Genomic DNA, 503456 nt, shown 5'->3' on the forward strand with positions numbered 1-503456 from the left:
AGCAGCCAAAGGCACATACAGGCCCCAAGGACACATGCTAAAAGGCATGAAGACAGAATATAAGTGACTACACTCAGGGTCCTTCATCAGAAGCCTGGACTAGCCTGAAGGGACGAGTGCTGGGCTAATGGTGAGCAGTCAGCTTCAAGAGGAGAGCTGGAGATGGCAAGAGTTTGGACTTGATTTGATCCAAGGGGCAGCCTTAGGCTTTTGATTAAAGCCAGGTATTTTAATGGTTAAATTGGAAACAATGTGCAGTATGGATAAGGATGTGGGCAGGGAGGGTAGTTTCTGAAAGAAGGCTGTCTCAAGAGTCCAGGCATTAGATTAATAAGGCTGTGTCAAAGGAAGAATCCACGAGAATTAACACATTAGAGAATTTCAAGATAACAAATCCAATGTCAAACCTCAGAATACAAAAAAAAAAAGGGAATGGCTCTGTCCAAACTGGAAATACTAGAATGAAAATTTAGTTTGAATGCCAGTTTAATCAGTGCCCATTTGAACATCTGATGCCTGAGTCTTATTGGCACATACACAAATCACTACTCCCTTACTCCTTCCACCTTTTCCCTGCAGGTTTCCCTTTGCAAATAGCAGTCGCTGTCACGGGGCCTCTCAGTAAACACGAAGTAACCCTGGTGCAGTCATGAGAAGAAGCTCTGACCCATGTGGCCAGCTGCTCGATGTGCAACAGGTACAATGAAACTCAAACAGATGAGGCTCAATTTGCTCCACCTCTCTCTGCTAATGAGATTTTCATGAGAACTTAAATTTTGGGAGAGTGGGGGTGGTGTGTGAATGTCAATGAATTGGTAGGTGTTTTAACCTGATAAAATGAAGATACGTAAGAAGAAAGAGGCTAGCAGGCAGATGGGGAGGGGGGAAGGCATGAGCTGTACCCATGGTTATTTGTCAAAAATATTTCTTCTAGGCTAAACAATTTTTAGCTTCAATTTTGTTAAAAGCACAAAGTAGTCCATTATGGGCAATAATCCATTTAAAAAAAAAAAAACAATGCAGTGAAAGTTCTAGGATTGAATCTGACTCAAAATCAAGATCAGTAGCTGGGACCGAACTGTGCAGGGTCGGGGGACACACACATACACTGAGAATGTTAAGTACTAAGAATCAAGATATAATGGGTTAAATCCTTTCAGAAATGCTTATTGGCATCTGCTGTGTGCTAATCCCTGTTCTAGATGCAGGGTATAGAGTGGTAAACAAGAGAGACCTATCCTCCACCTCCCTACATGGCTTGCCTAAGGGTGAGCTGAAAATGAAAGCAACATAACCTCATAATCCAGTCAAAAGGACCCAAATGTTCTTATGTCTGTGAGATAAGCAGGATGTAGTCACACAAAAATATTAATGAAATGCAAAAGATATAAAGGAGACTGTAACCTCAATTACATCTTAGCAGCATGAGGTAATAGTGCTTTCAGAAGTGGATGTTTCCTTTTTAAAAGGAATTCAAGGATCTTTGTGATGATGGAAGAGTTCTGTATCCTGATTGTGATGGTGAATACACAAATCCACACATGATAAAATTGCATAGAACTATTCACACACACCCAAATAAGTGCATGTAAAACTGGTGAAATCTGCAAAAGATCTGTGGATTGCACCAATGTCGACTTCCTGGCTTGATATTGTACTCTAGCTAGGCAAGATGTGTCCACTGGCAGAAACTGAATTAAGGGTGTATATAGTACCTCTCTGAACCATTCTGGCAGCCCCCTGTGAATCTATGGCTATTTCAAAATAAAAAGTTTTTTTAAGGAATTTGAGAGTAAGGAATGTTATAATTGAGACTATGATCCACCCAGGACAGAAGGTGTCTCATTTTGGGACCACTGTCAACATTCTAGACACAGCCCCGGAAGGAGACAGGGTAACCCATCCAGCTTCCTCAGTGTCCTAGAAACAAGTCTCCTCCTACACAGCCCCTTTAACTATCCCAAGGATCCCACAACAGAGGCACACGTAAAAACCTATGGCAAACTCTGGACTCCAACTCAGGAAATTCCTCCAGAATGCCTCCCCAGGGCCAGCTTGAAGCCCCCTCATCACACATGCTTCTTGATTCTCTTGGCTTCCCGCCTTGGTTCCCTCATGGCTTGTTACCCTGCGTGGGACTGGCAATGGTGCCCCAGACTCTTGGTGCTGACCTGAGACTTCACGGGGCAAGACTTGGTCCTCACTCCTCAGCTCCAAGTTCTGATGTGCCTCTGAAAAATCAGGCTGAGGCCATGTGACCTGGAGCCCAGAAAAAGTAATGATGTCCCCTGTTTCCTTACCCCTCCAATCCAATGAATATCTGTTACTGTCTTTGTTCAGGTTGTATTCTTACCTAGCAACAATTAATCAATGATTTGGACTTTCCAGTAGATTCATTCATTGGGAGAGAGTGATCAGAGAAAATAACCAATATTTATTATCATAGTTATTATACCTGTCATTGTAAAGAAATCCATTTCCCCTCTGGTTTCAGCATGATTTAAGGCAGTCCCTCAGTACCGTAGAGTAGTTATGACTCTAGAGTCAGGCTGCCTAGGTTTAAATCCTGGCTTTGTCCACACTTGCTCTGAAACCTTAGATACCGCCACTTACTTGTTATGGGACCTCTGGCAAAAACCTCATTTCTCTGAGGCACTTTGTTTCCTCATCTGTAAAGTGCGATAATTAACAGAGCCTACCTCACAGGGCTGTTGAGAACATTAAATTGAGTAATACATCTTAAGTACTTCAAGTAGTGCCTACCTGCAGTAAGGGTTATATAGTAGTTATTAAGACTGCCTGGAAATTAATAAAATGTTGAAGACTGTAAAACTAAGAGACAGTCCTGTACCTATAAGGACTGAGTTAACCTTAAGCCCTGCCTCACTAGCAGACCCAAAGAGAGAAATAAGCCAGCTTCTGAGACTTCTCTTGCCCCCAAGTCCCTATAGAATTGGTATTTATTCTGCTTGGTGATTTTTTAAAAAGGGCCACAAACCAACGCTAAGTTTTGCCCTTCAACATTAAAATCATCTGGCAAGTGATTCCAGTCAGAGAAACAGCCTGCCAGGAGTCCACACAGACCTGTTGCTGCACTGACTCACCCATGGAATAAGAGTTGCAAAAACAGTCCATGTAGAGGTCTCTGAAAATACCTCAGGTAGTAGTGTTTTTGAAACAAGTACTGCCTGGGAAAGAACCACAATCAATGAATACTTCGCATGGGACTAAGAGAAGTGAAACTGTTCTAGGCTCTATGATAACAGATCAACCAATTATTCAAGCAAAGTTGACCAAAGAAACTAAGAAACTAATCATTTCATTCAATTAACTCTCCAGTTTAGTGAAAGATTAAGTTAACTTTGTGTTCAATTCCATCAAAAGTATTAAACATGTTTTGCTATAATCACAAGCTTTTTGTTTGTTTGTTTTGAAACAGAGTCTCACTCTCGCCCAGACTGGAGTGCAGTGGCACCATCTCAGCTCACTGCAAGCTCCCCCTCCCGGGTTCACACCATTCTCCTGCATCAGCCTCCTGAGTAGCTGGGACTACAGGTGCCCGCCACCACGCCTGGCTAATTTTTTGTATTTTTAGTAGAGACAGGGTTTCACCATGTTAGCCAGAATGGTCTCAATCTCCTGACCTCATGATCCGCCCGCCTCAGCCTCCCAAAGTGCTGGGATTACAGGCGTGAGCCACCAAGCCCAGCAATCACAAGCTTTACCTGTAGCTCACCTGACAAAAAATTTAAATGACAGTTCACCCAGGGAAACATACAAGAGTTAGAAACTGGCTATGCATTTCACGAAATTGCCAAAACCAAAAATTAACTTTGTATGGAAAGAGCTTAGAAAGTCAAGCTATAGTACCTGTCAATATCATTAAAATCTGGTTGCCCTAAAATGTGATTCTGGCTAAGTCGAAAAAAAAAAAAAGAAAAAGAAAAAGACATACCTTAAAAACTGATCACAACACAATTAATAAATACCAAAGTAATGGTTGTATTTGAACAGGTGATGGGGAAATTAGGCAGGGAAAACTGCATGGGCTGATTCTGACTGATTCCATTAAGCCAACTGGTGAAGTAATACTGCTGTTTCTCTGGAGAGACACAGACATCTCTGAAGACTCCTTTTATTTTCCCTACCATGAGTCCCTGGGCCCCTGGAGGAGTTCCAAACGCAAAAATTCTACATCCATACTTTGCATAGATTTCAGAAGTCGGCAAAATAAAACCAGACATTTTTTTTAAATGACGCAATCTCAAGGATCAATAGAACCACTAATAGAAGACCAAGACCTAATAGAATCATCCTAACTGTCCATTCTTGGAAATGTTCTTAGAATGTGGGGAGGGGGGTTGGAGAATGGAGCTGGAACACGAAAGTACCAAATAACAGCCAATATTTGTTGGGTGCTTACAATGAGGCAGGCATGCTTCTAAGCGCTCCTGTGCATTAATTTATCTAATTCTCAGGAGAGCAGTGTTATCAGTTCCATGTCACAGATGAGAGAAACTGAGATGCAAAAAGATTAAGCAACCTCCCCAAGATCCATAGTGAATAAGTGGCAGAGTTGGGATATTTTATCCAGGCAGTATGGCATCAGGGTTTATTTAGTTCAGTACTACACTATGAGGCCAAACTGAAGACCCTCCCTTAAACAATGCCAAACATGGGGCCAAATGAATCCATTGAGTCCCCATCAGCTTAGATGAACTTCCAGCAACAGTGGAGGTACATCTAAGAGCGTGGGGCCAGTGTTTGCAAAGAGGCAGGCACTGGGACCGTGGAGCAAACCCAATGACATCTCTTTTTTTAATTTATTTTATTGTCTTAAAATGAATTAAGTGTACGTTATTGTTGACTATAGGTACAACGTTGTCCAGCAGATCTTAGAACTCATTTGTCTTGTTAACTAAATTTTACGCCCAATGATTAGTAACTCCTTATTTCCCTCTTCCCCCAGTCCCTAGTAATTACCATACTACTCTTCGATTCTTTGAATTTGACTATTTTAGATACCTCATACAAGTGGAATCTTCTCTGACTGGCTCATTATTGCACTTAGCATTATGTCCTCAAGGTTCATCTATATTGTCATGTAGTGCAGAATTTCCTTCTTTATTAAGGCTGAGTAGTATCCCACTGTATGTATATACATTTTCTTCATTCATCTCTCAATGGACATTTTTTGCTGCAATAAACACTGGAGTGCTACTATCTCTTCAAATTCTCATTTCAACTATTTTGGATAAATACCCAGAAGTGGGATTGCTGGATCATATGGTAGTTCTAATTTTCAGTTTTTGAGGAACTTCCACACTTTCTCTTAGCAGCTGCGCCATTTTGCATTCCCACCTACAGTGTACAAGATTTCCAATTTGTCCAAATCCTCACCAACAGATGATGATGTCTTTTGTTTTGTTTTTTGATAACAGCTACTCTGACAGGTATGAGATAATATTTCATTGTGGTTTTGGTTTGCATTTCCCGATGATTAGTAACATTCAGCATTTTTAATATACTTGGCCATTTGTGTGTCTCCTTTAGAGATTAGACTGTTATCCTATATCATACACAAAAATCAACTCAAAATGCATCAGAAACTTAAATTTATGACCTGAAATTATAAAAATTCCTAGAAGAAAACATAGGGAAGAAGTTTCACGACGTCGGTCTTGACAATGATTTCATGCACAGGCCATGGAAACAAAAATAAATCAATTACATCAAACTAAAAAGCTTCTGAACAGCAAAGGAGATAAGTAACAGAGTGAAAAGGCAACCTATGGAATGAGAAAGAATACTTGCAAACAATACATCTGATACAGGGCTAATCTCTAGAATACATAAGAAACCTCTACAACTGAATATTTAAAAAAAAAAAAAAAGTAACCTGATTAAAAACTGGGCTAAGAACTTGAATAGACATTTCTCCAGTGACATCTTTATAAGATTGGGAAGAGGGAAAAAAGGAAGAAATTAGTGCTGTAACAAAATATTGACCCGGTATCAGTTTTTTTCTTATGAGCCTTGGCACAACTTTTTTTTTTTTTTTTTTTTTTTTTTTAGACGGAGTCTCGCTCTGCCACCCAGGCTGGAGTGCAGTGGCCGGATCTCAGCTCACTGCAAGCTCCGCCTCCCGGGTTCACGCCATTCTCCTGCCTCAGCCTCCCAAGTAGCTGGGACTACAGGCGCCCGCCACCTCGCCCGGCTAGTTTTTTGTATTTTTTAGTAGAGACGGGGTTTCACCGTGTTAGCCAGGATGGTCTCGATCTTCTGACCTCGTGATCCGCCCGTCTCGGCCTCCCAAAGTGCTGGGATTACAGGCTTGAGCCACCGCCCCCGGCGGCACAACTTCTATAGGCTGGCCACATCCATGAGGGTTCCATGCCTGGGAGGCATGGAAAACACCCTAAAACAGTGTCCTGGTAGCCATTTAAGAAAGGGTGGACTTACAAAATAGCAATAATGAAGTGCAACTCCCCATTGCTGCAGCCTTGCCAGGCCCTATAAACCATTTGAGAGCTCCTAGCACCTGTGGCACTCAGGCCCCAAAGCAAATGAGGAGAGAAGGGAGCGGCTACCTTTCCTGTTTCAGAGAGATCTAGAAGGAGGTGAAGGATGGTAATGCCTGTTAGCACAGAAAAGAAAACTCTCCTCACAAGGAAAAGATATAGCCACCTGAAAAGTAAAAGTAATTATCATTATTAGTGAGAAATGAAATAATTAGTCTAGGAGCAGAGACCTGGCTTTTAAGTATGTGTCTCATGAAACAGTCAAATAAGGGCAAAGAGGACAAAAAGAACTAGAACAGAGATAAGTGGAGTTATTTAGAAACTGAAAAAATATATACATTTTTAAATCATCAGCTACAGTTGAGAATGGCCAAAATCTGAGAGTGAGTTTACAGAGGAAATTGACTGGAAACCCAGAGAGATGTCCTCGGTCTACTCAGAGTTCTTGTTGGACCCTTCTAAGGAAGATAGAGGTGTTTGCTGTCCTTTATCCCAGGAAGCTGTCCTGAGTAGGGCAAGGCGGCATCACCCAAGCCATATGGAGCTTTCAAAGGAAAGAAGGAGAGGACGGTGAAGGTAGACCAGCTGTTTCTCACTGGGTTAGAAAAACTTCCAGAAAACCACACAGAGCCTTCTACATGATGGGACATGCTGAACATGCCAAAGAGAAAGGTCCCATTGGGATGGGATTGGAGGGTATTTTCCCCCTTTACTTGTAATGATTCAAATACTGATGGATGCCATACAAAATTGAGGAAGCAGTAGGGGGAAGGGGGATCCTAATGGAGCTCATGTATGCAACATATGGAACAAGTTATTGAAGAAAGTGCTTCTAACAAAGTTTATAAAAGTTAAGAAGAGGCAGTTATGCTTCTTTTAGAGACAGCGAAGATTGAGGGTGTGGTGAAAAAATAGGACAACAGGATTAAGATAAACCAAAACAGAGGAGAAATATTGGGCCAGATGAACTTTCACCTTCCCTAAAATGATTTATGTACTTATGGAGAGCTAGACTGGACTTGATTTCAGGGGGTGAGGGTTGCTGGTGAACCTGCATGTATCCAGTATTTCTGCAGAAATTCTGGACAAATCTACACTTCTACAGGCAGAGCCAACATTGAACACGCGTGGTGATAAGGTTCTCTATTTAAATGGGACAACCACTTAATTGAGCACCTCATTCTGAGTAACAAAGAGATAAGGAAATAAAAAAGGGAAGAGCATCTGAATGTACAGAAATCTAAGTAAAGAAGTGGCTAACTTTTTGTAATGCTCTAGTTTTTTTTATCTTTGTTCTAGAAAATAATCATTTCTCTCTGTTTCATTCATGACTTACTGGTGTCAGAACTCAAGAGAGACTCAAATGTGACAAAAGGCCCTGTGAGGACCCAACATGATCTAACCAGTCTATTTCACAGTGGCTTAGGCCAGAGAGGACTGGGCAGAACAAAGATTGTTAGCATAGTGGTGAGCTAAATGTCAGTGTGTCTGACTAACTGTCACAGGGGAAAGCAGGAGCCAGAATCACCAGGAGATGAAGTGTAAGACTTGGAAACTTTACTGCATTGCAGGTAGTGGATGGGGAGGTTGAGGGAATGCAGACTAGCCAAGTCCAAGGCCCAAACAGCCAGCTGAGGGTTGAGCCTGGAAGCTTTGCTAAGGGTTGAGATCCATGGAAGGGTCATGAAATCAAGGTAGCCAATATTTCTCCAGAATTTTAAAAATAGAGTAAGATAGGACAGGATAGGATAAGATATACAATAGATTATACTAGAAGAGTGAATTACACTCTACTAAGGATAAGTATTGTTTAGTGAAACTTTCAATTCAGAGGGGCTGTATGTGGGTGTGTGTAGTGTTTGTGTGTACTGGGTCATTATATAATGACTCAAAAAAGTTTCAAACCACTGACAAGAGAGGCTCAAATAAAAATAGGGGAGGAGGAAAGAAAGTGTTATAAAAAAGGAAAAACCCTGAGATCACTACACCTCTGGATTTAGAAGTGTCTATAACTTTCCTTGTTGTATTGCTTTCCTTATTGAGTCAGGTTTTCTATTGCTTGCTGCTGACTAAATCACAAGGCAGCAAGGCTGAAGTGAAGATTAAATTAGATAATCTGGAGTTGGACATGGTAGCTCCCGCCTATAATCCCAGCATTTTGGGAAGCTGAGGCGGGTGGATCACTTGAGGCCAGGAATTAGAGACCAGACTGGGGAAGATGGTGAAATACTGCCTCCACAAAAAATTTAAAAATTAGCCAGTCAAGCCATATGCAGAAAACTGAAACTGGACCCCTTCCTTACATGTTTTACAAAAATTAACTCAAGATAGATTAAAGACTTAAACGTAACACCTAAAACCATAAAAACCCTAGAAGAAAACCTAGGCAATACTATTCAGGACAGAAGCATGGGCAAAGACTTCATGACCAAAACACCAAAAGCAATGGCAACAAAAGTCAAAATTGACAAATGGGATTCAATTAAACTAAAGAGCTTCCACACAGCAAAAGAAAATATCATCAGAGTGAACAGGCAACCTACAGAATGGGAGAAACTTTTTGCAATCTATCCATCTGACAAAGGGCTAATGTCCAGAATCTACAAAGAACTTAAACAAATTTACAACAAAAAAACAAACAACCCCATCAAAAAGTGGACAAAGGATATGAACAGACACTTCTCAAAAGAAGATATTTATGCAGCCAACAAGCATATGAAAAAAAGCTCATCATCACTGGTCATTAGAGAAAAGGAAATCAAAACCACAATGAGATACCATCTCACACCAGTTAGAATGGTGATCATTAAAAAGTCAGGAAACAACAGATCCTGCAGAGGATGTGGAGAAATAGGAACAATTTTACACTGTTGGTGGGAGTAAATCAGTTCAACCATTTGTGGAAGACAGTGTGGCGATTCCTCAAGGATCTAGAAACAGAAATACCATTTGACCCAGCAATCCCATTACTGGGTATATACCCAAAGGATTATAAATCATTCTACTATAAAGACACAGGCACACATATGTTTATGGAGGCACTATTCACAATAGCAAAGACTGGAACCAACCCATAATGCCCATCAATGATAGACTGGATAAAGAAAATGTGGCACATATACACCATGGAATACTATGCAGCCATAAAAAAGGATGAGTTCATGTCCTTCGTAGGGACATGGATGAAGCTGGAAGCCATCATTCTCAGCAAAGTAACACAGGAACAGAAAACCAAACACCATATGTTCTCACTCATAAGTGGGAGTTGAACAATGAAAAAACATGGACACAGGGAGGGGAACATCACACACTGGGGCCAGTTGTGGGTGGAGGGCTAGGGGAGGGAGAGCATTAGGAGAAATATCTAATGTAGATGACGGGTTGATGGGTGCAGCAAACCACCATGGCACATGTGTACTTATGTAACAAACCTGCACATTCTGCACAGGTATCTCAGAACTTAAAGTATAATAAATAAAAAGAAAAGAAAAGAAAACATTAGCCAGACATGGTGGTGTGCACCTGTAATCCCAGCTACTCAGGAGGCTGAGGGGGGAGGATCCCTTGAGCCCATGAGATCGAGGCTGCAGTGAACTATATTGTGCCACTGAACTCCAGCCTGGGCAAGAGAGATATTTTTTTTTTTTCTCAAAATAAATAAATAAATAAATTAGATTATCTAAAAGTATTTTGTAAACTAGAGACAACTTATACAAATGACAGCTTTTTTTCAAAATCATAAAATTTCAACTAACCTAGGTAGAAGGGATTTTTTAGGAAAAATCCTTAACTGTTTTAAGCCTCACCTTCTGTTTGTTTGGGACATACTTGCCATCTCTCTTGGCTCCTGAGCAGGGATTGCATTCTGTACAACACCTAGTGCATTATCAACACTTAATAAATGCAGAATAATGTGATAACTAACAAATTGCCACCAGATGTTCTTAAGGCTTTGCAACCTTCAGGTGAAACTGATTGCACAAAATAATAGTTTAATTATTACATCATCCCGGTTAGTAATGATGAGTGTCTGTCTGTCTTAAGGCTGAAACCTCAAGTTAGGCTGCTGCTATAGTGTTTAAGACTAAATGCTCAAATATGGTCCCCAAAGGCAGATCTTGGGAACAGCCAATAATCAGCTTCTCTATACATCACCATATTGAATTATTTTACTCAAAAACAAAGCTCAACATTCCAAATCAATATGTCAAAAAAGAAGTTTCTGGCTGAAGTGAAGTTTCAAGAAGATGACAAGTACTCTCAGCAGAGGCAGACAAGCAATCAAACGCATTATCTGTAAGTGGTTAATGAGATGGTAGGATGGCAAGGCTGTTTAGAAGAGCTCAAAGGAATTGCCTCCTCCAAAGGGCACCGGGAAAGGAACTGGATTCTTCCATCCTCAAAAAATGTTTCTGTTCTCCAGTGGGGTCTCAACCCTGGCGTAGATTGGAATCACCTGGAGAGGTTTTTGGTATTTGGGGCTTTCTTGTAGTATCATGTCCCTGAACCCCACTCCAACCAGTTAAATCGGAATTTCTTGGAGAGGAACTTAAACTGTAGATACTGGACCGACAGCATGAACACCACCTAGGAACTTTTAAGAAATATAGAATCTCAAGCCCCACTCAATCAGGATTTGAATTTTCACAAATCCCAGGTGACTCTTGTGCCCATTAAAGTTGGAGAAATGCAAGAATCTTATTTTTTCTTACATAACAGTTCCAGGGTAGCAGTTCAGGGTAACAGGGAAGCCCTGCTCACATGGTCTTTCAGGTACCAAAGTTCCTTCCTTTGTGCTGCTCATCATCCTCCAGGACATCTGCCTGGTCAAAGCTGGATTACTGTGGGGTTCCAACCAGTAGCAGTGGAGGAGAGCATGGAGAAGATCCTTTTATTGCCCTGAGGCCCACACCCAGAAATGGCACACGGCGTACCTGCTCTGAATGTCATCACAGGAACACATCTAATGCAAAGTAGGCTGTGAAATGAAGTCTCATTACAGGCCTAGAAAGAAAGAGAGAACTATTTTGGTAAACAAAGAACAGTTTCCATGCCAGACACACAGTGCCTAATAAATGATAGCTATTATTATTAACCAGGATGTATGCTTCACCAGCTTAGAGTACAAACAGTGTTTCATTTATTTTTCTAGCAACTTGCTGAGGCCTAAGGACCTTACCAACAGAAAATCTGGTTTTCCTTTCTTGGGGCCTTTCCCAATACTCCATCTCCAGATGATCCAACATTCTGGGGCCTTTCTCACTTCTAAAGGATCAATTACACTTCCAAATGCCAGGTGGGAGAAATAACTAGAAAGTTCTATAAATCCACCAGCACCATCGCTTTGGTAGTTACCTCATAGGCACACTAAATACTGGTCCCGCTACCCCAGCAGCCAATCATCCTTGTTTTGGAAATGTCCTTGTTGCTCACAGGTCACAGTTATGCCTTCACTTGTATTTTTAGGTCATTGCACTTGCTCAGTTTTCATTCCTCAGTGAAACTGTGCCCAGCTGGCTGGGTGTGGAGGTTCATCCCTCAGCCAACTACTAGAAGGAACTATCCTTCCCCATGAGATGCTGACCAAGTACCAATACTGAATCCAGATCACCAAACCAGACATGCCCATGGTGAATTCCAATCTAGCCTCCTTAGTGTTCTTTCCAACAAACTTCAGTCCAGTTCATCTCGATACATCAGTGTCTAATGACATTAACCCTCAAAAGAGAAGAGCCAAGGACTTTATCCCTTTCCTTCCAGGGACTCCTTGCCCTCTAGGCAAAATTGTCCAATTCCTTACTCAGGACTAGTTTTATACACCAAGGGCTATGGTAAGGGGGACACCTTTGTCAGACCACAAACAAAAATCCCCTAATAACATTTCCCCAGGAGGAAGAGGTATCTATGGGCCTGACATTTTTACAACTACGGGATGCACTCATGTGATTTTTTTTCCTGTTATAATGAAAATCTTCTTCAAGTCTGCTGTTCAATATTGAAGAGGCAGTTACCATATTTTTACATTTCATCTCACTAGTTCTCAATAATATCTAAGGTATCTTTAAGCCAAGTATCACTACCTCTGCTTACCATTATAGAAATGAAGAGTTTAAGAGACTTCCTAGTCTCCATGACCACAAAGCCAGAATTCAAAACCTAGTCTTTCTAAAAACAATTAAATATATGTATCATTTATTATACATTTTTTATTCACCAGCTACTTTTAAAAAACGTTTTAAAACAACTTATGTGCAGAAAAATACACAGATCCCAAGTATACAACTTGCTGAATTTTCACAAACTGAGGTCCTTAATATTCAGCAGCAGACTTAGAGTAGATTTTCATTGTAACAGGAAAAAAAATCACGGGAGTGCATCCTATAGTTGTAAAAATGTAAGGCCAGTAGATAACTCTTACCCCTGAGGGAAAGTTATTAGGGGATTTTTGTTTGTGTTCTGACAAAGGTGGCCCCATTACCATAGCTCTTGGTGTACAGAACTAGTCCTGAGTAAGGAGTTAGTCCATGTAATCAGTACACACAACAAGAAACACACATTTCCAACAACTCCTAGAAACCCATCTTATGGTACTTTGTATTCATTCTCCCAACTAGGGTAGTCATTATCCTATTGTCTAGTTTTGCCTGGTTTTAAGCTTTAGATAAATAAAATCATACAGTATTTACTCTTTCGTGTCTGGCTTCTTTTATTTTACATTATATTTGCGAGTTTCCTACCTGTTGTTGCATGTACATGTAGTTTGGTCACTTTCATAGCAGTATAATATTCTATTATATAAATGTACGACAATTATCCATTCTATTGTTGGTGGGCATTTCGGTAGCTTCCACTTTGGGGATATCACAAATACTTCTACAATGAACATTCCAGTACTTGTCTTTTGGGAAACATATGTATTCATATCTATTGGGTGTATACCTAGGTGTGGTAAAGTTGGTCATACAGTATGTATAGTGTTCCAACGGTAGATACCAACCATTTAAGTGCTTTACATGTATCAACTCATTTAATCCTCATAATAGTCCTAATGATGCATGTATTATTATTAGCCCCCATTTTTACATATGAGGAAATAAATAAATAAATATATTAAATAGTACAACTAGTCAGTAAATAAGTTGACTTTTAAACTCAGGAAGTCTAGGTCCAAAGTCTGACCCATAACCACCATTCTGTTTTTGTGGTTTTTTGTTTTGTTTTGTTTTGTTTTTCTGTGATGGAGTCTTGCTCTGTCACCCAGGCTGGAGTGCAGTGGCGTGCAGTCTCTGCTCACTGCAAGCTCCACCTCCCAGGTTCATGCCATTCTCCTGCCTCAGCCTCCCAAGTAGCTGGGACTACAGGTGCCTGCCACCACGCCCAGCTAATTTTTTATATTTTTAGTAGAGACAGGGTTTCACCGTGTTAGCCAGGATGGTCTCGATCTCCTGACCTCATGATCCACCTGCCTTGGCCTCCCAAAGTGCTGAGATTACAGGCATGAGTCACTGCGCCCGGCCATCCTGTATTCTTAAACCAGGATTCACTCTATAACTATATCATTCTGTTGTTTGCTAATTCATTTCCCTTGCCATTTATATACAAGAGTTAGAGTACATGCACACATACACATGCACACACACACACATACGCATACACAAATGAGAGTTCTAAGGAATGATAATTGTTAACACCATTGATATCATTTAAAGAAAACCAGCCACAAGCTGGTCACTTACATGAGAAGTCTGCGTGTATGTGAAAGGTTCAGATCCACCAAGGGAGTGGTATTTTTACTTATTTTACTTCTAGTAAAATCTGAAATATATGAGAAGAGGATTCCAGGAAGATGGCAGAGTAGAAGCACCAGAAATCTTTCTCCCCACCTAGACAACAATTGCCCTGGCAGAAACTGTCTGATGTAACTATTTTGGAACTCTAGCATCTGTTGAAAGCTGGAAACTTCCAGGGTAAGGCCTGAATGGTAAAGTGGGGTTGATTTTGCTCAATTTCACCTCTTCACACAGCAGCAGCTACCCATCCTCTACCCTTAGCTCTATGGCAGGCAGCTCTGCAAGTGTTCCTGCGGTAACCTGCACATAGCTTGCTGGGGCCAGGATGAGCAAGGTCCTCTGACCCTGTCCTCCAAATACTGGGGATCTGTGCTCTGAATGGTGATTACTGCCTCTGGTCACAAAGGTGCAAAGAGGTAGGTGACCATTGTTGTTGCATCTCCCCACGATTATTGCAAGCCCCACCTCCACTGACATAGGTGATTACCAGCAGATTTAAAGAGCAGACACTCACTTTGTTTTTCCTCTGTTTATTTTTCTTTTTCCCATTTTGGGGGCCAGGCACTGAAGACTAGGACATTCAAAAGCAAACATATATATATATATATATATATATATATATATATATACACACACACACACACACACACACACACACACAGAGAAAATTAGAAAGTGACTGTGCACGCACAGGGGGAAAGTGAAGGCTCAGAAAAGACCTAAGAAGACTAAGTTTGCAACTCAGGATGATCCTTGGCACAGAGGCAGCCTACAACAATCAACAAAACAAAAAATAGCAAACAAAAACAATTTTTAAAAAACAGCAAACTCTAGGGAAGGAAGAGAATCTGAGTTCTAGAGTTACCACATTATTAAATTCAAATGCCTAGCTTTCCACAAAAGAAAAATCACAAGGCATACAAAGAAATAGGAAAGAATGACATATTCAATAGAAAACAATAACAGAAACTCTTCCTGGAAAAGACCTTTTAGAAGAACTACTAAACAAATATTTTAAAATAACTCTTAAAGATGATCGAAGAACTAAATGAAGCTATGGGAAAGTCGAGAAAATGATGTGTGAACAAAATGGAAACATCAATAAAGAGATACAAAACCTGAAAATAAAATAAAAAAAACTTCTGGAGCTTAAAAGTACAAATACCGAAATAATAAATACCACTAGAGGGATTCAAAGGCAGGCAGATTTGAGCAGGCAGAAGAAAGAATCAGTGAACTTGAAAACAGAACAATGGAAATTATTCGTCTGAGAGACAGAAAGAAAAAAAGATTGAAGAAAAATGAACAGAGCCAAAGGGACATGCAGGATACCATCAAGTGTACCAACATATGCATTGTGAATGTTTCAGAGGGAGAAGAGAGAGAGAAGGGGGAAGAGAGAATACTGAAGAGAAAATGTTTGAAAATTTCCCAAATTTGATAAGAGACATGAAAGAAACATCCAAGAAGCTCAATAAACTCCAAGTAAGATGAACTCAAAGAGTCCCACATTGAGACACATATAATCAAACTTTGAAAAGACAAAGGATCTAGAAAGCAGCAAGAGAGAAGTGACATATCATGTACAAGAAATCCTCAAAAAATATTATCAGCAGATTTCTCATCAGAAAATTAGGAAGTCAGAAGGCCATGGGCGAATATATTCAAAGTACTAAAAGAAGAACACTGTCAGCCAAAAATCCTTTATCCAGCAAAATGGTCCTTTGTAAGTGAGGGGAAAGTTAAGACATTCCCAGATCAACAAAACCTGAGAGAATTTGTTACCACTAGACCTGTCCTGTGAAATGCTCAAGGGAGTCCTGCAAGGTAAATAAAAGGACACTAGACAATAACTTAAAGATATCTGCTGACAAAGATTTCAGTAAAGGTAAATACATGGTAAACTATAAAAGTTAGAATTATTTTAACTTTGGTTTTAACTCTATAGTTTGTTTTCTACATAATTTAAGAAACCAATGCACTTAATAGAGTTATTAGTTTATTTAGGGGCACACAATGCATAAAGATATAATCTAGTGACATCAACAGCCAAAAGGCATGGACATGGAACTGAAAAGGATCAGCGGTTTTGTGTGTTATTGACATTAAACCGGCCAGACACAGCGGCTCACACGTGTAATCCTAGCACTTTGGGAGGCTGAGGCAGGTGAATTGCTGGAGCTCAGAAGTTTGAGACAAGCCTGGGCAACATGGCAAAACCCTATCTCTACTAAAAATACAAAAATTAGCCAGGCACAGTGGCATATGCCTATCGTTCCAGCTACTCAGCTACTCAGAAGGCTGAGGCAGGAGGATCATTTGAGCCCAGGATGCAGAGGTTGCAGTGAGCCGAGATTGCACCATGGCACTCCAGCCTGGGTAACAGAGCCAGACCCTGTCTTTAAAAAACAGTAAAGAAAAGAAATAAAATTGCTATAAGTTCAAATTAGAGTGTTATAACTTTAGGATGGTAAATGTAATCCCCACAGTAAGTACAAAGAAAATCACTATAGAATACACACACACACACACATAAATGAGAAAGTAATTTAAACATTTCACTATAAAAAAAATCTACTAAACACAAAAGAAGACAGTAATACAGGAAATGGGGGACAAAAAAGAAATAAGGCATATAGAAAACAAATGATAAAGTAACAAAAGTAAGTCCTTCTTTATCAGTAATTGCTTTAAATGTAAATGAATTAAACGATCTACCCATCGTCGTAGAATTCCACTAAAAATTTTTGAAATAGGGCCCGTATTTACTCTATAGACTCACCACACCCTACTCTATGCTTCCAACACACCTCCACCCAATAAATCTCTACAAAATATCTCTACAGGCCCACTGTACAGCTGCCCCAGCATTAACCTTTTAAGTTAAAGACCAAGAGAAGCAACCCCTCTCTACAGTGAAATGCCCCAACTAAATACATCTACATGACCGACCATCATCACATCCATACTCCCACCCAAAAGAAAAAAAAATAGCAGAATGGGTAAAAACACATGATCTCATTATATGCTGTTCACAGAAACTGATTTTAGATCCAAGGACACAAATAAGTTAGAAGTGAAAGGATGTAAAAAGATATTCTGTACAAACAGTAACCAAAAGAGAGCAGGGATGGATATACTAATATATGAAACAGACCTTAAATCAAAAAACTTTACAAGAGACAAAGAATGATATTATATGTTAATAAAAGTTAAAAACTGTAAGAACAGATAACAATATAAACATTTACACACCTAATAAAAGACCATCAAAATATATGAAGCAAAAACCAACAGAACTGAAGGGAGAAACAGATAGCACTACAAGAATAGTTGGGCACTTCAATACCCCACTTTAATTATGGATCAAACAACTAGACAAAATATAAGTAAGGAAATATAAGACTTAAAAAACACAATAAACCAACTAATAGATTTCATAGACATCTACAGAACACTCTACCCATTGACAGCATCCACATTCTTCTCAAGTACATTTAGGACATTTTCTAGGATTGGCCATATGTTAGGCTACAAATTAAGTCTCAGTAGATTTTAAAAGATAGATATTATTCAAAGTATCTTCTTCAACCATAATGAAATAAAGTTAGAAATCAATAGAGAAGTTACTGAAAATTTCACAGATTTTTGGAAATCAAACAACACACTGTTAACCAACCAATGGATCAAAAAAAGAAATCATAAGGGAAATTAGAAAATACTTAGAGACTAATGAAAATGAAAACAACATACCAAAACATGTAACACAGTGAAAGAAGTGCTAGGGGAGACATTTATGGTTGTAAACACCTGCAGTAAAAAACAAGAAAGATCTCAAATTTACAACCTAAGTTTACAACTTAATGAACTAGAAAGAGAAGAGAAAACTAAACCCAAAAGTTGCAAAAGTAAGGAAATAATAAAGATTGGATCAAAAATAAGTGAAATGGAGAAGAGAAAATCAAGAGAAAATCAATAAAATGTGAAGTTAGCTTTTTAAAAAGATAGACAAAATTGACAAACTTTTAGCTAGACAGAACAAGAAAGAAAAGAAAAGATTCAAATTACTAAAATCAGAAATAAAAGTGGGGACATTACTACTGATTCTACAGAAATAAAAATGATTATAAGAGAGCACTATGAACAATTATATGCCAACAAACTGAATAGCTTAGACGAAATGGAAAAATTCCTAGAAATACAAAACCTATCAAGACAAGCCCATGAAGATATGGAAAATCCAAATAGACCTATAACTAGTAAGGAGATTGAATCAGTAATCAAAAATCTCCTGACAAAGAAAAGCCCTGCACTTGAGGGCTTCACTTGTGAGTTCTACCAAACATTTAAAGGCAAACTAATACCAATTCTGCTGAAACTTTTCCAAAATATTGAAGAGGAGGAAACATTTCCTAACTTATGCTAGAAAGACCAAGGGACTTAAATAGCTTTGGATTCTAAGAGTTTTCATCTAACTGTACTTAGAGCACAGATATTGATCTGGATTTCAGTCACAGGCCAGTGTGCAAATTCAGCACATGACTCCTTCCTTGAAATATGGACTTTTAAACTTTTCCTGGCTGACTGAACTTGTTGGCCTTTTCCTTTACACTCACGTCTCTTCTCTGTGTATGTAGGATGGTTACTGGAAAATGTTAAGAGTATACAGACAGATGTTACACAAAACAATGGCAATAAATGTAGAATAATGAAACTGGCAAGAAGATTACAAACTTATATGCGATAACAGACCTTGAACTGGAAAGATCCCCCAGACAAAAATTTAAGAATTAAGTTGTCTGGTTGAGAAAATTTGTCTCCCAAGTCCTCACAAGTCATTAGAAAATCAAATAAAGCTTATTCCTATCCTAGTCTCAGTTTTGTTTTGTTTTAATGAGGAGAAGGAGAGATGATAACAATAAGATAGATAATAAAGCATGAAAAATATAGTACAGCATGGTAAAATGAACATGAATTTTACAGTTTGATCCAGATTATATGATCTTGGACTAATAACTTTACCTCTCTGTCCCTATTTCTTTTTTTTTTTTTTTTTTTTTTTTTTTTTTTTTTTTTAGATAGGGTCTTGCTCTGTCACTCAGGCTGGAGTATAGTGGTGCAATCTTGGCTCACTGCAGCCTCAACCTCCTGGATTCAAGAGATCCTCCCACCTCAGCCTTCTTAGTAGCTGGGACCACAGGTGCATGCCACCACACCCAGCAATTTTTGTATTTTTTTAGTAGAGACAGAGTTTCATCATGTTGCTCGGACTGGTCTCCAACTCCTGAGCTCAAGTGATCAGCCAGCCTCAGCCACCCAAAGTGCTGGGATTACAGGCATGAGCCACTACGCCTTTCTGTGTCCCTATTTCTTGATCTACAGTGATTAAGTAAAATAAGTTCTATAAAGAGCTCAGAATAAGGTAGGCATGCAAAAAAATATGTTATACACATGATGATACTATAGCCAACACATCGTTGCCAAGAGACATGCAGAAACCTCAATACCAGGATGACAAGGAGATGGAAGCCATTCCAGTATGGCTCAAGCTAAAATAACTGACCTGAGCTTGGGCTTATTTGTGGAGAAGGAGTCCATCAGACTAAATCACAGTATTTAAAGGCAAGCTTACTCTGATCCAGGCTGGCACTTATACCCAAGGGTGTAGAAATGGAGGCCTAGAAAGGTGTGACTGTGGAGACAGTCATAGTCAAGTGGTTAACAATTTGATTCCAGACAGACTCGCTCATGTTAAAACATACCCTTGGCCAGGCCAAAAGAGATAAGGGGCTGATCCCCCAAAAAGAGGGATCAGCACAAGCCAGGAGTTTGTCAGGGCCCTTGTGCTAGGCTGAAAAATGGCCCCAAAATGATATCAAATCACATCAAATCCCTGGAACCTATAAATGTGACCTTATTTGGAAAAAGTCTTTGCAGATGTGATTAAGTTAAGGATCTGAAAAAGAGGGACTTATCCTGAATAATCTAGGTAGGCCCTAAATGCAATCACCTGTATCCTTATAGAATAAACACAGAGGAGAGGGCAATGTGAAGACAAAGGCAGAGATTATAGTGATGTGGCTACAAGTCATGGAATGCCAAGGAATCCCAATAGCCACCAGAAGCTGGAAGGAGCATGGAGCAGATTCTCCCTTAGAGCCTTCAGAGGGAGTGTGGTACTGCCCATACCTTGATCTCAGACTTCTGGCCTCCAGAACTCAGAGAATAAACTTCTACTGTTTTAAGTGGTGATTTGTCACGGCAGCCCTAGAAGACTGCTACAGCCCTGGACAAGGCTTTGGGGTTTGGACAAAATTTCAGCCCAAAAATAGAAATGGAATTCAATATAGAAGTAGAGTAGAAGCCCATCCACAGGGGTTCACAGAGAAGACAGCAGTGTGGCATTTTGCTCAATGCATACCAGACATAGGCCATCCAGACCAATTCCAGATCTAACCATGATGGGGAGGAGCAAGTCTTGGGTTGGCTAGGAACTGGGTTCACCTTGCAGATGGGATATTTCAGCAGCCACAGCCAGGCTGGGCAAACAGGAACTGGCAAAGCAGGGGGTGATGTTTTGGCAATAGATGATAAATGTCTTCTAGAACTTGACCACATATAATTAGAGATAATGTCAGTTTCAAAAGAAAAAACACAAAGGGTCAGAAAATACGCTACTCTTGCTCTGGAAGGAATCTGTCCAAGGACCCGGAAACACTAGTTCCTTTCTTTCATAGACATGCTAGCCTTAGCTCTGGAGTACGGAGTGTGCCATCTGCTCTGGCCCTCTCTGTAGCCCCCATAGCCTCTCTGGAACTAAGACCTTCCTGTGTGCTCAGGGAGACTCCTTCTTCAGCCAAGAGCTTCCGTGACTTGAACAGACCATTCTGCACCTATATTAGTAAGAAAGGAGAACTGGGAAAAGGAAGAATTTACTATCCCTACAGGGTTCAGACTCATGTCTGAGACTCAGCCTCATTGTTAGAATACAACAAGGATATCCTACTTCCCCCACAACAACAACAACAAAAAAATGGTATCATAATAGGCTGTCAATTTAGATGTTCTCAAAAACTACACTTCTCCCTCCCTATAGGAGAAATAAATGTGCATCAGTTATAGTCTCTGTCCTTCAGAAGTTTGTGTCCTCATACATAATATGAGGTCTAAACACAGTCACTAATCTACAGAGATGTGAGTACAGTAGAGTGGCACAAGCCATCAGAGTTGAAGAAGTTGAGAACAGAGCATGAGAGATATTTGTATTAATATGTCAATGGCAGGAATGAAAGGATTCCAAAATATGGCAATCTGATATTAAATTCATAGCATCAATTTTATGGCCACTAGACATAACCTGGGCAACATGGCAAAACCCCATCTCTATAAAAAATAAAAACATTAGCCGAGTATGGTGGTGTGTGCCTGTAGTCCACACTACTGAGGGCTGAAGTGGGAGGATGGCTTGAGCCCAGGAGGTGGAAGTTGCAGTGAGTCATGATCACGCCACTGTTACCCAGCCTGGACAATGGAGTGAGACCGTGTCTCAAAAAAAGAAAGAGAAAGAAAGGCAGGAAAGGAAAAGAAAGCAGAAGGGAAGGAAGAGAGAAAGGAAGAGAGAGAGAGAGGGAGGGGAGGGAGGGAGAGAGGAAGGAGTGTTATCCAGAATGACCATCGTGATGTTGAAATAAAAGAATGCGATCTGCACCAAGATGGCCGAGATCCGTGCCAAGATGGCCGAATAGGAACAGCTCCAGCCTCCAGCTCCTAGCATGAGAGACACAGAAGACGGGTGATTTCTGCATTTCCAACTGAAGTACCTGATTCACCTCACTGGGGCAAGTCGGACAGTGGGTGCAGGACAGTGGGTGCAGCCCAACGAGCGAGAGCCAAAGCAGGGCAAGGCATTGCCTCATCCAGGAAGCACAAGGGGGAAGGGAATTCCCTTTCCTAGCCAAGGGAAACCATGACACACAACACGTGGAAAATCAGGTCAATCCCACCCTAATACTGTGCTTTACCAAGGGTCTTAGCAAATGGCACACCAGGAGATTATATCCTACGCCTGGCTCAGGGGGGGTCTCACACCCACAGAGCCTCCATCATTGCTAGCACAGCAGTCTGAGATCTAACTGCAGGGTGCCAGCAAGGCTGGGGAGGGGTGCCCGCCATTGCTGAGGCTTAGGTAGGTAAACAAAGCGGCCAGGAAGCTCAAACTGGGTGGAGCCCACCACAGCTCAAGGAGGCCGGCCTGCCTCTGTAGACTCCACCTCTGGGGACAGGGCATAGCCAAACAAAAGGCAGCAGAAACCTCTGCAGAGGTAAATCTCCCTGTCTGACAGCTTTGAAGAGAGTAGTGGTTTTCCCAGCACAGAGTTTGAGATCTGAGAACGGACAGACTGTCTGCTCAAGTGGGTCCCTGACCCCTGAGTAGCCTAACTGGGAGACATCCCCAACTTGGGGAAGACTGACACCTCACACCTCACATGGCCGGATACACCTCTGAGACAAAGCTTCCAGAGGAACGATCAGACAGCAACACTTGCTGTTCAGCAATATTCACTCTTCCGCAGCCTCCACTGCTGATACCCAGGCAAACAGAGTCTGGAGTGGACCTCGAGCAAACTCCAACAGACCTGCAGCTGAGGGTCCTGACTGTTAGAAGGAAAAATAACAAACAGAAAGGACATCCACACCAAAACCCCATCTGTACGTCACCATCATCAGAGACCAAAGGTAGATAAAACCACAAAGATGGAGAAAAAGCAGTACAGAAAAGCTAGAAATTCCAAAAATCAGAGCGCCTCTCCCCTGCAAAGGAACGCAGCTCCTTGCCAGCAACAGAACAAAGCTGGACGGAGAATGACTTTGATGAGTTGAGAGAAGAAGACTTCAGACAATCAAACTTCTCTGAGCTAAAGGAGGAATTACGAACCCAGCACAAAGAAACTAAAAACCTTGGAAAAATATTTGACGAACGACTAGCTAGAATAACCAATGCAGAGAGGTCCTTACGACCTGATAGAGATGAAAACCATGACACAAGAACTACGTGACAAATGCACAAGCTTCAGTAACCGACTCGATCAACTGGAAGAAAGGGTATCAGTGATTGAAGATCAAATGAATGAAATGAAGCGAGAAGAGAAGTTTAGAGAAAAAAGAGTAAAAAGAAATGAGCAAAGCCTCCAAGAAATATGGGACTATGTGAAAAGACCAAATCTATGTCTGATTGGTGTACTGAAAGTGACGAGGAGAATGGTACCAAGTTGGAAAACACTCTGCAGGATATCATCCAGGAGAATTTCCCCAACGTAGCAAGGCAGGCCAACATTCAAATTCAGGAAATACAGAGAACGCCACAAAGATACTCCTCAAGAAGAGCAACTCCAAGACACATAATTGTCAGATTCACCAAAGTTGAAATGAAGGAAAAAATGAAAGGCAGCCAGGGAGAAAGGTCGGGTTACTCACAAACGGAACCCCACAAGACTAACAGCGGATCTCTTGGGAGAAAACTCTACAAGCCAGAAGAGAGTGGGGGCCAATATTCAACATTCTCAAAGAAAATAATTTTCAACCCAGAATTTCATATCCAGCCAAACTAAGTTTCATAAGTGAAGGAGAAATAAAATCCTTTACAAGCAAATGACAAGCAAATTCTGAGAGATTCTGTCACCACCAGGCTTGCCCTACAAGAGCTCCTAAAGGAAGCACTAAACATGGAAAGGAACAACCGCTACCAGACACTGCAAAAACACGCCAAAATGTAAAGACCATCAATGCTACGAAGAAACTGCATCAACTAATGAGCAAAATAACCAGTTAACATCATAATAACAGGATCAAGTTCACACATAACAGTATTAACCTTAAAAGTAAATGGGCTAAATGCTCCAATTAAAAGGCACAGACTGGCAAACTGGAAAAAGAGTCAAGACCCATCAATTTGCTGTATCCAGGAGACCCATCTCACGTGCAGAGACACACATAGGCTCAAAATAAAGGGATGGAGGAAGATCTACCAAGCAAATGGAAAATGAAAAAAGGCAGGGGTTGCCATCCTAGTCTCTAATAAAACAGACTTTAAACCAACAAAGATCAAAAGAGATAAAGAAGGCCATTACATAATGGTAAAGGGATCAATTCAACAAGAAGAGCTAACTATCCTAAATACATATGCACCCAATACAGGAGCACCCAGATTCATAAAACAAGTCCTTAGAGACTTACAAAGAGACTTAGACTCCCACAGAAGAATAATGGGAGACTTTAACACCCCACTGTCAACATTAGACAGATCAACGAGACAGAAAGTCAACAAGGATATCCAGGAATTGTACTCAACTCTGCACCAAGTGGACCTAACAGACATCTACAGAACTCTCCACCCCAAATCAACAGAATATACATTCTTCTCAGCACCACATAGCACTTATTCCAAAATTGACCACATAGCTGGAAGTAAAGCACTCCTCAGCAAATGTAAAAGAACAGAAATTATAACAAACTCTCTCTCAGACCACCGTGCAATCAAACTAGAACTCAGGATTAAGAAACTCACTGAAAACCACTCAACTACATGGAAACTGAACAACCGGCTCCTGAATGACTACTGGGTACATAACGAAATGAAGGCAGAAATAAAGATGTTGTTTGAAACCAATGAGAACAAAGATACAACATACCAGAACCTCCGGGACACATTTAAAGCAGTGTGTAGAGGGAAATTTATAGCACTAAATGCCCACAAGAGAAAGCAGGAAAGATCTAAAATTGACACCCTAACATCACAATTAAAAGAACTAGAGAAGCAAGAGCAAACAAATTCAAAAGCTAGCAGAAGGCAAGAAATAACTAAGATCGGAGCAGAACTGAAGGAAACAGAGACACAAAAAACCCTTCAAAAAATCAATGAATCCAGGAGCTGGGTTTTTTGAAAAGATCAACAAAATTGATAGACCGCTAGCAAGACTAATAAAGAAGAAAAGAGAGAAGAATCAAATAGACGCAATAAAAAATAATAAAGGGGATATCACCACCGACCCCACAGAAATACAAACTACCATGAGAGAATACTATAAACACCTCTATGCAAAAAAACTAGAAAATCTAGAAGAAATGGATAAATTCCTGGACACATACACTCTCCCAAGACTAAACCAGGAAGAAGTTGAATCCCTGCATAGACCAATAACAGGCTCTGAAATTGAGGTAATAATTAATAGCCTACCAACCAAAAAAAGTCCAGGATCAGATGGATTCACAGTCGAATTCTACCAGAGATACAAGGAGGAGCTGGTACCATTCCTTCTGAAACTATTCCAATCAATAGAAAAAGAGGGAATCCTCCCCAACTCATTTTATGAGGCCAACATCATCCTGATATCAAAGCCTGGTAGAGACACAACAAAAAAAAAGGAGAATTTTAGGCCAATATCCCTGATGAACATCGATGCAAAAATCCTCAATAAAATACTGGCAAACTGAATCCAGCAGCACATTAAAAAGCTTATCCACCATGATCAAGTGGGCTTCATCCCTGGGATGCAAGGCTGGTTCAACATATGCAAATCAATAAACATAATCCAGAATATAAATAGAACCAAAGACAAAAACCACATGATTATCTCAATAGATGCAGAAAAGGCCTTTGACAAACTTCAACAGCCCTTCATGATAAAAACTCTCAATAAATTCGGTATTGATGGAACATATCTCAAAATAATAAAGAGTTATTTATGACAAACCCACAGCAAATATCATACTGAATGGGCAAAAAACTGGAAGCATTCCCCTTGAAAACTGGCACAAGACAGGGATGCCCTCTCTCACCACTCCTATTCAACATAGTGTTGGAAGTTCTGGCCAGGGCAATCAGGCAAGAGAAAGACATAAAGGGTATTCAATTAGGAAAAGAGGAAGTCAAATGGTCCCTGTTTGCAGATGACATGATTGTATATTTAGAAAACCCCATTGTCTCAGCCCAAAATCTCCTTAAGCTGATAAGCAACTTCAGCAAAGTCTCAGGATACAAAATCAATGTGCAAAAGTCACTAACATTCTTATACACCAATAACAGACAAACAGAGAGTCAAATCATGAGTGAACTCCCATTCACAATTGCTACAAAGAGAAAAAATACCTAGGAATCCAACTTACAAGGGACGGAAGGACCTCTTCAAGGAGAACTACAAACCACTGCTGAATGAAATGAAAGAGGACACAAACGAATGGAAGAACATTCCATGCTCATGGATAGGAATAATCAATATCGTGAAAATGGCCATACTGCTCAAGGTAATTTACAGATTCAATGCCATCCTTATGAAACTACCAATGACTTTCTTCACAGAATTGGAAAAAACTACTTTAAAGTTCATATGTAACCGAAAAAGAGCCCGCATTGCCAAGACAGTCCTAAGCCAAAAGAACAAAGCCAGAGGCATCACACTACCTGACTTCAAACTATACTACAAGGCTACAGTAACCAAAACAGCATGGTACTGGTACCAAAACAGAGATATAGACCAATGGAACAGAACAGAGCCCTCAGAAATAATACCACACATCTACAACCATCTGATCTTTGACAAACCTGAGAAAAACAAGAAATGGGGAAAGGATTCCCTATTTAATAAATGGTGCTGGGAAAACTGGCTAGGCGTAAGTAGAAAGCTGAAACTGGACCTCTTCCTTGCACCTTATACAAAAATTAATTCAAGATGGATTAGAGACTTAAATGTTAGACCTAAAACTATAAAAACCCTAGAAGAAAACCGAGGCAATACCATTCAGGACATAGGCATGGGCAAGGACTTCATGTCTAAAACACCAAAAGCAATGGCAACAAAAGCCAAAATTGACAAATGGGGTCTAAGTAAACTAAAGAGCTGCTGCACAGCAAAAGAAACTACCATCAGAGTGAACAGGCAACCTACAGAATGGGAGAAAATTTGTGCAATCTACTCATCTGACAAAGGGCTAATATCCAGAACCTACAAAGAACTCAAACAAATTTACCAGAAAAAAAGAACCCTATCAAAAAGTGGGTAAAGGATATGAACAGACACTTCTCAAAAGAAGACATTTATGCAGCCGACACATGAAAAAATGCTCATCATCACTAGCATCAGAGAAATGCAAATCAAAACCACAATGAGATACCATCTCACACCAGTTAGAATGGTGATCATTAAAAAGTCAGGGAACAACAGGTGCTGGAGAGAATGTGGAGAAATAGAAACACTTTTACACTGTTGGTGGTACTGCAAACTAGTTCAACCATTGTGGAAGACAGTGTGGCAATTCCTCAAGGATCTAGAACTAGAAATTTGACCCAGCCATCCCATTACTGGGGATATACCCAAAGGATTATAAATCATGCTGCTATAAAGACACATGCACACATATGTTTATTGCGGCACTATTCACAATAGCAAAGACTTGGAACCAACCCAAATGTCCATCAATGACAGACTGGATTAAGAAAATGTGGCACATATACACCATGGAATACTATGCAGCCATAAAAAAGGATGAGTTCGTGTCCTTTGCAGGGACATGGATGCAGTTGGAAACCATCATTCTCAGCAAACTATCACAAAACAGAAAATCAAACACTGCATGTTCTCACTCACAGGTGGGAATTGAACAATGAGAACACTTGGACACAGGAAGGGGAATGTCACACACTGGGACCTGTTGTGGGGTGGGGGGAGGCGGGAGGAATAGCATTAGGAGACATACCTAATGTAAATGAGGAGTTAATGGGTGCAGCACACCAACATGGCACATGTATACATATGTAACAAACCTGCATGTTGTGTACATGTACCTTAGAACTTAAAGTATAATAAAAAGAAAAAAAAATGCAATGAATGGTTATAAGAAAATCTCTGAATAATCAAAGAATTTCTAAATTATTGTACCTCTCTGGCCTTGATTTTGATTGCTTCATCTATAAAATGAAAGAGGTGGTTTTTTTTGCTTTTTGTTTTTTTGTTTTTTGAGACACACTATGTTGCCCAGGCTAGAGTGGAGTACGGTGGCGTGATCTCGGCTCACTGCAACCTCAGCTGAAAGAGTTTCATACATTATCACTAAAGTCCTTTCCAGTCCCCAAATATTCCGTGGACAGTTCATGGCAAGGTTGATACCAACAGGTACCTTTTGTAAGGCCATAAAGACTGGTTGACTTGTGAATCCGTAACTGAGGAAATAGAGCAAACTGGCCTGCATAAAATCTTGGGTTGCTTCCCAAGAGTCCATATGGACAATCAGGGGAAATGGAAGACTGATGGACACCAAACCTAAGCCCAGGCCTGTTGGACATGTCCCATCACCTCCATCAATTTGGTTTCACTTTGCCTTCATTTTAATGCCTGACTGAAATTCCTATTCCCCTCCCCTTTTTCCCCAATTTTTTTTTGAATCAGGCTTAACTTTCTAAAGCTTAAAAATTATAAAGCAAAAAACAGTATGAAAAAGGGGGGAGGGAAGGAGCTGTACTCACATAACTGTAGAATTGAAAGGAACATTGTGATGTTAAAGCCTCAAAAAGAGGCTGAACTACTGACTCCTCAGAGGGTCGACTGGTTTGAGCCACATACATTAGCACTTGCCTCCTCAGACTGATCTGTTTGTTGGTTGCTATGTGGATGGTGATAAAATATCCATTTGGATGGAGTCAAAAATTATATTACACTCTTACAGCACATCTGCAAATCCTGGCCTTTTGAACAAATGACCGCAGTATACCAGGCCTCTGTGCTGTCAGAAGCTGATTCCCAAATACCAACTTTGAACCTCGCCCTACCATATGGACTCATGGGGTCAATGAAAAATGGTGTCTGAGGGGCCCCAAAACATGAGAAGTTCTGGCAAAAAGTGACAGGTTTTATCCAGGCTGCTGAAGAGAAATGTACTGAGACTAGAAAAGCTAAGGAGGTGCACGCCTTCAGAACGTGTCTGTAGATCAAAATACACCCTAACAGATTCTTGAGAGAGCCCCTGGCGGCTGTGTTAACCTTGGCATTGTTATCATTAAGAGGCTATGCTCATTTCTGGCACCTAACACTGGACATATTGACAGCAATGGGGTTGATGGAAGAGGAAAGAATCTGTTTTGCAGTTAAAAAAAAAAAAAAAACTTCTCAGGTTTCTAAAGCCATTTGAAATCACGCCAGAGAAATACTTGATTTCAGCATTCTTCAGCTCTCTGCGATGATGCCGCAAGTGCTGTCCCCCACATGTGATGATGTATTTCAGAGCCAGAGTTTTCTCAAGATGTTCCAAGCCTGCAGGCTCCTGATCCTTTTTCAAATTACCAAGATAATAGTATCCCAGTGAGAGTTGTGATTAGTCTAAACTCTCCACAGCTGTGAGAGATGAATGTACAAATTCCAATAAAGATTCTGCATGTTCTGGGCTGAATTTACCTACATGACATAGAGGCCTAATTCAGGGACCACTTAAAAGAACTGGAGCTGCTTCGGTGCGACTCCATTCTTCCATGACATCAGCTGCTAGGAGGCTTGCAACTGGCCCAGGAGGATGCCTTCCCTCATGCCAATGTCACCGCCCAGCAGTGGGTATTTGTCTAAAAGACCTGTAGTATGCAGGGGAGAGATGCAGGGAAGGGAAAATTAAACTTAAGTACCTGGGAATTGGAAGAAGCCTTGCAATTCATTATGTGAGTAGCCAGGGAGATTACAGGACACCTTGTAACTGAAGCAGTTGGCCTGGGACTGTGTGGGACAGCAGAACCAGCTGCCTCGCCACTTCTAACTTATTTACAATGGTACTAGCAAGAAACCAGGCTCAGAAAGTTCTTCAGATACTTGGGAAAGACAACAGTGCTTTGATTTCCTAATTTGGACACCTTTTACCTAAAATACTTCCTTGAATACTAAATGAATGTAATAATACATGGCATGCCCCTTTACCATGTTTTTTGTTTTGTTTTTAAGACAGAGTCTCATTCTCTTGCCCAGGCTAAAGTTCAGTGGCACTATCTCAGCTCACTGCAGCCTCCACCTCCTGAGCTCAAGCCATCCTCCCACCTCAGTCTACCACGTACCTGGGACCACAGGTGCAGCGCCGCCATGCCTGGCCAATTTTTGTAATTTTTTTGTTAGAGACAGGGTTTTGCCATGTCACCTGGGCTAGTCTCAAACTCCTGGGCTCAAGTGATCCGCTGGGCTCAAGTGATTCGCCCACCTTGGCCTCCCAAAGTGCTGCGATTACAGGCATGAGCCACCGCACCCAGTCCCCTTTACCATGTTAATAATTGTATCACCTGGAGGCACTTGCCTATTCTTTATGAAATACCTGACACTCAGCATGCTTTCCATGACTAGGAAAGACAGGGGACAACGATTCACGACATTGTCTACACACATTAACAATTACAGAGAAAGAAAGAAGATTGTTCAGAAAACAGAAATTTATACCAAACGAATTTATAGCAGGGTTTTTTAAAAAAAAAGATCTAATAGAATTTTCATGAATGTAGAATCTTCTAAAGCCACACTACCTTCATCTTATACATCCACATCCATTGTTTAGAGCCCACTGAATTTTATAACTGTGTAACTTTCTTACTCACATCTGGAGATTTTACTAGTGCACTGTAATTTTATACTTTATCACACAGCCACACACATATGTTACTCTTATGTGGCATGTGGCATTTCTCCTTGTAGACTCTGAACTCGACGTTTTACTCTCAGGGGCAAACCAGAAAGAGAACATGACTCAAGTCAGGAGACCCACCAGAGTTGAATGAGCCATAAATGAAATTCTCAAAATACCAAACTCTAGGTGATCCATACATCCATTTTATTAAAATGGGAGTGGGCAGGACTGGAAAACCAAATTATCATATGTTCTCACTTGTAAGTAGGAGTTAATTTGTGGGTACGCAAAGGCATATAGAGTGGCATAATGGACACTGGAGACTCAGAAGAGAGGAGGACGGGTTGGGGGTAAAGGATAAGAACACTACCTATTGGAGGCTGGGCATGATGGCTCACGCCTGTAATCCCAGCACTTTGGGAGGCCGAGGTGGGCGGGTCACCTGAGGTCAGGAGTTCGAGACCAGCCTGAACAACATGGAGAAACCCCATCTCTACTAAAAATACAAAATTAGCCCAGCATGGTGGCACATGCCTGTAATCCTAGCTACTTGGCAGGCTGAGGCAGGAGTATCACTTGAACCCAGGAAGCAGAGGCTGTGGTGAGCAGAAATCACACCATTGCACACTCCAGCCTGGCCAACAAGAGCGAACTCCATCTCAAAAAAAAAAAAAAAAAACAGAACACTATCTATTGGGTACAATGTACACTACTCGGGTGACAGGTGCACTAAAATTTCAGACTTCATCGCTATACAATTCATCCATGTAACCAAAAACTGCTTGTACCCCAAAAGCTACTGAAAGTAAATAAAATCAATAAAATGAAATTGTAAAATGTAAACGGAATAAATCATCCAATCAAAAGACCAGAAAAATGGGAGTAGAAGTGAGGGAAGGAGGGAACACACTGATTTTTGTCTAATAGTCACAAAAACAAAACATAAATCCAGAAACATTTTCTCTTTTATTTTTTCACCATCTCTCATTGCAAATCTTCTATACGCTAATAGATACTTTCAACATTGCTACAGATCCCCTCAGATTTCATCTCCTCAAGAGCAAAAGCAAATCATTAATGTAAGCCTGTTAAACTGGATGGCAACTATGCATGACTTCCCCTGGAACCATGTTGCAAGAACCGCTTTTTCAAGCAGCTTTTCCTTGTCTTTCTGCTGGAGGCCGATTCTAGGTAAAATAGCCCAGCAAGGCAACTTGGAAAAAAACTTTAGAAAATTAATGAGTGGGAAATCATAGAATAAGTCAGGATTCTAGACAAATAACTAGTGTCCAAGTCCCCTCCTTGCCCCAACATTGTCTCCCCACCCTCTGGAGTTCTCTTCTCTGACTACAAGGGTAACCAACACTATGTCTGGGGGCCTCTAGGATACTACTTAAGCATCCTGGCAGTGTCTGATCTGAGTGGTCAGTGCTCAATGTTGTTAAGCATTTTGCATAAAAATGCTGATTTCCTGTGTGTGTAAATATATATATATATGTTTATATGCATATATGTGTGGGGGGGGAGGTATATGCCAGGATTCTAATAGCTAAAACAAAGATTCAGAGACAATAACTAGAGCAGCCGTGCAGAAAAGGGGAGTGTTGCCTTGCTGGGAATATTCAAAGTTGGTCTGATGGTAACATGCAGTGTGCTACTAAATGACAACCATCTCCTAGGGATAAAAAGCCCTGCTTTGGCACATGTGCAATTTCCCTCATGTAAATAACACCCACCATGGCTCATTTCAAGCTTCCCAAGTGACATCACTGAATGGAAAGTTAAAGAGAGAAAGTCTTTCAGATGTAAATAATCTCAATTATATTTATAAATAATAGTAAAATGTAGTGGAATCACTAGAATGTGAATTTTGAGTATCGCATTTGTTTTTAATATAATGTAATTGCAAGTTTGCATAATTTAATATTTGATAATAGTTGCATTTAACAACTAGCTCCCAAAATCCTTGAAAATGTATCGGTGGGTAGGAGTGAGCAGGTCCCATTCGCTCCAGCACACCAGTACATGTTGCTCTTCAGGGACGTTAAAAGATACTTTGAACAAATCATCTGGATCAAACTATCTCCAGAGTTCCCAAGGATGCCAAACTCTTTGCTATCCCACTTTAGAAATACCCAAAACACAGGTTAAACTGTGGACGGTATTAAGAATGCCATTAACAACACCTTACTCTTGTATCACGCTTTACACTTTTCAAAGTAGTACCTTTATGGCACGGTGGGACTGTCTGACCCTGCGGAGTGAATTTAAATCGCTGGGTAAATAGCTTCTTAATGTATAATGGGTGAAAAGAAAGTCCTGGGAGGAATTTATCAAAGAGAAAGGCGAAGGAGTGGAACTGACAGTTCCAGCAAGGAAGCCGGGAGACTGGTTGGCCCCCACCCGGTTCCTGGTTCTCTCCTGGAAATGGCTCCAACATTGCACAAGCAGGTGGGTGTACAATAGTTTTGAGCACACATCTCTCCCTCTCTCAGATTTAATTAGAATTTCCCTTTTTTCCAACAAAGAGTTGGACCGGATACCTTCTAAGAGTTTTACAAACAGTAAAATGATAAGCGCCATAACATTCAAATATGCTCCTAACAGCTCAGTAATGGTTTCCTCCAAATCAAAACGTGCCTGTTAGTGCAGCAGACGCTTGTGCAGACTCTACATGCATTCTCACCACAAAAACTTATACCGCCAGTAGTCGTGGCCGAGTGGTTAAGGCGATGGACTAGAAATCCATTGGGGTCTCCCCGCGCAGGTTCGAATCCTGCCGACTACGGGAATAGCAGTTTTTTTTCTTGCCATCAAACACTTTTTGTGTTTTACAGCGTTCTGCTCGAACTTCCAAAGATTTCAGGAATTTTCTAACGGTTGAAACACAACAGGGCCCCAAACGGGACAAGAGAGAATGAAAGGGCGAGAAAGTGTGGTTGTGGTTACAACGTGGGCCCGGGAGGGGGAGACGGGACAAACCACGCCAGACGAGCTGAAAGGAAGAAACGCAAAGCATCGCGAGTCACACAGACACAGGGCAGAGACAGCTCCGAACTCCGTCCCCGCATGCGCCAGCCCCTCACGAACCCACCGCATTCTCTGCCGCCAGCCCTCGTGGGCGCCGGGTTGCCACGGGAAGCGGTGCGCATGCGCAGGGACGCCTAATGGAACGTGAGCCAGCCGGGTCCCCGCGTTACCCCTGGAAACCACCGGAGCCTGGCGATTCGAGGGGAAAACGCCAGGCGATTCAAGATGGCGGAGGACCTGGACGAGCTCTTGGATGAAGTCGAGTCCAAGTTTTGCACACCTGACCTTCTAAGACGGGGCGTGGTCGACCAGCCCAAAGGCTGCGACGGCGGCACACACAGTAGCGACCGGAACCAAGCCGAGGCTAAAGAGAATCTCAGGTTAACGGGGCGGGAGGGGTGGACTGTTCTGGTAAAGCCCTGCTCCAGGCCCTAAAGCTGCCCCTCCGCCGCCCAACCCAAAAGAAACGTGTCCGCGAACTCCAGCCCCTCCTTACATCACAGTTCAGCCCCTCAGCGCCCTATCCTCAGCGGCAGCGCACCCCTCGACCCTCTATGCGGATTCTGGCATTTCTTCACTCAGCGCAGACTCCGCCCCTCGGCCGGCCGCAGAGAGCTGGTCCCGCCCTCCCGCAGAGCCCGCGGTGCCTGTCTTCTTCACCCTATTTCTGCCTGCCAGAGCCTAGGAGGTTCTAGTCGGGGACCGGGATGCCCCTCAGGCGCCCCGTTCTTAACGCCGAGAAGGCTGTGCTGACCTCGGCCAGATTTTGCCTCTGTGTGGCCAAGCGGTTCTCATCTCCCTGTGAGAGGCCTGTTAGACAACCTCATCCCATAGACTCAGACCCCGCTCCCCAGGCCAATCCTAATTCTGTCTTTAGCTCAGTTTTGTTTTGTTTTTTGAGATGGAGTCTCGCTCTGTCCTGTTGCCCAGGCTGGAGTGCAGTGGCACGATCGTAGCTCACTGCAGCCTCCAACTCCCCGGTTCAAACGATCCTCCCACCTCGGCCTACCCTAGCTGGGATTGCAGGCACGAGCTACCACGCCCGGCTAATTTGTATTTTTCGTAGAGACAGAGTCTCGCTGTGTTGGCCAGGCTGGTCTTGAACTCCTGAGCTCAAGCTGTACTCCCGCCTCTGCCTCCCCTAAATGCTAGGATTACAGTTGTGAGCCATCGCACCTCATTTTGTTTGTTTTTAACTCAGGGAGTTAAGATGAGATTAGATTCATGACAAAAGGGTTAATTATTGTGAACATTAAATCGTCTACCTTCCTTCTCTCCATGGCCCCCTAGTTAAGGGTCCCAGGCATACATATGGAAATTTAGGGACATTTCTTAAGTATTTTGGTTTTTGATCTAAAAAAACTACCTTCCAAATTTACCAGTCGTTTTTCCTCCATATAATTATTAACAGGACTTCCTTCACTTCCCCATTTACCCCACAATCCCTGAAAAAAACAATGTTTGCATCAGAGTATTGTCCTTCAGCAACTCTTGCTAGAATCTTTTGGAAATTGCCTCTTGCCTAGAATATTTTGGAAACGCTTGTGAAATTACATGGAGGCAACCTTGGATCAATCTAAGAACGTCATCTCCGTTAATTTTTTGGCTGCATCTTTGATTTGGTTTTGTTTTTTTGGTGTGTGTATGTGTGATTTCCCAAAGTATTATCCAGCTCTGTTACTATCCAGTTCACCTGGCTTATCTCCAGTGACATTTATTTATAAAAATTCACTCTGCGAAGATAAAAGCATCGAAAAAATTCTAAAGGAGCACATAAACAAAATTTCTAAAAGTTAGTCGAGTTCTGAGCAACATTTTAAAACAAAAATTAGAGACAACTATAATTACTATGAATGGGCTAACACTCATTTGGCTGGATGTTGTAAATATCACTCTCATTAACTTTTATTATCTTGTATATTGGAATTCTTTATGTGCCTATTAGTACATCTACCATCCATATCCCACAACAGTTGTTGCTTTAGTACTTTTCATTTGTCCTGCTAGGGGATAGAGCCAATCTATCAAGGAGCTTTTCAGAGCTGTTCATCTTAGGAGAACTAGCATCCGGTGGGGCAGGATGTACTGAAGCAAGCTGCTCAAAATGGAAGGGACTATTTATGTGGATCTTCTCCAACCATGGGTTGTGTCATGCTTGCTCTACTAAAATTCATCCACAATGTTTCTAGTACCTCAGCCCACCTTAATACATTAGATTTTTTAGTACTAAATAACATAAAAGCCGTAGTGAACCAGTACTGTTGTCATTTATATTAAAACTTTTCATCTGGCAGTGTAGTTGTAAATTGTACAAAAAACAGCAACAAAGGGCCTAAACCTTATACCAAATATAGTCCCAACCCGGTTTATAATGTTATATATTAAAATTTTTCCTTGAGCCAAAATTGATACTTAAAAGCTAGGAAGCAATTTATGTTTGAATTTATTAACAGGAGATTACCTACTAATTGTATAGCAGTGTAACCTGTATCTCTCGTAAGAGTTAAAATACTGATATTACCTCCTAAAATGATAGCTTTGCAAATAATACTATAAATGACCATGCTACATCTGGATACCAGGAACAACTGCTAATGTAAGGGGTCAAAACATGCAATTTGTTGAAGTGTTCAAAATGATAAAAAGAAATATGTGATTAGTAAAAAAAAGAAAAGACTGATGTGGGTTGAGAAGAACTGCAATAGGAATAAAGTGGTTCGGGATGATACAGATGGGAATATTTAAAGATAATATAGCTTTCTAGATGATAGCTATAACAGCCAACATTTATTGAGCTCTTTCTGTATGCTGAGTGCTTTATATATGTTATTTCATTTAATCTTCACAACCCCATGAGGTGAATACTGTTACCCCATTTCACTGACCAAATCAATGCTTAGTTACTTGCCTACAGTCATATTGCTAAATCACAAGGACATAGTACATCTAGATTTAAGCTTTGTATATATACCTCTCACATTTAATTATAGGTTTAAGTGTTTATATTTTATTTTGAATATACCTTTTATTTTCAGCAGAAACTATATCTTTAAAAGATTAGAATGTCAGAAACAGAGTCAGAGAGGGAACCAGTAAAAGCTTATTAACATTTGATTGAAATTATTATCACATCAGAAGACCAAAAAATGTCTTATACAGTCCTTTAAAATTATGAGTTCTCAATGAAATGTTGACTTTATTATTACTATAGCAAAGCATAGGCAAGTGTAGGCATTGTGAAATTGCATGATCTAAGAACAGACCAGAATCTTATGTAAGCTGGTAATTTGGATCTGTAACAGTACTGATTAGGTTGGTGGAGTTTGGATGCATCTGATTCTTGAAATTGTGAAATTGCATGAGGGAGGATACCCCAGTGAGTATGTCCTGAAAGCCAAAGGAGAGAATTTTAAGAGGCCATCTTAGCAACCTCTTATCAAAAAAGAAATATAAGGAATTGGTACCCAACACTGTCAGATGCTTCTGAAAGATTAAAGAGGACTGGAACTGAGAACCACCATTATATTGTAGTGATTTGGGCAGTGGAAACCTTTGAGAGAAGAGTTTCACTGTAGTTGAGGGATTAGAGGCCAGAAGTAGAATATTATACCTGAAAGAAATTTTAGTCATCTATGTATCATTTTTATAGATAAAATATTTGAGTTTCAGAGAGATTAAATAATTTAAACTAGGTCAGTAGCTCTAGACTGGTGATGATTTTGCCACCCAAGGGGCATTTGGCAATGTCTGGAGACTTTTTTTTATTGTCACACCTGGGGAATGGTGTGCTATTATTTAATAGCATCTAGTGGGTAGATGCTGTAAAACGTCCTGCAATATACAACAGTCTCCTGCCCCCACATACACACCCCAGAGAATTATCTGACCCAAAATGTCTGTCGTTCCAAGGTTGAGAAACCCCTGTCTAGGATTAACACTCAGCTGATTCTAAATCTAGTCTACTTGTAAGAAGGTAGAAATCATGGATATAGACTCTTCTTCAGTAGTGAGTAAGAAAGGGTGGCAGCTTTAAGAGAGGGGTTTTTCGAAGTGTCTCTTTGAAGAAGAAAGCCTTGAGCATACTTCTAAGTCAAAGGAAGAAACCAGTATACGGTGAAAGACATTAAGGGTAAAAGTTACAGTACAACTGAAGAGGCTAAGCCTGGAGACAGATAGAATCAACCATGAGGTAGTAGGCAGCAGTCTCTTGCTTTTCTTATTTCAGGTTAAATTTTTTTACTCCAAGATGTAACGAAGACGACCTATGTTAAAAATTGTCAGAATAAATACATTTCTGAAATTAGAGAGTTTGACTAAAAAACTTGTCTTCTAAAACAAATAATTTAATGAAGTTATAAAGTTGGTGTACAGCATCTACTTCATATAAACGCTAAAGAAAGTTAATGTTGTATAGTATGAAGTGCAGGGACTGCCCTAGATTCAATTCCAAGCCTTTTCTCCCACTATTTATATGACCTTGAACAGATATCTGAATCTCTCAGTGCCTTTTCTTCATCTATAAAATGGGGTTAAATAAAGATACACTCATGTAAAGACTAAGGACAATGCCTGGGTTATAGTAAGTATTCAGTAAATACTATTTAGCTATTAGCTATTTAGCATCAGCTATTAAATAGAAGTTCTGTGCAGTAGTGGTTTGTATTAATAATCCAGTGATGACTTTGCCTGCAGAAGGTAGAGGTAGTTGAGTAGTTGAGATATTCTAACAAATAGCACCTTTTTTTGGGGGTGGAGGGAGGGTGGTCATTTGATTACATGACCTTTGGCTCCTCTCATAAAGAGATATGGTTGACTTACAATGCAACCTTTGGGGAAAAGTCAGGAAGACTCTTAAAATTATCTTTGTTTATAATATCAGGTTCTGCTTATCATTGTACATATTTTGCATTAAATACATGCTTTATGTAATTTAGATAAGTACATACCCAGCTTCCTCTCGAATATAATGTATATAGTTTTAAATGTCTCAAGTATGTAATATCAAGTATGTAATAGTATAGAACATATGTGAATTTGTACCTGATAAAATATATCTTTGTCTCAACGAACTTAGACTATATCCACAGTGAAAAAAATTAAAATCACTTTTATCTTTCTACCATCAACTCTAATAATGGACTTTAAGCAAAACTCTTCCGATACTAACTTTATCTGCTCATAAACCTCAGGCAGGTTTTCTCTGCATATATTTTCTTTTCAGATCAACAGAAACATTTGAAAAAGAAGATGATCTTGACAGTCTTATTAATGAAATATTTGAAGAGCCCAACTTGGACAAAAAGCCCTCTGTAAGTCAAGTGTTATAAATATGTAGTAATTCTGTCATTATTTCAAGACATGTTTAGAATAGTCTTAAAGAAGACGCAAGTAGCTACCCATTATCTTTTGAATTCCGAGAAATACAATTACTTAAAGAAATTATTACACTTAAAGAGCTGTAGAAGCAGTAAAATATTAGAAACTCTCAGTATGTGTTTCCCTGTGCATTTCTCAGTAAGAATAACATATTAGAAAAGCTGTTAGCATAGAAGTCAACTCACACATCAAGCTGGTCACTTGTATTTATTTGTAGTTTCTAAGAACACTTTTCTAAAAGGCCAAAAACAAACAGCTTTCATTATAGGAATGTGCTTAGCACCTCACATGCAATGCCGTTGCTCTTATCCCATGAAGCAATGACTAAATTGTTAATATTTCAATTTTTTAAATGTTTATGTGTCTATTTTAGCTGCATAAAAAGTTCACAAAATAATATAACAGCAACCTATACACTGAACATACCATGACAGCCACCCATATTAAACATATATTAATGTTTTGCCATATTTGCTTCACTGGACCTTTTTTTAAAAAAAGAAGTGCAAATTAAAGATATAGTTTAAGACCTCTCTAAATCCTACTCTATTGCCTTCCTTCCCAAAGATAACCATTTATCCTTTCCATCCATACATTTATACTTTTATTACATATGTATATAACCATAAACAATTGTAACTGTGTACAGCAGTCCATTATATAACTGCCACAGTTTATCCACTTCCCTGATGATGGACATTTACATTGTGCTCAGTTGTTTGCTATTACAAATAATGCTTCATCAGATATTTTTTTTTAATTGGAGAAAAGGCATACAAATTTTAACATGTACACAGGGAAAACCAGTGATTACTCCTTCATTAGATATCTTTACATGGCTTCTTTTACCCATATACAGAAGTTTCTCTAGGATGTATAAAGCTAGAAGAGGAATTCCTAGGTCATAAGGTGTGCTTATCTTCAACTCTACCCATTGCCAAATTGTTTTCCAAAGTGACTTTATCACTTAACGTTTTTCATACTGGGCAGTATATCAGAATTTATGTATTTTAATTTTTATCAGTATGGTGTGTGTCAAGCATATCTGTCAGATTTAAAAGAAAGATACAAAAATAGAAGTCTGATTTACAAAGATCACAAAAAAAATTAAGAAATAACTATAGTACCAGGGTTTTGTTTTTTAAAGGATAGGGAAGATAAAAGCAAAACAGTGGCCTGAAAACATCTAGGTAATGGTTGTGGTAAGGATATGGATAGAGACCACTTATATTTTTGTCACCCAGACTAAAAATCAAATGACTAGTATAGATTTTAAGATCTGAATTTTTCAAAATTAAACTTTTCAATTCACCTGAAGTAAATTAATACACTGATGCCAAGTTGAATAATATGTAAACACAATAGCAATATTAAATATAGTCATTCCTTGGTATACTCAAGGGATTGGTTCCAGGAACCCCCCACATATACCAAAATCCATACATACTCAAGTTCCACAGTCAGCCTTACAGAACCCACCTATATGAAAAGTTAGCCCTCTGTATATGGGGTTTTGCATGCCACAGATACTGTATTTTTGATCCTTGTTTGGTTGGGAAAATTCCACATATAAGTGGACTTGTGCAGTTGAAACCCATGTTGTTCAAGGGTCACCTGTACCCTGCAAACAGAATACTTCCTAAGTACCAAGTAAGTGTGTAAGCACTGAATAGTAATGTCAATTTGTAGTACTAATTAATGGTAGAAAAAAATTACATCATTTTGTTGCTCTTCATTAATCGTCTGAACAATTCATTATTTATTAAGTACTATAGGGTGCATATCTGTTTATGAGGCGCTATCTTTTCAGTTAAGGTGTTTCAGAAGAAGATAAGTACTTCTCTGGCTTGGCTTTAAGATATACTAATTTGAAATAAAAGTAGCTCTTACAGTCATGAAGAAATAAATTTTTAAGCATGATCTTTTCCTTTCTTAGTTATGTATTATGTCTAGTTTTCCAGCCTTCAAAGGAGACAGCAGGTCTAAGTAAAACATTCATTGGGAAAAAAAACATTTAAGAAAAGAAACATTGATAAACAGATGGTCTATGCCAGTGTTGTCATTAGAGGCTATATTATGCCCTAAAAATACTGCTGCCCCACCGCACCCCCAGCTCTCCCATTCTGTCGCATTTCTGAACTGTTCCCAGACCCACACAAGAAAGCCCAGGAACCAACAACGAACCTCAGAGTGTGCCAGCTTAGAGTCATAAGCATGAGTCTGGATGGCTCATGAAACATGCTCCCCAAACAGAAAGATTCGTGCATATTGTTATTTTTCAGACATGTACCAAAATTTTTTCCATTTCTGCTTAACATCAAATAAGAGTTGAGCGACATAGTAAAACAATATTTTCGCCTCTATTAAATTTCCTCATCCACTATGTAAAATGAAGGCACGACTCTGCATAGTTTAAATTGCCTTTTCTCCATCTCACTTCCACTCCTTGGCGGTGGTCCTAGTGTGTGGTTGGTTTATGTTGTTTGGTACCATATACCAGTTAACACTTAATAAATGCTTGCTAATGATGATGATATTATGTAACCATATAGGAACTACTGTATGGTTGTGACTAGGTAGCTCTACATTTTTATTGTAGAACATTTATTGGTTGATACCATTCCATTTGATCAAAATTAATATTCCTGAAGTTACACAGGAGCTTGGTTAGTTTAATTTTAGTTCATATGACGCACATTCACAGCCTTTAAAAATGAGTCTGAGGTTTTTTTCCTCCTCAATTTTTCTAGAATGAAGTTTTAAATAGCAGGTCCTTCATATTAAATCATTGAACTGTAATATTAACTGAAGAGTTATAAAGTGACTCTAAATCTTAGCATGCTAATAATGGCAATATATCAATTTCCTAGCCTAAAAGTTAGTAGAGTAATTTGCACATTCCTTAGGGAGTTCTGCTTCCCTTTTGCCTTTAAAAGGTTTTGATCATTGTTTTTATTTCAGAAACTTAAAAATGATGCCATCAAAATGTGTATTTAAGTCATTTAGAAAATATTCTTGTTATAAGGAATATTAGTTTTCATGTTACAGTTTTCTAAGTTACTCGTGGCCTTTTATTGTTTTGCTTTTTTAACAGAAATTAAAATCTAAATCTTCAGGTAACACATCTGTCAGAGCTTCCATTCAAGGCCTTGGTAAAAGGTAAGTTGAGATTGCTTTGGTGACTTATACACACTATTGAGCAAACACTATGAGCATAGTCTAGTAGATTTTACCATTTAAACAGCAGTGACATTGAACAACAAAGCATTGGTTGGCCTTCAGGAGAAAGACCAATAGCAATATCTTCAGTGTTCTTATGGTCTATGACCCCCTTCATGTAAAGGAAATTAAATGGGGGATTATTGCTATTGTAAATAATTTTCTGCCATTTAAAAAAAGTGTGAACAGTTTCTCAAAATTAATGTTCTGTTATATTCTTCCGTATTTACTTTGTCCCTTACATTATTTGGCAAACACGTTTTTCTTTTACTCATTTTAACTCCTTGAGTGTTCCTGAATGTACAGGTTATATCCAATAAAGCAGTGATCCTACAATAAATAGCTCTTCTTTGAAATGGTTGGCTTGCTAGGGAAAATAGACAATTTGATTACAAGAACATAAAGTCAATAAAACCAAAAATTTTTTAACATGGCCAATTAACTTCTATTTTTTGCTATAACTTCATATTTTTGCATCTGTTGAACACATCTAGTTGCAGTCCGGTGTACCTTGGTGGAAGCTCTATTCCATGTGGGATTGGAACAAATATTTCATGGAGGTAGGTTGTCAGAAATGTATTATACTTTCTTACTAGGTTTTTTCCAAATGGATGCCCCGTTGTTAAAATGTAGTTCTTAACATCTTCACATCAATCTGTTTTATAAGGAGAGGTATTTTTATTAGCTAATCTAAGAATTCTTTGTTTTTTATTCTTGGGAGATAGCTATTGAAAGCTGTGATATTAGGTACGTGTTATTCATTTTATGCTCTTTTCTAAGCCCCACTTGAAATGCCTGGATCACTCCAGTCCCAGCTTTGTTTCCACAGGACACAGGAGAGTGAACTTCTTTCCAGGCAGTGGAAGCAAAGTGGCCATGCAGATACATGATGCCTTACCCACACGGCCTTGGCCAGTTAGCATGCAAAGCTACAGGTCTGCATTACCCAAAACATTCTCAAGCATAGTTGCTTGATTTCACATGTTGACATATTTCAAAATGTAATATGCAGAAACCTACATTCTTTGTCTCTTCCCTGCCCTTCCTACCTCTGTTTTCTCACTCAGTACCTCTTTCTGGGCAGTCTTATAGTCATGATGCCACCTACCCCAACCCCATGTTAGCCCCATAGTCCTAGCACATTCCATTGGCACTTTCATAATATGGGCAAACAGTTTGGCTTTAAGCAAACGCTACTCTCCTGCTGCTTTTGGTTCTATTTTTGGCAGAGGCCTACTTACCTAGCTTACTTTATTAAAATATTTTTATCTAGTTATTTCTAAAACACTTACTTTCTGTTAATTTTTTAAGAAAGAACGGCCTAAGTTATATGATTGCATGTTGACCACATTTCTGGAGGGATAACTGTTACATAGTCAAGCGTCACCAGCAAGGATACATTCTGAGAAATATGTCATTAGGTGACTTCCTCATGTACAAACATCATAGAGTGTACTTACACAAACCTAGATGGTATAGCCTACTACACACCTAGGCTAGGTGGTGTTCTAGCCTACTACACACTACTAGGCTACAAACCTGTGTAGCATGTAACTACACTGAATACTGTAGGCAGTGGTAATGCAATGGTACATATTTGTGTATCTAAATATTAAAAAGGTTCAGCAAAAATACATTCTAAAAGATTTTTCAAATGGTACAGCTGTATAGGGCACTTAGCATGAACCGAGCTTACAGGACTGGAAGTTGCTCTGGGTGAGTGAGTGAGTGAGTGGTGAGTGACTGTGAAAGCCTAGGACATTATGCTAGTGTAGACTTTATAAACACTGTAACTTAGGCTACACTAAGTTTACTTTAAAAAGTCTTTAATAATACTAACCTAAGCTTACTGAAACTTTTATAAACTTTTAACTTTTGATTCTTTTTTAATAGTAATTTAAAACACAAACACTGTACAGCTATACTAAAATATTTTCTTTCTTTGTATCCTTATTCATAAGCTTTTTTCAATTGTTTCATTGTTTTTTACTTTTTAAACTTTTTGTTAAAAATGAAGATACAACACACACATTAGCCTAGGCCTGTGCAGGGTCTGGATCATCCATGTCACTGTCCTGCACCTCCACATCTTGCCCCGCTAGAAGGTCTTCGTTGAGGGGTCTACAACATGCATGGGGCTGTCATCTCATAAAAACAGTGCCTTCTTCTGAAATACCTCCTGAAGGACCTGCCTGAGGCTGTTTTACAGTTAACTTTTTTTAATAAGTAGAAAGAGTACATTCTCAAATAATGATACAAAGTATAATATAGTAAAATCATGAACTAGTAACATAGTTTATTATCATTATCAAGTGTTATGTACTATACATAATTGTATGCACTACTTTTATACAACTGGCAGCTCAGTAGGTTTGTTTACATCAGTATCACCGCAAACACATGAGTAAGCATTGTGCTATATAGGACAGCTATGATGTAACTAGGAATAGGAATTTTTCAGCTCTGTTATAATTCTGTAGGACCACTGTTGTATATATGGTCCATCATTGACCAAAACATCACTGTGGCAAATTAACTGTATTGAATAATAGAAGTGGGAGTTTAAAAAACATTGTTGGAGGGTTGTGGTGGTGCCAGCCTACATCCAAGGACAATGCCCAGAAGGTAGGGCTATAGGACAAAGTTTAAATTAGGAGTCTGGAGAAGCCTTATATGGGAACACCAGGCAGCCAAAGGCTAATATAAATCCACTGGAATGTTACCTGCTGTTAGAGCTATAAAGAATAATTAATAGTAATTGAATCATCATGTATCGAGGACTCTCTGTACAAAAAAATTAGAGCTACAAACTGCCTGTAGAGGTGAATTTAGTGTTGTTGCTATCAATCCTCAATTACCTGTCTCAACTCAGTTGGGACTTGTCTCCATCATTTTCAGAGCCATGCCTCCTCTATTCCAGGGATCTATCAAGTCACCCATGAACCACAGCAGCAGTTTCCCAGTTAGCATCCACTTCCATCTTTTCTAGTATCACCCACATATAGCATTCAAGATAATATCCCTAAAATATTATTTTGAGTGCCTCTCCTCTATTCAGAAGGGAAGTGAGAGTTGCCATTTGTCTCACACTAACTCTAAACTTACTATTTGCTTTACCAAATTGTTATCCTTGTTGTTCCTCTTCTCTCTTCAGTTCCTTCAGCTCCAATTAAAGCCTGGGTCAGATATTCCACTTCCACTGGGACGCTTGTCATTCTGTACTTTCCACTTGCGTTTTTCTGCGTCTGAGTATATTTACATTTATTCCCTGTCTGAAACAACACTCCCTTCTAATGCATGTCTCCTGCTGCCTTATCTGTTTAATTCACATACTGCAGATTGATTTTTCCATTTGAATTTTTTCCATTTTTTAAATCCATTGAATGCCCATGTCATAAACTCTGTGTTAGGTTATCAATGAAAGGCAAAACATTGGCCAGTGAGGAACAAAGCAGCACATGATTACTCCTGTGGCATGAAACGGAAGGGCTCTGATGACAGAATGCCTGAGTTCAAAGCCTCACTCTGCCACTTACAAGCTCTGAAGCCTTAAGAAGGGATGTTATCTTCTAAAACCTATTTCCTCACTCTTAAAAACTAAACATATTTCATGGAGATACTCTGAGGATTAAATGAAATAATACATGAAAACTATGCTTATGGTGGAAAAGACAGCTAGGTACTGCAGGCACACTGGGTTCTAATTAAGGTGTCTTTCTCATCCGTTAGTCCTGCTTTCTTGTTATATCTCAGGGACTAGAATATTTATTCTACTACTAGTTTTCCATTTAATCTCAGGAAATACATATACTTATAGGTGCCTTCTGTTTTCATGAATGATCTTTTAAAAAATACATTCTGGTTTACTTCTAAAAAGTAAACATTTCATTAAGATTTTCTTATGTATGAAATATTTTGTGTGTACTTTGATTTAGTTCTAGCACAGACAAAATCTATGCTAGATGGAATTTCAGTAAACCAAAGAACAGCCTGTTTTCATAGCTCAAGGCTCCTATCACATACTGTTAGTCCAAGTGGGATGCCAAAATCAATTATACCCCATTTCTGCCTCCTGCACAGCTGTAAGAAGAGATACCAGTTGCATATATATGTGCAGGTAAATATTTGTATTCGCAGACTTTTTATTAGTTGCCCCTTTCATGACACACAATTTGCACCCATAGAAAGATAAACACATGTTCGTCTGCATATGCAACATTTTATGTGTGAAGTACTTTATACTGTCCAGAGCACTTTTTATATATGCATATTGACTTACCTACTCTACAGGAGAAAAACCCAAGATGCCGATCAAGAATTTTTACCTCCATTTTATAAATGAAGAGATGGAGGTACTTGTGTTAAATTCGTCAAACATATATTAATCACCTGGTAGGTCCTAAGGATTAAATGAACAAATTATGGTGAACAAATAAATGGACACTTCCTGTCCTCCATAAGCTTTCCGTCTAGATAAGGAGATAGGCTTTAAATAGATACCCCACAAATAAGTATTTAATTTCCATTTGATATGTGACATAAAGGGAAAGTGTGGCATACTATAAGCATAAATAATGGGCACTCTAACTAATATGAAGGATCAAGGAATAATTCTCTGAGAAGATAAACCACAATATGAAAAATAAGTAGGAGTTAGGCAAAGAGAGGTGACTATTGGAGCCAGAGCACACACATGTTTAGAAGGTCCCTGAGAAGGGGAGGGGCTGGGGGTGTTCCTCTGGTGGGAGGAACAGAGAGCATCTGGCCGTGCTGGAGCATAATGGGTAGGGAAAGAATGGCCGCTGAGGGGACTGGAGAGAGAGTGGAGGGACATTTGACTTAGGGTCCTGTAATCCTTTAGAGGATTTTGGGAAAAGTATGTCCTGTGTACAATGGGCCAGATTTGTGTTTCTTAAAAAAGTCATGTCAGCTGCTGTGCAGAAAATGGCTTGGGAGTTGGAGGGGCAACACAGGAAAGAGAAGATGGGAGCTGTGACCTGTGTGGTAGCAGTGACTTAGGGAAAAGCTCAAATTTGAATTATTTAGAATATAGAATTGACAGAATTCAGTGATTGACTAAGGAAGGTAAGAGAGAAAGTTGTTAAGAATGACTCCCAAATAATGTGCCTTGCTCAAGGTCATATCAAGTATTACAAAGCAATGATTCAAGTTGGTTACTTGATACCTAATCCATTATGGTTTCTATTATACCACATAGCAGAAAGCCATGTAATGTATGGGAAGAATCTTAGCTGATGTTGCTGTTGGAACTGCTGTTATCTTCAAACTGTCCAAACATCAAGTTTCTCTAGTCCCATTGTGTAGATCTGATAGGATTTAACAGAGAACCACAGTGTCTGGGCAGAAGATTATATTGGGTTAGATTTGGGGCATTCTTGTCATAAACATATTTAAAATAGTGAATTCTACTTATTAGCTGGACAAAAGAACAAAGCTCTTGGTGACATGTGTGATTTCCTCTACATTTTAGAGGGAAAGACCTGACAGTTTGTCTTTCACTGGAGTCATGACTTTATATTAGATATGCTTTTATTTACATAGTTATGAAAGAGAAATACATTTCAGCCCTGAAAAGAAGTACTGATTTACATGGCCAGGGCATAAAGGAAATTGAATCTATCCTGCCTATTTGTGGTGTTTGTTTGATTTCTAGATACAGCTCTGGTTTGAGGTAATGCTGAATGACTTTAGATTTTAGAAAAAGATTTGTCTTTCATTTGTTGATGGAAAGGGGAGAGAAGAGTAGTAGGAAGCATGGTGGCAGTAATAAGTACTACAGATAAAATGAAGGCATTTTCAAACCAATCGAATTTTACTCTCAATTATTTTTTAAACTACTTGCAAGACTGGATTATTCCATAGACTGGTACTAATTATGATCTAATAGAGTAAATCGTAGCAGTGGAATGATTTCTTAGCTGCAAGTTAGTTTTATGTTTCTCAAAGGACAGTGTTTGTAGGAAAATGTGGTGGTGTGAATAGATTTGAATAAACTACTAAATTTTAAATTAAATTAAAAAGCTGTATTTAACATTATGGTTGAGATTTTACACATACAAAATGTCAGGAAATTCTAAATTATAGTTCCCACAACAGCAATAATTCAGCCAAATTGCACATGTGTATTAAGGCATTAAAGTTAACACTCTGTGCAATCATGTAATAAACTATGTATGCATAAGAAAGCAGGTCATAGTAACTTTGGGAACTATCATTTTGCATTTCCTGACTTGTACATTCAAAGTCTGAGTTCAAATGTGTACAAATGTAGTTGTTGAATTTCCAAATGTAGAAATGCAACTTCATAAATTGCTAACAGTTTGAAAGAAAATATGGACTTGCCTATGAAACTTGTATAGGTTTTAAATGTTTCATTATTATTATAGTTAATAGTATTTTTAGAAATACAAAGCATTTATTCTCAAAGAAACTTTCAGGCCAAAGGTATTTGCAGTTTTGAAATTAACGTATCTGAACTTTGAAGGGAAATAAATGAAAAAAATCTAATGATGAGTTTGTTTTATTTTTTCATTACAGAAGTATTATGTGCTTACTGGAAGAATAAAAACAAAATTGAAACATGTATAAAGAAAAAGATAATAATCTCCCTTCCTTTCCTTTATTCAACCACTCCTGATGCAACCAGTGTTACTGTGTAGTATGTAACTTTACATTTTGCTCCATGTTCTTATAAACTTCTAGCCACCTATATAGGAATTTATTGGGGGGGTCGTTTTTACAAAAATAGAATCATGCTATACATGTTAGTGTGCACCTTGGTTCAGATATCCCTCCAGGTTAGTATATAACCTAGTTATCATGAGCATTGTTTATTTCTTCTCTCACTACAATCAAAGCTCTATGAATACAGAATCTCACTAGCACATACCAGACTCTCAATAAATATTTTTTAAGTGAGTGAATGAATGCATTATGCCAAGTTGTGAGGCAGCAAACAAATACAATCTTTTCCCAGCGCTTAATCAGCTTATCTGAGAAACAGATTCATTTTAATGTCATGTGACATATTCTTTGGTAGAGATATTCCTGAAAATTTCAGTAGGAAGGGAAGCATTTAAAGAAGTTAGCTTATGTGAAGATCTCCCTCAGACCTAATTTGAAAACCATGGAATTAAAAGATCTACAAATCTATTTTCTTTTGTATCTATATAATATATGTGTATGTTCAGTGTACAAGATCGTAGTAAAATAGGTTTGTGCAAAAATTTAACCTTAAGGTTTAGACTGCAAATAATGCTTTAGTATAAAGATTTATAATCAGATTAATCTGTACTTTTCTGTTGTTTATTCAGTAGTCTGTAATATGTGGTATATCCCATAAATAAATCACCGTGTCTTCACATTTAAAGATACCAATAATCTTTAATATACAATTTTTTTTTTTCTGAACAGAGCATGTGACCATCTGCGTTGTATAGCCTGTGATTTCTTGGTAGTCAGCTATGATGACTATATGTGGGACAAATCATGTGATTATCTGTTTTTCAGGTATGTTACTAAAGAACTTCACTCTGAAAAAAGTACCAAGTACTTTATATTTCTTATTTTGATATATTCTGTCCGGGTGGATTCGGCCAGATCATGTGGGCTTCACCTCTTCAGTATAGTCATGTGCTACATTATGATGCTTCAGTCAGCAATGGACTGCATACATATATACATGGTGGTTCCATAAGATTATAATGGAGTTGAAAAATTCCTATCACCTAGTGACATCATTGCCATTGTAATATTGTACTGCAATGCATTGCACATGTTTGCAGTGATGCTGGTATAAACAGTAACATGCTGTAGAGGTTTGTAGCCTATACCATATAGCCTAGGTGTGTGGTAGGCTGTACCGTCTAGGTTTGTATAAGCTCAATCTGTGATATTCCCACAATGATGGAATTGCCTAACAAAGCATAAGCAATGCATGACTGTGTTTCTGTCATCCATCTCCTCCTCTCCATCTGCCTGCTGTCAGCCTAGATAAGGACATGTTACTTCTGGACAAGAATACAGAAGTAACCTCCTCACTGGTTTTTCTGCCTACAGTCTCTTCTTTCAGACCATCCTTCCCTTGTTCAGAATTAAATCATAGCTCAGAGTATACTGTCCTACTGCTCAACACCCTTCCACCTACAGAATAATGTCCAAATTCCTTAGCATGGCGTTCACGACCCTCCATAATCCAGCTCCCATCCATCCATCATGCAGCTTTGTCTTCCCACAATGTATATTTCACCTTTGAAAGATTTTATTTACATGAGAGTACTCAAGGCTCCCATTGCCTCTGACTTGGTACAACCTCTTTACCTCCTAGGATGCCTTCCCACCATTTTATCTACCTAAACCCTACCTGTCCTTCAGAGTAAAGTTCATCACATGTCTTCCATGATTCTTTCACCACTCTCTCAACTGGAAGAAAACTCTTCCCTTCCTGTGTATTCACGGTGCTTTGAACCTATTATATACTGTAATATAAAACTGAAGCTTTTAGGTTGGTGTATGACTACCTTTCTCCTTGTGGCTGAGATAATGTCTTGCTCATATTTATATAATTTGCACATTCTTATACACTTACAGAATACCTAATATATTTAAGGTGTTACAAGTTATAAAAATATATTTGAACTTTACATTGACATTTTCAATTAAAAATTTAAAGCTAAAAATTAATACAGTGTATTATTGCAGCACTTTTCAATAGCATAAAGAAAAGGGTAAGAGACTTTCCCCTACACCTCTTTTGGCAGCCATTCTTGGGTAAATCTATGAGTATACCCTAATTTAATAGTTGTTAAACTTTCTCACATCAAGAACCACTTTGAAAATCTTATGAAAACTTTGAATCCTCCTCATACATATACACACAATTCAAATATAAAAATACATGGAAAAATTATAACTTTAAAAATTTTACAGTTTCCAATCCAAATAAAGCCTAATGTATTCCCAAAATCTGAGGTCAGGAACCCATACTTTTAGGCTTAGCCCACTTTTTACCCTATAAGTGGAAAAGCTGGCTTTTAATTACAGGTTGACTTTTCCTTTTCTGACTTTTCTAAACCCTCTGCTATTTACTATCTACTAGTTAATCTAATAAGTGGCTAATAATCTCCATATGTCTCCAAGATGAAGCATGAATTTTTATAAAACTATCATAGGATAATAAAATGCATGTAACATCAAGACAGTGGTGAACACAGGCATAAAGTAAACTATGGATAACTTAGTTGGTACTTGAGGAACTTGCAGCATCTCAGAGTCATCAAGAATACCAGTTGGTTTACCCTAGATCTGTGGCAGCCTGGTTTTAAAATACATGTATTTTTAGAAAAAACAGTGACAGCTAGAGGATTTATTATACTATTAAAAATAAACAAGTAGTCATTATTTAAATCAGTAGAAAATACTGTCTCAGTTTTCAAGACACTTAGGAATATCTCTGGGAGATAAGAGAATGGAACAGCTAAAGAATAAGGCTGTCTCCACCATCAAGATATAAATCATTGATATGATATTTATTTTGTACAGTATATTGGTGTTTACCAGTAGACATTATTCAGCACCTGGTCTATGACACTCTTAGATACTGGGCTCATAAGATGAGAGGAACCCAGGGGAAGGGAGACATGGGCGGGGACAAGCATGTGAGCAGCAAGTTAATAGAGACAATAAGGCCAAGAGCACTGATGGGAGGTGAGCCTTGGATAGGAAAAGGAAGACCTCTATGACTGAGAGGAAGCCAGCAAGGTACTGATGTGTTCAGGGAGAGCTTGCCAGGAAATTGAAGGCTTTCATACCTAGCGACCTGGTTTTGAGAATGAAGATGTGATCTGCTGAAAATAAGAGAGTGGAGGAGGATGTGGAATAATCACTGAGGAAACCAGAAGTGGACAATGACCAAAGACAATTTACATATTACACAGTGGAATGCTGTTCAGTTGTTTTATTGTCCTATTTTACAGATGAGAGAAGTAAATGTATCCTAACTTTGAGAAATTTTAGAGCTTTTTTTTTTTTTTTGAGATGGAGTCTCGCTCTGTTGCCCAGGCTGGAGTACAGTGGCGCAAACTCAGCTCACAGCTCGCTGCAAGCTCCACCTCCCGGGTTCACGCCATTCTCCTGCCTCAGCCTCCCGAGTAGCTGGGACTACAGGTGCCCGCCACTATGCCTGGCTAATTTTTTGTATTTTTAGTAGAGACGAGGTTTCACTGTGTTAGCCAGGATGGTCTCGATCTCCTGACCTTGTGATCCGCCCGCCTCAGCCTCCCAAAGTGCTGGGATTACAGGTGCGAGCCACTGCATCCGGCCTTTTTTTTTTTTTGAGCCAGTCTCGCAAGCCGCGTTGCCCAGGCTAGAGTGCGTGCTGCAATTTCAGCTCACTGCAACCTCCACTTCCTGGATTCAAAGGATCCTCCGGCCTCAGCCTCTTGAGTAGCTAGGAATACAGGTGTGCGCTACCACATCCAGCTAATTTTGTAGAGATGAGGTCTCACCATGTTGCCCATGCTGGTCTCGAACTCCTGAGCTCAAGTGGTCCACCCACCTTGGCCCCCCAAAGTGCAGGGATTACAGGCATGACCCCCCACAGCCGGACAAGTTTTAGAACATTCTAAAAGAAGTGTAAGCTATACTTACCACCTTGCCACAACAGCTGAAGAAAATGCTTTTATTTTTCTATTAAATCATGTGTTTTCTTTAAGGAATGGAATGATTTTTCCCTAAGCTTTTAAGATATGTGCATTTTAAAAAGCATTTTAAATGTCATAATTAGATCCCTGCCTATTCATGATTTCTAATCCTAAAATCTCCAAGGATTCAGTCAAGTATCAAATGTTAAGTTTTCAAAATATTTTGCAGATCAAATAAAGGACATTTTTCCTCAACAACCTAGTTTTGGCAGGGTTTTTTTCTTTCTGTTAAAATTTAGATTATTCATGTCTTCCCTTAGCTAAGTCGTTTAGCTGGTCAGTCTGTTTCCTGAAGTCAGACAGTTGGCTTGGAAAATCTCTCAGGTTTTGTGAGGTTCTAACCTTCTAAATTGTGCCTGAATTTTGTACAGTGTAATATTGAATGTGGTGCCCATTGACCAGCAGAGGGCACTTTGTAGCCTGCCTTCTGTTGTAGTGATATCCGCAAGTAGTGGTTAGGTACTGTATCTCTTTTTCCAGTATTCATACTGTATTTCATCCTTTCACTTTGTATTTTTTCATAATTTTTTAAATTTTTTTCCATTTTTCTTTGCCATGGAATGTTTATATGAACTCGTTACATGGATTATCATGAAATCATAATTGATTTTTTTATTAATTAAACTTCTGTAGTCTTTTTTTATAGTAGTATAAAATCCAGTGGTTATCATTTTTACGATGGCCCTACTTGTTGATTTAATTATTTCAACATTATTAATATTTATTTCAGGATAGACTTTTTGTTGCTGATAGTATGAGTAAATAGATCATTGAAACTAATGAAAATTTTCTATAGTTAATTCATCAGAAACCTATGATCTTTATGCCTCTGATGTTCTCTCAACTTGCCATATTGTAGGCTTTTAAAATACAGCATAGGTGAGTATCTGAGGTAGGAGATGAACCACCATCCTTTCCATCCTATTTTCATATTATTTAATCTCTGATAGGATGTTCGTAATTCTTCAGCCCTTTAGGTTACTGTATTCCACAACAGTCAATAAACTGGCCTAGAGAATTGCCATAAAAAGTACAGATTATCAAAGAAATACCATCAGAAAGAGAACACCGAAGCATATCATCTAATGTTAGTGTGAGGGGATCTTGGTTGTTTAGTGTTCGGATACTGGGAAAATAAGAAAATAGGCTGGGCACCATGATTCACGCCTGCAATCTCAGCGCTTCGGGAGGCTGAGGTGGGTGGATCACTTGAGCCCAGGAGTTTGAGATCAACATGGACAACATACTGAGACCTCGTCTCTACAAAAAAAAAATTTTTAAGCCGGGCATAGTGGCACATGCCTGTGGTCCCAGCTACTTGGAAGACTGAGGTAGAAGCCTGGGAGGTCAAGGCTGCAGTGAGCCATGATCGTGTCACTGCACTCCAGCCTGAGTAACAGTGAGACTCCTAAAAAAAAAAAGAAAAGAAAAGAAAGCAATGACCTTTTTAAAAAAAAATTTTTTTTTTTTTAATCATTAAGTAGTGAACAAAGGCACTATGCTAAAACTTTCCTGTTTTACTGATAGGAACAACATGCCAGAATTCCACAAATTAAAAGCTAAGTTGGTAAAGAAGAAAGGAACACGGGCATATGCCTGCCAGTGTAGCTGGAGAACTATTGAAGAAGTGACTGACCTTCAAACAGATCATCAGCTTCGCTGGGTTTGTGGTAAACATTAAGAATGCAGACTGCACATTCGGACAGATGCATCCATGAGAGCGGTCTCCGTGAATCATCATCATATTTAGACAATAGTCCCTAACAATACCATTCCCTGTGGGAAAAGGCAGTGAATTTTATTGATACAACTACATACATTTTTGAAGACCAAATGGACTAAGGAAGATAATGTATTATAACACTCTGGAATTATTCCTGATATATGGATGTTTCACTTTCTACATTCTTTACTAATGTGACATCTACATTCTTTACTAATGTAGGCATCTACATTCTTTATTAATCTGTCTTCTGTTTAATAGAGGTTTGATTATGGAGTTCCATACAAATATCTAGTTTTTCATTAGCAGCTGCAATGTTGATTGCTAATACGTTTAGCAAAACATTCCCCCACTTGTAGCAGTTAAAGTGGATAAAGCCAGCCAGGGCAAAGAGGTCATTTAGGAGTGTCTACAACACTCCAGTCAGATCTCTTGTTACCAAAGATCATAATTTAGACATGGCAGAAACCAGGTAATCAGTGGCTAACGGAAGGGTACTCAGGAGTAGTTACAGGTATTTTGCAAAAACACTGCCTCATGGCTGATCTTACCTCATGAACTCAAAGCAATGTTATGCACAATATTAAATATATGTTACTAGTTTTAGCTTACTTTTCCCTCTTTTGTTCATTTAACTATTAAAAGTTATTTTCTCTTTTGAATAACCAATAATATATAAAAAGTTTGATGCATCCAAAATCATAAAAATCCTAATACATACAGGTTATTGTTGGATTTACCAAGTACTTTCTATCCTTTAATGCCTAAAACTCCATCAAGTGAAGTAAACAACAAGTAATATAATTTTTCAGGCAGCCTGTGGACTTTTCTGGTAGGATCAGGTTAACATATCGTTTATTAGGTGAGTAAGTGAAAAGACAAAGCATAACTGAACCAGCAGGTAACCTATTGGGCTTCTTCCTGACATCACTGAGATCTGAGGAGCCCTACAATAGCAGCACATTCAGGAAATCAGATCCCTCAAAATTTCTAGTTCCCAACCCCATTGAGAGATTTTGGGAGCTTTATAATCTGCCACAAACCCTCTGCTACATATGTACTATATAGTTTAAATGTGTGATACAGAGCACACTGAAAGGGAGTAATTGAAACAAAGTTATAATCTTCTTAGTCTTATGCTAAATTTATTCCAGCCATCCTACTGAAGGGAGGAAGATCTGATCATTAGAATCCTTTTCCTAGCCATGACATATTTACATACTTGTAAAATTTACTGTAGTAAGTCTAGCATTGCAACAGAATAGATCTTATAATGGCCAATCCTAATACTTTTGTATTAAGGATACCATGACAGACTAAGCATGGTGGCTAACGCCTGTAATCCCAGCACTTTGGGAGGCTGAGGAGGGCAGATCAGCTGAGGTCAGGAGTTCAAGACCAGCCTGGCTAACATGATAAAACACCATCTCTACTAAAAATACAAAAATTAGCTGGGCGTAGTGGTGCATGCCTGTAATCCCAACTACTCAGGAGGCTGAGGCAGGAAAATTTCTTGAACCTGGAAGGCGGACGTTGTGGTGAGCCAAGGTTGCACCACTGCGCTCCAGCCTGGACAACAGAGTGAGACTCTGTCTCAAAAAAAAAAAAAAAAAAAAGGATATTATGACAGATTTTATCTTTTAATAAAAATGTATTATATCCCAAAAGTTTTATCTACATGTAATTGAGTCAGAAACCTAGGGGGATGTTGATTGAAGTCAACTGCTGGAAAAAAATAGCAGAGCAACAAGATGCACACATTCAAAACTTCATAGAATTTGACACACTATTCATAATGGTGCAATCCTTTTTTATTCCAGTAAGCAAATTTACTAAATCACTAATTTGAAAAAAGAAATTTTTTTTGAGACAGAGTTTCACTCTGTTGCCAGTTTGGAGTGCAGTGGTGCGATCTCAGCTCACTGCAACCTCTGCCTCCCAGGTTCAAGTGATTCTCCTGCCTCAGCCTCCCGAGTAGCTGGGATTACAGGCGCACGCCACCAAGCCCAGCTAATTTTTGTATTTTTAATAGAGACAGGGTTTCACCATGTTGGCCAGGATGGTCTCCATCTCCTGACCTCGTGATCCACCCACCTCGGCCTCCCAAAGTAACCTATATTGCCTCTACGTTGAAGGGACAAAGTTGTCCTGTTTTTTTTTTCCTTTTATTATTTCATTATAACTATCCTAAAACGTACATACATTGCCTATGTTTGGCATTCCATAACATAATAATTATAATAATTGCCCAATGTCAGAAATGTATGTGTGAGTTCCCATTTTTATTGGCAATTTATAAGCTTTTTAATATTGTACTATTTAAAACTAAAATGTAGAAAGAATATTATGTTTATATACAATCAGATAAATTATTAACTGTTGTAATTTAAGCTGAAAATGAAACTATTTTAGTAGAAGAAAAGTATAGTTTCTAATCATCTATAATTTTAAAATGCAAAGCCTATAAAACTTTCAAGATGTTTTGCCTATTTGTTTTTTAATATTTATAATAATTTTCTGTCTTTAGCAAGTAACTATTGTTAAGCCAGGTAACTTCTGTATTTGAACTGTATTTTACTCTCAGACCCTCATCCTGCCTAGAAATGAGTAATAAATAATTACTCTGTATTATTTACTTCTTTTATTTTATAGTAAAATATTCATTTGGATGGGTATTAATTTGAAATCATTTTGATGATTTTTTTTTTTGAGACAGAGTCTCTCTGTTGCCCAGACTAGAGTGCAGTGGTGCAATCATAGCTCACTGCAGCCTTGAACTCCTGAGCTAAAGTGATCCTCCCACCTCAGCCTCCCAAAGTGCTGGGATTACAGGTGTGAACCACTATGCCCAGTCAAAAAAAATTGTTTTAGTGTCAACAGAAAAGTTTCCAAGCATCCAGTTAAACAGATAATTTGTTTACATTGGGGAGGAGAAGTATGCCATAACTCTGATGTATGTGTGTGTGTATACATGCATGCATAAAGAGAATGTGTGTGTACATGCATGTGTAAAATAACATTCACAGGAACAGGTCCAAGTTTAGGAAGAAGAGACCATGTTGACTTGGCAGTATATACCTAGAACCTGTTTGTTGATGTCAGTAAACTTAGTACTTTTTCTTGGGCCAGAGAATGTGTCATCAGACTCTGAGTCTGAATTGCTTTCTCTCTTTTTCTTACTGATATTTAAGAATATGAAAGAAAAAGGTCTTTGTATCCAAAAGCATTATGATGAAGCTTAGCCATAAACTTCAAATGCTGATATTTCTCAACTGTTGTTTTAACAAAATCTCTTATCAGCCAACCTACTGCTCCCAGTAATCAGCAATATCTCTTGTAGAAAATAGTTCCTGCAGCAAAGAAAAAATTTAAAATAGGCAATCTCTTTAGAGATTTTGCATCTTATTGTATTTCATTGGGTTTGTGACATCATTTTGTCCCCTATTTTAAGATTACACTAGAAAAACTAAAAAAGAAAAAAGATTTCATTAGTTATGTATATATACAAGTACATGATAATTAAATTTGACTTTCCCCAAATGCCTTGAGATAAGGGATGACAAAATGAAGTGTAACAAAATCAGAGTTCAGAGTCATGTCCCTTAGAAAGTTATGTGACTTTTTTTATGCTTCATTCACCTTATCTATATGAATTGTAATACCGCCTTTGTAAGTTTGTTGTAAGGATTAAATCATATAACACATGAAAAGTTACTAGCATAGTGTTTGGTTCAGAATAGCTGCTTAATAAATGTTCTCATTCTTTTGTTATTATTATTATACTTTAAGTTCTGGAATACATGTGTGGAACGTGCAGGTTTGTTACATAATTATATACGTGCCATGGTGGTTTGCTGCACCTATCAACCCATCATCTACATTAGGTATTTCTCCTAATGCTATCCCTCCCTTACCCCCCAACCCCCCAACCGGCCTCCGGTGTGTAATGTTCTCCTCCCCGTGTCCATGTGTTCTCATTGTTCAACTCCCACTTATGAGTGAGAACATGCAGTATTTGGTTTTCTGTTCCTGTGTTAGTTTGCTGAGAAGATAGTTTCCACCTTCATCCATGCCCCCGCGAAGGACATGAACCCATCCTTTTTTATGGATGCATAGTATTCCATGGTGTATATGTGCCACATTTTCTTTATCCAGTCTATCATTGATAGGCATTTGGGTTGATTCCAAGCCTTTGCTATTGTTAATAGTACTGCAGTAAACATACGTGTGCATGTGTCTTTATAGCAGAATGATTTGTAATCCTTTGGGTACATACCCAATAATGGGATTGCTGGGTCAAATGGTATTTCTGGTTCTAGATCCTTGAGGAATCACCATACTGTCTTCCACAATGGTTTGTTCTCATTCTTTTTCCTTCTAAAATGAATACTGTCTAAATTGAAGTAATAGGGCAGCATGATTCTTACAAGTCATTTGTAAAGATGTTTGTTTTATTTATTCCCTATGAGGAAAGCAGCAATGCTATCATTATTTTTATAACTAGTGACTGTACACATGGCGACCTTTATTTTATATAAGTTGAAGCTACAACTTTCCTATTAAAAAAAAAAAAAAAGATGCTCCCCCTAGCCTGCCTCTTTCTGTGTGGCTTAAACCTAAGTCAGTCATTATGAAGGCATTCAGGCCTTTCACGGTATCTTTTCGGTTTCATCTGCCTCTGCTTTCCTCCTCCTCCAACCAAACTGCCTACCTGCTGTTCCTCAGATACACTCCCTCATCTTATCCTTTCAAAATCCAACTCATTTTTCAAAGCCAGTGTCTTGTACAACAGCAGTTCTCAAAGTGAGTTCCACTCTTAGGGGTCTTTCAGGTGGTCTACGAGATCAAATCTATTGTCAGTCAGAAGATGTCAGTTTCCTTCTTCACTGTGTTGACGTTTGTGCAGATGGTGGAAATGGTAGATAGCGCTGCTGGCTCCTTACTTAGCACCAGTCAAAGCAGTGATGCTGTGCACCTCCCATCAAAAAAGCCAGTTTCACTTAAGAATGTCCTTGATAAAGGCGGTAAAAATTATTGCCTTAGCCTTCAAAAACATGTCTTTTTAATATTCTGAGTGACTAAATGGGAAGTACAACTAAAGCACTGAGCAATTGTCTGAGTTGTGAGCTGAATGAACTGCTTTTTTCGTGGAATGCATTTTTGCCTAAAACAACAGCTGACAGACAGAAACTATGAGCATTCAGAAAAGTAATAATGTGAGTCTCCTCCAAGAAAATAACTGACAGAATGTTAAGTAAAAATTAGAATTTCAAAATATTTATATCCACTGTGAGCATGTCCCCATTATTTAAATTCTTTCCAGATCAGACTAGTGGTGATATTAACAAGCAGTTTTTTATACTATATAATGAAATGTGACAATATCTGGAAGATCTGTATAATTCAGCAAACCAGTATTGCCAAAGGAACCAATACATGATATAACAAAAGTATACATTTAAAATGCAAGATAGACCAATAGATTTTAACATAACTGCATGCTGAAAGTTCATTTGATACGATTTCAGTTTCTACATTGCAGCTAACTTTTAAGAAACTACTCCTTGTAAAGTTTTGATGTAGTATGGATAAATAGGCACAGTTACCTGAAAAGACTATTAAAATATTATCCTCTTTTCCAGCTGTATGTCTGCATGAGGCTGAGTTTTCTTCTAAGGTCTCAGCCAAAACAACCTATCGCAAGAGAGTGAATGCAGCAGTAAATATGAGAATCCAGCTGTCTTCTGTTAAGCCGGAGATTAAACAGAGCAGCAGAAATAGAAAACAAATGTCATGTTTGTCACTGCATTTGTTTTGGAAAATGCAGTTATTTTCATAAAAATGTGATAATATATAATGGGTTTATTTTTAAGTATATATGGTCTTAATGTATATTTTTAATTTCTAATACAATAAAAATCAATAGATATAACCAAGCTTTTTGGGTTAAGAATGTAAAAGGGCCAAAAACATACACTAAGGAAAAGACAGTAAGTGATGCTGGGAAAACTGGATATCCCTCTGCAGAAGAATGAAACTAGACCCCATCTCTTGCCATATACAAAAATCAAACCAAAATGGATTAAAGATTTAAATGTAAGACCTCAAACTATGAAACTACTAAAAGAAAACATTGGGAAACTCTCCAGGACATTGGTCTGGGCAAGTATTTCTTGAGCAATACCCCACAACCATAGACAACCAAAGCAAACATAGACAAATGGGATCATATCAAGTTAAAAAGTTTCTGCACAGCAAAGGAGACAACCAACAAAATGAAGAGACAACCCACAGGATGGGAGAAAATATTTGCAAACTTTCCATCTTACAAAGGATTAATAACCAGAATATATAAGGAGCCCAAACAACTCCATAGGAAAAAACTAATAATCCAGTCAAAACTGGGCAAAAGATTTGAATGGACATTTCTTAAAAGAAGACATACAAATGACCAGTAGGCATATGAAAAAGTGCTCAACATCATTGATCATCAGAGAAATGCAAATCAAAACTACAGTGAAATACCATTTCATACCAGTTAAAAATGGCTTGTATCCAAAAGACAGGCAATAACAAATGCTGGCAAGGATCTGGAGAAAAGGGAACCCTTGTACACTGTTGGTAGGAATGTAAATTAGTACAACCACCATGGAGAACAGAAAACTAAAACTAAAAATTGAGCTACCATGTGATCCAGCAATCCCACTGCTGAGTATATACACAAAAGAAAGGAAGTCAATATATTGAAGAGGTATCTGCATTCCTATGTTTGTTGCAGCTCTGATTACAATAGAAGCAACCTAAGTGTTTGTCAACAGATGAATGGATAAAGAAAATGTGGTACATATACACACCAGAATACTATTCAGCCATAAAAATGAATGAGACCCAGTCATTTGCAACAACATGGATGAAGCTGGAGATGATTATGTTAAGTGAAATAAGTCAGACACAAATATCACATGTTCTCACTTATCTGTAGGATCTAAAAATCAAAACAAGGAACTCATGGACATAGAGAGTAGAAGGATGGTTACCAGAGGGTGGGAAGGGTAGTGGGGACCTGGCAGGGTAGGTAAGATGGTTAATGGGTACAAAAAAAATAGGAAGAATGAATAAGACCTACTATTTGATAGCACCACAGAGTGACTACAGTCAATACATAATGAATAATTAATTGTACATTTTTAAATAACTTAGAGTATAATTGGGTTGTTTGTAACCCAAAGAATAAATCCTCGAGGGGATGGATATCCCATTCTCTGTGATGTGCATATTTCACATTGCATACCTGTATCAAAATATCTCATGTGCCCCCGTAAATATATACACCTACTGTGTACCCACAAATATTTTTTTTTAATTTTTCAGTGTAAAAAAGTTATGAGACGAAAAAGGTTGAGAACTGTTGTACACAATCCTGATTACCCTTCCTAGCCCACCCTACCCCAGCCTAAAGATGTAATTTCTCCCTCTCCCATCTGCTTTCAGACTTTGTTTCTCATATAATACCTTGAACTGTAATTATTTGTGTGCTTATTGTATTCATCTTGGAGATTCGATTTCAAGCTCTTTAAAGTCTCTGAGTGGTACAGGGGAAACTGGGAGAGTTTTGTCACTAACTTCCTGGGATCACTCTAAGTAAGCCAGAGTGTCTTTGGCCTCATCTGTGAAATGAGGATTAGATTATTGTTTTCTTGTTTGTTTGTTTTTGTTTGTTTGTTTGTTTTGAGATGGAGTTTCACTCTTGTTGCCCAAGCCAGAGTGCAATGGCATGATCTAGGCTCACTGCAACCTCTACCTCCCAGGTTCAAGCAATTCTCCTGTCTCAGCCTCCTGAGTAGCTGGTATTACAGGTGCCCGCCACCACACCCAGCTTATTTTTGTATTTTTAATACAGACAGGGTTTCACCATGTTAGCCAGGCTGGTCTTGAACTCCTGACCTCAGATGATCTGCCTGCCTTGGCCCCCCAAAGTGCTGGGATTATAGGCATGAGCCACCACACCCAGCCTATTAAGTTTTCTTCTTACTTGCAGATGGTATGAGTACTGTTCCTCTAAAAGTACCTTGGTGCACCTAGTGTTGTGCTATCCACACATTGGGAGAGAAGATCCCAGATTCTGGGGTCAGAGAGACATGGGTTCCAAAAGATACCATCTGTCTTCTCTGAGGCTGCACTAGAGACATAGTTAGGATTGAGTTAAGAATTCAGTCTGTCCCATACAGTCCCATGAGATACAAATTGAACTAATTATAAGAAGTAGTTGAGAGAGAAAGATGACAAGCACTTTTTCCAAGTGTGGTACTATTGTTCACAGTTATTCTGTCTCCTCTCCCAGAAGGATTGTATACCCTCACCTGCTGAACTCAGGAGGAGAAGAATGACATCCCACTCTTTGAGATGAAAGGACCTCAGGAAGACAGTCCCAAGAAAGCCATGTTCAGTTAAGGCAGGGTGAGGGCATGAGGAGCTCACTTACCATGACGTGGGCATTCCAGAAGGCATGGTGAATGAAGTTGGCCAGGAGACAACAGTTGGGGGTGGTAGGGAAGGCAGGGGGTGGCAAGAGATGGGGAAGAACGAGCAGTATTAGGGTGAGAGCCTGGAAGGAACTCATATTTCAACCAAAAAAATAGGTATCAGAGCCCTGGGGGGATTGAGCGGCCTTGATCTAACTGCATCTGGTCTCTGCTAGGACAAGGCAGTTTCCATGTGTGATGTAAGCTCAGGCTCTGGCCCTGGGTGGTAATCCAGGCTGCAGGGTAGGGAGGGAGGTCGGGGAGAGGGATTGTCAGGTTGTTTGCACCCAGTTCAGCAGCCTACATCCTTTGCTCTCACCTTTGAGTAGAATTGATTTAAATAGAATCCAATTTGTTAGGAGACTGTGAAGTTCATTTCTGGCTAGAGAAGTACACAATACCCAAGAAAAAACGGTGTTGAAGTATTGTATCTTCGGAAGGCCGTTTCCAGGCGCTCTTGAGTACTTGGGAATGAGGCCTAAGTGCTAACTCTTACCAAGCCTTTGTTCATAAGAACAAGTTAGTATCGGGGATTAAGTGGATTGGGGTTCAGATGGATTTAAAAAGTGGGAAAGACTGAGGGTCCAGGCTTCAGTTTTGCTGGAGATTAATACCAGAGAAGAGACATGGAGGAAATTGAGGCACAAAAACTTGCCCAAAATCACACAGGTTGTAAATGGCAGAGTAGTGTTCAGACCTAGCTCAGTTGAGTAACACAGGGCTTTCACCCTGGTATTCCCCCATTGAGCCTTGACAGACCAATAGATGAATACACTGGACTGTAAGAATATACAATCCCAGTGTTACCAGAATAATACTTTCAGATACTTTGTATGATTTTATTTAGAGGAGCCAAGATACAGTGCCTGACTGTAGCTATGTCTCAGGTTGTCTTCCCAGTGCTCATGGACAGGCAGCAGCTTCCATGAACAGTATGAGAAGGCCAGGTTAGGCGCAGCAGGAAATAGTTCGGTGACCCGTGAGTCAAGTCTGCCATGGGCTCAGGGGTGTGGAATGAGAGACTGCCATGGGTTTGCTAACCCTGGCAGTCTCGGGATTGGGGGCTGGGTTCTTGTCTAGCTCAGTGCTTCACCCTGGCCTCAGATAGGGTCAGCTGGAGAGCTCTAAAAAGTGTCAGTAACCCAGGCCTTAGGCCCAGAAAATCTGATTCATTTTTCTGCAGCGAGACCCAAGCATTGGTACTTTTCAACAACTCTCCCACTTATTCTAGCGTAGTACAGCCAGGGTTACAATCCACTAACAGCAATAAGACCTTGGGCATATCATTTTCCTCTCTGGGCTTTAGTATCCTCACCTATTACAAAACAATTATCTAAAAGAGCTTACTGCCTGTATAAAAATATTAGGTTATACTAAGTGATTTTTAATGTCCCTCCCAGAATTAAAGTTCCATGAATCTCTTTTCATAATGTAATCATTCAGAAATAATTATTTCATTTAGGGTTGAGTGCGTATTGTGATCAGTGTTTCTCTTAGTCCCCTAGAAACAGTCAGTGCCAACTTCAAGGTTTGAGTTCCCTAATGACCAATTCACTTTACGTAGAAAAGAATAACAGCCTCCAAAGGTTGATAATACAAATTCTTCCCATTAGGAGAAGTATCTTAGAGCGTGTGGCCCTCTAGAAAGTGAGTCATTGGCACCATCTTCCATTGCAAAGAGCAGCACTTATTAGCAATGTTAGGTAGAAAGCAGGACTCTAGAAAGTGGATGGAAAACAATAGAGAAACTACGTAACGTAGAAGCCATTTTAAGTTCTTAGAGTCAAGTAAAATTGACATTCACAGGTATGTAGGGAAAATTGTAAAAGATCTGCTCTCAAAGAATATAATGCTTAATCCTTACATAATTTTTTGAGGGATGGGGGATTAGACAAGAGTTTGAAGGCACAGATAATGTGTGCACTCATGATGCTCAGCACCACGTCCTCAGCAAAGGAGCTCCAGGCCACTTCTTGCCTTTGCCCCTGTTAATAAGCAGAGTCTCAGCCAGGCCCGGTGGCTCAAGCCTATAATCCCAGCACTTTGGGAGGCCGAGACGGGCGGATCACGAGGTCAGGAGATCGAGATCATCCCGGCTAACCCGGTGAAACCCCGTCTCTACTAAAAAATACAAAGGAAAAAAAAAAAAAAAAAAAACTAGCCGGGCGAGGTGGCGGGCGCCTGTAGTCCCAGCTACTCGGGAGGCTGAGGCAGGAGAATGGTGTAAACCCAGGAGGCGGAGCTTGCAGTGAGCTGAGATCCGGTCTGGGCGACAGAGCAAGACTCTGTCTCAAAAAAAAAAAAAAAAAAAAAAGCAGAGTCTCACACTAAACAGGCTGCTGCATTGTGTGAGGTTATAAGCACAGGTCTAGGGTTAGACTGCCTGGATTTGAATACTGGCCTTATGGGGCATGTGATGTTCTACAGGGCACGTATCCTCCCTGAGCCTCTTCTCCCCAGCCTGTGCAACAGGGATAAGAATGCTCACCTAACAGAGAGTGATGCTGGGAGAAAGTGGATGGGATAATCCATGGAAAGTATTTAACAAGGCTCCTGGCACATAGTAATTACTTAATAAGTGTGAATTATTTGCTGAGATCTCTGTACAATGTAAAAATGCATACCTTAAACATGGCTCTCTGCCATGATTCTAGATAGGTTTTTTCCCTCAACATTCTTCTTTTTTTACCTTAAAATGTTTGTCCCACCAAGTTTCATCTTATAACAGGAGGCCCAAAGTGACACATTTTAGAGCCTTCAAAGCAGAGGACCATTTCACTTAAATGCCCACCTGCACTGTGCCAGGCGTGGCAGTAGACCCAGAAGTGCCAGACACCAGACAGGAGCGAAGGTTGGCAAAACATGGGTCATTTCCTAAGGAACTGTAATCATTGGTCTTTTACATCAGGTATCTTTGACTCTGGTCAGTACCACACATCAAGTACTACCAGGCACAGTCAGTGCGTTTAGGCTACTTCACAACCGAGTGAAATTCAACACTGGCCATCCCCCTGTTGCTCATCATTGATTATAATGTGACCAAAATGGAAACTGCTAACCTATGTGTCAATGCTTGTGCTGGAAACATACTGCTTCCAGATAGTGGGGGAAAAGCAATTCAGTTAAATGTCCCTTTTATGGGTCTATAATTCTTACTGCAACTTCAGGTCGGCTGCTGAGTCCTCAAGTCACATTCTGAACCCAACTCCGGCTGTTTCTGAGACCTGAGGGACCCAGCAAAGGAGGGAGGTCCTGAAGCAGCCTTTCCAGGGGTAGAGTTAGTGACTTACAGCGAAGAAGAAAGAGACAAATTTGTCTCCAGGGACTCAGGGTTGTAAAAGACCCACCATCCCAAGCACTCTAAACAGTGAAACAAGTAAGTTGAGAATCTAACCCATAGCAGGCGGACTGACACTGAGGACCGGATCTCCTTTCTTTGTTGGGCTTTGGTCTCTCAGGAAAAGCACCCAGAACGCTTCATCCAAATCTGCCTGCTATGAACAATATCCCATAGTGGTGGAGCTAAATGTTTTTCTCTGGCTGAAAATAGAAATCCTCCCTAGTGTAAACCCCCCGTCTTTGCTTTTAGGAGAAAAGGATAGGCACCAAATATTAGGATCTTTCCAGGGAAGTTTACCAGCCCTTTCAACACAGAAGCACTTGTCATCTTGAGCTTGTGAGCTTGAGCTTGAGCTTAAGCTTGTGGGCTTGAGCTTGCTTTCTGGGAAAGAAAAATTGGAACCTTCTAACTGATTCACTTAAAAAATCAATTCTGTGGCACTTAAAGGAATCTAAGTGAATCTAAAGTTAAAGACAAACAATGAAATGATTCCTCACCTACAATGAAAGGTTGAAAATCAAGGTAAGGACCTTGGTGAGCTGAGGGAGGAAATCACAAGGGCATGTAGTTAATGCTGATGGGTTCTTTGAGGCCAGGAAACCAAATCTTCATGACCTTTGAGCATGATTGTTCAGCACAAATATTTCCAGAGTACAGTAATTTGGTTTTGTTTTTAAGAGTTGTTGTTGCTTTTTTTTGATGAAAAACAAAATGAAAAATTATTTCATATTCTCACTTTTTTGTGCATTGAAATATAGTACATAAAAAGCAGAAATCCCTCCATTATCCCAAGAGAGAAACACTGCTCATTTAATGTCTGTCCTTCCAGATTTTGGGATGAATGGATGGATAGATGATAGAGATATTTACTGAAATATTTTTCTTAATAAAAATGGGTCCTGTCCTACATATTATCCTGCCATTTGCTTTTGTTTTACTAAACAGCATATCATGGCCGTCTGCCCTGGCCAATATACACATATTTCTTAGAATGGCTTTGTGGTATTCATGGTGTGGGTGTTCCATGAGTTCTCTAACCATTCTTCTGTTTATGGAGATGTTGGTTTCAGTATTCTCCTGTTATGAAAAATGCTTCAGGGAATATCTTTGTACATATATTGGTACACATGCTTGCTAGTATTTCCTTAGAAACAGATTATTAAAAGTGGTACTGCTAGGCAGAGATTATGCATTTATAACAAGCTTCAAGGTGATGCCTGTTTGCTGTTCTATGGACCATATTTTGAGCAGCAAGGCCATGGATGTAGTCTGCCCTGTAACAAATTCAACTAATCAGATCAGCAAGCTGTAGAGGCCACATGTGGGCATTCTGGTGGATAGTGCCAGTGGAGCCCACTCTTGCCAACTTCAGTGAAGCCATCTTGGACCCTCCAGACCTGCCAGTCTGCCATGTAAACACCAGCAAGTGACTTCAGCTGATGTGGAGCAGAAGCATTGCCGGGCCAGGCCTGTCTGGTTTCAAGGTTCATAGAATTGTGAGATATAGAATAAAATGGTAGTTCTGTTAAAGCCCTACCCCAAAAACACTGGGATTGCTTGGTCATAGAATTTACATGTTTTTAATTCAGATGATATCGCCAAATTACCTTTTCACAAAATTGTGTCAATTTCTATTAGTACAACTAGGGATAAGAGCGACTAATTTTTTCCTAAAGGCATGGAAAGAGTCAGTGTTTGTTGAGCATTATTGACTGTTTAAAATATATTTTATCATGAAATATTTCAAACATACAGGAAACCACAGGGAATAGGATAAAATAATAGTTCAAACATTTTTGTTGTTTCTTGAGCCAAATTTAACGGTAATTCTGGCTGACACAGTGGTTCATGCCCATAATCCCAGCACTTTGAGAGGCCGAGACAGGAAGATGGCTTGAGGCCAGGAGTTGAAGATCCTAGGTAACATACCGAGACCCATTTCTACAAAAAATGTTTTAAAATTAGTCTGGCATAGTCCTAGCTATGCAGGAGGCCAAGGCAGGCAGATCGCTTGAACCCAGAAATTCAAGATTACAGTGAGCTACGATCAGGCTACTGTGTCTAACCTAGGTGGCAGAGCAAGACCCTGTCTCAAAAAAAAAAAAGTAATTATTCTTCAAAGAATTGTCCACATCACATTTCAGCTAAATAGTTAAACTGAGATTTCAATCCAAATGTGTTTGACTGCAAAGCCCAAACTCATTTTGTTTACCAACTTCCCTTCTTATATAACTCATATTGTAGATATACAGTATTTAACAGATGTCTTAAGATTTTGGGTCATGTTGCCTAAGTAGCTTCTGAAGATCACAAAACTAAAAAGAAAAAGAACAACATCTGGCCTAGCCTCTGGCTGTCTCTCCATCTCTCCCTCCCATAGCTAAAGTATCTCAGCCCACTCCCTTTGCCTTGCCACCCCCTAGGGCTGTAGACAAGTTTGTGAACTATCACCTTGCAATCAGTGAAGCCTTTTGCCAAGGGCTTCTTGGAAGAAGGGGCGGGACATGGGCAGGGAGGGAGAAAGTGGATTTATCAATGAGATTCCTGTTGGCAGGGATTGAGAATGGGAGAAGGTCAGGGAAAATTAGGGAAATGAAAAATATTTAAGAAATACAAAGTAAGAGGAGTCAATCGAGGTCATATTTCTAAAAGAAATAGGTGTGTGAATTATGACACTCTGGGCAAAGAGAGTTCAGGCCATCTAATGCCAGCCACCAGGTGATAGGTACACAGAGCTCCCAGCACACAGGACCCTGGCATGGGGAGGCACCTGACATCCAAAGGCACTTTCTTCATCCAGGGTAGCTGAAGGGCAGGGGCAGGTGGTAGAGGTAGAAAGACGCATGCCAAAGCCCTGTGCTCAAGGTTCGAGAACACAGCTGAGTCCCCTCCAGTGCCATTTCAGTTCCCCATTGGTTACCTGGACAGCCATGAGCCACACTCAAAGGAGGAGGAGTGGGAGGGGGGTGGCGAGGCTCGGGCATAGTGGGCTACAGGTCCTGAACCCTGCCCTGCGGGGAGGCAACTGAGGCCTGGCGAGAATTTGAGTTCAGCGACAGGGGGCCAGCACTGCTGGGGGACCCGGCGCACCCTCCGCAGCTGCTGGCCCAGGTGCTAAGCCCCCCACTGCCCACGGCCGGCAGCGCCAGCCAGCCGCTCCGAGTGCGGGACCGCCAAACCCACGCCCACCTGGAACTCGTGCTGGCCCGCAAGTGGCACGCACGGCCCCGGTTCCTGACCGCACCTCTGCCTCCCCACTTCCCGGTAAGCAGAGGGAGCCGGCTCCAGCCTCGGCCAGCCCAGAGAGGGGCTCCCACAGTGCAGCGGCGGGCTGAAGGGCTCCTCAAGCGCTGCCAGAGTGGACACCAAGGCTGAGGAGGCGCCGAGAGTTAGGGCTGCTAGCATGTTGTCACCTCTCAAGGCCTTGGTGAACTCCTGCCTTTCCACTACTCAGCAGCCCCTGTGCCTATGGCCCATGCCCACCCTCCAGCCCCAGAAACCAGCCTGCCTGTTCCACCATCACCCGCACCAGGTCTGTGTCCTTCCAGCCATCCTCAAATGCTGCCATGCTCCCTTTGCTGCCCCCTGATCACTACCTGACAACCACAGAAGCTGCCACCACTTTGTTCCTAAGGTAAGGGAGGGCCTTCCTTGCCTGTGACAATCTGAGGGGAGTGAGTGCAACAGCCTTTCTAGGGTCATGGCCACCATCACAGATTTTTCAGCTCTGCTGAAGTCCCTTGGGCAGTGAGGGAGCATGCTGTGTCACAAGGGCATCAGAGGACCTGTGAGGGAGCCCCAGAGGGTGCAGGTGAGCAGGGCAGGAAGTACGTTGGGCAGCTGCATGCTCAGCTAATTCATTACCTGCTCCTCTGCTTAACCTCTGTGAGCCATATTTAAACACAGGAAGGAACTGTGAATGCCCCCAGTAAATGCTTTGACACTGAAGCTCTCTTCAGTGTTTAAGCTTATCGTGTTATGAAGGTACAGGTTGTGTTCCCTGGTAATAACTCGTATCTTTTCTGAACAGGAGTGGGGCTTTAGGACACGGAGAGTCGGCAAGAAGACAGCAACTTGAAATGAAAACGGCACAGGTGGAAGGGACAGTAGATTAGGTAATTCATCAAACCCCTTCATTTTACAGATGAGTCCACAGGCTCAGAGCCCTCGAGGGACATGCCTGAAGACACAGAGCATTGGTATAAGGAACTTTTTAAAGGAAAAAAAAAAGAGTCTTGGAAGTTATCAAGTCCAGCCAGGGGTAGCTAGGCCCTTGAGAAAGTATCTTTGATGTCCTACCCCTCTGTTTAACCTGCCTAATTCTTCTCTCTCAGCGATTTGCCCAGTCCAGACCTCTCCAGATGGTCCCCTGGATTCTGCATCCCTCTTTCACCTCCTTTTTCCTCAACCAAGACAAACCACTCCTGTCCAGTCTATCAGGGCCTCCCTTCTGAAACCAGCTACTCCAGTTGAAAAACAAGCCAGTAAATAAATGTCCTCCCCTACAGCTGGGAAGAGCTGCTAATGGCTTCTAGTGGTTCTGCACTCTCAAGGGTGTTCTTTTTTTAATTTAATTTTTGAAAAGCCAAAACATGTATACGGCTCAAAATTCAAACACTGTAACAATTCTCATTCCTGTGCCTGCCTCATTCCATCGGGGCAGTTCCCATCCCAACTCTCAGTAACTGTTTTTTATTAGTTTCTTGTGTATCATTTCAGAGTTTCTTTATACTCATATAAGCAAATACAGACATATTTACAAAGAATTCTCAAGTGTTCTCAGAACCATAAGCCAAAGCAATCTTGCTAACAATAGAACTTAAGGCACTTTGTAAATTTTATTGAGCAACAAGGCTTTCCCAGGGCCCCTTTTGTCACACCATATAAGTGGCTACTTTCTTGTAGTTGGAGTTCCTTGCTCTGAAGAAAATTGGTTCCAACAGGGCTTTGTAATAAGATCATCACCCAGAGAGAACCACAATCTGCGTCTCATTTCCAGGTATGAAAGGGTGAAGGGGTGGTGTTGGAGAAGCCAGGACCCCTCTCTTTATTATTCATTCGTTTGTTGAACATTCCTAGGCACCAGGCATTGAGCCAGGTCCTGGGGACACAAAGACAGCCCCTGTGCTCATAGCAGAAGGAAGACAACATAGGCCGAGGAGATTGTCCACTTGTGACTCACCAGATCCAACCCAGGCAGGTCTGTGTTTAAAAAGAGAATTGAGTCCTGTAGCTGAAATGTGCAAGGATAGATTTGACTTTAGGGACAGCTTGAGTTAGAGCTTAAATGATGTCACTAGGAGTCATCTCTTGGCTCTGCACCCTCTGGGCTAGTTCAATTCTCAGGCTACTCATGGTGGCCTAGGCAACTTCAGGCTTAGGTCACCACTGTGGACCATGGAAGTAAGTCAGGATCTCAAGAACTCAAACCAAAATCCAGAGACCACGTGTCCTTAGCCCTGATTGGCTTATTTAGATCACCTGCCTATTTCTGAACCAATCCCTGAAACCAAGGGGCATGGATTGTCCTGATTGGCCTAGCCTTGGTCACATGGCCCACTCTTGGCTCCTAGGAGTCGGGTCAACTTTACCCAAAGCACCCAGGATGATGGTGGAGGAGGAGTGGTACCTCAAAATAAACCCAGGGTACCATAGCCACACACCAAATAAAGAAGCTGCCAGGCCACAAAAATAGGTGTTGTCCCCCACACCCATGTAATTACAAGTGAAGTGCATGTTTCATATGGGAACTGCAAGGTGCTGGGAGGCCTGACCTGGGATGAGGCATTGGGAGTGTTCCCTGAGGAAGGGGCAGCTATCACCAAGTGAAGGTTGTTGGTTTATTCTAGGGTAAGGTGACTCCAGCTGTCACGGGAAGGCCCAGAGGCAGGAGGAAATGGAGTCCTTCCAAGGAACTTAGAGCTTCACTGTGACTGGAGCTCAGAGAGCAGGGATTGGGGAGTGATGGAGTAATAGAGAGGAGAGGAAGTGACACAGGCGAGGTGGGAAGCCCGGATGCCCAGCACCTTTCATCCCCACCACCTTTAACCCCAGCCAGGTTCAACTGCCAAGCTCCATACATAACAGGTTCCCCGTGGGCTGCGTGTTCAGGCCTGTCTTCAGGCACTGTAGCTGGGAGCCAAGTGAAGATCAAATCTGACCAGGCCATGTCTCTGCTTAAAACATGAACAAAGTTCTAGGTTCTCAGCATGGCCGTCAAGGCCCTGCCCACACTACAGCCTTCTTTCTCCCTGCCTTGTCTTCTCCCTGCTCCGCAGGCCCAACGCCCCAAGGCCTCCTAGTGCTGCTCATCACTAAAGCCACAATTACTAAGGACATCCTCAGGGGAAGAAAGAGGGCTCAGGAGAGCTGGACTGTAGCCACAGGGTGCATGTTTCTTCTTAACAGAGCAGGTGGAAGAAGGCTGGCCAGGGGACGTGGGCCAGGCATGGACACCAGCTGTGGGCCTATTCTTAGGACTGGGTCTCAGGCACAGCATCAGGCCTCCTGGCTCATCTCAGTGTATTCACAGAGGCCCCCTTGCCACTGGATGCCCATCATGGAAGCTGAGATCAGGGCAAGGGCTTTCACAGGGCAGAGATCATGGGCCAGAGAAGCCTGTGCTCTCTCTCTAGGCTCAGAAATCTGCCAAATGCTGATCCAGACTCAAGCCTGGGACTCCTGGGGAAATTTTTATTGACTTCTTTGGAAGGATCCATGAGAAATGCAACTCCAGCAGAGTCACATATATAAGAAGGTGAAAAAACCAAGACGAGAGGCTCAGAATTACATTTAATACCTAGTATCTCACCTTAGGTTCTGGGCAGAACTTTCTCCCACTTCCTCTCTATGGTTTCTGATCTCTTTCTGACTTATTTTTAAGCTACCCAGTTTACATATGTGGGTTTTTTTGTCTTGTTTCATTTTTTGAGATGGGGTCTCGGTCTGTCGCCCAGCCTGGAGTGCAGTGGCGCGATCTTGGCTTACTGCAACCTCTACCTCCCAGGGTCAAGCAATTCTCCTGCCTCAGCCTCCCAAGTAGCTGGGATTACAGGCACTCACCACCACGCCCAGCTAATTTTTGTATTTTTTTAGTAGAGACGGGATTTCACCATGTTGGCCAGGCTAGTCACGAACCCCTGACCTCAAGTGATCCTCCCACCTCGGCCTCCCAAAGCTGGGATTATAGGCATGAGACAGCACACCTGGCCTACATATGTGTTTTTAATTAATTAAAGTTGCTTCCATTACTTTCTTGAAGCAGATACATAAGTAAATAAATAAATAAATAAGATGATGAAAGTGGTGTTTTTTAATTCCACAGAGGTACCATAGGTGTAAAATAATGTGTTATGGATCAACTCCAGGTCCTCAAATGTTTTAAAGCATTTCCTTTATATGTAGTCCATCAAAGTGGATCACAGCCATCACCAGTGAACCTTCAGCTTCCTCTGTTTAATCAGTTTCTCATGAATGCACAATATACAATTTCCTCCTAACAGCCCAACAAGTGTAACTACAGCTGCAAGTGCACATCTGTGTTTAGCTAACAAACCAGCCAGGCTCACGCCAATCATCTCTTTTGTACAAGAAGACCAAAAAAGTAGATAAAGCCTCACAGAGGTCCCAATGTCCTCCTGAATGTGTTTTATGAGCAGTAATTACCATCTGCATTCCTTCATTCGTCAGCTAGAAAATTATGTTCCTCCAGATCTTCTCTTAGAATCTGACCTTAGAGATCAACCACTCCAACCCCTGGTAGCAGAATCTCTGACTGCAGCTCAGGACTCTTTCTTGGTACACAGCTCCTCCTTCATTTCTGCACAATTCAGTAAATCTCAATTTTGTATTTCTTGACATTAGAATTATGTGAAGCCAGCACAGTGCTTCTTACCTGCCAAAGCCAATGGCTAACAGAAAACTGTGGGAAGGCATCCCAATTGAAGGTAAGGCCTGTGTGGGATCTAGACCCCAGCAGTGCAGGCAGCCACTCGACCGGGACATCAGCCTTACTCCTCAGCATCCATCTGCATGTTTTCCTCTTTTCTCCAGAGTATCTCTGACCACCTAATGGAGATGGCCACAAGCTCTGTAAAGCAAGACTTAATCTGTCTAAACATCTGTGTGACCATTGTTTCTTGAAGGCTGAACTGAACCCTTTCTTCCCCACCTCCCACCTTCCACTGGAGCCAAGCAGGGATGGAGTGATACGGTAGGAGAAGGTGGGTCTGGGCCCTGCATCCAGCCGCCTGCCCAGAGCAAGTTCCCCTCACTGACAATCCCAGGTACTTGCTAAGCCCTTTTTCAAAGTCATGACTTCAAGTGATCCTCCCAAAGTGCTAGGATTACAGGCATGAGCCACCGCACCCAGCCCCCACTAAGCCCTATTTCAACAGGCCTGGCCCCCCTAAGCCCTTTTTCAACAGAGAAACTGAGTCACAGCAAATAGCCTAACAACCACCATCCACACATGGAGAGCATGTCTGCAATAGCTATCTTGCTAAGCTTCGGACCACTTAAGGTCTCCTTAAAAGCAAGCCCTGGGTGCCTCATCTCCCTCACACCAAGCAGTCTCCAAGGTGTTTTGCTAGATAAAAGGCCATCTCCTCCTGAGAGAGTCATGTCATCCCCTGCCCTCACCCCCAGCAGAAGCAGCAGCTCCTCCGATCATATGTGACTGTATATCAGCAGTTTCTCCTACACTTCAAGAGGAATCATGATGCAACAGTGAGCTGCAGGCATAGAGGTGAAGAAGGCTGGACAAAGCCAAACTCGTGAGAAGATCATTACCTGGGCCCTGACGGAGGGGAGAGGAGCCCTGGGGTGGAATGGGGTAGGGGGAGAAAAGTGTCTGGAGCCCTGTGCTCACCGTATGGTCCTGCAGAGCAGCCAGGGCATCACCCGGAAGCTCATCAATCATGCAGACCCTCAGGTCCCACCCAGGCCTCCTGGATCAAGTTGTGCATCCTCCAGATCGCTGGGTGACGTGGACATAAAGTTTGAGAAACACTGAGTCTGCAGGACTCCATGATTCATTAGATCAGGGGAGAGAGTCTCCAGGTCCTTTCTTTGAACCTTCCCACACAGCAACTGTGAATAATAAATGCCAGGCACAAAGCTCTTCACTGTGTTAAGTAAGAAAATGCATGTTTTCTTATTTAATTCTGGTAACACGCCTGGGGAGTGTGCCTTATTACTCCCATTTGACAGATGAAGGAAAGAGGCTTGAAGAGGTCAAATAACTTACACCAGGTCAAAAACTGAAGGAGCTGGGATTTCATCCTGAGGGCTGCTTGACCTCTACACCTACTGCTATGATGCAAGAATTATGGCTTTTTTGCCTTGGGTGCTGCAAGGCTTAAAATAAAGCTCTAAGCAAAACACACCCCTCTCTAAACCAGAGCTGGAACTCACTTTAGGAATCCGGGCTGAGGCTCCTTGGGGCCTCCCTGCAGGGATGGGAGGGATAGAAGGGGTCAGGCAGGGCTCCAAGCTCTCCTATAAAACAGAGCTGGGCACAAAGTCCCAGCAACAGAGGCCCTGTCCAGGCTTGTCCTTCAGCCGAAAGCTCACTCGGAACAAAACAGAGTCCTCTGGGCCTCGGTGTGACTCAGCAGCTTCTGGGGCAGGGGATCTTGCCACAGATCCCATTGCTGTGGCCGCTGCTCTGGAAACTGCCTGGCCTGCAGCTTCACCTAGCTGCAGCCCCCAGGCCAAGCCCCAGGAAGTTTATCTCCAAGACCTCTCTCCAGAAGTGCCATTTCCAGCTACTTTCTCTGAATCCAGTGCTAATGTCTCCTCTGTGAAGTCTGCTCAGCTGCCCCAAGCAAATCCAAAGCCTCTAGGCTCTGTGCTCCCATCAAATGAGGCATATTCATTTCTGCACACATTACTTGAGCGTATATTATTGCCCAGTAACCATGCAGGATGTGATTACATACTTTATCTTATTTAATCCTTGAGCTATGAGATGGGTACTACTATTCCCATTTCACAGCTATGAAAATTTAGGCTACTGGGTTTTGAAGCTAGAATTTAAACTTGGAGTCCCAGTTCCAAATCCAATACTTCTTAACCACACAAGTGCAACATTTTTCATAGATTTAGTATAGGACTTACATTATGCAAGTGTGTCTTCACCACCAAGCTGCACCGCTTTCTGGGGTCCCCATCATATCTTATTCATTTGTGTTTCCCAATGCAAAATACAGTGCTTACAATAGAATCTATGCTGAATAGACTAGGTTGAACTGAATTATTCAGCAAACAGTTACCAAAAGACTGTGTGCTGGACCATTTGCAAGGCACAACTACCATAAAGATGAAAAGATGACCCCCACCACCATCACACCCCCACTACCCCGCCAGAAAAAAACACCCATGCATAAGACATAAGGACATTGCTATTTATTGAGGTTCTTGTAACAATGGAAGATGCCCAGAGTGTGCTGGAAGCCTCAGGAAGGAGCACTGGAGTCTGCACGCAGGAAAGGGCAGGTGGGGGAAGCGGCCGCCACAGCAGATGCAGAGCCTGTGCAAGACACCACGACAGAGAACTCTGCCATGTGGGCGAGCAGGACAGGACATTTCCAGGGAAGAGCGGAGGCTACAACACAGAGGTGTGAGAGAGCCTGGTTTTCCTAGAACTTTAAGGGAATAATAAATAGCACTGTGGAGGGAGTGGGTTTCCTAATGAGTGCCCCATAAATTGAACTCCTTCCACCCAAAACTAGGGTCATTCCTACCCAAAGCAGAGCCTACCCCAATCCATGAACACTGGAAAACAGACCCGAATGCATTTTACTTCAAGACAAGAAAGGGTTGATGCCCAGGTGAGTGCGCTCTGTTTCTTTTCCCAGGTCACACAGAGCCCACCCCAGCCCCAGGAGAACAGAGAAGGGGTCTGTGAGAAGCTCTAAGTATCTCCTCTTTACAGTTCCCTCCAGTAATCTGAAATTCCCTCCAGTCTGCAGAAAGACAGATGCTGGGAATAAGTGTCCCCCACCCCAACCCAACCCCAGCAGGGTTCAGGAACGATTAGCTGTCCAGAATCACTGTCCATGAAGTGCTGCAGGGAGTGGCCAGAGGCTGGCGGGTAGCCTGGGCCATACCAACATGGCCTTATCTGCTGTATGTCATCTCCCAAAGGTGATGGGAGCTACTGAAGAACGTTGAGCAGGAGGTGACACTGGGAAGGTCACTCTGAGCCATGGGGGGTTAGGAGCAGAGAGGAGGGCACAATGAGGCAAAAGTGCCAGTAAGGAATCACCCCAAAACTCTGGCCAGGGCAGAAAGGATGGAAAAAAAAGAGGGAGTCAAGAGATGTTTAGGAGGTGATACATAGGGCCTTATGATTAACTACATGTGACAGACAAAAGGAAAGAAGGCTTCAAACTTGACCCAGGGTTCCAGCCTGGGCAGCTGGCTGGCTTGTGGTGTCATTCTGGAGGCTGAGAACAAGAGAGAGAGAAGTTTGCAGAAGAGAAGAGCTCACTTTGGGTTTGAGGTCTGGGATATCTAAGGCAACACGCCCAAGAGGTGTGGATATCAGGAAAGAAAGCCAGTCTGGAGAGAGAGATTGGGAGTCAGCTGACTATAAGAAGGCACATTTCCCAGGCAACAGGAGCCTGGAGTCAAAAATAGCATGACAATGAGTCACTCAGGACAGCCTTTCTCTGCTTCTGCCTCCTCCCACTCTTAGGGAACTCCAGCCCCTCTCAACATATTCCAGGGAATCCTGGCAAACCCTGGTATATATGGGGGGTGGGGGAGGGGGAACAGGAGGTTACATAAACTTACTTCTTGAACTAGACTTCTGTGCCACCTGCTATCCATGGTTCCCCCTTCCCTGCTCCTGCTCACTGTGGTGGTGTCCTGGACCACCCAAGACTCAGAGCCATGCCTAGGTCCAGATGCTCATTCCAGGAGCCACCACAATTGCCCTGTCTCACTGGGACCAATGTACCCACTGTCGAGGGCATTGCTGTCTGCATTGAAAAGGAACAAATGCACAAAAAGCATGTGAAGTATGACCACAATTAGAAGTAGCTTCTTTGAAAACCAGCAGAACCCAGCCCAACCCTAGTCCCTCACCAGCCAAGCCTTTTCTAGGTCCTGGTCTGCCTCTAGATCAGGACTAATTCGTTCAGCATCCACCCCCACCATCACCAATAACACCAACACCACCATCACCAGGAAGGTCCCCAGCATCTCTGCCCCAGTCCCCACTGATACCCTGGCCCCTATCCAAGCATGCCTCTCCTCCTACCTCAGGATTAACATCTTTCCACAATGACTGACATTGGGAACATCCATTTGCTACAAGGAAAAAAGACTCTAATCCCACACTGTGCAATCTGAAGGCACAGCCCAAGTAGACAATAACACCTACAGACTGGATTACTCTGTCTTAAATAGCATCATCTGTGGATCCACTATGAGCAAATTCTGTTGCTGCTACTGTTTTGTTTTGTTTTTGTTTTTTTGTTTTTTGTTTTTTGTTTTTTGTTTTTGAGACAGAGTCTTACTCTGTCGCCCAGGCTGGAGTGCAGTGGCACGATCTCGGCTCACTGCAAGCTCCGCCTCCCGGGGTCACGCCATTCTCCTGCCTCAGCCTCCGAGTAGCTGGGACTACAGGTGCCCGCCATCATGCCTGGCTAATTTTTTATATTTTTAGTAGAGACAGGGTTTCACCGTGTTAGCCAGGATGGTCTCGATCTCCCGACCTCATGGTCCACCCGCGTTGGCCTCCCAAAGTGCTGGGATTACAGGCATGAGCCACCACCCCGGCCGGTGCTACTCTTAAAAAGGTAGCAGATTCTAGTCTCTTCTTACTACCTCCATTGCTCCCAGCCCAGACCCAGCCACCATTTTCTCTTGCCTGGATTATTGTCATAGGTCTGTTTCTGCCCTTTGGCGTATTCTCAACAGTGAGCCTTTAAAAACATCAATCAGAACACATCACTCCTCTGCTCAGAACCCTCCCTAGTCTTCCTACCTTAGAGTAAAACCCAAGTTTTTACAAAACCCTAAATTATCAGCCCTAATACCCCCACCCTACACACACACACACACACACACACACACACCCCTCCACCACTATTGGTCTGACTTGTCTTGGGGGTTAGTCTAATTCACTCTGCTTCCTTCAGTTCTCAAGCAAAGAATTTTTGCTGTTCTCTCAGGACTATTATAAAAAATCTTTTTAAAAAAAATTAGTTGAAAGATCTACTTGGCTTTTATTAGCAATTCATGAATCGGGCAGCATCCCATCTACAGATTTAGAACAGGTACTCTGATGCACTGAGGTGGGGGGCGGGGCTTATAGGCAGAAGAGGGCTGAAGAAGCAGAAATGGAGCGCAAAGAGGGATGCTCGTTTCAAAGTGACTTTCCTGATAGTGTTAAAACAGTGGGGTTTTCCTTATCATGCCTGCTCAGGTAAGCTGGTGCCCTTCTGATTATTTTCCTATTTTTTAGAAAATGGGCCCATTTTAGAGTTAAGTTTAATTATATAGCAAGCTAGCACAAGTGGCTCCATTCTGGCTTGGTCTGGTCTGTTGGACCTAGTGCAAGAGCTCAGCCCAAAGCAATGGCCTCCTATAAGCTTCATTACACCTGCTGTCCCCCAACCTGGAATACTCTCCATGCACATGATCACACACCAACCCTTCAATTTCTGCTCAAATGTCACCATCTCAGTGAGTGCCCTATTGTAAATGTCAACATGCACACACAGACAGACACACACACACACACACACACACACATCCTATCCCTTCACCCTGCTTTTTCTCCTCGGCATTTCTTGCAATGTGATCTTACTTATCTTGTGTCTGTCTGCCTCCATGAAGACCAGAATTGTGCCTGTTTTGTTCCCTGCTGTACCCCCAGTTTCTAGAAGAGTGTTTATTAATGTGTGTTGAGTTAAATATGTTGATCGGTTGTCACTGAGGAGGCAAAACAACAGGCTGGTTCTTTCCTGGGACACTGCTAGTTCCCTTACAAATAGACCTGGGTGCGTCCGTTCACCAGGTCCCCAGACATGCCCAGACCTGCCTGAGGCCTGGCGAGCTCAGCTCCACTCAAACCAGAAAGCGCTGCTGGGGGTAAGCAGCAGCTGACATCCTGGGTGTGAAAGATTACCGCGGGGAGGAAGATGGGCCCTGCGAAGAGAAGAGCCATGGGCTGCGGGAACGCTGGGAGGACAGCATTCCCAAGACACCCAGATGAAAGGGGCTGGCCTGGGAGACAACAGAGAAAGAGCCGTGCCAGGAAAACTAGGGGAGCAGAGGGGTGGGGTATGGCTGATGGTGTCTCCTGCCCCAGGGAAGTCTGTAAGTAGAGCCCCGGAAAGCCCATCTAAGTAGAAGCCTTCGCCCAGTTTCCAGGAAATTGTGAGAGGAGAAGCCAGAGAGGAAAGAGTGGGAGCCCGAATGGTTGGAGAAGTGGATAAAGGGAGCAAAGACAACTTTCTCAACAAACTTTGCTGCAAAACAATCTATATAGGCCAAGAGAGCGGGATACGCAGAGGACTTTTGTAATTTGAAAGAGATCTTCGTATTCCTTTTCAGGGAGGAAGAAGCCGATGAAGAAGAGGTTGAAGGCACAGGCGATGGAAGGATACTCAAAGGAGTAATAATCCAGAGAAGGCAGGAGGATGAGAGGCTTACCACCTGTGGACGGCTCAGTCTTAGCTCAGCAGAGGGACCACCCTTCCTCGGAGAAGGGGACAGAGAGGAGAACACGAGCAGAGAAGTTCGCTGGTGACAGGGCAGGAAGTGGCGGCGGCCACACTGAGGACATCTCTTCCAAAAAACAGGAAGCAGTCATGGATGGGAGGCAGGGAGGCTTGCAGAAAGCACTAGGGTCTGAAAGGGCTGTGAAGGGAAATGGGAGAAGGAGCTGACAGAGTCCATGTGAGAGGCTTTGGGAGCAGCATCTCCCAAAATGAAGCAACAGCAACAAAACATGTAACTTCTGTTTGGGATGCAGCTGCTGACTGAGGCTGTGTGATCTGCGCAGCAGAGGAGGGGGCTCAGCCGGTGAGGGCAAGGGCTGGCTCAGCCAGAAGCAGGAGCAGGGAGTGTGTGCACAAGGACGGGAGACCATGAGGACGCCAGGCCGGCAGGCAGAGGGGCAGAAACAGCAGTGCATTGAGGATGGGCTCTTTTACTTGGTAAGTGGGGAGGAGGCCAGGAACTCAAGATCCCCATGAGATCCTAGAAGAGGTTTCGTGGGAGAGAGGGGCAAGCAGGAAGGAGAAGAGTTCAGTGAGCTGGATACTTCGGAGTTGGGATGACAAGCTCCCTGCTGTGGCCTTGAGGATAGGAGGCTGGATGGAGGGAGAGCTTGGATGGAGGTATCAAGAGATGGCTGATGCAGTGCTGAGGACTCCCAAGATGATGGCACAGTTTGAGGGAAACGAGCAGTGAAGTCCTCAGACCTTGTGAGGGGAGACCTAAGATATGTGGAGGCCAGTAATGAGGGCGATGTGGGAGAGACTGAGACTTCCCTCCCATATCCATCAGCCCCTTCTTCCTTAGCAAGAAGAGGTTAGATTTTTAGCCACAGCCATTGCCACCCAGACTCTTTAAGATCACATGGCTCATCCTAGCCGGTCGCTGGGAGTGGCTGTGTCCCTGCTCTAGGGTGCTCTGGAAGCCCTTCCTGCTCCCTTCTCTCTGTGGCCGACCTGGAGCTCTGACGTGGTGGCTGAGGTGTGAGCCACATCTTGGGCCATAAGACGAGGCTTCCACCTTAAGAATGGGAGAACCATGAGCGGGAAAAAGCGTGGGTCCCCGAAGACTTCATGAAGCCAAATTACCTGCTCGGGACGTTCTGCCTCAGAGACTTCTTTAACTTAAAAAACAAAATCTCGAGTGTTTGAGATACTGTTATTTTGGGTTTTCTGTCAGCAAATGAACTAATTCTAAACATGACAGATGGTCGAGGAGGATGGCACAGATCTCAGCAGAGAAGCGTTTTCTAGAGGAGGGTGAACACATATTTGCCTGTAAACAGCAGTAAGAAGCTTCAAGATGCCAACAGTGGGTTCCAGGCCTTAGGTAAACGGGGGGCAGGAGAATGAGCAGCCTCCACTCGCAAGGGAGTGGAGGACACCCATTGTGTCCTCAGCTCCAGTGAGAAGGAGGAGAGGGTCCTAGCCATGGGGAACTCCCGTCAACGGAACAAGCTTTCCAGAAGGCAAAGCCAAAAGCCTTGAGAGCCAGGGAGTGCTGTAGTAGGAAGAGTTGGGAGCTGTGGAGTCAGAATACTGTATGGCTGAGTATAAGAAGGGTCCGTATTGGAGATAAAGGTCAAAAATGAGGCCCAGGATCTCCGAGACCCAAAATTTCCCAAGAGAGTTTAGCCATTTCCTGCTGTGATTGTCAGACTGAAGCCGACTCCGGTTCCTTCCTGCAGCTGACTCCTGAGGGCAGGAGAGGGAGCTGGCCTGGGCTGGAAGGCAGGGAGAGAGGACGTCCCCTCCTGCAGTGGGGGCCAGCATGCCTGGGAGCAGGCAGGGGAGCAGCCCAGAGCTGAGAGCTCTTGAGGCTGGGATGGCCATATCCTTTCCAGGGATCATGATCTTAGTCTCAGGTTTCCCATTTTCTTTCCTCAAGTATTTTAGTCTTGTTTTTCTAATCGAATTTCCATGTTAACTTTAGAGGAGCCTACTGTATGTTTCTATTTTGATGGGCAAATCCTATTTAACATTGGAAATGTAGATTCTGGACAAGTGTGTGGGCCTTGAAGAGGGACTTTTTTTTGTTTTTGTTTTCTTTGAGACAGAGTCTCACTCTGTCACCCAGGCTGGAGTGCAGTGGCACAATCTCAGCTCACTGCAACCTCCACCTCCCAGGTTCAAGTGACTCTCCCACCTCAGCCTCTAGAGTAGCTGGGATTACAGGCACATGCCACCATGTACAGGTAATTTTGTACTTTTAGTAGAGATGGGGGTTTCAACATGTTGGCCAGGCTGGTCTCGAACTCCTGATCTCAGGTGATCCGCCCGCCTCAGCTTCCCAAAGTCCTGGGATTACAGGCATGAGCCACTACACCCCACCAAAGAGGGATATTTTATAGGAGGCAGCCTGCCAGGGGGACTGCAATGCAAAACTGGTCTGAGGAAGACCTGCCTAGTCAAGCACGGTGGTGGGAAAGGAATTAAAGACTAAAATAGAAAGGGGCAGCTCCGGGGATCAAAGGCTAACAGGAAGACAAGATTCCCCTTCACTAAGTGAAATGCAGGGGCCACATGTGAGAAGGGAGCCAGGTTCCTGATGAGATCCTAAGCCCGGAGGAGCTGGACAGGCCTGCAGTTACCTTAACCAGCTTCACAGTGCAGACCACAACCTGCTTATAGGATCCCAATGTTGGCGTGGGTGGATTAATAATCAGGAATTCTTGCTGTTGGCACACACTCTTGAGCTACGGCTGCCTTGATTCCCCCCACCCAGGGTGAGAATTGGGCTGTGGGCTTGGGGCAGAATGGGCGAGGTGGGGTGGAACTGGACTGGGACTGAGGTCAGGTTTCTAGCTGTGGGGAAGAAAAGGCCAGCAGAGGCCGAAGATCAGACAGGGCCAGATAGATTGTGCAGGAGCCTGCAGCCACAGCCATTGTCCTGAAACTCATTCGCCTTCTCTCTGTTAACCCCAGATGGAGGAATTTAGCCATGCTGCCAGGGACAGCTACCCAAGTCACAGGGATGGTACCAGGCAAGAAGTAAATAGCCTCTTTAATGTAAACATGGACTCTAGAGCCAGGGTTCTTATTAGAATCCCCTGTGTGCTATGAAAAAAAAACAAAACCCAAAGCTTGTGCTCTGGCTGCACCCCAAAGCAATAAAATCAGACTCTCCAGGGATGGGAACAAGGCAGCAGTGGCTTTTAAAGCTCTCCAGGTAGGCTGGGCGCGGTGGCTCATGCCTGTAATACCAGCACTTTGGGAGGCTGAGGCAAGCGGATCACAAAGTCAGGAGTTTGAGACCAGCCTGACCAACATGGTGACACCTCATCTCTACTAAAAATACAAAACTTACAAAAATTAGCCTGGTGTGGTGGTGCGCACCTGTAATCCCAGCCACTCAGGAGCCTGAGGCAGGAGAATCACTTGAACCCAGGAGGCAGAGGTTGCAGTGAGCCGAGATCCCGCCATTGCACTCCAGCCTGGGCGACAGGCTCATGTGAGCACTGAATGTGCTTAAGCAGGCCCTGGCTCAGAAGAGCTCTTCAGCAAGTGCAAGCTGCCGTTATTTGTGGTAGTAAGGATTCAGTTTGCAAATGCAAACCTGAATAGTGATGGCTCTCCTGTTTAGCTCTTTTGGGATTTGTCAAATCTCACCCTTTTCCGAAGTTGAGTGATTTGTGGGGTGGGGAGCAGTCAGGTTCTGTGGTGCTGATGGGAAACGCATGCTGATGTTTCTAAACAGGACAGGCTCGGAGAGAAAAGCAGGTCCCACACAGGCTGATAATTACATCTTAAAATGAGAAACTACCTTTCCAGGAAATCATCTACTTTTCAGCATTTAATTTTTTTTTTGTAAAAGTTTTGTTGAGATATAATTCACATACCATACAATTCATTCATTTAAAGTGTATAATTCAATGGTTTTTAGTATATTCACAGAATTACACATTTTGTTGTTTTGTTTTCATAAATCGTCTTCTGAGGGCTTGTTACATTTCTACTAGATTTGGTGTTCCTGGTGTAGTCCTAGAAAAACACTGTTTATCCAGCACTGATCTGCTCCAAACTTCAACATGCCCAGAATAGATGGTTCTTCAGGATGTGACCTGTGACCATTTGAGCAGGGCACTGCTCTGAGTGTTATTTTCAAGTCCCTGTTACAGAGATCACATCAGAAGACTAAGGCACCACCAGCAGCACCGGGCTGGGTAAGCAAAGCTGCCCCTTGGCAGCCAGCTCCACGGCGGAGACACAAAGAAGGTTTACAGAATCATCCTTAGAAAGACCTGGGAGGGCAGGGGCAAGAACAGCAGCCTCTCCCTAGCTGACATCTCACCAGGGTTGGCTAAGCAGTCCTCCCCTTGCCCCACGAGTGGCAGGACAGCTCCCAACACTTCTTTAGGCTTGAAGCACATGGGGAAGGGCGAGCCTCCCAGGATTCTCAGATGGAAGCAGCCTGCGAGGCTGAACCATCTAGAAGGCGAGAGCTCCACGTGGGGACTGCTGGCTTTCAGTCAGGGGCCTCCCTGACTGAAACTCCCTGACTCAGTTCAGAGTCCCAGATTTCAGGGACTCTGAACTGAGTCTCCTATTCTCCCCATCTGTCCATGGGACCCCTCCTCATCCTTTGTTTCTATTTAGTGTTAGAGATAAAGTTCCTCTGAGCACTGTGTTGGCCCTTAACTTCTACAGTTTTAGTCAGTTCCTTTTTCCTGCCATCATCGAGGTGGTTTTGAGAAGTGTGGGTCTGTGTGCACGCTTACATGAACACATACACAGACCGACGAAGACTGTGCTTTGCAATCTCCAAACACGACTAGCAGGCTCCACACCATGAGTGACACTTCCCTCCTGGATAGAGGTGGCATCATCACAAGGAATTGTGGGTAACAGGGGAGACGGCCTCGGCTGGTCAGGGTGGCACCAAAACCTCTCTCAACCACAGTGGGTTAAACTCACTTTAAACCAGCGCTTCCTTAATTGCTGAAAAGTTAAGAAGCACCTGATTAAAAATGCAAGTTCCAAGAACCCATCTCCAACACCCAAAGCAGAATTTTCCGGAGAGGCCAGGCCATGTCTTCAAGTGCCCCGGGTGATTCTTGCCATAGGAAAGCTTCCTCTTCTTCAAAAAATTCAGATACCCCCTACTAGAGATTCCTTTGGTTTCACAGGTGGGAGGGAAGGATGGGGAAGGCATAAGACTGGGGAGGGGCCACTAGACTGATGTTTTCCAAACACTCCCCAGGAGGGTCTGATGTGCAGGAGAGCTTCAGCTGGGCTTTGTAATGATGATTTCTGTGAAGTTTTCTTTCTTCAGAATAAGGTTTTCATCATCATACCTTTTTGAAAAAGTTCTGAGTTATCAAACGCTGTGCTATGCACCGATGAGGCATTTCATGCACATGCCGGCATTCAGTCTTCTCAACACTTTTTATTGGTTCTATTTGTGTCCCCATTATCCAGATGAGGAAATCGAGACAGCTTAAATCGTTTGCTTCAGGCCACTTGGCTGAGAAGCAGCAAACCTATTTCCACCGAATCCCAGGCCAGCCGCTGAGTGCCACACTGCTGTGCTCAGCCTGCCCGCGAGGGCCCATGGGGACAGGGATGTTCTGAGAGCTATGGGGCACTATTGGTCATATCCCAAGGCCAGTTCCCCAGGAGAAAATGGGGATCCTTCCAAAAGTGTGCACACCTGCTTTGTACTGGCATGGTGGGCTGTGTTGGAAGTACCTTTAGGCCAGTAATTCTTAGGTGATGATACATCAGCATCATCTGGGATCTTATTAAAAATGCAGATATCTAGGTCCTAGCCACAGAGATTCGAACTCAGTCTGTCTGGGAGGCAGTTCAGGAATCCGCTTTTGTATAAGTATAGCCAGTGATTCTGAGGCAAGCAATTGGAGGGGACTGTGCTGAAGAGAAGAAAGGAAAGAGAAAGCCCTGAGTGAGGAAACCTCCCCCGCCATCCAGATAAGCACCCCTCTTTGAGGGCGGCAGAGGCTGCATCCTGTGTGATATTTTGTCCTTTCTCCCATATCCGGAGAGTTTTGCTTCTCCTTTAAGACCCGCCTCCCATGTCACTCTTGCTCTGTGCCGTCCTTCTCCACGGCTCCGGAAAGAATTCACCTCAGGAATTTCATAGACCTTTAAATCCAGGCTGTCCCTGGACTTAAAGGCAAAATCCAGGCAAGTGCCTCCTACACCCAAGGAGGATACCAATAATCACCCTCAGTATCCCTTCTGGGGAACCCGGCGCCACCCCGATCCTGCCCACAGAGTCCTCCGGCAGCTGCTGCCACATGACTGGAGCTGCCACACTCCATGCTGTGATTTAGTGCTCACCACGTCCCTAACACTGGACTAGGCTCAGGCAGTTCAGAAAACGGTCTGGCAGGGCCACTATTCTCAAGGGGCCTGGAGTCGGCCTGTGTGGGTGTGGGGCGTGGGCACATCACCTCTGGAGCATGAACAGTGCCTGCCACTCCTTCTTTCTGGAGCCATGGAGAAGGACTGGTGCATTTTCTTTATCCAGTTGGCTCAAATGGTAGTTTTCTCTGCCTAAATCTCTGTGGGTGATTCACCCTAAGGTGAATAAGTTACAAGTCCTAGGCTGCTGTCTGCTGAGCTGCAGCTGGACGGCCCGAAAGCTGGAGAAAGCCCAGTTGCTGAGCTGAGGCTGGGTGGCCTGAGCAGATGTCCAGAGACTGGCAGGCACTGTTCATGCTCCAGAGGTGATGTGCCCACGCCCCACACCCACACAGGCCAAGACTCCAGGCCCCTCGAGAACAGTGGCCCTGCCAGACCCTTTTCTGAACTGCCTGAGCCTAGTCCAGTGTTAGGGACGTGGTGAGCACTAAATCACAGCATGGAGCGTGGCAGCTCCAGTCATGTGGCAGCAGCTGCCGGAGGGCTCTGTGGGCAGGATCAGGGGTGGCGCCGGGTACCCCAGAAGGGATACCGAGGGTGATTATTGGCATCCTCCTTGGATGTAGGAGGCACTTGCCTGCTACATGTTTGCCAGCTGTGTTCATTCCCTGGGGCTGCGGCAACAAATTACCACAAACTTGGTGGTTCCTAACCACAGAAATTTATTCTGTCACGGTTCTAGAAGCCAGAAGTCCAAAATTAGCATCACTGAGCCAAAATCAAGGTGTTAGGAGGGCCACACTCCCTCCAAAGCCTCTAGGGGAGAAGCTTCCTTGCCTTTTCCAGCTCCTGGGAACCCTAGACATTCCTGGATTGGTGGCTGCATCACCCCAATCTCTGTCCCCGTTTTCCCATGGCCATCTTCCCCATGTGTCACAGTTCCCTCTTCTTTCTCTTATAAAGACAGTAGATTCAGGCTGGGTGCGGTGGCTCATGTCTGTAATCCCAATACTTTGGGAGGCTGAGATGGGCACAGGAATTAGAGACCAGCCTGGGCAACATGGTGAAACCCCAACTCTACACAAAATACAAAAATTAGCCAGGCCTGGTGGTGCACACCTGTAGTCCCAGCTGCTCAGGAGGCTAAGGTGGGAGGATCTCTTGAGCTCAGGAGGTGGAGGCTGTGGTGAGCTGAGATGGTGCCACTGCACTCCAGCCTGGGCAACAGAGTGACCATGTCTCAAACAAACAAACAAACCAAAAAAAAGAGACACTAGATTTAGAACCACCCTAAATCCAAGATGATTTCATCTCGAGATTCTTAACTACATCTGCACAGACCCTTTTTCTTTTCCAGATAAGCTCATATTCACAGTTACTGGGACATATTTGGTGGTGGGGGGGACACAATTCAACCCACTGGGCCAGCCTTGCACTAAATAAACGTCAGTGGTTAAGTACTTCCTCCCCCCATCCCTTCCCCACGCAAACCTTTCAACACCTAATGCCAGCACACCTCTGCTTTTACCATGGATGGGCCTGCCTTGGTGTCAGTTTTGCCTCATCACAGGCCTCCTCTCCAGCCATGAGGACAGCAGGGGATGTGGAGGGCCAAGAGGGCCAGAAATCCTCCTGCTCCAAAAGGATGATACAATGAGCACCAAACCAGCTCACTCTGTTGAGTGTGCCCAAGTTTGCGCCAGAGTCGGAAGCCAGTGCATGCACGGAGGCCAAGGCCATGGTCAGGTGCCCTTGCCCCATGGACTCATGTAGTCCCCTGTGAGCAGCATGTGCCACCGGAAGCTAAGCCTCTCCTGCTCAAAGGTCACCCACATCACAAAAGGCAGTTGTGGTATACACCAGGCTGCAAAGGCCTGCCCTTCAATCCCCCTCCACCACCTTTTGTGCAATCCGGCCTGCTACCACTCATTTCACTTCTCTGAACCTCACTGTAAAATCAGCCTGGTAGTAATACCTATAGGCTTAAATCCTTTCTGCAGCCAAGCATCAATAAGTAAATGCATTCTTCCTCCAAGGTTCATGGAGCAGGGTAAATGAGTGAGTGTGAAAGCTCCAGGCCCACAGTAGGCATTGCATCAACTTCTCATATGGAATAAAAAGCATTTGACAACACCGCAGGTGTGTCATTCGGTATTCACTGGCTTTGGACACACTCCTTATCTTTAACCTGCACCTGCACACTGGTAACTCCAAAATCTTTATCTGCCTCCTGCGTATCTGACTGCCTGGCCCACCTCCATAGTCAAACGCCTTATCCCCCACCCCTCACCTGCTCCTTCCCCTATCAGCTGGTTCTAAAGGAGTAACACTGCCAGTCCAAACACCTCACTGTCCCATCACCTTCTCCTTCACCCCCAAATCAGTCACCAAGTGCTATTGATTCTTTTTCCTTAATATTCCTCCAACCTCTTTCCACCTCCTTATGTCCACCTTGTCTTCACATGTTTAAGGCCACATCATTTCTCACCTGACATATTGCAACAGCTTCCCTTCTTAGTCCCTTCCCTAACTTATGTTGACAAGACTGACATTTCTAAGATACGGATCTGATCATCTGCCAGGATGGTATAGAGCCTGTGGGCAAAAGCCCAAATTCGTCAGCAGGGCTGCTAGGCCCTTGTGACTAGCCCAGCCTACCCCTCCAGCTGAATCTCCCCTCCTCCCCCTAAACCACAGCCACACTGAGCCCCACCCGCCCTCATTTCTGCATGACTTTGCTAAGCTGTTGCCTTTGCCTAGAACATTGTTTTATCCATTCCTCATGATTAATGTTATTGACCCTTATTCAACCTCTAACACTCAGCTCCTTCAGAAGGCCTTCCTCGCCTTCTCTCTCCAGGCTCCTATAGTATCTCGTTCTGTGCTTCACACAACATTTACCAAATTATGTCAGAAATGCCTATTACTTATCTGCCTCACAAGCCACACATCCCTATCCCCTGCCCCAGAATGTGAGCTCTTGGAAGTTAGAGACTGTGTCTCTTCTCTCTATATTCCCACCAAGCATCTGGCCCAGTATCCGTCAATAGTCAGTGCCTTAATAAATGTTTGTTGAAGTCCTGAATGCCAAGGACAGAGCAACAGGATGTGGCAAGATATAGAGCCTGTGGTTGATTTTTATTTAAAAATACCATGTTATACCATGAACAAAATGTGAGCAACATCCTCAATAATGTTTTATTGGAACATACCAAAGTGTTCTTCTTGTGGCCATCTCTTCCAAGAGCTTAACATGAAACTCAACATAGTGAAGGTCTTCTGCTAGGAGACTGGGCTAATGTAGTCCTTCATAGAACTTTCTGGGATCAGCATCAATACATACAAGAATCATTGCTAAAAAAGTAGTCAAATAGCATACCCTTAGGAAGCCGAGATTTTGATAGGATCTAGATCACTATCAGCTCAAGGTTAAATTTCCTGAGTAGGGCTCAGAGAACACACATCCTGTGTGGTCGGTTAGAGAAGAATCAAGTGTTTTGGATAACAAGTGTACAGGTGGCATGGATACATTCTATTTGGAAGGCTGAGCAGCCTGTTAAAGAGATGAAGCCTGCCCTATCTCCACCTGTAGGTAGGTCACAACCTCCTTTACAGAAACCCTACACTTCAGTTATGCTGGATATTCACTTTCTCTAAATACATCTTGCACCTTTCCTTACCTCTGACATTTTCTGGAAGGCAGCTGAATGCCCTCTCATTCTAATTTTTACTTAGCAAGGCTCTATTTATATGCCAAGGTCCAACTCATTGTGATAGAGTAATGGAGATAATAATACCTATTATCTGTTTCTTCCACATTAAACTTTTGGCTGGGCACTTGGCCACCTGGCTATCGACTACATTTCCCCATCTCCTTTGTAACTAGATGTGCTAAATGACCAACTTCTGGCCAACAGGATATGTGAGCCATTTCTGGGTCCGGGCCTTAAAACACCTATTGTATATTCCTCCATCCTCTCCACCTAGCCCAGAAGCTGGAACACTAATGTGGCAATGACCAAGTTTTAGCCATACAGATGAGGCCAACACCTTGTGGAACACTGGAGCAAAGTAACAAGATAGAGCAGAACTGAGTCCCTGAATGACCTTGTGGAGCTGAGCTATCCCAGCAGCCTCAACTGCCACCTACATCTGCACGATCACAGGAGAGAGAAATACAATTATATCTTAAGATTGATCTTATATAAATCACTGTGTTTTGGGGGTCTCTGCACTTTAACTTAGTTAATTATACATAATTTCCTCTGGGAAGCTTCCCTAAGAGTTCTGTCTGAAGTCCCAATATGCCTGTTTGGTGCTAATGCTTTCACCACACTCCACGTGGCATCACAGTGACCTCCGTGCATGTTGGTATGTCCCTAGTGGACTATAAGATTCCTGAGGGCAAAGGCCACACCAGTTTCATTTTTCATATCCCCCAGAGTAGTTAGCACAGTGTCCTGTGCATGGAAGTCACATTTGTTGAAGAAATGAGAGAATAAACAGTACTTGCCACTCGAATACTCTTTTTAGTGGTGAAACAAAGATAGCAGCAGCAAAGTCAATACACACCATAGTTAAACAGAAACCAGAGAGAAAGCAGCTGGCAAATAAGAGGCCTGGTGCACTGAACTGGGGATGGTAGTTCTCCAAAAATAAATGTATTGTGGCAACAAAGCCTGAGGAGACTTAGGGAAAAATACAGATGGTTACTGCAGCCCTGGATCGGAGCCTTCCTTCCACTCAGTGGCCCTGTGTCCCTCAGAAGACCCAGATGGAGGTGGCCACGTGCTCTCAGCACCTGGGTTATCACTTCTGCAGACTGGACAACCACGCTGTGGGCACTTGTCCATAGAGCCAGATCTGGAAATAGAGTTTCTCGGAGGTACCCGGAGAGGGGCACCAACTGTATTCTCCCAGGCCATCCCAGAAAAGTGGAAGAAGAGAGTATTTCACAGACCATCAGTAAAACACTCAACCATAAGGGTGTGGGGCTTGGGGCCAGACTGTCGGGTTTGAACCCCAGCTCTGCCACTTACCAGCTGAGCAACCTGGGATGAGTGACTTCACCTCTCTAAACCTCCATGTCCTCATAGAAATGATAATACTGCCTAGTCGTGAGGTTGTTGCAGGATTGAGTTTATACATTAAGGCACCTTTTGTTCCCAAAATGGGTATTTTGAGTACAAAATACTCAAAATGGGTATTTTGGGTAACCCTTTGTACAATACAGCAAACAAAATACCAATTTTCCAGGTTTTAAAAAAAGAACCCAAGGCTCAAAAAGATTACATGATTTGCCAGAGGTCTCGGTCAGAGAACAGGTTCCAGGCTCTCCCTCTAAACCATGTGCTAATGGGGAGCTCTGCAGCCTTTACCTGGGTGCTCTCATCCTGGGTCCTGGCCTCAGAAGGGAGCAGGCCCAGGAGGCTGAGAGCTGAGGGTGCTGTAATGCCCCCTCCTGTTTCAGTGGTTTCTCAGGAGTCGAGGGTGAGGAGCCCGACCTCTGCGGGCACCACCTACCTGTCGCCCATCCCCAGCAGGCCCCAAGGAGCTGAAACCTCTGTCAGCCTGGGTCTGGACCAAGAGGATGGGATGGGGCACCAGGAAGATGCCTGGATGTTTGCTGATAAAAACGGATGAAAATATGTGAGGGGACCTGAAAGGCACGGATGACATTGTGAGCAAGTGTTAAAGGACGGGATGCATGAGGAAGTGTAAAGGAGAACACGGACAAAGTGTGCTTGGGCAGGGCCGGAGCACAGGTGCTTCCTGAGGTGTCCTGACCCTTCAGCTGAGGTAATAGGAATAAAGCCAGGCTCTCTGTGTGAGAGACAGCAAGAGAGAGAGAGAAGAAGAGACACAGATGTAAGCGGTAGACAGAGAGTCCTGATGTCAAGGAGACATACAGTGAGAAAGGAAGGATGGAGGGAGAAGAGAGAAAGAAGGGAAGGGGAAGAGAGGGGACAAGAAGAAAGAGAGAAACAGAGGAGGGAAGAGAGACAGAGAGCCACCCAGCACCCCCAAAGCTGTGGCTGCCTTCGCCATGTCTGACTTTCAAAGTGCCATCCCCTTTGCCCCCACAAACAAACAAAAAGAGAACAGCGGCTTCTCTTCCTGAGGAATGTGCTGGAATGTTCTGATCGATGGGTGCTGACTGGAATCCTCAGCCTTGGGTCCTGGCTAAGGACTTCACTCCCCACTTTCCTTCCTCTTCCTGACAAGACCCCCTCCCTCTTCCCTGAGCTCTGTTTCTTCCATGAGGTTGAAGAAAAATGCCGTCGTGGTCCCCTGTCTGCTTACTCGGTGTGTCAAGCAGGAGTTCTTGGCTCCAGTGTGCCATGGAGGGCCTTGGGGAGAGGTTACATACCATTCCCATCCCCAGGTGAGAGTCACATAAAAACCAAGATCCAGACCACACCGCATGCCCACCAGGGGTGCAGAGGCCTGGAAGCTCCTCTGTCCCTCAGGGACTCCACCATCTTCCAGGGCCCAGCAGACACAGCAGTGACTGCAATCATGGCTCCCCTCTAGCCTGAAAGAGTGCCATCCCTGGAAAGGGCTGGCAGCTCTCTGGCCAGCTATTTCCAGTCCCCACTCCACACCCTCGGCTGCAGGTCTCTGAGGCCCCTGGAGCTTGGCAGCTTCACACTTCACCCCATGAACTTCCTTCCGGGTCAGGCTGGACTCCAGGCCAGGTTCCTCCACTGCCCTTGTGTTGAGTACAGGAGAAACTTGAGCCAACACCTGACCTTGGGTTAGCTCCCTCCTCACATCTGCTTTGGAGATTCCAGTCTCCTCCTGCCCAGGCCTGCCTCTTAGCAGGGCCAGCAGGCTGAGCTGGAGAATTCCTGCACCCCAACAGCTGCATCCCCAGCTCAGTACCTGGACAACATGAATCCACCCCCTTCGTCAATAAGGTTCTTTCAGAGCTGCCAGCTCCCTCTGGAGAAGGCCTTTTCCACCCCTGTTCTTTGAGGCCCACAGCTAATTCTGAGTCTTATTATAACTGTATTCCCAACAGGTGTGACACACAGCACGTGCATAATAAAGATTCCTGGATGGATGACTCAATTTCTGACTCCTGGAATTCTATAGACCATTTTTTTAAAGTACTCTTTTTGTGTAACTGCAGTGCAGCTCAGCCTTTTCCTACCATTTCTGCCACAGGCACAGGAGCACTGAGGACCCTCCTTGACCTCCTGGATCAGAAAGGCAGAGGAAATGCTGTGCAGAAGTCAAGGTGTCAGTGGGCTGCCCTCCTTCCAGAGGCTCCAGGGGAGAATCTATTCCTCGCCTCTTCCAATTGCTGGTGGCTGCTGGCACACCTTGGCTTGTGGCCACATTACTCCAATCTCGGCCTCCATGGTCACATTGACTTCATTTCTTCTATGTGCATCAAATCTCTCTCTGCTCCCTCTTATAAAAATACATGTGATTGCATTTAGGGCCCATGGATCAGCAATGTCATAAAAGACCCCAGTTCTTTCCCTGTCTCCTCTCTGCCATCTTTGGTGTGTTGACTTGACCCTGAAACTAATTTTCCTTATGGTCACAAGATAGCTGCCACTGTGCCAAATATTACGTGCAGTCTCAATGAAGGCCAAAGATGAAATAGAATCATCTCATCCTCGCCTCTGCCTTAAGAATAAGGAAACTTTTCTCAGAAGCCCTCTAGAAGAATGCCCCTTTCGTGCTTCCTTGGCCCTAATGGGTCACATGTCTATTCCTCAGCCAGTCCCTGGCAAGGAGAATGGAACAACCACCTTTGGCTTCCATTATGAGGATTTGCACTGTGGAGTGGGAACATCCATGCACTTATGTCAAGGAGAACAGATACCTGTTGGGAAGGAGGAAAGAGGGACATGTGTTGGGCAGGCCACCCAGGGACCCTTCAACAGTCTCTGTGACAGCTTCTCTTCCTGCTTCCTCTGCTACTCTGATCATTGTTTCTTGGTGTTGTCTTTCTCTGAAGGTCTGAATTTTTATTTCCCTGAGTGTTTTATGCCCAGATGTTTTCTGGTCTTACTCCACACGCTCTCCCTGGCAGTCTCATTCACCCCTATCACTTTAATTTCCATGTATAATCAAGTGTTCCTGAATGACAGCAATGGGGATACATTCTGAGAGATGAGTTGTTAGGTGATTTCACTGCTGTGTGAACATCATAGAGTGAATTTACACAGACCTAGATGTTATAGTTTACTACACACTAGGCTGTGTGGTGTAGCCTAGTGTTCCTAGGCTACAAACCTGTACAACATGTTACTGAGCTGAATACTGTAGGCAACTTTAACACAGTGGTAAGTTTTTGTGTATCTAAATGGAGATAAACATAGAAATGGCCCAGCAAAAATATGGTAGCATCATCCTATAGGACCATATGCAGTCTGTCATTGAGCAAAATGTTGTTATGTGGCACATAACTGTATATGTCCCAAAGTCCAAATCTATATCTCCTGCTCTTACTTCTCTTTTGAGCTTTGGTGCCAAATATAAAACTATATGCTTCTGACATGAAGCCCCAAGAGATCCTCAAACTCCATGTGTCTAAAACATAACCGCCTTTCCCTTCCCAATTTTCTCAAAGTTGTTCTTTTTCTGTCTTGTGTCTGTGGTTTGTGTTAGTGGAATCACCTTCCACTCTTGACTACTCCTTCTACCACATCAAATTAGTCATCAAGCCCTGGGACTCACGCCTGAAATCTCGAACTCATCCATCCTCCCTATCCTCATACTGTGCATAGGTTGGAGCCTCATCACGTCTCTCCTGGTGCATCACAACAGCTTCTCACCGGCCACTCTACACAGCCACCAGAACAATATTTCCAAACCACAGGTCACATTAAGCCCCTCCTTACCCACATCCCCTGGCTTCTGAAAACACCCACTGGACCTTCCATGAGCAGGTCACGTTTTGGCCACACCTTTGCCTCACCCCTTGCCCCCCTCACTCTGCATTCCAACAACAGTGAGCTTCCATAAGACGTCGCCTCTCTGAGCCTTTGTGCATGCTGTTTCCACTGCCTGGTATGCCCTGCAAACTTCTATTCTTCCATTAAAACCTGGCTTAGTCAGCACCTCCTCCAGAAAACCTTCCCAGATTCCCCCCTTTTAAGTGAACCAGTGCCTCCTCTGTGCAACAGCTTTTTTCATTCATTCAATAAACATTTCCTGGGTACTTACCATGTGCCAGGCACTGGGTTACAACAAGGAACAAGACTGACACAGTTCCTGCCCTGCAGGAGGGAGAGGAAAAGGAATCACAGGTTTATAAGATTGTCGAACAAGAGCAATTGGCATAATGAAGGGAAGGGCCTCGGGGAAGACTTTCAGGGACACCTGAAGTACAACTAGGAGCTTATCAGAGGAAGGGGAGAAAGGGGTTCAGGCAGAGGGAACAGCAAGTGGCAAGGCCTTGAAGTGGGAAGGAACATGGTACATCTGGGAAATATCAAGATGACAAGTCTGAACCTTGTACACACCTAACTTGTTGGGCTCCTCGTAACGGGTTCACCTGCCCACCTGCCCTACCAGGAGGAAGCCCTAGAGGGTGGGCTTCACATCTGACTCACCTCTGCCTCTTACCAGCCGCAGGACAGTGCCCAGGGAGAGCTCAGGACATTTCTGATGAAGGAAGTGAAAATGGACCTAACAAAAGTATCGCTTGTTGTTACACTCAGGGTTGGGGTCCAGCCCCAGCTGAGGTCCGAAAGGTGTGGGTGGATGAGCAGATAGCTGAAAGAACATTCGGGGGGCTGGAGGCAGGTGAAATGTAATTTTATTCAGGAGCTCTCTCGTCAGCAGCTTACACTAGCTCTTTTACACTGTTCACCTTTATTTTGGCTGCCTGCTCCGGCTCAGCGGTTCCTCTCAGCAGCCAGCTCCCACACACACCTGCGTGGCCAGCTCTCCCTTGCCTTCAGGGTCAGCAGCTGAACTCCTTCTCTCTCTGGGTATGAGTAGGCTGAGCTGTGTCCTGGTTCCCCCTGTCCATCTGCAAAGTCGGACAGCTCTGGCTCTCTCTCTCTCTGGGTGCAAGTGCGCCTGTACGGAGTCAGCAGGCCAATTAAGCTTTTACAGACAATAGTGGCATAGGGCCAAGGCATGGCCTTCGCATGTTATGGCTACATGGCTGTGATAACAAGCAGAGCTATATGCCTGCACTCTAAACTCACTGAGTCATGCAGGCCTGGTTATCCACCTCAGCCTATTCTTAACCAAAGCACATCCATATACCTTACCCATGTAAACTGGGAGGCTCTCTGCCCAGGCAAGCTTATCCTCAGGGAAGGGGTTGGGATGGAACTCCCTTTCCCCAACTCATGTTCATGCCAGACTCCCCAGCAGGCATCCGGCCTAATGGGCAGCGGGAGTGACACTGCCACCACTGACCAGCTCCCTTCAGGTTTCCATCCCCTTGGTGAGTGTGGCAGATAGCCACCTCCTGATCCCCACTACCTGTAGCTGCCACCAATACCGAAAAGAGGGAGGGGCACTTTGCTACTGCATCCAGGATTCTGAAATGAGGAGTTGATCCCGGATTATCCAAGTGGCCCTAATAAGGCGGAGGCACACACAGGAGAGGAGAAGGCGATGTGGCCGTGGGGGCAGAGACTGTGACCACAGCCAAGAAACGCCGCAGCTGCCGCAGCCATCAGAGGCTGGCTCCCCTAGAGCCTCCAGAGGGAGCGCAGCCTGCCAGCACCTTGATTTCAGCCAGCAACACTGATTGTGGACTTCCGGCCTTCAGAACGGTAAGAGAAAAAATGCATACTGTTATAAGCCACCAGGTTTGCAGTATATGTTACAGGAGCCACAGGAAGCTAAGTCAGTGAGTGGCCTCATAGGATTCAACAAACATTTAGCAAGTGCCATACATGGCAGGCACTGTCATAGGTGCCAAGATGCAGCTGTGAACAGGACAGGGCAGGGCCTGCCCCGTGGAGCTGCAACCCGGTCAGATTACTTCCTGAAAGAGTGGTGCTTCCAATAATTACGGATGAGCATCACAGGTAAGCAGGAAGCAAAACTGGTAGCTCAAAAAAACCACACAGACCTCCATAAAATAGTGCCAATTCCTGTGCAAATTACATACAAATGCATTTGTTAAGACAGATGTCACCTTCAGAGAAAACACAAGACTATCTAGATCCCAGCTGCACGCCAGAAAGCCCAAAGGAAGAGTACAGGTCAGAGGGAGCGGGCAGAGTCCTAGACACACTGCCTTTCTTCCCCTTCAGGGGGTTCAGCCTCCTGCAGAGGAGTCAGGTACAGTCATCACCATTGCAGCTGCAGCCCCACAGAAATGGCCTAACCCCTCAGGGAGGGCCCCTAAAGGAAAGTGCCCTGAAAGAGCGGCTTTCCAATGTTTACACAGAGATTGCATAGAATTTACACCAAACTTCAGGGTGAGGTCATGACCCTGGGCGAAGGCTTGCTTCAGACGAGTCAACACATGTTGGACCTCAGAGACTCCAGCAAACAGCTTGCTTTCCCACAAGTAAGTTGGTCACATCAGGCGGGCAGTGACCTCATGTAATCGCCCAGTGTGGTGAACTCCACAACAACCATCCCCGTACAACCCGGGCATTACCAGATACCTGATGCTGCAAAATATCTGCTGATCTTCTTGGCCACAGGACTCGCTCTGTCTGAACAACCTGGGAGGAGGAGTCAGGGTGGGGCAGGGTGAGGGAAGTGGCCAGGACCCTCCTCATGCTGCTTCTGCTCCCTCATTCCATGACCCTGGTGAGCTCCAACCTCCAGGCCAGGCTTAACAACACCCCTTCTTTCCATCTCTTTTGAGGATTAAATGAGACAACAGATGAAAATACACTGAAAAGTGTTAGGTGCTAAACCCAGGCCGAGTGATGCTTTTAACCTGGAACTACTCAGTTGCCTCTGAAAGCAATGAACTCTATGCTGTCTTTGCAGGTACAAAAAGAAATCTTCCACTAAATTGTGTTTCAGTGGCTACAACTATGTGTTAGCTAATTCTTCCACCCTCTCACCTACCTCCAACTGCTCCAGGTGTGCAGCTCTGTGGCAGTTTCAAGAGTCGGGTACTATGTAGTAAAGAATTGACCTTATCCAGAGATGTCCGGCCATTGCCGGAGGTTCCTGGGAGGTACCTCTAAGCCCTGGGGATGTCCTGCCTGATAAGAGTATCTTTGTTTGCTTGGGGAGTCTTGAACCATATTGAAAAGCCTAACAGCGTGATTTATACTGGGGGTTTTCAGCCACAAAGCATCAGCTTGACCTGCAGAAGGGCTGGAGATGAACGGTCAGTCACATAGGGAGTCCACCATGTCTACCTGCCTGAGACCCAGTAAAAGCTCTGTACACAAAGGCTCGGGTGAGCTCCCTGGGGGGCAGTATTCCACGTGTACTGTCACATATCCTGGCCAGGAAAAGTTGGCGCTGCCCATGAGTCTACTGGGAGAGGACAGCCAGAAGCTTCCCTTTCGGGACTTTCTGCTCCATGCACTTCTTCCTTTGGCCCATTCCTTCCACTGAAATAAAAAAAAATAATTGTAACAGCTTTCAGTTGGGAAGTCCTCCTGCTGATCCTCCTGTGATCAGACCTGATCCCCTCCCACTCTCACCACCCCTCAACAGACAATTGGTGTCAGAAGTGAGGTGATCCTGGGGACAGCCTTGCACTCTGTAACTTCTTAACTCTTTTTGTACCACGGACGCCTTTGGCAGTCTGGTGAAGCTGTGAACTTTTCTGAAGATGATTATTAAATGCACAAAATAAGATATATAGTATCCAAAAAAAACCAGTTATGTTGAAATGTATCAAAATATGTGCTTCTTTATTAAGATATTAAATAATAAGTTATAGTAGAGATTTACTATCTACCATAATTTTGAAGTAGCAACGAACAGCCAATATTTCGAGATATCTGCAACAACTATAAAGAGATGCAGATTTAAACCAGGCATGGTGGCTCACGCCTGTAATACCAGCACTTTGGGAGGCCAAGGCAGGCAGATCACTTGAGGTCAGGAGTTTGAGACCAGCCTGGCCAACATGGCAGAACCCAGTCTCTACTAAAAACACAAAAATTAGTCAGGCATGGTCATGGGTACCTGTAATTTCAACTATTCGGGAGGGTGAGGCAGGAGAATCGCTTGAACCCAGGAGGCAGAAGTTACAGTGAGCAGAGATGGCACCACCGCACCACTCCAGCCTGGGTGACAGAGTGAGAGACTGTCTCAAAAAAAAAAAAAAAGATGTAGATGTATATTAGTGTCAGCATCACAGGTGATGTATTTTGTTTCCTATATTCATAATTGAAATTAATTCTAAATTTCAATTAGAGGTCAGTGGAAATAAAGGTCTAATGTTTTTTTCTCATCCACAGTCACAAACCCCATAAATTCTATCCCTAGACCACCAACGGGTCCAGGGCCACCAGATTAAGAAGCCTAATCTAGGACTTGGATGATTATCTCACCCTTCCTAGCAGCTTAAGTTGAGCTGTCGTTGTCAATGTTGTTTTTAATGATAATAATTGTAGCTAATCCTCATTGAGCATTTGCTCTATGCCCAGCATAATGAATGTGAAAGTGCCATACACATATGAACCATTATTTTTATGTCATATCACTTAACGAGCTTTCTGATTGAGTTAGGAAAACAAGAGCTATCAATTTCGGCATGCTTAATATGGGTGAGGCACATACCAAGCACTTACAATGCATGCTTTCATTAGGCCTCACAGCAACCTGATGAGGTGGAACTGTCATTCCTCCCATTTTATAGACAAGGAAAGTGAGGCTTTGAGAGTTTAAGCAGCTTACCCAAATGATAAGGCTAGTAATTGGTGGAGCAAGAAATTCAAATCAGGTGTCTGACTCAAGACAGAGCACAGTTCACAAAAGTTAGCAGAATGGCACTCGGCAAACCAGGATGGCCATGGCGGTGCCACTGGATGACCTGACCACAGTGGTCCTGTGTCCAGACAGAAAAGACTGACCACTGAATGGAAATAGAGATAACTCAGCACAAGGTCCTGAACTGCATGGATTAATAAGTCAATGATTACTGAGGCTGTGGGGAAGTTTCTGTGCTAATCATTAGTGTTCCGATTCCAGAACCATAGGGGTCACAAAGATTAACCTGCTCAGTGAAGATCTTCCTGGTTTCTCTAAGGGTGCCCTTGATTGGCACACAAAGGATCCTGTGGGTGCTTCACAGCCTAGCAGCATCCTCAGTATCAGGCCATGTGGTCTTTGCTCTCTCCAAAATCATCATTATCATCATCATCATCATCTCAGAAGGTTCTTACTTGGAATGGACTGCAGATTCTACAGAGCAGCGATTGGCATCCAAGCCCATTCAAGGACCAGGATGCCCTACAAAGGCAAAGGCAGATGGGGAGGGGAGGGCTGAGACAGAGGCAGGGAAAAACAAACCTTACAACAAGACAAAATACAATACAGGAATGGAAATGATGTGGCACCAATGCCACCACTCCCCCTAACCGCATGCAGTAGCAGAGATGCTACTCATAGTAACACTCGTAGGACACTATATAATTTCCCCTTAAATGAGCTCGATGCGGCCTCAGAATCCTTCTCAACACAGCTCTCTAGGTAGCTACAACCAATTGGTTGAACTTGACATACAGGTTGCAACCTATTTTTCATCGGATCCATGATACCAAAAGGAAAGAAGAAAAGTTATACTCTTGAAACAATGACATAAAACAAGAGTAGCTAACACTTATTGAGCATTTATTCATGCCAATTCCTGTTCGAAGCACTTTACATGTATTACTCACATTTTCTTCTCACTACAACAATCTTATGATGTGAATACTATTATCAGCCCCATTTTCCATAAGAGAAACCTGAGGCACGAATCAGTTGTTCCATATGACTTGTTCCATGTCACCTAGTGAGAAGGGAGTAAAGTTAGGTTTTGAATCCAGGTGGTCTGGGTCTAAAACTTGCATATTTAATTAGCCACTATGCTGTACTCATCCTGTCCATGTGCTGGGGGTGTTTTTAGCTATTGATCATTGCAAAAGACAAAGATGAAATGGCTTTATAGTTTTGCATCTTGATATAAGCAGAAGTGACATATAACATTCTAAAAGACTGTTCTCTAAAGTTTTCAGAGAGATGCTTTTGTCAGTCAATGCACTTTGCTCTGGTCCTGCTTCTCAATGTGGCCAATCTCTTCACTTTTTACTTCCCCAATGCAGCTCATCTGTACGCCCAGAGCTGGCCATACCAGAGCCCAGCACACAGCATCTACATTGAAGACTCCTGGCTGAGGCAGGGCCTCCCCGCTCTCCCTCCTCACCTTGTCAGGTCCTCCAGTGCCTGTGTATTTTCCTGACCCAACTGCTTGCCTATTTACAGATCCCTGGCACAGTCTAAAGTGGCCCAGCTAGACCTGGAAGCCCCCAGAATCCAGGTATTCTGTTAACATCAGGTGTAGAGGAGAACAGAGGCAGAGAAAGCCAGCTCCACCCCTGCCCATCGTGCTGATGGCAACAAGTCAAACCTCCAAGAAAACAAGTTCAGTGCCAGAATCCAAGCACTTAACTCGGCCACCATATTACATCTTTTATAGACAGAACTGAGGGGAGCTTTAGGAGAGGGATACAACCCGTCTCAGCAACAGAAAAAAACCCATACATGCCCTTGTAGGTAGCTGCTCTTGGCAGCAGAAACAGGTGTGTCCTTTGAGATGGCCCCAAGGTCACTTCCAATCCCCCTCAAGGCTCCAAGCTCAGTGACTGCTGGCCAAGGCAGCCAGCAGGTGGCCGTGGCAGAACGGGTGAGGTGCTGTCCACTTTGCCTCCGTTTCTGCTCAGACCAAGAGCACGGCCTCTTCTATGGGTGTAGGGGTAGAAATAAGAACTAGACCAGCAGCTCTGCATGATTAGTACTGGCGGTTCTAGTTATGACCCAGATTGGCATGGGGCCCACTAGGCTCCCACACCCAAATCCTGACAGGGAGTGAAGTAGAAGCAGAGTACGGGCGGGTTGGAGGATCTGGCTGGCTCAGTCCATCAAAACCAAGTCAGCATCAGCCGCCATTTGGAATTAACTCGACTTCCTCTCTTCCTACCACCCATGCAAGAGGCAAATTTTCAGAAACCCTACTTAAAGCTCTCCAAGCACTTTCAATACATTTTGTAGAGTGCTTTGCAGTATATAATATTTTTCCTTTTGTATGTAGTATTTTATTTATTCTTATATGAAGTCTGAGAGCATGAGGGCAGATCTCTATGAGGAAGACAGAGTGGAAAAGCCACCAGCACACAGCAAGAAAGATAGCAGAAAAAAAATCCTAACCCAGATCGGACCCACTGCACCAAGCCAACTCCCCACTGTGCTGATACCTCACAGGTGGTTCATTCATCCTGTAGAGTTCCTGGGTGTATAAGAAGCAGACGCAGAATTAGACATGGATCTCTAGGATCCCCTCACCCTTCCCTAATTGGCTGCCTGGCCCTTTGCCTCCCTCTTCCCTCACTCCCTCCACCTCCTCCCATCCTGGTAATTACCACTGGAGCAAATAAATTAGGCCATTAGACACTCACCAACATTTGGTCAGCTTGCACCTAGCACTGGCAAGGCAGGGAGCAGCTGAAATGAGAGGGTTAGGCAATCCCGTCTCTACTGGGATTATAAATGTATAATTCTCTGCACTTATCTCTAGCTTTTTTGTAGAGAAAGCATTTCACAAATAGGTCAGGCTTAGGGTGAGTCAGACAGACAGAAGCCATTCACATCTGCTGAGGTCAAGAAAACCAGGTGGAGAGAAACATTCTCAGCAGTTCCCTGTGGCCAACGTGATCATGGTCATGTGCAATTCTGGTGAACCCCTTGCTTTGGGAAGTTTTCCCAGAAGCTGTCCAGAGGGCTCCAGGCACAGAACTTTGAAAGCACCCCATATTTTTCTTTTTGATGGTAGAACTTGGGATTGGTTCACCAAGCTGCTCAGGTCCAGTCTCAAGAAATGCCCAGGCCCCCAGAGGTCACCAGGTTCATAGGGGTCCTTATTCTTGAGGTGCCCTCCACCCTCACTGTGGTGCCCAACCATTCTCCCTGGCACAGAAAAAAAGCAATACAGTAAAATGATGGCATAGTAAGATGTGGGTGTCACTCTTCCCAGAAATGATGCATCCACTTCAATAGAGGACACAGCAGGGATGGGTAAGAACTGGTAACTGGCTTATTGACCATTCTGGGCTCCTGGTTGTATAACTGGGTATTGCCTTTACCTTTCCTCTCTGCCTTTCAGACCTTCCCTCTCGGTTTTCTCTTCCCCAGCTGGGATGATATCTTGATAAGATTCTGAAACATTTTGGTCACTTTCAGATATTAACCAATGATGTTTATTTTTAGATATTAAAATTTCCAGGCCAATCTAAATGAAAACTTGAATCGCTTGGCCCATGCAAGTTTTATTCCCTCTCCTTCATCTTCCCCCGTTTTCTACCTCCATGCCTGACCCAGAGAGCAAAAACCTGCCATGGGGAGGGTCACAGTCTCTTCTTTGTCTCTCCCCACATTTCTACTCTTCCTCACGTGTTTACCACCCACTTCAGGCTCTCCAGGTTCAGGGCAGGGAGGAGAGATGGAAAACAAAGGATAAAAGTGTTCTTTAAATAAGTTGGTTGGTTTTCTTCTCTCTTCTGGCTTCGAGTTACCAGATTTTGCCAAAAAAAATAAAAAAAAAAAAAATTAAAGGATGTCAAGTTAAATTGGAATGTCAGATAAACAACAAATACTCTTTTAGTATAAGAATGTCCCATGCACTACTTGGGCGTCCTGCGTTTTCGCTAGCAGCGCTCCACAGCTGCTGGCTATCTCCAGAGCAGGGCAGGTGGATTCGTTTCTCATGGCTGCTGAATTGTCTCAAACTCAGATGCATAAAATAACACACATTTGTTTTCTTGTAGTTCTGGAGGTCAGAAGTCTGACACAGGTAAGCAGGGCTGCATTCCTTCCAGAGGCTCCAGGGGGTAATCCCTTGCCTTGCTTTTTTCAGCTACTAGAAGCCACCTGCATTCTTTGGCTTGTAATCCCTTCTCTATCTTTAAAGCCAGCAGCTTAGCATCTTCTCTCCTCTCTGACTTCTGCCTCCATCCTTGTATCTTATAGCAACCTGTGACTCTTATCACAACTCTTCTCTCTTATAGCAACTCTGTGACTGCACTGGGACCACCCAGATCATTCAGGATAATTTTCTCACCTCCAGATCTTTAACTTAAACACATCAGCAAAGTCCCTCTGGTCAGGTAAAACAGTATATTCAGAGGTTCTGGGATTAAAATTTGAATATCTTTGGGGGGCTGTTGTTCCGTAACTGTCTGGGCAGGCTCTTTCCCTATCCCTCAAGGAGAGGATTTTTGTGGATTTTTGGAGACCTGCTTGCTGGGGATCCCCAGCGTGCCCCATTCTCTGATCTAAGCAGCATGGGCCATACCCTCTCCAGCTGACTGCCTACAATTCCTCAGCTCCTGCTTGTAGGTACCCCCCACCGGGGCTCCTTCTGCTGGGGTCTCCTCTCCTTGGCAGACAGAAATCTTGAGTGGAGTGCTTTCAAGTCCCTGGGGCCTGGATACCACCCAAGGGATCATGTCACCTCGGACCCCAAAGAAACATTCCAGCCCTGGCCCCAACAAATCGTGGATGTGCATGCCACTCCCAAGCGTTTAATGCTCAGATTCGGGAGGGAGCCACAGCGGGGAGCTACAGCAGGGAGTCGACACTCTTTCTCATTAAAGAAGTCTGCTTTGAGCAATCTTTAGCCTTTGATTAAATCTAGACTGGAGGTGGATGAAGTGCCAAGACCAGGACTTGAAGGACCAGTTGGAATACTTCTTAGCAACTTCTGCCTGGATGGTCTAGCACCTGTCTTTAAAATGTGTGTGTTGCAGGAAAAGAGGGGCGTGGCAAGGGAGATTGCCTGTTGTTCTAAGCTTTGGGTTTCAGCCAGTACCCCCAGACAACTGGAAAACTCTAGCGTATCCTTCTGGACAAAAAAATTAAAGAAAAAAAAAAATCCAAAAGATAAATTTGCAGTAAAGTACAGGTGTTACCTATCCCAGAGGTACTTATGTCTCAAAAAAGGAGAGGGCAATGATTGACTCACATATATGGATTGCTAATGAAAAAACTCCCCACATCAACAATAAATCCTCACAGGAAATGGTGACTCTTTCCCTGCATGCCTATACCTGGCCCTGCCTACCTGAACCAGGCATCAGAATTCTGCAGAGGAGCTGGGCCATAAAACCCACGTGAGCTGACACAAAGAGCCCAACAACGGCAGGTGGAAGGCAGTATGAATGGTGCTGGGATGGCCCACAGGCTTGGTTTGCATGCCCACTCTTAGTCCATGCAGGCTGCTGCAACCAAATACCATAACACGCTGACTTAAAGACAGCAGAAAAATATTTCTCGCAGTTCTGGAGGCTGGGAGATCCAAGATCAAAGCACCGGTAGATTGGGTGTCTGGTGAGGGCCCATTTTCTGGTTCATAGATGGTGCTTCTTGCTGTGCCCCAACATGGTAGAAGGGACCAGGGGTCTCCCTGGGGCTCCTTGGATAAGGGCACTAATCCCATTCAGGAGGGCTCCACTCCCATGATCTAATCACCTCCCAAAGCCCCCACCTCCTAATGCCACCTTGGGAGTTAGGATTTCAGCATATGAATTTTGGGGGGAAACAAGTGTTCAGATCACAGCCCCCACCCTTCAGGTTGGTGGTGGCCGGCTATATTTGGAAGAGTACTAAGGCTGCCTCCTGATGCAGCAAGAAAGAGTGCCACAATCAGTGTACAGCATCTGCCACGGCATGGGGGACAGAGCAGTGGCTTGAGGCCCTCTGTGGCCACAGAGTCAGTCTTGGGTATGAATCCTGGCTCCCTCAGTTACAATTGCATGACACTGGGGGAGTTGCTTAACCTCTGAGCACCCATTTCTATAAACTGATAAAACCTGTCTATGATACAGGGTTCTAATGAAGTTTGAACAAAGTGATGTTTACAGAGCACCTGGGGCCTAGTTGCACCCAAGAAATGTCATTTCCCTTCTTTCCACATCTAGGATGCCCACACGTCAGCGTTTTGGGGCACCTTTTCTTGGTGGCTATATATTGGTGGTCACAGAAACAAGAAGGAGTACTTACCATTTAAACTGTACATCACACAGATGCTAACCCATCTGTAACTGAGGACAGAGGCATCATTACATTAATCACCAGCCCTTCCCAGGTGTGACAAAATTCCTCTGGCGTTGTTTTTTGGGTGTGCCTGCTAGTTGGAATTCTGCAGAGACAGGTTTTCAGCTTCTAAAAGTCAGGTGGTGGTTTTGCTGTGAGATAGTATCACCCTGTCCATACTACACACACACACACACACACACACACACACACACACACACTCATACATGCTTCCTGGAGGCCAGGGGGAGGGGAGCAGGAACTGGAGCCCACCCCTCATCCCCCAGGACATCTACACAAAGCATGGCTTCATGGAAATCTTTTCAGCTTACTTAAGAGAAGCCATTTCCACCTGACTCCAGACCAGCCTTTGCCTTCTCTTATTAATATTTGTTTCTAGACTAGGCGGTTCTGTTGCATCTTTTCATTGTATCTTCCAGCAACCCCATGAATTGGGCATTTTATTATACAGATTTGCAGACAGAAAACTGGGGCATAAAGAAGTGCTGATCTGAGGTCACACCGGAGCTGGATCCAGGTCTATACCCCTGGGCCTTTGTTCTCCCCTTGGGAGAGCCACTCAACTATCCACCTACATGTCACCCTGATACAAGTTTGTAAAAAGCTTGACGTACATCGGTAACTTCTCCCCTCCTAAAGGTGACTGAGAGCTTTGCAAGGTGTCTTTCCCTCCAGTTCAAGCACTTCAAAAAGGCAGAAGGAGAGTTCACTTGCACCCATCTGCTGACATCCCACTGTCATCCACTCGGGCAGGTGGGTCATCACTCACCCAGCCGGCGGGTAGGTCTCCCAGCCACAGAGTGAGACCTTCCTTTGCGTCAACAGGCCAGCATGATCCAGGAGGTAGCGGGTGGACAGTGCAGGTATCTGCAGTCCCTCTCCCTGTTCAGGAGACACAGCAGACACAGCACCCAGGGAATATCTGAAGGTGTGGGCCCGGGCTGCCATCTGCCCTCTCCCTTTATAATTCGGAAGGCCCCAAAAAGGCATCTCCACAAGAGGCAGACAGGAGGGGCTCATGCCTTCAGGGGAGCCAGAATAAAGTGCTGACTCATAGTCAGGTGTGAGGAGAGCTCGAGAGGGGTGCAGGTTGGGGATGCAGCTTTGCAAGCATGGAGGTGCTAATCCCCTGTGCACCACTTGGCCCTCCCAGAGACCCAGAGGAAGGTGACGGATTAAGCTCTACATTAAGCTCCTGAAATGGATCAAACGCTGTCCTGGAGTTTCCAGGCTAAAAGGAGGCCCTGAACCTGAATGGTCACCATAATACCAACAGCTCACAGTTGAACAGCCCTCGACCCTTGCCAGGGTGTTTCATAACACAAGCTCAAGCCCGAAAACTTGGTGAATCTATGTCCTTGGCCTTTGTGCATCTTCTGTACCAGCCCAGCAAGCATGTGTTGATTGAATGAGTTCATGGAAATTAATGAGACCCTCACAATGAACCAGAAGATGGTCAGGGTTACAAATTCATGTGTACACATGATAAGCAGGGAAGGAATGATATTTGTTGGAGGCAAGAGTACCAGTTTTAGCAAAGAAAATGATAAGATTTCCAGTAAATTTGAATTTCAGGAAAACAGCAAATAATTTTTTTGTCTTTTTTATGTTAATTTACTGTGCTCTTCTATCAAAACAAATAATTTTTTTAGTATAAGAATGTTCTGTGAATATTTGGGGTATATTTGTACTAAAAAGGCCCGTTGTTTATCTAAAATTCAGATGTAACTGGGTGTCCTGCATTTATCTGGTGACTCCACTTGGGGGGTCTACTGTGCATCAGATGCTGTCTGCACATCTCTCCTTCTGTCCTTATACAGCCCTAGGAGGGAGCGAAAGTTAGTTATGTTGACCCAACTGTGTGGATGAGCAAAAGAATACATTGAGAGGTAACCTGATTTGCTTAAGGTCCCACAGTTCAGGAAGGCTGGGTGGGCACTGGAACCTTGAGCCTCTGATCTCCCTGTTGAGGGCTGCTTCCCCAACCCTTCTTTTTGGTGGGAAGGGGGTTTATAAACCAAGAAGAGACTGTGGTTGGCGCTGAGCTGTGGGGGATCCCACATCACTATGGACAGGAGCGCAGGTACCTGAGCCAAGTCCGCCAGCATTCCCGCGGGCAGCACCACACAGCAGGTGGGGCACAGGTCCGAGACCCCTGCCACCACAGTTCACAATGAGTGCCTTTGTACCCAAGTGGTTTAGGGTCCTGTGTGGAATGCCTGGATGCTACACTAATAATAACAACCTCAATAATAATAACAACACAGTGACAACAATAACAATAGGTCATATGTGCCAGGCACATAACTCTTTGTATCCATTACCTGTTCAATCCCCACCACCACCAAAAAACATTAATCTTATTAGTATTGCTAATAGCTACCATTTGTTAAGTATGACCATGTGCCAGACCTACACTGATCTTTTGTGTTATTATCTCACTTAACAAAAACAACAATCTTATCAGGGAAGTACCATTATCCATGTCTCAGATGAAGATCAGAGAAGTTAAGAAATGTGCCCAAGATCACACAGCCATCACAAATCAAACCTAGGTCTGCCTCATTCAGAGGCCTATTGCCTTCTGCTTCTCCACCAAACCCTGGTGGGATTTCAAAGAGGCCCGTGGAGCTCTTACCAAGGTAGTTTGTCCCTATCGAGGGCAGGGAGATGGAATAAGGCAATGACAGTTCCAGCCTGTTCTTCCACGCCCCTTCACCCAGACCAAGGGATCTGTGTCAAAACACACCTCACTTCCCCGTGGGCAAATCCATCCTGGAGTAAAACTTCAAAATAAGCCTGTGGCCCATAATGCCACTAGTTTGTAAATTCTCACAGGGAGTGACCCTGCCTCTCCCATGATTGCTAGCACCTTCCTTACATAAGCCAGGCTAGTGAGGGCCTGTCATGGGTCTCATGGCCACCTTCCCATTGAGGTCAATTTCCAGCTCCATGCCCTATGGCCTGGTTGGATTAATGAGCAAAATGATATGACCAAGAACCCATAGGTTTCCTGAGAATTAGAAACCAATGTGTCAATCTTCCCAAATTAATTTATGGCTTCATTAATTTCATTTAAAATTCAAATGGGATATTTTTAGTGAAATCTCACAAATTTGGAAGAATAAACAAGAAATGTAGGGAGAAAATAGTATTGATTAGTGACTGGTGCTTCTTCCTTTTAGTATGTATTAAATTAAAACTGCAAGTATAAGCAAGTCATAGGCAGACACATTAACAGAGCAGAATTAAGAATCTAGAATTATATCTTATACAAAGAACTTGACATATGATAAAGGGTACACTTCAGATCAACAGTGAAGTGATGAATTATTTAACAAAAGGTTGCGAGGAAATGAAAACTTGGAAAAATACTAATTTAAAATACCATGTCACTTCACAATCAAAACCCTTCCAGGTAATTGTCAAAATGTAAAAAAATAAAAAAAGGGAAGAACTACATAAGCATAAAAGAAATCACAAAGAAAATGATGAATTAATTTAACCACCACCAACTTAAAATTCATACATGGCAAAACCATAACAGTAACTCAGAATTTGCGTGCTTGGCCAATTATCTCCTCAGGATGCAGTCAGATGACAGGACTCTCTAGGTCAATGAATACACCTATTTCCATGGTAACACATGCTGGCAAGCTGCCCTCCAGAAAGTCTGAGCCAATTACACCCCCAGCAACAGTTTCTTTGAACCCACTGCTCTTACACCGACCATACCTGATAACTGTGAATCTACCATCACCACCAACCCGGCAGCAAATCGTGGACTACATTGTTTTAATCTGTATTCCCTTAATTATGAGTGAGAATGAATATATTTTCATATACTTATTTCTCATTTGTTTTTTTCTTTTATGAACTGTCTCTTTATGTCTTTTGATCACTTTTTAATTAAATAACTTGTCTTTGTCAAATTAATTTGTAAATTTCTTTTGTATTATCGAGATATTAACCCAGTGTCACATGTATGGTTAACTTTTAAACTTTCTTTAGTTCATCATTTGTATTTCAACTTTGTTCATTCCCTTTTTTTTTTGAGATGGAGTCTCGCTCTGCCGCCCAGGCTGGAGCACAGTGGTGCAATCTCAGCTCACTGCAAGCTCTGCCTTCTGGGTTCACGCCATTCTCCTACCTCAGCCTCCCGAGTAGCTGGGACTACAGGTGCCCGCCACCACGCCCAGCTAATTTTTTTGTATTTTTAGTAGAGACGGGGTTTCACTGTGTTAGCCAGAATGGTCTCGATCTCCTGACCTCGTGATCTGCCCGCTTCGGCCTCCCAAAGTGCTGGGATTACAGGCGTGAGCCACCACGCCTGGCCTGTTCATTACTCTTAATATGCAAAAGGACTTTTAGAAAATCTTGCTTATGTGAATCCATAAAATACTATTTTATAGTTGCTCCCCATTTGGTATCATGACTTACGCACTTTAAGGCTAAAAATAGTCACCTATATTTTAGCATTTTATGGTTTCATTTTTCATATTTGAATTTTTTATTATTTTCCATTTATTTTGGCATAAAAAATGAGATAAGGATCCAGCTTTATGGTTTTCCTATTAATAAACAGTTGCTCTGGCTGGGAGTGGTGGCTCACACTTGTAATCCCAGCACTTTGGGAGGCCAAGGCAGAAGGATGGCTTGAGCTCAGGAGTTTGAGACCAGCCTGGGCAACATGGCAAAACCTCGTATTTACTAAAAAGACAAAAATTAGCGTGTGCCTGTTGTCCCAGCTACTTGGGAGGCAGAGGTGGGAGGATCACTTGAGCCCAAGAGGTCGAGGCTACAATGAGCCAAGCTTACACCACTGCACTCCAGCACAGAGAGAGACCCCGTTTCAAAAACAAAACCAAAAAAGACAGTTACTCCAAACATTTGAGATGCCCCCTCTATCAGATACTAAATTCTGATATATATATATATATATATTTATATGCAAACATACCCACACATATACATGCATGCTCACACACTCACTCACTCGGATCTTTCTGAACTAATTTGTTCCGTTGACCTGTCTTTTCCTGTATTAGTATCATACACACTTAGTTACTATAGCTTTGTTTTAATATGTGGTAGTCATTCACTACAATGGCAGGCTTAGAACAAAGAGTAATAATAATGACAATAATAATAACATTTACTGCGAGGAGTACCCCCATTTTACTTGTCTTTTCCATAATGGTCCTGGCTATTCTCATGCTGAGTTTCAGAATTCACTTGGAATCCCTTAGGGATTCCTCTTGAGACTACATAGGATTTAGAGATCTGTTGGAGACTGTGCCTCTTTCTGACACTGGGGCTTCCCATCCAGTAACAAGACTTGTCTGTCAGTTCATTCTAGTCTTATTTCTCTCAGAACGGGTGCATAAAGATTTGATTTGACTTTGTTTTGCTTTTGACTTTGGTTACATGTATTCTTAGGTGTTTTATTTTATTGCTGCTGATTAATGAACGGAATATATTTTTCATTTTACTTTTAAGTGGTTATTGCTGATATATAAGAAACTCTAAATTTTTACATGTGATTTTAAATATATATTAAATATATGATTTTAAATATTTGTTTTACATATTTTTCCAATATTTATTTTATATATTTATTTTGTACAGTCTATTGAACTATGTTATTTCTAATATTTCTTAGGATTCCCTTTGAAAGCAATCATATTATCTTCAAGTGAAGATAATTTGGCCTCTTTCTTGTCAATGTTTAGACATCTTGTTTAATTATCTGGCTCGTTGTGTTGACTAGGATTTTTAGAACAAGAAAATAATGATGACACTCGTCTTTTTAGACTTTAATGTGACTATGTTTAATTAAACATAATGCTGACTATTTGTTTGAGATTTTTTTAAATCACATGAATCTTCATATGACTTTTCAGTATCAGGATGATCATACAGGGTTTTTATATAAGGTTAGTTACATTAACAGATTTCCAAACAAGTTCTAATCTCTGCATTCCTGAAATGAATTTCACCTGGTCATGATACATTTCTTAAACCATATTACTGGATTCTATTGTCAATATTTTGTTTGATATTTTTCATCAAGGTCTATAAGCAAGATTGAGATATAGGACTTATGTGTGTGCTCTGTGTGCTACTGTTTCTGTCTTGTGCAATTAAAGTGTGTGCCATGTTTTTTTGTTCAGGAAAATGCTTACCCTGTAATGTAAATTTAGTATTTGACTTTATATGCAAAGCAAAAAAACAAATGGCATCATAATAGCAACACTGGTTATCTGAGTGGTGGCATTAAAAGTGTTTTTCCTTCAATTCTATAATAACTGAGTATTATGTTTATAACAAAATGTTTGAAATACGTACCATTAAAAGAGGCTTGATAGAAATATATTAGCAGTTATCACTAGGAAGGCGAAATGAGGCACGATCTGGACCTTCTTCATCCTCTTGTAGATCTCTTCAGCTATCAGCACTTCCACCTTCCTGCCCATCTCCCGCCCTGCTGAACCCAAAATGAAAGTACATGTTACATAAAATATAATTCCTTTTTTAAATGCTACAAACTCGAGTCTTCTTAAATTATAATAAGCCAGTACAAACAGATCCAAACTAGATACCATGAACAGGAAATTCTGTGGCTACAGAGTCCTAGCAAGATGGAAAAAGCTGTTAACTCTAAACATTGCATTTTGGAAACTAGAGTCAGGTATAAGCCATGCGTTTGCTCCTGTGAAAGCAGATTATTTGTCTAGGGATCTAAGCAAAACTAGGAGGTATCGCTTCTATAGAAAGTTAGCATTTTAAGTTGTGTGGAACAAGAAGGATTTTAAACAGCCTACAGCCACACTGATGCACCTGCAGCTTCATGCCACACACCTGCAGCCTCGCACGATGTAGCTGTGTCCTCACACAGTGCACCTGAGACCTTACACAATGCACCTGGGCCTTCACGCAGTGCACTAGTACATAGATACTGGCATCTTTTTTCCAAAGTTCCCTAAGCACTTTGACTAACTTCCTTGAGATGTTTAAAAAAATGTTGACATGAGTCATAAAAAGCAAAACTTTTTCTTTCTTTGGCATATTCCACTTTAACCAAATGATAAAGTTGTTCCTCAACCAAAGACAAGGGTAAGGCTTGGTTGGACTAGGAGTGCCCTCCGGCTCCTGAAAACATTTCATCAGCCCGCCAGAGGGCTGCACTGATGATTACAGGAGAAAAATTAATCGCTCACGCCGCAGAGGACTCTGTTTTTTCCCATCTCTATAGGACATCAGAGCTTATCAATTCATTGTTGTTGGGCCAATTACAAAAGGTGCAACACAACAATTTTTCTTCCCAAGGACTTCACAGTCTGGGGAAGAGACAGATTTTTAAAAGCAATTCCACTGAGATGATGACTCACAGAAAGACTTGTACAGGGAGGGCATGATGAGAGTGCAGAGGACGGGCCCCTCCCGAGCTTCTCCAGAGCCCCTCCCCAGAGGAGCTGGTGTTCATGCTGAAAACAGCACTTGGAGATGGCGAGGCCAGGAAGGCCCAATACAGAGCTCAGAACCCCAGCCCTTGGGGGAACTGCGCCCACTGTATTTCCTCAATTCTAAGATGCTGTGGATTATAAACCATATCGTGGACTTCTCAACCCTTTAGCCTTGTACCGGCACAACCCCAAGAATGCGCATCTCCTTCCTTTTGCACCCCAGGTATCTCGTTCACCTCTCCTGAGTCCTGTCCTTGTTTAACTTATGCATTTTTAAAGACTTTATGTTTTAAAGCATTTTAGGTTCACAGCAAAATTAAGAGGAAGATACAGAGATTTCCCATCTATTCCCTGTCCCCAAACACACATAGCCTTCCCATTATCAACACTCCCCGCCCAACCCCAGAGTGTTACAGTTGTTACAATTGATGAACCTACATTGACACATCATAATTACCTAGTTTACATTAGGGTTCACTCTTTTTGGTGTACCTTCTATGGGTTTGGGCAAATTTATAATGACATGTATCATCCACCATTATTGTATCATACAAAGTAGTTTTATGGCTCTAAAAATCCTCTGTACTCAACTGTCAATAGCATACGTTTATCAAAACACTAAGACATCACTTTCTTCTTTAGTATCATAATCAACATTTAAGTCTAAGCCTGCTTTGTATTCTGCGTCTGGAGATCTTTGGGAATAATACTGGATCATCAGTAGCTTTGCAAAACATCCTCAGTGGCATACTGCTTTCCATAACCAGGACTTGTGCCCTTGACCTCTAAAATACTTCCAAAATGTGAATTCAAGGCCTGTTCAAGAATCCCAAGTTTGCCTGCATTTTCTAGTTTCCCTTGAAGTTTCTTCTTTCCTTAGTGGTATTTCACATTATGGAAATTACATGACTTCTCCTGAAAGTCAACCAGAAGTTTTTGACAAACTGTCCATTACTCTAACTTTCTGAATTTTGGAAATTCCGGGATCTATTCTGAGAAATTTGGCCATCTCTACTGCCATCAATTCCACTGCCTGGTGTGTGCAAGCCATCTTCTGAAATTGCATTTCAATGCTACACCATTGTGTGACCTTTTTGAAGATATGAGGTAATAATTAAGATTCTAAATTTAAGTTAAAATATCATTCGGGCCAGGCGAGTTGGCTCACACCTGTAATCTCGGCAATTTGGGAGGCTGAGGCAGGTGGGTTGCTTGAGTTCAGGAGTTTGAGACCAGCCTGGGCAACATGGCGAAACCCCATCTCTAAAAAAAGACAAAAATTAGCCAGGCATGGCGGTGTGTACCTGTAGTCTGTAGTCCCAGCTACTTGGGAGGCAGAAGCAGGAGGATCACTTGAGTCTGGTAAGTCATGGCTGCAGTAAGGTGAGATCGTGCCACTGCACTCCAGCCCGGATGACAAAGTAAGATCCTGTCCAAAAAAAAAAAAAAAAAAATCAGTCATTCAAAATGCTATCTAAACAAATAACTCAGTGAAGTGCACATGGGATAAGCAGATAACCCAAGCCAGGCCAAGGTCACGGGTGTACAGAGGCCAAGCTTTATTAAAACACACTTATTCCCTGGTTCCTGCCTGGACAGGAAAAAGGACGCATCAAAATACTGCCAGTGTAGATCCCCAAGCCACAAACAAGCCATCAAGCTGCATCTCTGGCTCCCAGTTGCAGTGCCTTGCTGGGGTTAGATGTTCTTTGTCAGTGGCCTGAGCCAACTTCCCTTTGCAAAGCAGTCACACCATGAAGCTGGTGGTGCGAGACACCATGTGACTGGGGGCTTGTTTTATTTCCGAGCTGCCACTATCACGAGATCTGCCACTGTTGAATTGCTTCATCTCTTTCATCCCAATTTCGTGCTTTCATGTGAGTGCCACCGTCCTGTCTTCCCCATTGTCTGCCAGAGTGCTGAGGAAGAAATGCTCCCTCCAGCTTTGACAAGTCATATCAGAAGGCATAGTCCACGGTTCCCCGAAAGCTGAAGGTGGAGGCATTTATAGACACATCCACTTGGCAGAGGGCCTCTGTTGTGGGCGAGGAGGAAGTGGTAACCCCCGGACAGCTGGGCCCCCTCCATGTGACTCGGCTATCACCTGCCATCAGCCAGTTGGCGGGGATGAGATGCAAACCACCATCCTTTTGGAGAGAAGCCAGGATACAACTTCCCGGCTGCAGCTTTATTTTGATGTCACACTCCAGAGGCCCCCTGGCCACAATAATAGCCCATGTTATCCCAGCAGCTACACTTGGGTACCTCCCAGTGTCGCTGGCGTTTCCCTTTTGCTTGTTTGACCTCTTGGAAATGTTCTTAAATACACTCTTGAACCCCAAGCAAGTCATCGAGTCTCACTGTCTTTGTTTTTCTTTTATTCCATGGCAGGGATATCATTAGTGTTAAAATTCTGAGTTTCTATTTCCTTAGAATCTTTCCTGAGATTCTGCATTTCCTTAGAATCACCCAGTTTCAGTGGTGGAAGGATGTTCGATATCATCTGATTTCCTAAGGGAAAATTTCCACAGGAAAAAGGCTGAAAACTCTACATAAAAGTCTTAGAATTGGCAGTATAGGTTTTAATGAGGAAGCAGTGCCTTGTGTAGACAAAGCTTTCACCAGGAATAGCAAGGCCCCTGACTGTGGGGCCACGGGCTCTCTGCTCCTGTGTTAACTCACCCGAAAACTAGGAGGTGAGGAAGTCTAGCAGTCAGGAATGTGGGCTTCGGGGTCGGACCAATATGGGTTTAAGACATAGTTCAACCAGTTATAAACCGTGTAAACTTGCATGACTTACTTGACCTTCTTCATCTGTAAAGTGAGGACATAAGGATTTGCACAAGTTACTTAACCCCCTTAAGTCTTCAGTTCCCGCAGACGTAAACTGATTATACCTAACCTCTCTTTCTCTAGCTCTGTCTCTCTTGACTCTCATATAAACACACTTACGCATCTCCTATCTAAAAAATATAAGAAAGGCATCAGCAAATAAAGTCCTCTTTGACTTTTATCTCTCTCTAGCTACTGTCCCATCTCTCTGCATCCCTTCTGTCTAAACATCGGAGGAGAGGGTAGATACTTCCCATTCCCTTATCAGTTCCATCCAAAGACATTATTGCTTTTCACACTGAACTATTTCTAAAATTGGACTGTGTATCTTTTGCACTGGTAACAACTCCAAATTTCAGTGGCTGAAAACACAACAGCAGATTTCCTGCTCATGCAACATGCCCATCACAGTCCACCAGGATTCTGCTCTGTGTCATCCCCAGAAGATTACCAGTGACTGCGGCAGAGGAACGGAGCACCCTGGAGGGTCTCGCAACACCCACTGAATGCCCTGGCCCTGGCCCAGAGTGGCACACACCACCACTCCCAGCTCTTTGACCAGAACCAACCAGAATTCCCCTGACCCCACCCAACTGTTTAGTGCAACCCCACCGTGCAGTATTTGGCAAACCACACAAATGGTCTTCAGCTACATTATTATAACAGCAAATAGACTGTAGACCACCAGCTGTATTATAGCTTCAGTATGCTTTTGTGGGCTAGCTTGGAAACCTGACCACTATTCAAAACAGTGTTCCTATGAGAACACACGTGCCAAGATCCAAGCTGCTGACTTATAAAACAAGTTGGAACACAATCTGTTAGTAAGTTGAGGCTTCTTATACTTAAGAAATTATTTTTGAAACATGGCCCCAGAATTTGACAGGCTGGATTGAATTATTCAGCCATAGCTATGAGATCCAGAACCAGCCACATAATTCGTGGGGCCCAATGGTGGGGCTCCTTGTTCAAAAAGCAGGGGGAAAATGCAGTTAAAGGTACTAAAATATAAAGCTTTTTTCTTTCCCCAACAGTTTCTCTCTTGATTTATCATGGTGTTTTTTATTTGCTATTTAGACTGGGCATGGTGGCTAATGCCTGTAATCCCAACACTTTGGGAGGCCATGGCAGGAGGATCGCTTCAGCCCAGGAGTTCAAGACCAGCCTGGGAACATAGCAGGATCCTGTCTCAAATATTTTTTAAAAAATAATATGATCAGGCCGGGCACGGTGGCTCAAGCCTGTAATCCCAGCACTTTGGGAGGCCGAGACGGGTGGATCACGAGGTCAGGAGATCGAGACCATCCTGGCTAACCCGGTGAAACCCCGTCTCTACTAAAAAATACAAAAAACTAGCCGGGCGAGGTGGCGGGCGCCTGTAGTCCCAGCTACTCGGGAGGCTGAGGCAGGAGAATGGCGTAAACCCGGGAGGTGGAGCTTGCAGTGAGCTGAGATCCGGCCACTGCACTCCAGCCCGGGTGACAAAGCGAGAGACTCCGTCTCAAAAAAAAAAAAAAAAAAATGATCAAAAAAATGCTATTTATCGTTGTTCTCAGTAAAGAAAAAGTAAATTTTTAAATGATTAGAATGAACTGTTCTGTTCATTTTTATATTGTACTATGCCAGGTTTCAATGCAAGGATAACAGCATCTTATACACTTCCTATTTCAGAGTTGGTACATGCATACGTAGTTCATTCTCTTTTTTAAGAGATAAGGTCTCACTCTGTTGCTCAGACTGTAGTGCAGTGGCACAATTTTATCTCACTGCAGCCTCAGACTCCTGGGTTCAAATGATTCTCCTGCCTCAGCCTAAGCAGCTGGAACTACAGGCACCCACCACTGCACTGGGCCAATTTTTTTTTTTTTTTTTTTTTTTTTTTTGTAGAATTGGGGTCTTGCTTCATTGCCCAGGCTGGTCTCGAACTCCTGGCTTCAAGTGATCCTCCCACTTCAGCCTCCCAAAGTGCTGAGATTGTAGGTGTGAACCGCTGAACCCAGTCTGCAGTTCATTTTTGTTTTGTTTTTTTTTTAAGTCTCACTCTGTCACCCAGGCTGGAGTGCAGTGTTGAAATCTCAGCTCACTGCAAGTTCCGCCTCCCAGCTTCACGCCGTTCTCCTGCCTCAGCCTCCTGAGTAGCTGGGACTACAGGTGCCCGCCACCACACCCAGCTAATTTTTTTATATTTTTAGTAGAGAGGGGGTTTCACCACGTTGGCCACGATGGTCTCAATCTCCTGATGTCGTGATCTGCCCGCCTTGGCCTCTCAAAGTGCTGGGATTACAGGAGTGAGCCACCATGCCCAGCCTGTTCATTCTTAATAGAACAGTGGAAATGGTGCACCAAACTAACTCAACTAATTTCAGCTCACTTCCTAATACAAATCAGAGAACTAACATTCTACTTTCAGCTTACTGACAAGTAAGGAAGGGCTAAAGGAAAAGGTATTATTGGTTGCTGTATCTTTCCCTCTCCTTCTATGTCATCATTTTCAGTGTTAGTGGCTAACACAGAAAAGGAACAGGAGTAAGAGCAGATGATAGTGTTCCTTGATCATTTGTGTTTCTTGCTTTATTTCTATGTTCAAAGCAAATTCTGATTCAGACAAAAAGCATGGGCTCTTAGGCTGTGACAGCCCCTGCCGACTCAGGCATAGACACAACACCCTTAAAACAAAAAAAGTAGACAAATTAAATTTGGCAGTGTTTATTTGAGCAAAGAACAATTCATGAATTGAGCAGCAGTCTGAACCAGGAGGGGTTCAGAGAGCTCCACTCAGCAATGCAGGCAGTATCTACAGACACAGAAAGAAAGTGATGTACAGAAACAGTAGATCGATTGGTTACAGCTCTGCATCACGTTATATGGACATGGTCTGATCAGCTGGCAGCCTGTGAGTGGTTGAAGCTCAGCTGCTGTGATTGGCTAAGACTCAGTTATTTGTTATAAGAATATACTCCTTAAGTTAGGTTACAATTTGTTTACTTATTAAGTTACATTGCAGTTTGCTACGTATAGATGCAGCTGTAGGTCAAATTTAATTTAACACATTGTACCTGCTTTGAGCCTCACTAAACTCCCACAGATTGTGAGTTCACCAGATTTTTGTGTTCCTGGGGTGTCATGAATGTTGTATGCAAATGGAGTGGCAAAGAATAGAGTTGGACACTCAGATTACATGTGTCTCTCTCTCACCTGTGTGTTTGGTTATCCCATTAGATGTCACTGACAAAGCAGAAGTTCAAAGGAAAAATTATTAAGAATTTTTGGCAGTGACAGCAGAGCATTAAGCCAAGTATGGGACCCTTTTGAGTCCCTCTGCAACTGCACAGCATACCCCCATGAGGACAACTATATCTCCTAACCCTTAACCCTGCCATAAAATCAACTAGACCCGTATTTAGCAACCGGACCTCTGAGTAACACTGGACTAAGAGGTATGAAGTGGGTTAAGCTATAGGGCCTGCCATTATTCATTCATTCCACAAGTATTTATTGAGCATCTATGAGGTGCCAGGTAGTGATTTAGGCATTGAGATAAAATAATAAACAACACAGCCTGGGTGCAGTAGCTCATACCTGTAATGCCAGTACTTTGGGAGGCCAAGGCAGGTGGATCACTTGAGGGCAGGAGTTCAAGACCAGCCTAGCCAACATGGTGAAACCCCATCTGTACTAAAAATACTAAAATTGGCCAGGCATGATAGCACATGCCCGTAGTCCCAGCTACTTGGGAGGCTGAGGCAGGAGAATCGCTTGAAACTGGGAGGCAGAGGTTGTAGTGAGCCAAGATTGCACCACTGCACTCCAGCCTGGGTGACAGAGTGAAACACCATCTCAAAAAAAAGAAGAAGAAGAAGAAGAAGAAGAAGAAGAAGAAGAAGAAGAAGAAGAAGAAGAAGAAGAAGAAGAAGAAGAAGAAGAAGAAGAGGAGGAGGAGGAGGAGGAGGAGGAGGAGGAGGAGGGAGGAGGAGGAAGAGGAAGAGGAAGAGGAAGAAGGAAGAAGGAAGAAGGAAGAAGAAACACAAACAAATGCCCTCAGCCTAATGAAGCTTACTCTCTAGCAGGAGAGAGAGACAATAATAAAGAAAATGTTTAAATAAAATAAATAGTATGTTAGATGGTGATAAGTGGCAAGGAAGAAAAAAATAAACCAGAGAAGGGGTAGAAAGGATTGAATTGGGGGTACAGCTTTAGATGTTAATGTCTTTATGTTTTTACAGCCATTTACCAAAACAGATGGTCAATGAAAAGGGTCAAAATCTGTAACATATTTTAAGAGATTTATTCTGAGGCAACTATGAGTAACCAATGGCCTGTGACAGCATCCTCAGGAGGTCCTGAGAACATGTGCCCAAGGTAGTAGGGCCACAACTTGGTTTTATACATTTTAGGATGACTTAGGCATCAATACATGTAAGATATACATTGGTTTGGTCCAGAAAGGTGGGACAACTGGAAGGGGCTGGGGGGTGCGGGGGGCCTTCAAAGTCACAGGCAGATTCAAAGATTTTCTTATTGGCAATTGGTTGAAAGAGTTATCAACAGAAAGGAGAGTCTGGGTTACAATAAGGGGTTGTAGAGACCAGGGTTTTGTAACGCAGATGAAGCCTCCAGGTAGCAGGCTTCAGAGAGAATAGATCATAATTTTTTTTTTTTTTTTTTTTTTTTTTTTTGAGATGGAGCCTCACTCTGTCACTCACGCTGGAGTGCAATGGCATGATCTTGGCTCATTGCAACCTCCGCCTCCTGGGTTCAAGCGATTCTCCTGTCTCAGCCTCCTGAGTAGCTGGGATTACAGGTGTGTGCCACCACGCCTGGCTAACTTGTATTTTTCAGTAGAGGCAGGGTTTCACCATGTTGGCCAGGCTGCTCTTGAACTCCTGACCTCAGGTGATCTGCTCACCTCAGCATCCCAAAGTGCTGGGATTACAGGCATGAGCCACCATGCGTGGCCAGTTTCTCATGAGACTTAAAGAGTCTGTTCTATCAGTAATTCCAAAAGGGAATAGGGCATAATGAGGCATGTCCAGCTCCTCTTTCCCATCATGGCCTGAGCTAGTTTTTCAGGTTAGCTTTGGAATGCCCTTGCCAAGAGGAGGGGTCAATTCAGATGGTCGGGGGCTCTGAATTTGATTTTTGGTTTACAAGGTAAAAGTAGAAAAATTACCACAGGAGAAAGCTGATACGGAAAATGGAAGATGCTGGTAGTTAGAGAATTGGAAGCTTTCCAGCAGAGGGGGACCCTGTCTGCAATCACACTGGCCCCCTTTCACTGTGGGCCTGCACAGGCAGCCTCCTGCCCTTTCCAGCCAATCTGGTCCCATTTGTGTAATGTGAAACACGGTTCATTAAAAAAGAGAGTTTCACTGAATGTAATGGTTGAACAAATTATCAGTTCTTGTAGCCCCAGGAAAGTTCAGTAGCCCACATTTAAATAAGCTTTTCAACCTTTCACATTCATGGTTAAATGAGCCAGTTGATGATGAAGCAACATACGGTAAGCCAAAGGAGGTCTAGGTTTTGTGTGCGTGTTTTGTTTCCCAGTTCTGTAAATCAGATGTCCACTTTGCCTAAGTGAAAGACAGAGGGGTGAGGTGTCTTCTGTCTGTTGGGGCTGTTTGATTCTGCCCAGCTGAACACAGACCATCACCAGACCTACAAAAACATCAGGCAGGTAAGTCTGTCTTTTGAAACATCGCTGGAAACTACTCCAGTTATTCTCCAAGAGAATTGCTTCATAAGTTCTGTTTATTTTTTAAAATGAGGTTATAATGCATTTCTTGACAAAATACTTGACAATAGACATGAAGATGGAAAAGTCTAAAAAAATGAAGATTTCCTCTTCATCTTTTGTTTTTATGATGTTTTTCTCCCTCTTTTAGTAAATCAATAGGCAAAAGTTACCAGGAGGCTTTCAGAGACCTTGTTCTTGGCTCATTTTTACATCTCAGGTTCAAATTCCACTTCTATTAACTTTTAAAACATCTGGTTGTTTGGAGAGAAGAAATAATATTATCACTTCTATAACTAATAGCATGGTGACCTTGCAAAAAAGAAATCAACGTGGAATATGCTGACCATCCAGACACGGGTCTGAGAACTCTCTATACCCCGTCCCTCTCTTTAATTTGGGCAGAGCTGAATTTGAAAGTTAATGCTTAGCCACGTCTTCCTGCCTGATTCTACACGCTTGTGCCGGAGTGCTGGCCAGAGGAGTGGGCCCTGGGGCAGCTGGGTTGAGGAAACAATAACTGGAGGTTGGGATCGTTGCAGCCCCAGCATGGTTTATTCTGTGCTATCATGCAGAATGAAGAGGGCTGCTGGGGACACTAGTTACTCATTCACCACTCCCACTGGGACCTCGCTCGGGCTCAATGGACTCTGGTGTGATTATTTGTTGGCGGATTCTGCCCACGTCCCTTCAGCGTAAACACTGGCATCTCTGAAGCTGGCTTTGTCTCCCACCCCATTGTCGGGTTCCTGCTGCATTTCTGCATTTTGAGGCCCTTAAAGAACTTCATAAAGGAGAAGAGACAAGAAAAGGGACAGTCAGACAGGACACACTGGTTATACTATTCTAACCAGTCCATCCAATTCCAAGGAGCTCCTGCATCTTGAAGAGATAATGAAAGGTTAAGATGCGGCTGTGCCCCTTTGACCTGCTACCTTATTCTCAGAGTATTATGATTGAGAAAATAAAAAGCCATTTGTAGGTTCATCGATTGTAAAAATGGACCACTCTTGTGCAGGATATTGATAGTGGGGGAGGAGGGAGGTGGCAGGGACAGGGAGTGTATAGGAAATCTTTGTATTTTCTGCTCGATTTTGCTGGAAACCTAACATTGCTCTGAAAAACAAAGTCCATTAAAGACTAAAAGAAATAAAAAGATATGAGGAAATCTCCCTACTCAAAATAGTTTAGCCCAACCCCAAATGTTCCGTGGGGATGAAATAAAATGAGATGATAACTAACAATAAAAATATTCTTTATCTTCAGGCAGCAGCAATTGGCATGTAATTTAGAATGCAAGTATTATGTTAAAAACTGAACATCTGGCCGGGCGCTGTTGTTCACGCCTGTAATCCCAGCACTTTGGGAGGCCGAGGAGGGTGAATCATGAGGTCAGGAGATCGAGACCATCCTGGCTGACACGGTGAAACCCCGTCTCTACTAAAAATACAAAAAACTAGCCGGGCGAGGCGGCGGGCGCCTGTAGTCCCAGCTACTTGGGAGGCTGAGGCAGGAGAAGGGCATGAACCCGGGAGGTGGAGCTTGCAGTGAGCCGATATCGTGCCACTGCACTCCAGCCTGGGCAACAGAGCGAAATTCCGTCTCAAAAAAAAAAAAAAAAAAAAAACTTAACATCTTAGTAGTTGCCATTAATTAAACATTTGCTGTACTAGATCAGTCTGCTCTGATCGCTTTAATTATTTTATCGACTTCATAAAAACAACTATGAGAAAAGTGCTGTTATCATCCCTGCTTTACAAAAGAGAAGCAGGCTTCAATAAGTTAAGAAAATTGTGTCAGCCAGGAGCGGTGGCTCACACCTGAAATCCCAACACTTTGGAAGGCCAAGGCAGGGGGCATAGCTTGAGCCCAGGAATTCAAGACAAGCCTGGGCAAGCACAGTGAGACCCCATCTCTCCAAAAGATACAAAAATCAACCAGCTACTTGGGAGGCTTCAGTGGGAGGATCGCTTGAACCTAGGAGGAAGAGGCTGCAGTGAGCCATGACTGTGCCACTGCGCTCCAGTCTGGGCAACAGAGACTTTGTCTCAAAAAAAAAAAAAAAGTGTCAAAACAAAAAATAAAAAAAAAATTAAACAAAGTGTCAAATCACACTGCCAATAAATGACTGAGCTGGGAAATTAGCATAATTGAATAGAGGAAAAATTGAAGGAGGGGGAAGTCATTAAACATGTTTTATCTAAACACACCTCCAAGATAAACAAGTAAAACAATTTTTTTAATTAAAAAAAAAAGCCCTTACCCTTACCTGTAAAGAGTAAACAAGCTGTAGCCGACAAGCTTAGAGAAGGGAATAGACAAAAAAGTAAACAGAAGGACATAGAAAGTGAGTGTCATTTTCTAAACAATATACATTTAGAAGGAGTTAGCGGGTGTTTAAAATAATTCCACTAAAAAAAATAGAAGCTAAGTTTGGCAAAAGTAAGTAAGTGGTGGGAAGAAAGTACATAAAAGAAGAGAGAAGTCTGTTGACAGACTGGGACAATCTCATTTAGATGACTTTTGTATTGGAATTAATTGGTTTCAACAAAATAATAATCTATGGTGGCACTGACCATGCAAATATGCTTTTAAATTATTTAAATACAGTTATCCGATTACAATTTAAAACCTCTAAAGAGTTTTTCGTTTTCATGTAGCATAGATGCCACTGTCTGCCCTGCTCCCTCTGAGCTTAGTCCAGAGTAAGCTGGGATGGAGACTGACCCTACTATCGCCTCAGTTAGCCGTGGACCACGGGCCTCTGGAAGGGTGAGCGTCTCATTGCTCAGCGGCAAAAGAGATGTGTGTTTGGGGCACACCATGGCCCCTAAATGCAAACCAGTGACTTCCCCCGGTGCTTCCATGAAGAAACAGTCACCTGTCCAATGTGGGAGGAAATGCTAGCTGTCTTCCTGAGACACTATGCCAGTCTCTTCCTAAAATATTTTCAACGGGAGGCCTTCACTTTGCTACATTTCTGCCTTGTGTGCTATTCTAGAATGTAGCCCCCATGTATGGATGTCACGATGAGGGAGGGTGCCTTTCCCCTCCAGGGCCGATGGCACCCAAACACCAGAAACATCCAGGCCTGTGAGATGAGCCCATAGGAGAAGCTCCACCCAATGCCCAGTTCTTCTGCTGTCTATTCTCTTCCTTAAAATATTTATTTTAAAGGACAAATCTTCATTCCTGCATTCTTTATCAAAATTACAACAGTGTCTCGATTATCCTGATTCACAGATGCAAACCGAGTAACTGTGAGGTCAAGAAATGTGAGTTCTGGTCCTGCTCTGTCTCACTGCCTCTCCATGACTTCGGGCAAGGAGAATAGCATGGATCAGATGACCTAAGGCCCCTCCAGCTACAAACTTTATTATCATGTCTGCATAACACCTCACAGCAGGTAGAAGCTGGAATTACAGAGAACTCTTAGGTTTCAAATTCTGACTTTGAATATTTGACCCAGGACCAGTTCACTCACATGTACAAATACACACACACTGGCATGCAAGCACACAGACACACACGTATATAGATGGTCTGTACTCAATTTGTCATCATGCAGGTTAAGGAACTTAGACCACAGAGATATACAATAAGAAAAACAGTCTCTGTTACTGTATTGGGCTCTAGAATGTAAACAAGTGGCTTCTAGTAAGATGGAATAACAAGACTTTTAAAATGAAAGCAATGAACAAGCAAATGTTCATTCAACTGGAGAGTGACCACTAGTGAAAAATCTTGTAAAATAAAGACGTTTGCTCCAACTTGGAGACAATGGTCATGAAAACATCGTAAGACAAACTAATGATCAGGAGGTCAGCAAAAATAATCTACCTATTATCCATCATGGGACTGAACTTCCCAATCTATACAGACTCCTGTTTTGTTTTGTTTTTTTATTTTTCTTCTTTTTTTTTTTGAGATAGTTTCACTCTTGTTGCCCAGGCTAGAGTGCAATGGCATGATCTCGGCTCACTGCAACCTCCATCTCCTGGGTACAAGCGATTCTCCTGCCTCAGCCTCCCAAATAGTTGGGATTACAGGCATGTGCCACCCCGCCCGGCTAATTGTTAGTAGAGACAGGGTTTCTCTATGTTGGTCAGGCTGGTCTCAAACTCCCGACCTCAGGTGATCCACTCGCCTCAGCCTCCCAAACTGTTGGGATTACAGGCATGAGCCACTATGCCCGGCCAGACTCCTGTTATTATCACAGGAGAACAAAAGGAATAAAATAGTGATGAGTTAATATTAAATAGTTTTGTCAATTTCCATCATGGAGAAACCCAGATAAATTCAGAATGTTTAAACAACCCAAGGATCAACAACTGAGAATTTCGCATCTAATATTCACCGTGTGAATTCATTAATCTCCGTAGTTCTTCAGAGCACTAAATCTTACCTTAGGTCCCTACTTAGACTTTTATTTTAGTTACCTTTTACTTCTCTAGTCTATCCTCGTGATTCTGAATTACTGTTCCCTGGAATCTTTAATTAAAGAAGACATGGCATGAATAAATTTACAAATCAAGAATAATGATGTCTCATTTAAGGATTTTCAGGTGATGTGGTCACTGCAGCATCAATGATGTGCATATATTTGGTTTCTAAGTGATGCAGGATCTGAATCTAAATTGCAGGAGGTTTATGACAGTTGATAATCATTTATTAAAAGGAAGCATAACAAACAGCTACTATACCTACCTGTTCACATCAGATGCAAAAAAGCAAAATGTCCAAAAAGATCTGTTCCTTAGTACCTGTGTTACTGTTCAGATGCTCCCATGGTATAAGCCTGGGCAGACCTTAGTGTTCTGAAGTTTTCTCCCTCTTCTCAGCACCTTCTCTCTCTGTCTCTCTCTCTTATGTCTCTCTCTCTCTCTCTCTCACCTATCTCTCTACCCCATCCCCTTATTTCTCTCTCTCTGTCTCTCTCATTCTCTCCTATCTTTCTTTTCTTCTTTTTTTTTTTTTTTGTTTGTTTTTTGTTTTTTTGGTTTTTTTGAGATAGAGTCTCACTCTGTCGCCCAGGCTGGAGTGCAGTGGTGCGATCTCAGCTCACTGCAGCCTCCACCTCCTGGGTTCAAGCGATTTTCTGCCTTAGCCTCCCGAGTAGCTAGGACTACAGGCGAGCATCACTACAGCTGGCTAACTTTTTTATTTTTTAGTAGAGACGGGATTTTATCATGTTGGCCAGGCTGGTCTTGAATTTCTGACCTCAAGTGATCCGCCCATCTTGGCCTCCCAAAATGCTGGGACTATAGGCATGAGCCTCCACACCTGGCCTCTCTCCTACCTGTCTCTCCTCTCTTCCCCTGCCACTTTGTCTCTCTTTCTCTCTCTGTCATTGGGTATCACTTCTGACTCGTCTGTAGCCCTCATTACTTTATGTCCTCCTGACCAAACCTCCATCCGATGCCAGGAATGTCCATGCTCCTGGTCTCCTGTCTGGTCTGCACTCAGCCCACCCTTCTCACTGGCATCAGGGAACTCTTATTGTGTCACATCTCTGCATAAAGTCTAAAGTCTTGAGTAAGTGCTGCAAGGCCTCTCATAATCTGGCCCCACCTGACAGGCAGGCACTCTTCCACAAACACTGCACCCCAGCGGCACTGACCTACTTAGTTTCTGGACCCGGGTAGCGTGAAACTCCCTCTGTGCCTCTGACCATGCTCTTTGTTCTGTGGGAAAATCGTTCCTCCTCAGTCCAAGGAAGGCTGCCTCCTTCCAGAAGACCTGGAGTCCTCCTCTACCTCCTCCCATGCACTAGAAGACGTCTGGAACTCACTCGTTTAGAAAACTTGTAGCCAGCTAGTGTCTCCAAACACCAAATTCCCATTTTCTTTAGTCAATGGCCAAAATGCAAGCTTCTCAGGTTGTCTCTTTGGCTACACTCTAACCTCCAAAGAGCTCTGATCTTCCTCACCATTGACCATCCTCTCATTGCTCCCTCTCTGCATAACCTTTATCTGAGCCCTCTAGAACCGCATTCCATGGCAAAAATCTCTCATCCACAGTCATGTCACCAATGGATCCTTCTCTCCACCTTGCTCATCCTTGCACAGACATTGTGTCTCCTCTGTTCTCCTCCCAGGGGGATGCCACTTACTCTCCCTCACCCCACAGACTGTACCTAAGAGTTGAGAGGAGAATCATAATGTCAGTTCCAGGTGACAGGTCCTCTATTCATTCAGGCTGATGCTAAATCACCCTTTAAAGTCCACATTGCCAGTGTCAGATGCCAACCTCCAGTCGTTCCTCCTCCTTATTCCGAAGCCTTTGGCACCTTGTCCAGTCTTCCTTTTTACACCAGGTCCTTTATAGCTTCAAGATTTCAGTTATTTGATTTCAAAGGAGTGTCCTCTCAATGACACCTAAACCACCCTTTCTTTCACTACTCCCTGGACCTTGTCACCACCCACAATTTCTCTCTCTGAAGCCTTTAATTCAGCAGTCTACTCAGATCACAAGCTGCCACCTTTCATGCCAATGACTGCTACCACACCTGTATTTTATTTCAGCAAGAGTTTCAATATCTTGACTCCTGTACTGTCTCCTTTTCTATCAGCCCCTTCCTGTTTTTACTTCCTTCCCTATCAGACTCCACAGTGCATCTGTCTTATAAATCTCTTTAACTCCCCTGCCACGTACATTATCTTTACATTGCACTCACCTGGCAAAACCCCAAACCTGGATAACTCCAGCTTCCTCATCCCCAACTCCCACTTCTAAACTTTGGTTCAAAAGGAATCTGCACAAATGCCCCTCCATCTCATGGTTGGGCAGTTACAAGTTCATGGTCTCCAACTGCAAGGGTCCCCAGGGCAGTCCAGCCATCCCTCTGGGTATCCCCATCAGCTCTCCCTGCCAGTCTCCATGGGAGCCAGTTCAAATTCTTCCAATTCCTCAAATCTCTTGTCCCACCACTTCTTTCCAGAGTATGGAAGGAACCACACTCTGTTCCTTCCAAAGAATATCACACTCCCAACTTCACAAGAAATGAGAAGTCATGGGAAGGGAGCTGTTCCTGTCTACATCTATACCCTGGGGGGTCTCCTCCCTCCAGGCACAATGGAAGTGCTGTTTCTCCTCTAGTATTCCCACCTTTCCTGCCTCCTTGGGCTTAAAGATCCATCAGTTACCCCCTACCTCAGTCCCTCTGTCTCCACTGGCAGAGGGGCTCACTTCCAGAGATTTGCCCTCTGACTTTGAGGATGGCATTCCTTAAAGAGATTAGTCCACTTCTGTGCTCTATTTTCTGAAATTACCAACTGGTCACAGTCTTGGCCCCTTTGACCCAAAAGCCAACCATAAGCTTTTGGCTTCTCACTTCATAGGAAACATAGTAGATATAAGTAAACAGATTCAAATTGCTCCCAAAGAAAATTTAGTAGAAACATCTTCCCTTCTGAGAGGCAGTGGAAATCAATTTGAAGTTGGCCTAATGTTTAGTATTCTTAGACTTGCCTAGGAAAAAATTGCGAGTAACCAAAGTAAGAGAGCGGGAAAGAGGTGATAAGGAGTGGAAGAAACATTCTTCACCTTTGCTAACACAGTCCATCTGTCACTTGCAAAGCTCACTTTAACAAGGAAAACCCTGCTGACTCTTCTTTTTGAGGATATGTGAAAATCAAGAAATGGCCCTTGCAAGCAAGTGGCTTGGGCAGTTGAGCAAAGGCAGAGCATAGAACAGTGAAGTGGCACAGATGTCTTTTCAAAGGGAAATCCCTACCACTGTGGGCTTGTCCTTCTGGCACTTGGAACACAAGGCCGGTCGGGCCACCCCTCCTGTCACACCCGCAGGGCCCACCCGTTAAGCAGGAGCAGGTGGCCAGGCGTGCCTTGGCACTTGCACTCGGAGAATTGAGTATCAACAAGCAGCAGGGCTTCATTTCTGCTTCCAATGTCTGCTTTAAGAAGATAATGTAGGCCACAGACTCGAAGGCACTTCCTTTCTCCTAAGAGAGTATGCTCAAGTGGACCCTTTGATCAAACTCAATTCCACAAGAAATTATTAAGAACCTACCATATGTCAGGCGCTGTGAGCTGCTGGGGATAACAGGATGGACAAGGCAGCTCCCAGTCCTGAATGGGTCCCAAAGTAGCTTAAGGAGGGGGCACAGATAAAGCAGCACTAATACAACAGGAGCAGAGCTCGCCCAGGGTATGAATGCGGCTCTGCGGGGAGGGGGTGTGGAGGAGGCAAGGGGTGAAGAGGTGAGCGCCCGGAAGGCTCTCAGAAGTGGTCACACTGGAGTTGGGTGTCCTCCAAACTTCCAGTGCCAGGATGCAAACCCCAATCTTTCAAAGTTCATTGTTCTAAGAAGAACTGGCAAAGGCGTGGAAACAGCTACATCTTTAGATACATAACGTCCTAATTAGTGGTTGTCCTCCAACGCCAAACAAAGCAGCCGAGAAGCAGGCTTCAAAGCAGCTCTTCTGATGACAGACTAGGACACAGAATGACTTTAAATGAGAATGAGCCCTGGCTGAGCTACATTTTGGCTAGCTTCCCAATTATCACCATTGCTGGCATGTCTAATTTATTCACTCAGAGAAGTCTTTTTCCCTGTCATCCTAGAGCCAGCTAAATCCTTCTTCAGGTCCCTGAAGGAAAATATTAACAAATTCATTATTTAAAAGATGGGTGTAAACTTGACCCTGAAAACTATCATTCTGTTTTAATTCAGTAAGTGAGCAAGTTCTTGAATTCAAGTCAAATATTTCCTAGCAGGGCTGAGCTTTATCTAGGACTGGAGCCTGACTTTATTTTTAAGCATGAATTACTTTAAAAAATATTCATCCTTCAGAATGGAATTACAACATTATAGTTCATTCTAGTTTGGGACAGTAAACTTGATGTCTATCTTGAGCTTTAACTTTAATTCATTCCAGCTTTTTAAAATATTTTATTTTATTTTATTTTATTTTATTTATTTTGAGACAGGGTCTTGCTCAGTCAGCCAGGCTGACGTGTAGTGGTGTGATCTTGGCTCATTGCAACCTCCACCTCCCTGGCTCAAGCCATCCTCCTGCCTCAGCCCCCAAAGTAGCTGGGACTACAGGCGCACACCACCATGCCCAGTTAATTTTTGTATTTTTTGTGGAGACAGGGTTTTGCCATGTTGCCCAGGCTGGTCTCGAACTCCTGGGCTCAGCATTTTTGAGGCACCCAGTATGTACATAGTAGGCAGTCAAAACTGAGCTCTCTCTAGCACTTTCAATCCCCAGCACCCTTCATTTTCTATCATGGCACTAAGACTACCTGACATTGTATTATAAATTATAACATAAGCTTCCCGAGGGCAGACACTTCAAACTGTTTTGATGCCTGCTATAACCCCACCACCTAAAACAGTGCCTGGCAAGGAAGGAAGTACTTGTTCAAGGAAAGCACTTGCTCTTTCACGCAGGTGAGTGAATGAGCCAGGCATTGTGCTGGAATGTAGCTGACATAAGGTTGCAGAATCTAGTAGCATCTACTCATTCCATATAAAAGGAGTTGACAGGTCCCAGTCTAGAATGGGAAGGAAGACATTTGCCTAAAAGCTGGTGTGCAAGGCCAGCACATTGTTTCTAGTTAGATCGTGATTTAGGTTGATATGTTGAGAAAAATGGATTCTCAATTCCTGCCCTCCCATGGTCTCACATTTACTAGTCAAGTCCCATTTACTAGGTAGACAGACATGTAAATGGACACATTAGGATCAACATGGTGGATGCAAAACATACACAAATTAAGTGCTAGGCAAGCCCCAGGAAATCAACAACCAAATGGGGAAGACAGATGAGGCCCTTTGAGCTGGTGCTTACTGTAAAAGTAGGAATCTGCCGGTGTTACTCATTTGCTCAAAAATCTTTGGTAGTTCCTTCAAACATACACAGGGACTTTCTTGACTTTGAATACCCTCTTTAACTTACACACTGGTGCATGAACTCTGCAGCCAGACTTCCTGGGTTCACATCCTGGGCCTGCCCCTTATTAAATATGAGACCTACCTCTCTATGCCTGTAAGTGAAGGATAATAATATTATACCTACCACACAGGGTTCACATAAGAATCCAATTGACTTAATAAATGTACTTAGAACAGGGCCTGACATACAGAGTGAAATTAAGTGTTAGTCCAGGCACAGTGGCTCATGCCTGTAATCCCAGTACTTTGGGAGGCCGAGGTGGGTGGATCACTTGAGCTCAGGAATTCAAGACCAGCCTGGGCAACAATGTGAAACTCCATCTCTACAAAAAAATATAAAAATTGCCAGGCATGGTGGCACACGTCTGTAGTCCCATCTACTCAGGAGACTGAGGTGGGAGAATAGCTTAAACCTAGGAGGCAGAGGTTGCAGTAAGCCAAGATTGTGCTACTGCACTGCAGCCTGGGTGACAGAGCGAGACCCTGTCTTAAAAAAAGCAAAGACCAAAAAAATAAAAAATAAAAAATAAAATAAAAAACTACCAACTATGATCTAAAGGCAGTTCTACTTTCCACCATAGGCAGTGAGGGCAACTGGGACTCCAAATAAGGGCCTAACCAGAGAGAAGGCCAATTTTAACAGTGCGAGTAAATCTTGCCCCTAAAACACCAGCACAGCTTTTAATGTAAAGGTAAATCAAATTGAATGATTCTTAAATCCACAGCACGGCAACACAGAAGCAATGAAGGAGCAATGAATGGACTTTCGGCACTGTGCAAGAAACTTCATAAGGCTCAATAAGTAATAATAATAATAATAACAAATGTTTTGGTTTTTGAGACGGAGTCTTGCTCTGTTGTTCAGGCTGAAGCACAGTGGCACAAACTTGGCTCACTGCAACCTCCGCCTCCCAGGTTCAAGCGACTCTCCTGCTTCAGCCTCCCAAGTAGCTGGGATTATAAGTATGTGCCACCACACCTAGCTAATTTTTGTATTATTAGTAGAGACAGGGGTTTCACCATGTTGCCCAGGCTGGTATTGAACTCCTAACCTCAAGTGATCCGCCTGCCTCAGTCTCCCAAAGTGCTGGATTACAGGCACAAGCCACCACACCTGACCCACTATTTGTTTATAAAGTGTTTTAGGCAGATCTGACACGGCCTATCACCAACCCATAAATTGGAATGGTCCCCTGTTTTTCTTTCAATATTCTTACTGCCATATTCATTTAATTAAGAATACCCTAAATGTTTGTTATATATCAAAGCACATGAATACTTTAGAGAGAAAAAAATACATAATTTTTTTTTTGGTCCTAAGAAAACAAATGTTTATTCATTTATCCAAATGTTATAAAGCCATTTTTATGTGCAAGCTGCTGGCTTATAAGGTATTTTAATGCACCATACTTTTGTTAAAGGGCTGGCAGCAAGAAGAAATAGTTACAACTGGCCAGGCACAGTGGCTCACGCCTGTAGCCCCAGGACTTTGGGAGGCCAAGGAGGGCAGATTACCTGAACTCAGGAGTTCGAGACCAGCCAGGCCAACATGGTGAAACCCTGTCTCTATGAAAAATACAAAAAATAAAAATATAAAAAGAAATAGCTACAACTAAGCATAAATTACAAGGTAAGGCAGAACACATTGTCAGAGGGATTATTTCAGCTCTGAAGGAGGGAGGACAGCTTCAAGGAGGTAGTGTCTGAGGAGGGAGAAAATGGGGTAAATACACAAGGGTTGCATAAGCAGTGGCACTGCCATGAGAAGAACAGTGTGAGCAGGAAACAGAGGTGAGAACACTTCAGAGCATATTCAGGGGCAACAATAATTCCAGTTCACCTGAAACCTAGGTGTACAGTGAAGGAAAATACTGTGCAAAATCGGATTCAGGCATAACATCACAAAAACCAAAGTATGAGTTTAAAGATGCAATTCAGCCTTGGCAACATGGTGAAACCCTGTCTCTACAAATACGAAATAAAAAAGGCGGGGCATGGTGGCGCGTGCCTGTGGTCCCAGCTACCGGGGAGGCAGAGGTGGAGGATCGCCTGAGCCCAGGAGGTAGAGGCTACAGTGAGCCAAGATCATGCTACTGCATCCAGCCTGGGCAACAGAGTGAGACCCCGTCTCAAAAAAGAAAAAAAAAGCAACTTCAGACATTTTTCCTCATTCACTTTTGCAAACACATATTACCTCTAAACATTTCAAAAAAGTTTTCTATGTTAGGTATAAACAGTTAATTACATTTTAAAATAACATCTTTACAATGATTACTATAACCAAAATAAGTGTCTATAGCCAGAAAACAGAGACAATATATTCATTACAATAATCACAACTACTTTTATGGAGCTTTTTGTTGATAAAATACAAATTTTCCCTTATCCACCATAGGAAAAATCCACATTAAAAAATGCTTTTAACTTCCTTTTTCTACTTTACAAGTAACCCAAATATCACATTCCTAGCATCTCATGCTTTCTAAACTGAGGTAACTCAATGAAACCTCAGTTACTCTGCACGAAATTAAAACTTCACAAATAGAAGTGAATTTAATTCAGTTACAACACACACATATATATCATGAGCATAGATAATAGTTGTACACATTACATAGAAGAGAAGCTCCTGGTGAAAATAAGGAATTATATTAATCTACCATTTAGCCTAGACTCTACAACTTGCTCTGGTTAAAGTTAATTTGGCATCTTAGCCAAGTGAAAGCTGCTTTTAACATTTTGCCATTGATTCTTTCTGCTTTGAAGACCTTAAAAGCTAGTATTAGGTTAATGCAAAAGTAAATGCAATTTTTGCCATTAAAAGTAATGGAAATTGCTTTTGCACAAACCTAATACGAAAATATTCCAAATCACAGAAGTTATTTCTAAATCACTGGATGTAAAATATTAAATTATCACTGTAAACTTTATGATGTTACCATTGACACTTCCCTATTATGAAACATACACTTCAGATAATCAGTAAAAACTTTCTAAGTCATTTATGTTCACACATGAGGCATGCTTTTTCACACTTCTATTCACACAAAGGAACAAGAAAAACCTTGACCTTTATTAGCATAGGCCTCAGCGTCTATGCTCAGAGATTTAGATGTTAAGATATCCCCCAGATTCTTGGAGATATTTTCTTGTAATAAAATATTTTTAAAACTTAAGTTATCCCACAGAAATGCTTTTAAAAGATAGAAGTCTTTGAAATTTGGAGTCGTTACACCTCAAAAACAACCATATCCTTTATTATACCAAGTTAAAAGTAAACTGGTTTTCAAAAAAACAAATTTTTCAAATGTAATCTCTTTTAAACTAATTCTAAGTTTGCTGTTTTTTTCTATGCTTCAATGACACTGTATTCTCTGTAATTATTATCACTATGTTTTTGAGACAGGGTCTCAATCTGCTGCCCAGGCTGGAATGCAGTGGCACAATCTTGGCTCACTGCATCCTCAACCTCCTGGGCTTAAGCAATCCTCCTATCTCAGCCTCCCAACCAGCTGGGACTACAGGCATGCCACCACAACTGGCTAATTTCTGTATTTTTTGTAGGGACGGCGTTTCGCCATGTTTCCCAGACTGGTCTCGAACTCCTGGGCTTAAGCAGTCTGTCTGCCTCATCCTCCCAAAGTGCTGGGATTACAGGCATGAGCCACCACATCCAGCCTGTATAATTATTTTAATTTAACTAGCAATATTCCCTTTGTACTTTAACATATGGATAACAAAATTTTTATTTACAGATTTTATTTTTTTGAAATATGCCATGATTTCCCATGCTGGCCCAAACACAAATATAGAATTGTATACAATAGTGGCTACTTTTTTTCACATCACAAAAATTAATTTTCAAATAATTTCTGCAGAGTTATGTACTTGATTTTTGATTCATTTCACTAAAACTCTCTTAAAAATCCAATAAATTCCATTCATGAATTCTTCATCTACCTCAAGATCCTAAGTCTCCTCCTTCTAGCCTACTTTATGTCTAAAAAAATACAAAAATTAGCCAGGTGTGGTGGCAGACACCTGTCATCCCAGCTATTTGGCAGAGGCTGAGGCACGAGAATAGCTTGAACCTGGGAGGCGGAGGTTGCAGTGAGCCGAGATCGCACCACTGCACTCCAGCCTGGTAGACAGAATGAGACTCCACCTCCAAAAAAAAAAAAAAAAAAAAACCTCTCTCCTTTCCTTTACTTCTCTTCCCTTCCTCCTCCCAGGTGAGTTTGTTTTAAAAAGATCATCTCTCCCTCCCCCACCCCCAGGTGAGTTTGTTAGAAAAATATATTCTCCTGGCTGGGCGCGGTGGCCCACGCCCGTAATCCTAGCACTTTGGGAGGTCAAGGTGGGTGGATCACCTGAGTTCGGATGTTTGAGACCAGCCTGACCAACATGGAGAAACCCCATCTCTACCAAAAATACAAAATTAGCCTGGCATGGTGGTGCATGCCTGTAATCCCAGCTACCCAGAAGGTGGAGGTTGTAGTGAGCTGAGATTGCGCCACTGCACTCCAGCCTGGGCAACAAAAGTGAAACTCCGTCTCAAAAAAAAAAAAAATATATATATACACACACACACACACACACACACACACACACATACACACACATACTTTTCTCCTTCCTTCCAGGTGAGTTTGTTTTAAAAAGACATTTTTTCTCCTTTTTTCTCTTTCCTTCTCTCTTTCTAAGACTATTAGGTATATAATATTATGGCCATAACCCTTCCCTTCTCCTTCTGAACAACTCAGCCCTAAAGCCGTTAGGTGGGCCAGACAAAGGCAGGCACCTATGCGGAGACGCAGCATGGTGTGAGGGGTCAGAGCCAGAGCTGGCTGAAGAGAACAGCAATGGTGACAGGTATAAGGTGGGGGTGGCATTGGGATGGTGCAGCGAGTGTAGAGTCAGAGCCCAAAGAGAGTCAGGTGTCTGCATGGGGGAGCAGCCTGACATGCTGGTTCAAGCCTCAGCAGACGGAATGGGGAGGGCACCCTTCTACGTGGGCAGCTTGGTGCACAGTTCTAGATCCCACACAGAGGACTGTGAGGACATCCACACAGAGGAAAGGCTCAGGGCCTGGTGTCAAGGCTCATGCAGGGTGAGGAGGGCACTCAGATGTGTGGCTGACACAGTGAGAGTAATCAGAGATCAAGCAGGGTAAAATGTGCTCACATGTAGGTAGCCCAGAGTGGTGGGTCAGAGCCAGGCAGGGTGAGGAGAGCATCCCCACGCCACAGAGGAGGTCCAGTGTTGAGTGCTGGAGCCCAAGTGAGGTGTGGAGAGCATCCATCTGTGAGGGCTGCCTAGAATGCAGTACTAGAGAAAAAGATATCCATGGCAGTGTGGGCAAGCCAGCAGAAGGTGTTGGAGCTCAAATAGGATAAAGGGGGCATCTATGATAGAAGCAACCAGGTGTGAAGTGTCAGAGACTTAAGAGTGCAAAGAGGATGTCCATGTGGGAGAGAGGCAGCAGTAGTGATGAGAGATTGGTTACATACAGGGAGATTGATCAAATAATTTAAATATCTTAAAGCTGGTGAGACCCAGTTCCTCAATGTCAAGAAAGAAGCCCTACAGTATTGTTAGAATTGGAGGCATCTGTATGATGTCATGGATTTCAATAGATATAGAAGTTTAAATAGGAACGTGTAGGTATGTATATACTAACGTTCTCTAAATTTATCCCCTGAAAAGGCGTGGGAGTGGTACTTTTCCCAAGGCAATGAGCACACCTGGTGCTCAGATCTTGGCTTCTAAGTACCACTTAGCACTAAAAGAAACCAGGGATCCTTGAAGAAATGGCCAATTCCAGGGTTGGGGCAGGGAAAGTACAAGATGAGCCTGGAACATCTTGCTGTAGCAGAAAAGTAAAGAAGCGTTCAAATAATGAAGATTTGTCAATAGGCCACAGAAGCCAGTTGGCCACTGACCAAATTAGAGACAGTCTGAGCATCAAAATAATGACAATAACAAGTAACAAAATGTGGTCCCTGGACCAGCAGCACTAACAGTACCACTTGGAAACTTGTTCGAAATGCACATTCTCAGGTCTTACTCCATAACTACAGAATCAGGAACTCTAGAGATGGGACCTGGCAGTCTTTAACAAGCCCTCCAAAAGATTCTGATGCACACTCAAGTTTGAGAACCAGTGAATCAGGAAACTGAGTTCATATTGAAAACTAAATGACCTGAAAGTTTGAGGAGGAGCATAATATTTACATAATCTCAAAAGTACCACCTCAAAAATACTATAAAGAGAGTAACTCTACAATGAATTCTGGGATACACCACCTTAATCAAGTGATCAAAGTGAACATAAGCCATGAAACAAATTGAAATTGGGTACCATCTGATGTGATGATACAACCTCTGTGATATTTCTGCTACACAGATGCATAACCTGAATTTAATAATGAGAAGACATCAAATCCTAATCAAGGGTTATTCTACAAAATCACTGGTGCATGATCTTTAAAAAATATCAAGGTCATGAAAATAAGGGAAAGAACGAATTGCTGTTCTTATTCTAATGATAGTAGACATATTAAAAGTGTTCAATACGGCCAGGTACTGTGTGGTTTGTGCCTGTAGTCCAAGCTACTCAGGAGACTGAGGTAGGAGGATCGCTTGATGCCAGGATTCTGAAGCTGCAGTATGCTATGATCACACCTGTGAACAGCCATTGCACTCCAGCCTGGGTGTCAGAGCAAGACTTCATCTCAGAAAAAAAAAAAAAAAAAGTACTCAATACATATTTATTGAGTGAAATGGTTTATGTAGCTCTGGAATTTTGGTTTCGAGTCATTAGAATATTTCTGTAAGAAGGCAGGATCTACATCAAAAATCTAAACTTGGCCGGGCACGGTGGCTCACACCTGTAATCCCAGCACTTTGGGAGGCTGAGGCGGGCAGATCACAAGGTCAGGAGATTGAGACCATCCTGGCTAACACGGTGAAACCCCGTCTCTACTAAAAATATAAAAAACACTAGCTGGGCATGGTGGCGGGCGCCTGTAGTCCCAGCTGCTCAGGAGGCTGAGGCAGGAGAATGGCGTGAACCCGGGAGGCGGAGGTTTCAGTGAGCCGAGATCGCGCCACTGCACTCCAGGCTGGGCGACAGAGCGAGACTCCATCTCAAAAAAAAAAAAAAAAAAAATCTAAACTTACGATTTTACCCTATTACTTTTGTAATGGTTTAAGTCAAAATAGTATGAGTCATTCTTTTGAAATGTACTCATTTTGTGAGTCTTGTTCTGTTGCCCAGGCTGGAGTGCAGTGATATGAGCACAGCTCACAGCAGCCTCAACTTCCTGGGCTCAAGCTATCATCCCACCTCAGTCTCCATGTAGCTATGTAGCTGGGACCACAGGTGCATGCCACCATGACCAGTTAATTTTTTATTTTTTGTAGTGTTGGGGTCTTGCCATGTTAGGCTGGTCTTGAACTCCTGGGCTCAAGTGATCCTTCCACCTTGGCCTCCCAAGTGCTGGGATTACAGGTGTGAGCCACTGCACCTGGCCTATTTTTTAAAAAACTGACAAAAATTTATATATATCTAATATGGTACTGTGTAATATATAATTATACATATCATTATACATTATATATATATGGTACTGTGGATTTGTTTTGAAAGATGGATACACTGCAGAATGGCCAAATTGAGGGAATTAACATCACATACTCATCAGTTTCTGTGGTGAGAATACAAAATCTACTCTGATTTCCAAGGATACACTCTTAGCTATAGAAATCATATTGTACAATAGATTTCTTGAATTTATTTCTCCTAACTGAAATTTTGTGTCCTTTGGCCAGCATCTCCCACCCCCACACCCTCAACCAGCCCCTGGTAACCATCATTCTACTCCTGGTTCTATGAGCTCAACTTTTTTAGATTCCACATATAAGCAAGATCATGAAGTATTTGTCTTTCTGTGCCTGGCATATTTCACTTAACATAACGTCCATCAGTTCCATCCATGTTGTCACAAGTAACAGGATTTAATTTTTTATGGCTGAATAATATTCCACTGTGTACACAGACCACCTTTTCTTTATCCATTCATTTGCTGATAGACACTTAGGTTGCTTCCATATCTTGGCTACTGTGAATGCTGCTGCAATGAACATGGGAGTGCAGATTCTCTCTTCAATATATTCATTTCATTTTTTTTCAGATATTAATATATACTTAGCAGTGGGATTGCTAGATGCTACAGGTAGTTCTATTTTCACCTTCTGAGGAACCTCTACCGTTTTCCGTAATGGCTGTGCTACTTTACATTCCCACCAACAGTGTGCAAGGGTCTCCTTTTCTGCATCTCCTTGCCAACGCTTCTTTCAACTTTTTGATAACAGCCATTCAACAGGTGTCAGGTATTATTATCTCATTGTGGTTTTAATTTGCATTTCCCTGATGATTAGTGATCTTGGACATTTCTTCACATACCTGTCAGCCACGTGTCTGTTTCCTTCTGAGACATGTCAATTCAGGTCAAGTCATTCCTTCTAACAGTAATTAGACAGCAAAGCCAAATTATATTAAGGCACTTCCCCATAACATTAAGCCATATCTTCAGCATTTGGAAGAATGTTTGTTTTCTGAGCCTTCATGCAGTAAATCCAAAGGGGAGTTTTGTTCACTGCTCTAACCTACTGCCTAGAACAATGCCTGGCACACAGCAGGAACTCACAGCTGTTGAATTATTAGGCAAAATATGCATAATATGTTTATTATCTTAGCAAAGGGGGGAAATCCTCAAGTCACAATATACGGAGAACAGAAAGTAAGTTGTAAAATATTTTTTATTGTAAAAACAAAGTCAATAAAGGTTGACAATGTAAATGTTATCTCAGAACATTTCCCCTTGGTTCCTGAATTTGCTAGATTCCTATGTACCAGCAAGTCTCCATTAGCATTTCTCAGGTTTCATGATCCTTTTCAGATATGTTGGTTGATTATATGTATATATTGCTTACAAACAAAAATCCACCTGATATTAAAACAAACCAAAAAAAAAAAAACCATAAAAGCAAGCAAACGAACAGAAAACCTTAGTTTTGTTGTGCTTTTCTTTCACATTTCCTACAGGGAGATTTGTATATCTCAGATGCTTTCAAAATCTAATAGGTAAGTAAAATTAGTGCCCTAACTAAACAGTAAGATACCAAAGAATCCTCCATCACAAATTACTGAATCAAACTTCTCATGACATTTGCAGTATATTCAGATTTGAAGATTTTTTTTTATTTAGAATTTAAAACAAACTTTAGACTGCTGATTTTCCATATTTCAAAGACTGTAGCTGTTTGCAGCATATAAATGGAGAGAGTAGTGCAAAACACATCAAGTTTTATATATGATAAATATATACTTTCAACCTAATGGCTGCCTCAAAAGTAAAGAGTGAGCAATTACTTCTCAAATAAATCTAGATTGACTTTCAGTTCACAATTTAGAAATAGCAATTGCTACTCTATTTCCATAGATTGCAAACTGATTTCAGATACAGATTACACATACAATTGTTTTACAAAAATAGAAATATTGTTTGGGATTTTACAAAACTTTATAAAATATAACACTATATTTGCAAATTCAAGATAGTTTCACACTGAAATAGATAATACTTCCACGATATGAAGTCTAGCCAGACTTAAAGTGGTCTGCCTTGAGACCATCCTTACACATTATTTCTTCCAAATCTTCAAGCCTAGGTAAACCTGTGCTCTAACACAGGCTTTGTAAAAAAGAGATTGTTTATTTTCAAGGGTTTTATAAGATTTTCAATCCAGAAATAATGTTAAAGCAGATGAATTTATATCTAAAAATATGTCTTACTAAAGGTGGAAGCTAATGCAGTATAATTCTATGTAACTGATAAATTTCAAACCAAATTCCTAAGAATGACAACCTATTATTAATTTAAAATATATATTTGACAATTATAATTTGGGACCTATGTAAAACAAATATATAATCACAACTATTTTATGGAAAAATATTTATTCATATAGAGTGAAAATACCTCCAAACTTAGTTATTTGTAGCTGTCGGATGAGAAGTATTTCCTAATTACACCCATTCATAAACACTCACTTTATCACTTCAAAGAGCACCAGTGTATTTTTTCGAAAACCAGAAAGTAAGAAGGTAGGGGGCTTATTTCATGTAACAGTGCTATTATGATAAGGCACCACTAGGTATATGAAAAAGCCAAACAAAGTATTTCCAAATCATGTGTTTTTGTTACTGGTGTTTTAACCATTAGACACGATGGTTAGAAAAAAGCTACTAACATATTAATGAACCACATTATAACCCCTTTCCCACCATTCTGTGCTTTTAGTTTTACCTGTAACAGAAATGAAAACAACACAGTAGTACATGATCTGTTAAACAAACATCTTTTCCCAACCTTCCGAGAAAATAACCTAAAAATAAACAAGAATAAGAAATAAAAAATGTATCTGATATATTCGCAAAAGTCTATCCCTGTAGAAGAGTGCGAGGAGTGGGAGAAGGCAGAGGACCTACTTTCTATGGAATATATTGAGGCACATAGGTTACAAGTTTCTCAGGCAAATTCATGGCTAGAACAAAACAGAGAGCCCAGAATCTTACATTTCCCCCAAAGCTGATTTCTCAGATAGCCACACCTGATTAAATACTCCCAAATGTGTCCTTAGTCACTGCTGTCATCATCATCATCATCATCAGACATATCATTTAAAGGAGACTTCAATGACTGACTATAAGAGTCTGATCTAGCAGGTTGGCATGTGGCCATGTCCCCAGTAGAAAGCAGGTCATAGCAGAAGTCACAAATCCGCACAGGCTTAGAGGACTGGCTGGGAAGAAGAAATCTCTTTTCAGAGCAGGGCCCACAGACAACAAAACCACATTTGCGGCAATGGTGGCGACGATTAACAGGTGTGAACTTTGCTTTCTGACAACGCATACATACAGTTGCCTCAGAGTCAGGAACCCAGACAGCAGCATGTTCATTACTGGGTGTCTTCCCACTTTTGGAGAGTAAATCAGTAACACATTTATTTATGTGATTCATCCATTCTGATTTCTCCGTAGCAGTGGCAGCATAAACTGCAAAAGATTTAGTTGGTGTCTTGATTAGCCATCCATTCCTTAAGTCTCCCTCATCTTTGATGGAATCAATAGTGACATTTTCCAGGGGAATAATATGTTGTTTGTTATATTTTTTCTTCTGGATGACAATATTGCCATATACAAGAATATCATTAAATAAGAAAAACTGCCTTGCTTTGGGTTTTTTTCTGCACAACTTAGTCAATACTCCTTCTCCAATAAGAACTCGTCCAGGTATAGTTAAAGGTTGACCAGCTGCTCCGAAACAGTTTTCCACTATGCTTATACGTCTAGTATTTGCTTCACTGTTTGCCAAGCGATCCACCATCTTTCACTAATAGCCTTTAAAAAAAAAAAGAAAAAGAAATTAGCACATATAAATTATAAATTCCTATAATTATATATAAATTTAAGCTAACAAATCATTGCTTCTACACAAAGGCAAAATGTTCTAAAATTCTTTCCCTCTAAGATAATCACTAAGCACATCAAAAGGGCTAACATTTCTCAATTTTTAAAATCATCAAAAACACTTATTTGTCATCTCCATGTAGCACCACACTAGTTAAGCAGGTATTTGTAAAAGTATAAACTTCCTACAGACATAATTGAAAGATGATTGAATAATTAACATAACTTATCTCTGCAAAATAATGTTCAATGAAATGTAATCTCAATGGGATTCTGAACAATAGAGAACAAAATATTACATAAACTAAGAAAAATGACTACTATTTTCCCAGTAAGCTATTACCACTGAGCTACAGCCTTAATTATCTCACCCGGATTACTAGAACTGTTTCCCAATATGTCTCCTGGCCTTCAGTCTTGCCCCCAAATCATCTTTTGGCAGTGATCTCTAAAATGCTATTTTGACCCCATCACTGCTCAAAATGATCCCTTAGCCTATTAAATACAGGGTGTTCAAGGCCTTTCATTACTTGGTTCTTACTTGTCACTGCAGCCTCACCATAAGTCACTCTTCACCTCAAATGTCACATTCTAAGAACACTCTGCTACTTGTAGTCCATTTCACTGTTGTTCCTTTTACTACTTACTACTGCAGCTAACTCAAACTCATCCTTCAAGACTTAGTTTAGGTTATCGTACCTCTTCCAGGAAGCCTTCTTTAAACTCCCATGCTAGACTAAAACCCTTCCTGTGAGCTATCCATATTCCATGTATATTCTAGCTTCACTTTTACCAAAGGACTGAAATCTGTTCCTCCACAGACCACTGCAGAACCTAAAAAGCAGAGATCATCTGATAGCTATGTTTGAAACTGATATGGTCTGACACAGCAAAGGTACTAAAAAATGTTAATAACATTTTAACAATGTACAAAACACCATATTAATCTAAACATTTAATCTATAAGTCCAATATTAACTTCACTCAAGTCCCAGAGTTGTATCCTATTTCAAACCTACTAAACTAATACTACTATACTATAACCAAGTCATATTAAAGAACAACAAGCCTTGAGAAGAAGAAAATTTAAAGTTTAAAGACTAACAGCATAGTACAAGTTCCAGTATTCAGCTCAAAAACTGACACTCTAACCCTTCTTGGCCTCCATTATAAAGGACACTAGAATTCTGGTTATTCCTGAATTCTGTCTCCCCCCAAATCTTGGGTCTTTATAAAGCCCTTTTGTCCTCCACAAAGGTAGGATGTGGCAGGCCTAAAAGTTGTTCCCAAGAATTAATAGGATACCCATGGTTCCAAACTGGAAAGGTTTCTCTTTCTAATTAGGACTAATATGCCAGCCAATTAAAAGTCTACTATCCTATGCACAAGTATATCACAGAAAAGGAAATAAAAACAGCTAATAAACAGGAAAAGAGGCTCAATCTCTATCATAAAGAAATGATATTAAACATTAGTATATTTTTCACTTAGATTAATAGAAATTTTTAAACTTACTAAGATGCAGTACTCATAAAGGTATAGGGAAATAGGTACCCTTGTACACTACAGAGAATATGTGCATTCACCAATCTAAAGAAATTTCACTCACATGCATGAAGATATGTACAAGGATAATCAGTACAGCATTGTTTATAACAGGAAAACAATTGGAAAAGCTGCAAATATCCATCAAGAGGAATTGGTTGAAAAAGTTACAACATACCTTTAATCACATCTCTTGAGAATAAGATAGATCTAAAACTAGTGACAAGGAAAATGCTCAAGATCTTCAGGTGGGGAAAAGAGATGCATATCCTGATCTCATTGTTATTTCAAATAAATACCATATTTCATCATATCTAAGATGCTATAGATTTTAAGACATATTTATGTGCAACTCATAAAGAGAAAAATGTTGCCAATTAAACCACAGCATACCACTGATTATAAGACAGCCCAATTTCAAAGACATAAAATATACTAAAAAATGTTTCTCTTTAGACTCAATGGAATACATATTTCAAAAGCATAATCATAGACATCTGTATATGTAAGCACACACAGAACATAAAGTTAGAAAATATATACTATACTATCAACAATGGTAGTTTATCTCCAGATACTATGGATCATTTTTTCATATTTTACATTATATTCAGGCATTCAACAAGTATTTGTCAGGCACTTAGGATCTAGGTGCAGGAAAAGTAAAAATAAACAACACAGGTGATCATACTTGAGTATGTGACATTAGATAAAAATTTTTAAAAGTAATAAACAATACAGGAAAGGTCCCTGCTCTTCAGGGTTTACATTCTATTTGGGGAGGAGGAAAGAGAAAACAAAATCGAGAATCTAGTACTAATCAATGCTATGATTTTTTTAAAGCAATTTTTAAAAGAAACTGAGAGTCACTATTCAGACTAGATGGTCAGGAAAGGCCTTTCTACAGTGGTGTCATTTCAGCTGTACTAGATGGGCAGACATAAGAAGGGGTATGGATAGGGGAGAATATTCTAGACAAAAGGAGTAACTGCAAAGGCCCTAAAGCAGGAAAAGATATTGGCACTTTAAAAAAAAAACTCACAGATCTATTTATCTCCACCTGAATCAACTACTGAGTCTACCCATTTTGACATATTAATTAACTCATATACGACACAGATTTCCTATTATTGCTACTATGAAAATTAATACTATCATAAATTTGTAGAGTGCTTTCATATTATTTTCTGATTTGAACTGTTTGAAATGTCTATAAAGTCACTAGAGAGGTTTTTATTGTCCCCCAAAGAAGCATCTAATAATATTAGCTGAACTGTGAGCTGATGAAGACATTAAGGCACAAAGATATTTAATAATGTAAAAGCAAAACTTAACCTGGAATGAACTCTACTCATAGGGAGTCCAACCAATGTGCTGAGCACTTTGCACTTATTACTTATTTCCCTCTTGCAGCAACCTTGTGATACATGCACTATTAGCTCCATTTTATGGATGAGTAAACAGACAAAGAGGGGTTAAATAACTTGCCCAAGGCTGTCACAGCAGACCAGGCCTCAAATCTGATTTCTCTGTGATGTTACAGTATATTATGGTACACTAATTGTTCCTTCGAACTCCACTGACTCTACAAGAACTCTAAGGAAGCTATTAACTAACCTGTGGACCTTCACTGCAAACCCTAAAAATACTGAAGATAAGGGAATACTATCTTGAACAAATCACCTGAAAGGATGGATATGTCATGATTTACCCAGCTAGTCTCTTGATAATCTTTCGTTGTCCAAATCTTTCAATATATTAAGTCTAAATCTTTGTTCATAAATCTTTCTCCCTGTTTAAGAATGATGCAACTTAAGCGAGGTTTGGGGCATTATTATTTAGTATATGGCTGCAGCAAAGCAAATAGCTTTCAAAGTTTGACAATGACCAACATAAACACATTTTATATTGCAAGGTTACAAACACTCGTATAATTATTTCAACAATGATCGATGCATTATTTTATCTTCATTTATTTTAATGATTCTGGCAGCCCACTTGATTGATTGATAGGTTGTCACCTATATCGGAAAAAAAATGGGCATACACAAAACCTAAGGCCTTTGGCCTTAAGCAGCCTCTTCCATTATCCTCTTTCATTTTCTGTTTGTGTCAGACATAAAAAAAGATAGTAAGCACTGAACTAAAAAACCCAAGAATACACAAATGCTGCCCTGCACACACACACACACACACACACACACACACACACACACACACACGAGAGAGAAAGAGAGAATGGTGGTAGGGAAATAAGAAGCAGCAAGGAAAGAAAGGAGTGGGGAGAGGTTATCAAAAGGGAAATCAAAGTGCCACTTTTTTCTGGGTTACAGCTAGATACCCCAAATGTTCTTTGGTAAACTGGATTAGGGCACTACCATTTGGCTCAGGGCCTAAGCAAGGCCTCCCCCTTCCCCTAAAGCCCAAATCTAAATTTAATTCCAGCACACTCAGGTGCCCCAAGCAGAAAGAATGCTATACTTTTGTGAGAGGACTAGAATACAAGATTACAGGGCCTAGCCAAGGACTGAGTCCTTCCCATATCCTACTCGTTGAGGGGCACCAAAAGAGGAAGCAGAAGAGAACTATAAACATGGTTCAATTTGAGTAATGTCTACTTTTCTTGGGAAAGAATATCAGTGAATATAGGAAGAACTAAAAAGAAAGCTTTCCCATCCCTTCGCAGAAGTGGCTTCATAGAACAAATTCTAAGAAGTAAATAAAATTACTGGGTCAAAAGGCAGGAATAAAGAATCTTGCTACCTTTTACAAAATTTCCATTCTGGAAGTAACATCAATTTACCAAGCAGCACAAAGACAGTATCCGTTCCATCTTGTCCTACATATGGTACTTTTCTTTAAAAATTTCAGCAAGCATGACAGATTTTTAAAAGCATCTTGCTTTATTCATTTGACTCACTTTTATTTAGTGTTTATTCATCCAACAATTATTCACTGAGCACTCTCTAGATGCTGGGTATTACGCTTTTCTTCTTAGAGTTTAGAGGCCAGTGGAAGAGCAAGACAATAAATAAATAGGTAATTCCAAAAGATGAAGTACAATGAAGGAAATAAGCCGGTTGTCAAGATACAGGGGGAAACTCATTTAGATTGAGTAGTACAAAAAGGTCTCACTGAGGTAGTATGATAAACTGAGTCTTAAGGGATGAGGAGTCAGCCATGCAAAGGAAATACTATAAACAAAGGTCCTAAGACAGGAAGGAAAAGTACTTTTAATTGAATGTTTTATTCCGTAGCTACCTAACGAGGTCAATGATTTTCTAATGTGTTTATTAATCAATTGCATTTTAAAACTATATATTTAGAGGTTATTAATCTGAGTGTGTTACATATAAAAGCTATTAATCCTTTGTTTGTTTTCCTAATATATTAATCTATAGTTTTATGGTGTTTGACACGAAGTCAGTTGTATTTCTTAAGCAGTTAAACTTACAGATCTTTTCTTGGTGACTTTTCTTCCATCACTCCTAAGCTTCCCTTTCCAGATATCAGATGCACCTATTTATTATCTATGCTTTATGACACAAACTCTACATTTAATCATTTTATCCACCTAAAATGTATTCTGGCATAGGTAAAAATACTTTTTTGCTTTTCAAATATTTGCATTCTAAAAGAGCTAACTAATTGTTCCAGAAACACCAAGAACTGTGACCTCAGATATCCTTACTTGTAAATGGAAGTAATAGCAGATACATCAAGGAAAAGATTAATGACATAACGCATATAAAATGTTCAGCAAGTAGTCAACGAGTGGTAGCTTGCATTAATGCTATTAGTAATCTAACCTACTGATTGATGTCACTCTCATATTAAATTTTTACCTATTCTAAAATCTGCTTCTGGACTATCTGCTTTAATCCATTAACCTGTTTCATAATTCCTATGTCAGTACCATATATCTGGTAGCTCTATTCTAGACCATTACTCAACTTTCTTAAAAACATTTTAACTAATCTTGTTTATCTGTCCGGATAAAATCTACTTAGAATAGTGGTTCTCAACCTTAGCTTCACATTGGAATCACAAGGCAGATTTAACCTTTGGCATATCAGGAAAAAAAATGTTCAATTCAATTGACTATCTGGGTCCAAAATACCTTTTATTTTTAATATTTTAAGTAATTTTATGACTAATTTACAAAAATAATAAAGGAGTAGTTTTTTTAAAAAACTAAGAGAAAGCTTCATAAAAACTTAAACATAATTTTTAATTTCATCTTTCTCTGATTTTAAAGGTATATATATCCGAAATAAGAAACATCCTTTGAAAGAAACTTTGAATGCACGAACGTGTATTATTTCCATTTTTTGTCCTTAGAAATATTGTTAATTCTTGAGTTTGAAAAAAACTCATCTAGGAAATCATCATTTGAAGACTCACAGTCTAAGATTTCACTTATACAATTAAATTCACTATCATTATTAAGTGTTGTTTCTTTGCATTTATCTTCTGACTTGTCTAATAGTTTTGAAATGTCTTCCTTTGCCTTTTTTTTTTTTGCTATTAAAGACAGAAAATAAAAAATGAAAAAATATGAATTCTCAAATATGTTAAATGAAAGTTTAGAACAAAAACGCTAAAAAGGATGATCTCAAAACTGTTTTCGTATCTTTTTGAGAAATGATACAGTAGTGATGCTATATTTCACCATTGCGTCATCCTTCTTGGCAATTCTATCACTCTTCCATTTTCTTCTTTTTGGCATAATTGGAGGAAATTAATGAATAATGATTAAATAATTCGCAGGATAATGAAATAGCAAAATGCTTCAAGATATAGGAAAAGTAAAATCACTAAGATCCCATAATATATCTTAGATTTATGAATACTCAAAGAAACCATATGGTAACTGCACGCTAGAATGAGTTTTATTTTACTTTTTAAAATAAGTAAATTTTGTTTTTGTTCTTTGGAAGACTTTAAGAAATGAGTTATAGAATATGAATCAATATAATAATTAGAACTACTCAGAAAAGAAACTGAAAACCTAAAATTAAGATTAATGAATTCTGCTGATAAATATCAAGGGTTAAGAAACATCAATACCTAGATTCTTCCCCAGATAGTCTAATTTTATTGGTCCGGGGTATGCAGGGTAAGACCTGTGCACCAGAATATTTTTAAAGCTCCTCAGATAATTGTAACGTGTAGCTAAGCTTTAGAACCATTTTTTAATTACGATAAATAAATAAAAGAATAAAATCCCACTGAAATGTTGATGAAACTTATGTTATATCCATACATTAATTTAGAATTAACATCTTTACAGTTTGGAGCATTTAAGGGTGATAGTATCTCTTCCCAAGGCTTCAAATCTTTTATGGCATAGTAATTTTGTATGCTTCTTCTGTAAGATAGTTACACTTCTTAAATAGGCTCCCAGATTTTGTATACTTTTTGTTGCCACTTTGAATCTAAGCTCTTTTTCACAGCATGTTTTCTAATTAGTTAAAACTGTTAATAGGAAAACTATTGATACTTGTTTCTTTTCACATTCAGGGACTTCATAGAATTCTATTAATTTCAACAGTTTTCCACTTGACTTTTTTTTTTCTTTTTTTCTTTTTTTTTTTACATTGTCTTCTTTTCCAGCAGTGCCTGGCAGTGTTAATTCACAGTTAAAATGTAAAAATTAGAGCAGAAGCATATCTTTTATAAAGCCAGCTTTTATATACCAATTTTTAAAAATAATCAAAGGTTTCAAGTTATCTTCTTCACACTGCAGACAAGAACTGCATTTACATTGTCTAAACTCCATCCTAGTCTTTTGGTAACAACCTGCTTTTAAAGTAGCATGTTCTTCAGTGGGGTGTTTACCACCTGTTAAAAATGTAATTAGAAGAGCAAAAACTCTTTTTAAAAAAAAAAATGACACAGAATCCTACCTACAATTGAGAAGAAAGACCAACTGTCATAGACTACTATGTCCTAGTTCTCCCTACTGGAAAATCAATACTTCTTATCTCATCCTTACAGGTCAGTTTAAAATGAAAACAAATCTAATTTTATTTCTTACATATACCCATGATATCTGTTATCAGTGAGCTTCAGTATTCAACCGTGCATTATAGTGGAAAACCAATGAACTATGAACTAAAGGACCTGGATTCTAATCTTGGTTCAGACACTAAATAAGTGATTTCATACGAATTACTTACCTTTTTTTTTTTTAAAGGAAGAAAACATAATTTTTAAAGCTCTTTCAGTCCTTAAAATAGTGAGTCTTTGATCGTAAATGGGCCATATTTTCTAGTTTACTGTAGACTTACTTGTCTATAAGTTAATTTTTAATCAAATTTATGACTCTTTTAATCTCAATCAAGATTTTAAAATCCGTGTTACTGCTGGACTGAAACTTTACAGAAAATGTAAAAGGAAAGGAAGAAGCTAACAAGCAACTGGAGAACAGAGGTAAAAACAAACAGCAATAAACTATCAGAGGTACATCCTCCTGAGCAAATGTATAATATCAAAGCAAACTTTCTTAATACATCTAAGTCAAATGAACAAATATTCTGAGTACCTACCATCTGCAAGGGACAAGACAGTTCTTACTTTCAAAAGTTCTACAGTTTAGTAACCAGAATAATAATCAGGGAATTCTTGGTAAGAGTCTCAATAAATCAGTAAGATGATAAAGCAAAAAAAGAAATACTTGAAAATTTAGCAAATTGCATTTGGAATTTTAGTAAACTCTACTTATTCCATCAAAAAGAGAGGTCAAGATTTTTTCTGTCCCTTTCCACCAGGATTTCTGCCACCGTGGCCAACCAACTACACAATATGTGTTGTAGAAACTACTAGTGATAAAAGGAAGAGGTTCATTTCTTTGGTAAGACAAAACTTGCATATGTTAATTTCAAATTTATTAAAACTGGATTAAGAAAAATGGAAACTTCAAAATTCTGAATCACATTTAGACAGAGGTCATTTTTTTTTTCTTTACATCTCTCATAGGTACCAAATATGCCTATTACGGAAAAGTAGACTTATTCTACAATCTCAGCCAAGAAAGAAAAAAAGGAAGTAACGTTTACTGGGCACCTACACATGTGCATAATAGCACATCCACATTATACTCTTTCATTTAATAATCTCGATTTTGTTGTGATCATTACTTTAATTTTACAAAAAAACTGAGTCATGAAATAACTAGCTAAGCAATTATCAAATGGCCTCACAGTTTTGTTTTTTGTTTTTTTTCCTGTGTTTTTTGTTTTTTGCTTTTTCTTGAGACAGAGTTTCACTTCTATCACCCAGGCTGGATGGAGTGCAATGGCAAAATCTCGGCTCACTGCAACCTCTGCCTCCCGAGTTCAAGCAATTCTCCTGCCTCAGCCTCCCGAGTAGCTGGGATTACAGGCAGCCACCACCATACCCTAATGATTTTTGTATTTTTAGTAGAGACGAGGTTTCACCAAGTTGGCCAGGCTGGTCTTGAACTCCTGACCTCAGGTGATCCATCCGCCTCGCCTCCCACAGTGCTGGGATTACAGGCTGATTGGTGCGTAGTTTGAGTTTAATGCTCACCCTGATCATAAAATGGAGTAGACAGCTAAGCTGGATGTAGCTAGAATAAAAGGTCTAGGCTGAAATTAATTAGGGGGTTGGGAATAGGAAGGGGGGTTCACAGGAGAAGGGCAATAGAAAAGGCTAAGGTTGGGGCAGTAATACAGAGGATAATGGTAGATGTTGAGGGTTTTCAGGGTTCTTTAGTGAAGAGTTTTACTGCGTTGGCGAAGGGTTGTAATAGCCCACAGGGGCCTACAATGTTAGATCCTTTGCGTAGTTGCATGTAGCCTAGTATTTTTCGTTCAATAAGTGTGAGGAATGCTATGGCGGCTAGTACGGGTGCAATAAGAAGTAGAAGGTTTGTTACAGGCATGGTGTTAAGAAGAGGAGTTGAACCTCTGATTATAAAGTTTTAAGTTTTATGCAATTACCAGGCTCTGCCATCTTAACAAACCCTGTTCTTGGATTGGGTGTGTGATATTCTATTAGATTAAGATTATATCATCTATGGAGAGAGGGCGCTTTGTGAAGTGGGCCCTATTTCTCTTATCCTTTCGTACAGGGAGAAATATAGAATAGACAGAAACCGACCTGGATTGCTCCGGTCTGAACTCAGATCACACGGGACTTTAATCGTTGAACAAATGAACCTTTGATACCTGCTGCACCATTAGGATGTCCTGATCCAACATCGAGGTCGTAAACCCTATTGTCGATATGGACTCTAGAATAGGATTGCGCTATTATCCCTAGGGTAACTTGTTTCATTGGTCAAGTTATTGGGTCAGTTGTGCATATTGATTCACTTTGGCTGGTGTGGCCTTAGCATAGGTTGTTCGGAGGCTGGGTTATGCTCCGAGGTCACCCCAACCAAAATTTTTAATGCAGGTGCAGTAATTTAAAATCCGTAGATTTGTATAGTTTTGATTGCATTAGTAAATTAAAGCTCCATAGGGTCTTCTCGTCTTATTGTTTTATGTCCGCTTCTTCATGGGCAGGTCAATTTCACTGGTTAAAAGTAAGAGACAGTTGAACCCTTGTGGTGCCATTCATACAAGTCCCTATTTAAGGAACAAGTGATTATGCTATCTTTGCATGGTCATGGTACCGCAGCCGTTAAACAAGTGTCACTGGGCAGGCAGTGCCTCTAATACTGGTAATGCTAGAGGTGATGTTTTTGGTAAACAGGCGGGGTGTTAAGTTTGCCAAGTTCCTTTTACTTTTTTTAAACTTTCCTTAAGAGCATGCAGGTGTTGGGTTAACAGTATGAGTAGTATTGGGTTTGTTTTTTGTTTGTTAATATTAGGCTGTGCCACCGTGCCCAGCCTTTTTTTTTTTTTTAATGCATATTCTTTCCATTATACCTTCACCTTCAGAAATAAATACGGCAGTATTTTTTGCATATGCACCTATATTATGTATTTGGAATAGCCACTGACAAAATAAGAGGAAAAGAAATTACATATCTATGGTAATAACCATAAGATACACTCAAAATGATTCTTCAAATACTAAAAAGAAGTAAAAGGCAAAGCTATGACTAATTTAGGGTACTAGTAAAGGCAGTTTCATATAGGTAAGATTTGATAGCGAAATAGTATGTAAGAACAAGTAAGTCATAGTTGAAGATTTTAGAAAATGAGTTTGGAAAATCAGAACAGTCACACTGGAGGTTTAAAAACATCTTTAGAGAGGTAGGAGAGAGGGAACGAATATGGATTTCAAGTTCTAAACAAGCCCTTTAAATTTTTACTATTTAAATATTTTGGCTTCCCTGGGCCATGCTGGAAGAACTGTCTTGGGCCACACATAAAATACACTAACACTAATGATAGCTAATGAGCTAAAGAAAATAAGAAAAGAAAAAAACGAAAAAGAAAAAAAATCACACACACAAAAAATCTCAAAATGTTTTAAGAAAGTTTACGAATTTATATTGGGCACTTTCCAAGCTGTGCCCCGTGGGCTGCAGATTGGACAAGTTTGATTTAAATCATCCTACACAAGGCAAGATTTAATATTCTTTAACCATTGCTATAATCAAGTAAGTCTATTCAGAAACCAGATTCCTTGGGCAACAGAATCAAATCTAAAATCCTTAACCTGGTATTCAAGGCCCTTCACAGTCAAGTCCTAACTTGTTGCAATCTATCCTTCCAGTTTTACCTCTTTCTATACATTTTCTTTGTTATAGTCAAATCAGACTACTAACTATTAGCAGAATATGCTCAGGGCTTCCTTCCCTACCTCTAAGCTCGGCATGTCCTCCCTCCTTTGTTCTTCTCTATTTACTGAAATCTCACCAATTCTTTAAGACACTCAGTTCAATCGCCAAATATTGTGGCTGGGTATATCCTGTGGCCAGGTATATCCTCATACCATTTTATTTGTACCACTTTATAGCACTTATAGTCTATTTGTTTCATAAAAATATGTGTACTTGCTCATTCCCAACAGATGTGGAGGTTCCTTAAAAAAAGATTATTTCCTCCAACTTTGTACTTGCAACAGCACCTAAAAAATGCTTGTATAAATGGCATCAATGTGCACTGAACTGAATATGATCAGCAGTTAGAAGTGGCAGCAGCTCTCAATCTTGAGTTTGATGAAAATCAAAGACTTCATTTTTAACGTCTACATTAATTTTCACAGAAAACAGGAACCACACCCTACCCATCAACTGCTTCACTAGACCCACAGATTTTAAATTTACAAGCAAATGTTGTGGCCCATTTCAGTACAGTATATAATTAAAAATTCTAAGTATTGAGCAAGGCATATCCTGTTTTTTAAAAAATTTCAATCTCATGATAATATATATAAATGATTTCTTCTTTCTCCAAAAAGCACAGCTGTTTAGTTAGTAAATAAAAAATGATGATTACGTGCATATTTTCATCATCACAAAACTCAGATTCAAAAACTCACATCATTTCTAAAAGTATTTGTACAGGGGCAGCTGTACAGTGCTGACAGCTGTAAAGAAAGCATTGGATAATATCTAAAAAATAGCTTGGGCACAATTGCACAAGCCTGTAATCCAGCACTTTGGGAGGCCGTGGCAGGTAGATCACTTGAGCCCAGGAGTTCAAGACCAGCCCGGCCAACATGGTGAAACCCCATTTCTACCAAAATTACATAAATCAGCCAGGTATGGTAGTGTGCACTTGTGGTCCCAGCTACTCGGGAGGCTGAGGTGGGAGGATAGCTTGAGCCTGGGAGGCCAAGGCTACAGTGAATCATGACTACACCACTGCACTGCAGCCTGGACCACAGAGCGAGAACCTGTCTCAACAAAAAAAAATTAATTAAATAATATCTGAAAAATAAACCTGGTAAAGCTCAACTAAAACACTACTGAGGAATTAGTTATCCTGTCACATCCCTGGCCAATTTTCTTTAGTATCATTCAAAACAGTTACAACCTGTTCACTGCATTCAAGGTTTATATGTTTGGTGGAAAAAAGAACAAAGAAGACACTAGGAAATAAAATATATGCCACAAGGTTTAATACAAAACACAAGGAGGTAAGTATTATAATAAAAATATTAGCAAAGTAGTAAGGAAGCAAAAAAAGCAAAGAGTGAGGGCATGGCACAGAGAATACAGCATTTGAACACTGAAAACAGGTTGTGAAGAATGAGTGGAATTTAAGAAGGCAAAAAAAATGGCTAAATAAAGGCACAAAGCTTTGCAAGTAAAAACCCACATAAAAAGTCACACTGGGCGGGGCGCAGTGGCTCACGCCTGTAACCCCAGCACTTTAGGAGGCTGAGGCAGGTAGATCACTTGAGGTCAGGAGTTCGAGACCAGCCTGGCCAACAGTGAAACCCCATTTCTACCAAATAAAAAATAAAAAAATTAGTCCGGTGTGGTGGCATGCACCTGTAGTCCCAGCTACTTGAGAGGCTGAGGCAAGAGAATTGCTTGAAACCAGAAGGCAGAGGTTACAGTGAGCCAAGATCATACCACTGCACTCCAGCCTGAGCCACAGAGCAAGACTCCCTCTCAAAAAAAAAAAAAAAGAAGTCACACTGTACAGCTGCAGCAGAAGCTGTAGGGGAGTTATTTAGTGGGAAAAGAGGGGAAAAATAAGACAAAATCTTGTTAATATCTGAGACTTCCTTCTGAAACTTTTGGAAGGAGTGACCTGATCTGATCTGGATTTTTCTAAGATAACTGTAGAAACGATGAAAGATAAATTGAGAAGGAAGAGACTGAAAACAGGATCCGGTTGAAAAGTAACTGCAAAAATAAAGGGGAAAGTTGATGAAGAGTCTGAAGCTTACAATAGGAAAAGAAAGGATGGGTCAGATTCAGAACTGCAGACTGGATATAGAAGAGTAAAGCTAAAATTAATCTCCAGGGTTTTAGTCTAAGTGATTAATTCAGAAAAGCAAATGAAACCATTAACTTTTAATGAATTCCAAGTAGCCAAACATTTATTATCACTTGCTCTGTGCAAAGCAGTATTAAAGGACAGAAGATACTCAAAACTGAAAATCTTTGTGGAAGAGAAAGACAGCTATATTCTCATGTTCATATAGACAAGTATATATACTTCAGTTGTATTTCTATAGGAAAGATGATTATGGGAGTATCTGACAAGGAAAAAACCGAAACAAGGAAGGGGTTTGGTATCCCTATAGTGTGCTATAAACTGAGGTATACAATTAACTTAAATCTGTGCAAAGTCTAACACAGCAGAGGAAAAACAAGCCAAAAACTTTTTTTTTTAACTTAAAAAAAAAAAAAAACCAACAGTGATGAAGGTCCCAGGGCCAAGGATTTGAGGTGGGATGTAATTTTGACCAGGTAGAACATCTAGGAACATGTCTTGTAAGAACTAGAAATTCAAGCTGGGCCTTAAAGCAAAAGTAGTAGCTCAAACTATCTGGGGTTTGGGTATGGATAATGGTACACAAGTCTATTCGCCCAGAGAGGAAATAATGGAACCTAGGTCAGAAGAGGCAGGGTCAGGAGAAGGCATAGTGATAAGAAGTCTGGTAAAACAGGGATGAGAAAAACTGCAAAAGAAAGCAAACATCAGATAAAGAGTTTACACTTTATTACACAGGCCATGGGAAGACAAAGATTTTTAAATAGGAAGATATTAATCAGACACAAAAGCAGTACACAGGATGGACTGAAGAGAATATGGAGAAGAATGAAGACAAAGAAACCAGTCATATGAGGATTACAACAATCTCTAAATGAAAGGTAAGAAAAGCCTGAACCACAATAATTGGCAGATAACGGAGGCATAGCAGACAGGATTTAGGAAATAACTGAATACGTGGATGAAAAGGGACTGTAAGATGACTTCAAAGGCTTAAGGGTAAGCCACTGGGCAGATGCTAGCTTTGTTTCAGGAGAGAGAAGAAATCAGTCTGGGACATATTTGTCTTGAAGTCCTCCAGGGCATCCACAAGATGGCAGGATGGGCAGGGGGCTCCAGGACAGAGAGATTTGGTAGTCACCCACCTAGAGATGCTGGCTGATGCTGGAAGAAAAACAAGGGCGGAGGACTAAACTTTGGGGAACCCCTAGTTTAGAAAGCAGGAGGAAAATTAAGAGAAAAAAGAATGGGACACAAAGGAGCACAAAGCACCTTTTCAACCTGCTCTCACACGTTTCACAACTCTCAGAGACTAAATAACCTGCCAAAAGGTCACAATCAGCAGTGGGACACACGGAAAAAAAAAACAAAAACAAAAACAAAAAAAAACAAGGATTAATGGCAATGTATAACAATAAAATATTTGAAATTTTTACCCACAAAAATTTATCCTGGAGAAATAAACTGGAGGAAGGGGGTGGAGGGGGTGTGGCATATAAAACGTTTTCCCACTATTAACTCTTAATAGTGAAAAACAAAACCTAAATTTCTAGCTGAGGAATAGTTAAATATATCACAAAAAGCTATCATAAAAGAAAAATTTTACTACCTAAACTTTTAAAACTTCATCATTGGGGGAAGAATATTAAAGTAATATGGCAAAGGGTCAACATTTACTGATTGACTGATGGGACAGGGTCTTGCTTTGTCACCCAGGCTGGAGTGCAGTGGCACAATCTCAATTCACTGCAACCTCTACCTCCCAGTCTCAAGTGATCCTCCCACCTCAGCCTCCTGAGTAGTTGGGACTACAGGCGTGCCACCATGCCCAACTAATTTTTGTATATTTTATAGAGACGGGGTTTTGCCATGTTGCCCAGGCTGGTCTCAAACTCCTGGACTCGAGCAATCTGATCTGCCCACCTTGGCCTCCTGAAGTGCTGGGATTACAGGCGTGAGCCACCACACCCAGCCAACATTTTTAATATACAAAGGGCTCCTGTAAATACACAAGAAAAAAGGAAAATATCCCAACAGAAAAATAAGAAACAAATGTCAATTAAAAAAATGAAAATGACCAGAAAATTTTAAAAATGACTCTCAATCCCAATCAAAGAAATAAAAATTAAAATGATATTCATATATTACTCACCTCTCTAAGATGTGGTAAAAATGGGCCCTCATATCCTTGACAATACTGTATACACACTGGAACAACTTTTCTAAATGCCATTTTGGCAATATAAATGCTTTAGAAAGTTTATACAACAGTTCTATTTCCAATAATATATACAAAAATTTAAAGTGTACAAAGTTGTTCACATGAAGTTCACGGTAGCTTTGTCTATAATATGGAAAAGCTGGAAACAATCGAAATATTTAACAATAGGAGACTAATAAATTATAGCACATCCATTAATTTTTAGGCAGTTTTTTTGGAAACATAATATTCAATGTGAAAAATTGTTAAATAAAGCATTTTATTAAATAAAAGTTTCTAAACAGCACATATAGTATAAGCCGATTTGTTATTTAAAAGTGGTTGATATGCACCAAAAAGTTAGTAGTGGTTATCTCTAAGTACTAGACTAATAATATTTTGATGTGCCTAATTATCTTATAATGAACACATTCTCTCATAGACAAAAAAAGCCTTCTAGTTTGGGAAGAAAATACAAAGAAGAATGTGTAGAAAAATATAAGTATAAAAAGCAAAATATAGCTATATGTACATTTAATAAAAATATGAGCAAAGAACACAAAAATCTTTTTCCCCAACTATTGTTTAAATGAAACAAGTATAAAGAATTAAAAATAGTTCCACTTCTGAAAATGGGGGGGAAAAAAAAGATGAAGTTGGTGCAGAGAAGAAAATAGAAAATTCACATCATAAAATCTTAATCATTTTAGAAGGAAGCAAGGTTAAAGTCAAGTGTTTCAAGACTGGGGTTAGCAACCTGACTCGAGTGAAAAAGCAACAGAGAAAATAAGTCAACTTGGGGATAAGAAAAAGATTAGAAAGTGACTAGTATATAGCAGGTAGAAAACAAGTACATAACAATCACCAAAAGCGTGACTTTGGGAGAGAGTGTGGGGCAGGGACAAAAGTAGAAAACTGACCAGTTATACCCAGCAAAGGTCAAGGAGAGGAGGGACTATGTGGTCTAGTGAGTTCATAGTTAGAACATGAACTACAGAGTTCAAGGTTGAAAAGAAGGAAGACAACTAATGGCCTAGGAGGGAATAGAGGTGACAATAAGGACAAAAAGCTGCTTCACCAGTTATGACAGAAAAAGAGAAACAGACCTTTGCATCGCCATCTGGCCACAAGGTTTAAGACTTGAGGTAGAGTGGTTCTGAATGATGACAAGTAACATGGTCATAACATGCAGGCTGCTGTTGCAGAGTAGCGGTGAGGGTCACTGGAATTAGTGTAGTTCCAAATGTGGCCATTCTGGCCAGAAATGAATGTAACCCTTACTTAACCTCTATGCACTTCGCCTTCCTCAGTTCCAAGTATTTAATACATCCTTTCTAGCCTGACTGATAGGAATGTGGCTGGCAGCTAACCCCTCTGCATTTTATTCAACTACAAAACGAAGAGCATAAGAAAGGAGATGGGAAATGGAGTTAAATAAAAGGTTCTCCACCTGACTGAACACTAAAGTCAGGGGTGCTTTTAAAAAGAGGCAAAATTACCTATGTTCTGTCCCCAAACCCAGTAATTCTGATGTATTTGTCCTGGGGTGGGATCCAGGCAATATTATTTCTAAGTACCTCCTCAGCAGATTTTAATGTGCAGCCAAGGCTGAAAACTGAACTAGATATTCCTACAGGCTGCTTCCCTTTAAAAGTTTTTAAATTCTATGATTCTATATAATTCACTGTCATTCTGTTCATTTGTTAAAATAATACCTAAAATAATACCTTATCGTATTCCAGGCCCTTCCACAAACATCGAATCTTGGGTGATCCTCACGATAACACTGAGGCAAATATTTCTGTGCCCATTTCACAAATGAGTCCAGAGAAGCTTACAGAAGTGAAGCGGCTTTTTCAAGAGTCACAAGCTAGCAAGGAGCTGAGCCAGGACAAGGTTTATTTGTTCCAGTCCATCCTACATGCAACTTGCTTTCTTTCCAGTGCACTCACAGCAACCATCTGAATGCCTTTTATTCCCTTCCCAGGACCTCCCTAAATCGAGCACATTAGTTTGTGGTTTACAGTTTGACAGGGAAGAAAGTTATCTTGGGTGGGCGCAGGAAATAAACCCCGAATTCTACAGTCTAAATTACAGAATTACAAAACACCTTAACCTAGAGAGGTTTTCCAACTTAAAACAGCACTGTGAAAGTGTATCCATCAAGTATTTTTAATTCAGTTAAGTCAACCCATACATTGCTTTTAAATATAAGCAGGCAGCTCATGTACAAAGCTGGTTCATCAAAGATAAACAACAGAAAAAAAAATTTCATATACTTTCTATTAAGCAGAGCATTCTAAAACTTCTAAGACAATTCCGGCAAAACAATACTTGATAGAGCTATATGGGATTTGTTCCAAGAGCTTAAATGTACAAATATGACCTTTAAAATTTTCAAGCATTAACAATATTTCCATCAAGTTCAAATACATTCAATCACACTTAAAATTATGATTATAATCCTTTTGATGACCCATGGTTTCTCTCTCATACATCAGTAATTATACTTTAATCCATTATCTACTTAGAAATTTCATAAATATTCAAGTTCTGTACTCCCAGGTCAAAATTCACTCAGTTACTGAGGTAAATTATCAACAAAACATATATATATATATGTGCGTGTGTGTGTGTGTATATATATATAAAATAAACCAATTTGTGGATTTAATGGAGTTGATGGCATGTACTGGGAAAAAGGCTACAAAGAAGATTTAACTATGATGCTCATGGAATTTACAATTTCATAAGAAATTCATGAAGCATATTTACAAGGAACAAACATATGTGTACTCATCCATTCAAACCTTTCCTGAGCATCTGCTATGTTCTTGGCATACAGGGAATGAAGAGGCAAATCAGCCCCGATGTGTTGCCTGCTGTCACGGAGATGTCATGACAGATCTATGCGATATTTACAGTAATACCATGGGAGAAATTAATTGATTTCTGGGGAGAGAAAGGGAGTGGAATGAGAGAACAGAGCAGAAAAGGCTTCAAAGAGTATAGGCTTAAGTATTTTTAAGGAAAAATTTCATCACAAGGATCACCTGTAAATCAGCTCGCTGGGAAATAAGTATACTGAAGAACCAAATTCAAGTCAGAGCAGTGATAAGAGCAAACGAGATCGACAGATTGCTCCAGAAAACTGAGTTATGTATCCTACAAAGTTATGCTATAGGAAAAATGAAAAGGTTTCAGAGTCATAAGATCCCAGTTAAATACCAGCTTGGCTGCTACATTTGTGAAATTAGTTTATTTCATTTCTAAATAAAAAATAAATATTATAATGGCATTTACTTGACAATGAGGCAAAGCTAAAAGAATTCTTAAGAACAACAGAAACTGGCAATAGAGCCTGAGCAACATGGCAAAACCTTGTCTCCACAAAATTCAAACAAAAATTAGCCAGGTGTGGTGATGCGCGCCTGTATTCCTAACTACTCAGGAGGCCGAGGTGGATCACCTGAGCCCCGGAGGTCGAGGCTGCAGTGAGCCGAGATGACACCACTGCACTCCAGCCTGGGCGACAGAGAGACCCTGTCTAGGAAAAGGAAAAGGAAGGAAGAAAAAAGGAAAAAGAAATTGACAATCAAATATGAGCAGAAGCTGTATTTTTAGATCTAAAAAGTAAAATTCTCCAAGAACTTGGGGTTTTAGGGCTTACTGTATTTAAGAGGCTTTTCAGTTCATTTAACAGAATTTTAAAGCAAGATGTCTTCATTTAAAAATCATTTAGATTCAGTTACTGAAGCTGAATCTTTTCTTTTGATGCTTAGTCACTACACTACTTTTATTTAGAGGCCAATTACGTGTGCTTTCCAAATAAATAGCTTAATACCATTCACCCCCTGTGCGGTCGGGACCCAAAGAGATTATAATGAAGCCTTCGTTAATACTGAATTAACGTGAAGACCCCACGAGCTACCAGAGTATTAAAAAAAGGTAAATGCTCAAAACACGGTAGGCATTCACCCTTAAGAAACTAAAGGGAGGGGAAAAAAACTTCAAACTGTCAGGATCACTTCTCCTTATTCTTAAAAGAACACATGCCTTTAAGACTCTCAAAGTTAGTGTCTAAATTTTTCTTTAATGAGTCTCTTCAGCAACGTACTACACAACACGACAAAGAAGGCATTTATCAACAACGTGTTTTGTGAGTCTATGAATTACCAAGGAGGGCTTAGGTGTCTGTAACCTTCTTCCACCGCACACTCAAGTTATTGCTGGAATGTACGGAGAGCACACAAGGCTATTCAAGCAACACCAGCAGCGCGCTCTCGGCCTTCAAACACGTTTTTAAAAAGAAAAATAAATTCGGCAAAGGATCATAAAACTTTAAAAGGCTCCAAATAAACCATCGATTCTATCACAGCAAGTTCTGCGGGGCCATTTTTTTCTCCCAATTGACATACAAATATGTAGTTCAGGTCACAATGTCCCCAACATGCAGACCCTGCAAACTTTTCGGACAGAAATTTGTTGCGACCCTGAGACGCCCCCGGCCGTGTCCGGGACACCCGTCCCCAGGCGCCAAAACTTCTCGCCCGGCCTCGGGGCTTCTTCCCGCGTCCGCCGGCCCCCGCCCCGCAGACCCGTGGACCGGACCCTCCCCGGCGGCCCCCGTTTCCCCGCGGCGGCGGCGGTGTCCTGCGGGCGGGCGCGGGTTGCTCCCGGGCTGGCGGGACGGCGGCGGCGACTGGCCTGCGGGCCGGCCCCGGCGAGAGGGGAGCGGCTGGGAGCGCCCCGTTTCTCACAGACCCCAACATGGCGTCGGCCGCCACCGCCCGCGACGACGACACCTCCCAGCGCCGCGACGGCTCCGGGACCGCGGGAGGAAGCGCCCGGAAAGTTTCACGTCTCCTCTCCCGGCCAGCCAGGAGCCGGCGGACCACCCACTCGGGCTTCACCTACCCACGACGGCCGCGGGCGGCGGCGGCAGCGAAGGCGAAGGTCCGATTCTCCTGGTCGCGGACGCAGGGCGCGGACTCTGCCCGTTCCCCGCCCGGGCCTCCCAGGGTGTGTGCGGTCCGCAGCCCCGCTCAGCCGGCGCGATCCAGACGCGGTGGGCGGGCGGGACGCCAGCGCAGCCGCTCGCAGGTGACTCCCCCGCCCCTCCAGTCGAACCCGACAACGGCTGCCTGGGCTGGCCTCTCCCCTGCGCGCGCACGGGCGCGCCCCCGCCCACACTCCGGGCGCGAGCGCGCGGTCACGAGCACACCCACACCGCTCGCTCCCCGCCCTTTCTTGCCAGTTCCCTCGCCCCGCCCCTCGCGCCCCTCGCGACGCGCTCTAGGGGCGGGGCCTTTGGCGGAGGCCACACCCACCCAGGCCTGCCGCGGGCGGAGCTTGTGCATGTGTGATGTCTGGACGCGCTCCCGCGACGCGTTGAGGTGCACGTGGGGCGCCTTACCTGACTTTCCTGACTCCGACCAGCCCTTAGAAAGTATTGCTCAACTGTCTACCAAGTTCTTAGGGAGACTGGAAGAATAGAAGGAAGACACCTCCCCACCCACAGCAGGCCTCCCCAGGGAACTGAAGAACGAGAAAGGCAGGCTTTGGATTTAGATGCCCAAAGGCGTCGGTACTGGCATTTGCTGCTCCCATTTAGCACAGTAATCCTTCCCGTCACACTTTCCCTTTGCTTTACCTAAAATCCCTCCTCTTGAAACCTAGGGAACTGCGGCGACACACACATACCCCACGTGCTCCAGCCAGCCCTTTCTTTTAAATGCATACTTTAGAATTCTGGTCTTTCCAAAACTTTGACGACACAAACCCCATCAGCCTACTTCACATACCTAGAAACTGTAATTATAGCATAGTATATAAGGTTAAATGTGCCCTAATTAATCTGATAGCTAATTGCTCTGGTGGGTGCGTGGAGAGGTAAAGAAGTTGCTTAGGGTAGACCAGGGATGGGGGCGAGGTGGGGAGAACAGCATACTTATTTTAAACAAAGTGTGTGTGGTGTGTAGGAGAAAATTGAGTTTTGGTAAATTTTATATTTCTTATTCATCTATTATTTCAGTAAGTTGTTTTAACCTGCGTTTGATTGCTGTTGAATTAGAGTCACTACCAGCCAAGCTGCACGTGGATGAGCACCTAGGGAAGAGAGCAGACTTGGGTTCCGCCCTGCTGTTCCACCTGGGATCCTCCTCCTCCAGGCTTGCTGCCTCCCATCCTCCTCTATTTCAATAGAGTTTGTCTCTGAAACAAGTCTTTTTTTTCTTTAATTAATAATTAGAACAAAATTGGCAAAGATGAACTTTTTTTAAATGGGGAAAGTTGTATGATCACACACACACAATCTTTCGTGTGTTAGAGTTGTCTCTAGATGAGTACGGAAGTCGCCAGGGCCAGTCGCTTGTCTGTACCATCATTCTACCTCATTCACCTCTACATGCACAGAATATCTATCAGTGGGGAAAAGGCAGGACTAAATAATGCCTAGAGTCCTTTTAAATTTGGAAAGTAGGAATTGCTATGTCTGGTTGTCTAAGGTCAAGCCTAGAGCATTAGTTATCAAATATTTTTGGTCACTCACTCTCATTAGTAAAAATGTTTGCCCCCCTCACTTCTCATGTACTTATTTAGCTCAAATAAAGTGCATAGATAGAAGCCAGAATGACTGTAATCAAACATTGGCTTTGCCTCTAACAACCTTGGCACATCCAAGTATGACTTTGGTTTTTTTCACTTGTAAAATGGAGATAATAAAAGTATATATCACAGAGTCATTATGCAGATTAAATGAATTAATATATGTAAATCATATACCTGGCACACAGTGCTTTACAAGTGTGAAATAAAATTATTACATATATAATATACACACTTATATAGTGTTACATAAGTGTGAAATAAAAATTCTTACATATGGCCAGGTGCGGTAGCTCACGCCTGTAATCCCAGCATTTTGGGAGGCCGAGGGAGGCTCACGCCTGTAATCCCAGCATTTTGGGAGCAGATCACAAGGTCAGGAGATAGAGACCAACCTGGCAAACACGGTGAAACCCCATCTCTACTAAAAATACACAAAATTAGCCGGGCGTGGTGGTGGGCACCTGTAGTACCAGCTAATTGGGAGGCTGAGGCAGGAGAACAGCGTAAGTAAACCCGGGAGGCGGAGCTTGCAGTGATCCTAGATCACACCACTGCACTCCAGCCTGGGCGACAGAGCGAGACTCCATCTCAAAAAATAAAAAAAAAAATTTTTTTTTAATTGTTACATATGTAATATACCCAGCTACTCAGGAGGCTGAGGCTGGAGGATCACTTGAGGTCAGGAGTTTGAATCCAGCCTGGGCAGCATAGCAAGACCCAGTCACACATACACACAGAATTATATGTATAATATATGTAGGGTATATTTATATACACACATACACCTATTATAATGTACCTAGTATGTTAGGTACATTAAAAAACAACATACACACACAAAAAAATCAGAAATAATGATTTTAAATATATATTATATATATATGTATGTTTTCTTTCTGTACTGTTCATAGTCTGTGCCCTCTCTGGGCTGTATGCACCCCAATTTGGAGACTGTTGATGTAGATCTATGCTAACAAACACAGTAGCCACTAGCCATATGTCTTAATTAAATGTAAATTTATTTGTTAAAAATTTAGTTTCTCAGTCACACTGACCACATTTCAAGTGCTTAATAGCCACGTGACTATTGGACAATGCACATATGAAATATTTCCATCACTGCAGAAAGTTCTATTGGATAGCACTGACCAAGTTGGAACAAAGCAGGGAACTCAAAGTCACTGAAAGGGAGTAAGAGTCACTCCTACTCGACCCTGTAACTGTGGTACCCTGTTCAAGTCAAGTGTTAAGACAGCTCTTTGAGCCTCACATCTCAACTGTAAAATGAAGATAAAAATAGGAATTACTGGCCAGGCACGTGGCTCACGCCCAGCCCCACCCTCCCACCCACCCAGTTTTTTTTCTTTTCTTTTCTTTTCTTTTTTTTTTTTTTTTTTTGAGTCTCACTCTGTTGCCCAGACTGGAGTACAGTGGCGTGATCTTGGCTCACTGCAACCTCCACCTCCCAGGTTCAAGTGATTCTCCTGCCTCAGCCTCCCAAGCAGCTGGGATTACAGGCATGTGCCACCATGCCTGGATATGTTTTGTGTTTTCTTTTTAGTAGAGATGAGTTTTCACCATGTTGGCCAGGCTGGTCTCAAACTCCTGACCACAAGTGATCCACCTGCCTCGGCCTCCCAAAGTGTTGGGATTACAGGTGTAAGCCACCACACCCAGCCTGTAATCCCAGCACTTTGGGAGGTTGAGGCAGGAGGATTGCTTGAAGCCAGGAGTTCAAGACCAGCCTGGGCAACATAGTGAGACTGTGTCTCTACAAAACAATTTTTTAATTAGCTGGGTACTTGAAGTCGCATCTCCTCAGGAGGCTGACATGGAAAGATTCCTTGAGCCCAGAAGGTCAAGGCTGCAGTGCAGTGCAGTGAACAATGATCCAGCCACTGCACTCCAGCCTGAATGATGGAAGGACACCCTTTCTCTTAGAAAAAAAAAAGGAACTTCCTCATAAACTGCTGAATGGAGGAAATAAGATAATGTGTAAAGTGTATGACATACTGCTAAAACATAGAGGAACTTGAAAAGATTAGTAAAACTTGAGTTTATATTTCCCCAATTTCTTTTTTTAATTTTTTACAGTTGAGAATAAAAGATTGGGTCTTGCTTTGCTGCCCACGCTGGATTCAAACTTCTGGGCTCAAGGGATCCTCCCTCTCAGCCTCTTCAGCAGCTGGGATTACAGGCATGCACCGCCAAGACTGACTAACCTGACTTTTAATCCTGAAAGGCAAAAAAGATCACGTTATTGTTCTTGAATCTAATGTGTATTTTGTAAAAGTGAATAGTTTGATTAACTTTTAATTGAAAACAGAACATTCAAGAAGAGATAGGATGGCAAATACCTGGATTTTAATTACTCCTTGATTTCTTTGTCCCCTCCACCTTTAAAGGCTGGTCTTTTCCCAGTTTTGCCCATCTCAGTAAAACGGCACTGCCATCCACAAACCTGATGAGTCACCATCCTGTCATCAATCTCTTTATCTCCAAAATATTGTAGGATCTACCTTCAAAACACTTCATCTCATCTATTCTCCTCTCCTCCTGGCCCCTCCACACAGGAGCCACATAGGATTGTGTCACTCCCTGAAGAAACATTTCCATGGCTCCCCACCAAGGCTGCCATATAGAATTGTACAGTTGTAGTAGAACAACCCTATGGGAGAGTGTGTTCACATTGGAGGCACTGGAAATTTAATATTTATTATGAATATTTTCTGGCAGATTTTAGTGAAGTGATTCATTCTAACAAAATTATCTTACAACAATTTTCCAACAAGATGGACATCTAATTTGCCCAAACATGCCACATAGAATAAGAGAATTTCTCTTTCACTTAGTACAAAATGCCAGCTCATCACCAGGTCCTACAAGGCCCAGCACAATTCAGCCCCTGCCATCCCCTCCAACTTAAAATGATGCTACACTCCATCAACTGCCATTCACATTGACCTTCCGTCATTTCCTAAAATAAATCAAGCTCTTTTCTGCTGTGGGGTTCACTGCCCTGGACACCTCTCTACCTGGATAGACACAACCCCACAGTGTCTGCCCTTCACATAGCTGTGGCTCCTTGTCATGTTTCAGGACTCTGAGAGGCCTTTCCCGGACACTATGTCCGAGAGAGTGCCTCAGTTACTCTCAGTCACAGCCCTTTGCTTGTTTCCCTCCCAAAACTTATAGGTCTCCCTGGAGTCTGAAATCTGCATGAGGCCAGGGACCTCATTGTCCTCTCCCTTCTACCCATAGGTCCCAACAGGAGCGTGTGTCAGCTTGTCAGTGATCAACTTGGCATGATTGCCACCCCCTTCTACATTCTCCTCTGCACCTATAGGGAGACAGACTAGCACTCTATTTTCCACAGAACTTACCCTAAATGTTTCCAGGTTAAATTGTGCCAGTGGAGACACATATATAAGAATTGAAAGGCAGAAGAAAAGCAGAACCCGTCATTCTCCAGTTGCTATGTTCTGAATGTTTGTGTCCCTCTAAAATTCATGTGCTGAAATATAATCCCCAACGGATTGGTTTTAAGAGGTGGGCCTTTGGGATGTGGTTAGTTCGTAAAGATAGAGCTCTAGTGAATGGGATTAGTGCCCTTAAAGAAAAGGCCTGAGAAAGCCTGTGTGCCCTTCCACCATGTGAGAACACAGTGAGAAATGTGCCATCTGTAAGGAACAGGCCCTCAGCAGACACCAATTCTTCTGGGTCATTAATCTTGGATTTCCCAGTCTCCAGAACTGTGAGCAATACATTTCCATTGTTTATAAATTACCCAGTCTAAGACATTTTGTTGTAGCAGTCCAAATGGACTAAGATACTCATATACATTGAACATGCAGCTCAAATCCTAAGGGGCTATTTTCCTGAACTCCTGGAAAAATATTAGATACAAAAAAACACAAAAAGGTGGGCATGCTGGCTCATGCTTATAATCCTACCATTTTGGGAGGCCAAGGTGGGAAGACTGTTTGAGCTCAGGAGTTCAAGACCAGCCTAGGCAACATGGCAAAACCCAGTGTCCACAACAAATACAAAAATTAGCTGGGTGTGATGGCACACACCTGTGTTTCCAGCTACTCGGGAGGCTGAGGTGGGAGAATTACTTGAGCCCAGGAGGTCAGGGCTGCAGTGAGCCATGATCATGCCACTGTACTCCAGCCTGGGTGACAGTGTGAGACCCTGTCTCAAAAAAAAAAAAAAAAAAAAAAAGCAAAAAACTGAATATTCTACTTTTTAAAGGGTAGGGGGCTGTATTCTTAAAAAAAAAAAAAAAAAAAAAAAAAAAAGCAATACCTGCCCCTAGACTGGACCCTGTACTATAAGAGGAGGGTGCTATAAAGGATGATATCGGGTCAACTGACAAAATTAAACATGAATGGAAAATTAGATAAAAGTGTTGTGTCAAAGTTAAATTTACTGTTCTGGTTATATAAGAGAATATACCTATTCTTAGGATGTATGCACTAGTGTATTTAGGGGTAAATGATGTGTGTATAAATGTTATATATAACATAATTTAAATATTACATATAAAGGAGAAAACTCACATACATAAAGATAAAGCAAATGGAGTAAAATGTTAGTGGGTAAATCTGGGTAAAGGGTATATGAATGTTCCTTATACTATTTCTACTTTTGCAACCTGTCTGTAAGTTTGAAACTATTTCCCAGAAAAGTTAAAATATATATAAAGCACTAAATAAACTACTCTGAATAATGCAAGACAAACTAAGATAGTTGTCGTAAATATTCAGTCTCAAAATGGACCTAAACTGACTGCTATATGATTAAACAGCAATACGTTGTACACTTTTTTCTAATTCCCCAGAGAACAGAAAGCGAATTTACTGTTCTTACAGAAGACAAGATATTCCCTGGCTATGGGAAAATAACCCATCGTACTCACAGCATCTTTCGGAGCATTTCAATATGCGACATTTGTGACTTTGCTGCCCACTGTGACCTGCAAACCAGTTTGGCACAACCACATTTGCTGCAAATCCTGGACTGCAAGAAGTGGGATCAGATATTATATTCCTTCTAAAATTCATTATGTAAAGAGAATAATTCGACATATAACCTCATCCCCAAATTGCAGCATCACATACTTTTTGCTTTGAAGCAAGAAGACCCTGGGCTTGGAAATACAGTTCTGTGCCTTTTTTTTTTTTTTTTTTTTTTTTTTTGAGACAGAGTCTCGCTCTTTGCCTAGGCTGGAGTGCAGTGGCAGATATTGGCTCACTGCAACTTCCACCTTCCAGGTTCAAGTCTCCCAAGTAGCTGGGATTATAGGTGCTCTCCACAATGCCCAGCTAATTTATTTTTTGTATTTTTAGTAGAGACAGGGTTTCACCACGTTGGCCAGGCTGGTCTCAAACTCCTGACTTAAGTGATCTGCCTGCCTTGGCCTCCCAAAGTGCTGGGATTACAGGTGTGAGTCACAGTGCCCGGCCAGTTCTGTGCCATCTTATCAAAGACCCTTACAGTCAGCTCTTAGAAAACCATTTAGAAAAGTTTCCCAGTTAAATGACATAGAAATTTCCTTTAAATATATTGCGGAGCCAGGCATGGTGGCTTGTACCTGTGATCCCAGCTACTCAGAAGGCTGGGGTGAAGGATCTCTTGAGCCCGGGAGTTCAAGTTCAGCCTGAGCAACGTAAGAGATTCTGTCTCTAAAATATATACGTATTGCAAGACCCTGTCTCTAATATAGATATCTATATTAGATATCTATATTAGATATATATACTATTAGATATTTATAATTATTAGATATATATAATTATATATAATTAGATGTATAGATGTATATATCTAATTATTATTAGATATATACAATTTAGATACATAGATATAGATATCTAAAAATATATATATTACATATCTAATATAGATATATAAAATAGCAAAAAAAATCCTCTGTGCTCTACCTATTCACCTCTCCCTTCCCCCAACACCTCGCAACCACTGATCTTTTCACCGTCTTGCTATATATATAAAATATATATAGGGATATATGTATGCTATACATATATAATATATAGCACCCCTATATATAGCATATATAGCATATATGTACACCCCTATATATAGCATATATATACCCCATATATAAAGCATATATATAGCATATATATACCCCTATATATAAAGCATATATATCCATATATATATATCTATATCTATATATATATATATATATATCTCAAGACAGTGAAAAGATCAGTGGTTGCCAGGTGTTGGGGGAAGGGAGAGGTGAATAGGCAGAGCACAGAGGATTTTTTTTTTTTTTTTTTTTTTTTGAGACAGAGTTCTGCTCTTGTTGCCCAGGCTGGAGTGCAATGGCATAAGCTCGGCTCACCGCAACCTCCACCTCCTGGGTTCAAGCGATTCTCTGGCCTCAGCCTCCCAAGTAGCTGGGATTACAGGCATGCCCCACCACGCCCAGCCAATTTTGTGTTTTTAGTAGAAATGGGGTTTCTCCATGTTGGTCAGGCTGATCTCAAACTCTTGACCTCACGTGATCAGCCCACCTCGGCCTCCCAGAGTGTTGGGATTACAGGCGTGAGCCACCGTGCCCAGCCGCACAGAGGATTTTTAATAAAACAACTCCATATGATACTGTAATGGTAAACACATACCATCAGACATTTGTCCAAACCCACAGAATGTACACTACTAAGAGTGAACCCTAACATAAACTATGGACTTTAGGTAATATTGACTTTCAGTGTAGATTCATAGATTGTATGAATAACAACTGTATCATTCTGGTGCAGGATGTTGATAGTAGAGGAGGCTGTGTGTGTTAGGGGTCAGGGGATATAATGGGAATTCTGAACTTTCTGCTCAATATTACTGTGAACATAAAACTGCTCCAAAAATAAAATCCATTCAAAAAAAAATGCGCATGTCTCTTGGAGAGGTTGAAATTTAAACTGGGAGAGTTATTTGAGAAATTTTTTGGCAGGCAATTAAATTCATCTCTTGAAAGATTTATTGTAAATCATTTTCCTTAGGCAACTGCTCTTTTAACCATCTGTCAAGCTATCTCACCTTAGAATCAAAAAGTGATGTTGAGATACTTATCAATATTTTTAAAAATTAAATCTTCTTGGCAGAAATTTGATCTTGATCTTGGGAGTTTTAACATATAAATCTAGTATACATTGCATCCTGTGACTTTTCCCAACAATCAATATAAATTGAGCATTTGCCTTACTGCAAACTAAGTTTATATCTAACAGGGACATCATTTACTTGTCATATTGGAAACTAAGGAACTAGGTTTATAATCACCTCTGTTCTATCAGAAACACAAGGCTTAACACCCTACAATAAAATACATTCTAAGTAAATTAGTAAATTACATGTAAAATATGTAAACTTGAGTATAAAAAATCCATATAAAACACACTGCTGTATTACTGTTTTTTCTTTGACTAGCATGCTTCTTTTCCTTTTTTCTTCTTTGTATCTAGCCAATCTTCTGTAATAAGTATGTATTGTTCTATTTTTTAGAAAAACACAAGGCACAATCATGGGTACGTTTTGGATCCAATTCAAATACTCATACACAAAAATACACAATGGTTGCTTTATTAGTCCATTTTCACTTTGCTGATAAAGACATACCCAAGACTGGGAAGAAAAAGAGGTTTAATTGGACTTACAGTTCCACATAGCTGGGGAGGCCTCAGAATCATGGAGGGAGGCAAAAGGCACTTCTTACATGGCAGCAGCAAGAGAAAATGAGGAAAATGCAAAAGCATAAACCTCTGATAAAACCATCAGATCTCATTAGACTTATTCACTACCACAAAAAAAGTATGGAGGAACCACCCCCAGGATTCAAACTATCTCCCACCGGGTTTCTCCCACAATACATGGGAATTCTGGGAGTACAATTCAAGATGATATTTGGGTGGAGACAAAGCCAAACCATATCATTCTGCCCCTGGAACCTCTAAATCTCATGTCCTCACATTTCAAAACCAATCATGCCTTCCCAACAGTCCCTCAAAGTCTTAACTCATTTCAGCCTTAACTCAAAAGTCCTCAGTCCAAAGTCTCATCTGAGACAAGGCAAGTGCCTTCCACCTATGAGCCTGCAAAATCAAAAGCAAGCCAGTTACTTCCTAGATACAATGGGGGTACAACGTTGGGTAAATCTGTTCCAAATGGGAGAAATTGGCCAAAACAAAGGGATTACAAAGCCCATGCAAGTCTGAAACCCAGCAGGGCAGTTTAAAGCTTCAGAATGATCTCCTTTGACTCCAGGTCTCACATTCAGGTCATGCTGATGCAAAAGGTGGGTTCCCATAGTCTTTGGCAGCTCCACCCCTGTGGCTTTGCAGGGTAAGCTTCCCTCCTGGCTGCTTTCAGGTGCTGGCATTGAGTGTCTGTGGCTTTTCCAGGTGCATGGTACAAGCTGCCAGTGGATCTACCATCCTGGGGTCTGCAGAATGGTGGCCCTCTTCTCAGAGCTCCACTAGGCAGTGCCCCAGTGGGGACTCTGTGTCGGGGCTCCAATCCCACATTTCCCTTCTGCACTGCCCTAGCAGAGGTTCTCCTTGAGGGCCCCTCCCCTGCAGCAAACTTCTGCCTGGGCATCCAAGCATTTCCATAATCCTCTGAAATCTAGGTGGAGGTTCCCAAATCTCAATTCTTGACTTCTGTGCACCCACAGACTCAACACCACATGGAAGCTGCCACAGCTAGGGGCTTCCACCCTCTGAAGCCACAGCCCAAGCTCTACATTGGCCCCTTTCAGTCATGGCTGGAGTGGCTGAAACACAGGGCACCAAGTCCCTAGGCTGCACACAGCATGGGGACCCTGGGCCTGGCCCATGAAACCACATTTTCCTCCTTGGCCTCTGGGCCTGTGATGGGAGGGGCTGCTGTGAAGGTCTCTGACATGGCCTGGAGATATTTTCCCTATGGTCTTGGGGATCAACATTAGGCTCCTTGCTACTTATGCAAATTTCTGCAGCCAGCTTGAATTTTTCCTCAAAAACTGGGTTTTTCTTTTCTACTGCAGCATCAGGCTGCAAATTTTCTGAACTTTTATGCTCTGTTTCCTGTATAAAACTGAATGCCTTTTATAGTATCGAAGTCACCCCTTGTGTGCTTTGCTACTTAGAAATTTCTTCCACCAGACACGCTAAATCATCCCTCTCAAGTTCAAAGTTCCACAAATCTCTAGGGCAGGGGCAAAAATGCCACCAGTCTCTTTGCTAAAACATAAGAGTCACCTTTGCTCCAGTTCCCAGCAAGTTTGTCATCTCCATCTGAGGCCACCTCAGCCTGGACCTTACTGTTCGTATCATTATCAGCATTTTGGGCAAAGCCATTCAACAAGTTTCTAGGAAGTTCCAAACTTTCCCACATTTTCCTGTTGTCTTCTGAGCCCTCCAAACTGTTCCAACCCTCTGTCTGTTACCCACTTCCAAAGTCGCTTGCACATTTTCTGGTATCTTTTCAGCAATGCTCCACTCTACTGGTACCAATTTAGTGTATTAGTCCGTTTTCATACTGCTGATAAAGACACACCCGAGACTGGGAAGAAAAAGAGGTTTCATTGGACTCCCAGTTCCACATGGCTGGGGAGGCCTCAGAATCACAGTGGGAGGCAAAAGGCACTTCTTCTATGGCAACGGCAAGAGAAAATGAGAAGGAAGCAAAAGCGAAAACCCCTGATAAACCCATCAGATCTTATGAGACTTATTGACTATCAAGAGAATACCACAGGAAAGACCGGCCCCCGTGATTCAGTTACCTCCCCCTGGGTCCCTCCCACAACACATGGGAATCCTGGGAGATATAATTCAAGTTGAGATTTGGGTGGGAACACAGCCACACCATACCAGCTGCTTTCTTACATAGAAAATTTCTAAATTATTGGAACATTACCTCCCCTGCCATTAGAGGAAAAATATACAGCAAATGCTGTATTCCTCAACATTAAATCCTATAAATGGCAAAACCTTAACCTCAACAAGCAGTTATTTAACAAGCTTATGTCCTATGAAACTAGCTCAAAATAAGCATAAAATCTGCAAAGTTAGAACACTGTATTAGGTTTTTAAAAATTGGTGCAAGATTAAACAAAATTCAACAGAAACCTTAAATTCAAACGTTGCCAAGTGAATCTATTTAAAAAGCAAGCCGGGCTGGGTGCGGTGGCTCATGCCTGTAATCCCAGCACTTTGGGAGGCTGGGGTGGGCAAATCATGAGGTCAGGAGATCAAGACCGTCCTGGCCAACATGGTGAAACATGTGCGTGGTGGCACATGCCTGTAATCCCAGCTACTCAGGAGGCTGAGGCAGGAGAATCACTTGAACCCAGGAGGTGGAGGTTGCAGTAAGCCAAGATCGCGCCACTGCACTCCAGCCTGGTGACAGAGCTAGACTCCATCTCAAAAATAATAATAATAATTCAAAATGAATTATTATTCTGATTCTGTAAGTTTTTAGTTGGCTAACTCTGTGTAAGTGGCTTAATTGCTCTGCACCTCAATTTCTTTCTTTCTTTCTTTTTTTTTTTTCAGCCTCCCAAAGTGTTGGGATTACAGGCGTGAGCCACCATGCCCAGCCTGTACCTCAATATCTTTATTTGTAAAATTTATAAAATGAGGAAAACAATCCCTATCCCCTAGGATTATAAAGATTAGTGATAATATTAAGTAAAACACACAGCACGGCACCTAGCAAATAGATGCTCAATAAACAGAGGATGTGTTGGCAATAGTTGTAGCAAATGTTGCTGCTCTTGAAATTACTAAGAAAATATAAATTTTTACCACTCATGTGGAAAGGCAGGAAGTGGTATATTAATCCTTGACACGTCTGATTCACAGGTCCCTGGCCAATTCTTGCAAAGGTCTTTCCACCATCTTTGTGCCTCTTCAATGACTTTATATTCCTGAAATTGAGAACACAAAACGGCTGTTCACAAACAGGACAAATACCATGTGAACACACTGTCATTCAGTTGCAGTCACCCAGTCCCACTCCTCACCTGGTCTCCCTTTGACTGTATGAAGCTATCTCCTACACTCATCTCCAGCCCTGACTTCTACCCAGATTCGCCCACATGTTTCTCCACTCCTTAGCTCAAGTTCAGCCACCAGGCCTGGTGGGCACCAAGACAGACAGGCATGGCTGGATAGAGGGGAAGGTGGCTGGACCAAGAGTGCCCCAGAGAAGGGTCTGTGCTCCTTGCAGAGCAGTTTCCCCATTCTACCTCAATTGGGCCTCAGCACATACAATCGCCATTGCATTATGACTCATACATAAGGCAAGTCATCTTTTAGGAAAGGAAACCAAAATTTGGAAATGAAACTAAGGGCAAGGAAGCCAAAAAACAGGGAACAGAGGCAAGAGGCAGAGAGGCTCATAGCCAGAGACCACAGGACTTGGTGCAAAGATCTGTTTCTAAAACGAGGGCCAAAATTCCTAAGTGTTAGAAAGGAAATTTTGATCTGGAAAACACTAAATTAAATAGCTTTCTGATAGCGATGCAAAGTTATGAATGACCTCTTCCCACTATGCAACACTTTCTCCGTTTACTGAACTTTTCTCCTGTTGTTTCTCTCCCGTATCATCTCCAGCATATCTGCTTTCCTACAAGAAGAGTCCTGACACACATTCAGCTTTCCCAGAAACGGAGTACTGTAGATATAAAGAGAAATAAAAATATGTTCGTCATGGATTTGAAGACCAAAATTATCACGGAAATCTTCCACTGGGGGATAAGGTTGGAGTGGAAAGAAAATATAGAGTGAATTCATCTTGTTTATTTATATATCAATTCCTTCATTTATTTACAAATATCTATTGCCTGCTATTAACTAAGTATTGTTCCTAGAGTTGGGGATGGCCTGGTAGAAGAAACAGACAGAGTCCCTGTCTTCATGGAGCTCACATTCTAGCAAGGAGAAAAAACACAGACAGTGGTGAGTACAATAAAGGAAATAAAGATGATAGGCAGCATGATGTCACAGGAATCAAGAATCATTTGACATACTTAGTTTGAAACATCTATTAGTGATCTCACATAGCAATATCAAGTCTAGAGCAAGGAGAGAGATCAGGACTGAAAATACAAATTTGACCATTGTCTACAAAGAGATGGGGAATGAGAGTAGAGTTAAGGGTGCTTGCAAGAAAATTTTAAGAATAAAATCTTTCAAAATCAAAGATACAAAGATGAACGAATATAATCTGTCTGTTATGAACTGAATGTTTGTGTCACCCCCAAATTCATGTTAGAATCCTAACCCCCAAAGTGATAGAATTAGGAGTTTGAGCCTTTGAGAGTTAATGAGGTCATGAGAATGGAGTACTCATAAATGGGACTAGCGCCCTTAATAAAAGGACCCCAGAGAATTCTCTCAGCCTCTTTCCACGATGGGAGGATACAAGAGGCAGGTAGTGTACAACTCTCACCATAACCCAACTATGCTGGCACCCTGATTTGAGACTTCCAACTTCCAGAAGTGTAAAAGTATATATATTTCTGTTGTTGATAAGCCACCCAGTTCATGGTATTTTATTATAGGAGCCCAAACTAAGAAACTATTATAAGAAATGGTGCTTTATGCTCAAAGACGTTTATTGCAGTATTCTAATACCATTAATAAGTGGGAAACACTAAACGTCTGTTTGAGAGCAGTTTAATACTTTGTCACAATGAAATATTATTCAATAATTCAAAGTCTTTACTAAGACTTCTTGATAGAAAAGGGATACATTTATATTATAATGCTAAGTGATAAAAACTACAAACCTATCTATATAGCATGATAACAATATATTAAAAATATGTATAAAAAAGAACAGGACAGCTCCTTGAAAGGCTGAGTCAGAAGAATCACTTGAATCTGGGAGGCAGAGGTTGCAGTGAGCCGAGATTGTGCTACTGCACTCTGAACAGGCGACAGACAGAGACTCTATCTCAAAAAAAAAAAAAAAGAACAGGAGAAATTACATAAAAGGGTAACCATAGTCTTTTTCTTTCTTTTTTTTTTTTTTAGTCTTTTCTATATTGTCTACAATTCCCATTTTATTAATCAGCTTAGGCTAGGCTGATGGTGAGGCAACAAAAATTGCTGGACATCTCAATGGCTTAACACATAAAATTTATCTCTCACCCAAAGTCAGCTGTAAGTCAGGTGTAGTAGATAATAAAAGATAACCATTATTAATACTTTCCTGCTCTGTGGCATATGCTACTCACTGCACTAATGGTAAGAGTCTAATTCCCCTCCCTTTGAACCTGAACTGGCCTTAGTGACTTGCCTTGACCAACAGAACATGGCAGCAGTGATGTTCCAGGACATCCAGGGGTAGCTTGTAAGAAGCTTTTTGAATCCCATCTAGGTCTCTTGGAATACTCACTCTTGGGATGCATCTGGTAGGAACCCAGAACCCATGCAGTGAAACTCTAAAGCCACATAGGTGCTCCAATTGACAGCTTCCTTATACCCAGTCAATAGCCAGCATTAATTCCAGCCAGATGAGTGAGCCATTTTGGAGATCCAGCTCCGATGAGTTGTTAGGGGGACTGCAGCTCCAGTTAACACCTGACTGCAATCAGATGAAAGACCCAAGCAAGAACCGCCCAGCTTAGCCCAGTCAGCTGCCACAGAATCATAAGAGATAATAGTAAATTGTTGCTTGAAACTACTACATTTTGGGGGGGTTGAACACACAGAAATCAATAACCAGAACATCTGCTGGTTCTCCAAAGCAGCTGACATTCATGCAGTGACTCAGTGATCCAGGCTGCTTTGTTCTTACACCTCCACCATCTTAATATCCGGCCTCCACTATCACTCTGAAGGAGAAGAGAGAACTGAAAGTTTGCATGGGAATTTTTGCTGCCTTGGCCCGGAAGAGACATATGTCATTTTTGTCCACAGCCAAGTCATACGGCCTAACTGAAAGGCAAGCTAAGAAATGCAGTCTTCCTGCAGTCTTCCTGCACCCAGGAAGGAGAAAAATGATACACTGGTGAACAGTGGTAATGTCTGTCAAGGCTGTGCATTGCTTTCACTTTTTAATTGTGAAATATTCCAAACATAACAAAAGTGCAATGCCTAAAATAACAGGCATTCATCTACTCACTATCCAGACATCTAACTTGTACAACCACACACACAAAAAGCTTTATTTGTAAAAAGATTATTGGATATTAAATATCCCTGGAGAGCTTTCTGTGGATGTTGAGTGATAATTGCTGACTAAAGTCTTTCAAAGATTTCAAGTTCAGACTCTTTAAAATCCACTCTCACTCCTCAGCCCACCTTTCCAGGGACCTCACAGTTTTTCTACCAGTACACTCAATAGATAGTGTTGGTATTTTTTGCCTCCTTGCGTCCATTTACTCTTTCTAAAACAACATCCTAATTTTCCTTTGCATAACCATTCAACCCCACTCTTAGCAAGACAAGCATAATCTGGATGGGATTAATTCCCCCGTAACTCCAGTGATGAGCTGATCTATGCTCTGCAGGGTAACCCATGCTCCTGGATACAGCCACCAGTCCCATTAGCATAAAGCCCAGGAATTTATCTGACATCTGAGAGCAGAGAGTTTCTCTCTCTTGCTGACATGAGCAAGGAATCATATGATCCGAGGACTGTTGGCATCTGCTTTGGGACTGTGAAGGAAGACTGCCCTAGGATGCAGTTCATACAGTGGAAGCCAGAACAGAGACAGGAAAAGAAACAAGATCCTTAATCAAGCCTTTAGAGCCTGAACTACCTCCGGACTTTTTAGGTGACACCATGAATTCTTTTCATTGTTTAAGTCAGCGTAAGTTGGGTTTTCTGTTGATTTCAACCAAGGCTTCTAACTAATAAGTGCCAACGCAATAATCCAGTCACACAGTCACTTTCAGTTCTCTTAAATACATGTACTTTTTACTTCAAAATATGGTTAAACTCATCCTTCAATGTGGTTAGGCTGGGCACAGTGGCTCACACCTGTAATTCCAGCACTTTGGAAGGCAGAGGCAGGAGGATCACTTGAGTGCAGAAATTCAAGAACAGCCTGAGCAACACAGCAAGACCCCCTCTCTAAAAAAAGAAAACTTCGCTGGTTGTGTTGGCATGCACCTGTAGTCCCAGCTACTTGGGGAGATGAGGAGGGAGGATCGCTTGAGCCCAGGAGGCTGAGGCTATAGTGAGCCATCATAGCACCACTGAACTCCAGCCTGGATGACAGAGCAAGATCCTGTCTCAGACAAAACAAAACAAAAAAGTAGCGAGTATAGTCACTTGTAAAAAGCATGATCCAGGCCCCGATGATCATGGCTGAAGAATAAATCACCCTCTGCAGAATCTAGAAAAAAAAAAAAAAACAAACTTTAAAAACTGAGAATATTCCAGATTTCCAGCTGATGAGCATTCCTTAAGCGTTGACTTGTAGACATCTGTCACTTTTTTTGTTTGTTTTTTGTTTTTTTGAGATGGAGTTTCGCTCTTTCACCCAGGCTGGAGTTCAGTGGTGCCATCTCCGCTCACTGCAACCTCCGCCTGCCGGTTTCAAGCAATTCTTCCGCCTCAGCGTCCCAGGTAGCTGGGATTACAGGCACGTGCCACCACACCCGGCTAATTTGTGCGTTTTTAGTAGAGACGGGTTTTCACCATGTTGGCCAGGCTGGTCTCTAACTTCTGACCTCAGGGGATCCGCCCGCCTCAGCCTCCCAAAGTGCTGGGATTACAGGCGTGAGCCACCGCGCGACAGACATGTGTCATCATAGGGCATCTGCCTGAACAAGTGGGCAGCTCTCATACTCTGAGGTCCAACCTCCTTAGAACTATCTGCCAAGAAGTCATGTCTGGAGCAGCTGAAAAGAAATCTTGAAGCTGCGTAAAGACCCTCATCCGAGGTCTGACAGCTCATGTATGTGAAATATGTGGATAGAAAAGCCTCCGCTGAGTCAAAGTTATGCTTGTAACTTCCCGATGCGGTCATTTGAATGGAGAAGTGTGTGTTCCTCTGAGTATGTGCAACAGAACTCCAACCCATGTGGCCGAGTCAACTGGAGAAAGTTTCAAGGATTGAAAAAAAAGAAAAAGAAAAAGAAGGGAAATGGAGAAACAGTTTTCAATCAGAGAAGCAAGACTCTTCCTTCTCCTGTTATAACTCTCTCATCTTCTCACCACATTTGAACAGCTAGAGAAGTCTCCAAGAAATGATAATATAACATTTAAAAGTTGCCAAGGGAATGCCTTCCAGAAATAGCACAGTAAGTGGAACATGTGGTTTGCAGTCATCTCAGTCATACAAATCCATCTTTTCTTGGGTCACTATAATTTTTCCCTCTCTCCTTCCTGAAAAAGACCCTTCAGCCTTCTTGGTGCTGACAAATATTGAGGTGTTCAAGACAAACTTTGTAGACTCCAGTAGAAATAATAAATGAATTAGATTCATTAAACATAAAAAGAATTTTTGAAGAGTTGGCAATTTGCCAAGTTGAGTACATGATTTGCTTGGCCCTTCAAATGCAAGACTATCTCAATAGACACTTTTGTGTGTGTGTGTGTGTTTTGTTTTGTTTGTTTGTTTGTTTTTTGAAACAGTCTCGCTCTACCCCAGGCTGGAGTGTAGTGGCGTGATAGCTCACTGCAACCTCCACCTCTCAGATTCAAGTGATTCACCTGCCTAAGCCTCCCGAGTAACTGGGATTACAAGCACCTGCCACCACGCCTGGCTAATTTTGAGACACTTTCACGTATTCTTTTCTGCAGATCTCAGGAGAACATTTATATTAGCTTATTTTTCATTTCAGATCTAATTTGAAGCACTGGTATCAAAGTCCATTTTATAAATCTCAGCGATATGTTAAAGAAAACCATACCTGCCATTTTTGTTGATGTTGCTATTTTAATCTCACAGAAAGAAAAATGTAGGAAAAGGAAAGAACATAATTATCACCTGTATATACCGGGTGAATGAAAGAGATTATAGAACAGTGGTAGAAAATATATACAGAAAGTCAGCAAGATGACTCATAAGTACAGTCTCTGAAATAGCTCAGCTTTTGTATACAGTGTGACAGATCTGCCAACAACTAACTAATGTAATAGAATAATGAATCACTTGGGACTAAAGTTATTTAAAAGTTCCTGTGAAGTACACCTCCACAGGCAGTTCCAGAAAATGCCATTGACTTTCAGCAAACATGGCTTTTGGCATAAGGGGGGAATCACAAGAAAGTCACCTACTGGTAAACTCACAGCACCAGCTGCTTTTGCAGTCCTGTGGGCCTCCCTCACATTCGCCTCCACCTGCCTGTCAGGGAACCGCTGGAGTTCAGTGATTAAACTCCCGGGACCATGCCTCTGGCTAAGGGTAAGGTACCCACTCCCCATCCTTCTCCTTTCTTCTCTTGTGCAAGCTCAGGCCACTTAGGGCCCTTCTCTCTTTAAAGCCAACACCATTCATTTTTTGTTTGTTTTTGAAACGGAGTCTCTCTGTCCCCCAGGCTGGAGGGCAGTCTTGCCACCTCAGCTCACCACAATCTCTCTGCCTCCTGGGTTCATGTGATTCTTGCCACTGTCACTCATCATATCTCTGGCTTCACTTCTCTAGTCCAAGGGTGGAGGTACAGATTGCTTGTTCAATGCAGTCTTTGCTCTTCCCAAACAAAAGCACTTATTTCCTTTCCCGACTAAGCCTTCACTGCAGATGACCTCAGGAAGGCAAGCAGGGAAAGAAGAGTCAATGCAGGAAGGCTCAGGGCTTAAGAAATCCCACCAAGTTCTCACCTTCCAGGACCTGGATACAATTCCTGACCCCTGGGAGGTCCCGCAGAATTTGTGTAGTCCACACCTCACTGTATCATAAGCTCTGAGGTCTCCTCTCCCTGGGATGGGGATGGGGCAGAGTTGATCATTCCTCCATGAGGCCTCCCTCCCAGCAATTAAACCTGCAGCTCCAGTGGGGACTGAATGGTGAGTCAGCTACTATCCCCTCTGGCACCATTTGTCTGAAGTAAATAATTTAATTTCCAAAGGCCCCTAGACTGGATGACACATCTTTTTTAAGTATTCCCTATTCCATAGAGAAATTATTCTCTCCAGGCTTTTCCTCACACTCCCGACAAAAAATCAGACTAAACTCAGGCCGCCAGGTTTCCAGCCCTTCCTCTGTCACTTGCTTGCAACCTGCGTGACCTCCGGCACATCACTGAACTTCAGTCAGTCTCAGTTTCCTCACCTGTAGGACTGTGGTGGTCTCAAAGAGATCGTTACTCAGCACAGACCCTGGTATACAGTAAGAATTAACACCAGGAGTCTTGTCAATATCTGCTGGCCAGGATCCAGCACCTAAGGGGGCAATGCCTGGCCTGGCAGTGGGCCATCTGGACTTTGCTCCAGCGTGGCAGCTGGCATCCATTCAGATTGGTCAGCCCATGGGACATCCTGGTTGCTAAACATTTTTAATCTTAGTGCTGTTTGTTTTTAATCTTAATGTTTGTACTGTGTGTGCTAAAAGCAAAGTCATACAGAGAAATATATACTAATGGGTCATCAAAGCATTGGGGAGGAGAGAGAGGAATCGGCAGAAGCATGGAGGGATGGGAGGGAGGAGGACGGCAAGGTGTCTTTTGTCTGCAACATGGTAGGCAAACAGGATCTTAATGGCTTATGGTGTAACAGAGAAGTGCAGGGAAGACTGTTGTGTTAGTTTCCTGTGGCTGCCGGAACAGATTGTCACAAACTGAATGGCTTAAAGACAACAGAAATCAACTCTCTCATAGTTTTAGATGCCAGAAGGTTCAAGCTCTCTCTGAAGGCTCCAGGAGAGAATCCTTCCTTGCCTTTCTAGCTTCTGGTGACTCTAGGAGTTCACTGGCTTGTGTCAGTGGAGCTCCAGTCTCCCCTGTGTGTCTCTGCATCTTCAATGTCCTCTGCCTTTTTCTTATAAGGACACCTGTCACTAGATTAGCGCCCACCCTAAACCCATGATGATCTTATTTTGAGACCTTTCATGTCATTGTATCTGCAAAGAACGGCTTTTGAAGTAAGGTCGAATCACAGGTTCTGGGAGTTCAGACTTGAACATATATTTCTGGGGACCACTATTCAACCCATTACAATTATATACAAAAGCAGAGGCCTTTGCACACTTAATATTAAACTTAAGCACATCAGCAAAACCCCTTTGGCCATGTAAAATAGCACAATCAGGTTCCAAGGATTAGGAGGTGGACATCTTTGAGGGGCCATTATTCTGTCCGCCGTAGTTGGAAGCACGGATTTCTTTCTAAGAGCAGTAGGAATCAATGGGAGGTTTTAAGCAGGGGAGTGAAACCAGCAGAATCAGGATGCAAAAGCAGAAGAATCATACTGGAAGCAGGGACAAAAGGCTTATCCGTAGTTGGAGGATACAAAGTGAACATAGGAGCCCGCTAAATGGTATTTTAAAACTGACGTAATATATGGTCATGTGTATGATAATGGTAAATAATATGTTTTTATTGTTTCATAGTCTGGGCTTGGTCTTTCTCAATTAATCCTCTGAGGTTTTTATAAGGTCCTGAGTTCCAGGACCCCTTTGGTGGTTGTTAGAAGTGGACAGCTGGCCATGATGGATCCCAGATGACTATTTTGGTCAAGATTCTGGTGCCCACGATGAGCAGGCAGGTGTGCGAGTGCCTGAAGGCATGCTGCTTTGGCAGGCACATTTCCACAACACCTTACCAAGGCACTACCTACACGAGCAAGATGCTGGAACCATCTCAAGAACAAGCAAATGGCTAAACAGCAAGAGGAAAGAATGTCATCAAACTATAATCCAGGAATGTGCAGTACGTGGCTTCTTGGAAACACTTTATAAACACCAAGTAAAAAGAGTGCACAGAATCAGTCATACTGAGATGACGCGTGTATTTAAAGGATACATATGTCAGTAAGGATTTGAATAGAGTTTTATATTTTCTGTGATGTTTGTGAAGTGTATTCCAACCTGTCTGTGCTTCTGGCAACAGCTTCCTGTCTCTGATCTTGCATTGAGTTGCTCAGAATTGCCTGGAATGCCTTCCAATTACTCCTTTCGGCTTGCCTCTTTTTGCTCCTGCTGTCTTCACTGGTCTTCTAATCTCATCCCTCCCTGCTTCATCTTTCCCTACCTACCTCAATGCTACTTGTTAAAATAAAAGCCTTGAGTTTGCTGGCTACCCCTGGCTGCACTGGGTGTCTCGGCTTCCCTGTCATAAGTGTGGGTAAGAACCTCTGGCTTCCTGCCCAGGCCTTTAGGGTCAATCGAGCCAGGCCAGCCCACCAGGCTTCACCTCCAAGCAGGGGATCAGAGAGTTGGGATAATAATTCCTTTCTAGCAATGCATCGCTTGGAGAAGGTACAAGTGATTTACCAATCAGCATAGGAAAGACTGCATTCAGCCAGAACTTTTCCATAGCAACAGAAATCTTGGAGCTGACTCTGAATTGTGGGGACCGGAAAGGACATTATCCAATAACACCTTGATGGAGCAAAATAAAGGGGGGAGGCAAATTTTCCTTCAGGAGATTGGATAGCAACATGGTTCTAATGTAGAATTATCCATTATATCAATTTAACAGTTACAGAGGAGGCAGAAGAACATAAAAATTTAAAAGCACAGACTCTGGGCCCAGATTTTCCAGATTCAAATCCCAGCTTTGCTACTTACTGGCTGTTGTTTTTGAATCAGTGGCTTAACTTCTCTTTATCTTTATGGCTGCTACACCTCCACAATCAGGATAAGAATAGTATCTGCCTTATCGGGTTGTTTTGAAGATTATAGAAAGCACTTAGAATAGTGCCTGGAACATAGAAGCACTCAATGTGTGTTAGCTAACTTATTTTTACTGGAATGTGTCCAACACTCCACACCACTGATATTTGCTATGGGCTTTGCTAGCCCATCTGGCTTCTTAAGTAAGTAGCACCCATGAACCATACCTTACAGAGCAACGAAACTGTGCCTGCAGATAAAGAGCTCCACAAAGGCATCTTGACAGTTGCTGGGTAAGAAGCTGAAGCATGTTCTGCCTAGTGCAGTTTGTTGGTTAGGCGAGATGCTAATGAGATCACAGCTGTAGAATCAAATATATTCACTCTGTTCTATGACTCCAAACTAAAGTTTTTCCTCCTCCAACCATCTCTCAGGCAGATGCCACTGCTCGTAAGGACAGCCAGTCACCATCATTGGCTATTATTGGACTAAGAGCACCATTATTGGAGAAACTGCCACAGGTCCACAGATAACACATAATGAGTCATTAGAATATTCCCCCTAAATTAATAAGAATGGTTTTCACCACAATCCAGGGGATTCAATTAAGGTAATTCAAAGATGATAAAGAGGAGAAGGATACTTATAAGGACATACTGGTACGCAACTTTACAAATTTTTTGGAAGTATAGCAAAATAGTCCATAAAAGAGGCAGAAACAGACTCACCTGCATGATCTTGGATAAGTCACTTTCACTTTACCAATCTGAATTTCAGTTTCCTTATCAGGAAAGCAGGCAGGGGCTGGTCTAGGTGACCCAATGTAATCACAAGGGTCCTTATAAGAGAGAGGTAGGAAGTCCAGAGTCAGAGAAGGAAGATGCGACGATAGAAGAAGAGGCCAAAGTGATATGGGGTCATGAGAAGACATATGGGTTCATCATGAAGGCATCTATCTGTCTGTCTATCTATCTATCTATCTATCTATCTATCTATCTATCTATCTATCTATCGCTGCATCTCTATCTATGATTACATTTTCTGAAAAACCCAACCATTTATACATCTTATCATGGAATTGTAAGGCATTCTCTGAAGAGTACAATGATTTCCAGATGCTCTTCCAATGGATAAGCAGCCTGCATGGGAAGAAGTTAGATGAAGCTAAGAAAGAAGTTTGACTCAGGCCGTAAGACCACACAGACCTTAGAGGCGTCTCTGGATATTATTCTGTTGAGCACAAATCCATCAAATGTTTTAAATTTGTTAATCATTTATTTTGCTTTGTGAATTCTAAAAAGGTTATAAAAGGACATGCCTGTACATTATGTTGGACAGATAGACTTTGATTTTTATTGCCCAACTAATTAATATTAAAGTTTTTGGAAGGACATTTTTAACAAGCGAGCTGAGAAGCTTTGGGGGGATTTAGTCTGAGGCGTTTGTTATCCTGAAAGATCTTGGAGCTGGGAAAAAAACCTGCAAATGGGGTAAACTGTAAATTGTTTCTATATCTAATTCCACCCAAACATCACAAAATTTTTCACATATTGAGAAATATGAAAGAATAGTACAATGAATACCTGTATATTCTCCACTTCAGTACAATGATTAAAATGTTGCTACATCCACTCTATTTATCTATCTATTTTTATTGTGGTAAATTTTAACCATTTAACTAATCAATATTGGAATCCCTGCTTTCAGTTCTTTTGTGTGCATACTCAGAAGTGGAATTACTAGATAAAACTGTAATTCTACATTTAATTTTTTGAGGAACTGCCATACTGTTTTTCATAGTAGCTGTACCACTTTACATCCCACCAGCAAAGCACAAAGCTTCCAGTTTCCCCATATCCATGCCAACACTGGTTGTTAAATGTACAGTTTGGTGGTCTTAAATACAATCACACTGTGTGCAACCATCACCACTATTCATCTCCAGAACTTTTTCACCATCCCAAACAGAAACTTTCTACCCATTAAACAATAACTCCCAATTTGTCCCTTCCCCCAGGCCCTGGTAAGCACTGTTCTACTTTTTGTCTCTATGTATTTGACTATTCTTCATAGCTTATATAGGTGGAATCATACCATATTTGTCCTTTTGTATCTGGCTTATTTTACTTAGTACAATGTCTTCAAGGCTCATCCATAATATGGCATGTATCAGAATTCCATTCCTTTTTAAGGCTAGGAAATATCCCATAGTATGTACGTACCTCATTTTATTTAGCCAGTTATTCATCAATAGATATTTGGGTTGTTTCCAAAACATTCCAAATAGTGCTGCTATGAACATGGGTGTAAAATATTTGAGTCCCTGCTTTCAGTTCTTTTGTGTACAGACCCAGAAGTGGAATTACTAGATAAAACTGGAATTCTATATTTAATTTTTTGAGTAACTGCCATACTGCTTTCCATAGCAGTTGTACCATTTTACATCCCACCAGCAAAGTACAAGGATTCCAACTGCCCCATATCCACACCAACACTGGTTATGTTCTGGCTTTTTGTTGTTGTTTTTTTTTCTATAATAGCCATCCTAATGGGTGTGAAGTGCCAGCCGATATTTCCAAGATCATTTGGATGAGAGGACTTGCCAACACAGCCTAACCAAACTCATGCAGCCCAGACGGTTGAATAGCAGGAGCGCATCTTTCTCCATCTACTTCTGGTACTATCCAAGCTCCTAGGTCACAAATCCACATGACTCCAGGTCATTCAGTTATACCCTCCCAAGCTCCTCTAGCTCCTGAAAGGCAGACTCATTCTGTCCCTTACATATGTCCTTGATGACTTCCTTGGTACCTTTAAAAACTCAATAATCTGTACTTACGTTAACATTTTTAAAAAACTATTTTTAATAATAGCTTTATTCAGATACAATTATCGTAAGATAAAATCCACCTTTTCAGAGTAACACTTTTTTTTATTATACTTTAAGTTCTGGGATACATGTGCAGAATGTGCAGGCTTTTTACATAGGTATACACGTGCCATAGTGGTTTGCTGCACCCATCAACCCGTCATCTACATTAGGTATTTCTCCTAATGCTATCCCTTCCCTGTCCCCCTACTCCCTGACAGGCCCTGTTGTGTGATGTTCCCCTCCCTGTGTCCAGGTGTTCTCATTGTTCAACTCCCACTTATTAGTGAGAACATGCGATGTTTGGTTTTCTTTTCTTGTGTTAGTTTGCTGAGAATGATGGTTTCCAGCTTCATCCATGTCCCTGCAAAGGACATAAACTCATCCTTTTTTATGGCTGCATAGTATTCCATGATGTACATTGCCACATTTTCTTTATCCAGTCTATCATTGACGGGCATTTGGGTTGGTTCCAAGTCTTTGGTATTGTGAACAGTGCTTCAATAAACATATGTGTTCATGTGTCTTTATAGCACAATGATTTATAATCCTTTGGGTATATACCCAGTAATGGATTGCTGGGTCAAATGATATTTCCGGTTCTAGATCCTTGAGGAATCACCACACTGTCTTCCACAATGGTTGATCTAATTTATACTCCCACAACAGTGTAAAAGCGTTCCTATGTCTCCACATCCTCTTCAGCATCTGTTGCTTCCCAACTTTTTAATGATTGCCATCCTAACTGGGATGAGATGGTATCTCATTTTGGTTTTGATTTGCATTTCTCTAATGACCAGTGATGATGAACTTTTTTTCATATGTTTTTTGGCCACATAAGTGTCTTTTTTGAGAAGTGTCTCCTCATATCCTTTGCCCAGTTTTTGATGGGGTTGTTTTTTTCTTGTAAATTTGTTTAAGTTCCTTGTAGATTCTGGATATTAGCCTTTTTTCAGATGGATAGATTGCAAAAATTTTCTCCCATTCTGTAGGTTGCCTGTTCACTCTGATGATAGTTTCTTTTGCTGTGCAGAAGCTCTTAGGTTTAATTAGATCCCATTTGTCAATTTTGGCTTTTGTTGCCATTGCTTTTGGTGTTTTAGTCATGAAGTCTTTGCCCATGCCTATGTCCTGAATAGTATTGCCGAGGTTTTTCTTCAAGGGTTTTTATGGTTTTAGGTCTTATGTTTAAGTCTTTACTCCATCTTGAGTTAATTTTTGTATAAGGTGTAAGGAAGGGGTCCAGTTTCAGTTTTCTACATATGACTAGCCAGTTTTCCCAACACCGTTTATTAAATAGGAATCCTTTCCCCATTGCTTGTTTTTGTCAGGTTTGTCAAAGATCAGATGGCTGTAGATGTGCAGTGTTATTTCTGAGGCCCCTGTTCTGTTCCATACACTTTTTTTTTTTTTTAAGACACAGTCTAGCTCTGTTGCCCAGGCTGGAGTACAGTGGCACAATCTCGGCTCACTGGAAGCTCCGCCTCCCGGGTTCACGCCATTCTCCTGCCTCAGCCTCCCAAGTAGCTGGGACCACAGGTGCTGCCACCATGCCTGGCTAATTTTTTGTATTTTTAGAAGAGACGGGGTTTCACTGTGTTAGCCAGGATGGTCTTGATCTCCTGACCTTGTGATCCACCTACCTTGGCCTTCCAAAGTGCTGGGATTACAGGCATGAGCCACTGCACCCGGCCCATACACATATTTTTAAAGACAACTTTTTAGTTCCTATGATTAAGATGGTTGCCCTTAGGCCAGGCAAGGTGACTCGTGCCTGTAATCCCCGCACTTCAGGAGGTCAAGGCAGGAGGATCACTTGAGCATAGCAGTTTGAGACCAGCCTGGGCAACATGGCAAAACTCCATCTCTACAAAAAAATACAAAAATTGGCCAGGTGTGATGGCTCACACCTGTAATCCCAGCAATTTGGGAAGCCAAGGCAGGCAGATCACGTAATCAGGAGTTTGAGACCAGCCTGGCCAACATGGTGAAACCCCATCTCTACTAAAAATACAAAAAATTAGCCAAACATGGTGGCGCATGTCTGCAATCCCAGCTACTCGCAAGGCTGAGGCAGGAGAATTGCTTGAACCCAGGAGGCAGAGGTTGCAGTGAGCCAAGATCATGCCACTGCATTCCAGCCTGGGCAATAGAGTGAGACTCCGTCTCAAAAACAAAACAAAACAAGACACAAATTAGCTGGGTGTGGTGGCACGCACCTGTAATCCCAGCTACTTGGGTTGCTGAGATGGGAAGATCGCTGGAGTCCAGAAGGTTGAGGCTGCAGTGAGCCATGATTGCACCACTGCACTCCAGCCTGGGCAACAGAGTGAGACCCTGTCTCAAAAAAAAAAAAAAAAAAAGCCCCTAAATTCAGGGTCACTTTTTAGAAGAGGAGTATCTTGTGATAGAGCAACAGTGTGCTATATCTCAACTAGACATCTGCTTACAGGCATGGCCAGCTGTCTTGGTCAGGCTCTCTTGGTTGATGGAAACAAAGACTCATTTATTCCTTAGAAAAAGGCCATTTATGATAAAGATCTTTGTGAACAGAAGCTAGGAAGCCATCTGGAACTGAGGCTACTTTTTCTTTCTTTTGGGGTACGTGATCTCTCTCTCTCTCTCTCTCTCTCTCTCTCTCTCTGTCTCTGTGTGTGTATGTGTGTGTGTGTGCGCACGGGTGTTGGTGTGTGTTTCTCATAGCATCATTGCTTCTCTGTGTGCTTCTGTTACACTCAAAAGTTTGACTTGCTCTTACCCTCCATGGCCCCAATTTCTAATCTCCTCTCTTTCTGGGCATCCTTTTTGTTTCCTGATCCTGTCACTAACAACTTTATTCTCTCAGAGAGAAACTCTGGCTGCCACAGCTCATCTTTCCCAGCCAGGCCAGATGATCAGTGCTGACCAGCTGATATAGTGCTGCTCGAGGGCCAGCTGCCCAGCCCGGAACAATCTACCTTGCTGTGAGGGGGCTGCAATCACATAACAAAAGAAACGCAGAGGACAGGGTGAAGAGAGCCCAATGGCAACTGCACACACAATGGAGTGTGTTACAATGGGATGAGGAAGCCGAAGATTAGGAAGCATGACTCTTTTAGAATGGGCAGTTATAATGCTCTTTGCTCCAGAGGGGACACTGTATCTTCCAAGGCTGTTCACTACATTAACATCCTTAGACGAGGCTGAGAAAGACAGTCCAGAACAAAAGGGAAGTCAGTACCTTTGTGTTTAAGTGCAACTGTAAGATGCCTACTTGCATTTTATTCTTTTAAGTCATAGAAATAGGCCAGCTTTTGCCTGGGCCCTTCTAGGCTCTACTTGGTAAGTGTCCACCAGCCCTACCTAAAAGAGTACAGAAGGATGTCCACCTGGTTGAACCAAGCCATCCAGAATGGTAGGGAAGGCACCAACCATAGGGACGTAGCACAGGGAGTTACAAATGTAAATGCGTACAGGGGCCAGGCAGGTAGATGTATGAGCGAGGTGACTAGATATAAGAATTGGGAGTAGTGGGAATTGCACTAGACAGGAGAGGCCATGCTCTATTTGAAACTGGGAGCCAATACTTAGTTCAAGTTGATTATTTCCATGGAAGAACGAGGGTCCCAAGTTGTTTGACCTCTTTTTTCCCAAAAGAACTAGGAAACATGAATTTTTATGTGCTATGTCACCCAGCCTTTAAATGCTGGTAATGAATTAGAATTTAAAATACAGGTGCAATGGCTTACAGCTTAATCCCAGTACTTTGGGAGGTGGAGGCAGGAGGATTGCTTGAAGTCAGGAGTTTGAGACCAGCCTGGGCAACATAGTGAGACCTTGTCTTTATCACATTAAAAAATAAAAATAAGCTGGAAACCATCATTCTCAGCAAACTATCGCAAGAACAGAAAACCAAACACCACATGTTCTCACTCATAGGTGGGAACTGAACAATGAGATCACTTGGACTCGGGAAGGGGAACATCACACACCGGGGCCTATCACAGGGAGGGGGGAGGGGGAGGGATTGCATTGGGAGTTATACCTGATGTAAATGACGAGTTGATGGGTGCTGACGAGTTGATGGGTGCAGCACACCAACATGGCACAAGTATACATATGTAACAAACCTGCATGTTATGCACATGTACCCTAGAACTTAAAGTATAATAATAATAAAATAATAATAATAAAATAAATAAATAAAAATAAAATAATGTAAGTGGCCAGGAGAAAACCCAAAGAAGCTGTGGTTGGAACTGATGCAGCAGCCTTATAAAGGAAGAAGCAGGCTCTGATAGACACCTGATCTGCCCCCACAAGTGGGTAGTTAAAGCCCTGGTTGATCACAGTCTTAATGGGTAAGCTCATTCAATTAAGAGAACAAAAAGCTAGGGATTGTGGAGAGTACTCTGTTAGAATCACAATCCCGTCCTCTTGCCCTACTCCAACTTCTTCTCCAAGAAAGAAAGAATAGCTTATTTTATTGGGAGTTCAGACAAAAGAACCATGCATGCCTGGACTGGCTCACTCCTATCCTTCTCTTTGAGTTTTGCCTATCTCCAAAGAAAGTTGCTGGATGTCTATGCCGTATGTTTTACAGCAGCCAATCTACATGGCAAGAGGGGCAGGAGGTTGGGGAACAGGATCCTGTGGGCTGTTTAACACTACCAGAGACCATGACACAGGGTCAGCCCCTGAATGTTATTCAATATGAACTTTTCTCAGTAATAAAGCTGACATTTTATTTGCCATCCTACTGATTTTTGAGTCAGTTTCTCAATTGTTTCTAAATTTGGTTAAGAAAAAGGTGTGGCATTTATTTATCTGTTCCAACTCAAACAGGCATTATTATTATTTACACTTTACAGGGGAGAAAACAGTCATTGGTTGATCAAGCTGTATCTGGCCCTATACTCTCTGTTCCTAATAACCACCCATACAGTAGATTTCTGCCTGCCTATCAGTCATTTCTCTCTCTTCTGGTATCAACAGGTTGATATTCCTTGGAATTTCCTCTGTACATTTGATAGGGGTAAGGTTGACTCACTCCCAAGGGCTGACCAATCAGAGCCACTAAACCACCTGAACACTGTGATTGGCTCAGGAACAAACATGTGACACATGCTTGGCAAAACAGAGTCAAACTTAATCTGGCGTAATGCTGGGGGACAAAAGTACTCTCTTTGCATTGGGGTCACTGAAATGAAGGGTTAAAAGCCTGGAGTTGCCACCCACCATCTTGTCATCATAAGATACATGACTGTAGAGCCTATAGAGAAAAAAAGGAATGCAAAGGTGGTGTGCTGGTCTCAGCCTATTGCTTCTCAGCTCCATATTTACCCTTCATTGTTTGTTGAGCAAAAATCTAGCTGGGCCCTTAAGTATTTCTCTTTTACTATTTGTCATGTTATTAAACTTTTTCAGTAGAGGGCGCTGAAGAGACACTGCAGAAGACATACGGTTTGCTTCCTGGTTCCAGTGTGTTCACTGGGAGCATGGGCTGCTTCTCCAGTGTCCAGCTCTTGCAACACTGACAGCTCCTCTACCACCTGGCTCCTTCAGTACCAGCAGCTTACCAGGGCACCTCCCTCAGGTACCCTCAGTGAAATACTTTCTCATGAATTGCTTTTCTGAGCATCCTAGAAGATGAATTTCCAGCAAGTTCCAGGGAATAGATTTCTAGCAAGTTCCACTGACACTGCATGACAGCAACTTTGTTAGCAACTCTGTCAATCAATGAGACACAGCCATGTGCTCTTTGACAAGTTCTGGGTCTTAACCCAGGGGGTCAGAAGTGGGGGGCCAGGAGTGGCAGATTCTTCCTTAGGTGCTCTATCTCAGCCCTAAGAGAAGTAGTACTCCTTAAATCTGCTATTTGTGCATTCTTTCAAATTCTCTTTATCTCTTACTAGCCAATCCATTGTTGCCCCAGTCCCCTGTTAATAGTTAATAATTCTTTAGATTGGCTGGGTGTGGTGGCTCCTGCCTGTAATCTCAGCACTTTGGGAAGCCAAGGCAGGTGGATCACCTGAAGTCAGGAGTTCGAGACCAGCCCGGTCAACATGGTGAAACCCCAACTCTAGTACAAATACAAAATTAGCTGGTTTGGTGGCAGGCACCTGTAATCCCAACTACTTGGGAAGCTGAGGCAGGAGAATCATGTGAACCCTGGAGGCAGAGGTTGCAGTGAGCTAAGATCGTGCCATTGCATGCCAGCCTGGGCAACAAGAGTGAGACTCCATCTCAAAAAAAAAAAAAATACTTTTTAGGTTACGCTTTTCCTAATGTTCAAACAATCGCGTGGCTGCTCACTCTTGATGGAACTGTGAATGACACAGATGGCTGGTGACACCAGGCCCTGATGGCACTGGCTAAACCTGGATCTGGATCCAGCTGGATCAGAAGCTGCCTCTTCCTCTGGACTTTTTCAATTACAGAAGCCAATTTTTTTTTCTTTACTTGAGTCATTTTGAGTTGGGTTTTCTGCCTCTGTTAAATCGAAGAATCCTGATTACAGAAGCCACAAAAGGGGAACGAACAATTGAAATAACAAGAAATGTTTACCCAGGAAGAGTCATCTTCCGAGGGGACAATATGAAAACTATGCATGTGTCCATCACGTGAAAGCAGAATTTCAATGTTAGGGTGCACTTGAATTATATGACTGTAATATAATTTAAATATAATATAAATATGATGACCAAATTAGGGCCAAGGGGTGCAAGTTACAGAGACAGTTCATCATGACAGCATGAGGAAGAGCCTTCCAGTAATTCAGCATTCAATAATGGAATGAACTGCCCTGCCCAGCTGTGAGTGCCCTGTCTCTGGAAGTTGGGAGACAAGGAGTGCCCACCACCTTCAGGTACGTTGTGGAAGAGATGATTGCATTGGGTGGGAATTGCAACCAAGTAACCTATAAAGTCCCTTCCAAATCTAAGTTTCTACTATTATCCTTGCAGAAATTCCTTAGCCTAAATCCCATTCGATGGTCCCAGCTGAGAGAAAACCAGACAAGGGCAACATTGTGCATTATGTGAATCACTTGGGAACTTAGGGTGCTGCCAGATGTTATCATCAGATGTAAAGAAAATGGACTAAGTCACCAGATAGGGGTGTTTAAATAAAGCCTTCTTTGCCCTGTTAAGAACACAGTGTATTGCCGGAAAGAAATTACTATAAATAAAATCATTCTGAAAATAAGCACATTAAACACTTGGTTTTAATTTGACTCAAGCATATTTACCTAACTCAGATTGCTTAAACAAGTAGGTAAATGAAAAGTGCTCTGAGATTGGCTCAACCCAAGAAATGGAACATTAAGCTGGGAGGCAGCCAACACTGATTCTATTCCCGCTTTTTACAGTGACCTTGGGGTGAGGCGGGTCAGGAGGGAAGAGGGCAAAATAACTTGATTTTGCTGAGCTTTGGTTTGTCCAACTGCAAGAACAAACAAAGTAATAGGCACACCTACTTTACAGAGTATGTGAAAGTTAAACAGGAAATGTCTACAAAAATAGAAAACAATGTATTAGTCTATGGACACAATAGATATTTTGAGTCAGAATCTTCATGCAAAGGTTTCTGGGTATAAATCATACTGGAAGTTGCGTCATTTAGCCAATACTTTCCCACCCTTTCTGAATTAATATAACTTCTAAAGATGTCCAATCCAAAACTAAGTTCACTCTGGCATACAGGATAAATTGGTTTAACATAAACAAACATAGAAAGTGAAACTAAGACCTACAGTAAATCAGTATATTCAAAGGCATAATATATTCAGGAAGCAGAGGCAACTTTGCCTCTGACATGGAGTAGCCCTCTAGACCAAACATTTCAGATCATTTCCTTTTCATTATCAAAAATTTTTTCCTCTTCTTTAAGAAGAAAAAAATCCAGCCATACCTCCACCACAGTTTTTGTGGAGCAGAGCCTGCTTTCAAGTTATTCACGTTGTCTTCTATTTATGGTTGCTCTATTTATTTTTTTGCACGCAGACTGCATCCTGAGGAGGAAATCATTTTTAAAACCTAATTCTTACAGGTATCCTCATTTCAGGAACATTTGTGATTGCTCGTTTATTCCTTACACAGCAAGAACTAAGGCAGGAATTGATTAAGAGAGGAGAAAGGTAGAGAGAGCCCTGGATTGAGTCCCCACTTGGTTTAAATCAATTTCTAGATGAGATAGGCTAATCCATGTTCAACTCACTACAAGCCTCACTTATGATTTAAGGATCATTATCTGTAGCCCAGACCAATACTAAAGAGCCTAGACACGTCTGTGCATGTTCTCCCAAAGCCTGGAGCAATGAAAAGGCACCAGAGAAAACATTTAGAAGCTAAACTTCCACTAATGAAGGATTATTTTATAGGCACTTGCAGATGCTGTATTATAGGAAATGATTTAGTGATGAGACAACAGTAGTGGGGTAGTTAGGAATGAGGAGAGCTAAACTTCAAGATGGCTTTGTGCCCCCACCAAGCCCCGGTGAGATGAAGGCTGAGGCTCCAAACCAGGGGTGAGGAGAAAGAAAAAGTAGAACATCCAAGAAGCATCTGGTCTCCAGAAACTACTGCTAGGGGAGCTCTCCTCTCTGCTAGGGACAAGGTAAACACTAGGAATCCTTTGTTTATTCTTTTTCTTTCTTTCTTTTTTTCAATTTTTGAGATAGGCTCTTGCTATGTTGCCTAGGCTGATCTTAAACTCCTGGGCTCAAGGGACCCTCCTGCCTCAGCCTCTTTAGTAGCCGGGATTATACCATACCTGGCATAAGAACTCTTTACACTCAACCCCTTGCATGAACTATTAGCAGTTTTGGCCAGGCAACAGAAGTGGGTGCAGGCAGAGAATATGGAGGAAGGCACAGAGGAGAGTGGCCGATTTTTTTTCTTTTCTTTTCTTTTCTTTTCTTTTTTTCCAGCTGGAAGCCTGAGATAACTGGTGGTCTCTGGTGGTGGCCCAGAAGAAAGAATGTACTCTGAAAGAGAAACCAGCTTTTGTTTTATTTTGTTTTGTTTTGTTTTTTGAGATGGAGTCTTGCTCTGTCACCCAGGCTGGAGTACAGTAGGGCAATCACAGCTCACTGCAGCCTCGACATCCTGGGATCAAGCAATTTTCCCACCTCAGCCTCCAGATTAGCTGGGACTACAGCACCTGCCACCACACCCAGCTAATTTTTGTATTTTTAGTAGAGATAGGGTTTCACCATATTGACCAGGTTGGTCTCAAACTCCTGACCTCAGGTGATCTGCCCGCCTCGGCCTCCCAAAGTGCTGGGATTACAGGCATGAGCCACCGCACCCAGCCTAGCAGCCAGTGTTTTGTTTTTTGATTTTTGTTTTTGAGACAGAGTCTCACTCTGTCGCCCAGGCTGGAGTGCAGTGGTGCAAACTCAACTCGCTGCAACCTCCACCTCCCAGGGTAAAGCGATTCTCCTGCCTCAGCTTCCTGAGTAGCTGGGAGGGATTACAGGTGTGCGCCACCCCACCTCCCCCGGCTAAGTTTTGTATTTTTAGTAGAGACGGGGTTTCACCATGTTGGTCAGGCTGGTGTTAAGCTCCTGACCTTATGATCTGCCCGCCTCAGCCTCCCAAAGTGCTAGGATTACAGGCGTGAGCCACCAGCCCGGCCAGAAGCTAGTTTTTAAAGAAAACGGATCACTCCAGATTGGGGTATCCATTGCTTTAAACATCTTTCCATTAGGAACGCTCCAGATGTAGCAGTAGAGATTCATTTTGCTTACACTGTTAAGAAAATTCACTTTCGGAAAGCAGAAGGGACTCCAGATCAAAACATCACCACCAAGACATGAGCTGCTCTCAACAGAAACCAGTTGCAAATGAGGAGCTATAGAAAATAAGGAAACTCCTCTCACCTCTCTTACCGTTGCGTAGCAACCCCAGACAAAGGGGTCCAGAACCAACCACAAATCTCCCTCAAATGGCTGCATGCTACCCTCTGCTCCAGTAGGCCTAGAGATCCCTCACTAGCCACAGATGAGGAATTTGCAAGGTATCTGATAGTCATCAGATCCTAAGCTGGCCAGTGCCTTTGCATTTTAGAAGTTAGCTCATTTGGGAGCATACCAATTTCTAAATGCTTAATTTCAACTTAAAAGCCAACAATATAGACAGAAGATGGATTCTGTCACTGTATTTTATTTTATTTTATTTATTTTGAGATGGAATTTTGCTCTTGTTGCCCAGGCTGGAGCACAATGGCGTGATCTCGGCTCACTGCAACCTCTGCCTTCCCAGTTCAAGCGATACTCCTAACTCAGCCTCCGGAGTATCTGAGATGACAGGCATATGCCACCACGCCCGGCTAATTTTCTGTATTTTTAGTAGAGACAGGGTTTCACCACACTGGCCAGACTGGTCTCAAACTCCTGACCTCAGATGATTCACCCACCTCAGCCTCCCAAAGTCCTGGGATTACAGGCATAAGCCACCACACCCGGCCAACAGTATTTTAATATATACTATTCTACATCTATTGTTGAACATTTAGGTTGTTTCCAATTATCTGCTTTTACCAAATAGGCTGTTACCAATAAGGGGTGTACTTTTGCTACGTGAAGTTGAGATGTCTTGATTTATTCTTTTGTTATTCATTCTTAGTCTCATTTCATTTGTTGTCAAGGAATGAAGGCTATACCGTTCTCCATTTGGAAATTTGAGGCCAGGGGCATCATGTATTTTGGTAATTTCCCATGGACAGTTGACAAGATGGGACGTTCTCTCTAAGTTCATAATGTACATTTCCAGCCAGAGATAAAACTGTACAAATGACTCTGCTCATTGGCCCAGGGGCCCAGAGAGTGTGCTTCTCTCCTTAATTCCCTGTTAGGCCTCGTTAGGTGGGATGCCACCAGCATTGCTACTGATGAGCTGCTAGAAGTCCCTGCCTAGCCCCTGGAGGTCTCCTCTCTGAAATTGTACAACATCACTGCCTCCACTTTGGCAATTACAAGGAAAACGGTAAACACAGAACCAACCCCTTCCTGCTGTTTTTCTTGTGAGAAATTCACAAAATCAGACTTGCATGTTCTCGCCCCACAGAAACTCAGGTAATGAACCTGGTATGGCAGTTTTGAAAAAAGTCAGTGTGGACTAAGGGCTGAGAGAATATGATACAGGTGAAAACATGGCGATATGATCTGCTTTGAATCAGAGCCAATCCTTTTGCAAGATGTTCATAGTTTTTAATAAGACATACATACTGCAAATATTGTCAGAATGAATTCAGTCTCCTCTACTTACTACTTGTGTGGCTTTGAGGTGCAATTTTTACATCCATAAAATGAGAAGAATGATACTAACCTCATCAGGTCACAGGGAGTGCTCAATAATATTAATTCTGTCTTTTATCAGCTATTGTTTCTTGCTGTATTAACTAAGGACTCTTTTTCATCTCCCCATTCATTTTTGTCACTTAGATTGTTTATAAAACCCGAAGGTGGTTTCAGGTCTGGACCTGTGCAGTCCTGGCCAGTGACTTGCCCCAGGCACTGAGTGATGTTGCAGTGGGGCTGAGAAACAGAACTTCTCTGCCTGACCTCCCAAAAAGGCCAATAATTTTGTTGAAGTCCTGTCTCCAGTGCCTCTTGCCCAGCAGTCTCCTGGCTGTCGCTGTCTCTGCTCAGCCAGTGCTCTCTCACTCCAATTTTCCATACCCACTGCCCCCAGTCCCTAAACTTTCATGTCCTTCTAAATAACGGGAACCCTTGCATCTTGATTTGACTCCTTGTCAGCAAATAAACTATTTGTAAATTGGGCTAGGTATCAAAGGCCCCTTAACAGTGATTGCTAAAACCTGCTACACTTAAACAAATTATGTGTAAACTTAAAAACTGAAGGAGCTAGGCTTTAGAAGTTATTACGATAATAAATGGAATATTCATTTGAAACTTCAAAAAAAGCGCTAAATCAGCCGGGCATGTGGCTCACGCCTGTAATATCAGTACTCCGGGAGGCCAAGGCAGGCGGATTGCTTGAGGCCAGGAGTTCGAGACCAGCCTGGCCAACATTGCAAAATCCCATCTCTACTAAAAATACAAAAATTAGCCAAGCATGGTGACAGGTGCCTGTAATCTCAGCTACTTGGAAGGCTGAGGCACAAGAATCGCTTGAACCCAGGGGGCGGAGGTTGCAGTGAGCTGAGATCATGCCACTGCACTCCAGACTGGGAGACAGAGTGAGACTTGGTCTCCAAAAAGAAAAAAAAAAAGCTAAATGACCTTTTTTAGACCCAAGAAAACTCTTGTATTGGCTAATGGGGGTGGGTGAGCATGGAGTGCACAAAATTTAGGAGAGACTGAGGAGCAATCAGCCCCAGGAGATTTAACAGCCTCAGGCCAGAATGAGAAGGTCTTGGGGGACAGACCTTCCCAGGTGTGCTGGCTGCCCCTGCACTCCACCCTGAGGTTCAGGGTGAATTGCCTTTAGGTTGCACCTTGGTTGAGAGGAGGCCACTGGGCACAGAGAGTGGCCAAGGATTAATGACCTGGATTCCTTTCCCCATTCAGATAACTGTGTCCCACCCAACCCTCACATCCTTCCTTCTCCAGCAGTACTAAGGTAACTATCTTCTCAGCTAGCTTCACCCTCATCTCTGGGTTGGTCAAACCACCAGATTTTCTCCTCACTCACCCCCTGAGGCACATTGTGCAAATTAATCATAGATGCCTGTCTGTGAGAGGGAAGGAATCCTCTACAACCATGGGTCAAACTCAAACCTATGGAGTCCATGCCTTTTTCTTTTTTTAATCTTTCTCCTATCTAACTGCGTGATGGTTAGTATCTGTTCAGTGCCAACAAACAAACTTAGGTGAGGATCAATAGAAAAATGCGGGCCAGGCATGGTGGCCACCTCACTGTGGGAGGAGAGTTTGAGGCCAGTAGTTCAAGACCAGCCTGGGCAACACAGTGAGACCCCCCCCACCCCCAAACTCTGCAAAAAATTAAGAAATTAGCCGGGCGTGGTGGCGTGCACTTGTAGTCTTAGCTACTCAGGAAGCTGATGCAGGAGGATGTCTTGGGCCAAGGAGTTCAAAATTGCCATGAGCTGTGATTATGACACTGCACTTCAGTCTGGGTAACAGACAAAGACCCTATTTCTTAAAAAGAAGGAGAAGAAGAAGAAGAGGAAGAAGAAAAAGAGGAAGAAGAAGAAGAAGAAGAAAGAAGAAGAAAAAAGAAAAAGAAAGAGGCCGGACGCAGTGACCCACGCCTGTAATCCCAACACTTTGGGAGGCCGAGGTGGGCAGATCACCTACAGTCAGGAGTTCAAGACCAGCCTGGCCAACATGGCGAAAACCTGTCTCTACTGAAAATACAAAAATTAGCCAAGCGTGGTGGTGCATGCCTGTAATCCCAGCTACTAGGGAGGCTGAGGCAGGAGAATCACTTGAACCCAGGAAGCAGAGGTTGTAGTGAGCCAAGATCACGCCACTACACTCCAGTCTGGGCAACAGAGTGAGACTCTGTCTCAAAAAAAACAACAAAAAAAGGAAGTATTTATTTCAGGTCTAAAGAAGGCCTTGAGGAAGAGAAAGCAAAAAAAAAAAAAAAAAAAAAAAAAAAAGAAGGTAGCTAATTAAGTAAGGGAAGAACAACTGTGGACCCTTTGCAGGGAAGATGTGTGGCAACCATACCACCGGCTACCTAACATTAACTGAACACTTAATATGTGTTAATAATTGTTTTAAGGACATTGCCTATATTGTCTCATCTAAGCCTTCTAACTGTTGACCTAAGGAAAGAAACTGAGGCAAAATTAATATAGTTTGTTTGGGCCAGGGTTGAGGACTGTAGCCCAGGACACTTCCAATTTGCCTTGGGGAATGCTGCCTTTGGCCTTTGTTACTTTGTTACAAGCAGGTTTTAAAGACAAAAAGGGAACAGGGAGTGGTCTGATAAAAAATAGTTTGGAATCCTCATTAGTTTACAGAAGTAACACTGACCAGTGATTGGGTATACATTGTTGAACTATAGGGTAAGAGTTATGGTGTCCAGCGTATGCAATTTTATGTGTCTTGGCATCAGATAATCTAGAGCTCACATAAGCAAGTGGCTTCAAGAAGTAATTATTTGGCTCAAGGGGGAGTGAGATATGACTTCTGTCACACATTGTCATGTTTCAGTGCTTCTTTGGGCCTGATAATGAAAGGAGCCTGTATTCCTCAGATAAGAAGTTTCTTTCTGACAATCCCAAAGATAGATAGTATCATTCTGATTTTGCTGATGAGGAACCCAAGACATAGATAAAATAGATTCAAGGTCCTGAAACTAGTGGTGGGTCACAATGCAAATCCACCAAGGCAGACTCTAGAACCCAAGTTACATCTCCATCCCTCCCACCCACCCCTTACACTCCCAAGGGATTAGAAGAGCTACCCAGTGAGAAGCATATGGTGAGCACCATGATAATGAATTCCGCTGAAACTGACTCAGGGAACTCGACATATGTTTTCTGTAATTCAGATTCTTAGGGACAATTGTTCTCATGAAATTGCCGATCAGTAGAGAAACCGGATTTATTTTGGATACTGTTTCTGCAAATGCGAATGGATATAGGACTTTGTATTGCCCTTAAAAGGCTTCAGGAGGCTGGGCACGGTGGCTCACGCCTATAATCCCAGCACTTTGGGAGGCCGAGGCAGGCAGATCATGAGGTAAGGAGATCAAGACCATCCTGGCTAACACAGTGAAACCTCATCTCTACTAAAAATACAAAAAATTAGCCAAGTGTGGTGGCACACACCTGTAGTCCCAGCTACTCAGGAGGCTGAGGCAGGAGAATCACTTGAACCTGGGAGGTGGAGGTTGCAGTGAGCTGAGATGGTGCCACTGCCCTCCAGCCTGGGTGACAGAGCAAGACTCCATCTCAAAAAAAAAAAGGCTTCATGAGATATTAAATAGCTCTAGTGAAAAATGCTGACCAGTTTGGGGTTTGGCCTGAAGACAATTAGTGTGGAATCGAATTATGTCACAGGGGGCCAGGCGCGGTGGCTCATACCTGTAATTCCAGCACTTTGGGAGGCTGAGGCGGGTGGCTCACCTGAGGTCAGGAGTTCAAGGCCAGCCTGATCAACATGGTGAAACCTCATCTCTACTGAAAATACAAAAATTAGCCGGGCATGATGGCAGGTGTCTGTAATCTCAGCTACTCAGGAGGCTGAGGCGGAAGAATCACTTGAACCCGAGAAGCGGAGATTGCAGTGAGCCAAGATTGTGCCTTTGCACTCCAGCCTGGGTGACAGAGCGAGACTTCTATTTAAAAAAAAAAAAAATATATATATATATATATATATATAATGTCAAAGGGGAATTTGAAGTTAACCACATGGTAGATAATTTCATTTAGAGACAGCAGAAGACACACAGGTGTGACTCAAAACTCGGAGTGCAGTGTGAAGTTGGGAACACTAGTCCTGATATAAATAAATGAGAAAGGAGTAAAGTAAAAATGACAGGTAAATGACATCTGCCCTTTACGGTTAACATGCACTTAGGCAGTTTATCCCAGAGCATAATATTATATAATGGAGGTAAACAGTTGGGCTTGCCTTAAAGGAATTCAGAAAGAGGAAAAGGCCTGTAGCAGTCATGGTGGAAGGATCGCTTGAGACCAAGAGTTTGAGTCCAGCCTGAGCAACATAGGAGATCCCTGTCTCTACAAAAAAAAAAAAAAAAAAATTAGCCAGGGGCAGTAGCACACACTTGTAGTCCCAGCTACTCAGGAGGCTGAGCTGGGGGGACCGCTGGAGCCCAAGAGGTCAAGGCTGCAGTGAGCCAGGATGGTGCCACTGCACTCCAGCATGGATGCAGGACTCTGTCTCAAAAGAGAGAGCAAGAGAGAGAGATGAACAATTGAGTTATTTTCTTCTGCTTGAATAAATGCAGGGAAGAGCTTTTTGCAGAAAAGAGAGGGTATCATAAGAGACTGAGAAGGTTTTTTTGGAAGAGCTTCAGCACGAACATAAAATAGAGTTCAGCCATGGTGGGTGATATGGTTAGACTCTGTGTCTCCACCCAAATCTCATCTTGAATTGTAACCCCCGTAATGCCCATGTGTCTAGGGAGAGACCTGGTGGGAGGTGATTGTATCATAGAGGCAGTTTCCTCCAGGCTGTTCTCATGACAGTGAGTGAGTTCTCATGAGATCCGATAGTTTTGTAACGGGCTCTTCTCCCTTCCCTCCTCACTCTTCTTCCTCCTGCCGCCATATGAGGAGGTGCCCTTCACCTTCCGCCATGATTATAAGTTTCCTGAGGTCTTCCCAGCCATGTGGAACTGTGAGTCAATTAAACTTCTTTCCTTTATAAATTACCCAGTCTCGGGTATTTCTTTATAGCAGTGTGAAAATGGACTAATACAGCGGGTGTTTGGCGAATGGAAAGGTCACCCTCTGTATTAGTCAAGGTTCTCTAGAGGGACAGAATAGGATATATATATATATATGGGAGTTTGTTAAGTATTAACTTACATGATCACAAGGTTCCATAATAGGCTGTCTGCAAGCTTGAGGAGCAAGGAGAGGCAGTCCAAGTCTCAAAACTCAAGACCTTGGACTTCAATGTTAGAGGACAGGAAGCATCCAGCTCGGGAGAAAAGTGTGGGCTGGGAGGCTAGGCCAGTCAGTCTCTCCTTTTTGTGTTTTTCTGACTGCTTTATATTAGCTGGAAGCTGATTAGATTGTGCCCACCATTGATTAAGGGTGGATCTGCCTTCCCCAGTCCACTGACTCAAATGTTAATCTCTTTTGGCAACACCTCACAGACGCAGGATCAATACTTTGCATGCTTCAATCCAATCAAGTTGACTGACACTCACTATTAACCATCACACCTTGCTAGTATTAAACAGTCCACAAGAGGGGACAGTAAGAAACGGCAGGGAGAAGACAGAGGAAATGGGAGAACCATGACTCAACTTTATCTGAAGCTTGTAGAGGAGAAAAGCAGGGAGGGGAGAGCAGAAAGTTCACGGCAAAGAATCTCAAGTCTCCTAGAAAGGAGAAATGTCAGAACATAGAGCTGGAGACAAGGAAAGACATGAGATAAAGGCAGAACCCAAGAAGTCAAAAACAAGAGAAGGGGAGCTCAGACCATGAACTAAAGAATGAAGTAAGCACAATCATACAACTCACGTTATCATACTTAAGTCGCAGATGTGGGCATGCTAGGTAAATGGCCTAGGAATGTGAAATTCTAGAGTTAGAGGGAGGAGAACCCTGATTTGATATACAGAAGCCACTTCCTGTGCACAGAGGCAGCTGTGGGGTTCTCCCCACAACGGGTGATTTGGGAAAGGGGCCACACTGAATAGAGCCAGACATAATATGAAATATTTGATAAGGAGCGCCCACCTTAAGGTGTCTCTTAAGAAGAGACACCTGATGAGGTGCAGGGTCCTGGAAACTGTCCCTCCCACCTCTTGCCAGGATGCCAAAAATGTGGGAAGTCATTTGGAGGAGGGGCTTGGAAGAACCTGGGGTAGAGGACTCGCAGGGCAGCAGATATTTACCCAAACAGTAGGAAAGTACAGTAAAACCCATAATAGTGAGGTAAGTGGAGGCTACTATGAAAACACAACACATGGGCCCCACTGTTGTGACGCTAACTAAAAATAGTATTTTTCAACCTCTCTGGGATTTCTCAAAAAGCACATAAGATAGAGAAAGTTAGTCTGCGCCCACTGACTCCACAATGAACTGAGCAAGTGCAAATGACCACTAGGCAGTGAACCAGTGACCTCACCTCACACCCAAGATAGGAATTTGGGTCCACTTGGAAGAGGGGTACCCATTGCCAATTGTGGCATATCCTAGTCTGTGTTATGGAGGGTTTCACTGGGTTTAAGGCAGTGAGTGGCTGATACCACCATACCAGAAACTTCCTGGATAATTACTGCTTCCATCCACTCTGTAAAGCTCTGAGGTCATGGAAAGGAAAATCCTATTTATGAGATGTGAAAAGTAAGAATATTGATAATCTTGTCCTCTCCCTACTATCTCTCTCTCTATCTATCTATCTATCTATCTATATATATATATATATAGAGAGAGAGAGAGAGAGAGAGAGAGAGAGAGAGTTTACACTGTGTATATGTATGTCTTCTATATACAGTGATACTGGATGGGAATTTCAAACAAATCTTCAGAAATGTGATTTGGAGGCTGGGTACAGTGGCTGACGTCTGTAATCCCAGCACTATGGGAGGCGGAGGCAGAGGCAGAAGGATTGCTTGAGTTCATGAATTCAAGACCAGCCTGGGCAGTGCAGTGAAACCCCATCTCCACACAAGTACAAAAATTAGCTGGACGAGGTGGTGTGTGCCTGTAGTTCCAGCTACTCAGGAGGCTGAGGTAGGAGGATGGCTTGAGCCTTGGAGGCAGAGGTTGCAGTGGCGGAGATTGCACCACTGCACTACAGCCTGGGCGACAGAGCTAGACCTTGTCTCAAAAAAAAAAGAAAAAAAGGCTGGTCGTGGTGGTTCACGCCTGTAATCCCAGCACTTTGGGAAGCCAAGACCGGTGAATCATTTGAGGTCAGGAGTTCAAGACCAGCCTGGCCAACATGGTGAAACCCCGTCTCTACAAAAAAATACAAAAATTAGCCAGGCAGTAGTGGTGCACCTGTAATCCCAGTTACTCAGGAGGCTGAGGCAGGAGAATCACTTGAGCCTCGGAGGCAGAGGTTGCAGTGAGCCGCGATCGTGCCACCGCACTCCAGTCTGTGTGACAGAGTGAGACCCTGTCTCAAAAAATAAAATAAAATAAAATAAAATCAAGAAAAGAAAAACACACACACATACACACACACACATACACACACACACACACAACCAAAAAAGTGACTTGGCTGAAATTAACCTAAAATTGACTTCTGAAGCCAAAGCCTGAGATCACTATGTGAGAATACAGGGTCTAATCTCCAGTGTACATGTCAAAAAGGAGAATGGGCTGCAGCATCTAGAGAAGAGACCCTCCTGTAGACCCATCCTGTTGCTTTACAAAGTGTGGGAAACCATTGATGGGGTAGGTATGTTTTGGGTAGAGAAGAAAAGGCAGGGTAGAAGAGAGCAGAATCCAGCCAGGTAACCCCCAATGGAAGAATATTCAACTCTAGCTCATCGTGGGGAAGGTAATGACTTTGATCCTTCCAGTTACCTTCTCTAGAGGGAATATGGAAAAAATCCAGAGTGGACAAGGGCAGCCTCACATTAGGACCCCATCCAATGGGCATATCTGTCACTTTCCAGCGCACCAGGACTCTAGGGGCCCAGGATGGGCGTAGCTGTGGCAGAGGTGAGAGACAGCCTGTGGGAGGCTGTGAGCCCAGGTGGCCGCCTGGGACGCTATGGTCCTTATAGCCATGAGGTTTGCAGGCAGTGCCTCAAGCGTGGCAGCAGCTGCAGTGCAGGCACCTGACTGTGGTCGACCTCATGGGGGTGGTGAGCAGCTAGCTGACCCAAGGTGCCAGGGCCAGCGTGGCATCTGCAGGGTCAGCTAGTCTTCAGCGCTGCCAAGGAGAGTTTATGAGCTGCCCCTCCTCTGCTACCGGGAAACAGCCTGATGGGGCAGGTAGGGGTTGAAGTTTCCACAATTAGCTGGAGGAAGAGGGGATCTTGAGAAACAGTGGGTTTTGCTGTAATTGTATGTGTGCCACTCCCCGGCCCTGAAGGGCAAGAGCAAGAAAGACTGAAAGTTGTGAAATGTACCAGGGAAGACACTGCTGTTCAGCATATAGATGCAAGGAAGCTTGTCGCTCCTCCTGTTGCTGGGTAACAGTGGTGACAGTGGAAATGAAGGTCTCAAAAGCTGGGTGATGGTTCAGCTGGACCCAGCATGTTAGCAACCCCGTGTTTGAACAGAAGGAAATGAAAAATACAGTAGAAGGACAAGGGAGGGAAATTGGGATCTCTTTTCACGGAGGCACAGAATGGTGAGAAATATCGTTAAATGTTTTAAAGTAAAAGTACTTTTGGAAAGGGGGAAACCAAAGAGAAGTTTTATACTGCAAATAGAGTTGGCTGTATGGAAGTTTAAATGAAAGGCATGGATGCAGGAAACAGGTAGAGAAGTGAACCAGCAGCCAGAAAAATGCAAAAGAACAACTGCTACAGCCAAATGATGAGATGAAAAAAAGTCCCAGGAAACTTTGGGGGAAATAAAAGGGGGAACTTCAGTCATGACGAAACAGAGCCTCTTGCTCCAAGAAAGGAAAAAGTACAAAGAATCACAGATACGGGTATAAAAAAATCCTTGGGGATGCCTGTAAATGTATAAGAAGCGGTCAGCGGGTGAGGAGGGAAAACCGTTACAGGAAAGAAAAAACGTAAGATGCAAGTATGAAAAGTTGTATTTGTGGATCTTTCTAGACGTTTCATCTGTTGGCTACTCTTTAAGAACGAGAGCACTGTGTGTGTGTATCCGCCACTATAAGCTTTCTATATTTCTGAAAATTTTAACGATAAATATGCTCCATGCAGAATTTTTTAAAAAAGAAAAAGAAAAGTTGTATTTGGTCACAGGTAACCCACAAACTGCTAATGGTGCACCCAGTGGACAGCTTGCCCCTCCCTCAGATGACGGCGCCATCACCTCTGCAGGGACTGGAGGATGTGTTGACCTGATCACACAGAGAGAAGGCACTCAAGAGACAAAAGGAAGGAGGGAAGTGCCTTTTGTCAGGTTTGCCTTCCCACTGAGGGATTCTGAGGAGGGTTTAAGGGACGGAGGGTTTAAGGGAAGGAGGTCATTTCTGACGGTTTGCTATTTCCAAGAACAGGATCAGGAAAAGCAGAGATTAACTAGGGACTGGGTGCTGCCATGGGGCTAAGCAATAGATCCACAGTAACAAATGAAAATAGCAAAGTGCGTCTGGGGTGCCATTGGTACAAATCAGTAATCATTCAAAGATAGGATTGTGGCACGTTACAGCCTTGAGGGGAACACTGTTTTCTGTTTATTTTGCAGTTGGCTTTACCTGTCACTATCCTCACAGCCTGATTAAAGGTAGGGCTGCTTTTTTTCTTTCTCATTTTGAGCCGATTTTTATTCTTTCAGTCCTGGTCAGATTTTTCTCTTTCAGTCCCCTGTTTTGGCCATGGGTAGACAGGACGTTATTCTAGATTTTGAGAACACAGCCTATAGATGCAAGGAAGCTTGTCGCTCCTCCTGTTGCTGGGTAAGCTGTGGATCATGTGACAGGACAATGGCTTTGTGTTAACATTTGGGACTCTGGAGGTCACATATTTAAACACTGCAACACAAAAACACTAGGAGAATAGATCACGATCAGAGTTTGTAGTTCGTTTCTAAACCAAGACTCAAGTTTACTCTAATTAACAAAGCCCCATCCCTAATCCGCAGCACCTGCAGAACCAGATATGGGGGTATTATGTAAATTATTGAATCTGATTTTCATGTTTATGTCTTGAATCTTTTTAGAAATGTTAAAGAGTCTAGAGAGGTCTGTGGAAATGCAAGCAAAGTCTTCTTTTTTTAAAGTATAGTTTTTAAAATATCTCTTAATTTTTTTTTGTTTTAGGAATGAGGTCTCACCGTATTGCCCAGGCTGGAGTGCAGTGGCTATTCACAGGCACGAGCACAGCACACTACAGTCTCAAGCCTCCCGAGTAGCAAGGACTACAGGCAAGTGCCAACGTGCCTGGCAAAGTGGCATATGCTTTGCCTTAAGAGGCCTTTTCAGGTATCTAGAAGAGTTCTGTTCCTAACCACCACATGTCTAATTTTATGAGTGTCCTGGCTGAGGTTTTCTATGACCATGGTGACATTGACAAGCTCTCCTGCTATTCTTGAACCATGGTACACAGGATTTTCTCATTCTTTAAGCCTTTTGTAAAGTGTAGAATGAAGAGGCATGGGAGGAGGAGGAGACGGCCCACAATTGCTCTTCAGTAGTTAGTTTTTGAACTTAGATCAAGGTCTAACTTTTCTCATCTTGGATCACGTTATCTAAAGGTTTCTTTTTCCAGAACTTTCTTAAACCCTCCCATCCCAACAGCAGCAGCACAGCACCCACCCCATTTCCTACCACCACTACACTATTAGTTTTTCTTTTTTTTTTGAAACAGGGTCTTGTCATATTACCCAGGCTGGACTCAAACTCCTGGGTTCAAGCTATCCTCCTGCCTCAGCCTCCCAAAGTGCTGGGATAACAGGCGTGAGCCACCGCACCCAGTCTAATTCTTTTCTGGTTTCTACCACATGCCTCTTATTCCTCTTAATTCAGTTATTTCCACTAGCTTCGGGTCTGTTTCTCTCTTTTTCAGATTTTATCTGCAATAGGAGTTCTTAAACTAAGATGTATGGATAAAATTCAGGGGTTCTGTGATCTTGGATGGGAAAACATTATGCTTTTCTTTTTACTAGACTCTAACTAAAATGTAGCATTTTCATTTGTCTCTTCCCTTCATGTTGATTAATTTCTTTATATTTGTGCTGTTGAGTATTATCAGAGTCTGTGGCTCATTAAACGTTTTCCTCAACCATCATCCTTCCTCACCAAGGCCACCAATCAGGGTATCAGGATAGCCGAGTAAGCTGACAAAGAAGGTGGACTGGGACCTAGATCTTTGGAATGAGGAATGCAAGACTAGCCAGGCACGGTGGCTCAGGCCTGTAATCCCAGTACTTTGGGAGGCAGAGGTGGGCAGATCACCTGAGGTCAGGAGTTAGGGACCAGCCTGGCCAACATGGTAAAACCTCATCTCTACTAAAACTACAAAAATTAACTGGACATGGTGGTGCACTGTAGTCCCAGCGGCTCCAGAGGCTGAGAGGCTGAGGCAGGAGAATCGCTTGAAATCGGGAGGCAGAGGTTGTAGTGAGCTAAGATCGCACCACTGCACTCCAGCCGGGGCGACAGGGAAAGACTCCACCTCAAAAAAAAAAAAAAAAAAAAGATGCAGGACTCAGGACTCCATGTAAACTCCCAGAGGGCAGAACCTGTGCCCACTTTTGTTCACTCTTTTGTTCCCAGAGCCTAAGACAGTGCAGCCACCAACATGCACACTCAGTATTTGTGGAAAAGATGCATGAAGAAGAAGCTGGAAGATTAGCACTCTGTCCTTGAGTACGAGGCTAGGTGGGCTAACGTGGGGTGAGACCACAGTGGGTGAACTGAGACATATTGGCCCAAGGGTCCAGCATCATATCCTGGGACAACACAGCGTGGCCCAAAGCTAAGGCTCTGGTTGCTGTGCTCAAATAGCTTGCTCCAAGAAAAGAAAATAAATCATTTGGCTGGGCACAGTGGCTCGTGCCTATAATCTCAGCACTTTGGGAGGCCAAAGCGGGAGGATTGCTTGAGCCCAGGAGTTTGAGACCAGAGGGCAACATGATGAAACCCCATCTCTACAAAAAATACAAAAATTAGCCAGGCATGGTGATGGGCACCTGTGGTCCCAGCTACTCGGAAGGCTGAGGTGGGAGGACCACGTGAGCCTGGGAGACGGAGGTTGCAATGGGCTGAGATTGCAGCACTGTACTCCAGCCTGGGCGACAAAGCAAGACCCAGTCTCAAAAAAAAAAAAAGAAAAGAAAAGTCTAAACAAATTAAAATGAAGTTATTTCTTCTTCCTTCAAGAATCAGTTTTTATTTTCCTCTATTAAGAGTTTGGCCCTATAGTTTAATTATTATCAATAAATTTCCTCCTCCTCTCACCCAGTTTTCTCACTGCATCTTCTTTAGTTCAATGGTTTTCAAACTTTCATCTTTAGAGACTTAGTGATTCCACAAACCGTTGAATGGAATGTCATGGGTACTGAAACCAACTGAAGAGCAAAATCATGGAGCTCTCTGATCAAAGCAACCTCGCTTATCTCCGTGATTTACTTAAAAATAAAGACCTGCTATTCTTGGGGATTTACAAAGTAGATTTAGCCCAATAAGATATCCTTAATGTTTTCTTGTGTATTGCAAATTTTACAAAATGTTTTATTTTAAAAAGAATTTATTGCCCCAAACTGGAAGCAATCAAGATGTCCTTCAATAGGGCCGGGTACAATGGCTCACGGTGACTCCCAGCACTTTGGGAGGTTGAGGCGGGCGGATTACCTGAGGTCGGGAGTTTGAGACCAGTCTGACCAACATGGAGAAATCCGTCTCTACTAAAAATACAAAAATTAGCCGGCCGTGGTGGCACGTGCCTGTAATTCCAGGTGCTCGGGAGGCTGAGGCAGGAGAATTTCTTGAACCCAGGAGATGGAGGTTGCAGTGAGCCAAGATCACACCACTGCAGTTCAGCCTAGTGGACAGAGTGAGACTCCCTCTCAAAAAAAAAAAAAGATGTCCTTCAATAGGTGAGTAGACAGACAAACTGTGCTGCATCCATACAATGGACACCTGCATGTGTTTTTTATTCATCAATAAAAAAGAATGGGCTATCAAGTCACACAAAAACGTGGACAAATCTGAACTGCACACTGCAAAGTGAAAGAAGCCAGGTTTAGAGGCCTGCAAACTTCATGATTCCATTTATATGACATTCTAATTAATGCAAAACTAAAGAAACAGTAAGCAGATGAGTGATTGCTAGAGGTTCTGGGGAAGAGGGGAAGGCTTGAATAGGTGGAGCACAGGTGATTTTTTTTTTTTTTTTTAATAGAGACAGGGTCTCACTGTGTCTCCCAGGCTGGAATGCGGTGGCACAATCATAGCTCACTGCATCCTGAAACTCCTGGGCTCAAGCAGTCCTCCCCACTGAGCCTCCAGAGTAGCTGGGACCACAGGTATGTGCCATCATGCCCGGCTAATTCTCTTTTTCTTTTTGTAGAGACAGGGTCTCGTTGTGTTGCCCAGGCTGATCTTGAACTTCTGGGCTCAAGCGATCCTCCTGTCCTGGCCTCACAAAGTGCTGGGATCACAAGTATGAGCCACTGGGCCCAGCCTGGGATTTTTTAAAGGCAGTGAAACTATTCTGCATGATTCTGTGGTGGTGGATACATGACATGACGCATTTGCCAAAACCATAGAAGTTGTCCACACCAAGAACCCACACCAAGTTCTCCACACTCAGTGCATGCAAACGTATCAGCTGCAGAGCCACGCCTCAGGGGACCGACCCTGGCCAGAACCCTCTGAAGTTCTCTCCACTCCAGTGGCCCCATGATGCCTGTGGCCTCCATCTCCACCTTTGATTCTCTCCATGGGCTCCTCTGTCCCATGCTGACTACTTATCCCAGCCTCTTCTCTGCCTCCTGGGTCTGCTTAATGAGTGGCCTTATATCTGTGGTCCCGTGGCTGCTGCTCACCGCCTTCCTTCCGCGGCTCTCAGCTTCTTCCCCCACTGCTGGCTCCATCTGCCAAGGCAGATAAGATTGGCTTGGTTGGTCCCTCTCCATGAGCTCCATCTCAGGGGGCCGGCCATGCACCTGAAACTGGCTTGCCTTTGGCTCAGGTAGAAGCAGGATGGTGAGATCCACAGCAAGCCCACCCCTATCTAAGGGCTTGCTTCTGGTCACCCTTGCACCTTTGGAGGGACAGGCACTTCTCATGACCTTTACAACCCCGAATAACATCCCCCTGGGAAATGTCCCAACACTCCTCCTCATCTCCCACAATTGAGAGTTCTGTGCTTCTCCTGTCATGGAAGAGTAGTCCCCTCTTGTCCAAGGTTTTGCTTTCTGCAGTGTCAGTTACCCATGGTCAACTGCATCTGAAAGTACTAAATGGAAAATTATAGACATAAAGACTTGGTGAGTTTTAAACTGAGTGCTGTTCTGAGTTCTGAAATCTCCTGCCATTCTGCTCTGTCCTACCTGAGACATGAATCGTCCTTTCATCCAGTATCTCCACATTGTAGATGTTCCCATCCCTTCTTCATTTAGTAGTCATCTCAGTTACCGGATAGAGAAAAACATAGCATATATAGCATTTGGAACTATCCAAGGTTTCAGACATCCACTGGGAGTCTTGGAACGTATTCCCCATGGAGAAGGGGGAATGACTGTGCTTACAAGGCTGTGCTGTTCTTGCTTCTTTTCTTATTTGTCTCCCTCCCCAGACTGTAAGCCCCATGTATTCATTTACTAAGGCTGCCATAACAAAATACCACAGGCTGGGTGGTCTAAACAGAAATTTATTCCTCACAGTTGTGGAAGGTAGAAGTCCAAGATCAAGGTGTCCACAGGGTTGATTTTTTCAAAGGCTTCCCTCCTTGTCTTGTAGATGGCCATCTTCGCCGGGTGTCTTCACATGTGTGCACGTCTGTGGCTTCATCTCCTCTTCTTATGACATCATTCGTAGTAGATTGGGGCCCACCCATATGGTTTCACCTCAATCACTTCTTCAAAGGCTCTGTCTCCAAATATGGTCACACTGTGAGGTAGTGAGGGTTCAGACTTCAACAAAGGCAAAAACCAGATGCTATGAATCTTTTTTTTTTCTTTTTTTTTTTTGAGAAGGAGTTTCACTCTTGTTGCCCAGGCTGGAGTGCACGATCTTGGCTCACTGCAACTTCTGCCTTCTGGGTTCAAGCGATTCTCCTGCCTCAGCCTCCCGAGGAGCTGGGATTAGAGGCATGGGCCACCACACCTGGCTAATTTTGTATTCTTAGTAGAGATGGGGTTTCTCCATGTTGGTCAGGCTGGTCTTGAACTCCAGACCTCAGGTGATCCGCCTGCCTCAGCCTCCCAAAGTGCTGGGATTATAGGTGTCAGCCACCGTGCCCAGCCTATGAGTCATTTTGTATTCAGCACTCAGGGCTGTATCTGGCACACAGTGAGCACTCAATTTTTTAAAAGGAAGAAAAAGAAAGACGAAGAGAAAGAACACAGGCAGGAGGGACGGTTCAGGGCAGCTTACACTAAGATGTGGAAAAGGAGTGAGCAGGACTCGTGTAAAGGAAACACAGAGACCGGCATGACCAGGGCAAAGTGTTCATTCTGGAGTGGGAAATGATGTTGATGGCTAAGGTAAGGCCCAATTCTTGAAGCCCTGAGTGCCTGGGTGAGGTGTTTGGAATTTACCCTGTGAGTACCACGGCTGCTCTGAGAGGTCAGGAGCAGAGGAGGAACTTGAGGGAAATTATATGTGAATTTTAGTGAAAAATCTGGCATTGGAGAGCTTCTGCTTAGAGATATGCAATTTTTATTAATAATTCCAGAAAATTGTGAATTGTGTGAGGAAGGAGGGAACTGCCTCTTTCTAGTCAAAGGTTGATTTTTCTAACGATGTAACATTAAGTAAAAAGACCATTGAGACCTCATGTAAAAATTGAACCCTTTTATGATATAACCAGGGCAACTTCTAGGAGAGCTGAGTCACCACTCTTGTTTAGAGATTTCAAAGCCCCGGAGTCCTCTCCTTTCCTGATTTTGATTTTGTGTAGTTACCCAGTCTGGCTCACACTAACATCGACCTGTGTTTGTCAAAGATTCTCCTCTGGTAATTCAAAATAGCACAAGGAGAAGTGTGTGAGTGTTGGAGTGAAGCAAGATTGGCCTAGAGCTAGTTAAGCAAGAAGGTTTCCAAGCTCAAGTACCTGGAGAAGTGGGCATGGCTAGAATCAGAGACTCCAGTTCTTCAAATCTCTCTCCCAGTTGGCTTCATTTTCCCAGGCTGGCTGGCTGTGCAAGACACATGCCCTGACTGTCTGCATCCCTAATTTCCTCCAGAGAGGAAAGAGGACCCTTACTCACCAAGCCAACTAGAAAATTCTAGGGAAACATTGCTTGGGTCATTTACCCACCCCTGTCCCGAGAGATGCTTATGGTTGGCCTGGGGAGGATAAAATCCCAGCTCCAAAAAGGGAGTGCTAATCTAGGCTGACAAAATAATAAATGTCTGTTTGGGGGCATCAGAGAAATATTGTTTTCATTCCAAGCATTTTGAGACTGTGTATTTGGCCCTGGTGACCTAACAGACTGAATTTTCCTAGATGGTCCTAATTTTATTTAATGTATTTTTTTCTTAATAAAGATGATTTTAAGTGTATGACTAAAAATGACATTATTGGACACCTTTGTAAACTTCATCTGAATGAATAAATTCACATATCTGAAAGTCACGTCATTTGTCACGTCTCGTGTCCATGGTTTAGAAACCTGGTGTATCACATATTTGTCACGTCTTTGTCACGTCTCGTGTCCATGGTTTAGAAACCTGGTGTATCACATATTTGTCACGTTTCGTGTCCATGGTTTAGAAACCTGGTGTATCGCTCCATTTTAGAGCACGCTAGAAAAATCAGCAGGAATCTCTGGACTGTTCTGTCATTTGAGCTCTTTCATTTGTCTGTTGACCCACATGAATGGGATCCTTATGACCCGGGGTTCTGCTTGTCAACTGTCCAAGTCTGGGCTGTTGTTGACCTACCAACAGTCAGTGAGGGATGTGTTTGCTTAACAATTGAGAAATAATGTTTTTCACTTTAGACTCTATTTGAGGGGTGGGGTTGCTGGATGCCTGATAATCATTCCTGCTTTCTTTGAATGAAATTTTTGAGGTTGTAAGAGAAGGAATTTGAAGTTTGCAAAGCCTAATCATAACATGAGGCCCTTGATCTAAAGGCTCTCCCGTGGGCAGCGGCAGGTGGGATCGCTGGAAGGAGGACTCTAAGGACAGGAAACCAGCGAGGAAGTAAATGTAACAGAGAAAATCCACAACTGGGATTAGACAATAGCAATGAGAGTGGAGAGAAAGAGATGAGTCCGAGAAACAGTGAACAAGGAATCCATAGAACTTGGTGACTAAGTGGAGAGGCAGAGAAAAGAGGAGGGGGAAGTCAAAGATGGCTAGATGTCTTCTAGTCTGTGACAGAGGCAGAGGAAATGCTCTGCTATTCATAGAAATGGGGAAGTTAGGAGGTAGTGCATAAGGCTGTACAGTTTTAGACATAGGACATTGGAGGAGATGGAAAGTCATCTTCAGGTGGTTAGAAATCCAGGGCCACTTTTGGTAAGTGTTCAGGAAGGAAAGTGCAGAGAGGTAGAAATCTCAGCCACAGGTCAAACACTTCCCTGGCCCCAGATTAAAGACCAATCCAATTAAGCATGAGAACACACGAGCCACACAAGTCACACAAGTCAGTAACAAAAAGGACTCCCAGGTGATCTTAAGTCACATAATTAACATATTTTCAGGACCCTACTTGTATATGGCCCTGAAAACGTTGAGACTAATCAGCTGGAATATATCCATTTTTTTTCTTTTCTCCTTCTTTTTAAATCATTATAGAGAATTTTAAAATTTTAAAATATACAAGAGTAGAAAGAATTCTAGAATGAGCTCCCATGTTTTCATTACCCAGTCTCAACAATGATCAAATCATAGCCAACCTTGTTCCATCCCAACCCTTACCCACTTCTCCCTGCGTTATTTTGAAGCTAATTCCAGACATAAATATTTCAGTCTGAATTTCTAAAACTAAGGACTCTATCCTTTAAAAATAAGCACAATGCCATTATCATGCCTTAAAAAAAACCCTATGATTTCTTACATCAAATATCAAGTCAAGTTCAAATTTCCACTAAAGTTTTAAGTTTCCATTAAAAACAGTTGATTTTAATCAGGATTCAAATTAGGACAACAGGTTGGGATTGGTTGGCAGGTTTTTAAGTCTCTTTTACTGTTTGGGTTTCTGCCCTTCATCACACTCTGGTTTTCCCACCCTCTGGAGAGAGCTCCCCACACCCTGGCTTTGCTGATTGCCTTCCTTGGGTGGACTTTCACTTGTGCCTCTGTCCTCTACATGTCCTGTAAGCTGGAAGCCGGGATCAGATTCAGATCCATTTTTATTTTAAATGTTATGCAAAAAGACACCCAGTGAAGGTGTTAGAATGAGCCACTGCAGTGGATGGGGTTCGCAGGAAATGTAAACTGAAAAGGGTCTGTCGGACCCCTGCGGCAGTGGGACGTTTAAGGGGCATGCAGAAAAGGAGACACCTGGAAATGGGGGAGGAGGAGCAGCCGGGCGAGGCGGCGGCGGTGCCGCGTGGGCTGCTAGCCCGGATATACCCTGGGGAGCGCACCTGCGACTTCACCTCCAGTCCCTCTCCGGCTGGTGCAGCGGCGCGCGGGCACGCGGGAGAGGTGGCGCTGCCTACTGGGCCTCATCTTGCTGAGAATGCGACGGGGCGATAGCTTCCTGTCTTTTCCAGTGACTTTTAGCATCCCCAGAGGAAAAAACGGGGAGACACGCTTTGGCCTCGTGAAGCGCAGCAACACTGCGCTGGCTGCGCGCTCAAGGGCGAGAGCCTAGGGGACCCGCCTAAAGCGCCGTTGGGGCTGAGCACCCGACTCGCACAGCCCCGGGCATCGATCCGCGATCCGCGATGCAGCGTCCCTCCGCCCGGTGGGGGCCCTCCTAGCCCTTAGCGCGTCTGTCCCTAGCTTCGGTCCCTGCAGCCACTTATGATAGCAATGACACCCTTGCCCACTCGCCTGCCAGCCTGGCCAGCTCCCTGCAGAGGGCTCACACTTCTCCAGGAGTTGTAAGAAAAGGAGGGAAAGCAGGCCAACATCCAGGATCTCCCCAGCCTTGGCGTTCAGATGCTGAGAAGATCCTCAAGGTTGGCCTGCTTTCCCCTCACTCCTCCGGCCTTGCTCTTCTCCCAGGTGCCCACTGCCCTCCCGGCTGTGTACCACTTTCTTGCTGCCGGTGAAGGTGTGTGTCCTCACTCTTGTGCTGGTCCTTAAACGATAGAACTTTAGGACTTTCTCATCCAGCAGCACCAGCCTGAAAAGGCAGTGACTTGCACCACCACACGCATACCTGGTCTCAGGTGGGTGGATCAGGGCAACTTGGCCACTAGTACCCCAGTAATGCCCATCTGCCCAACCTCAATGCAGGAGCAACAAGTTGCAGGAGCAGCAAGTATTTCTCTGTCTTGGAGAGATCTAGAAAAAGGCTGAACATACCATGAGGGTGTTGCTTCAGAAGAAAATGCTGGTCAGGGCTTCCAAACCATCATAGGAACTTGTGAGTTGAGAAACATGGTCAATTCTGCTCTCTTTCTCTTCTCTACCTACCCAGGCAGCCACAAATCTCAATGTCAGTCACTGCTTTGGTTAGATATCTAAGGGCTCTGTTACAAAGGTAACTAAGATGAGTACCAGTAGATGGCCAATGACACTTGTAAACACCAAAATGTATACCAGTATAAAGGATGTTGCAGCCTCAGCCTTGAAAAGTAAGACTTTTAGGGAATGAAACAAAGGATAGTCAGGTTCTTCTGGGGACAGGGAGGGTTCTGGCATGGGGAGCAGCCCTGGGCAGGTCTGGGGGTGCTGTGAAGTAGGGCACCCCGACATAAAGGCCCTGTGTCTTAGTAGGTGGCCAGCAAGGGAAAGGCAGGAGATACAGGAGGAAAGGAAACTAACATTTTATTGAGACAGGCATTGTGCTGGTCCTGAGGTTTGTGCAAAGATTAATTTCTGGGGGTGAGAAGGTAAAAAATGATGAGGTGGAAACCAGCATTCTCTGTTACTCCAATCTGTGCAGAGCTAAAGAAAACTTGAAAGAAGGGGATGTGAGTGGCAGGAAAATCCCCAGTGACAGGCCCGGAACCTTCTGCCAGCGCAGCTCACCTCCTCCCCAGTGCCTCCCAATAGGATCTCAGCCCTAAACAAGCACGGGGCGTGGGGTGCTACAGATGATGATGTAGCTGCTTCTGAGATGCCCCTGGGCACTGCTGGAGCTGAGCCCTGGGACTGGAATGACTTTTGCCCACTGCCCTCAAGATTCCCACAGGCCACACTGCCACTACCTCTTGGGTAAAGTACCTCCACCACCATCCAAATTCTTACCTAATGAGGAATTTTGCCAGGAACTACTTACAGCCAAATGGAGCCAGGCTGGGTATTTCCAGGACATGAGCCATTTTCTCTGTGCCCACTAAACAGGGTGCAAGTCCCTGAAGCCCTCAGGGAAGCTGCAAAGATTACTGGGGTGGGCTCTAGGGAAACAGCTGACCTCTTAGCTCCCACTGCAGGCCAAGGAACCTCCAGGACAGCCTGTGGGGGTGGTGAGTCTGCAAAGCTGGCTGGCTGATGAGAGTGCAGTGCTGGTAGTGTCTGCCTTATGCTTTAATATAGCCATATGGTATGAACACATGCAAAGCTAGCTGGTTTTACTGTTTAAGGAGGGCAGATTTAATTTCTGTGTGATCTGGGTTATCACCATTATTATTTCCTTGGTATAGAAATTGCTTTTTACTTTTTGTGTTTTTCTAAAATTACATTCTCCCTCTGACCAAGGCAAGTAATAAAGGGCAGATGATTGGGGGAGGGGAGGGGAATAGGAAAAAAATCGTGGGAGATAAGCTTTAAAACCAATAGAGAGTTTTTCTGTTTTTAATTTCAGTTGAATGGCACAGCAAAGACCCATAGAAGTGAACTGTGATACCAGAAACTCTCTGCCCAGCTTGAAGCTGTTGATATATTATAATCCTTACGTGTGACGTTAATGGTTTTAGTATATATTAATTATCTGCCATCTAGCCTGTTTATTTCAAATATAGCTCCTGAATTCATTGATTTTTATGTGATTTCTGTTTTGTTTATGTATATCTTTTTAATTTCATAATCCAAAGTGGAAAGAAAACATTGATTTTTAGAAGCTCATTCTCTGAAGTTAGAAGAAGTAAAAATGTGTTTGCTTTCTTAAATTTGTTTGATAACCTGAAATCTTAAAGCATCCAAGATGGAAAATATCAAATTTCAAAGCTTAATGATAGCAAGATTCCAACAGATCTAATGACCTGTTTTTCTCTGAAAGTGATACGGTATGTATGTAAATAGATTAAAATGGCAAACACATATGTACACTTAGTTAAGTGGCAGCCACTATTTTCAGCACTTTATGGTTATCAACTAACTTAATCTTCATGATAATTCCAGGAAGTAGGCACTATCCCTAGGCCATTTTACGGATGAGAAAATTTAGGCACGGAGAGGTAGGTATAATAACTTGCTAGTGGTCAATCAGGAGGCAGTAGAGGAGCCAGCATATAAACCAAGTTGCCCAGTTGCAGAACGACATTCTTGTCCCATATGCTATGCCTCTGAAAAAAGGAGGCCCTCTCCTTGGCACACAAAGGCAATAAAAATGGCTGCCTTGAGCTGTGTCTCTGTCTAGGTACACAGTTCATGAGTGAAGGAGCTCCTGCAGTCATGAATAATGGAAGTCCAGATTGGTCAAGTAACTTGTCCCGGCCCCGGCCCATGCATCTGGTATGTGGTTGGACAGGTTTCTAACTAATTATGTAACATCAAGAACATTTTAAACTGCTTTGAGACATTTGTGAATTAAGATCTTTGGGAAAAAATAGTATTTATTTATTTATTTATTTATTTATTTTTTGACACGGAGTCTCTTGTCACCCAGGCTGGAGTGCAATGGTATGGTCTCGGCTCACTTCAACCTCTGCCTGCCAGGTTCCAGCAATTCTCGTGACTCAGCCTCCTGAGTAGCTGGGATTACAGGTGCCCGCCACCATGCCCAGCTAATTTTTGTATTTTTCGTAGAGATGGGGTTTCACCATGTTGACCAGGCTGGTCTCAAACTCCTGATCTCGGGTAATCCTCCCACCTTGACCTCCCAGAGTGCTGGGATTACAGGCGTGAGCCGCCATGCCAAGCCAATATTTTATATTTTTAATTCAATAGAATTTTTAGAAACCAACTATGCGAAAGCAGAGCTTTAAAACAAACCATCATACGAGTGAATATAAGGTGGTAGCAGTAGTCTTATGTAGATAATGCAACTCTTACCCTCTGTACTTTTTAAATCTAAGAGATAATTGGGATTATGCATACAAAAGTTTACAAGTGTGATTCATATTGTTGATATGCTATGTGCTCCGTAACTGTTGTTGTGTACCTTTGTGTCTCCTATTAGATATAAGCTCCATGAGAAGAGCCACCTGGTTTACCTTGTTTATGGTTCCAGAACAGTGCCTGGTGCTCAACAAATGAACAGTGAGTGAATAAGTGAGTGTTGAGTCATCTAAGTGAGCTTAGATGAACTGAGAATGAGACTATGCACAGTGAAGAGAAAGGAGGACTCTTGAGGAATTCCACCAGCTTGAAGATGGCTGGAGAAAGACGACAGAAAGCAATCAGAGGTATGGAGGGCAAACCAAGAAAGCAGAGTCAAGAGCAGGGAGATTGGGAAGTGGTAGACAACATTTGGAAATACTGCAGAAAAACCTAAAAGGATGAGAATTAGGAAAGACACTATTGAATTTGGTCTTTGGGGCTGAAGAAAAAAGGCAGCTGCAGAAAAGAAATTGGAGTGGAACCCCATTTGCACGGAAATTATGGAGTAATTGGGACACCAGGCAGAAAGTTTGGCAATGAATGGAAGGAGACATGACAGCGTTGGGCATTTTCTGGCAGAAGCAAGGACATTCATTCTTAATTCAGTAGAAAAGTGTCGTGTTGTTGCTGTCTCAAGTGGAAGCGCCCTCTCACTCCTTCATTGTCCTAAGAGAACAAAAGGGGCCTTGAATTTCACGACTGCCCCAGTGATGCTTCTGAGAGCTTGAGCTTTGGAATCAGACTGCCCACATTCAAACCCCAGTTCTTCCTATTGCTGGCTGGTGATTTAGGGAAAATTACTTAGTTCCCTAAGCTTTCTCATCTGTGAAACGGGGATTCACTCAGTTAGTGAATATTATTCAGCTCCTACCATGTGCAGACACCATTCTAGTGGGGGATTCAGCATACCAGCAGTAAACAGATCTCTGTACAATGCCGAAAACATGAAGCCAACTATTAACAGTATTTTTAAGTGACATCCTGGTGCTGCTTCCAGGAAGATGGAGCAGATATACTTTTCCCGAATACTCCCACTGAGTACAACTAAAACCCTGAACATTATGTATAAACATGCATGAGAAGATGCTGAAAGGTAGTAAGAAGGCAGACTGGCCAGCGACTTTGCGATCCAAGAAACAACCTGGTGATGAGTTTCCTGGACCCCAGACTTGGACTAAAGGAGCCGGCAACCCAGAAATGCCAACAGGAGCAAATACAAAATCCCCAACAAAAGCCTGTTTCTCTAGCCAAAGGACTAGGACAGGGGCAGCCTAACAACAGGAAACTCTTAGTAACCACTTACTCCAGCACAGAAAAAAACTGTGGTCCACTCCCACCCACACCAGCCAGGGTGTGGGAGTCCAGGCTATCACAAGGGGCCTCACCTCCACTGGTGTGGTATCAGCAAAAGCCACAGGGAGCTGGTTCTTCCATCCCCATCTGACAAAAGGCTCCCGCCCCCATGGTGTCAACAGAGACGACACGGGAACCTGAACTTCCACCCACTCATAGCTGTAACAAGGCAGTCCCTCCACCTCCCAGCTGGGGTGGTGTCAGAGGAGGCCAAGTGGAGAGTCAGGACTTTCACCACTGCCCAGTGACAATGAGGCCACCTCCCTATGGTGTCAGTGGAGGCCATAAGGAACAGTAACGAGGCCTAGTGGGAATCCAGAACTGCCACCCTGCCCAGCAGTAACCAGGAGCCCTTCCCCTCCGTATGGACAGAGGCCAAGTGCTGAAGCTGGACTTTGCTCCCCCCGGCCCTGCTAGGTGGCTATTAGAACAGTCAGCTAAAACCAGTTTCACCAAGATAGGTCTAGGAAGACAGTGTCCCGAGCAGGACAAATAGTCCTCCCTGGCACCAGCTCCATCCACATTCAATGAGACTTGAAAACTTCTCTGAATGGATATTAGTTTAGAAGGAGCTAAGTTATTAGTTGGCCTCACATTCCTCAGCTGGGCCCTGGGCCCAGCATGCCACTTCTCCTGGTTATTATGGTTCATGTCTGAGGTAAGCCATCGGGAAACTGGATGGGACAACAAACTAAAAATGTTTTAGTTTGGACCTGTCCAAAACCAAGAGAATAAAAACAAAATGGATAGTCAAGATGATTCAGAGCTATGGAATGTGTCATTTTTTGCTCAGAAGTGTGCTAACTTGCAGTGTGCTTTATCAAAGCCTCGAGTTTATCCTCTTCCTTGTTTCTGCTGCCTTTTCACTGTTAGAAGAGGGAGGAAGAGGAAAACAAAAAATGAAACGAAAAAGAGAAAATGCCTTCTTTTTCTCATTCTCATTAAACACAGTGAAAGAGAAAACTGAAGGGATTGGCTGAAATTTGATTTCTCTAGACTCTACACTATTCCATTTAGACAATGATTTTTAAAAACCTGAATTTATGAAAATGATCAAGTGAAGAGTGACTACCCACTTAAGAGTTTTTATTTTTAATAAAAGGGTCTCAGGAGAACATTTCTTTTAAAAGTGATTGCCTTTAATTTATTTAAAATACCCTCATGCTGGGCACAGTGGCTCATACCCATAATCCCAGCACTTTGAGAGGCCAAGGCAGGGAGATTACCTGAGCCCAGCCCAGGCAACATAGTGAGACCCTCTCTCTCAAAAAAAAAAAAAAAAAAAAAAAAAAAAGAAAGAAAGAAAGAAAGAAAGAAAGAAAGAAAGAAAGAAAGAAAGAAAGAAAGAAAGAAAGAAAAAAAAAGCCGGGCATGATGGCACATGCCTATAGAGCCAGCTACTTGGGAGGCTGAGGTAGGAGGATCATTTGAGCTCAGGAGTTCAAGGTTATAGTGAGCCATGATCACTCCACTGCACTAGAACCTGGGTAACAGAGTGAGACCTCATTTCTCAAAATAAAATAAGTACCCTTCAGACTGAGATACATATAGAAATTGAGTACAGATATATGCTCAGAATGGCTTTTCAAATCTGATGGTATTGGCTTAAGTGGACAACCATCTGTGGATGCATACTTCACACCTTGCTTCAAATTCATTCCGTGTGGATCTAAATGCAAGAAATGAAAACATGAAAGTACTAAAAGAAATCATGGCAGAAAAGGTTTTATAAACTTCAAGGGGACAAATAGAAAGAATTAAATCAAAGGATAAACAAATGGCTTTTAAATATATAAAAGATGCTCAAATTAACCCATAATAAAGGCAAATGAAACTACACCTAGAAGTGACAGAAATATATAAATCCCATGTTCCATCCCACCCTAAGAATCCTTATCAATACTAGCAAAGCTTATGCTTTCTTTTCAGAGAATATTCCATGGGATGGTGGCTTAAGCAACTTTATTTGGTTATTAAAGGAAAGGTAGACCTCACAAGGCTGGAGGCCTTAAGTGCATTTGGATTATAACTGCAAAATAAGAGAAAGAACATACTCCCACTAAATAAAACATCTTCTACAGAAAAATTAAGAATATTTTTCTAATCTCTTCTTTTCTACATTGTATTACTAAATTAAAATGTAGACTGAAAAACAATATGTAAAATGTACTTGTGTGTATGCCAAGGGGAAAGAAAATAGAAGAGGACATAGACCAAAACGTTAATAGTGGTTGTCAGGAGAAATATGTGGAAATTTTTCCCCACCAGCAAGCCATCAGTTCTTCAGCGGACACCAGCCACAGGACCTCCCATTGAATCCCAGCACTATCTACCTAGAGATAGTGTCAGATCCAAGTTGAAGGCTCAGGCCCCGAGACTGCCCCCTACTTCCCATACCAATTGCATGCCTAAGTTTGTTTTACCTGTGCTTCTGACCAAACAGCTATAAATTGGGGTGTCCATAACCCCTTCCTTGGGTTCAACTAATTTGCTACAGCCAAGGCTCACAGAACTCAGGGAAACACATGTTTACTGGCTTATTATAAAGGATATTACAAAGGATACAGATGAAGAGATGCATGGGGTGACATATCGGGGAACGGGCATGAAACTTTCATGCCCTCCCTGGGAGCTCCACCCTCCAGGAACCTCCACATGTTCAGCTATCTGGATGCTCCAAACCCTGTTCTCTTGGCCTTTTATGGAGACTTCATTGGATAGGCATAATAGACAACTGTGTAGAAATGTGAATGAACAAAAAGGGTATGATCTGAGCTCGTAGACTGAGTGAGGAAACCCAGCAAGGCCCATCTGTTCAGATTCTTCTTGGCTTCTCTGAGGAGCATTCCTTCCCCCAGGGTCTGGGGCAGCACCCCTTCCGAAATGGGAGTCTGATGACCCACAATCAGAAAGGTGAGGGAAGATTAGGACACGTTCACCCTCCCAAGACTCAACCAGGAAGAAGCTGAATCCCTGAATAGACCAATAACAGGTTCTGAAACTGAGGCAATAATGAATAGCCTACCAACCAAAAAAAGTCCAGGACCAGACGGATTCACAGCTGAATTCTACCAGAGGTACAAAGAGGAGCTGGTTCCATTCCTTCTGAAACTATTCCAATCAATAGAAAAAGAGGGAATCCTCCCTAATTCATTTTATGAAGCCAACATCATCCCGATACCAAAGCCTGGCAGAGACACAACAAAAAAAGAGAATTTTAGACCAATATCCCTGATGAACATCTATGCAAAAATCCTCAATAAAATACTGGCAAACCAAATCCAGCAGCACATCAAAAAGCTTATCCACCACGATCAAGTTGGCTTCATCCCTGGGATGCAAGGCTGGTTCAACATATGCAACTCAATAAACATCATCCATCATATAAACAGAACCAAAGACAAAAACCACATGAGTATCTCAATAGATGCAGAAAAGGCCTTTGACAAAATTCAACAGCCCTTCATGATAAAAACTCTCAATAAACTAGGTATTGATGGGATGTATCTCAAAATAATAAGAGCTATTTATGACAAACCCACAGCCAATATTATACTGAATGGGCAAAAACTGGAAGCATTCCCTTTGAAAACTGGCACGAGACAGGGATGCCCTCTCTCACCACTCCTATTCAACACAGTGTTAGAAGTTCTGGCCAGGGTAATCAGGCAAGAGAAAGAAATAAAGGGTATTCAATTAGGAAAAAAGGAAGTCAAATGGTCCCTGTTTGCAGATGACGTGATTGTATATTTAGAAAACCCCATCGTCTCAGCCCAAAATCTCCTTAAGCTGATAAGCAACTTCAGCAGTCTCAGGATACAAAATCAATGTGCAAAAATCACAAGCATTCCTGTACACCAATAACAGAGAGTCAAATCATGAGTGAAATCCCACTCACAATTGCTTCAAAGAGAATAAAATACCTAGGAATCCAACTTACAAGGGATGTGAAGGACCTCTTCAAGAAGAACTACAAATCACTGCTCAGTGAAATAAAAGAGGACACAAACAAATGGAAAAACATTCCATGCTCATGGATAGGAAGAATCAATATTGTGAAAATGGCCATACTGCCCAAGGTAATTTATAGATTCAGTGCCATCCCCATCAAGCTACCAATGACTTTCTTCACAGAATTGGAAAAAACTACTTTAAAGTTCATATGGAACCAAAAAAGAGCCCACATTGCCAAGACAATCCTAATTCAGAAGAACAAAGCTGGAGGAATCATGCTACCTGACTTCAAACTATACTACAAGGCTACAGTAACCAAAACAGCATGCTACTGGTACCAAAACATAGAGATATAGACCAATGGAACAGAATAGAGCCCTCAGAAATAATACCACACATCTACAACCATCTGATCTTTGACAAACCTGAGAAAAACAAGAAATGGGGAAAGGATTCCCTATTTAATAAATGGTGCTGGGAAAACTGGCTAGTCATATGTAGAAAGCTGAAACTGGATCCCTTCCTTACACCTTATACAAAAATCAATTCAAGATGGATTAAAGACTTAAATGTTGGACCTAAAACCATAAAAACCCTAGAAGAAAACCTAGGCAATACCATTTAGGACATAGGCATGGGCAAGGACTTCACGACTAAAACACAAAAAGCAATGGTAACAAAAGCCAAAATTGACAAACAGGATCTAATTAAACTAAAGAACTTCTGCATAGCAAAAGAAACTACCATCAGAGTGAACAGGCAACCTACAGAATGGGAGAAAATTTTTACAATCTACCCATCTGACAAAGGGCTAATATTCAGAATCTACAAGGAACTTAAACAAATTTACAAGAAAAAATCAAACCACCCCATCAAAAAGTGGGCAAAGGATATGAACAGACACTTCTCAAAAGAAGACATTTATGCAGCCAACCAACACAGGAACAAATGCTCATCATCTCTGGCCATTACAGAAATGCAAATCAAAACCACAATGAGATACCATCTCACACCAGTTAGAATGGTGATCATTAGAAAGTCAGGAAACAACAGGTGCTGGACAGGATGTGGAGAAATAGGAACACTTTTACACTGTTGGTGGGACTGTAAACTAGTTCAACCATTGTGGAAGACAGTGTGGCGATTCCTCAGGGATCTAGAACTAGAAGTACCATATGACCCAGCCATCCCATTACTGGGCGTATACCCAAAAGATTATGAATCATGCTGTTATAAAGACACATGCACATGTATGTTTATTGTGGCACTATTCACAATAGCAAAGACTTGGAACTAACCCAAATGTCCATCAATGATAGACTGGATTAAAAAATGTGGCACATATACACCATGGAATACTATGCAGCCATAAAAAAAGGATGAGTTCATGTCCTTTATAGGGACATGGATGCAGCTGGAAACCATCATTCTGAGCAAACTATCGCAAGAACAGAAAACCAAACACCGCATGTTCTCACTCATAGGTGGGAATTGAATGAGAACACATGGACACAGGAAGGGGAACATCACACACCAGGGCCTGCTGGGGGTGGGAGGAGCGGGGAGGGATAGCATTAGGAGATATACCTAATGTAAATGATGAGTTAACAGGTGCAGCACACCAACATGGCACATGTATACATATGTAACAAACATTGTGCACATGTACCCTAGAACTTAAAATAAAATTTAAAAAAAAAAAAAAGGAGCAGGTGAAGGGAGGGCAGAAGGTCAGAGAGATTGTTTTCCGAGGCCTGCTTCTGAGGCCTAAAGCACTCCAACATTATAGCAAAAGACTGTAACAAGGGTTATGGGAGTTATGAGCCAGAAATCATGAACACACACACACATGAATGAATGATAATATCACAGTGGCTATGTCTTACCTCGTGAAATTATGGGTGACTTAAAATATTTTCCCTTTACACTTTTGTGTTTATTTTTTTCCTCATGATTTTTACAGTGAGCACTTAGGAGTTAGCTGTGTAAGCAGAAAATAAACATATTCATTTTTCAAATGACCTCTTAAGAAAGAGTGTATTGGCCAGGCGCGGTGGCTCATGTCTGTAATCCCAGCACTTTGGGAGGCCAAGGTGGGTGGATCACGAGGTCAGGAGATCAAGACCATTCTGGCTAACACGGTGAAACCCCATCTCTACTAAAAAAAAATACAAAATAGTAGCCGGGTGTGGTGGTGGGCGCCTGTAGTCCCAGCTACTCAGGAGGCTGAGGCAGGAGAATGGTGTGAACCCAGGAGGCAAAGCTTTCAGTGAGCCGAGATCACACCATTGCACTCCAGCCTGGGCGACAGAGCGAGACTCCGCCTCAAACAACAACAACAACAACAACAAAAGAGTGTATTACACATTCCCTCAAAGCAAGATTCAAACAGATCTATTTCTAACATCTTTTTTTTTTTTTTTTTTTTTTTTTTTTGAGACGGAGTCTCACGCTGTTGCCCAGGCTGGAGTGCAGTGGCGCGATCTCGGCTCACTGCAAGCTCCGCCTCCCGGGTTCCCGCCATTCTCCTGCCTCAGCCTCCTGAGTAGCTGGGACTACAGGCGCCCGCCACCGCGCCCGGCTAATTTTTTGTATTTTTAGTAGAGACGGGGTTTCACTGTGGTCTCGATCTCCTGACCTTGTGATCCGCCCGCCTCGGCCTCCCAAAGTGCTGGGATTACAGGCTTGAGCCACCGCGCCCGGCCTATTTCTAACATCTTAAATAGAATAGCTTACAAGAAAGGGGTGCAGGCAGCGTCTTTATGTTGATTAACTTGAGAAATGTCTTAATCAATTTAGAAAACTGTCATCATATAAAACTGCAGCAAGAAACAAATATAGGACATAGTGAAATAGCTTCTCAAATCAATGTTGTGTTCCTAAAGAATCCTTGTGGTGCCCATGAAAGAGATCCTGTGGTTTTAAAAAAAAGCTCCTGAACTTACTCTCTGAGAAATTCATTATGTAGGCTTGTGTTTAAACACACAGGATATTATTATATAACTAAGCAGCTGGGAAGATTAATCGTGATTAAAAATAAAAGGGAAAACACAGTACATCATGGCAGGACTGTTTTTCTTTTTTTTTTTTTGGTTTGGTATGGTTTTGAGACAAAGTCTCGCTGTGTCACCCAGGCTGGAGTACAGTGGCACAATCTCAGCTCACTGCAACCTCTGCCTCCTGGGTTCAAGCGATTCTCCTGCCTCAGCCTCCTGAGTAGCTGGGACCACAGGCGCCCGCCACCACACCTGGCTAATTTTTGTATTTTCAGTAGAGACGTGGTTTCACCATGTTGGGCAGGCTGGTCTTGAACTCCTGACCTTGTGATCCACCCGCCTCAGGCTTCCAAAGTGTTGGGACTACAGGTGTGAGCCACTGCAGGAAAACAGTATTTGTGGAGGGGAATAAAATGTCAACCCACAGACTTATCAAATAACAAAAAGACATTTTATCTCATATCTGATTCAAAAGGTACTGCTTATCTAAAGATATGATTACATTAGAAACATTGTAGATAATCTCCATTAGGATATACACAAAATACATGTTATGGACCATCTGTGGATAAGTACTTGTTTTCAAATCTCATGTCACTCTTAAAATCCCAACACCTTAATGTGGCCTATGATTTCCTTATCCGTCCAGCCTCACTTCCTCCTCACTCTGCTTTCCAGCTGTACTCAACAACCCAGTTTCTTGAACATCCCATGTGTTGCCCAGACACCACAGCTTTGACACAGACTTCCAGTTCCATCTTTCTGATATCCAGTTTGTCCTTCACATATCAGACAGAACCCCAATTTACATTTCCTGAGAGCCCCCAGCCCACATTATACTACAGCATGTTCATTCGAACCACAAAGATTTTCAGAGTAGCAACAGGATCTACTTTAGGTTCTGGGTATACAAAGATAAATAAAACATTGTCCTACACTCAAGTAATATGGCTAAGTGAGGGAGAAATGTGTAAACAGTTAAAAGACAACAGGCATTTTGGGAGAAAGCACGGCTGTGCTTTGTGAAGTCAGCCTCAAATTTCAGATCCCTTGTTATTAATCTACCATCCACTGATTCTCCTGTACCATTGGTCACAAGCACAAGTATTTAGAGTAAGCAAGTAACATGAATGTTTGAGTCAGGCTGAGTCTGAGATAATAGCTCATGCCTGGACCTGTGGCCAATTGGAGAGGACACATCCTGTCTAAAACATTCAGTTTCTCATTCTTTTTCAAATGCCATGCTTGCAAAACAAAATGTGCCTGCAGGCCTCATTTGGTTCAGGCTGCCAGTCTGTCTTTTGTACAATAATATTAACGTGTGTTGTTTACTACATGTAGGTCACTATTCTAAGCACTTTACATGGAGAAATTCATTTATTCCTCACAACCACCACTGAGGTTGGTATGATTTTGCCTGTTTTACAAATGGAGCAAGAGGCTTGGGGTAATTTGCTGAGGTTACACAACTCTTAGGGTGGCAGAGCTGGGACTGAACCCACACAGACAAGCTACTCTGGAGTTCACACACACTTTTTTTTTTTTTTTTTTTTTTTTTGAGTCAGGGTCTCTCTGTCACCCAGGCTGCAGTGCAGTGGCGCGATCCTGCTTGGCTCACTGCAACCTCCACCTCCTGTGCTCAAACAATCCTCCCACCTCAGCCATTGGAGTAGCTGGGACTACAGGCATTCGCCATTATGCCTGGCTAATTTTTATATTTTTTGTAGAGATGGGGTCTCGCCATGTTGCCCAGGCTGGTCTTGAACTCCTGGGCTCAAGAGATTCACCTGCCTTGGCCTCCTAAAGTGCTGGGATTACAGGCATGAGCCACTGCGTCCAGCCCACACTCTTAGAAGTACTTCACATCACTGTACAATACTCTACAGCCCTGTAGCTAATAACTGTATTTTTCACCTTATACTACAGAATGAGTTACATATTTAATAATTTATTGTGCCAAATATTCCTTTTTGCTGTTGAACAAACTCTTAACTAGTATATACTGATATGATACAAAAATGTATGTCTACCTATCTATTTATTGTTCCATAAATTTAATCACCTTCCCATTCTACAAGCATCTTTCTCATTTGGAGAGTCTTAACTTTTAAGAAATAACTTTGTACTTACCCAAAAAATACACATTCATTATAGAAAAAAGTAGGTAAAATGAAGTATCAAAATTATTTTAATGCATTCCCTGACTGACTCTTCTCCCCTTCTTCTGACCCATTTCCAACACCCTTCCCAATTTTGGACCTGTGTTCCTTGCAGGAACAAACAGTAGGACATTTTGTTTTATTTTCAGTAAGGAACCATATAATGTTTACAACTCTAAGGATCTTTCTGGACAAGGCAATTGATTAAGCCAATGTCTTCAGAAAAGTCCGATTTATATGAGCTAAAACAAATCCAAGGGCACTTAGGGATTTGCTGAAATGGAAAAAATATAAACTCCCAAGTCTTTGATCTTAATTCAGTGTTTCAGTAGATCAGGGGATGTGGTCACTTTATTCACAAACTATCCTAAGAACTCTGGACATTCTGTTCTTTTTACATAAGTAAGTTAAAGGCAAAAAAAATCAAGAGTCTTGACATAGACCATCCATTCTGTTTCCTGGCCTTTGTACACACTGTTTCTTCAGCCAGGACCTCCCCACAAAAACGCCAACACTCCCTCCCCAAGCCCTGGGTCCTACCCAATCTTCCTGACACTATTTCTCCTCTGGGAAACCTTCTTTGACTGCCAAGCCAGTGAAGTATCCCCCGACAGTCCCCCACCATATACACCCGTGACCAGCACCTGACACCTATTTCAATTGTCTGTTTCTCTCTCACCTAATTTGCAGTTGGAATTTATGTAGTAATTACCTTTTTTAACCTACTTTGTATCTGAAATTTAAGCAGTAATACTTATTTCTAAAAAATGTGTGCCTTTGAGCTTTTAAACTTGGCAGTTTATTTTATAATCTCAAGAATGGTAAAAATAATAATAATAATAATAATAGGCTTTGGCATTGAACTAATGTGGATCTGGCAACCAGCTCTAGTACTAATGCCTCCATGACCTTGAACTTAACATCTCTGAGACGTTTTATCATTTGGAAAATAAAGGCCTACTTCACTATGAGGGTTAAAGCACAAAAGTGCAAAGTACACCACCTGTTCAAGTTTGTGTTCAATAAGTGTTAGCTACAGTTACATTTCTCAAGAATTCAATTTCATCAACAGGAGAGATTCAACCACAAGCAAAGAATATTGCCAATTGATTGAGAACTACCCAAAACTTATTTCATAATGATAGGCAACTTTACCTACATTGAGAATAACCTGTAATTTATACTTAATATGTTATCTGCTATCCGCTTATTCAAGTACATCTAAAATCGTTTGAAAATGTATCTGACTCCTTTAAAATACTCTAATAAAAACCCTGAGATTTGAAAAATCAAAAAGAATGTCAGCATCATCTAAGGGAGTATCTTTTACACCAGGAAATCAATAGTACAGTAAATTTCACTGATAAAGACTCCACTTGAATCTCTACATTGGTAACTTTAGTTCATCCAAATCTGTAAGCATCAAATTTAAAATGGTTTAGAAAGTATTTTGAAATTATTTACTTAATAATAAATCGGCTTCTGAGCCAGTAAAGAATCCACTAATCCAGTCACGTAATTAAACCCTCCTTTTAAGACCCTTAGAAAGGAAGCAAGAAGCTTAGATGACTGCTGCCAAATTTAACCTGGGAAGACCTGCAGATAATGCTTCCTAACAAACTCTCTGATGAACTTTTCAACCCTGGATCGTTCAGAATCCCAAGAGGAAACATGTCCCATTTCCTTGTATTTTCTTTTCTTTTTTATTTTTTTTGAGATGGAATCTTGCTCTGTCACCCAGGCTTGAGTACAGTGGTGTGATCTCAGCTCACTGCAACCTCCACCTCCTGGGTTCACGCGATTCTCCTGCCTCAGCCTCCTGAGTAGCTGGGATTACAGGCACCCGCCACAACACCAGGCTGACTGTTGTATTTTAAGTAGGGATGGGGTTTCACCATGTTGGCCAGGCTGGTCTCGAACTCGTGACCTCAGGTGATCCACCTGCCTCGGCTGGGATTACAGGTGTGAGCCACCACGCCTGGCCCCATTTCCTTGTATTTTCATTTGAAGATAAGCTGAATGGCTCTCAAAAGCCATAGAATTAAAGAAGAGGATATACTTTCAGCATCAGTACCAACTAAGAGTCTACTAACATACAAAACCACATTGCACATTCATTCAACTATACGTTTATTAATTTCTACTTGCTCTCAATCAGAAGCCATTGTAGGTGTGTGGTGGGGGTGATGTCAAGATGATTGAAACAGTGTATTCTTTTGTTCCAAAAGCTGTTTGAATTTGCAAAAATGTAACATTTTAAGCCACTCACAATTTAAGTAGGCACTAATTCATAGCTGATACCGAAGACTTAAATTGAGATAGAGCCGAATGGGGCAGGAGACAAGGCTACTGAAAATACAGGAAAAAGGAAACTGTGGCATAATCCTGGTCCTGAGAGTGAGATTCATTTAGAGTCAGATCGACCAATTACCAGCAATGTAAAAAATTTTGGTTTTTCCAATTGGTAGATATTTTATAAAAGTTTTATATTATTATTAATTATTATTCATTTCTCTTTGAGACAGGGTCTTGCTCTGTCATCCAAGATGGAGTACATTCATGTGTCACTGCGGCCTCACCCTCCTGGGCTCAAGTAATCCTCCCACCTCAGCCTTCCTAGTAGCTGGGCGTGCACCACCACACCTGGCTAGTTTATGTATTTTTGGTCGAGATGGGGTTTTCGATGTTGCCCAGGTTGGTTTCAAACAATTTAAAAGTTTGATGAACAAAAATGTGCCTTATTTCATAGGCTTTTAGGAAAACCAAATGAGAACACTGATGAAAGTATACAGCACAGTGCTCATCACTGGGAAGCACAATGTATAGTGCAGAATGTACAGTATAAAGTGTAGCAACCCTTAAATGGATGTTCAATACAATACTGTTAATATCACTTATACAAAGTTTGTCAATACAGTTTTGTTCACGATCATAATGCTGAATGACAGAGTGAGGCAGTGGGATTAATAAAAAAGTAAAAGCTTCCAGACCAGCCAGAGCTAAAATCAAATTAAGGCTCTAGCTCTTGCCAGCCACTCTGACCTTAAAGAAGTCACATTATTATAATGGATAAATTTTTACACAAGATTGTAAAAATTAAATGTTAGGGATATAAAGCCCACAACACGTGACTGATCCTCCTCAAATATTAATTTCACTCTTTATGACTCCTAAATAAATGCATCTTCCAGCTATTCTGAACACCTAGGTTATAGCTGCTCAGCATGTAAGCCCCTATGATAACTTGAGCCCTTTCCCCTTTCCTTCCCCAGTGGTGAAGGGAGGATGACATTCCCTCTCCCTGCCCGCTGGCTCGAGTGTGGCTTATGGCCTATGTACAGCTAAACCGATATTCCTGTTGGAGCTCCAGCTTCCAGGGACAGCACAGCAGCCAATGGCAGTGCCTCTGCCAGAATCTCAGCAGTCTTGGCACCCTAGTCCCACGGCAACTTCTCATCAATTTTGTGAGCTACTTGACATCCCATGCAATAAATTCATTTTCTCCTTAACAGTCACTTCCTGTTGTTCCTAAATAAGAACCCTAACTTTTATAAAACTAATAGACTAGAATTAACATCAGTGCCATGAAATTATTTTAATATATTTTTCTCCATGACTGCATATACAAATATAATGGAAGTAATGTATTCTTCTGCTGTAAAGATGGGTGGAATATATCAAAATCCACTCGCCGAATTTTCTTTAGAAAGTCCTCTAGAGAAACCTGGAAAAAAGAGAATAGTAATCACCAGATCATAAAATGATTAAGACTTAAAAAAAAAAAAACTAAAGAATAAACACAAGTGTTTAGGCTATGTTAGTTTCCCTGAGATGGTTTTCTATATAATAAGAATTTAAGTGAGAATTTTTAAAGAGAGAAAGAAAACAAAAAGGCATCTAAGAAGCTTCTACTAGACCAGTAAAAGGGTATCACAGATCTAGTACTAGAAAAACCAAGCCTCTTCTGCTCATAATATAAAAAGCTTTGGTCAAGACATAAAGGATTAGCAAAATCATGTTTCCCTGGACTTATTACTAAATTCAGTGGAATGCAAACAGGCTGTTTCAATCAGGGAAAACGAAACATCCCCACCTCGAACCCCCAAATGTAGTGTACTATGAGGGGTAGCTCAAGTTGTCTTTTAAGACATTATTTTGTGAAGAAGCCGAACAGGTGTCCACGTTGTTGCTAGAGCACATGATTTTCAACCAGGCAAAATTATCACCCCATCCTTTCCCCACCACAAAAAACCTGACAAAGTTTCCACAAGGATAACAGCAGGATAGAAAACACCAATGATGTGCAGTATCTTTGCATTTTGGTTTTCAATTGTCATGATTAATTTATAAATTTTTATTTTATTTTAGTAACATTTTTGTTAAACAGGCAGGTCACTTAGTTTTGTGCTCCACCTTTCTAAGAGGCACCAGACCTCCTCAGGCCACATAAGCAGCGCCCCCTAGAGTTCTGCAGCACAGAACCTGGGTGATCAATGCAGGGATTATGCCTATAGATTCTGTAGAATATGCAGACAAAAACGAAGAAAACAAAAAATATTTTCTTCCAGACTTTTTTCCCATACTTTTATAAATATAGGAGTGAAATACAAACAAATTCATTATCTACTTTTTAAAACCCTAAACTTACATATATAGACAACAGGAGACATATGCATCAATGTGCCCAGTTGCCTTGTTTTATATTAGCAAGAAACTTAGAAACAATCCAGAGACCAGGTGCGGTGGCTCACACCTGTAATCCCAGCACTTTGGGAGACCAAGGCAGGTGGACTGCTTGAGCTCAAGAGTTCAAGACTCGTCTGGGCAACATGGCAAAACCCCATCTCTCAAAAAATACAAAAACAATTAGCTGGCTGTGGTGATGCACACCTGTAGTCCCAGCTACTTGGAAGGCTGAGGTGGGAGGATGGCTTGAGCCTGGGAGGTCAAGGCTGCAGTGAGCCTGCACTCTAGCCTGGGTGACAAAGACCCCATCTCAAAAAAAGAGAAACAATCGAGAAATTCTTTGATCTAAAAAAAGAGGAATCATTTGTACAATGAAATATTAATATTATACTGCAGTGAAGTGAATGTACTATAGATAGATGCAGTAATATGCACTAATATGCACAAATCTCAGAAACATTAAGAGTGTACACATGTCCTAGAAGACATAAATAGAAAATGATCCTTTTTTATAAAGCTCAAAAACAAAACTAAGCAGTATGTTGTTCAGGAATATATAAAATGATGAAAGTCTTCTTGGAATGAAAGGAAGAAAATAATACACACAAAATTGAGGAGAGCTACCTAAAAATAAAGGCAGTGGGCCGGGCACGGTGGCTCATGCCTGTAATCCCAGCACTTTGGGAGGACGAGGTCAGGATCATGAGGTCAGGAGATCGAGACCATCCTGGCCAACACGGTGAAACCCCATCTCTACTAAAAATACAAAAAATTAGCCAGGAGTGGTGGTGGGCGCCTGCAGTCCCAGCTACTCGGGAGGCTGAGGCAGGAGAATGGCGTGAATCCAGGAGGCAGAGCTTGCAGTGAGCCGAGATCGCGCCACTGCACTCCAGCCTGGGCGACAGAGCAAGACTCCGTCTCAAAAAAAAAAAAAGAAAAATTAAGGCATTGGCAGGGGAATGAAATGGGAAAAACATGAGTGCAATTTAATGGTGACATGCTAGTTCCTGGCTTGAGTGGTGAGTTCATGGTGTTTATTACGCTATACATTGCAATATATACACCTAGACAGATATATTCATTTTTAATATATAGCAAATATTAACAATTTTAAAAGAGAATAAAAGAAAAAACTTTGAAAATATTTCAGTGCACTTTCTTTCACATGTTCTCTTGGTTTTGAAAATATTTTAGTGTACTTCCTTTCAGATGCTCTCTTTTTTTTTGTAAAAAAAAAAAAAGCTCATGCTATTTCATGTTCTATAACTTGCTTTTTTATCCCTTAATATACTGTGATCAACTTGCTATCTGTAAGAATGTTAATTTTAATAGCGTTATTATATTAATTATAAGGAATAGTTAACAAAATTAAGGTACAGACACACAATAGAATATTATATAGCCATTAAGCGTTAGATTTATAAATTTTTTAAATGATTCAAAAAATGCTCAACAAACAGTACACTAACATATGAAGTATAATTTCAACTATACACAAAAATTAATTTCCAAAAACCCCAGAATGACTAGCAGTTCTCTTTTGGTGTTAGAATTATAGGTAATTTCTTTTTAATGGAATGCTTCATGAATTTGCGTGTCATCCTTGCGCAGGGGCCATGCTAATCTTCTCTGTATCATTCCAAAGTTAGTATATGTGCTGCTGAAGCAAGCATGGGTGATTGCTATTTTCTCCTAATACTGTTTATATTGTCCAAATCTTTACTATGAAATGTATTGCTTTTAGGATTAGGAGAAAATTCCATTAGAATACAGAGGAAATGTGACCTCAAAATCAGACAGAACTCAAGTGGATATTTTTACATCAGGCTTTGGTTCAAAGGAAAGTCTGGCTAATGGTAAATAAACTGAGTAACAAATTGATTGTGAAACTCTCAAAGACACTACAAATTTCTGAATATGAATTCTTGAAACCTCATCTATGAAGAATACACCATACCTAGATTAGTCATGTTCAAAGAGTTTTAAACTGCCAAATCCTTTCCTTGAACAAAATAATTAACAGATGCCCCAAATATAAAACAAGTAAGAGGCCCTGTCCAAGCTGGAATGAGGGTGTATGACAGAAGCAGTTCCTCAGGAATTGCCATGTTGCCACTCTAGTCTCTCTTGGCACAGGATAGAAACTGAGCGCTGGGGCTGACCACGGTGGCTCACGCCTATAATCCCAGCACTGTGGGAGGCCAAGGCGGGTGGATCACCTAAAGTCAGGCATTCAAGACCAGCCTGGCCAACACAGTGAAACCCCTCCTCTACTGAAAATATAAAAATTAGCAGGGCATGGTGGCGCATGTCTGTAATCCCAGCTGCTCGGGAGGCTGAGGCAGGAGAATTGCTTGAACCCCAGAGGTAGAGGCTGCAGTGAGGAGAGATCATGCCATTGCACTCCAACCTGAGCAACAGAGCAAGACTCTGTCTCAAAAAAACCCCAAAAAACAAAAAAACAGAAGCTGAGAGCTGGGCCCCACCCCCAGAGTTTCTGATTCAGCAGGTCAGTGGTGGAGCCCAAGATCTGCATTTCTAACAAGTTCCCCAGTGAGGTGGATATTGCTGGTCCAGGGACCACATTTTGGGAACCACTGGTCTATGACAGTGGTTTTTACCCCTGGCCGTACCTTACAATTAAAACTAAAGGGGGCTGGGCACAGTGTTTTATGCCTGTAATCCCAATACTTTGAGAGGCCAAGGCTGGAGAATTGCTTGGGTTCAGAAGTTCAAGACCAGCCTGGACAACATAGTGAGATTTCATCTCTTCCAAAAGTAATTTTTAAAATTAGCTGGGTGTGTTGGTACACGCCTGTGCTCCTAACTATTTGGGAGGCTGAGGTGGGAGGATCACTTGAGCCTAAGAGTTTGAGACTGTAATGGGCCATGACTCCACCACTGCACTCCAACCTGGGCAACAGAGTGAGATTTTGTCTCAAAAAAAAAAAAAAAAAAAAAAAGGCCAGGCATGGTGGCTCACACCTGTAATCCCAGCACTTTGGGAGGCCAAGGCAGGCAGATCACTTGAGGCCAGGAGATCAAGACCAGCCTGGCCAACATGGCAAAACCTGTCTCTACTGAAAATACAAAAAAATCAGCCAGGCGTGGTGGTACACGTCTGTAATCCCAGCTACTCGGGAGACTGAGGCCTGAGAATCACTTGAACCTGGGAGGCAGAGGCTGCAGTAAGCCAAGATCATAACCAGTGCACTCTAGCCTGGGCAATGGAGTGAGAATCTGCCTCCAAAAAGAAAGAAAAGTAAAAAGGGAAGCTTTTAAAAAGTATCAATGCCTGGGTCCACCAATTTAATTGGTCTGGGGCGGGGCAGCCAAGCATTGTTTAGGTCTTTTTAAAGCTCTCCAAGTGATTATAAGGGGCATACAGGGTTGAGAACAACCTTTTTCTACAAAAGTTAATGAAACAAAGTCCTTAACCTTTATGAAGCTTACTTAGTATGTTAAACAGCTGATGGTATATCCATCAACCACTAAACAGGGTGATACAGAATAATGTGTTGACGTACACAAAATACACATATGATTATATGTATATGAAAGGTTCAGAAAGATGAACAGACATTCTCCCCAGATAGGGTGGAATTGTGTGAACTCTAATTTCTTCTTTTGTATCTCTTACACTTTGAAAATTTAAAATATTAATGTACTACTTTTATAATTAGCAAGGTCAATTAAGAAACAAAATGATTTCAAACACACAGACCTGAAAACTAAGATAGAGGATGTGAAGGGATCGAAATTAATCTCTAAGTATATTTTAGAGGGAAAAGGTAGATATGTTTGGTATTACAGAAAATGTGTAAGTTTACAATTTTCAAATATTACATATCTTTGAACCTTGGTTTCTATCTATAAAATGAAGTAACCATATTTTTGCTAGGAAGACTAGGAATAATGATGGAATGACCTAACCCAGGGCCTGTCTCATAAAAGGTTCTAAGTAACTGGTAGCAATTATCACTTCTCTATGGAGATTTAGAACAACAGTTCCCAAACCTGTCTATGCATCAGAATCACCTAGGGAACTTTTTTGTTGTTGTTGTTATACTTTAAGTTCTAGGGTACATGTGCACAACGTGCAGGTTTTTTACATATGTATACTTGTGCCATGTTGGTGTGTTGCACCCATCAACTCATCAGCACCCATCAACTCGTCATTTACATCAGGTATAACTCCCAGTGCAACCCCTCCTCCCTCCCCCCTCCCCATAATAGGCCCCGGTGTGTGATGTTCCCCTTCCCAAGTCCAAGTGATCTCATTGTTCAATTCCCACCTATGAGCGAGAACACGCGGTGTTTGGTTTTCTGTTCTTGCGATAGTTTGCTGAGAAGGATGGTTTCCAGCTGCATCTATGTCCCTACAAAGGACACAAACTCATCCTTTTTTATGGCTGCATAGTATTCCATGGTGTACATGTGCCACATTTTCTTAATCCAGTCTGTCATTGATGGACATTTGGGTTGATTCCAAGTCTTTGCTATTGTGAACAGTGCCGCAATAAACATACGTGTGCATTTGTCTTTATAACAGCATGATTTATAATCCTTTGGGTATATACCCAGTAATGGGATGGCTGGGTCATACGGTATTTCTAGTTCTAGATCCTTGAGGAATCGCCATACTGTTTTCCACAATGGTTGAACTAGTTTACAATCCCACCAACAGTGTAAAAGTGTTCCTATTTCTCCACATCCTCTCCAGCACCTGTTGTTTCCTGACTTTTTAATGATTGCCATTCTAACTGGCGTGAGATGGTATCTCATGTGGTTTTGATTTGCATTTCTCTGATGGCCAGTGATGACAAGCAGTTTTTCATGTGTCTATTGGCTACATGCATGTCTTCTTTTGAGAAATGTCTGTTCATATCCTTTGCCCACTTTTTGATGGGGTTGTTTGTTTTTTTCCTGTAAATTTGTTTGAGTTCTTTGTAGGTTCTGGATATTAGCCCTTTGTCAGATGAGTAGATTGCAAAAATTTTCTCCCATTCTGTAGGTTGCCTATTCACTCTGATGGTAGTTTCTTTTGCTGTGAAGAAGTTCTTTAGTTTAACTAGATCCCATTTGTCAATTTTGGCTTTTGTTGCCGTTGCTTTTGGTGTTTTAGACATGAAGTCCTTGCCCATGCCTACATCCTGAATGGTATTACCTAGGTTTTCTTCTAGGGTTTTTATGGTATTAGGGCTAACATTTAAGTCTCTAATCCATCTTGAATTAATTTTTGTATAAGGAGTAAGGAAAGGATCCAGTTTCAGCTTTCTACTTATGGCTAGCCAATTATCCCGGCACCATTTATTAAATATGGAATCCTTTCCCCATTTCTTGTTTTTCTCAGGTTTGTCAAAGATCAGATGGCTGTAGATGTGTGGTATTATTTCTGAGGGCTCTGTTCTGTTCCATTGGTCTATATCTCTGTTTTGGTACCAGTACCATGCTGTTTTGGTTACTGAAGCCTTGTAGTATAGTTTAAAGTCAGGTAGCGTGATGCCTCCAGCTTTGTTCTTTTGACTTAGGATTGTCTTGGCAATGCAGGCTCTTTTTTGGTTCCATATGAACTTTAAAGCAGTTTTTTCCAATTCTGTGAAGAAAGTCATTGGTAGCTTGATGGGGATGGCGCTGAATCTATAAATTACCTTGGGCAGTATGGCCATTTTCACGATATTGATTCTTGCTATCCATGAGCATGGCATGTTCTTCCATTTGTTTGTGTCCTCTTTTATTTCACTGAGCAGTGGTTTGTAGTTCTCCTTGAAGAGGTCCTTTACATCCCTTGTAAGTTGGATTCCTAGGTGTTTTATTCTCTTTGAAGCAATTGTGAATGGAAGTTCATTCATGATTTGGCTCTCTGTTTGTCTGTTACTGGTATATAAGAATGCTTGTGATTTTGAGACCCTGAAGCAAGCACTAAACATGGAAAGGGGCCGGGCGCGGTGGCTCAAGCCTGTAATCCCAGCACTTTGGGAGGCCGAGACGGGTGGATCACGAGGTCAGGAGATCAAGACTATCCTGGCTAACATGGTGAAACTCCGTCTCTACTAATAAATACAAAAAACTAGCCGGGCGAGGTGGCAGGCGCCTGTAGTCCCAGCTACTCGGGAGGCTGAGGCAGGAGAATGGCGTGAACCCGGGAGGCGGAGCTTGCAGTGAGCTGAGATCCGGCCACTGCACTCCAGCCTGGGTGACAGAGCGAGACTCCGTCTCAAAAAAACAAAACAAAACAAAACAAAAAAAAACAAAAAAAAAAACCATGGAAAGGAACAACCAGTACCAGCCATTGCAAAAACATGCCAAAATGTAAAGACCATCGATGCTAGGAAGAAACTGCATCAACTAACGAGCAAAATAACCAGCTAATATCACAATGACAGGATCAAATTCATACATAACAATATTTACCTTAAATGTAAATGGACTAAATGGTCCAATTAAAAGACAAAGACTGGCAAATTGGATAAAGAGTCAAGACCCATCAGTTTGCTGTATTCAGGAGACCCATCTCACATGCAGAGACACACATAGGCTCAAAATAAACGGATGGAGGAAGATCTACCAAGCAAATGGAGAACAAAAAAAAGCAGGGGTTGCAATCCTAGTCTCTGATAAAACAGACTTTAAACCATCAAAAATCAAAAGAGACAAAGAAGGCCATTACATAATGGTAAAGGGATCAATTCAACAGGAAGAGCTAACTATCCTAATATATATGCACCCAATACAGGAGCACCCAGATTCATAAAGCAAGTCCTTAGAGACTTACAAAGGAACTTCTTAAAATCACAGATTCTCCTAGGAACTGGCTTCCTCCTCAATCCCAAAAGTCTTACTTAGTAAGAAGACTCCAGGAATCTATATTTTTAAAAAGTTTTCCAGGTTACCCCACTGCAACCAGCTCCGCAGTGGGCTATGAACCACTGTTCTGGAACCACTGTTACCATATGGTCAGGTCACAATGGAGAAAAAAATGAACAGAAGAGTAAGTAATACTTATATAGCTATAAGCAGCCTAACAATCCTACAAGGTAGTTTCTCCTATTATTCCCATTTCACCTAAGAGTAAACTGAGGAATGTGGTTATTAAGGAACTTAAGGTCTCATTGCTAGTAAGGGGCAAAACAGATTCAAGCCAACGCAATCTGGCTGCAAAGTCAGTGCTAAAAACTCAGCTCACGTGCCTCTGAGAAATACAGAAATGACCCTCAGCAAAAGCATCAATAACTAATGAAAGCCACCATGAGGGAGGGAAATAAAAACAAAGGCTCCAAACTAAAGAAGTGCATTGGGAACTTTATAAAATATAAAAACAGATCATACACGTCTGCTTCATTAATTATACAGCCTTCTCTGTTAATCTACTTACCGTCTGAAGAAAAGCAGGAAATGCTTTCACAGGAACACTTTTGTGAAAGGACCTAGCCTAAAAAGGAAGAGGAAAGGAAGCTGGTCAAAATTAAGCAAATAAACACTCTCGCTCTGAAAGCAACACCAGCAGTTTAACAATATTGATAGGGCCTCTCTAAAATGCAAGAAAACAGCTCATCTCCTGTAGATTAAGATTAGTTTCCTAAGCCTAAAGGACTCAGAAAAAAGTAACTACTGTAGTAAAAATTCCATCCTTTCTTAGCTCTAGCATCCTTCTTAGCTTTAGCATCTTCCAGCTATCTTACAATATCTCATAATAACTTTGACTCCCCAGCTCTGTGGTAAGTGGGAAATGAAGAAATACTTGCATTACCAAGTCCTGTGCACCCCTAGCTTAGACTGACTTTATCTCCTGTTTAAATGAGTAAGATCCTCCTAGGTGATCTCCCTGTGTTCCCTGACCTTTAATTCGTTCCACACAGCCAGACAAATTAATGTCCTTACATCATCATTTCATTTTTACCTTCTTTAATTCCCTGATAGGTCGTTTCAACAATTCATCCAGGAATTCAAAGGCCTCCACATCTTGACTCTAACCTCGTCCATCTAACCTAACTCCCTATCACTCTGGGCTACGAACACCTGGTCACTCAGGCTGATGCCCATCATCCTGTATTCGCCAAGCCAACTCTTGTCTCCATGTCTTTATTTATATTTTCCCTAACACCAGGAAGAGCCCTCTACTTCCTGACTCACTTCTTAACCCATTACACTCCAGTTTGACCCCCAGCCATTCTCTAAAATTACTCGATGATCATCCATGATTTACTAATCACCATATCTATCTTTTCTCTTTAATCTCTCTGCAGCATATAAAACTCTGATATTCCCCTTTCTTAAATCTTCTCCCTTGATTTTCAAGACACTGGCTCTCAGTTCTATTTCTCTGAACATTCTTTCCTTCCTCTTCTTCCTAATAAATGGCCTTTCTCCTTCACCTTGTAAACAGAGGTAGGCCTCGGGGTTCTGTCCCTGGTCCTCTGTACATTCTTTTTCAGCAACACCATCCAAACTTGGAGCTTTAATTATAAGCCTTTTATGTGGATGACTCTCAAATATATCATCTTTAGTCCTGACTTCCTTTAAAAGTCACAGTCCTGCATTCTTCAATAGCCCATCTCTCTCTAATCCCCTCAAATTCAATTATGTCCAGCAGCTAGTCCAAAGTCTAATGATCCACACCAAACATAGCATTAGTTTCTGCTGTCATTGTAGCTTTTGAATGGCACCATCAAAGTGCCATACTTGAATTCTTCATGCAACCTTCAACTTTCCCTCTATCTGATCTTGCCACAATTCAATTAGTTATCAAGCCTAGTTGATTCTACTTGTTATGTGTGGGCACATATGTATACATATATATATAAATGTACATACACATACATAAACATCTACTGTCTCTAAATCATACTCTTTCTCTCTCTCCTAAGTCTCCTAACTGATCACCCAACTTCTAAAATCTCTTGTGTCAAACACTGCTAGCAGGGTTTCCTACTCCGCAACACTAATATCACTGCTTTATTTGATGATGATGATGAAAACTAACATATTTCATGTACAATATGCCGCACTACGTTATAAACTCTTCATATATGTTAACTCATTTATCCAAATAACCCTTTAAGCTGGGTGCTAAAATGATCCTCTACTACAGATGAGGAAACTGAAGCACAAAGAGGTTAAGATTACATGATTAGTAAATGGCAGAATTAGGATTTAAAGTCAGGCTTCTGGTTCCAGAGTTTGCACTCTCATCCACAATACTCTAATGTCTCTCAAAAGCCTCTACAACTCCATAATCTTTCTTCAATCCGCCATTCCAAACCTATCTTCCAGGACCACATTTCACATAACCTATACACCAGTGGTGTTCAAACCTGGCTGTTTAATTAGAAATTTAGAAATTTTAATTCCTGGCCCCATCCCAGATTTACTACCCCAATCTCCAGGGAGTGATGCCTGGGAATCGGTATTTCTCACGTGCCTTATGTGTCCATTGACTGGGACTGCTCAGGTTCCACACAAAGCTTTCCTGCCTTTCATGATTCTGCAGTGTGCTCAGATCTTACCCAAAACTCTGCTAGTTAGTCCTAAGTAATTTCTCATCTAAAGTTCCATGTATTTTATCTATACCTCTGTCAGGGCTGAGAACTGTCTTAGATATTCATGAAATCATGAAATTAAAAAGAAGCTGAAGATAGTCTTTGCCCTCAAAGAGCTTACAATCTGATTACTTATTTAATATTTCACAAATATTTACTGAGTGCTCATAATGTACCAGGTACTTTAGATGCTGAAGAATATACAATAGAATCAAACAAAGTCACTTACATTCCAATGAAGTGGGAGGCAATAAGCAAACTTTTAATGTCAGGTAGTGAAAAGCGCTAAGCCAGGTAAGGAGACTGAGGGTGATGGAAAAGGAAGATGTTATTTTAGGTAAGACGGCCAGGGAAGACTTTTCTGATAGGGTGACATTTGAGCACTAACTGGAGTGGAGGTGGGGTACAGGGGAAGAAGCAGGAAAAACAGCAAGTGCAAAAGCCCTGTGGTATGCAGGTACGTGTCCAACTCTAGAATCTACTGAAGCCTAAGAAAAAAAAAAAAAAGGTTCACAAGAAGTACTAGGAAAAATTAGCATTATGGGAGCTAAGGAAATAGAAAGTTTCCACCAAGTCTTCAAGAGCCACTGAAATCAAGAAACACTTCAAGGAGAACCAGAAAGGAACACCACCATGGAGATGAATGACAGACAATTTCAAGAAAGAGGAGCACAGTCAACAGTGTCAAATTCCAAACAAAAGTCCTAGAAAAGTTTGAGAGATGAAGAACTAACTCTTAGGGAACAACTAAAGTGACAGGCAGGAGAAATCAGGAACCAGTCCAGGAGCCAAGTCCGAGAATCAATGGAAGAAAAGTCAGAAAGTGACACAGAGAAAAAGAAGTCTATGGTGTCAAAAAAAAGAAGAGAAGTTCACAAAAACAAATTGTAAGTGACCATTGAATTTGGCAATAAGGAGAGTTGCCAAACTTGCGATTGTTTATTAGAATGGGCAGGATAGGAACCAAATCACAGCATGATGGGCAGTGCCAAGGTGGAAAGGGCCTGAGGTAACAGTGAATGCGGACCACTTCCTTCCAACAGTTCACCTAGGAGAGAAAAATACCAACAGAAGGATCTACAGGCTGCCTGTAAATTCAGAAGGCAGCAGCAACAAACCAGAAGATAAAAGAGGCCACCTATCAGAGAAGCAAACTGAAAACACCAGCTGGGAGTGGCTGAGGGTGCAGCCCCTGGGAGCGGGAGGAGGGGCTTCGGCCTTGGGAGGCAGAAAGACACCTTGTCTTCCAAGAGAGAAGTGGATGGAGCACAGAGGAGCCCACATGAGAAAGCTCGGGCTTGATTTACTCAGTAAAGAACGCATTCATATGCTGTGAGGTGGGGGAAGGGACTTTTTTAAGTGAGAAAAGTTTACAACAGACTCTGAGATAAATCTACTGGGAAACCAATGAAAACTGGAATAAAGACGGCCAAGTTAGGAATACCATAACCATGTTCTAAGAATAGCCACATCTAGATATGATTATTCCCTAAATGATTTGGCAAAAAAAGAAAAAAAAAAAAAGCCGACTTACATGCTTTAGGTGCAAATGTGCCTGACTGGCAATGTCATATATTACATCTCTCACGTTTTTATCTCGGTTCCTCCGTAGAAAGTCCTCTTGTGAAACACCATGCTGTGTGGGGAAATATACATTATATTAGGAATCTAAAAGCACTTCCTTCCAACAGTTCACCTAGGAAAGAAAAATTAAATTGACAACTAAAACTAACTTAGCACAAGAGAACACATGACAGAACAGTACGTACAGTTTAATGCCTATTTTGTCTTTAAAAATGTGTGTGTGCACGTGCGTGTGTGTGCATGTGTGGAGAGAGAAAAAAACAAGAATGAGAGAGTGACACTTGGAACATGCAACAAGATTTTTTGTTTTTTGAGACAGGGTCTTAATCTGTCACCCAGGCTGGAGTGCAGTGGTACAATCATGGCTCATTATAGCCTCAACCTCCCAGGCTCAAGGGATTCTCCCACCTTAGCCACCTGAATAGCTGGGACTACAGGTGTGCACCAACACATCCAGCTAATTTTTGTATTTTTGGTAGAGATGGGGTTTCCCTATATTGCCCAGGCTGGTCTCAACCTCCTGGACTCAAGCGAGTCTCCCAAAGTGCTGGGATTACAGGCATCAGTCACTGCGCCTGGCCACAACAAGATGTTAATTAACAAGTTGTAGGTAAAACGAAAATATACAAGCAAGAAAACAAACATACAAAAAGTTTGAAAGAACAGATAATAATGAATCTCATATAGAAAACAAAGTTCTCGCCAGGTGCAGTGGCTCATGCCTGTAATCCCAGCACTTTGGGAGACCGAGGCAGGCAAATCACAAGGTCAGAAGATCAAGACCATCCTGGCTAACACGGTGAAACCCCGTCCCCACTAAAAATGCAAAAAATTAGCTGGGTGTGGTAGCATGTGCCTGTAGTCCCAGCTACTTGAGCGGCTGAGGCAGAAGAATCACTTGAACCCAGGAGGCGGAGGTTGCAGTGAGCTGAGATCACGCCACTGAACTCCAGCCTGGGCGACAGAGCAAGACCCTGTTTCAAAAAAAAAAAAAAAAAAAGAAAGAAAACAAAGGTCTCATAAACAGATATTTAAAATTGATTACTTACTCCAATAAAATTAAATAAGGAACAGGCTAAGGTGAACACTAGGAATAATTACTGCAGTTGCTTGGAAGGGAGGAAGGCATCAACATGAAGCTATATCAAAAGAGGTTCTCTAGACCTTCCTACTCAAAGCTCCTCTAGAGACCTAAAATGCCTGATGGACACAATTCTGACTTGATAACTCTGGGATAAAAAGAGGAAGAGCATTTTTAGTAAGCAATAAGCATTTCTTTCAAAGCAATTACTTGAATAGACTAAGCAAAAAAGCAAAAGATAACTTCCTTCCCCATATTCCTGAGGTAAATATTCAAAGGTACAAATTACAACCTTACCAGCATACAGATATCCATGGGAAGGAACACCTTTCTTCTGCTCCCATGATATGGTGTTGCTCTCAAGCAAGTGACAATGCCTTGCGCTTTTCCAATATGACTTGCAGCATGATCTGCATGAACGTCCTTTATACCTACGATTTCAGAAATTATACAGGGCTGCTCTATTCTAAGTGCATAATAAATCAATAGAAATAGCACAGAGAAATCAGCTAAACATGTAAAAATAGACATATATCCTATGTTTTATATCTGAAAAAAACAGGATTTATGAGTGAAAAACTGGGCACAAAAACAAGTTGACCATTTACCACTAGCAGATATCTAAATCTCAATCTCAACTTTTAAACGAGAGTTTTCCTCAGACTACAGCACACTAAGAACACATTTAGAATTTTAATCAGCTATTATGGAAAAACTTTACAAGTCTTCCATTTCTTCTCCTCTGTGCAATTTCCATATGACCTCATTTTAAGAATATGCTTAACAAACATTCTGCTCTTTGCTCCCTCCTTTCATTGTGACGGTAAACATGTCACCAGAGCTGTGGGCCAGAACAGGCCTGGGAGATGCAATGGGGACTTGTATTATTCTTTTAGGGAGGTATAAAGATATGTATTACCTTCTTCAAATGAGATGGTATTGTCCTTGGCCCAAATAATTTCCTCATTTCAATAAGACCTCACTAACTGGCAACAAAGTCAGAGGAGAAATCCTACCATCAAAATTTTGTTTTTAAAAAAGCAGAGAAAGAAAAATCTCAAAAACTTTTATAAATGCAGTTTTAGGCCGGGCACGGTGGCTCATGCCTGTAATCCCAGCACTTTGGGAGGCTGAGGCAGGCAGATCATGAGGTCAAGAGATCGATACCATTCTGGCCTTGTCTATACTAAAAGTACAAAATTTAGCTGGGTGTGGTGGCACGCACCTGTAGTCCCAGCTACTCGGGAGGCTGATGCAGGAGAATCACTTGAATCTGGGAGGCGGAAGTTGCAGTGAGCCGAGATTACGCCACTGCACTCCAGCCTGGGGACAGAGCGAGACTACGTCTCAAAATAAAATAAAATAAAGTGTGTTTTACTTCTTCTACTTTTCTTTTTCCATGGATAAGTATTATTAACAGGAAAGGAAGAATCAGGTTATAGGCCTTCCAAACTGTAGGAGATGCTATAGTAAAAAAGTAAAGCCACCTGCAATTACCAGAGTATTAATTTCAACATTCCCATGAGGAAAGTAGCTGTGTGAGAGCCTGAGTCTTGGATTACTCTGCATTACAAAGAAAGAGATATAAATTCCTCTTCTTGCTAACAACCACCACCACAAAAACTGTTCCTTTACAGATAGTACAAAGGAAGACTTCAGTGCTAAACTGGTCAGACTGCCAAATTATGAAAACGTGAAATCTCAAAGGTATTTTACTGGAAAAAAGAAGAATGAAACAGAAAAACAACTTACCCAATATTTCCAGTGTTAAGTAAAGAAGAGAGCTCTGTGTGTTTTCAGCATAATTTTCCAATTCCTTGATATTACGATATGCTTTATCATCTAGATTTTTTTCCTACATCAAATAAAATGCAAATAAAGTCTGTTGAACTGTATTTTATAAAGAAAAGGTGCTTTTTTTTGCCCCAAAGAACTGAATAATAATGAATAAAAATATTTAGTATATGTTATTTAGTACACAATAAGATAAAACACTACAATATTAAAGTTCTACATATTCAATACTTTCAAATCCACCACCTCAAAATAAGACATCAGGAATAATATCAATGTACAAATCACCATGGACATGGCATTGTTTTTTAATTTCATCTGAAGCCCAAGTTATCAAAATAAACTGACTTTACTGAGCTCTTATGTAAGCACTTCAGACATTATCTTCTTAACCCGAACAATCCCCCCACCAAGAGATAAGGAATTCATACTTTCCCCATTTTACAAATGAAGAAACTGAGGCATGGATCCAAGGACACACAGTTAATAAATAAATAAATGGTGGGGACAGGAACCCACATATGTGACTCGTGAATCTACACAGTCAATGAGGAAAAGGTACCTAGAAAAAGAAAACAGAAACCAGTGCCTACCCCATCCCCCAAAAAGAAACCATGCTCAATAAAATAACAGGGTTGATCCCTAAATACACTATATGCAAGAAACAGAAAAATGAGAATCTAATAGCAAGAACACTTAGCCACTTTTATAATAATACATTTACGAAGATTATTATTAGGGCAAAATATTATCCTCTATTTCACCCTCTTTAAAATCAGAAGAAACTAACACCAGCATCAAATGCCACATGCAGGGTTTTAAAAAAAAGAGGCCGGGCGGGGTGGCTCATGCCTGTAATCCCAGTACTTTGGGAGGCCAAGGTGGGCAGATCACCTGAGGTCAGGAGTTCAAGACCAGCCTGGCCAACATGGTAAAACCCTGTCTCTACCAAAAATACAAAAGAAGTCAGCTGGGCATTGTGGCGGGTGCCTGTAATCCCAGCTACTCGGGAAGCTGAGGCAGGAGAATCTCTTGAACCTGGGAGGCAGAGGTTGCAGGGAGCCGAGATCATGCCATTGCACTCCAGCCTGGGCAACAAGAGTGAGACTCCATCTCCAAAAAAAAAAAAAAAGAAAGAAAGAAAGAAAGGAAAAAGAAAAGAAAATGACACCAGCAATGATTCCAGAAAAAAAAAAATGCATCCTTTATGGTTTGTTAAATTCAGACATAACTAACATACCATAAAATTTATCCCTTCAAATAATACAATTCAGTGGTTTTTAGTATGTACACAAAGTTGTGCGGCTATCACTATTATCTAATTCCAGAATATTTTAATGACCCCCAAAAGAAAACTTGCATCCATTAAGCAGACACTTCCCATTTCCCCCTCCCCTCAGCCCTGGCAAACCACTAATCTACTTTTTGTCTTCATGGATTTGTCTATTCTGGGCACTTCATAAAAATGGAATTGTATAATATGTAGCTTTTTGTGCCTGGCTTCTTTTAATTAGCATAATGTTTTCTTCATCTACTGGTACTTCATTTTTTTTAGTTGAATAAATTATTAAAAATATTCTATTGTATGGATATACAATATTTTGTTTAACAACTAATTAACAGACTATGAGTTCTTTCTACTTTTGGACTATCATGAATAATGTTGCCACAAACATTCATATACAAGTTCTGGGTGGACGTATGTTTTCATTTCTCTTGGGTATAAATCTAGGGATAGAATTTCTGGCTCTATGGTAACTCCTATGTTCAACTCTTTGAAGAAAAAGTAGGCAAACTATTTTTCCAAAGCAGCTGCACCATTTCACATTCCCGCCAGCAATGTATGAAAGGTTTTAACATCTCCCTGTTTTCACCAATATTTGTTAACGTGCATCTTTTTTTATCACAGCCATCCCAACAGCTGTGAAGTGATGTTTCTTTGTTTTAATAAGCATTTCTCTAATGAAAAGATGTGAAACACCTTTTCAGAAGCTTATTGGTCATTTGTATACCTTATTTGCAGAAATGTCTACTCAAAGTCTTTCCCCATTTTTAAATTGAGATTTTTTTATTGTTGAGTTGTAAGTTTCTTGCATATTTTAGATCATTGTCCCTTATCAGATATATAACTGGCAAATATTTTTTTCTTTTAGTACAATTTATCTATTTTTTCTTTTCTTGCTGTGCCTTTGGTATCACATCTAAAAAACCATTGCCTAGCTAGGCGCAGTGGCTCACACCTGTAATCCCAGCACTTTGGGAGGCTGAGGCGGGTAGATCACAAGGTCAGGAGATCAAGACCATTCTGGCCAACATGGTGAAACCCTATCTCTACTAAAACACACACACAAAGCTGAGTAGTAGTCCCAGCTACTCAGAAGGCTGAGGCAGGGGAACTGCTTGAACCCAGGAGGTGGAGATTGCAGTGAGCCGAGATGGTATCACTGCACTCCAGCCTGGCAACAGAGCGAAACTCCATCTCAAAAAAAAAAAAAGAAAAAAAAAAGAAACTACTGCCTAACCTACAAATCACTAAGATTTACACCTATGCTTTCCCCTAAGAGTTTCAGTTTTAGCTCTTACATCTAGGTCTTTTAATCTAGTTTGAGTTCATTTTTGTATATGGTGTGAGGCAGGGGTCAAAACTTATTATTTTGCAAGAGGTATCCAATTGTCCCAGCATCATTTGTTGCAAAGACTGTTCTTTCCCAAGTGAAATGTCTTGACACCCTTGTCACTCAACTGACTATAAATATATGGGTTTATATCTGGACTCTCATTTCTATTCCATTGATCTATATGTCTACCCTATATCAGTAACACACAATTTGATTACTGTAGCTTTGTAGTTAAGTTCTGAAATCAGGAAATGTGAGCCCTCTAACTTTGTTCTTCTTTGTTAAGATTATTCTGGCTATTCTGGGTCCCTTGCATTTCCATATGAATTTTAGGACCAGTTTGTCAATTTCTGCAAAAAAGAAAGCTGGAATTTTGATAAAGATTGCACTGAATCTATAGATCAATGTTTGCTCACAGTTCTTTACTTTTAGATATCCCCCCTTCAAAAGCCAAGTGTTATTTTTCATTAAACTAAAACAGTGTCTCTGTCTTGGGTTCTCTAATTTTCTTTACCTTGTAAAAACAGAAAAGATGACACCTGAAAATAGGTCTTCTTAGCTAATATCTCTTTTTGGCTTCTTCTGATTATTAATACAGCCTATAGCTAGCAAACTGTATCTAAATAAACTAAGTAAACTTACATTTCCATGACAACAGCATGTAATTAATATCAGGCCAAGGGGAACACTGACCTAACAATGCATCAGAAAGGTCACACATGTTAGGCCATGTCACACAGCAATTCACTGACTTGGCTGGACCTAGAACTAAGTTCTAAGAATTTAGTACAGGATTCCATTCACTGGAACTGTCAGACTTTCTTTATGCCCTCTACTATTTAGACACAGATCCAAGTACTGGGGTATACATAAAGGTATGTGCATGACTAGTCAAGTATCTGATGATATTAAGGAATAATTAGTAATTTTTAAGGTATGATAATCATATTATGGTTATTTTTTGTCTTTATCTTTTTAAGATACATATGCATTTATAAATCAGATGATAAGATGTCTGGGATTTTCTTTAACATGTCACCAGATATTCTACACATGCAGAGTATTCTCTCTACTTTTATGTAAGTATGAAAATTTCCTTTTAAAAACAAAATTGTGGAGTGTGGTTGTGCATACGCATGCCTCTGCCTGGGTGCCTGTCTCAATGTGAGGGTATGGGGGGTTGATGTGAGTAGCATGCAAGGGTAAAGTATGAATAAAATGACATGGTTCTCTAAAATTTTCCATCCTCTAAAATATTAATATACAATCAAAATATTTACTTCCTGAAGAATTAGCTTAAGAATTAAACAGGAAGAAAGAAAGAAAGAAAAAAATAAAATAAAACAAAATAATTAAACAGGAAGAAAAAGCTTAAAACTTGAACAATTTCGACTTACTCTTTCATCAATGATTTTCATAAGCCATCTTTTAGTCAGATTATGTCTTTTAACAGCCTAAAAGACAAAGAGTATTATAAGTTTTCAGAAAGTACTAGAAATGACTTCTGTAGAACTGAATAAAATAAACAAACCAAATACAAAACTAAGTAAGGAAACATTTGTAATAACTCATCACCAGATAGACAGCTATGTTAAAGAAATATCAAGGAAAAAGAAAACGTCCCTAGAAAATATTTCAAAACATTTACAAGATTATATTTCTAATATTTTTCTACTAACTTGTCTTTTTTTCCTATACTGCTAATAATTTAACAATTCCACTTTCAAACAAAAACAAAACAAGAATTATGCATCAAATACTGAACTTCTCTATTATGTGATATACCCCGACATTTTATTTTTTTAATTGTAGAGACAGGGTCTCACTATGTTGCTGGTCTTGAACTCCCGGGTTCAAATTATCCTCCTGCCTCAGCCTCCCAAAGTGTTGGGATTATAGGCATGAGCCACTGTGCCTAGCCACCCTGACTTCTATGCTTACTCATTACACACAAATTTTTTTCCACAGGGTAAAGATTCTATTTAGCAAAAGTAACCACTCCTCCAAAAACACAGTAACTAAAACTCCAACAAAAATAATCCACATGGTAAATTGTTACCTTAGCAAGTAAAGACACTCCAGTAGGAAAGAGCTCACCTAGTGCTCAGACACTTGTCTCTACTACAATTCTCCTAAAAGGAATCAGGGCTCTCGAGAAATGGGTGATTCCAAAGGTGAGGCAAGGGAGAGATTCAAGAGGATCCTAGAATATCTTATTGTGTCAGAAAATAAGAAAGTGCTCCAAAAAATGATGGAAGCGTGTCACAAGGACATAGCAGCCACTGTGAACGAGTTCCCCCTGTCCAAAGCTGGAACAGCCTGAACACCCAAATCAGTACATGAGTGAATTATAAACTGTAAAAAACAAGAAATCATGTGTCGACACCAATAATTAATAAACAAATAAATAAAGGAAAATAAGAGCTCATTCTTATAGCAGAATGCTAAGTGCCAACTGGTAAATGTGGACCAAGCGCTGAGGTTGAGAAGTTATCATTTTGCAACCATAAGAGTAAAGACTGAATCAGACAAGAAGCATTAATGGCTACTAAGTTTAGGGAGAAATTCTGATGAGGAGGAGGATATTTACAGTCTTAAAGTCTCTCCTCAAAAACTGTTGATTACTGCAAGTGGAATTACAGTGGGAAAACCAGGCAAAATTGTGACTAAGTAATAAAAATTAACAACGCCATAAAGGACAGGTGGACGAAGTGTGCCCCTACCTGTGATACTCTGAGAAGGACGTACCACCTATGAAGTATGCTGCCAGCTAAGAATCCATAACTTCAATCTAATCATGACAAAACATCAGACAAATCAAAAATTAGTGTTCTATTTTAAAAAGATGAGGTGGGGGGATACTCTTCAAAAATATCAGTGTCACAAAAGGCTAAAAAAAAGGCCGTGGAAATGTTTCAGATTAAAAGAAACTATAGAGACATGACAGTTAAGTACTTGACCCAAGATCAGATCCTCCACTGGAAGGGAAAATGATATTGTGGACATTATTAGGTCATCTGACAAAATTGGAATATGAATGGAAAATTAAATAAAATTGTTCTATCAAATTTAAATTTACTAAAGCCAGTAACTGTTCTGGCCACGCACAGTGACTCACGCCTATAATCCCAACACTTTGGGAGGCCAAGGCAGGAGGACCACTTGAGTTCAGGAGTTCAAGACCAGCCTGGGCAACATAGCAACCTCATCTCTACAAAACATTTAAAAATTAGCTGAGCATGCTGGTATGTGCTTGTAGTTCCAGCTACTCAGGAGGTTGAAGGAGGAGGATAAAGCCCAGGAATTCAAGGTTGCAGTGAGCTATGATCACCCCACTGCACTCCAGCCTGGGCAACACAGTGAGATCCTATCTCTAGGAAAAAAAATAGAAATTAAAAAAATAACTGTCCTTATTATATGTATCATTATTCTTAGAAAATATTAGGCCAGGCACAGTGGCTAATACCTGTAATACCAGCACTTTGGGAGGACAAGGTGGGAGGATAGTTTGAGCTCAGGAGTTTGAGACCAGCCTGGGCAACACGGTGAAACCCCTTTTATTTATTTATTTATTTTTTGAGATGGAGTTTTGCTCTGTCGCCAGACTGGAGTGCAATGGCACGATCTCAGCTCACTGCAACCTCCACCTCCCCAGTTCAAGCAATTCTTCTGCCTTAGCCTCCCAAGTAGCTGGGACTACAGGTGTACACCACTATGCCCAGCTAATTTTTGTTTTTTTTTTTTTTTTTTTGAGATGGAGTCTCGCTCTGTCCCCCTGGCTGGAGTGCAGTGGCGCGATCTTGGCTCACTGCAAGCTCCGCCTCCCGGGTTCCTGCCATTCTCCTGCCTCAGCCTTCCAAGTAGCTGGGACTACAGGTGCCTACCACCGCGCCCGGCTAATTTTTTGTATTTTTAGTAGAGACGGGGTTTCACCATGTTGGCCTGGATGGTCTCAATCTCTTGACCTCGTGATCCACCCGCCTTGGCCTCCCAAAGTGCTGGGATTACAGGTGTGAGCCACCGCATGTGGCCATGAAACCCCATTTCTACAACAACAACAAAAAATTAGCCAGGCATGGTGGCGGGTGCCTGTAGTCCCAGCTACTTGGAAGGCTGAGATAGGAGGATGGCTTGAGCCCAGCAGGTGAAAGTTGCAGTGAGCTGAGATCACAACACTCCACTCCAGCCTGGGCAACAGAGCGACACCCTGTCTCAAAAAAACACAAAAAATAGGCCAGGTACGTAGCTTACACCTGTAATCCCAGCACTTTGGGAGGCCGAGGTAGGCGGATCATGAAGTCAAGGGATTGAGAGCATCCTGGCCAACCCCCGTCTCTACTAAAAATACAAAAATTAGCTGGGAGTTGTGGCACACACTTGTAATCCCAGCTACTCAGGAGGCTGCGGCAGGAGAATTGCTTGAACCCAGGAAGCAGAGGTTGCAGTGAGCTGAGATCACACCACTGCATTCCAGTCTGGTGACAGAGCAAAGCTCCATCTCAAACAAGAAAAAAAGAAATTATTTACCGAGGCCAGGCATGGTAAAGACTGAATCAGACAATTCGCTCACGCTTGTAATCCCAGCACTTTGGGAGGCCAAGGTGAGTGGATCACTTTAGCTCAGGAGTTCAAAACCAGCCTCGGCAACAAAGTGAGATCTCATCTGTACTAAAAATTCAAAAAAACATCAGCTGGGTGTGGTAGCATGTGTCTGTAGCCCCAGCTACTCAGGCCTGGGAGATCAAAGCTACAGTGAGCCAAGACTGTGCCACTGTATTTCGGCCTGGGTGACAGAGTGAGACCCTGTCTCAAAAAAAAAAAAAAAAAAAAAGAAAAAAAAGAAAATATTCACCAAATTTTTTAGGTTAGGATTATGATGTATATAACTTACAATCAAATAAAATTTATCACAAAAAAATTATGAATGTGAATACACATATAGGGGAATAGGAGAAGGAGGAGGAACGAGAAACTGCATATGTGAGTGAGGAAAAATGATTAAACAAATGGGATAAAATATTAACAATAAGTGGGCCAGGCACAGTGGCTCACACCTGTAATCTCAACACTTTGAGAGGCCAAGGTGGGAGGATGGCCGGAGCCCAGGAGGCCAGGAGAGGCAACATAGTGAGACCTCATCTCTAGAAAAAAATTATTTAAATTAGCCAGGTGTGGAGGCACATGCCTGTGGTCCCAGCTACTCAGGAGGCTGAGGCAAGAGGATCACCTGAGCCCAGGAAGTTGAGGCTGCAGTGAGCCATGTTTGCACCACTGCACTCCAGACTGCTGAATCTGGGTAAAGGATATGGAGGTGTTTGTCCTGCTTTGAATTTCATAACTTTCTGAAAGTTTGGAATAATTTCCAAGTAAGTTTTTAAAATGTTTTTTTTCTGCCATGTCAACATTAAGCATAACATATTTTCACAATAAGTAAATATAGTAGTGAAACATAAAATCTAGGGACATGCTACACTTCAACTAAGACTCCCAGATGTCACTGATACTAAATGTAAAGGCCAGCATGCTCATCAATATGTATTACATGACAAAGGTGTATGTATGGAGAACAGAGCCCACTTTGCCTGGCAGGAATCTAACAGAAGCTAAAAGGGTTACATGGCGTTAGTTCCTAAGTGTTCTCGGCACTACTACTACTACATGGCAGGACTCTCCCCATAGGCCCCTCTTCCAAATCCCAGGAATCAGCCAATCAGTCATTACGGATTCCTGCTCTTGTTTTATTTTACACTTGTCTGGGCTGATGGGCATGTTTGATTTTGTAGACCTTCAAGCACCATTCCTAGCATGTAAAAGTACTCAATAAATATTTAATAAATGAAAACGCCAAACTCCTATTTACTCAAGGCTGATGCTATAATGGCTGTAGATTCTTGATTATAAAATACAGCTCTGATTCTGAAGGAAATCAGAGACCAAGGTAAAAAAGCAAATACTTTAAAGAAAGTTAGAAATCTGCTGAATGAAGTTTGAACTCTGGAAACTGAAGCCAAATAGAATAAAGACCTTGGTTACAAACATAAATTCAAACTGCAGCTAAAATTCATACACAGAGAAATGGGGAACCCATATAGAATGGATAAGAAATTATAAATACTCAACTATCTTGTATCCTAAAAATAACAATGAAACAGTGCAACAGAAAAGTGCTCTCTGGATAACACATTGTCATTGTTCCATCTATTTAATCTCAAGAACCCAACACTTCAAATACCCAATATGCCCCATATGCTCCAGCAGGATGGGGAAGGATAGAGAACATGCAACAAGGACAACTGCACTGAACAAGACCTGCATCTTTCAGATATTCACATTTAGCATCAACACTGGTCACATCAGAAAGCCAGCCAACATTAACCATCAAAATTCAAGCACCTATTAAAATTGGACAATTTACCAACCCTAAATTGGCACACATGTAAACATTTTGTAATTCAGATGTATCTTCTGGTTTTTTAAGAGAAGCCAAGGAAAGATAAATTTGCATCAAAGGACTCTCTAATCTTCCACATATTTCCTGACAAAGGCTAGAACCTTTTATGCAAGTCTTAACATAAACCTCCACCTCCACTATACTCCGGTTTACATGTAAAATAATAAATAGAAAGGGTTTCTGGATTTTAGGATAACTTTTTAGTGAGTCACCTAGGTTGAGCTTCTTGAAGTGGGATGAACAGAGGTAAAGAACTAATCTAATACTCACAGCTTCCCATCCACTTTTTCTTCTCAATCCCTAGTTGTGGGGGTCTGGCTTTCCATCTTTACTGGGGCTCTGTGAAGTCAATCTGGGGCCCAGAAACTGGGCCTGCCTCTGCTGGTGCGCAGATCTGAGAAGAGGTGTACCACTGTCAGGTCTGTGGGTGGCTCCTGTTACAGAAACCCCCTTTTGGCAATCATTGCATTACAACAGGGACACAGATCGGAGATGAAAGGTACCTAATTCCCTTCCTCCTCTCATAGTTTAGAATATTTCTAAGCCATGTGTGGCTGCTTATGAGTGAGGGATCCATACAGCTGCTTTATTATAAAACCATTTACGACATAAATTTAGCTATACAAATAATACTCTAGCCCATAGGTTTCCATTCTCTAACACCTAAAACTCAACAATGGATAGGTAATTCTATCAAACTAGACAAGGCAAGTTTTAGATTTGTATCTGGACAACACTGAGAGTAAGTCTCCCATCACAAAAGATTAACACGTGTTCTACAGCCCAGAACCTGGATTAAAACACTGGTATAAGGAGCTGCTGTTAGGCAGAGAGAACAGAAAATTTTACTTGCTATTGCATCAAAATGTGCAGGATTTAAATTCTGCAGGCAAATATGGAAATGTGGAAAATACAAGTTATTATATAGAGACTAATTCTTCCTTTTTCCTTTAATAAACGAATACACAAAAGACCTTTGTAAATTATTAGTGGGTAATTTTAAATTTCTGTGCCAAAACTATAACAGCTCTGAATACATAAGCCTAAGAATATTTTCAGAATAGATTCCACTATAATCACCAGTACCCAAATTGTATCCATCAAAAAGTAGACTCGAATAATATTCTTACAAATCAAAAGTAGTAATTTTTTTTACCTTCCATAGTTCAATGGCCACAGGCTGTTGTGGTGGTTTGTCACAGTATATATCTTCCACAGTTTTTTTCCAAAACTGTATTCGCATCAGTCCAATAGTTTTCTCAGAGACTGAGTCTTTAACCTACAAATAGGGTTTAAAAACTTTAGCAAATGCATTCTACTGTCTAAAAAATCAGTATATTTGAGGGAATTTTTTGAGTTAATATAACTGTTCTATATTATGACTATGGTGGCAAATACATGACTACATTTTTTAAAACCTATAGAAGACAACGAAGAGAGAATTTTACTGCATGTACTTTCAAATAAATTCATTTATTCATTCTTTAATCTTTTTTTTAAAAAAGAAGATTATTAGATTGTCTCCCTCACTCACTACTAAGAATGGCCTTCTGGCCAGACGCAGTGACTCACATCTATAAACCCTACACTTTGGGAGGCCGAGGTGGGTGGATCACCTGAGGTCAGGAGTTCAAGACCAACCTGGCCAAAATGATGAAACCCTGTCTCTACTAAAAATACAAAAAATTAGCCGGGCGTGGTAGTGGGTGCCTGTAATCCCAACTACTCAGGAGGCTGAGGCAGGAGAATCGCTTGAACCCGGGAGGCAGAGGTTGCAGTGAGCCAAGATCACACCACTGCACTCCAGCCTTGGCGACAAGAGCAAAACTCCGTCCAAAAAAAAAAAAAAAAGAATGGCCTTCTTAGGTTGAGGCAAGAATCACCAACACAAGCTAAATCTAGGAGGTAAATCTGGATGAGGAATATGGTCTTAAAAGGTCTCCTCACAGGCTGCTTATTAGTAGCAAGGGAAAAAGGATTAACATCTTGACTCAGTGACTAAAATTAACATTACTGCTGGGAGTCAGATAGATATTTCATGCCTCCTTGTGACTCTAAAGAGGACACAGACCACTTACGTAACATTACTCTAGGAATCCGTAAGTTTAATATGATCCTGATGAAAAATAAACCCCAAATGAGAACCATTTTAATTCTTAAAAGGAGCAATATTATTTAAAATATGTCAATGTCACAAAACGCAAAGAAAGGCTATGGAAATGTTCCAGAATAAAGGAGGCTAAAGAGACAGAAAACCAAATGTAATACGTGATCCTAGATTAGATCCCATAGAGAAGGGGAAAAAAATGCCATAAAGGACCTTACTGGGTCAATTGACAAAACTGGAAACCAGATGGTAGATCAAATAAAAGTATTGCATCAATGTTAAGTTTATTTTCTCGTAAGTGACCTGTGGTTATGTAAGAGATTATCCTTATTCTTATGAGATACACACTCAAGTTTATAGGGATAAGGGTAATGGTATAGTCAAGTTACTCTAAAATGATTCATAAAAAGAGAAATGTACATATACACATATGTGGATACAATGATAATGCAAATGGGACAAAATATTCACAACAGGGTCTGAGTATTGTTTGTACTACTCTTACTTTTCCATATGTGAAATTACTTCCAAATACTCTGGTGGTGGGTGGGTTTCTTAGCAATGTTTAGTGTTCAGATCCCAGTGGCATACAGTACAGCAGCAAGAGTAATCCTTTCAAAATATAACCAAGAGGTGATGGCTCTCTGCTCAGAACCCTCCAGTGGCTTCCCATCTCACTCAGTCAAAGTGATTTTAATGGTATCTCCAAGACCTTACCTTTCTGACCCAGGTGCCCCTAACTGAATCTCCTCCCACGCACCCCGCCCTGCTCTGCTGGACCACCTGCCTTCTTCTGTTCTTTGAGCAGGCACACTTGCACGAGACTGCACTTGCTGTTCCTTCTGCCTAGAAAACTCTCTGTCCACATATCTGTACAGCTCACTCCCTCACCTCCTTCAAATCTCTGCTCCAATGCCACCTTGCCTGTGAGGTTTCTCCTAACCATCCTATGTAAAACAGGAACCCCTGGTGTACCCAGCCTTCACAGCCTCCTTATCCTGCTTTATTTCTCTCCATCTGACACGTTACACAATGATTTATTTGTTCATTGAGTGCAGACCCTGTTTCATGTCATGTGCATATAGCATTGAATACAGTCTATATAAAGTGCCTGCATTCAGTCAACACTTGTTGAATGAGTGAATAAACAAGACTCTGTGTGCAAAGAAGTAGCAAGATGTACAAAGTGTATAAAGAAGTACAAAGTGACAGAATTCAGAAGGACCTCTGGGGGTTTATTAAAAATAAAATTGTATTGACTGGGTGCAGTGGCTTATGCCTGTAATCCCAGCCAGCACTTTGGGAGGCTGAGGCAGGAGAATCACTTGAGGCCAAGAATTTGAGACCAGCCTGGACAAAATAGCAAGACTCTGTCTCTAAAAAAAAAAAAAAAAAAAAACTGTTTTTAATTAGCCAGGTATAGTGGCACATCTACAGTTCCAGCTACTTGGTAGGCTGAGGTGGGAGGATCGCTTAAAGCCCAGGAGTTCAAGGTTACAATAAGCTGTGATCATGCCACTGCACTCCAGCCTGGGTGACCTGTCTGTAAAATTAAAAATTAAAAAATTAAATTTTAATCATTTAAAAAGGATAATAAAGACCAAGGTGGGAACTATTTATGGCTAAACGGTGACTGATTTAACATGCTGATGTACAGTTTACACTTGAAAAAGCATGAGGTGAAAAATCATAACCCATGACTTCCAGGAAGATACCAGAGGAAAAAAGAGCCAGTCTATTAGACTTTCTGCAGACTCATAGTTGTGAATCTCAGTTGTGCCTCGGTGCCATATTCACATCCTTTTATTTGTTCCTTGTTCACTTCCTACTATATTCCCTGAGAATCTGTGTCAAAATTTGCTACTCTCTTTAAGACTCTGAACCCTCTCCTGCTCCCTCACTCCCAATATCTGACCTCTCAATTTATGACTAAGAAGATTAAGGCTGTTTCAGTTTTCACTCTCTCATCTCCATCCACCATTTCAATTTATTTTGTATTTGCACATACTCTTTCCATTCTAAAGAATAAAAAAGGATCTCTCCTTCCTTTGGAATTCTTAGACAAAAGTGAATTAATATGATCTAAGGTCCTGGTTTGCTACAATTGCTTTCATTCCCTACTCACATTAAAGCTAAAACCTCAATTTAAAAAGTGCTTTGAAAAACTGCTATATACATGTAAATTATGCAATTGTTGGAAAGAATAAGCAGTAATTCTCTGACTAACCTATTTAATTAACAGACAAATGTGCAACGTTAATGGCACAGTTTTATAATATCCTCAGGAAGAGAAATAAAAAATTCCAGAATGGCATTTATAGAACCATTAAGTTCATTAGATAGTTTTATTTTTGGTATTGAATTATTAAGCCTAAACAGTTAGCAGGGAAAAGAAATCACTAGCAGAGACCTTAAACACATCTAACATATAAATTACAACTATATTTCTTTATTGTTCAGCATTAAACACATTATATCACCATTTTCCAATTAATATTTTAAGGTATCTTAATACCAGCCTGAGCCAGTTCCACATTAAAAGCCCTCAGTGCAAAAACAGAGCTTCGGGATTCTGCAGGGAGCAGCAGGGAGCATAAATAACCTTCATAATCCCGTTTCCTGTAACAGACAGAAAAAAAAGACAGTTACTCTTCACTTTCCAAGTTGCACATAAAAATACTGACCAAAATTAACTGAAAACAAAAAGGCTTCAGGTTGGGCGCAGTGGTTCGTGCCTGCAATCCCAGCACTTTGGGAGGCCAAGGCGGGCGGATCACTTGAAGCCAGGAGTTCAAGGCTAGCCTGGTGAAACCTCATCTCTACTGAAAATACAAAAATTAGTTGGGCATGGTGGCATGTGCCTCTAATCCCAGCTACTTGAGAGGCTGAGGCCCGAGAACTGCTTGAGCCCAGGAGGCAGAGGTTGCAGTGAGCCCAGATTGTACCACTGTACTCCAGCCTGGGTGACAGAGCAAGACTCTATCTCAAAAAAACAACAACAATGTGAGGCTTCAGTTCAGAAAGGGCCTGACATGTCTTATTTTTTATATATGTTCCTTAAAAATTATGAAAAATGTACCCCAATGCCACCTAATCTCTATTAATTTACTTTGACTTATGTAGTACTTATAATTTTAACTGTTTCAGAATCACTTTTGTTTTAGTAAGAATTCAAATGAGCTTCAAAAGTACAAATCAAGTTAAAATAGTTCCAGCAAATATTGGGGTGAATGTATGGTTTTTAAGACACATAGATACATAGAAAGGCAGAGATAAGACACAGAAATTCATGGAGGACTGTGTGCACACATACGTTTCCTTACAACACCTGCTGAAAGAGCCTAGAAATAACAATACCCCCAGCCTCCACCCCATATTTCCAGTATTGGTGAACACACCTAGCACCCAGATCTTGGTTTCTGAAACCATTCTCCACTGAAAGAAACTAGGGCTCTGATATTTGGATATTTGTCTCCTCCAAATCTCATATTGAAATGTGACCCCCACAACGTTAGAGGTGGGGCCTAGTGGGAGGTATTTGGGTTACAGGGGTGGATCCCTTGTGAATGGCTTGGTGCCATCCCCTTGGGGATAAGTGAGTTCTCTATTAGTTCATGCTAGAGCTGGTTGTTTAAAAGAGCCTGGCACCTCCTCCCTTCTCTCTTTTGCTTCCTCTCTTGCCATGTGATACGCCTGCTCCCCTTCATCTTCTGCCGCAAGTAAAAGCTTCCTGAGGCCTCGCCAGAAGCTGAGCAGACACTGTGCATGCTTCTTGTACAGCCTGCAGAACCATGAGTCAAAGAAACCTCTTTTCTTTATAAATTACCAAGTCTCAGATATTCCTTTATAGTAATGCAAAACAGACTAACACAGGCGCCTGGAAGGAATGACTGACTTCATTCCTAGGGCAGGGAAAATACAAGGTAAGTCTGAAACATCTTCTTGAGTAATAAGTAAAGAAATGTTTAAAGAATGGAGGAAACTTCTCAAAAGAACACAGAAACTGGCTTAACAGAGCTCTCACTGGCCAAGTCCAGAGCAATTTCAGGATCAAAAAATAATGATAGGGCCAGGCATGGTGGCTCATGCCCATAATCTAGCACTGTGGGAGGCAGAGCAGGGAGGATGCCTTGAGGCCAGGAGTTCAAGACCAGCTTGGACAACATAGTGAGACGCTGTCTTTACAAAACACTTAAAAAATAAAAAAATTAGCTAGGCATGGTGGCATGGGCCTGTGGTCCTAGCTACTTAGGAAGCTGAGGTGGGAGGATTACTTGAGCCCAGGAGTTCAAGGTTACAATGAGCTATGATCATGCCACTGCACTCCAGTCTACAGGAGATTCTGTCTCTAAAATAAATAAATAAATAAATAATAGTAACAATTTGAAACAGGACTCTATGAGCCTGTACCAATAAAAATTAATAAATAGGAAGAGAAGGAAAAACCTGACAACCAATACAATGACTACTATTAAATTTAGAAGACATGATGGAATTTTTAAAAATCACCATTTGATAACTATCATGGTATTAACTGATTCAGATAAAAATCATCAATAAATGCCCGAAAATATTAAAGGGGTAAAAGTTTGATGGAAACAGAATATTTACATAGTACTGAAGTATCTCTCCACAAAGTGTGCATTTCTTGCTTATAATTAACATTTTAAATTAAGTTTACAAAAAAAAAAATCTGGAAGTCACCTTTGCAACCACAGGTTAACATCATAGTAACAGGACAAATCAATGTCATGTGCTTCCTGATACGATATGGAGAGAAAAGCTGAGTGTCCCTTCTGTGATATTCCTGCCGAAAATGCATGTCATGAGAAAATATTAAAAACCCAAATCAAAGGAGATTTCTACAAAGGAACTGGCCTATTCTCTTCAAAAAAAATATCAAGCTCATGAAAGCTAAGACTTAAAGAACTGTTCCAGATTGGAGAAGACGAGAGAGATATAACTAAATGGAGCACATGATTTTGGATGTATGAAAAACCTAATAAGATAACCAGCAAAACTTGAATGGGGCCTGTGGATTAAATGGTAATATTGGATCAATATTAATTTCCTGATTTTGATGGCTGTACGGTGATTCTACGGGACAGCATCCTTGTACTTATGATATATAGACCAAAGTATTAAGGGCAGATAACGGAGTATCATGTCTGCATCTTATCCTTAAATGTTTCAGAGTGTTAAAAATGAGGGAATCTGCTAAAGAGTATATTGGATCTCTGTGTACTATTTCTGTAATTTTTATGTAAATTTACAATTACTTCAAAATAGACCTTACCATATTCACTCCAGGAAAGATGACTTAAATATAAGGTACTTACCAGACTACTTACCTACTTTAACACACTGGAACCTTCTTACAAAACAATATTTAATATGAGTCTAACCTGGGTCTCACCCCATAGAGTTTAGGTACTAAAATTCACATTGTTTCCACTTTTCAACTGGTTCACATTTTGTCAGGTTCCTAACAGAGAACTTAAACTGCTTCTAGTCATTCCCTTGACAATCTCCCCCAATTGCCACATAAACCAAAAGAAGAGGTCACAAACGGTAACCTTGCTATCTCAAGAGTACTACTAAAAAGATCTCACCCTAAGCAGTTTCACCTACAAAATGGTTCCCCAAAAGTTTCTAAGGACAGCAAAGGCAAAGCAGCTCTATAATTGACATTTTAAAATTGTATTTTAACATAAAAAGTCTCTGAATTTCAGAAGTGGTTTAAAACACTTGAAGTTGGCCGGGCGCGGTGGCTCAAGCCTGTAATCCCAGCACTTTGGGAGGCCAAGACGGGCGGATCACGAGGTCAGGAGATCGAGACCATCCCGGCTAACACGGTGAAACCTGTCTCTATTAAAAAAGTACAAAAAACTAGCCAGGCGAGGTGGCAGGCGCCTGTAGTCCCAGCTACTCGGGAGGCTGAGGCAGGAGAATGGCTTAAACCTGGGAGGCGGAGCTTGCAGTGAGCTGAGATCCGGCCACTGCACGCCAGCCTGGGCAACAGAGTGAGACTCCATCTCAAAAAATAAAATAAAATAAAACACTTGAAGTTAACATGAAACAGTGAGAAAAACACTGAATGGGAATCAAACTACAATCTTAACTTCCATCACCAACTGATTATTAATAGAAATGACACCAATGGCTCCTATTTCCCAATTTCTAAATGAAGCTTATTAACCTATCAAAGTTATCTCCTAAAAATAAGCAGTATGTGAAGTACTTCAAGCTTCTTAGAGGGAAATGAAAAATGAAATGAAGATATAATAGAACTGTAGCAACATTTGGAAAATAAATCTTCCACACAGCTAAGGATTTGCCCTATTAACAAGTTTATTTTTTAATTTTGAATGGAAATTTTTCTAAACAATATTACCTCCTTCAACACATTAAACAGGATATACTGATTAGCCATTTCTTCATCACTTAGATCATTGTTATAAATATGAATTATTGAACTATGGATATACAAGGATGTCCTAAGCATCTAACCAAGATCCAGTTACCAGAGAGCTGTCCCAGACAATGAGAAATGCCATATTATGGATGTATATATAAGAGCTTTATGTGGCAATAGGGCCAATAACCTCTCATTCATTCTAACATTTATGCAGTGCCTACTATGTGCCAGGCACTGTTCCAGACACTGAAGATGGGTACTGACTTGAATTTAGTTAAGAGAGACAGATGTATGAGAAACAAGCACATGGGGTATTTGGATTGTTGTGCATTAGTACCATGGACCTGTGCCCCTGAGGCACAAAGGAAGTGATTCTCTGGTGAGACTGCAGTAAAGAACATTACTGCACTTCAGCTCCACCAGTAGTACCTCCTCACCTTCTCACTACAGCCTGAGGCTCTGCGTTTATCCTCCTCAAAGTCAAAGTCAGAGAAGCCTATGTAAATTAGGCTTGAGATTTTCCCAAGAAAATCTTGTTTTGACACTGTCCTCCAGGCTAGAGTGCAGTGGAGCGATCTTGGCTCACTGCAACCTCCACCTCCCAGGCTGAAGCGATCCTCCCAGGTCAGCCTCTGGAGAAGCTGGGACCACAAGCGCGGGACACAAGGCCCAGCTAATTTTTGTATTTTTTTGTAGGGATGGGGGTTCACCATGTTGGCCAGCCTGGTCTCAGACAGCTAGGCTCAAGCAATCCGCCTATCTCAGCCTCCTAAAGCGCGGAGATTACAGGCGTGAGCCACTGCGGCTGGCCCACAATTTTTAAAAAGTGATTATAAACAAAACACTCAAATGCATGTATTTTGTTGTGTTATGCTACTTTTCTCTAAAATGGAATTTTTTAAAAAAAGGTTTTATTTGCATAATCAACTTCAAGGTAGTTCAGTTATTCGAGTACTTTTGATAAGTCCTTGAGACCAAGTACTTCGAGACCTTACCCCACTCTTTCAAATGAGATGCAGAAGGGCATCGGGGCTTAAGCCACTGGTGTCAGCAGTCAGGCCTAGATTCCCAGGGGCCCCTGCCGCATGAACCAGGTGACCTGATTTATCCAACCCACCTCCACAAATGATTAAGGAGCGACACCCAAGTGCCAGGCCTTCCTAGCGCGCCGCCCAACAAACAAAACACTTCAGGGTTCTGACTTTATGAGGCTATTCTTGTGAACCTCTGGCAAATTATCTACTCACTATAAAAACCCCGTTTCCTTGTATGTTAAATGAGATAATAATGACTTCCACTCACTGTGCCCTTACTATATGCCAGGCATTGTTCTAAATTCTTTATTACTCACAACCTTAAATGATAGGTCTACATTTGTCCGTCGCAACTTGTAACGAAGACTAATTACTCGTAATCTACTTTGCATAATGCCAGGCACACAGAACTCAAAGTTGGCTACTGTTGTCATTAAAATTAATAGACATTCTGTGAATTAAAAAGGTTATTCATGCAAAAACGCTGAATTCGGTTAAAATTAAGGTTCGGATAAGGCGACAAGCGTGGGCAGTCGAAAGAATTTTGCCATAATTTTGTGACCCATGTGAATGTTCCTGTGGGCTCGCTGCCTCCGCACACCCACACGCGGCGCCCACTAGAACGCACACCCAGAAAGGCACGAGGAAGGCGCCGGTCCGCTCTCTCAAACGTCAGGTCGAACGCGAGGCGCAGCCGCTCCCACCGCGGGACCCCGCTTCCCGACCACCCCCGCCCTCCCCGGGAAGGTCGCGTTCGCTCACCGCAGCAGCTCCAGGCAGTAGTGGTCAGTGCCCCAGGTGCCCGGTCCGCTGGCCGCAGCCACGCTCCGCCCAGACACCTCCGGCCCGGGCAGCCGCCGCACGCGCGCGTACAGACCCAGAGGCGGGCGGCGGCAGCACAGCCCGGGGATGCCAAGCCGCAACGGTCCCCAGGCAGAGCCTTGCACGGAGGCCGCCATGACGCCGGCACTGCGTGCCCTTCGACCTCACGCAGTCGGCGCGCAGCTACGCCCCCGCCACGCCCCTGCAGGTCCCCTTAAGCTCCTTTGAGTCGCTGGAAGGCCGCCTCCGGACGCCGCTTGAAGAAGAGCCAGGTGTCGCTGTGGTCCTCTGCATCTGGGCCGCCGCTGCGACTCTTTGGCCCTCGTTCCAGGAAAGACCCGCCCAAGTCCGTCCGACCCCTCCTGGACTCTTCTCCTTCCCCGACGTGTATCCACAAGCGACTTCAGAGCACCTACAAGAAGGGATGGGTGCTGCTGGTGAAAGAAGTAGCTGTCAGAATCACACCCCACCTCCCCTAAACCCTAAATCCACCATGAGGACAGAACACCTTGCATCGTTTCTCAACAGCTGTGCCCTTGGCACTTTGGGCGCAATAGCGCTGTCCCGCTCGTTGCTGAAAGTTTGCCATACGTGAATGCCCAGGCTTGGTGACCACCAAACGCCCACACGCCCCCAAAGGCCTCTGGAAATGTCGCCCTGTTTGGGAACTACTGGCCACCTAACACCTCCAGGAGAAAAGCACACACATCTCTGAGAGAAGCCACACAGTAGGCCATTATCAACCACTACCTATAGCTCACCTGTTTGCTGACTTTTTTCTCCCACTATCCTCTGGGTTCCATATGGGCAGAGCCATTATTTTGTTTCCTGCTTTATCCCCAATGGCTGTCACTTGAAAATTGTGGAAGCTGAAGTGCCTCAGTTCACATAAATAGTAAGTAGTCAGGTAAGATCCAAACATTCCAAATATCTGTGTTATTCCACAGTCTTATTTGGACAGGGAAGGGAAGTGAGGAAGGCCGTAGACCAGAGCCTCCTTTTCTGGGGCTCCAAGGTCCAGCATGGAACTCCAAGGAGTCAAACTTCTCAACGTAAACCTGACCTTTCAGGTCCTTAGGAAGATGTATTTATCAAGGCAGGAAAACAGAGCTTTTGACAGTTTACTAGCTTGATTTATAACTTTTTTTTCTTTTTTTTTTGAGACAGAGTCTCACCCTCTCCAGGCTGGAGTGCAGTGGCGAGATCTCGGCTCACTGCAACCTCCACCTCCCAGGTTCATGCGATTCTCCCGCCTTAGCCTCCAGAGTAGCTGGGACTACAGGCACACGCCACCACATCCAGCTAATTTTTGTATTTTTAGTAGAGATGAGGGTTCACCATGTTGGCCAGGATGGTCTCGATTTCCTGAGCTCGTGATCCACCCACCTCAGCCTCCCATAGCGGTGGGATTAACTTTGAATATTTGTTCGCATGGTATGTTGGCCTCCTTTGGTACTCTTACCTTCAGGCCCCTCAAATATTACAGGTGGGTCTAGCTGCTACCAACTAGCTGATCCCAGCCAGCAGTTGCCTACACTTGAATCCCAGTGACACCTCTTGCCTCCAGATTTGCCTAGACTTTCCTTGCTGTGGCCAGACTGGTTCTTTCTAAAATGTCCATCTGATCATGGCGTTTCCCTACTTGGCAGCATTTACTGTGTGTTGTATGCAGTCCCTCCATGATGTAGCCTCAGTTTACCTTTCTGCCGCAACTCTGGCCACTTGCCTTTGTGACTCCAAGTTAATGTTTCTGTTTAAACCCAAGGGAAAGCACCTTGTCCTCTAGACCTAAGAACTCTAACCAATTCATGCAACTTTGGTTTTTACTCTCTGAGATTACCTCTCTTCATCCTGTGTAGTAGCAGAACCCCGGTGGCAGGTCCTTTCATCACCAGTGATTGGTTCAGGACAGTGCATATTTCCCTGATCTGGCCAATCAGACTTGAGAACAAGTCTACTGTGGTGCTTCTGAGAAAGTTGCTTCACTAATAAAAGGAAACATAAAATTCAATATACTACATATGAAATATTCTTGGCAAAAAGGCTTAACATCAAGTTAATTAAGCTTCTAAATCTAATTTTAAAGTTTCTAAGAAAAAGACAAGAAACAAGATAAATGATACCACGGGGAAACAAATCAGAAAAATTCGAAAGAAAAACCCAATATCACTCCTGAGATCAGGTTATAACAGGTCTGCACCTTCCATATTTCATCTTGGGTTCTCTCTCTCGCCACTAACTCTGTGGGAAGCTAGCTGCCGTGACACATGAGGGAGATTAGTCCTTTGTGTGTAATATAGATCATTATTATTTTCCCCAGTTTGGTTTAGTTTTGTCTTTGCTTGTGGAATCTTTGCCATGCAGAAATTTTGCAATATATTTTTATGTAGTCAAATTTACAATATTTACTTTTATGGCTTCTGGATTTTGCACAGTCTTTGGAAAGGCCTTCCACTTTTAAAATGTGTTAAAAGAATCCCTTGCTTTCTTCTAGTCCTTCTGGTTTCTCTTGTAGTACTTGTAGATTTCACTTTTTTACATTTTCATTTTTTTGTTTTTGGAGGAGTAAATATTAGGAAGATATGGATCCAACTTTTTTCTTTATATCTAGTAGTTGTCTTACTATCATTTATTCAGTATTCCACCTTTTCCTCCTTTGATTTGAGATGCTTCCTTTTTCACAGAATAAACTCATGCATATATTTTGTGTCTATAGTGTTCCATTTGTCTGTTAACGTTCTAGTAGTAAGCTCTTTTAACTATTGCGTCTTTACAATATGTTTTCATAGATATCTAATAGGGCTAGTCCTTCTTCATTACTCTTTTTCTCTTCCCCGGTCTTCCTGGCCATTCTTGTTTATTTTCCCATTCGACTTTTAGGATCAGCTTTTCGATTAAAAGAATTCTGAAGGTAGTTTTATTACAGCTATGTTAAATTTATACCTAGGAAAACTGGTATTTTTATTATATTGAACCTTCATCAACATTTTTTATTACAGCATGATAGTTAATCTTATTGATATATGTAACACATTAACTATGCCCTTATTCAATCCTTGTATTTTCCACAGTTAAATAAATTTAGATGAACCACTATTAAAAAGGAAAAACAATTTTTCTATACTTATGCAACACTTCTGACACTAAATGTATAGATCTTCCACACCAAGCATTTTCAGGACTACACAGTTAGGACAGAATCCACAGGTTCAGAGCTCAGCCTCACAAGGCTGCCCCCTACTTTGGACACCAGTAGCAATTAGTGAGTCCTCAGATTACCCATGCTTTTGTTTGACTTGGCTACAAATCAGGAATTTTCAGGACCTTCCTCCTCAGGTTTGATAATTTGCTATGATGGCTCCCAGATATCAGGGAAACACATATATATATTTACTGGTTTATTATAAAGGATATAGATGAAGGTCAAAGAACAAATATAACACATTTATAACAAAAGATGCTTCTCTCACCCCTATCAGTCAGGAAATTATAAGGCTTTTAGGAGCTTTGGGTTAGGAACCAGGGGTAGAGACCAAATATATATTTCTTACTGTTACAATTATGGTTAAATTTTTGCTCATATCTGTGATTATTACCTTATAATATATTCCTAGAAACAGAATCACTAATCAAAACTGTGAATCTTTGAGATATCTAGCATTGACAAATTTCTTACCAAATAAATTATATACTCCCACAAACTGTGGATAAAATACTAGATTTATTAAATTTTTAAAAATAGCCTTGCTACTCTAATAGGCAAAAAGTGATATCTCACTTTTCTTCTTTCTTTTCTTTCACTAGTTTAAACTTGTCACTAGATATATCACTTTTAATTTGTACTTATTTGACTATTAATGAGACATTTTTTATTTATTACATGTTTGTACTCAGTTTTGAGCATTTTGTTAACATCTTTACCCATTTTTTAAAGTTAAAAACTTAGTCATTTATTTCAAAGTATAAATTTTTTCTTACCCATTTTTATTTTAATGGCCTTTTCCTTTTGATCTGTATGAGCTTCTGTATATTAAGGCTATTAAGTCTCTTGTCATATTTGTGTCAAATAATCAGTGCGCTTATTTTTAATTGTTTTTAACAATGTTTCATTGTATGTGTTTTTATTTTAAAAGATGCACATAGTCGATGAATAAATTAAATAATACGAAGCATGTATAATAAAAAGTAAAAGTTCTCTCTTCCCTTGCCCCTTGTTCCTACTGGTAAGAAATATATGTGGTGATGTTTTGGACTTTTTTTTTTCTTTTTTTTTTTTTGAGATGGTGTCTCGCTCTGTTGCCCAGGCTGGAGTGCAGTCGCGCAATCTCAGCTCACTGCAACCTCCGCCTCCCAGGTTCACGCCATTCTCCTGCCTCAACCTCCTGAGTAGCTGGGACTACAGGTGCCTGCCACCACGCCCAGCTAATTTTTTGTATTTTAGTAGAGACGGGGTTTCACAGTGTTAGCCAGGATGGTCTCGATCTCCTGACCTCGCGATCTGCCCGCCTCGGCCTCCCAAAGTGCTGGGATTACAGGCGTGAGCCACTGCACCCGGCCTTGACTTCCAAAATGTTCAGCTTTTTATGTTGTCAAATCTATAGAACTTTTTCTTTGTTAATATCTATTGTTTGTTTATGTTTACAAAGACCTTTCCCATACAGAATTAGGGGTATTGGGGAGCCAACGTGAATATGGAGAAACTAGCAGGTAGGCTATTCAGGTTGTCCAGGCAAGAGATTCTTGAGGCTTGGACTGGGATGATGGCAGTGGAGATATAAAGAGGTGGATGGATCAGTATATAACTTAGAGGTTGGCTTGCTGATTGATTGAGTGATTGATTGGTTGGTTGATTGATGGGGGAGTAAGGAAATAAAAGGGAGAAATAAATGATGGTTTCTAAATTTTTGACATAAGCAACTGGTGAATGGGGAATCTTTTCCTGAGCTGAGGAATGTGAAGGCTTTAAGGGTGAATGAGGATAGTTTGATGCATGATACTTTCCTGCATGCTCTTTGTTGATACATGACTCTCTTTAGCAGGACCCCTAAATACAGGGTGACACTTCTTCAACTCTTTGCTGCCGCTCTTGATCTTTATTCTTTGACCTACTCTGTTCTTTTGAGTTTACAAAGTGTTCTTGAGTTTGTCTCGTGTTCTCTTTGATGACTCCTTCCTGGGTACTAATGTGGGCTGGGTTTTTCATTACCTAGTCTGTGGTGTGATTCAGAAGGAGGACTGGAGGGTCATAATAATCAGGGAGGTACTCCTGCGTGATTTCTTCTTTATCGGATTGCTGCAATGAGGGCCCTGGGGCAGGTTCCTGAAGGCTGGTGCTGCCTCTCAGCACCACCTCATCAAAGGAGAACCAGGCTAATCAGTGTGTGGCCTGAAATGGACAGTTGGAGCTAATCAGTAAAAACATAGTGAGTTTGTTGTTGTTGATGATGTTGTTACTGCGTAGAATAGTGCCCAATGAAACTTCTAGTCTGTCTTGAACTCCACAAACAGGTTCAGAGGACACCATTATTTCAAAACATCAAAGCAAGATCAGAGTGCCTACACTAGGGAAAGAATAAGTCATTCCCCACCCCTGCCCCGTGCAATCAGTTCAATGCTGGCATATGACTGCTGTCTCTTAATGGTCCAGAGAACATGTCTCTGACTTCCTGCCAAAAGGACGCATACTGAATGTTTTTCTGAGAATGGCTGTGACTTGTGAGGAGCTGTTCTATGCACATACTGCCTCCTGATTCATCTAGCAACCAGTAGCACGTGCCAAGAAGGGAAAAGGCTCACAAGAGTTGGAAATACAGTCTGTTGCCTTGGGATAGTGTTTCTGGACAAAACATTCTAGGGAAATAAGAAATTTCATCCTAGCTGATCCACAATTCTATTACATAACTGAAGGTCACACCTGGTGCTAAGTTAAATATTTGTCACTAAAGATATTTCCATTTGGCAAACAAAATATTGTGGGATTATGCTGTTCCCTCTTTCTGGAATGTGCTTGTGTGCTGTATCTTCAAGGAGGCCATTTGGTGATAATCCCAACTCCCTAGCCTTTAACCAGCCACCTATGGCTGCCTCTACAGACTCCCAAGAGAGCTACACAGAGGACAGTCCTGGCAAATGAGCGCTGTTTATTACACTGTTTTTATAAACCCCACTGCTAAGCTTGTCTGGATCACTTCAAAGGCAGAAAGACATGTAGAAAGACAAACCCAACAAAAATGGTGTGATTCAAGACCTAAATCAAAGTAACTAAGCTGCAACTCAAGGCGTTCCTGAGATTTGGGGTTATAGGAGGAGAGCTCGAAGTTTGTCACTGTCACCACAAAAGTTCTAATGCCCTTTTCCCATTTCATGAACTTCTACTCATCCTATGAACACCTATTTAAATGCCTCTTCCTTTCTGAATTTTCCTTGACCATAACCCCATCCAAGAAAAAAAGAGTTGTTCCCTCAGTTTTGATCCTATAACAATTTGTGTTCGTGTTTGATCACTTTGCCAGGGCTTATTGTGGTGATCTGTTTATATGGCCCTCTTCCCAGACTGCCAAAGGTATATGTTTCTTACTCCTCTTTTTATCTCCAGTGCCTGGCCAAGTGCCTGGCATTGGGAGGTGTTTAGTGTATTGTTCTGAAGACCAAGTGTTTTGGCACCGGAAATAAGACACCAGGTTATGCAGTGTGTGCACTGCACAAACATGCCTGGCTGAGGGAGCAAGAGGGGCTGGTGTGGGCTGGTGTGGGATTGTCTCTGCTCAGAGGAAGGGCAGCCTTTCTCTTCACACAGAGAGGCATGTGCCTGCAGGGCTGCCTCAGCCCAGATGGGGACCTTCTCATTTACAACAAGGCACCATATAGGCTTGCAGTCTTAGCGACTGAAAGAGCAAATCAGACTCAGCAAGTTTAAGAAGGGCAGAATATGAAGAAAATACAAAATTGAAAGGAATATTTCCCCTTGTGAAGGGTTTCCACTATTCGTTTAATAGTCAAGCCTTACAGTTATCTGATTTTAAGGAACCTATCGTCAGCTATGAAAAAGAGAAACTTGAATGCATCATGCTTTTTGGGTAGTTTCCTTATCCTCAATTACCTTTGTTTTTTGGAGATGGAGCTTCACTCTTGTCACCCAGGCTGGAGTGCAATGGCGTGATCTCAGCTCAGTGCAACCTCTGCCTCCCAGGTTCAAGCAATTCTCCTGCCTCAGCCTCCCAAGTAGCTGGGATTACAGGCACCCACCACCACACCCAGCTAATTTTTGTATTTTTAGTAGAGATGGGGTTTCACCATGTTGGCCAGGCTGGTCTCAAACTCCTGATCTCAGGCGATCCTCCCGCCTCGGCCTCCCAAAGTACTGGGATTACAGGCATGAGCCTCCATGCTGCCCGGCCCTCAATTACCATTTTTTTAAAAAATATAGAATTGTACAATTTTGGATTTGAAAGAAAGTCATCTATCAATTCAATGGTTTTTGAGCATTTAGTACTAGTTACACACTTAGTATGGAAGGGGCACTAGAAACGAACAAAATTAGCCAATGTCAAATACCTATTAGGTGGCAGATTTTTCACTTGCTAAAAGGATACCTACACACTATTCTCTCAGAAACAAGAAGAGGCAAAGTGGTCACTATGTTATGCAATTGCAGTTTTATTCGTTTCACTCTTTGGTTTCCACTATGATCTTATATTGCCAATTTTTCAATACCATAGCTGTCATTTCTTTAGGTTTTTTTTTCTCTGTTCACACCTAATGGACCATCAGCCATTCTGGGGCATACCTGCTAAATGTTCCAGAGATTTAATGCACACAAAATCACAGGTAGGAAGAGGAAGATTGATGACCCCTACATAAGACACAGACAAGACTTGTCATAGTTGTCACATGGGTATGGTGGGTTGTTTCTGCACAAGTTGTTTCTAATTAGAATAAATAACTAAAGTTTGAAAATACTATCATTTGCTTTGTGTATATATTAGAGATGAGGAGGGGTGCAGTGGCTCATGCCTGTAATCCCAGCACTTTGGGAGGCCAAGGCAGGCAGATCACTTGAGGCCAGGAGTTTGAGACCAGCCTGGCCAACATGGCAGAACCCCGTCTCTACTAAAAATACAAAAATTAACTGGGCATGGTGGTGCACACCTATAGTCCCAGCTACTTAGGAGGCTGAGGCAGGAGAACTACTTGAACCTGGGAGGTGGAGGTTGCAATGATCCAGATCATGCCATCACACTCCAGCCAGGGCCTCAGAGCGAGACTCTGTCTCTAAAAAAAACAAAACAAAACAAAACAAAAAAAACCATATATATATATATATATATGAGATTACTTCAGGTTATCCTGGGGATAATGTCATTTTCAACATGGGAGAGAAAAGGGTGGAGTTACAGCTATGTACCAGAAACCACAAATATCTTGTCTATGCCATAGCCCCTAAGTCAAGTACCCAGGGAATATAGCATATCTGTGAACATCACCCCATCACCCATTGTGTGTATTGTAGGGGGAAGTGGTTAGGAGCCTAAAGGCATATGATGTAATTTCTTCTTTCTTCATCTTGTCCTGTTCCTTCTCTTTCTCATTTCTCTTTTGGCACCTGCATTGGGTTGCTGTCCACTAATGTACCAAGATCAGTTCAATCAGTTCAATACAATTTGTGTTTAATGGGCATCTTTATGCTTGTGTTTTTATCCCAATGTCTGGGTTGCAAACCCTTTCTTCCCACCCCCACCTGTCTTCTCAGATGTTTTCCTGTCTGTCCCCACAAAACAGATTGGGAGCACCTTGAGGAAAGGGAACAAGACTTAAGCTTATTTGTATTTATCCCCTGACTTTATAGTCTAGTGAGTAGTTGCTCAAACATTTTTCTGACATGAAAGTTAATGGATGAATGAATGAATGAATGAATAGGAGGTACTGGGAGGTAAAAAGAAACCCTCACTGTATTGGTGATATTTTATTTATTTAAAAATTCTAAAAAAAAAAAAAATTCTAAAGCAGGCCAGGTGTGGTAGCTCACACCTGTAATCACAGCACTGGGGGAGGCCAAGGCGGGAGGATTGCTTGAACCCAGGAGTTCAAGACCAGCCTGGGCAACATAGGGAGACCCCATCTCTACAAAAAAAAAAAAAGCAAAGCATGGTGATGCATACCTGGGGTCCCAGATACTCAAAGGCTGAGTTGGGAGGATCTTTCAAGCCCTGGAGGTTAAGACAGCAATGAGCCATGATCACTGCACCCAGCCTGGGTGACAGAGTGACCCTCTGTCTCAGAAAAAAAAAATTCTGAAGCAAACATGTCAAATTATTAAAATTGTCTAAATCAGGATGGCAGACATATGAATATACATTATCTTATTTTCCACATTTTTCATGTTTGGAAACTTCTGTAATACTGAAAAACCAAGATAAGCAGTGGAGGTGATAGCAGTATGACAAAATGTCTTTCTTCAAAGGATGTCATCATTTAATTAGGGACTTGTTCCAAGGCACATGATTGCAGAAGTCTGTTGGATTGTACATTTTTTGGAGTTGACTAGCTAGATGTCAGAACAACAACAAAAAACCCCACAGTAAATAACTCTGAAACTAGAAAAGCAGGAGTTGACACTACCTATCCAATTTGTAGGGTATCCTAGGAATCAGCAGATAAACCCTTTTGTTATTTTCTAATACACACCCAGCCTCTATGAACTATGAAATATTATCAGGAAAAACTGGATAGAACTAGACAACCAGCTACTGGCTAGTTAAACACCTAAGGGTTGGTAGAAGGTCTGTGGACATTTATGGCAAAATACGTTTGCCTCTTTAAGTCAGATTTACTCTTCCTCTTTATCCTATTTTCTACCTGGAGGGCTGAACTGTATGGACCACATGGATGGATGCTCGTGACTTCTGGCTTCTAATTGCGTTCATATAGAATCAAAGACAGGGAGGGAGAGATGAAGGAAAGGAAAGTCAGGTTGCTTAATCCCCTTGTTCCCTTCCTATAAGGTTGTCTCCATGACTCTACATGACTCCACATGCCTCTGTATGACCCCTCACTTCAGTCTCCTCATCCCATTGTGCCTACAGCTCATTAAGAAGCACCAGATGGGTGGGGCGTGGTGGCACACACCTGTAGTCCCAGCACTTTGGGAGGCCACGGCAGGCAGATCAACTGAGCTGAGGAGTTTGAGGCCAGCCTGGAAACATGGTGAAACCCGTGGCCACACACACAAACACAAAAATTAGCTGGGCATGGTGGTGTACACCTGTGGTCCTACCTACTCGGGAGGCTGAGGCAAGAGAATTACTTGAGCCCAGAAGCTTGAGGCCACAGTGAGCCATGATTGTGCTGCTGCACTCCAGCCTGGGCAACAGAGCAAGACCTTGTCTCAAAAAAAAAAAAAAAAAAAAAAGAAGAGGAAGAGGAGGAGGAGGAGGAAGCACCAGATGCCTGCATACATAGACCTGTGAAAATAGTCCCTTTGTATATAAAGCACCCCAAATTATTTTCTTCTGTCTCCTGTCGGGACTCTGATTGATGAAGGACTTGGACCATGACGTTCAAGTTTTGTTTTTTGTTTTTCGTGTTTTTGAGATGGAGTCTGGCTCTGTCGCCAGGCTGGTGTGCAATGGCACAATCTCAGCTCACTGCAACCTCCACCTCCCGGGTTCAAGTGATTCTCCTGTCTCAGCCTCCCAAGTAGCTGGGACTACAGGCATGCACCACCATGCCCAGCTGATTTTTGTATTTTTAGTAGAGACAGAGTTTCACCATGTTGGCCAGGATGCTCTCGATCTCTTGACCTTGTGATATGCTCGCCTCAGCCTCCCAAAGTGCTAGGATTACAGGCATGAGCCATCGCGCCTGGCCAAATGTTCAAGTTTTTACTGCTCACCAGTAGTTAGGACCCAGGTCTCCATCCTTCACTTAGCAGATGCCAGAAGAGAACTTAGAGAATTAACTTTAAATGTGAAATTCCTGTCTACACATGGTGTCTCCAGCTCTAACTCATTTCATCCTCTTTTTCTTACCATGAAGTTATAAAAACAGAAATGTTAAAAGATTGCAAAGCAATTGAAGACATATTGTCAACATGAAATAAGTATATAATCATCCTTTAATAAATTCTACCTTTTGAACACTTTTATCACTTTGTGATCTTCATATATTAATACACTAATATATGTAAGGCACAATCACAGGGGAGAATCTAAACATTCAGTCTACCAGGTAATGATGAAAAGAGGATGTATATGATTTAGTTCACTTGAAATATTATGGACGTCAATAAACAATGGAAATGGTAAGCATCTGGGATAACAGTGGGCCTGGCCAGGAATGTCTGGTGATATCTTAAGCTCTTTAAAGCCTTTGCCTGTGTCAGTTCCTCTGCCTGGGATATTCTTCCTCTCTTTCTCACTCTTGATCTGGCTAATTTCTATTTATCCCTCACCACTCTTCTTAAATGTCACAAGTTCAGGTAAGTCCCTGATCCCAGTCTAAATCAGCTCCGCACTTCCTACTAATTTTTCTGATAGAACCCAGTTCTTTTCCTTCTTGATACTTATCACTATATAAAAGTATGTATTGTAGGCCGGGCGCGGTGGCTCAAGCCTGTAATCCCAGCACTTTGGGAGGCTGAGATGGGCGGATCACAAGGTCAGGAGATCGAGACCATCCTGGCTAACACGGTGAAACCCCGTCTCTACTAAAAAATACAAAAAACTAGCCGGGCGCGGTGGCGGGCGCCTGTAGTCCCAGCTACTTGGGAGGCTGAGGCAGGAGAATGGCGTAAACCCGGGAGGCGGAGCTTGCAGTGAGCTGAGATCCGGCCACTGCACTCCAGCCTGGGCGACAGAGCGAGACTCCGTCTCAACAAAAAAATAAAATAAATAAATAAATAAATAAATAAATAAAAGTATGTATTGTATGTTCATTGCCAAACGTCCATCTCACTCTTGAGGAAGGGAACCAAGTTTGTTTGGTTCTTCTACTATATTTGCAATTTCCAACACAGTACCTATCAATATTAATGGTTATCAAATAAGCGAATGCTCAAAGTTCTTAGAAGGAAGAACCATTGCATTTATGAATTATAACTCCATTTATACTATTGCTGTCAAAGGTGAATTATCTGCTTGTCCTAAGTTTAAAAGTGTGCCTCAGTTAGAACTATTAGGTATTGTTCCCTGGGTAAATTAAAACAAATGTATTTACATATCTACTGTAGATTTGAATTTTATGTCATATTTTGTTCCAGGAAGCCAGAAGTCCAGCCAATACCTTGTCATAAATAGTCTTTTCTTTAAAAAGTCCTTTCTTAAAGTTACAAATGATTAACTTTGTAATTAGATACAGTAGGGGATGCCTGCTGTTTGGGCTGCCCAGCTTCCTTTCCTCCTTATTTAGGTTATAAAACCAAGAACCCCTGTGTATGGCCTCTCAGGTTGTACACTGCACAACTCCAGGAGGTCCCAAACAGATGGACTATAAAATGGATTAGAGTCTGGAGCTGTGCAACACCACCTTGACAGAACTCTTTTCTTTTGGTAAATGCTCATCCACCCAGACAGTCCAGCCTGTGGGTCTGCTCTCTTTCCACAGTAGTAGACATGATCCAGGCCAGCCAATTGGAGTATTATCTCTAGAAATTATCATTGATTACTGCAGGTGTCGGCACATGACCTGAGGAAGTCAACCAGCACTTTGAGGGGGATTATATAGATGGTGAAGAAGACAGAACATTGCCTGATACTTCCTACACTGAGAAGCATGAAACTCTAGAGCTGGTGGGGGTTCTTTTGCTGCAATACTGTAAGAGCCTGCCTGCAAATGAAGTCAACAGAGAAAAAGCAGAGCTGAAGAAGAATAAAAGGAGACAGATTCTTGACAATATGGGTTGATCCCCAAATTCTAGCTGTGCCTAAAGTATTCATAGGCTTGTTGTTGGTTATGTGAGCTAGTAAATTCTTTCCCTTGCTTGGGAGAGTTTGAGTTGGATCTTTGTCACTTGCAACCCAAGAGTCCTGGCTAACTCAGATGCACAAGCAAAACCATAAACCAGGAACTTGGAACTTATTTTCTGCTTAACCGAAAACTGAATTCTCTACTTGTGACAATGGGGGTGTCACTTCTCTGCTCACAACCCTCCAGTACCTTCTCATCTTACCAGAGAAAAGGCCAGATGTCCACACATGGCCACAGGTCCCAACATGGTCTAGCCTGTCCCCTCCCTTTTCCCCCCACTTTGTTCATTATACATCAGGTATCCTGACTTGGTGTTCCTTACACACGCCAAGCATGCTCCCACCAGAGGGCCTTCCTTCGCATGTGCTGTTCCCTCTACCTAATGTATGCGACTCACAGTGAACTGTTTGACCCAATTCAGGTATGTGTTCACATGTCAACTTTCCTCACCCCCCATCTAAAATCTTCCTTTCCCTCTCTGTATTAGTCCCATAGGGCTACAATAATAAAGCACCACAAACTGAGTGTCTTGAACAACAGAAATTTGTTGTCTCACAGTTCTGGTGGCGAGAAGTCTGAGATCAGGTTGTCAGCTGAGTTGTTTTGTTCAGCAGGCTACGAGGAAGAATCTGTGCTGTGCCTCTCTGCTAGCTTCTGGTGGTTTGGTGACGGTCTTCAGTGTTCCTTGGCTTGCAGAAGCATTGCCCTGATCTCTGCTTTTTTCTTTACATGGCATTCTCCCTGTGTGCATGTCTGTGTCCAGATTTCCCTATTGTATAAGGACACTAGTCATCTGAGATTAGGGTCCATCCTAGTGCTCTCGTTTTGACCTGATCATCTTCAAAGAACCTCTTTCCAAATAATATCACATTCCCAGTACTGGAGGTTGGCATTTGGTGGGGGGAACACAATTCATCTTATAGCCCCCCACTTATGCTGCCCTATTTTTTTCTTTGCAGTATATATCACCATCTGATATATTATATACTTATGTTTTTACTAGCTTAATGTCACTCTTCCCCCAGACTAGGATGTAAGTTCCAGGAACACATGGATGTCATGTTACACCCACAGCACTTAAAACAGTGCCTAGTATATGGAGGTATGCAATCAATATCTGTTAAGTGAGTGAATACTAAACAGGGAAATAGGCTCTCCGATTTTAAGATACTAAAATTTGAAACTTCTTTTTGCATAATCAACTATTTGAAGAAAGTAAGACTTCTCAGATGTCATTTATGTATCTATTTAGAGTTTAAAGGCACAGTGGTGATCAATGCAAAATCTCCATCTGGGTGCAGTAGCTCACACCTGCAATCCCAGAACTTTGGGAGGCCATGGTGGGAGGATCCCTTGAGGCTATGAGTTTAAGACTAGCCTGGACAGCATAGCAGCCCCCTGTCTCACAAAAAATAATTTTAAAACATTAGCCAGGTGTGGTGGTGTGCACCTGTACTTCCTAGCTACTCAGGAGGCTGAAGTTGGGGGATCATTTGAGCCCAGGAGTTTGAGGCTGCAGTGAGCTATGATGGTAGCTCACTACACTATAGTTTGGGTTGGAGAGCAAGACCCTGTCTCTAGAAAAAAAAAGGAGAAGAAGAAAAAGAAACAACATCTCTATCACAAACTTACAAGTACCAATCTTTTGAAAAGAGAAGAGTAGAAAGAAACATTCTGAGGAAGAATGGAATTTGGGAGTGGTAGGTTGATAAGGGACATGCGAGAAGAGATAGAAGTTGAATGAGGTTAAAAGAGGTCAAACTCTGGCAAAACTAAAAGTACTGATCTTTTCTCTCACTTAATAATGACAGTATGCCAGTAACCTTCTATGGAGTTACATTATTTTTATTACCCATTAAAAAGGGGGTGTTTTGTTGTTTTTTTGAGACAGTGTCTTACTCTGTTGCCCAGGCAGGAATGCAGTGGTGCGATCATAACTCATTGCAGCCTCTACCTCTTGTGCTCAAGCAATTTTCCCACCTCCCAAGTAGCTGGGACCACAGGCATGTGGCTTATTTATTTATTTATTTATTTTTTGTAGAGACAGAGTCTTTACAGCACTTGCTGTTGCCTCCCAAAGTGCTGGGATTACAGGCATGAGCCACTGTAACCAGCCTAAAGGTACTTTTAATGAGAAAACAAATTTAGCCTTCAAATATTAGAAGTGCCCCATCTGACATTTATTGAGATGTATTATCTGTGTGTAACTTTATCAGGTTATCTGTCTTTCCTCTGATCCTCTAACTGGAATATGAGCTGAGGGGCAGGGGACTGTGTCCCTGCTAGCCTACAGATAGTCAAAAGACAAATGGTAAATTAAATGAGCATATACACACAGAAAAGAGTTAAGAGCCCTTACTTACATAAGGGTTTTACAAAGCAGTAAGAAGACAAATGATCCAGTGGATCAAAGGAAGTACACATGCTATAAGCATATAAAACAGTGCTCAATCTTGCCAGTAGCCAGGGAAATGCAAATTAAAATAAAAACAAAATGGAATTTTTACCTATCTGCAGTTGAAAAGATTGATGACTTTCAGGCCAGTGATGTGTAGGTAATCAGAAACACACTTTTGAGGATGAGTCAGTATGTGGAACTATATATTCAAATTCAAAATACACTTACCCTTTGACCTGAAAATTCCATGTTTAGGAACCTATCCTATGGAAAAGACAGTCTTCATAATGATGCATATCCATAAGGCTCCAGAATTTCAGTACAGGAAAGAGATAGGCATGCCCATTTGGTTTTAAACAAATACTCAGAAATATAAGATACTTCTTATACTTCTGAGTTTATAGAGTAAAATTTCTTCTTTGTACAGAATTAACTATTAATTAAACATCCCTATCAACACTTATCAAATGTCAACTAGAGGCAAGGGGTGGTGTCTGAATCTCTAATATTCCATTTTAGGAGTTAAGTCATGAATATTGAATGAAGTAACTCTTTAGCTTCTATACCACTCCCACCCTAAACCCAAATCTGATCTGTGTAAAACTTTAAGCCCCAAAAGTGAGCTTAGAAGGTGAGAGGTCAAAAGAGTGTACCCCAGGAGGGCACCCCCTGCATCTAGGGCAGTAACATTCTCATCTTCAGCTCTCAAATGTCACTCTCTGTTCTCACCATGCCCAGTTATTTCCCTCTGAAATAAAAGGGGAAAGTGCCACGTAAAGAATTTCCCACAACCATTTTATCAGATTAAGGGACTGACATGTTCATATCCAGGGAAAATACTCTTTGAAGATGACTGTCCACTGGGAAAGAAGGATTATTTCGATTGTGCTAAATTGCTCTGCATAACAAAGTGAGAGGAACCTAGACTTGTCTCTTTGGGAAAGGGAGAAGGTGAGGGGCAGGGAAATGGATAAGACTTGAAGATTTTTGAGAATGAAAGGTAGCGACTCCTCCAGAAATGTAGTAAAAGTGTGGCTAGCACGTGTCACTGAAGGCCCTAGCGCTTCTCTGATACTCCCACGACACATGGAGCCCAGCTGGAAGCAGCGTGGCTGGTGACGGGTGGCCCGTAGCAGTGATGGAGGCAGGCAGCAGACAAGGGCATAGACATTTCCGCCGCACAGAAGACTCTTTTAATGTACTATCTGTGCTCAGGGCTCTCCTGGCTTTGCCACAGTCTTCGTCAAGTCTGATTGGGTCCGCTGGCTCCTCCTGCCCAAGCCTGCTTCCTTCCCCTTCGTCTTGGCAGACTTTACTTCCCCACAAAATCTTTTCCACCCCTACCCTGTCTCAGCATCTGCTTCCCAGAGAGCCCAACCAGCACCACTAGAGACCTCTCATTTGAAACTGCTGAAGTTTAACACTAGTGGGATTTTTTTTTTAAGAGTCTGAAAGGAACTATTTATCATATTCAAGTGTGGAAATTAAAACTGAATAGCTGCCAGTTGTTTTCTGCAGCATAGTCACTATTTAACTTAGTTGATGACTGACTTTGTCTTAATGAACAATCACAAATTCTCTCAGGAACATAATCCTTTTCTTTTTTGCTCTTAAAGAGAAAGAAAAGGAAAAAAAACCATAAATATTGCTACAGCACTTTCTAACTTTTATGAATAATAGATTCCAATTTTAAAATTAGAAAAGATCTTGACATTTATTCTGATTAAAGCCTAACAGCACATGTCCATAGAGCCCTTGAAAATCGTGGTCTGGGCCAGGTGCAGTGGCTCACACCTGTAATCCCAGTACTTTGGGAGTCTGAGGCCTCCTCCACTTGAGGTCAGGAGTTCGAGACCAGGCTGGCCAACATGGCAAAACCCCATCTCTAGTAAAACTACAAAAATTAGCCAGGCATGGCAGCACACTCCTGTACTCCCAGCTACTGGTAAGGCTGAGGCAGGAGAATTGCTTGAACTCGGGAGGCAGAGGTTACAGTGAGCTGAGATGGAGCCACTGCACTCCAGCCCAGGTGACAGAGTGAAACTCCATCTCAAAAAAAAAAAAAAAGAAAAAGCACAACTAAGCTTTTTGTGTTTGTTTTCAGAAAAGCAGCATCCCTCACATAGGGCCACTTGGCACTTGACCTTCCCAAACTGTGCTGGGGAATTTTGCAATCACATTAATTTGATACAGTGTACTTGGGGGAGGGCATTCTGTATTTTGTTAAGAAGAAAAAATACTTTAAAAATGTGTAACTGTTAAAAGAAACAATAATCATTACTTCTTTAATAAACTTTTAAACATATGAAGGAGGAAACTGACATTCAAACGAGTATTTTGTGTGATCGATAGAGGAATATATTTGTAAATTCCCTTTATTCTCTAAATACTCCTTTCTCTGCCCTCTTTTGAGATCTCTGCTGAAATTACATCTCTGCTTGGCTTTTTCTCCTTTACAAAAAGGAGAAGCTCAACTTTCTATCCAGACTGCTTAACCTTCATTAATCTACTTTCTGTCCGGGCTGGCCTGGAGCAGATGAGGTTATGTGAGATTTCTCAGCCTCTTAGGAAGACCATGGCCCCTAAACCTTTCTCTGTTGCTGTTATGGGAATCTCTTCAGTGACATCCACCCTCTCTCCCATAACCCACTGACCCAGATGGCTGAGGATCTAAATACAAGTATATCTGGTTTCTATCAACACCATGGAACAGCCAATTTGTCTACACAAAAGGGTAGTTTCAGCTACAAATTACATGCAGATGGCTGAGCATCTCTTCTGTGACTAAAGTTGAAACGGTATTTTCAAATCAAAGGCAATTATGTGAGTGAGTGATATTTGCTTACGTATGGATGGATATATGTATTATGTGCTGGCTGACAGTGGCAGTGTCTGTGTTCACAAGTGTGGAGTTCAGGATATTTCCACATCTATAAATTTTTTTTATTTTTTGTTTTTTATTTTTTTAGAGATAGGGTCTTGCTCTGTGGCCCAGGCTGGAATGCAGTGGTGTGATCACGGCTCACTGCAGCCTCAACACCCTGAGCACAAGCGATCCTCCCACCTTAGCCTCCCAAGTAGCTGGAACTACAGGCATGTGCCACCAAGCCAGGCTAATTTTTTTTTCTTTTTTTGTAGAGATGGGATCTCCCTATATTGCTCAGGCTGGTCTGAAACTCCAGGTCTCAACTGATCCTCCCACTTCAGCCTCCCAAAGTGCTATGACTATAGGCGTGAGCCACCATGCCCAGCCCATATCTACAAATACAAATTTGTAAATGTATTACAAAATTGTAATGAAATGTACATGAAATAAAATGTCAGTGAAAATTGTTTTTCAGTTTAAATATTAAAACAAATAGTTTAGCCAGGCACAGTGGTTCATGCCTGTAATCCCAGCAGTTTGGGAGGCTGAGGCGGGCAGATCACCTGAGGTCAGGAGTTCAAGACCAGCCTGGCCAACATTGTGAAACCCTGTCTCTACTAAAAATACAAAGAAATTACCTGGGCGTAGTGGGATGTACTTGTAATCCTAGCTACTCGAGAGGCTGAGTCAGAAGAATCGTTTGAACCCAGGAGGCGGAGGTTGCAGTGAGTCAAGATTGTGCCACTGCACTCCAACCTGGGCAACAAGAGCAAAAACCCCATCTCAAAAAAACAGTTTAAATGGGTATTAACTAATAATATTAATTACTGTTTTTAGTACTAGCTCTGGATAGAATTCCTTTGTAAGGAGCTTGTGACCTAAACAAGACATATCAAACCGACACGAATAAAAATTAGCTAAGGAAAAGCTAGGCTTTACCATTTCGGGGAGAGACTGATCTTAGACTCTGCCCTTTGCTGCACTTACCCAAGCTGGGATTATTCAGAGTTTTTCTTTATACAGTTGAAATGGGTAAGAGTTGATGATGATCATCTTTAATTCATTACATATTATTAAATAATAATGTGCTTTCCCCAAATCAACTAAATATTCTTGGCTTGTGGTAAGGGAGAGGAGGAGGATGAGTGAGCACAGAGCTGAAAGCCATCTGGCCTGTTCTTTTAGGATTTAGGCTTTTAACACTGTCTCCAGGGGAAGTTACACAAAGATACTTTGGTAGAATTGAAAGAAGACACTCTCCTTCCAAGTTTAAAATTGAGATCCAAGGCTGGGTGCAGTGGCTTATGCCTGTAATCCCAGCATTTTGAGAGGCCAAAGCAGGAGGATTGCTTGAGATCAGGAGCTCGAAGTCAGCCTGGGCAACATAGTGAGACCCCGTCTCTACCAAAAATTCAAAGATTAGCTGTGCGTGGTGGTGTGTGCCTGTAGTGCCAGCTACTTGGGAGGCTGAGGTGGGAGAATGGCTCGAGCCTAGGAGGCAGAGTTTGCAGTGAGCCTAGATCAAACTACTCCAGCCTGGGCAACAGAGGAGACCCTGACTTAAATAAATAAATACATAAAATTGAGATCCATGACTAAACTACAGGATCTTTAGTATACCACAGATTTAAAAAAAAAAAAAAAAAAAAAAAAAACAGAGCCTCACACTGTTGCCCAGGCTGGAGTGCAGTGGCGTGGTCATGGCTCACTATAGCCTCAACTTCCCAGGCTCAAGTGATCCTCCTACCTCAGCCTCCCAAGTAGCTGGGACTACAGGCATGTACCACTATGCCCAGCTATTTTTTGTATTTTTTGTAGAAATGGGGTCTCACTATGTTTCCCAGGCTAGTCTTGACTCCTGAGCTCAAGTGATCTTCCTGCCTTGGTCTCCCAAAGTATTGGGATTATAAGCATGAGTCATGGTGCCTGGCCCATGGATTTTTGAAAGTAAATATTTTAACTATCTTCTTATTGGCACAACTATGTTGTGCTGTAAATTTTTGTTTGTTTTACAGGCATTAGTTTGTTAAAATGTAAACACTTGAAACATCACAATTTTTAAAACCTTATTTTATCATTTAAAAAAATGTTAATATACAAGGAGCCTCATAAAAAAGAAGGCAGCTTGGGTCTCTCTCAGCCTTTGAGAAGCTCTGAAATCAACTGGTTAGAGTGCAAATATTTCCATGAGGTAGTAGGAGCGTTTTTGTATAAGCCAAAGGAACTACAGTATAAGAAACCTGGAAAGAAGGAAATGATAAGTTAAGAATAAGTTGTATGTTTGAAATGAAAACTCAGTGTATGCTTTTTTGTTGCCTTTATATTAGATTGTATGGACTCCAAGAAGTCTTTCGGTCTTACTCTCCCAACATGTTAATGCATACTTAAAATATACAATATTGCACCTTTAAAGCATGCTTTTTTTTTTGAGACAAGTCTGGTTCTGTTACCCAGGATGGAGTGCAGTGGCATGATCTCGGTTCATTGCAACCTCCTCCGCCTCCTGGGCTCAAGCCATCCTCCCACCTCAGCCTCCTGAGTAGCTGGGAATGCAGGCGTGCACCACCACACCCAGCTAGTTTTTGTATTTTTTGTAGAGACAGAGTTTCGCCATGTTGCCAGGCTGTTCTCGAACTCGTTAGCTCAAGCGATCCACCCGCCTCAGCCTCCCAAAGTGCTAGGGTTACAGGTTTGAACCACTGTGCCTGGCCTGAAGCATGCTTTCTTTATCTGAAGTTACTAGCTTGCCTTGGTAAATTTACAACAATAGCATCTCTGTGACGTTGTAAATGTTCAACCAGAGTAAACTACATGATGATGAACAAGTGTTCTTGGACACCAAGCCCTGGAGTCTGAAAATAAAACCTGATACACAGAGATTCTTTGAAAGATAAGTCTTACAGAGATGTCTTTTTTTCTTTTTTCTTTTCTTTTCTTTCTTTTTTTTTTTTTTTTTTTTTTTGAGATGGAGTCTTGCTCTTGTTGCCTAGACTGGAGTGCAGTGGCATGATCTTGGCTCACTGCTACCTCTGCCTCCCAGGTTCAAGCAATTCTACTGCCTCAGCCTCCCGAGTAGCTGGGATTACAGGCACCCACCATCACGCCCGGCTAATTTTTACATTTTTATTTATTTATTTATTTATTTATTTATTTATTTATTTTTGAGACAGAGTCTCGCTCTGCCGCCTAGGCTGGAGTGCAGTGGCCGGATCTCAGCTCACTGCAAGCTCCGCCTCCCGGGTTCACACCATTCTCCTGCCTCAACTTCCCGAGTAGCTGGGACTACAGGCGCCTGCCACGTCACCCGGCTAGTTTTTTGTATTTTTTAGTAGAGACAGGGTTTCACCGTGTTAGCCAGGATGGTCTCGATCTCCTGACCTCGTGATCCGCCCACCTCGGCCTCCCAAAGTGCTGGGATTACAGGCTTGAGCCACCGCGCCCGGCCTAATTTTTACATTTTTAGTAGAGACGGGGTTTCACCATGTTGGCCAGGCTGGTCTTGAACTCCTGACCTCAAGTGATCTGCCCACCTTGGCCTCCCAAAGTGCTGGGATTACAGGCATGAGCCACTGCGCCCAGCCTTACAGAGATATCTTAAAGAGAAAGGAGCGACAACAGAAACAATAGGAAAGTCAACTCTCACAAGTTAGAAGGGAAAATTAATTATGGGTGTAGGTCAATAGAGGTCATCACTTGAATTAAAAATGTCTTGAAAGGGAAGTTCTTCCTCTCTTCTGCCCAGTTCCTGGAATGGCATTGCCTCTTAGAGAAGCATGCGTAGTTACTCAGCAAAACCATTTTGGCCCCTCTTAACAGACTAAAATATGAAGCCAGCTGTCCAGCTGGGATGGAGACATTCTATCTTTGAGACCAAAAGGAATTGGTCTAATTAAAGGCATTTAGAGAAGGATAGGGGAGAAAAGATACAAAGGGCACCAAAGGTGGAAGAGAGCTTAAGTCTGAATTCCATCTCTGCTACAGAGTTCATGTATTCCTAACAATCTCATTGAAGTGCTTAAAACAAAGGCACAACAAAAGGATGCGGGCTCATAATAATAAAAATAATAAATAATAAATATATTATTTATTTAATATATTTGTTATATATTATATTAATATATTATGTGTGTGTATATATATGTTTTAAAAGACCAGTCCTCCCCTGAGGAGCTCAGAGTTCTAAAGTAAAATCCAATCTGTTGAATAATGATGGCACAAGTTGTAAATTTCTAGGATTCCACAAAATGGAGGGTTGAAGGAAGATAAAAAAATCTGCTGTAGTATTCCAGGAAGGGGTGTAAGAGACACAGGTAACCAATGGCTTGTGTCATGGTAATAAGAAATGTACTTCAAAGAAACCCTTATGAACGGTTCCTGATGCCTTTCGGTCTCTGTGTCACATCTCAAGATACCTAGCTTGGTGGGGGTCTCTCTCAGAGTGACTGTATGTTCGGCTTATATCATCTCGGTTACTCCTGACAGCAACGCTATGAGTTGGAGATTTTTTCTCCCATTTATGAAGAAGGAAACTGACCTCAAAGAAAAGTGTCAAGTCATTTACTCAAGATTGGATGGGAAAGTTGGGATTTTAGATCAGTCTGACCCTAAAAATCCTGCTATTTATTTACTTATTTATTTATTATTTATCCATTTATTTATTTTAGAGATGGAGTCTTGCTCTGTCGCCCAGGCTGGAGTGCAGTGGCACTATCTTGGCTCACTGCAAGCTCCGCCTCCCAGGTTCATGCCATTCTCCTGCCTCAGCCTCCCGAGTAGCTGGGACTACAGGTGCCCGCCACCATACCCCGCTAATTTTTTTTGTATTTTTAGTAGAGACGGGTTTCACTGTGTTAGCCAGGATGGTCTTGATCTCCTTACCTCGTGATCCGCCCGCCTCGGCCTCCCAAAGTGCTGGGATTACAGGCGTGAGCCACCAAGCCCGGCCAAAATCCTGCTATTTCTTTTTTTTTTTTTTTTTTGAGATGGACTCTTGCTCTGTCGCCCAGGCTGGAGTGCAGTGGCTGGATCTCAGCTCACTGCAAGCTCCGCCTCCTGGGTTTACGCCATTGTCCTGCCTCAGCCTCCCGAGTAGCTGGGACTACAGGCGCCCGCCACCTCGCCCGGCTAGTTTTTTGTATTTTTAGTAGAGACGGGGTTTCACCATGTTAGCCAGGATGGTCTCGATCTCCTGACCTTGTGATCCGCCCGTCTCGGCCTCCCAAAGTGCTGGGATTACAGGCTTGAGCCACCGCGCCCGGCCAATCCTGCTATTTCTATACTGTCATTCTGTGTCATTGTTACCAACTTTAATCACTACTTGCACGTTAACCTGACTCCCCTCTTACTTGAGCCTACACACTTGAACCTCAGAATTATCTTTGACCCTTCCAATAAACCATTTCAGCAATATTTATTGAGTACCTACTAAGAACTAGCTATTGAGGATAAAGAATGAATGAAATACAATTCCTGCCCTCACAGAACAGACAGATCATGTGGGGAATCAGTTGCTAAATCTTGTAAGGTTCACTTATTATACATCTATCCTCACTTCTCTTTTCTGACTGTTTTTCCCTGGTGCAAGCCCTCACTACCTTCGTTTGTCTCTGTTATTAGGATCACAGAAGAACTAATTACAGACTTGTGGGTAGAGTTAAGAATTCAAAAAAGTGGGCCGGGTGTGGTGGCTCACACCTGTAATCCCTGAACTTTGGGAGGCCAAGGCAGGAGGATTGCTTCAGCCCAGGAGCGAAAGACCAGCCTGGGCAACACAGCAAGACTCCATTTCTACAAAATATAAAAAATTAGCTGGGCATGGTGTCATGCACTTGTAGTCCCAGTTATTTGGTAGGCTGAGGTGGGAGGCTTCAGCCCAGGAGGTTGAGGCTACAGTGAGCTGTGATTGGGCCACTGCAGTCCAGCTTGGGTGACAGAGCAAGACCCTGTCTCAAAAAAAAAAAAAAAAAGTAATAGTGAGACACCCAGAAAATACTAGCAGTGGGAAACCATGGCCATGCCACGGGCCAAAGTGCTCCTGGAGCCCATAGTGAGCTGGAGACGTGCAAAAGCTGGTGCCCTTAGGAGTTACAGTCATGAAGGGAGGCAGCTCAGAAACTCAGCTTCTCTCTCCTCTTGCCGTCTGATCAGCTGGCATCCTCCTCTGCTCAAACTCAATCAGAAGTCCCCCAGCCAGGAAGCCAGGTCTGCAGAGGTCAGCCTCTTCAGGCAGAGAAGTCAGGGAATGGATCAGGCAACGTAGATGGAAAACAACCAACACTCTCTCAACTCGTTCCTCAACAAATACACACGGAACGTGTAGCCTGTGACAGGCACAGTGGCTACAGTGGCAAGCAGAATAGAGCTCCTTCTTTCCTTTCGGGAGGTTACAGCTTGGAGGAGACCACTGGAAGAAACCCAATAAAGCACTAATTATCCCAATTTAGACAGCATGAATGTAATTAATGCCAGTGAATTGCACACTTAAAAATGGTTAAAATCACAAATTTTATGTTCTATGTATTTTACCACAATAAAAAACTCAGTAGCTAGAGAGTTTGGAAGGAAGCAAGAGAGTGTGGCATTGAGGAAGCCCAGGGAAAATAATTTTGCAGGAGAAAGGAGCTAAGGATGTTAAGAAAGGTGAACAAGAACTCCTTAGCCAGAACTCGCCAATGGAAAGATGGTAGTGAAGCCAGACATAAAGCGGTGAAGGGTAAGAGAAAGAAGAAAAAATGTGGCTGAGTTTCTGTTATGACAAGTCCTACCCAGTAGGGCCCTGAAATAGCATTTTAGACTTGTCTCTAAATTCTCCTCTGTCTCCTTTTGCTCCTCTCAGTATACCTACTCAGTGCTGAGCCAGATTGGACCACAAATAGCTCCATTGCTTTCCTGTCTCTGTGTCCTTACTTATATATTTTGCTATCCCAGGAACACCCTCTCCATGACATAAGTCACTCCTTTATCGGTGTTCTGATGGCACTTAATACATATCTCTATTAGAGCCTTTGTCATATTTTATTGTAATTTTTTGTTTTCCTTCAGAGGGACTCTTCTGGCTCATCTGCCCAACATCTCTTCCTCCACGGCCCCGCCTTCCTTTGGTATCAGGTGCACCCTGTAGTTAGAGAATTGCCCCTCCTTCATTCACTGTGGATCTGCTATGGCTTCTGAATACGACTCCAGGGCCCTCTGGCTATAACTGTAGGCACATGACCCAAGCCAGGCCTACAAGCATCTCTTCTCAGGGTCCTATACATGAAAGGTGAAAAGATCTCTCTTTCTTTGGTTCTAACAGCTGAGATGATGTAAGCCAGAAGTTGTCTGTGGCCAATTTCCACACAATGCCTTCAAACCACTACTACATAGAGGAAGTCCAATTGTAAAGGGAGAAAAAATAGGAGACCTAAGCAACAATCACATTATTTGAGTTCCCGGATCCACTTATGCCTGACACCACCTCCCCTCCTGGACTTGTCAATTGTATGTGCCAACCAGGTGCCTTTTATGCTTAAGCCAGCAGGGTCTCGACAAATACATGTGTTGTATTCCCTACTAGTCTCTAAGTACTCTATGGTTGCAGAGACTTTGCATCCCAGCACCTAGCATAACAGGTACTCAATAATGTTAAGTAACGGTTGAAATCTTAACAGTCATCTAGATCCAATTCAAATTTCATTTACTAAAGAAAGTTTTACTGAACCCTCAAACAAGATCACTCAAATGTCTGTGATTCCTGGTAGCACTTTATAGATTCTGCTTCTTATTTTAATTGTTTGTGTTCTTGGGCCTCTCTCCCTATCAAATGATACATAAGTTGGATGCAAGGCTTAAGTCGGCATAGTAGGTGTTCACTAAAAGTTAACTGTTCTAAATTGAACTTGTATGTGTTAGTTTTTGTACAGAGGAAAAAAACAGACAGGTGAGACTCATTTCTGCTCTTGAGGGCTCATAGCATGTGTTCAACAAATAATGTTGTGACTTGCCTTGGCCTGAATAGAAAATGAATAATAGAGAAGAAAGAAAGTAACATATATATTCTTTATGGAGAAACAAAGCTCTAGATTGACAGCAAAAGATATTTTTATCAGGAAGTGTCCAAAGAATGGGGAACAAGATCAGAAACATTTTATAAGTAGATCAGGAACCAAATATTCTGGAAATATAAAACCATTCATAAATAAAGTCAGAGGCAGCATTCCACTGAACATAATTTAACAACTACCATAAAAGTCACTAAATCTTTTTTTTTCATTGTCTTCAAACTTCTTTCCAACTAAATAAGTGCAGGTTAATTTGATCCTCTGTGTGTCTAATCCTGGGTGAACACAATGGCTGTAAAATGCTCTGCTTCTCCAAAGAATGTTCCATGAAGCTTACAATGTTCTAGCTGTTCTAGCTCTCTGTTAAATATGGTGGAGAACTTTGTTCAACTTGGAGGACCCCAAGGCTCCTCACATAGAAATCTGCAATCTATAGATGCTCTGGGAATATCTGTGAATGACTCAAACCAAATGTTTTCCTCCAATGCATGATTGTATCCAACTTCCCCACACTATTTCCTCTTTAGCCTGCTTCAGAGGTTTAAGAGTCCAGCCCTGGACAGCCACATTGAAGCAGAAGTTTATGCAAGAGTCCAGAAATCTTAGTCTAGTTTTTGGATAATCTTGGGGGGATTCAGGCAAAAAATACCTGGGCAAAAAATACCAAAAGTGATGATACCATCTTAGCAGTAATGACATTGTTCAATATCCTCAGTCACCTGGAAGCTTTCCTGTTGCAATTAACATATGGACAGGCCAATTTGTTGGCCTCTAAGCAGAATGTCATTGAAATATAGCATTGTCAAGGTGAGGCACCAAAGGTTCAGGGCCTGGTGCTCAACTCTTCTGGATTCAACTAACTATCTCGAGGTGGGGATGATGAAGCTCTGGGAAGCAGAGTCACACTCCTCCAAAAGATTTCCCAGGGGGTAGAAATTCAAACAGAAATTCAGTCCTTCTGTTCTAATAAAATAAATACAGAACTTTATCCACAAAAAGATAAGGAGGGCCAGGCACAGTGGCTCACTCCTGTAATCCCAGCACTGTGGGAGGCCAAGTGGGGAGGATCACTTGAGTTCAGGAGTTCAAGACCAACCTGGGCAACATAGCGAGACCTCGACCCTACTAAAAAGTTTTTAAAAATTAGCCACACATGGTGGTGCTCCTGGAGTCCCAGTTACTCTGGAGGCTGAGATGGGAAGATCACTTGGGCCTGGGAAATCAAGACTACGGTGAGCCATGATTGTGTCACTGTACTCCACCCTGGGAGACAGAGCGAGACTCCGTCTCAAAAAAAAAAAAAAAAAAGTAAAGGGGAAGGGGAAGCAATTTGGAGACAGGGCCTCACTCTGTTGCCCAAGCTGGAGTGCAGTGGCGCAATCTTGGCTTGTTGCAACCTCTGCCTCATGGGTTCAAGCCATTCTTGTGCCTCAGCCTCCCTAAGTAGCTGGGAGTACAGATGTGTGCCTCCACCCCTGAACAATTTTTGTAATTTTAGTAGTGACAGGGTTTCACCATGTTGGCCAGGCTGGTCTCCAGCTCCTCACCTCAAGCGATCTGACTGCCTCAGCCTCTCAAAGTGCTGAGATTACAGGTATGAGCCACCACACCCAGCCTGAATTGTTGGTTTTTTTTTTTTTTTGCTTACTATGTTACAGTTTTTTACATAGTTTGAAATTTTTTTACAGTAAGCATATTTTACTTTTAGATTAAAATATGCATTTTTGCATATCTCATCTGATTCTAATAAAAAGATTAGAATATGCATTTTTAATTATTGCAAATAATTCATTCAGGACACTAATTTTTGGTTCTATGAGGGTAGGGGCCAAGTTTCGTTTTCCCTTCCCGCTGTATCTCTAGCATGTATCATAGTGTCTAAGACATTGTAGCTGCTGAATAAGTATTTCTGAATGAATGTTCAAATAGGCTTTCATTTTTTATTTTTAATTTTTATTATTTTTTTTTTATTGAGATGGGATCTTGCTCTGTCGCCCAGGCTGGAGGTGCAGTGACGCGATCTTGGCTCACTGCAAGCTCCGCCTCCCAGATTCACGCCATTCTCCTGCCTCAGCCTCCTGAGTAGCTGGGACTACAGGCGCCCGCCACCACGCCTGGCTAATTTTTTATATTTTTAGTAGAGACGGGGTTTCACCATGTTGGCCAGGATGGTCTTGATCTCCTGACCTCGTGATACAGGGTTTCATTCCCGTCACCCAGGCTGGAGTGCAATGGTACAGTCTCGGGTCATTGCAACCTCTGCCTCCCAGACTCAAGTGATTCTCCTGCCTTAGCCTCCAGAGTAGCTGCGACTATAGGTATGCACCACCACACCCAGCTAATTATTGTATTTTTTGTAGAGACAGGGTTTCGGCATGTTGCCCAGGCTGGTCTTGAATTCCTGAGCTTAAGTGATCCATCTACCTCAGCCTCTCAAAGTTCTGGTATTACCGTGCCCAGCTAAGCTTCTTTAAAAAAACAACAACAACAACAAATATATATATAGAGAGAGAGAGAGAGAGCCAGGTCTCACTATGTTGTCCAGGTTGATCTCCAATGCCTGGCCTCAAGTGATCCTCCCCCATCGGCCTGTCAAAGTGCTGGGATTACAGGTATGAGCCACCACATCTGGCCCCCAAATAAGCTTCTTGATTCCTGTCAGTATCTTCTAATTCAAAAAGTGGTCATGGTCATATAAATCAGCAAGAGGCTGACTAGGTTATAGAATATTAGTGTCTGTAGACACAATGTAGTCCAAAATTTTTCAACTCACAGATAGCGCCTATTAGTAGTTTGCAAAATCAAGGTAGAAAGTTATGACTAGCATTTTAAAAAATAAGTAGAATGGGCCCAGTGTGGTGGCTCACGCCTGTAATCCCAGCACTTTGGGAGACCGAGGCAGGTGGATCACCTAAGGTCAGGAGTTCGAGACCAGCCTGGCCAATATGGCAAAACCCTGTCTCTACTGAAAATATAAAAATTAGCTGGGTATGATGGCATGCACCTGTAAACCCAGCTACTTCGGAGGCTGAGACGGGAGAATTGCTTGAACCCAGGAGGTGGACGTTGCAGTGAGCCAAGATGGCACCACTGCACTCCAGCCTGGGTAACAGAGCAAGATTCCATCTCAAAAAAAAAAAAAAAAAAAAAGAAGCCAGGCGCGGTGGCTCATGCCTGTAATCCCAACACTTTAGGAGGCCAAGGTGGGCAGATCACGAGGTCAAGAGACCGAGACCATCCTGGCCAACATGATGAAACCCCATCTCTACTAAAAACACAAAAATTAGCTGGGTGTGGTGGCACGCACCTGTAGTCCCAGCTACTTGGGAAGCTGAGGCAGGAGAATCGCTTGAACCAGGGAGGTGGAGGTTGCAGTGAGCCAAGATCGTGCCACTGCACTCCAGCCTAGTGACAGAGTGAGACTCTGTCTCCAAAAAAAAAAGTAGAATGAAATTTAGTAGAAAAATACTGGAGTACGTTTAATAAGGGTATTGTTTTATGACATTTTGTGTCTGTTTTACACACACACAAACACACATATACATTGTGTGGCGGTGTAAAATATATTTCTTAACTGGATTGTGGTCAAGAAGTCTGAAAACCACTGATCTAATTTCTCACACACACACACACACACACACACACACACACACACACACACACCCTGCTCGCCAACCATAACAAACCCAACCAAACCTTCAATTCCCCAAAACACCCTGCTGTTTTATAATCTATAAGACTTGGCATTTATTGCTTCCTTTACCAGGAATAAACTTGCCTTCCTTTTCTACCTGCAAGTCCCTGGTTTACCCTTCAAGATGCTGCTTCAAGATGCTGCTCATGTGGGCTTCTGAGAGCAGGGGCTCTGTGGTCCTCACCTTGATGTTGCTAGGGCCCCACACCATGTCTGTAGCACTCAATACATGATTGCTAAATAATTACAGGGAAAAGCTCTTAGAAAGAACAAGGCAGCTCTTTACGTAATGAAATAGAATGGCACCCAACTTTCAGTAGTAGGTGGGGAAAAAAAGTTACCATACAGTATCCTTAACATGCTGTCATTGCGTGTGTGTGTGTGTGTGTGTGCATTTGATTGCAGAGAATAACTTTAGAAGAATACAAAGGAAACGGGTAACAATGGTTGTCCTCTGGGGACAAGGATAGAAGGGAGACTAATATTTCACTGAATGCCTCTTGATTTTTGTGCTTTGTGCACGGGTCATCCGTCATTAAAATTAATTAATAAATATTCCTCCAAAATATTTTATATGCAAAGAATATAAGAAAGACAAGATTTATGCCTTCCAAATATTCCTTAATATAGAAAGGCATAATTGTTTTTCTCAAGTAATTTTTTAAAAAGAGTATTTTCTGTGAAGCTTAAGGTAAATCTAGTCTTTCTCTGATTGACAGCAAGGAGAAGCTGCATTCCCTGTAACTCAAGAGCAGCCCAGGTGTAAGAGGGAGATGAGATTAAACAGCATATCATTTTCTAAGGAATAAGAAAACTTCAATCTTTATGGAAAACCGCAGATCTTCAGGGAGGTCTGACTAATGAACACTCAGTAGCTGTCAAAGAAGGCAATTGTAACAAAGGACAATCTAAGCTAATTTTGTAACTGTTTAGAGAACAACGTTCTTCCGCCAGACCTCTGGCTAGGCTCTCCAAATTCCTCACCTCATTAAAATATTCTTTTCTATAAGCCTAATTGTCAGAACTGAAAGAACCCTTATTACAGACCTGGGTTCCTATGGCAACAGTAAATAAATGCCACATTATCTAAAGCATTGAGAAAAATAATATACACTAATAATAGGTAGCCCTGTGATTCCTTTTAATAAGACAGCTAATTGAGAGCCAGCTATTCCTACATGTTGGAACAAGAATGGCTGTGGAGATCTTCAGACTTTTTAAAACCCAGTAAAATGTCCTCTATTAAAGTCACTGAAATGATACTGAGTCAAAAATATGTTCATGGCTACTTTAGGGACATCATCGTGATGTTCTAAGCGTATCTGCTAGTGGAAGAAAAAATCATTTTTCCTTTTTACATTAAATACTCAAAGTCTGTCTCTTATATTCTGTGTGTGTGTGTGTGTGTGTGTGTGTGTGTGTGTGTCTTTATTCTTGCTTAAGTGCCTGCTGAAATCCTGGCAGGGTGAGGTTGGCCCCAGGCCATTGCCTGCACCGTGGCTTCACAAGCCAGCCGGAAAACACAGGTTGCTCTCCCCATTCTACCGCATCTGTCACATTCCTCTCCACAGAATGAAGGATAAACTCCAAACAGGAGGACCCTGAGATGAGACCTTTCCATTTCATATTTTCTGAACATAAGTTCTTTTCCAAAATCACCTCTTTCCTTGACTTATGGTGGCAAGTGACATAACCCTTTGTAGTAGTCAGCTCAGGCTGCCATAACAAAACACCAGCTACTGGGGCTTAAACAACAGAAATTTATTTTCTCACAGTTCTGGAGGCTGGAGGTCCAAGATCAAGGTGCTGATTTCTCCTGAGGCCTCTCTCCTTGGCTTTCGGGGAACCATCTTCTCCCTGCGTCTTCACGTGTTCTTCCTTCTGTACCTGTTGGTGTCCTACTCTCTTCTTAGAATGACGCAGCCATGTTAGATGAGGGCCCACCCTAATGATGTCATTTTAGCTTACTTACCTCTATGAAGACCCTATCTCCAAATCCAGCCACATCATGAGGTACTGGTGGTTAAGACTTCGACTTATGAATTGGGGGGCGGTGGTGGGGGCACAATTCAACCCAAACAGCCTTTCTACTTTCTCTGCACGGTGAGCAGACATTGTATTTACCAGCCCAGGTCACTGGAACCCAGGCTCCATCACTGCAAGATCAACTATCCAATTATCTAATTCTATTTAGATAAGAGGCAATAATGATTATCCCCTAGGTAACAAAGAGAAATGAAGAATTCTCATTCAGATGTCCCATTTTAATACTTATGTGTCAGTTAAATACATGAAAATGTTGTTATAGACAACCCAACAGCAATAAGAGACTCAGGTATAAGTTATGGAGGGCGTGATTAATTTTGAGGGTATAAGGAAAGTATCTTAGAGAAGATGTGTGATTCTTGACCTCGTTCCTGGGCATAGAAGGGGCGGAAGGAGAGAGGGCATTTCCGGAAAAAGAGAGTAGCATTTAATTCATTGTACTAAGCTGGTTGTTGTGTCTGTCAGGAGACCCTGGAGGCTTGGGATTGCTATATTGAATCCACAGTGCCTGACCCAGGGTGAGTTTAACTTAACGTGATACATTAATGTCATGCACTATTTTGACTATCTAGGAAGAAAGAGCTTAAAGGGAATAAGTGGCCGGGTGCAGTGGCTCACGCCTGTAATCCAGCACTTTGGGAGGCTGAGGTGGATGGATCACCAGAGGTCAGGAGTTTGAGACCAACCTGACCAATATGGTGAAACCCTGTCTCTACTAAAAGTACAAAAATTATCTGGGCATGGTGGCATGCACCTGTAGTCCCAGCTACTTGGGAGGCTGAGACAGGAGAATTGCTTGAACCCAGGAGGTGGAGGTTGCAGTGAGCGCTCCAGCCCGGGCGACAGAGTGAGACTCCGTCTCAAAAAAAGGGAGTAAGCAATGTAGCCTGGAACACTGAGGGAAGTCAGGGCCAGCCAAATTTGAGAGTAGACTTGGTAACTGAAACTGGAATGGTGGATGAGTTATTGAAGGCAAGGATATACTGAGCAAGCCACTGCCCTGTTTAAAACCCTGAATTGGTTTCTCAGTGCTTTTAGAATAAAGTTGGCCATTTTTTTTTCAAGTTTTATTTTATTTTTAAAGATGGGGGCTCAAATTTCTGGCCTCAAGCAATCCTCCTGCCTCAGCCTCTCAAGTAGCTAGGATTACAGGTGCAAGCCACCATGCCTGGCTCAAATTTTATTTTTAATTGTGGTTACAAACACTTAACACTAACCATTTTAAAGTGTGTAATTCAGGAATGTTAAGTATATGCATGTTATTGTGCAAGAGATCTTTAGAATTTTTTCATTTTGCAAAACAAAACTCTATGCCCATTAAACACTAATTGCCCCTCCTTCCTCCCAGCCCTTAGCAACTACCTTTCTACTTTCTGTTTCTATCATTCTAACTCCTTTAGATACCTCATATGAGTGGAGCCACAGTATTTGTACTTTTATTAATTTTTATCACTTAGCACAATATTCTTGATGTTCATCTGTTTTGTAGCATGTGACAGGTTCTCCTTTTAAAGGCTGCATAATATTCCACTGTATGTATAGCTCACATTTTGTTTATCCATTCACCTGTCAATGGACAATTGGATTGTTTCCACCTCTTGGCTATTATGAATAATGCTGCAATGAACATGGATCTCTTTGAGATCCTGCTTTGAATCCTTTTGGATATATACCCAGAAGTGGAATTGTACTACTTTTTAACTTTTTTGAGGAAGCTTCATGCTGGTTTCCATAGCGGCTGCATCATTTTACACAGAATAAGGGTCCATAGTGTTTTTTTGTCTTGTCTTGTTTGGTTTGTTTGGTTTGGTTTTTTGAGACAGGGTCTCCACCCAGGCTGGGGTGCAGTGGCATCATGATAGCCCACTGTAACTTCAATTTCCTGAGCTCAAGTGATCCTCCTGCCTTGGCCTCCCTAGTAGCTAGGACTACAGGTACATGCCATCATGCCTAGCTAATTTGTTAATTTTTGTAGAGACAGAGTCTCACTGTGTTGTCCAGGCTGCTCTTGAACTCCTGACCTCAAGCAATCATTCCACCTTGGCTTCCAAAGTGCTGGAATTATAGGCATGAGCCACCGAAGTCTATCTTTTTTTTTTTTTTTTTTTCAAGATGGAGTTGCACTCTTGACATAATCTCGGCTCACTGCAACTTCTGCCTCCCAGGTTGAAGCGATTCTCCTGCCTCAGCCTCCCTAGTAGCTGGGATTACAGGCGCCAGCCACCATGCCCAGCTAATTTTTGTATTTTTAGAAGAGATGGGGTTTCACCGTGTTGGCCAGGTTGGTCTCAAACTCCTGACCTCAGGTGATCCGCTCACCTCAGCCTCCCAAAGTGCTGGGGTTACAGGTGTGAGCCACCACGCCCAGGCCATCATTTTTAACATGGCTTTCAAGGCCCTGAATGACTGGAAGCTCCCAGAGGCCAGTAGACCCACACATTGGTCATTTCTAACCATGAACCACTGGCTCAAGAAAACCACACGGCCAAGCCCAACATAAATGGGGCAGGGAAACATATTCTTCCCATAGAGCACAGGGCAGGGGAAAGAGTGAGTGTTTGAATAGAATCTGACCTACACTTTCTCCTCCTACCCTTTACTCTCCCAAATTTGCCTCACTACTCCTACTCATCATAAACATCTCAACTTAAACATCCCTTTCCCAGAAGACCTTCTCCCCTTCCCACATGAATTTGGCTCCCACTATTTGCCTCAACATGTATTTTTCCTTTTATGAAACTTAATGTGTTGATAGTTATTTATATAACTTCTCTATCTCCTCCAATATCAACGACTGTTGTATGTAAAAATAGTGATTTATAACAATAATCATGTTTTAGTGGCTAAAAACAACTACTGTGTATTCTTTCTCGTTATTTTTGTGGGCTGGATGGGCACTTCTTCAGCTTGTCTTACCTGGGCTTACTCATGTAATTGCAGTCAGATGATGGCAAGAACAGCTGGATGGTCCAAGCTGACCTCACTCAAATGATTGGCAGTCAGTGCTGATTGATGGCTGGGATGCATTAGCTCTCCTTCTCCATGCCCACTTATCCTCCAGGAGGTTACAGCAACATCCATCCCTACATGGTGGTCTCAGGGCAGTGTTTCAAGAAAGCATAAGTAGAAACTGCAAGTCTAGACTTGAAAGTTGTTCAACATCACTTCTGCCACATTCTATTGGTCACATCAAGTCACAAGGCCAACCTAGCTTAGGAAGTGAAGAAAGAGATTAAACCCCTTACTGGGAAAGACAGCAAAATCATACTGTAAAGGGCATGCTTAAGGAATGGGCGGAATTGTTCCTCCCAACACATATGTTGAAGTCCTAACTTTTGGTGCCTCCGGATGTGACTGTATTTGGAGATAGGGTCTTTGAAGAGGTAAATAGGTTCAAAATGAGCCTGTTAGAGTGGGCATAATCCAACATGACTGGTATCCTTATAAGAAGAGGAGATGAGGTTGCTGACAGGTACAGAGGGAAGACGATGTGAAGACAAAGGAGAGGATGGCCGTCTCTAATCCTCAGAAAAGAGGCTCCAGAAGAAACCAGCCCTTCAAACACCTTGATCTTGGACTTCTAACCTCCAGGATTGTGAGCAAATAGGTTTCTGTTGTTTAAGTTATGCAGTTTGTGGTATTTTGTCACAGCAACCCTAGCAAACTAATACACTTACAGAGGCAGGAGGAATTATCTCAACCGCCTTTGCAAACAATCCGCCACACCCCTAAGACCTTAAACTCCTTGTGGTTTGGGGTTCTGTTTTTCTTGTACATCACTGGCATTCAGCAAATATTGCCCATTATTAGGCCTGTTTTTTACGGCAAGAGAAGAAAGAGAAGCCAGAGAAGATGGTAAAGGATCACAGAATTATGAGCGAACCAAAAGAATGTTTGTGTCGTGAACATCAAAGGAAGAGAGAATCTTGGGAATAGATCTTTAGATACCTCAAGGAGGACAGAAACTGAGAAATGGCCACTGGATTTGACAATTATTAATTGACACACCAAACAATTCACAACATGGGAAAGACTGGGATTGGCTGAAGGGAAGAAGAGTGTCAACCAAGGGGCACTTTAAATTCTTACCACATTTTACCATAAGAATATAGACCTATATGTAAACTTTTTTAACATGTCTTTTTTTTTTTTTTTTTTTTTTTTTTTGAGATGGAGTCTTGCTCTGTCATCCAGGCTGGAGTGCAGTGGCACGATCTTGGCTCACTAGAACCTCCACCTCCCAGGTTCATGGGATTCTCTTGCCTCAGCTTACCGAGTAGCTGGGACTACAGGCACACACCATCACACCCAGCTGATTTTTGTATTTTTAGTAGAGATGGGGTTTCACCACGTTGGCCTGGCTGGTCTCAAACTGCTGACCTCAGGTGATCCGCCCCCTTGGCCTCCCAAAGTGCTGGGATTACAGGTGTGAACCACTGTGCCCGGCCACATGTCATATTTTTAAAGACAGTTGAAATTTTCTCTGGGCCCACGTATCCTACCTTCTGTAAGTGCCCACTTCTAATAGTTTACTGTACACCCTCATACATTGCTGGGTAGTACAAAATGGTACAACCCCTTTGGAGGGCAATTTGGCAAAAGCCATCAAATTACAACTGTAATAAATTTTATGTTAATAAAGTTGTTTTTAAAAACTTCAAATGTATAAACCCTTTAGTTATACTCACATACATGCAAAATGACACTATGTATAAGAATATTCACTGCAGCTTTATTTGTTATAGGAAATGTTTGGAAATAATCCAAATGTCTTCCAATAAAGAATGGTTAAATAAACTGTGCTACAGCCACACAATGAAATCTCGTGCTGCTTTAAAAAAAAAAAAAAGGAAAATTAAAAAAAAAAAAAGAATGAGGAAGCTCTCCTTGTACTGATATGGAAAGATTTCCAAGATAGATTAAGAGAAAAAAACAAGGCACAGAGCAGTTATATGCTCCGTTTATGTAAGCAAGAAGGTAAAAGAAGGAAATATATTTAATTTGCTTATATTTCCGTAAAGAATCTCTGGAATAATAAGAAACAAATAAAATTGATTATCTAGAGAAAAGGGAGTAGATAGGGACAGGTATGGGATTATTCTAGATTATGTTCTCATTTACATACATAAGCTGATTAGATTCATATAGCAAATCTGAGGCTATTATTATTATCCCCGTTTTACAGATGAAAATTAGAAACCGCTAAGTCACTGCCCCAGTTTACCAATTTAGACAGCTGGTACACATGGAGTCTGATTCTAGCCTACCTCTGCCTGACTCCAGAGTTCATGCTGCAGCATCACTCAAACTGTGGCCTGAGCAAACACAAGCCCCTGGTCTTCAGATTTATGATCTAAAGTAAATAACATCACAGGCAGAATAATGAAAAGTCATAGCCAAACATATTTTAAGGTGTTTATCAAATCAGGGAGCTGGAGATTGGAAGATATTTTTTATTAAGGGAGCTGCTTTTACTAGTGGTTTGTGTTTGTTTCTTTCTTGGTTTCCTGGCTTTTCAGATGTCTGTTTTGGAAGAAATCAGTGGAGGAGGGGAGGGAAAGATGATCTACTTTGTGTGTATATACAGTTCCCTTAGACAAGTTATTTTTTATAGAGGTTTCTGAAGTTTACAGTATACTGCTGTTTAGCTCCAGGACATGATGTCCAAGTAAGTGACTGGAAGTAGAGGGAGGAAAATAAAAGGTTAAGAAAAGTCCCTTCACAAATAAGCCTTCTGCTGTCACTGCTGTCAGGTCTCCTGCATAGGAAGGGCTTATTGTCTGAGCATAAATGGGGAAACCTGGAGTTATCTATCTGTGAGGAAGCTTTGGCATCCAGTTAAATTTCACTCTTTCAAACTTCCCTTGTGTGTCCTAGAGCTTTTCTTTACTAGTTGTCATGAGGAAGTCTCATTTGTCAAGCTGACCAACTGTCCATTTTTTCCCTGTCATGAGGAAATCCTTTCTTAAGCCAGATTTATTTTCTAAATGGAAATTTCCAGGCCTTGAATGCAGTAGCGGTTGCTCTGGGCAGTCCAGGTCCTAAAGTTCAGTTTTTCAACCACGTTTCCATGGCTGTTACTCACACACAAGACATGAGTGGTCCTTCAGAGGGGTTCCAGTTAGAGTTTTTGGGTGACAAGGATTTATTTTTATTTTTTATTTTTGGAAAGCTTTAATGAAAAGAGAGCAAGGAACTCAAGAACCCATCAGAGGAAGTGGAGTGTTCTCCCCTAGAATTACTCTCCTTTTGATTTCAGCTTTTCAGATGTAAATGGCACTCGTTTGCCACGATGTCAATTTGGTCCCAAACCCACAAGTCTTTTCCCAAATGGCAAAAATAGAGAAATAGAGAATGGTTGATTATCCCCAAGGCTGATGATTGCTGTCCCACCACAGTGACCTACAATGACAGGACCACACAAAATTGTTGCCCTAATTCCAAACCACTCTATGAATGTGTTGTACTTGTCTTTCAGCAAAGTAGACCTCTCAGCTTGCTCCACAGTCACTCAGGACTCCTGGCATGACTAGACCAAGTCATCATTTTGTTCTGGAGGCCAACCCTCTCCTTGACTCATAACAACTAATAGAAGAATGAATCTTAGCCACAACACTGATGAAGTTTTTTACATTAAAACTTTTGGCCAGGCGTGGTGGCTCACACCTGTAATCCCAGCATTCTGAGAAGCCAAGACAGGCAGATTGCATGAGCCCAGCAGTTCAAGACCACCCTGGGCAACACAGTGAAAGCCTATCTCTACAAAATAATAAAATAACAAATTATTTGGGAGATGGTGCGCACCTGTAGTCCCAGCTACTCAGGAGGCTGATGTGGGAGGATCGCTTGAGTACAGGAGGTTGAGGCTGCAGTGAGCCATGATCATGCTACTGCACTCCAGCTTGGGTAACAGAGAGAGGCCATTGTGATGTGCAACACGTGAAAGAGAATTATCACTCTCTTAGCAAAGGAATAGGTAAAATCCGCAAAAGCCCAAGTCACTGTCAACATTAAAATAAGAATCTGAATTTATTGGCTGGTAAAAGTTTATTGACTGAGTGAAAGTGCCTCATCATTTTCAGTCAGACCCCTCGTTCATTAGTTTGACCATTGATTCATTATTCGCTCATTCACATTTATTGAGTCAGGCATTGTACTAGGCACTGGGATTATAAAAGAGAACAGGATAAAAATAATCCCTGACCTCAAGGATCTGACAAGCCAGCCATTTGTTCCCTCCCCTCAACACTCTCACCAACTTTAAACTGCTCCTCCTCCCTGATCTTCATCCACAAAGCTGTAAGCAGAGGTACAATTCTGATCTATAGAAATGCTAATTGTCACTGGAAAAATTCCTTCAGTATATCAGCCTCGAATTTAAGGAATAATTAAGTCTAAAAATAACTTTCATTGTATAGTTTTCAAGTGGTTTTCTTATTTGTAAAAACAATTCATTTGAGCCTCACAATATATCTGGGCTGGGTAGAAATCACTGTTTCATTTTTTTCTCTTTTTTTTTTGAAAAACTTTATCGAGATATAATTCACATATCACACAATTCACTCATTTAAAATGTACAATTAAATGGTTTTCAGTATATGCAGAGTTTTAAATACAACCATCAGCACAATCAATTTTGGAACGTTTCATCAACCCAGAAAGAAACATGTACCCATTAGCTAACCTACTTTATGTCCTTAGATTTAGCTATTCTGTACATTTCATGTAAGTGAAATCATGAAATGTATGGTCTTTGTGTCTGGCTTCTTTCACTTAGCATCATATCTTTAAGGCACAGCCACGTTGTAGCACATGTCCATACTTCATTCCTTCTTACGGCTGAACAATATTCCCTTCTGTGGATATATCATATTTTGTTTATCCATTCATCAGCAGATGGTGTATTTAATTTTATAAGTGAAGAAACTAAAGTAATTAAGTGCTTGGGTTGGGACCATTCAAAGCCAGGTCCCCTGGCTCCCAATCAGGGCTCATTCTATTAAATCTACTAGGTCCTATAATTTTAAAGTGCATGTTCATTCCCACTGTCAAAATACATTTGCCTACAAATTTTTAAATAGGGAATGAAACTAAGAAATGCAAATGCAGTGCAGACTAAGCTGCTTTCTTGGTTTGCTGTTGTTATTTGAGAATTTTTCCCACTTTTGAGGGAAAAAAAAGAATTTCAAGAGAGAAAAATAATTCAATTAAAAATGGTTCTTTGTAAGACACAGTCCTCACTGTTGCCCCTGCTCGTTTATCTAATTCTATTTTTCTTTTCTCTGTTGTTCTGTGTATACAAGTCATGAGTCACCAGAATGGGCCTGTGGGAGCTGAGAGAGAAAGAGGGAAAATAAGTTCTTGATTAAAAAGTAGCACATCAGAGGTCAACAACCATCACAGTTCAGCTTCAGTTGCCAAAGTTGTCTCCAGGGATATTCCAAATTTAGAAAACCAATAAAGAAAGACATGGGGATGATAAGCACTGAATGCTGGATAGCTGTTACCTCCGGGTGACAAAGCAATGCATTCAGAGAAGGACACACATGGGGTTTAATGGTATCAGTAAAGTTTTATTTCTGAGGCTGAGTGGTGGATACACCAATGTTAGCAACAACCACACAGTTCAGCTTCAGTTGCCGAAGCATAGGCTCCAAAACCCACAGGCCATATGAAAATGCTGTGAAGTTCATCCTGATTCCTCTCCTCCATCTAATAGCTTTATACACACTTAGATGAGACCTTTGAGAGGTAGGGGAGAACCCTAGTGGAGGCTACTATAGTAAGGATAATAAAGTTGAATAAATTAACTTAGCATTGGAATTAAACACCAGCCTAGTAAGACAGGCTAAGAGGAGGAGGCTGATATAAACAAGAAAACATTGTTAGAACTTACTATGCAAAATGTTATCTTGAGGTCCCAATCTGATTAGTTTTTTGCAATTCATCTCTCGCTTCCTCTTTTTGTCTCCAGCTTTCCTCTCTTCATAGAAGCGGGTGGGGCTTCTTATTCCAGGACCCCAGTTCCCCTAAGCAGCCTAAAACTGGGCAGATCTATTAGCCAGGACTGTCTCTGTCAATAAAGGCTGCTCTTCCAATGCATTTTTCAGTGTGCTAAGACGTAATTCTAAACATCCTCTGATTCCCATACATGTTAGCTCCTATTCTAACATAATGCTCTGTTGTGGCTGGGAACATATTGAGTCCCACAAATGAGTACTTGTGGACAACGGACCTCTTTGGGGGAGGGAGCCCCAAGGGAGAGGAGGGAAGAGTGTTTATTCCATTAATGTGTATGTGTGTGTCCCCACCATAATTTCTGAAGGGACTGGAAGCAAGACCTCAAGGCAGCTAATAAAGTACTGGGGAGAACTACACCTCTGCTTTGGAGGGGGTTGGGTGACCAATGGCATCTGTAAGGGTGGATGAACCAAGTCAATAAAAGTTCTAAAATAATACACATGCTGTGTTATGGCTGCATTGGCTTAACAATTTTAAACTATATGTCTCTGGGGATATTCTAAATTTAGAAAACCCATAAAGAAAGACATGGGAATGATAAACACTGAATCCTGTATAGTTTGTACTTCTGGGGGACAAAGGAATGTGTTCAGGGAAGGACACACATGGGGAATCAAGTATATCAGTGAAGTTTGATTTCTGAAGCTGAGTGGTGGATACACCAATGTTAGCATCATCATAATGGTGTTATTTAAAAAAAAAAAAATCCCAGTTTTACTGACTACTAAACATTGATAGGTATAGTCCACATACACAAGAGCTCCTGTAGATGCTCAATTTTTAAATATATGTAGTGGCCAAATATGCATAATATAAAATTTACCATTTAACCACACTGGTGTTTTCTTAGTCCTAAGTCGCTCTCATGTGACAGGTAATAGGGCAATAGACTCATCATATCACAGAAACCAAATTAGCTCATATGCTATTTTTCTAGTATGTTTTGAAGTGACTAGAAAGAGCTTTCTCACAAAGAGAAAGCCTTCCTCATCTTTGAGGACCCTAAGGAAAAAGCAGAAAACCGAAAACCCGTGGAACTGCATTCTTTTATTAGACTTAGTGGTTTCAAGAACCTCTCAATTTTTCACTATATTAAGCTATTTAAGGAAATTGAGAGTTCAGATGAAAAATTTTGAAGTCATATCTCTTTTTTTTTGTTTTTTAATTTATTTATTATTATTATACTTTAAGTTGTAGGGTACATGTGCATAACGTGCAGGTTTGTTACATATGTATACTTGTGCCATGTTGCTGTGCTGCACCCATCAACTCGTCAGCACCCATCAACTCGTCATTTACATCAGGTATAACTCCCAATGCAATCCCTCCCCCCTCCCCCCTCCCCATGATAGGCCCCGGTGTGTGATGTTCCCCTTCCTGAGTCCGAGTGATCTCATTGTTCAGTTCCCACCTATGAGTGAGAACATGCGGTGTTTGGTTTTCTGTTCTTGTGATAGTTTGCTAAGAAGGATGGATTCCAGCTGCATCCATGTCCCTACAAAGAACTCAAACTCATCCTTTTTTATGGCTGCATAGTATTCCATGGTGTATATGTGCCACATTTTCTTAATCCAATCTGTCACTGATGGACATTTGGGTTGATTCCAAGTCTTTGCTATTGTGAATAGTGCTGCAATAAACATACGTGTGCATGTGTCTTTATAGCAGCATAATTTATAATCCTTTGGGTATATACCCATTAATGGGATGGCTGGGTCATATGGTACATCTAGTTCTAGATCCTTGAGGAATCGCCATACTGTTTTCCATAATGGTTGAACTAGTTTACAATCCCACCAACAGTGTAAAAGTGTTCCTATTTCTCCACATCCTCTCCAGCACCTGTTGTTTCCTGACTTTTTAATGATTGCCATTCTAACTGGTGTGAGATGGTATCTCATTGTGGTTTTGATTTGCATTTCTCTGATGGCCAGTGATGATGAGCATTTTTTCATGTGTCTGTTGGCTGTATGAATGTCTTCTTTTGAGAAATGTCTGTTCATATCCTTTGCCCACTTTTTGATGGGGTTGTTTGTTTTTTTCTTGTAAATTTGTTTGAGTTCTTTGTAGGTTCTGGATATTGAAGTCATATCTCTTTATGTTTAAAATGATTTCAGAAAGCTACCTCTAGACTGTATTTTTAATTTTGGTGACAATTGTCTCTCCAGGAAGCAAATGTCCTCAAGGACCTTCACATCTCAGGAGGAAACAGGTGTACCCGGATATAAAGCTGCAAAGGAAGGCCTGGCTGTGTGGTTAGCTGCAAACACCAAAAGAGAACAAACTGTGTCAAGATATTTATTAGGACAGTTGTTTTTATCAGGGCTCTACTTACAAACTTCTTAATGTTTTGAGTGGTCTGCCCTTAACCCTATTTTTTCCACAAAGCTTGTGATGCATGATTTTGCTGAACATGAGATTTTTTAAAAATAGAAAATTGTGTCGGGCGAGGTGGCTCACACCTATAATCCCAGCACTTTGGGAGGCTGAGGCAGGCAGTTCACGAGGTCAGGAGATTGAGACCATCCTGGTTAACACGGTGAAACCCCATCTCTACTAAAAATACAAAAAATTAGCCGGGCATGGTGGCACACATCTGTAGTCCCAGCTACTCCGGAGGCTGAGGCAGGAGAATCACTCGAAACCTGGGAGACAGAGGTTGCAGTGCACCAAGACTGCACCACTGCACTCCAGCCTGGGCGACAGAGTGAGACTCCATCTCAAAAAAGAAAAAAAGAAAATTGTACAAAATTGTATAAAAATATATTGTTGCAGGGTGCGGTGGCTCACACCTGTAATCCCAGCACTTTGGGAGTCCAAGGCAGGCAGATCACAAGGTCAGGCGTTTGAGACCAGCCTGGCCAACATGGTGAAACCCCGTCTCTACTAAAAATACAAAAATTAGCTAGGTATGGTGGCACATGCCTGTAATCCCAGCTACTTGGGAGGCTGAGGCAGGAGAATTGCTTGAACCTGGGAGGCGGAGGTTGCAGTGAGCTGAGATCACACCACTGACTGCACTCCAGCCTGGGCGAAAGAATGAGATTCTGTCTCAGGAAAAAAAAAAAAAAAAATATATATAAATATATATATATATATATATATATATACACACACATATATACACACACACACACACACATATATATATATAATTATTGTTTTTCTTTTCTACTACTTTCTGGGCTGATACTAACCCAGGGGTTATGCAAATCAAAATGGCCTAAATAATCAGGAAAATGCATCATTTTACACAATCTGATGTTCCAAACAAAGAGTCGCATAAGTAGAGTGGCATAATGATGTCATCAAGCACTAAATATTTTATATTATCTCCTCTGTTAGCCTCAGCACCTTGGCTTTCATCAGCAGCTTGTCCTCATGGTTACAGGTTGGCTGCCATAGCTCCAGTGCTCACACCGTCACACAGCTATGTTCAGAGGCAAAAAGAAGTTTTTGCTATAGTGTCTTTTTTTGATTAGGGAGGAAACTATTTCTAGAACTCCCCTTCAGATTTCCCTTCAGGTCCTTTTGGCCAGACTTGGATTACATGTCCATTCCCTAGCTGCAAAGGAGGCTGGTAAATGAGAATCTAGCATTTCCAGCCTTTAGAGAGGAAGGCAGCTCTACCACTAAGGAACACACATTGGGAATGGCTCTTAGGTTGGCAATCAGCACTGCCACCTGAGGCAGGAGGTAACCAGACAGGTCTATGCCTTTGTTAAAGGCACAGAACCTATGCCTTTAACCTTTGCTCCATGATGTCACCTTTAAGATTCATCCAGCTCTTAAATTACCCTTCCATCACAAACACTATTATGTAACCACACCCCCAAACTCTACACCTTCTCTCCCATCTGTGTACATGAAGTTCCCTCAACCTGAAATTCTGCCCCTTCCACATCTGCTTTAGACATAAAGTCTACTCTTAATAGATGCCACTCAAACACCACTTTCCCAATAAAGTCTTCCAAATAACTGTGGCTAAGCTTTACAACTCCTTTCTGGTCTCCTGTAGCACAAGGGAACGCCCTGTGGACTCCACAAGTTTGGTGATTGAATTGGACTGTTTTGCTCTCTGAGTTTCAGAAGGAAATGTAATAAAAAACAGATTTCTCTTCACATAATAGAGTATTGGGGGGGATTTGAGTAAAGTGATATTACACAAAAGAGCTACCAAAGTAGTTAACATTATTGGTTTTTTGTTTTATGCTATTTGTAAGCTCTTGCACAAATCATTTAGGTAATCTACTTAAAAATAATTAATTTCATTTCCCAAATTATTTGAATGACAATTTTAACTCTCTGTTTTTTCAACTGTTAAGAACTGGTCTCTATGAATTTTTAAACTGCTTCTCAAAATTAGCAAAATTATAATAATTGTTGAACCTAGGTGATGGATACACAGGGATTCAGCACATTGCTCTACTTTTGTGTATGGTCAATACAATTTAAAACTATTTTGGATAGGACCTCTGGTTTCTGCTTCTGCACGTAAGGAGCTTGGAAGTTGCCATTCTATCTTAATAGCAACTACAAAGCAGGACAGGCTGAAAAATCAACAACTCTTCTTGCATCTGTAAGAAAGGTGAGGACACAGGAAAAACTGCTGCCCCCAAGATTGGAGAGACAGGCAAATACAGCTCACTGGAGCAGAGGCTCATGAGTGGAAACCTCCACAGAAACTAGGTCCCTGCCCTAGGGACCCTGATTTGCTATCTTTGAGGTGGACCCTGGAATCTGTGCTTTAATAAGTGCCCCTTGGTGACTCTTCAGTACAGGCACATTTAGGAAACCAGGTGAGTGATTAAGACGTGGACCCTGGACACTCTCTGGATGCAGCCCACCTCGGTTTGAATCTTGGCTCTACCACTCATAGTATGATCTTAGAAAAGTTACTTAATATCCATAAGCCTCAATTTTCTCATTTGTAAAATGGTAACAACCATAGCTATTTCATAGAATTGTTGTGAGGTTTAAATGAGATCATGAAAATGAAATAATACCAGTACAAGATTCGGGGGACTTGATTTAAGAAAAATCAGCTGGATGTGGTGGCTCATGCCTGTAAATCCTAGCACTTTGGGAGGCCGAGGTAGGTGGATCACTTGAGGTCAGGAGTTGTGAGACCAGCCTGGCCAACACGGTGAAAACCTGTCTCTACTAAAAATACAAAAATTAGCCAGGCAGTGGTGGCGTGCACCTGTAATCCCAGCTACTCAGGAGGCTGAGGCAGGAGAATCGCTTGAGCCTGGAAGGTGGAGATTGCGGTGAGCCAAGATCGTGCCTCTGCACTACAGTCTGGGTGACAAAGTGAGATCCCCTGTCTTAAAAAAAAAAAAAAGAAAAGAATAGCAAAGATATCTTGAATTTACAATTTTTATGAAACCAAAGGACTATGTGAACACATTGTTAGGGCCCAGGAAACTTTATTAACTTCATGGAAAATCTGCCTCTGAGTAGTTATTATTTTATTTTGCCTAGACTTCATGTATGTCATTCCTTTTAGTTTTTGCAATGACCACATGCAAAAAGTGTTCTTTTTACCACTTTAGAGTAGAAGAATCAAAATAGAGGCTTACGGAGATGGTGGTCTGCCCAAGACTACACCAAAAACAGTAGCTGTACAAACCCAGGACTACCATGTTCCAGGGCTCACCCGTACTGTCTGGACCACATAACGAACATGCACACTCTGTCTTTATTAGTCCTCCTTTTAGGTGAATGAGCTTGTTGAAGTTAAAGAGAGATACAGAGTCTCAACTTAGTTGGCTCTTCCATATTACAGTGGGTCACCATGGAGCTGGGACTGTTCTCAGTTTTGAAGCCAGAATCTCAAGGTTTCTATTACATGCATGCTCTAGCAACTAATTGGTTAAACAAACTTGCGAAAGGCTGACTGAACAAATGTAATGCCAGTGTGTTCACGCATAATGGGAGGGTGCCTGCCTGATAATCAGTGCAGTCAAAGGGCTAAACCACAGATCAGAAGACAGCTTGGTAAACCTGGAATCAGAAATAGGAGTTGGGTTTCATGATGAGATAGTTTCATCAAACTAGGCTAATCAAATGAATGGCTATTTCTTCAGGGGAGATACACAGTCATGCATCACTTAAAGATGAGGACATGTTTTGAGAAATGCATCATTAAGTGATTTTGTCATTGTTCAAATATCATAGAGTATACCTACACAAACCTAGATGGCTTAGCCTACTACACACCTAACCTATATCGTAGAGGCTATTGCTTCTAGGCTACAAACCTGCACAGCATGTTACTGTACTCAATACTGTAGGCAATTGTGACACAATAGTATTTGTGTATCTAAACACATCTAAGCATAGAAAAGATGTATAATTTTTTTTTTTTTTGAGACGGAGTCTCACTCTGTCGCCCAGGCTGGAGTGCAGTGGTGCAATCTCAGCCCACTGCAAGCTCCGCTTCCTGGGTTCACGCCATTCTCCTGCCTCAGCCTCCTGAGTAGCTAGGACTACAGGCACCTGCCACCACGTCTGGCTAATTTTTTGTATTTTTAGTAGAGACAGGGTTTCACCGTCTTAGCCAGGATGGTCTCTATCTCTTGACCTCGTGATCTGCCCTCCTTGGCCTCCCAAAGTGCTGGGATTGATTACAGGCATGAGGCACTGCGCTTGGCCAATTTTTTTTTTTTTTTTTTTTTTGAGACAGGGTCTCACTCTGTCACTTAGATTAGAGTGCAGTGGCACAATGACAACTCACTGCAGCTTTGACCTCCTGGGCTCAAGTGCCCATCATTGACCAAAATGTCATTATGCAGTGCATAAGCGTACATCTGCCAATCAAATAGTGGTTGAGGTCAGGAATCAGAATATCAGCTCTCTCAAGGAAGCACTGGTCAAAAGGCAACAAATTCTCTCTCTCTAGTTCTCCTTTTTAAAGCAAATCTCCATAAGCATAGTTTGTACTGTTTTGGTTATCAGTGTCTAAAAACATAATTTTACCTGTTTTAGGAAATGTATTGGCTCACATAACTAAAAAAAATCTAAGGGTAGCTCATGGCCAAATTGGGGCCCAAATGATGTGTTCCCTTCCATGTGTTGCTTAATTCTTAGGCTTCACATGGAAGTAAGATGGCTATAGCTGCTGCAGTCATCAAGTTTCAAGTTCAAGTACATTAAGGTTCAAGTACAACATATGTCTTAATCCTTTTCCTGTTGCTATAACAATATACCTGAGACTGGGTAATTTATAAAGGAAAGAGGTTTATTAGGCTCACAGTTCTAGAAACTGGGACGTTCAAGATCAGGCAGTTGCATCTGGTGAGGGCCTCCTGCTGCATTGCAGTGTGTCAGAAAAGTAGAAGGGCAAGCAAAAAGACCAAATGCAAGAGGCAGCCTTGCTTTATAACAACCCACTCTCATGGGAGCTAATCCAGAACTGAGAGAACAAAAACTCACTGCAAGAGTAAGGCATTCATCTCTCTTAACAATCTAATCACCTCTTAAAGGCACCATCTCCCAATACTGCCACACTGGAGTCCAAGCCTCAATGTGAGTTTTGTGTGGATAAACCATATTAAAACCATGGCAATACTGGGGTGGGGGAAAGAGCCTCTTGCAGTGGCACTAATTTAACTGACTTCAATTACTTGCTCACCTTTGAACCGATCATGAGGAATGTGAAATGCTGATTGGCAGAGGTCTGGGTCATGTGCCGTTCCTCTTGAGCAGAGGGTGGAGCTCCAGACACTTCATGGGTTGTTGAAAGGTGGCTGCCTAAACAAATACAAGGTAGGCTTGATGGAGAAAACAGGGAATGGAGGTAAACAACTGTGCACTAAACTAAGGTTTCATATCTTGTTTATTAATGTACAGTTGACAGGCCGAGCGTGGTGGGTCACACCTGCAATCCCAGCACTTCAGGAGGCCGAGGCAGGCAGATCACCTCAGGTCAGGAATTCAAGACCAGTCTGGCCAACATAGTGAAACTCTCTCTCTACTAAAAAAAAAAAAAAAAAAAAAAAAAAAAAAAAAAGAAATAAGCCAGTTGTGGTGACAGGCACCTGTAATCCCAGCTATTCAGGAGGCTGAGGCAGGAGAATCACTTGGACCCAGGAAGCGGAGGTTGCAGTGAGCCAAGATCACACCACTGCACTCCAGTCTGGTTCGTCTCAAAAAAAAAAAAAAAAAAAAACTCACAGTTGACAGTGTTATTTGTGTCCTAACAATAACCACATTCCTGTCACACCTTTCTTGGGATACACCCCAGTAGCTCCTTTGAGCCTGGGTGTCTCCCACAAACTGTTTCTTATGATATGTAACTTCTGCAGTTGACTAAACTCATTCAACATGAGTGGTTCAATTTACCACCCATTATAAAAGCAGCATGTACTCTTTAAAATATATATATACATATAATAAAAATGCATAAAGAACAAAAGACTTTCCCACACATAAGTAAGCATTTATCTCATCACGTAAGCATAAGCACTATTTCTTTTTTTGGTTTTTTTTTAGCTTTGAGACAGAGTCTCACTCTGTAAACCAGGCTACAGTGCAGTGGCCCGATCTCAGCTCACTGTAACCTCCGCCTGCCCAGTTCAAGTGATTCTCCTACTTCAGCCTCCTGAATAGTTGGGATTACAGGTGTGCGCCACCACACCAAGCTAATTTTTTTATTTTTAGTAGAGATGAGGTTTTTGCCATGTTGGCCAAGCTGGTCTCGAACTACTGGCCTTAAGCAATCCACCTGCCTTGGCCTCCCAAAGTGCTGGGATTATAGGCGTGAGCCATGGTGCCCAGCCCATTCCAGCCTGTCTTCTATGGATAAAGTTCGTTATTTGTCATGATCCTTTTTTACATTGCTGTGATCCTCCTGCACATATGTCTGCCTTTTCCCTTAGCATTATGTCATAAACATTTTCAAGGTTATTACACAGGCTTTATTAATATAATTTCTTTTTATAAAAATATTTGACGAAATATTACAAGAGCAATGATTTGTGGCAAAATAATTCAAATAACACAGAAATATATGAAGTTAAAAAGTAAAATCCCCGGATTTCAGGAATGTGGACTAAACTCATGCTGAAATCTCCTTCATAAGACCCCAGGAAGAGATTTTTTTAAAGATACAAAAAGGAAGAGAGAAGGAAGGAAGGAAGAGAGGGGTGTGAAAGACAATACAGCCACTTTTGAAAACAAGGAAGGACCCTCTCTCTAAAGGCTGGGCAGCATTCCTCAAGGAAGTGAGGAGATAGGAAACCACAAGTTAGCCAAGAGGCCCCAGCTCCTCACCTCCAGGTGGGACTTGAAGCCCAGGGTGTAGGCAGAGGTGTAGCCCGCGTGGCAGAAGGTAAGCTCGGTCAGCCTCTGAAAATGGCCCATGCCATCAAAAAGAGAAAATCTCAACAAAAGTGGGGACTTGCATCTGAGAAAAGAGACTGACCAGAATGACGAGGACCTGAAAAGTAGTGACTTCATATCCTCAAGACAGCTCTCAGTCTTAGCTGCACGCTAAAATCACCTGGGAGCTTAAACAGGAAACAAACACACACTGTTTCGCTCTACTACACTCAACCCTTCTGACACAAAATGTCTCAGGGCTTATTCTACCCCGAAGAATCCTCCAACTCTTTCAACACCAACTAGGTGTATCACAATTTAATTATGACACTAACTACCTGGAGTGACTGCAGATGCCACAGGTTAAGGGCTCAGTCCCACAAAACTGCCCCCAAACTTCAGATGCCAATTGCAGCTAGTGAGTCCCTAGGTTACCCACACTTCTAATTTGGCTACAAATTGGAGGCGCCCATTTGCTATGATGGCTCACAGAACCCAGGGAAACATTTATGTTTACCTGTGTTTGCCAGCTTTTTTTTTCTGAGACAGGGTCATGCTTTCTCTCCCAGGTTACAGCAGAGTGGCATGGCTATGGTTCACTGCAGCCTCGACCTCCAGGCTCAAGTGATCCTCCCACCTGAGCCTTCCAAGTACCTGGACTATAGGTGTGCACCTCCAAGCCTGGCTAAGTTTTTATTTTTCTTTTTTTTTTTTTTTTTTTTTTTCCCGAGACGGAGTCTCGCTCTGCCGCCCAGGCTGGAGTGCAGTGGCCGGATCTCAGCTCACTGCAAGCTCCGCCTCCCGGGTTCACGCCATTCTCCTGCCTCAGCCTCCCGAGTAGCTGGGACTACAGGCGCCCGCCACCTCGCCCGGCTAGTTTTTTGTATTTTTTAGTAGAGACGGGGTTTCACCGTGTTAGCCAGGATGGTCTCGATCTCCTGACCTCGTGATCCGCCCCTCTCGGCCTCCCAAAGTGCTGGGATTACAGGCTTGAGCCACCGCGCCCGGCCCAAGTTTTTATTTTTCATGGAGATGGGGTCTCATTGTGTTGCCAGAACTCAAGTGATCCTCCCACCTTGGCCTCCCAAAGTGTTGGGATTACAGGCATGAGCCACCATGCTTGGCCTGTTTACCAGTTTATTATAAAGGATATGATAGAGAATACAGATGAACAGCCAGATGAAGAGGTACACAGAGTGAGTCCAAACATGTCCTGAGGGCAAGAATTGGGGTGTACCACCCTTCTAGCACGCAGATGTGTTCACCAACCTAGAAGCTCTCTGAGCCTTGTAGTCTTATGGAAGCTTCATCACATTGGCATGATGGGTTATTAACTGAATCTCCAGCTCTGCTCCCCTTCCTGGGGAGAACAGGGGATGGGACTGAATGTTCCAAGCTTCTAATCATGGCTTGGTCTTTCTGCTGACCAGTTCCCATCCCAAAGCTATCCAGGAGCCCCCCAAGAGTTGCCTAATTATTAATAGAACAAATGACCCTTCTAGTACCCAGGAAATTCCCAAGGATTTAGGAGCTCTTTGTCAGGAACCAGAGTCCAAGACCAAATATTAGAACAAATGAAGTACCTTGCATCCCTGCCACTCAGGAAATTACAAGGGTTTTATGAGTTCTGTGCCAGGGACTGGGGAGGAAAACCACATATATGTTTTATTATATCATAATGTCACAGAGCTTTTCAGGGTTCATTGCCCACTACTCCCCAGAACAGATATTCCCTAGACCTAACTGTTGATCAGTGAAATCAGAATTTCAAGTCCAAAAGCTTCAAAAGCAGGAAGCCAACAGTGCAGCCCTCAGTCTGTAGCCAAAGGCCTGAGACCCCTCAGAAGGCCACTAAAGTAAGTTCCAGAGTCCAAGGGCTGAAGAACCTGGAGTCTGATGTCCAAGGACAGGAGGAGCGGAAGCAAAGGTTCAAGTGATTCTCGTAACTCAGCCACCCGAGTAGCTGGGATTACAGGCACCTGCCACCACACCCAGCTAATTTTTGTATTTTTAGTAGAGACGGGATTTCACCACGTTGGCTAGGATGGTCTCAACCTCCTGACCTCATGATCTGCCTGCCTCAGCCTCCCAAAGTGCTAGGATTACAGGCGTGAGCCACCGTACCTGGCCCAAACATCAGTATTTTTAAACTTCTCAGATATTCCAATGTGCAGCCAAAGTTGATTTCTTGTGCTCAGAAAACTAAAGTAGAGAATCATATTCACAAAATGAGAATGGGTGGCTGTAAAATAACAGCACATTATAATTAGGAAGAATTAGCAAAAGATGCTGAAAATAAAATACTTGTAATTTTTGGAAGAAAAAAAAATCAATAATGCTCTGAATATCAGACTAGACATGACCATGAAGGCAGTCCCTTCAGATGCGTCGCTTCCCAGCACTCATTCAGCCTCTTTCCTCCCACCTGCCCCCTCATCCTTTCTCTAATCCAATCCTAGACCCTGTGAATGTAGTTAAAAGAGCATAATAACAACAGTCTTCCAACCAAGAGCAACAAAGGAAGCTTCCAGGAGGCCAGCAGCTGCGGGTCACGGGGGTTCTGCGAATGTGCTCTTTTTTTTTTTTTTTAAATTATTTTTTATTATTATACTTTAAGTTCTAGGGTACATGTGCATAACGTGCAGGTTTGTTACATATGTATACTTGTGCCATGTTGCTGTGCTGCACCCATCAACTCATCAGCACCCATCAACTCGTCATTTACATCAGGTATAACTCCCAATGCAATCCCTCCCCCCTCCCCCCTCCCCATGATAGGCCCCGGTGTGTGATGTTCCCCTTCCCAAGTCCAAGTGATCTCATTGTTCAGTTCCCACCTATGAGTGAGAACATGCGGTGTTTGGTTTTCTGTTCTTGTGATAGTTTGCTAAGAATGATGGTTTCCAGCTGCATCCATGTCCCTACAAAGGACACAAACTCATCCTTTTTTATGGCTGCATATGTGCTCTTTTTAACTGCTATAGCTCCCTGCTGCCTGAGGCTCTGCCGGACTCCAACTCCCAGCATGGGAGACTCACCTGCAACTTTCATTGAGAGTATATGGGGAGGGGCCTTGGCAGGAGCAAGTTCAGTAGACATCTCACCATACCTTCGTCTCTTTTCTCCCCAACCTCCACCTTAGATTTATAGGAATATAAAATCTGATTAAAATAGCAATTAGGACAGCTTTAAAGGGAAAAATAAGCTCCAGAAAGCCACCTGCTCCATCCCACCCACACCTGCCCTCTGTCTCTACCTGGCCCTAACAGCTACCCGAGTAGCTGGCAAACACGTGATTTGGTGCAGGCTTCTCCAAGCAGTTATGTTGGTAGGCTGAGAAAGGAAGAAGCAAGGAGTTGGCATTTTGGAACCTCGCAGATCTTAGTTTGACTTCCTGGGCTGCTACTTGCTTACTTGTTTTGGGCCTAGAAGGCCTTGGGTTTGAATCTCAGGTTGACTCTTGGACAAACACCTACAGGTGTGGAAGTGAGCACCACACCTCTAGCTGGACAGGCTTCTGAAGCTGGCAGGCTATGTACTTCCTGCATATGGGGAAAGGAACGTCCTCTGAGACCCCCTTAACAAGGAAAGGCTTGACTACTGACACACTGGGAGCAGATGGATTACAGGCTCTAGGTACCTCTGCCCGAAAGTTCCTTAGCATCTCTCCTATGGCACTCTACCTCCTGACAGCTTCCAAGCCAGGTGTGATGCTGCTTCCTTCCTCATCAATACGGCCTCATTGTTCAGCTTATTGCTGCCTAAGCTGCCCCAGTTCCATGGGGTTCCTATCTGCAGCATCAACAAATCCTGAGGGCAAGAGCTGGGGAAGGCATTGAAACAAAGGGCTATAACATCCTTCCCTTTTTCTCCATACTGTCTTCAATGTCTTGAAAGCTGGAGAACCATACACCCTTTCCTAAATGCCCAGGAAGAGAAGAGATTGGAAAATGGAGCTCCTGGGCCCAGTCTTGCTGGGGGAAAGTTTCTTTGAATCAGGAAAGCAGGTGATGTAAAGGCCAACTCATGGTCCTCCCTCGCAGGAAGCCATGTCTAGGCAGCTTGTCTGGTCATGATATTTTTCTGTGTCTTCCACCCCTATCACCTACCAGGTCTGTTTTACTGTGTTTTTTCCCTTATAGTAAAGATAATTTAAAAAAATATATACAAACAGATTCAGCTCTAAGTAGACACCAACCCAACCTGCTGCAAAGGGATGAGGAGATGGTATGGCCACAACAGCTGGTCAGTGTCCTGAATGACCTTCTAGTTTCTGACTAATGGCCACCTTCCAGGGTGGTATGATGTTCCTGCGCTAACCTTGAGGACTGGCTGGGTGGCTTTCTGGAGTTCCCATAAAGACATTATTTGTTTTCCTCACTTCCATGAATACCTTTATCTTAGTTGGTTCAGGCTGCTATAATAAAAATACCATAGACTGGGTGGTTTATAAACAACAGAAACATATTTCTCACAGTTCTGGAGGATGGGAAGTCCAAGATCAAAAATTCCATGTCTGGGGAGGGCCTTTTTTTTTTTTTTTTTTTTTTTTTTTAGAGACAGGGCTCTTGCTATGTTGCCCAGGCTGGTTCTGAACTCCTGGCCTCAAGCAATCTTCCTACCTCGGCCTCCCAAAGGACGGGGTTTACAGGTGTGAGCCTCCACGTCTGGCCAAAGGTCACTTTTTTTTCCCCTCTGTAGCCCAGGCTGGAATGCAGTGGCATGATCTTGGCTCACTGCAAGCTCCGCCTCCTGGGTTCAAGTGATTCTCATGCCTCAGCCTCCCAAGTAGCTGAGACTACAGGCGCCTGCCACCATGCCCGACTAATTGTTTGTATTTTTCATAGAGACGGGGTTTCACCGCGTTAGCCAGGATGGTCTTGATCTCCTGACCTCGTGATCCACCTGCCTCGGCCTCCCAAAGTGCTGGGATTACAGGTGTGAGCCACCGTGCCCGGCCCAAAGGTCACTTTCTTTTTTTTTTTTTTTTGAGACAGAGTCTGGCTCTGTCGCCCAGGCTGGAGTGCAGTGGCCGGATCTCAGTTCACTGCAAGCTCCGCCTCCCGGGTTTACGCCATTCTCCTGCCTCAGCCTCCCGAGTAGCTGGGACTACAGGCACCCACCACATCGCCCGGCTAGTTTTTTGTATTTTTTTTAGTAGAGATGGGGTTTCAACGTGTTAGCCAGGATGGTCTCGATCTCCTGACCTCGTGATCCGCCCATCTCGGCCTCCCAAAGTGCTGGGATTACAGGCTTGAGCCACGGTGCCCGGCCCAAAGGTCACTTTCTGATTCATAGTTAGGCATCTTCTCACTGTGTCCTCAAGGGGGAGAAGGCATGAGGGAGCTCTCTGGTGTCTCTCATTTTATGTTATTTTTTGAGATAGAATCTTGCTCTGTGGCCCAGGCTGGAGGTCCTATCATCTCCACTTTACAGATAAAGAAAAAATACTGAGACACAGAGAAATTAAGTAGCTTGTTTAAGGTCACACAGCTAGGAAGTGGCAGAGCCAGGATTTGAACCCAGATAGTTTGCCTTCAGACATTTCAGTCCCGATCACATGGTAATTATTGAAGGTTTCTCTTAAGAAATGAGTATTTATTTATTTAGTTAGCTAGAGACAGAGGCTTGTTCTGTCACCCAGGCTGTAGTGAAGTAAAGCTATCATAGCTCACTGGAGCCTCAAACTCCTGGGCTCAAGTGATCCTCCCACCTTGGCCTCCCAAAGTGCTGAGATTACAGGTGTGAGGCATCATACCTGGCTAAGAATTGAACATTATTTATTTATTTATTTGTTTATGTGTTTATTTATTTTTGAAACAGTGTCTTGCTCTGTCATCCAGGCTGCATGCAGTGGCACAATCATGTGGCACTGCAGCCTTGACTGCTGGGCTTAAGCAAGCCTCCCACCTCAGTCTCTTGAGTAGCTGGGACTACAGACATGCACCACCATGCCCGGATGATCTTTTTCTTATTTTTCTTCAAGTTTTAGTAGAGACAGGGTCTTGCTATGTTGTCCAGGCTGGTCTTAAACTCCTGAGCTCACACAATCCTCCCACCTTGTCCTCCCAAAGTGCTGGGATTACAGCATAACTGAATTTTTAAATTGTACTTAATTTTATGATCAAATACTCATTTTCCTTCAGGGTGGCCTCTTTGATCTATTTTAAAGATCACATTGTGGCCAAGCACGGTGGCTCATGCCTGTCCCAGCACTTTGGGAGGTTGAGGTGGGCAGATCACTTGAGGTCAGGAGTTAGAGACCAGCCTGACCAACATGGCGAAACCCCACATCTACTAAAAATACAAAAATTAGCCGGGTGTGGTGGCGCACGCCTGTAATCCGAGCTACTCGGCAGGCTGAAGCAGGAGAATTGCTTGAACCTGGGAGGCAGAGGTTGCAATAAGCTGAGATCCAGCCACTGCAATTCAGCCTGTGCAATGGAGCAAGGCTCCGTCTCAAGAAAAAAATCACATTGTATCTATTCTTTGCTCTCTAAATCTGCCTTGCTACACCATGGACCAAAACACTTAAAGAATAACCTGGTTGGACTTTTCAGAAAGTAGCTTTCTGGGAGAGCTTTCTCTCTGACACTATCAGAATCTTTGTTTTTTTGATTTAGCATTTGTTATATAACTACAATTTGATAGGTAAAGGAAGCGAGATGGAGGTAACACTGCCAGAAAATTTTAAAATGCAGCTGGTTGATTTCCAGCTACCAATTACTTCATTCTTCAATTTGCAGGTGAGTCAGAATTTTTTTTTTTTTTTTTTTTTTTGAGATAGAGGGTTTTTTTGTTTTTTGTTTTTTTGGCTTTTGTTGCCCAGGCTGGAGTGCAATGGCGCAATCTTGGCTCACTGCAACCTCCGCCTCAGAATTCAAGTGATTCTCCTGCCTCAGCCTCCTGAGTAGCTGGGATTACAGGCGCAAGCCACCATACCCTGCTAATTTTTCCATTTTTAGCAGAGATGGGGTTTCACCATGTTGGCCAGGCTGGTCTCAAACTCCTGACCTCAGGGGATCCACTCGCCTCGGTCTCCCAAAGTGCTGGGATTGCAGGCATGAGCCACCGCGCCAGGCCCAGAATGTTTAAAATATATGTGAAATATACATAAAAGAATCTAGAAATACAAGGTGTCATTCTGTCATCTCCACCTGTGAGAAACCTGAAACTAGAGGCATTCCCACTGGCCCAATCCTAACACTGCAGCAGGAACCTCCAAGCTAGTCGTTGCCAAAGAGTGGGGCTCAAGAAGTAACCCAAGATGGAAGAAGCCCAATAATCCATCTGAAGTCACTCTGGTGGTTCTGAGCAGAGGCTGAGCAAAGTCACTGTTACACCAAACCACTTATAGCAGGAAGTTAGGCAACAAATATTGTTTGGGAGTATCAGCTTCATTCTATCAATTCTATTAGCTACACCTTGACTTTCATTCCTTTGGAGTCAAGGCCATCTTTACTCTAGCACTGGGGTTTCCGAGAACTCAACTGACAGCTAAGTACGCTCCAAAATTCCCTATTGCCTCTGGGCAGCATCACTGAAGGCCCAGCTGTGCGGTCAACATTTACCTTGCAGCTGTGTTCATTTCTGCTGTGATATTTTTGGATTCCAATTATGCTTATAGCTTTTGAGGCTTGATTGTTTACTCACACAGAACACTTTTTCGGATCATAGATGCAAGCTCCTCAAGGGAAGGACTTTCTGAATTATCTTTGTACTCCCAGGACTTGGCAGAGAAGCCAGTATAGAATTCAACAAAGTTGTGCTGGCTCCCGCCTCTAACCCTAGCACTTTGAGAGGCCATGGTGGGAGTATGGCTTGAGGCCAGGAGTTCGAGACAAAGGCGTGCTGCATGAAAGAATGGTAGCCAGTCTTCCTGTGTGATGCTGAGGGAACATTTTGGTGAGTTTCCCTTTTTCTAGAAATATGTTCCCATAGGTAAGAAGAAAAGGTATATACAATTTACAATCCTGCTTTTTAAAAAAGTTAATATGATACAGGCATTTTCCTGTGTTACCATAAATTCTTCCCAAGCATTTTTGGTATGTGTTTGATCAATATTCTATTGTATGAATGTGCCATGCTTTTCTAAGCCAGTCTCCTGGTGTTCAGCATTTTGATTATTTTCTGTTATTTTTAATTTTTTTTTTTTAGAGATGTCACCTAGGCTGGAGTGCAATGGCAAGATCATGGCTCACTATAACCTCGAACTCCTGGATTCAAAAGATCCTCCTGCCTCAGCCTCCTGAGCCACTGGGATTACAGCTGTGAGCCACCATGCCTGGCTATTTTCTGTTATTAACTATTATAAATAGAATTGTGACTAGCTTTTTCATTTGCATTTTGGCTTAGTTTCTTAGGATTCCCTGACCTGGAATTTCTGGGTTAAATGATATGAATAACTCTTTGCTAATTTGGTAGTTGAAAACACGTCATTTTATGGTTTTTTTTTTTTTTTTTTTTTTTTTTTTTTTTTTTTTTTTGAGACAGAGTCTTGCTCTGTCACCAGGCTGGAGTGCAGTGGCGCAATCTCAGCTCACTGCAAGCTCTACCTCCCAGGTTCAAGCAATTCCCCTGCCTCAGTCTCCCAAGTAGCTGGGACTACAGGCACGCGCCACCACACCCGGCTAATTTTTTTGTATTTTAGTAAAGATGGGTTTTCACCATGTTAGCCAGGATAGTCTTGCTCTCCTCACGTCGTGATCCACCTGCCTTGGCCTCCCAAAGTGCTGGGATTACAGGTGTCAGCCGCTGTGCCCGGCCCATCTTAAGGTTTTAAGCTGTATTTCTTTTCTTGCTAATGGTGCCAAACAGTTTTCTTTATCTTTGTTTACTAGTTGTATTTCCTCCTTTTCCAACTGTCTGTTCATGTCCTTTGTTGATTTCCTAGTAAGGTCTTAGTATTTTCCTTATCAATTTGCATGAGTTTTTTTTTTTCCATTGTAAAGATCCTAAGCCTCACTGTATTTACTGAAAACAATTTGCCTCTTTCTGTGTTCTAGATATTATGTTTTGTTATTGATATCAATATATTCTAATTTTTCATAACTTAAGTGTTTTCCCTTGTGCTTTGTTTCCAACTTTAAAATTATTTTATTTAGAAACAGGGTCTTGCTCTGTGAACCAGGCTGGAGTGCAGTGGCACGATCGTAGCTCACTGCAGTCTTGAACTCCCCGGTTCACCTGATCCTCCCGCCTCAGCCTCTTGAGTAACTGGCAACATAGACACGCACCACCGGGCCCAGCTAATTTCCCTTCCAAATCCAATACTGTCCAGCTGCTGACCTTATGACTTTGCAAGCTGCTCTCTCTAAAGTAATCAATGACCTCCTGCTACTTTTCAAATCCAGTGGCACCACTTGACCTTTGGAGGCATGTGAAAGGGCATGCCTCTCCTCTTGCTCCCCTAGGTGGACCCTATTGGTTTTCTCTCCAGAATCATCGGTCTTTTGTCACTGTTTCTCTTTCTCAGTTTCCTTAGCCAGATCCTCCTCATCCTCTTATTTCCAAAGGTTCCAGGTGCTCCAGGGCTCATTCTCCTTTAATACCTATTCCCTAGGTGATTCATCTCATCTAGTCCTCTGTCTTTAAATGACAATTTGATCCTGATGCCTTTCCAATTTCTATTGCCAGCCTCCACTTCTCCTCTGAACTCCAGACTCCAACTTCTTCTGCAACATCTCCACTTGGCTATCTAACAGGTGTCCCAAACTTCACATGGTCAAAATCTTGCTCTCTCAGGTTCGTCCTCCCCACCTGAGCAAATGGCATCCTGACCTTAGACAGCCTTATTCTGAAAGGCTTGTAGTCATTTTTGACTCCTCCTTCTGTCCCACCCTAAGACAATCTATCAGCAAATCTTATCAAATATATCCAGAACCCAGTTACTTCTCCCCACTTGCATCAATATGACTCAATCCATGATTTCGCTCTCTCTCCCCTGGGCCACTGCAGTAGAATCCCAACTGGTTTACCTGCTTTTACTCTTGCCCTTTGTACCATCTGCTGCCCACATCGTAGATTTTTAATAGTAAAGTAGATCATGACATCACACCCCTGTGCAGAACCTTCCAGGAAAGTCTCTACCATCTTCTCTAAGTCTCTTCATGATCCCACCCCACCTCTCTGACTTGGTCTCCTCCCTTGTTCACTCAGCTCCAGGCACGTTGGTTGTGTGATTCATGAACGACACCAAGCATGCTCCCGCCTCAGGGAGCTTGCACCTGTTCTTCCCTCTGGCTGGAATGCTCTTCCGCAGATGCCCACATGGCATACTGCCCCGTGTGCCAGGTTTTACCCAAATGACATTTCATAATAAAGGCCTTCCCTTACTCTGCGTTGATTTTCTTCCTAGCACTTATCACCCCTGACATATGATATATGTTTGTTTATTGCCTGTCTCTACTGACTAGATATTGTGGTAAGCAGTCTCAGAGTGGTTCCCCACGATCTGAACTTCCTGGTAATCGTGCCCTTATGTAATCCCCTCCCATTCAGTGTGGCCTGGACTTATTGGCAGTAATTCAAAATAAATAAAATATGGCAAAAGTAATGGGATGTCACTTCTGAGAATGCTTTACAAAAAGACTGACTTCTGTCTGTTTCTTTCCACCCGCAACTCCCAGCCCAATAGAGATGTCCATGTTGCAATGAGCTGACATCTCTGGCCAGTAACCAGCAGGGACCTGGGGCCTGCCAACTACCATGTGAGTGAGCTGGGGTTGAAGGTTGAATCCTCCCCTGGTTGGCCTTAAGATGACTGTAGCCCCAGCTGACATCTTTTTTTTTTTTTTTTTTTTTTTTTGAGACAGAGTCTTGCTCTGTTGCCCAGGCTAGAGTACAATGGCACAATCTCGGCTCACTGCAACCTCTGTCTCTCAGGTTCGAGCAATTCTCCTGCCTCAGCCCCCAAGTAGCTGGGATTACAGGCACATGCCACCACGCCTAGCTAATTTTTTGTATTTTTAGTAGAGACGGGGTTTTGCCATGTTGGCCAGGCTGGTCTCGAACTCCTGACCTCAAGTGATCCACCCCCTTCAGCCTCCCAAAGTGCTGGGATTACAGACGTGAGCCACCGCGACCGGCCCCAGCTGACATTTTGATTGTAGCCTTATGAGAGAACTGAAGCCAGAGGCATCCAACTAAGCCCTGCCCGGTTTCCTGACTCACAGAAACTGTAAAATAATAAATACTTGTTGTTTTAAGCCTCTGAGTTTCAGGATAATGCAACAATAGATGACTAAAGGATCTCTGTCATTATCTTTGGCACCTAGAAAAAAACCTGGCACACAGTAGGTACTCAGAAATATTTTGGAATGAATAAATTAATTTCAGGACTTTTTCTAGGAAGATGGTCAGTCTTGCTGTGGATGATGTGGTGTGCAAATGTGAGTCCTGGAACTGCTTCAGCCACTCCATGGTCATTTGTGAGGTCAGCTTGAATGCAGGGCCAACACAGACGGGCATATCCAAGAAAACAGCGAAGTTGCAAAGCCGGAGCCCCAACAAACACATCTGCCCCACCTGTAAATTGTTTTGGCTACTTGATCAAAGTTTAAGCTAGTTTGGGCTCAGTTTTTAAGAACTTGTAACTAAAAGCAGCCTATGATTACACTTTTCAAGGCATCATTCCCTTTTTCTCTCTCTCCATATGTTCTTTTTCTTTCTTTCTTCTGCCTACCTCCTTACGGTAGAGATTATAATGGTCTATCCAGTTTCCATTCCTTACACTCCTTACCAAGGGAACCTGATTTAGTTGGTGCAGTAATGGGCCTAGCTAAGAACTGCATTTCCAGCCTCCCTTGAAAATAGTTCTAAGTTCTGGCCAATGTAAGCAGAAGTTATATAGTGAGTCTCCTGGAAAGACTTCCTTAAAAGCAGCCCCACTTGGCTGGCAGACCCCTTTTTCCTTTGGCCTCTTCCTCTTTCCCGCTGCCTGAAATAGGATGGTGGGACCTAAAATGATCATTTTGTGAAACTAAAGCACATTTGAGCATGGACCACACACACTTAAGTATGGCAGAAGAAAAAGAGAGCCTGAGTGTCTAATAAGCCAAGAATCTAACCCCGAAAGCCTCACTGCTGAACTCTGTGATGAGAAGAAACCAGTCCTAATCATATTCATTGCCTTTTCTGTTATTTATTTATTTATTTATTTGGAGACACGGTCTCACTCTGTCACCCAGGCTGGAGTGCAGTGGTGCAGTCACAGGGAGGGATTTCCCCCACACCAAGAAGAGATGCTGGGCCTGAGAAGAGGAAAGAGACATCTCTGGCACCCATCAGTGGCAAAGACCTGTGCCATGCTTTCTGGATGTATCAGGCACTGGGTGTACATTCCCATGGTCCATCAGGGAGATGGAGTGTGATAGAGTTTAGATATCTGTCCCCTCCAAATCTCATGTTAAAATGTGAACCCCACCAATGTTGGAAGTGGGGCTTAGTGGGAGATACTGGGTCATGGGGGCAGATGATTCATGAATGGCTCGGTGCCATCCCCTTGGTGATGAGTGAGTTCTCAATCCATTAGTGCACATGAAATTTGGTTGTTTAAAGGAAGCTGGCACCTCCATCTCGCTCTCTCTTGCCATGTAACATGCCTGCTCCCCTTTGCCTTCTGCCATGAGCAAAAGCATCCTGAGCCCTCACCAGAAGCAGATGTTGGTGCCATGCTTCTCATACAGCCTGAAGAACTGTGACCCATATAAACCTCTTTTATTTATAAATTACCCAGTCTCGGGTATTTTTCTTCTTCTTCTTTTTCTTTCTTTTTTTTTTTTTTTGAAACAGGGTCTCTCTCTGTTGCCCAGGCTGGAGTGCAGTGGAATCATCATAGCTCACAGCAGCCTCAACCTCTTGGTCTCAAAGTATCCTTCTGCCACAACCTCCCAAGTAGCTGGGACTACAGGCATGTGCCACCATGCCCAGCTATTTTTTAAATTTTTTGGTAGAGATGGGGTCTCCCTATGTTGCCCAGGTTGGTCTCAAACTCCTAGGCTCAAGGGGTCCTCCAACTTCAGCCTCCCAAAGTGCTGGGATTACAGGCATGAGCCACCGTGCCCTGCCCAGGTATTTCTACATAGCAATGTAAAACAGACTAATACAGGGTCCTACCGCCAGGGTTCCTATGTCACAGAAACAGCAGCACCAGGGACTGAAGGGCCCTGGAGGCCAACTAAGGCAACAGAATTTTAGCACAGCCTTGGGTGCAGGGGGAATCCCCAGGAAGAACTAAGATGACTTTCCCACAGCCCTAACAGGATGAGGGCTGAATGTGAAAATGAAGTTGAATGATAAGATAATGAAATGGGGTATTTATTGACCTGCTGAGCTTGTACACTGAGCTTCTGAACTCCTTGAGAAGCAGGCCTCCACCTGTCTTTCCCAGCTACTGCCCTGTTCTCCCTAAATGCCCTCTGCTCTCTGGCTCTTGTCTTTCAGCCCCAGATTTCTGGCTCCCTAGACCTGCTGTCACAGGTATTTGCCAACCTTCACAATTTCCCACCTGGTTCTTTGGACTTTGAGTTTCCTGAAGTTGGCTCTGCAGGCAGCTTGGGTTTTGGAATCCCCTATTACCTAGTTAGATGTTTGGCTATGGCCTTTGTTCCAACCCGTCTCCAGCTGAGTCAGAAAGAAGGGACACAAGCACAGAAAGCTCTTTTCTCTTTGCTTCTTGACATAACTGTATTCATCCTTCAAGTCCTTGTTCATATGTTATCTCCTGGGATCATTTCCTGACCTCCTTAGGTAGGGTTCCTTTTCTGGGTTTCCATAGCATTTTATTTATACGTCTGTCCCCTCACAGTGCATTCTTTATATGTTTACATGGTGGTCTGTCCACCTTGACAATGAGCACCTTGGGGGCAGGACCCCTGCTTCATTCACTTAGCACAATGTCAGCTACAGAGTAAGTCCTCAAAACTGCTTGTTAAATGCCATTTTTCATGCAGTCTCCACACTGTCATGTACTCTTCTTTTTCTGGCCTCCTTTTTATCTGTATCAGTAAGACATGCCTTTGGCTACAGGTAATAGAGAAACTGACCGCAGTGATTCAATAGTTAGAGATTTTTTTTTTTTTCCTCACATGAAAAGGAGTTTGAGCCAGGTGCAGTGGCTCACGCCTGTCTGTAATCCCAGCACTTTGTGAGGCCAAGGCAGGTGGCTCACTTGAGGTCAGGAGTTCCAGACCAGTCTGGCCAACTTGGCAAAACTCCGTCTCTACTAAAAATACAAAAATTAGATGGGCGTGGTGGCAGGTGTCTGTAATCCCAGCTACTCAGGAGGCTGAGGCAGGAGAATTGCTTGAACCCAGGAAGCGGAGGTTGCAGTGAGCTGAGATCATGCCACTGCACTCCAGCCTGGGCAACACAGCAAGACTCCATCTCCAAAAAAAAAAAAAAGGGAGTTTGAAGGCCAGGTGCAGTGGCTAATGCTGTAATATCAGCACTTTGGGAGGCCAAGGTGGGAGGATCACTTGTGTCCAGGAGTTGGAGGCTGCAGTGAGCTATGATTGCACCACTGTACTCAAGCCTGGGCAACAGAGTGAGACACTGTCTCAAAAAAAAAAAAAAAAAAAAAGGCCAGGCGCAGTGGCTCAAGCCTGTAATCCCAGCACTTTGGGAGGCCGAGACGGGCGGATCACGAGGTCAGGAGATCGAGACCATCCTGGCTAACACGGTGAAACCCCGTCTCTACTAAAAAATACAAAAAACTAGCCGGGCGAGGTGGCGGGCGCCTGTAGTCCCAGTTACTTGGGAGGCTGAGGCAGGAGAATGGCGTGAATCCAAGAGGAGGAGCTTGCAGTGGGCTGAGATCCGGCCACTGCACTCCAGCCTGGGTGACAGAGCGAGGCTCCATCTCAAAAAAAAAAAAAAAAAAAAAAAAGAAGTCTGGGCTAGGTGTGGTGGCTCATGCCTGTAATCCCAGCACTTTGGGAGGTCAAGACAGGCGAATCACTTGAGGCCAGGAGTTTGAGACCAGCCTGGCCAACATGGCAAAACCCCATCTCTACTAAAAATACAAAAGTTAGTCAGGCATGGTGGCACATGACTGTAATCCCAGCTACTTCGGAGGAGGCACAAGAATTGCTTGAACCCCGGAGGCAGAGGTTGCAGTGAGCCAAGATCTTGCCACTGCATTCCAGGCTTGGCTACAGAGCAAGACTCTTTCTCAAAAAAAAAAAAAAAAAAGCAGTCTGGAGGTAAGGAACCTAGGACTATCAGAGACTCAGCCTCCTCCTGTCTTTCTATCCTGTCCATTTTAATGTGCTGGACATAAGGTGGCTGCTGTGCCTCTGAGCACTGCGTATTTGTTCTGGGCAGGAAGAAGCAGAAAGGGTGAAGAGCCAACTCTATCCCTTTTCATCAGGAAAGCACAGTTGTCCTAGAAGACTTTTGCTGACATCTCATTGGCCAGAACTATGTCACATGGCCAACCCTAGCTGGAAGGGAAGCTGAGAAGGGGAAGGCAAGGGACAAAGTGGAGAAGTGTTGGTGTGAATGAGAAAATTCTTGGGCCTCACTCCAGACCTACTGAATCAGAAATGCTGGGGACGGGCGCCCGCAATCTGTGATACAACAAGCTCTCCAGGGGATTTTGATGCAGCTGACATTGGAGAATCATAGCGAAATATGAAGGTCAGTATTATGGTAGGAAAAAATCCTGGACTAGAATTCAAATCAATTTCTTGGTACAAGTTTTGTTACTGGCTAGCCAAGAGACCTTAGTTTCCTGTCTATAAAATGGGAGTAATAATGGTTGCTCTAGGCTGGGTGCAGTGGCTCATGCCTGTAATCCCAGCACTTTGGGAGGCCGAGGCGGGTGGATCACAAGGTCAGAAGTTGGAGACCAGCCTGGCCAATGTGGTGAAACCCTGTCTCTACTAAGAACTACAAAAAAATTAGCCAGGTGTATTGGTACGCGCCTGTAGTCCCAGCTACCGGGGAGGCTGAGGCGGGAAAATCGCTGGAACCCGGGAGGCAGAGGTTGCAGTGAGCCTAGATCATGGCACTGCACTCCAGCCTAGGCAACTGAGCGAGACTCTGTCTCAAAAGAAAAAAAAAACAACAATAATGGTTCTGACTTCATTCTCTGAATTGTTGTGAGGACCAGTTTAAACGACGCAGATGAAAACATGTTAAAACTATAAGTCATTAGACAATTGTACTGATTTTAAAATGGTGAAAGTTCTTACTGAATGAATGAAAGGTTGGAGGAGTTTTGTATGAGGTAGGCCTAGAGCTCAAAGACAAAAATGAAATGTGAGAGAGTGTAGTGGTGAATTTTATGTGTCAGTGGAGAACACTGATGAATAAGAGAAAAAATTTTCTAATTGGGACTGAGTGGTTTATTTTGCTTCTCTGTATTGTTGGTCAAAATTCCAAAAGAATGATAGTCTCTTGACAGTTTCTGTGTTCAGAGATGATTGCATATAATTAATAAAAGGCCAAAAATGTCTATATGCTGGCCTTTTAGAGTTTTGGTCTCTCACAAGACATTTTCTTGGGTAATAATGATAGAGCAATCTTGCAATGGCCTTGTCACAGTTTATGTAGCTGACGTGTTGGGCAGAGTGCAAATGCCTGGGAAAAGCAAAGCTTCTCGTAAAAGGTATAACGGGTTTGTTCGAAAAGTTACAACAGACAGGGACAAAAATAGAAATTGAAACCACAGACGTTCAGAATACACTGTTATCAAAAACAAATGTTTGCAGCAGCTCCAGTGGTTGCTGCTACAGGTGGTTTCCATGAGAGGAAAGAGGACATTGACATACATGGTTTCAAAACAAACACTTTGGAGGATAATGAAATGGAGCATTTAGCAGAAAGGGAGGTAAGAAGATGTGAAACAAATGAAAGGGATTTAGCATTCTGCCATCTGGAATAAAAATACTGAGATGTCATTGTCTGTGCACCAAGCAAGGCATCCATCCTTTACTGTATTAAAACTGCTCACTCAATTCCTTGTTCATTCGTTCCACAACAGCCACCCATATAACAGACATGGAGCAGTTTCCACCGGATGAACTTAGACAAGTCATCAGCTGCTAACGAGGCACCAGGGAAGGCCCAGTCATATCTACATTTGCCTCCAGATAACCTTTATGGGTTTGGAAATTGCCATGATGAAAATAGCAGAGTCGTACTGAGGTTGGGAGTTTGACCTGTCTATTCAGGTGAAAACCACAATGTCAAGAAGGAAACGTTGGCAGCTGTGTGAAAACACCAAAACCAGTGAGTTGCACATCTTCAATGGATGAATTATACAGCATGTGAATTTTATCTCTATAAAGCTGCTACCAAAAAAAAAAAAAAAAAGGAAGTGTTTTTAAGGCAAAGATCTGGTGACACAGAGGCTGTGCAGGAGCTAAGAGACTTTGTTTGTATATGTATCGGTTAAGTTTGTCTGCACAAAATGTGAAGCCAAGGTTTACTCATTGATTGATCTGTTTACATCTGGACTCTGACATGCAAGTGCTGTGATAAGACAGTTTGTAGAAGTAAAATCACAAAACCACGTGCTCCTCGGTGCTAGGGACAGAGAATATAATCTGCACATGAAAAGCTGACGAGATGTCAACATCCGAAACTGGTGGGGACCCAAAGCCAAGGTCAGTTCATACAAACAGGCCAGGCTAGACATGGTGGCTCATGCCTATAATCCCAGCACTTTGGGAGGTCAAGGTGAGAGAATTACTTGGGCCCAGGAAGTCGAAACCAGCCTGAGCAACATAGTAAGATCTCATCTCTACAAAAAATTAAAAAATAAAAATAATAGCCTGGCGCGATGGTATGCACCTGCAGTCCCAACTGCTCAGGAGGCTGAGGTGAGAGGATCACTTGAGCCCAGGAGGTCGAGGCTGCAGTGAGCCATGAATGTGCCACTGCACTCCAGCCTAGGAAACAGAGCAAGACTCTATCTCTAAAACAAACAAACAAACAAACAACAACAACAAAAATTGGCCAATGCTAAGTCAGGGATTCAAAATATTCAACCACCTTTGGAACTGGACTTCCTAAGGGTGTTTTAGTTGTCAATCAGGCAAATGGAGTCTTATCTGTTTGTCCTCTTCCCCTTCCAAGAACCCACTGATCTCCTTCCTCCTCTTCAAGTCTTGAGTACCTAGTATGTAGGTAGCCAGGACAGCTGTAATTTGATAAGTGAATACGTTTCCTCCTTTACATCCTGGGAGATTGTTATGGTTATTGCTGCTCTCAAAGACAGGAATTGAAATGCAGCTTGGTTGGACTGAAGAGTCTTGGAGTAAGGATTCCTGAGGTCAAGTGCCGGCCCCATCATTCACAGGTTATGTGACCTGAGTAAGTCATTGGATACCTCTTGATCCCATCCCTTCTCAGTTACTCAGGCTTTGCTACCGTGATCACCCCCTCTTGCCAGCAGCCAGTTTCAGCTTCTCTGCCATACCGTTCTTACCAGCAATACCAGTAGTTGTAATTCCCAGAGTAAAAGCCCAAAGTAAAGACAAAACCTCCCTGCCTTCCCATTCACATCTAGTTCCACTTTGATCTTTTGCTTTCCTTAACAACAAAGTTTCTAAGGAAAGAATTGCTTAGTGTTATGGACTGAATTGTGCACCTCGCAAATTCATATGTTGAAGCCCTAATCCTTTGCACTTCAGAATGTGACTATATATGGCTGGGCGCGGTGGCTCACGCCTGTAATCCCAGTACTTTGGGAGGCTGAGTCTGTTGGATCACCTGAGGTCAGGAGTTTGAGGCCAGCCTGGTCAACACAGTGAAACCCGTCTCTACCAAAAATACAAAAATTAGCTGGACATGGTGGCATGTGCCTGTAATCCCAGGTACTCGGGAGACTGAGGCAGGAGAATTGCTTGAACCCAGGAGGTGGAGGTTGCAGTGAGCTGAGATCGTGCCACTGCACTCTAGCTTGGGCGACAGAGGAAGACTCCATCTCAAAAAAAAAAGAATGTGACTATATATGGAGATAGGGCTTTGAAAGAAGTGATCAAGAGGTCATCAGGGTGGCCCCTAATCCAGTATGACTAGTGTCGTTACAAGAAGAGGAGATTAGGACGCAGACAACACAGGCATAGCATGTGGGGACACAGGGAGAAGACAGCCATCCACAAGCCAAGGAGAGAGGCCTCAGCAGAAACCAGCCCTGACAACATCTTGATCTTGGACTTCCAGCCTCCAGAGCTATCAAGAAAATACCTTTCTGTTCTGTAAGCTGCCCAATCTGCAGTTCTTAGTTATGGCAGCTCCAGAAGTAAATGCATTTAGACCTTCTATGTCTGCTTCCTCACCTCCAGTCTCTCTTTCTTGTGATTTTCCTCCCTCTTTTTAACCCACTCCAGTCAGGACTCCATGGCCACCAACACTCCTCACAAATTCCCTGTGCCAAAGTCACCACTGACCACCATCTGTCGTGCTGGACCCCTGCTGACTCCAGTAGGGCTAGCACCATGTCAGAGAGGCTGAAGAAGAGACCTGGAGACAATGAACGAGACGTAGGGTTTGTTGGGTGGATTTACAAACAGGGATGGTCCAATGGCAGTGAGCTGGACAGAAGCACCACCACCATTTGTAAAAAGCATGCAGTTTGTATGGCATTTCCACTTAGCAACCTCCACCTAGCAACCTTCATTTAATCCCAAACAAAGAGCCTCTTTCCCCTGTACAACCCTCATTCCAAGAGGTGGCCCGGGGGTTCAGATGTCCTTCATGAATAATGAGTGAATTTCTGGGTTGGCCACTTCCACATTCCTCAGCTTGTAACTCCAAACACACATCTTCTTAGACTACAAGGTCATTCTCAGGGTATGTGTAAGTGAAGTTATTGCTATCAGTACATCTGCTGTAGACCATCTTGCTGGATCTAGAAGCCATCTCGCTGTTCTCATCGTATCTGGCTTCTCTGCAGTTGGTCATACTTTCCTTCCAAAGACAGTTTCAGTACTTGGATCAGGCCACCATGCTGTCTTATTTTCAGTCACCCCATTGGCTGTCCCTTCTCACTCTTCTTGGCTGGATATCCCTTATCTTCTTTCTTCTAAATGTCAGAGCCCTGGGCCCAGCTTTCAGCCCTTTCCTCTGTCCATAATCTTTCCCTAGCTCCTTCCATCTTGTTCTATGGCTATAAATATTAAAGCTGATAAGTTACACATTTACATCACCACTCCCACCTCCTCTTTGAGCTCCAGACCCAAATATTCAATTGCCCTGGAACTTCCACCTGGATATAAAAAGCATTTCAAGCTCAATGTGTCTCCCTCATCCTTTCTTTGTTTCTCCCCATTTTTTATTTTTAGAGATAGAATCTCACTTTGTCATCCAGGCTGGAGTGCAGTGGCATGATTTTAGCTCACTGCAACCCCCGCCTCCCAGGTTCAAGTTATTCTCTTCCTCAGCCTCCCGTGTAGCTGGGATTACAGGTACCTGCCACCACGCCCAGGTAATTTTTGTATTTTTTAGTAGAGACGGGGTTTCACCACATTGGCCAGGCCGGACTCGAACTCCTGACCTCAAGTGATCTGCCCACCTCGGCCTAACAAAGTGCTGGGATTACAGGCATGAGCCCCTGTGCCTGGCACCCATTCCCTTTAATAGCATCATTGTTCACCGTGTGTTATCAGAACCCCAAGCACCATCCTTGATTCTCTTTCTCTCACACTTCACATCAGTTCACTAAGCAGCCTTATTGTCTCTATCTTCAAAATAAATCTTCATCTCAGTCATTCATTTACCTCCTCCTCCACTGCTGCCATCCTGGTCCTAACCCCACCCTCCCTCCTCTGAATTACTGCATCTTATTTCCCTGCCTTCCATCTTACCCACTACATGAGTTTTCTGCACAGCAGCCAGGGGTATTCTTTTGAAAGTATTGAATCCTCTCATTTCCCATCACATTTTGAATGAAATCTAGACTTTTCATTCTGGTTTGCAAGTTCCCTCCTGACCCAGACCCTGCCCACCTCTCTGATCTGGTCTCCTTCTCCAGTTTCTTTCCCTCACTGCTGCACTCCGGCCACACTGCTGGTCCTCTAAGCACCCCTGTGGTATGGTGGGACCTTCACACTCACTGTTCCTTCTGTTACCAGTCACTGATTAGAGCTTCACAGAGCTTGCTTGCCCCTTTCATCATGCAGGGCTTGGCTCAGAACTCACCTTACGGAGAGGCCGTCCTTGACCCCCGCCAGCTCATATAACACTTGCCCAAACATTGGAGAACCCAGCACACTCAGGTTACTCTTATGACCTTTTAATAAGCTCTTACTATAGTGCCAAGCATTGTATTAAGTGCTTACATGCATTATCTCATCAACCTCGGAACCACTGAAGGAGGCATTCTAATAATCCCCATTTTATGCATCAGGAAATGGAGGCTAAGAGAGGTCAAGCCCAAAGTCATTCAGCTTGCACTAAGGTCTGATTCTAGAATGAGGGCTCTTAAACCATTAGATTCAGCTGATTCAGCTGCTTCTCACTTTAAATTCTATTCTGAGTTATGGATTATATGGCTTCCAGGAGTTTAATTTACAGGATTGATTGGTTTCTATTGCACTTGTGTTTGAGCAGGTAAAATAACCCAGGTGTATCAGTGTGTGCTGGGGAGGGACTTCTTTTCCAAACTATGGTTTTAAACATTCACATAATGTAAAATGCAGGTTAAGTAGGCACAAATTCAAGCATAGGTCAAGACCACCTCTCTGGTTTGTGCTTATAGACTTATTAAAGAAGATGAAGATACTTTGCTGTTAATTTTATGGTTTGAGGGGGCTCAAGCACTCAGAAGTTATTAAAGCTTTTAAGCATTTTTCCTCTTATTTTCTTTTAAAATCCTATTTCCTTTTAATCTATTTGGGGTTCAAAAAAGGGAAATAGATAAATAAATACCATCCTCTTTCCACATGGTGATTAGAGAGAAAATCCTTCATATGAGAAGCACTATAGTTTGAACGTGTTCCCCAAAGTTCATGTGTTAGAAACTAAATCCCCAGTGTAACAGTGTTGAGAGGTGGACCTTTAAGAGATGCCTCGGCCGGGCGCGGTGGCTCAAGCCTGTATGGCTCAAGCCTGTAATCCCAGCACTTTGGGAGGCCGAGACGGGCGGATCACGAGGTCAGGAGATCAAGACCATCCTGGCTGACACAGTGAAACCCCGTCTCTACTAAAAAATACAAAAAAACTAGCCGGGCGAGGTGGCGGGCACCTGTAGTCCCAGCTACTCGGGAGGCTGAGGCAGGAGAATGGCGTGAACCCGGGAGGCGGAGCTTGCAGTGAGCCAAGATCACGCCACTGCACTCCAGCCTGGGCGGCAGAGCAAGACTCTGTCTCAAAAAAAAAAAAAAAAAAGAGATGCCTCATAAATGGATTAATGCTGTTATCCCAGGAGTGGATTAGTTATCACAGGAGTGGATGCCTGATAAAAAGCATGAGTTTGACCCCCTTCCTCTCATGTGTGTGCACACGCTTTCTTGCGTTTCTGTAGGTCTGTCGACCTTGCATTTGCCAGACTCCACCACTGTAAGAAATAAATCTCTGTTCTTTATGAGTTACCCATTCTCAGGTATTCTGTTACAGCAACACAAAAAGAAATAGGACAAGAAGGGTCTATGTGCTGGTAAGAACACACACTTACCAAAGACCTACATGTGCCAGGCACCTTTCTGCCTTTATTGTCTCTCTGAGCTGGTATTATTGTCCCTCTTTTACATGTGAGGAAACTGAGGCACTTAGAAGATAAGCAACTGTCCCCATTCCAGAGCAGGAACTCCATAATTATCTGTCCCTTCCTTCCTTACCAGACAGCACAGAGTGTATTTATCTCCAGCATGCAACAGAATTGATTACCTGAGGCCCATTCTGTGAGACCTGTTCTCAGGGCTCTACAATTTAGTTTCACGTTATAATAATAAAAAACACAAAAAGTGACTTCTCAGAGATCTGTGGGCCTTTCTGGAAGTGTTGTAAAAACCCAAAAGACAGCAAAGGAATTCAAAGTTCTACGGCTCTTCAGCTTGTAAACCTATGGGTCTGGTCAGGTCCCCATGAGATACCAGGTCATGCCAAATCCTCAGTTACACTGTGTAGCACTGCTGAGAACCGCACTGCTCTTAGGCACAGCAAGGACTCTTCTATCTCGGGCCTTTGTACTTGCTCTTTCTGCTCCTGGACCACTCTTCTATGCCCTTTGGTTCTCAATGCTCAAATGCCATCTCCTCAGAGAGGCCCTCCTGACTTCCCCACCAATTTCTCTCTAAGCCTTTACCCAGCTTATCTTTCTTCACAGCACACACTAAATTACATATTTACTTGTTTATTGTATCTCCTCTACTAGATGGAAGGTTCTTGAGGGCCAAGACTTTATCTGTTTTGTTCACTGCTGTATGCCTGGTGCCTGACATAGAATAAGTGCTCATTAAATAATTGTTGAATAGGCCGGGTGTGGTGGCTTATGCCTGTAATCCCAGCACTTTGGGAGGCTGAGGCGGGCAGATCTTGAGGTCAAGAAATCGAGACCATCCTGGCCAACACGGTGAAACCGTCTCTACTAAAAATACAAAAATTAGCTGGGTGAGCTGGCACACGCTTGTAGTCTCAGCTACTCAGGAGGCTGATGCAGAAGAATCTCTTGAACCTGGGAGGCAGAGGTTGCAGTGAGTGAAGATCATGCCACTGCACTCCAGCCTGGTGACAGAGCAAGACTCCATCTCAAAAAAAACACAAAAAACAAAAAACAAAAACACACAAATTCATGTTGCAAAATGTAATGGATATTTAAGAGAAATAAATGCCTACTCCTATCAAAGAGGAATAAAGCAGGAAAAGAGGCCCCAAAAGGGTACTACAGAAATCAAAAACCTTGCCTCAGATGATCAAAACGTTTAGGCTGGCTTTGCCAAAGCCATGAGAAACATGGACATTTAAAAGCACAAATTCATCTTGCAAAATGAAATGGGTATTTAAGGTAGTTCATTCATGCAAAAAGAAAAAAAAAAGAATCCAATCAACGAGTTTTCCTTAAATAGGTAGATTAGGTAGATAACTTAGGCAGTGTGTGGCTTATGTAAGTAGTAACCATATCATCTGCATCCTTTTGAGAAGAGCAGAAAGGCACTTGTACTCAAGCTGTCATCCTAACAAAGCAATTCATGGTTACAGACCCACCTGGAGTTGCCTCTGGCATATGTGGACTGTTGGGCAGTGCCCAGAAGTAGCACTGTGAGTGAAGAAGTCGCTTTGGCAGCGGGAGTTACAAAGTCCTTTGCTCACACACTTCAACTAATGTCCAACAACCGCCCCAAGACCGAGTCACATCTGCCCCACACAGTGCCTCTTCAAGCTTCAGGGCTCCTTGGAGCTAGGGTGGTGTATGAAGGGCCATTCTGTATCACGTCTCTAGGCCATATCCATTAAGGGATGACCTTGCTTTCTGCTTGAAGGTGTTTTGTTTTGTTTGAGACAGTTTCACTCTTGTTGCCCAGGCTAGAGTGCAATGGTGCGATCTCAGCTCACTGCAACCTCCGCCTCCCTGGTTCAAGCGGTTCTCCTGCCTCAGCCTCCCGAGTAGCTGGGATTACAGGCATGCACTATCATGCCTAGCTAATTTTGTATTTTCGGTAGAGATGGGGTTTCTCCATGTTGGTCAGGCTGGTCTTGAACTCCCGACCTCAGGTGATCCGCCCGCCTTGGCCTCCCAAAGTGCTGGGATTACAGGCGTGAGCCATCGTGCCCAGCCTCTGCTCTAAGTTCTAAATAATTCGGTTATCTATACATTCAGCCAGAAACTAAGAAGCCTTGAAAGGACTTTCCAGAAACTGGAGAAAATATCCTAGGCCTGGAGTGATCGTTAGTCACAATCCAGGGCAGGCTACCCCAGTTCTTGGGGACTCCTCCCTAGCACTGGTTACTGAATGAAGAGGGCCCTCCTCCTTTTTCCTTTCTGCTGCCTCAGCCAGCACACAGATCCTTTTTAAGGATTTTATTTCAAATCACCATGTGGAAATAGGGTTAAACAAACAGACAAACATACAAAAGTCACAAAGGTTGCAGGGTCTTGAAAAGCTCTTACACTTATTGCCCTGGAACAATTCTTGACTCCTTTCTGAGATGGTAACTGGCAGCCCAGTTAAACGTCTGTTTTCTGTTTTTACTTCAGAAAGCAGAAATCACAGAATCTCTTGCTTCCTTGTTCCAGGCTTTCTGGAGACCCAGACAGACCCTTTCTTCCCTTAAGACAGCAGATGTCACTGGAATGCTAAGTGATTGTTTATCTAAAATGCAATTTTAAAAATTTCTTGTCTTTCCCTGACACTTGGCAACATGCTGTGTCCATAGTAGAAGCCCAGCGGATCCTAACTATTGATGGGTAGTTAGAAAAAGACCTAAGTGGACTTCACTTTGAGATTCTCCTCAGTACAGACTGAACAACTTGTTGCTTTGTTCTGAGGCTGCCCCAAGTAGCCATCCTACAAGTTGGTAAGAAACAACATTCTTTAGCAGCCTCGATGCCACTCGCAGGGTGATGGCCACAGCCTGCTTTCATAAGCAGGAGGCAGAGGCATTAGTTGCATTGTATCTGTTTGTTGGTGTGAATGTGGTCCTGCACTGTGAGTCTTCAAAACAAAACTTGAGGCTGAATCCCTTTTGTTAGGGTAGATAAGGGAGTGTATTGAGCTCCATGGAAAACAGACAGGAGGACTCTGACAGATGGGGAAAGGGTCACCCCCACAGCAGGGGGTCAGCCTGGAAGTGGGTACTATAGCAACACGCTAAGAATTATTCTGTGAATTAAGGGATGGTTGGATTCACTGGATCTGCCCAGGCGGGGAACCTGGCTGGGTCTTTGTCAGTGAACAGATGAAAAGCTTGCTTGCATTTGTGTAAGTTGACAGTTTGGTTGTGTTCAGACAGCTCTACGCTATGGAGATGACATTACTCCTGAGTTTTACTGCATGCATTTATGTAAATCAGTGGCATACCAGGGAGGGTGACAGCAGGAGTGATCTGCCCCAGCTACCGGCAGTACACAGTAAATTTGTGTGTCTGCAAAGAATTTTAAAATAAAATTGACTAAAAGTCAGTTTGCTTTTTATTATTATGCTCCAACAGTTCCAAACAATGTGGTAAAATACTCCTCCCTCCTAGGGACAGACTTTACCTATGCTGCCCCGAGGCACTCCCTCCTTGGTGCACCACTGGGATAAACAAGCACCAGGTGGGAAGAGTATAAATCAGCAAGAGAGTAAACAGAAAGCAAGTGACTCCTGAGATAAGATGTTTTCATCACAAACACTCTATTTGGTAGAGCTTAGAGTCATTGATCTGTGATGGGCATTTCTGTTAGCTTTGTGTTTTGGTTATCTATTGCTGCTTTAAAAACTACCCCAACATTTAGTGCCTTAAAACAATGATCATTTACTTGTTCACAATGCTGTCATTTTGCAGTGCTCCGTGGGGATGGCTTATCTCTGTTACATATGGTGTCTGCTGGAGCTGGAACTTCCTAAGGGCTTTTCCACTCATGTGTCTCATAGCTCAGCTGGGATGAGCTGAAGAGCTAGAGCTGGCCAGGCATCTTTCTTTTCACATGGCCTTTCCCTGTGGCTAGCAGGGTGGTCTCTCCTTATGAGTGGCTGGCATTTTCCAGAGTACAAAGCAGAAGCTATCGGGTTTGCTTAAATGCTTTTGCTTAATGCCGAGGCTTGGAAGTCTTAGAACATTCTTTCTGCCACATTCTATTGGTCAGAGCAATCACAGGGTCAGCCCAGATTCAAAGGGAAGAAAAATACACCCACTTCATGATGGAGATACTGTTGTGGTCATCTCTGGAAAAATGATCTACTTCATATTGTTTTCTTCTATCATAACAAGATCGTATGATTTCACATGTTGCTTTAACCATGATAAACCTTGTCAAACTGGAAAAAGGTAGGCCTTTTTCTTTTTAAAAATCAGCCCCTTGTAATTGTCATACCTTGATTCTGAATGTGGAGATGGCCTCTTCAATGGATTCCTAGGGAGAAACAAGAGATCATAGGGCTTCTACCTCAGCATTTGGGAGAAAATATTAGAATGAGCCTGATTTGCAAAAACCTAAAGTCCAAAGCATGTTCAAGTCTGTGAGACTATCTAGATCACAGTTTTAGCTCTTTCTCCCAAGACAAGGTCCAATGACCATCATATTTCGATCATTACTCCTTGGTGTCTGACAATTCTCTGCACTGCAATTTACATCCTTTAAAACCAGTACTGTTGGAAATGGACTATGTTGTGAGGGTCAGAATATGAGTGTCTTTCAGATACTGTAATGTGACAGGAATCCCTCGAGGGTTGCTATACAGTTCACCCCGGGTCACAGAACTACATCCCGGTCCAAACAGTATCCACATTAGAGCTAATAGGCATCAACGTCACTCACCTGCCTTTGCCAGACAGTTAATCCACCTATATGCGGACAGAGCCTTGGTTTGGAAAACACGTTCATGCCCACTGTCTCACTCTCTTGTCACTATAAATAACCTGGTGAGTTGGCAGGCCCGGCGTGAATGCCCACACTTTGCAGTATGCAAACAGAACAGAGGGCTAAGTTCCCTGGGTCACATGAGAGCTGGGCTGCAGCGCCTGGGGAGGCGGCCCTTCCCGCCAGGTGCGCTTGTTGTCCGCTGGAGCAGAGGCCCCCGAGCCTGCTGACCTCTCTGCCTTCAGGCCTGGTCTCGCAGTCCCTTGTGCCTCGTCTATAGGCAGGCGGAATCCACAGCGTACAGCAAGCCCGGCCAGCTCTTGGTGGCGGTTTCTACAGCAGGTGGGGCCTGGCTCCGTGACTGAATGGCCTCCATCCCTCTATCTGGGGCCCAGCAGCGGCCCCCTCCCAGCACCCTGGCTGCACATCGAACCCTAGGCAGGCCAGGTGGGGCTCCCGGAGGCGTTAGCCCCAGCCCTCCCAGGATTCTTAATGTTCCTCTCACAGCAGAAAACGTTCTGCGCCCTTTGTGCCTCAAACCCTCGACCCCTCACTCGGCCAGAAGGGTCGCTGAGGGGGAGCTCCTCCTCTGCCCTTCCCGTCGCCGGCCGGTTCTTCCTAGCCCGCCTGCTACGCGCCCCGCTCCCGCTGGCTCCCGGGAAGCCGGCCCCGGCCCCAGCGCTTCCCTCCCAGGCCTAGCCCCACTCTCCCACCCTTCCGCTCGCCCAGGCCTCCACGCTCGGATCCCGGTTTTTGTTGCCCGGGCTTGTTTCGGAGCTGAGCGCGCCGCCGGCCGGGCGCCAGGTCACGTGCGTTGGTGACAACCTCTTGCAGGGCGGCCCCGGGGCCCCCGCGCCGCCGATTGGTGGGGCCCGGCCTGGCGCGGCCCGGGGCGGGGCAGCGGGGCTGGACGGCGGGCGGAGCGGCCGATCAGCTGTTGCGAGCGCTGCACAACAACAAAAGGACTTGGACTGACCGGCCTGGGTGCAGCGACTCGAGGGCTGGAGTCGGCCCAGCGCCTGCCGTCCGGGGACCTGAGCGAGGGGAAGCGCAGCCCGGCCCCACCGCAGCTACCTCAGCAGTCCCGCGCCACCCGCGTCCTTCCCCGCCTAGCCGGCGGCCGCCCCCTTCCCCGCGCAGCCCCGCACGGCCCGGGCCCACGTAAGTGCCGGGGGACGGGCGGGCGTCCAGGGCCGCCTCGCTGCCAGTTGGGGCGGCAGCGCTGCCCGCTCCCGACCCCGGCGGGGCTGGCCGCGCGCCCTGCCTTGGGGCGCCGGTTGCGCTTCGAACCTCCTCGCTGCCTCCCCTCGCCGTCGCCGGGCCCGGCCGCCCACCCCGTCGGTTGGTCCTCGGCGGCCCCCGGGGCCCAGAGCGCGAACGGAGGCTGACAGAGGCAGCGACGGCGGCGCGGACAAGGGCCCGGCCTGGCCCCGGCGCTGGGCGGCGGTTGGGTGTTTGGTCTCTACCTCCTCCCCCGAGCGTGGCCTGTTTTCTTGGCCGCGGCGGGACCTCCTCCTCTCACTCCTCCTCACTCCCCTCCACTCCTCCTCCTCCGCCTGCGCTCGGCCGTTGGATGGGGCCGCCCGCTCGGCATTCGGCGTCAGGGCTCCTGCGGCCACCTCCGGGACGCATCTCCCGAGACAGAGGCGGTTGGGCTTGTGGCCCGGCGCTCTGTCCTGGCCCTGCCATCCTGTCCCCCGCGCCTGCCCTCCGAGCTCCGGAGGCCCTGCGGCTACGGGGAACCTGCTGCGTGACCCGGTCACCGGCCCCCGCCTGTCCGCGGCCTGTCCCTTGACCGGGCTTGATCTTACTCTTCGCTACCTGCCTTTGCACCTGTGGAAAGAGTACTCTCCTTGGCCCTTAACATTGAGATCCTTTGAATCGCTCACACTTACTGAGCGCTGAGTATGTGCCATATACTATGTTTTATTGCCCCAGTTGATTCTCATAACCCTATGTGAAATAAGGCCCGGCTATCTTACACATAGGAAACCCAAGGCACAGAGAGATTAAGTTGCTCAAGGCCACACAACCAATTAATAAAAGGAAATGGTGTTTGTATTTCACAGTGGCAGCCGAATTTTACCTGGAGAGCCTTTGTTTTGCTTGTATTTCCTGATTATATCTGCTCAGTAGGTTAATTCCAATTCAGAATGGATTAAGGAAGAGCCTTTTTACAACTGTGACTCCCAAGGACTTGGGCACATTGCTAAAAGAGCCTTTTCTGAATGCACAATAGTTTTGGGAAAAGGGGGGAAAATGTGACCCCTGGGGTCATTGAACAGAAGTCATAATCAGTTCCCCCAAGATACTGAAATCACCAGCTTGGTAATTGAAACACATTTTCATTTGCAGATGTGGAAAGCACTGGGAAGCTTTTAAGTCGCAATCAATGTAATTCTGAACTGGCAGCATAATTTTAAAAGGCCCCTGCCTGGAACCAGGACCTTACTAATTTCTGTGACCAAGGACTTGTTTCCTCATCCTATCTTTTGTTCTTTTCTGCCATTGCTTCCTCCGATTTCTGGTTTCAAAATTCAAGATTATCAGGCTGTGAATTACCACTTACTCTTGTCTTTGTCCACTGTCTTTTAGCCTTCAGGGCAGGCAGGGGTGGATCCCTGGGGAAATAACCTCCCTTGCATACTAGTTGAACAGACTTCATATAAGTTGAACAAGCAAAGACAACTTTCTTGGCCTGGGTTTTTCTGCAGTTCAAAATCCATTTTAAATTACTTGAATCTAGTCTTCATATAAGTGGAACAAGCAGAGATAACTTTCTTGGCTTGGTTTTTCTCCAGTTCAAAACCCATTTTAAATTACTAGAATCTGCATGTTTTTAAAATAGTGGAAGAGGGTGGGATAAAAAGAAGGAATTCTGAGGCTGCTTTTCAATGACGGTACGTGTAGCCACCTGATTTCCTGAAACTGTGAAGGAGCCATAACTGTACACAGATTTAGAAGTTAGATCATCAAACTTGTGGTCTTTTTTTTTTTTTTGATGTTTTTTGGAGCCGCCTACTGGCAGCCAAAACTAACTGAAAAGGGCTGTTTTCTGAAGTTCAGAGACCCACAGTTGAGACTAGGAGCCTAAAAGAGCATGTGTAGGGAAAACAAGGAATTGGAATCAGATGGATTTTTGCCCTAATGCTGACTCCACCCCAACCAACTCTGTCACTTTTGAACAAGTTAGTTAATTCCTCAGCCTGCTCTGTCACTTTTGAACAAGTTAGTTAATTCCTCAGCCTGGGTTTCCTCACCAGTAAAATGGGACAAATAAGTACTTCAAGGCCCCATTACATACAATAAGCATTCTGTAAATTGTAGCTAATTATTAAGTAGACGTTTTATGGATAAACTCAAATGCAGCAATGCCGAATGACTTGTTGACAGTCTCACAACTGGCTTTGAATGAACTTGTAGTTAATATTTACTCAGGTCTGCTATTCTAAGTAGTATACACTTAATCCTTACACTGGCACTGTGAAGTAGGTATTATAACTGTCATTCCCATGTTAAGAATGAGAAAACAGACACCAAGATGTTAGTAAATATCCTGAATTCACATAGGTTGCATGTAGCAGAGCCAAGATTTCAAACGGAGCAGGCGAACTCCATGGCCTGTCTTTTTTTTTTCTTTTTTTTTCGAGACGGGTCTTACTCTGTTGACCAGGCTGGAGTGTAGTGGTGGGATCATAACTCACTGCAGCTTCAAACTCATGGGCTCAAGCGATCCTCCTACCTCAGCCTCCTGGGTAGCTGGGACTACATGTGCATACCACCACACCCAGCTAATTTATTTTTTGTAGAGATGGGGTCTTGCTTTGTTGCCCAGGCTGGTCTTGAACTCCTGGCTTAAAGTGATCCTGCTGCCTTGGCCTCCCAAAGCGCTGGGATTATAGACATGAGCCACTGCGCCCAGCCTCAGAGCCAGTCTTTAAGTACCACAACATACTGCCTCTTGGTGGGCTACCTATCTTAAAAGTGAGAAAATAAATTATGCTAACAAGATCTTCCAAACTAGCAGTTTCTTTTGTAAGTGGTCAAACTAGAATGCTTTTCCCCATGAGTATTAGACTCCATCAGCCACCTTTCTCTGCCTACAAAGCATCTCTACTCATGTAGTAATATGCAAACCATTGATGATAAAATGTTAAGTAACAGTGAGATACAAAACAGTGCATTCACAAGATAAAAAGAAACCTTATCTATAGAAGAAAACAGAAGAAAAGGCACCAATATGTTAAGTGATGGGAACAAAGCAATGGAATAATACTTATTTTTCTTATTTTCTAGATGTTTTATAATGTCTTGTTCAGTTTATAATTAAAAAGACATAATTTATTTTTTAAAGGGAGGGATGGAGGTCTTTTGAGCCAAGCAGAACAGGGACAAAGCTGCCTTCTTGAAATGCTAGGGCCCAGACACTTTGTTTCTTTTCTGTATTTGGGGGTTCTTTTCTCTGCTGGGGAAACTGCTGGGCTGAGGCTAGTTAAAGCTGAAAGCTTGCAGGTGCCTTAAAGAACAACAGCGCTACTCCACCTAACCTGCTTTGCTTCACCTCTTTGCTGAATTCCAGAACTGGATTTGTAAGTTTGTCCTCTTAGGACACATACTTTCTCTGGAATTTTTATTTTCGTTCTATGATTGCCCTCGTGTTGTGAATATTAGTGATGATCTGGAGAGGAGAGGAGTCTAAAGCTCTACTTTTCCATTTACCTCCACGTAGAACCAGCCCAATTGACAGCCTCCATCCCTGGGCAGGAGCCAAGGTCAACAGTAGCAGTGACTGGGCAGGGATAGTCTCTGGGTCATCAGTAGGAAGGTAGACCTTTAAGACTTTTTCTAGAACTGCCCTGTTCAACAGAAATAAATAATGTGAGCCATATGTATGTTTGAATTTTCTAGTAGCTATATTAAAAAAGGAAAAAGAAACTGGTGAAGTTAATTTTATTAATGTATTTAATAATACTAAAATTATTTTTTCAACATGTAATCAATATAAAAACTTCTGCATTTTGGGGGGGTACTAAGTCTTTGAAATACACTCTAGTGTGTATTTTACACATAGAGCACATCTCAATTCAGATACAAAGTTTTCATTTGAACTACTTGCTCTATATTTAGACATAAAATTTATAGGTGAAAAAGTGGATTAATGCACGCTAACTGTTCCAAACATACTTGAAAGTTTTCAGAAAACTAAACTATCAGCTTTTAAGTTTAACTAGATTAAACTTAGTAAATGGATTAACTAGTAAAACGAAAAATGCAGTTTCTCGATGATACTAGTCACATTTCAAGTGTTCATTTACACAATGTGCCTGGTGGCTACCTCAATGGACAGTTTTAGCAATGCTGGGAGGGTCTCTCCAATAGCTCCTTGCCTTTTGTGACACCTGTGGGAAGCAGGGCCAGGGGAACTTGGCTTTGCTAGTTAAACCAGCCTCACTTTTTTGTGCTAGAAGTTTGTGGGGAAAGAGAGTGAAACGAGGTGATTCAGCACAGTCTCCCTATTTTCCCAATGGTGAGACTGAAGCTCAGAAGGGCCAGTTTAGCTCCAGCCACCTGTGGTAGAGCCACAGCAAGAACTGCTGCTGTGGATGACCAGGCCCCTTTCACCCTCCCCAGGAACTCCATTCTGTGTTCTTCCCATGGGTGTCAGCAGATGTGCCATGGAAACACCAGCAGTAGCTTGGGTGAGATGAAGGACAAGCTCCTCCTTCACTTGGCTGGGCTTCTCAACACTCTATTGCCCAAGGTTGGTTGTCCTTGCAGAGATATGGGACATCTGGAGGCAGCCTCTGACTTTGGGAAACCAAAAGAGCACTGACTTGTACTGCTCCCTAGAAAGCTCCTCCAGAGAAGCCTTTCCTGTAGCTGACTTGCTATTTGTGTATATTCCAGGCAGAAGCTGCCTTCCTGGGTTTGGAGCTGTGGCCAGAGGGGGCAATTTGCATGTGGGAACCCAGCAGCTGCCAGAACTGCAGTGGCCCCAGCAATGTTTTCGGCCTTATAGCTGCCAGTTATCTGACCTGGGCCCCAGTGCCTTACTCTCATGCAGCATCACAGGTAGGGGACAAGGCATTCGTTCATGATGAGCAAAGGTTCCCCTGTGTGGTTCTCCCCTCCCAGTGTCTTTAGCTGATTCAGGGCTAGAGTCCAGCACTATGCTGGAGAATTGGGCTTATTCTCTCAACTGGTTCAGCAGATACAGAATTGTACGTGGGGCCAATATCTGCCTCCACAATTTAAAATAAAATGGAGGAAGAATTTTGAAAATATGTTTTTCCCTCCTAGCATGTATCCTCAAAAATCTTTATTTACATCAGACCTTATGATAACTCATTTTGGGATATAACTGTCACACCACAGCGGGTCAAACAAACAAACTATACAGCCCACTTTTCTTTTGATTTCTCTTACATAGAGCATAAAGCTAACTTTGAATTCTGCTATAGCTCCAGCCTTCATGATTTGGCCGTGTTGCTTTCCAGAAGGTTTCAGGAAGACTGGTTATGCAAGTGACACTTCCTGTTTACCCATTTTTAATCATTAATGGCTGAAGAAGATGAATTGTGACCACAAAGTGTTCTAATGTCATTTATTTGAAATGTTTTACTTGTGTAGTAGTGTGCCAAACACTTGTAGCAGTCCAGTTTACACACAACAAACTGAACCAGGAATCTCAGCTACAGATCCCAACTACTTTTACAGCTAAAGATTACTTTTGAAAGTGAACTGTCAGGAGCCTGAAGTTGTGGATTCAAGGCTGATGCTTGTGATAAAAAGAGGTGGTGATTAGTGAGGTGCATTTCTTCAGCCCTGGCTGATCTCATCCATATATATAACTTTTTTTTTTTTTTTGAGACAAGGTCTCGCTGTGTCACTCACATTGGAGTACAGTGGCACAATCATAGCTTACTGCAGCTTTGAACCTGGACTTGGGATCCTCCCACCTCAGCCTCCCAAGTAGCTAGGACTACAGGTGCACACCACTGCACCTGGCTAATTTTTTAAATTTTTTTGTAGAAACAGGTTCTTATTTTGTTGCCCAGGCTGGTCTCCAACTCCTAGGCACAAGCATTCCTCTGGCCTCAGCCTCCCGAAATGCTAGGATTGCAGACATGAGCCTCCACATATAGCCTCATCCATTCCTATGCTTTTTATCACCGTCTTTGTGTCAACAGCTCCCAAATCTGTGCCCCTAGCTGAGACAACACTCCTGAACTCCAAAGCTCTATATCCCGCTGCCTGCTGGACATCTCCAGCTGCATTATTTTGCATATTCCTCCAATTTACCATTTTCGAAATGCCTTATCTGTGCTTTCTGCAGTATTCATTCCTATTTCCCTAAATGGTTCCACCATCCCCTCAGTAGGCCAAGCCAGAAACCTGGGTCTTTGACTTTTCCCTTCCCCTTTTCCTGGCTTACAAGGCTCTGCAGGACCTGGTTCCTGCTCAGCTCCCCTAGCCTGCTCTTGTGACCCTCCCTCTGCACCTTGAGTGGTACTGAAGGTGCCACATCCTCACTCATGTGCAGGCTTCCATAGTGTTCCTTTGCCCCCTTCCTCCATTAGTGACCTCAGCCACTCGAGAAAAGTCATTTATTGCAGGAGTCCACCCAGGTGGCCTGGAGAACACCAAATACTTCTTCCATGGCATTCATCACACTGGATTGTTAAACTGGTGGGAGGGCCCTTTTCACAGCTGTCTCCCCTGTGCCCAGCACTGTACCTGATGCATAACAGGTACTCAGTAAATACTAGACTAATAGTTGACCTGGACTGAGGACTTTATTCTAAGTATTTTGCTAAGTCCGTTGTCTTTAACAAGAGTAGGATCAGGGAGACTGTCTAGTAGGCGGTTTTGACAAAGTCTCAGACAACAGTTTGGCTTAAACTAGGATGAGAGTGGTGGAGGGAAGCAGGCAGATTCGAGCTGCCTGTGCTGCTGGGGTTGACGGGACTTGCTGATGGTTGGGATGGGGGTGGGTAGGAGGGAGCAAAAGGCGTGCAGGTGCGGTGGCTCACGCCTGTAATACCAGCACTTTGGGAGGCTGAGGCAGGGGGATCACGAGGTCAGGAGATTGAGACCGTCCTGGCCAACACAGTGAAACCCCGTCTCTACTAAAAATTGCAAAAAAAAAATTAGCCGGGCGTGGTGGAGGGTGCCTGTAGTCCCAGCTACTCAGGAGGCTGAGGCAGGAGAATGATGTGAATCTGGGAGGCGGAGCTTGCAGTGAGCCGAGATCGCCCCACTGCACTCCAGCCTGGGCGACAGAGCAAGACTACGTCTCAAAAAAAAAAAAAGGCATGAAGGCTGACTTGCTAGAGTGTTTGGCCTGAATAATTGCCAGCTGCTGCTGCTTCCTGAGAAAGGGATGAAGGGCAGTGTATATGAATAAGTTTGTGGGGAAAAAATTAAAAGCTATCTTTTAATTTTTGTATCTTTTAATTTTGGTATGTGTCTGGTTTGATATGCCCATCAGGTTGCCAGGTAGAAATGGATAAATAAATCTAGAACTCTGGAATAGGATTAAGCAAGCCTGGAGTTTCTCATTTAGAACTCACCAGAACTCCCTAAGGTAGGAGCTGTTGCCAACTGAAGTCACATAACTTCCTAACTCAAACAGCAAGTAAGCAGTCAGCCAGGGTTTGAATGCAGGTGGCTGACCTCAGCACCCACCTGCTGAGCTGCCACATAGGAAGCGTGTTTCCAGTTCTAGGTTTGGCCAAGCTTAGTTCTCTGCAGTGTAAATTTTTTCATGCCAGCTGTAGGAATTTAGAAGGTCAAAGTGTGCTTGCTGGGCTTACAGATTTTAAGTGTAATCAGGTATGCTTACAGTTATAGACAAGAAGTACAGAGTAGAAGAGAAAATGAGCCAGAGGAGGGTGAGGGCCTGGCATAATGGTGATCACCAGGCACTGTTGCTGGGACTTCTGGGCAGTTGAATAACATATACCAAGACTGTTAATATCTACAATTTGCTCATCTGCTTGCAGAAAAGTTTGAAGGATATTATTCAAATTCATCCCTTATTATAAAAGCATAGATATGAAAAAGAACCAATTCTTTCCCTTTTTTTTCACATTTTAAGATATTTATAGGTTGAATTTGAGTATTTACAAAACATTATGTTGTATTTCTTGTGTTTGACTCCTGCAGAAAGGGAATAGCTGTAGAATGTAGGCCAAGGTATATGCTTTTTTCTAAGGGTATGTGTGTATGTACTTATGTACATATGTGTATGCTGATTTGAAATAACTTTCTTTTTATGTTTTATTTTAGGGATAATGACTCTTCTTGCTTTTCACCTAAGTTGATAAGCACCCTGTGCACTTTAATCTCCTGTCAGTACCATCGGGCCAACTGAAGACAAGGTTTTGAAATCTCAGCTGTAAAAGACATCCAGCCAAACTCTCAGTCTTGCCTTAACAATGTTCCAGAGGCTGAATAAAATGTTTGTGGGTGAAGTCAGTTCTTCCTCCAACCAAGAACCAGAATTCAGTGAGAAAGAAGATGATGAATGGATTCTTGTTGACTTCATAGGTAAGGTACACTTGGTTACTTGGTGGTTCATCTTCACAGTAAAAATGGAAACTTGCATCTCAGTTTTTGCATAAGAAAACCAGTAACTGAGGGTTTTTAAGCCTTAAAAGTAAGCAGGAGTTTGTCTTTAAAAAATTACAGGAAACGACCTGTGCTAGATAATGTCAGTGAAATTGACTGACATCAGTTTTTAGTTTTGCAACTCTTACAGATTGATTAGATCAAGGGCACTTCAATAGAAGACCCTTGTATTAGACAGGTAGTAACCCATCTGGCTCATTACACAGTTATTCAGCAGAATAGAAAGTCTTAAAATCACTCCTGCAAAACCAACATAATCCATCCCATATAGTGACACACACACACACACACACAATTTCTGTGCTCAGAAATAATTTTATAATCATATAGATGAATATAAATGTGTTTGGTTCTGAACTAAATAAAAGAAGATATGTGAGCATCAGCTAATAGTATCATTTCTTCTTTTTTCTGTGCTGTGAATTTGATGGGTGACTTTATAATGACTGCCCAATGTGATAATCATCCTCCTGTGGGACTCTTCTACAACACACATGGACGGTAATATGGACTACAATCTAGATACTTGCACTGGCTTCTCAGCAGAAGAAGAAGAAGAAGAGGAGGAGGACATCAGTGAAGAGTCACCTACTGAGCACCCTTCAGTCTTTTCCTGTTTACCGGCATCTCTTGAGTGCTTGGCTGATACAAGTGATTCCTGCTTCCTCCAGTTTGAGTCATGTCCAATGGAGGAGAGCTGGTTTATTACCCCACCCCCGTGTTTTACTGCAGGTGGATTAACCACTATCAAGGTGGAAACGAGTCCTATGGAAAACCTTCTCATTGAACATCCCAGCATGTCTGTCTATGCTGTGCATAACTCCTGCCCTGGTCTCAGTGAGGCCACCTGTGGGACTGATGAATTACATAATCCAAGTAGTCCCAGGTACGTTACAAGTATTTTAACTCTCTGTAGGCAGTCCACTGAGCATGCATTTTGTCTCTAATTCAAACCTAAGTTATTAGAAGATGCAAAAGTAATTTTATTAGAGATTTATGAAAGCATGTGTGTGCACAGTACACAAGATGATCCGTAAGATAACTTGTTGACTGGTCATGGTGTCTCACACCTGTAATCCCAGCACTTTGGGAGGCCTAGGCAGGCAGATCACTTGAGCTCAGGAGTTCAGGACCACCGTAGGCAACATGGTGAAACCCCGTCTGCACAAAAAATAACAAAAAATTAGCCAGGTGTGGTGGTGCACACCTGTAGTCCTAGCTACTCAGGAGGCTGAGGTGGGAGGATGGCTTGAACCAGGAGGCAGAGGTTGCATTGAGCCAAGATTGTGCCACTGCACATCAGCCTGGGTGACAGAGCAAGACTCTCTCAAAAACAAAAACAAAAACTTGTTCATTTTCGATTTTTTAAGAAAGTTAGATGTAGCATGGCCCCAGTTATATAATAGCATTCTCATTTACAAAATTCTGCTACTGATTAGAAATAAGACTGGCATTTCTGCTAAGTATCTTAGAACATAACTCTGACTTTATAGACTGGATTATTTAGGGTATCAAATTCAACTAGAATATTATGTCTTAAAATTTATTTTCTTCCAAGTATTTCTAGCTACGTCGCATCAAATGATGTAACCTTGAAAACCTTGTCTGAGAATTTAATGAACTCAGTTTCTTACTGCAGTACTCACACTGCACAGTCACCCAGTGCTTCTGACACCAGATGTGTGGGTTTTTTCCACACACCGCAGTCCTCCAGCAGTGGACACTCTCTAGTGTCCCATAGGTTGAAGGCTTAGTCCCAAAAGACTGCCTCCCATTTCCGATGCCAATCTCAAGCCCCCGGTTTTATGCTTCTGACCAACCAGCTGTAAACTGGTATTCCCATGACCCCTTCCTTGGGTTTGATTAATTTGCTAGAACATCTTATAGAACTTGGGAGAACATGTTTTCCGGTTTATTATAAAGGATACAGATGAAGGGATGCATAAAGCAAGGCGTGTGGGGAGGGCATGGAGCTTCCATGTCCTCGGCGCACCCCACCCTCCAGGAAACTCCACATGTTAGCTCTCCAGAGGCTCCCTGAATCCAGTACTTTTGGGGTCTTATGGAGGCATCAGTACATCGGCATAATTGATGAAATCATTGGCCATTGGTGATTGGCCTAACCTTCAGACCCTCTCCCCTCTCTGGAGTTTGAGGGGTGGGGCTAAAAGTCCCAACTCTAACTTGGTCTTTCTAGTGACCAAATCCCATCCTGAAGCTGTCTAGTTGCTGCCAACCACCAGTCAACTAATTAGCATGCACTTTCCATGTTGGAGGTTCCAAGGATTTTAGGAGTGGTATGCCAGGAGACTGACAAGACTGAATATATATTTTACAGTATATATATTTTACAGTCCAGCCTCAGTCTTCAAACTTGGATTCCTTACAACAAAAGGATATGGAACTCAAAAACTACTGGCACAACACCGGAATCCCATTCAGTCTATAATTCATTACATCCGTCATTGTATTGTATGAGCATGTCTCCCAGGGCGAGGCCACTCAGGTTTGCAGGTTTATTGATCTTGTTGGTTTCCAAAAGCAGAAATGGTTTTGGCAAACATGTAGCTTCACCCTTTTAGGCATCTGGTATACCTGGGCTTAAAGACAATGTCATCTTTTTCTCTGAGCCTGTTTCAAGGTATTAATATGATGAATTGATCCCTATCATAACCTATTTATTCATTCTTTTATCCTCTTTCTCTTCATTTATACCCAAACTTTTCCATCTCTGGAAGGGATGTTAGGTTTAGCCACTGTGCTGGTCTAGATTGCAGGTAGCAATACTAGTTTAGCAAGTACCTCTCCCTCAGTCCACTCCCATTCAGATAGAGTAAGGTGACATAGGTACAAAATTAGTGGGCTGTTTTTACCACCAGACAATATAGCTGCGTTCATTGTTGACTCCAGTTTTGCAAGATGGGGTGTAGGTAACCCCATAAGGGCCTTAGGACTTTTGACATGAGGTTTAAAAACATAATTACAGCTTCTTGCTCAGGAACCATCCCTGCTTCCAGTACTTGTAGTTACAGCACTGGTCCTAGGACCATTGCATCTGGTAGAGGGAAAAAAAATGAGGTGATGTGGGAAAGAAAGAAAAAGTTAAAACCATTATACTAGCACACTCAACCCTTGGCTAGAATTGCATAAGTCATACCAGCATCCTCCCTATCCCTTCTTCCTCATATCACCAGAAAAACAGGAAAATCTTGTGGGGACAACCAGCCCTTCATTCTTTTATCCCCCCATTTTGTTTTTGGGTTTTTTTGTTTTGTTTTGTTTTTTTGAGATGGAGTCTCACTCTGTCGCCCAGGCTGGAAGGCAGTGGCAGGATCTCGGCTCATCGCAACCTCCGCCTCCCAGGTTCAAGTGATTCTCCTTTCTCAGCCTCCCAAGTAGCTGGGATTACAGGCACTCGCCCCCATACTTGGGTAATATTTGTACTTTTAGTAGAAAGGGGGTGTCACCATATTGGCCAGGCTGCTCTCGAACTCCTGACCTTTGGTGATCCACCGCCTCTGCCTCCCAGAGTGCTTTTGGGCATTATGGGCTATATAGTGTGTCCTTTGGTTTGAAGAAATGACAGTCAACTATCTACATCCATGCAGTATCTTCTGTTCTGGGTTTTTTATGGCACTCTGAGCATTTGCATCTTCCACTGGGTAAGTAAAGCCCACTCCAGAGACTGTCTCTTCTTCTCAAGACCCATTTGTAGCTCCCCAGGGATACCAGCACCAGTCTCACTTGTTGCTATGCTCAGGGCCTTCCCACCGGGGAATCTGCCCCTCATCAGTAGTCTGTCTCTTTTGCTGACTGGCAAAACGGTTCTCATTGGTATTTGTGCCTGAGAGGGTAGAAGAGGAATGTCTAGATGCAGCCCGTCTCTGCATTGCCTGTACCACTCATTTAATGAACCCAGGAGGGCACCTCCAGGGAGCACATGGGGATATATCTGCTTCCAGTCCCAGTCACCTTCCAAACCTGGAAGGGAGTTCTTCTGATGGCCATTGGCACATCCTAATGTACCCCTCAGATTTCCATAGGGTTGTGCTCCCTATGGAAGCCATCCCTTTAAAAGTCCAGGTTTTCATTGTGATTCTGCCTGACCATGTCCATTGACCACTGCTCATGAGTCAGTAAAAACCCAAACCTAGGGGCTTCCGTCATCGCTAGGAAACCAGCGTGCAGTTCAACCCACAGAGCCGATTTGTTTTTACCTCCTTTGATCAAAGTAGCATCCTTCCAAACAGGATGCCGTCTGTTCACCTTGGAACTGCCATGCACAACCAAGCAGCTCTTTGTCAGTCAGTTAGGAGCTACTAGCACTGTGGAATCCAGCTCCTCACACAGTTCCAGAGTCAGTCCAAGGTGGAGAGAGGCTCCCTGCTTGTGGGAGCCTCGTTACATTCCCTACGTAACATGATCCTGTATAAACCATTTCCATTTTTTATGGAACTCTTCTGGGCACTGCCCTCCCAATTAGTGTTTCTCTGATATCACCAAAGACAGCATAGATATTTCAGGTTTCAAGATCATTTTATGTCCTTCAGTCATAGGGGTAGCGTCAATTAATGTCCTTTAGCGAGGGATTAAATGCCTCTCATGTGGAAATTCTCTAGTGCAAAGTGCCAGTAGTTGTTACTGAGAGGTGCTCACAGTCTTTTGCCATAAGCGCCAGTTTCCCTTCCACATAAGACTATCAGACAGATAATTTGTCCCTACCACCAATCCAGCTTCTACTATACACTATGTGGACCTGGGCAGTGCTGTTCGTCCCCATTTAGCATGTCCAGTTAATATTGTCATGAAGGGCAGACTTACATGCCTTTTGTTTTACAGTACTAGGTGGGGGAAGTGTGTCTCCAGCCAGACATATCCATTCTCATAAAACATTTAGGTAAAGGGGATATAACTTCTTTACGTAAAGCTCACTTAAACATCCTAACTTTCATAATCCTATCAACACTTGCATTTTTATGTTCTCCAATCTAATTGTAGCCTGAATCAGGGCTTTACCAATGGATCTTGATACCACAGCACATGGAGCTCCCATACCAAGGAGTCCCAGGAATTTATCTTCACCACCCCCAACCATTTTGCCCACTTGTATAGGAGAGGCCTTCGGTTCCCAGCAGAGACAGAAATAGATCCTTGCCCATTTGTCAGTCATTATCTTGATTAATCAATCTGTCTATTGCCCCAAGCAATTGTTGGTTACTTTTCTTGTAATCTCTGCCTTCTGGCTTTTTAAGTTTCCCCAAATTTAGAGACATTATGTGACCTTTGTCCAGAGAATATATCCAGGAAATATCTGAGATTGTTCCCACCCACTAAAGTAAACCCCATTACCCTGTTAATTAGCTGAAAGTCCCACTGTCCTATTGTGTACCTTAGTGGAATGTTTCCTGTTAAAGTATTTTGGGAATGTTGGCATTCCCTGTCTTAGGTTGAGGGTCCAGGTGGATTTGGATCCTTGGAGCAGTTCAGAATATCCCTATTGTTAGTGTTGTCATGTCCAGGCTCTGACTCTACTAAGAAAAGTATTGTATCTATTGTATCTGTCTGTCTGTCTAGCTCTCTCCCTATCTACTGTTTCCTGTTTTCCAGATATAAACAAACCCTAGGCAGCACATTAATTTGTTAACTTTACCAGAGTTTGCTATACTCTCAAGTCTTAATATTATAGATGATTTTACATATTTCATTTCATTTTGCTTGTACCAAAATGAAAACAACTTTCTTGTATGTTATATGATGCCAGGCTATATCCTAGGTAAGGTCTTGGGTGGGGAATGTTACTTTAACTGGCACTGTATTCAGTGCTACAAGTTTATTAAGAGGCGTTTCAGGCATTCCAACAAAAATTTAAAATACAACTTTTTGGAGTTGCTATTGATTTAATTGCTTTAGAGTTGCTTCAGATTCCTTTCTTGAAAATTCTTTCCTCCTGATTCTGATTTTACCTCTGAGGAATGCCACTCAAGAATTTATAATTAGGCCAGGCACAGTGGCTTACACCTGTAATCCCAGCAGTTTGGGAGGCTGGGGTGGGCGGATCACAAGGTCAGGAGTTCAAGACCTAGCCTGTCCAACATGGCGAAACCCCATCTTAAAAATACAAAAATTAGCCAGGCGTGCTGGTGGGCACCTGTACTCCCAGCTACTAGGGAGGCTGAGGCAGGAGAACTGCTTGAACCGGGGAGGCGGAGGTTGCAGTGAGCTGAGATCACACCACACTGCGCTCCAGCCTGGGTGACAAAACAAGGCTCTGTCTCAAAAAAAAAAAAACAATTTATAATAATTAGTCACTTTAAACTTACTGGCATTTGTATGTTTACTTTTCAGTGTTTTGTATGTGTAGTCAGCAGCTTTGCAAAAGAATTTACTACAGAAACAGTACAGATGCAATGTAAACAATTAGAAAATACAAATATGCAAAAATTGGAAATGACATTTTCATGACCCAGAGATGAATACTTTTAACAACCTAGAGTATATCCTTCCAGATTGTGGTTTTTTTTCTGTGCCTGTATGTACACATAAACTTTTAACCTAAATGGCAACGTGCCATATATATATATATATATATATATATATATATTTTTTTTTTTTTTTTTTTTTTTGAGACAGAGTTTAACTCTTGTTGCCCAGGCTGGAGCACAATGGTGTGATCTCGGCTCACTGCAACCTCCGCCTCCCGGGTTCAAGCAATTCTCCTGCCTCAGCCTCCTGAGTAGCTGGGATTACAGGAACACACCACCATGCCTGGCTAATTTTTGTATTTTTAGTAGAGATGTGGTTTCACCATGTTGGCCAGGCTAGTCTTGAACTCCTGACCTCATGATCCGCCCGCCTTGGCCTCCCAAAGTGCTGGGATTACAGGCATGAGGCACCATGCCCAGCAGTATAGTTTTTTTGTTTTGTTTTGTTTTTGAGACAGTGTCTTGCTCTGTTACCCAGGTTGGAAAGCAGTGGCGTGATGTCAGCTCACTGCAACCTCTGCCTCCCAGATTCAAGCAATTCTCATGCCTCACCCTCCCAAGTAGCTGGGACTACAGGTGTGCACCACCACACCTGGCTAATGTTGTGTTTTTAGTAGAGACAAGGTTTTACCATGTTGACTAGGCTGGTCTCAAACTCCTGACCTCAGGTGAGCCACCTGTCTTGGCCTCCCAAAGTGCTGGGATTACAGGTATGAGCCACTGTGCCCGGCCCATATATACTATTTTATAAACTACTTATTTAGGCAATGATCTCCACCATTTTGTTTCAGTAGATTTCTTCTTCTTCTTCCTTCCTTCTTCTTCCTTCCTTTTCAAGGTTGTTATGGGTTTCTAGTTTTGGTACAGTGAGAATGTTGTTTTTGTATCTTGTTTGTCTTTGCATTCATATATGACAGTTATAACATATAGGGATAAATACGTACTTTTCCATATATAAAGGATCAAAAGAAGGCACTGAATTTTATTTATTTATTTTAACACGGAGTCTCACCCTGTCGCCCAGGCTGGATTGCAGTGGCGCGATCTCAGCTCACTGCAACCTCCACACTGGGTTCAGGTGATCCTCCTGCCTCAGCCTGCCGAGTAACTGGGATTACAGGCACGTGCCACCATCTCCAGCTAATTTTTTGTATTTTTAGTAGAGATGGGGTTTCACCATGTTGGCCAGGCTGGTCTTGAACTCCTGACCTCAAGTGATCCACCCACCTTGACCTTCCAAAGTTCTGGGATTACAGGCATGAGCCATTATGCCTGGCCAGAATGCACTGAATTTTATGTGAATCCTTTCTGCACACAGGAAATTCCTGTAAATTATTACAGTTTTAAAATAGTAACTATGATTTTTTTTAACATCCTTATTTTGGGATTTGAAATTCTTATAAGGAAGTCTTGCTAAATCAAGATGGAAATCAGGTGTTACCAAAATTAGGCTAGCTTTGTAGTAAATGTTTTCTTAGCAGGAAATAAATCATATGTCTTTCAGACGTCAAATTGCTTCAATTGTGTCTGTCATTGGGGATATTAGCATAAAGCACAGAAAATTGAGGTGCTTTGTAATTATAGTGGGATTCGGGGTATACGTTTCATTGCATTTTAGCCTTTATAAATACTGCTTTTGAAGGTTTTACATGTTATCTTAAGTACATGTATGTGCCTTTAATGGCACATAGTAAACCAGTTTTAATAAAAGTTGACCACGTCCTAATAGTAAAGTTACAATAGCATTTTAAATCTTACTAGTGATTTAATAGTTCACCATTTAACATTTGTAGGGCCAGGAAAAGCTGCTTATAAGACTCACGGGCACAGAGTAAGTATATTCACTTCGAGACTGTGTGATATATGTATGCATAGGGAGGCAAAGGACCCAAATGCTGACCTTTTAAAAATGACTTCTTTTTTTTTTTTTTTGAGAGGGAGTCTCACTCTGTCACTCAGACTGGAGTGCAATGGTGCGATCTCGGCTCATGGCAGCCTCCGCCCCCCAGATTCAAGTGATTCTCTTGTCTCAGTCTCCCAAGTAGCTGGGATTACAGGCTTGCATCACCACACCTGGCCAATTTTTGTATTTTTAGTAGAGATGGTGTTTCACCACGTTGGCCAGGCTGGTCTTGAACTCTACTAAGGTGATCCACTCGCCTTGGCCTCCCAAAGTGTTGGGATTACAAGAGTGAGCCACAGCGCCCAGCCTAAAAATAACTTTCTTTATATTAACTTTTTTTCTATTAGTTTCTTAATGTGGCCTCTTAAAATTCTACTTTAAAAAAAGTTTGTATATACATATATATATGTAATAAAAGATAACAGTGTTTTCCTCAAGTGATTTTAGGCAGAATGTGTCACTGCCCTTCCTTTGTAAAATAACCCTTAAAAATCATAAAGCTCTTCATGTTACGTGTTGACATAGTTTATAGCAATCCCACTTGATTAGTTTTTTTATATGGAAAACATAATCATACTATGTGTAGCCATATTTTAAGATTGTGTTATTCAAGAGTCTTATAATATTGCCATGTAAATACCATCTCAAAAGTGCCCTGTTGTGAGATAAATAAGGAGATTTATTCTATAATAAGCTATAGCTTCTTATCTAGAAAAATGGTAAATGGGTAGAATTTCCATATTAAATAAAGATTTAAAGCATGTTTCCTGGAACATTTTACTTATAGACAGGAAATGTCTTGTGAAGGTATTGTGAGCACACTGCTTTATGATCAGTAAAATTTGGGAATTAAAATATTTTCCTTGTAAGATTATGGTAAGAATTAAAATACATATTTGCAAAAGAATTGGCAAATGCAGATATTCAATAAATGTTAGCTCCCCTCCCAGACAAGCTTATATAAATGTATGTGCTCTGTAAATGAAATTCAAAGTATAAAGTGTATTTTTAGAAAACAGTCTACTTAGTGAGCCATCTGGGGCTTACATGGCATCTTTCTAGTAAGTAACAATTGGCTCTCCTCTCCACCACTATCAGTCAGTGGGGTCACAGAATAATAAACTTGTCTGTCAGCCATGAAACACAAACTCTCATTCAGCCATAAACAAATTAGCACGGCAAACTGAATTGCTAAGTAACTTTTCCAGTTTCGTTAATAACATACTCTGTTATTTAATACATCCCCACTTTTTTCTGTTTCAGAGTGGAAGCTCAAAATGAAATGGGGCAGCACATTCATTGTTATGTTGCAGCTCTTGCTGCTCATACAACTTTTCTGGAACAACCCAAGAGCTTTCGTCCTTCCCAGTGGATAAAAGAACATAGTGAAAGACAGTCTCTTAACAGAAATAGCCTTCGTCGCCAAAATCTTACCAGGGATTGCCACTCTCGGCAAGTCAAGCACAATGGCTGGGTTGTTCATCAGCCCTGCCCGCGTCAGTACAATTACTAAGAATTTTAAGTTTTATTGGTTGGTTTCTCTTGGTTTGTGCATATGTGTATGGATGTGTGTATATGTACAATGAAAGTGTTGTCTCTTTACAACCAATTGATAACCAATCACAGTTTTATCAGTGTATTTAGACACTATCTTGAAAACCAGATTTATATGCTGTGTATCACATAATGCCTTGCCTTTAACATTTACTTTTTTGTACACTTTTTCAGATTATTTCTGGAAACATATCAATATAATTACAGTGTTTGGTGTTTGGGGGTGTCTTTAAATCTATTAGGGTGTACATTAGTCAGCATTTTAAAGACATTTCTTCCCAAGTACGAGAATAGGCATCTTTCATTTTCATTTTATTTTGTATTAATCTTTTGAGCAAGCAAAAATTTATTCTCAGGGTCAGCTATACACTTTATTGACCAGTACTTGATAATCTCTCTGTATATGATGAATACATTTTTACACACTAATATGAGCATTAACAGGTGATAGTTGCCATGGATATAATGGAATTATGGCTGGACTTTCTTTTGAAAGAAAACAATGTATTCTGTGCGTATGGTTTTTCCCCAGATTAGTCATGCAGTTCATCTGGAATTCAGGTACATTAAGCTTTAGTGAAGAGTGCATTCAGTGATTCCAATGTGACTGCATGACGTGGTACAGACATTACAGGTGTTGTAGACAGAGGCACTTGTCCCGTGCAGAGGGATTAAATTAGACCTGTGAAATTTTATTTGGAAAAATTCATGTCTGTAACTAACCCATTAGTGCAGTATTTAATTTGTTACGATTCCTTCCTACCAGTTCTGCCCACTCCTCACCTTGCTCTCAACTATAAATTCGGAAATACTTGTCCAGGCACTTGAGTGACTTCGTATTTCTCTCTGCCCATGGGAAAAGAGATAGGCTTTATATTTCCATACAGAGTGAAAAATCCTCTGTCATGGAGCCTGTCCTGCCAAGTGGCAAGCAAGGGTGTGGGGGAATGTCTGCTGATGTCTTTCATGGTATCTGAGTGAAGAGTGACAGGTTGGCTCAACTTTTTTCTTTTTCTTTTTTAATTGCCTTGTAAGTATTCTTCCCTGCAGTCCAAATGACCTTTTTTTTTTTTTTTTTTTTTTTTAACTTCAGGCAAAATCTTTAACCACTCTGGCCTCTGTTTCCCCCACCAACAGGGGAGCAGTGACATTTACCTCCCTCACAGAGTCACTGTGAGGATTCTATACTGATTTGAAGTGGGGCTGTTCAGAACTGAACCTTGTAGGAAATTCCAAGGGCCTTTCTACTGAATCTGGTGATGGGGTGGGGCCGTGGCACTTTCTCTGCCACAGCTGTTCTTCACAGTGTTGGTGCTAATGAGGCCAGGGTACAGGGTTCGATTCACACGTTGGCCAGTTAACTTAGAGAAAATCTATTTCCTTACCTCTAGCCAGTCACTTCCTTTTTCCGCAGTTGTGATGGGTTTTGCTGAGCCATCCACTCTGACTGATTTCCTCTGAAGTAAACACATTCACAATCCAAAGCAATTCTACTGACAGAAGTGTTGCCTACATAATCAAACAGCTTGTTTTTCCATCTCCTCTGCAACCCTAATTAAATGAGTACAGGTCTGTAAAATGTTTTCAAGGAGAAAAGCAGCATATACTTATGTGAAGTATTATATTTTTCAATAACCCTGTAGTGGCTTGATGCAGGGAACCCTGGGAGACTTTCAGGGAAGAGCTGTGCTCTTCTCTGACTAGACTAGAGCGTTTGGAGTGGAAGAGGTCAAATGTGTAGTTAGATGGAGGTTTTACATTGTTCTTCTACTGGCTGTGATGAAGTGCCAGAATGTCTCCTTAGAACAAGAGTCTAGATCCCCCCTTTCTCCTTATTGCCCTTTCTGTTTTGACTTCCCCTTTATTTATTTGTTGTCTAATTAGGGGCCAAGTCTGTAAAGTTTTGTCAAAGTGAGTTAGAAGTTGTTTTCTTACCATTTGTGTTTACCAGAGTTGGGAGATAAGGTAGAGTTTCCATGAAGGTGTGTATGTTTTATACGATGTTTGTTATAGGGCCATGCATTGGTAACCTGAAAATAGACCAGCTTAATGTCTTCAGGATGTAAACCTCTGAATACACGGCGTCTCTTTTTCATACATTGCATGTAAGTTGTTAGTACCTCACAAGCTACAGAAGTTCAGCCATTAGATTTTGTTTGGCAGCATGAACAGATTTGTGTATTAACTGCAATGGCCTTTTTTCCAGATTTCCTTATTGACTTTTTGTTTGCCTTATCTGAGGCTAGTTTTTTACGCTTTGTACCTAGAAAACAAAAAATTACATTCACTGGGCTTTTTTTCAAGGTTGGGATTACCACACCACCCGGAATATCATACTGTGGTTTCTGCCTAAAATTGGCACATGTAAGTGTTGAAGAAAATGGTTATATAATTCAGTTGAAACTCTTGGTCATTAGATGTTAGACATCTCCTGTGTGTAAGACACAAGGCCAACCACAACACAAAACGATGTTGACCTGTTAAGTATTCTCTGAAACACGGCCAAAATGCATTTTATTATGAGCTTTTTTTTTTTTGCTATTATAAATATTAGTGGTTTACAATGTGCTTTAGTCATATTTCTTTAAAATGCAAGCAGTGAGAAATAAGACCCCTCTGAATTAGTAGCTCTAAACTGTTAACATAGAATGTTACTTGGAAAAAGTCTGGAATACGTGGTGTACACAAGCAGTGCTTCGTGAATGAGTTTCTTAGCTTTTACAGTGCACCATGTTTCTCAAAGTTTGTTTTTGTTGATAAAACATTTTATAATATATATCTTATGTTTATTTTTCTTCCTCAACTAATTGTGTACTGCACTGTAAGTGGAAAATTAGCCATCCATTATTTATCTTCTGTGGCAATGCATTTATATGGTTGATTGGGTGGGGAATTTTTTGCAGAAAGATGCACAGTGATTGGATTTTTGACTTCCTATCGCAGGGACCTTTTAAGAAATATTAATTTCCTGTACATTTTTCCTATCCCCATGCAAACTGTTCCTGTTTACATACCTTCTCTGTTGTATCAGTACTTTGAGTGAGAAGACAGTTTATTTAAAACTTGAGCAGGCTGTTCAGCATTGTTTCTGCTTCTCAAATCTGTATAGTACACTGGTTTGTAATCATTATGTCTTCATTGAAATCCTTGCTACTTCTCTTTCTCCTCGATGAAATACATTATATATTATCTTTATGTACTCTTAAGAAAAACGAGCAAGGAAGAGTATCTTCATTATTCTCATTTGCTTTGAGTTGGAAACAAAAATATAAAGGACTCCAACTAGAAGATACTTACATTTAAATAGATTAGTGGGAAAAGTTTAAGAGTTTCCACGTATTAATTTTTGTTCTTTGAGTCAATTAAGAGACTGCTCCTTGTACTGGGAGACACTAGTATATGTTTGTTAATGTTACTTTAAAATTATCTTTTTATTTTATAAGGCCCATAAATACTGGTTAAACTTGTTAAAAGTTGGGCTTCTATCTTGGATGGTTTCACTGCCATCAGCCATGCTGATATTGTAGAAATGGCATCTCTACCTACTTATTTTAATGCTTAAAATTATACATAAAATGCTTTATTTGGAAAACCTACATGATACAGTGGTGTCAGCCTTGCCATATATCAATTTCACTTGAAATTTGACACCAATTAAAGTGGTTTAAGGTGGAGAAAGAGGTACTGGAAAGCATGCAGATGAGGATATCTTTTATGTCCAACAGTATCCTTTGCATGGGAGGAGAGTTACTCTTGAAAGGCAGGCAGCTTAAGTGGACAATATTTTGTATATCGTTGAGAATTTTCTTTACGACACTTTTAAAAATTGTGTAATTGTTAAATGTCCAGTTTTGCTCTGTTTTGCCTGAAGTTTTAATATTTGTTTTCTAGGTGAACCTCTGAAAACCAAACCAGTACCTGGGGAGGTTAGATGTGTGTTTCAGGCTTGGAGTGTATGAGTGGTTTTGCTTGTGTTTTGGTTGTGTTTTCCTCCAGAGATTTTGAACTTTTAATAATTGCATGTGTTATTTTTTTTTAAGTGGCTTTTTTTCAAGTAAAATTGTGAACATATTTTCTTTATAGGGGCAGGACATGAGTTATGGAGACTGAAGAGTATTGTAGACTGTACATGTGCCTTCTTAATGTGTTTCTGGACACACTTTTTTTTTTCGTCAACTTGAAAATTCAAAAGGGACATTTGGTTAGGTTACTGTACATCAATCTATGCATAAATGGCAGCTTGTTTTCTTGAGCCACTGTCTAAATTTTTTGTTTTTATAGAAATTTTTTATACTGATTGGTTCATAGATGGTCAGTTTTGTACACAGACTGAACAATACAGCACTTTGCCAAAAATGAGTGTAGCATTGTTTAAACATTGTGTGTTAACACCTGTTCTTTGTAATTGGGTTGTGGTGCACTTTGCACTACCTGGAGTTACAGTTTTCAATCTGTCAGTAAATAAAATGTCCTTTAACTTCGCACTTGCCAGATTCTTTTATTTTATCTTTAGAGTCATTAATATTAAAAGGAGGTACAACTTACTGTTTAGTTTTGTTTGTCCAAAAGAGATGTTTAATATGCATTTTAAATATGTATTTAAAAGCTTGTATAAAATTCATATATTAAAGCTGGGCACAGTGGCTCATGCCTGTAATCCCAGCAATTTGGAAGGCCAAGGCAGGCAGATCACTTGAGGCCAGAAGTTTGAGACCAGCCAGGCCAACATGGCAAAGCCCTGTCTCTACTAAAAATATGAAAATTAGCTGAGCAGGGTGGTGTGCATTTGTAGTCTCAGCTACTTGGGAGGCTGAGGCAGGAGAATCCCTTGAACCTAGGAGGCGGAGGTTGCGGTGAGCTGAGATTGCGCAGCTTGGGCAACAGAGCAAGACTCTGTCTCAAAAAAAAAAAAAAAAAAAAAAAGATTTTTTTTTTTTAACCTAAAATGAGGAATCACTTAAGTGAACAGGAATTGGAGGGTGATCCCCAACCAGTATCTTTCCCTCCAATCAATGTTTAAAAATATAGAATGTAATACACTGGTTCTTAGCCTTTTTAAAGCCAGGTGGATGAATTCCCAATGGATCTTCTCCCAAGTGAATGGAGATAGAATCTTATAGAAGTGTTTTAGGACAATATGGCCTTCCCTGATGCCATTGATACCCCTATTGTGGAGCTCTAGTTTAAACAGGCCAGTAAACATTCAGAATAATTGAACAGGAAGCCCAAAGAATAACTCCCATATGAATGAATGTTTGGGGCAGATCAGCATTCTACAACTGTAGCTTATTTAAAGACAGATTTTTATTATCTGAGTCTTTGCTGAAATGAAAAGATCAGGTGCCAGGGGTAAGAAGGAGTCACCCAAAGATGAAAATAAGGTCATGAACGTTGACTTGAGAAGATGCAGGTTGAAATGAAAGCCCCACTTTGGGCTGGGCATGATGGCTCATGCCTGTAATGCCAACACTTTGGGAGGCTGAGACAAATGGGTCACCTGAGGTCAGGAGTTGAAGACCAACCTGGCCAACACGGCAAAACCCCATCTCTACTAAAAATACAAAAATGAGCCAGGCATGGTGGCGCATGCCTGTTATCCCAGCTCCTCAGAAGACTGAGGCAGGAGAATTGCTTGAACTCAGGATGTGGAGGTTGCAGTGAGCCAAGATCGTGCCACTGCACTCCAGCCTGGGCAACAGAGTGAAACTATCTCAAAAAACAAAACAAAACAAAACAAAACAAACCAAAACCAAAACAAAAACCCTACTCTGGAATGGCAGGGGAATGGCTGCAGCTGAGAAGACCGTTGCTAGGCCCATTTACAGAGTGTCCAGGGAATCTAGCAGCTTAATCAGGTCTCAAGGCAGTAACTGTATGGAGTCTAAAAGTGGGTAGTCAAATATGAAGGTGGCTTTTGGAGATGGGCACATCAAGGCTTCACAGTTTGATATGTGGCCTAAATTATCTTGCTCCTTTGCTGTGAATTTGTACAGACCACAAGGTTATAAATTGAAGCACTGTCTGCTGTAAATGCAAAATTGAAAAACCTAAATGCTATGCAGTGGCTCATGCATGTAATCCCAGCATTTTGGGAGGCCGAGGCGGGTGGATCACGAGGTTAGGAGATCGAGACCATCCTGGCTAACACAGTGTAACCCCGTCTCTACGAAAAATACAAAAATTAGCCAGGCATGGTGGCATGCACCTGTTAATCCCAGCTACTCAGGAGGCTGAGGCAGAAGAATTGCTTGAACCAAGGAGGTGTAGGTTGCAGTGAGCCGAGATCCCCCCACTGCACTCCAGACTGGGTGACAGAGCAAGACTGTCTCCAAAAAAAAAAAAAAGAAAAAAAGAAAAATTCAATGTATCTGTAGTAAGCTACACTTCATGTAAGAAGGGAATATAAGAAAACACACCACTATCAGCTCATTATGCAAAAGAAATACAGGAAGAAAAAGCCAGAAATGAAAGAGTGGTTACAGGGGTGGGTTAAAAAGGGTTGGAATAGAAGAGAGGAATTGGAATAGGTTAGTAGGGATGAGAAGAAAGCAACATTTCTCTGAGAATCTTTTTGTATAGCTTTGGCCTTTAGAACTATTAGTAATGTTTCCAACAGTTCTTTAGTCATATCAGTCATATTTCAAGTGCTCCCCAGCCACGTGTGGCTAGCGGCTACCATACTGGACAGTGCAGATAGAGAACATTTCCATCATCCAGAAGGTTCTGTTGGACAGTTTTCTCTGGGCCTATCAACAGTTCCACAGACTCTATATAGCAATCTTGGACCACTACTCTGCTAACTTTTTCTCACACCTTACCTGCTTCAGGCAATCAGAAACATTCAGGTTGTCACCACCTTTTCATGGCCACTCTCCTTCCTATCCAGCGTACACTCACATCTGCACCATTTTGGCCATTATCATGGTCGCATGTCAACTTTCAGTCTTTTCTCTTTCTGACATGCCTGTTCTGCTAACCTCCAACTACAAGTTAATCTGAATGCAAGGCTTGCTTCTACATTTGAGCCGCTTAAGAGCAACTGGAAAAAAAAATAACTCTTGTGGGGATCACGGCCATGAGACATGGAGGAGGTACAAGCTCAAGTGCCAGTCTGGCAATGCTTTTGTGTGCAACTGGTCAATTCTCTATACGATTCCTTCTCTACTCTCTTCAAGATCCCTAAGACAGTGCTTATCAAACTTTAAAATGCAAATAAATCATCTGGGGGATCTTGTTAAAAATGCAGATTTGGCCGGCGCGGTGGCGCACGCCTGTAATCCCAGCACTTTGGGAGGCTGAGGTGCGTGGATCACTTGAGGTCAGGAGCTCGAGACCAGCCTGGCCAACATGGTGAAAGCCCATCTCTACTAAAAACACAAAAATTAGCTGGGTGTGGTGGAGGGCGCCTGTAATCCCAGCTACTCAGGAGGCTGAGGCAGGAGTACTGCTTGAACCCGGTAGGCGGAAGTTGCAGTGAGCCGAGATTACACCTCTGCACTCCAGTGTGGGTGACGGAGTGAGAGTCCGCCTCAAAAAAAAAAAAATGCAGATTCTAATCCAGTAGGTCTGTTGTGTATGGGACCAGAGATTCTGCATTTCTAGCATGATATGCATGCTGCTAGCTCAAGAGCCATGAACAGCAAGGCCCTAACCCAGTGGTTCTCCAACTTCAGTGTGCACAATTTCCTGCAGGGCTTACTGAAACACATATTGGGCTGAATGCGGTGGCTCATGCCTGTGATTTGGGAGGCCGAGGTGGGCGGATCACGAGGTCAAGAGATCAAGACCATCCTGGCTAACACAGTGAAACCCCGTTTCTACTTAAAAAAATACAAAAAATTAGCCGGGCGTGGTGGCACGTGCCTGTAGTCCCAGCTACTTGGGAGGCTGAGGCAGGAGAATTGCCTGAACCCAGGAGGCAGAGGTGAAGGTTGCAGTGAGCTGAGATCGCATTACTGCACTCCAACCTGGGTGACAGAGTGAGACTCCGTTTCAAAAAAAAAAAAAAAAAAAAACCACGAATTGCTGGACCCCATTACTGAAGTCTCTAACTCAGTAAATCCAGGATAGAGCCTGAGAATGTGTGTTTCTAATAAATTCCCAGGTCATGCCGCCACTACTATTCCAGGGAACACACTTTGAGACCATTGCCCTAAGCCACTGCTGGCCTTCTGTCTCCTATTTCACAGAGGCAATTGAGGCTAATGAGCGAGCAGCCCTATTGGAGCTCCTGTGGCACCTGCTCTTCCCATATTTCAGCCATCATCACACTACTGAAGGATGTTAATCTGCATTTTTAGTAGGATTCCCCAGATGGTTTCTTTGCATTTTAAAGTTTGATAAGCACTGTTAGGGATCTTGAAGACAGTAGAGAAGGAATTGTATAGAGCATTGGCCAGAAGAATTTATTTATAATTAAGAAAAACACTGAGTAAAGAAGGGATGTATTTGTGAACATCCTGCATCCATTTCCCTTCTGATAATAGTATCCCAATTTTCTTCTAGGGATATATTTCTCCCTCCAGAATCGAGGTTAGTTTCAGATGGCATTAACTATTCCCTGCTCCAGGAGTAAGCATATGAATCAGGTCTGGCCAATCAGATACGCATTCCCCCTGGCCACAGGATAGCTCAAGGATAGGACTGTGCCCCAGTCAAAGTTAGTAAGATACACTGAGGCTTTCTAGGACTGCCGAGGGAAGCTGAGACTCATCTCCACTTGACTTCGGTCAAGAAACACTTGAAGATTCGAGAACCATGGCAACTATCTTGCTCCACAAGTAGGGGAAGTTGACAGAGATACAGCCAATGTGCAAAAAGGAGAGGAGTGATGACTTGCCATAGTGACATAATATCTTGATCAAGCTCTACCCTTGGACTATTATGTGAGATAAAATTCCTTTTTGCTTAATCTCTCACTTGTGAGTAGGCTGCTTGTATGTCTCATTGGCATCCAGTAAAGGAGTTTAAGAGCTTTTTCTTAAATTTTCTTAAGGCTAATTCTAGCCTTACTGAAGAGGATTAAGCAAGGAGTTCCCAGAGCTAGAGAGGATGAAGGTGAATGCTTTAAGTGTGGAGATTGGTCCTAATAGGCGGCTAAAACCTATGAGCAGGGATGGGAATTCAAGGCTTTCATTTCTTCAGAGGTTCAGCTGCAGCTGAATGCAGACCCCCCCCCAAATGGGAGGCAGCTGCGGGATGCTCGCAGAGGCTGGTTGGCAACACAGCCTACGAGCAGTGTGCAGCTTTCCAGGAGCAAGCTGAGGCTGGGGGTGGAGGGTCAAGTATAATAGGGCTCTGGAGTGGCATCCTGCAGCACCCATGCCTGGGCAGACATTCTGCAGCAACACTGGGCTACAGCAGCCATGATGGAAAGCAGTGGCGACTCAAGCCCCAGCCCTCCCCTTGTTCCCTTCTACTGCATACTGGGGTTCATGTACCACCCTGGGTGGGGAACACGCAGCGACTCCAATCACTGCTCCAATGTTTAGGCCCTAAGTGCTCTGCCCTTACGAATGAGATTAATGTCCTTATAAAAGAGGCTTCAGGGAACTACTTGGCCCCCTCCCCTCCTTCTGCCATGTGAGGATATTGCAAGAGGAGCCATCTTGAAGGTAGAGTGAGACTTTGCCAGACACCAAATCTGCCTGCGCCTTGACCTCGAACTTCATAGCCTCCAGAACTGTGAGAAATATATTTCTATTTATAAATTACCAGTCTAGAGTATTGTGTTATAGGGCAGGAATGAACTAAGACACCTGGTTAGGATCTTTCAATCTGTGATCCAAGACACTACCTTGAGTTCTATCCAGATGGTTCTTATATAGTGTTATCACTATATGTAAAAAATATACACACACACTTACTATTATCTTATCCATGTAGTGTTATCACTATAGAGCAAACTCTTATAGCAGCCATCTGTACCCCCTTTTAACATTTTCTTTTGGAGGTCACATCCTCCAAAAAGAGCATTTTAACATGAAGTGTGACCTGCCAAAGTGAACAGACTATAGGAAACTCTATGTTTAAAAAAAAAAAAAATCCCACAGAGCCTTCCTGAATCTGCTCCATTTTAATTTAGAAATTTTGTGACTTAACATTTAGGTCCAAGTGTGGATTTCTTAACTTGTCACTGCAATGCTTTAGACCTTGTTGCTAATTTGCTTGGTTTACAATGTTGATTTGGATGACAAATTCAGATAATTCAGAGCACCTGGAATTCCTGACGTTCAGGTCAGCATTGAGAACATCAGGGCTCTCCTGCTGCACGTTACAGATGCAGGATATTGGCCTGTTTCCAGGAGACAGGATAGTACTGTTCAGTGCCACCAGGGGGTTCCAGTGTGGCCTGCGAGGAGTGGCTATCACTCTTGAGGGCGTGGAGCATCCTCTCTGTCCCTGGGATGGAATAAGTGTAGCCAAAAGCAAGTGGGCAGACTCAACACTATGTATTCCTGGTAGCTCTGAAAATGACAGAGCAAATCATGGGAACTGCACAAAATGAATGACATTGTAAACTGTTTGACTTCTTACTTGAAAACAAGAACTAGAAGTCTCTCTGAGCCTACCCTGGCTCAGGTGGCTGCCCGATAAAAAGAAAAATAAAGAAAAAATAAACAAGAACCAATAATTATGGGGTACATTCAATAAAAAAGTAAAGTAATCACAGGCACAGGAGCTCACACCTGTACTCCCAGCTACTCGGGAGGCTGAAGTGGGAGGACTGGTTGAGCCTGGGAGATCAAGGCTGAAGTGAGCTGTGATTGTGCCTTTGCACTCCAACCTGGGTGACAGAGCAAGACTCTATCTAAATAATACTTTCTAAAAATACTTTCAAATAATTACACTGGCACATCTAGTCATCTATTGGGGTAAGACTTTATTTCTAAGTTCTTTAAGCTGGAAATAACATGTATTTCAAAAGATACTCCTAAAAGAAATGAGGAATTTGGTTCCTCTATAACAAGAACAAAACTTCAGCTTTTCAAGTTTTTTTGTCATTGAATTATCTGGCTAAAGAGAATGTGTCCCAAAGTTACTTCAATACACCATAGCCTAAAGGTTTTAAATAAAACTTAACACTTAACTAAATTAAAACTAGTGTCATATTCAAATGCAAGGAATAAAAAGGGAAATGAAATTGTATCAGTTGGTCAGCATTTACTAAACACCTCCCAAGGGTAAAACACAGGGAATGGGATGGAAAGAGAAGGATGTTGGAGATACTATGAACACAGAATTGACGAGTGTGATTGGGGTGCAGGGGAAGAGGGCAAAAGGAGGAAGCAAAGAATGAGATCTCCAGTTTGGGTGAACCTGGGGATACAGACAGAACACTCTGGCTTATGTATCCCCGTGTGGGGTGCTCTCTAATGCTTAATTACAGGAATAAAATTATTCCTGTCAAAGAAACGTTTGACAACTGTATCCAAGAGTATGTCATAACATAGAAATCAATGAAATGATACAGCTATCTCACAGGCTAACAATAACCTCTAGAGAAGTCTGCAAAGGTGAAAAATGAATTAGTAATTAAAGAGCTGACCAGGATTGTCTGTGATCATCCCAGCCTCTGAAATAACATTAGCAGAGTCTGAAGTGGTGGCTTCCCTGGCAGCTTATTTCTCCACCAGTCTCCCAGGGCCTACTCTGCACCATGACCTCTGGAAACCCTGGGAAGTGCAGGCCAGGGTTCTCTGCTTCAAACCAAGTCTGGGCGCTAGAGGACACGAAGAGCCCTCTATGTTTAGATTAGAGTGATTCTTTGAGGCTGGCTTTGTGTCTCTGGTGCACCTGAACTGCTTCCATGGCACTGATCAGGAAGGGAGTCAAATCGGTCAGGTCGGTGCACTTAGAAGTTTGAGTTTTAAAAGTCAGGAAGAATTTCATTCTGGAAAAAAAAATTACAAGTATTTACCCAGAAATCCACAGCAAGTTAGAAAGTCTTGGAACTAAGAAACAACTTACAAAGTTTCGCTGATCAAAAAAAAAAAACTTGACAAAACAGGCACTTGGCAACATGTGCTGCAGAATATCAATTCACAGCCACCAGAGATCTGCAGAAATACCTGAGGGACCATAAGCATAAAGAGGCTTCCACTAATATTCTTGCATATAAGAAGCAAACATGATAAAGAGATGGATGTATTTTATATTCTTAAAGCAAACTGAATAAACTTAAGAATTATCACTTGTACATCTTGTTATAAAATGGGCTTGAAAAAACACTAATGCATGTGTTCATAACATTTAGGGGAGGATTTGATAAAGAAGAAGACATTAGTTTTATGTTCCAACTAAAATGTTTGCCCTATTTTTTTAATAGAATTTGTACATTTCTTTGACATTTTCTATAAGCTGTATAGCGTTGATATGCTAAATTTTTTCTAAGACTGAGAGATTCTTTGTGGTTGAATTTTCTATTTTAAAACCAATTTTGGGAGATGCCATTGCCAATACACATTGGTAATTCAACCACCTGATCACTACACAAAAAGAATTCATTTTGGACCCAAAGTTTTGTACATCTTACTGTCAACTGTGGCAGAACTTACATTAATTTTTATTTCGCAATTGTTGTATTAGGAGATAAATATACTAGTCTAAGAAATGTGGATTCTAGTTGTATTTCACAGCAGTATGTGTGTTACAGTATGAACTCCAGTAAATATGTTAGACTACCTTGCTGATTTCAGGTTAATGCAAAGATATTTGTAAACGCCTCTGTAGCTCTCACAAGACACGCTAGAATAGATAAAAACAAGAGGACTACAATCCTTAGATTATTGATTGGGTTACTTTTTATTACAGAACCTTCTACATTGACATACACTGTTTAATCATTTGTCTTCCAAGTTTATTATTTGTGGCTTTTTTTTTTTTTTTTTTTTTGAGATGGAGTCTTGCTCTTGTCACCCAGGCTGGAGTGCAGAGGCGCGGTCTCGGCTCACTGCCAGCTCCGCTTCCCGGCTTCAAGCACTTCTCTGCCTCAGCCTCCTGAGTAGCTGGGACTACAGGTGCCCACCACCATGCCCGGCTAATTTTTAGTAGAGACAGGGTTTCATCGTGTTGGCCAGGATGGTCTCAATCTCCTGCCATCATGATCCGCCCGCCTCTGCCTCCCAAAGTGCTGGGATTACAGGTGTGAGACACCACGCCTGGCCTTTGTTTTTTTTTTTTTGAGATGGAGTCTCACTCTGTCACCCAGGCTGGAGTGCAGTGGCAAGATCTCGGCTCACTGCAACTGCCTCCCAGGTTCAAGCGATTCTCCTGCCTCAGCCTCCTGAGTAGCTGGAATTTAGGCACATGCCACCACACCCAGGTGATTTTTGTATTTTTAGTAGAGAGGGGGTTTTGTCATATTGGCCCGGCTGGTCTTGAACTCCTGACATCAGGTGATCCACCTGCTTCGGCCTCCCAAAGTGCTGGGATTATAGGCATGAACCCTTGTACCCGGCCCATTTTTGTTTTTTAATAGGTGGAATAAGCTAAAATTTGGCTTACTTTATAGTAATTCCTTTAAATGTAGATACTAAGTAAACTTTAGTGGCTAACACTTAGGATGACAGCCAGGATGGGTCATTTATGAGATGTTAAAGCTACAGCACTGACCTTTACCCCCTCAGACTGATGGACTAGTGGATAACAGTCCTATTGCAGGAAATTTCTTGTTGCTGGCTGGCTGGCACTAATCCCATGGGACAAGGGCATGGCTTGCCTCTGTTGTTTTGTCAGGACCATCTTAGATTCCACGTTGAACGTGCTACTGAGAAACAACAGATGGAAAGGTATTGCATCAGGCTCTAAGAAACTGCATGAACTTCTTTTTTTTTTTTTCTACACTATCGTGCTACTTCCCCCCGCTACCCAACAACCTTAAAACTCCTCACACTTTATGCCTCACTGCCTAAGTTGTATGTACCATTTTGCTTAAATTCCACTGACCATAACTCAGTCAATGGCCTCTCCCAGCTTTAAGGCAGAAATGGAAATTTAATTTTTATTTCAGCTAAATTAGGGGTTCTATTGCTAATAAAAAAGGAGAGCACAGATATCAAAGGAGGGATATCCTCACAATCTCTCCCACCACCCAATACAATCCCACCTATCCTACGAGGTCTGGTACAAGTATCACTTATTCTGTAGTCCTCCTATTTCTTCCCCAATTCCTAGACAGAAACTTAACCACTCATTTCTCTGAAGCCCCTTGTGAGTATATGATCTGTGTACCTGTCTGATCTCATTCTGAATTGTAAGCCCTGAAAGTAACAGATGCTGACAAGGCTGCAGAGAAGAGGAAACACACACAGTTGGTGGGACTGCAAATTAGTTCAGCCCCTGTGAAAAGCAGTTTGGAGATATTTCAAATAACTAAAAATAGAATTACCATTCGACCCAACAATCCCAGTATTGGGTATACACCCAAAGGAAAATAAATTCTTCTACCAAAACAACACCGGCACTAGCATGTTCATCACAGCACTATACACAACAGCAGAAGTATGGAATCAATCTAGATGCCTGTCAACAGTGGACTGGATTTAAAAAACGTGATACACATATACCACGGAATACTATACAGCCATAACAAAGAACAAAAGTATGTTCTCTGCAGCAACATGGATGCAGCTGGAGGCTGCCATTGTAAGTAAATTAATGCAGAAACAGAAAACCAAGTATCAGGTGTTCTCACTTCTAAGTGAGAGCTAAACACTGGGTACAGATGGACAGAAAGATGAGAACAATCAGCTGGGGGTGGTGGCTTACACCTGTAATCCCAGCACTTTGGGAGGCTGAGGTGGGAGGATCACTTGAACTCGGCAGTTCAAGACTAGCCTGGGCAACACAGGGAGACCCCATCTCTTAAAAAAATTTTTTTTTAAGTTGTGAACAATAGACACTGGGGACTCCAAAAGCAGGGAGGGGGGAAATACGGGAAAAATGTTGCAAAATGACCTATTGGGTACTATGTTCACTCTTTGGGTGATGAGCTCAATCAAAGCCCAAACCTCAGCATCACACAATATATCCATGTAACAAACCTGCACATGTACCCGATGAAGCTAAAATAAATAAATAGTAATAAAAAAACATAAATTGTAAGCTCTGAGCTGTGTACCTCTATGTATATGTAGTTCCACATGTTACTCACTTTTGTATTATTATTTTTTTTTTTTCTGAGACACCTCTGCCTCCCAGGTAGCTGGGATTACAGATACACATCACCATGCCCAGCTAATTTTTGTATTTTTAGTAGAGATGGGGTTTCACCATGTTGGCCAGGCTGGTCTCGAACTCCTGACCTTGTGATCCACCTGCCTTGGCCCCCCAAAGTGCCAGGATTACAGGTGTGAGCCACCGTGCCCAGCCAAGAACCTTAGTCTTCAGCAAATCGAAAGTGCTGAAGAAACAGCTCTTTCCTGGTGGCACATTCTGGAAAAACATTTCACAACACTAGTGAGTGAGCAACCATAGGCTTTGAGGAACTGGCTGACTGTTCTGGGGTGTGCCACTATTGTTGGCCACATGACATAAAACTGGCAGTGGCTGGAAAGAGCAACATCTAAAATGTTTGAGAGGAATATGTAACTCACCCAGGCCTTACTCTGCAAACAAAACATGAGTAACCAGGTAAGTACTTTCTGGCTGGTCAATAACTACTCCACAGCAGCTGCGTGAGTTCCCTGCAGTGGCATGGATGCTGGCTTACAGTGATGTTTGAAACCAAATCTACAGATGAAGACTTCAAAGGATTTTATATCACTAATAAGAAGACTACCTTATTCCCAAAGTTTATCCATTAAACTATAAAACCGATATCAAATAAATATTCCACATTGACAGTGAAGACCCTGATGTGTCTGTTTTAAGTGGAGAAACCACTACAAAAAGAAAAAAAAATTTTTTTTTAAGAGAGAAAGTCTCAGGCCGGGCACAGTGGCTCACGCCTGTAATCCTAACTCTAGGAGGCCAAAGCGGGCGGATCACTTGAGTTTAGGAGTTCAAGACGAGCCTGGCCAGCATTGTGAAACCCTGTCTCTATTAAAAATACAAAAATTAGCTGGGCGTGGTGGTGCATGCCTGTAGTCTCAGCTACTCAGGAGGCTGAGGCAGGAGAATCGCTGAAGTTCAGGAGGCAGAGGCTGCAGTGAGCTGAGATTGTGCCACTGCACTCCAGCCTCGGTGACAGAGTAAGACTTGGTCTCAAAAAAAAAAAAAAGACAAGGTCTTGCTCTGTCACTAAGGCTGGAGTGCAAGGATGTGATAAGAGCTCACTGAAGTCTCAAATTCTTGGGCTCAAGCAATCTTCCCACTTTAGCCTCCTGAGTAGCTGGGACTACAGGTGCATGCCAGAATGCCAAGCTGATTTTTAAAACTGTTTTGTAGAGATGAGGTCTTGCAATGTTGTCCAGGCTAGTCTTGAACTCCTGGCCTCAAGCGATCCTACTGCTTTGGCCTCCCAAAGTGTTGGGATTACAGGCGTGAGCCACGGCGCCTGGTGCAGAAATGGTTTTAAATACAGATAATCATGAGGGTTATAGTGATGATGAAGAGGAAACTGTAAAATGGGTAGAACAATAATCACTAGATGATATGGTGAAAATGTGTGATCAGTCAGTGGTGGGCTTTGAGCCATGTACATTTATTCAGTGAACATGAGTTTACGGCAGTTTTCATAATTAAAAAGGAACTGACGGGAACCCAGATTAATGAACCATTATGACATGGGGAGCAAGGAGTCCTTAAAAAGGGCGCCACTAGAGTGCAGCATTTAATCCTGCTCCTGCTGGCATCAGATGTCCCCCACCAGCCTGCTGCTGGGACAGGCACTGATGTTCCTCTCCTCTAGGATGTACAAACACTAGAGGTTACACATGTTCATCCTTGTATGCACAGGCATATTTAGCTGAATTTGAACCTGTATATATTAAAAGAGTTATAAAATGTTTTCCTTAGAAAAATGACTACTAGAGTACTTACAATCTATATTTGTTCCACTCTTTCATTGACTGGTTTATTATTTATTTATTTATTTTTTTGAGATGGAGTCTTGCTCTGTCACCAGGTTGGAGTGCAGTGGCGTGATCTTGGCTCACTGAAACCTCCCCCTCCCAGGTTCAAGTGATTCTCCTGCCTCAGCCTCCAGAGTAGCTGGGATTACAGGCACACACCACCACGCCCAGCTAATTTTTTTTTTTTTTTTTTTTTTTTGAGACCGAGTCTCGCTCTGTCGCCCAGGCTGGAGTGCAGTGGCGTGATCTCGGCTCACTGCAAGCTCCACTTCCTGGGTTCATGCCATTCTCCTGCCTCAGCCTCCCCAGTAGCTGGGACTATAGGCACCCGCCACCATGCCTGGCTAGTTTTTTGTATTTTTTTTTTTTTAAGTAGAGACGGGGTTTCACCGTGTTAGCTAGGATTGTCTCAATCTCTTGACCTCGTGATCTGCCCGCCTCAGCCTCCCAAAGTGCTGAGATTACAGGCATGAGCCATCACACCCAGTTTACTGGTTTATTATTTAAATAAACTACACAGTTTGTCCTAATTAGTACTTCATACACTTTACTGCAGAAATATTAATGCTTCATTATAGTGTGTTACCTTAGACCCTGCCAGGGCTTTTATGTGACGTGACGTGTGGTTATTGTATACATACATATTTCCTTTCAAAAAATCTGAAAAGCTCTGAATTCTAAAACTCATCAGGCTGCAAAGATAGATAATAGACAGTGGATCTTATTTTACTCAAAAGGCAAATAATGCACTTGTAGGAAATCATTGCACTGTTTCAGGTTAAGATCCTTTTTGAACAATTTCTAATGCCTGTCACTCTTGGTTATGTACATTTCTAACTAAAGGCAGCTACTCTATCTTTCCCTCGTAGGATAGAGACCACTGTTAAATTCTGGCACTGATACAAAAACAAAACTTTGCAGAAAAACTGAAGGAGTTTAATCACATCTGGTGGTAATACCTCCTAAATGATATCACACTCTAAGAGCCTTTGCAAGATTATATGAAGTACGAATTAATTTCTAATAATGCAGCTTTGTCATTATGAAGAGCAGTTATTCACTGTGAAAACCAAGTGTGGGCTCAGACCATCTGGCTTCTTGAGCTCTTGTGTTTGAGTATCAGTCTTCCACAGACCCCTCAGCTCAAACCAGGCTGTCACTTCTGGCTGCTCCCAGGGTACCTGCCATAGCATCCTCACTAACGTGCCAAAGCTGGAAAAACTTCATTTTGTTATCTAAATTAAGAATAAATGATCCAGGAGAGCCTCAACTTTAGACATCTGTTTTAGCTGTTCAGAGGCCCATCTCCTTCCTTCCTGCTTCTCGGCTGGGTTAGTAATAACTGAGGTACCAGGTAAATAACCCGTAGAGGGCCAATGCACCATTGCATATTATTCTTACTTTGTCTCTAAAAAGATTAAAGGGAGAAATAGTGATTATCTGCTGGATCTTTGTGGAGACACTAATCCACCTCTTTGGAAGGCCAAGGCCAAGTTGAGAACATGAACAGAACACACACCAGTAGCAGAGCCAACGCACCCTGCATTTATTTTAATATTCTACTCCAAATCCCTTGTGTGGAAGGAAAAAGAAAGTAACTTTTTTTTTTTTTTTTTTTTTGAGACGGAGTCTCGCTCTGCCGCCCAGGCTGGAGTGCAGTGGCGCGATCTCCACTCATTGCAAGCTCCGCCTCCCAGGTTCACGCCATTCTCCTGCCTCAGCCTCCTGTATAGCTGGGACTACAGGCGCCCGCCATCACGCCCAGCTAATTTTTGTATTTTTAGTAGAGACGGGGTTTCACCGTGTTAGCCACAGTGGTCTCAATCTCCTGACCTCGTGATCTGCCCGTCTCGGCCTCCCAAAGTGCTGGGATTACAGGCATGAGCCACCGCGCCCAGCCAAGAAAGTAACATTTATAAAAGGATAATGTTACAAGCTTCATATATTTCCTTTAATTATACACTGTGAGGTAGGTGTTATTCCCTTTTTACAGATGAAGGCTGAAGTTAGATAATTTATTAATTCCAAACCTCTCATGAATATTAAGTGATAAAAACTAGCTTATAATCCATCTGTTTATCTCAAACCCATGCTCCTCAAAATTTTCACTTTATTAAAGAATCACAATATCAATACAGGCTTGCTGTAAAAGTCAAATACAGACGTGTTAATGTCTCCTCCCCTAGGCCAAATCTGCTCTCACGGTAACAAATTTTAATAGCTGAGGCGGCATCTTGCCACTTCTTTCTCCAGGATCATAAAATCATGTATACACACATAGAAAGATTTCCTTATTTTTCTCCAAAGAAAGATCTTACTGTAACATTTTCCATTAACACTACACTGCAATTTTTATCACTTATGAATGTATCACCGCTTTTCAAGTTCATATAGGTAATCTCAACTCATTTTTTAAAAATTGCATGATATATTCTATATTATAGATGAACCATACTTTTTAAAACACTTCCTGATAAAATTCAAATTATCTCTACGTTTTTGCTATTACAAAAAAAGCTATAGTAAACTTTCTTGAACATATATTCTTAGACAAATTGGAACCTTGATTTCCACAAACTAAATGAAAAGTGGTATTACTGAATGTAATCTCTGTACGTTTTAGGTCTGAGCTGTTCCTATTGTCAGGTTTTGACTCATAGAGATATGCAAGGCCAAACAATGGAATCTATCTTCCTGACAGTTCTGATAAAGTCATTTCCACTGGACAGAAGGCAAGATTCTGTTTGATTCTGTGCAATGTGAACTCTCAGTTGGGGTAGGGCTTACACAAGGAGGTATCAGAGAAAGAAAGAAATAGGTTATCAGAAGACTCTATCAAGACCAGTTCAGGCCAGGCACGGTGGCTCACCTGTAATCCCAGCACTTTGGGAGGCCAAGGCAGGTGGTTCACCTGAGGTCAGGAGTTTGAGACCAGCCTGGCCAACATGGTGAAACTCCGTCTCTACCAAAAATACAAAAATTAGCTGGGCATGGTGGCACATGCTTGTAATCCCAGCTACTTGGCAGGCTGACGCACGAGAATTGTTTGAACCCGGGAGACAGAGGTTGCATTGAGCCAAGCTGGTGCTACTGCACTACAGCCTGGGTGACAGAGCAACTCTATCTCAAGAAAGAAAAAAAAAGTTCCTAAATGGGCAGGAGTACGGAACCCTGGCTGGATACCTTTTCCACAACTCCCACCCACCTTACCCCTCTGCAAGGTATACAAGACAGAAGGAAAAAAAAATGAGGGCAAGATTATGGTTTCCTCCAAGAAGGGCTATGCTCCTGTCAGAAAGGGGCCTAGTTTTCAGGGGCCTCTGATGCAGACAAAGCAGACAGCAACTTGGTCTCTCACAAGCTCAATGCACTCTCTCAGGCTGAGTGAAACCAGGTGACACACAGAGGCACTGGCTGGAGAAGCCAGCTTTTTGTAATTCATATATATATATATATATATATATATATATATATATAATTTTTTAAAAATTTGTTTTAGAGATGAGGTCTCACTATGTTGCCCAGGCTGGTCTCAAACTCCTGGGCTGAAGTGATCCACCCACCTTGGCCTCCCAAAATGCTAGGAGCCATCATGCCTGGCCAGCTTTTTGAAAAAAAAAATTTTTTTTGAGACGGAGTCTTGCTCTGTCACCAGGCTGGAGTGTAGTAGTGCGATCTCGGCTCACTGCAACCTCCGCCTCCTAGGTTCAAGCGATTCTCCTGCCTCAGCTTCCTGAGTAGCTAGGATTACAGGCACCCACTACCACACCTGGCTAATTTTTTGTATTTTTAGTAGAGACGGGGTTTCACTATGTTGGCCAGGCTGGTCTTGAACTCCTGACCTTGTGATCTGCCCACCTTGGCCTCCCAAAGTGCTTTGTTTTTTTTCTTTTTTTTCTTTTGAGACGGAGTCTCCCTCTGTCGTCCAGGCTAGAGTACAGTGGCGCAATCTCGGCTCACTGCAACCTCTGCCTCCCAGGTTCAAGAGATTTTCCTGCTCAGCCTCCCAAGTAGACGGGATTACAGGCGTGCACCACCAACACTGGTTAGTTTTGTATTTTTAGTAGAGATGGGGTTTCGTCATGTTGGTCAGGCTGGTCTCGAACTCCTGACCTCAGGTGATCGACCCACCTCAGCCTCCCAAACTCCTGGAATTATAGGTATGAGCCACTGTGCCTGGCCAGCTTTTTGAAATTCTTAAACTGGATGTGTACCTTTGGATACATATATAAACTTTCCAATTCTTATGTTCCTCTTTTGAAAAATGAGGGGTTCAGGATTTGTGATGTGCGAAGCCACTTCTGTTTCTCAGATTCTGTAATTCTAGTTACAAAATGTGGATAATTTCTTATGACATTTGGACGAATTCATACAAATATAAAATTAGGAGTCAAGACTTGGGTTCAAGTCCCAATCTGCAAGCTAAATAATCTTAGAGAAGCCCTTTAACTCCCCTGAGTTTTATTCCTCAGCTATAAATCTGGCAAAATAAACCTCATAGGGTTGTTGCAAGACTCAAGTAAGGGGATGCCTGTTAAATAACTTGTGAACAATAAAAATGTTAAAATAAATGTAGCATAGGCCAGGAGCAGTGGTTCACATCTGTAATCCCAGCACTTTGGGAGGCTGAGATGGGAGGATTACTTGAGGCCAGGAGTTCAAGGACAGCCTGGGCAACACAGCAAGACTCCATCTCGACAGGAAATTTAAAAATTAGCCAGGGAAGACGGTGCACGTCTGTAGTCCCAGCTACTTGGAAGGCTGAGGTGGGAGGATTGCTTGAGCCCAGGAGGTTGAGTCCATAGTGAGCTATGATCATACAATTGTACTCCAGCATGGGCAACAGAGTGAGACTGTCTTTAAAAATAAACAAACAAATAAACGTGGCATAGTATTCTTAGTAAATCCAAGCTACTAGTTCTCATTTCTTTGCTCAACTTAAACTTCATTAATCAAATATTTAAGTCATTCATTCCACAAATATTTATGGAATGTCTTCTGTTTTAGGCACTATATACCTCAGTGAATAAAACACTGAATTTTTATTTACTGTCCAACACTGGCCAGACACAATGCGAGGTACTGAGCACACAATGGTGCAATTAAGAGCTTTTAGTGGGAGTCACAGTCACACTTATGTCATAGGACTTAGACTTGAAAATGTCCTTTCACAATGTGTATCAAACACAGAAATTTAAACATAAATATTTTAGCAAGGCACACACAAGGGAAATAAACTGTACTCACCCTAGTAGGGAGATGAATGTAGTACCTGCTATGATCCAATACATAGGGGCCAGCCACTGTTTTAGGTACTGGAGATTCAGCAATGAACAAAGCAGACCAAGTCCCTGGCCTTCTGGAGCTCACATTCTATTAGAAAGGCTGACTCACAGGCACATGTTCTCAGTACCTCCTGAGGGATATGTCACAGGACTAAAAAATGAAAGGCTGAATCAACCAGACTATTACTAATTACATATGGAAGACACAGGCAAAGAAAAGTATGAGGCTGATAGGAGACGTATGAGACAAAGTTCTAGACCCAGAGCTTCTGGCCCCTTCTCTTGGTAGTACTCAGTTCCCCTTATCAGAACTGAAGGCATGATAAACTCTGACTTTCTCACCTCATTTCTCATTCCAATTATTCAACTTGGACAAGTAGCAGCTTTTACCAAGGAGTGAGATGTTTGGGTATATGGGATAATCACAGCTATGTTTTGGCTGCGGTAAGCTGTTATGGCTTTAGATTTTCAAACACCATTCATACACTCTGCAAACATATGATTGAGCTCTACCCTTTTCTAGGGTCCTTTGAATCTATCTGTGTCTCACACAGCACAAAGATTCCTGCAGCCAATAATGGATCACTAACCTGCATCTAACTTCTAACTATTGCTCACATATGCATTCAGAAGTATGTCCAACAACGGCAGATTCTTTAGCATGATGCACTGTGCAAAGTCCTTGCTTCCTGGCATTTATATTCACATTGAAAACTTAAGAGAAATGCAAACTCTAGTATTAGACAGTATGAGTTGATGCCATTTGATTAAATGAGATATAGGAGCTACAAGGAGAAAGGCATCACTTCTGGCTGGAGTAACCACAGGAGAGAAGGATGCCGCTCTTGTGAGAGACTGTTTTGTGCTGGTCACAGTGCGAGACATTTTACATACATTCTCTCACTTGCCAGGAAGGCTTCATGAAGGACTTGGTAGTCTAAGACCCTGAGGAAGAATTTGGTAAGGCAGACATGTAGTTTCAACTGAATTTTCATTTACTGTCCAACACTGGCCAGGCACAATGCTAGGTGCTGGACACATGATGGTGATGGTGCAATTAAGAACTTTTAGTGGGAGACACAGACAAATAAACAGGCAATCACAACTACCCTATAGTGTAATGTATACAAATAGATAAAGCACAGGGGCAATGGCAGAACAAGGTCAGGTGTATTTGTCATGATTCTCTCAGTTGCACATGACAAAACTGACTCAAAATAATCTTAAGCTAAAATGTGATGGGCTGGCTTACGTTACTAGGAACCACCAAGGTGGATCCAGGACTTAAACCAGGACACTCCCTCTGCTCTGTGTCAGCATGTCCTTTAGTACTGCAGATGGGAGGTCCTCCAGGTGAACATTCTTTGACACAGTGACCCTAGAGGCAAGAGGCAGGCTTCCTGGCTAGCTTGTGTGGAGGGAGGACTTTGGCCCTGCTTGGAACATTTATCCTTTCCTGAAACAATCCCTGTTGCCAAGGGAAAGGGTACCACAATCAACAAACTGGGTTTACACACCTGGCCCTGCTGGTGAGTGGTGGGTTAGGTTCTCACACCAGCAGAAAGGGAGAGGGGAGAAATACATATGGGGTCACCACAAACAACAGCTACCACACGGAAGCCCTGAAGTGACAGTGCAGTCATGGGAACAGCAGGGACACAGGGAAAGGGATGTGTGGGATAAGTTCTTGGGATAGTGAATAGATTAGTTCAGCTGGAGCAGTGGTCATACCAAAGAGAACAGAGAAAAACCAAAGAGGGCAGGGCAGACTGTGGAGGGCCTTGAATACCTGCTAAGGACTCTATAGCAGCCTGATGGGAGCATGGTGACAGCTTTGCTCAGAATCTGTAGGGTGATCCTTTGGAGTTCATAAACATGATGACTGGGTATTCACGTGCACGGGTGAGATGTGCCACCCTTGAACCTTGTTATGATGCTGGTACATTACCTATCTGACATGAAAAAAATATAAATAATTTTTTTAAAAAAATCTACAGGGCAACAAGAATGAAGGTGTGAAACACCTACAAACTGTATCTTCGGTGAAATGAGGAAGTGACAAAGTTTACAAATTTCACATTGTGTGTAGTGTCACCCCCAAACCAGCACAGTAATCTACAACGTGTGGGCAGGTGCCATAGGAAACACCAGAAGCTGCACAGGAGTCCAGCTGGTGGTGGAAATTCAGCCATCCCCAGGAAAATTCAACCCCAAGAGGAGAGGACTCACCCTGGATGGGAACCACTGTGAGCAGGACCAAGAAGGAAGAGGACAAGAACACTAGGAGAGGAAGAAGGAAATCACCAGAGTGCCTAGAGGACACCCAGGTAGCTTTGGGAAGTACAGCTTCCAACAGACAGAGGAGTACCTTGGCAGGAAGGGGCAGGATGCCTCCGAATCAGAGGCTGGGGAAGGGCCAGGGAAGTTCTGGGCTTCGTGAAACCCACCCAAGTGAGGTTAGGATCCTCAAGTTAGAGGAGGTCTGGCTACACAGAGGTGCCATTCAGTAAAGAGTAGGCCTCACTACAACAGAGGAGGGAGCCCTCGAGCTGAGAATCAAGGAAAGCTGCCTCCCCTCTCACATCACAGGACTCAATTGCTAACTGTTGGCTCAGAAAAATCCGACCCATCAAAAAAAAAAAAAAAGATTTTTTAAATCCACAAAAGGTTCTCCCAGAAAAAAAAAAAAAAAAAAAAAAAAAAATCTGAAAAAGAGTGGCAAAACTTCCTCCCTGCAGAAAGAAAACTCATCCAAAAAATCTTGCCACAAAGAAGAAAAAAAATTTTTTTTCTTGAGATGGAGTCTCCTTCAGTTGGGCTAGAGTGCAATGCTGCGATCTCAGCTCACTGCAACCTCTGCCTCCTAGATTCAAGCGATTCCCCTGCCTCAACCTCCCAAGTAGCTGGGATTACAGGCATGCACCACCAGGCCCAGCTAATTTTTATATTTTTAGTACAGACAGGGTTTCACCATGTTGGCCAGGCTGGTCGCGAACTCCTGACCTCAGGTAATCTGCCCACCTCTGCCTCCCAAAGTGCTGGGATTACAGGCGTGAGCCACCACACCCGGTCAGAAGAAGAAAATTTTAACCCAATATTCTATTATGATTCAAACAAAATGTAATAAGGCAATGACAGTTATGTAGGAAGATGACAAAGCAGAAATAAAGAACTCAAGGAAGGGGTGGTCAGGCAGCAGAAGGTGACAAACCACAGGAGGGCACGAAAAAGGAGCCGGCAGATTAAAAACTGCTTTAGGAAAGAAATGGGACAGAAATACAGAAACACTGCAGGAAAAAAAAAAAAAAAAAAAAAAAAACAAATTACAAGGAACACAAGGGAGAAGAGACACTACTGTGAAAGATACTGTGGAAGACATAACAGAATTAAGTAAAATATAGAAACTTAAAATCATTAGAGAAGTGATAGGCAAATGAAACTGCATAAAGTTAGAGTCTCTGAAGAAAAACAATGGAACAGAACAAATTATTTTAAAACATGGTTCAAGGTTCAATGTTAAGCAAGGTTTGGAACTGGGATTGGAAGGACAGCTTGTCCCAGTTCACAGACCTAGATTTAGGAACCAAGAGGGGAAGGAAGGCCTGGAAGTTATCTCAGGGCTAGGGAGCCAGGAGCAGGGCAGAGGTGCTCTGCCCCGGGTCTCTAAGAAGAGGGAGTCACAAGAGTGGGAAAGGACAGTGCTGTCCGCCCCACACATCCTGATTCAGCCCAGCCTCAATTACCTACAGAATTAGGGGTTGCAGGGTGGATGGGGGTTGGGGGTAGTGAGTAAATAGTTCAGAAACAGCACCCTAAAAACTAACAAGTTACCAAATAACAGAACCAAAAAGTAGAGATTAATCTCTGTGCATCCATCACTCAGTTTATTAACTATTAACATTTTACCCTACTTGTTTCAGATGCTTTTAAGGAAATACAAATGCTACAGATATAGCCGAAGTCTATTATAAACCCCTGTGATCTCATTCATCACCTCCCCCCACCCAAGATGCCACTGTCCTGAAATTGATGACTACTTTGGTGAAGCATGCTTTTATGCTATTACTGCATAAGTATGTATCTACAACTACATGTAATTTGTATCACATGCTTTCAAATTTTATATAAATGGTATCATATTGAACACGACCTATAATTTGCTTTTGTTTCTGAAAAATATTGTTTCTGAGATTTATCCTGGTTGATACACATGGCTGTACTTCATTGTAACTATGCCAGTTTTGTTGTTGTTTTCTTTATTTTTTTCCAGACAGGGTCTCTCTCTGTTGCCCAGGCTAGAGTGCAGCGGTGCAATCTCAGCTCACTGCAGCCTCGACCTCCTGGGCTCAAGTGATCCTCCCACCTCAGCCTCCTGAGTAGTTAGGGCCACAGGCGCACAACGTCACACCCAGCTAACCTCTTTATTTTTTGTGGAGCGAGGGTTGCCCAGGGTGGTCTCGAACTCTTAGTGTCAAGCAATCCTCCCATCTCCACTTCCCAAAGTGCTGGGATTATAGGTGTGAGCCACTGCACCCAGCCCCTATTAGTTCTCAAAATAAAATATATACCTAGCCTGTGACCTCACAATTCCACTCTTAGGTATATGTTCAAAAGAAATGAACACGGGCTGGGCGCGGTGGCTCACGCCTGTAATTCCAGCACTTGGAGAGGCCAAGGCGGGCGGATCACCTGATGTCAGGAGTTCAAGACCAGCCTGGCCAACATTGTGAAACCCCATTTAGTAGTCTCTACTAAAAATATAAAAATTAGCTGGGCGCGGTGGTGGGTGCCTGTAATCCCAACTACTAGGGAGGCTGAGGCAGGAGAATTGCTTGAACCCAGGAGAGGGAGGTTGCAGTGAGTTGACATGGTGGCCCTGAACTCTAGCCTGGGTGACAGAGTGAGACTCCATCTCAAAAAAAAAAAAAAAAAAAAAAAAAAAAATGTATGTATGTCCATAAAAAGGCTTCCTTGTGGACATACAAGAATGTTCACAATGCCTTTATTCACAATAGCTAATAATTTAAAAATAACAAAGTGTAGCATATATCCATACAATGGAATACTAAGCAATAAAAAGGAGCAAAGTACGGATACATGCAACAACATGAATGAAATTCAAAAACACTGTGATGGTAATGTTCCACAACCTGACAAGAGTTTGGGTTCCACAAGTCTATTTATTAAGATTATATACCTAAGGTTTATCTTTTCTTTTTCTTTTTTTGAGACAGGACCTCACTCTGTCACCCAGGCTGGAGTGCAATGGCATGATCTGGGCTCACTGCAATGTCCACCTCCTGGGTTCAAACAATTCTTGTGCCTTAGCTTCCGGAGTGACTGGAATTACAGGCATGGGTGGGTCACCATGCTGAGCTAATTTTTGTTTTTTAGATAGGGTTTCACCATGTTGGCCAGGCTGGTTTTGAACTCCTGGTCTCAAGTGATCCACCTGCCTTGGCCTCTCAAAGTGCTGGGATTACAGGTGGGAGCCACCACGCCCAGGCTATACATTTCATATTGAACTGCTAATGCTATGCATGCTAAAGTACTTAGGGAGATGTGTACTGATATATCCTGTTTTTTTGTTTGTTTGTTTTTTTGAAAGGCACCAGAAAATAAGATGGAATCATGGATGGATAGATGGAGAGATCTGTGATGAAGTAAGCATAGTGGATGTTGATAGTGGAATGTAGGTAGTATGGCATATGGGTATTCATTATAAAATCCTTTCAACTTTGCTGGATGTTTAAAATTTTTCATAATAGGCTGGGCACAGTGGCTTACGCCTGCAATCCCAGCACTTTGGGAGGCTGAGGCCAGCGGATCACTTGAGGCCAGGAGTTGAAGACCAGCCTGGTCAACATGGCGAAACCCTGACTCTACAAAAAATACAAAAAAAAAAACAAACAAACAAACTTAGCCAGTCATGGTGATGGCATGCCCGTAATATGATCTACTTGGGAGGCTGAGGCATGAGAATCGCTTGGGAGGTAGAGGTTGCAGTGAGCTGAGATCTCACCACTGCACTCCAGCCTGGGTGACAGGGCAAGATTCTGTCTCAAAATAATAACAATAAAATGTAGAGGAAATTTTAAAACATTTAACCTGTCCAAAACCAACTCCTGATTCTGTCCTACCCCACAGCTGTTCCTCTGAGTGACAGCCATTCACCCATCTAGTTGCTTGCCTTTTACTTGTCTCTGTCGCCTCAATCTATCCATCAGCACAGCTCTACTTTCAGCGTATATCCTTTGTGTGCTTCTCCCCATTTCCACCACCCAGCCTGCTCCCACAAACCATCCCCTTCCCTGCATTGCACCCATCTCCTATCCAGTCTCCCTGCTTCTACTCTTTTCCCCTTCTGGAGTCTATGCTTCACAAAGCAGCCAGCTGAATGCTTTTAAAACATTCTCTCCCACTGCATCTCCTTCCATCACCCCCTTGCTCACTACATTCCAGCCATACGAAATTCCTTGTGCACTAAATATGCCAAGGTCCTCCGGGCTTTCTGTTCCTCTGCTTAGGAAGTTCTTCCTTCCTATCTGCATGGCTTATTCTCTCTTCATAGTTCTCTGCTCAAATGTCTCACCAGGAGACCTTCCCTGAAGAGCTAACATAGCATCTCCTGTTATCTGTTACCCTGCTCCTATTTTTCATCTTAGTTCTTATTACTATCTGACATATTTATTAGTTTCTATGACATTCCCCCTCCCTTACACTAGATTTAAGCTCTAAAGGGCAGGAATTGTTAGCTTCACTGTGCCCTAGTGTTGTTGAATTAATGATTGAACTAAATAAAATGTCACCTCCTCTGTGAGTCCTCCCCAGATCACTCCCCGCCCCTGCAGTCCCCTCCGCCATATCATCTTTTCCTTTGCATCATGCTTAACAATAGTTATCCATTCCACATTTATCCTCTGTTCCCCAGTCCAACAGAACTCAAGCTCTGGGGACAGAGAACAGTGTTTCTTGGTGACTTCCACATCCTCCTCAGTGGAGAGCAGGGCCCCGGCCAGAGCACTCTGTGCCCTCCCACATATTCCAACCTCCCAGAGCTTCTGGATTTCCATCACTGCCCAACTTTTCTGTTCTCTCTCCTCACTGTGGAGTTTCAGGAATCATGAAGGAGCTGAACTGACCATCTCTGAGGTGTGCTGTCTACGTCTCACAATCTACAATGCCTTCCTTCTTAAGGGCCCTCCCTCTGAGGTGGCAGCCAAGCGCAGCGCTGGCAGAGCCAGAGGCTCATCTGCCTAGACTCCCTGGTGCCTCTGGTGTACTCAGAGCTCAGGAGCAGAGGCAGTGCTCTGCTGCCACCCTGCTGAGCCCTCCAAGGTGCCAGCTGCGAAGCTCTTTCAAGGAAGTGTTTCCTGGAGTTAGGTTCCAAGGGCCACCCCAAGAGCACACTTCTGCCCCCTCCCCTCTATTTATTCCACAAAGAGGGCTGGGGTCCACCAGGCCGCAGGCCAGCCCTGAAAGTGACAGCCCCTGCCCTCAGGGGCTCCCTACAGCCTGGCAGACACAAGCAGGGGTAGAGGCAAGCATAAGTTGGAGAACAGATGGTATAAAGTCCTACTTCAGAACAGGGCAAGACAACTTTCTAGAAAAGGCAGTGTTTGAGTATTAATGAATAAATGGGATCTAGCTGGGGAAAGGCAATGGAGGTGGGGAGAATTAGGTGCAGGTGCAAAGGTCCCAAGGTAAGAAGGGCAGGGGATGTGGAGAGCTCCATGTAGGGGGATCTCCTGGGCGCAAGAGGTCTTGTGTGTTTAAGTTTTGGGGTTTGACTGTTAATCCAACTGGAGGCACAGAAAGGTTTTAAGGAGTGGCATCTGTGCTTTGGAAGGGCAGTTTGGCAATAGGTTGGAAGGCAGACGGCAAGGGGCAATGCATGTCAGGAAAACCAGTTAGAAGAATATTGCACTGAAGAGAGAATGGTGTCCTGAAATAAGGCAGAGGGAAATAAAGCATGAATACGGAAATGACTTGGAAACAGAACAGAAAGGAATTTGGTGATAAATGGAGGCAGCACAGCACAGGGGAGCTGGAGTTAGACTCTACTGTGGATCTTGGGCAAACTACACTTGTGCCTCAGCTTCCTCATTTATAAACCAGGAATGATAGTCACTAGCACCTGTCTCATAGTGTTGGTGGAAGACTGAAGGAGTGAATAGTATGTGAAGGCTTGGGGTACAGCCTAGCACACTATCTTACCCAGGAAATATTAACTATGATTATGGAGCTCAGAAAAAAAGAAGAAAGGAATGACTAAGTTCACTCCCAGGATTCTGGTTTGGGCAACTATCTATGCAGTTCTCAAAGTGTGTTCTGTGGACATCTAGAGGTCCCAATGACCCTTCCACATAGTATGTGAAGTCAAAACTATCTTATAGTAAAATGTATTTTAACAATAAAATTGTTTTTAAAACTGCACCTCACCTGATTCTAATTTTAAAAATTGGCCAGGTGCAGTGGCTCCTGCCTGTAATCCCAGCACTTTGGGAGGCCGAGGCGGGCAGATGATTTGAGGTCAGGAGTTCAAGGCCAGCCTGACCAACATGGTGAAACCTCATCTCTACTAAAATACAAAGTGTTTTTTTCCTTTAGGTATGTTTTAGATAAGCATGAAGGATAAGCAAGTTTCATTAAATGGGAAAAAAATGTTTTATTCCTTTCTTGTTACGTGAGAAATACTGATTATCATTAAGCACCATTCATTTTTGCTTAGCTTCAAATGAGTCTCATGACAATAAAACCATGTGAAAAATACCTTGGTGAAAGTTTTGAACAATCTAACCAACAAGATAAAAGTATTATTGAATTATAATTCAAATTATAAAATGAATATCCATGAGTGCATACTGATAGGAATAAATGACTAAGTTAATGAATGGGGAAGAAGAGACAAATCTCTAATGCAGAATAAATTAAAATAATACAGATACTTCACCCTAAAAAAGATCACTCCTCACTCCTTAGGTGTGGGCTGCACACAGTGACTTCCTTCCAAAGAGCACAGTATGGAAAGGGAGGAAAAAGAATAATTTTACAACGGAGAAACCTGACAAACATTACCTCAGCCAGGTGATCAAGATCAACATCAATAGTAATAAATCATGATGTCGGTATGAACTCTTAGTATGATGTGATGGAAATGGTACTTTATCTCTATAATCTTCCTCCCCAAACCCATAACCCCAGTCAACTCCTCTACTGGAATTCATCTGATGTTTTTGTCTCATGGTTAGTCTACAAAATACTTGACCAGCACTCCTCAAAACTGTCAAGGTCATCAAAACAAGAAAAGTCTGAGAAACTGCCATGGCCAAGAGGAACCTAAGACATGACATCTAAATGTTATGGTTATCCTGGATGAGATCCTAGAGCAGTAAAAAGATATTAGGTAAAAACTAAAGACATTGGAATAAAGTATGGACTTTAGTTAATAATAACACATCGACATTGATTCATTAATAGCAAACACATCATAGGGTAATAAATGTGCCATACTATAAGATGTCAATAACAGGGGAAACTGTGCATGTGTGGTGGGTGGGAGATGGGAGTGGGTATATGCAAGTCCTGTTCCACCTGATCAATTTTTCTTTAAAACTGTTCTAAAAAATAGAGTCTATTAATGTTTTTAAGAGTCTGATATTTACTGGGAATAATTCCACCATCCATCTATCATCCATCATGGTAACCTAGAGACTTAAAGTTTTGTAATGGGATATCCTACACATAATTCAAACCAGCATTTACCCAAATCCCACTATTTATGCCTTTGAACTGCTGAATACTGGCTATAAAAAGGTGAACAAAACAATTTCCGAGGCCTAGTTGGAAATAAAAGACATTTAATTTTTGTCCTGTAAGATGAGCATAACTGTAGCACAGAGAAAAGGATCTGTGAAGCTTCGACAGAGGAGATATACTAAAGAAAATGTACAGAATAAAGAAATGGGTGGGCTAAGCCTGAATTTTTTTTTTTTAAGCCTGTGCCTCCAAGAATCTTCTGGGGTTTTTTCCTCCTGAAAATGAATGTCGGAGCAATCAAAACAGTTACCCCAAAGAAGCATGGTAGAGGCCAACAGTTTATTTACCATGGTGTTTTAACTTTACATGTACAATAAAGGAAAATACTTCAGGTGAATTTTAAAACGGATAAGTAGGAAAAAAGCAAGCTAAAAACAAACATACCCGCCCCCCGCCCTTTATTTTCTCTTTTTTTAACAGACCCACTTGTCTACTGACCAGGTACCTGTAATATGGGAGAATTCACTCTATTCCTCTCCACACAAAGAAGTCTTGGAATTTTCTAATTTCTCCTTTACTATGATTGTATTCTGTTCACATAATAGCCAAGAGTATGGCAAACGACATTTATAAGAGCAGTGTCTTTTAAAACCAATTTACTAGTTAACTCAGTACTGAGCATACATTCATCATTCAAAGATGAATCCCACAAACGTCGCTCGACATACTGGTTTTCAGTACATTTAATCAAATTCAACCACGAGGGCCACCAGTTCTGCTCACTATCAGGTGACGCTTGTTGGGAGACCCCTGACCCCTTTTCTTGACATCATGCTGTTGGACCTTTAAGCTAGCTATACCGGCAACTGCGTTTTGAGTGACTGCAAAAGGGAGGCAACTTCTGCACCGCCCAGAGCCATCCTAATCGTTAGAAATGGCAGAAAGTTTCTCGGGACTGACAAGGCATGAACTTCTCCTGATGCTGTCACCTTGTGCAAAGCTCTTACAGGTAAATTAGGGAGAGAAACAATTACTTTGTCGGCGTCACGAGACGAAGAATGGAAAAAGTGTGGAAAAGGACTTCGCCCGCCCCAAAGCGACCGTCCGGCGGCGGCTATTTCCCGGGCCTCAAGCGCGTTCCAGCGGCGCAGCACAAAAGACCGGGCGGGAGCCGGAGTTGCCGGGCGCCGCCTCCCGGTGCATCTCGGGAAGGGCTCCCGCCCGCGCAGCTCCGTCTCCCCGGCGCGGCCCGCTCGCCCTCCCGCTCGCTCAGGGCCGGGGCAGACGTGGCCCGCCCGAGCTGCCGCGGGTCTCCGAGAGGGCTTCGCACTGCTCCTCCACCCGGGGGATCTTTGTTCCCAGATCTGTTCCCCGCCTCGCCGCTCCCGCCGCAAAACCTCTTTGCGGAATACCCGCTGCAAGTCTGACTTGATGATGTGCAGTTTTGGGGTGCGCTAGTTGTGGGGGCATTCATAGAGGCAGCGAAGGGACCCCTAAGTTTAAACACTCCGGGAACGGTAAAGGAAGAGCGTCGGGCCCGCCTCCTCCCAACAGCGCTCGGGCGCGAACGGCGCCCTCCCGCGCTGCCGGCTCGCGCGGGCTCCGCAGGGCGCGCTGGCGGCGGCGGCGGGGCGGGGCGCGGCAGGCAGTCCCGGGGCCTGCACGTGGTGGCGACCGTTCTTCCCACCCGGCCATGTCCCCGGGGACCACCGCGCTCATGGGGAGGGGTAATGCCGTTCTCGGGCTCCTCTCCAAAGAGGGGTTTTACCCTCGGGGACCCCGGAATTGGAGGTGGGGACTAGAGAGGGAGCAAGGGAGGGCGCGGCGTGGCGCGAGCGTTTCCTGCGCGGGGACTGCGGGGTGGCAGCTGGAGGCCACTGCAGGGGCAGGGCGGCGGGCTGAGGGAGCGACCCACCCATGGGGCGAGAAACCCGGTAGGGGGAGCAGGGAGCCGGAAAACAGGGTTGATACATACCTGGGTAGGCGGGCTGGAGATGCCTTCCCTGAGCGTGCAGCGCAGGGCTGGCGGAGCGGGCTCTGAGTGGTTGCGGGCCGGGACTGAGGAGCGCAGAGCCGCACGTGGCTCGGCGCGCTGCTGAGCGATGTTTACATTCTGCAGCCACTCCACGTTGTGCTGCCGCCCGCGCTTCCCATTGGCCAGCTCTTCAGCCAACGCTTCTCTCCTCCCCGAGGGGCGGGCCCTCGGGTCCCCGCGTCGCTCAGGAAAGACCCGGGTTCCCTGAGGCCTTGGCGGGACAGCTAGGGCGCGCCCCAGGACGGTCACTTCCCAGCCACCCTATAGTCGCCCGAGTCACGTCGCCCTGTTATGCGCCCGGGCTGAGCTGCAGCCTGATACCCCCGAAATGCAGTGGGAGGGAGCAAGAGCAAACTGGCGGGAGATGCGGGAGCCGGGCGGTGGGGAGGCCAGCCGCGGAGAAGGAGCCCCTGAGAGTTTCCCTGCCGCCGCTGGCCGCGCCGTGGAGCGCGGTGGACGCAGGCCGAAGGCCTGGGAGAATGCACCCCACAGCCGCTCCGGGTGGCGGGCGCGCACTGAAAGCAGGGCGCGGCGCGCGGGCGCGCGGGCGGACGGGCGGGAGAGGGGAGCGCGCTGTCCGGAGGTGTCAGTCTGAGGCGCATGCGTGTGGGGCGGGCCCGGCCTGGCCTATATATTGTGTTGGCGCCGGCGCCAGCTGAGCCGAGCGGTAGCGGGTCTGGCGGTGAGGAGGTGCTGCGCGAAGGGGGGATGCGGGAGGAAAGAAAGCCCAGTTGGGCCGATCCCTTACCACAGGCGGGAGCCTCAGGGAGGAAAAACGGGAGGGCTGAGAACTAGACGGCTGGGGGTCATGGGTGCCCGCGTTCCGTCTCTGTCAGGAATCTTGGCAGGGGGCCGGGAAGCGGCAGGGCATGGAGAGCCGCCCCTCATTCTAGGGGCTTCTCTATCCCACCCTCATTTAGGGAGCTATCCCGTGGGAGAGAGAATGGGAGGCCGGGTCCCCTCCATGGGGAGAAAAGTTCCCGGCCAGCCCAGTCTCCCCTTTCTTTAGCTCCTTTTCCTGCCCTCCCCCCCGCCCCCCGCTTCCCATCTGGAGTTGGGGTCCCGGCGCCTCTCCGAGCGGCGGTAGGGCTGCGGGACCGGGAAGGAGGGAAAGGAGACTGAAGGCCGTGACACCAGTCTCGGTTCCTCCGCCCCCCGCTTCCCCGCCACCGCCGCTCTCCAAATTGGCGCGGAACCGGCTTCTCCACAGCCTTTTGCCTCCACATCCCCCTCTCCGCGCTCGTCCAGGATGGGAGGCGGGACGCGGGGGCGCTACCCAAGCCCCACTCCCGGTGTACGGGGGAGAGGGTGGAGGACCCAGAAAAACCCGTTTAAGGAAGATGTGCCTCCCTACGCGTTCAAGGTGCCAGGAGTGCTTGGTAAATTTTTGGACACCCGCGTCCCGGCTGGACATTCAGTTAAGAAAATGCAGGCGTGTATCCAAAATGAATTACCATGAGCTAGCTAACATAGCACAGAAGATGGCAGGGTCACACGGCCCAGGCCCCCTTCGGAGGGACTGAGCTTTCACCTCCAAATCAGCACTTGGAGAATGTGAATGACAATGTACTTGACTGCGGCTTTTCCTCTCCCCCCTTCAGAGGTTTTACACACCTGAAAGAAGAGAATGTCAAGACGAAGGTAACATCTGTCTTAGAGACATGTTTCAAATTAGTTGCCGCCTTTAACTTACTAATTACACTTCCTTTTTAAAAATTCACCACAGTAGCCGTTTACAAGCTAAGCAGCAGCCCCAGCCCAGCCAGACGGAGTCACCCCAAGAAGTCCAGATAATCCAGGCCAAGAAGAGGAAAACAACCCAGGTGATTTAAGGAGAAAGAGGGAGGAACGAAATGCCATGCTGGGACTTCAGTTTACCAATAGTCTTTTCTGTTTTCCAGGATGTCAAAAAAAGAAGAGAGGAGGTCACCAAGAAACATCAGTATGAAATTAGGGTAATGCAGAACTGGACTGGGTGGGTTTTGGGGGAAAATGGAGGATAGACGAATAAGAATAGAATTATGTGTTTATTGCTTTGCAGTAGATTCCTCTGACACTTTTACTTTTAATGCCCCTAGAGGTCAGCAGGAAGGCGCTTATCTTTGGGTGGTTTCTATGTGCCCGAATCCTACTACAGCTGCAGAGTAAGTGTCTTCAAGCAGCTGGTTCCTTTTTGTAAATCCCTCCCTCTTGGAACTGCCTGGTGCACCAGGGCCCGCCTAATCTGTCCAATATACTGCTCTTTGTTCCCTCGCAGACTCTAGTAGACGATCCTAATAGCTGCTTCTTGGGCATAAATAGGATGTGAGATCATTGACAGCCTGGCACGCAGCCCTTTGGTACCTCTTCTTCCTATGTGTTTTACAGAAAGCACTTTGGAGATAGTGATTGCCTTTGAAACCAGCATTATTGGGAAAAGGATCCTTTAAGTAATTGATTCCATTTTTAAGGTTTTGCCTTCAAATATTCAAAAGTATCAGAGCACACTTGTTTTAAAAAGAGCTATTTGGAAAAAAAAAAAAAAAAATGGTCCCTGCTACTATTGCTAGATACAGAGAACTGCGATTCTGTGATCTTGAAAGTGATTAGTATTTTAGACTACGGATGCATTTTATTACTGCCTCCTTCAACACCTAGTGTCTTCTATTACCAGAATTGCATTTTGTTGTCTAAAACATTGTTACTCTATAAAAATCAACATGAGTTATATGGCTTGTTTATAAAATATGAATGTCAAATTAGCTATATTGCCATCTATGTTAGCTAAAATTACAATTCTTTAGACATATTAGCTTTCATTTATAAAAGATCCATTATAAAAACTAAGGTTTTCCTTGCACAAATTGATATTCTTCTTTATTTTTAATGACAGAATTGTTGGCCACCTGTATTATCTGGGGGGATCAGTCCTTGCATTATCATTGAAACACCTCACAAAGAAATAGGAACAAGTGATTTCTCCAGATTTACAAATTACAGATTTAAGAATCTTTTTATTAATCCTTCACCTTTGCCTGATTTAAGGTAAGAAAAATTTCAGTAATTTTATTTCAAAGATATAAAGTTGTGCTGATTTAATACATGGCACTATTTTGTCTTTGCTGTCATAAAATAGAAAAACTCGTAAAAATTGTTTTCTTTACTAATATTTAAACATATGTCATTTTATCTGAGAGTAGTGCAAATGATACGGGTATTTAAAACACTGATTCCATAAAATTATTTTCATTTGCTTGCTGAGTACTATAAAGATTCAACAGGACTGAATTAGTTTTTTGTTAAGATAGAAACATTTTTCATGTACAGCTTTTTCCTTTAAAATTTTTATTCTTGTTTCTTGCAGCTTCAACCCAAAGGAAGCTTTTTCAATAGATGTATCAACCCTATTTCTTACCAAACTTAGTAAGGTCTATACTTCTTTTTTCTAGTCCATGAGTATACTAAAGGTACAGCTTATACAAAACATGTAGTGTATTATGATTGGCCTTAATAAGGAATTTAATGGAATCAGACACTTAAACTCACCAATCCCCCTTTCCCTGGACTCTGTCCCACCTTACCCACCCCATAGGTGATCCTGCTATAGATGATCTATTTAGAGGTGATTGAGACTTCTTGACTGTGATCACATGCTTTACGTATTTAAATTTTTGTATTGCTCTTGAGAAAACTTTTCTTTTTCACTTTTAATTGCATTTATTTTAACACTGAATTTACTTCTGTGCCGTAAGTTTTTGTTTCTTCTGGGCAACCTCCTCTTCTGGTGTAAGAACAATTTGTTCCTTTTCACTAAAGATCATTTCGATGCGGCAGGGAGAGATCATGTATGAGTTAATCCATGAGCTCTGTAGGTCCGCTGGCAAATCGTAGGTACTTTGTTCACTTGGAGATGCTCAATGACCGGAGACTCTACATCTAAACTCTTAAGTTCAGCATTACTCTCTGCATTTTTAAGCATGTGCGGCAAACATTCAGCACTCTTTGGACCACCAACCTTGTGTCCAGTCCCACTGCTTGGCCTCGGCACACCTACCAACTCCACCATTGTAATGTCAGAATGGTACATGCTGTTTCTGTAAAGTGACATTTTAAAAATACTTCATGGTGTTTCTTTTTTTTTTTTGGAGACGGAGCTTTGCTGTTGTTGCCCAGGCTGGACTGCAATGGTGTGATCTCGCTACCTCCACCTCCCAGGTTCAAGTGATTCTCCTGCCTCAGCCTCCTGAGTAGCTGGGATTACAGGCATGCCACCACACCCAGCTAATTTTTTGTGTTTTTAGTAGAGATGTCGTTTCACCATGTTGGCCAGGCTGGTCTCAAACTCCTGACCTTAGGTGATCCACCCACCTCGGCCTCCCAAAGTGCAGGGATTACAGGTGTGAGCCACCATGCCTGGCCACTTCGTGGTTTTTCATATATGCATACCCTTGATAGCCTGGGCAGTTTCACGAGTGTTCTTACAGTGAACACAAAGATTTGAACCTCTTAAGTTGCATGATTTTTTGGGGTTTTCCAGGTCAAGTGAATAGCCAACCATTTTCACAGATTACCTCAGACCACTTAGGGGAAAAGCAACATGGTTATCTTTTATCAGCAACCTTTGTAAAGTATAAATAAGTGGGACTAGAAAGCACTCCCTTTGCAAGTTTGGATGATCATAGTCCAGGTTCCCACTGTTATTTCAGGCTTCTATTTATTCATGCAAAGGAAATGGTTTCCAAAAATTAAGGTAGAAGGTTTTTTTCTAATTTACTCTAAGAGCTTCTTCCAAGTTCTAATTAAAAGTTGCATTTCAGGCCGGGCACGGTGGCTCAAGCCTGTAATCCCAGCACTTTGGGAGGCAGATCACAAGGTCAGGAGATCGAGACCATCCTGGCTAATACATTGAAACCCCGTCTCTACTAAAAAAAAAATACAAAAAGCTAGCCGGGTGAGGTGGCGGGCGCCTGTAGTCCCAGCTATTCGGGAGGCTGAGGCAGGAGAATGGCGTAAGCCCGGGAGGCGGAGCTTGCAGTGAGCTGAGATCCAGCCACTGCACTCCAGCCTGGGCAACAGAGCAAGACTCCGTCTCCAAAAAAAAAAAAAAAGTTGCATTTCAGTGTCTGAAAGTTGAATTTTATCTATGTGAAACAGAATTTGTATATTACATGGATTGCACAATTTAAATTATGGTTTTTAGCTGGGCATGGTGGGTCACACCTGTAATCCCAGCACTTTTGAGTGGCTGAGGCAGGTGGATCACTTGAGGTCAGGAGTTTGAGACCAGCCCAGCCAACATGGTGAAACCCCATCTCTACTAAAAATACAAAAACTAGCCAGGCTTGGTGGCAGGCACCTATAACTCCCAGATACTTGGGAGGCTGAGGCACAACAATCACTCGAACCCGGGAGGTGGAGATTACAGTGAGCCAAGATTGTGCCGCTGCACTCTAGCCTGGGCCACAGAGTGAGACTCTGTCTCAAAAAAAAAAAAATTTATGTTTTTTTCCCTCTCTTTCCATAGCTGGGGGTGTTCAAAAGAAGTCTGGCTAAACATGTTAAAAAAGGAGAGCAGATATGTTCATGAAAAACATCTTGAAGTTCTGCATTCTGACTTGGAACCACAGATGAGGTCCATACTTCTAGACTGGCTTTTAGAGGTATGTTACACCAATACAAATTTCCTTTGTCTCTGTATGATGGAAAATATTTAGCTGTAAATATGCTTTCCATGTACTCTCCAGAGTTTATTGTTCATCCCCAGGAAGCTGTCTTCTTTGAGGTACTTACTGTAGTTGATGGTACCCAAAGTGGAAAGTGACTCTATAAAATGACAAACCTACTACATATAACTAAACTCAATCCAGAATTCCTGTTATCTGTGGGTACTGCTATGTACCAGCCACTTTCTAGGTGCCACAGATACTCAAGGTGAATGGAATGTATAGTTGATTAGGTTTTGAATTATGCTATACAAAGTGAAGAACTAGAACTAGGCTTCAGGGCCCTCTGAAGTCTTTTTCTGTATTAACAAAATCAACTGATGATGAGGAATCCTGATTTCTATATCCTAAACCGTAATGAGATTATGGATACCTGGAAGCTCTAAGCCCTCTATAGTCCAGGTACCTTCTCTTTATTATATTCTTCTATTCTTTTCTGAAATATACCATTAATTTGAAGGAATAGTGATCCTGAAGCCCCTATAGATTTGTGCCAGAATTTTCTCTCTTATTTAGGTCCATTCCCTTTCTCTGGATAATAGCTCTAAAAAAGTCTCTAAAATTATTATTGAGGAAATGATTACTTATGTTGATGACAAACTGATTTTTCCCCCAACTCTTGGATATTTACTCTGTAGTCTGTCTTTAAGACAGAGATGAAGCATTCTAAGGGAAAAAGACCATAGACTTTTTGGAGGAGTAGCACATGGCAGAATAGATCTCAGAAGCTATCAGAACAGTTTTTAAGACTATACCATGTTGTCCTTTTGCATCAGGTCATCTTTTTCCTTATTTTGACTAGAAGGAAAGATTGTATTTTAATTGTGAGCACAAGAAGGCATTGGGTTTTGACTTTTTCTGAGTGTCTAGTGATCATGGAATCAACCTAAGCATAATTACGTTAATTTTTAATTTTTTTCCTTTTTGTTATACCGATATTCATCCAGTGGTTATCCTATTCAATTTATTCCTGTTTTTCCTAAATACGATTATGTATGGAACAGCATACAGAATATATCAAATCCGGCAGTGTTAAACTCTGTCTTAGTATATTCTTCAGTCTAGGAATGCAAACTTGATTCAACATTTGAAAATCTATTCATTTATTACCTTAACAGTAAATGAGAAAAATGCTAAGATCTCAATAGATGCAAAAGACATTTTTTGAAATTCGACATTCTTTTTTTTTTTTTTTTTTTTTTTGAGGTGGAGCCTCGCTGTGGTCACCCAGGCTCGAGTACAATGGCACAATCTCGGCTCACTGCAACCTCTGCATCCTGGGTTCAAGTGACTCTTGTGCCTCACCCACCTAAGTAGCTGGGATTACAGGCGCGGGCCACCACACCTGTCTTTATTTTGTATTTTTAATAGACACGGGGTTTTACCACATTGGCCAGGCTGGTCTTGAACTGCTGACCTCAAGTGATCCGCCCACCTTGGTCTCCCAAAGTACTGGGATTACAGGTGTGAGCCATCGCACTCGGCCAGCAAATGAGATTTTCTTAACTTATTATTAGAAACTCAGGTGGCCAGGTGTGGTGCCTTATACCTGTAATGTCAGCATTTTGGGAGGCTGAGGCAGGCAGATCAGTTGAAGCCAGGAGTTCGAGACCAGCCTGGCCAACATGGCAAAATCCCATCTCTACTAAAAATACAAAAAATTAGCTGGGCATGGTGGCACATACCTGTAATCTCAGCCACTCAGGAGGCTGAGGTAGGAGAATCACCTGAAGCTGGGAGGCAGAAGTTCAGTGAGCCACTGCACTCCAGCCTGGGTGACAAAGCGAGACCCTGTCTCCAAAAAAAAAAAAAAAAAAAAAAAAACTCTGGTATATATCTCTATTTCCTCACCTCCAAAATGGGGATAATGGTACCTACTTAAGGAGTTACTGTGAGAATTACAAGCTTTTCCTAAAAGTGTGGAAATGACAGATACTATTTATTATTATTATTAACAATAGTGAAACATCAGGGCAATTCCTATTAAAGTCAGAAACAAGGGATAAGATTTTATGACCAATGTTAAACGTTCAGTATCCTTCGATAATTTTTAACCAGTGCAGTAAAATATGAAAAATAAATGAGGTAGGAAAAATGATAAAACTAGTAAATGTGGATAGTAATAGATTTGTTTATCCTAATAACACATGTTAGTTTCTTTTTTTCCTTTCCTATCTTAGCTTTGCTATCAGTTTGGCTTAAACATATTTTAAAATCTGATATGCTGAGAGATGACTTTCTAATTTGAGAAATTCAGAGGATAATATTTAAATGTTTGGAATCTTCTCTAGGTATGTGAAGTATACACACTTCATAGGGAAACATTTTATCTTGCACAAGACTTTTTTGATAGATTTATGTTGACACAAAAGGATATAAATAAAAATATGCTTCAACTCATTGGAATTACCTCATTATTCATTGCTTCCAAACTTGAGGTAAGTTCTCAAAGTTTATCCTTAGATATATTTATCCCAAACTTTTTTTTTAATCAACATATTAATCCCAAAGAATACTATGTCTTATATTAACTCCTTAGAAAAGTGAATGTTTTTGTTTCTCAGTACATTTTCTGAACATTATCACAGGGATAAATGATAAATTATCATAGTTCCCTCTGTAATGTCTGAGCCTTATTATAAATCTCTGGTTTAGATTCTGGGATTAGTATCTAAGTGAAATGTCCCATGGCTCATTCTGCCAAACGAAACATTGATGCTCTATTTATATACATAATTATAGCATTTGTATTAAACAGAATGACCTTTGAAAACTAAACAGCTAATAAAATGAAATGAAATGAATACTGTGTTGGGTTAGAATAATGTTTTATCCAGCTTTTTTTTTTTTTTTTTTTTTTTTTTTTATTGAGACAAAGTCTCACTCTTTCACCCAGGCTGGAGTGTAATGGGATGATCTGGGTTCAGTACAACCTCTGCCTCCCGGGTTCAAGTGGTTCTCCTGCCTCAGCCTCCTGAGTAACTGGGATTACCGGCGCTTGCCACCACGCCCAGCTGATTTTTGTATTTTTAGTAGAGATGGGGTTTCACCATGTTGGCCAGGCTGGTCTTGAACTCCTGACTCAGGCGATCCACCCGCCTCAGCCTCCCAATGTGCTGGGACTACAGGTATGAGCCACCGCGCCTGGCCAGCCTAATATTTTTGTATCTGATGGTGCTGCCATGATAGAAGGCAACTCCTTTCTTAAGATTTTCCTTCGCATAAGCTCAATTTACTTTTCTTAATACGTGATGGATATCATCAATACTTTCACCTAAGACTTTTATAGCTGGTATCATTTTGAAAGAAGAGAGATTGTGATCATATATTAAGTGTTTTCCTTTTTCTTTTAAATGTCTTTTGAGCTTTAAGAGCCATCCCCAAATTCTGCTGAATTTGGCACATAAACTTGTGTTCAGTCTATCCTTACTTGAAATTATACTGTTTTAGACAACTTTCTAGACCGAAATCCTCATCTTTTAGCCTGTTCTCCTATGTGGGAGACACCTAATCCTTTGATGATTCTAATTCTTCTCTGGAGTGCTAAAACGGACCTGTTAGCCAAACTGCGTGAAGTATTTTTTGACTAACCATATTTTTGTACTAGGGTAAAGGAAATGTTTTTAGTTTCTAGACCTTATTTGTTTGGTGCTTTGCTTTTGTTTTTTGAGACACGGTCTTGCTGTCACACAGGCTGGATGCAGTGGCACTATCACACCTCAGTACAGCCTCGACCTCCCAGGCTACAGCGATCCTCTCACCTCAGCCTCTGGAATAGCTGACTACAGGGATGCACCACCATGCCTGGCTATTTTTTCTTGTAGAGACAGTGTTTCTCTTTGTTGCTCATGCTGATCTTAAATTCCTGGGCTCAGATGATTCTCCTACCTCGACCTCCCAAAGTGCTGGGATTATACGTGTGAGCTGCTGCACTGCACCCAGCAGGGTGTCTCCTTTTGATCTGACCAATGTATCAGGCAATCTTAAAACAAGTTTGGTTGTTCTTTAACTGAAATGACATAAGATACTCTAGTTGTGTTAATGAAAATTCAAAGTCAATTCTATGAAAAGAAGTCTTGATAATCAATATAGTTACTAGATACCTAGATATGAAAATGTCTTACTAAGTTTGACTATAGAATTATTTTACTGAGATTTACATTTACTTAGTGAAGCTGTCCTTAAATCTGAAGCTTGTGTGTGATTTGTATATAGATGGTCCCCTACTTACCATGGTTTGACCTACAATGTTTTGACTTTATGATGGTTGAAAACAACCTGCATTCATTATGCCCCTTGACATACAACAGGGCTATGTCTGCATAGGTTGAAAATACCGTAAGTTGAAAGTACACTTTCTGGCCAGGTGTGGTGGTTAATCCCAGCACTTTGGGAGGCCGAGGAGGGCAAATCATTTGCAGTCAGGAGTTCGAGACCAACCTGGCCTACATGGTGAAACCCTCTCTCTACTGAAAATACAAAAAATAGCTGGGCATAGTGGCACACACCTGTAATCCCAGCTACTGGGGAGGCTGAGACACAAGAATCACTTGAGCCTGGAAGGTGGAAGTTGCAGTGAGCCGAGACTGCACCACTGCACTCCAGCCTGAGTGACAGAGTGAGACTCTGCCTCAAAAAAAAAAAAAAAAAAGAAAATGTACTTTTTAAATTTTTGCTTATTTCTCCAAGAAAATAAAAATGTACTTTCTACTTAAACGATATTTTGGTTTATTGGGATGTAACCCCATTGTAAACTGAGGAACATTTGTAATTAATTTCTATCTCAATTGTACTCAATAAAAAAACTACAATTTAAAGGAAATCTACGCTCCTAAACTCCAAGAGTTTGCTTACGTCACTGATGGTGCTTGCAGTGAAGAGGATATCTTAAGGATGGAACTCATTATATTAAAGGTAATAATTATATTTTCCTAGTTGCAAAAAAGAAACCATGTTACTAAGTAACATAAGTAGTTATGATTGAATCTCAAATACTACAATGTAAAAAGTCAAAACTGAGGTATTAGGATCCAGTTCTAAGACGTTAATGCATCAAAATATTGACAATGGTTATGGTTGGATGGGGAATTTACTTAACCTCTAAACTCTACTATATAACGTGATATATGTGTCTACATTCATTAACAGGCATTTTTAAATTTTGTTAACAGGCTTTAAAATGGGAACTTTGTCCTGTAACAATCATCTCCTGGCTAAATCTCTTTCTCCAAGTTGATGCTCTTAAAGATGCTCCTAAAGTTCTTCTACCTCAGTATTCTCAGGAAACATTCATTCAAATAGCTCAGGTACTGACATTTTTATTGATTCAATGGTAATATTATTATTAATTACAGGTTTTAGTGTATAGTCTTAAATAGGCTATATCACAAAATAATAACATTGACTTCACTCCTTAATTCTAGAACAAAACTTTTGATGCATAAAGTTCTGTCCCCAACGTTTATGTTGCTTAATGTTTCTAGAAAACAAAGTCCTTACACTTTTCTGAGTACTTTCATTCTTTAGGAGTCCAAACTAAAGTATCTTTTTTGATATAAAGGGGAAAAGCATTTTTTAGCTAGTTGTGTTTAAGCTTTATAATGGCACAGAATTATTCTGTATGATGTCTTTACATTTGGATACACAGAGTACCTATCAAGTTAAATATCAGAATTAAAATTACTTTGTTAAAAAAATTTTTTAGAACATAAATTCAAAGTAAACTTTTCCAGGCTAGCATATTTAACAAAGTAAGTAATTAGATGAGGAGGAGGAGGATCTGGCTGGGCGGTATGGCTCAGGTCTGTAATCCCAGCACTTTGGGCAGATGAGGCAAGCAGATCACTTGAGGTCAGGAGTTTGAGACCAGCCTAGCCAACGTGTTACTTGGGAGGCTGAGGCAAGAGAATCACTTGAACCTGGGAGGTGGAGGTTGCAGTGAGCGGACATCACACCACTGCACTCCAGCCTGAGCAACAGAGTGAGACTCCATCTCAAATTTAAAAAAAAAAAAAAAAAAAAAAAGGAGATCCCATTCTTTCTTGCTTACTTCTCGTAAGTAAGCTTAAGGCTGCTGTATCTGTCATATAACAAAAGTGAAGAAAATCTACATTCTTATTCTGTGTGGGAAGTGAAAAATTCAACATATGGAAGACATTTGGGGATGAATATTAAGTCACCTAGGTTAAAATTTGTGGGCAATAGTGCTTACATCTAGCACATTATGAATACTCAAATTGGATAACCTCTAAGTATACTGGAATTGGTTTATAAAACCTTTTATTAAAAGCTTAAAAGCTTAATTTTTTCATCCAGAATTCTTAGCATCCCAGATTGTCCTAGGCAGCTATACCCTTCTGATAGGGTAAATCTTTGATAAGCCAATAAACAATGTAGAGTTTCTAGAGGTATATAACAGTAATATTTCACTTCCAATTTCCAACTCTTCTCCCATTTCTCTTACTTTCTGGACCAATGAGGACAAACAGAATTGAAATTTAATTCCGCTGCACAAGTATCTTCTCAAATGTGTGAAATCTTGTCCTTTTACACTATACCATTCCACTGCTACTTGTTCAGCTCTTATTGCCTAGATTATACAGCCTTTTAACTAATCTCACTGCTTAATAAACAGGTTTTCTTCTAGTCTGTTTTACTGCATTCTAAGGTATCTTTCTTAAAATGGAACTTTCTTGATTTAAAAATCTTCCAGTAGCTTCAAGAATCAGCCTATAAAGTTCTGACTTCTTAAAGACCCTTTGTGATCCAATCTAGGCCATGCCTCTCTCTAGCCACCACCCCTCATCTTTCTTGATAAGAAAAGAAGGTACTCCTTGCTTATTTCATATTTTTCACCTTAGGAGTTCTGAACTATGAACTGAATTTCAAGTGATGTTCCTATACCTAGAACATTCTCTGCCTCCCAATCTTCCTGGCTACTTTATAAGACTCATTTATGGCAATTTGAGGCCATCACTATCTTTTCCAATCTGGATTTAGGTGCCCTTCCTGCTAGTACATGTCACATTGTACTGCAACGGTCTTTCCTTGTCTACTTCCTTCAGGTTGGTGGCTTATCTCTAGGTCCCTTAAAGTTTTAGCAAGAGACATTTAGTACTCATCCGTCTCCTAAATTGCTTGTACTTTTGTTTTTCCTTTGTTAGCTTTTAGATCTGTGTATTCTAGCCATTGATTCATTAGAGTTCCAGTACAGAATACTGACTGCTGCTGCCCTGTGCCATTTTACCTCCATTGAAGTGGTTAAGAAAGCCTCAGGTAAGACTCTCTATTTGTTGTCTTCTTACCTTTTCACAACTACTAATGGGACTATAGTCTCTGAACTTTAACATTCTGCTAAACATGAATTTAAAACTTTGGCAAAAAAAAAAAAAAAAATTAGCTGCTCGGTGATTACCTTTCTGTTAGAAGTACTTTCCAATCCTGAATGTGTATCTACAAAAAGACCAAATGGAATTTAAATACAGTTGAAACGAATCAACATTATAGTTCTGCTTTAAGAGTTCTTTGGGATTTGACCATTTCAATTTCTTTTTTTTTTTTTTGAGACGGAGTCTCGCGCTGTCACCCAGGCTGGAGTGCAGTGGCCGGATCTCAGCTCACTGCAAGCTCCGCCTCCCGGGTTCACGCCATTCTCCTGCCTCAGCCTCCCGAGTAGCTGGGACTACAGGCGTCCGCCACCTCACCCGGCTAGTTTTTTGTATTTTTTTTTTTTTAGTAGAGACGGGGTTTCACCATGTTAACCAGGATGGTCTCGATCTCCTGACCTCGTGATCCGCCCGTCTCGGCCTCCCAAAGTGCTGGGATTACAGGCTTGAGCCACCATGCCCGGCCAGACCATTTCAATTTCACATGTAGAAGGTACTGGTTAAGAAGTTCTGAAGTCCCTTTTCCCTTCAACATAGTCATGTAAATAGTTTGAGAGTGATAATCTGTTCTGACATACTAAACTTTTTGGTTATGATTTGTTTTGGTTTCTTTTTAAAATAACTGTCTCAAAACCAGTACCAAGTACATCAGGCATATATAAGATAGTTTCTGATGTACAACCTTCATGCTTTTCTAACTTTTTTCTATCTAGGTTTGGAGTGGGACAGTATTTCAGAATGTGTAGATTGGATGGTACCTTTTGTCAATGTAGTAAAAAGTACTAGTCCAGTGAAGCTGAAGACTTTTAAGAAGATTCCTATGGAAGACAGACATAATATCCAGACACATACAAATTATTTGGCTATGCTGGTATGTTTTTTTGAGTTTTTTGGCTTTGCTATCTGAATCTAGTAAGTAACTGAAACTGATGGTAGGAATAGAGTTCTCCTTCAGGCAGTTATATAAGATGATCAGGGGAAAGAAAGTTCTAATGGGCACACTGATTTCAAAATGTAGAAAAGTTAATAAAATTACTTTGAAATCAAAGCAAGATTTGTGAAGTGTCTCAAGATCAATGCCAACAGTCTAAATAAGAGTTAAAAATATATATAACATGTTACAGAAACTTTCAGAATATGACCCTTCACACTTGCAAAGACATAAAAAGACTATTAAAATTAGACCTAAATAATCTCAAATAAGTACCCAGAAGTCTGGTTTGACTATGATTTCTTCCCATGTATAGGAAGAAGTAAATTACGTAAACACCTTCAGAAAAGGGGGACAGTTGTCACCAGTGTGCAATGGAGGCATCATGACACCACCGAAGAGCACCGAAAAACCACCAGGAAAACACTAAAGAAGATAACTAAGCAAACAAGTTGGAATTCACCAAGTATTGGGTAGAACTGGTATCACTGAACTACTAAAGTTTTACAGGAAAATAGTGCTGTGATTGATTGTCCTAGCCAATTCATAAGTTACACTGCCATTCTTTGATTTTAAAACTTACAATTGGCACTAAAGAATACATTTAATTATTTCCTATGTTAGCTGTTAAAGAAACAGCAGGACTTGTTTACAAAGATGTGTTCATTCCCAAGGTTACTGGATAGAAGCCAACCACAGTCTATACCATAGCAATGTTTTTCCTTTAATCCAGTGTTACTATGTTTATCTTGATAAACTAGGAATTTTATCATTGGAGTTTTCGACTGGGTAAGTGCTACCTTAAAGGGTATATACTAAGTGATATAGTACTTTGAATCTAGTTGTTAGATTCTCAAAATTCCTATACTCTTGACTAGTGCAATTTGGTTCTTGAAAATTAAACTTGTTTACAAAAGTTTAGTTTTGTAATAAGGTGACTAATTTATCTATAGCTGCTATAGCAAGCTATTATAAAACTTGAATTTCTACAAATGGTGAAATTTAATGTTTTTTAAACTAGTTTATTTGCCTTGCCATAACACATTTTTTAACTAATAAGGCTTAGATGAACATGGTGTTCAACCTGTGCTCTAAACAGTGGGAGTACCAAAGAAATGATAAACAAGGTAAATGCTGTGGCTCCTTTCTAACTGGGGCTTTATTGACATGTAGGTTGCTTGGTAATAACCTTTTTGTATATCACAATTTGGGTGAAAAACTTAAGTACCCTTTCAAACTATTTATATGAGGAAGTCACTTTATTACTCTAAGATATCCCTAAGGAATTTTTTTTTTTAATTTAGTGTGACTAAGGCTTTATTTATGTTTGTAAAATTGTTAAAGTCCTTTCTAAATTCCTCCATTGTGAGATAAGGACAGTGTCAAAGTGATAAAGCTGAACACTTGACCTAAACTTCTATTTTCTTAAGGAAGAGTATCAAATATATACTGACTCCTAGAAATCTATTTATTAAAAAAAGACACAAAAACTTGCTGTACATAGGCTAGCTATTTCTAAATATTTTAAATTAGCTTAAAAAAAAAATCCAGCATCATAAAGTAGATTTAATTAGAAAACTAGATTGCTAGTTTGTTGTCAGATATGTGAATCTCTTCTCCCTTTGAAGAAATTGTAAATTTAAGCTATTGTTATGGTATGAAGTCTTCTGTATAGTTTGTTTTTAAACTAATATTTGTTTCAGTATTTTGTCTGAAAAGAAAACACCACTAATTGTGTACATATGTATTATATAAACTTAACCTTTTAATACTGTTTATTTTTAGCTCATTGTTTAAAAAATAAAAGTTAAAAAAATTTAACTGCTTAAAAGTAAAGTTTTGCCATTGCTTGGAGAAACTTTTTTTTCCTTCTCTGCGCTGCCAGCTGTAACACTTCTTCTGGATTGCTTGCATTCAACTCTGTCTGGCCGATGGCTTTGATCTTCCAAAACAGAAAAGTGATGTTATTAGAGATGTGTCAAAAATTAAGTTTTGTTGGTACAAGTAATATAAAGCTATCTACATGCTAACAATGATAAAGTTTAATGATTAACTGAACCTCTAATTGTAAAACCCAAGAGTCTTGGAAAAAAATTAACATAAAGATTAACCAGGCCGGGTGCGGGGTGACTCACGCCTGTAATCCCAGCACCTTGGGAGGCCAAGGCGGGTGGATCATGAGGTCAGGAGATCGAGACCATCCTGGCTAAGACGGTGAAACCCCGTCTCCACTAAAAATACAAAAAATTAGCCAGGCATGGTGGTGGGCACCTGTAGTTCCAGCTACTCGGGAGGCTGAGGCAGGAGAATGGCGTGAACCCGGGAGGCAGAGCTTGCAGTGAGCCGAGATTGCGCCACCGCACTCCAGCCTGGGCACAGAGCGAGAGACAGTCTCAAAAAAAAAAAAAAAAAAAAAAAAAAAAAGATTAACCAGGGCCACTCTCAAGGAAAGATGGACTGCTGAGCCATAGTTTATGGAATTACTTAAGTGGCATTTTAATATATTAAGTAAATTCATGTAAATTTATTTGAAAGTATAAGTAAGTTCTACATAGTAATTTTTAGAGTTAAACTAGGGCTTCACTTGTTAATGTGCAAAAATAACTAGTGGCTCAGCACTATAGTGGCATACAGTGGCTCAACTTTTCACGATTAGAAAGAAGTGCCTCAACCAACTAAATATACACACAATTTTTTTTGCTATGGAGTGTTTAGGACCTTAAAATCTATAGATTTTTCTTAAAAAAAAATTTTTTTTTTTTGAGACGGAGTTTCACTCTTGTCACCCAGGTTGGAGTGCAATGGTGTGATCTCAGCTCACTGCAGCCTCTGCCTCCCAGGTTCAAGGGATTCTCCTGCCTCAGCCTCCCAAGTAGCTGGGATTACAGATGCCCACCACCTGGCCCAGCTAATTTTTGTATTTTTTTAGTAGAGACGGGGTTTCACCACGTTGGCCAGGCTGCTCTCAAACTCCTGACCTCAGGTGATCTGCCACCTCAGCCTCTCAAAGTGGTGGGATTACAGGCGTGAGCCACTGCACCTGGCCTAGAATTTCTTTAAACAATAAGACTTCTGATATGTGGCTTGAAGAGAGAGATGATAATTCAGATATGATCATCAGGTATGGGAAGTTAGGGAATAGGAGAAATTGCTGGATGATGCCATTCAACATGAAGGAATGCATGTGGCAAAAGTTGGTAGTAGAGTACAACCAGAGTTGTTTCACACAGGTATCCCAAAGATAACTGGCTATAAAAACCCGAAGTGTGAGACAGAAATTGGAATCGGAGCCAGATATTTGAGAGAAGTAATACACCCCATGTGGACACTAATCAAAACCGAGAGTGGATTAAATTACCTAGGGAGAATGTAGGGTTACAGAAAAGTAACCCAAGGACTAACTTCTTGAGAAAACCAAGTTTAAGGAGTAGGCAGAGGGAGACACCCACAACAAGAAAAGGAAGAAATAGAAAAAGCAATCCAATAAAAATGTCAGGGAAGCCAAAGGAATAAAGAGTTTCAAGAAGGAAGGAGATGTAATCAGGAAAAGGACTGGAAAGTATCCAGTGGATCTGGTGTTTGGTGGCTCTTGAGAGAAAAGTAAGAGCAGTGATGGCATTAGTCAAACTGCTGGCTTGAAGAGCTTCAAAAGCTAGGCTGAGAGGGATAAGGGGGCCGGAGGTGGAGGCACAGACAACAAAAACTTGTATTAGGATGAAATATCTTATAGACTATGGAGAGGCTGACGACATAGGAAATCATATAACTCATTAAAAGGTTACTGAGGGGAGAGAATTCAAAACATAAAAATTTGCCTTCATCAAAGAGTAGTATAACCTCTTACGGGCTGCATAGTGGGCTTAACAATGAGTACAGCTGTAGATTATTTTAAAGGCAAGACGCAGCAAATGAAATAGGAATTTGAAGCTAGCACTCACAAGGTCACCATTCCCAAGACTAACATCCATGAGGACAGAGCCTGGCCAGTCTTCACTGGTATATGCCAAGCATAGAGGAGGTAAAGAAGTATGGAAAAGGTAGAGAGAGGACAGGGGCTTAAACAGGAAAGTCTAAAAATTAGAGTCCACAAAGAGAATGTGGACCACCAAACTAGTGGCAGGTAAAAAAGCTGACGGGCCAACTAAGGTTGGAGACCGGTTTGGCAGTGGCACCAGTTGTAGAACTTTTTCCAATAGTCTCAGTGGCCCAAGAAAATAAAACACATAAGTTACTGAACTTATGCAGGGCTAGGGCTTTCCCAGGTCAGGTAAAGGATAAAGTGAAGATGCTAAAAATATTGATCAAGAGTAGCTCTATCAGCAGGGGTTCCCAAACCTGGTTCATCATCAGACTACCCGGGAAACAAAAAAGAGATTCCAGGGTCCCACTTCCGACCAACTGAATCAGTATTTCTCAGTGTGCAGAATGGTATTTGTCGTACTTGAGATAAGTAGAGAAGGGAAGATGGAAGGGAATGACTGGGAAAAAAATGTCACAAACCTGAACATCTCACTGATCGTGAGGGGCTCAGGAGCCAGGAAGTAAGAGAAGGATAGGTTATGGGCAGAAAGTGGGTTGCAGTATAAGATCTTACGTAGAATAATTGTGAGTGGCTGGTACAGAGTAAAAATAACACTCCATAGACCTGAGGCTGACAAGGACTTGTAAAGTCCTTGGTGACATCAGGGTGACAGGTAAATTCATCACGTCTTTTGACACATGTAGAGGAACAACCAGATGCTTACATGAGCTAGTAAGGAAGTAAGGTATGAAGGATAAGGGTCTCAAAAAATGATAGAAGTAGAAGTGGTTTGGATATAGCAAAAGGGAGCTAGGAAAATTTTTCAATATTGCCTTCCAGCCCCAGGTAAATCAGAAAAGGGAGAATGAATAGCCTCCAATCAAGTAGAACTGGCCTTCATGTTCTTTTTCCTTTTTTTTTTTTAAGTGCTGTTATTATTCTGTTTCTTCTAAACAATGGGCATACACTTTAGTCCAAGTACAAAGTTTAAAAGACACTTAATAAATAGCATTTTTAAAAATATAAGTGAAAGAGCAAAGAAAAGATATGTGGTGATACTGCTGCAGTAAATGTTAGACAAGTAAATATGGCCATACAATTTAAAATGTTTTGGCCCATACATCAAATTTAGATACAGAGTTCATCTAATCAGTGATTCTGGGGCACCTAATATGTGCCAGACACCATTCTAGGTAACAACTATGACAAAACAAGTCCTTATCCTCATGGGGAAATAGATATTAGGTAAACATACAGTATGTTAGATGTTGACAACTGTTTCAGAGAAAAATGTAAAAAGAAATGAGAATAAGAGTACTGGAGGGAAAAGGAAAGCAGACATTGTTACTTTATAAGATGATCAGGAAAGGACTGAGGAGACACCTGAGGGAAGTTGGATGTTCTTGGAGAGAAAATTTCAAAGGCCCTTCTTAGGTGGTGAATGTTCTTGGCTTGTTCAAAAAACAGGAGGGGTACTGGTGTAGCAGAAATTAGCAAGGAGGAAAAGTCAGATGGATAGGCTAGAGGTCAACTTGTATATAGCCTTATAAGCCATTGTAAGACTTTTAACTTTGTGTGAGATGATAAGTCATTAGAAGGTTTGGGACTGAGAAATGACATGCTCTAATATTTTAAAATAACATATAATGACATGGAACAGCTAAAATTATCAAAAAAGGATCTTTTATGATGTAAACACTGATAATAAAGTTCTGGCAGTAACTAGGCACACAAAATCTATTTTTTGTTGGTTCACATCTTAACAATTGTTTAATATTCTGGAAACTATACCACTGAAGAAAGGCGTAAGGTAACTTACTGCAATTTGTCTTTTATCTGTTTCTCCTCTTTTATGATGAAGATCTAAATAATCAGTTAAGAAAAATAAATCTGACAGTATTAAATATAATGAGAGAATCTCAACTCATTTTCAGTTTTGATTTGGAAAATATACAATATTAAATATTCCTTTAACTTATAGAAATGGATCATTCTAACATCACACACATTGATGAAAGGATACAAGTCAAGTACTCCAAAATAGTAACATCCCATATGTAGTCGTAGTAGGAGTCCATAGCATCATGACTGAAAGACAGAATTCAGTTACTTCTTAAGCAGAAAAATGTTGACCTCATTATGTTAAAAAAATTATTCCTACCTGTTTTGTTCTTGCAGAGATTTAAACGCTGTTTTGTAGTCAATTTCTCTGAGGAACTGACATAAAATGGCCACCTACATTAACAAAGATTTGAAAATGGTTTCATGTAATGAAAGCTTGGTTTTACAGGGTAATCTTGAATTATTTATATGAAGAATATATTCTTGAAGAAACCTTATAGATCACATTGAATCAGCTCATTTATGGATTCCATCCAATTTTAAGTTCAAAAACCTTTATACACGTGTCTGTCTGACCACTATTTTCTTCATCAGTGACCTAAACCACAAATTTTTAGAGGTCTGTTTGAATGAGAAGCTGGCAAAAAGCCAGTTCAGAAAACTGAAGGGGGTGGAAAACTGTCAAGCAAAAGTGTCATGACATTCAAGGACATACAGAGCGTGCAATTAAACCTTTCACAGCTGGCAAGTATAGATGCTCATTTTGGCAAAATTTAGGCTGCCAGTCTGCTTAACATAGAAAACATTTCACTCAGGTCATAATGTCCATCTCTTTAAAAAATAGTTTTTATTGATTTAATTCACAAACCATAATAGTTACCTTCTTAAAGTACCCAATCTGGTGGGTTTTAGTATATTCACCAAGTTGTACAACCATCACCACTATGTAATTTCAAAACATTTTCATTACTTCCCTCAAAAAAGTCCATTAATTAGCAGTCACTCTCCACTCCCTCTCACCTCAAGCCTCTGATAACCACTAATTTACTTTGTCTCCATACTCTGAACATTTCATATGAATGGAATCATAGACTATGTAGCCTTTTGTGTCTAGCTTCTTTCACTTAGTATAATCTTTCAAGGTTCAGCCATGCTGTATCACGCAACATTACTGACCATTCCTTTCTATGGCTGAATAATATGTCATTGCATGGATATGCTGCATTGTGTTTAGTCATTCATCATTTGATAGACATTAGGGTTGTTTCTACTTTTTGGCTATTATGGATAAGCCTGCTGTGAACACTTGTGTACAACTTTTTCTGTGGACATACGTTTTCAATTCTTTTGGGTATATACCTAGGAGTGAAACTGCTGGGTCATATAATAATTCTTTTTACCTTTTTGAGGAACTGGGAAACTGCTTTCCTGAGGCTGCACCATTTCGATGCTACAACATTTTATATTCCCACCAGCAACATATGAGGGTGCCAGTGTCCCCACATCCTCACCAACATTTGTTTTTAAATGTCTTTAGATTACGGCCATCGCAGTGGGTAGGAAGTGGTATCTCATGGTTCTGATTTGCATTTCCCTAATGACTAATGCACATTTCTAATCTAAAGTATCTTTAAAAACTTGAAAAATGCTTTCTTCCCATTTAGGAGGTTTAAAGGTCAATGTTTTTAATTCATACTTTCATTTTAGTTGACACTGTATAAACTATTAAAAAAAATTAAAGAATATGCCAAACTCTTACATACCCTAAGTGATTTCGATATGTAAAATAAAATACAATTTCCAGTTCAATGCTTTATTATAAACTCTAACATACATAAAAACAAAACAACTTCATAATATTATAAACTAACCTGTGTGTGGCAATTCAGCAAAGAACAACATTTTATCATTCGTTTTATTACCTACGAAAGCAAAATTCTCATTATTTTCAAAAACCAGCTAACATGGATTGTAACAAATGTGCCACTTCACAAATGTGAAGCTGTGTGTGGAGGAACAGGGGGTATATGGGAACTCTGTACCTTTTATTCAATTTTGCTGTGAACCTAAAAGTGCCATAAAAAAAAAAAAAAAACTAAAAATCTAATAAATGTTCAATCTTATTTCAAAAGCCATTATAAGTATTTTTAAAATATCATTTAAGTTATGATACTGGTAGCCTACATCGGAGGAAATAGCAACGCATATCAAAAAAAAAAAATGTACAAAATTTGATACCAGGTGCAGGAATGGGGAGGAAATGGGAAGAAGTAGTTCAAAGGGCACAAATTTGCTATTACAGTAAGTCCAGCAAGCTGATATACAGTATGAGGACTAGAATTCATTATACTGTACTGTATACTAAAAATTTGCTAAGAGTAGATTTTAGGTGCTCTTATCACAAAAAACGGGTAACTAAGGAAGGCAACAGATATGTTTTTTGTTTGACTGTAGTAATCATTTCACTGTGTATATTAAAACATAATTCTGTATATCTTAAATATATACCAAAGAAATTAAGAAAAAAAAAAAAAAACAGGGATTTAGGAGATAGAATCCATATGATTTGAGAGCTAACTGGATGGTGGCAGGAGGATCAGTAAAGAAAAAAGTCAAAAATGATGGCCAGGGTTTGGGCTTGAACAACTCAGATGGTTAAACAAAAAAGTTTGTTTGGTATTTTGCAGTTTTTTTTTTGTTTGTTTTTGAAAGGGCACGTGAATTTATTAGGAGTGTATTAGGAGTTTATCACTTTACGGTAAAGTAAGATACAAATCAGTTTGGACAAGTTGAATTTGAGGTGTTTTGGGGGAATCAAGACAGCAATAAGTGCTAGAAATAGGGACAATGAAAATACAGAGAGCAATCTGTTCTAGAGTCATGAACCTGGGACTTACGATCACATTACAAGGAAATGGGTAAGTTCAGCCAAAAGGGGGCCCATGAAGAACATATACAGGTAGGCAAGAAGCCAGCCAGCCCATGAAAACAATTTACCTGGTCTGTATAAACATCAGGGGGCACAGCCTTGTTAAAGAAGTCAGAACACACAGCTCCTGCCTGGAGGTAATAGTGAAGAGCTGCTGAATACTGATTCGTTGCTGAAACAGAAAAACAGACATAAAGCATTAGAGGTAACAGTTGAAAAACAGGGCTTCCTTTGTGAAGAGTCAGGTGAAACTTCGTAAGTTAACACAAGCAGATTAAACCACAGATCTAGAAATAAAACGTTAGTTCATATTTCTTGCCAAATGTCCTAGCACAGAATTTAGTATTTGGAGATTTTACTTCCCAAATGTCCAAACTAGAAACAAATTATAATTTTGTGAAGTAGTTCAGAATCGGTATATCAAGAACCTGACAGCTATCAAGCTGATATCTTGAATTTGATAGATATCAAGAACCCGATAGCTTCTTTTGGGGACTGGGGTGGAAATGAGCATTAAAATCAGCATTTGCGTCAAAATAATCCAGAGGAGAGAAGAATGATGCGGGAAAGGGCACACATGAAACAAGACTGGCCATGAGCTAATTACTGTTAATTAGTAGCTGGGTGGTAGATACATGGGTGTTCAGCCCACTATCCCTTTTATCTTCATATCTTGAACTTTCCCTTTAAAAAATTCAACTCATTAGGAAACAAATACGATAGGAAAAAATCTTAATTAAAAACCAACTCCTAAAACACAGATTCTGAAATGATTCTAGTCAGAAATTTTATTTGATCTGTAGAGTAACAGAAGCACTGAAAGTTTCATATCAAGTGGGAAAACCTTATCACATACAACCCAGCACAGGGGTAATGGGGAGAGTTAGGATCTATCTCCAAGAATAAAAATAATGATCAAGTGTATCTGGAGAGAGTTTAGAATCTCTAAACAGCATTTTAAAAAGAAAACCTCATTCTCCTTAAAGATGTTTTACCAATTAGATTAAAAAAATTCATGCCGGGCGCAGGGGCTCACGCCTGTAATCCTAACACTTTGGGAGACCGAGGCGGGCGGATCACCTGAGGTAAGGAGTTCAAGACCAGCCTTGCCAACATAGCAAAAGCCAATATCTACTAAAAATACAAAAATTAGCCAGGCGTGGTGGTGGGTGCCTATAATCCCAGCTACTTGCGAGGCTGAGGCAGGAGAATCGCTTGAACCTGGGAGGCGGAGGTTGCAGTGAGTCAAGATCATGCCACTTCACTCCAGCCTGGGCGATAGAGCGAGACTCCATCTCAAAAAAAAAAAAAAAAAAAAAAATCACTACTTTTTTAAAAAAGATAATAAAGGTAGTCCACATAAAATTAAAAGCATCTGAACCAAAGGTTCCACACTAAAAAAAAGTATAAATACTTTTACCGCTTGAATTTACTAAAGTAAATCTCAAGAAAACTTAACAAGTATTGTAATAAAATAGGTCATATATTTACTTTTACTTCAGAAAGTGCTATAAAAACAAAACACAAAGCAACTAAACATCTCACTTACCAAAGTAAATATCTGCCTGGATAATTAACCAGGAATGGTTATTTGGATTTATACTGAGTGTGTATCGAACTAGCTCTTTCACTGTGATTGCCACAGCTTCAAAGTCCACAGACTGCAGGCTAAAAGGAAAGACACATAACATTAATCTCTATTTTAAAAGTCAACTTTAAATTCCATGCATGTATTTATTAAAAACAAAAAGACTCAGCCAAGATTTAGGTGAACATAAATATAATGCTAAATACTAGGAGTAAATGTACTATAAGAACTATCAACACAACTAAGTCTAAGAAAGTGTGACGGGCTAACTTTTTATGAGGGGTTGAAAACAATCTGATATTTGTTCTCTTTTCTTCAAAATGTCAAAGGTAGACAAGGCTGCACCAAGAAAGTGTATTTGCATCTTTTACAAATGGTTAAAGCATATAAAAGTAGTAAGACACTTACCTTTGCTTTTAGCACAATTTATGGGCAACAAAAGAGACTCATAAAATGTCCCCAAATTATTTTTCTTTTTTTTTTTGAGACGGAGTCTCACTCTGTCGCCCAGGTTGGAGTGAAGTGGCGCGATCTCAGCTCACTGCAACCTCCACCTCCCAGGTTCAAGCGATTCCTCTGCCTCAGCCTCCTGAGTAGCTGGGATTACAGGCACCCACCACCACACCAGCTAATTTTTTTTTTTTTTGGTATTTTTAGTAGAGATGGGGTTTCACCATGTTGGCCAGGCTGGTCTCAAATTCCTGGCCTCAGGCAATCTGCCCATCTCAGCCTCCCAAAGTGCTGGGATGGCCTGAGCCACTGCACCTGGCCCCCAAATGATTTTTAAGTTCTGTTATCTATGAGAAGCCACAAAAAAATCAAGGACTCAGACACTGATAATGTTGCCATGTGGCCTTACATCCACCTTAAGGCTTCTTGCAAGAGTTACCGACTCCCCTCGAGATGTTTCAGGGGCCATAATGGGGTGAGGGGCTGGATGTCCAAGTATATCACGTCAGTGCATTTGGCAGCCCCCAAGAATCAATAAAAGGATACTGTGAGCCTCGCTAAATGTGGACACATTGAGGTACAGAAGATGGAACTGTGAAGAGAAAAGCGAGGCTGGCACTCAAGAAACTGCTAACTGCTTCCACCTCCTAAGAGCAGTAAAGCACAAGGGTAGAGAATACAAGCTGTGGATTCAGACACATGGCTCTATCATTTACAAGGTGAATTCAAACAAGGTACTTTTGTTGCCCTGAGGGGTTACAGTTTACCCTAACTCACCACTGTGCCCAGTACAGTGGAAAATGAATTGTGGGATTATTAGCAAATAGTCAATTATTTATTTAAACTTAAATAGTTATATAAGTTAAATTGGCTTATAATTTTATAGACATTTACAAAATATTACAAGTCTATGAATTCTATATATCAAATAGTTGGTTTTAAAAACGTAATCTTCAATCCAGTGCCATTTCCACTCTTCTTGGAATCAATAAAGACTCCCACTCAGGAGAAATACTTTTCTCTAGTCAAACATTTAGTCATATTTTGTTTTCTCTGGGTCAATTTACATTAAAGTATTTTCATCATGAAGATAATAGTTAAGCCTACTATGTACCAGCCTTTATTCTAAATATCTAGCTTAGAAAATGTATTATTTCGTGCAGGGCATGGTGGCTCACGCCTGTAATCCCAGCACTTTGGGAGGCTGAGGCAGGTGGATCACAAGGTCAGGAGATCAAGACCATCCTGGCTAACATGGTGCAACCCCGTCTCTACTAAAAATACAAAATATTAGCCGGGCGTGGTGGCGGGCACCTGTAGTCCCGGCTACTCGGGAGACTGAGGCAGGAGAATGGCATGAACCCAGGAGGTGGAGCTTGCAGTAAGCCGAGATCACGCTACTGCACTCCAGCCTGGGTAAGAGAGCAAGACTCCGTCTCAAAAAAACAAAAAATAAAAAATAAAATTAAAAAAAATTTAAAAAAGAAAAGAAAATGTACTATTTCATCAATTCTGAGGCAGGTATTATTTTAGAGACGGGGAACATGGCACAGAAAGCAACTTACTGAAGGCATATAGCTCTAAGTGAAAAGGCTAGGGCTCAAACCCCAGGTGTCTGACCTATAGCCCCTAGGGTAAACAATTCCTATGCCTCATTTATAAACACGCTGGAAATCAATCATTGCAGTCTAAACTTAGGCCACAGAGGTACTACTACAGAGGCTAAAAAACACAACCACTGGGTGGGGCGTGGTGGCTCATGCCTGTAATCCCAGCACTTTAGGAGGCCGAGGGGGGCAGATCACAAGGTCAGAAGTTCCAGACCAGCCTGACCAACATGGTGAAACCTCATCTCTCCTAAAAATACAAAAATTAGCTGGGTGTGCTGGCATGTGCCTGTAATCCCAGCTACTCAGGAGGCTGAGGCAGGAGAATTGCTTGAACCTATGAGGCGGAGGTTGCACTGAGCTGAGATCATGCCACAGCACTCCAGCATGGGCAACAGAGCGAGACTCTGTCTCAAAAAAAAAAAAAAAAAATTAGCCAGGTGTGGTGGCACATGCCTGTAGTCTCAGCTACTCAAGAGGCTGAGGCTGGAGAATTGCTCAAACTCAGAAGGTGGAGGTTGCAGTAAGCCGAGATCATACCACTGCACTCCAGCTTGGGTGACAAGAGTGAGACTCTGTCTCAAAAAAAACCCAAAAAAAAACCAAAAATGCAACCATTGAAACCACCAATTAAAAATGCAAAACTGGGCTGGCCACGGTGGCTTATGCCTGTAATCCTAGCACTTTGGGAGGCTGAGGGGTACAGATCACCTGAGGTCAGGAGTTTGGGACCTGCCTGACCAACATGGAGAAACCCTGTATCTACTAAAAATACAAAATTTGCCAAGCGTGGTGGCACACGCCTGTAATCCCAGGTACTCGGGAGGCTGAGACAGGAGAATCGCTTGAACCGGGGAGACAGAGGTTGCGGTGAGCCGAGATTGCGCCATTGTACTCCAGCCTGGGCAAAAAGAGCGAAACTTTGTCTCAGAAAAAAAAAAAAAAAATCAAAAACTGGGCAGGCATGGTACTCACGCCTATAATCCCAGAGCTCTGGGAGGCCAAGGTTGGCGGATCTGTTGAGGCTAGGGGTTCAAGACCAGCATAGGAAACATGGTGAAACCCCATCTCTACTAAAAATATAAAAATAAATAGCTGGGGGTAGTGGCGTGCACCTGTAATCTCAGATACTTGGGAGGCTGAGGCATGAGAATTGCTTGAACCTGGCAGATGTAGGTTGCAGTGAGGTGAGATCTTGCCACTGCACTCCAGCCTGGGCAACAGAGCAACACTATGACTCAAAAAAAAAAAAGAAAGAAAGAAAAAGTGTCTCTACCTGATTCTTGGACTGCTATCTAACAGATTTTATATAAAAATCAGAAACACAGCATGACGGACTCTGCAGTTCAAATGCTGTGAAGCACGCACATGTGCTTCATGCAGCATGGTGCGCCCTTGGGAAACAAGCCTCAGTAAGTGGAAGGCAGGGGCACTCACCTGCTCTGACCCTCCAAATTCCTGGACAAGACAAGGGAGCTTTTCCAATCTCTAAGATTGAGATGGAAACAAATTCTTTACTGTTATTCTATTATCAGCTTGCCTGTGCACTGAAATCTTTTATTCCTCAAAGATGCCACTAAGAGTAATAACACAAGGCTTGAACAAGCACAAAGTAAGAAGAGTGAGAGGGAAGGCAGGGAGGAAAAACACTTGGGAGGAAACAAGTGGATTCCCCTATATGAGAAGTTGCTATGTGTGGGAAAAGAAAAATGTAAATGATTCCTTCAAGTAAATGAACACTTTCTCCTTCCCTAAAAAATGTCCCCATCATCTTACTGTGATTCTTAGGTAATGCACGCAAAAGGGAATATTTCTCAAAGTAATTAAAGAAGTTTAGCTTAGTTCCTACAGCAACTAAAAGAGATTGGGAGACTTTTGATAACTACAGCATTGGATGAGACATACAAAAAAATTATGAAAAAACAAATCACTTTCAAATGGATACTCGTAAAAGAAGTAAGATGCTGGAAACCTGATAGAAAGTCTTTCTTTCATTGGCCCCAATTTTCAAATTCTACTGACAATCAGGACCACTTTATCTTCTGTTCTAAGGCTGATAAATCTTAACTCCTACTTAAGAGTTATGCTGGGCCAGGTGTGGTAGCTCCTGCCTGTAATCCCAGCACTTCGGGAGGCTGAGGTAGGTGCATCACTTGAGGTCAGGAGTTTGAGACCAGCCTGGCCAACATGGCAAACCCACGTCTCTACTAAAAATACAAAAATTAGCCAGGCGTGGTGGCGGACACCTGTAATCCCAGCTATTTGGGAGGCTGAGGCATGAGAATCGCTTGAACCCAGGAGGCGGGGGGTGCAGTGAGCAGAAATTGTATCACCGCATTCCAGCCTGGGCAACAGAGCGAGACTCCGTCTCAAAAAAAAAAAAAAAAAAAAAAAAAAAAAACACAAATAGAGAAACACAAAGACTGTAGAATCTCAGCAGATTTCCGGTCCTTTAATAAAACTATCTAAAGGTATCTTTGCTAGTCAGAATGGTTTCCAAATACATAACTCATTTAATAAAATATAAGCTATACCACTACTTACTTGGGAATGGAAGATGGCCAAATAGAAATGTGTTCAGCTGTAATATCATTCACAATGTCCTCCTTTAAAAAGAAAAAAGGTGTGATTTACAAAGAAATTTCTTTCAAATTTTTTAAATGAAATTATGAAATACTTACCCGAACATTGTGAAGTTTCACAAAGAGTGATAAAATAATAGTCAAAACCAGTGGTTCCTATGAGAAAGAAAACACAGAATCCTTAAACAGTATGTGTGTATATTTATTTTTCTCCTGTCAACCTCACAGACATCAAGCAATTTAAAAGACCCTTGCCTTTTTAAAATTTAGCATCTGTTTTAGCATGTGCTTTAGCACACTAAAAATCAACTTTATTTTTAATCGCATGTGGGCAGGGGGGTGGATCATAGCACATAATTTATATAAAATTAGCATATTTAAATGTTTGGCTTATGGTGCTATCTCCAAGCTCAACTCCTCGGAACATGACCCTTAAGTGACTTTTTATTCCTTCAAATAATGTTAAAAGGGTGAAACCCAGGTTATGTCCAGTAAATAAATATGACATTGATCCTACTAAGCAAAAATTAAAGCCAGGCTTCACACATCTAGTCCCTATTATGAAGACTTTTTTACAATTTAAAGAAATACCTGCTCCGTTCACTAAAACATGGTAAAGTAAATGAAAAACTTTTCCAATCAGATTATCCCACCCAACAATAATGATCACTGAAGAAAAGCACATTAACAGGCCACTTTAATAATTAAAGCAGAAGCCAGGCAAGGTGGCTAACACCTGTAATCCCAGCACTTTGAGGGGCCAAGGAGGGAGGATCATTTGAGACCAGGAGTTAGAAACTAGCCTGGGCAACAAGGGGAGACCTCATCTCTACAAAAAGTGAGCTGGGCATGGTGACATGTGCCTGTAGTCCCAGTTCCTCAGAAAGCTGAGGCGGAAGGACTGCTTAACCTCAAGAGTTAGAAGATGCAGTGAGTTATGATCACACCTCAGCACTCCAGCTTGGGTGACAGATCAAGACCCTCTCTCTTAAAAAAAAATTTAAATTAAAAAACAAACAATAATTTAATCAGTATTTGAAGTACCCAATGATTTTTAGTCATAGTCTACAATAACCAGCAATAGTAATTAGAGCAATTTTTAATAAAACTTACTCGTAATTTTTTGATAAAAGAAAGCAGTTCACTCCTACAAAACAAAAATTTTTGAATATACATTAAATACTAGAAATTAAAAATAAAATCAAGAAAGTAAATTATAGATGAAGGTTTATTCTTAATGCTCCAATTCGGCAAGTATGAAAAGGAATGTAATATTCTATCGTCATACTAACCTAATAACATTTCTTCCCTGTTTTAATCACATGTGAAGTCTTCAATACTATCCAACCTTAAACACTACTGATTTTTAATTCCAGTTGATTAAATGACTAATAGTTTCTTACAATGACACATAAACAGAAGATATTTCCAAAAGTGGCCAAGGCAGACAGGTTCATCACAGACGAGTACTACAGAACTCGTAAGATTGTCCAACTTTATGATATACACAATAAAAGCTGATGTTCTTGAAATCAACCTTTAATAGGTCAATAGTATAAACAGGATAAATATTAAGAACTCGAACACAACTGACAGAAACATACCAATACATACCGATACATGATACCTAACGTAGATTCCCTCTGCTTTATTAGACTAACTCTGCCATCATTTCCTCGTTTGTGCTGACTGGACACACTACAGATTTGAACAACAACTTCCCAAAGGTCTTTGGCAGTCCGTCTACTTTCTTTAGGGCCTGGAAGTTCTTTGCATGTAGCTGCTAAAAGCTGTCCAAGCTATAACATGAAAAACAAAACACACAAAAGATAATCTGTAATGTCATGCACATTAGTTCTATTATCAAGGCACACTGGAGGAAACATGGAATGACTGCCCAAACATACTAAGCACAGTTATTTTATGCTGTGCATTCTGTACAACCTTTGAGGCTCATTGTCTACTGACAGATCTGAATCTGAGAAAGATCCTCTGGTTCGAGCATACAAACTTTGTCTCTGAACAGTTATAGTCTAGTGAAAATGAAAATGAGACAATGCAAAGAGATAGATGATTTATTAAGTGGAAAAAAAACCGAGATGCTAAATACACATAGTATTATCCCACGTTACATCGGGAAAAAATTGTGTAATGGAAGGCATACACCTAAATGTTAACTGTAGTAAAAGCCCAGGGGATGAGATTAAAATACTTAGATTTTTCTCTCTCCCTTGCACACATATGCACACATACAACTTCTTATCACTAAAAAAAAATTGTTTCAATGAAAAAAATAAGGAAAGGAATAAGGAAACTGAAGTTGGTGGAATTAAGGGATACAGATTTAAAGCAATTTTTCTCTAAGAAAATTGGTAGCAACTGGGAATGGAGCTACTGCTCATCTGAGGAGGTAGAATTAAGGCAGGACAGGTTATATAAAGTGACTGGTGTGAATAAATGCAGCCTCAAGGACCTAAGACGTAGGGAGCACCCAGAAATAAAGAGTGGAAAAGCTGAAAGCAAAAGAGAAAGACTAACTTACAATAAATTCAGAATTTCTTCTTTTTTTTGGAGACAGGGTCTTGCTCTGCACCCAGGCTGGAGTGCAGTGGCATGATATTGGCTCACTGCAACCTCCGCCTCCCAGGCTCAAACGATTCTTGTGCCTCAGCCTCCCGAGTAGCTGGAATTACAGGCATGTGCCACCACGCCCAGCTAATTTCTGTATTTTTAGTGGAGACAGGGTTTCACCATGTTGGCCAGGCTGGTCTCAAACTTCTGGCCTCAAGTGATCCATCCACTTCGGCCTCCCAAAGTGTTGAGATCACAGGCGTGAGCCATGGCACCTGGCCAAATTCAGAATTGGGACCCGTTATTCTTGTTCATATTAACTTTTATACTCCATGGCTCTTGTAGAGGGTGCAGTAACAAGGATAATTTCAAATCCATCAGGAACCCCTTGTTTCTACTTAAAATGGACCTAGAAAATTTTCTAGGCCGTGCGCGGTGGCTCAAGCCTGTAATCCCAGCACTTTGGGAGGCCGAGACGGGCGGATCACGAGGTCAGGCGATCGAGACCATCCTGGCTAGCACGGTGAAACCCCGTCTCTACTAAAAAATACAAAAAAACTAGCCGGGCGAGGTGGCGGGCGCCTGTAGTCCCAGCTACTCGGGAGGCTGAGGCAGGAGAATGGCGTGAACCCGGGAGGCGGAGCGTGCAGTGAGCTGAGATCCGGCCACTGCACTCCAGCCTGGGCGACAGAGCGAGACTCCGTCTCAAAAAAAAAAAAAAAAAAAAAAAAAAAGAAAATTTTCTAGGGGTCCGTACTGCTTAAGGCAGCTTTTTTAAGGCGGCAGCAAGATTGCAACAAAGACAAAAATTGGTGGTTTTTCTCTACATCTTCTGTTATGAAAAATTTCAAACAGAAAAAAAAAAAAAAAAAATTCAATAAATACCTGACACGTTGTGACTATTCTGCCATGTTTGCTTTATATATCTACATAAATTGTTTTGTTAAACCATATTAAGTTAGACACAATATTTCATCCCTAAATACTTCCATATACATCTTCTAAGGACAAGGACATTCTTCTCCATAACCACAACTCTGTGATCATGCCTAAGAAAATTAACGAGAGTACTGTGGCTTTCCAAAGCTCATGAGAATAACATAAAAATCCTACCTATACCAGGTGAATGGATATGGACCAATGGCCTAGTAGGATATTTCATCCTGCATGCTCACCTAAAATACTCGCCTCTGACAAATGGAATCACGATACATGCAACTATTCACTGCAGTGTAACGCCAGGGATACTGGTGCTCTTAGCTCAAATTCATCTTCTGTTGTCAGGGATCATATGCTTTAGGTCACTGAATTTATTACATAAATTACATTTTTAAAATGTTCAGAGGTCTTAGGCCCCAAATCAACTGAATTCCACAAACATTCTTGAGCACCGACTATGGGTGGGCATCATGGAAAGCACAACATAAAAATTAACTGCCCTGAAGCAGTTCATTGTCTTATAGAGAAGACAAGTGGATAAATAACTTATTATTCAGCATAAACACAACAAAAGAAATAGTCAACAGTACAACAGTACAAAGGAAGCAAGAAGAGGAAGTGATTTACTCATTTACAGAGAAAATAATATGGGAAAGCATTAAAGAAATCACATGAACAGGCAAAGCTGGGAAGGACATCCTGGCTAAGATGACAAACAGCATGTGCACAGGTGCAAAATGGAAACATGGCGTGGGCATGCTGGTGCTGCCAGCACAGGGCTGGAACACCAAGGGGCAGGGGAGCTGCACCTGGAGGAGGAGAAGCATGCACACCTTAAGAGGGCTGGTAGGCCACATGAACAACCTAAGGTTTTAGCCTACACTAGGACCACTGTGGCTGCCAACCCCTACTACTACCACCTAGGCTCTTATCATCCGAGTGCCTATAAACCTGTGCCCTTTCCATTATGTGACACTACCACTCTCTCTGATCTAAGGGGCAGACTAGACAGTTTTATATTATTTCAAAAGGGTGCATTTTAGTCACATGCTTAAGAATTTTCTGTTCCTATTTGTGATTACATAATATATAAGTAGGAAAATATAACAGAATAGAAAACATTAAAATCACTAATACCCCATTATCCAGAGATAATAGCTGTTAATATCCTTTCAGACTTTTTCCTACACGTGTGTGCGTGTGTGTGTGGTGTATTCCACGCCAAACTGGAAGTGTGGACACTGATTCTGATTATATTTTCTTTCAAAACACCATCCCTCATTCTAAACTTTTCTCTAATTCCTTTTTCCTTGACATTAACAAGGCAGTGAGAGGGCAATCATGTATGGAAGGTGGCACACAAAACCCTAACCACCAGATGACATATGAGGAGACACCTAAGTGACAATTCTTTCGCAAAGTCACCACACATCCTTCCTGCTTTTGGACCAGATCAGGGGAACTGCAGGAAGCAGTGAGACAGCCTCTCCCAGAGTAAGGCAACCAACAAAACAATTTCCTGTGTCCTTACACATTGTAGACCCTCAAGCATTCATTACACAAACACACGCCTATCTCTCCTGGTGCACAGCTCCACAGAAGTCATTGCCAGAGGTAAAGAGAAGAGTTACTCTACTGTCTTTGCACTCAGTGACAAGCTACGATTCTAACTGTAAGAGATAGTAACCTTGGAACAAAATGGTTCCCTCATCTGATTTTCTTAAAGGCTAAGAAAAGACTGTTGGGCATAATGAGACAAGTACCCAAGAAATTAAGAACTCACATTCCAGAAAGTTCACTAAAGAGACAGAAATGATTCAGGCTGGGTGCGGTAGCTTATGCCTGTAATCCCAGCACTTTGGGAGGCCCAGGCGGGTGGATCACCTGAGGTCAGGAGTTCGAGACCAGCCGTGGCGAAACCCGTCTCTATTAAAAATACAAAACAAAAAAAAATTACCCGGGTGTGGTGGTGCACGCCTGTAATCCCAGCTACTTGGGAGGCTGAGGCACAAGAATGGGTTGAAACTGGGAGGTGGAGGTTGCAGTGAGCCAAGACTGTGCCAATGCACTCCAGCCTGGGCGACAGAGGGGGACTCAGTCTCCCAAAAAAAAAAAAAAAAAGAAGAGATAGATATGATTCAATGTCTGAAATTTCAAAGAAAAGGATAATTCAAGTATGGCAATTTTCATGAGCAAGTGTAAAGATAACAAAAAGAGGTGGAAAACTGAAAAAAATCAATAAACTCTCAATAAATCCTCAAAGGGTTAAAATGAAATGAGTTCAGTTTTTAAAAGGACATACATGAAATATGAAGGAAGAAACAAGTAACCAAACACAAATGTTACGAAGTGGTACAGTTTTACAAGAGTTCCCAGATAAACACAGATTTAAAGGATTTTGTATTACTAAAGATAAGTTGGGACAAACGAGGAATAACAAAAGGTAATAGGAACAAATAAAATAATGAGAAAATCTGAAGGACCAAATATACCCAAAAAGGAGAGCGGGACTTACAATGTTAAATCACTACATGTTTAACTTTGTTTTTTGGTGTTTTTTTTTGAGATGGAGTTTTGCTCTTGTTGCCCAGGCTGGAGTGCAATGGTGTGATCTCGGCTCAGTGCAACCTCTGCCTCCCGGGTTCAAGCGATTCTCCTGCCTCAGCCTCCTGAGTAGCTAGGACTACAGGTGTCCACCACCATGCCCGGCTAATTTTTGCATTTTTAGTAAAGACAGGGTTTCACCATATCGGCCAGGCTGGTCTCAAACTCCTGACCTTGTGATCCACACACCTTGGCCTCCCAAAGTGCTGGGATTACAGGCATGAGCCACTGTGCCTGGCCTACCTTGTTTTTTTTTTTTTTAACTGTAACACCAGAAAGTGAGAAAAACCTACTATTCAGTGTGTATAATATTAACACATGAAAGATATAATCTTAGAAGAAACCTCCAGTTTCTCATTAGTTTTGATATTTTCTGTACTCAGAAGCATTTCAGGTTGCAAAGGATATAATTAAGACAACAAAATAAACAACTTACTACCAATTTACTAAATAAATTCTTTTATTAGGGGAATAATTACTAATAGCAAACCTGTTAGAGATTCAGAGTTAGCAAACTTAGAAGGGTAAAATTCTAAAGAAGAATAAAATGTTCAAATGGAAACAAGGAAAAGTGCATCCCTGACGGACTCCATCAGCTCTAGAGTGTGATTATAGCAACCAAAGCAAAGAAAGTGAATCTCTCATTATCTTAGGATTATACCAACGTGTTATCTCTTAACTAAATAATCTGTGACTACATGCTCATGAATTATAGGGCATTAGAAAGAAATATTAGAACAAGGTCAAGTGCATGAATTACCAAAAACTATCCTTTAACTACAAATCAACAAGCATTTGTCCAATCATTTGTATCACAGAAATTAGACAAGTTCCCAAACTAGTATAAAGTTAAAGAAACAAGTATAATACTATCCTCACAATCCTTTTATTTAAACATTAATTACCTTAACATATGGATTACTCTGAAGCAAAAATGCAGGAACTTGGAGTGTAAGGTATTCACTTTCCCTCCAGTTTAACATAAAGGCAACACATTCCTCAGCTATAACTTGACGAAGAGGAATATCTAAAAAGCAAAGAGGAAAACAGTTGGAATTACCATCACAACATTAAAATAAGAACAAAGCAAATACTTGCTCAGATTTCAATTGAATTAAAAAAACAGGCTGGGTATGGTGGCTGACACCTGTAATCCCAACACTTTGGGAGGCCAAGGCAGGAGGATCACTTGAGACCAGGAGTTCAAGTCCAGCCTGGGCAACAGAGTGAGACCTTGTCTCAAAAAACAAACAAAATTTTGTAGAGACAGGGTCTCGCTCTGTCACCAGAATGCAGTGCAATAGTGTGATCATGGCTCACTGCAGCCTTGAGTTCCCAGGCTCAAGCGATCCTTCCACCTCAACCTCCCCAAGTAGCTGGGACCACAGGTCCCACCACACCTGGCTAATGCCACCATACCTGGCTAATTTTTGCATTTTTGTAGAGATGGGGTCTCACTATGTTGTCCAGGCCGGTTTTGAACTCCTGAACTCCAGTGATCTGCCTGCTTCAGCCTCCCAAAGTGCTGGGATTACAGGCATGAGCCACCACACCCAGCCTCCTTATTTTAAATACTGCTTATAAGCACAAGCTATAGGACAAGTTGCTGAACATTTAGTAAGTTAGGAGTTTACAAAAATTATATGCAGAGTTATCAGTCCTTTACCCTCCCTATCCCCAAAAAAGGGATGTGAACTACAAACTGATAAGCCAAAAAGGTAGTACAAAGAGACTAATAATTTAAAGGAACTTTCACCCATTTCAAAGAGTAAAAGCATAGGCTTCGAAGTTGGGCTGATGGAGTAAAGTCATAGCTCTGTCTCTTCCTGTGTGACTGTGGGCAAATTCCTCAACCTCTCTGCACCTTGGTTTCTTAGTTACAAAATGGGGATAAGGAAACAGCAGCTATTTCACAGAGCTGCTATGAGGACTAAATGAGTTATGCACCTGAAGCTTAGAACAATGCCTGACACGTAGTTAGCACTCAACAAACATTAAAGTTTAAACATTGTCTCATTTCAGAAAAACCATGCATGGAAAACCTACCTCCCACTTTTAAAAAGTAAACATGTATACAGCAGCATGTGTCCTTTAGTGCCAGCATATTATTAGATCAATTCTCATGAAGACATTACAATATTTAAGAGCACTGATGTGTTAAAGCTCAAAGGTATTCTCTCTATAGGGTACTAAAAAGTTGTGATCTATCACTGCATGCCCCTGCTGGAAATTAGACTTTAATTAGAAATTAAGTTAACCCCATAGGACTCAAGATGGTAGCACTTGCTTCTATTCTGACACATTACTATCACCTTCCTTTATAATGCAATTCCACTGTTTATACTATTAAATGTGTACAGTATGATTTAATTGCTCTAAATACTCCTAAAGCAGAAAAATAAGAAACTGCTTTAACTAAGAAAGATTTATATATGTCACAGATGATCATTTATATGGTAAGCCCCTTTTCATAGTAAGACATTTACAATTAGAATTAAACACTCAAGATCTGTTCCTAAAGTAGCCACCAGTGAATTTCTAGCCCAATGGCAATCAGTGTGAAGGCATATTATGGCTGTAATGAGGAAATAAAACTTCAATCTGTATACTAAAGGACATTTTGATTCTTTCAAACACCTGAAAATTACAATATAGTTTCTCTAGTGTGCAGAAGTATCCCCTAAAATTCATGTGTACCTGGAACCTGAGAATGTGACCTTATTTGGAAATAGTCTTTGCAGATGTAATTAGCTATGATCAAGTCAGCTGGATTAGGGCTGAACCTGGATCCAATGACTGGTGTCCTTATAAGAAGAGAACATGGACATACACAGGGAGAAGGCCATGTGAAGACAGCAGCAGAGACTGGAGCAATGCAGCCACAAACCAAAGACTGCTGGGCCACCAGAAGCCAGGAAGATGCAAGGAAAGAGTCTTTCCTGGAGCCTTTCCGGGCAGTACAGCCCTGCAGACACCCTGACTTCAGACATCCGGCCTCCAGAAGTGGGAGATAATATATTTCCATTGTTTTAAGTTACCCAGTTTGTGGTACCTTGTTACAGAAACCCAGAAACGAACAGTTTCCTTCATTTTTCCCAATGTTCTCAAGTGAACACCAAACCCAAATTCTGTTTTAGGAGTGAAATAACTTTTTTCAAAGATGATAAAAATTCAGCTGGGTGTGGTGATTCATGCCTCTAATCCCAGCACTTTGCGGGGGCAAGGAAGGTGGATCACCTGAGGTCAGGAGTTCAAAACCAGTCTGGCCAACATGGTGAAACCCCATCTCTACAAAAATACAAAAATTAGCCGGGCATGATGGCGGGTTCCTGAAATCCCAGCAACTCAGGAGCCTGAGGCAGGAGAGTCACTTTAACCCAAAAGGCAGAGATTGCAGTGGGCCGAGACCGCGCCATTACATCCAGCCTGAGTGACAGAGCCACACTCTTGTCTCAAAAATAAAAAAAAAGATGATTACAAACTCAAATAAATGTGCTTTTAAATTTTCCCCCACAATTATCTAAGTACTGAGTTTCTGAAATTTGTCTTTGTGAACCAGTCTTACCAGGAAGCCTCATTTCCAGATAGCCTCGTACCCTACTTATAAGGTCGGATGGCGGTCTCTCTCCTGCCTGCCCTGTCCCAGCTTCATGTGTATGAATATCCAAAAGCAACATCTCATTCAGCATGACCTGACGAAGCTTTGGTGAGAACTCTGTTACCAACTCCAAACAAGCAGCAAAGAGCTGTTTAGCATGGGGAAAGTCCTATGAAAAGAAAAAGAATAGCCTGGGTCACCTTTCCTTTGGCGCCAAAAAATGTGTGCCTTTATGATGACAGAGCAAAGAGGAGAAGGATTAGTTCAAATGGTTAACGTTGCTTTTCTCAGGGAGTAAGGCTCGATAGGATTTTCATCTCTGTATTGTTGATTTATTCCAATACATATTTAATACCTTTGTAATTTAAAAAAATCCAGTAAACAATATAAAATACCTGCTGTATTATGCAACTTTTATAAAAGGTATAAAATAACCAAAGACTTCTGTATTATACAGGTGTAAAATTCTATTACAAGCACCCTCCTCCATCCAACATATTCAGAATTAGATCTTAGACCATTCAAGGATTACACATTTCAAAATCTTTGCACACCACCTTACTAGCCTATAAAATTGGCTAACAAATAAAATGAAATAAATCAGCTATGATCCAAGTCCTTTCCTACACATCTCTTATGTTTCTAAAGACTAGATTCTATCGCTCCACATACTTCATTCACTCCCATAATCTGGCTTCTACCCCTATCATTACAAAGAAGTAGCCCTCACAAGCCAAAGACCTTTTTTTTTTTTTTTTCTTTGAGGTGGAGTCTCGCTCTGTCGCCCAGGCTGGGGTGCAGTGGCTGGATCTCAGCTCACTGCACGCTCCGCCTCCCAGGTTTATGCCATTCTCCCACCTCAGCCTCCTGAGTAGCTGGGACTACAGGCGCCCGCCACCTCGCCCGGCTAGTTTTTTGTAATTTTTAGTAGAGACGGGGTTTCACCGGGTTAGCCAGAATGGTCTCGATCTCCTGACCTCGTGATCCGCCCGTCTCAGCCTCCCAAAGTGCTGGGATTACAGGCTTGAGCCATCGCGCCCGGCCAAGCCAAAGATCTTTTAATTGTCCAATCTACTGAACGCTCTTCTGTTATCTTACAGGAATTAGGGGGCTGCAACTCGGTGCTGTGTATTGCCCTTTTCTTGACATTTTCTTTTCCCCTAGCTATTACACCTTCTACATTTGTCTGGTCCTCACGCCCATCACACCACTATTTCTTGGACTTAGTATTGCATTCCCGAGGGTCTCACGCTCTTTATATTCTCTCTGGGTGATCTTTGGTAACTCCCAAATCTGTAACTCAGTCCAGACCATTCTCCAAGCTTTAGGCTGTTTCCAACTGTAGCTTCAAATTAAAATTGTAAAAATAAACTCATAATCTGCCCTGCAACAATGTGTTTCTGCACATTCACTTGCTAGCATTGCCACTGGTTCTCTGACTCTCAAACCAGAAGTCTGAGCAACATGCTCGATTCGTTCTCCTTCTCTTGCCTTCCACATGAAGTCAGTTACCAATTGCTTCCAGATTTTATCTCCTAAATAGTTCTCTAATATGTTCTCTTCTCTCTATCCCTTCTAACACTTGTGACACTAGCTGTGTGCCACTGGACAATTTAATACCTTTAAAACCGAGATAATACCTTCCACAAAGTTTTTGTGAATAAATGAAACAATAAACATATATGAAATTGCAGAACAGTCTTTGTGCCCAGTAAATGTTATTTTAGGTGTGGAAGGAGAAAAGCTGCTAACTACATTCCTCCTATTAAAACTTTTCAATGGCTTACAATTGTCTCATGATGCACTGTCCAATATGGCAGCCACTAGATAAGATGTGGCTATTGAGCATGTGAAATGTGACTAGTCCAAATTGAGAGATTCTGTAAGTATAAAACACTTACTGGATTTTGAAGACTTAGCACATACATTTTCAAAATACAAAACATCTCAACTTTTTATATCAATTACACATTGAAATGATAGTGTAGACATATTGAGTTAAATAAATCATTTCAATCAATTACACTTTTTTATGAAATTATAGATTACACACATGGCCTACATTATGTTTCCACTGACAATGATGGTCTACAGCAGCAGTTTTCAAACTTTAGCATGCAACAGAATTACTTGAGGGCTTATTTAAAAAGATGTTGGGCCCCATCCCAGAATTTCTGATTCATTAGGTCTAGGATGCGGCCCCCAAATTTTTATTCCAGCAAGTTCCAGCCACGTGCAGTGGTTCATGCCTGTAATGTCAGCACTTTGGGAGGCTGATGTGGAAGGATTGTTTGAGCCCAGGAGTTCAAGGTCAGCCTGGGCAATATAAGGAGACACTGTCCCTGCAAAAAAAAAAAAAAAAAAAAATTCTTTCAAATAAGCTGGGCATGGTGGCACATGCCTGTGGTCCCAGCTACTTAGGGGGCTGAGGTGGGAGGATTGCTTGAGCCAAGGAAGTCCAGGCTGCAGTGATCATGCCACTGCACCTGGTCTGGGCGACAAAGCAACACCCTGTCTCCAACAAAAAGTTCCCAAATATCACAGATGCTGCTGGTGTGGGGATGTAGTTAACTTATTTAAGCCTCAATTTTAGTTCACTTCTGCCTTCCAGATGCTGTCTTTAACCTTCCTAAAGAACTCAGTGTGTGATCAGTCACGCAACTGCACTGTCTTATATGATTTAACATTACACTTAAGTCTCAACATCCCAGACTACAAACTCATGTAAAATACACTACAGAAGTAATTTTTAAAAATTTTGTTTTCTAATGTTGGTACACAATCTTTACTAGCTGAATCCTAAAGAACACAAATAATATCTTTGCATGTTCTCTAAACTTTTAGCACAGAGCAGTATTCATTTGATCAAGACTATTTTAGTATAATTATAACAGTAAAGGAAAGAGAACAAACCAAAATGCCTTTTCAAATATCCTTTTAAGCCTATGACTGTGATTTTAAAGATTAGGAAAAGGTAAGTTCTGGTTCCTGACTTCCTGCTAAAATTAGTAAAGCATATTTTTTTTTTTTTTTTTTTTTTTTGAGATGGACTATCACTCTGTCACCCAGGTTGGAGTACAGTGATGCAATCTCAGCTCACTCCAACCTCCACCTCCCATGAGATTCTCCTGCCTCAGACTCCAGAGTAGCTGAGATTACAGGCACCGACCTAATTTTTGTATTTTTAGTAGAGACAAGGTTTCAACATGTTGGCCAGGCTGGTCCTGACCTCAGTCGATCTATCCACCTCAGTCTCCCAAAGTGCTGGGATTATAGGTGTGAGCCACGGCACCTGGCCATAAAGCATATTCTTAACAAGTGTTTGATACACACTTTTACTCACCTTAACAGTACTGCAGTGCAAACCTTTGGCCATAAGAATATAAACCAAATCTCTTGTTAAATTGTCTTTAATTCCCAGGATAACACCACTATAGACAGAAGGTACTTCCCACTAAAAGAAACAAAAAATACATACATACATATATATACACACACACACACACACACAGAGAGAAAGCCAAATCTGGATAAGAATCTTTCAATAATCTTCAATCGCATTAAAAAAAAATAATTCACAGGTCGTCTCTTAAAGAGAAAGGAAAATCACAGCCATAATATAACACTAATGAAAATGAACACATTCACTACAATCAACAAGTAATAAATAATGGATTGGGATTACTATTAGGAAAAAAAGACAAAGACTAGGAGTTTTATATATATTAATTCAGGTAATCCTCACAACAATACCAAGGTAAGTATTATTATGCTACTACTGTCATTTTGCAAATGAGAAAACTACAACACAAACAAGTTAAATAACTTGTTCAAGATTATACGGCTATTTAAGTATGAGCTGGCATTCAAGCTCAAGCAGGCAGTTAGTCCCAGAATCCCCTATCATAACTATTATGCTATACTTGTTCATCTTAAAAATTTTTGGTTTTTGATTTTTGAGATAGTCTTGCTCTATCACCCAGGCTGGAGTGCAGTGGTGTGATCTCTGCTCACTGCAACCTCTGTCTCCCAGGTTTGAGTGATTCTCCTGCCTCATCCTCCCAAGTAGCTGGAAATACAGGTGCACGCCACTATGACCGGCTAATTTTTGTATTTTTAGTAGAGACGGGGTTTTGCTATGTTGGCTAGGCTGGTCTTGAACTCCTGGCCTCAAGTGATCCACCCACCTCAGCTCCCCAAAGTACTGGGATTACAGGCATGAGCCACTGCACCTGGCCTTCATCTTAAAAATTCACACTAACAAATAGCATCAATACTAAAAAAAAAACCCCAACTAATTTTTAGAGCAATTTTTTTCTTTTCACGCTACTTGTATGCTTAAACCCAATTTTAAAAAATACAGGTCGGGCGCAGTGGCTCATACCTATAATCCCAGCACTTTGAGAGGATGAGGCAGGCGGATCACCTGAGGTCAGGAGGTCAGGAGTTTGAGACCAGCCTGACCAACATGGAGAACAACATGGAGAAACCTGTCTCTACTAAAAATACAAAACTAGTCAGGTGTGGTGGGGCAAGCCCTGTAATCCCAGCTACTCGGAAGGCTGAGGCAGGAGAACTGCTTGAACCCGGGAGGCAGAGGTTGCAGTGTGCCAAGATCGCGCCACTGCACTCTAACCTGGGCAACAATAATGAAACTCTGTCCCCCCCAAAAAAAAACCCATACATTTCTGGCTGCCTTTTTACTACATCTTCAGCAGAGGAAGAGTAAGTACGGAGTTAATTAGGAGCATTACGATATTGCTTTACTTTCTACTGTATCTGTAGATTACTTCCCTTGTATCTCTAAGCTACATTCCACTGACATGGCATGTTAAAAGCTATTTTCATTTGCACTTTCTATGCAGGAAAACTTTCTAATAGATAAACTCAGAAACAGGTAAATGTATTAGCTGGAAATTTTTAAAGGAACATTTAAAGCCAAAAATGCTCCATGATGAAGTATTATGCTACAGAATGCATAAATAATATACCAGTAACATATATTTACAACTATTTTTAAAATGCAGCCAGGCGTGGTGGCTCACACCTGTAATCCCAACACTTGGGGAGGCAGAGGCGGGTAGATCACTTGTGGTCAGGAATTCAAGACCATCCTAGGCAACATGGTGAAACCCCATCTCTACTAAAAATACCAAAATTAGCTGGGCATGGTGACAGATGCCTGTAATCCCAGCTACCTGGGAGGCTGAAGCAGGAGAATCACTTGAATCTGGGAGGCAGAGGTTGCAGTGAACCAAGATCGTACCACTGCACTCCAGCCTGAGCGACAGAGTGAAATTCCATCTCAAAAAATAAATAAATAAATGAAATAAAATGCATATATTTTGTCAATAAATGGAAAAACTGATTTTTAGATGTTATTCATTCAATGGTATCTTTTTGTTTCTGACATTTCCTATTTTCTCTGTCAATGGATGTTAAAAATGCAATTATGGTCATATGAAGGTCTTAAAAGTGTTAAGTAAAAGAGGTCCTTATTATCAAAAAGGTTAGGGAACAGCTTTTCTATTAAATTACCTCAGAAAACAAGGGCAATTTTCTTATTTGCTCCTTGACATAGGGTTTACCTTATTAGACACTGTCCAGAATTGGCGATCTGAAGTCATACCATGTAATTCAATCAAAATTTGTCTAATCCTCCAAGGATCCACTGACAATATCAGTTGATGCTCTAACTGACCAATGTTGACACTTGCTGAAGCTAAAAAAAGATTTATATTTCAGCGATTTAATTCAAAGATACACATATGAGAATGAAAATTTACTTAAAATTATGTATTTTGTATTACATCTATAAATTAAAAGCTGCTATCATCTTGAGAACTGATTCAACATTGTGTAAATTACATATTAACTTTATCCTCACATAGAAAACCTAACACAATTTTACTATATCTACATTTAATAAATGAATGCGTTTTAAAAATAAAGATAATGAAAATATAAACAAGATAAAATCAATATTTAATTCATGCAAAGAACTATGTGGAATATATGAAAATAATTAACTTATACACACTTATACACTACTTATACACTACTTTTGAACATAATGTGTTAACAAAAGCATATATAAAATGTTAATTTTGAGTAATAAACATTAAGCATGTGGTTTTTGAGAGAAAGGGGCATGCTCTTCCCAGAGAACCAAAAATGATTACCAAAATACCTAATTACAGCTCAGCTATCAGGCACAGTCTTCAATAATGCATTTCCAGCATTTCTGTATGTGTTAACCTTACCCTTTTCCTTTATAACTGGACTTTCAACCAGTTTAAATCTAGTGAAGGTCAAAGAAACTAAAATTTTGCTTTTGTTAAACTGAATTCTCTCTCATCTATATTAAATGTTGAAGTGTATGTTTCTTATTTTAAAATAGCATTGTTATTTTCTACTTACATTTGTAAGGGCAAAAACGGGAAAAAAAATCAAATAAATAAGGCAAAAATGCCAATACTGACAAAAATGTTCAGCTAGCAGATACTAGCACAGTGATACAGACTGACATGCACGAAAGTCTGTCGTCTTTTTGGTCCCAGCATCTCTCACCACTCCTCTCCCCCTCCTTTTTTTTTTTTTTTTTTTTTTTTTTTTTTACCTCCATGAACATATTGGCAGCAGTGTTACCTTGGTCTATTTCCCCAGCTAAAATCTTTTATGTATCTAGGCCTGAATCTGCACTAATCATTGGCTTGGCAGAGCTCCAGAGCATAGCTGCTTATACAGAAATCTGATATGGAAGACAGGTGAATTTCTATTAATTACCAACACAAGTGTTAATTAAAACAAATAAGAGAGAATCCTCAAATATATTTCAATGTTAATTTGAATAGAGGGGCAAAACATGCCAATATTTTGGCTGGCAGACTAGAGAGCTAACCTGGGATATCATAAAATGAAGTTACAGGTTTAATGCACAGATTTACTCTAGGGGATCTCTTCCTCATCTGATCAACAAGTAGCTTTCGTTCTTCATCTTTCAACAATGTAATGAAAAGCTCATGTGAAGAAATCATGAAAACATACTGCAGATCTTCCAACCCCAGACACACATTCCTAGATCAGTAAGAAATATTGTGAAACAAAAAAGTGTATAATTTAGTTTGAGAAAAACAATCATATCAACCAATTTTAATAAGCTACTTAAAAAGTCACCATTAAAGAAGCTGTATAACGATATTTTAAAATAGATTTTAAAATTTCCTTTTGGTCCTTATTTAAAATTGTGATGTCAATGCCACAATATTAAAAAAAAGGTAACTATATAATCCTAACGTCTCACGTGGCTATACAAATTTGAACTTAATGGGTTCTCAAACACCAGTTACTCCTTGGTTAAAAGATACCCAAGACAAAAACAAATATAATACAGATATTTTTTTCATAGGACTAAGTTCAAAGTTAAAAAAAGAAAGAAAGAAAGAAAAAAAATAAAAGAAAGATACTTACTTTAGAAAAGCAGCCATGTTTCCTTTCAAAGACTCTGAAGCTTTTTCTAAATTTATTGATCTTGAACATACCTAGGAATTTGAGTAATTTTCATTTGAATATGGGTACTTTTAAAAATGTAAATTATAATTTGAAAAGGCAGGATTTAAAAACAACTGAATTTTCCTTTTTCAACCATGTACCAATCACAGATTTGGTTAAGTAACTTAACAGAAGAGACGAGACCAACGAATAAGAACCCATCAAAAAGAGGGAATGGAATGCGACCATTTTAATAAGTACAGGTGTATACAAGTACCAAAGAATAACCTAGTTACCATGCTATACAGTTCTCACAGAATTTATCAAGTATGTTGCCAAATTATATTAAGTGATAAACCACAGAAATCAGTAGCTCCTGTCAGAAAAGAGTTAAAAAAATAAAAAAATGTTAAAACCAAAAAGAAAATAATTGAAAAGAATAACTGATTTATCACAAATATAGAACTAATGGTTCTATATTCATGAGCTATTCATGAATAGTTTAAAAAGGTAACCAAGGTTTAAAAAGTAAACAATGCCAACAAAGAATAGACACTAGTTATAGTTATATTAGTTATCTACAAATAATATTTTCATATTATTTTGAATTTATTCATTAGATTAGGATTCTTCCCCATATATTATTTATAAGAAGCCAAAATAAAATATAACTAGCGTAAAAGTCCATAATCTCAAGACATTGCTAAATATTTTCTACTTTGACACACACAAAAAATAGAATGTTCATAGTAGTATTAATCACAGTAGCCAAAAAGTAGAAACTGATGAATGAACACACAAATACAGTATATATCCATTCAATGAAGTACTATTCAGCCATAAAAAATGAAGTACTGATACACTCTCCAATATTGAAAACATGCTAAGTGAAGGAAGCCAGTTACAAAAGATCATCTATTTCATAGTTCCATTTACACAAAATATCCAGAACAGATAAATCTATAGAGATAGAAAGTAGATTAGTAGTTGCCTCAGGTGGTGCGAGATTGACAGAAAATGAAGAGTGACAGGTAATGAATAAGAGATTATTTTTCTGGGGTGAAAACAGGAAGTGAAGTGATAGTTGCCCAACTCTAGGAATATACTAAAACCCACTGACTTACACACTTTAAATGTGTGAACTGTATGGTATGTGAATTATATCTTGATGAAACTGTTATTAAAAAAAACAGGCTGGGTGCTCATGCCTCTAATCCCAGCACTTTAGGAGGCTGAGACAGGTGGATCACCTGAGGTCAAGAGTTTGAGACCAGCCTGGCCAACATGGTGAAATCTTGTGTCTACTAAAAATACGAAAAAAATTACGTGGATGTGGTGGCGCACACCTGTAGTCCCAGCTGCTCGGGGAGGCAGAGGCAGGAGTATCACTTCAACTCAGGAGGCAGAGGTTGCAGTGAGCCGAGATCAGGCCACTGCACTCCAGCCTGGGCAACAGAGAGAGACACCCTCTCAAAAAAAAAAAAAAAAAGGCAGTGTTTTAAAAGTACTGTGTTCAAATACCATTCTCTGATTAACAAATTAACCTATCAGTAAATAATATCTGAGCATCTTGGCGTATGTATTATACACTTACATTCTAATAATTTTGCTCCTTTGCTGCCATATGTAAATATATTATGGTAAGTAATAAATATCTGGGTCTCCTTTTACAACAGATTATTTACTCACATAGTGAGATGCATTGTACATGTGTCATGGAACAATGTAGGGAACATGGGTTAACTTCTGATTAGCAAACCTAACAATATAAAGAAAATGAAGTAGGGCATGGTGGCTCATGCCTGTAATCACAGCGCTTTGGGAAGCCAAGGTGGGTGGATCACCTGAGCTAACAGATCATGTTATGTGACTGTCACACACCTCAATTTTAAAAAAGAAAAATTCACACTAGTGGGCATCTCAGTAGATGCTTTAATATTAAAATAATAAAGTTTAATACTAATAAACAAGATGAAATGGACAAATCCTTAGAAAGTAACTTTTAAAACTAACTCTAGAAAAATGAGAATACAGCTCTAGGATCACTGATCAAAAACCTTCCCACCATCCTGGCTGACATGGTGAAACCCCGTCTCTACTAAAAAATACAAAAAAAACTAGCCGGGCGAGGTGGCGGGCGCCTGTAGTCCCAGCTACTGGGGAGGCTGAGGCAGGAGAATTGCGTGAACCCGGGAGGCGGAGCCTGCAGTGAGCTGAGATCCGGCCACTGCACTCCAGCCTGGGCGGCAGAGCGAGACTCCGTCTCAAAAAAAAAAAAAAAAACCTCCCCACAAAAAAATTACCCAGGCCCAGACTTTACTGGTAAATTCTACCCAACACTGAAAGAGCAATGACTTCATTTTTACACAGACTCTTCCAGACAACAAAAAAGACAGACGCCTCAACTTATTTATAAGGCAAGCATGACCTTGACACCAAAATCAAAGGCAGGACAAGAAAAAAAGAAATTTGTGCATTGCTGGGTGTGGTGGCTCACACCTGTAATCCTAGCACTTTGGGAGGCAGAGGTGGGAGGATCACTTGAGGTCAGGAGTTTGAAACCAGCCTCGCCAACATGGTAAAACCACGTCTCTATTAAAAACATAAAAAAATTAGCTGGGCATGGTGGTGGGTGCCTGCAATCTCAGCTACTCTGGAGGCTGAGGCAGGATAATCACTTGAACCTGGCGAAGGAAGTTGCAGTGAGCCGAAATCACACCACTGCACTCCAGTCTGGGCGACAGAGTGAGACTCCATCTCAAAAAATAAAAAATAAAAAAATAAAAATATGTGCATCAATCTCACACATGAATGTAGAAAAAAAAAATCTTCATATATTGGCAAACCAAGTTCAGCAATTTCTATTAAAAAAAGATCATGACCTAGTTGGGTCTATTCCCAACATGGAAAGGTGGTTTAACACTTGAAAATCAATTATACTTTATCACATGAACAGGTAAGGAGAGAAATTATGTGATCACTTCAATAGACATAGAAAAAATATTTAATACGATCTACAAGTAATTCATTATTTTAAAAACAGGACCTTCAGTGAACTAAGGAGAGAAGGGAACTTCCTTAATCAGATAAGGAATAGCTACAAGAAAAACCTACAATAAACATCATTCTAAATGGTGAAATAGTGCTTTTCCCTCTGAGACTGGGAGTGAGATGAGGCAGTTCACTATTCCCACTTCTACTGAACACTGTACTGGAGGTAATAGCCAGCACATTAAGAATAAGTAAAAAGAGGCCGGGCGCGGTGGCTCACACCGGTAACCCCAGTACTCTGGGAGGCCGAGGCGGGTGGATCACCTGGGGTCGGGAGTTTGAGACCTGCCTGACCAACATGGAGAAACCCATCTCTACCAAAAATACAAAATTAGCCGGGCGTGGTGGCGCATGCCTGTAGTCCCAGCTACTCAGGAGGCTGAGGCAGGAGAATCACTTGAACCTGGGATGCAGAGGTTGCGCTGAGCAGATATCGCATCATTGCACTCCAATCTGGGCAACAAGAAAGAAACTCCGTCTCAAAAAACAAAAAGTAAAAATAAATCAAAATTAAAAGGTTAGAAAAGGAATAAACAAAATGCATTCTTCACAGATGACTGCATACATAGAAAAATGAAAAAAATATGGATAAAACAGAATTTTTAGAAGCTAAGCAAAGTTGTTGGATATAAAATTATTAGAAAGTTAAATTATACCTCTGCATCAATGCATAAACTATTTTCAAGTCTACATTTTAAGAATATAAAAATTTCAGACTCCTATGGAAAAATTAGAAAGTTTTAAAGGATACTAAAACTACCTAAAGAAATCAAGAGCCCTCATACCCATTCACGGGTTAGGACACCCAATAATGTAAAGATGTAAATTATTGGGGGTCTCCCTAAGCATACTTTGGCTTGGGAGGCTGCCCATAAAATTTTTTCTAATATAAAAAAGAAGCTTAAAAAAAAAGAGACATAATTTCTTTCTAAACTGGTTTCTATATTTAATGTAATTCCAAACAAAAATACAACAGATTTGTGGAACTTGACAATCTGAGTCTAATGTTTACACATAAAAATGCAAAGGACTGCCGGGCGTGGTAGCTCATGCCTGTAATCCCAGCACTTTGGGAGGCCGACATGGGCGGGTCACGAGGTCAGGAGTTTGAGACCAGCGTGGCCAATATGGTGAAACCCTGTCTCTACTAAAAACACAAAAATAAGCCGGGCATGGTGGTGCGTGCCTGTAATCCCAGCTACTTGGGAGGCTGATGCAGAAGAATCGCTTGAACCCAGGAGGCAGAGGTTGCAGTGAGCTGAGATCATGCCACTGCACTCCAGCCTGGGCAACAGAATGAGGGCCAAGAATAACCAATACAACCTTGAAAAAAAAGGTAGAACTTGCTCTCAATGGTATCAGGATGTGGACATAATGAGGTATGGATAGACAAATAGAAAAGTGGTATAAAATGGCTCAGAAACAGGCCCATACATATATAAACACCCGGCATACAATAAAGGTGGCCCTAGAGATTGGTGGAAAAATATTAACCTTTCAGTAAATGGTGCTGGAACACTTCCTACTTCACACAAAAATCAACTCTAGGTTGATTAAAGATGTAAATGTGAAAGGAAGGCTATGCTATAAAGCTTTTAGAAGATAGAAGAGTATCTTCATGACATGATAGGAAAAAGCTTTCTTAAGCAACACATAAATCACTATAATGGAAAAAAATTGGTAAATTTGATATTCAATTTAGGAGCTTTGGAACAATATAAAGAAAATTAAGCTGGGCATGGTGGCTCATGTCTGTAATCACAGCACTTTGGGAAGTTGAGGTGGGCGGATCACCTGAGCTCAGCAGTTCAAGACCAGCCTGGCCAACATGATCAAACCCCATATATGCCAATAATAAAAAAATTAGCCAGGAGTGGAGGCACTTGCCTGTAGTCCCAGCTACTCAGGAGGCTGAGGTGGAAGGATGGCTTGAATCCAGGAGGTGGAGGTTACAGTGAGCTGGTATCACATCACTGCACTCCAACCTGGGTGAGAGAGTGAGACCCATCTCAAAAAAAAAACCAAAAAAGAAAAGTCAAACTCAGTGAAGACATCTGCAATATTTAAAATTGGTTAAAAAAAAAAGAGAATATATACAGATCTCCTACAAAAATAAAGCTCCTTCCAAAAAACAGATGGACAATGTAACAGAAAAATGAGGCATAACACGGCCGGGAACGGCTCACGCCTGTAATCCCAGGACTTTGGGAGGCCAAGGTGGGCGGATCACTTGAGGTCGGGAGTTCAAGACCAGCCTGACCAAAATGGCAAAACCCCTTCTCTACTAAATATACAAAAATTAGCTGGGCGTGGTGGTGGGCGCCTGTAATCCCAGCTACCCTGGAGGCTGAGGCCAGAGAATCACTTGAAACTGGGAGGTGGAGGTTGTAGTGAACTGAGATTGTACCACTGCACTCCAGCCTGGGCGAACTCCAGCCAGGTGCAGTGGCTCACACCTGTAATCCTATCACTTCCGGAGGCCAAGACAAGCGGATAACCTGAGGTCAGGAGTTTGAGACCAGCCAGGCCAACATGGCAAAACCCTTTCTCTACTAAAAATATAAAAATTACCCAGGCATGTTAGCGCACGCCTGTAGTACCAGCTACTCAGGAGGCTGAGACAGGAGAATCGCTTGAACCTGGGAGACGGAAGTTGCAGTGAGCCGAGATTGTGCCACTGCACTCCAGCATGGCCAGGCAACAGAGGGGATGCCATCTCAAAAAAATAAAAATAAAAAAGCAGAACTCCATCTCAAAAAAAAAAGAGGCATAACACTTGGAAAAGGTACCTCAAAAAACAAAATCCATGAGTAAAAATTAAATGAAGAGTTGTAGAAATGAAAACCTCAATGAGATACTGTTATACAACCACCTCACAGGCGATCTGACAACATCAAATGTTAACAAGGATATTGACCAATGAGAACACTCAGCCATCCTGGTGGTATAAGCCACTTGGTTTTTAAAAATTAATGTTGCAGATATATTTTTCCCTAGGTATATAACATAAACTGGTACATATGCACACCTAGATATATGTACAAGTATGTTCCAAGCAACAAAAACTACAAACAACACAAATGTCCCTCATCATATGTGTATATAGCCAAAAACTATAAAAAACACAAATGTCCCCCATCATAAGACTGAAGAAATTGTGGCATAGTCCATAAAATATTCTACCTTTTTTTTTTGGAGATGGAGTCTCTCACTGTCGCCCAGGCTGAAGTACAGTGGCGTGATCTCCGCTTACTGAAACCTCTGCCTCCTGGGTTCAAGCGAGTCTCCTGCCTCAGCCTCCTGAGGAGCTGGGATTACAGGGGACTGCCAGCACGCTTGGCTAATTTTTTGTATTTTTAGTAGAGACAGGATTTCACTATGTTAACCGGGCTGGTCTTGAACCCCTGACCTCATGATCCACTCGCCTCAGCCTCCCAAAGTGCTGAGATTACAGGCGTGAGTCACTGTGCCCACCCTCTTAAAGCAATGAAAAAATTGTTATTTATATACAACTTGAATAAATCTCACAAATCTCTTCAGTGAAAGAAGATGAAGAATACATATGGTATGATTCCATTTATATGAAGTTCAAAATAGGCAAATTAAAGAATGTTCTTTAAGGATGCATACAGAGGTGATACAACTATAAAAGCAAGGAAGAAAATTATGATCACAAAAGCCGGGGGAGTGGCTACCTCAAGGGAAGGTAGAGGAGGTTGTAAAGACCACAGCAAAGGCTTCTAAAGTGCTGGCAACGTATTTTTGGAAGTGGTATTATCTGCGCTTTATGTACTTCTCTCAATGTCTGTAACATTAAGACTGTTAAGAAAGAAGTAGAGTGATCCAGTAGAAACACAGATTCCACAGCACACGTGACAGACTAGAGGTTTGATTTGGGAGTTCTTAGTAAACAGGTGATGAAACAGATGAGTGAAGCTTTGGAATTAAATCAAAAATGATGAGTGAGCCAAGGACAAAAGTTCCATGAAAAGAAATACTAAAGGAAGAGCAATAGAGAAGTCAGTGAAGGACTAAGGAGAATCCAATGAAGATGCTGAAGAAACATGGGGGAGAACTAGAAAAAGAGCTACAGCAGAAGACCAGGCAGAAGGGCAGAGTCTGTCAAAAGTGCCAACTGTCAGGAACAGAAAGGCAAGGCAGACAGGAAAAAAGGAACTGGATTTGGCAATTAAGAGGTCACTGGTAAGCTTAAAGCAAATTATAAATCAAAAGGGGAAAGAAAAACATGTCATACCTCAAGAAGAAAGTCTATTTTCTCTTTATTTGGTCTAAGAAATAGTTGGTTAAATTGAACACTAATTGTTCTGCCTTCCAGTATATCACGAACTGTATTACAGGCACAAACTTTAAAACAGATTTCATCTAGAGCTTCATTTCTGTAGAATACAAAAGTAGATCAACTAATGTTATTTTTACTACAAAAGAAAGGTGTATATTACAAAATTATATTCACAAGAATAAGCCATTTGTTCTTGAGAGGTAAAATTTTAGAATATTCAAGTGTACTAATAAATATATAACAAATCATGGGGAGAAAGAAAGCAGAATAGGTTTTGAATTTACCAAGGGACAACTTAGTTACACATCAGACAACAGAATGAAATTTTGCTATGTATTATTTTTCCCCCAAGCGCTTTTTTTTTTTTTTTTTTTTTTTTTTTGAGACAGAGTCTTGCTTTGTCACCCAGGCTGGAGTACAGTGGCGCAATCTCGGCTCACGGCAACCTCCACCTCCTGGGCTCAAGTGATTCTCGTGCCTCAGCCTCCTGAGTGGCTGGGACTACAGGTGTGCACCACCATGCCCGGCTAATTTTTGTATTTTTGGTAGAAACGTGGTTTCACCATGTTGGCCAGACTAGTCTCAAACTCCTGACCTCAAGTGATCCACCCACCTCACCCTCTCAAAGTGCTGGGATTACAGGCATGAGCCACTGTCCCCGGCCCCACAAGCACTATTTAAAACAGACTATATTAATTTTCCTTATATTAACAACATGAAAATAATGTCACAGAGCCATAGGTAATTTGAAGATGTGGTTTTGATAAACCAGAATGCACTTGCTGTTCTATTCAAAAATCAAAAAGTAACTTTTCAACTTACCCCTGTTGAGCTTTCTGAAAGAGTTCTCTTAGGACTGATTGTCGGAACTGGACAGGTAAACTCAAGGTTAAGTTGTCTTCAATGAAAATCTGTATTACCTCCTAGAACACATACATAAAGTTGCACCCATTTCAAAAATCACGGTAAAGTTTTTTACTTTAAACAAGTCTTTGTATAATGGAAAATACAAGTTGAAAAAAATCACAAAAATATCTTACTATGAAAACCTTTTCTTCCTAAAATTTTAAAATTTGATTAAGGGCAAAAACAGCCCTGCTACCCCTTTTTTAAAACTGAAGATCACAAACCAAACATAAGAGGTAAGAAAGGAATCATTCAGTAAGAGGCAATCCAGCTATGTTATTAGAAAAAAATTTTAGGCCAGGTGTGGTGGCTCATGCCTGTAATCCCAGCACTTTGGGAGGCCAAAGCAGGTGGATCATGAGGTCAGGAATTTAAGACCAGCCTGGCCAACATGGTGAAACTCCGTCTCTACTAAAAATACAAAAATGAGCCGGGTGTCGTGGTGCATGCCTGTAATCCCAGCTACTGGAGAGGCTGAGGAAGGAGAATCACTTGAACTCAGGAGGCGGAGGTTGCTTTGAGCCAAGATGGCACCATTGCACTCCAGCCTGGTCGACAGAGCGATACTCTATCTCAAAAAAAAAAAAAAAAAAGTTAATACTCTAAACATAAGTTCATAAAACAAACTAAAAAACACTAATTATATGGCCAGACACAGCGGTTCATGCCTGTAATCTCAGCACTTTGGGAGGCCAAGGCAGGTGAATCACAAGGTCAGGAATTCAAGACCAACCTGACCAAGACGGTGCAACTCTGTCTCTACTAAAAACTACAAAAATTAGCCAGGCACGGTGGCAGGCACTTGTAATCCCAGCTACTTGGGAGGCTGAGGCAGGAGAATCGCTTGAACCTGGGCAACAGAGATTTCAGTGAACCAAGATCACGCCACTGCACTCCAGCCTGGGTGACAGAGTGAGACTCTGTCTCAAAAAAACAAACAAACAAACAAACCAAAAAACTAATTTAAAAAATTCAGCTGAAAAAACATGCTAAGAAGTGATTCTAATAAATTTAAATGATTTAAAATATATTATCTGTGAACTACAAAAAATACCCACATTATAACATACAGACTTTTTCTTAGCTACTTCTCAAGAAGGGAAGAGCAGAAAAGAAAGAAAGGGTGTTGGTGAGAGAAGGGGGAAAGGAGATTTCTGAAAACGAAACTAATCAGCCACTACCAGAAAAGTACTGACATAAGTGGTTTCGAAACTGTGGAGCAACCACTAGCTTCACCTCCGTAACAAAACACGAGCAAGGCAGGGCTCCACAGGAGCAATACAGCAGCTTCGCAAGTGTGAGAAAACACACCTGTTATAGCTGCTCAACTACTACTTCATCAGCACTAAACAAAACCCACAGAGTTCATAAAAACACAATCCCATTCCAAGAAATACAGTTTCTACCATACTCCTGAATGTATAAGTGATGAATCTCAAAGATGCAACAAAATTGCTATTTTCCCCTTCTTAGCTACCCATTACACTATTTTCTGATTTTCGTATTTTGGAACTTTATTAAAGTCACAGTAACATGTGCTTTTCTCTGGGTGATATTCCTAAGGTCTTGCTGGCATAAGTCTTACCACTCCAGTGAGGATTTTTTGTTTTTGAGGCAGGGTCTTGCTCTGTCACCCAAGCTGCAGTGTAGCAGTGCTATCATAGATCACTGCAACCTTGAACTCCTGGGCTCAAGCGATCCTCCCACCTTGGCCTCCCAAGTGCTGGGATTACAGGTGTGAGCCACCACGTCCAGCCAACTTGTTAAATAATCTGTATTTTACGATAATTGATCTCACCCTTCATAAACCTTTACTAGGGAGATGTAACTAAAAGACCTCTAGCCTTTATTAAGTTCACCTGTATCGGTAATTAAACTTTAAGAAAGTTTAATTTTCTTTCCTAGGACAAAGCAATACTTTTAAAAAGGGCCAAAGACAGAGGAAAGAAGTGCCATCTTGTTTCCTGTCTTCATCTATTTTCTGTGAAAAACAAAAAAACCCTAGGTAAGAGAACTATAAAGCTGGAATAATACCCAATGGAGACACAAAACTAAAAGTAAGTTATGGCTTTATCATTTCATGATTCCTATTTTGAGTTAAACATGAATGAATGCACTGTTTATTCTCTAGAATGGAGGCTTTCCAATAAAGACTTTAAAAGCACAATTCTAATTCCCAGTTATTTTCATAACAAAACTGAAGATAAACACCCAGAGGTGTGGGGGGGGGTGGGGGGAGGGGGTGTCAATAAAAGTCTGAAGAGACTCATTAAGGCCTTTTCATGAACCAAACCAAGATGGTGAGCAGGCTCAAGAGCAGGTGGGCTCTGTTTTTGTTAACAGACCATCCAAACCCACCAGAAAAACTGCCGTGTTCACTGTGCTCCCTTTCTCCTTCAGTCTTACTATTTGGAAGGGCTAATAAAGCTGGACTACAAGCCACATGTCCAAAAGACACAAGACTTAATGTTTTGTAAAACTAAAAGCTATTAATATCTTAGCAGCCAACAATTCCAGCTGCAAACAAATGCACACACGACTAAAAGCTGTCTACCTGCAATTTTTAAATGTTAAAAGTTCTGCTTACAAGCATTTCTTACAAAATTTATTTAAAATAGGTCAACTCTATACCTTTAAGATAACAGCAATGATGAAGTAACATCTGTAGAATGCTTTGCCTTAGAATTTATGAACTATAACTTCTCACTAGATTCTCGTAAGAATCTTAGGAAACGGGATAATTATTACCATTATGTTACAGGCCAGTCTGACAGTGTAAATGACTTGCCCCAAAACGCATAACTGGTAAATGGGTGGGGCGAGGATTTGAACTTAAGTTTTGTCTGGCTTCCAAAACTTCACTGCATCCCCTTCATACATCTTACCTGATAGTTGCCAGATCTCAAACAAATATGGACTTGGCTATACGGAGTCAACTGTTGAGATGTACTGTCAGAAGAAGGTACAAGAACATCACATGCTTGACAATAGCCAGCTAACCGCTTCTCATCTATGGTACAATGAAGAGATAATGAACCTATCTGTAAAGTAAGAGGTATACACCATTATCCATTCATGTAATATAAACAATAGTCTAGCACCCCCTTAGCATATTTTAACAGTACAAGGAAATGCTAATGAAAAATTCAAGCCAGGCTGGGCACAGTGGCTCACGCCTGTAATCCCAGCACTTCGGGAGGTCAAGGCTGGTGGATCACCAGGAGTTCGAGACCAGCCTGGCCAACATGGTGAAACCCTGTCTCTACTAAAAATACAAAAATTAGCCAGGCGTGGTGGCAGGCACCTGTAGGCCCAGCTACTCCGGAGGCTGAGGCAGGAGAATCGCTTGAGCCTGGGTGGTGGAGGTTGCAGTGAGCCAAGATGGCGCCACTGCACTCCAGCCTGGGTGACAAAGCAAGACTCCATCTCAGAAAAAAAAAAAAGAAGAAGAAAAATTTAAAACTGGAGGAATCAAAAAGCAAAAGGTTAAAGGTTTAGAACAGGGGTCAAAAACTATTGCTTATAGGCCAAATCCAGCCTATGGTCTGTTTTTGTCTGTCTCTTGGGCTTTAAACTATGCAAAGGGGACAAAAAAATAGTAAGAATATGCACTAGAGACTGAATGTGGCCCAGAAAGCCTAGAATATTTGCTAACTGAATATTTGCTAACTGCCCCTTTACAAAGAAAGTTTGCTGAAGCTTAGAGTTTTCAGGCCAACATACAAAAGGTGGCCATGATTATCATACCAAGTAGGTATGACAAGACATTAACAAAGAGTGTTAACATTAAAAACAAGCTTAAAGGTTTTAAAAGACATATACCAGCAGAGATTTAAAGGAGAGAGCAAAGAAAGCATAATCATCACTCAATTGGGAAGAACAGAAATGCTTCTACCCAAACAGGATTTAAAAAAAAAAGTTTGAAAAAATATGTAAGTTTTAAATTACTATACCTGAAATGCCGTAAAATTAGAAACCAGATGAATTTCCTAGGCAAAGTAAAATGGGGATTTCTAACAGGTCTATCTAGAATAGCTAGAGTACTTAAACCTCTAGGGTATTTAATCAATATCTCTACTAAGAATAGCAGATTGAAGTGGGAATTTTCCCAGGCACCAGGTATACAAAAACCTAGTTATATATATATACGTTACAATTCAGTCATCTGAATCATAAAAAGAAAAATGCAAATGAAAAACACATTAAAAATGTTTACCCATATTAGGAATTAATGAAAGGCAAGTTTATAAAAGATATTGTATTTCACGCATCAAGTTAGCAAAAAAAAAAAAATTTGTTAAAAACTCACTGCTAACTGAAGTGCCCTATGAGAAATTTACCTGGAAAGTAATTTGGTTTAATAAATTATAGCCTCAGAAAAATAAATAACCATTGACATGGTAATAACTGTAGGAACTTAAACGTATCTGAAATCTGAAGAAAAATTTAGGCTTCAAGATACAAATATTGCAGCTATATAATAAACAACCTAAATGCCCAAACATAAGGGAAATTAGGTAAATCAGAGTACTTCCCCATAACATGATACATTTATAATGCCTAGTCAAAGATTTAAGCAAGATACAGAGTATTTACAATATGAGCTTAACTGTACAAAAACAGAGAGAAAAAAAACTGGAAGAAAATTTACTAGATTTGTAAAAGGGGTTATATTTCCAGATTATATTATTACAGATTTTTAAAAACCAGTTTTAGTACTTTCTTGAACTTCACACATTTATAATAATGAACATGTTTTTATCATCAGAAAAATCAAAGCCAAAAAAATGTATAGATGTTTTAAAGAACTGAATATTAAGTGCCTATTATGACTGGATTTACCTCTGCAATTAGTTCTTTGGTTCTAAAAAATTTTTCCCTGGCATTTTCATAGACAGCTGAATTTGTGGAGCCTTGCTGGAAGTATGCTGCGCCCAAATCATAGCACACCTGAAATAATAATGAACACCGATTTGCTTAACAATTTCTCAGGTACTTAAGAGCTGACAGAACCAAAACTGTATCTCAGGAAAACACAGAAGAAAAGATATAAAAAAATAGATATTCCAAGGAGCAGTGCTACCATCAGTGTTCTTAGTCACAAGCAACATAAACCAACTCTGGTCAATTTACGCAGAATACTGATTTACTGAGTAGATTTTAGGTCGCCTACAGAATTGTTAAAAAGGCTAAAGAATCTGTCTAGAAAAAAGGGCAGGGGAGGCATGCAGTCAGGATGACAGCCAACACTTGTCTAGTGAAGAATCTCAACAGTAGATTCCACAGCTCCTGTCACCTGTAGCCACCAGGACCAGACCCTGAAAGCAGCAGTTACACTCCTGCAAGTGCTGTCCCCAGAAACTAGATTTTACTGTCACTGTTGCCGCTACCCACCACCACAATGGTTTCTCCATCACCCTCAATGCTATGACTTACTAGGACTAGCTCCTGATTCAGTCTAAAAGAAGCATACCCATCTGTTTGTAAAACTTACGCGATATGCCTGCCCTCAAGCCAGATAAGGCTAGAGAAAGCTAGTATTGGGAGTTTTTAGTTTATTCTGTAAGAAGCACGCTCTGCCTCCCGCAAGTCTGAAAAGAACGGGAATTCTTTTAACACAGGAGAGGGGGAAAAAAAAGCTGAGGAGCCCCTCAAAAGTGAAGATGAGGCCGGGCGCGGTGGCTCAAGCCTGTAATCCCAGCACTTTGGGAGGCCGAGACGGGCGGATCACAAGGTCAGGAGATCGAGACTATCCTGGCTAACACGGTGTAACCCCATCTCTACTAAAAAATACAAAAACTAGCCGGGCGAGGTGGCGGACGCCTGTAGTCCCAGCTACTCGGGAGGCTGAGGCAGGAGAATGGCGTGAACCCGGGAGGCGGAGCTTGCAGTGAGCTGAGATCCGGCCACTGCACTCCAGTCTGGGCGACACAGGGAGACTCTGTCTCAACAAAAAAAAAAAAAAAAAAAAAAGTGAAGATGATGCACATCTACCACCATAACATACTGGTTAAATTGAGAATTGTAGGCTAACTATAAAACTTTTCCAGTCGTGTGTTTCTATGACAGAATTTGTATGTAAGATGTGGACACTAGGCAAAAAAGAAAATAATTTGTATGTTTTTCAAAAAGCTTATATTGACACCCGGAATTACCGAATGCAAACCTCAAAAGACAGATTATTTAGTTTAACTTGGCCATTTTATGGATAAGAATACAAAGGCCCAGAAAGTGACATGAAAAGCATATAACCAAGTAGTGGAACAGCCAAAGTTTGAACTCAGATTCCTAAGCTCGTAATATTCTGACTCGAATTTATTCTACACATGGCTGACAGATCAAGTCTTCTTGATCCGACTAAGAAGTCTTCAATTATTCCCCAAAACAGAAGAAAGTTCAAACTCCTTGGCTTGATCTCTAAGGATCTCAGAATCTGGCCTAATCTCTCTTTACAAACCTCTCTACTGTATTCTATTTCAATCACACCAGCCTTCCCAAGTCCCCATTCACATGAGATCCTAGAAATATGCTTCATTCCACACCCCTCACTCCTTTTACACCACCAAACCAACCTTTGGCAACAGATACTCCTCTTCCAAACTCCTAAGCTATAATCATGCCTGGTATTCATCATGAAACCACTCTTCACTGATTTGCTTTATAAATATGGTTCTGTCCAATTCAATGAAACCAGGTTAATTCTCCTTAGCTTCTACAACATTGCTTTGCACTATTTAGTCCACACTACATGTTTGGCCTTTTTTTTTTTTTTCTGAGATGGAGTTTCACTCTTGTCACCCAGGCTGGAATGCAATGGTGTGATCTCGGCTCACTGCAACCTCCTCCTTCCGGGTTCAAGCGATTCTCCTGCCTCAGCCTTCAGAGTAGCTGGGATTACAGGCACGTGCCACAACGCCTAGATAATTTTGTGTTTTTCGTAGAAACAGGATTTTGCCACATTAGCCAGGCTGGTCTAGAACTTCTGACCTCAGGTGATCTGCTCATCTCGGCTTCCCTTGGCTGATTTTCATTCTAGAGAGTTTCCTCATTTAGCATAGGGATGCTAAAAGAGCAAAAAATACACACATACACACACACACCCCCATGCACATATATGCATACTTACTAAAGTTATATTTAATTCCCCTTTCTAGGCAAAGATAGACCGCAAAATACCAAAAAGATATTTTCAAGTATTACTCTAGCAACTGACTAGCCATTACAATGAGTTTAGAGGTTAAGAAGTGGTCAATAGATTTACTATAAAAACAAAAAAGCCTGATAATGAAGCTGCCCTGAAGGGCAATAAGGCCTGGTTTTACTGGGAAAAAAATAACAATTTTTCTTTTTAAGTCTAAGGTAAATTTTAGCATTGTAACGAACCTACTTGAAATATGATCTGGTGACTAACACCTGTAATCCCAGCACTTCGGGAGGCTGAGGCGGGTGGATCACCAGAAGTTGGGAGTTTGAGACCAGCCTGACCAACACGGAGAAACCCCGTCTCTACTAAAAATACAAAAATTAGCCAGGCAAGGTGGTGCATGCCTGTAAACCCAGCTACTTGGGAGGCTGAGGCAGGAGAATCATTTGAACCCAGGAGGTGGAGGTTGCGGTGAGCCGAGATCATGACATTGCATTCTAGCCTGGGCAACAACAGTGAAACTCCATCTCAAAAAACAAAAAATTATCATGCCAGGGAATGAGTGTTACCACTAATTTGCCTTTCAAAACACAGGAATTGTCACTCAGCTATGTAAGTAAAAGAACATTTGATAGTTTACCTAGCACACACAGATGTTTTATAGGAGTTTTGATTTTAGGTTGTATCATCCACCATATTGTGAAAATCAGAAGTGTCATCAACTACTTTTAAACAGGTTCTGAAAGATTATGAGATACTAAGTACCAGTAACACTCCTATATGCAAGTTTCATCAGTGATTTTAAAAGGTTACCAAGTATCCTGTTATCCCAGCACTTTGGGAGGCCGAGGTGGGAGGGATCCCTTGAGCCCAGGAGTTGGAGACCAGCCTGGGCAACATAGGGAGACCCTGTCTCTATCAAAAAAAAAGAAAAAAAAAAAAAAAAGGTTACAAAGTACCAATTCATTACTCTTACTACTGCTGCAAACTCCAGCTCATCTGGCCTTGAATAAATGGTTACCTTCAGCTCTACAAAAAGCTAATCTGCAAAAGCACCTTCCCAAAACTGTCGTAACTATTTTTACCCCTTTCCAGAAAAGGAATTAGTGATAAAAGAAGCCATGCTAACTCATACGAATAAGGAAAGATAATACATTTTAGAAGGTACAATCCTAGTAGCCCTCTCTAGGCAACTGAATACTTTAAAATTTTCATTTTACTAAAAGTTCTATTCTAGAAAGTAAGATGCAGAACATACAAAAAAAAAGATGTCAAGCAGTTCATAATCCAGTAGGGAAAAAAGATATAAACACATAATATAATATGTGACAACGAGCATCAACTGAAAGCTGTGAAAGGAACTAGGGGCCCAGAGTTAGAGAAAGCGAGCAAACTTAAGATCCCTGAAAAGCTAGACACTATCTCTTGAGGTCTAGATTTTTCAAAGTCTAGCACAATATTAGTTTTTATTTTCTTTTCGTCTATTAGATTTCTAATCATATGAATGAACTGTAAATCAATTACATATAACTGTATTCTCAGTACTTAAACTCTGTCTTCTAAACACAATCTGGAAACTATTTCAGAGACAACAGATGACATAAAATTTCCCTTCCATTTCTTTTAGAAAAATGTCAATTCTTATAAATGTATAAATTAAATACAATGCAGTTTTAACAGCATCTTAAGAGACAAAGGCAGAAATAAATTCTAATTAAAAATAAGAGGATGATCTCATATTAAGATTTTCCAAGGCCGGGCGCAGTGGCTCACACCTGTAATCCCGGCACTTTGGGAGGCCAAGGTGGGCGGATCACGAGGTCAGGAGATCGAGACCATCCTGGCTAACATGGTGAAACCCCGTCTCTACCAAAAATACAAAAAAATTAGCCAGGCGTGGTGGCGGGCGCCTGTAGTCCCAGTTACTTGGGAGGCTAAGGCAGGAGAATGGTGTGAACCCGGAAGGCGGACCTTGCAGTGAGCTGAGATTGCGCCATTGCACTCCAGCCTGGGCGACGGAGTGAGACTCTGTCTCAAAAAAAAAAAAAAATTTTTTACCAAAAAATTGCCCTACATAAATTAAATATCAAATGAATACCTGGCACTGCATTTCTTCGGTTTTGACTTTCAATCCAGCAGTAGAACTCTCAGTTTCTCCATTTACCATGCCTGGTTCCATGGCCAATAAATCTAGAGTTCTCATCGTATGGACATAAAGATCCTTGTTTAATTTTAGGGCTGCTTCCAGTACCAAAATAGAATCAGCGGCTTGTTCTTTCAGCTACAGAAATCAATAAAAAAAAATACAAAAATAGCAACTGATTATAATAACCAAAAATATTTACAGTCTATTTAGTAGCTCAGTACACTAAGCTATTAAAAAAAAATTTTAACACAGCAAGAATACAATTAAATTTGTTGAAATAAAGTTACCTTCTATGAAAGAAAATAAGTTTCTATTGTGAGGTTAGAAAATATAAAAAACAGGAGGGCTCGGCATGGTGGCTCACACCTATAATCCCAGCACTTTGGGAGGCCAAGGGGGCAGATCATGAGGTCAGGAGTTTGAGACCAGCCTGACCAACAGGGTGAAACCTCGTCTCTACTAAAAATACAAAAATTAGCTGGGCATGGTGGCACACACCTGTAATCCCAGCGACTCAGGAGGCTGACGCAGGAGAATCGCTTGAACCCGGGAGATGGAGGTTGCAGTGAGCCAAATTCACGCCACTGCACTCCAGCCTGGTGACAGAGCAAGACTCCGTCTCAAAAAAAAAAAAAAAAAAAGAAAAGAAAAAGATAATATAAAAAACATGAAAGACTAGTATCTTTTTTCTGTAGAAAAATTAATACTTTAGGTCGGGGGCAGTGGCTCAAACCTATAATCCCAGCACTTTGGGAGCCCGAGTAAGGCAGGAGGATCATTTGTGGCCAGGGGTTCAAGATCAGCCTGGCCAACACGGCGAAGCCTGTTTCTACTAAAACTACAAAAATTAGCTGGGCGTGGTAGCGTACACTTGTAATCCCAGCTACTCGGGAGGCTGAGGCATGAGAATTGCTTGAACTCAGGAGGCAGAGGTTGTAGTGAGCCGAGATCATGCCACTACATTCCAGCCTGTGTGACAGAGTAATATTCTGTCTAAAAAAGAAAAGTTAATGCTTTAAAGATTTAGCTGGTGGCTGTGCACAGTGGCTCACGCCTGTAATCCCAGAACTTTAGGAGGCCAAGAGGGGCAGATCACGAGGTCAGGAGTTCGAGACCAGCCTGGCCAATATGGCGAAACCCTGTCTCTACTAAAAATACAAAAATTAGCCAGGCATGGTGGAGCACACCTGTAATCCCAGCTACCTGGGAGGCTGAGGCAGAAGAATTGCTTGAACGCAGGAGGTGGAGGTTGCAGTGAGCTGAGATCGCACCACTGCACTCCAGCCTGGGCGACAGAGCAAGACTATCTCAAAAAAAAAAAAAAAGACTTAGCTGGACACAGTGACTCATGTATGTAATACCAGCACTCTGCGGGGTCTGAAGTGGGTGGAGCGCTTGAGTCCAGAAGTTCGAGACCAGACTGAACGACATGGCAAAATCACATCTCTACAAAAAATACCAAAATTAGCCAAGTGTGGTGGCACATGCATGTAGTCCCAGCTACTGGGAAAACGGGAAGATCACTTGAGGCTGGGAGGTGGAGGTTGCAATGAGCCAAGATCAGGCCACTGCACTGTAGCCTGGGCAAAAGAGTCAGACCCTGTCTAAAAAAGAAAAAACTTGCACTGTTCCACTTGATTTGTTCAAGGAATCTCTGTATGCTTCATTGTGCCAGCCATTTTATTAGGAACTAGATAATAACAATGAAATGATACAGGCTCTGGCTTCCACATTCAAAATACTACAGCATATTTGCTATAGTGAGATACAGATCGTTTCTTACCTTTTTCTCTCCTCACCCAGCCCCTATACCTCACGTGGTAATCTGGAACATTGTTGGTGCTAATTACAGAAATTATTTCTAAATTACAGAAACTGTCAGGTTTCTAATTTTCCATTATGTAGATCAATTTAAAAATAACTGCTAGGCCAGGTGCAGTGGCTCACACCTGTAATCCCAGCACTTTGGAAGGCCAAGGTAGGCGGATCGCTTGAGGTCAGGAGTTCGAGACCAGCCTGGCCAACACGGTGAAACTCCATCTCTACTAAAAATACAAAAAATTAGCTGGGCCCAGTGGTGGCACATGCCTGTAATCCCAGCTATTCAGGAGGCTGAGGCAGGAGAATTGCTTGAAGCCAGGAGACAGAGGTTGCAGCGAGCTGAGATCGCATCACTGCATTCCAGCCTGGGCAACAGAGCAAGACTCTGTCTCAAAAAAAAAAAAAAATTTAGGCCGGGCGCGGTGGCTCAAGCCTGTAATCCCAGCACTTTGGGAGGCCGAGACGGGCGGATCACGAGGTCAGGAGATCGAGACCATCCTGGCTAACACGGTGAAACCCCGTCTCTACTAAAAAGTACAAAAAACTAGCCGGGCGAGCTGGCGGGCGCCTGTAGTCCCAGCTACTCGGGAGGCTGAGGCAGGAGAATGGCGTGAACCCGGGAGGCGGAGCTTGCAGTGAGCTGAGATCCGGCCACTGCACTCCACCCTGGGCGGCAGAGCAAGACTCCGTCTCAAAAAAAAAAAAAAAAAAAAAAAAAAAAATTTAAAAAAAAAAAAACCCTATTATAAAAGTAATTTTAAAATATAAACTATACATGTTTGTCATAGAGTTTTTGGAAAATACAAAAGAATATAAAGACGTCATCTGTAAAATCAGTTTCTCGTATCTACTAATGTATCATGAAATAGTCAAAAATAGAATCAATCAGTGGTATAGTACTCTACTATTAAAACTGAAAGTCTACATGTAATTTAGAATACTACCTACATCCTGATAGTAAAAACCTTAATGTCACGGCACTTAGACCTTCACAACTCTCATGTCCCCAAAATTAGAAGCTACATCTATACATGCTTTAAAGGCAGGGATCCCCAACCCCCAAGCCATGGACTGGTACCAGGGAGCAGGCTACACAGCAGAAGTGAGCAGCGGGTGAGCAAGAGACGCTTCATCTGTATTTACAGCCACTCCCCATCGCTTGCATTATGGCCTGAACTCCACCTCCTGTCAGATCAATGGGGGCATGAGATTCACATAGGAGCGCAAACCCTATTGTGAACTACACATGCGAGGGATCCATCTTGCGTCCTCCTTGTGAGAATTAATGCCTGGTGATCTGTCACTCTCTCTCATCACCCCCAGAAGGGACCATCTAGTTGTAGGAAAACAAGCTCAGGGCTCCCACTGATTCTACATTATGGTGAGTTGGATAATTATTTCCTTATATATTATAATGTAATAATAATGGAAATAAAGTACACAATAAACGTAATGTGCTTGAATCATCCTGAAACCATCCTTGCCCCCCGCCACATCCAGTTTCATGGAAACTGCCTTCCACAAAACCAGTCCCTGGTGCCAAAAAAGTGGGAACTGCTGCTCTAAAGTTGTTCCTGAAATGTTACTGTGTAACTGATGCCAATACTTACCACTTTCAAAATGTTTTCTGTTAGCTCTTTTTCCTGTTGCATTTGATTCATCCTAAAAGAGAAACAATTGAAAACAAAAGTATCAAAAGTTACTCTCAAGACTAAAAAATTCAAAACTTAAGAGCATCATTCTTGAAAGTCAGGTTCAATTTAAATAAGAGTGTTTTTAATGTTATTTATTTTCATGTTTGAAAAAACAAAACCCTCAACTATTACGACGCTTATTAATGTACTAGTATTTTCTCATTTACTTTGTTTGGGTTGTTTGTTTTTGAGACAGGGTCTCCCTGTCACCCAGTTTGGAGTGCAGCGGCAGCCTCAACCTCCTGGGCTCAAGTAATCCTCCCACCTCAACCTCCCAAAGTGTTAGGATTACAGGTGTGAGCCACAGCACCCAGTCTCATTTACTCAATTTAAGAGCAAAACTTACAACAAAAGCTCATTTGAATCAAGTTAGAAACTATGCTCTCTAGCTCCAAATTTGGGTAAGCTGCCATGTGGAAATTAAGAATCAGGTTTAAAACTCCATCCTCCACTCCCCCGCTTCACTTGACTAGCCTTAAAAATAAAAAATTTAAAAAAAAGGAAACCTCCAGATATGATCAACTTTTGTAATTGTACTCTAATATTTACATATATTAATTTCCCCATATACAAATGTATCTTTTTCAAGACAATTAAATGAAAAAAATATCAGGCTGGGTGCCATGGCTCACACCTGTAATCCCAGCACTTTGGAAGGCCAAGGGAGGTGGATCACCTGAGGTCAGGAGTTCGACACCAGCCTGGCCTACATGGCGAAACCCCAACTCTACTAAAAAATACAAAAATTAGCAGGGTATGGTGGCACACACCTGCAATCCCAGCTACTTGGGAGAATCACTTGTACCCAGGAGGCGGAGGCTGCAGCGAGCCGAGATCGCACCACTGCATTCCAGCCTGGGTGACAGAGTAAGTCTCCAGCTCAAAAAAAAAAAAAAAAAACTGTACAAAACAAAAAAAAACCTTAGTGCTTTCAGATAAATGGCACAATTCCCAAAGCACTTCCCTTCTTAGAACTCTGTATCTAGCACATTACCTGACTCTCCAGCCCCTCTAACTCCTTCAAACAAACCTTCACACAGGCCTTCTGCCCTCCTATTCCTGTTCTACTTCTTCCATAGCAGAGCTTATTAAAAACTTGCCAACATTTTTGAAACTCTAATGAAAAAAGCGCCAAGTAAGGGTCATAGCCACCAACTTACACACTTAACTGAGGGGGTCCAGGTTTCGCCTGTTTGACTGGAAAACTACTTTGAACAATTGTCCTAATTGCCCTGAAGAAAAGACAGGAAAAAGAAAATTTCATACTTATAAATGTCATCTCAATTATTTTTTCAAGTACTCCTTAGGTTTGCATAAATTATCTGAAGCATTAAGTGATAAGTCATCCACATTTTTAATCAGACTGCCTTTCATCTATGCAGTCACAAATTTTCTCCACCATCAGACTCACAGTTCCCAAGATTTGAGAAATCCCTGCAACAGAATGGGTCCATTAAAAGCACACCCTTGAAAGCCACAGTGCAATAAAACAGAAGTTGCCCAACACATTCCGAGTTTCTGAAAACATTTACCATCTATTGTAGAGAAGTACAGCCATGGCAGTGGTCGGAGGTAAAGTGGCCAGATCCATGTCTACATGCTTCGTCCCAGGAGGAACTTTACTGATGCAGAGTAGTTCATTTAGTAGCATATTCAATACTGGAACAGACAAACTTAAAAGGAAGAAGCAAAACGTACATGTTTGCATGTTAATTGTGAAAGAAACACAAAATACATACAGAATTCCATATCGTCACTGAAAATACCTACTTTGTTAAGGAACCACATCTCTGGGTTTAGCTATCAAATGCGAAAAGATTTTTAAAGCTTTTTATTATGAAAAAACGTAAAACACAAAAGTAGACAGAATATAATGAATCCCTATGTACCATCACTTAGCAATTATCATCTGATGGCCAATTTTATTTCATCTCTACTCTTCCCCACTTCCCAAATCATTTCATCCATATTTCAGAATATATCTCAAAAAATTAACTCTTAATATAAGCACAATATTAATTTCGCATCTAAAAAATTTAGACTTGCTTACTGTCAAACGGCATATCAGTGTTCAATTTTCCAGCTGCCTCATATATACCATACTTCTTTGTACCCATTGCTATCTGTTGATGTCTCTTCAGTCTGTAACATACAGGCTCCCCCCTTCAGATTGAAACTATGCTTTATGGTGGCGGGCGCCTGTAGTCCCAGCTGCTCAGGAGGCTGAGGCAGGAGAATGGCGTCAACCCAGGAGGCGGAGCTTGCAGTGAGCCCAGATCGTGCCACTGCACTACAGCCTGGGTGACTGAGCGAGACTCCATCTCAAAAAAACAAAACAAAACAAAACACTTTAAAAATTCTAATATTTAATGCTGAAGAATGTGGTTAAAAAGAGGATTTCTGAATACTACTGGTGTGAGTATAAACTCTTTTGGAATGCAATCTGGCAATATCTATGTGTCTTAAAAATGTTTATACTGCATGATCCAGCAATTTAAGGAGCTATCCTAAGAATCCAACTCAAAATACAGATAAATTTATTTTACAGGCAAAGATATTTAAGTCCTGTGACTTCTATCAGTGAAAAACTAGAAATAAACTAAATGACTGTCAATTAAGGAACAGTTAATAAATTATCCATACAAAGGAATTATCTCCAAAACATAAAAAAGGGGAAACGTTCATGATACTGCTAGATGAAAAAAACCAGAAATCAAAACAGTATATAGGATACGATCACAACTTTAAGCCTATGGAGAACAAAGAACAAAAACTACATGAAAATGTTAAAAAAATACTCTCTCCTCCCCCAATTATTTCCCATTTTTTGAATTTTTCCCAACTTCCTATAAGGGATCTTTTTATATTGTGATGAGAAGGGGATAATAAATCATTTTCTAATCACAGCCTTTAAAGTATTTATTTTTAAGCAAATAAGCACTGACTCTAATCAGCTGTTTTAACAGGAGACAGTGATTTATGACCAGTAAAATTAACTCAATTATTCAATAGCAAATCATCCATATTACACATCTATCAATTTTTATTCAGTTTCTTCAGATATGTAAAAGTCACTTGAGAAATTTACAACAGTTCAGGTGTGGATTTTCTCTAGTTACCACATCAAAAGTAATGTTATACTTGCATATTTTATCAAGAACATATAATCTTTATTTTATTTTTTTTCCGAGTATTACTCTATCGCCCAGACTGGAGTGCAGTAGCGCCATCTCGGTTCACTGCAACCTCAGCCTCCTGGGTTCAAGTGATTCTCGTGTCTCAGCCTCCCAAGTAGCTGAAATTGCAGGCGCCAGCATCCTGCCCAGCTAGGGACAGGGTTTCACCATGATAGCCAGGCTGGTCTCAAACTCCTGACCTCAAGTAATTCGCCTGCCTTGGCCTCCCAAAGTGCTGGGATTATAGGCGTGAGCCAAGGCGCCCAGTCTGTAAGTTCTAAGAGCCAATATCACAAAAGCAGATATAGAAATAAACCAATATATCTAAATAGTACTTCAAATGAAATTTCACTGAAATCTTATATACCTTTTCTCTAATATGTCTAAGTCCCACTTCAAATGTGCAGCAACTTTAAGAGCAAGTAGTTTTAAAATACGATTTCTCTTGTTATCAGGCGGAGGTTGAACTTGGTTTTGTTCATTAACTGAAGGTTTGGAAGCCTGTTCCAAAAACTGAACTATAAGTTGAACTGGTGCAGGATCTAGGATTTAAAATAAAATAAATTCTTAAATTTAAGTTTTAATTATGAAGATACAAAAGGATTCACCATTGGTTTGTTTTTGTTTGTTTTTTTGTTTGTTTGTTTGTTTTTTTGCCACAAAAGGAATCCAAACAGCTGTGCTGTTAAAATGACTAAGGAATACCATATGTAAGAAGTGTGCTTGGGTGTTAAAGCAGATGAGAAAGAGTGGTAAGGAGGAAGGGTAACATTAGAGTGGAAGAAAGCAAAAAAAAGCACCTCATGGGGAAGAACATAACAGTCATAGATTTCTGGTTCTGCAAATAACCAGTGCCAATTAGAAGAATGAGATACAAGCATTAGAACTACTATTTTGACACTTAATTAGGGGGGACCTCCATCAAGTGACCTCTCTGCACCTGTTTCCTCCAATGCAAACTAGAAGATACTATCACCTACCTCACAGATTCTGAAGATTAAAGGAGTAACAGATGTGAACAATTAAGCACAGTGCATGGCAACCTGAAAGCACTCAACAAGTATCTTTCAAAAGGAATGAATTAAGGGCATCATACGGGTGGCAAAATTGCCTAAGTACATTAACTTCTTACACAGTGATCTCTATCAGTTAAGGCCAGTCTACGAGACTGAACAAGCCATACATAGATTTGAATTTAGAAAAACGTTATCCGAGGAACTTACCTTTTGGTGCCAATACCTTTTTTGAGAATGCCTGGAGTTTTCCTCCTCCGCCCCCATCACACCCATTTAACTGGGCTATTAATCACTATCATCACTATACAAAGCCATCTTGCAAATGTGCAGCAGTTCCTGCTTTCAAAGATTTTCTTTTAATTTACAGCCCAACTTTGGAATAAGAGTCAATAAAATCCCCTCATTGAAGAACAAAATGTTTAAATAAGAACCTAAGATAATAACTAGCGTCAGGATCAGCATCCAACAGCTGATTTCTCCCCGTCTTCCTGAATTTATTCAGCTTGGGGTTCAGTGAAGGAGGAGTCTGGTCAGCCTCCCCGACCCAAGCAACCACAAGACCCGCCTCGCAGGCTCTAAAACCCCAACAGTAAAAAGGTAAATCGTAAAAAGGACCAAAGGGTTTGGGCTGACAGCGCCAAGCCCTCCCCTCCGGGGTTAGGAGAGCCTTTGTTTCGAGCTTTTCTTTGACCTCCACCCGGGCATGTTTAAGGCAAGGGAGGAGCCCGGCCGCAGCTTCGGTGGCCGAGAAGGCGGGGAGCGGATGGAAACCGGGCGAACGGCTCCGGTGGCGGTGTCCCGCTCCCCAGGTGCAGGCGCCGCGCTCACCCGGGCAGGGCTTGCGCAGATGTTTCTCCAACAGTGACTCCTCCAGCAGGAACTCAAACCAGCAGGTCTGCGGCGGGGTGCAGGGCCGGCTGGAGGTGGCCGCCTCCCGGTCCGCCGCCTCCGCGCTCATCCTGCCCCCGCCGCCGCTACCACCAGGGCCGCTTCCCGGCTCCAACCTGACACTTGGATGCGGGCCGGGGCCCGGGGTCTGCGGAATCCGGCGAGAAGAGGCCGCGCTCCGAACGTCCCGGAAACTCACACAATCCAAAATGGCGGCGCGGGCCAGACGGAGCTGCGAACCTGGATCCGCCTCCCCGAGCCACCGCCGCGCCTTCGGACCAATCGTTGTTCGGGTTGGAGAGGATAGGGGCGTGACTAACCCTCTAACCACGCCTCCTCCCGGTTGCCATAGGAGACGGCGCCGCATACAGCCGGGTAGCGGGTAGGCTTTCCCTGTTACCTGATAGTTCTCCAGCGAGAATATATTCTCAATATTTTGAGAAATACGGGCCTCAATATTTTCGTAAATAAAATATTTATTTTATTTTATTTAATAAAAGCGATGGGTTCGAGCTGTGACCCAAGCAAAGTTATCTCCTGTGCTTTCAATTTCCCCGTTTCCATTTCTGAGATTTCCTCTCACCTGGGTCCTCTCCGCAGCTGCTCCCGCTGTCCTGCCGAGAACACCAGCTTCCTACCCGCTTCCTGGACGGATGGCAGCATACAGTGATATCCAGCTTTGCTGCTTCTCAGGGGTAGCTCCCGATACTTAGAGCCTAGTTGATCCTTTCGATGTCCCCGCTAGAGGCGCTGTTAACCCTATCTTACATCCGTTCTGTGATGTTCTTGTATTTTTCATTAACAAACGATTAAAACTGAAAAAAGATGCATTCATAGATCATGAACACAAGGCCAACCTGACCAATATGATGAAACCCCGTCTCTACTAAAAATACAAAAATTAGCCGGGCTTGGTGGCAGGCGCCTTTAATCCCAGCTACTCGGGAGGCTGAGACAGGAGAATCGTTTGAACCCGGGAGGCAGAGGTTGCAGTGAACCGAGATCGCTCTATTGCACTCCAGCCTGGGCAACAGAGCGAAACTCCGTCTCAAAAAAAAAAAAAAAATTTTTTTTTAATTAGCCGGGTGTGGTGAAACACACGTGTGGTCCCAGCTACTCAGGAAGCTGGGGTGGGAGGATCACCTAAGCCTAAGACATTGAGGTTGCAGTGAGCTGTGATTGTGCCAGTACACTCCAGCCTGGACAACAGAGTGAGACCCTGTCTCACAACGAAAAAAAAAAAAAAAAAGAAAGAAAAGGAAATCAGTACAGATTAACTTGACATTTTGACATTTATATTACATGTATAAAAATAAGTGTCTTAATTAAGGGAGAGTTCATTATTCCACTACCATCTAATACAATAACAATATTATACAGTTTCATTAAGTCCCAAGGTGCTTTATTTAGACTCAAAAATGTCCTGCCATAAAAGTGTTACAGGTTAAAAAAAAAAAAAAGTATTACAGCACTGAACTCCCCTTTTCAGAGTGGGTAATTGAATACCCGAAGGTTGACAGAGGTCTTGAAGTTTATTAAACTTAGAGACCCTCTCTTAGAGGGAGTCATAGCTTAAGACTTCATCAACATTGGAGGAGTCTAATGAACTCGAGCTTCCAGCCAGGCACTCTTGTCCCTCTGATGCAGGGCAGGTGACCCCCCAAATTGGGACTTCCCCCGGAGAGTTCTTTGCTTTGTCCAGGAAAGAATTCAAGTGTGAGCCAGTGGTAGAAGAGAACAGCCTTATTGAAGTGGCAGTGTTACAGCTCTGTGACTGCCCCTGGAGAGCAGGGCTACCCCACAGGCAGTGCGCTGAGAATAGCAGCTCAGGGCAGTTCTACAGGCATAATTACACCCACTTTTAATTGCATGCAGATTAAGGGGAAGTTTATGCAGAAATTTCTAGGAAAGGGGTAGTAACTTCTAGGTCATCAGGTCATTACCATGGAATGGGGTGGCAATGCCCAGGTGTTGCCATGGCACACTGTTGAGCATGTCTTACAGAAAGCTGCTTCCACCCCATCCCTGTTTTAGCTAGTCCTCAATTTGGTCCGGTGTCCAAATCCTGATTCCAGAGTCACATATCACCTCCTACCTCACCTCTGAGCAGTATGTTTGGAGGGTGTCTGTCAGAAGACCCTCAAAACCACCAGTTGCTTCTGCTTTGATGCGAGACACATATCCCAGCTGTGGCCAAGTTTGCTTGCCTGGAGTGACACATCTTTCCCTGTCAGCGTGTGACAGTCCTGGTGTGGGTTGAGTGTTCTTGAAAGGTGTCCCAGAATGTCAAAAAGGCAAGGCTTCTTCCACTTGCTATGTCTTCGGCTCTCAGAAACAACAGAGGCAAAAGAAATATTTAAAATTTCTATTTAAAAAGTAATACACTGGCCGGGCGCGGTGGCTCAAGCCTGTAATCCCAGCACTTTGGGAGGCCGAGACGGGCGGATCACGAGGTCAGGAGATCGAGACCATCCTGGCTAACACGGTGAAACCCCTTCTCTACTAAAAAAATACAAAAAAAACTAGCCAGGCGAGGTGGCGGGCGCCTGTAGTCCCAGCTACTGAGGAGGCTGAGGCAGGAGAATGGCGTAAACCCGGGAGGCGGAGCTTGCAGTGAGCTGAGATCCGGCCACTGCACTCCAGCCTGGGCGACAGAGCGAGACTCCGTCTCAAAAAAAAAAAAAAAAAAAAAAAGTAACACACGGCCGGGCGCGGTGGCTCAAGCCTGTAATCCCAGCACTTTGGGAGGCCGAGGCGGGCAGATCACAAGGTCAGGAGATCGAGACCACAGTGAAACCCCGTCTCTACTAAAAATACAAAAAATTAGCCGGCGCGGTGGGGTGGCGGGCGCCTGTAGTCCTAGCTACTCAGGAGGCTGAGGCAGGAGAATGGCGTGAACCCAGGAGGTGGAGCTTGCAGTGAGCCGAGATCGCGCCACTGCACTCCAGCCTGGGCAACAGCGTGAGACTCCGTCTCAAAAAAAAAAAAAAAAAAAAGTAATACACTTGGAAAGATACCATCAGGAAAGTGGAATGACAACCCACAGACTAGAAGAAAATATTCGCAAATCATATGTCTGATAAGGGAATTACATCCAGAATATGTAAAGAACTTTTACAACCCAACAACAATACAGTGAGTAAAGGATTTAAATCGGCCAAGCGCGGTGGCTCACACCTGTAATCCCAGCACTTTGGGAGGCTGAGGTGGGTGAATCACCTGAGGTCAGGAGTTCAAGACCAGCCTGGCCAATATGGCAAAACCTCGTCTCTACTAAAAATACAAAAATTAGCCTGGCATGGTGGCAGGCACCTGTAGTCCCAGCTACTCGAGAGGCTGAGGCAGGAGAATTGCCCTGAACCTGTGAGGCAGAGGTTGCAGTGAACTGAGATTATGCCACTACACTCCAGCCTGGGCAACAGAGCGAGACTCTGACAGAGGGAGACTCCGTCTCAAAAAAAGACAGGATTTGAACTGATCATTCTCCAAAGAAGATATTACAAATGGACAACATGCACATGAAAATGCTCAATATCATTAGTCATTAAAGAAACGCAAAACACCGGCCGGGCGCGATGGCTCACACCTGTAATCCCAGCACTTTAGGAGGCCGAGGCAGGTGGATCACAAGGTCAGGAGTTCAAGACCAGCCTGGCCAAGATGGTGAAACCCTGTCTCTACTAAAAATACAAAAATTAGCCAGGCATGGTGGTGATGCGCCTGTAATCCCAGCTACTCAGGAAGCTGAGGCAGAGAATCACTTGAACCCAGGAGGTGGAGGTTGCAGTTAGCCGAGATCGTGCCACTGTACTCCAGCCTAGGTGACAGAGTGAGACTCTCTCAAAGAGAAGAAAAGAAAAGAAAAACTCAAATCACTAGCCTGGGCAACAAAGTGAGACCCCATTTCTACCAAAAACACAAAAATTAGCCAGGCATGGTGATGCATGTCTGTGGTTCTGGCTACCCTGGGGGACTGAGGTGGGAGGATGGCTTGAGCCTGGGAAGCTGAGGCTGCAGTGAGCTATGATTATGCCACTGCACTCCAGGCTGGGTGACAGAGCAAGACTTTGTCTCAAATAAATAAATAAACAAATAGAGCAAAACAAAACTGCATGAAATACCACTTCACACCCACTAAAATGGCTATGAACAAAAATACAAAAATAACAAGTGTTGGTGATTATATGAAATTAGAACCTTCAGGCCAGGCGCGGCGGCTCATGCCTGTAATCCCAGCACTTTGGGAGGCTGAGGTGGGCGGATCACAAGGTCAGGAGTTCAAGACCAGCCTGACCAATATGGTGAAACCCCGTTTCTAATAAAAACACAAAAAAAATTAGCCTGGCATGGTGGCATGTACCTATAATCCCAGCTACTCGAGAGGCTGAGGCAGAATCGCTTGAACCCAGGAGGCAGAGGTTGCAGTGAGCGGACATCGTGCCACTGCACTCCAGCCTGGGTGACAGAGCAAGACTCCATCTTAAAAAAAAAAAAAAAGAAATTAGAACCTCCATACATGTCAAATGTAAAATGCTACAGCCACTTTTGAAACCAGTTTGGCAGTTTCTCAAAATGTTAAACATAGGCTTACCAGACGACTCAGCCGTTCTCCTTCTAGGTATGTATTCAAGAGAAAGGAGAAAATGTACCCACACAAAGGCTTGAATATTTAGAACAGCAGTATCTACAGTAGCCGAAAAGTAGAAATCAAGGTCTATCACCTGGTGAATAGACAAACAAAATGTGGCATACTTATTGTATCTGTTTCACGTGACTGCTGTAACAAATTACCACAAACTTTGTGGTTTAAAACAACAGAAAACTGGCCAGGCGCAGTAGCTCATGCCTGTAATCCCAGCACTTTGGGAGGCTGAGCTGGGAGAGTCCAGGAATTCAAGACACATCTGGGCGGCATAGTGAGACTTCTGTCTCTACAAAAAAAGCAAAATAAAAAATAAGCCAGGGATGGTGGTGTGCATCTGTAATCCTGGCTACGCAGGAAACTGAGGTGGGAGGATTGCTTGAGCCCAAGAGGATGAGGCTGCAGTGAGCCAAGATTGCACCACTGCACTCAGGTGGGTGACAGAGTGACAGTGAAAAGGGCCAGGTGCGGTGGCTCACGCCTGTAATCCCAGCACTTTGGGAGGCCTAGGTGGGTGGATCACAAGGTCAGGAGATTAAGACTATCCTGGCTAACACGGTGAAACCCCGTCTCTACTAAAACTACAAAAAGTTAGCCAAGCGTGGTGGCGGTCGCCTGTAGTCCCAGCTACTCAGGAGGCTGAGGCAGGAGAATGGCGTGAACCCAGGAGGCAGAGCTTGCAGTGAGCCGAGATCGTGCCACTGCACTCCAGCCTGGGTAACAGAGCGAGACTCTGTCTCAAAAAAAAAAGAAAGAAAGAAAGAATGAGAACATGAGAACAGACTGTGGTCATTCAGACTGGGGTATTTATTTAGCAGCCATTTGCTTGAACGAAGTGAGCCTGTCATGTCACTTCATGGAAAACAACTAACACCATTTGTGGCCAATAATAACATTCAATTTGTTTTTGTTTTTTGTTTTTTGTTTTTTTTTGTTGAGACGGAGTTTCGCTCTGTTGCCCAGGCTGAAGTGCAATGGTGCTATCTCTGCTCACTGCAACCTCCACCTCTCGGGTTCAGGCGATTCTCCTGCTTCAGCCTCCTGCATAGCTGGGATTACAGGCATGCCACCACCACGCCTGGCTAATTTTTGTATTTTTAGTAGAGATAGGGTTTCACCATGTTGGCCAGGCTGGTCTCGAACTCCTGACCTCAAATGACCCTCCCACCTTGGCCTCCCAAAGTGCTGGGATTACAGACATGAGCCACCGCACCTGGCCAACATTCAAATTTTTAAGTAAAATTAGAATTTTAGAAAACTGTAAACTTGGCAGCTTCCCAATACTTGACAGCTTCCCAATACTTGACAAGACTTTTCTGATGACACTAATGGCGATATTAACAAATGTTGTATATTTAAATGTGTCAACTTTCAGGTGATCATCACAACTTAACCAATCAATATTTTCCTAATATATGGCTAAAAGATTTATTTAAATTCCACGACAAGCCAAGCGCGGTGGCTCATGCCTGTAATCCCAACACTTTGGGAGGCAGAGGCGGGATAATCACTTGAAGCCAGGAGTTGGAGACTCCAGTGAGCTATGATCATGCCACTGTACTCCAGTCTGGGTGACAGAACGAGACCCTGTCTCTTAAAAGTAAATAAATAAAAACTTTCGGCCAGGCATGGTGGCTCACGTCTGTAATCCCAGCACTTCGGGAGGCCGAGCTGGGCAGATCACAAGGTCAGGAGTTGGAGACCAGCATGGCCAACATGGTCAAACCCCGTCTCTACTAAAAATACACAGATTAGCTGGGTGTGGTGGCAGGTGCCTGTAATCCCAGCTACTCAGGAGACTGAAGCAGGAGAATAGCTTGAACCCGGGAGGCAGAGGTTGCAGTGAGCAGAGATCGTGCCACTGTACTCCAGCCTGAGTGACAGAGCAAGACTCCATCTCAAAACAAAACAAAACAAAACAAAACAAAAAACTTCAAGACCGACTGATGAATTGTAATGGAATGGAATTTGAAAAGTTAATTGATATGATTTCAGATTTGAAATTGCAACTAATCTTTAAGAAACGACTACTTTCTCAGGTTTTGGTGAAGAAAATCCACAATTAATCTGAAAAGATTTAAAATACTTCTTTTTTTAACTACTCATCTACATGAGCAATGCCACTCTTCTCATTTTTAAAATGAAAATAGTTATTTTGTATAAAATTGTATTTGGCAGCATGTAATAGGATTAGTTTTATTTTTATATGATTATTTTATTTTAATTTAAATAAATTAAATATTTTTAAAACTTCTCAGTGTTAAATTTTAATATGGTAAATATAAACAAAGACTCTTTCAGGTGCTTAATAATTTTTCGGCATAACAGGGCCCCAAGACTAAAAAGTCTGAGAAACTATTTTATCGAGGCATGCACATCAAAATCCTTCTGTGCTTGGCTCTGAAGAGAAGGAGGAAGGAGGATAGAACAGAGGTGGGTTAGGGACGGGGAGAGGAGAGGTGAAGGAGGGGAGGGAGTGGGGGAGGCGGTCACAGGTACTTACAACTTTATCTGTTTTTTTTTTTTTTTTTTTTTGAGATGGAGTCTCACTCTGTTGCCCAGGCTGGAGTGCAGTGGTGTGATCTTGGCTCACTGCAACCTCCACCTCCCAGGTCCAAGTGATTCTCCTACCTCAGGCTCCAGAGTAGCTGGGATTACAGGCACGCCACCATGCCTGGATAATTTTTGTATTTTTAGTAGAGACAGGTTTCACTATGTTTTTTTTTTGTTGTTGTTTTTTGTTTTTTTTTTGAGACGGAGTCTAGCTCTGTTGCCCAGGCTGGAGTGCAGTGGCCGGATCTCAGCTCACTGCAAGCCCCGCCTCCCGGGTTCACGCCATTCTCCTGCCTCAGCCTCCCGAGTAGCTGGGAGTACAGGCGCCCGCCGCCTCGCCCAGCTAATTTTTTTTGTATTTTAGTAGAGACGGGGTTTCACCGTGTTAGCCAGGATGGTCTCGATCTCCTGAACTCGTGATCCGCCCGTCTCGGCCTCCCAAAGTGCTGGGATTACAGGCTTGAGCCACCGCGCCCCGCCAGGTTTCACTATGTTGACCAGGCTGGTCTCGAACTCCTGACCTCAGGCGATCCACCGCCTCAGCCTCCCAAAGAGCTGGGATTACCGGCGTGAGCCACCATACCCCGTCTGGTAATTTTTTTGTGTGTGTGTGATGGTCTCTGTCTGTTGCCCAGGCTGGAGTGCAGTGGCATTTAGCTCACTGCCTCCTTGACATCCTGGGTTCAAGTGATCCTTCTGCCTCAGCCTCCTGATTAGCTGGGACCACAGATGAATACCACCATACCCAGCTAATTTATTTATTTTTTGCAGAGATAGGGTCTTGCTATGTTGCCCCCTCAGGCTGATCTGGAGCTCCTGGGCTCCAGTGATCCTCCTACGTTGGCCTCCCAAAGTGCTGGGATTACAGGTGTAAGCCACTGTGCCCAGCCATGTATTAATGTTTTTAAAGTCCCTGATATCTCCTCAAAACCCATGAAAAATTCTATAGGCTTATAGAAACAAACTATTATGGAGCATTTGTTATATACCATGACCCAGATGAGGGTCTTTATGTGCTCATTTTCTCATTTGATCTTTCAACATCCTACAAAGTAGGCGTTATGAGCTCACCTTACTGCTGAAGAGGCTGAGGATCAGAGAAGTTATTGTTCTTAATTTTTTTTCTTGGATTTACAACTGTTTAAAAAACAAACAAAAAGTCAATAGCACACAAATTTGATGGAACTTTTATTATAATTGTACCAAATCTATAGAGAAATTTGAGAATACAGTAATGAGACTCCTTGTCTAGGAGCAGAATAAGTAGATAAGTATCTTCCTCAAAGTCTCCCAGAGAATAATGTTGGAACAGGGTTTGGTCCCTGATTTCAGCTTCGTTAAATTGACCACTGCTATGGTTTGAATGTTTGTATTCCCCCCAAATTCATGTGTTGAAAACTGGACCATGCACGGTGGCTCACGTCTGTAATCCCAGCACTTCGGGAGGCCGAGCCGGGCGGATCATCTGAGGTAAGGAGTTCGAGACCAGCATGGCCAACATGGTGAAACCCCACCTCTACTGAAAATACAACTATCCGCCAGGCGTGGGCGCGGGCACCTGTAATCCCAACTACTTGGGAGGCTGAGTAATGAGAATCGCTTGAAACCGGGAGACGGACGTTGCAGTGAGCCGAAATTACACCACTGCACTCCTGCCTGGGCGAAGAGAGCGAGACTCTATCTGAAAGAAAGAAAGGAAGGGAAGGCCGGGCGCGGTGGCTCAAGCCTGTAATCCCAGCACTTTGGGAGGCCGAGGCGGGCGGATCACAAGGTCAGGAGATCGAGACCACAGTGAAACCCCGTCTCTACTAAAAATACAAAAAAAAAATTAGCCGGGCGCGGTGGCGGGCGCCTGTAGTCCCAGCTACTCAGGAGGCTGAGGCAGGAGAATGGCGGGAACCCAGGAGGCGGAGCTTGCAGTGAGCCGAGATCGCGCCACTGCACTCCAGCCTGGGCAACAGCGTGAGACTCTGTCTCAAAAAAAAAAAAAAAAAAAAAGGGAGGGAGGGAGGGATAAAGGAAAGAAAACTAACCCCCAAGGTTAGATGGAGGGGCCTCCTTTGGGAAGTGATTAGATCATGAGGGCAAGATCGCCATGTGGAAGACCTGTATAGAGAAAATAATAAAAATGTTATTCAAAAACATGAAGGATCTAAATAAATGGGGAGGAAAATTCTGCTCCTAGAGAGGGAGTCTCATTACTGTATTCTCAAATTTATCTACAGATTTGGTGAAATGATAATAAAAGTTCCATCAAATTTGTATGTTGTTTGCTTATTTACTTATTTATTATTTTTTTGAGACAGAGTCTTGCTCTGTCACCCAGGCTGGAGGGCAGTGGCACGATCTCGGCGCACAGCAACCTCTGCCTCCCAAGTTCAAGCAATTCTACTGCCTCAGCCTCCCAAGAAGCTGGGACTAACCACCACGGCCAGCTAATTTTTGTATTTTCAGTAGAGATGGGGTTTCACCATGTTGGACAGGCTAGTCTCAAACTCCTAACCTCAGGTGATCCACCCTTTTCAGCCTCCCAAAGTGCTGGGATTACAGGCGAGAGCCACTGTGTCCAGCCGGTTTTTTTGTTTGTTTTTAAAAATAATTGTAAATCCATGAAAAAATTTTAAGAACAGTATAAAGAACTCTCCATCCCCTTCACCCAAATATCTCAATTGTTAATATTTTACCATACTTCCTCTCACCCTCTCTCCACAACAGCTCCCTACTTCCTTGTATACTCACTCGGTAGAGCGACCAACTGTCTTAGTCCATTTTGTGCTGCTATAATGGAACACCTGAGACTGGGTAATTTCTAAGGAACAGAAATTTATTTCTCACATTTCTGGAGGCTGGGAAGTCCAAGATCAAGGTTTAGCCTCTGGTTCTAAGATGTCACCTTGTTGCAGCGTCCTACGGAGAGGAGGACTGCTGTGTCCTCACATAGCAGAAAGGCAGGAGAGCAAGGGAGAACGAACCACTCCTGTAAGCCCTTTTTTATAGCAGCATTCATCCTTTATGAGGGCAGAGTCCTCACAACCTAAACACCTCCCAAAAGGCCTCACCTCCCAATATTGTTGCATAAGAATAATTACGTTTCCAACACGTGAATTTTGGAGGAGGCAAAAACATTAAAACCATGGCACCAACTCATCCCCGCTTGGCCAGGACTGTGTCAATTTTAAAACTGAAAGTCCTGCATTTCGGTAACCCCCTCAGTGTGGGCACACTCTAACCCCAGGCACACCGCCTGTGCAACCACACCCCTCGCCTTGTCCCCAGCTGCTTGGATGCTGCGCGCTGACATCTCCACAAGGAGAGGAAGATGGGAAGGGAAGCTTGTAGTTAATTATCAATTAGTCAAACAGCCTGAAAAATGTCACAAGGCCTGAAAGGTTCTAGAGTGTTTAGCTTTAGATCAAGGAAACACTCACAAATGAGGTGGTAGCAGATTTAGTAACATCATAAGAATAAGTGAAATTCTGCCAAACCCTTTTTATAGTGATGATTATGTATTTGCAGAGTGCCTGGCAAGGTTCATGGGCTGTACATGTTTACATGTTACCACCAAGTAGAAGTTTCTGTTTTATGTTGATCGTAAACCACAGTATCTAGTCCTGCTCTCCTCCCTCATGATAGTTTAAAATGTTTTCTCTTACATCCTCCCTGCTTCCTTGTTATTCTGGTAGCTCACAGACTCACTGCCTCTGAAATCTGGGTCTCTACAAAGTATGGCAAACTAGATGAGCTACAGTGAAAAAGTAAAAAGAAAAAAGCAGAGATATCACCATTATGCAGCCTAAAGATGAAAATTATTTTCACCAAGGACCTCTGAAAAATCACACAAATAAAAAATAAACTAGGACGGGCACGGTGACTCACGCCTATAATCCCAGCACCTTGGAGGCTGAGGCGGATGGATCACCTGAGGTCGGGAGATCGAGACCAGCCTGGCTAAAATGGTGAAACCTCATTTCTACTAAAAAATAAAAAAATTAGCTGGGGGAGGTGGCGCACGTCTGTAATCCCAGCTACTCGGGAGGCTGAGGCAGGAGAATTGCCTGAACCCAGGAGGTGGAGGTTGCAGTGAGCCGAGATCGCGCGGCTGCACTCCAGCCTGGGCGACAGAGCGAGAATCTCTCTCGAAACAAACAAAAAACTTGAAATCCGTTAATTTCTTTGGCATTTCTTTTTTTAAAAAAATATGCAATACAATTCAGACATAAAATTTAAAACTTTATTCAATAGCCGGGCGCGGTGGCTCAAGCCTGTAATCTCAGCACTTTGGGAGGCCGAGACGGGTGGATCACGAGGTCAGGAGATCGAGACCATCCTGGTGAACACAGTGAAACCCCGTCTCTACTAAAACTACAAAAAACTAGCCGGGCGAGGTGGCGGGCGCCTGTAGTCCCAGCTACTCGGGAGGCTGAGGCAGGAGAATGGCGTGAACCCGGGAGGCGGAGCTTGCAGTGAGCTGAGATCCGGCCACTGCACTCCAGCCTGGGCGACAGAGCGAGACTCCGTCTCAAAAAAAAAAAAAAAAAAAGGCCGGGCGCGGTGGCTCAAGCCTGTAATCCCAGCACTTTGGGAGGCCGAGACGGGCGGATCACGAGGTCAGGAGATCGAGACCATCCTGGCTAACACGGTGAAACCCCGTCTCTACTAAAAAATACAAAAAACTAGCCGGGCGAAGTGGCGGGCGCCTGTAGTCCCAGCTACTTGGGAGGCTGAGGCAGGAGAATGGCGTGAACCCGGGAGGCGGAGCTTGCAGTGAGCTGAGATCCGGCCACTGCACTCCAGCCTGGGCGACAGAGCATGACTCCGTCTCAAAAAAAAAAAAAAAAAAAAAAAAAAAAAAAACAAAAAAAAAAAACTTTATTCAATAAATATTTTTGAGGTGGGGGAAACTAGCTGATGGATTCTACTGCCATCTTGTGGCCATTGGGGATAGTGTCCATAGCTACCGGTAATACAGGCTGGCTGGGATCCCTTCTTCCTTATGCTTTCCGGCATGGTAGAAGGAATATGACTTGAGGATTGTGTTTGGAAGTAACTAATTCTTTGTACAAGCTATCCTGCAACACCTAACTGAATTACATCTTCTTTTTTTTTTTTTTTTTGAGACGGAGTCTCGCTCTGCCGCCCAGGCTGGAGTGCAGTGGCCAGATCTCGGCTCACTGCAAGCTCCACATCCCAGGTTCACGCCATTCTCCTGCCTCAGCCTCCCGAGTATCTGGGACTACAGGCGCCCGCCACCTCGCCCGGCTAGTTTTTTGTATTTTTTAGTAGAGACGGGGTTTCACCGTGTCAGCCAGGATGGTCTCGATCTCCTGACCTCATGATCCGCCCGTCTCGGCCTCCCAAAGTGCTGAGATTACAGGCTTGAGCCACCGCGCCCAGCCTGAATTACATCTTCTTAGGGACTTCCAAAAACAGATCTTTCAAGAGGTAATAAGTGAGTCCTATCAAACATGACTTTTCTCTGCTGTGGTCACTACCTCCTTGGGCAGGTAGGCACCCTGTTGTATGTGGCCATAGAGCTGTGCATCCCCGTCATGGCATTCATCTCACCTCCTTGCAGGTTACCTATTTAACAGCCTCACTTCCCCGGTAGACTCCAAGATCTTGGAGGTTGGGGTGGGGGAGAACAGGATGGTGGTTATATCGTTTACCTAGTACAGCCTCTAGTACACAGCAGGCACCCAGTAAATATTTGCTAAATAAATAAATCTTTTATTGAACACAAAGCACCTGCATTTCACATGCACACAATGCTTCCCTATAAACCAGATCTACAAACCTTTATTTAATCTTTGTTTTATCTAACCTAAAGCATTATTGACCTGTTCTTAAGATATTTATGACTCACTGCTATGTTCTAGGTTTTATAACCAGCAATGAACTTAAAGCTTGTTGGGGCTCAGAAAATGATACCCCAAAATGAAGGCCCCAGAGACATAGTTTCTCTCTGACCCTCTCCTGACCTCTTGTCTCTGGACCATCATTCTCCCCTAAGGCTCGCCATAGAAACCAGAACCTCTTTTCCCTGGAGCCAACCATCAAACCTAATAATATTACTCTAACTTGACCCCACCCACCCAATTCTCTGTGTAAAAACTGGCATTAAAACATTATCTGGGCCAGGCGCGGTGGCTCAAGCCTGTAATCCCAGCACTTTGGGAGGCTGAGACGGGCGGATCACAAGGTCAGAAGATCGAGACCATCCTGACTAACACGGTGAAACCCCGTCTCTACTAAAAAATACAAAAAACTAGCCGGACGAGGTGGTGGGCGCCTGTGGTCCCAGCTACTCCGGAGGCTGAGGCAGGAGAATGGTGTAAACCCGGGAGGCGGAGCTTGCAGTGAGCTGAGATCCGGCCACTGCACTCCAGCCTGGGCAACAGAGCCAGACTCAGTCTCAAAAAAAAAAATTATCTGAGCTCCCTTGGTTTTGGGGGTTTTTTTGTTTGTTGCTTTATGAGACAGGGTCTCACTCTCACCCAGGCTGGGGTGCAGTGGCGTGATCTTGGCTCACTGCAACCTCTGCCTCTGCCAACCTCTGCCTCCCAGGTTCAAGTGATTCTCCTGCCTCGGCCTCCCTAGTAGCTAGGACTACAGGCATGCCACCACCACACACAGCTAATTTTTGTATTTTTAGTAGAGATGGGGTTTCACCATGTTAGCCAGGCTGGTCTCGAACTCCTGACCTCAGGTGATCCACCTGCCTCAGCCGCCCAAAGCGCCCAGCTACCTTGTTCTTTGTTGAAACTAAGCATACAATAGACAGGTTCCCCGGTATCGTTGGGTCTTCATTCTGAAGGCTCTCATGTCACAAAAAGCTATGATCAAATAAGCTTATATGCCTTTTCTTCTATTTACCCGCCTTCTGTTAGTTGATTTTCAGTGAACCTTCAGAGGACGAAGCAGAAGTTTTCCTTTACCTCTACAGCTCTTCCAAGCAGTGTCCATGTCTATACATCTGTCTTTGTGTTATCCATACAGCACCTAGCTGAATGGATAACTGAAGGTAGACCTTATTTACCTAATGGAAGGAACAGGTGTGTCCTTATTGCCATAAGTTAGCCAGAGCAGAGGTCATTCCACTTTCATCTGGCAACCGCCTGCCACCTTCCTTTATAACCTTCTGTACAGTGATTGCTATAGTTTGGATGTTGTCCCTTCTAAATCTCCTGTTGAATTGTAATCCCTAGTGTTGAAGGTGGGGCCTAGTGGGAGGTAATTGGATCATGGGGGTGGATTTCTCATAAATGGTTTAGCACCATCATCTTGGTGTTGTCTTTGCAACACTGAGTGAGTTCTCTTGAGATCTGATTGTTTAAAAGTGTGTGGTACTTGGCCGGGCACAGTGGCTCATGCCTATAATCCCAGCACTTTGGGAGGCCAAGGTGGGCAAATCACTTGAGGTCAGGAGTTCAAGACCAGCCTTAACGATGTGATGAATCCTCCATTAAAAATACAAAATTAGCCAGGCATGGTGGCACATACCTGTAATCCCAGCTACTCAGGAGGTAGGAGCTCCTGAGTAGGAGCTCCTGTGGTAGGAGAATTGCTTGAACCCAGGGGGTGGAGGTTACAGTGAGCTGAGATTGCGCCACTGCACTCCAGCCTGGGTGACAGAGCGAGACTGTCAAAGAAGACAAAAAAAAAGGAAGAAACAAAAAAAAAGTGTGGTACCTCCCCTGTACTCTCTTGCTCCTGCTGTCAGCCTGTGAGATGCCTATTCCCCTTTGCCTTTTGCCAGGACTGGAAGCTTCCTGAGGCCTCCCCAGAGGCAGATGGCAGTACCATGCTTCCTGTACAGTGAACCAATTAAATCTCTTTTCTTTATCAATTACCCAACCTCAATTATTCCTTTATAGCAATGCAAGAATGGCCTAACAAAAAGATAGACAGGCTTGATTGGGGACTGGTCAGACAGACTCTTCCGTCTCCCTTTCTGCATTGCTGGGGCTCCGTGTGGGGAAGGGCTCAGTTCTTCAGACTGATTAGTGGTCTGTCATGTACATTCGGCCAGCTGGCATCTAGAGGAAAAGTCACAGGAGCTTTCATTTTAGTCTTTCTTTTTGTCTTTACTTCCAAGCACTAAATGTTTCCTTACACTAAAGGCTTTAAAGCATAAAAATCTCTCTGCATACAGATAAACAGGACAAAATTTCAAGGTGTGCTTTTAGAGTCAGAACTTTCCTGACGTTCTCAGTAGGTAGAAAAAAGATTGTCATATTAATATATTATCAGGACACCACAGGCTGTATTTACTCCTGTATTTCCCCATGCTGTTGAAAGATCATAATCGTCTGTGGTAGGCACACAGTTCTTAGCAAGCAGTTGACTTCATTCATTATAATGGCATAAGCCAAGTTTCCAAAGTCTTATTCAGACAATTTCAGAATCAGAGCAGATGAAGGCCAGGCACGGTGGCTCACGCCTGTAATCCCAGCACTTTGGGAGGCCGAGACGGGCGGATCACGAGGTCAGGAGATCGAGACCATCCTGGCTAACACGGTGAAACCCCGTCTCTACTAAAAAATACAAAAAATTAGCCTGGCATGGTGGACGGGCGCCTGTAGTCCCAGCTACTAAGGAGGCTGAGGCAGGAGAATGGCATGAACCTGGGAGGCGGAGCTTGCAGTGAGTGGAGATCACACCACTGCACTCCAGGCTGGGTGACAAAGCGAGACTCCATCTCAAAAAAAAAAAAAAAAAAAAAAAAAAAGAATTAGAGCAGATGAGCATGTGCTGGCAAATAACGTGGTTTATTCAAATATCCTGCTCTTAGACCACATACACACAAAGCAGAGAACAGAGATATTCAAAGTATGATTCAAAGACTGGTGTCAGCTCCTAAACTGTTACTGATCGGTATCAAGATAAGCACTGGAATTGATAGTATGAGTTTCCAAATTTTTACTGCAATTTGACATTGTCTTGACAGCCAAGTCAATGATCAGTGGTGTTGTCTGGGGGAGCAGGGATAGAAGAGTTTGGGTGTTGGGGGACTTGGGTGGCAAATTCAACATGCAGAGCTGTGAACTAGTCCTAAACAGTAGGACCACATATCAGTGTGCAACAGATGGCAACATAGAACACAAAATAAAACTACTTCTCCACCATAGCTATTTCGAGAAGCACTATTCTTTTTTTTTTTTTTTCCTTTTTTTTTTTTGAGACGGAGTTTTGCTCTTGTTGACCAGGCTGGAGTACAATGGCACAATCTCGATCTTGGCTCACTGCAACCTCCACTTCCTGGGTTGAAGTGATTCTCCTGCCTCAGCCTCCCAAGTAGCTGGGGTTACAGGCATGTGCCACCACGCCTGGCTAATTTTGTATTTTTAGTAGAGACGGGGTTTCTGCATGTTGGTCAGGCTGGTCTCGAACTCCCGACCTCAGGTGATCTGCACACCTCAGCCTCCCAAAGTGCTGGGATTACAAGCATGAGCCACTGTACCTGGCCAAGATGCACTATTCTCTAGAATTCATATGGAAGGAATTCTCAGCCACACTTATTTATGCATTCATTCATCTTTTTTGGTAGAGATGGAAATATTTCTCTGGTGCCCAGGCTGGTCTTGAACGCCTGACCTCAAATGATCCTCCTGTCTTAGCTGGGATTACAGGCACATGAGCCACCTCCTTGGGCCTCTCAGCCACATTTAACAAAGCTGAAGTTCACTGTATTGTAGAGATGGGGTTTCACCATGTTGGCCAGGCTGGTCTCGAACTCCTGACCTCAAGTAATCCGCCCGCCTCAGCCTCCCAAAGTGCTGGGATTACAGGCATGAGCAACTGTGCCTGGCCTAAGAGGTGATTTTTAAAGAAGAATAAGATTAGACCTAGATATAAGTATGCTATTACAGTGCTATGTATAAGCAAAACAAATAGTAAGAAATTTAAAAAATAAGCACAATGTCCCATAGCAGGGGATAGTTAAAGCAATGTATTTCACCACAAAATGAAACGTTGTATAATACCACAATTTTTGCTTTTGGAGAATAATATATACATAATTATATAAATTTTATAAATATTATACATTTTCTATAAATGACATAAATATTATATATATATATGTTCATGACAAAATACAAAGCATAAAAGCAGGACCAAAAAAGGGTGCAGAAAATTTTCCTAATTTTGTTAAAATTAGAAACATACACACACAAACACAATACAGGCTGTAAAGAAATATACCAAACAAATCAAAATAGGGGCCATCTCTGCACAGTGGAACTCAACAGTACAGTAGTTGTCTCAGGTGATCGTGTGGCTCTCCAGGACTCCAGGAAGCTAGAAACGAATGCTTTTCAGGGACATGTGCAATGACTCTGCTTTTTCCCTAGAGAAGGCTGTGGCTCTGAGTCTGGTTCACAAACCAGGAAAGCCCAGGGTTTGTAAAGATTCCCACTGGTGGCCACACATTCATGGCTGGGTAGGTTCTCCCACGGAGGGCAGAGAAAGCCCCACAGATGCCTGTGATACAGAAGGAAATTTAGCTTCTCTGGTTTGGCCATGCAGTGCCAGTAAGATTTTGCATTCATGACAAATTAAATCAAGATCTCAATTAACCTGAAGGTAAGAGTCGTGTATAAATAAATGTGTGTGCACTCAAATGGTTTCTCCCCAACAATCCTCAGTCCACTTGAATTTTACACGTTTTTCTTTATAGGTTTCTCTCTTTTCCTGATTTTCTACACTGATGATGGCTTGCTTTTGATCCATACTATTTAAGGATAGAAAAAACTAGAAGACAGAGGCAGCTTGGCCATTAGGTGAGGAGCAATCACCCAGGGCTCCCCAAAGTCCAGGGTGTTACTAGGCCATAGACTTCAACTGTCAGCTCTGTGGCCTTCGAGCCTAACGAGAAAACATGCAAGATCAACCATTGTTTGTGAACACATTCCTGCTCCTCTAAAAATGAATGAGATCCTGTCATTTGCAATAATGTGGATGGAACTGGAGATCATCAAGTAAAATAAGCCAGACACAGAAAGGCAAAGTTCACATATTCTCACTTATTTGTGGGAGCTAAAAAAGAAAACAATTGAACTCATGGAGATAGAGAGTGGAAGGATGGTCAGCAGAAGCTGGGATGGGTAGTGAGGGGTGGGGGGAGGTGGGGATGGTTAATGGTTACAAAAAAATAGAAAAAATGAATAAGACCTAGTATTTGATAGCACAACAGGGTTACTATAGTAAATAATAATTTAATTGTATTAAAAATAAGTAAAAGAATATAATTGGATTGTTCGCAATACAAAGGATAAATGCTTGAGGGGTAGACACCCTACTGACCATGATGTGATTATTATGTATTACACGTCTGCATCAAAGTATCTCATGTGCCCCGTAAATATATATGCCTACTATATACCCATGTAAATTAAAAATGAAAAATTGTAAAAAAGAATCGATTTTTAAAAAATGAGTCAACTAACAAAACACCCCGGACTCCACGACTTCATCCTCTAGCAAAAAGAGCTTCTCTATTTATAAAAGGCATTTTCTCTGAAGCACCACTGAAATGTTTCAGAGAACACGGAAACGGGGCACAGTGGAATCACGGCTGGTCACATGCATGCTTGAGAGGAGCAGTGGAGAATCCCCACTCTTACTCTCATGGAATGTTGAAAATAGAGAATGTGTTATGTGTTCTTTGAAGAAAGCAATGTATGAAGAAACCTTTAGTAAAACCTTTGGTGGTGGAGTTGGCTTCCAGACTGACCAATTCAAAGGGAGAGAGATACCTTCTCAGCCTCACCCTGCCACCTTGTCCCAGCATCATCCATCACTTTCACTCAAGTTATAAACAAGAAAAACATTTCCCAATGACATTTTCTAATTTTTCTTCCTACTTGGAAACAGAACCCTATTCTTGACACAGCTTTTCTCTTCTTTCTTTCTTTCCTTTTTTTTTTTTTTTTTTTTTTTTTTTGAGACAGAGTTTCACTCTTGTCACCCAGGCTGGAGTGCAATGGCAAGATCTCAGCTCACTGCAACCTCTGCCTCCGGGGTTCAAGCAAATCTCCTGCCTCAACCTCTAGGGTAGCTGGGATTATAGGTGCGCACCACCACGCCCAGCTAATTTTTGTATTTTTAGTAGAGACGAGGTTTCACCATGTTGGCCAGGCTGCTCTGGAACTCTTGACCTCAGGTGATCCGCCCTCCTTGGCTGCCAAAGTGTTGAGATTAGAAGCGTGAGCCACTGCGCCTGAGGGCAACAGTTTTCCCAGACTGAAGGTGCTCTGCCTTGGTAGATATTTTACAAGTAAATTAAACGAGAATCACCTGCTGCAGGACAGTTCTCCGGGTGACCTTGGACTAACCCAGTTCTTTCTTCTTTCTTGCTTGTACTTTTCAATAACTAGGCTGGGTTCAGTGGTTCACACGCCTGTAATCCCAGTATTTTGGGAGGCCGAGGCAAGGGGATCGCTTGAGCTCCAGAGTTTGAGACAAGCCTGGGCAACATTGTCAGACCACTGTCTCTAGAAAAAAAAAAAAAAAATTAGCTGGGCATAGTGGGTGAACCTGTAGTGCCAACTACTTGGGAGGCTGAGGCAGGTAAGTTGCTTGAGCCCAGGAGTTTGAGGCTGCAGTGAGCCACGAGGCATCGCTGCAGTAGCCTAGACAACAGCGCAGGATCTTGTCCCTTAAGAAAAAAAAAAAATCTGCGGAGTAGTGGTCACCTATGGAGGTTACTGATATTGGCTCTTGGTACCAATGAGCCACTGGGTTTCTGTGTGTAACTGCACTTTATTGTAGGTTTGTACAGCTGAGTTTTCTTTTTTCTTTTTCCGGGACGGAGTCTCGCTCTGTCGCCCAGGCTGGAGTGCAGTGGCGCCATCTTAGCTCACTGCAACCTCCGCCTCCCGGGTTCAATCAATTCTGTCTCAGCCTCCTGAGTAACAGCTGAGACTTTTCTACTTTATTGTATTTCTTGCAAGTGTTTCCAATGGATGAACTTTAATAAGGTTGGTAAGAGTGGCCAAGAAGACATTTAAATCTACATCCAAACGAGAGAAGATGCTGCAAATGTGTGTTAGTAAGACAACAACAGGGCTCACTTAAGGCTTGACATAAAAGAAATTTAAAACAGTACTATTCATATGAAAAGCAATTAAAAACTCTACTGTTTATGCATATTATTTGTTTGCTTTAACTGGGGACGGAAGGTGCAGGAAAAGTTAGGAATTGTTCTATAAGTTCACTTTTTAAATTAAATGAACATTATTTGCCCTTGTAAAATAAATGTTTGAGAAACTTTTACAATGCTCACTTCTTCCCCCACCCAGCTTATAAAAATGCTTTTTATTAAAACAAGCCAAAGTGAAAGCGAAACAAAACAAAAAATAGTGTTCTGGACATGCAACAACTTGAGGTAAGGAGGAATTGGATGGAACAGCCCAGACTCTGCTCATCTTCCTCTGGAGCATGTCCTACAATACTTTAGTCCAGTGATCACATGCTCCCGGGGCATAAAACCCAGGGCAGACTGCTTTCCAGGGTCCCCCAGCTGTGGTGGAAGTGAGGCACATGTAGACAAGACTTCATCCACCCTGGGCAGCCTTCCTGAGCTTCTGTTGTCCTGGCTGCCTATCAGTCAGTAATAGACCTGCTGCGTGGGACCTGTGTACGAGTGTTCTGTCTTCTCAGATTCTTGTGAATGATAGAAACTGGTATAGCCCAGGGTGCAGTGGGTGAGATGTTTAGAGTCTTCCCCTGGGAATGACACTGGCCCACAGTGAACCTGCTTCACACCTGTTACTTGGCAGGTTGGTTTGGAAGATAGGAGCCAGTGGGTAGAAAGAATAGTTAACTGGCATCACTTCAATCCACTGGATCTCAAAGTATTGGTCCTGAACCAGCAGCATCAGCATTATCTGAGAACCTGCTAGAAATGAACATTTTCAGATACTACCCCAGACCTACTGAATCAGAAATTCTGGAGTTGAAGCCCAATCAGCTGAGGTGTATCAAGCCCTCCAGGTGGTTCATGATGCATGCTCATGTTTAATGCATGCTCATGTTTAATGCACATTAGAATCTCCTGGGGAGCTTTTACAACTCAGCTGGCTCAGCCACACCCAAAACCAATTAAGTCAGAATGTCAGCAAGCGGGACACAGCTATCAGTATTTTTGCTTTAATTTCCCAGGATTCCATTGTGCAGCCAAGGTAGAGAACCAGTGTTGGGTCTAAACTTTTATTTTTATTTTTATTTTATTTATTTATTTATTTTTGAGATGGAGTCACTATGTCACCCAGGCTGGAGTGCAATGGTGCAATCTCTGCTCACTGCAACCTCCTTCTCCCAGGTTCAAGCAATTCTCCTGCTTCAGCCTCCTGAGTAGCTGGGATTACAGGCACCTGCTACCACACTAGCTAATTTTTGTATTTTTAGTAGAGACGGGGTTTCACCATGTTGGCCAGGATGATCTCGAACTCCTGATCTGAAGTGATCCACCCACCTTGGCCTCCCAAAGTGCTGGGATTACAGGAATGAGTCATTGCGCCCGGCCCATTTTATTTTTTGACTGAGCTTTCTTTTCTGCTGTCTTTCCTCATTACTAACAGTTGCTATAAATGAAAATGGAAGTATACTTTTATTATTTGTGTTTATTGCTTAGTCTGATGTTCAAATTTTTATGGTTATAAAATAAAGGCTTTTGCTACTTTAATAATTGTATTTCCTTTAGTTGGGTGTGGTGGTGTGTGCCTGTAGTCCTAGTTACTCAGGAGGCTGAGGCGGGAGGATTGCTGGAGTCTAGAAGTTAGGGGTTACAATGAGCTATCATCATGCCACTGCATTCAAGCCTGGGCCTGGGTGACAGATGAAGACCCCACCTCAAAAAAAAAATTATTTCTTGCCCAGCAATATGAATGTACTTTATATATATATATACACATACTATATATACACACACATACTTCATATATATACACACTATATGTAAGGTATGTTCACATTGCCCTATATATAATATATATAACAAATGCAAATATTTCTTTTAAAAGGTAATCTCTCTTTTCATAAGTGCCTAAGTCCTTTTCTCCTAAAAAGTTTAATTCACAGATCAACATAGAACATATTTCAATACCCCAAAGAACCATTTACTACATTATAGCAACATATATAATAATTTTCCCAATTTTTACATACTTATTGAGGTGTAACTGATATACAATAAACTGCATGTACTTATGTAAGTGTATGTATTATATAGTACATGCTATATAATATAATGGTACAGTATTATATAGTATATTGTAGCATAGCATAATTATATAGTATATATATAGTATATAGTATAGTATTATGTAGTATATGTTATATAGTATACATCATTACATTGGGTAAGATTTCACATTCATAGACACTTGTGAAACCTTTACCACCATCAAGATAGTGAACGTGTCCATTGTCCCTAAAGATTTCCTTGCATCTTTTGTAATTCCTCCATCCTGTCACTCCCTAACCTCTACACCCCATCTCCAGGCAACCACTGACCTGCTGTATATCATAATAGGTGAGTTTACATTTTCTAGAACTTTATATACATAAAATTATACTGTATGTACATTTTGACTTCTTTCACTTAGCACAATTATTTTGAGATTCATTCATGTAGTCATGTTTATCAATGGTTTATTCTTTTTTGTTGTTGAATGGTATTCCACTATATAGATGAAATACAATTTGTTTATTCTGAACTTATATATTTTTCTGTTTTTGGAGTTAAAATGTCTTTTTCTTAGAAAAGGGTGTTTTTAATAAATGATGGATACCTTTCTAGTGTCCTTATGTACCAAAAGAAAAGTTATGCTGGGCACAGTGGCTGGAGCCTATAATCCCAGCTATCTGGGAGGCTGAGGCGGGAGATCACTTGAGGCCAGGAGTTCGAGACCAGCCTGGGCAACGTAGTGAGACCCCCCCCCCACCCCATCTCTAAAAAAGTGGTGCATGCCTGCAGTCTCAGCTACTCTGGAGGTTGAGACAAAGGATTATTTAAGCCCAGGAGTTCAAGGCTGATTGCACCACTGCAGCCTAGGCAGTAGAACAAGACCTCACCTCTTAAAAAAATAAACAAAAAGTGGGCAACCTAATGTCAATCCCCCAAATATATATATATATATTTTAGAAATATAAGGATCTGCAAAATCCAGAAGCCTGGAAAGAACTGCCCAGTGACTTCCTGTTTATAGACTCAGTCTCCTTTTTTTAGACAAGCGGTGTAGGGGATGGCAAATAACTTGGGCCTACCAAAGCACTGTACTTTTGCTGGGGCCATCATGAAAGATGTTCCCTCCTTGTCCAGAATTTGGAGCTGCCGGCACACTTTGCTGTGGTGTGCAGAACGCCTGCTGATCATGAAGCCAGGCGAAGGCAACGAACTGAGAGGTGGAGCGAGGCAGAAAGAGTCATGGTGACACTGGGTGAACCTCTGGATTTATCCCTTCCTGCACCCATCAACAATTCAAAATTCCCTAGTACAAAAGAAAATCAATTCCTTTTCTGCTCAAGCTGATTTGAGCTGACTTTTTGTCACTTGCAACCAAAGGTCCTGACTAACAAAGCTGTTCATATACAACATGTAGCACTGGTCAGATAGAAATATATGCAGGAGAAAACATGGCTTTTAGAATAGGTTCTCTCATGTGGTGAGGAGAAAAAGCTCTGTACTTTTCTCTCATCACTTTTTGGAAGCTGCAGTGACTCCCATTCCTATGTTAATTTACCTGCCTATGCTAATTTACCTGTTGCCCTTGACAGAACTATTAAAATCCAGCCTCCAAGTCCTTGTCTGAAAACTGTGAGACAGGTTACCTCGGACAAGCACGTGCCCCTGTAGTCTAATTCCAACATTAAGGGGACAGCTTAGTGCACTGATCCATCACTTCCAGTAACAGAGAAGACGAAGAAACCAAACTTCTGCTATTTATTTATTCATTTACTTATTTACTTATTTATTTGTTTATTTATTTATTATTTTTGAGATGGAGTCTCACTCTGTCACCAGGCTGGAGTGCAGTGGTGCGATCTCGGCTCACTGCAACCTCCGCCTCCCAGGTTAAGCAATTCTTCTGCCTCAGCCTCCAGAGTAGCTAGGACTATAGGCACCCACCAATGCGCCTGGCTAATTTTTTTGTAATTTTAGTAGAGATGAGGTTTCACCATATTGGCCAGGCTGGTCTCGAACTCCTGACCTCGTGATCTGCCCACCTCGGCTTCCCAAAGTGTTGGGATTACAGGTGTGAGCCACTGCGCCTGGCCTCTGCTTTTTATTTATATTTTAACTCCATCAAGCGCTTATTTTAACTCGCAGTGGCGTGATGACAGCTTACTGAAGCCTCAACCTTCTGAAAAGAAACACCTTTCTTTTCAGTAAACCCATCCCAAACTAAAACATCCAAATTCTCAGACCACAATTGTGTCAGGACTCAGCTCTTCCTGCAGAGCATTCAGGGAGAGTGCAGTGGCACTACAGCCTCTCCTTCCCACGCCAGGTATGTCATGATCCTTTACAAACACCAGCATCAGCCGAAAGTCAACGTGCTGTTTGGCTGCCGATGACTACTGCATTTTAAAGGCCCGAGCAGCCAAAAATGCACCAGAAATAGAGGAAGCTCCCTTCTCAGAAACTCCTACTCATCCTTCAGATCTCAGCCCCAGAGCTCCTTTCTCAGGGACCCTTTCTTATCCCAAAATCCAGTCATGTCCCCCGACCTTTTTTTTTTTTTTTTTTTTTTTTTGAGATGGAGCCTCACTCTGTCACCCAGGCTGGAGTGCAGTGGCATGATCTCGGCTCACTGCAACTTCTGCTGCCCAGGTTCAAGTGATTCTCCTGCCTCATCCACCTGAGTAACTGGGATTGCAGGCGCCTGCCACAACGCCTGGCTAATTTTTGTAATTTTAATAGAGACGGGGTTTTGCTGCATTAACCAGGCTGGTCTCGAACCCCTGACCTCAGGTGATCCACCTGCCTTGGCCTCCCAAAGTGTTGGGATTACAGGCATGAGCCACTGCGTCCGGCCAGTCATGTCCCCTTATTACACTTACATAGAATCCTGCATTTACTCCATTACATTAACCCATTTATGCCTAGTGTTCCATTATTGAAACGCTAAGCTTGTGAGAGTTGTTTATATCCTACTGATCAAGGTCTGATGGCAAAAATTCAAAAATTTGCAACCTCCAGCATAAATGGGTTAATGATGGTTTTTACTTACATTTTTATTTGTATCATTGGTTTTCTATTCCTCTTCCCTGTCACCTTCCCTTAGATCACGAACTCCGAAAGCCCAGTCGCTTACTGTCTTTCACTCCCCAGTGTCCCGGCATCTAGGGACACAGCACGTGCACAATCAATAAGGAACAGAAAAACACACTTTCCTCTCAAACTCTGCTGTTGTTCTGCAAAAGATCTTCCAGTCTTTGATGCACGTGCATGACCATGGGTGCAGCCTTGGCATTTGCACATTCCTTTGTTCCGGTCTTCAGAGTCATCATTTTTCATGGGAGAGCAGAACTTTTTG

General features: G+C 42.1%; 6 protein-coding genes, 4 long non-coding RNA genes and 3 other non-coding genes across 29 annotated transcripts in view; 5 read left to right on the forward strand and 8 right to left on the reverse strand.

Moving 5' to 3' along the window:
* Positions 1–55901, forward strand: part of CFAP418 (cilia and flagella associated protein 418) — a 1191950-nt gene extending 1136049 nt beyond the window's left edge. The window contains exons 2-7 of one of the 2 annotated variants that reach the window (XM_050800553.1): positions 34197–34359; positions 39201–39288; positions 42450–42514; positions 43069–43134; positions 50009–50104; positions 54823–55901. In XM_050800553.1, the coding sequence (XP_050656510.1) occupies positions 34205–34359; positions 39201–39288; positions 42450–42514; positions 43069–43134; positions 50009–50104; positions 54823–54976 (624 nt within the window). In that variant the 5' untranslated portion in view covers positions 34197–34204 and the 3' untranslated portion in view covers positions 54977–55901. Of the gene's footprint in view, positions 1–33956; positions 34360–39200; positions 39289–42449; positions 42515–43068; positions 43135–50008; positions 50105–54822 lie in introns of those variants that run through there. The other variant, XM_050800554.1, reaches the window with a different exon arrangement.
* Positions 33656–33737, forward strand: TRNAS-AGA (transfer RNA serine (anticodon AGA)). Its single transcript has one exon. It is a non-coding gene; the product is annotated as a tRNA-Ser (tRNA).
* A 44620-nt stretch (positions 55902–100521) lies between the features above and the next one.
* LOC126960863 (uncharacterized) lies at positions 100522–107859 on the reverse strand. Its single transcript, XR_007728127.1, has 3 exons — positions 104511–107859; positions 104310–104341; positions 100522–102847 (listed from the first exon to the last, which is right to left on the reverse strand). It is a non-coding gene; the product is annotated as an uncharacterized LOC126960863 (long non-coding RNA).
* Positions 107860–142919: 35060 nt separating this feature from the next.
* Positions 142920–178717, reverse strand: PLEKHF2 (pleckstrin homology and FYVE domain containing 2). The gene is made up of 2 exons (XM_050800546.1): positions 178698–178717; positions 142920–145581 (listed from the first exon to the last, which is right to left on the reverse strand). The coding sequence occupies exon 2, from the start codon at positions 145565–145567 to the stop codon at positions 144818–144820; it is 750 nt and encodes a 249-aa protein (XP_050656503.1). The 5' UTR covers positions 145568–145581; positions 178698–178717; the 3' UTR covers positions 142920–144817.
* A 59863-nt stretch (positions 178718–238580) lies between these two features.
* NDUFAF6 (NADH:ubiquinone oxidoreductase complex assembly factor 6) lies at positions 238581–274036 on the reverse strand. 2 transcript variants are annotated; one of them, XM_050800535.1, is made up of 9 exons: positions 273813–274036; positions 268118–268217; positions 264648–264770; positions 258438–258494; positions 254381–254483; positions 252926–253059; positions 251498–251599; positions 247800–247856; positions 238581–239462 (listed from the first exon to the last, which is right to left on the reverse strand). In XM_050800535.1, exons 1-9 carry the CDS (start codon positions 274007–274009, stop codon positions 239334–239336), a joined length of 1002 nt encoding a protein of 333 aa, XP_050656492.1. In that variant the 5' UTR covers positions 274010–274036; the 3' UTR covers positions 238581–239333. The 2 variants fall into 2 exon arrangements, with proteins under 2 accessions (XP_050656492.1, XP_050656493.1); XM_050800536.1 differs by lacking the exon at positions 273813–274036 and having other exon boundaries at positions 268114–268217.
* On the reverse strand, positions 241991–242093 carry LOC126961989 (U6 spliceosomal RNA). The gene has a single exon (XR_007728554.1). It is a non-coding gene; the product is annotated as a U6 spliceosomal RNA (small nuclear RNA).
* Positions 257847–375724, forward strand: TP53INP1 (tumor protein p53 inducible nuclear protein 1). 6 transcript variants are annotated; one of them, XM_050800551.1, is made up of 5 exons: positions 257847–257915; positions 258021–258119; positions 360963–361223; positions 361827–362190; positions 370953–375724. In XM_050800551.1, the coding sequence occupies exons 3-5, from the start codon at positions 361112–361114 to the stop codon at positions 371200–371202; spliced, it is 726 nt and encodes a 241-aa protein (XP_050656508.1). In that variant the 5' UTR covers positions 257847–257915; positions 258021–258119; positions 360963–361111; the 3' UTR covers positions 371203–375724. The 6 variants fall into 6 exon arrangements, with proteins under 6 accessions (XP_050656508.1, XP_050656506.1, XP_050656505.1 ...); XM_050800549.1 differs by lacking the exons at positions 257847–257915; positions 258021–258119 and adding exons at positions 352494–352832; positions 357579–357743; XM_050800550.1 differs by lacking the exons at positions 257847–257915; positions 258021–258119 and adding exons at positions 356659–357743; positions 360163–360258.
* LOC126960861 (uncharacterized) lies at positions 274080–316226 on the reverse strand. The gene is made up of 3 exons (XR_007728125.1): positions 308795–316226; positions 275713–275857; positions 274080–274284 (listed from the first exon to the last, which is right to left on the reverse strand). It is a non-coding gene; the product is annotated as an uncharacterized LOC126960861 (long non-coding RNA).
* On the reverse strand, positions 321582–344738 carry LOC126960865 (uncharacterized). 2 transcript variants are annotated; one of them, XR_007728129.1, is made up of 2 exons: positions 343513–344738; positions 321582–322654 (listed from the first exon to the last, which is right to left on the reverse strand). It is a non-coding gene; the product is annotated as an uncharacterized LOC126960865 (long non-coding RNA). The 2 variants fall into 2 exon arrangements; XR_007728130.1 differs by lacking the exon at positions 343513–344738 and adding an exon at positions 324176–324937.
* LOC126960859 (uncharacterized) lies at positions 362185–405877 on the reverse strand. 2 transcript variants are annotated; one of them, XR_007728122.1, is made up of 4 exons: positions 405278–405877; positions 395333–395495; positions 393506–393694; positions 362185–362465 (listed from the first exon to the last, which is right to left on the reverse strand). It is a non-coding gene; the product is annotated as an uncharacterized LOC126960859 (long non-coding RNA). The 2 variants fall into 2 exon arrangements; XR_007728123.1 differs by lacking the exon at positions 362185–362465 and adding an exon at positions 378596–383136.
* Positions 395399–395501, forward strand: LOC126961942 (small nucleolar RNA U13). Its single transcript, XR_007728521.1, has one exon. It is a non-coding gene; the product is annotated as a small nucleolar RNA U13 (small nucleolar RNA).
* On the forward strand, positions 404524–421191 carry CCNE2 (cyclin E2). 7 transcript variants are annotated; one of them, XM_050800523.1, is made up of 13 exons: positions 404630–404751; positions 406939–406978; positions 407064–407160; positions 407239–407292; positions 407416–407481; positions 408210–408361; positions 410841–410976; positions 413331–413477; positions 415858–415953; positions 416211–416345; positions 418203–418314; positions 419138–419295; positions 419672–421191. In XM_050800523.1, exons 2-13 carry the CDS (start codon positions 406965–406967, stop codon positions 419783–419785), a joined length of 1281 nt encoding a protein of 426 aa, XP_050656480.1. In that variant the 5' UTR covers positions 404630–404751; positions 406939–406964; the 3' UTR covers positions 419786–421191. The 7 variants fall into 7 exon arrangements, with proteins under 7 accessions (XP_050656483.1, XP_050656480.1, XP_050656479.1 ...); XM_050800522.1 differs by lacking the exon at positions 404630–404751 and adding an exon at positions 404978–405093; XM_050800520.1 differs by lacking the exon at positions 404630–404751 and adding an exon at positions 405915–406019.
* Positions 421101–477934, reverse strand: INTS8 (integrator complex subunit 8). 2 transcript variants are annotated; one of them, XM_050800478.1, is made up of 27 exons: positions 477660–477934; positions 476183–476357; positions 474172–474312; positions 473800–473871; positions 472556–472607; positions 469077–469259; positions 464677–464784; positions 462720–462875; positions 459751–459851; positions 458884–459025; positions 451557–451627; positions 450988–451163; positions 449675–449808; positions 447430–447540; positions 444054–444255; positions 441394–441515; positions 435989–436173; positions 435488–435521; positions 434474–434530; positions 434337–434398; positions 429697–429815; positions 428216–428319; positions 427090–427140; positions 425538–425611; positions 425400–425464; positions 425196–425239; positions 421101–421297 (listed from the first exon to the last, which is right to left on the reverse strand). In XM_050800478.1, the coding sequence occupies exons 1-27, from the start codon at positions 477787–477789 to the stop codon at positions 421181–421183; spliced, it is 2988 nt and encodes a 995-aa protein (XP_050656435.1). In that variant the 5' UTR covers positions 477790–477934; the 3' UTR covers positions 421101–421180. The 2 variants fall into 2 exon arrangements, with proteins under 2 accessions (XP_050656435.1, XP_050656436.1); XM_050800479.1 differs by lacking the exon at positions 447430–447540 and having other exon boundaries at positions 477660–477925.
* Positions 477935–503456: the final 25522 nt, after the last annotated feature.

This window comes from Macaca thibetana, chromosome 8 (genome assembly GCF_024542745.1).
Source record: "Macaca thibetana thibetana isolate TM-01 chromosome 8, ASM2454274v1, whole genome shotgun sequence".
Taxonomy (NCBI): domain Eukaryota; kingdom Metazoa; phylum Chordata; class Mammalia; order Primates; family Cercopithecidae; genus Macaca; species Macaca thibetana.

Bases quoted from the DNA above. Each gene is read 5' to 3' on its own strand.
- PLEKHF2 (XM_050800546.1), bottom strand. From the start codon at position 145,567: ATGGTGGATCGCTTGGCAAACAGTGAAGCAAATACTAGACGTATAAGC.
- NDUFAF6 (XM_050800535.1), bottom strand. From the start codon at position 274,009: ATGGCGGCCTCCGTGCAAGGCTCTGCCTGGGGACCGTTGCGGCTTGGC. The intron at 258,495-264,647 runs GTAAAAAAAATT...TTTGTCTTTTAG, and splicing joins TGGCCATTGAACTATGGAAG to GCTGTTAAAAGACATAATCT. The intron at 251,600-252,925 runs GTAAGGTTGTAA...TTCCCCACACAG, and splicing joins CCATGGATATCTGTATGCTG to CATGGTGTTTCACAAGAGGA.
- TP53INP1 (XM_050800551.1), top strand. From the start codon at position 361,112: ATGTTCCAGAGGCTGAATAAAATGTTTGTGGGTGAAGTCAGTTCTTCC. The intron at 361,224-361,826 runs GTAAGGTACACT...ACTACAATCTAG, and splicing joins GATTCTTGTTGACTTCATAG to ATACTTGCACTGGCTTCTCA. The intron at 362,191-370,952 runs GTACGTTACAAG...TTTCTGTTTCAG, and splicing joins CATAATCCAAGTAGTCCCAG to AGTGGAAGCTCAAAATGAAA.
- CCNE2 (XM_050800523.1), top strand. The intron at 415,954-416,210 runs GTAATAATTATA...TTTTGTTAACAG, and splicing joins TGGAACTCATTATATTAAAG to GCTTTAAAATGGGAACTTTG. The intron at 419,296-419,671 runs GTATGTTTTTTT...TCCCATGTATAG, and splicing joins CAAATTATTTGGCTATGCTG to GAAGAAGTAAATTACGTAAA.
- INTS8 (XM_050800478.1), bottom strand. From the start codon at position 477,789: ATGAGCGCGGAGGCGGCGGACCGGGAGGCGGCCACCTCCAGCCGGCCC. The intron at 428,320-429,696 runs GTAAGTGAGATG...TTTCTGTTTCAG, and splicing joins CCAGGCAGATATTTACTTTG to CAACGAATCAGTATTCAGCA. The intron at 421,298-425,195 runs GTAAGTTACCTT...CTGTTTTGGAAG, and splicing joins CAGATAAAAGACAAATTGCA to ATCAAAGCCATCGGCCAGAC.